Raw genomic sequence first — 427,320 nt, 5'->3', positions numbered from 1 at the left:
AAAAAAAATCTTACTCTGAGTGGCCACTCTAAGAAAACACTGACCAGATATGGTTTCAGTTTTCTAAAAGCTCCTGATCCGCCATCAGCATTGATCAGAAGTACAGCAGTAACAAATAATGTATCTGTCGCTTCTGTGCTAAAACAGTGTGGACAACATGCCACTATATGGTAAGTTTACTTAACTGGCAATGAGTGTGTGTAATTAATGACATTAACTTGTTTTTTTTTTTGTCTCTATATCTTTTCCACAAATGGTACTGAAAAATATAAACAGGAGAAAAACACACCATTCATACAGCATTCATAATGGATTATGGATTATACAGTACAGTACATGATTTATTGGCACTATGCCAGATGTTTTGACTGTTGAAATTGATCAATTAAAGTGTAGAAGTATGCAAAGTAAAGAAAATACACTGTGTAAGCAACAATGTAATGACTTGTACATTTCAAAAGTGGGTATGAAAAAGGCTTAGAGGCCTAGAGAACTGATCAGCCACTGTTCAAGGCCCACTTTAAAACAACATATCAATTTTTTAAATAAAAAAAAATCAAATACAGCATGTTCAAGATTTATTATTCAGCAGCAGATCCTCTATCCGCAATACACACAGTACTGTATATGCCGTTTTGTTGAAAGATGCCATTTGTAGTCCAATTATTTTAGCAACATTCTGCACAAGGACAGATGAGCCATATTATCTAAACTTGATAAAATGATTAAAATATGGAGTTATTTAACAAAGAAAAATTAAGAATCAGCAATCAGCTTTGCGTTGGTAACACCATCCACTAATGTTTTTATTTTTTACATCTACTTGAGAAAATCCTTATACCAGATTAAACCAGACAATGATCTCAATTATTTAACTAATCTCAAATTAAGTATACAACTTAAATAATAGGTCACAACACAAATAGGTATTGTGGATTTTTTTGTGTGTTAGAGAAGACAATACTAACTCATAGACAAGGTGGTTTTTTTTTTTTTTACCTGTTTGTCTACTTACAATCTATGTTTTACAAAAAAAATTATCTTCTCATATTTGTTCCCCTGTTGTTATGGAACTACTCCAGAATATCCTGTGACACCTTGATCATTTTATAAGTGGTACATCATAATAAATTGACCTGTCTTTTAAAAATGACCTTACACCTAACAGTCTGATAAAGAGTTTAAGTAGCTTGCTTTTGTTTTTCAAGTATTCATTAAAATAATTACACACCAAACAACCATAGCATTAAAAGCACTGACGAGTGAATAACATTGATTGTCTCATTTTATTCCCACTTGTCATGGAATGGGATATACAGCACAGTATTAGCCAGCAAGTGAACACTCAGTTCTCAAAGTTGATGTGCAAAAAGCAGGAAAATGAGCATGCATAATGTGATTTTAACAAGGCTCACATTGTGATGGTTAAAAAGCTGGGTTAGAGCATCTCTGAAATGGCAGGTCTTCTGAAGTGTTCCTGGTATGCAGTGGTTAGAACCAACCAAAAGTAGTCTAAGCTAGGACAGTCTGTGAACTGGTGACAGAGTCATGAGCACCCAAGGCTCATTAATCCTGATAGCCGTGGCTTCTTTCAGCAGAATAACGCTTGCTGCTGCTCAGAGTTGTTTTGATGATACAAAAGGGACCTACACAGTCTTCGGCAGATGTTTTTATTGTTATGGCTGATCTGTGTATAGCTCATACATCAGTACTGTCAGCACAACCACAAACTTGATAAGAAATTAGCAGCCATTTCAAAAGTGGTGGCATAGAATATATTTTCTAAAAAATAGTCATAATAAACAAGTAGGTCTCTGTGAGATCTCCAGTTAAAAGAGTAACATTAATACAATACATATTGAAATTTATAATAATTAACATGATAATAATAAAAAACTCTTAAAGTAAAAGCACATTTTTGGTGGGCTAACAAATGAAAAAGTGTCTGCACACCCACTCTCATTCTCCTCCTATTCTCTCTTCTGCATCGTCACTCCTCTCTTAAACATCCTTGGTGCTCACTTTCATCTTCTGTACAGTTTCCTTAAGAGAGAAATTAAGTGCATGAATAAATATGGATCATGAGTTGCCTAAAGTAAATACTATAAAAATCCTTTATAAAAGTAGAATAGTATAATTAACTGACATGTAATGAGAGATCATTGGATATAGTCACCTGATGTTTGTTGAGCTCGGCGACTCTGCGGCTCCACTCTTCCTCTGTCAACTCTTTATCTTCTCCTTCGATTTCCTCCAAAGCAGGAAACTTCTCTGAACCTACAGTATAAACACAGATGAGAGCCATCTTTCTAGCATAAACTTTTGCACAAAAATCATACAGTTTACCCATCTAAGATGCATAGGGGTAAGCGTAGGGGTAGCACAGTGGTTTAGGCATTGGACTACTGATCAGAAGGTACCAGGTTAAACCCCCAACAGGTCCAAGTTGAGCAAGGCCCTAAACCCTTAACTGCTGAGATAAAAAATATAGGTCACTCTGGATAAGGGCATCTGCCAAATGCCATAAAATGTTCTAAATATACTATGATATGACCAGTGTTGGGTGTAATGCGTTATAGTACTTGGATTACTTTTTTGATGGAACGAGTAATCTAACGCATTAGGTCCGCCATTTAAGTACTCAGTTGTTTAGTTAGTTTTTTTTTTATATGTAATCCGTTATACAGACAATTTATGTAATCCGTGAGCCAGACAGCAGTCTTTCCCAATCGCTGTGTGAAAGTCGTTCTACAAGCCCCACCCCCGATAACCCACCCCTCTCAGTTATACCCCCATCTCACCCATGCGGTTTGACTATGCGAGGACCGACGCGCGGAAAGATGGAAACATAATCACAGCACCAGAACTCTCAGTGAATCATGATGAACCGTACTTACGGCCACCGCGCCAAAGGTGAGATTAGTAGTTAACAGATTTTGGGCCAAACTTCGCTGAGTGATGATGGTAGAACAACATGCATGGGGAATCACAAAGGAGTTTTCATTTTCTGCAGTGGAAAAGTACTCGAACTACGCTGTAACTGTAAGAGATGATTACTTTTTAAAGACAGTAATTTTGTAATGTAATTAGATACTTTAAAAAACTAACGTCCCCCAACACTGGATATGACTTAGATACCATTCTACATCTAAGCAGATCCAACTGCATATACTGGCGATGCTGGCTGATTGAAAGAGACGAGAGGGGAAATGAGGTTGCTGCTGAGGCAGCTACATAAACAACCAATTTTTATGACAGCATGTCGTAATAAAACATTTTGTTCTATTTCTTTACGGTAATCTAATTTAAACATCATGTAATTTAATTTAATATGAATAAAACAGGGGGTGACAGAAGACTTACAGAATTATAGGCATAAATAATTGATAAATTAAGAAGTCTGACGGTATCAGAGTGGAGTTTTCACTAACCGTCGCAGGTCACAGCAGTGCAGACCCAGTTCCCACAGGCGCAGACACAGCGGTTACACTCCATCTGCGTCTCAGCTCCGTCCTCATAGGTCTCATCTTCCAGTGCACACTCTGTATATGATGTAAATAACAAAAAAGATAAAGGTGGCTTCAGGCAATTAAAAAAGTTTTTTTTTTGTTCTCTAAACAAATTGAATTAATGATTTAAATTCTTCAGCGCGATAAAGAATCATTTCATCTTCTTCTACTGTATATATACTGCATATACTATATGTTTAAAGCAAACCTGTACGATAGTGTATACTGTGTACTGCATATTAAAGATGACCATACAACACCAATACTTTAGTGAGTAGTAATTAATTTACTTTTCTCAGGAGGATTGAAGTCAGGCTTGAGGCAGTTGAGAAACTCTTCAAAACTCAGTTTCCAGTCCGCATTCTCATCCGAGAGCTCGATCAGGGCATCCACACACAAACTCCTAATAAAAATGGACATAGAATATACAAGCATACCTTATAATTCAGAAATCCATCTTTCAATCAATTAGTGCGCTGTTAAAATATAGCAACTGTGTAGTCTTGTCTGTGGAAAAAAAAAATCTGGGTTTATAAACTCTGTTATCTATAAAGTAGTTTATATGCAGTTAGACCACACAGCCATGTGTGATAAAGTTAATAGAGCTAATAAACCACTGGCACTGATCTAGAACCCTTGACAAGGATTTGTTGTAGCGCACCACTTTCAAAAGGCATATCTTGTTTTATATTGTTTGTATTATCTGAAAGAGGAGATGCATTTGTGTGTAGCTTCATTAAGCTGATATTAATATTATTATTATTATTATTATTATTATTATAAAAATGAATCAAAGCTCTATTAAACAAGAAGCTGGTAAATAGAGAAGCGAGGTTAGAGAGAATTACTGCACTTGGAATATTCATATACTGTATGTAACACTTGTAGATAAAATAACCCCTGCGCTGCTAATAACTGAACAGGTCTTAAATGAAAAAAAAAAAAGATCTTATGGATTAGGTAACAACATTTTGAACTTTTTAAATTTTAACTCAAGTGCTGACTTAAGTGCTTGGACTCACTTATCTATTTAGCTTAAGAGATAAAGACTTTAACTTGAACCTTTACTGATTTTTGATGGCTCATGAAGTTTCATGTTCAAGAATTGATTTCACTCAGCTTACACTACCAATCAAAATATTCATGTCCGTGACAGGCTTTTTTATTATTATGAGATTTTTTTTTTGTTGTTTAATATAATGCGTAAGAGACTAACACTAGGCATAAAATGATTGACTAATTCCATGATGTTAGACAGTATTAGAAGGAGATGACCTTGACACAAATAAAACATTAACTTTTAGCATATTTATTTTGTAATAACAACAAATTTAACCACCGCAATATTAGTATTGATACGTATTGTCAGGATTTAAACCATAAAATAATTTCTAATCATACATATATTTATTGGTAACAGTATTAATATAAAAGATTTGTTATTATTATTATTATTATTTTATTGTATTTTTTGGGTAGACTGTGCATTAAAGGATTGAATAAGAAATGTATTAACATCATCACTACTCCTTCTGCTGTGACATCCACTTAAAATGCACAAGAACATCACACTTATTTAACTGGACAAGTAAAAAAAAAACAGCCAAAATCTTATTTTGCACATTTTCTCATCCCTATGAAAAGTTTTTCTGGATACACCGCTGCCTGCGTCACACACAGCATGCATCAGATTCGTTACTACCTTCAGACAAACCTTCAGGCATCTCTTTATCGGTCTTTGACACGTGGGTCATAACTGTCCCTTCTGATTAGTTTTTAGACGATAAGTAATAAAGGTGCAACAATTATTTAACATAATCAACAGCGGTTATTAAAAATTAATTAAAAACAAAGCAAAAACTAAAAAAAAAAACAATTTTAAACTGTAGGAGAATTTCACCAAAAATAAATGAATAAACCAAGTTAAAGCTTAAGTAAAACCTTCAGCGAGTCAAGCTAGTGCATCACCTTGATACTTTGTAGATCTTATTTTTAATGACGGACTGCTTCTTGTTTCAGTTAACTGGCTATAATGGAAGTATCGTAATGCTTGTGCTGTTAGCTTGTTGGCTTACTTATCACAAAACAATGTCTCATGGATGATTTTTGCAAAGCAGATGCTGTTTCAATTATGTTAGCTATTGCATTACATGCAGAAGTAAATCAGTGAATTATAGGAGCAGCCTACGCTTTCTCATCTTCTATTTTGTGCTTGTGTTAATAATAGCGTTCATTCCTAATAATAACCTCCTCCACTTAACATAATTAAGTTAGTCTGTGGGTTTGAGATATCAGTAATTCACACTCACTCACTCACTCACTCATCTTCTATACTGCTTTATCCTGTATTCAGGGTCACGGGAACCTGGAGCCTATCCCAGGAGACTTAGGGCACAAGGTGGGGTACTCCCTGAACAGGGTGTCAATCCATCGCAGGGCACACACAATCTGATTCACACACTACGGGCAATTTGTGAATGCCAAGTAGCCTAATCTACATGTCTTTGGACTGTGGGAGGAAACCGGAGTACCCGGAGGAAACCCACCAAACACGGGAGATCATACAAACTCCATGCACATAGAGCTGGGAATCGAACCCGGATCCTGGAGGTGCAAGTGCTAACCACTACACCACCGTGCCGCCGTCAGTAATTCAGTTGTATGACATTTAATCAGCTCAATGGTATTAGGCAGAGAAAAATGGAGACATTCCCAGGGATGCAAAGCTGAGCAGGTGAGGTTAAAGATTCACTGGAGTCTGGAACAGGAGCTACACCCACAAAAAGCAAGGATGGATGGCGAAAAAATCATTGTTGAAAAAAAGGAAATAGACAGATAAGCCAACTACCAAAATGATCAATAATTGCAGACCCATTGCAGAGATGGAGGGAAAAAAGCATCGATTTAGTGGTGCATTGCGATAGTTTTGTGCAGCAATTCATGTATTGCCACACCGACATATTTTAATTTATATATGTTTCCATTTGTGCTGGTTAAATGTTGCTATTCCTTTATAATCCTACAGGTGGCGCTCTAAACTATTTACACATTGGCAGGCAGTGCAGCATCCTGTGTGGTAGAAGCAAATTATTTGTTAGGAAGATATCTGTCCAGATATTATTATTGTTATTAATATTAAATCATGATATTTATAAATTCGTGATACTTACAGTATCTCAATACTAATTACTCTACCATACTACTACCATACTAATTACTAATCAAGTGAGCATGTTTCATGCTTTGAGACAGTTAGGCTCCTGCTCACAATCCTGAAACCTAGTGTGTAACAAGAGGTGGCGCTTATAATGAATATCGAACATGAGGAACGTCTGTGTGTGATCGTGTGTGCTACCTGAGCAACCTGTTGTTCTCCTCATCCGTGTACGAGGTGACGTTGATGGCCGTCTCGTTGTGCTGAACGAACTTGAGGAACTCGGTCGAATCCAGTTGAGCATCTCCATTATCATAGTTCTGCAGGGACAGGGCACACATGCTTGTTTTTATTCTTGCAGCTACTGTTTAGTGCTGTTGTGACTGACATGCTCTTGAGCGGTGCATTAATATAAACCTTGAAGCTGGACCTATTATAATAGCTCCTGGTATGGAAATGAATAAACACCCTCCAATCAATTAGAATCAATAATTTAGCAGTGTTGTCGTATAAAGATATTAATTATACTGGATGTTGACTCGAATAATCCCTTGACACACACACTCACTGTGATTCAGCAGTATTTGCAGAGCTTTACACAGACTAGTCATGATGACACAGCAAGCATATAAACTGCAGGTCACGTATTACACACACACACGCGCGCACACACACACACACACAAGAGCACACACATTTATTTGTATTTCTACTTTTTGGGGAGTTTCCCACTACACTGCATTATTCCTGTAGCTAAAGTTACATAAGAGCCGCTGGCTCTAAAACCTCAAAACACCGAAATGGTGAAATGTGTGTCCGTCAATGTCTCTTATATAACCACAAGAACGACACTGCCATTTTTTTATTTTAGAATGTTAAGTACAGAGGGCAGACTTTTCAGAACTTTAAATATGATTGTTATAATGCAATTTAAGAAAAAACATAAAAACAGAGGATCCACACCTGGAAGTATTCGAGCAGGACGTCGCTGAAGTTGGAGCCTTTGCTCAACCAGCCGTCTGGAACCACCTCGGTTTGCAGCCACTCGATCACGCGGCTCCTCAGCTCATTACGGTCGGCGAGGTAACACACAACTAACCAACAGAAGACAAATGTATAGTGACAGAACATAGGACAACACAAGCAACTTGTATGGCTTTATATATATATATATAAGACAAAAATAAACATATATATATATATATATATATATATATATATATGCAGAGTCAGCCAAAGAAATTTATACACACTGTAGGAAAAAAAATAGTATGATGTATATTATATTGATATAATATCATTCATATTATCATATTATCCTAATATTACTCACTCACTTTCACTCATCATCATTACCGCTTTATCCTGTATTCAGGCTCATGGGGACCTGGAGTCTATCCCAGGAGGCTTAGGGCACAAGGCGGGGTACACCCTGGACAGGGTGGCAATCCATCGCAAGGCACACCCACATACACACACTCACACACCCATTCACACACTACGGGCAATTTTGGGAACGCCTATTTAGCCTAACGTGCATATCTTTGGACTGTGGGAGGAAACCGGAGTACCCGGAGGAAACCCACCAAGCACGCAAAATCGAACCCAGTCCCTGGAGATGCAAGGCGACAGTGCTAACCACTACATCACCGAGCTGGCATCCTAAAATGATTTTTTATTTTGCCTGACTCTGTATATATAATTTTACTTAGATTTCATAAAAAAATAAATAAATAAATACATTCATAGCGAATGTAATCACAGTTAAACAGAGGACAATTCCAGCTCTTGAGAACGTACTTTCAATACACAGTATATTATCCAAACCTTGTAAAGTTGGATGGAGATTTTTATTTCACAGGTTGATATGCCTATAGTTGTTTTTATTTTCTAAATGTATATATAATAACTGTGTATATACTGTGTATTCTAGCTTGAAATTCGTGATGGTTTCTCAAAGAACTGTGGTGTGTGTGTATGTATGTGCGTGTATGTATGTGTGTGTGTATGTATGTGCGTGTATGTATGTATGTGTGTGTGTGTGTGTATGTGTGTGTGTGTGTGGGGTTTACTCACTTGGGCTGGCAACAACCTTGTTTGTCTTCTTCTCTAAAATAAAAAAAAGTTTGTGAGATAAAAAAAATATGTGAGAAGGGGCACCGAGTTCGAGGGTAGCGCTGGTGAGCAAACAAAGTCCGCCTGAACTCTTCTTTATATAAGGAGTGAATTTTTAAACACCTATAGGAATTACTGATTCAAGAATATCGATTTGATTTGTTTAGATTTAGACTTGTCTCAGATGAAGGAAGAGAGGAAGCAATTTCATAAACCTTTCAGCACCTGTAATAAGTATTAGACGTACAAAATTCTATCATCAGATACTCTCTCTCTCTCAAACCTTTAAGTCTAGATTATGTGTTACTATAGACAGACTACAATACTACATTATACAGTACATACTCCTACCTTCTGCAACGGCCACATATGACTATAGTATTATTATAAAAAAATGTTAAGTCTCCTTGACAGATAAACATAACACTCACACCCACAAACACACACCTTCACAGTGTCCATCATACGCCACATGTATCTTGAGTCCGGTCAGACAGGCGTCACGGTGAAGCTCGCAGTGGTTGCGGTACGTCTTGCCGTTACTCCCACATACTGAACGCTTGTGAGGCTTACATTGCTGAACAAGTCAGACACACACACACACACAAGTATGTAATAACCTGCCTTTCTATACTCTTGCATATGTTTTTTATACCAATAAACCTTTCTGGTGTGTTCTGTGAGTGACACATGTAGTGTAAATGTGACTGTAGTGTACAGGTGTGTGTAGTCGTAGCCACGTCTATCCACCTACCAATACTGGAACAGAAAGAAAAAACCTCTGACAGTATGAATAAAGTGTGTGTGTGCAGGATATAGAAGTGTATAAGGCATCACATTTGTCCATGTTTCTTGTGTTTGCATGTAATTCATTCACCTCAATACACAGGCAGGAGGGTTCCCCTTTCTCAGTCACAGCGCATTCTCGTCCTGCTCCGCAAAACACATTCGCACACACTTTGCTCTTACTTTTCAGCTGCTGCGTAAAGAAAGAAAGAAACAAATGCAACAACTGTAAGCATAAATTGACAAATTTCCACGTATACAATTCTACAGCTCACAGCACAGCAAACCTTTCAATAACCTAAAGATCAGACAATAACCTTGCTGCCATCTAGTGGTAATAAAAAGTATTACAGTTACAAAACTGTCAATCATTTATTCATTCATCTTTTATAAGGTGTTCAGGACTTAGCGCATGACACGGGATACATCTTGTACAGGGTTCCAATCGACCGTAGGATACACACTATACATACAACGTAATCATGGTACATTTAAAAGATGTCCCATCATGTAGTGCAAGCTGCAGGCGTTAGTCATCTCTATCTCTCTAACAATCAGCTGTTATGTGTATACACATGAACATCAACACATAATTAACATAGTCCTGCTAGTATTAGTCACGTCTCTTCCACTGAATCAAGCACAAACACACACATACATACTGAAATCTGCTGTTCTTGCAGTGAGTCACACACACACACACAGGCATACACACACAGAGCCATCTTGTCCCTTTAACTACGCTCCAGATGGGGCTCAGAACTGTTAACCTTTGACCTTTAAGTTAAAGGGAATGACGACTAGAGCCTGGAGCTTACCATAATAATAGCCCTGCGCATGCCCTCACACACACACACACACACACACACACACACACACACACACACACAATGAAGCTGCAGAACAGATGGCACACACATACCGTCAGCTGGTTTTTGTGTCTCTTTTCTTTTAAAAGCATACACGGTCAGCAAGAGCTACAGTTTACAGACTCTGGGACGGGATGATATATCGATACTGAAATAAATGTATAAAATCCTAGCTCTTATGTACTGACAGCTGCGTGTGCATACTTGGTCAAAGAGCTCATGACAACAGATGGTGCTAATTCACAGGATAGTGTAGACAGCGACAAGATGAGAGACAGGACATGCACCTCTCTCAGAGAGGAAGAGGATATGAACGGGTACTTTTGTTCTGTGTCTTGTCCTTAGACAGGCCGTGTGAGTGTGTCAGTATTTTCTCTGGACCTGCAGCCAGACAGCACGAGTATACAGTAATAAAGATGAATAAAAGCGAGGAAGCGAGAAAAGCAAATATTCTCCCCTCTGGAGCAGAAGCGAAGGAATGTGAGAGTCTTTCCAAATCTCAGGCTTATATACACCCTCTCTGTACGGTCGTCATCTCTGCAGTAGCCCCAGGCATCATTTAATTTTATCTAAGTGTGAAACTGTGTGCATCTATTAGCGGTGGCCTTTATTTTGTTAGCGAAGTCACCGCTAGGTCAAATGTTTAGCCAAAACCACTCATTAAATCTTAAATCTTAGTGATAAAAATCTGACAAAATCTAAAATGGTCTCTGATATCGTCACAGGTTTAGCAAGACACAACCTGCAGCTCCTGAAATTAGCCTGATTACAGCGATTAGTGTGTGTCAGCCTGAGGTTATCTTCAAATCTTTCTGCCCCACTTTGGTGAGCGAGTGTTTTTCCTGTGCAGAAGGTGAGCACGAAGCATTACAGTTGTGGTGAAGAAAGTATTTGTGAACAGCTCTGTGTAATCAGATAAGCTCGATTAGCCCTGACTTGTGATCGGGTTCTGTCTCAGCAGGTCACCAAAGCTTAGCAGTTTTCAAAAAGTCAAAATATGAAATGTGCAACAGGTAAAAAAAAAAAAAAAACCTTATTTTTTCACAACTCCACGTAATTCACTTGAAACTCAATTAGGGCATCTATTTTTGTTTGCAAAGGTGTGTTCAAGTCAAACCGGGACTTGCGATGAAATTTCTCGTGAATAAACCCAATAAAGCATAGTACGTACGGTGATGAGACGCTTAGCCATAGTAACGCATCTGAATGGTGCAAACATAATATATTAAAGAAGATTCCATACTTTTGTGAATCACAATTTCCCCTGAGGTGGCTGTGAACATTCAGAGTGGAAAAGCCTGATCCTTAAAAATGGACGGATAACTTGTCGTCAACTTGCGGTAGCTTCACAAACACCACTTGCACATTACATGGACTCCCTGGGAGTTATTGCCACCTCCCCCATGCAGTCCTGACCTCGCTCCGAGCCATTTCCACATGCTTGGGCGATTATAGGAGTTGCTGGGAGGCCAGCATTCCAGATGTGAAGCAAGCAGTCTGATCATGGCTCTGGTGAAAACTTGATGAACTCTGAAACTCGATGGTATACAAGCACTAGTAAGATGCTGGGATAAGTGCATTAGTGTAGCAGGGGATTATATAGAGAAAGAAAGAAAGAAATGCCACAAAGAAGTATGAGTGGGACTTGTGTACGATTAATGATGATTCATGTTAATGATCAAAACATGGCTAATGGTCTTACTTAATAAGACTTTACTTTACCACGTTACTTTATTCCAACAGCAAGTGTTATACAGTTCACAAAGGACACAACTAAGATAACAAAACCAAACTTATTAAACTAACCGTGTTTTTGTTGATCATAAAAAAGGCAAAACATGTTCACAAAGTAAATAAGTACACAATGGGGTTTAAAAGGCTGCATCTGGCAACCACAGTAGAGAATTACGAAGATTGTTTTTACTGTTTTCTTAATACCAACAGTATTTAAGAGGGGTGTGGTTTCTTGCATTGATGGGGTATCACAAACACACACACACACACACACACACACACACTTGTAATGAAAGAGCAGGCAGTGCATTCCTCACATTCCAAGTCACGTCTGGTGAGTGTGCCGGGTAAAAGACCCTAGGATGAAAGGCAGGACAACACACAGACACACACACCAGATGTGTGTGTATTCAAACAGATGCACAACTTTGTCTAACCTTTTACACTCTAACTGAGAAACAGTAGGATGTGATGTTACATTTACTGGACAGGTGTGTGTGGCTCTATTAGTGCTTGGCAATCAGCTGCTACAGATGGTAGATGGTGATCGCCAGCTACCCCCAACCACACACACACACACACACACACACACACACACACACACACACACAGGCACACGCAGGGTGAGTTCACACTCAGACCCCATGACCTGGGGTGTGACAGACTTGTACTAGGACAGCTGGCGTTCGTCTGATGAGAGAAAAGAGAAGAGTGGAGGGAGCTCAGGCCAGCTTCCTGTGAGAAGTGTGAGTGTGTTGTTTTACACGAAACGAACAGATGATTCAGAAATCGAAATACGCATCAATTACTAATAAAGTACCCAGTCGCAGACTTGCACTGCGTTTGATTAACTTTAAAGGTGGGAAGCCTTAACACAGATGGTGAAACACAGATGCCTTTATCAAAGTGTGTGTTTTGTTAGAGATAAGCTATCCAGTCGAGATTACTAATCAGCAGCATAATGCGGGAGATCCGCGACATAAACTGTACTGTTTCACTGCACCGCGAGTTTTCAGAACAGATGCTTCATGCTACTTGAATCTCCGCCTATCAATCCTTTCATTTTTTTCTTAGGTTTTTTTGAGAATTTTTTTCAAAAGTTTTAACCCCCCTCCCCCCCTTTATGCAAAGTGCCTAAAGTCACAATTTGGTTGTTTATGTTACAACCTCAGCAGCGACCTCATTTCCCCTCTCATCTGTTCCGATCACCGTTATAACTAATCACCAGCCTGATCATCTGTCAGAATATTCACCTGGTTCCCATAAACAATAAGTGTTCCTCTGAAACTGGGATTATCTGCACGTGCACTTTATGTCGTCTCTTCTGTATAAAAACGTAGATAGTTCGCAGCTAGCCGGCTAATTAGGTCTCTAAGTTAGCTAGTTAGTCTTTTGGTAATTTATGTTGTTAATTTATGTTGCATGTAGCGCCTTGGTCCTGGAGGAACGTTGTTTCGTTTCACTGTGTACTAAAGCCTACTTGACTTGAGGGAACCGGAGAGTACAGAAAAGTCCTTCTGGAAGCCTAGTGAACTATTCCTCAAGACTTTATTAAAAATACGCAAAAGTCTGGCTCTTTGGAAGGAAAACCTGAGAGTGAAATACTGCAAATGCAAGACTTTTACACTGTATTGAAAAAAATAACTACAGTTATCTGGTGTGCACAAGACACTTTCTGGCGGCCACCAAGTAGTATTTTTTTATTTGATGGTTAGTTAGTTTGTTTGCTTTTCGTCTGGACCTGCTGATGTATTGGAGGTTAACTACAGTATTTCTGCCAGTCATGGCCACCTTCACAGTCCTGAGTGTGTTTCTCTAAAATATGATAAAATATAAAGATACACTACTACTATTACACTACTCAAATTACTCAGAACTGATTGTTCCATGCATATGCCATTTTAGCCTGGTTCAAGTTGCCCTGAATCAAGACTCCTGCTTGTTAAACATGGAGATAAGCTTGGCTGCTCACACATGTTTCTAATTAGTCTTCCACAAAGATGGAGGGAGAGATCTGCATTTCTCAACTCCACATACACTAACTTGATCACACACTCTTTCACAGCAATGCAGCTGAGATCACTCTTATGTTAAGTTATGCATAAATGTACCAAAACTACTGCATCAAATCGATGATCTAGTCTTTTAGAAATGTGTTGAGTCTCATGCAAGAAGAAGAAGAAAAAAAAAAACTTTTTTTTCCCACCTCAATAGACACATACATATTCAACTATCCTTAGAAACACAATGGAACAAAGACTGTATTTCTCAGCCAAGCTCTTCTTAGTGATTCATTTCGCTTTTCAGATTGTGTGAACCTTTTTATATACAGTACGATCTTTTTACAATTATTATTAACAAAGCCTTTGCTATGGAGCTTTATCCTCCTGTCTCACTGGATTATTCTCTAGATGAATATGTCACTAAGGAGAGGAGAATAGCCAAGAGACACCAACGTCGTGAGGGGGGTGTTTTTAAAGCAACAGCGTGTCAGTAAGATATCGATCTTGAATTGAAATTTAACACCGGCAATTTGTCTCACGAGGAATTTCTTGTGACGTCACAGTGTCTGTTAAGCAGCCCCAATTCCCCTTTGGTCAGTTTTTTTTTCTCCCTATTGAATTTGCTTTGAATTTCTTGTTCTCACTCTGTAGGTTTGCTTCTGCTAGGATGGAGTTTTGGGATTAATAGCTGACAGATGTTCAGTAACCATTCCAAATCATGTTTTTCTAGTGTTTATATTTTATCATGAGATAAATCACAAAATACCGAAGTGGCTCTCCTTTTCTCATCACGTTTAGGCAGTACATGAGTCTGTACCCTCGACGGGTTTATTTTGTTAAAAAAATACTTTTAAAACTGAACGTGTATCCAAGGTCAGGGCATACATGCTCTCTGAATGATACAACATCCTTCACTCCTGCTAACAATTATCACACAGTTGTGCTGGCAGTCACTTTTTCTCCTTTAAGCTTTCTCTTACAGAAGCAACTTAAAGAAAGAAAGAAAGAAAGAAAGAAAGAAAGAAATTAGCTGCATTTACATGGATCCTAATATTCCACTAATTATTGGAATCGTAGCTAATCAGAATAAACATGGACAATGTAAACACCGCTATCAGAAAAGTTTGACCTGATCGGCCCAATCTTGCGTGTTTCATTACCTAAATGTAATTTTCTTCCATAAAATCCCACCTAAGCAGTGCTTAAAACCTACTTACTTTGATAAATCACAGTTCAAATGATATCGGTAGTAGAACATTGCATACTGTAGCTGAATTACATATTCATATGTAAAATTTAACTACAATTACCATCATATTTAATCATCTTGCCAAGAACCTTTTTGTTTAGTACAACACGATTTCTCAGTGGTAATTCACTCCTTGTGGTAAAGACTGTCCAGCACTTCCTGCTTCATGAATTTTACATCGGTTTATTTTGTTTTTGATAAGGGCATGCTAGCTAGCCTGGGTCATGTTATTAATAATTCAGAAACCCTTGACATTCTCTCAAATCGATCAGCCCTGAGGGTGGGACAGGAGTGTGAGCTGTCAATCAAGGAAGAGACCGTTTCTGACGACTCAAACTCTAACTCCTGTAAGGATAAATGTTTGTGCATGGCTCTAACCAGCTAAAGCTGAGGAATGAGCCCAGAAAAAGCATGAGGACATGGAGATTTTTACCCGAAACTGCTTACAGGATTAGAAAAGTTTGAAAGCCAGAGCACAGTTAGGCGAGAAAACACTCTTCAGTGTCAAAACTGTTCTCTGGATGTAAAGTAACATTTGTTCAGGTTTAATTTGTGCTTTTTTTAGCCTCACAATCTTAACTGCTATGTTAACTGATCATATGGTGGTAGAACAATGAGCGAAGGTGTGTGTGTTTAAAGGACCTTTCAGCACACACATGAAAAGACGAGCACATCTGCTGCATTCAGCCGTGTTTGTCGACACCTGAATTCCAAAAAATGCCAGCTGACTGACTCACCGGCAGCTGTTCAAGTGCCAGAGACACACAAACACATCATTAGTGGCTACAGTGTGTCTGTCGAGTGTATGTACAAAGACGACAGTATGTTCCGTGTGTATGTGTTTGGCAGAGCCTCGGCGTGCTCTAACATCTCCGTAGCACCCAAGTGATAATGGTTTTAATTGCTGGCATAAGAATACGTCAGTGCCAGGACGAACACCAGCTGTATACATCTGTCTTACAGCCTCCTGGGTTTCCATTTGGCTTTTACACTTATCTGTTTGCTTGAGTTCATTTACAGTCAAGCTGAGCGACCGGGAGGCCACACAACATGTTCATTAACTAAATAAACATCTTCAACTTGGCCGCCAAGCAAGAGAGTGATAAAGTCACACGGAGAGGAAAGACCACCAACATGCGTGAAATGTTTCACTCCAAACAACCTGCATTCAAGTATATTATATTCATTGTTAGAAAACCTTCTCGAATGTACTTAAATAACTAAGAAAGTTTTTTTAGTATCCAAAATCCTTCAATTAAGCCCTACTTCAATTAAATAAAATCACTAAAATGCTAGTTTTAAAATAATGATTAAATTTAAACAAAGCTGTTGTTCCTGTCCTTATAAAACATTCTTTTTTAACGTTTGACTTTCTTCCTCATTTTAAATGGGTTGAGCTTAATTAAAAAAAAATGAAGGTAACAATTAATCGAATTAATTTATTCAATTGATGGTCCACTATGTTTTTATTGTTATTGCTACGATCCATCATGTGTTTATTGTTATTGGTACGTTAAATGGGGTGGAATATCTGGAAGCTAGTTAAGTGCCTGTTATTACTTCAAATATAACTCTAAAGTGTAGTTTCCTGAACAGTCTCTCTTTTTCTTTATGAAGGAAATAACACTATATAATATAATATTATACTTTTAAAATAATATCATAAGCAAATCAAAGCATAACTAAAATCAAACATGTTTTTTTTTCAAACTGACATTGCATTTTCTTTTATAAAAAAAAAAATGTCCATTATTTCTTATTGCATCAGTTTTAGCCTTAAAGCTCAGAGCAGAAATAAATAAGTAAAATGCTTTAGTTAAAATCCAGAAGTAAAATGTCATATTTTAGGTGAAAATCCAGCGCAACTGGATCATTTTCTTTTAAGTTTGAGAGATACTATTTGTAATTTGTTTAGTAAAGAGCTAATCATTAAATAATTAAAATAATTCTCCAATAAACATATACAGTATTGTGAGCCAAATGTTCAGTATCATTTCATTAGTAGTATATAATTATAAAAATACAAAGATAAACTCTCAAATTTTAAGTTGCATCGAACTAATTGACTATTTACAGCCTGGATGTTATTTGGAAACACTAATAAATATTTTATAAATGAAAGTGTATCCAAAATAAAATTAAAGGTAAACCCACCTCGGCTTGACAGACAGCCACAGCAAGCAAAACCAACAAAGATGCGCTTCTCAACATCTGCAAAAGAAAGAAAAAGCTTTACAAAACTGTTATAGTCAAACTTTTAAAACTAGCCAAAGCCTTAACTCTTAAAACTTTCACTCGAGTATTAAAGCACTAACTTACTCTACTCACTGTTCTTGCTCTCGCGCGCTCTGCGTGTGTCCGCGTGCGTGTGTCAACCTTTTGTATCCACAGCTGTGACGCTGAGAGCTGGAGAAAAAGCTCGCGCGCAGAACTCCAGGGCTGTGTCCCAAACCGCACACTAGCCTACTACATAGTGTAGAAACATAGTGCCCTAAAATAGGGGGCGTGTGGTTGGCTAATTACCCCTTTTATCGCGGAGTTTACCTCAGTGAACGTTTTATTTATCTGCTAGCTCTACGACAATAATACTTGACACCCTGTAGTACAGTATGAATATAAACATTTATTTTGTACGATTTGTAAATAAATTACAATATAAATACAACAAATTCTGTATATATTTTCGTAGATAGTCTATGAGTTTAAGCTGACAAGTCCAAAACAATATGTTTGAACGTTTTGAAAGTGCCTCCTCCTCCTCCTCCTTCTTCTTCTTCTAACTTCTAGCTTCCTTTAAAGAAAATACACATTTTCCCTCACAAACCCACATCATCACCGCCAACGTCTTGGTGCGACAGAACACAGCACACCCCCAGAAACCCTGTGCAGCCAGGCCCTGAGGGGCCAAGGCCACCCCAGTGGCATAAGGGGAAACCCCAAATTTAAGTGGTTACACAGTTTTAATGTTATGGCTGATCTGTATATCTGTGTGTGGGTTGGTGTCAGTCCTGGCTCTCGGTTTTGTGGGAGGTAGAAACTGTTATGTATCCTGACCATGAAAACTGTTACACAGCCTGACCATGTGTGTCATGGTGCTTTGGTACCTTTTGCCAGATGGTAGGAGTGTGAAGAGTTTGTGTGGAAAGTGCATGTGGTCATCCACAATGTTGGTGGCCTTTGGTGTCTTTACGTGATTTTTAATGCAATTAAGCTAACTGCTAGCCTGTGGGATTTGACTATAATTTATGAACATATGTAATGATCTGAAGCAATGTAATTGATTTTAATGTGGTAATGTGATGTAAATAGGTTTTTTTTTTCCTCCCAATGTTATTTCAAATTTAGCACACTTCCTGGTCATTTCCATTTATTTCCATTTAAATTCATCTTAATATTTTCTCCCATTGTATAGATACGTTTTTATATTTCTTAAATATTTTTTGAATTTTTTTATATTCTATTTATTTCTTGTTAACTGTTTTTTTACATTTTTAATGTCATGGGCGGTCGTTTAAGCATTTCACTGCATATCGTACCGTGTATGACCGTGTATGTGAAAAATAAAATTTGAATTTAAAGTATGATGTATATCCGGACGGACACCTTTTCTAACAGTGAAAAGCTTTTCTAAGTAACAGAAACTGCATGTTAGTCATCCTAAATTCAGCTGAGAAACAAGAAAAGAAGGTGAGGAAATGATTGTTTATAGAGATAACAGGAGATAGCTTGTTCTGTGAACATCAATTATACGTAGTTATGCTGTTATCATAACATGAACCAACATCTGGATGGTAACAGAAACTTTTTGTCACACTGGGCCGCATCGCACCAACACGCTATTGATTATTTATAATGATATGAGAACTGGATTTCTCATGTGGAATCTTCTTTTAACCACAACAAACACAATTTCTATACTAGTACAAGGGGTGTTAAAAATGCTTGTGATGAACCTGCTCATGAAGACTTCAAGCACAGTACAGTAATAAGACTCTTAGCTGTAGTAAAACATTTGAATGGTGTAAATGTATTTTTTTTTTTAATACGTCAATGAATGTTGATCCTGGCTAAGGTGGCTTGGAGTCCACTGCAGTTGTTTCCATGAACATTCATCAAGTAGAACACCTGATCCTTGAAAATCGATGGATAACTTGTCCCCAACTTGGGAAAACTGTACTTGGATGTTGCAGGAACTGTGCTTGGACTTGTGGCCAGATCTCCCATACAACCCTGACCTTGTTTCTAGCCATTTCCACATGTTTGAGTCATTAAAGGACTGCATTCCTCGTTTGATATAAACACTCCTTGTACAATCTAATAAGCTGTTCATAGTCTCTATGTATCAGTATCAGTGATGTACTGCAGATAAGCTGAACAGCAGAAATAGTTTGTTAATTTTGCAGCCATGTGTCAAATCCTACACTGATAAGCTCAACGCCTGTAACTTCTACCATAGTTGTTAAATAAAGTTAGCATATTAAAAGGTTTAGCTAGTTTTAGCTACAGATTGAGGCTTTTTTTGGTTTTATGTAAAGAGCTAATCATTAATCATGCATCTAGCTGTATTTAGATTATAGTAATGTACTTTTATCAACGCTTATGTTGACTCTAATATTAGCTGCCCATATAACCATATTTATCAACCATTTTATTGCAACCTTACTGGTTGGCATTGGAATGCAACCTACAGAGGAACCATAAATAAATAAATAAATAAATAATATACTGTTTTATTAGAAAAATCTGTTTTCCTGTTTTCCCCCCACAAAAATGGTCATAATGGTTATAAGATACATACTGTAATTACATACCTTGTTTGGCTGTTACAATCAATATTAAAACAGACAGTAACTGCTCATTTAGTCCAGACAATCCAACCACCCCCTCTATTGGCTACAGTTAAAGTAACACGTAGTGGAAAATAAAAAAAGTCTAAAGGAGGAATTTATAGAAATGTATGTTATTAAAGTTCATAATATATTGCAATTACAGACATTTTAGATATATGTTGCAGCTATGTACATAAATGTTAATGGAACAACAGTGAAGTATAGTACGGTATGTGTAGCATGGTCAGCTGATGTATTCCACTGATGTATCATCAACAGGTTTCCAGTGAACATAGACTGAGTTTATTTTCTCTTTAAAACTTCGCCTTCTGTTGATTTTCTCTCGTGTTTTTGCAGAAACCTTAATAATAATAAATAGAAAATGATAGAATAACATTATAGATATTACAGTATAACTGTAAAAAAACATTCAGTACTAACATTAACATTATGGGTATTTAGTATCTTATTGTTTAGAGTATCAGTAATGCTTAGTTTAAAAGGCCAAGTAGAAAATACTGTCATTCAAATTATTTAATACAATTGGTCATATTGTATTACTAACTACTTGACATTTAAGCAAGTATTTAGTGAAAATTGCCTGCATGAGATCAAATAAACATTTATGGACAAGCAATATTAATGAGGGTTATACTGTATGATCAAATGATTTGATCTTATAGATTAACATAACACAGATTTACAGCATTATCCAATATGCTAATAAGCAAACTAGATGCAACTGGTGCAAACCAAACACTCCGTTAGCTGGGATAACAAGAATTATTAAGAGAAACCAAAAGGGAACTCGTCCTCTTTTATTCAGCCATAAAATATATAACATTTGCAGAAAAGAGCTAAATTTAAAAATGCCAAAGGTAATTTTTACTTGAGGGAAAAAATCTATGCTTTGGTAAAACTTTGATATTAATCACCATTCAAAAATCTAAGGACAATATAAAGGTTCAGTATAAAGATTTGAGAGTTCAGAATAAAGATTTGAGATTTCCAATGATCAGATTCAGAACCTCCAGAAAATCAGTCCACTGATCACTTAATAATTCTTAGTAAAAGAGACTGTTTATACAGATTATGTGTCAGGACTTACCTGTGCCTCACTGTTTCTCCTGCAACGGCAAAATTGAACAAAATGATAACCTACCCCACAAATAAAATTATTAAGGAATATTAATTTTTTCATGAACCAGTGAGACTTACCTTACAAGCATGTCTTGACAGAGCAAGATTGCAAGTGCATATATTAGAACCAGAATAATAGACACGAGCAGACATATGACAATAAAATGTGGAAAATATTTTATTTGGAAAACTGGAGTAGGAGCTGGAAATAGAGAAAACAGTGATAAAAGATATTTAGCTTGCAATTTCATTTAAATAAGACATTACTTTTTTATAATCTTTTCTTTTTTTTAATTTATGTTGGATCACCTACATGTTTGGTTTTGTGTTGTTCCTGCTGTCGTGGAAGAAGTGGAATTATTGCCTACAGAGAAAAACAGAGCACAGCAAAACATTTCATTGCATTAAAATATTTTCTATATAATCTTACAGTAAATAATAGATATACAGTAGAATTATAAGCATTTATACGCATGGCCTACTCATCGTGTCACTCCACAGCTGCTGGTCTGCATGAAAGCCAACGTCTGTGCTGAACGTGGTTTTGAACTGACATTTCTGCAAAAGGAAATGGGGGTGTTATTTTCACACTTCAGTCCATTTTCACAGTAGTGCAACTCCAACAAATGAAAACAAAACAGTTTAATCATAACCTTATTATGGTGACTTCTAAAAGTAGTAGTGTAAAGTTAAATTTTGCAGAAAGACTGCCACCAGTCAAGTAATAATGTAAAGCTTGTTTACTGTTGTAACAGAGACACCATGTTATACCCCAACCACCATCTCACTTATGGCATGGGACAATTCCTATTTGTGTGTAGCCATCATGTATAAAAACCCTTTGTGCTTTACAATTTTATTCGCTTCTGCACTTTACAGTATGTATCTATAACCGTTTTAGCACAGTACTTACAGTATTATGATATAACAGGCACTTTGGTTAAATGTATAAAAGTACAGTCTTTATTCCTGTCTTACAACAAGGTTTCTAGGTAGGAAATCAAGATCTACTGAAACCCTGACCAGACTAGAGCAATTACTGAACAAGTGTTGCATAATGGTCAAGCAACTTATAAGACAGGATACAATTGTGCGGTTGGCGGCTAAGGGCAAAACAGTGGAAACTTAGTAGGTGTTGGTGGCGTTGTTCACAGCTGATCAACACTGAGATACCTTTACCTTAGAAAAACATTAATGATTACTGCGATAACTGACAATGTAGAATTATCAGTAACAGTTAAGTATTGAATACTATCAGGAGATATTTCCTAGGAAAATATATTTTTTAAATTTGTTCTTTAAGAATAAAATAAAACCCTGGACCTGGACTTGCACTGTGCGCTTGGATTTGGTTTTCTGTTTTTCCATGATGCTGAGGTTGATCATCACAGCAAAACATTTCATTGCATTAAAATATTTTCAATATAGTCTTACTGTAAATACCATACTGTGATATAGATTTATAAGCATTTATACGCATTGCCTTTTCATTGTGTCACTTCACAGCTGCTGGTCTGCATGAAAGCCAACGTCTGGTGCATGCTTTACAAAAACAAAAACAAACAAACAAAAAAACATAATTCATCAACTTATTTTTTTGACTTTTTTTGTATTAAAATCTAATACAATACAGCATGCTGATTACATTTAAGCAGTTACATGGATCCGTCTTTAAAGATGTACTAGTCAATTAAAAAATAGAATTTGCTAGAAATAGAAATAGTACTAGAGTGGGCTGTGGGCAGTAGACTAGAGCATTTACATTTATAGCTTTATGCACAGAGCAGATATTCGCTATACAGGTCAAGTTCATTATATCTGCAAGTGAGTCTGTACCATGACTGCTAGTTACAGACTTTTCATACCATCCTATATAGATTTCTTTTCTAATCTTTAAGAAATAAGGGGATTAGTCTATAGAGTTAACATCATTGTCTTAAAAACTAGCGTAATTCTCATATTTTATTCTGCACAGAATGAAGTAATCATTAAATGAATTCAGGTTTTTTTTTTTTTTTATCTTATGCATATTTACATATTTCTTAAATCTTGACTAAAACAGCACTTCACCATGAAGAATCAGAACTCATTTGTATTCACAAAGTATGTAAACAGTGTGACTACGTGTAGATAATGCAGCTGTTAAAATGTAAAGATAAAGTCTTGCATACAGTATTGTGGCTACATAAATGACACCCAAGTATGCGTGAAACAAAGTTGCAAATAAGCAAACCACATACGTGCGAAGATTTATTCAACGAGGCTCAACATGTAGAGCTGAGATCATTCCATCCGGGCAATTAGATAAAAGAAATAAGTTTTAAAACTTGTGTAAAAAAAAAAAAAAGGCAGGAGGTCTTAAATGCTGTTCTATTGTAAAAACCTGCTGAAAAGTATAACCATATAGAGGCAATAATGTCATATCTCCTAACTTTAATTTAAGATAACTACCATATAACTATTGTGGGGGGGAAACAAAGCGGAAAAAATGTAAGTGAGAAATAAATAATAGAAAGGACGGAAACACGCTGTGGTCAGATTTAAACATAGTAACTGTTTATTTAATCAGTTATTTTGCACCTCCAACACATATCATTCCGTGACTGGCGAAACTAACTAAACGTGACTGGTGAAGCTGGTTCACCAGTCTAAGGCCTTGTTCACACGGGCGTTAAGTTTTTGGATAAACGAACGTGCTCTGAACGTCCTAGACGTTTATGTTGCGTTTTGTAGTGGCGCTTGATTGACTTCTACACCGGCGTTCGTTTGTCTCTTTCTAACGTCAGCCTGCAGCCCCAATTGTAGTTTGTGTGTTAACCTGTGGGGGCAGTGTGTCGGGAACTGGATATGAAAGCCCGCCGCTACTGGGTTCACTCTCTGACTGCACAACGTCGGAATGAAGGAAGTCTTCTTTTGTGGTTTATGAAGAAATATAAATTTCCGCGTAAGTTTTTCAACAATGATTTTTTTTATTTTGCTCTTTTCCGCATTTCCCTCTGTGTAGCATGGAGGATCATGGGATATATCCGGTCCTCCGAAGCGTAAAATGAACGCGCAGAAAACGAACTAGAAGCGGTTTCCTTGCGTTCGTTGGGTTTTGAACGCCAAGAAAAAGCTACATGCAACGTTTTTTTAATGCCGTATAAACGCGCAGCCGGACAAACGCACGTCACCAAAGCCCTTGTGAACACTCTCATTGACTCCTATGTGTAGAAAACACTCGCCGCTTGATCCGCGCTTACCGGTCGCTACAAACGCAAGAAAAACGCTCGATTTTAACGCCCGTGTGAACAAGGCCTAAGTTAACCAGAGGTCAGAGGTTGGAATACTGCCTTGTTTTAGAAGATAATTAGCTTTGTAACAATAAATATTGCGGGAGGAAAACAAAGCGGAAAAAACTAAGCGGTTGGTTTTGCTCAACAATAATCTAAATTATTATAATACTATAATACTAAAATATATTATTTCCTAAAGCAATAGACTACAACATATCAAACAGGTACCGTTTAATTAGAATCAGGCAGAATAATTAAGCAACATCAAACAAGCTGGAGTGCTGTTATAATGAATATCAGCACGGCTGTGATGCAGGTTTAGACACGACTGTGTATACAACAGTTACACAAACACGGTATTTCCTTTTGTTGGTGTTTAAAACCAAACAAGTTAAACTGAATGGCTAATGAAAAATAAAGTAAAAATTAGAATTTGACTACTTAGATCAGAAAATAAAATTTCAATTATGGATAGAAAATGTGATTTTAACACACACACACACAAATATAAAATGTGCTTTATTGTTCAGAATCATATGAATCCTACCAAGAATCTTTCTTCTGGTTGAATGGTACAAGTAAGTTACTTGTTTCCAATTCATTTCATAAGGACAATAAAAACGTACAGGTCTATAAAGGATTATTGAACTCAAGTTTTCATTGTGTTTTTAACAATGAAATGAAGTTTTTGTCGTGTTTCTGACATGTTTAAAAGAAATTTCATTCCATAGTGTTTTGTTCCGATAATGCTTTAAAGACGTTTTGTTCCCATCGCATTTTAAATTCCCTTCAGTAATTTAAGGGGCATTTAATGCATTTGGTGCAAATATATTCGCGGTTGTATACCATTTGATACAATTTGTAACTGAGGGTATTTAAAGCTTATTATATAGGTGCAAATGTCAACAGTCTATAATTTTCCTGGGTTTAATTATCATACCTTTCAAGACTGGCCAATTACAGTACCACTGCCAAACAGGAATTTCCACTATAAGCCCATCCTGCTGGAATGATTTGGTCAAGCAGATTTTAAACACTGATTCATTAGCAATGCCTTCCACAACCATATTTTAATTCCAGCCTCGGTCCACTTGAGGGTCCTAGAATGGGGGCATAACTCCAAATTGGCCTGCCATTTGGGAGGAACATGCACTTTGAGGAGAAACATTCAACAGTGGCTCTGGTGGCTCACCATGAAGAAAAATGTACTGAAGTTTGCAGCAGCACAACCATGGTTACACATTGCTGATCTAAATTCACCCAAGGCCATCTGGTACCTGAGGGTAACATCTGCATTCTTATTGTGGTAGATCGATTCTCAAAGGCAGATCATTTATATTTCTTTTTTTTTTAAATAGTCCTTCACATCTTCAGGTTCGTGGTCTTTCCATGAACATCTTTTTCAATCGAGTTCCCCAGTTCTCACCTCAGTTCTGGAAGTCCTTTTGTAAGCTAAACAGTGCTCACCCCAGCTTGTGTTCTGCGTGTCACCCTCTAACTATATGCCAGATGGCCTATTTACTAATTAGTAAATAGAGTCCACCTGTGTGTAATTTAAACGCTGTTCCATGAAGCTCTCAGAGGTTTGTTAGAGAACATGAGTAAACAAACATCATCATGACTACCAAGCAACACGCCAGACAGGTCAAGAGTAGTTAAGTTGTGGAAAAGTTTAAAGTACACTGTAAAAACTCAAACTAAATAAATGTTGAATTAATTAATATTGTGTTGTTGGCCCAAGTTCTTACAATGGAATTTGTTGAGACAACAGGTAACTTTGTGTTCTTAAAATCTTAGGAGACACAGACTGAGTGAACAAAAGAGAAAAATCAAGTTGAGACAGCAATTTACCTTCATTGAGATGTGATTTTACATGAAATTTATCATCTTAGTCTTTACAAGGCTTCTCTTGTTTTCTTTAACCAGAGCTCTGCTGTGGAGGATTGGGTCAGAGGGGTGACGGTTGGCCTTTTGGAACTACTAGAGGAGCATGAACAACTGTTGAAGTTGGAGGGAACGGTAGTTCTTAAGGGGCCTGGGTAACTATGCAGCAGTTTCATGAGTAATCAGGTCTCTGCTCTGAACATTAAAATCCAAAAGGATTGTTGAAGTATTGTTATCTCTTGAACCAACTACATCAAAGGGCTACAATGGGAGACAACTTATGAAGTATATGAAAGGTTGGGCTAAGTGAACCCTAAAGAAATCTAATTACTTGAGTCTACAACCAACACTACTTAAACTGACTTGAATAATTTAATTACAAGTTCAAGATTGAAAAATTAAGTTAAGATTTTTAAGCTTGTGTCAAATAAATATGCAATGTGAGCACTGTTCATTCAACGATCCGAAAATAGAAAAAGAATGGCACAATGGTAACTCTGGAGGAGCTGCAGAGATCTACAGCTCGGGCAGGAGAATCTATCCACAGGACAACGATTAGTCGTGCACTCCACAAATCTGGCCTTTAAATCTGGGAGAGTGGCAAGAAGAAAGCCATTGTTGAAAGAATGCCATAAAAAGTGGCAGCATCATGTTGTGAGGATTCTTTTCTTCAGCAGGGACAGGAAAGTTGGTCAGAACTGATAAGAAGATGGATGAAGCCAAATACAGGGCAATCTTAGAGGAAAACCTGTTAAAGATTTGACCATTTTATTATTAAAGTTTTATTATTTAAAACCAATTTATCATTTTCCTTCCACTTCACAATTATGTGCCACTTAGTATTGATCTATCCCATAAAATCCCAATAAAATACATATATAATTGTGGTTGCAATGACAAACTGTGGAAAACCTCAAGGGGTATGAATACTTGAGGCAAGGCACTGTAATACACTAAAAAGCTAGTATCTTCATAGTATTGATGCGTTGTGTATCGGTGATGTAATGCATATAAGATGACAGCAGATGTAGTTCGTAAACTCTTTGACTATGTGTCATAACCCACAGTGATGAGCTCAATGGGTGTGACTTCTACTGTGGTTGTTAGCATACAAAGATGTTGATCTAGTTTTAGCTAAGCTTTGAGACTGCTTTTGGCAGAAGGTTTAGATTTATTTATCAGATTTTAGATTACTTTTAACAACTTTTATATAGTGACTTATTTTCTGAATTTTGCCTGAATTGCAAGGTATTTTAGATACTAAAATAAGCCAGCTCATGCATGGGTGTGGTAAAACATGAGCTAACCCAGTGGTTCCTAAGTGGTTTTTTGTTAGTTAGTTTGTTTGTTAAATAATTTTACTGCTTGATATTTGGCTGTTGACAGTTTAAATAGAATTTTTTTGTACAGTAACACACACTAACTACTTATTTAGTCCAGACAATGCAAGCATCCCCTCTACAGGCTAAAGTTAAAGTAACACCTAGTGGAAAATAAAAGTCAAAAATAGAAAGTTATAGAAATTTAGACATTAATGTTATTAAAGGACACGATATATAATTAAATCTGAGACATTATACAGTAGATATATGCCATATATATATATATATATATATATGCTCAAATATAGGTTGCAGCTACAGTATGTATATAAATGTAACAGGAGCAACAGTGGAGTGTAATATTTGTGGTTTGGTCAGTCTGGCAGGTGTCCAGTAGACTGAGTTTATTTTCTATTTTAATCTAAGCCTTCTGTTATGTTTATCTTCTGTTTTTAAATGTAGAAAATCTTTAAATGCGAAGTACTTTTCTCAATAAGGGTAGATGAAACTATAGAAAATAGTGCTAAAATATTGCATGAAGTCTCATCTTTAATTGCATTTTATTTTTTTAATAATGAGACATACTTTTTAAGGTAATGTTTATACTTTGATTTATGTTAGAGCATAATTTACTGAACATGATTTGTTTTGTGCTGCTTCTCCTGGAATGGCCTAGAAATTAAACAGGGAATAAGTTGAATCTTTACATACAGACAAAAAGAGCACAGCAAAACATTTCATTGCATTAAATTATTTCCAACATAGTCTTAAAGTAAATAATATACTGTAGTATATATTTATACACATGGCATACCATTGTTCATTGTGTCACTCCACAGCTACAGGTAAATATGAAAGACCAGATCTGTGTTGAACGTGTTTTTGAGCTGACGTTCGTGCAAAAGGAAATTGAGGTGTTTTTTACACTGCAGTCTTGCACATACGGTGACCTAGTTGACCTCCCCTTCAGCAAACCACCAGAGGAAAAAAACCCTCAACTTTGCTTTAATACTTTATTCAGACCTTTGGAACAACAAAATGAATAAATCATATAACTAGTGGCACTGTAGCATAGTGCTTAGCATAGTACTGTGCATGGAGTTTGCATGTTCTCCTTTATACAAAGAAACTTATAACTGAGACAGGATACAACCGAGCAGTTTAAAGAGGAAACTTGGCAAGTGTTGCTCACAACTGATCAAAGACTTAACCACTGACATACCACTACCCATATAAACATTGCTGGCACAGTGGCTTAGTGGTTACCAGTGTCATCTTGCACCTCCAGGGTCAGGTTTTTTTTTTTTTTTTTTTCTCCTTGGATCTGAGTGCATGGAGGTTTTTTTTTTTTATTATTATTTCATAAGAACAGTAAACACTTATTGGTCTATAAGGAATTATTAAACTCCAAGGTGTTCTAAACAAGTTTTCATAATTTTCTTTAAATGAAGTTTAAATAACTTTGTGACAAGATTTGTGGCAACTCACACACAACCTTGACCTCCACTAAAAAGCTTTTGCTGGAATAATTTGGGAAAGGAGGCTTTCAAACCTCCTGATTCGTTGAGAACCCTTAAAGATAACAAACTCCATCATTGTTTTTGTTAGTGGCTCTTAAACAAGCGCTTAAGGAATATGGACTCTAGCTTGAATGAGCTGAGAGTCATTGGCTAGACTGATCATAAGAATCTGGAGTCTTGAAGGCAGCTAAAAGGCCTAATGCTTACCAAACCAGATGGCCCTTGTTCTTCTCCAGGTTTTACTTTGTGCTTTCATACCACCTTGGAACTAAAAAGGTCAAACTCAATGCAATGACCAGGACTAACATGCATACAACATGCAACATTCTCATACAATTGAAGAAGATGCTGAGAATTTCCTTCTTCTGTGACATCTGAAACTTGCATTAGGAACAAGTCCAGCGAACTTCACTCTAACAGACTTTTGAGACTGCTTCTGGTTCCTCACCAACCCTGGTGGCACATTCATCAGTGGCTTTCTAATATCTGAGGGTAACTCCTGCATGCTCAGTGGTAGGTAAACTCGTGGTACTACACTTCTTCAGGCTCCATGCTCTTCCCATGGATATTATATTAAATTTGAATCCCCAGTTCTCAACCCAGTTCTGAAAGGCCATTTGTAAGCTCAGTAGCACTCACCCCAACTAAAAAATTAGATAAAGGCCTGATAGAGATTGAAAAGACTATTACAAGTTTGACCTCAGCAGAAGCAGGAGCATGAAGTAGAACTCTCCCATGGATTTAATATGTTTATAATTTTCTACTGACATCATCAAAAGGAATGTCACAATTCCAGTGCTGCCTCAGATATCAGCCTCCTCTGTTACCAGTCCAAGAGGAGGAGATGGCTGTCCCATTAGCTCAATTATTAGTACATTGCTGCAAGTGGGCCTGGGTGAGAGCCCGTACTTAATTATTAATGCTGGTAAAGGAAAACTACAAGCTGATGTCTGTTGCTCCAAAGCAGCCAAATGATAAGCCAAGCACTTTACCGAAGATATGAGCAACCCATCACCCCAATCTTATTCACACTGTATTGGTACCCAGTGAAATTTTGCAATGATTTTATTTATATTTTATTTGAATTAAAAATACTACTATTGATCTACAATATAAAGCACTAAATTGTCTCGCACTACAGTCTAGGCTGTGTATATATATATATATATATATTCATTTAGCCAAGCGTTTTGTGAATAGATTTTTTCTGATCAATCCCTGCTATCCGTTATGACCCAAGTGAGGTTTCTCTCAAGGTTTCTTCCTATTGGCATCTCAGGGAGTTTTTACTTGGTTCCATAGTCCTTGACTTGCTCATCAGGGACAATCTGATCATTCATACATATTTACTCATACTCATTTGCACAATTTTCTTTTTGATTCTGTAAAGCAGCTTTGCGACAATGGGCATTGTTAAAAATAAATAAAATATTAGTTATTACAGGAAGCAGCTTGTTCTATGGACCTTACACAATATTAAATAGCCATAAAAGGGGTTTGAGGCATTCTTTAATAAATCACAAAATTGTGACTACTGGCAAATTTCTGGATATGCTTTTATTATTAAATTATTCAATATCTGGGTGGTAACAAAAACTGTGTGTAATTTTAATAATTTTACTGCTTGGCATTTGGCTGCCTAGAGAGAAATCATTTCAACCAAAAAAGGATATAGTATTAATAGAACCTTTCCTGTTTCTTTACAAATAGACAAATTGTGCAATTTTTTTTTTTTTTTTTTTTACAATTTCTTTACAGATAGTCAAAAGATATATAATTACATACATTGATTTAGACAATGCAATTACACCCTCTATTGGCTAAAGTTAAAGTAACACCTAGTGGAAAATATTAAGTCAAAAGGAGGTATTTACTGTATAAAAACGTTTTATACTGTATTAAAGGTCACTATATATATATATATATATATATATATATATATATATATATATCAATTACAGACTTGTAAATTCATGTAGCAGCCATGTGCAGAAATGTAAAGGGAACAAACAACAGTGAAATATAGAAATATATAGACAAATCTGTGCCATCTGTTGTTTTTCTCGCTTGTTTTTGAAGAAACCCTAATAAATAAAAAAGACAAGAGAATAATATAGATACTATAGTACATAAGTGCAACATAATATTGCATAAGTGCAATATAATTCATTATTATAAAAAATTTAAATTTTATTTTTTACATTAGTAATTAGTGATTAATGATTAGGAAAAAAAATCTTAATTATTTAATACAATTGGTCAGACTGTATAATAACTATTTCATGATAAGTAAGTATTTAGTGAAAAAAATGGCTACATGACACCAAACCATACTTCTGGACAAGCAGTGGTGATGAAGGTTATACTTTATAATACAAATAATTTTATCTTTATTTGATCTTTTTCATGCCTCGATCTGAAGAAATTCAGGCCTGGTGGTGTAGTGGTTAGCACAATCGCCTTACATCTCAAGGTTCTGGGATCAATTCCCGCGTTGGGCCCGTGTGCATGTTCTGAATGTGCTTGGTGGGTTTCCTTCAGGTAATACGGTATCCTTCCACAGTCCAATGACATGCAGATTAGGCTAATTAACGCTTCCAAATTTGCCTGTTATGTGTGAGTGTTGACCGCCTTGGTCAAACAAAATGGGAAGAAATACAATACCACATTGCCAGATCGCCAGTTATAGGCAATGCTTGATTGCAGTTCTTTCTGTCAAGGGTGGCAACTGCTTATTAGGTTTAGGGGGCGATTACTCTTACACATATAGTGCCAGGCAGGTTTGAACAGCTTTTTTTTTTTCTTAATACATGAAATCATCTTTTACAAACTTTATTTTGTATTTACTTTAGTTATTTTTGTGTAATGTTAAAATTGATGTTCTGAATTATTTAACTATAACAAATATGCAAAAAAAGTTGGGGCAAATGCTTTTTAAAAGCACAGAACCTCTAACATTATATATTAGTCGCAAGCAAGACTCCTTGAGATGACAGATGTACGTGTCCTGTCTCATCTATTTCTCCAAATAAACTTTAGTAGAAACACATAAGAAATTTTTCAATACAGAAACTTAATTGGAACTGAAATGAGAATCATAAGTTTGTCTTACAGACTACTATAGCAGAGCAAACTTTGAGCAGTAAAATTTTCTGGGTTTAGCATAACATGTATAACATGCAGAAAAGGCTGAATTCAATTACTTGTTGAGTAAAAAAAACTTGTTGATATAACAAAACAATTATATTGCATATAATCTGTTACTATCAATATTTAAAGTCATATTAATTACCATAAAAAAATGTGAGTCAGAGGTTTGTTTTTTACAAAGACTGGATTAAAAACCTCTACAAAAATTTATATGATAATTTATATGACCTGTGATACTCACCATACAAATATCTCTTTATAGAACAAGATTGCAAGCATGTACATTAGAACCAGGATAATGCAAACGATCAGACACATGACCAAAAAATGTAAAAAAAAAATTCAGTTGGAAAACTGGTGAAGTCTTTTCAGTGGGGAGAAAAAAAAAGGGAGGTGTAAATATAGAGAACAGTGCTAAAATATTAGACGATGTTTCATCTGTAGTTCACATTGGCAAGGGAATATTTGTTTTTCAATGATCTTTAATCTTTTATTTATGTTAAAGCATAATGTACTGAATCTGATGGTTTTGTTCTGCATCTCTTGGAATGACAGAAATGTAACAAAGAATTGGTAGAATCTTTACCTATATTACATGATAGGTAAAAGCCATAAAGCCATTTTACTTCATTAAATTATCTTCAGTATTAGGGGTGGGAATCTTTTACCATCTCACGATTCAATTCGATTCCGATTCTTGAGGCCACGATTCGATTTAAAATCGATTTTTCGATTTAAAAAGATTTTCGATTCAAAATCATTAGATTTTATTCATAATGATTTCTAATCAGGTTTCTGACCATGATCTACTCTCATCTGCTTTGCTATACAGAATGACAAACGGAGACATTAAAGTGTCTTTTTCACATTTATTAAGTTAAATTCTCAGGAAAGTGCCTTTTATCAAAAACATTGTCTGGTTCTCAATTGCTACTCATTAGTAGCTAGCTATAAAATAAGTTGGAACAAAAATAAAGTGCTTCTTTATAATACAAAATGGTTGAAAATAGATGCATTTTTAGGAAAGTTTACCACAAATATCATGTAGAACACAACCGGAGAAGACAAAAAAAAAACATCAGGGAGTTTCGTGAAGCACTGCAGTGTGCGTTGGTCTGCAGCTGGCGGCTGACTCTGCTCCGTGTCGCTGAGCTCCGGGTGATGCCTAGTAATATGAGCACGCGCATTTGTTGTGCTGCTGAAGTACTTGGTCTTCGTTTCGCAAAGCTTGCGCACGGTGTGTGTCATGTCCAGCGCAGTGCTTCCAGGCATTCGGTAAAAACCGAAATGACGCCAAACTTTAGCTTTAAGTGAAGACGGGGCTGATTGGAATTCCCTCTCATCCATATTTGCTTCCTCTTTGTTTTAGTGATTTGCCGCGCACGCTTACGTTCAAAAACTGCCTGCGTGGTGACATCAGTACAGACCAGTACGCTAGTTACAAAAATGGAGGCTAATTTAAAAACAGCTAGCTGATTTTATTTATTTATTAAATCGATTCTTGGACATTTTAGATCGATTCTGAATCGTTGCAAAAGAGAATCTAGATTTTTCTGTGAATCGATTTTTTGGCACACCCCTATTCAGTATACAGTAAATAATATACTGAAGTCACAGATCTCCCATGGCCCTATTACAGCACCTTCTAAAAGTGTAGTGATAATTTTGCAGGAAGGCCGCCGGCAGTTATAACAAATGCTTGATTGCAGCTGTTGCCTTTAAGGGTAGCAACCGGAAACAAGTCGAAAACAGGTCAAAAACAGGCAGGTCTTGCTTGTATGGCACTTAACTTTGCTTTAATGCTTTAGTCAGACATTTGGAACAATGCAATTACAACACAAATAATCTTCATAACTGGTGGCACTGTTGTGTTGTGGTTAGCACTGTGTGCATGGAGTTTGCCAGACTATCACACTACCACCACCATGTATTACTGTTGGTATAATGTTCTTTTTTTTTTTTTTTTTTTTTAAATAAAATGCTGTGTTAGTTTTACGCCAGAATGCAAACCTTCCAAAAAGTTATCCAAAGATTTTGTCTCATCATTTCACAGAATATTTCCCACAATTCCATCAGTGGCTTTCACCTTGGAACTCTCCCACTGAGAGACTCCATACCATCTTATATGGATTTCTTGTTTTATATTTTAAAAAAGGGTTAGCACATATATTTGAAATCACTATAATCTAAATGATCAGTTACTAGGATCTACTGATCACATTTCGAAGCTCACTGATCTTTTCATAGCAATAGTTTTTCATCTTTGGAAAACTAATGCTCATGCTGAAACATGCTGCAAAGAATGAAGTAATCATTGAGTTTATTCAGGTTTATTTGTGTTGATTGATAGATTACAACAAAAAAAAATTCTGTGTTGGTATAAAAAAAATATTATAATGAAATATTTAGAATATAATTAATTTGCATTTACACAGTATGTAAACAATACAGTTAGTGTGACTAGATAAGACTGTTGTTAAGATGTAAAGATAAAGCCTTGCTTAGTGCGGCTCTCCGCCCAAGTATGTGTGAAACAAAGTTGCAAATGAGCAAACCACATGTGTGAAGATTTATGCATGAAGCTCAACACGTAGAGCTGGGATCATTCTATCTGGTCACAAGTTGTACTTGTGATTACTGATTTTTTTTACGATTTGTCAAATATATATTTCTATAGTTAAATTGGAAATAGCATAGCATTGCCAAAAGCATTAAGACAACATATGCCATGTATTATAGCTTTCCCTGTGCACCAAATGTAAATCACTAATTAGTTCTCACGTACAGTTTTTGGCTGAAGAGCAACGGCGGCTGGTGCAAATTTTTATTTATGTTTTTTTTTTTTTAAGGGGGGGGGACACACAAACAAAATTTAAATTAAACTTCATCATCGCCTGTAAATAGCCATAAAAAGTGCTGGAAAAAGCACCGAGTGTAAGCTCGGCCCTGATCACTTGGCTGCTGCTTAATTAGAAGATGAGATCGCTCTGATCCAAGCTCTTTAACTTTTTTTCTTTCTTTGTCCGATCACATTGCAAAGGGGTAATTTGGCAATGAAATTACAGAATTTTCTTTCATATTTAGTGATTAGGTGCATAAACCCACACAGAACCCACACGAAACAATTATTTGTTTAAATTCAAGTCTTTAATTGGGCTTTTATTTCCAAGTTACACCTCATCAGGAATTTACACTGAATATTCTCTGCATGAATTTGATTTCAGGGATAATCACAGTTTAAAGTATTGGTATTCTTTTCAAGACAGGGATAAGAAAAAAAATATTACCAACAGAAATAATCTATAAAATTACTAAGCAAAAACTGTGAAATTATTCGGCCATGTGCTTATTATTTGTAATAATTCTTTTTAGAGATTTGGTGTTTAAACAGTGCAAAAACTTGATTTTAGCATCATCAATTATGTAAAACGATGAGGTTTAAAATGAAGTCAAATTATTAAATGACACTGATGACAGTTAGGGGGAAAAAGTGCTCAACAGTGAACTAAAGCTTGAAAGAATTCGGTTGTAGATAAAAGCAAATTACTAAAATAAAGTATTTCCTAAACCAATAAGCTACAACACCTCAAGCATGTACTCTATGTCTATTGCTATAGTTTGATTAACTTGATATATCAAGCAGAATAAATTGTCTTAAACATCTAACTGTAGAATAATGTTTTATTTAGAATGAGGATGCCTGGTTGTCTTTGGTGCCCCTTTTTTTGTAGTTGATTTTTTCTCTTGTTTAACACTATGTTGTGCTTATTGAGCACATTCTTTATCATCCTCATGCATGCATTGAGGGACTAAATACTAATTTCTTTGGCTAAACTGGTTAAAATCTCAAGAGGATAAAAGCAAACAAGATGTTATACTACACAGAACAAATACACTATTTTTTATAATTTTATATAGAAATATAGTGTTCTATACATATAAATACTTGGCATTTTTTTGCACGTCTAGCAGAAATGCAGCATAAACCATACTGGATACTACAGAAAGCACAGTACTATACATGCACAGAACGAAACTAGTACTGATCAGTTGTTGTATTTGGTATTTGAATGAGATATTGAGGTTAAAATGATGTTACATACAACATTTAACTAAAAAAAGAATTTGACTTGAAAATGAAATTAAAATTCTGGATAGAAGATGTGATTTTTTTTTTTTGGCTTATATCTAACATGCCTTATTGCTCATAATCTTATGAATCCTACTAATTATCTTTCTTTTGGTTGCACATATAGTAAGTTGTTTCCAATTTGGTTTATTAAAACAGTGAAAACTTACTGTTCTATAAAGAATTATTAAACTCAAGTATTCTTGGAAAAAATTGCAGAGCATGTTTAAAGAGCAAGATGTTTAAATGAACTTAGTAGGATTACACTTTCCTATCATTAAATTTCGATTCAATTTTATATTGTTAAGTCATCTGACCTCGCCCGGCTGCTAGCCTTGCTCAGGCTACTGAGGGGTCTCGTGTCCTCTATCGTCTCACTGGCTTCCACGTCTTCTTCTGCAGGCATCTCGTCCTCGTCCACCCGAATAACGCCAATAGCCCCTCTCGGCCCCGCCATGGTGGTCTGGACATAAGAAGGCAACGTCTCGTCATACATCTTGGACATGTCTTCCCTGGGCGCTGTCGCTCCACCTGTTTTTTCTCCAAATGGTTTATAGGATGTGGGGACACACCCAGCCTCAATGCCAGCTACCTCAGTCAGGGGAAAGAAGCGTGATACTGATTTGTCCTCGTCCAGTAACTTGTAGCCCTTGACTTTTTGAATAGAGGAGGCAGCTAAGGAAGGCTTCTCACCTGATCCCTCGATTTGAGTCTGGGCTGGTTTGCCAAATGCAAAGTGAATCTTCTTGAGACCCAGGTGGCTGATCTCTACAAAGTTGAGGAAGAGTGAAACACAAGCCACAGCTAACATAAAGATAATGAAGACGGTCTTTTCAGTTGGCCTGGACACAAAGCAGTCGACTGTGTTGGGACAGGGCCAGCGGCTGCACTTATACAGAGGCAGGATGCGAAAGCCATACAGGAAGTATTGGCCCAAGACAAACCCTACCTCAAAGAGTGTCTTGAAGATGATATGGCAGATGTAGGTGCGGAGTAGTGTGCCTTCCAGGCGGAACTTCTTGCTGCCTTTGGTGCTGGTCTCTTTGGCGGTACGAACACTGCCCTGGTCGGGAGCAATTGGTAGCCGTTCTTCATTCGTTTCTTGTTGCCGGATCAGCTCTGCCTCCTCACGTTCCTTACGTTTCTCCTCCATGTGGACATGGTGCACGGCGTGGCCCACGTACACCAGTGATGGAGTGGAAACAAAGATAATCTGCAGAACCCACAGACGTATGTGTGAAATGGGGAAGGCCTCATCATAGCAGACATTCTCGCAACCGGGCTGCTGCGTGTTGCAGACGTAATCTGACTGCTCGTCACCCCATACGAACTCGGCTGCAGTGCCGAGGATCAGGATGCGAAAGATGAAGAGCACAGTCAGCCACACCCGGCCGATCACCGTCGAGTGCTCATTGACTTCCTCAAGGATGTTACCCAAGAAACTCCAGTCACCCATCGTAAACAGTCAACGCTATAAACAAGGAGAGAAAGAGGGAGTTGAGTGGGAATAAATAAGGTGAGTCAGTGAGGCCTATTATGGCATGCAACCCTAAAAAAGCTAGCTCTGCATTAAACCCATGGTTGATGTTGTTGTATTTTGAATGTCGCAATTGGTAACAAAACAATGATTTGCAGCATATATTCAGACCATATAAAACTAATCACTAACTCCAGCCGTAACCCTTATTGTCAACCCTGCCTTGATGTCAAAAGCCGAAAAATTGTTCATCAACCTGAATTTAAAAAAAAAATGACCAAAAATGACCTAAATTGTAACAGTCACACCACTCCAAGCCGAGACAATCACACTAAAACTATCAGCAAAAAGTTGGTATGAAATGGGCAACTTGCCACTGTGAGAGCTCCAGAGTAGTCGTGTTCCCCCTTCTCTTGGCACTGTGTGGAGTGAACTTTTTGCTCTCTGGTTCCCACCTAAGGCCCCCTCTGCTTGACGCACCACTGAGCAGAAGTGAATGAATCCAGTCTGATGGTTAGTTTTTAGTTTGCTTCAATATTTAAGCTGTGAGCCAGACAGCCTTTATTCAGAAGGCAACAAATAATGGTTCATGGGACAATAGAACCCACTGGCACAAATGGGAATGTTTGAGTGTTTAAAGGAATGGGAGAAGTCTTTAGTAGTGTAAATTTCTTATAGTGTATGGTGTTTATTTTCTTTCCCAAACAGTTATTATTGCAGTTATTAACATTTAAATGTGCTTTTAGTATGTGAAGTGGACTCTATTACGGAATAAGTTTTGAGAAAATTGACAAGATATTTTATGTGATGAACACTGACCATTGGATTCATTCTAAATTTGATCATGCATAGTTTGGCTATATATATATATAACTATATAACTGTCCCTGGTTTTTACTCCAGTGGGATGAAGTTGAACTGAAATGAATGCAACTATATTTATGATTTAGCATCGGCATATGAGTATAAGCTAAACCTATAATAGGTAATACATTATCGAAATGGGGTTTGGATATAACGTACAACAGATATTCACAAACGTGCTACAACTCTGACACAAAGACAGAATAGAGGTATACGTTCCTGCTGAAACATTTTCCAGCTCTGACAATGTATTATTTTCCTAAGTCTCATGAACAGTCACAGGGCAGCTCAAGACAATACAGTTCATAAATACTTAATTTGAAATACTAAAAAAAAAAATTAAATCCCAGGTACAATTCTCATAGTTTAATTATTTTCAAATTTAGGGGATGGGCTGTTCCTAGGTGTCCATGAGCTTGGTATACAGGGCATCCAGAAAGTATGTACAGCTTTGTTAAAACTTTGGAACCAATTAACCTTTGAAACCAAGTCTTTTTTGAGTATGATGCTACAACTTGGCACCCCTATTTTTGGGCAGTTTCTCCCATTCTTTTTTGCAACACCTCTCAAGTTCCATCAGGTTGGATGGGAAGCTTCAGTGCAGAGCCATTTGCAGATCTCTCCAGAGAAGTTCAATCGGGTTCAAGTCTGGGTTTTGGCTGGCCCACTCAACAACATTCACAGAGCTGTCCCGTAGCCCTTTGTTATCTTGGCTGTGTGCTTAGGGTCATTGTCCTGTTGAAAGGTTGGGTTGCAGGTTTTTTTCAAAGATGCCTCTTTACATTGCTGCATTCATCATTCCCTCGATCCTGACTAGTCTCCCAGTTCCTGCCCCACAGCATTATGGGATTGGCCAGATGATGAGTAGTACCTGGTTTCATGATGCTTGGCATTCAGGCCAAAGAATTCAACCTTTGTTTTATCAGACCAGAGAAGTTTATTTCTTTCACCTTTTAGGTGCCTTTTGGGAAACTTCAGAGGGGCCTTCACTGTATCTTTTACTAAGGAATGGCTTCCATCTGGCCACTCTACCATACAGGCCTGATGGGTGGAGTGCTGCAGAGATGGATGTTCTTCTGAAAGGTTCTCCTCTCTCCACAGAGAAATGCTGGAGCTCTTTCAGAGTGACCATCAGGTTCTTGAGTCCTGGTTGTTTCAAACTTCTTCCATTCACACATGTGAGAGGCCACTGTGCTCATTGGAGCCTTCAATGCTGCAGAAATCTTACTGTACCCTTCCCCAGATTTGGGCCTCGATATAATCCTGTCTGGGAAGTCTATAGACAATTCCTTGAACTTCATGGCTTGGTTTCTGCTCTGACATGGACGGATAACTGTATCAGTGTGTGACCCTATATGTGAACTGTGACCTTATATAGACAGGTGTGTGCCTTTCCAAATCGTGTCAAATCAACTCATTTTTCTCACAGTTGGACTCCAACCATGGTGTAGAAACATCTGTGTGTACATGATTTTTTTTGTTTTTTATTTTTAATACATTTTCATGTTGTCATTATGCGGTAATGTTTGTAGAATTTTAAGGAAAATAATGAATTTAATAAATTTTTCTAATAAGGCTGTAACATAAAATGTGGAAAAATGAAGCACTGTGAATACTTTCTGGATGCGCTGTAGCATGTATGGGAGGCAAACACAGGCTGTAATGATGATACTCATGTTAGGGACTGAACAGTTTAGCAAGTGACAACGACTAGATCTGATGTCAGGTCATGACAGTTATGTTAGTGTAGGCTGATTTATTTTTTAAAAGTAAAAACCTAAAATATATGTTATATATGAAATAAATGTTTCTATTAAATATTATACTTTTACATAACTATATCATGTGCACATTTATTATATAACCAAACATCTAAATGTAAAATGTAGATATTTCAAGGTAAGCCAAAAATATTGACCTGAAGTCAAGAACTGAAAAGACACCACATACAAAATATAATAATAATAATTTAGGAATATTTTTTAATAATTAAAAACATGCCAAAATGCAAGTAATCCAAAAAGTCAGTGGTTGTGATTTTAGTATGCAGTAGATTTCTGTTATTATCTATAAACATAATTAACTTTCCAGTGCGGACGGCTAATAATTAACAAGTCGTCCTTATCCGAGTCAGGCTTGTAAAGGCACTAGGGGTTGGTACGGTAGGTGGCTTAAACTCACAGTGGAGCATTGAATACCTGCAGGGATTTCACACAAAAGCATGATGTCATGATGAGACACACCGAATCCATTGAGCATATGCACTGAGGCGTGATCTCAGATTGTGCCAATAAAGCAGGCCTCAGGCTATAGCTAAACACAGGGACAACCCTGAAACAAAGTTATCTTACCATCTGTCTACGTGCTGTCACGCCACCCGATTTCTGCTCTCGAGGGACAAAATAGCTGATCATCGTAAAAGTACATGGGACACAGGAGACAGTTAGCACCAGTGTGATTAGGGACAGCAGTATAACGATACATCACACTACAGTAGGCTATATAATTATAATTAGACCATGTCTAAAGATGGAAGAACTTTGTAAGAGCAAATCATCTAATAGTGTGAGTTTTGTGGAAGTTTCAAGATAGCAAACGTTTTCAACATGTATTACTAAATTACTGATCCCTTTTATGTGTCTCTTTATAAAATGGTGCCAAAACTAAGATTCTGGTTACATGACCGATAAGATTTTTTCTCATGTTAAATCTTGCTCTTTCGCCCAAAACAGAATTCCTATAGAATATAATACTGGACTTTCTTTATCTCAGTTGCCTGCAGTAATCCCCAATAATCTCTTCACCAGTATGAGTCTTTTAATGCGTCCAGTGTGGCTCTCTTTATTCTCCGTTCTTTGTGAATACCAGAAATACCAACTACAATAAGAAGGATTTACACAATTCAGTCCACATCTATTCCATCTAATGAACAGAGGACTGTGAATGGTTTTCATTAGTGCAGTCTTGTGTCCATGAATAATATTCCATCTCATGTGTTTTCTCTTAAAGCATTTGGTCGCATGTGGGCTATTTAACATCTCATACTTGATTATTATTATTATTATTATTATTATTATTAATATTGTTTTTTGTCTTTCCCTTGAGAACTCTGTTTTTTTGCTCTTTGATTACTTTTTAGTTTCACGCATCTGGTTCCTATCAGGGTTTCTATCTTACTGTACTTTTTTTTTCTCTCTTTTTTTTTTTTATAAACCAAATCAAGTTTATCTCTGGCTTTCTGAAATGGTGTTTTAAATCTACACTTAAATTCCGTATCTTTAAAACTGCTTTCTCACAATACCATTAGTTAAAAATATTAATAAAAACAAATTTGAATACATTTGGGTTATATTTTGGGTTTAATCAGCTCATTATAATTTATCACATGTGTACTCACGGTTAAAGCAGAAATAAAGTTCTAACGAAAACCACAAATCACTTTAAATCCTCAAAAAATTCACTTAGTGCAAATGTGCCTGTTTATACTCTCTGGACATATCATAATTCATAAATGAAAGACAGTGGTGTAAACTGTCATTACTTCGCCAAACTCTCTAGCCAAGAAATACAGCTAGGCATGTTATCAAAAACGCTCCACCCTTGAGACTTTCCTGCAATATCAATTATTAAGCTGCGATTTGTCTTAAAAATAAAATCACTGTCCTGTTACAGAGAATCACTCCACACTATCAGGAATCTTCTTGTCCAGTTTATTTATTCATTAGAAAAGTTTTTTTTTTTTTTCATCCAAACCATGGACCTTCATATACTATACAGTACTCTTCGCAAATATAACTGCACACTCTGCTCTAATTCATTTGGAAGTATACCAAAGGCTAGTCTATATCAGGCATAATAAATACAATCATTTAAATCCTGTGGGTATTGAAATGCAGTTCTGTTCCTGTAATCAACACAACCACCGACCATCCTCCAGCAGTCTAAAGCTCGTAGTATTATGAGTGTAACTACAGTGCATGGGGGGAAAAAGGGGGTGGGACATGGTAATCAATTGTTCCCACCAATCTGACAGGAAGTGGACTCAGACCTTCCTCTGTTGATTATGGGGTTGAGGGTGCAGCAGGAGGGAAGAAAGGCCACAGGCAACACAATGGCCAGGAGGAAAGGCGATGCATGGGAGAAAATTTGCAAATCACAAAAGCAACCTGAATGGAATGAAATGCACCGGGGAAGTAAGGAAGAATTTTTAATTATTAATTGTGCTCACGGCCTCCCCTCTGTTGAATGTGTCATTGCGAATGAGACTGACTTCCATCTTCAGGATTCATGTCATTCCTGAACCCTCTCCAAGCCAGGATTCTGCCAGGGGGTAAGATAGAGGCGTCGGTATGACAGCACATTAGTGATGCGGACACACGTTGTCAGGAGATAGCGCTGTTCTTTCGGGTGTCGCTATCACACACTAGCATTGTGCGCTGCCAGGAAAAAAATAGGTGGTTTATTTCACACTCCCCTTCACTATCACACAGGGAAAATATCAACACACGAGGCCAGCAATTAAAAATATCCCACCCATATGCTGCAGAGTACCATGTGTGTCCTAGCAACCTTCACACCTTCAAAGTATTACTGTGCAATTTAACTCAAACAAAGCTGACAGTTTAATTTATCAGCAATAAAACTGGGGGGCAACAGCGCGGCGGTGCATACTCAACAAGACGGACATGTTTTGCCAACCGATTTCTCAGTCTACAGTACGTTGGCATTTATGGAAGCGTATGAGGCACTGTTGAGGAATCCTGTACATAAATAGAATCCCGAAAACATTCCCGGTTCATGCTGTATCAACTAGGGGATTGTGGAAAGGGTATTAGATTTGCAAGTGTAAACATACATGTACACTCCTAAAGAGGGGCTATTAAAGGGGATCGTGGTGGGAGATGTTTTCACAAAAATAAAAAGCTTTTTTACATCTTACTGTATATATCACCCTGCAGGTCTTTAAACAAAGCAGTGATAATATTTAAAGAACATTATACAGTATGCATTGACAAGTACACCCACAATGATGAAGCTTCATAACCTTTTATGAGGCACCAAAGTGGCCTAAACGTTCCAGTATCGATCACTTTTCATATTAATATGGGAATTTATGATTTAGCTAAGTGCTGTAGGGTATGTGAGGGTATTTTTTTTTATTTATCACTAAAATCAAAGTGTGTCTCAGTTTTAACCTCATTTTTAATCTTTTTTTATTATTTAAAACAGGTGCCTGTTTTTTGACAGACATTTCAGCACAACCATTATCTGAGAAAGACATTATCATGGAAAAGCAAGAATGAAATAAAACAATGACGCTGCCAACACCAGAGAACAAACACCAAGAGGTTCTCTATGGTTTCCTTTTGCTGAACTGCATAACATATTAAGGATATATTTGGTTTAGCAGTTGAGTGGGCTTATCCTTTCACTATCGACAAAAAAAAAGGACATAAAGAAAAGTCATTTTTTTTCAATACAATGAACGGGTACTATACAGCAAGGCAGGTACTAAAAGGTCAGTTAAGTTCATTGGAGGTCAATGGGTTCAGGACAATCTGTCTGCACACGGAAACGTTTTTGCCTAAAGAGAGACCACACATCATCATTTTCATGTCTCCTACATGTAACACTACTTGAATACACTGGTTACACATCATACAGGAGTGTATTCCAGTCTTAAACCCAGTGTTCCTGGGATAGATTCTGCTTCCATCACAATGAATAAGGATGAAGCTAAATAAATGAATTCATATTACAAAAAAAAGAATGAATGAATGAATAAATAGATATGTTAATCTAAATATGAATAACTAGATATCAAAGAAGAAATTATATATTATATGAAGATGGATGAGGATAAAGCTGAATAAATTAATGCATATGTTAATATTACAAAAATAAATGAATGCATGAATAAATGAACAAATGACTGTTAATATAATGATGAATAACTAGATATAAATTAGTTAATGAACAAATGAATAATGAATGAATATTTTATAAGAAGATGATCAGGTCATTCAAACATCAAAGAAGAAATGAATGCGTGACTATGTTAATGAACACACAAATGAACAAACAAAGGAATATATAACTATAAAGATAAATAAGTGACAAACTAATAAAATGATAAAAGAAAGAATGTTTTAATCCCCAGTGTCACATCAAAGCCTGTTTTGAGTGCATGGCTCTGCCAACAATGCTCACACTCTTACTGACAGGGGTACGAAATGAAGCAGAAGGTATTTTATCACCCTCCACATGACCAAGATTGGAGAAGCGTGATAAACAAGGTGTCTAGCCTGGTTAGAGGTGTTGGCGATAAGTAGGAGTGCTGTGGTCACACTTCAGCTCTTGTACTCGAGACAGTAGCTAAGGAGAAACTTAACTACTCTACACTATATATACATATCTCGTGCGGGTGAGTCTCTATTCAGTAAACTGGTGACAGTGTGTGTGAAAGTCGTCCTACACACACATAAAAACTCAAAATAAAAGATAGAGTAGTTACCTCTAGTGTCAGAACCACTCAATTCTGTTTCCTGCGTAATGCACTAGTGTCTATGAGAGTCACGTGACAAAAGAACAAACGATTCGGACTAGAAGATATGAGAGATGAGCTACTCATTCTGTTTATTATAATATGTCCTTAGCTGCATCGTAATTTTCCATTACTGGAACTTTAAAAAAATTTACTTTGAATTTCAGTTCTGATTAAAAGAATGACATGAACTTAATGATTAAAAAAAGATTCATTCATTTTGATAAATGAGATTCAAAGAACCAAGTCATTAAAATGATCCAAACTTCCCATCACTAATGTTGACTATATGAATGACGCACAGGCCTGGCATGGGAGACGATTACCAACAATTCTGCAGCGCGCGAGAGAGAATAACTATTGCCTCAGTTTTGATCACGTGATGTAGCATGCGCGCTACATGGTACTCGATGATCGTTTATCAAAACACATTTTTTAACTCAAAATGTATTTAAAAATATTTGCATGTTTTGCGGAACGCTCGCAAACCGTTACTCGCAATCTGATGTTCCACTGTATTATATATACCGTAAATAATGTACATGTATTTTCATAACAAAAAATTTTTTTTTAGATGAGCTAGTAAGAAGTGTGTAGCTAGTAAAATGTTAGTCCTGTAAGTGTGATGATTTAAGAGACAAAAACAGAACAAATTTAACTTTTTTTCGTGTATATGTGTTGCCCTTGTGCTCACAATCTACGAAAGTCACAAGTTTCCCAAGCTTCAAGTTCAAGCTCAAGCTAAAAAAGTTCATGTGCCCAAAATAAAAGAATGTTTATGGAAGACTGGTGTGTTTTTTTTTTAAATATTATTATTATTAGAGCTTTTTTTTTTCTTTTTAGTGGTTCAGTTGCTTCTTTAATTAAACAGAAATATTCACTGGTTAGAAGTTCAGGAGGCCTGTTTAAGTATTAGTCCAGTTCCTGGTGAAATAGCATTAAATAATCATTCATGAGAAAAAGAACTTGAATTGTTGCTAAGTATTCTGTAAACGAAACATTTTAGCTTTATGGTATCTTACCGGCAATTCAGTTGATATGTAGTTAATACAGTAAATACTTAAATAAAAACTAATTATTCCCCTTATACATATAAAATTATTTACTATATTCTTTACAGGACTACTTATTGGTAACAGTATATTAGTGTATTATATTTAACTCTCCTGTTGATTATTAATCTTACATTCATAAGAGCCAAAATCTTAATAAATTATTCTAATAATTCTGTTTATAAAATGTAAGTAATAAAAGCAAGTCATTTCATTTTTTTACTGCAGAATTTACATAATTTTAATTGTTACTGTTTAACTGTTACTGTATATGCTCACGTGTCATGATGTACTTTTATTTATCTTTAAGGAGACACTGCACCAGCAAATATAAAAATTATTACATTAATTCACGTGTACAGGCCATCAGGTACGAATATAAAACATTCACTAATTATTTACAACTATAACTATATATATATACACACATATATATATATATATATATATATATATATATATAGTTATATAGTTATAGTTGTAAATAATTACAATATATATAGTATAATAGTTAATATATATATAAAACTTAACAACTCTTCTGCACTATCTTACATTCCCTGGTTCAATAACTACCTAACTAAACTAACCTGGTTTACTGATATTATTGAAATTATTCTGATTTATTGCAATTATTGAACCAAAAAAAAAAATGGCAGAAAGTTAATAATACTGTGTGATATGTGAGAAATAAATGGTGTGCTGTTCTGGGAAAATAAAGAAAATAAATCTGTAAATCAACTCAACTCAACTCGATATCGAGTTACTGTTACCATCTTAAAGTTGCTTATTTTTCTTCGACAGCATTTCCTAAAGTGTTTTCCCTCTTTTGCTGCACTGATTTAATGAATGACACTTCTTCAGAGTTTTTAACCATTTATAGCTGTTGATGTTAGATGTTAGAACAGCTGTAACAGCCTTCCTTTAAGCTATGAATGAAAAAAATATATATATAAAATATATATATATATATATATATATATATATATATATATATATATATATATGTCACATCATGAATACCATTTCATGGCAAAAAACATTGTTTGTTACAAATTGACACTTGTCGTTAGAGTTCACTCCCATTCAAAAAGTAATTTCACAGTCAATTCAACAGCATGATGGTGTAAGCTGAATTTCTGAACTTTATATCAGGAAGTTATTTTCACTTTTTATTACCTGTTAATACTTTATAATGCAATAAACCCTCTGTGAAACAAATGTAATATTTCATCCTGATGTGAACACAACATTTTAAAGTCTTGACAGATTTTGCTGCATGATGTAATGTACAGTATGTTCATAATGCATGTGCAGGAACAATGTGTATCTTGAGTAAGCTGAAGCTAGAAACAATCATCATGGGACTTAGACCTTTAGGTGGAAACTTGATTGTTTTCCCAATGCAAATCTTACTTCCTGTTCTGATGTGGAGATATTCGCCTAAACAAAAATAGAGTACCAGGCAGGCAGTCAGGGGGGGCATTGTGACTCGCTAGAGGAAGGAGGAGGAGGACAAGAAAGTGAGGGAGACAGGGAGGGAGGAGTGCTACGAAGGAGAGCGGAGGAGGAGGAGAAGTTTCCTAGTAATTCTTCCAACGTCCCAATGCCTGTTGGTGTATTCTAGATCACACGCTGAAGCAGCTGTTCCTGTTCATCGTTTGATAGAGATCTAGCACCATCTGCACTATATCTGTCTTCCTCCGGACGTGTCTACACCTCCATTAAGTCGCTCACGGCACTGAGATCCAAGAGTTGGTATTCCTTAGTAGAGAACAAAGGAAATAAAGCAAAGGATCTATCCTTAGGCGTATTAGAGGGGAACATCTAACGAAATCAAGATATCCTTTGGTTACAAAAAAAGAGAAATCTGCCATCAAGAACATCAGGAACTTTAGCCGCTCGTCCAGGTTGAAGGACACCAACCATCTGAAAGTAAGCGGTCCGATTTCTCCAAATTAACCAAAGCGAGACATCCATTTTCATTCTCTGGAGTAGTGAAAAGAAAAACCTTCCCTAAAGGAAGCAAAACCTGAACTTATCCATCAATCTGCGGATCACAAGGCCTTTGAAGGAAAAAATAAAAGAAGAGAGCAAGTGTCAATCCATTTGTCCCAGTCTTCTACTAATCAAGACTAGAGCCGTGCTGTAAAAAGAGCCTGTACAACAAATTCTGTCCACTTTTCACAAAGTCGGCATTTCAGTTCACCCGCACTTCAGGAAACACTGGTCTCCAGTCACTAACTGCAGGCAACTCCTGATCTTTTAACTAAAAAGTCATCACAGAGGTAAGAGCTAGGACAAGCTTGAAGTTTTAAAGTGCTACTTATTTGTCAAAAAAGGCTAGAGTCCTGGATTTGAAGTAGCCTGTGGTGATTTTAGGAAAATGTTTCAAAGCGAATTTTACGTATGTATTGTGATTGCATTATTTTCATATTCATGAAGTGTTTTACACATAAGAGAAAACGTACTGTATATGGTATAGCATGATATATATAAAATGGTATACATTATAAAGTATACAAATATAAAGCCTGTGGACACCTGACCATCACAGCCATAGGTGGATCTTCTCTAAATCGTTGCAACAAGGTTGGAAGCACACAAATGTCAAGAATGCCTCAGATTTCCCTGGAAATTCACTGCAATGACAGGGTCCTGTTCCCATAGACCTGTTCCAGCATGCACTGCCGCTGTGCCATAAAGAGCTGGTTTGCCAAGGCTGGTTTAAAAGAAGTTAATGACCTCAACCTCGCTCCTCACCCAACATTACTGACTGACCTGGGTCCAATAACGATTTAAATAAAAATGGTTTATGCACAAAAAAATTCAGAACAGGTAAAAAAATAAATATTGAATTAAATAGATATGTCACAAATCATTTTTTTTTTCCATTTTATTGTGTTACTGTAATTATGTACTGTATATGGCTTACTATAAAGTGTACAGAATATGGAATATACAATAAAAAATCATAAAATCATATAATAAATATTTAAATACAGAGGCGTTTCAGTCAAATTGGGACCTGACCTCGTTCCAAGCCATTTCCACATGTTTTGGCCATTAAAGGAGTTCTTGGGAGGCCAGTGTTTCAGACGTGATGCAGGCAGTCCAATCATGGCTGTAGCATCCAGAGAAAACTTTCTACCTTGATGGTATCCAAGCACTAGTGAAACTTCGGGATTAGTGCATTAGTGTAGTCGTGAATCATATAGAGACATAAAGGGAGGGTTTTTTTTCTCATAACTGTGTTTAAGTCTTACTATTCTGCACAATAAAAAGTCCCAGTGTGACTTGACTGCTCCTCTTATATAAAAATATACCCACTTTACAGCATACTGTAAATTTATTTATCCAGGCTTACTGTAAATAAATAAGGATTTAGGTTACCTTATACAGTATAATCTTTAAATTACAGTAATCTGCAAATCTGTATAGTATAAATATTGTGCTTTATATAAGATTCCTTTTATTAGTGTAATCAGACTTTGGCTTCAGGTCAAGATTGTTCATGTATTTCAATTCAATTGACAATGTAAGAACAGGCCTGCATCTGAAAATAGACGCTATGCCATTATATTGTAACAATACTCATGAGACTACAACACAAAACACACCCTTACACACACATACACACAAACGTTCCTGTCATTGCCTTGTGTTAACTACAACTTTATCATGTTCGGTAGCTAAACTGTGTATTTTTTTTTGCTGTAATCAGTAATCAGACACCACACAGCTATTTAAATCAGCATCTCAGCAATTTAACAAATGTCCACTCCCACACAGACTTCTCCTAATAACCACAAAGTCTTCCCCATGTGCTGTTGTTTTGCTGTAAAAGGGGTTTGTGGCTGGGACAGTAACACTCTAAAAGCATTCACCAGACCTGTGTATCTTATAAAAGTGTCTCCGAAATTCTTCATGATCTGCCTTGGAGTTTGATAAGTGAAGGATGCTCAATCTCATGCCACTATAACGATCGGGTCATGTCAAATCTTTCACTTCCTGTTTTCATAATCATTTCATAACCAAAAAAGGCTGCAATAGCAGAAATAGTCATCTGTTCCCAAAAGAATAATCATAATTCATCAATCTTTTTAGGGCAATAATTCGAATATGGGACTTAATCCCTTGTGTTTTCAGCGATCCTACACAGAAAATGATTTATGGTTAGATATAATATTTATATCTAATAAACCTTAAATAGTCATCACATACAGAGCAAGGATTTAGGGTTAGGACAGGTTTTAAATGTAAACCTTTCTGTGGCATTTTTTAAATGAAATCAAACCCCTTAAATATTCTCATCAAAAGTTGAACATTATGAAAGATTTCAATAATTCTTGAAAAACATTTGCACTTCCCTAAATCGTTGCAGTCCATGTTCACATATGATGAGATGTGTGCTAAGTAGTAACCAGAATATATTTTTGTGACATGAAAAATGTAGTTTTGCTGTAATGTGTTTAATCTGCCAGAAATATAATGGAAGAAGATAACAAAGAAGAAGAACATAAAGAATGTTTTAAGGTTATGTTACGCCTCCCATATTGGGCATTGGTGGCTCAGTGGTAGGTTTCTTGCCCATCATGTGGAAGGCCTGGGTTCAATTCCCAGCCAATGTCCAAACCTTAGCCACTGGATGCAGTACTGGTCTCAGGCCTGAATAAAATGGCAGGGTTGGATCAGGAAGGGCATCCGGTGTAGAACCTGTTCAGTTGGTCCATTGTGGAGACCCCTTAATGGGAGCAGCTGAAAGACTACCAACAACAACATGTTAGGTTCCCCATTATGTTTCAGATAAATCTGCATTATGATTGGTTCCAAGAATTCAATCTTATCTAGTATTCGTTAGATACTTTACAACATATGAAATGGTGAGCTAATCAGTACTCTTCCATCAGCCACAGATCCAGTGGATGAATAAGACGAAGGTGTCCCCATGATACATTCTTATTCCGAATCATTCAGATTATTAGTTGAGTATTAGTGGTCCATGTAAATGCACCTATTGTTAAAGGGATCTCATTGAACCCACTTTGGTAGTTGAGATAATGATATACTATTATGATGAGACTACCAAGTGGGATTGGGTTGGAAGATTGACCAAAATGGACGTACATTAACACTAGCAAGTAAATAAACAATATTATTGCGAACTAAATAACCATCGAAAATATTTCTATAATATTGGTTCAGCCAGAATGGGAATGTTGAGTGAGTGACATTTTAACAACATTGATAAGCTAAGTATTAATATTATGTTGTACAGCACTGCAAGCTTGTTATTTCTGGTTAGTCACAGGGATAGCATTATTCTGAGCTGTTGCGTGATTATTATTCTGATTCTTCACATCAATTACCCCCATACCATGACTGTGAATCAGGTTAAAGCAACTAATTTAAACCCACTCCGACTCTCCACTATTGTGTTTCTTTCAAGTGTTCTTTATTGTGTCTATTGTCAGTGCAGCGAGTTCAATCCAGACAAACAGAAAACGGAAGTGCCTGGTTTCTCTACTGCTGTTTTCAGAAACCCGTTTCAGCCCATTGCAGCCCCGGTCCCTATCTCTCTTACTGCAAAAAAAGAGTATTGTTCTGTTTCTGAAGGGTAAACACGTAAAGGGGTGAGGTTCGCCCTCTTCCTCCCCTAGATGGATACGGCTCATAGATATGCTGTTTTGGTTCTGAGCATAGTAAAGGAAAAATAAGTGAAAGTGTTTTTGAAGACAGCTCCTTTTGTTCGCTCCTTAGGAATACCCTTACAATTCATGGATCAAGCCCAATAATATTTCAGAGATACTGAATTCTGTGGACAGCCTGTACGTCAGCAAATAATAGTTACTCATGATAGCATCCCACGCAAACTTATACAGTGTAAGTGGTAAGTTATTGAGGAGTAAATCAGTGGGAAATCCTGAGTATATGCCAGACTATATTTATGGCTTAAGAATGGCAGTAGGGTTCACATGTTGTATGTGCCAAGTGCATTGTTTTATATGTATTTTTTTTTTTAAAACAGAGGGCTGACATTTTAAATGGCCTCTTTGTTTGTAAGTGCTAAGCATTGCCCTTTTCGGCCTTACCGTCTCTAACCCTTGCTGGCTTCCTTTTAAGTGCTGTGTAAGAGGGAAATTATATTGTTTGAGATTGCTTCCTCCAACAGGAGGGACAGAACAGTGACTCTACATCTCCCCCTTCATATGGAGTCTCCAAGTGGACTTCCGTGCCACCACTCTGTCTGAGGGACGGTTCCGCTGCCAGTCTTGGAATTTCCATAATAATATTTGAACTATTTTAAGGGTGGGTCCACGACTCTGATACCATGCGTGTCCCGTTAACGTTACTCTATTCATTTCAACTATGACCTTTTTATAACATTCGAAAAACATTTTATATGAACCATAAATACATAACTAATTACTAAATAAATACTTTATTTTTGCATTAATGCAGTTGTTCATATCCCTGAGTCTGGAGGAAGCATGCGTTTGTTCTAAGTTACAACATTCACAACTCAATTCTTGTTGAAGGATGAAATTTGTTGGTGTATTTACAGTAAAAGAATCTTCTCGTCTGACCGGATCAATCAAACATGTTCAAATGAAACATGATTATTTTAACATTAAAATCAAATTTAAAGAAAACCTGGATGTATAAACTGAGAGATTGGTTATTGGTTAAATGCCTTCTCACCATATGAGCTAATGTTTAGAGCTCAGATATATAAGTTTGAGGTAAATGCATTTTACGGTATGTTGAACACTTTAACACTGTCCAACAGGTTAATGAAATATGTTGCCGTTCCTACTCCATTAAGCTTGAAATGTTTTTTATCTTTATTATCTTTATTTATTATTAAGCAGCCACTAAAATGCAATAAAACAAACAAACAAAAACTTTCAGATTTCTAATTAGTAACAACAACAAAACGGCAAGTATGTCTATTTTATGTCCCTAATATAGAAACAACCCCCTTTGGGAAGACTGGAAGTATGGGTTTGAGAGCGTTCTGCCCAGACTTTTCCCACCAACTCCCTTGAGGAGCAAGACAAAGAGTTCATATCCCAAATCCTTCATAGTAGAAATTGCATGCTTATTTATTGCTACAAGTCAGAGGACAAAAACAGCAGCAAACCAAAATGATATACTGTATACAGTATATGAATGATCAGGAAACACCCTGGTTCTATGACAAAAATTTAATGATGATCTTTCAATTGTTGCTCCCCAGGAAAAACATATAGTAAATAGAAAGCCTAAGAAGATATCACAGATCTTAGGAAAAGCTATTGGCCAACCTGATTTTTTTTTTTAAAGCCTTTTGCTACTTATATATCACAAAGTTGTGTCCTAAGCTGAAAGCTGTGTGACCCCCATCCATGTCTTTAAATGTTCACATGTCACCAAAAATGCAAAGTTTTGAAAAGGCTGATTTACTTTACTGCCCACAAAATTCTATAAAAGTCTAATAAACATGTTTATTAATACACTAGCCAGCCACTTGATTAGATGTGTCTGACTGATGCGTCTCACTGCATTGACGCCTCCGGCTGCTGCTGAGGATGGTCACATATGGTCTGTCTGGGATGCATGTAGTGACTAAGGAGAATTTCACTTGATGATCAAGAATATTGGTCTTGGGCATGCAGTTTTCCTGTGATGGCTTGTGACTGCAGTCGCTCCATAGTTACTGAAATTGCCACCAACAGTTTTGTAGCTGAGCCTCTATCAGTAAAATATTAACTTAAACACCTTAAACACCATAAATTTTTTTCTGAATTTCTATCTATATTTATTCATTTCTGACAAATAAAACGGAATTAAATAGAAAATTAGGAGCACCTGTACACCTTATTTAAACCGTGGCAGCAGCACAGCACATAAAAAAGTTCACGAGCTTCAGTTAATCGCCTCAAGCCTAACTAGAAGGTCTGAACTGCTGCGTGAACATGGATGCATGTACTGTAGGTGTTCTTAATAAAGTGAATGGTGAGTGTATGCAATATTAATGATATGTGAATAATAAATCTTTTCTCAGTCAGGCATTAGCTTATGCCTTTTTATAAGCTTTTTTATGCATTAGATAACTTCAATTATTTTGTTTTATGTGTGGGTTAGTGCCGACATGCTTTCTTTATTATTCCTATTACTTATTATTCCTATTGTATTTTAATAATACACTGCCTGGCCCAAAGAAAAATTGCAATTTTACAGAGGTCAAATTATTGGTAAACAACTAAAGAGGTTTGAAATTACTGGAACTGGATTAGGAACTTTTCAATACCTACTGTATGAGGATAGTGCTAAATCGTCAACTTTGTGAAAGAAAACCAAAATGGAGATCACCTAAACATTTGGTGAAGTTGCATGGTAAAAAATCAATCAAACACACACAATGTGATGAGACTGAACAGCTGGGGGGCCATAAGAAACCCGCTTGTTAGTGAGACTAATCAGGAAAAATGGCTAATTTGCAAAAGAACTTTGGATCAAAGGAAAAAGGTCATGTGGTCTGATGAGTCCAGATTGATCCTATACCGGAGTGATGGGCGCGTCAGAGTAAAAAGGAAAGCTTGCATAGTGTCAACTGTACAAGCCTCTAAAGGCAGTGTTATGATCCGGGGTTTCTTCAGTTGGCCAGGTCTAGACTCAGCGGCAATAAAATAAAAGTCAGTTCTGAATGATCTGAATGTACTTAAGAGGTTAACACATCTATGGAGGTCTTTTTCTTCCTAATCACACAGGCATATTCCAGAATTCAAATTATGAAAGAGTGGTTCTGGGAGCATGAAGAATAATGTTTACACATGAACTGACCACCACATTGTGTGATGTAATCAAAGCTGATGGTGAAATCTTAGTGTATGACTTTTTTTTTGGCCGTGCATTGTATAAAACAACGAGTTTGCACAAATTATCTGGGTGGTATTAATAATATTCTGTTTCATACTTAACTTGAATGAGTTCAAATGTTTTGGATAAAAGAGCATTGACTAAATGCTCTAAAAGTAAAAAAAAAAAGATACTTACTGTACCTCTTGTAAAAGAGTTAAAAGTGTAGTAATCTATGCAGAGTACATTATTTAAAGGCAATGCAATTAGTCTTGCCACGCAGAAATTAACACACACCCGATAGAATGCACAATAGAAGATGAACGTTTTTGTTAAAGAAAAAAAATCTGCTACAAATAAAAAGCATAATAAGCTGCCATACAGATGTATATCAGACTCTCTACAATCTAGTCCAGAGCAGCAATGCAATCATCAGTAATGTTAAATACTGTTCAGTGTAGTACTTAAGTATAGTTGTCATCATGTCAAACATTATCCATCATCCATTTTTAGTCATTGTAGTATTGTCTGATTAATGTCTACGTGATTAATACTTTAAGTGTTCTTAGTTTTATCTGTTTTCCTCCTTAAACGCCCAATGGGTTCCATCTAAGAGGATATGTCACTAATAAAACAGCAACTAGACATCCAAATGCAGACAGGGAATGATAAGCCTCTATAATATACTTGACTGTGTTTATTTTTAGTTAAAATTCCTTAAAACCTTCGGCCTACTTCCCACAGTCACGAGCATGTGAATGTATGGGAAAAGTGGAATGGTACTGTATGACCACTGACAAACACACACATGGAAGAGACATGGCACGCTCAATTTATTCTTACTTTTAGATTAAGAAGGTTTTGGAAAGACACACCTTTGTCCATCATCTAAAGTGTTTACACTTTACAGAACATCTGGTTAAGACTACAGATACTTATGTTTATGTTTATCTCCATTATTTGCATATTATACAATGTAATAATAATAATAATAATAATAATAATAATAATAAGAGAGACATCCAAACTGCACACCATTTACAATTCATTTTTGGCGTACCAGCAGAAGAGGATGTGATGCAGCAGTGCTATGCATTTATATCATATATTATCTCTGTAACTACATTTTCAGGGTCAGTTTATGTTAAAATAAAAACATAATTTTAAATGTCGAACCAATTAAATTAATAACTGAAGTTATCTTTAACTCTGGGTTTAAGGTTTTTCCAACGTTTCTGGTTGCATTGGTTTATACATAATGCTTCAGGTTTACCCCCAGTTTAATCTTTGGGATTAAACCTTAATACAGAAAATATGTGAAGCTCTGAATAGACATACACCAATCATCCATAACACAGACACCACCTAACATTAACACAGTAAACTGGGGACAGGCTCATGGACACCCAGAGCTCATCCATCAACTAAAGACTAAAGATCAGCCTTTTTGGGCTGATCCCACAGAACAGCCAATGCAGCACAAACTTACCAAGAAAAGTCAACACTGGCCACAATAAAAAACAGCCAGTGCACAGCAGGCAAAGAGCCCAAGGCCGGTGACCTGTCCTCTAAACTCTCCAGATCCCAAACCTATAGAAACCTCATGGGATCTGCACGACAAACAAATTCGATGCACAGAGGGCCCATCCAACAACCCAAGAACCCAAAAGATCTTCAGCCAAAGTCCTGGTGCACCAGAGGTCATGTGGTGTCATGTACCAAGGGGCCAGAGTGACTCAATAATAATGGGCATAATGTTTTGCGTTGTAATGTTATTAAAGACCAGTTAATAGATGGGGTGTCATAGTTTACTCTTACGACTTATCTTTTCCGTGTCTCTCCAGCAGATCTTCGGCAACTTCCTATGGCTGACTGGAGCTTGCTGGGTAATTTTCTGGAAGAGGTACAGGAGCACTCGACTTCAGTGGGTAAGGTGTGGCTCACCATCCTCTTCATCTTCCGCATCCTGGTGCTGGGCACTGCAGCAGAGTCGTCGTGGGGTGATGAGCAGGAGGACTTCACATGCGACACGGAACAGCCAGGTTGCGAGAACGTTTGCTACGACCGTGCCTTCCCCATTGCCCACATACGCTTCTGGGTGCTGCAGATTGTCTTCGTATCTACACCTTCGCTTATCTACATGGGCCATGCCATGCACACTGTGCGCAGAGAGGAGAAGCGAAGACAGAAAGAGCAAGAAGCTCAGGCAGGTGATGGAGGAGGGGGTGGAGATGGAGGAGGGGGTGGAGGAGGGGGAGGTGCAGAGAAATACCCGGAGGAAGAAAGGGATTGTGGAAAGGAGGAAACAAAAGGGGGGAAAGTGCACCTGAGAGGTGCTTTGCTACAGACCTATGTGCTGAGCATCATGATCCGCACCCTGATGGAAGTGGTCTTCATCATTGTGCAGTATGTGATATATGGAATCTTTCTCGAAGCACTATACCTGTGCAAGGGCCCTCCTTGTCCACATCCAGTCAACTGTTACATCTCACGGCCCACTGAAAAGAACGTCTTTATTGTGTTCATGCTTGTAGTAGCAGGTGTGTCTCTGTTTCTGAGCATCGTCGAGCTCTACCATTTAGCGTGGAAGCAGTTCAAGAGGTGCGTCAAAGACCACCAGGACAGAAGGCATCAAAGATCTAATACAACACTGGCTATAACATCTGCATCTCCTGAACCTTCCACGCCGAACCGAGCCTGTACCCCACCGCCCGATTTTCATGAGTGCCTAGCAACATCCACTCCACCTTCACGCCTTTTTCAGACGAAAACGCACACACACACTCTCACACATCCAAGCTGCCCACCATTCACCAACCACCTGGCGTACCAGCAGAATTCTGTCAATATGGCGACAGAGCGTCACCGCGATCATCACAGTATAGGGTCCAAAGACTTTCTCAAGATGAGCTTCTCAGAGGAATCCACAAACATGTCCAATATGTGTGTTCCACCCCCACTGTTAGGCAATGAATTCCTGAACGACAAACGACGGTTCAGCAAGAGCAGTGGGACCAGCAGCAGAGCGAGACCAGACGATCTGTCAGTATAGTCTGTGCTTAGGCAGTCATAAAACTATGCCATAAATTACTGTTTTTAAGTATTACATTTTGCACTTGAGTTTTTTTTGTGAAGATTACACCGAGTCTGATCTGCTGCAATAAAATTACCTTGCGTTAGTTCCGTACACATTACATTTACCCAGGTTTTTTATTAGGATGCACTGGACTGACCAAGAGTTAGTGGGACTCTTTACTCATTCACTGATTAATCTTCAGTAACTTCTATATTCTGGTAAGATTCGCAGTGTCTTCACAACTAGTCCATCACAGATCATCATGCACATACACACTCACACTTAGCATGCTTTTCAACTGTAAGGAAACCTAGAGGAAGTCTACAAGGACAAGGGACGACATGCACAACTCTGCATGAAGCTCTGCAGTAAATTATTCTCAGGATTAAATCAGGGACCATAGAACTGTAAGGTAGCAGCTCTAGCTTCTGTGCCACTATGTTGTCCCGGGACACTTAACTGTGAATCGATAAAGTGGTGTATATTTTACTAGATCCAGGTCACTATGAAGCTTTAAAGCAAGTAGAAGGTTATTACAGAACTGGAATACCTCCAGCATGCATCACAAACTCAAATCTGCTTTTGCTTTTTATTTTATTTTGCATTGTTCTAGGTTAAAGCAAATGCTTATATGATTAATATAATAAAGTTTGTTGAATGATAGAGCCTCTTTGACCAATAGCATGTTCGTTATGCTCATATGTTCAATATCATGTTCATCAAGTATTTTTATGATGATATCAAACGTTAACATTTTTGCATCCCATATGTTAATAATAGCATGTGTAGATGAATATAAGTTAGTAAAAGTTAATATATTTTTCAGCCTTTTTTATAGCCCTGTTTTCAAGGATGTATTAAATCTGAAATAACTATTCTGGGCTAAAATTTTAAACATTATTAATGCTTTAATGGTTAAAAGTTTAGATTCCCTCCAATTTTCTTTCAATTAGAAGCAAATTTTTTTTTGCTTTCAATATTATCTGTACTGTATAACAGTGAAAACACTTGCCTAATATTGTAAAGACCTTCCATGTGCCAACAAAACATGTCTGGCCTGTTGAGACATGGATTCCACAATACCTCGAAAGGTGCACAGTGTTATTTGGCACCAAAACATTAGCAGCAGATCCTTTAAATCATATAAGCTGCAAGGTGGATCAGACTTGTTTTTTCAGCACATCCGGCAAATGCTCAATCAGTTTGTGATCTGGGGAATTTTGAGGCATCACCTACCAGAACACAGAATTTCCCAGCAAGACACTGACCAGAGCGCCAACTTGTCTTCTTTCCATGATGCATTCTGGTGGATTCTCTTCCCCAGGGAAACATTCAGGTGATTTATGAGGGCAGGGGTAGCTCAGTGGTAACTACGGTTCGGAAGATCCTAGGTTCAAACCCCACAACCACCAAGTTGCCACTGTTGGGCCCTTGACCCTTAACTGCTAAGATGTATAATGATATATATATATATATATTTTTTTTTTTTCTTTTTCATTAATTTGTGTTACTGTAGGTTTAGATAACATGGACTATCCCTTCAACCAACACATACATCAGGAAGCCTTGGGCACCCATGACCCTGTTTACTGGTTATCCTTTCTTGGACCAAATTTTGGCAAGTCAAGCTGTCCTGGAAATGCTGTGACCCGGTTGTCTAGGCTTAATTCAGTCCTTTTAAAGTCGCTCAGATTCATTGGCTTGCCCATATTTCCTGCTTCCAGCACATCAATTTTAAGATCTGACTGTTTACCTCAACCCATTGTCAGTATCCCTGTAATTAGATAAATGTTATTCAAGTCCCTGTCAGTGGTTATGGCTAATCAGTAAATAACATTTCGTTCTCCGGGTATTTACAGCAGCTAAACAGGGACAGCAGTGCTATAGCAGCATGGTTTATTGACCCTGGTCCTGTAATATTCCAAGCCCTGCATGTTTTAAGATAAAATGATTTTAGTCTATCCCCTCCTCTAATGCACCCCATGTAAACTCAAAGAAGCTGTACTGTAATGTGCCTAGGAACACATGCTGTTTGCAACTGCCAAGAATTCACTTCAACCACTAGATGGCAACAGATTTTATTACTTTTTCCCCAAGGGTTGATTAACCCTTAATGTAAAATAGCCAACATATACTGTATATCCAAATATCCTTGCAACGCTAAAAGGCCATGTATGCTCATCTGTCCAATGAGACTCTCGCGTTCCAGGATTTCTTGGCCCAGGAAAACAGAAACTGACATGCTTGTGTTTCTGCAGCTGCTAAATAATCATACCATGTCCTAAAATTAGGCCTGCATGTCATTTGTCCCATACACTGGGTAATTATAGAAGTACAGAACTGAATCCTGGGAGAAGCACGGTGGGAATTTCACCATTTCCATTTGGTACGCATGCGTGAAAATGGTGTGCAGTGTGCAACTGAATGGAAATGCAGATCAGGCTTTGATGTACAAATAATTAAGAGAAAAGGGTTACAATTGGACAAAACTAAACAGTGAGTAATAAAAGTATGTGATGAATGATTGTATGCATGTTCAAGCGTGATTGTTTAAAAAAAAATACACAACAGGAAAAACAGAAAAAGATATTTAAATACCTACTAACTCATCCATAACAGTTCAAAAGAGCACAGATGTGCACAATATCACTAAAGCCCTGAGGTAATTGCTAAACACTTTTCAGTCCCATGTAGTTTAGTATAAATGGAAATAAGGTGATTAGCTAGATGGAGCCAGCATGATGCGTCCCTAAGGAGTCCATATTTAAAGTTGAGAAGATGTATATCTCTAAACTACTTTCGTTGTTTTGTTATGTCGTCCTCAGCAAGTGAGGGTAGGTAGGCCACGGTTCGAGTGGTCAGCTTTCCAGGCATCCCCCAATCTTCGGCTGCCCTTACACCGTCCAACGTTCTCACAGATCATCCTTTAATGGCCCAACGGCAATCCAGTGGCGACACAGCGATGATGGGTGCTTAAACCCCCCGAAATCAGCAATCAGCAACCCAAAGCCTCAACCTCCTCTTCTACTTAAAACATTACTGCATATCTGTATGATCTAAATTTCATTTTGTACATCTCAAATCCTCCCGAAGGGGGCGCTGTAAGATCATATACACATTCATAAAAGAACGACACAGCACTGTCTGACACTTTATACCAAACAATATATTTTATTTGTCTTCCAACACCACAGCCCAGCCTTAGGAAGTGGTTCAGTACCAAATTCAATGGAGTTACACATGACAAGCATCAACACAGGAGGGCTGGGGACATGAGGACAATCTATTAGCTTTTTCTGTTGTTTTTCCATCATTTATTTTCTACAAAAAAAAAAAAAAAGAAAGGAAAAAAAAAAAAGTTCATCACCCCATCAGTAATCCAGCGCTGCACTGTGTTGCTGTCATGTGGCTAAAACAATTCAATTTAACCATTTCCCTTCAGCATCTTCCCAGGTATCTGGCATTGTGGTCTATGAGACATCGAGGCTCTGGCAACTGATGTAATGGTGATACTGAGTGCATCTTCCCGGGATCCGAAGTGCCACGGTCCAGCTTACAGACAATTCCAGAACATGAACCAGAAAACACGCTGACAGCAAACATCAAATTATTGTTTCTACAGCCTGTTGTCAAAGTGTTTTTCTCTACAATAAAAAAAAGAGTAAAGGAAAAAACACTTCTTATTCTTTACAATTAATTTTTGTTTGTGCTTGTTTTCTTTTTTTAATAATACTATGATCTGTATGAGGTCTTAGTTTGGTTTTATCATACACGGGAGTAGCAAAGGAAATTAAATTTAAAATATTCTGTACGCCTCCACGGTACACAGTATTTTTGTGGTGGTGTTTGTTGCACCATATTGGCTACCAACAGCCACCTCCAAAAAACCCTCCCCCTTTACAAATGTAGATGGAAAAAAAAGAAACTATAGAAGTCACTGGTAAAATCCCTTTAACAACACAATTACAGTACACACATACAAAGAGCATTTCATGACTGAGAGGAAAGTGATGCGATGAGATGTAAACATACAGCCAAGATGGTGCAACTTGTTACAAAAATGTCCCTTGACTTTTTTTTTTTGTTTTATTTTCATTACTGTTCATTCAGTTTAGGTTTTGTCTCCAACCACTAAGTTATCTGTCCCCTTTTGATTTTAACATAAAAGTACAACGATAAACGGCTACTTTAGGTCATCCTTGAACTTGGTTTGCTGTTGGCTTTGTATGTGGCCGCACACATAGTTACTACGGCCACGCAATGTCAGGCTAATAAAAAAAACCTTTAAGTCGAAAGTCTTGAAATCCAAATACATTCCCAATGTTCCAAAAAAAAAAAAAAAAAAAAATTCCATTGCAAATTATGCCAAATCTGGATTTAACTGTGTGGAGAGCATGGTTTGTAGTGTGCAGACATACCTACCTAAGCACTCCACCTGCAAAATGACCTCCCATTCTCATGAGTGAGGACTCCCTCTTTACACATCCAGGTGTCTTGTGAGCATGTGGGTGTGGATGCTCATTAACCTTGTCCTACCCAAGTGTGTTTGCACGCAAGAAGTGTCCGAATTTTCACACACTGCATCACAAAACACACCCACAAACAGCACATTTTGTTTCCTTTTATATAAAAAGTTCTTATTTTCACAGGTTTTACAGTACCCAGAGTGTTTGTTGTTTTGTGGCAGAGGCTTGTCAGTTCCATGTAGCAGCTCAGAACATTATATTCCCGGGGTTCCCAGGGCCTGAGTTAAACCCCATTCCTAGGTCTGCTGCCATGCCCCGAGGCCTCATCTGAGGCGGCATCATCATAGTCTGTTGAGGGCCACCCATCCCTTGTAGTGACATCATCATGTTAGGGGAGCCAACAGAGCCAGGATGGTTGTACATAGGCCTCTCCTTGCCTTGCATCATACCTGGTCCGCCCATCATACCCGGTTGCTGGCCTGGTGACAACATCCTGTGCTGAGGCCCCATCATGCCTTGGCCCATAAAAGCTGGTGGCCGCATGGGGTTGTGACCAGGATTCCCCATAGGCATGTCCTGGGGTCCCATGTGACCGGGGCCTGGGGGACCTCCCATGCCCTGCATAGGGAGGCCCATCCTCGGGTTACCCTCCCCAATCATCCCTTGCATAGGGGGGAAGCCAGGAGGGCCAGAAGAGTGAGGGGGCTTCCCACCAGGTGCCTCTCCACCACGTGGAAAATAAGATAGAGTCTGGCTGGGTTTCTCTGAAGGAATTATACGAGAAAGGTCAAACTCTGGAATTCCAGACGCACCCGGCCGCATTACCTCATGCAAATCTGAGTCATTAAAGACACCCGGCATATTATTAAACTCCTGTCCACCAGGTGTGTTGGGTTTGCACATTCCTGGTTCTCCACCAGGCCCATGGGCCATGTTTCCCATCCTCGCCATTGGACCCCCCTCTCCCTGGAAGCCCATTCCATGTGGGAAGCCACCCTGAGGCCCAGGACCATTGTGAGGAAATGGCATCTGCTGTGGTGGTGACTGTCCAGGAGGGAAGCCCTGTCCTCTGTGAGGCAAACCCATACGACCTTGAGGCATCATCTGGTTGTTACCCATTCCTGGGTCTTGGGAGACTGGTGGCATCATCATTCCATGAGACATCATGCCAGGACCCATGGGCCCAGAGTGAGGGGGCATATTAGGGCCCATAGGATTGGGTGAAGGCATTTGGTTTGGCATGCCATGAGAAAGAGGCTGGGATCCCATGGTGTTCATTCCCATAGGGCTGAGCGAAGGCATGGGCCCAGATGAATTAGGGGTCATCATGCGTGGGTGGCCTTGATGGTGATTTCCCATACCTGCAAGAGAGAACACAAAAGGAATTTAGACAATATTCTATGTAGCGTTCCAATGTAACAGTGACAAATATAATTACTAATTTAATAGGGTTGAACTCTTTCATAGTTAAACACTTACAGCTATACACTGATTTACTGTAACAGTGTTTAACCCTATGAAATGAATGATTACACTTGTCACAGTCACCCCTCCCCCCACCCCGTCATAATAACCACAACTGTGTCTCCCTCTTTTGAACCTAGATTTACATTTCTTGGTTGTCTCAAAGATATTTTTGCAAAACGTAAGCAAAAAGCAAATAAACCAAACTTTATAGCATACTTCCCACAATTGTAAAGAACACAGAAATAAGCACACTTGAATTCCTGTTAAAGTATTCCTGTTGAATTCATGTTTCTACTTCAATCTTATTAATAAGCAACATTAATAATTTGCATAAATCAATCTGAAACTGATTTTAGTATAACTAATGCTTCATAACTACTAAAACATTCCAGTTGCAGCTAAAACATATCCAGATTCAAGAAAAACACAGAAAAATGCGTAATTTATTAATGCGTTGGGCAATCATAAGTCACCAGGAAAACTGGTTCTCCAAGTGTCTGAGACTGTTCTTAATTCTTTGATTCTTCCATCTTCTAAGATATCATCTTAGTTGATGTATTAATCATGATGGGGGTAGCGATTACTGGTGGTCAAAAGGCCCATCAAAAAACTACCATAGGTGTTAAACTTTGTTAAGATCTTTTGACTGAAGAGCCCATAGGATATGGTTAACCTAATTTTAATACTCAAATCACCCAGTGAGCCGGCATGCTTTATCCTGGAAGTGGCCACTCCCATCATAATAGAATTAGATGATCATAAGATGTAATTAACAGTCAGAATAACTTTATTTGCAGAGACCCTTCCCTCTAAACTGACAAATTGACCCATGTGTCACAATCTGTTTGTCGCCTATGTGTACATTATCCAATTAAACATCAATATGGTCTTACCAGGCATGTTATTGTTCATGGATGGAAGGTTTGGCGATCTTGCAGGTGGCGAGTCATCATCTGAACTGGCCACAGTTTTAATTGCGTCATGATAAAGGGGAGTGGAGCTAGGCATAGCAAACTTGGACATACGCGACATCATGATGGAGAGCGGGTTTTGAGATAGCGTGGGTTCTGGAGGCATAGTGTAAGGACTGCTGGACGGAAGACTTCCTGGGACATTAATAGAGCTTGGCTGGCTAGTGGAACCACTGGAAGGGGGTGCATTAGGAGGAGCATTTCCAACTGGAGAAAATGGGTAAGAGAGGTAATTAAGAAGACAGAATTGGTATTTTGCTATCTACAGAGTCTAGATGTAAATGTTTACAAATGAATATGGAACAGACTGTAAAACTTTATAATGATTGTGTGATAAATCCATACATGCGAAAAATGTGACAAAAGAAATGTGTACCTTGCTCCACATTGCCCATCATATTTGGTGAGGTCATACTAAGAGGAGGTTTATTCTGGGGAATCCCTGGACTTTGCATCGGCGGCTTGGGTGAGGATGTCCAGCCAGGGGAAGGTGCAGGAAGTGACGGTGACTTCATATGGACGGGTGATGCCCCCGCTGAACCCATCATTGGAGGAGACTTGATGGAAGCAGCTGCTGCCGCAGCAGCTGCGGCTGCTGGCTGCCCACTAAGCATGCTGGCCAACTGTGAAGGCGTCTGTGGAGACTTGAGATTACCCGAAGGAGAGCCTAGCATGGGGGACTGGACCTGCCGCAAGGTGGGGGACTTAAGTGGATTTACATTGGGTGAATTAGCTGGGCCAGACTGGACGCTCAAATCTGAGGGTTTGCGACCCATGTTCCTCTGGTTAGGTGGGGGGCCTGAGCTGTTGGGAGGCTGGTTAGGAGGTAAAGGGGGCATGTGGCTGAGACGACCATTGCCACCTACACTGCCTCCTCGCTGATCAGTAGCAAAAGGGGGCTCACCTCTGGGACCTCTTTGATTACCAGGCCCCTGAGGACCCATGACTGGGAATTGCCGGTTTGGTGCCATGTTAAAGTCACCTGGATGGGGCTGGTCAGGAAATGGAGGCCCCTGCATCATCTTTTGCTGTGGAGCCATTGCCTCAGACATGGGACCTCCACCATGCCTCATTTTCATCATCTCCTCTGGACTCATATTCATCTGTGGCTCTCTCATCTTGGAAGCCATCATTTGCAGACTGGGTCCCATGTTAACATTGAGATTGCCAGGTCCCATTCCAAACTCACCCATGTCACGCCCCAAACCTTTCACAAACTCCATTCTTGAAGAGGGACTCATAGGACCTTCGCCAGGCATTCTGGGAAACATCATGCCGCCCCCATTCCCAGGCTCCATGGGTCGTTGATTGCCCATTACTCTGTTCATTTCCATCATCATGCCTGGTGGTAGACCCATACCTTGCTTGTCACCCATGCCTTGATGAAACATAGCTTCTTGTACAGACTGAGGGTTGGGAAATCTCTCCACACGCCCCCCTGGACCTCCAAACATCCCCTGACCTGGTGGAAACCCCCTTCCGTCTCCCATTTTGGGCATGTCATCAGGCCAATTCATGCCGGGCCTAGGCATGGGGTTAGGTCCTCCTTCCATATCAGGAGTCATCATTCCAGAGAAACCTGGCATTCTTTGCATGTGTGGATGCATTCCTCTAGGGCCCATGTTCATTTGCTCAGGAAATGGCTCTGGGCCGCCAGGACCCCACATATCACCAGGATTCGGTGGGTAGGGAGGTGGTGGCGCACGCATCATGGCCCGTGGGCCACCCTGATGAAGCATCATGTCTCCCATTGGTCTGTGCTGCATTTGCTCCTGTTTGCGCTTCTTCTCCTCATAGAACTCTTGTTGTAACTTCAGCCAAGCCATCTGCTCCGGTGTCATATGGTCACCATGGTCACCACCCGGATGTGAATTCATTGGGCCCTGACCTTGTGGAGGAGGTCCAAGATCATCTGGAGAAAAAGGCATATCCCTGGGTCCTGGTGGCCCAAAGGGAGGTCCCTCTGGGCGTGGACCCCCAGGACCACCAGGTTTTCCCAAGCTCTGAGACTGAGCAATCATAGCTTGAAGTGGCCCCTGTTCAGGTTTCTTGGGACCACCGTCCATCATAGAAGCATTGGGTGGGGGTCCGCCGATATTAACCTGCCCCATAGCAGCCATATCTTTGTCATCTGGGAAAAGCATACGTTGTATGTCACGTAAAGTCTGTAAGGAGCGCTCCCGATGCTCCAACTGCTCCTGGGAAAGACCCTCAGGGTTGTCCCCCATGCTTGACATAATCTCATGAGCAAGCTGTTGCTGGTGCTGGGCTGATAATTTAACATCTGCTCCTTTGGGCATGTCAAGAGGGGAGAATCCCTGCTGAGGGCCAGCATTTGAAGGCTGACTGGGAGCCTGACTACTAGGTGTCCCTGCAGGATTACTACCATCATGTGATCCAGCACCATCCTGGGGGCTGTTGCTAGGGAGGCTTTTAGAGTCCATGCCTGCTGATGGCGGACCATCCTGAGTGAGGCTGGCTGGTTTAGCCCCTTGGGCTGCTTGCTGAGGTTGGACTGGTTGCACCGAAGATTGCTGCTGTGGCTGGCCTGGCTGTGCTGGTTTGGAGGCTGTTTGATGGTTCTGGTCAGATGAGTGAGAAGACTGCTGTTGTTGGGATTGTGCCCCTTGCTGCTTGGGGTCATTCCTGTGTGGCCCAAGTTGATTGTTCTGAAATAAATAAAAGAAGAATTTTTTTAGAGTTAAATCAACTTTTACATTTAAAAATAAACTGTTTAAAATGTAAACTGTTTATTACCAAGGGAAGTTGTGGCTTGCCACCCTTGCCATTAGAAATATTGTTCATGTGATAAGTGATTATGTTTTCTGCACGGCCTGTGATTACAGCGTCTGCAGCCCTGGAAATCAAAGAGAACACACAGGCACACTCAATTGATAAGCATAAGTATTTTATCAACCTAACAACTATGCCCAAAGACAAATTTTTCACCATAATAAAGTAATATAGCTGAGGCATCTCATTAAGTTACAGTTTAGCATTTCATCCCACCTATTTAGAGTACTAAATTATATTTGAACCTCTATGAGTATCACTTTGCTTGCTTGCAAGTTTTTGTTCACAACTCAACACGTGTATGACACAGGCAACAGAAGAAGATAAACAGTCTTAGTCAGAATCGTGACACCAGACTCGTCACCCTTTCTGTGTAACATCAGCTCTGTAATGACATGCCGCTTACTGAGAGATGCTGCTTATAGCAACAGCATGCATCCCTGATAGATCGTGTCACTGACATTTGGAATCCTGCTGATTGTGATCTAAAGGTTTTGCCAGTCTCTGCAACCATGCCAATGACACCAATACTCATTTCTCACTTTTTCGACAGAGACAATGTGAATAAATACGCTTAATTCACTAATTATTAGGTCTTTTCGAAGAAGAAATTGTTGGCCGTGACCACAGGGTCACTACATTCAATCAGTATTTCAAACGTGCTCTCTACTACTTTCACTACTACACTCACCTCCAATATTCAGACAATGGTCAATCAGTAACTAAACGTAATTCATGTGATAAAGGGTTATAGAAACTTCTCAAAGTTGGAAAAAAGAAATCTGTTTTCTATAGCTCTACTGAAGGCTACTGCCAGTAAGATCACAAGGTTAAATAATCGGTTTAAGTAATGCTCAATGCCAGTAATTGAAATACAATAACGTCTGGAAAATAACAGCTATGCATCTGTGTTTTCTAGATTTGCTTCCTTTTTTTTGCATACAACATCTGCAGATTTAAAAACTGATAAAGAATAGATAGCCACAGATAAGCTAACAATAAATCTCTTTGAAAAAAGAAAAAAAAAAAAAAAAAAAAAAAAAACATTGCGCTTATCAAACAGTTACAGTTATTGGTAATTACATCACATGGAGGTAATGTTAATCGATCTTTAATCATAATCTTATGATTAAGTAACAGAAAAATACTTTTCTTTAAAAGTTGTTTTGATAAAAGATTGCGCCTAAGACTTTAACCAATCAATAAACTTTGAACAATGATCACATTCTAAATTGATCAATATACATAGATGGATAGATGGATAGATAGATGGATAGATAGATAGATAGAGTCTTACTTGTTTGCCATATCTGTGGTAAAGACGTAAACAACCTTTGATCCAGCTTTCTGACTGCTGCTCAACTCTGATGTGTTTTGTCCTCCAACAGGATTGTGGGTAGGTGTGGAGGCTGCCAGGGTGCTCGGATCTGGCTTGATGTCATTAGAGTTACAGTCTGAGAGGTGAGGGAAAGAAACTCATTATATTTAATTCGCTTATGATGTATTTATACACCAAGTTAAAGAATTTTACTGAATAAACAACTCTTTTAATCTCTTATGCTCTCGCAGTCTTTTGACTGGCTGCTGACTCAAAGTGTCGCCAGAATTCCTTTATGTCACCAGCTGTGACATGACGCCTGTTGATTATCTGAGCTAGCAAACAACGTACACCACTTGTCAAATACACACCACCGTTTTTCCTAATTTTTATTTCTTTCTACAGTGTAAAACAATGCTGGAGGAATCCAAATTGTCATTCACACACTACGGACAATTCGGGACTCGAAGTTAGCCTAACCTACAGTCTTTGGACTGTGGGAGGAAACCAGTGTACCCTGAAGAAACACAGGCAGAATATGCAAACTCCATACATAGAGACTAGAGGCGGTAATCAAACCCCGATCTCGTATTACAGGACTGACAGCATGGCTTATAGCAGCTCAGAAATATTATATATTTATGATTTTATATTATAGTATTTTTTTTCCCAGACAATACTTAAACAAAAATCTCCTATCAACTATATCCTTATGACACATCGGTCCATCTTCAAAAACGAATCTTTCTGAACGGGTTAAATTATTATTTTACAACAATCCGGTTAAAGCCAGTCACTTACTGAAGAATCCTGCGTCATCTTCATCACTCTCCCCTCCTGAACACCAGTCAGCTCCACTATAGGGCTGTCGTCGTTCAGCTACACACAACCTCTTCGCTCTACTGCCCAATTCTGCGCGGAAGAAACAAGAGAGAAATATTAGCACTCTCCTTAGTATCAAAACAAATATTTTATTCATCATGGATAACTTAATAAAGGAGCTTATTTTATTTTATTAGACGAATTGTATTATTTTGATCATTAATGAATAGACACACAAGCGGCGTCCATAATTAAGACAAACCCTATACGACCTTTTTACAAAAGCTTAATGTTTATATTGCAAAACCCAGTGAATCCGTTTGTCTGCATTAAATAAAAAGCTCTTTTGCAAATTCTCTTGGAAATCTCTGCCTATCCCCTTGTGCTCTACTACTCTGACGGGCTGCATCATCTGTACACTGTGTATACATCACTCCCCTGTAGCCAGGATACAACCATGTCCACATCCACTGCTCGAATAAAAGAGTTGGACTAAAGAAGAAGAGCGTAACATGACTTCCTGTACGGAGAATACATTTACAGCACGAGTAAACAAACGCCATGAGCAAACCCCTGACAGCAAAGTCAAACACACATGCACACAACTAACCAAGCAGGCCGGCTCATGACACAAAACAACCTATAAGCTAATGCAGGTCTTTATTTCATTTACCTTCTCTTGGCTCAGGAAGCTGTTCATGTTTATGCACAAACACAGGTGTGGGGCTCGTTTTATGCTTCGGATAGCTTTAGTTGCCTTCTCATAAATGCGTCTCATGTAAACCCAGGGAACAATGAACACAGGTCTATACAAACTCATAACTAATAAACCAGATTTGCGTTTGATTTAAATACCTGGGTGATTTTGCAGAAGGTATTTGACACACGGTTAATTAAATGGCTAGTCTCAAGGCGAATAATCTCAACGCAGAAACATTAACCACCAGCAGGGGTCCTTCATACTGTCAAGCTTAGGGACCGCTGGTGGAGGGGGATGAGTTGGTGCCCCCTTTCCAGGCAGGAGAGATGGTACATTCCTTGGCACTTCCTACCTCTGTATCTACACCAAGATATTTCCACTAAGAGACATATGGGGGGTTGGGGTTGAGATGTGAATGTCTTCATGCAGCACTACGGTCCTGAGAACAGTGGGAAAGACACACGACCTCATGCGCCAGAAATACAGCCCGGGTGAAAAAGTACTAGCGATGACACACTGCACGTCTGCGTCTTGGCGGGTTATCAAATGTTAGGCTGTATGTTCTTATGTTTTAACATCATAACACTTGCATGAAGATAGGAAAATGAAACCAATAGACAGAACAATAGAGAACACCTCATTAGGGTTGTCAAACACTCCTATAAGAGGATGCATACAAATACAAAAACACAAACTACCCAAATTGATTCAACACACAAATGACAAATTACAGCTTTGGATAAGCAAATCAGCAATTACTCAGGGCCATCACTCAAAATCCGGTATAATTAGTACTTTCCCCCATTTTTAAGTAGATTTTCCTACCTTTCTGGTCCCCCTCGTTATTGGGCGTCCCTGTATCCCTCTGTTCAAAAGACTCGATCGAAGTACTTCGCTCCCTCTTAATCTTGCTTTTCGCTCCATTGCCAGAATTCAGTCCTTGTCCATTTTTGAGTCCCATGCTACCCACTGAACCCTGGGGGCCTTTGGGTGTGTGGCTTCCGCTCAGCGCCTTGGGCTCACACGGAGACGGCTGCGATTGGCTGCCAGCACCTCCTTGTTTTCCCTGATTGGGGAGTTTGGAGTCCATCTGGGCGGCGCTGGAAGGAGACATCACGGGTGGTGAGCGCACCATGGCCTCCTGCTTGGATTTTGGACTGCTGGAGGAAAAGGAGAAGAGAACACTCACAGTGAGATGATGATGCTACCAGTTTTTGCAACTACAAGCTTTTAAACTGGACAGGTCTATATAATCAAACTCTAACACCAAATTTCTGTTACTGGAAGAAAAAAAAAAAAAACAACAAAAAAAAAACAAACATTTTATCTCCAGACAGTTTTCTGTTGTGCTGCCCTGGCCTACATACCCCACCTTAAAGAAAAATGTTACTGGAATGTCTAAGGGAAACCCTAATGCAACCAGGTGACACACCGCTCGCAGCTTGCGTCCGAAAACCTGTTCTCTGCATTTCCCTTCTTCTCTGTTGACAGAGCGTTGAGTTAATATTTAATAAAACACCCTGTTTAACCAGATTGGCCACAGAATAACCGAAGACCAGGCTCTGAATTCACGTCACGCTACCATGGTGACGAGGTACACATCTGCAAGAGATTTGAGCTAACAAAGTTAGCATTCGCCAAAGCAAGCTTGAATCTAATACGTAGGAAAAAAATGCATAGTAAAAAACAGTACCGGCTCGTGTAAGGGGATCTAAAAATTGCTTAAATTGCACATTTCCAGTCGTCATGGTAGTTAAACAAACGCAACGGTCTCTGGACAGCCTTACTGTTTTGAACTATTGGATACCACGTTTGGCAAGTTCACAAAATCGAGTTCCAAAAATGGCTGCTGGTTGACGACCTGGAGGCAAAAAACAAGCACAATGGCAAGACCTGGCCCAGCATGGCTACGAGTCGCGGTGCAAGACGAGCCCAGCGGGAACCTGGCAGACCAGTGGCCCATTCCTTAACGCTACAGAAGCATACGTCACCAAGAGGGTGGGCATTTTGGCTTCGGACAAGACTGGCAGGCAAGAGACAGGACGAATAAAGCGGCAGTTCTGGCTGAGCTTGTGTGGGTCGGTTTCATGGGCGTTAAATCAGACAACTGGAGCAACTCCAAAAGCTTCTCCAGGGTCCCCCTCCCCCCCCCAAAAAAATAAAATACTGCTGTGGCAGTTAGCTCTGCCTGGCCTGCTTTCCTCTCCATAAATGCTTGCTTACATGTCGTTTTAACTAAAGCGTCTTTTAAGAAGTAGGAGAAATTGAGTAGGGAGGGATAATTTTCCTTTTGCGTCATAATTCTCTGGGAATCCACCACTTTTGGCCAGACAGAATTGACTGACTGCTTGTGCAAGCAAAAAAAAAAAAAAAGCAAGGAACAGGCCGATAAAATACGTAATATGTCACAGTGTTACTTTTATTTTTACAGCCGCATCCTCACCTCTGCGTGTTAGCTGAAGGAGAATTTCTCACTTTGGGGTTGCTGGAATGCATTGACGACAGTCCCAGAGCTATCGAGGCTGAAGCAGTAGTGTGCTGGTGAGGACTGGGCGTGTGCGAGTGTGTGTGTGTATGCGAGTGCGTGGCGGGCGTCGCCTTGGACCGGGCACTGCGGGACCCGGCGTTGGCGGCTGCAGCGGGGCCACTGCAGTCCTGGCCCTCTTCCTGCCGGTCTTTGGCTCGCTCTTTTCTGGCCGTGGCGCCCGGCGCCGTTCCACTGGCCGTTCCCGTTCCTGCTGCTGCTGCTGCTGCTCCTGCGCGCTCCTCCTGCACCTCCAGCATCTCCCCACGGAGCCCTCACAGCCCCTGGCCACACTGAACACAAAAGAAATAGACAAAGTGCAAGTTCAGAGACAACTTAAGTGCCGGTCTGTGAAGGAATTAAACCTTCGATTGCAATCGAATTAATTATTAAACCCAGCACATAACGGAATCTTCACTTATGCCACAGATATCCAAGTACAGCCAAAGTTTCATTCAATTCTGTTCAGGCAAGTTTTGTATGATGCTGTGACTGGACAGACGTATAGACAGAAATTTGTCTGATACTGGTTTCGGGTCCCCCAATGTATGAAAGGTAAAGATATCATTAAAAGAGCAAGTTATATATGCACATTTCAAAGCCACTAGTAATAGATCTACTCTACTACTTGGTTGAAGCCTCAAGCCTACGTTGCCCTTTAAGAAAGAAAAAAAAATAAAAAATGAGCACACGCAAACCGTCCATGTATAACCATCCTCCGTCCTCTACACATTAAATCACCGACATAACAAATGGAAACAATTATCAAAGGTATTTAGTGTCATGCGTAATGGGCCAAACGTGGCATTCGACATTCCACAATCAGCAATGCAAGGGAAAACGTCACACAAACCAACTATTATTACATCTATAGTAGATTTTAAAACAACCAATTAAACTAAATAGGTAATTAGATTCCACTGAAACCACACAATAAGTAAAGAATGCTAAACAAAAGTACAACCAGCCTAACGATTCGTATTAAAGCTGAACAACTTTTAAACTGCTTTAAGGCGTTGCAGCTACAAACTTGAAGCCTTACATGACCCTTGTGCTTGCTAACAAACACCTGGGGCAGGAACAGGAGTCGACACGACCGCACGGATCCCTGACTGGCGCTAGTTACGTCTGTAAATTTTCTTGCTCCCCCATGAAAAGCTGCTTATGAAAAGCTTATGGTCCAGCATGTGAACACCCTCCAGCTCTATACGCTTTCTGGTCAGAACACGAGGATCGTATCAGAAAGCTGCACTGTCAGATTCTGCTGTCATGCAGAAAATATTCAGGACGGCTTCCAAGAAACACAAATGATGTAAGCGGCTGCCTGCCACCCCTCGGGCGAAAAAGGGAGGACCGACACCAAGGGCAGGAACGCACGCACTTCGACAGCTCTCTTCTAACTTCAGACCATCCGACTTCATTACAGAGCGTCTCGGAGATGACTGCTACGTGCATAAATGATTGACAAGCAAGATCAATGATCTACAATTGGCTGTCTCTCTCAGCAGACTGAGATTACCTACCATAAACTCGAGATCAAAACCGAACCGGAGACGGTATGTCCTACGGCTGCAAGGCAACAGGATTCGCCTTTGAATTTTGTCCTTTAAATAAAAACGCTTTAGTCTATCAGTATCAAAGTGCTTTTTTTTTTTTTTTTTTTGGATGAGGAAATTTAGACAAGTATATACGGTGAACAGGACAGTTTCCAGTCCAAACAGGACTAGACTCAAAACATTTTGCTAGTGTTTTTGCTTCTGCATGAATCAAGTATGGCTTGACTTTTTTTTTTCCTGGTTAAAAAAAATAAATAAATAAATAAATAAATAAATAAATAAATAAAAATCACACGTTTTGACACATATTGAGATCTAAACTATAATATTTAACTATTAAACGCACCACTTCGTATTTAAACCTATACACTAAAAGCGAATAATGGTACTAGAAGTTGTCTCATATTTCCCGTTCCATGTTTTTATTAGTTTCAGAAAGCGCTCTTTCACAACATGGCCTCCGTGACCTTCTCTAAATACCATGTAAAAGCATCTGTGATTTGTGTCCTTCACGTTTTCTCATTCGGCATAATGCCTGCACGTGCTTCTTACAAATAATTCATGTTATTATTCAAAAACCACCAAGTTATACAATCCTGGCCACCAAAACCACACACTCAACTATTTTAAAACAAACAATGCCGGGATGAATGAAGCTTTTGATTGGACAGTTATAGCGCGAGTCTCCGAGTCCATAGGTCATGTTCAGTAAAACTTCACATGAACGACCGACTCGGCACACATAACCTGTTATAAATCACACCTTTTTGGGATTGCATAAGTGCAACGGTTCATACTGCGATTTTGATTTCTATGCAATTAATTGTACAGCACTAGAATCAAGTGTACATATGCATACAAGAGATATTTTGTTATTCGGAAGAGGAATGACTCACATTAAAGGGTTAAACAAAACAGTAAACAAGAAACACATTAAAAGTTCATACGCTAATTGTAGTTAGTCACTTATACAAGTATTATAATGACAAGGTGTTTTTTTTTTTTTTTTAAGTACAGGCCAATCAAAAAAATAATAATTGGACATAATGAGAAATCTGACTGCAGAAGTAACTTCATGTGTGGCAGACTGATGGTATTTAAACCTTAGTATTCAAATAATGTCAATATCAGAACCTCATAAAAAATATTAATTTGAAGGAAATTAAATGTAAAATGCTGATATTCATCCATAATCCTACAGGTGGCGTGCTGTTCACACAGCATCCTGTGTGGCAGGAAAAATTTTTTTATGTTTGTTTACAATTGTTATGAAAGTTTAGAAAAGGAAATAATATTAAATTGGGATACGTCATACAAATCAAATCGGCAACCGAGTATTGGGATATCGTACCGGGTGGCATCTGGTGATACTCGCCCATAGCAAATTGGAAAATCCCTAGACGGGGCGAAGAATTAGATATGGATAGGGTGATTAGGGTATTATCCCACTAGCTTTTAATTACAATATCCTTTCATATAAATTTACAGAAAAACATTTAACCTTTATGAATCTTGAGCTAACGTGAATTTTTAAAAATACTTTTTTGATTTTCTCTTTATATACCACTTCAACAAGTATTTACCATGGCAGTGTTTTATATCACTTTTTTCAGCACGCGCACGCAGACAGACGCACACAGTTTTTAGTTTAACAGGGCTTAACACACAATATAACACACAGACAGACACAGACACAAAAACAGAGACACATACGCACTTTTCAATTCAACAATGTGTATCAACATTTCACCAAGAAAGCACACAAACAAACCTGGGTGAAATAAATACTGTAAAAATAACGTCGAACGGAAAAATAGTCATAACATCTGGCTACATACACGGATGTACAAAAGAAAGTTGATGTAGTCATGGGCGTTTTTCCTTTTTAGCCATGAGGCTCTTCAAATCGTTTTATGTTTCCAATTATACAGAGAGCTACATTCTGGGCCTTACATTCAGAAAGTGTCCGAGGATTCCTACTAGTGCAAACCTAACATGTAAAAGATACAAATGAGATACGATCACACTATATGCAGTTCTTCACAAGATAAATCAGATGTAGCTGACTGTGTTATATTATAGATTTTTTAATCATGTATGCCATTCATCAGAACAGTTTCGGTCAACAATGACACAGGGGGCTAGAGCACGGGATTTGCACCCCCATGAGACATGTTTCCTTGTTTTGTCCTCTTGCTGGCAGGTCCTGAGCTCTCTGAGTACAGTAATATGTACAGGTATGGACTGTCCTTCAAACCTCTACAGTACTATTGAATCAAATTATTTTGTGGAATGGTACAGATATGTAAGATTTGCACTATTTGGCAACCCCTCACACTCTGGGACACACACATACGGATATAAGAAGAGAGTTTACACCTACATATATTGCTCCTGTGAACCTTTACTGCTATTGTTTTCCTTATTAAACATATCTATAAATAAAAAAGTGGTTACAAAGAGACTTAAGGAAAACAAAAGCAATAAATGTTGGATATAAGTTTGCGTTCCTGATGATTTCTCGAGTTTATTATCGCCGCCATCACTCTCCGACTCTGACGATCTCGATGTCTAGGTGCAAGAAAAAGTCCACAAGCAACCTAGTCAATAGGAGGACACTTTCAGTACCTACACAGCCCAACAAAAACTTTATCAAATGCAAGTAGATAAACAAAATATTAAATTCTTGCGTGTACTGTACTGTCGAAAATTCATTAGAAGGTGTCCTACAAACCATACCTCGTGTTCAATGAAATACTTCCACAACGCATTTGACTTTAAAACAAACCACAAACAAGCTACGGTAAGCTACGACTAACCAACTGTAACACTGACTTAGTGCAAAAACAAAACATCAGCCAGAGTCATTGATCGATTCCATCTTATTTGCTGATAAGCTGATGCCAGTCAACAGTATAAACCATTAGCTACGTTTGCTAACCACAAACAGTACAAATGTTATAAACCTGTCCATCACCATGTTAACGACAACTGGTCAAGTCTCAACAAACCTCATCTTCACACAAGCATCGCAAATTTAATCCAGACTTTGTTAACTGGCCTCCAACTAATAGCTTTGATTATTTTATTTATCTTAATGAAATAGTTGGGATTCATTAAAATAAAATATCAACAGCACAAAATTAGACGATCCAAGATAGAATAAAGAATGTATCCAGTGCACATGTAGACCATGTGGGAACCCAGACAATCAGGATTTTTTTTTTTTCATTCCTATCATTTAGTTTTAAAATAAACCTCAACATTCACAGGCTAGACAACCAAGAGAAGCATTCAGATGCTAAATTCATTGTGTACTTTAGTGAGTGTGACTGATCCAACAAGAATTGACTTTCAGCAACTTGTGTAAAATGTGAAGCTAAAAGTAGAGCGATATGAAAAACCGACATATGGGCAAAAATGATGAGAGGATGATGATAATGGCAACTTATTATACTTGTGGTATAAATTAAATTTTGTTTTGTTATTTTGTTTTCGGATTTGTTAATTTGTTTTCTGTTTTGTTAATTTGTATTGCACTTCTCGGCCGGTCCGATACAAACCGGAAAAGGTAGGTATAGTTTGCGAATGAAGAGCTTACCGCTGATTGGACGAGACATCTGTCACTCAAGATAGATAAAGAAACAAGTTCCTACTTCCTGTATTTGTTTCTTGTGTGTTCTGCTTCACTTTAAACCTATGATGGCTGTGAAGTGCAAAACAAATTAACAAAACTGACTTCAGGGCCACCATATTTGAAACCACAATAATGTTTGCACATTCATACACACGCGAATCTACCGCTACTACAGTACTTCCTGTATATCTTGAGTGACCGATGTCTCGTCCAATCAGCGGTAAGCATTTCATTCGCAAACTATACCTACCTTTTCCGGTTTGTATCGGACTGACCGAGAAGTGCAATATAAATTAACAAAACCGAAAACAAATTAACAAATTTAAAAACAAATTAACAAAACCAAAAACAAAACAAAACCACAAAACCAAAACAACAAAACTCCGCCCCCCCTCCAAAAAAATTATTTGGGGTTTTGTTATTTGGTTTTTAATTTGTTTTCCGTTTTGTTAATTTGTATTGCTCTTCTCGGCCAGTCAGATATTGGTTATTTTGTTTTCTATTTTGTTAATTTGGTTTTGAATTCGTTATTTTTTATTTATTTATTTATTTTTTCAGTTTTGTTAATTTGTTTTGCACTTCACGGCCACCGTAGTTTTCCCCACATTTAGCAAAAAAAAAAAAAAACTAAAAGAGATTGATTCAATCACTAGAATTAGGTTTAAAACCCTTATGTTATAAAAGCCTGGAAGTCTAAAACTCAATTTCATGGAAGAAATGTTGGACAAAAAAAAGAAATAAAAATCCTGAACAGTGTATTTTTGTAAATGAATTGTATTTGTGTTCCCATTTGTGTTCTTTCATTATATACGTTTTCTTATACGTTACTGTTTCTCCATAATCATACAAGTTATGTCCTCTAAACTTTTCAAACATTTCTTTAGAAAAATGTACTACTGAAGTTTGTTTTCAAAAAAAATTATAAAATCTCAATTCAAAGCAAATCAGAACCTGGGTATTGTAATAATCGTACCATATGGCACAAAAGTCTGGATCCATAGCTTTTTTTCCCCCTTCATCGATTTCTTCCTTTTTATTTCAGACCCAAGACGTCTTCGAAACAAATAACACTGGATTAAACAGAACCAAACCTACCTAAAAAACTCTACGTTTTCCCTTCTGTTCATCTGAAGTCAGTAGTCTATCCGAATCAGAGCAGGAAAATTGTTGCACTGAAGTGGGAAATCATGTTTGCATGGAACTTGACCATGAAGATGGTCTTGTGCTCGCCTGATGCAGACAGCTGTTCTCTGATGACTTGTAACTGCAGTCTCCCTACAGTTAAGAACTGAAAACGGTTTTGTACCTGAGCCTCCAATAACAAAAAAGTGGACACCATATTAACTTAAACACATCTCCTGTTATACTGTACTTTCAGGGTCCTAACACACACAGTATGACTGCAGATCAATCCCTGCTACCCGATATCTTCAAATGAGGATGGGTTCCCTGTTGAGTCTGGTTCCTCTTAAAGTTACTTCCTCTTACAGTCTCAGTTTTCTGTCAGCTTGTTCATCAGGAACAATCTGGTACTTATGAGTTTTACATATTTCCTCAGACTTTTTGACCTCTTTTCCATATTTTTGAAAAGATTCTTTAAAAAAAAAAAAAAAAAAAAAAAACCTATAAATTAAACTGAACTGGAACATTAACTCTGATATGTTAAGAAACATTTAACCATTTTGAATTCCTAGTATGCACAAGTGCAACAAAGTCAGAAGTCGTCAATTTGAGCTCAATTTATACTTATGAATACATTTTGCCTATGGATCCAGAATACTGGGCCACCTTGTACACTCTATACAGTACTACATACCGATATTTATCGCTTTATAATCGTTACGAACCGAAATGTGCAACAATGCATTACCTTATTTTCAAATTGGAATAGACACATCTTTAAAACCCGAACTTCAAAGAAATTGCCGATTTATAGTTGAGGACGGACCGTCTCTGAGACAAACAGCTAGGAATCGTAAAAATACCTCTTTCTACCTCTAACAGAATTCTAGTTCATCATGAATAAAAGGGTAAAACGTAACCAGTATCGCATCCTGGTCGACCTACGCCTTCTGAAAGACGTCTTTGTGCTTTTTTTTTTTTTTTTTTGAAAATCTGCTAAAACCATCTCACCCTCTCACTCACACTCTTATTTTATTCGCCTCTATTCTATTTGTGCAGTCTGCTCACTTCTTAGGCCCTAAAGGAGAGTCAAGACAGTACGAATAATGTATAAATAACTGAACCTTACTTACTTTATAAAAGAAAAAAAAAAAAAAAAAAAAAAAAAAAACACCCCCCACCTCCTGCGCTCAGAGTATCGGCTGATGCGCGTTACTGGTACATTACTGACATCCTCTTAAGAGATCATCTGCAAGCTTCTGTTGCCAAGCTACACGAGGCACAGTGATAGCATGTTAAAAATAAACCGCGTACCATGTACACGCGTGCGATATGCGTCAGTGCAAGGGCCTACATGCAATTTTAGCGGGATTCGAATTTCTATTTGCGAGGACGTGATTACAAACTAATATCGGCTTTTTATCATCGGCTTTGCTGCTTTCTAAGTACCGCCATCAACGGCGGCCGTAAAAAAAAAAAAAAAAACCCATATCAGTCGACCGCTAATTACAATTACTTAAACCGCACTTGTTCGTTTGCCAGCAACAACCAATAAGCCCTATTTAACAGGACAGCGTTTTAATAAATGGTAGTTAACTTGCTCAAAACACCCAGACACACAAATTACCAAATTAGGTTTTTTTTTTTTTTTTTTTAAACAAATACTATTCTGCTGTTGGTTTATTAAAAAAAGAACAAAAAAAAAGAAAAGAAATATACAAACACAAACACTTATATACAAGCTACATCATTAGACCAACAACCACACTGCCTCTGGGGAGAGGCTGAGAACGCCATTGCTGTGATTCACTGAGCAGTTTCATTGCTCTGCCACCACTCCTCATGCTGTCACACACACACACACACACACACACACACATAAAGAGAGAGGGAGAAAGAGAGAGAGGACACTCTGAGCACATAATGAGATGCTTGCAGTCAGAGTGAGTCTATTTTGTATGGCTCCAGCAGCAGTAGACAGCTTGGTCGCTGAAGCTCTTCCGCAACCCAGCCAGACACACACACACACACACACACACACACACAAGCCCACCGACAGTGTTGCCACGGCAACACGCACGGACAGGGCCCTGAAGCTGCACCGCCTCAAGACACACACACACACACACCTCCGAGGTGAAGTGAATTAGAATGCACATGCACTTGGACGCACACCCGCAGTAGGTGTTTTTCACATTTCATCATTGGAGGTTTTCATAAGCGAATCCGAGAGGCAGTGCTGCGATTTTTTTTCCTCCAGTTTTTCAAATAAAGCGTCACAAGGTATGTATCGATCCAATAAAGAGCAAAAAAAACTATCTCCACAGTCAAAAGTGAGTAATAAAGACGTAATTCATCGAGCCCATCAGCGGTAAGAACATTACTACAGATATCCGTTTGAAAATATCCGTTATTTTTCCTGTGTTTTGTTTTTTTTACGAGATCTTCCAGAAGGCACTCGATATTTTATGCGTGCGGGAAATCTGTCCTACAGATTTCGCTGCTTTTATGTGCTCGAATGTTAGGAAACACTATCAATATTGCTCATTAGAAATATGGGAGGTAGTAATTATTATTAAAGGCCCGGCGTTTCTCGCAGCCATCGGCATGTGGCACAATCCCGTCACGCAGCCAGCGAGGGATGAACGAATCTGTCAGGGAGGAAACAGACATGCATTTATATCATTAAGTGTTTTCTTCTTTTCTTTTTTCTCTCTCTCTCATGAGAGGGCTTGTTTTGAAAGGCCTGCTGTTGGGGAGGGGGGTCATTTGTTTGCCGGACATTTAAATAAATAAACATTTAATAACGTTTAATAACGTCCTCATTTACAACTGCTCATATTTTAAAATCCACTGAAATACTTAATGGCAGCATAATGGATCAGAGGTTAGGACTCACATCTACTCACATCTGGATCTGACCTCCGGTCTGTGCGCATGGAGTTATGTACCTCAGTACCTTCATCCCATGACAAAACAAGACACTGGCTTGACACTTTATCCAGGATCTACCCTGCCTTGTGCGCCGTGTTCCCTAGTTTAGGCTCCATTATCCCCAAGTCTAACTTTTGATTGTGCAGAATAATGGAACACAGCATAAGGGTGTAAAAACTCACTTTATTTCTCTATATAATCCCCTGCTACACTAATGCATGTACTCAGCATTTCACTAGTGCTTGGATACCATGAAGGTAGGATGTTTTCCCAGTACACCAGAGCCATGATCAGCCTGATTCCATCTGAAACACTGGCCACCCAGGAACTCCTCCAATGACACAAACATGTGGGAATGACTTGGAGCAAGTTCGGGATTGTATGGGGGAAAATGTAGTTCATCACATTGCCTAGGTTGTGCTGAAAAAAGGATGTCACTCTAAACTGCACAATTCTGAACCCTATATTTAAAAACGTATTTCTTAAAAATAAATAAATAAATAAATCAGCAAAACAAAAAATGGCTAAAATGAGCTGGGTTTCAGGGGACACGTAACCAAAAAGGTTGAAGAATCCCTACATCTTGGTCAATACATTTCGCTACATAAAAGCTATTATTCCAATAATGGTCAAAAAAGGGATTTCAACAAACACTAATAGTGGCCCACTGAGGCAGGACCTTCGCTGCCCCTTGCTCACTCTGTAAACTCTTTCGATGGAGCACCAACAAACAAAGGATAATGACTGAGCTGCTGGATAGAAAAGACAGGGTTTTTAAAGCCAATTAGAGCTAAACAAGCTAGCAATCTTTAACCACTTACAAATTACAAAGACTGCTAGATATCCTCAAGTGTCTGTAATGGTTTCCGCACATTATTACACCATCAATGAGACCTAGTGATACAAGTGCTTCATTGCCAATCTGTTGCTAGATAATAAATTCCAGCCCTCCTGTCCAACATCACAACTGTTCCTGTTTATTCTAGTGTTGGAAACGGGAAGAAGGGTGAAAATACTGGATATGGCATTCACACCCATGCAATAGGGACCCGAAAGCCATGATTGGTGGTTTTTTTTTTTTTTCGTTTAAAAAAAAAAAAAAAAAAAAAGGTTCAAAGGACAGGTAAGGTTTCAGGACTCAGGGGAAAGAACGAGTCACAGTCTCGGGTGCAAGTTGAAACCCGTCATAAAAAACGCAACAAAACTACGATTTATACGAGTCGATCAAACCCGGGACACAACGGCTTCTCGTGTTTCACCAGCACTGCAAAAAAATAAAAGGTTTTCTTTAAATTCACAGCAGGGAAACAGTCTCAGATTCGGCAAACATCTCTCGAGCGTTAAATCAGTGGCACAGAAATATACTAAAAAATCCAAACACAACTCTAGCAGACCTATTTCCTTTATTAATGTTTAAAGTTAATGTTTTTAAAGAACTGTGATAGTTACCTCAAAAAGGGGGGAAAAGAACTGGGGGAACCCCACATTTTTACCCATCCAGAAACAACAGACTCCTACTGCCTATGACTACCACTCTTGTTAAAGAGTTTCCAATAAAGCAGTCTGTCACACGCACACACACACACACACACACACACACACACACACACACACACACACACACACACACACACACACACACAGTGTACTAAAACAGTTGCTCTGGCTGTACATATGTTTCGGGAAAGCCCCGTTTTCAACACATATGCTGCTGTGACATCTGGGCGTTTGTCTGACAGGTTCCCACGTCTCCTTCCTGCTGAAAGATGACGGTGTACTGAAGCTTTCTGCTTCGCCTGGCTGAGCGTTTCCTGTTGCATTAGAAACGGAGACCCGTCTGCAAACACGGTATACTCCTGATATACAGTACTGCTCCACGGAGAATAAAGATACCAAAGATCGCTTTTTGTTAAGAGCAGCCAACCATCAGTGGCAATTAATTAGGTACACCTTGCTCAACTTACATGCACACTGCCTCGGATAAACCTACTGTATTGGTCATTTTGTAGGTTTCTAATTACTAAATGCAGTCTATTTGTCTCAGCCCTAACTTATCAATTAGTGGAGAGCAGACAGACTGATACGCTAGTTGTATATATACAAGAGTTTCAAGCAACACTAAGGCTATGTTCACACTGTTATCTTTTTACCACGGCACATATTCTCCCGGAGCAGAGTTTCTTTTGCAGTAATTGTGATATAAACCTTGTAATCTTGCTTTTAATTTTGTTTAACAGGAACTTCATCCCAGTTGTTTAAGTCGTAGTGCTATACATTTAAGCACCTGAGCGCAACATATCACGCACGTATGCCTGCGTCCTGTTAACGCAGGACCCATAACGCCTACATTATTTCCACCGTTCTTAACTTTTTAGCAATTCCAAATAAAATTAAAGGACGTTTTTTTCTGTCGCATTTTTCCACTATCGATGCAACTGTGCTGCTGAAAAAACTGCTGATGACTTAAATTGGGATGTTTTTTGCATGTCTGACATTGTGAATTGATCAATACATTTTAAAGTATAATCAACTATTTCATTTGTTTTTAAATGAGTTGCTTGCATGACATGCATTGCATGTAGGCCTGCAACAACTAATCGATAAAATTGATAATTATCGATAATGAAATTCGTTGTCAACGAATGCCGTTATCGATCAGTTGGGCTGCTCACGTCACTAAGGAGCGCGACCACAAGATGCACAAATACACACAGCCGCTTGCGCAATGGAGGTTACAGAAGCGTCTGCAGGAAAAAGTGCGCGCCCCGAGTCCTCCAAGGTTTGATAGCAATTCACATTAAACGCCTCTAAGAAGACGGTAACCTGCACGCTATGCAAGACCGAGCTTTCATGGCATGTCATGCACGAACACTTAAAGAGAAACCATGTTGGTGTTACGGATGGCGAAACGTCAGCAGGGTCAGTAAAAACTGTATCTCTTTATCAAGTAAAAGTTGTATAGTTTAAGTGCTTTTGTTTAAACTGTTTGCTAACTTCGGGACAGTCGCGCTAGATCTCTTCACGCGCTACTCGCTAGCATCACATTGCACAATCACCTCATGAGCAATAGTGATTAGTTAAATGGCGCTATTTTAGATTAGCTCAATTTACACGGTGCGAATAACAGTAGAATATTACATTTAGTGATTGTTGTGGTTTTCAGCGAACGCAAATAACAGTACATTTGTGACTATTAGCTTTTTGCATTTCTACAGTTTTTTTTATAGTCCACTACAAAGTTAGCTTGTAATTTACTGTGGTTTTACTTATGCATACATAGTTTTATTATACAAAATTACATTATTTTAGCTGTTTGTCTTATCAACTGAATATATCAGTGTATTTTTTTAACTTATATATATATACACACACACACACACACACACACACTGTATATAATATATACTACATTTCATTTAAGGATTAAAATGTCAAAATAAAAGATTATTAAACTATATGTGGCTTTTGCATTTTTAAAAGTTAATTTTTATACATAAATAATACCCTGATTTATGTTTTTTTTTTTTATCATTTCTCTTTATAGTTATAAGCAAAATATAAAATTAAAGAAGCGGTTAGGTTTTATCCGATTAACCGAAAACATAATCGCCCAACTAACCGATTATTAAAATAATCGTTAGTTGCAGCCCTAATTGCATGATAGTGAGTGTATGATTATCATTTCTCTTTACTTGAATAAAAAAAAAAAAAAAAGGGGGGAACGGGCAATGTTTTGTTGTGCTGCGGTAGCGCTGGGTTGTGACCTCACTCTTCTGCCACTATGAAAAAACACACACGTACATAGACACACACATTACTTGCAAATTTCTTTGTTTTTGATCCCAAACTTTTGAGTGGTACCATCAGGTCTGGGTCAAATATGAGAAAGAATGGAATCGGATTTGGGCCACTTTAGCCACCTTTTTCCTGATATAAAAATCTATGTTGTACTTTTCTTTCATTTCTAACAATTTTACACTGTAACTGAACCTTAAAAGCTGATACACTGCCCCTACAGTGTGCTACAGGATTCAGCTTTAGAATTAAACAGCTTCAGTAACACACATAATACGAACGTAGATTCCAGTCTGGCAAAATATCACTGAGAGAGATCATTCTGGTCAGGAAGTGCCTATTTTTACCGCCCGTGGTTTATGATTCTACTGCTAACGCAGTCACAGTTTGCATAGCACTGTTGCTATGGCAGCAATGAATGAGGAAACGTAATTTGCGTCAACTAAAGCCTAGACTCTAGGCCAATAGCGGCGTCGGTGGCGTACGAGTGAACACCTAGACAAAAAGGCAAGATACTTTCACCTAGAAACTGCCCCGCTTTCCATCCTCATTAAAACAAGAAACGGAAAATAACAATCATTCATGTTTCTCATTTCAGGCACGCGCTCGAAGCTTAAGCTTTTCAAATTATTTTGCTACTAGGAAGAGATGTAATTTCCACCGAATCCCAATGAGAGGGCTTTGAAACCCTGATGTGAGAACGGATTCATCAAAATCTCCGCCAGGACAAACAGTAAAACTGACAGCTGATCGGTGCAAACGGCATTACGGCAGATACAATGAGTTATGAAGGACTGAGAATAATATTGGCAAAGAGCAGACCGTGTGTGTGTGCTGGAGGCTCGGCGTGAGCCGAAATCTGTGAATTCAAATCGTTCGAGAGAACAACAGCGGGAGCGAACATGAGGCTGAGGCAGAGAAAATTCAAGCTCCAAAGCTGACAGACAAATAAGACGCAACCCCCCACCACCAAATACCCACACATGTACGTGCATGCGAGTGTGCGCGCACACACACACACACCCTTGTGTTTATGCTCACTTTAAAAAGACCAGGCATATTATGCAAATCCCATTTTGAAGTGAAGCCACAAATGATTAGTAAAGAACACTTTCAATTTCTTCTCCCCCCCTCCCTTACACACACACACACACACTCACTCACTCACTCCTGCGCACAACCAAAACTGGCTGCAGGGTTACACAGAATACTCATGGGACATATAACACACACCCAGTAATAACCTTGAGTATAAATACTCAAGTTTAATCTTTGTGTATTTGTAATTTTCATTTATTGTTTGCTAAATTAGCTGTAGCGCTTTTAAAATCCTAAATGTTTAAAATACCAATGTGGTAAAATCCCATCTTAATACTTTTAACTATTACTGAACAGTTTCGATCCAACGGTGCATTATCTGTTATCAGCTTTCCAGGAATCCGTCTGAAACACATATCAGCCACATCAGCCAAACATCTGCATGCCTATGTCTCCTTTGCTCACTTTGGTCTTATTTCGAGACCAAATAGATATTAACATACTAATACTATACTCATGTCTAATTTACAAAGAGCGTTCAAGTCAAACTGAGACTTGTGCTGACATTCCTTCTAAATGAAAACTAATGATATTTAGAGGAAACTTTAAGCATAAGTACTGTGACGAGACACTTTGCCGCAGTAAAATATTTGAACGGTGCAAACGTTATAAAAATGGCCATATGTCCATGAATGACAATCCCTGCTGCGATGGCCCGGAGCCCACAGCAGTCGTTCCACTGAACGTTCAGCGAGTGGAGCCTTGAAAAAAATAAAAAATTCGATGGACAATCTGTCACCAATTTGCAGAAGAGACGCATCTGTCTGTAAGAACTGTACATACAATCCGAAACTCAACTGAGAGTTATTGCCACATCCCCAGGACAGTCCTGACCTCGGTCGTGGCCATTGTCACATGTTTGGACCATGGGACGACAGCATTTCAGACATAAAGCAGGCAGGTCGATCATACCTTGATGATTGAAATTTAAACGGAAACAAATAAAATAATAGAAAAAAAATCTTTAGTTAATCTCAAAATTCAACAGATGGCGCTGTACATTTTTAAACACACGTTTTGCTCTCGCTAAGAGTATGCAGTTAAATAAAGTTAAAGTCAAGGGCACATCTAGAAGAAAATAAAATTCTCTCTTTTACCCGTGCTCAATCAAAAGGCCCAGTTTGACTCGAACGTCCAATGTAGTTACTTGCTGCCCAGTCAAACGCTATTTCAGGGGCACCAACAGCCCCATAAAATAACACCATATAGTAGCCAGCTCTATACTAAAATTTTTCTCAATATAAAAAAATAACTCTGCTCACAAAGCCAAAGTTCTATGAAATATTTTTAATAGCCATAATATAAAGTAATGACTCATTCTAATATAATATGTGACATTAAGAAAAGGTTTGTAATAATATTTTAAGAGGTTTTAACACAATTCTTGATATTAAGATATGAATGTTTAATAATGGCACATAGATATGCATAAATAATTCTCAACCTTTACCGTAAGTCTCAACTCAGAACCCCTACAATGAACAAGTTTCTGAAGAATAGAATAGTGCATCCACTACACACTATACACACAATCCAACACAGCAAGCATCCCCTGTAGCCATTTACACAGAACTAATTCCAAATACCAGAAATATGAAGATCACAAAAAAACAAAAACAAAGAGTTGATAGAGCGCAAAGTCTTAGCGAGTGGGGAAAAAAAAAAAGGAAAACGGAAAAGGGCACAAACACCACAAACAGTTTGCTGCTGGTGACATTCTGTTTCGTTCACTCACATCTAACTTCATTTAGCTGAACTTTAGACGAGAGAGTCTGCTCTGAGGAGGAAAAAAAACAAAAACAAATAAAATCTTTACTAACCATCGGGTAGCGTCCTCACCAGACTTTTGCCTATGTATTTATTACATTTTTACTGTTGTTTAAACGCTTAATATCAATTGTCTTTTGCCAAACTAGCTAACCAGCTAATGTAATCAGTTCCTCAAGATATCAGCTTCTAGCCTTCGATGTTGAGAAACTAGCTTAAGGCTAACTAGCTGAATGTTACCCGTTTCCTGAAATACTTAATAATCATTTAATCAGTTCCATAAAATACTAGCTTCAATGTTAGCTGTTCTGTCTGATAACAGTTCCTAGCTTCCTTGCTAGCTAGATAAATGGCAATTCTTTCCTAAGATATTAGTAGATAGCTCATTAGCCCATGTAATAATTTTTTTGAGGTACTAACTTTTAGCTAAGGTTAGATGTTCCTGAAGATAATAACTTCTAGCTAAATTTTAACTGTTTTCATGAATAATACTAGCACCTAGCTCATTAGTCTATGTAATCCTAAAGCATTAATCCTAGCGCTAATCTACAGCGTAGAAAATATTAGTGTCTAACTAGTGCGTGTTATTCTTTAACATAACTTTTAGCTAGCTAGCTGAATAATGGGTGCTCAATAAAATATTTACATAAAAATTAAATTGAAACATTCCCTAGATAATGTTAGTAGTTATTGCCTTTAGAAATAGCTAACTAAATTTCAGCTGTTTCCTTAGATACTAGCAGCTAGCTAATTATCCTATGTAATACTAAAGCTAATCTTCAGCTTATAAAATACTAGCTAATGTAGGTTATTCTTTAATGTAACAGCTATTAGCTAACTAGCTAAACAATAGCTTCTCATTGAAATTTTAGCTACCTGCTAACTAGTTTAATGTTGGATGTTTCCTGATATACTAGCTCCAAGCTCGTTAGTTAATCAGTTCCATGAGATACTAGCTTCCAGCTAATGTTAGTTGTTCTGGAAGGTAATTGCTTCAAGCTAATTGTAAGCTGTTTCCCAAAATGGTAGCTAGCTCATTAGCCAACAGAATTCATTTTTATGAGATAAGTTCTAGTTAATGCTAGCTGTTCCTGAGGACAATACTGAGGAATACTACCTAAATGTCAGGGTTTTTTTTTCTCAGATGCTAGCAGCTAGCTTATTAGGCAATGCATTCATTTTCCCGAGATACTGATGGACTGTGGCTGTACATTTAAGATAGACTATATTAAAAGCTATAACTGTCCCATGTAACAGCAAAGTCCTTGATAAGACAAACTTAACAAGGGACATTGTCTTTTAAAGAAAATGAGACATGTCAAGTGTCTAAGATTGTTATTGCTATAAACTGATGCAGGGTTTATTATTGAACAGTAGAGCCAATCAATCACTGATGGTCTATGCGAGTGTAAACTGGTCTTCTGTTTGATGGAGCTTGTCTGAGAAAAGTCCTAACATCCTGAACAATCACCAGGTATGTTTATCTGGCCCAATAAATCCCATCCCTTCGCTTTTTATCCTTTAGCTAACTGCTATGGGTGTACACTTGGACAGTCTGATGGCTCACTGCCGGTGTTGTGCTATCCGTCCTCACCGGTCCTGCCAGGTTTTGACATGCACACGTTGTGTGTCAGTGATCAGCTCAATGTACCTACAAAATAATGGAAACATCAGCTGAGCTTATATTTAGACCAAAAAAGATGAGATCTTCTCTTCCCTAGACCAGACTATAACTGTAGAGGACATGATACGAGTACAATGATCAATCACAAACTTCAATAAGATCCTGTGATTAGTCTTCTTTTTTTTTTAAGACTTACCTACGTTAATTAATTTTCAATGTTTAAAACAATCATATTTAATTAGAAACAGAAATACTTGTTACTCGATTCACATTTTAAAAAGTTTTAACCAATGAGGTTTATTTTGCATGTCACGGTAACCAACAACCCAGCGGTAATCTAACATTAGCCTACATATTCTTACTAGCCAGACTCCTTCAATGCCTTTTGATAACTTACTTGAACAGTCGGGTTACCGTGATCAATTTCATAAACCCTGAACTGAATCGGCTTGCTTACGTTACACTTCCGCCATCTTTATTTTCACAGAGAGCTGCGTCACAAAACAGATCGCTGTTCTAAAACACTTTCTGTAAACTGGTCATGAACTTTCATGTGCGGTGGTTAGTACCGATACTGAGGGGAAGCTAAACACAGAGGGGGAAAATAATGTGTTCAAACACCAGTTTTAAAATAATGTGTTAAGTGTTCCCAACTAGACATGTTAAATAACCCTAAAGACCAGGATACACATCAAATACCATGTTATTTATCTCCCAGCTGTAACTGTGGAATATAAGTCAAATAAGAAGCCATGATGTTTAGTAGTCCAGAACACACATCAGTGTGATCATGTGTGTTCTCCGTTTATTAGATAAAGAGTTTAGTGGACATTATCTTCCATTTTCTGGTGCTATCAAAATGCAATTGTGTCCGTTCACAATACCTCACCCCCACTTCCCCTTACTGGTAAGAGGCAGTCTCTTGTATAAGCCTCATACGAGAATTCAGCTGCTATTTCAAAAGGAGAGAGAGAGAGAGAGAGAGAGAGAGAGAGAGAGAGAGAGCGAACATAAGGTGGTTAAAAAAGAAATCCATTTTAGCACACTCCCAACTCCCACAGGTTCATGCATCCTGACACAACACCTTGAAGTCATGTTAAAGAGAATAATTTTGGCTTCGGAGAGCTTACGGCAGGATTCAGACCCACAGAACCGACACGATCTAACCAGCTTGGCTCCGTAGGTCAACTAAACCCAATACAAGCCAAGAGATTCCTTGAATGCCGTCCACAAAACAGCCAAAGGCTATGTTAAAAAACTAGAACAGGGCAGGCTTGAACTACCAACGTACTACAGCCCAAATCGGGTTTAGATGCAGAAAAAACATTTAATTAGTTTGCACCAGTGAACCAGTGTTCGTTTTTGCACCATCACATTTATGTGGTTTTGCTTTTCAGACCATTGTTGTGAGGTTTATAACCTAAAGGTATGCAATTAGGAAGCTTTCTCATACCCATAAGCCATTAATGAATAAAGTAGACAATATGTATAATTATCAAATAAAATAAAAAAAAACGGTTTCCTTAGTTTTAATACTATTGCACATATCTGTACGTTTGTACACGTACATACACATGAGAACTATCTGATCGATTTATATTCTATAATATATTTTATCATGTTTTAACATTTCTTAAAACAGGTCTCAAAACTTTCTCAAAGTGTGTCTACAGAAAAAAAAAAAGCATCGTAAAGCATTATAAAAATATATTAAAGGTCTTTTTTTTTTTTTTTACACTCCTTCTCCGAACCTGCTGTTTCAGACTCCGTCCACACAAAGTCGGTGTGTTCCCTATTCGATCATTTTTTTTTCGTGAACACTGCGTCGTTTTAAAAAATATCTGTGTACACACGAAACCACTGAAAACGGTGTAGTATATATGCCAGACCAGTATGGGGCGCTGTAATTCTGCCATAGAGATACACTATACACGGAGAAGAAGACTTTGAGCATGCGCATAACCTTGCGCGCTGTATACGAACCAAGATGGTGTTGTCCATTATCGCTTGTTTCTCATAACAGTTGCATAGAAGCAATAGATTTTGCTGTAATAAAGCTAGTAGGCTTTGTAGCAACACGAACACAATCATGTAGTCCGCCATTATTGTTGTTGCTGTTACGTGTGACGCAGCCGACACGTGATGTGATGACATCATCGTTTCACAAAATATACGGATTGGCCGTACACACGAAGACGCAAGGGTGTCGTTTTCAGATTTATGCACTTTGGGACCCGGTTTCAAAAAATAGCAGTTTCAGTCTCCTAAAACGCCGGATCCGTGTGGAGGAAACGCCAATCCGATAAAAAATTTATACGTATACAGCGAAACGCGTCTCCGTGTGGACAGGCCCTCAGTGTCTATGCAAATCTGCTAGTGCTGAGCTTCGCCCCTGCAGAACTGAGAATCAATATGAAGGAGGGGCTCTTCAAATATGAGGTCACAATAGGGGGTGGGGGAGAATCTAATTATCCTATATATAGCTTACCTTCCAAAGCTACAGTTGCTTTACAACTTTGCATCACATCACTTGACAACCAGTCACAAGCCCTGTGTATTAATACTGTATTAACAATGCTACTAAATTCTCTAATCTGATACATTAGAAAGTGCTGATTTCTCTTACAGCAGCTCTAGAACTCGTTGTATCCATTCAAATAAAATATTTCTATAGGTCACATAAGACAAGGTAGTTTTATGGCTGGTGCTTAATCATTATAAGAATAAGTCTCCACTGTTGGCAATTTGTAATGTTTAGAGGGTAGAGGTGGCTCAGGTTCTTGGTTGGTGATTTTTAGAGAGAAAGCTGTGACTGAGTTTACGTGAACAGACATGCATTTTAAATACAGATAGCCTGAAAAAACAGAAAACAATGATTTATAGCTGATTCAAAGCAAGTGATGATAAAATTGTCTTCATTCATAGACGATCCACGAAATTATAACATAATTAACCTTAGTGTAAACCATTTTGTTCTATAATACATATCCTGTCAGGCCAAAAAAAAAGTTGCACACACAGATTTTGATGTAGCTGCACCAAGGGTTTAAGTGACCTGCATTCATAATTTTCATAAAGATCATATTTCTTCCACAAGGTTGACAGCTCAGCACTACTCCTTCCAGGTTTTAAGGACTGTGCTTGACCCAATTCCAGTCAACAATCTCCCTAGTTGTTTTCTTTGCTCGATGGAGACACTAAAATAAATAAATAAATAAATATGCCAACAATGTACACAGGACGTGTATTAAGCTGTGGCCTTAGCAAAACAGAGCTCCAAGTCTGAAATACGTTTTTGCGTCTGGATGCGACTACTGTAATTTTACACAAACTCTATGAGCAACTGTAGATCCTAGAAACAGAGACTTGTGACAGTGCGTGGAAATCATTCAAATGTACAACCCAGCTAACTGTTCGAGACCGAACCCTAGGGGAAAAACAAATAATCTCACCAATGCCCCTTGAGGTGGAATAAAATATTTTAGCGGTAACAGTAACCTCTTAATGATGGGCTGGATCACACAACCTCACTGTGTATTAACAGCAAGCTCAATCAGATTTTACTTTCATTTAAACATGAAGGCTGTAGAAAAGCTTCTTAAATGGACAATATTTAGCAAATTGAAGCTAGAAAAGAAGTAAAGGAAGAAGGCAAGAGGCCTAGCGTAGCCATAGGGGCCAAGCATTTTCCGTCGTCCACAAAATGCTTCTTTTCCCTTCCCCATGTACACATGCTGAGATCTCCGGATTGTTAAGTATTTGGAGGCCTTAAACAGGGGTTACTCCAATCCAACCCACCCCTTTGGCCATTTCTTTTTCTTTTTTTCCCCCCACCCTTATGCTCCATCCTCTGCCATCCAAATATTACTCCTACCATAGCTATAGTATTCACAACAGATGTCCACAATCAAATTCACATTTTGGGGATTCCTGCCTTGACATCAGTCCTCAGTCAAGATGCTACTTACAATATTAACGACCAGGCGGGTGCGAGTCGGACCAGACCGAAAAAGATGGATTTGCTGGAAACGCTTGAGCGCTAGGAATCTCGTTTACACAGTGAAGCTGGTCCTCTCTCTTGTGCACTCCTCCTTTTCTCAGCCCCTCCAACCCCCATCCCACTTTCTCACACATGGCTCTGTCTCTCACAGCAGGCCCCCTGCAGAGGGACCTTTGTTTGACATGGCTCTGGAGATAGCAGCAGCAACAGCAGCGGCAGTACTCACCATGTCTCTGTGTGTCACGATATAGCCGTGGCCATGGCTGTCTCAGCACTGCAACGGGACACCACTCTATGATCTAAGAGGAAGAGAGACACATACACAAAGACAGACAGACACACAGACAGAAAGAAAAAGAACACGATTAGGTGCACATATCAGAAATCTTGACTCTATAAGAGGAGCTGGGAATTATCTTCATTAAATGAGTCAGTAAAAAGTTAAACCATGTTTTTCCATCATTTATAGGCGAACTCCTCCCTTTACAATAAACATTATGAAAATTATGTTAGGTGATGAATAAGAAACCTAACAAAGAAATAGTGGGGACAGCAGAGATTTGGCTTGGTTATTTAGGAACATGGATGAAACAAAAGAAGGCTCTGTACAATCATCATGAAATGGGGATGACGCTGCTGGGTTTGGTCTTGAATATTATCTTAGCTTTATTAATGTTCATGTTGTTTATTAAAAGATGTGATTAAGTTCATTTTGAAATGCACTTTTTCCTATACAATAACTGAACACGACTCGTTTCTAGTGCATGAAGTTTCAAGTGGTACGAGTGTGTATACCGTCTTTAATTTCATTGATGGAAAGTGAGAGTTTTGAGGGGGCGTGGCTTGGGTCAATCGCTGAAAGGCCCCTCCCCCTGCACATGAAACTCACAGACACATAGAATTTAAATGTTCAAAGGAGGAGGCTTTTGAGTTGTTTCCTGTCAAATGTCACGTAGGTATTTCAAAACCTGAGTGCAGGAATGTACGTTTTTCCCCCCCAAAGTGGAGCAAAGACAAAAAACAAACAACAAAAATCAGTCAGAGTGTGTAATGCATTCATTCCTACGAAAAAATCTGGTATTTGGCAGTTCTCAAACAAAGCTAGATTGCTCCCAATCTTCCCCATTGTTTTTTTTTTTTTTTTTTGGAGGACGCAGGACACCCGTGTCTCTGATTTGATACAGGTGAGAGTGAGCCAAAAACTGAGGCGTTTTTTTTTTTTTCCTGATTCATTCCGGCCGCACGCTAACCACGCATTATAAACTATCGGGAGGATTTTTCAGGGCGGATTTGAAGAGGTTAATTTTCCTGTGATTTCGCGATAATTCTTTCCAAAGAGATTTTCACACAGTTTCTGGAAATATTTCTTGTTTAAATTTTTTATTTATTGGACCAAAAATGCCCAAACTTCGACTGTGGAAAAATCAGCCCTATTCATTTTCTAGCCCTATTTCAGTTTACGTCTGCACTACTGCCACCTACAGGACTGGAGTTTAAATTAGAAGATCAGCACGGAAAAAAAAGATCAGAGCGAATAAAGGGGATTTGCTGTATTTCTGTGGTTATGGAAATAAAATTTGTCAGTCAATAATAACACTCATTTTACACTGAACTTGCAAGACGGTGGACAGATACCGAGAGCTGAGTCAACACTTAAATGAATAGATACACAATTATGACACTTATCAGGACAGGATTTTTCCAGTTTTTGTCTTTGATGATAAAGTGCACCGCGATTACGCATTGCATTCTGCTGTAACAAACAAAAAAAAACAAGACACGACTGTTCCACTTTAATGATTTTACAACCTTCCTGTAACACTTACACACACCCATACACACAGCTCAGGTTTACAGATCACACATGGTGTAAAACATCATTACATCCCTACCATCTATAAGTACTACTGCACTCCTGAAACAGTCTTCAGCAGAAACGTGTCACAATGTTAAGCAACAAACGGAGTAAGATCTCCAAAAGTCGTCCCACCACCCAGGAGTGAGCAAATTGGTGAGAATTCCAAACTCATCCTATACAACGGTCCAAATGCAGACTCCATGAGTGCAAACGTTAACTACAGCGCGACTCTCAGACACACGAGAACCCTGATACCAGATACTCGTGTCTCTGTATTACATTTTCAGCTAAACGTCTCCCACGGATCACTCAACTGCCAGCACCTGAGGGCCACAAATATACACACACTCAAAGAGAGAGAGAGAGAGAGAGAGAGAGAGAAAGAAAATCAGGCCACGGAAAAAAAAACAAAAAAAAACAAATAGCAAGTAACGACAAGGGTGGAGCCGCCTTCTGAGAACCTGCTTTAGGGCAGGGTTAGAGAGTGAGCGCCTCAAGCAGCAGCGCATTTTCCTCATTAATAAACAAGGAGAGAAAAACAAACAGTTCCTCAATGCCAACTTCGGCTCTTGGAGCAGGGCCAACAGTCAAGGGCAACCCACTACTGTTCATTAGGCTCCATGAATACGCCTCTTTAAAAACCACAGTACAAGACTGTGTGTGGAGTCGAGCGCTGCAACCACAGAGCTGCTTGTTAAACGTGTCACAGGAACACGGAAGTAAAGCTAATAAAAGGACTCGCACTCCGTCACCTACAGACCTAAATTATATTTCCATTGCATGGAATCCATGCTGTAAATCAGGATATTACATTTCATATACAGGGTGGATAAAAATTATTTAATGACGATAGTCATAGTGGTAGCAACATCCCATGGTGCACCATCCCATTTTGCTCTTGCTGTGGGTGCATGGTTGGACCACGACTGGCTTGAACGACATGGTCTTCAGCAACGGCCTCCAAAAAGTCCAGATCTCACTTCTCACTTACTTTCCCTCCACTCTGTAGTGGTTACAGCAGACTGGGAAACAATTAGAGAACTCAACAGGACTTTCCCTGATCAGCAAAGAAAAAGGGACATCTTTAATTATTCAAATAATTTCTCATTAATCAGATGGTCATGATCGTCAACATTTATCCTTCTGTAAAATGACCAGTTGGGGGAAGAAAAAAAATAACAGCCCAAGAACTTTAGTTGAAGGGCATCTATTATGTAAAAATTAACTTTTGCATAATTTCTGGACAGTTACATGGGTCTCCAGTACAAACTCAGAAAAAATCCATTCCATCCTGTCATTATTTCAATTTTGTCCATGAACATAACTGTACCAGCTATTCACATTTTCCAACTAGTATGACATCATTCCAACTCATGGACATTGTCGCATTTCCTGTGTCCTGATTGGCTGGGAAAATGCACTTGTTAATAATAATAATAATAATAATAATAATAATAAAACAAGAGCATACTATGGAACCTTTAAAACCCAGAACATACTTTTATTAACATGAAGTTAAACGTGATCTCAGTGCCCATAGCTTGATAGGGCTGGCTCGAGGATCTCAAAACCTGCTTAACTCACTAACAGTCTCCAGAATAATGTGTGGAACAAAAAGCATCCAGTCAGCAGTAGTTGGGTAACACCGAACAATTAACTGAATTTTATTAATGAATATTGGCTTCCAACGATTATGAAAGCAATATAACGGAGATTTAATGATTGTTGTGCCGCAATGACGATTTTCGTTTGGTGTTATAAATCCAGTTATAATTTCGTTTGCTTTACAGCCAAAGATCCTAAACAGCAAGATCGTTTACATGCGCATCCCGTTATAAGAGTGAGCAGTATGATTACCACAAAAGAAGAGCCAAAAGAGCTAATCTACAGCAATTTTAGCTAGCAAATGAACCATTATATTTCATGGAATCTTTGGTTCGGCTTGATAAGAGGGAGCGGAAAGAGAGACTCCGGTCAACGAGCGAGGTAAAGTCAGTGCAGCTGATTGAAAACACTCCGATTTCAAGGAGGCAGATAAAGAGCAACACAGTGGCACGGTCATCGATTGAGGGCGCTTTTGAGAATTCAACCGCCTGTCCATAAAGCTCTCAGACGCATAAAATACCAAAAAAAAAAAAAAAAAAGCCATCAGATTTTTCCTAGCAAAAGGGACGTTACCGGGAATCAAGAACTACTGGACCTACTTGACTGGGGATCAAGAACTATGGACCTACTGATCAAGAGCAATCACAATCCCTAAAACAAGTGCTTATTACAAATGTCAAAGCTACCAGTTTGTATTCAAGATATGATGCGCAAAACGAGAGGTGTTCAAGTCAAACCGAGACTTTTGATAGCGGAGAACAGAACAGAACAGTTATGAGAGTAAAAAATTCTCTTTATTTCTCAATATAATCTAAATCTCCTGCTACACTAATGCACTTATCCCAGTGTTTCACTAGTGCTTGGACGCCATCGACGTAGAAAGTTCTCTCATTACGCCTGAGCCATGATCAGACTCTTCCTGTCCTATATACTAGCCTCCCAGGAACTCCATTAATGTCCCAAACATGTGGAAATGGCTTGGAGCAAGGTCAGGTCTGTACCTCTGTGTCTTTTTCACAAGTTAACGACAAGTTAGACTGAATTTCTGTCTGAACAATCTGGAGGTGAACTGAGTCACATAAATGATACAAGAGGTCTCCGTGTCCAAAACGACTCCAAAAAAGCCTTAATTATGAACTCCATTGTGCTATGCAATCACAACTAAACGTACCACAGTATTAAAAACAGACTTAAAGGAAATGAAATATAATATATTTGCCTTTGTTAGGTGAAATCTGGGACTCAGTGCCATTATAGTAATTAACACGTTTAACACGAATCATAAAAACATTTCCTGTTAAATCTTTAACTTTTTACCGATCAGGTTGGAGGCATGGCGTGCGTTTGTTTAACAGCTGCCTGACCACAAACAGACATTACGTTTCCCCAGATACCAAGCATAAATAAATAATGGGTGTGTTTGAATACACAGCAAATGGACCGACGGTTAATCGCAACCCACCTAACGAAAATAAAACAGCATTCCTTCAACACCGCCTCTATCATGGGCACCGCCTGAATACAGAAACTGATCCTTCCAAAAGTATTGGGACAGCAATGAACATTCTCTCTCATTTCCTGGTATACGATGGATCAAACAGTGAAGTTGAGATGTGTTGAGGATTTCAGAATTAAATACCCTTTCCTGGTATTTAAATATAAACTGTGCTAACTTTAGTGGCAGACGACTGGAATTTGAGGTGAGCAAAAGTACTGGAACATAGCGTGAAAAGTTGATTAAAAGCAAATAACACTTAATGCCTGGTTCATATCTCGCGTTTGCGATAACTGCATAAAACCAGCAACCCGCTGGCGTCATCAGACTGGTGTCTTCTTCCTGTGCGATACTTTCTTACCACAGCTTTATTTAGCAGTAGTTTGTTTTCAGCGTCTGTCTTAAACCTTGCACTTGCTGAAGCCCTTTGTTGTGTCGGTAATGTTTTGGGTCATGGGCTTCCTCCTAGTTAGACTGTAAATTGACAGGCAATGAAGATCGGAAAGCCTGTTCCAGAAGCAGCTGTGAAAATTCAAGCCTAGACATACCTCCATATCAGTTAAGATCTGAATCATGAGCAGATTTTTATTTTGTTTCACCACACCACAAACATGTTCAGTGGGTTTTGTGCATAGTCGCACTGTGAAGCTTAAACCTCCAGTATACAAGGACTTTTTATGCAAGTCTAAGCTTTCAACTTTGACGGAACTAAGGTTTGGGAAAGAACCACATGCTGATGGTGATCAGGTGTCCACATAATTTTGGTCATATACCGTCATGTTCTCTGTGACTAAAGTTATACGTTCTTACTTACGTACAGTATGTACTTTTCTATTTTATTTAAAAGTGGTACATTTCTATTTTAATTCTATTTTATTCTGCTATTTTGTACATTTTAGGTCTCAGATAGTTATTTAAGCTTTTTACGGCACATCATACTGTGTATGGTTGTGTAACAAAATTACAAGACACAAAAAAAATTTGGTAGCTGCAACGATGTTTGTCTAGACGTCACCATAGAAGGCGGGATACGAGAAGGCAAAAACTCATACTATAGCTACAAAAAAAAAAAAAAAGATAGTGGCAGCGGCCACTCAACCCGAAACATGGTAACGCATAGAAAGTATTAGATAAAACACTTGTACAAGGTGATTATATGTGAAATCTCCGCATATAAATCTGTTCTGGAAGTTCTTGAGATAGAAAGTTTAAAGCCATTCTCAAATATTAGCAGTATTACAAAAGGCGTATGAAAAAAATGAATAATTTACATAGCTTTGAAACGCTTGTATTGTGGGTTGACTTTTGAAACAACTTTCAATGACAAAAATCCGTAAAATGCAAAAGTGAAAATTCGAAAGAATGGCATTCATACAATGAGGTTCCACTGTACTTATATAAACATCAAATAAATCAGTTATAAGATTCAACCTTTTATATGTTCATAGGCTACCATTTTTTACACTATTATTATTATGTGGACAAAAAGTTAAATGGTTTAAAACTAAATTCCATAAAAAAACAACAAATTTTGCAGACAAAAACAAACTGCTTGCAACCTCCTGCAAATTACTAACAAGATATTCTCATTCTGCGAGAGTATCGCTGCTTCTTCTTTTGAGTTTATGGGGAGATTGATGGTATACCACCACCTACTGGACTGGAGGGAGGTGCACAAGATCGGTGAGGCGGAAAAAGAACGCGGCTTTGTACGTACAAAGACTTTGTACATGTAAACAATCAACAACACACATTACACTGCAATTCAATATATTTTGCATATGTTTAATACTTCAAAGCCTATAAGAAAAAATAGCTAATTGAGACAACACTCAAATTTATATGATTCGAAATGCACATTTACAAAAAAAAAAAATTTTATATTGCATTAAATAATTCTGTAATGGTTTATGACACAAACACAACTTACACAATATCATTTAAAGCTAATCTCCATCAAACAATATTCAAACACTAAAGCTATTTATGAAAGTAATATTAAAGCATCATATTACCTATAAATCATTATTATGAAAATGAATATTAATCCATCCAATTAATCAAAACAAACTGATCAAGATTAATTGTTAACCAATAACGAAATCAATGTTTCTCAAATACCTAATCAGTGCAGTAATGATTCTGGATGTCACCAATGAATAAGAATCATTTGTAGCATCATTATTTCTATTGTTTATGATATCGTACGGGTGTAATCACGTTGTCCAACACACAAGTCCCTCAGCATTCCTTTATGCTGCCTGTGAGCTGGATATTACACGAGTCTCATCGCTGTACAACCGCACTGGAGAGCAGTAATGACTCCAATAAGACAGATGTTGACTAAATTACCTACCTACATCGCTAAACACACAAACAGAGAGAAAGAGGTGTGGTCCGAACCTTAACTACATGAAAGACAGGCTTAGGTGTTTGAATGGCAGTACAGGTTTAACATTTGCATGCATTCAAACACAAGAGTCCTCATGCACATACACGCACACGCAATTTAGGGGCAAAAAAAAAAAAAAAAAAAACGAAACACACTGACGAGTTGCCTGAGTGACGCATACTGATGTGGATAAAATGAAGCTCTGCTTGTGCTTTCACAACAGCATTCCACACACGTTCAAACAAACCTGTTCATCGAAGAAAAGAGAGAGAGAGAGAGAGAGAAAGAGAGAGAGAGAGAGAGGAATCAGAAGGAGAACGACTCAATGTGAGAGAGGAACAGAAGAAGGTGAAAATATGAGACGGGGAGAGGGAGAAACAGGGACAGAGAGACAAAGAAGACATTTACCAATCGTGATCGTGTCCCACTGAAACACACACATACAGAGGAATGAAACAACACACCGTTAAAGGTGAAATGAAAAGGTGAGGATTTTTTTTTTTCTGAAGGAACGTAAAGCACTATGAACGAGTGATGAATGCTAAAATAGCTGCATAGATTCGTGGTGAGGAACAAAAATAAATCAAATAAATGAAATGAATCAATCAGCGAGTAGGTCTGGGAATGGCGGGATAAAGAGAAGAAGAAAGAGGAGGAGACGGGTGGTGTGTGGTGTGAGAGGGAACTGACGGAGCAGCCTGTGGACTGACAGCAGTTTAAAGCCATGTTTTTGGGCTGTCAGCTCACTAGACAGCCAACATTCGTCTTCATCATTATCCCGATCCTCTTCGCTCTCCCAGTACAGCCATCTCCACCACACACACACACACACCGAGATGGAGAGGAGAACAATGTTGGCAGGTGACTGATCTGAGACTGGCCACCTATCCCACGTTAACAGGAATCTAACGTTATTTCATTATACAGTACCAGTCAAAAGCTTGGATACAGGTCTAGTACAAGACTAGAAAACTATGGAATACCATTCGGTAATTAAATTACAACAACAATCAGTTGTTATTTTAAGACACGAAAGTCAGCTGCTCTGGAATAGTTCTTGCAAGAACAGTATTGTGTCAAGTGCATCTGTAGAACCCATCAAGAAAGCAAGACCTCAGCTGCAGAAAAGTTCATTTAGAGTTACCAACCAATTAAACAGCACCTCCGATTGGAGCCGTTACGATCTCAACATCGACTGTTCAAAGGAGATTATTGTCTATGTTGTCAATGACGTGTCCAAACTTTTGACTGGTAGTGTAAAAAAAAAAAAAAAGTGTGGGAACAGATCCTGTTTGGTGGGAGTAAATGATTTGCTTGTTTAAAATTGTGAAATGAAATCTGATAAAAGTTACGATAATGAGTTGAGATCTTATATCTAATCGGGAGATTCCCAAAATAAAGAATTTTAAAGTAGTAGAAATGCTTGCAGAGACTCTTAGTTCAGTAGAAGGGGACCATAAACACAGACGCCCCCTTAGTGGTTAGCACCGTCGCCTTGCACCTCCCGAGTCCGGGTTCGATTCCCGTGTGCATGGAGTTTGCACGGTCTTCTCGAGCTTAGTGGGTTTCCTATCACAGTCCACAGACATGCAGATTATGCTAATTGGCTATAGAGTGTAAATGAGTGTGTGCGCCCTGCTATGGACTGGCACCCTGTCCAAGGTGTACCCCGCCTCGTGCCCTAAGACTCCTGGGATAGGCTCCAGAAACCCTGCGACCCTGAATACAGGAATACAGGATAAAGCGGTATAGACGATGAGTGAGTGAGTGAAAAAGGAAAGGAAGTAGGAAAAGAGAGGAAAGGGAAACAAAAGTGATTGAAAGACAAAAGAATGAGGAAGGAAAAGAAAGAAAAACAAACAGTAAACATGAAGGAGGTACGAAAGACAAAAGGTAAGAAAAAGGAAAATAAAAAATAAACGAATGAGGGGAAAATAAGAGAAGGTAAATTAAATGTAAATGAACAAAATAAGAAAAAAGGTAGCAGGGAGAAAAAAAAGGAGGAAGAGAGAAGAGGAAAGAAATTAAACAGAAAGAAAAAGAAAGGAATGAAGGCAAAAACTGAAAAAGAAACAGGAGGATGGGAGATGAAATAAAATAGGGAAAAAAAATAACGGAACAAAAAGGAAGAAAAGAAAAAAGTAAATACAAGGGCGGAAAATGGAGAGAAATCAAATGAAAAGGTAAGAAAACATAGAAAGGAAAAAAGGAAAGAAATTGGAAATGAAGGGAGGGATGTGTTCGGAGGGAGGATTTGCTGCTTTCCTTAAAAAGACGCGACATCTCACCTTTTAGAGTCATGTGATTTAAACACAGATGGAGGTACTGATGCTAATGAGATCTCTCTCTCAACGACAATAATAGTAATAATAAAAAAAAAAAAACAATGTGCTAATTAAATACAAATGAATAAACCTAATTTAAAATGTGAGCGGTTTAATAAAGACCGGTAAACACTCGGATATTTAGTCACTTGTCTGCTCCTTCTGCACGCACGCTTGATAGTTAACAGAACTTAGGGGCTTGCACTAGAAATGTCCACTTCCCTCCTCCAAGACCAGCTCCATTTCCTATTTCCCAGGAAACCCAACAGGATGCAAAAAAGGAGGACAGCGCGCGTGCATTGCCCCGCCCGTTCCCTGTTAGTACTTCCTCTATTCGGCATGCCGGGGATGTCAGAATTCCCAGTGTTTTCTTGCTTCATAAAGCCTGGAGATTTTCCAAACATGTCTGCCCGAACCAGAAGTGAACTCGCTAACCCCGGGGAGATGAGTGTACTCTCCTTCTCCTTTCTGTTCCTCCGTTCTTAGCAGTACCTCTCGCTTTTCTTTGTTCGCTCAAGTGTCTGCGAGTCCGCTGTCGCTCCCACTCTTCCTTTCCTTCCCGCGCGTGGGCAGAGACACGCTGCCAAAGGCTTTGGCGCCGCGCGAGCATGATGTCAGGCGGCCAGCTGGTGAGAGGGGTGATGTGCACTGGCACGTAACGATGCGTGCGTGCGTGCACACGCACCCTCTTGTTCGCTCTCCAAAGCACGCTGCACAGATGCTCTTTATAATCGAACCCTTCACATGAAAAACACGCACGCGTTAACAAAAGGAGTATCAGCGGAAGTCATCAGGAGACACAGAGGATGTGTTCAGACACGGCCGGGCCTAAACCGAAAGAGCAAGAGCGGAGCGGGTGCAAGTTTGGAGGCTGGCAGACACGATTAGCCAACTGCTTCTTTCCAATAATTACAAGTTTAAAAGGCACAGCCGTGCTCGTAATTAAAAATACACACGGCGAAGTCCAGCGAAACTGGTTAAACCCTGGCTCATTTGGCAAGCTGGCCGCACGTGAGTGCGCACTCGCACACAGACACATTTGCTTCCTGGCACACTGGTGAAGTGACACAACCTGCTCCTGGCATGGAGAGAACACGCTGGCGCAGCTGGACCTTTCCACAACCCAGAGAGGTTGGCGCGCACACATACACACTCCATCAGAGGAACTGGGCAGATAGAGGAGGGGGTGAGGAAAGGAAGAGAGAAAACTGCCTTGTTAGCAAAAGGGAAGATTTGAGCGAGGAGGATTTTAAGAGGAAAGTCTGACTTCTGAGGTAGAAGGTTGTAGTTTATATAAGAGCCTTGCAGACAGGACCGGTCGGGACGGGACTGTCTCAAGCACATCGATGCGAAGAACACGAGTGTGTGAAATCCCAAACTGGTCAGCACTGAGAGCGCACTGGAACATTTCCTTTAGGGATCTGAACCAGTTTATAAGGGAAGCATTCGGCATCAATAATAAAAGCGAACTCATGGGGTCAAAGGCAGATCACAGATCCTGAAGATCGAGAGTTTGGATCCATAGTTAGCCATGTCCAGGAGATCAAACCCAGGAGGGATGAAACACTTTCTTATACGTGTTTGAAGCGGTTCCTGAAGATCGTCTGGCATCTCATGGCTCAGAGGAAGCGATCTTCTGGAAGTTGCTGGATGATGGAAGAGAACCGGCTGCTGGATGGAAACGGCGTCTTTACGAGTTTCCTCTACACTCCAGCAGCCGTGACCATACAACAGAAATTCATAAAAAGATACAGTTCAGTTATTTTCACTGGGCACAGCACGGATTTGAGAAATCAGCAATATTTTCCTACTCCAAACTTGACTGCGTGAGACTAAAAGCAGGACTCGTTCCATCGTTGCTGAACGTTAACGATCCCGTATACAGTCTAGACTCTGGTCTTTCGTAGTGTTAATCTGTTGCTGTTTTTACCCTAAAGGGTGTCCACAGTGCGTGATATACTGTATGCTGACACTTTAAACAGAGAATGTGCAAATACTGAGTAAACAATTGCGTAAACTGAGTAAACAATTTTTGTTTAAGGTTGTGGTGCGAACCGGATGCCTGTACTCAACCAGTCAAGTTAATGTTTTTACCAGCGTCCAAATTTAAACTGCTTCCTGTCCGAGCTTAGAATCCATTTGTATCAGACTAATAAAGTGTCAAAGTTATTTTGTGTGAAGCTGATCCTGTTTGAACGTGCATAACGGGGACACATCAGTTCAAAACAAATTTTTAATCATTTTTGTATCACTCAGGGCTTAAACCAGCCAATTAGATATTTTCCCTATTGCGACCTTATAAAAGAAGAGCCCCCTCTTCAAGCTTCTTCATTTAACAGCGGTTGGAATCCGGTATGTTGTATTACCGCCAACTGTAGGTCTCATTCTCCCTCATTTTCCTGGCCTCATTAAGACAGTTTTCCAGTCCGGCCTTTCTTTAAAAAAAAAAAAAAAAAAAAAAAAGACTTTAAATGCTTCCTTCCCTGATCTTGTCTTGTCTTGCTGCGTCTCGAACTCTTCGACTGCTTTTATCTGGCACTTCCACACACTCAATCTTCTCTACGTGCTACCTCTTAGTACTGCTCTGTGCCGTCGGTCGGCATCCTATAAGTTGCACTGGAAACGCATTTCAGCCGGAGCAGTAACAGACACACTAAGGAAGAGCTCGGAGACCTGTGATAACTTGTAGGACCTTAAAAGATTTCTCCATGGCTAACAGATATACAAAACATACAAGAGGAATAGTGAGGTAATGAGGTACCAGATTAGGATGGATGCTAAACACACATGGTCCTGCATTGTAAAAAAACTATTTTTAAAAACCGACTTCAGGAGAACGCAGGTTTCAACAGCAACAAAAAATACCAGTGGCGCCAAATTAAAGTCTTTCGCACTGTTTCACCGACGTCACCAAAAGATTTTTAATAAATGAAACTGGTATCATGACAAGGTGCCTGGGAATTTTTTTTTTTAAGGGCTATCTGTAGTCACCTAGCAGCAACCAGAAAAACCAACTCACAAAACATTCTGAATCACTGTAAAAACTAAGGCGGCAAAAAACACAGAATAGGCAAATATATTTAGCAAGCAAGAATAACAGGTGATCTTATCTGAATACGAAATGACCAAATCGAGTTACGTGCAGAGCTGTGCCTCGGACATATGCTGTGCCTTCGTGGATAAACATGTTGAGAGGAAAAAATTATGCTATTCAGACTGAAATAACATCTACCGCAAGCAGTGCGAAGGACAGAGCATCAAATATCGGAGTCGAACCATTTGCCAACAACTAGCTGACTTGTCCTGCCAAAACATCTAACTGGACAGTAAGTACTAGGGATGGGAATCACCAGGGACCTCCTGATATGATATCATCATGATAACCAGGTGCCGGTTCAACCTGTATTGCGATTCTGTAAGCATCACAATTTCCGGATTCAATTTTTTTTGTCTCAATAGACTGTCCCACAAAACAATCATAATACTCAACTGAAATGATTATTTTCAAAGAAATTATAAAAATCGCTTACATGTAGCCTAATTTTCCACTAAGAATAAGAATAACTAGGAATAAACACATCTGATCTGATCCAGCCCAATTGGAATAACTTTTTAATCAAAGTTTAATTAATGCAATAATCTGACCACAGGTAAATATTAGCCATGTAAACACTTGATCTGATCATTTCTCTTTTGTTGATTGGAACACATTCTTTCTGCACAGGTTTGTTCTTGATCTGTTAACTCCATGAGAACAATCCTCTCCCACCTTTACTTCACACTTGCACTCACTTGGGAAGAGGTTCTGATTGGTTCCCTATTTCTTATGTAGTAAAGCACCTAACCAATCAAATTAATTCTTGTAACCAATGGTAACACTCAACAGGACCAATCGATGGGAAGCCTAACCCAAGCCTGACCTCAAAGTTGGAGATGAATGCTACTTCAGTGATATTATAGACAGATTAAAGGCCTCATGGTAGGCAGAACCACTTTGCACAAAAAGAAGTAATATTCTGATTACATGCTTTGACCACGTAAACACACCTTATCAGATCAGCATCCATGTAAACAGTATAATTGGACTCTCTAATCGGAATGATTGTAATCGAATTTAAGAAAATTCTCTCCACATGCACGTAGCTACTAAGACGTCTTGAACATGACGAGGCCAGTCTTTCGTCATTAATCTATATCCGGATGTACTGCTGCTGGAAGGCTGCTTGGAATCAATCATCAGACTTCTGTTAAGGGGAAAGAGCATTACTCTTGAAGATGAGTTAAGATAAGGTTTAACTCTGTTTTTTTTAAGCAAACAGTTTAAAAAAATGTCAACTTGCACCTCTACCACCGCATGCTAGGGCGATCTATAATAACGAGAAATCTATAATAACAAGCGATCAGCAACAGCACGGAGTGTAGCTACAAGGAGTTCTGCCCCAAAACGTGTGCCAGGTAGTTCATCGATCAAAAAAGCATTTAACAATGATTTTCTTACAGCTCTGAAAGCACTCCTGATGCCAAAAAAACACACCATGCTCTTTCCCTTCGTCAGGATCGCCACATCGGATCATTCAATCCACAAGTTACTGGCATGGGTTTTACTCCGGATCCTCTTCCCGCAGCCATTTCTCCAGGCTTGGGACTGGCACTGAGGATGTCCTGTATCTAACAATGGCTGGGTATTTCAGACAGATATACGACCATGGGGTTATGGGTCTCGTCCAAGTGAAAAAGTGCCGGTGACAGGGCTCGAACCATCGACCCTGCGATCAGCAATCCAGAGCCTCAACCCCCTTGAGATAATAATCGTACCATACTGCTACTGCTTAAAGTGTTTCTATTCACGGAAAGCTCTAGTATATACTCAATCCCAAAGGTTAATGACATTGAACAATCCGGAAATCATAATTGATACATGATTCCTTTAAAATCCATATTAATCCGTTCTCTATTCTTATACCGAGGCTATACAGTGAAATAGTAAAGCTTGTTGACTGCTCGACCCTGGAGTCGTTTCAGTGCAAACCCTCTTCATCCTGAGTCAGCCTTTACGAGTGGAATTTCCGTTTCTCAAGCAGAAACTGGTTCGTTTCAGCCTGACATCGCGCTCTAAATATGCACGTTAGAAACAGAACCAGATAAGGGAGCTTTTTTTAATTGGTTTCTGTCACGCATGCAGATTTTATTGCGCCCAACAACAAAAAAATGTGCCGTTTTGTCGTTTTAAAGGAAAGGAACGAATATTTCTTGCGTGTGGCTGGGTCTAGTGTAAACAATAATACAAACAAAGTGCACCCATTGATTAAAGCTGTGGCTCGAGCTGGTGAAGGGTCCTACGGCGGGCTGCGAGCTAACACAGCTCTCCTTCCCGCAAGTTAATTCTAATAGGTTTTAATTAGCGGCTGTAGTGAAGCAGAGTGCTGGCCGCAACCTAAACACCGAAACCTTAACGCAGTTAATCAAAGAGCGGGGAAGTAAACGGGGTTAGTGTTACACGGAAACTGCACGCAATTAGCGCGCACAAAATGCAGCCTCCCACCACACGACCATTAGTTGAGGATGAAGCAAGCAGGAAGTCAGTACCAGTGAGTAAAAAACCTAGGGCTTGTGAGAAATAGGTAAAAAGGCGATGTTTGTGTGTGTGCGCGCACGTGTTTGACAGTTATGAATGGATGCAGGAGAGAGGGTGAGGCCTTGGAACTGACCTGCAGAAAGAAACCGTCTGCACTGTCCACAGTGTGCTCAACCCCACTGGCGAATGATCCCCACACACACACACCTCTGTCCCTCCACACACAGGCACAAGGAGACTTTTACATATATCTTCCAACACAGAGACCGAATTTGTCCAAAACAAACACCGTACACTAAACACTTTATAATGACTACTTCAAAGAATAATCAATAGATTTGAATTAAACCTGTCGTAGTTACAGCAATTGTCACCATGCGACTCAAGTGTGTGTTGTCCTTGAAGGCGGCCATCTTTGACCTTTTTTTTCCTTTCATTCACATTCTTCCTGTCTCTACCTATCTTCATCATTTGTTCTGTTCATTTACAACTTTTTTTCTTCTGATCTGAAATCCAACAGACACTTTTACATAATCCCAAAAAACTAAACATTCCCAAAAGTGCCTGAAACTACATGCTTCAATTTTTTTCTAACCATCACACCTCTATCATCACTAGTGATTTAGGAGCAGTGATGCGAAGGGGCAGAGACACTGTCCCACTACTAAGCAGTTCCCTCCTGTGAGCACTGAGGACTAGGACTAGGACATGGTGTGTCTCAGCTCGCTTTTAAGGACCACACAAACCGATTCTGCTCTGCGTGTCCACTAGGTGTGTCTGCATGGACCTGATATTTTAATAACAAATGGGAATAACGGCCCAATCAGAATAAAACGGCTTCATGCAACCACGTTACTCAAACAGCCTAACCCAATCCGGCTGTACGGAATAGGCTTCCAATGGGAACGAGAGGGGTAAAGGTGTAAACCTTTGATAATCCGTTCGATAAGTAAATATTAGTCGTGTAAACACTTGATCTGATCGTTTCTCTCGTCACTTGGTTGCCTCACGTGGGAGAGACGTGACGAGTTTCCATGAAGCAAAGCTTGCTTCAATTCCTAATCAGTAAACAGCTCTCTCTCACCTGTCTTTACTTCAGACTTTCAAGTACTGGAACTCTGATTGGTTCACATTTCACACTGAGCAAACCATCTAACCAATCACAGATGAGACTGAATTCTTGTAACCAACCCCAACAGCGAAGGCGGGATTTGATGCTTCACAGCGGGCAACATCTGGAATGTAACAGTCCTCAGCTAGCAGCAACCAACACACATCACTTTCCAGGTAACCCAAATTAAAGCAGTAATTTTTTTTTACCAAAGTACCATAAAAACATGTACATCAGCCTGACAAAAAATAAATGTTAATTTCCATCAAGCTCTATATTGTGCTCTCCTGAGAACAAAGTGCTCTTCTTCTACACAATCCTGTTCGAAACACAAACATATAGCATCTAAACCGTCATCAAGCACGTTATTGAATCTGTTGTTACCTCGAATGACCCCGAGGTCTCACAATCGCCGGCTCCTCCGCATCTGAAGTGACGTCCGGTAGATCCCCCTTTATATCGTGTGCGAGTCTGGATGTGGAGTAAACCAGTGTCTGAAGGTAGAAAGGTCCAGAGGAAATCAGGCTGACTGAAGGAGATCAGAGCTTCTCTCTTTTATAGACAAACCTGTGGAAGATAAACATAAGTATGGTCAGGTTTATGTTCCAGTCATGTGGTGCGCCAATAAGTTATCATAACCAAACTAGTTTTTATGTTACAAGCATGGTGATGCTGCGAGCATGACTATGACCTTGTGTTCAAGTATTGTTTATACTGACTGGGCAAAAGATCTACCCTTGACTTACAGGGTTATCACAGGCATTAAACCTCTATAATCTACTACATAAAAAATATTTACACAGATATAAATGTTTTGAGTCACTAATGACCACTAAAGGGGAATAACTTCCAATAGATCATTACATTCCGATGGATTCGCATAAAAACAGGGCAAAGTGAAGGGCCCAAACAATCAGACACCTAGACTACCGCCAAAACACAATTTTATAATCCTTAAAATTAAAGTTGGCTGTGAGGCAAAAAAAACTTAAGGGTGAGGCTGTGTCATCTTTCAAGCCCTATTCCAGAGTTCTAGATCCAAAACATACATATGCACACCAATTTTATTTTATATAAAAAAAATATTTTTAAACAACATTAGGGGCCCGATGCGGTGCCTACACAGTCCAATCCACACAGAGATTTCAATCATGTAAGACCCACACGGCCAACATGCCACGTGCTTGAACCTCAAAAAACATCAGGATGTGTCCCAAGGAGAAGACATGAACAAATCGCTGGAGAACTTACTTTCTACTTTTGAACCCACTTAACATATTCCACCACATGCTAATCTCTAAAACCAAAAAGCTATGGCTGCAATTATATGACTCAGTTTGTGGATAGATGCAGTGGGTATTCCGCTCAAACACACCAGAACCAAAAGGCACTCCTCTGGCTTTGCTATAAACTATTAAAAAAAAAAAAAAAAAAACACTATTGCGTAATATGATAAGGAAGAACTGGTAGGAAAATTCTACGGGCAGGGCACGCCTGTTATTTACATGTTCATTTTCATACCTTATTATTTTCTAACTTGTTTTTTTTTGTCTTTTCTTTTCAATGTTTTAAGCTTAAGCACTGAATCACAATTAATTTAATTATAATATCTTGTTAGCGGTGTGTGAAAAAAGGTTTTGTTTTTTTTTTAATAAAAAAATTAAAATGAATGGCCTATGCATTCTAAGACATGACTATGTAGGTATTTTGCTATTCAAATTGTAACAAACAGGGAGTACGGCGAACATGTTTAAGCATTGGGGTGAATGGAAAATACCAAAGAATACCTGAAATACATGCACTAGAGCAAATATATTTTAACATCATGATACATTATTGCATAAAGAACACAATGGGCAAAAATAGTGGATTACAGCGATCTTATAGTGGCGAATCATAGATATACACGAAACCTACTGGATGAGTTCCATTCTGACTAATAAAAACAAACATATCCGATGAATATAGTTTTGTTTTTGTTTAGTAGTTCTGATGCTAATTTCTTGGTTGATCCTGGATAATCTCATTCCTATAAAAAGCTAGCTTAAAGTTTGTCACACTTGCGTCACAAGAAGGTGTTGCTAGCACAATTACAAAGGTGAAGAAAAAAAAAGAAGAAAAAAATCCACATCTTGGAGTGCAAAAATCCAGATTTTACTGTTCCAACCACCGTTAAACAACAAAGAAAAAGAAGAAGGTTTTACTATTGGCTTCTAAAAGCTGAAGAGCATGAGTTTAATTTTAGAGTCACCGTTTTCCAGGAACGGTCAGTATCATAATGAGAAAACCATCATATCAATAGAAGAGAAAGCAGACTCTGAATTCAAAACGCAGTTGCGAAAAGCCACTGGGAGCCTCCACTCATCTACTCAGAGAGCTACAAAGGGACAAATACTGTGGTGTATTAGGACAGAAACTTTTCAAACCTTTAAAAAACTTTAAGAAAGTAGAGCTCTAAGTGTCAAAGATAATCAAAAATTATACACACAGACAAAAAAAAACAAATCCCAGGACTTCATTACAAAACACATTTATAAATGCCTGTCAAAATTGATTAATAAGGCATTATTGAGGTTGAATTTGCCCTTTGACCTTTAAAGGTCCTATATTGTTATTTCTTTAACAGTTAACACATGTTTCAGAGATCCCCTAAAGAGTTTGTTGATGCTTCTACTCAAAACACACTTTAGATCATATATTTTTGTACCTTAAACACTATTCTTTGCCACTCCTTCCCCATATCCAGTGATTCAGTGGAGATGTAAATGAGATACTCATGAGAGATGCCAGGGTCTCTCCTTTTATGAGGTCACAAATGTGAGGAATTAAATTAAAAAAATAATAATAAATAAAATAATAATCGGAGACCTATTTAAATATTTGATCTACAAATTATTTTTAAAAAATTAATTTTGCACAATCGGTTGCCTTTAAATAGCAGTTTGGCCGGGAAGATGGGAAGTATGTTAGCTACTGGATCTCATCCACTGTTAGCCAAAAAAAATGATGACAAGCACATTATTAAAAACTTTTTACGCATGTCTGTTAAGATGTCCCGTACTGTAGCTGCCAAACACACTCCCAGATACTATAATAACGTTATCCCAGATTGAGAAAAATGACTTAATGTCTGCAAACCAAATTTACATTTACGAGTTAAATCCCAAATAATTATGTCACTCTGTGAAGGAAGGGGCAAAAAAAAGTTATTCTTGTGACATGTCAATGTCTTGCACAATCTTTACCGAGGTAAAAGTAAAAAACTGAATATGTAGTATATAAGAGCTGGCTTCTTTTCCTGACAGGAAAGTGTATTAACAGCCTGGTCTTGTTTCCAGGATGATGACTAGAGCCTGCAGCCACACGCCTGTAATTTCCATAGGAGAGTCAAAGGTGATGTATTCAAACTAATCCTGTTTAAAATGTCATTAATTTAGAAGAGAAGAGTAATCTCGAGAAATGTGTGATTTCTTTTCCAGATGAAAACTAGATAAACACACACACACACACACAGTAAGTTTAGGTTTCCTAACAAATATAGTTTACTAATGATAGAATTAAGACTAAAATAAAGACCAAAATAAAAAAAATATTTAATCATGATATGTAGTTACGGTTTGGTTATCTCAAGCTAGTTTGGGGAAACATTTGGAGTGTATCATGTGAAGAGTTGAGTTAGCAATAGCATGCCAGCAGTCTCAGGTCGAGGGGGCCACGCGCACAAAACATCGTTTGTTTTGTAGGCTAGGCTAACCCAATATTCAAAGCAGACATTTCTCTTCAAGCACACAGGTAAAAATAAATAATATAAATACTGATTCTGGTTATAAATTATGTTTTTTTTTAATGTTGTTGTGAAAGATTTTTAAGATTTAACACAACCAAATCCTGAGACGGCCTCAGACTTCCTTCTCAGACCTGATGGGATTCTCCAAACGGGACAAAAAGACTCAAGGGGGGAAATGTCCTCGAAGTGAGTGGTAATAGGAATGTTAGGTTTGCAGAAAGAAATGAGTTACGTTATTTAATTTTTTAGGAAGAAAATAAGAGATAGAGAGAGGTTCAAACGAGAGAGAAGGAAACAATGTAGCGGCGTCTTGTAACATCTCGGGCCGTTTGAACTAAAGTTCTCTTAAAAGGAGAAAAAAAAAAACAGGCAAAAAAACAAATCCTGGACTGTGCAGGGTCGACTTGGTGAGTACAAAGCACGCTTGTGAGACTCCTATCTTCCTGTTTACAATGCTGGAAATCTGTTCATTTCATTCCTTCTTTTTTTTAAGCCAAACGTGTAAAAGCCACCGGACTACCGGCCGATGAGCCTGAGCATGGAGGAGAAAGTTAAAACCGAGACTTACCAGATTATAATCACAGCTTATGGAGACACACAGACAAGACACTCGCACACAGAGCTACTCCAGACAAAAGTCTTTCCATTCCTCAGGTGCCATTAAAAAAAACCTCAAAAAAAAAAAAAAAAAAACACACGCCAAACGTCTAAGGATAGTCGATTAGTCGCTCCTCCGCTAAATCCATTCTCTGCAAAGGAAAAAAAGGTAAAGTATTCCACAACCGAGAGCTCGCTCTCTCTCTCTTTCTCCCCCCTCGCACTCTCTCTCTCTCTCCTTCTTCTCCTCCACCACCAACAATTATAATCCTCGAGGTAAGTCGTCCATTTTCCCCCCAAAAAAGAAACACATCGACAAAACAAAGAGCAGCTGCAAACACGGGAGGAAAAAAATCACACAAATCCAAAAGAGTCGACAATCATATATTGTAATCTCAGCTTTCCCCAAATGGAAAACCAAGCACAGGCTACATAGCTGCTCCAAAACTTGTGCAGCCTTCTCTCTCGCTCTCTTCTTTTCTTTTTTTTTCCCTCTCTCGCTCTCTTTCGCTCTCAAAGAAGTTGTTCCTGTTCGCCACAGGCTGGGGGAGGGGTGCTGCTGAACAGCAGGCTCCTACTAACCCAGAGCACAAAAAAACCAAGCTACAACCTCAGCCTGGATATCTCTCTTTCTGAGAGAGAGTGTGTGTGTGTGTGTGAGAGTGTGGAAGTGGAAATGGCGGCGATCATGAAACACAACGACTGTTGCTTGTTTGGTAAATCCGTCTGTGTGTGTGTGTGTGTGTGTGAGTGGATATGCGCCAGAGATAGATGATCTCAAGACTGCGATGGCAGAAATAGCAATGTATCACATAATATGGCTGCTACAATGTTACTTCAGGCGTCAGATCTTTAAAAAAAAAAAAAAGGAGAAGAAGACGCGCGCGCACACAACACGGAAATACTGCAATTTAAAAAAAACACACAGCTGATCATTGTTTATTCTGCAGCAACACGCGTTGTTCTTATTAGTGCTGCAATATTATTATTATTATCTCACAGGCTTATTATTATTAATTTTTTTCTTATTCTTCTTCCGTACAAAAGTTTGGCGTGTAACTAGTCCCGTACTAGACCCATGAATGAGGTGTCAAATCGTGCGGCTTATTCGGGAATGGGGTGCTATGACTTTTCTAAGGGCTGGGCGGTTAATTGCCCCCTGTAGGCCGCCCAAAAAAATCCCACAGACGTAACATTGAAACCAACTAAAGAATTTTGCAAAAAAGGTCAAATTTACCACATTTGAAGAGGTTTGTAACCTGTGTCAGAACATACCCTGAACAAGGGTATAAGTTTTACCCCCGGGGCACAAGAGGTCCCCAAATTTGCCCCGTTGACATACAACGGGAAGAAAATCCCATAGACGTAACATTGAGACCAACTTTGATGGATTGAAGCGCAGAGTGAGAATTTGGTAGAAATCTCAAGGTTTACCACATTTGAAGAGGCTTGCAAGCTGTGTCAGAACCTACCCCACAAGAGGGTATAGGTTTTGCTAAGTTGGGGCAAAAAAGGTGCCCAAATTTGCCCCATTGACATATAAGGCAGATTTTGGCGCACAACTACTACCGTATCGTTTGTCGTACACCCATGAAAGAGGTGTCAAATCGTGCTGCTTATTCGAGATTGGGGTGCTAAGATGGAGGGAGGGGCAGTAAATTGCCCCAACAGGGCGCAATTAATCTCCCCAAAAAATCCCATAGACTTAACATTGAGACCACCTTTGACGGATTCTGACGTAGAGCAAGAATTTCATAAACATATTAAATTTAGCACATTTAGAGAAGCTAGGAAGCTGTGTCAAAACATACCCCGCAAGAGGGTACGAGTTATACCCCTGAGGTGCAAAAGGAACCAAATTTGCCCCATTGGTTCCCATTGTCATTGAGATATGGGAGGCCTAAATTTTGCCACGACAAGCACCACTCACATTTTCTTCAGCAAATGTACCTCTCTAGTTATTCTTGTTACACGGTTTGTGTGTTGGAGAAGAATGGTTTGATCTGTGCAACCTTCTTGCGCAATTTGAGCCGAAAAAGACAGACAGGCACTCCTCCAAAATTCCTAACGCTCCTCAATGCCTTCACCCTGGACTTCTTAGGTGATGTGTGTTATCTTGTTATGTTAACACTTCTGCTGTGTGTGTGTGGTTTTTTTTTTTCAAAGGAAACACGGACACACCACGGAATCAGCTTCTCTGCACCGTAAATGTGCATGTGTATACATATGAAAGAAAAAAAATCTTTCAGCTTTCAAAGCTTGCACACACTCTCCATGCCATATCTTTCCTATTAAACAACCAGCTCACATTGGCTTTATTTAACCAGGAAACAAACAAACACACAAAAATAAAGTCCTCCTGACGTGAGCTTGCTCCCCTACACACCTCCCTGATGGGTTAGTCCACACTGTACCTAGTACTCCTGGGTCACACAAATCAAAACACGCAAGGGTGTTCAGTATTTTCTTTAAAATGATGTATAATTTCACTTTTTGGATATAAGGTATTGATAAAGTAGGTTGTCGTATTTTATTTGTGGCGGTTCTGTGCATATAGTGCAAGAGTGAAAGCCTTTCTCCCTTTTAGGCACATCGAATCTAAAATGATATCAAATGCATCATTCATTAGAGGCTTTGTGTCGATTAATGAATTCATCGCTTCTCCTAGGTAACTGTTTTATGAAAATGATCTAATGAATACGCACAATAAAAAAAAAAAAACACACAGGACTGTCCACCATGAGCACAATCTTTTAATACTATGAAATTTTTTTATAAACAGTTTGAGTGCACTGTCGCCTTGCACCTCCAGGGTCTCGGTTCGATTTTTGGCCTTGTTCGATTCTCGTCTTTGTGTGCATGGAGTTTGCATGGAGTGTGCATGTTCTCCCCGTGCATGGTGGGTTTCCTCCGGGTACTCCGGTTTCCTCCCACAGTCCAAAGATATGCAGGTTAGGCTAATTGGCGTTCCTAAATTGCCCGTAGTGTGTGAATGGGTGTGTGAGTGAGTGTATGTGTGTGTGCCCTGCGATGGATTGGCACCCTGTCCAGGGTGTACCCTGCCTTGTGCCCTAAGCCTCCTGGGATGGACTCCAGGTACCCGCGACCCGTTTTTTTTTTTTTTTTAAATTAATTTCTATTATTCTTATCCTATCACTATCCTCCCTGACAGATTTAGTCTACTAGTACTACAGGTAGTGGTAGGCTTGGTGGCGTAGTGGTTAGCACTGTTGCCTTGCACCTCCTAACCCTAACCCGCCACAACCCTGTTATACAGGATACAGACAGTGAGTGAGTGAGCACTACAGGTAACAAGATTAACTTTTCAGAATATAAAGGTCCGTATGTAGTTATATGTGCTTGTTACACCCTGGACCTAGCATTGCATAAAGACAGACACAGGGCAGGACTGTATTACTGAAATGATCTGAGTTAAAAAAAAAAAAAAAAATGCCTGACCCAAGTAATACTAAGTTCACAAATTGTCTTATTCTATACATTACAGAAAAACAATAGTTTGTAATTAGTTGTTTGCAGCATCAGTGTTGCGCGCACTTATTTACCAACACCACTTGCACATTACAGGAACTCGACTGAAAATTATTGACACGTCCCCCATACAGTCCTGGATTTCAAATTCATTTCCACATGTTTGGGCTATTCAAGGAGTTCCTGCGAGGCCAGTGTTTCAGACGTGAAGCGGGCAGTCCAATGATGGCACCAGCCTACTGAGAAAGCTTTCAATCTTTTATCCAGGCACTAGTAAAATCATAGGATAAGCGCATTAGTGTACTGTAGCAAGGGATTATACAAAGAAACTCTCTAAATCTCATAACTGTGTTGCACAATCAAAAGTCCCGGTTTGACTTGAACACCCCTTGTTTATGTCCTTTTTAGTACCCTATTCCAGTTAGTGTGTCATTATTTAAGTTTACTCCTACTGAATGACAATGTGCTTCCTTCAGGACAAACAAAAGCCCCAGCTCTTTTCAAGATGCTACTCATAGTGTAGCCGAACATGCTCGAGGAGACACCACCCATTCATACACATGAACTCTCAGACACTTGTGATTAGCTGATTGCTTTGATCCCCCTCTGCATACACCAACCAACCAGAGCATTCCTTTTTAAACTTCAGGATAAAGATAGTTTTTTTGTTTGTCTGTTTGTTTTAAGATATAAGAACTACCATGTATTATAAACTTCATAAAACCCTTCAAAGTGGTCCTAGTCCAGGCAAACAGCTGGCCACAAGAATTAGAATCATTTCATCTTTTTTCTTTCAGCTTTCCTAGCCAGATATATTTCCTAGAAATCAAGTTTCACATCACAAGCAATTCAAAACCGTTTCATCTCAGTTCAATCTTTCTGAATCTCACTTAAATTACTTGAATTTTTTATGAAAGCTGACAAAAGCAGTGGTGCCAAAGTTGGAAAAAAGACCCCTGCAAACTGCTCTTAGACTTCTCCTCCCCCCCCCCCCTGCATTTTGAGGCTTTCTTGGTTTGAACCAAAACAAAGTGTCCAGCAGTAAACTTTCCAGCACGGGCGCGTATGCCATTTCTCTGCCGCAAAAATCCTCTTTTTTTCTCACTGCTGGGGGTGACATAAAAAGCCTTCTCCTACAGAATGTGATGACTGATGCACTGAATGCAGTGCTGCAGTCACACTCATTTTGGTTCGATTGAGCTTTGCTAAACCGTCGAAATCGCACAGCGAGCCAGTAGGACTTTTGGAGAAATACAAAAGGAAGCCAGAAGTACAGGCAACGTGGAGTTATGTGAATGAATTTCTTGCGAATGTGCTTGCCAGCACACATCTGGTAGGCATTCTCTAACGTTAAAGAAGAAGTGTTGATTGATAATGATGTGGGTTTTTTTTTTTTTTTACAGCCCTAGCTTTGCAGGTTGGATCTGATCAAAAACAGACGTCAATCATGCAGTCCATCATTCATCACGTAGCGAATATTTCGTTACAACTTTTATGAAACAGTTGTGCTGGTTTGTCGAAACAAGAAACAAGAACGTGTGATCAGTTTATACAGTAAATGCAGCATCTGATTGAGGAACAATACACCTTGCAAACAGCACTGCAGAAGGACAGACAGAGGGCAGGACTTTGTTCTTGGGATGTGCTCTGAATTTATCCTGACCAGGATAAGTCTTTACTAAAAAAGTGATTGGGTGAGTACTGGTAGAATCCAGTTATATCTGGGTTAAAATAGATGAAAGCCCAAACCTTATAATACTAAGGTCACAAATCGTCCTTGTCTATAATTGTCTGTAATTGGTTGTTTGCGCCGTCAGCCGAATGATCCGTTCCTGTGAAACGAGGAGGTCGATGGCTCCCAGACTCGAGCGATAGCTAGAAGATCGGCTTGCACAACTGTGAACAAGTGTCAACAGATTGTTCAGGATAGATGACCATCTAACACCTGGTCTTGCTCTCCTGACCCTTAAGCTCACTCAAGCACCTATGGGATCACTTGTTACTGGTTAGTTACTTCTTCAGTTTCTTGTGAATGGAGACTCCCTGGCTGACCCAAAACATGCACTCGCTTGCTTAAATAGAGGCACTGCCTGGAATTTATTTCCTCGTAATAGTTATTTAAGCAGCGAAGCCTGGAACAGTTGCGTTTTTCTATATTTTGCATTACTGCATATTGCAACACGTAAACGTTACATTATCCCGTTTCTCGGAGATGATTTTATAAGAAAACACAAACAAAGTCAAAAATTCCATAAATAAAATACAATACAGAGCAAAGCACAACAGAGGAAAGGCTTTACTTATTTACACAACAAGATATCTCTAGCTAGAAATAGCACGCATCAGGGAGAAAGGGAGGAAAAATAAAGAGAAGACATTTGTTCTTATTTTGCAAACAATAAAATGTTGACTGAATGGTCTGCATGTTTGTGTGCATGTGTGCGCGCGCACGCACACGTGTGCAAGCAGAGGTGACAGCATCTGCTGTTCATTCTCTGCAATGGTAAATGTGCAGGATATAGGAGCTCATGGGATTAACTGCAATTCTTAGCAATCGAATCCTGAACATGAACCCTACCACTACATCCACCCAGGAGACAGAGAGGGAGGGCAGACAGGAGGAAAAGGAAAAAAATGCTATAAACAGCTACAACCTCAGCATCTCTCTTCCTCCATCTAAGGGTATACACTATTCCCCAAGACGTTTTCCTGCAATTGCTCTCACTGCTTTTACCAACACCAAATCCCCCAGAAATGGATACAGGCCATCCATTTACTCTTCACCCTCCTTACATCTAATACAAATAAAAACGCTCCCTTGTTGAAAGGAATGAAAACACCTGTTAATGCTCAACACTGCGAATCCATCAGTGAAGATCAGAAAACCTGAGCCATTACCGCTCCGCTTTAAAATGTCTCGAGTCCATCACAGGGCACCGTGCCCACACCCTCACACGCTTATGTCCAACAAGGAGCAATTTATCTTCACCAGTCTACCAACTTGCTGGAAACCCATACAGACATGTACGCAGCCGGCCGCCAACACATTTTTACATGCGACTTTTCATTCAGACCCCAGCGAATGTCCTCAGGCTCTCAAGCTCACATCACGATAAAGGCGGACTGATGCAAGCCAACGTTCTCACCGCTCAGTCTCCTATCTCTGTTCTTTCACCCCTCCCTCCTCTCTTCCGGGGGATATTTACAGTAATCATTTGTTTATGTCTCTATTACTGATACAGTGCAGTGTAAAGAAATCTGTGGATGCTTAGACCAAAGAGGACTTCTTATTGTGGAAAATAAATCATAATCCATTACTTTGTACTTTAAATACATCTATTGTGATAAGACTCTATTTTATCATCATCATCTATAGCGCATAGCCTACATAGGGTAGCAGTGGGCCTGGAGTCTATCTCAGAGCTGGGATACACCCTGGATGTTGTGCCAACTCATAGAGCACACACACACACACGCATACAATCATACACAACAGGCAATTTGGAAACACGTTTCAGTCCTCACTGCATGTCTTTGCACTGTGCAAGGAAACCCTTCATGCATGCAAACTTCACACACGCAAGGACTAAATTGACCTGGAGATTCGAACCCTTCAATCAAGGCAACAGTGCAAATTAATTCATTTCTATTATTATTGTAAATTGACAAAGTAAAAGTGTTGGTAGTTGGTAGTAAATATAATTTTGAATGTAGCATTGTTATGTAGGAAAAAAAAGGAAAATCTGAAAACGTTCTCAACTACCAGTTCTCTCTAAGTATGAATATCGTTGGTGGCGCGGTGGTTTAGTGGTTAGCACTGTCATTTTGCATCACCAGGTTCGATTCCCACCTCGGGTCGGTGTGCATGAGGTTTGCATGTTCTCCCCACGCTTGGTGGGTTTCTTCTGGGCTATGAAATAGTTCAATAGTAATCATTAACCCCTGAATTACTTGACATGTGGAACAAGGGATCAGACACCCTGTATTATTTGGAACTGAACCCTGGTACAGTTAGTTAGCTGAAGCAAATCTAAAGAGTCATAAAGAGAAACTTAGGAGATTTACGTGACTGTCCACCACGTCCATGTTTTTTTTCTCTTGTCCTTTTGGCTACATAGTACTGGTAAGAATTTAAAACTACTTTCGCTGCGTAATGTAATTAACTGTCGGTTGCCAGTTCAAAGCTCTGCCAGTGAAATTTGGTGGAGGTAAATAGCTGGTTACATAAACAAACAAATCATAATCTGTTTATAATAAACGCCATTTGTGAAATTGTTGTATAAAAGCAATATCACATTCAAGGTTATGCTGTTGTACTGGATACCAATCCACAGCACTGCCGCTCATGTGATCTTGGTTAATTATAAATAAAACAGGAGCGATTTAATATTCTCATCCCAGTCTAACCAGTATGTTTCTATAATCTGCCTCCTCTCCCCTCCTCACTACTTTGCCGTTAAGTGCTCGGATACTCTCCCTGCCTACCGGGGTCAAATATCAATTACAAACTCGTCCACTGAATGAAACACACTGATGAATTGAAAAGATATCAATTAGCTTGTCATCAGCAAGCCTCCTAATAACAATCAATTTAACCAGGCCCCATAATTTATTCAGCACATCAAGGCTATGAATTAAACACACACACACACACACACAAAAAAGGAATCAATACGAATTACTGTATAATTGCTGTTTACAAAATTAAATCATACTTTCACTTAACCCGAGTGTGTGAATTGTGGTTGGCTCGCAGTTGTACATATTAAATATTCATTTGGGCAAAAGTGATCATGTGTGTGTGTGAGGGCTTTCTAGTGTTCTTGTTTTAATTCCTCTCGTAATAAGAGAACATTTTAAGCTCCTGGCTAAAGTTTCGGTTTGTGGGACTCTCTCGATTTAACTTAATTTTTTTTTTTTATATATATATTTGTTGGTGCAGTTGTATCTATCTGAGCAGGACAAAATCTTTTGACTCGGCACAAACGTCACAGCAAAACAAACTCCCTGCCTGGACCGCACTCTTGCTTTTAATTAATTTCCTACAATTTTGGCAGGGAGCACAGCTCAGTTGTTCCATCTATCTTTCCTCTCACTCTCGATCTGACTCTTTCTGCCTCGATCCACACTGCTGGACACTCTGTCATTGTAATAGAAAACATTTCTCTCTCTCCCCCCCCTCTTTACTCTCTCTCTCTCTCTCACACACACACACACACACACACAGTGGAATATATACTGAATGCACTCTTTCAAGAATTCAGGAACATTACTAGTCCACCGGATATTAAACACATTCAGAAGACCATGCAAAGATCACACAACATCTCTATAGCAGTGACTACAATATGCACCACTTGAAACATACCTTAACTCATGACATCGCTACATAAACTCTACACAAACACCGTTCCAGACTTGCGCTGCTCAAGAATAGCCGTTCGACTTGTGGCAGCAGAAACCCTAATAAGTGTGTAGCATTCCAACACGTCTTAACCAACCTCTGAGCCCTGATCCTGAGACACAAGATATTATCTTACACCCTACACCCTAGAGAAATGGATGTACAAGTCCTTCAGTAGTAGTTTAGGACTAGACCACCATGGCAGTGTTTATGGGGGGTTTGCAGATGTCAGACACCGAACTTGTTGTTGTTGTTTTTTTTCTTTTTTACCCATGGTGGTGGATTCTTGGCATGACATCCACCTGCATGCCACCTTTATACCACATTAAAGATGCAGGTGTCCCTTCTGTCATCTATCTTTTAGTGCCCAAGTCACAAAGGCAGACATAAATAAAGCCTAGGCTGTGTTTAATTTTTCCACAAGCATCAAAGTGACATATATTAAACATATATTAATGTGTGAACATTAACTGACAAAAAAGGCTGTTGCGTCTGATATTAATATTATTTTATTACACGAGGCAGCCTATGCTAATAGATTAATAAACCACTTTTTGTTTTGTTCTACCTGTTTTAAAAACAATATATTTTAATTGCAGCACAATAACGGAAATGTCTGCAACAAACTGACTGACTTGAATGAAACATGAAAGGGGTGTTCACGTCAAACCGGGACTTTTTACGGGATAACATTTATGATAGTATGGCCCAAACAAGTCTTATCACCATACTGTGCTTGAAGAAATTTAATCTCAAGTCTTGCTTTTTAGGCCCTCTCAATGTATTCTGCAAACAAAGCTCGACTACCTAATAGTTACTCAGTATATACTTAGTGTACACTTTAGTAGTATGAATACCAGTACCCTACCTGTATAGTGACTCATATTATCACATCAGCGAATCATGTGGCAGCTGTACAGTGCATGACCTCATACGGTTACGGGTCAAGAGCTTTATGGAATGTTCATATCAAACATCAGAATGACGGAAATTGTGATCTCACTGACTTTGTGGAATGGTTGTAGGTGCCAGGTGGTCTGGATTGAGGATTTTAAAACCTGCTTTATCTCCTTCATGCAAATCAGTCTCTAAAGTTTACTCAAAAATTGAACAAACAAAATCGCTAATGCTGTGCGATTAATCACGCGAAGAAGGAAAAACAACAACGAAAAATGTTGGTATGGGCCAGTGCGATTACCTAATCACAAAATGCACTGATTTATTACAGGCAATACATGTACAGACAGAAGGTTATGTAGAGTTTGTTAATAATCAGTGTGGTTTTTTTTTTATTACATTTAAGGTGTTAAATAAATATTAGCGAGCATCCTCTTGATGTAATCATTTATGCAATTATTTGCTGCTAGCCTAGATTAGAAGTCCCAGTTTGACTTGAACGTCCCTTGTATAATTTGGAAACATGTATTGAGTAATAGATTGATGACTGTTGACAAAAAGGGTCAATAAAACTTTATGGTTTTCTTATTTGTGAAAGCCCAGCTAAAGCCTTTTTTTTTTTTTTTGCTGATTTACTGTTTTTTGCATAAAATCATATGTAGAATAGGTTCCAGGGTTAGCTGGGTTTGCATATTTTTGCTTAAACGTACCATAAAAATGAACCTTTCACCTATTTCACTATTTTAACAGCACAGCCATTACTGGTTATTTTTAAGAACTCCAAGCCTGTCTTTGTGTTTTCTTTCAATTTTTATATGAATTTTTATTGGTTTTACCACTAAGAACTCTAAACAACAATTTAAAAAGCTGACTGAGTTTTTCATTTTCATGTTTCGAGGTTATTGTGGTGAGTGGTAAACACCTCAGGGGAGACTTCTGGACACGCTAATTCATTACAAACAAGATATTTCACATCATTTGGGCAAGAAAAGCACAAAGAATATAATGCTAACAAACAAAACCAGAATGACTCATTGACCATTTATCGGGGAAGCAGGATTCAGAATTGTTGCATTAAAACACGTGAGTCAAAAACATTAGGTGAGGAATAAACAAAAAAAAAAAAATTGTTTCTGTCATATTATGTTATGGTTGCTCACTTTACCAAACTTGACACATCATATCATTTTGCTCCATTGCTCCTTTTATCAAGTCATATGGTTGGCGTAACTAACTACCACCTAATACTATCAGGATATAAAAGGAAGTGAGGCCCGGACTTAAGACTGCAGGTAACATTAAAATAGAAATTATAGACATATGCCTCCTGCCTTGAGCCAGAAATCCACTGGAGTGATTTTCTTTCCAAGACTGTAGGACTGTAGGGAATCTAATTTGGAGCCCTGTAGCGGAACGAATATCACACGACTCTCAATTACATCTCGAAGTGCTGAATGTCACGGCGCTCAATGTAAGCGTCCCCTGAATTGTTCATATGGTTCAATAACCGAGGCCTTGATGCTCCACTATGCTCCTAATTAGTGGTGAACATTTTCGTTAAAAAATTTTTTTTGTCGACATGTGATTTTGGTGCCTGCCACATTCCCTTCATCTTTTTCTTTGGACCCACACCTGTGCCTACAATGGCATCAGGCAGAATCTCAAACATGTGTCTGTTTCTATTCAACTTTTAAAAATATTCAGTATTTTAAATAGATCGTGTTGTCATAGAAACATCAGAGATCCGTGTTTCAACAAGATTCAATTCAATGTGACTGTTGGGCCTGGAGTTCTTAGATCAGCATGTATGAGTGCTTTCAAGCAAGCTATACACTGAACCTGAAAATCTCCCAGTCAGCATTACTGCCAGAATATCACCGGGTCATGATGCCAGCTGAGCCAACCCATGCAGGAAGCAGCACACAGAAGTGGCATCAGTGCTCGATTTAAGATGAGGCCTCGACAAAGATAGAGCCCGCTTTGATACCCAGCCATCTCCTTTAGACCTGTGTCACTATGGGGGATCATTTACATAGTCTGTTATCATAACTGGTACCATGTCCAGTAAAAGATAAACATCTGGTAGGAGCTGTTCATGCCTCGGATACACCATGAAGCAGGAGTTTTATATGATATACAACAAAGTCATGTCACGGAACAGATAAAATGATCTCTGGTCTAATGGGAAAAAAATTTACGTTTTTAACAATGCTCCTTATCACCCTAAAAACACCATGCTTACAGTGAATTGTGTGGGTGTAGGAGTTTACCCCCAGCCTCTTGTTTTAATCCCCTCTTTACCTGGGCACTGCCAGTGGGTAACTGGTCTTCTCTAGGCAAAGTGCCCTGGAGTTTGTTCAAAGATTCAGGTTTGAGTTTGGTCTTGTATAAAAGGAGCGGTCATAAAACTTATTTTTTTTTCCAAAATTATGTTTTCAGAAATGTTCATAAACATTTGTCCTTATTTAAAAAAAACTTGTGATATAAGTCCTTACTATGCCGCTAGAGGGTCAAAACCAAAATGGCATATCCCGGCGTGCCTTCTCCATAAAACGAAATTCGGTACGGTGAAACGGTGGTACGAAATTCTGCCTTATCCCCCTTATAGCCCAGTCCTCGCACTCAGTGACTTCTACCTCTTCGATCACTTGAAGAAACCTTTGTGGCAGGTGTTTGAAGACGACGTGATTATCGAGGTGGAACTTTTCCTCAAGGGCCAAAAAAAGAAGTCTTCTCCAAAGACTTCTCATCCATCGTTTGGAGAAGTGTGTCACCTTAGGTGAAGGATATGTAAAGAGGGACTAAAAAGACGACCAATGTTCATTTTTATTACATAATTTTTCCTTAGCAATAATAATTTTATGACCACCCCTCGTATGTGATATTATAAACAGGCAACTTTTATGAAAGAGTACACTTTGTCTACAAACTCTGAAGACAACTGCAGAAACCATTCCACTTGTACTATAAAAAACGAATCAACAGAAAAAAATTTTTTTAGATTTAAATACGTTTGTCATTTTGGGGATAAATTATGAGAGGGATTCAAGTCAAAGGACTGTGCGGGAGATGTGGCAATAACTAAATTAGCTAAGTTCCTTAATGTGCAAATGGTGCATAATTGCATATACAGTTTCCAAGTTGGTGAAAAGTTATTCTTCGATTTTCGAGGATCAGGAGTTCCACTCACTGAGTGATCATCATTTGCAGATGTGCAGCCTTCTTTAAAACATTTGCATGATTCAAATGTTTTACTGCAGCTAAGAGTCTCATCACCATACTGTGCTTAAAGTCTTCTGTACTGTAAGTGTCAATCGGTTTTATGCCTTCAATTATCATCACAAATTCTGATTTGACTTGAACGGCACACATAAATAGGATAAAACCGGCGTTATATGGACATGATAAGCCTGGATCAGTCCTCCATAAAATATATAAAAACACGCTTAAAGGGTGAATTTTAACTTTAAACATTAGAAATAGTAATTATGAATAAAATTATTAGATCAGCAATTATTCCTTACATTTCTTTTCTAGTCCTATGCTTTCTCATGCTTTGCCGTTTTCAACAATTTTGAGCCCAAGCAATAGATTTTAATGTTTACAGGTAAAAGTTTATATATATATATATATATATATATATATATATATATATATATATATATATTTGCAGACATACAGGTAGTATTTATTTGTAGTGTTTAAGTATGGTTTACTAAGAAGCCTATGAATGAAGCCTACTGTTTTATTCGCATAATCACTTTGACCGTTGCATGGAACTGCCCATTACATTTTTTTTGACAGATGATCATCTGCACCTGTTTCTCACTGGTTCATGCCTTAAGCTAGATGTTTTTTTTATGCTTGAATGATTCATAGGTCACTGTGTGGCTTAACAAACAAAAGAATTCCTCTGAAACTGCTCAGGTACAGAGACTGGACTGAAAATTAAAGACAATAAATGCCTGGAGAACTACTGTCTGTCTGACTCTTTGGAAGCAAAATATAAAGAAATAGGAGGGCTCATGACTTTTGCATAGTATTATAGTAGTACATGCTTATCTTGTCAGTTATATAAATCTATAAGATTTTTTTTCCGACTCAGCAATTGGAGGACAAACTGTAATGATTACACTTTAACCTAGAGTAATCAAAAAAGATTCAGGTGAACGTTTGGCGTTCTGTACACATCGGAAAGCAAAAAACGAATTAGGTTGGGCAGTGAAAAAAGGCGGAAGGAAATATAGTGCATGCACAGTGTAAAAAAAAAAAAAAAGGCAAGGGAAGTGCTTGGCTGTAGAGTTTCATTTTTAGAGCCTGACCAACTAGCAAGGGATCCTGTGGAAAAGGGGCAGGTAAAAAAGAGAGAGAGAAACTGAGGGAAATAAAGCTCCTCCCCACTTCCCTGAAAGAGTCTGCTCTCTGCTGGGCCCCACGACCCGCTTGGAGCACGGCCAGAAGCCACAGCACCGCCAAGAAACTTGCTAACACACACACATTTACACAGAGGCTCGCGCTAACATAGTAAATGCACAGCGAATAGACACATGCTCTCATAGTCAACCCACCCTACCCCACCCCACCCCCTCCTCTCCATCTCCCCCGTCTGCACTGACACAAGGTCCCACTTAAAACCACACATTTATAAACTTGCTCACACACACACACATACATACACACACACACTTAGTCTCTCTCTCTCGACTTTGCGCCAGCACTCCGTCCCCCTGATAAAGAAGCTTTTGAATATCAATGAGGTTTATTTTCTCCCTCCTCTCCTGCAACCTTTATAGAGCGACTAGCTACACTTGGCTTTTAAGAAAAAGGGGTGTAGGGTGGGGTGTGTGCTGGGGGGCAGAAAGAGGAGGAGGAGGAGGAAGGGGGGGGGTGGCTAATTAGGAAATCAATACCTTTCTCCAAACCCTCTTCAGCTATGCACACCAGTATTGACGCAGTGTATGTCTTTCCTCCCCCTCATACACTCTCTCAGACACACACCTACGTGATTAAACAAAGACACAGCTATGAGTACACACACATGCTACGCAGGAGCTGCGATGAGGGGGCTGAAATGTCATTAGTAGTTTCGGTTGCCATGTGTAGAGCTGACTCTTTGGTATCGAAAATACAAATCACTGCTGCCCATGCGTCTCTCTCTCTCTCTCTCTCTCTTTCTCTCTCCCTATCACTCGCTCACTGTTTCCCAGGCAGACACATACTCCCATGTTTATATTAGTCAGATGTACATTTTCATGACCTTTCTAAACATCATGAGAAAAGTTACACTCTCGCAGTTACTAATTACGCTTGTTCAGGAAGCATGATCCTCACTAAGCAGGTAGCAAATACATAACGGTGTAATGAACATCACTGGTAATATCATTAACTTTATTATTAATTTAGAAATATGACATCATCTTCTAACGACTGTAATGTTTACTGAAAAGGCAATGGGATTGTTTAAGCCTAATCAACGTTCCAGCTAAATTCAAGGAATGTCATAACCAGCGAATTCGAGAAGCATATATGTGTATGTGGGTGTGTTTGTGTGCACGGCACCGCACTCGAACTCGTTGTTGTGACAGTGACATGAGGCAACGCGATTTCCATATGCAAACGAGATGTAAACAGAGTGGCAGAGAGCTGCTTGTGTGGCTACAAGAAGGTGTGGCTAGCGTCGTCATGGAGACGGGGACAGCCAACCAGCGCTCGGGGTGGCAGCGTGGCTGGAGGTAAAGGGCCAGGAGACCTCTACGGGAGTACGTAAGAGCTCGAGTGACCTGGCGCAACCCTGTTTATGGACCGCACTGACATGATTGTGATTTAGTGCTTATTTAGAGCTTGCAAAGAAGTTGATTGTCTGCCTGTACCCCCTCTCTCTCTCTCTCTCCTCTCTCTCTCAAACACACATACACATGCAGAGCTTGACCAGGCCCACATAATTAACCATCCCGAGCATAGTCAGGGAAATGAGGTCGAAGGTTAATGCTTACAAGCTTCCTGTGGCCTTGAGCTGGAAAAGTGCGCAGTGTGTCATTTGGATAGGTAGAAGTCGCCTCTTATATTAACACGAAGCTGGTTTTGTACATTACAATGTTGTTGTTTTGTTTTTATTGTAAATGAGTTGCATATAGGTTTCACCGGGGGCAGACAGGGTACGAGACACAGTCGCTAGTTTACAAAGCAGTAGTAAAGTGGTGTAAGAGGAACACTCGCGAAACCTCAAAGAGCTTTTCCCTCTTTGCAAGCAAATAAAATCTATTGTAAATAACTGTATGTCTGAATATTATAAAGATAATCAAGTACAGTAAATTTTTCAGTATCCTTTTAAAGTTTAACCTCATAACTATATATTTTTTTGGCTGCATGCAGGACTTATTCATTATTCAGGAAACCTAACTATACACTGACCTAAAATTAAGATTCATGCTACCTTCGCATCAGAATTTTAACAAAGGAGAGTTAACCACCTTAAGGCTGCACATGAACACCTCATTATGTAATAGGAGCTTTAAAAAAATTAATAAGCCCCTCTCAGGCAATAATAAGATCCACAGAATATGTTGTATTTCCTCACATTTTTCACGCTAATCACACAGAACCTATGGATTTAAGGCTAAGCTACAGCTGCTTTCAATCTCTGCTATCAGAGTTAGCGTAGTGTTTAACACAACAGTGTTGGCCTCTGGTGTAGTGTACCTTGATGCATTGAAAATGCCACATATAGCATTATAAACTATAAGAAAGGGTCAACTGAGGGTTGAGGTGCTAGCTGTGCATATTTATATTTATATCAGCTCCTATGTCGCAGCTGTGGTGACCCAACCAATCATAGACATGAGCCTAATTCTTGCAAACGCAAATGGTAGATTTGTTGAGTTATTCTCACGTCTTACTGTGTGTCGTTATGCTAAAATCAACACAGTGATGTCTATTAGTGCTGTCTATAACATATCTGTGGGTAAGCTGCTAACCTTCATCTAATGGTGTTGCTCACACCACAGGCCTCAAAACGTCAGACGGCCATTCTGTGATCTTTCCTTTTTACACAGATCTCATCTCACACAACACTACCTCTACTCCCGGATTATAGGCACGACAACAACATCAACAATAAAAGATCGGTTGTTTCTTTATTTTGTATATACTAACTTATACTATATTAGCCACTGATATACCCGGAGATACATTAAACAAGTATTTGTAGAAACCTTTACCAAATTTTACCAAATTTAAAAGGCAAACTTGAAGCTTATCCATGTCAACTGTATTACTGAAAGGCAATAGCCAATCTTGGGCATCTTTAAGCTCATTTATGCTGAAGAGGGCAGATAGCACTGGTGTGTTGCGCTGCTCTGTAGTGCAGGATTAGCAGCAGTTAAAAGCTAAGAAGTGTGTGTATAAGCTAAGAAGGAAGCATGTGTGTATGTCCCCAGGTTTGTAGCTGTTGTGTTATAGGGGAGGGAACTGTCAAGAACGACAACAACAAAAAAAAGATAGAATGTGGAAGTGAAGAAAAAAAAATCTGTAGATATATCTCTTGGGGATGTTTTCCGATTGACACAGTGTTTTAAAAGTGAGCCATCAGGGTTAGTAAGTAGGGTCACCAAGTCAGATTGACATCTTGTTTTTTCATATTGTTTGAATGATTGTATGTTGTAATGTCTTATTGTCAGACAAGCAATATCTTAAACTTAACTTGGGACGCTACTTACCCCCTTAAGGATAAAGTGAAGAGAAAAAATATTGCAAAAAAGACATAAGGGGATAAAAATTCAAATATTAAAATATAATAAAAATATTTGTAAATCTGAAAAGTCTCTGAGTGAGATTTTAAATTTTTTGATTGGATCTGAAATTCTATATCTCCCTTCGCATTTAGCACAATATTTCTTATTTGTAAGAAAATCTCAGTGTCAGTCTAAACCACATTAATGTTTAATTAAACAATTTATTTATTTATGATGATTGTTAAAATAGTACAAAAACTTTAGCCAGCTTGTCTTAGCCGCCATCTGCGTTCCGAATGGTTGCAAGAGTTCAGTCTTGTCTGTGATTAGTGAGAACTCTACAACGTGAAGGCAGAACTTAAATCCTTGTGTTTTTAACAGGAACTAAAAGAGTCATTCCTGAAAGTTTGAATTATTTTAGTGACTCCGTTCTTTGAATCTCGTTTATCAAACTGAACTAATCTTTTTTGAGTCATTTCGTTCCTTTGATCAGAAATAAAATAAAATGTTGCATTTTCAATAAAAAAAAAGACCCCCAATACGTGTACATACATAAATTGTGGCTATAGTTTCAGGAATGAAAATATTACAATGCAGCTAAGGACATTTTATAATAAACAGAATGAGTAGCTCAACTCTCATATCTTCTGGTCCGAGTCGTTCGTTCTTTTGAATCTATTGCATAGCATAGCGTCTATGAGAGTCACGTGATAAAAGAACGAACAACTCAAGACCGAAAAGACACAAAGATTCATTTCTGTTTCCTGTATTTAACATACGGAGGTTTTGCGATGCTTTGCGCATGCGTGCCCAATAGAAAATGAACGAATCACTCTCCGAGACTACTCGTTTATCTGAGTCATGTTAAAGATTCGTTCAAAAAGAACGAATCCTTCATGAACGACCCATAAATTGTTTTTTATTCGCATTCTTACAATATAAAAGCCTATTGTTTTTTTTGTCTCCTACATTATTTTTAAAGATGTTTTTTCTTTTATGTATTTTTTCTTCTGTGTCCCGTTTCCGGGGTTTTCAGTGATAATACACTTATTCAGTGCTTAAATGCATGATCGTGTACAACGACTTTAACTGTGAGTAACGCACGAGTGCAACGGTTAAATAAAAACAGTTAAATAATAATATCATCGCTGTGGAGGACAATGAGTGCAGTGTAACGGTAACGTTAGCCGTGTATAAAGGCTTAAACAGTTTGGCTTGGTGTAGATTTTTTTCGTTCATTTGTAAACTGTACGTGGGGTTTCGAGTGACCAGAAGCAGTGAAATTGCCCAAAGGCAGAGGCAGTCCAGCAACACAGTACATAGGAAGCAAGGTTTTGTAACGTAAGAGGAGGTAACATATTCAGAGCATTGCTCGTTTGGATTGTCAGCGAGGCTAATTTTATCCATATGTCGCTGCTTGAAGATTGCTGAGATAGAACTTCACTTTTGACTACGTGATGTCTGAAAAACAGCAATAAAACCTGTTGAAGCTCTCCCAGTGTGTGAGGCATGTAAATGAAGAGCTAACCCTTCCAAAATGGCGGAATGATCCCATCATGCAGCACAGCGTGACTCTGATTCCCAAACCCTGTAAACTCTTTAGTGATGTTTGATGATGTAAAATTGCTAATAAAATGGCTGCAAAAGGTAAAGGTCCGACACTGAGCTTCTGGCGCATGTTACGGCTGTGTGTGTGTGTGTGTGTGTGTGTGTATGTGTTGGTACGTGAGCTCTGGCTAGTTAAGTGGTTAGCTGTTGCGCTCGTTCCCGAAATACACCAGAACACTGTTCCAGCAGCACACCCTCTCACACTGAGAGCACACACTAAAAATATCCCTCACACACACAAACACACACTACATCGAGTAGTGTGGATGAGTGGGGGAAGGGTGCACACATGCTCCCAGACACAAACGCTCTCTCTCTCTCAGACACACACACACACACACACACACTGCGCCTGCTGTCTCTCCCATTATTGCCTTGTTTATTTCCTGAGTATGAAATCTATCGACTGGCCGACACTGTGCACACCATCAATCGCTCTCACTTTCAATCCCTGAATTCCGCCATTACACATAAACACACACGCACATCCCTTTAAGTATCACCCCGGTTAAACCTTGCCTAAGGCTTAACACTTAGACCTATACATCTTCATCTACGCTACCTTCACTGCAGTAACACATCAAGCAAGTCCGACTTTCAAGCGCGTGACTGATCACAGATCAGCTTTCACCATTCACAGACTCGCGCTCTTCACGCACTGAAACCTGATCCAGCAGCAGCTCTGCTCATTTCAGAGGTTTGATGTTCAGTCACTGCAAGCAGTCGGTCAACGATCTAATGCTGGTGTTGCGCTGTTGTTGAACATTTATCTTTAAAAAAAAAAAAAACGAGAATTTGTTGAATGTGAAAATTGTGATTATTGCATTTTTGGGGCAAATTTATGAACATGCTTCAATCATATCTCTATTTAAACGTATACGTCTTTAACAATACCAATTCAAGGAGCTGATTCACGACTTAACTTAACTCAACTGCCTTTCTATTTGAACTAAGGTTAAAAGGCCCACTAATCTAAAATAAAAATGTTTAAATTAAAGCAAAAATTAGAATACGTTACAAAATCAAGTTGTAACTATATATAAACGAAAACATATTCCCATGCGTTCATAGAAATAAGATTGAGACTGAATGTCGAGTGCTGGATGTTCAGTCAGAGCCGCGATTATAGAAAATGCATCAACACTCCTGACTAATCAGATCTGGGAATCCCCTAGTACCTTGGTATAATAATATATCAAACATTTTATTTAAGATCTTTCATTTCCATCCTTGTCAAGATAATTGAATTTTATTCTTGTTTTAATATTAATCGCCTTTATGGAAAAAGTGGGGACTAGTCATTTTTCCATGTCATGTCACCAAGGAGAGTCGTTCCTGAGAGGTGGCCTACATTAGGAGCGAAAACACATACATACACACGTTATCTAGTTATTAATGCAGCTAATTAATATTTTGTGTACACCTAATTCAAACTGTAAACTTTTTGTTTTTCAACAACAACCAAAAAACATTTCCAACAGGAAGTTCTTTTAGTAAGACACCAAACACTATGGGGACCGGTCAAATGTCCCCACAATGTCAATCCGGACAGATACTCCTATTGTTGTGGGGACCTGCCGGAACACCCTATAACACCCACCGCACCCCCACCCCCCCAAACCCCCCCCACCACCACATAGACACACACAGGCAATGTGATACAACCATACAACCAGCTACACTGAATATCTACTGAGCCACAGACCATAACACACACACACACACACACACACTGTTTATATCTTGACTATACCCCACCTCCCCAGAGACCCATTCCACATTCCTCCACCTCCCTGCATTCTTTTCCTGTTGAGGAGGGGGCCTGACCGACTTTCCTCTCTCTCTCTCTCGCTCCCTCTCTTTGTCTCACTTTACTTCTTTTCCTCTCTTAAACACACAAATTGGCCCTTTAGACACACTCCCTTTCTCTCCCTTCGTCTTCACGTCTTCCACACCTCATCTTCCACTCTTCTTTCATACAAAACTAGTCCTCTTTTTTCCTCTCTCTTTCTCTTTCAAATATGGATATAACGTGAAAGACGACAGAGCAGATCCTGTACGTCTCCGTCCTTCAGTCCAACATAGGCCTGTATTTGTTCTGCGATGCGTGTTCCGTCTTCAGTCTCGTTCTTTCCTTTTTTCCCCTTTTGATTTTTTTCCTCTGCTAACGAGACGAATATATATGCAGAACCATCTCTCTTGTCTCGATCCACAGGGGCCCGAATTAACACAGACCCCAGAGAAAGCAGCACAGAAACACAACTGGTGGGCAAGTTATTATATGGGGCAGCAGCTGGAATGGACTGATTTAGTGTAAATGTGATTTGCCATTCTTGCAGAACGTGTGATGAGAGAGAGAGAGAGAGACGGAGAGGAAAGAAAAATGACATCTGCACAAATTACCCACCCAGTGAAACTGTAAACAGGAAAACACGTCACTCACATACACTCACGCACACACACACACACACACGCACACAGTTGCACATACAGTATGAAAGAAAGGAAAGGAAAGTGAGCAATTAAAGGTTGATGGTCAAGGCCATATGAGCTTAGTCTACACTGATGATCAGACAAAGTGACCTTTGTGGCATTTGAGCTTTGTTTAATTCGCTCTTGTGTAGGTGTGTGCGTCTTTGCGTGTGTGTGTGTGTGTGTGTGTGTGTGTGGATGTATGGGTGGGTATTGTGTGCTTGTACGCTCCCCCATGAATCAATCTCTCATTAGGATTTTGTCTCTGCCGGTGGCGCTCGTCAGTTCACTAAGCTCACAGTGGGAATGAACACACACATACTTAACGCACACACGCCACCTAGCACTACAAAGACGGAGAGCTAATTATCGAGGATAATAATATTCAGAACTGTGCTCCTCCGCTTGCTCCCAATGGTAAGTATACTACAGTCTAGAGTGCCGGTTCAGAATACAGATAGTGTCTCTAGCTAGGTAATGGAGGCAGGGCAGTTCAATTGAGTTCAGCTCAGTTTTATTGGGTGTTTCACACCCGTGTCGCGTACAGTGATTTAAGGTGATTGCCACGCAGCCGAATTCGACCGTGCGACCGAGAGAAGTGTTGGTATGGAAACAGGAATACCAAAGCAGTGGAGAATTGAGGTGAGTGAGAGAGAGAGAGAGAAAGAAGGGCATTAAATAAACTGTGGTGAGTCCGGTGCTCCAGGTTCAGCTTTCCAGGTCTCTCTTAATTACCGGGGAGCACACCAGAGTCAACCGCAGTATGGTACAGAGAGCAGTTACCAATCCGTGAGCGTTTTCTATGGAGCACCTGCCTACTTCTTTCGTTCTCCGTGGTTGTGACGTTACTTCCTATAGAAAGAATTGTAGTAAACACTAACAGTAATTTGAAGAAAAACAAAGTCAGCCATTGTCTGTAGTGATGATCCTGTGTTAGGTCATCACTATATAGCAGGATCCACCCTGGATGGGATCATAGAACACAAACACACACACCCAATCATGGTGCTACTCAGGATACAATGGACTATAGGAGGAAACTGAAATACCTTTAGGAAACCAATCAAGAAGATGCAAGCTCAAACACAAAGATTTGAACCCAAAACCCTGGACATGTGAGGCAACGGAGTAAACCACCGTGCCATGCAAAAAAACAACCAAACAGAACTCAAGGGAAACATCAGGTCGTACCAAATGTTTCCCGATAAAAATACCAACAAAAGTAAAGTTTTCCAACTAAGTGAACTGATGTAGCTTCACAGCAGGAACCCTAACATGGATGATCATTATAATAAAGTTCACTCTCAGCTCAAGTTTGTCTTTTGACTGACTTTGAGATAATGTTAAATGAGTCACCCGAACACAACATACCTTGTGTTGTAAGCTTTCTTTGAAGTATTTATGTGATTAGCATCCATTTGCACAATGACCTAACACATCCATGGTCCTTTAAGTTTCTAACTGGGATTTAAAATTCTGATGTGAGATCGGGACAGAAACACAACAGCTTCTCATACACAGTGTGTGTATCTCATGTCACAAAACAGAGAGATAACTTTGTTGTAATGTTATCTTTCTGTTTCATTATTTTTTTTTTTGAAATATTAGCATGAGGTGCATCTTAGGTCACAAATGACTCTACTGTAATATGCTGTTTGCACAGGGTCCAAACTGCATCATGTCATAGAATGTATTTCAGACATTATGTGTTTTCATACCCTTTTGGCTGCTTTTAAATGTAATATTTTGGTAATTCGCTGTTGTCTGGTATTTTTCTTGTCGCTCTTGTTGGTACATAGTTTGGAGTTAGTCTAGTTTGTAGTTTAAGTCCCATTCAGTATTGCCAATAATAGTGTTTTGAATGTTCTAACAACATTGTAACTCATGACCGTAAGCATTATCTCACTGTTATGTAGTCAACATCGTTCCAACATCATTTCATCAAAGTAATTCCAACGTTTTTATTCTACCATTGTCCCAATGTCCGTAACATCGGCAAATAAACATCATCAAAACATTTCGACTTCCAAAAATTCATGCTGGGTCAGTGCTTAATATTCTGAACTACTGAGCAGAAGGTCATGAGTCACCACCAAGATGCCACTGTTAGGTCCTTTAGCAAGGCCCTCAACCCTTAACTGATCAGATGTATAATGAAATAGTTTGTAAGTCGATCTGCCAAATTATTGTAACTATAAATAAAAATAACTGAGTGGGATGGACAGAATAACTTGTATCCCTATCAATCAAAGTGACACCATCCCATCGTAAACATAAATAAGTGAATCAGAAGTGGTTTAAAATGTCATGTGTGTTCGTCTTGTATGGTTTGAAAAAACATAGCGGCAAACATGGATATATGTTGAAGGAAAGATAAAAAAACCTTTGCCCTTCTCAAATGGTCACTGGTGTGCAATATGATGGAACTGGGTATTGTGGTAAATTATTTAAAAAAGCATGCCATTTTATGACGTAAACATTCTTTGGGTAGTTGATATGGAGCATACATCAGTCCTTTTCTATCCCGAAATGGCCGTTGTCAATACTTGAATTTGTCCAGTCAATGCTGGAGCCACTTTTATCCTGGAAAGCAGGTTGACCAGCAAGTTCAGCACTTGGTGCAACAACACCGTCAATATTTGTTACCATAACACGTGGATTTGATACCATAACATGCAGTGTGTGCTCTTAAAGTGCTGTGTGTTTATTTTCCCTTTTATTTCTGCTTTCAATTATTCATTTCTTTCTCTTTACCTTCTTCCTCAAGTCAGCTTGACTCCATAAGTGTGTGTGTGTGTGTGTGTGTGTGTGTTCTGATCCCTTCTGAGTTTCTTAAATGTCTCCTCCTTGTGCTATTTCTGTCACCAATCACTACGGCTGTGACGGTAATCGGAAGCCAAGCAGTGCCCCCTGATTCCTGCGAGCGAGTTTTTCTTTTTCAGACGATTGCTCGATTCTGAGCAGAAAGCAGGACTGCAAACGATACTAAAGCATCAGAAACAAAGCGAAAAAGGCTCTGTGTGAGATACTCTCTGATAAATACTAATCAAAACATGACCAATCAGTCTCCACAGTGAAAGCAGAGAGCCTTAGGTAGACCTATCCCACAATGCACCGCTTTGACCGGCTCTCAATCTCAGCAGTTGTGTTCCAGCCCAGAGTGTTGAGTGACAACTGCAGCCACCCACACTTCGCTGTCTGTCAGAGGCACAATGTCGAAAAGGTGGCCATTTTAAATCTGTCCGAAACCTCGTTATCATACAGCCACCATCGGGTTCCACTCCTGTCAGCCCGGAGCACGAACCCGAGGCTCTGAGGCTAGACTCACCAAAATAGGACGGGTGAAGATTGGCAGAAGACCAGGCGTGTCAGCGCCGCAATCGGCTGATGGGGTTGATGTTTCAGGTGTATAGATTTGCGATTATTTTATTTAAAAATGTAAATCTAAATGAAATGAACTGGGTGAGGATGTGTATGCAGGGTATACATGGGATAAATCGTAAAGCATTTTACACTTATCGATTGGATGAGCAGCGTGATTAGGATTTATAATATATCAAAGCAGAACGATGCCGGAGTTCGTCTTCTCCTAAGCGCCTTCAGAGGATATTTATGCTGAGACTGACAGGCATAACAAAGGAACACTCAGGGAGCAGGCACCAGTGTTAACTAACGGTTACACTCTGATAGGACATGATTCTTGTTGTTATGGTAACGCTGACGTCTCTCACACGCCGCTCCTCGCAGCCGAGGAAAATTCGGTTTCCATTACATGTAATGCGCAGGTAGTAGCATCGAGTTCGGGATGCACAGAACCCCTGCATTCGCATCCAGCGATTCATTCGTATCGACACAAACATTTATGAAAACACAGCCTGCGAGGGAACCTGCTGACTTCAACGCAACTGCAATTCATCATCCTGTAGTTACAGAATCAATTAGCTATCATCAGTGTGGGAAATGTCTACAGCTCCTTGCCTGCAAATTTCAGACCCGTGTTTCATCAACATTTGTTTTTCGGTGTCCAGCTGCCAGAAATCATTCTGGAAAGTCTACTTTTCTTTTTTAAAGGTTTTTGCATTTCACATTAATGTTCCTCTAAGTGGTTCTGGCACCGGATAAGATTCCTCAGATTCCACATCGTCTGCCTGCGGTATATCTCACTTATTGGGGGAAAGGGAGTACGGAAAAAGGAAAGGTAGGACACTGTTTTTAGTGTCCCTTTAACCTACTTTTTCTCGCCTTCTCGAGAATTAAAGTATTGCATCCATCCACACTGAGGCGTCTAGCAGGATTATTTACACTACACGTCAATTAAGAACAAAAAGACAAAAAATGATAAATGCTCATTTAAATTGTCTACTATTCATCTCTTACCATTTTGTTTTATGCGTTATTAGGAATCATACTTTTTTATTATTAGCTTTTTCGAGTCTTTTCGCTTCACACCTAAATCACCACCATTAGGTGCCTCAGTGATTATCAGTGTTTTGGCTACTGTGCAGCGTATAAACCTAAACACTGCAGTAAAATGTAGACCACTCCCAACTTCTGGGTTTACTTAAATGTTGCTTCACAACTTTAGCTCAGTTACGTTGCCTGCGCACGACATGCGATTCTAAAGTCATTCCATATGTCGTTCAGCGCGCGCTACACATTTACGTCTCTCAGAGGCTGAAGGCTGGTTTTAATCAGGCAGTTCTCAGGGCAGCCTCATATGCTGTGGGTTTAGCTAATGACGTGTTCGGTGACATTGTCCTTTGACGTCGGGCTTGGACCACTTCTACGGTTTAGTATAATGGTAATATGAAAGGTTTGCTTTGGGTGGAGGAAACTTGCTCTTGATTAAAGCAGGCGTACAATTTCTGCCCGTGTGCGCTGAGAGAAAGTAAAAGGTTCTAATAAGTCAGTCTACTGCTGTTAGCATTGGAATGTCAAGTAAAGACAGAAATATGATGCAGTATTTTCCCCTTCTATATTTCCTCCTGAATGTTTATTTTAGCTGCCCAACCAACCAGCTTTTCTCTCTCATAGAGTATGACTTCTTTTCTCCAACAGGATTTTTCAACAGCTGCTCACAGTGAAACACACTCAGAGAAAAGTGCTATCTGCCCTCTTCCTCATACATGACCTCAAAGATGCTTGGGATAGGCTAGTGTCTCTGGGCTGTACATGGAAGAAAGTGTACAGTGTAGAGTGGTTAAGGCAATGGACTATGGTTCGGAAGGTCCCAAGTTTAAATCCCACAACCACCAAGTTGTCCCTGTTGGGCCCTTGAGCAAGACCCTTAACCCTAAACTGCTCAGATGTAAAATGAGATAATGTAAGTCGCTCTGAATAAGGGCGTCTGCCAAATGCCTAAATGTAAATTTGCTCTCCTGAACCCTTTAATAACAAGTCCAAATCTTTTCTCAAGAGCCCAAAAAACATCCCTCTATTGATATCAGTTCAAGTAATACTGTAAATGTTGGTTTGAGTTTTTACCAAGGGTTGTCAAGGTGTTTATTAGCAGAAACACAAATTAAAAATTATGTTGCAGGTTCACTCGATGACTAGAATACTAAAAACGTCTGCTTTAGACTCAGATACTCTTTAAAACTACAGATACACATACAGAACACAGAGACTTAGACTTCCATACTTCCAGAACCCACATTGTCCATCACCGTCCTGATAGCATATGCATGATGACGCGTGATGACCGGCTTTAAACTAACCCCTTAATTAGGCATTATATTTAGAGGAGAAACAAGAGAAAAAAGTAGGAAAAGCCTACAGTTTTTAAATAACATGTAACCGGATAACGCTAAGGCAAAATATTTTGTGTGTGTGTGGCGTTTGCATGTTTTCTCTGTGTTTGGTGAGTTTCATCCTTAGTGGTCCGGTTTCCTCCTACAGCCCAAAGACATGCATATGATTGTAGTCATGGTGTGTGAGTAAGTGTGTGTGCTTGTGCCCTGCAATGAATTGGTTCCCCGTCCAGGGTTCTAATTCCACCTTGTGCCCCAGGTTCACTGGTATAAGCTCCAGGCATCCCTGACTCTGTATAGGATAAGCTGTGTACAGAGTGAGGAAGTGAGTAAACAGTCCATCTGTAAACACTTCACAATGTTAGGTAGGTCTACTTTATTTGGTACATCAACCCATCCGTCCGTTTTCTACAGTGCTTATTCTGTGTAGGGTCTGGAGACAATCCCAGGGGGTTTAGGGCATAATGCAGGGTACACCTGGGATGGAGTGCCAAGCCATCTGAAACACCAATCAGCCTACACTGCATGTCTTTGGACTGTGGAGGAAACCTGGAGAGCCCTAAGGAAACCCAACAAGGACAAGAGCTGATAATCCTAATTACTCAGAGCGAACTGATTTAATTAATATTTTATATAAAAAATAATTAAAAAATAAAACTTCTATATAATTAAATGTAAAATATTATTAAAAATGATATATGATATAATGATATATATTGTACACTATTGTTTATTGTGTAAAAATTGTGACTTTTATGTGTTTAAAGAGGCAGAAATAGGGTTTGAATTTCTTGCTTGGGAAATATAAGAGGTGGAGGATCATGAATGTGGAATACTGTGTGTGTGTGTGTGTGTGTGTGTGTGTGTGTGTGTGTGTACACACACTGACAGGCTCAGTGGCCTGAAGCCTGATACTGGCCCCCTATCCGCAGCTGCTCCTTCTCGCCCACCGTCTCAAAACACCCCCCCCAACGCCCATCCTCCTCCTCCTCCTCCTCCTCCCTCTGCGTCTTTCTCTCTGTCTGTCTGTCTCTTATGCTTTCCCTTCAGGATCAAGTGACTTAAGACCCAGAACATGGACAGGGAATGGATTGGAACTTCAGGAACAGAAAACAGAAGGAGAGAGAGAGAGAATGAATGGAGAGAGCTGGAGGAGGCTGATGTGGGAGTTTGATAAAGTGTGTGTATCCTGAAGTGTGTAGGTGTTTATTTTGTGTGTGTGCTCTAATGTCTACCTAGGCGTGGGGTGGTGTTTGTGTGTGTGTGTGTGTGTGTGTGTGTGTGCGCGTGTGCGTGTGTTTCCTATTGCCTTAGGCTGGTCCTGCCAATTCAGCAGTGATGAGTGAGGCTAAATTATTTAGCTATACAGTGCTGGACTGTCTCCAGTGAAATGCCTTGACTGGTCCCCTGTGTGTGTGCGTGTGTGTGTGTGCGTGTGTGTGTGTGCGTGTGTGTGTGTGTGTGTGTGTGTGCGTGTGTGTGTGTGTGTGTGTTTTGTATTTTAGTAAACACTTGAACAAAACACCATATGCTCTGGATAGATTTAAAGACTGAAAAAAAGCCTGTGCTTTTAAAGAAATAGTGTTTGAATAGTAAAGGAATAATCTGGTGTTTTTAAAATAGTTTTATACATCACACTTTAAACGTACAGACGATAAACACTGTCAATACGTTCAATAAAATTTTCCTAAAAATAGGAAAGAGTAAAGAATTCTCAGCAAGTGCCCCAACAACTGCCCATAGACTGCTGCAAATTGTATATCATTCCTCTGATTTCAAAACAGATTAAAGATGTCGATCGGTGCAGTGCAGCAAAGACACAACGCGGTAAAACCCTTTAAACAAATAATGTTCTACTCTTAAAGGAACAGCTCACAGTTTTTCAATCAGCAATTAACATAAGGCGTTTTCACATGGGGTGACTGGAACACTCGACCCCAAAGTCTGGTTCATGTTGTTTAGTTAGAACACAATCGTTCCGTGCTTGGGAACCGTCCCCGAGTCCGCTTGTAGAGGTGGTCTCGAAAACGATACTGCAATATCTAATCGGATGTGGAAGCCGGTCGTACCCGAGAGCGGGAGGAGATCGCTATTTAGATGTGACGTCATCAGTGCCATCTGTATCTTCCAAAATGCTGATCTTATCCTCTGACATACATAAAGTAGGAAGGAGCGCAAGAGTGTCTGCCTTGACGTTTTTTTTTTATTTTAATATTGATAATATTAGGTATAACGCTATATCACTTTATTTTCTCTTCTTCGCTTGTGTTTAATAGGTGCATACTGCCACCTGCTTAATCGAAGGGGGTAAATGCACAAGTGTACCCGAGAACGGAGCACAAAAACAGAGTGGACGCTGGCCAGCAGAGAGAAGTGGGAGAGCAATCGTTTTGGGCACGGTACAAAACTATTGTGTGTAATGTGGAAACACCCTCACACAACCAGATTAACACATCGTTTGTTTGTTTTTCTCGTAAACAGTATGAAAAGAAGAAGAATTCTCTCCGACTGCCCCTAGGACTGCCCACAACTGTAGTAGAAGGACACTGGTTGAGATTCATGCCTGTATTATTTATCCACAGGTTGACGAACACTGGATTGCCCCTTTAATGCTGGAGGGATGTGCAGCAACAACAACAACAACAAAAAAACGCAAAGCCTGGACTTTCCCATTTTCTTTAAAGAAATCCACCTCTATTTATAGGGTAAGCCGCATCCCCCCCCTCGACAGCTTGACACACCGTGACGTCTCTGTTTTTGCCTTTTTGTAAAGAGTGTGTGTGTGTGTGTGTGTGTGTGGGTTCACAGCTGCACGGCAAATGCCTCGCAGCTGGAGCGATGGTGTGCGAGGCTATAATCCATGATCATGCCCGAGCACACACACACACACACACACGCATGGTTGCATGCTCATGCACCCCCACACTCTTGGTAACCATACATGCTGTGTGTGTGTGTGTGTGTGTGTGTGTGTGGTTGTATGTGTATTACTGTGTGTGTGTGTGTATGTGTATTACTGTGTGTGTGTGTCACAACGACATGCTTCAGTCACAAGCACTGTAGCTGAATCTCATTTCCCTGATATTATTTGCACCGCCGCATACGCCGGGAGCACGCAGTCTACAGCCGCATTAGGATGCAGCCCTGCGAAATCTGCATAAATTAACCCCCATTTGAAATCGATCCAGAAAACGAAAGCGTCAGAAACAGATCCGTATGTTTGTGTCGATCATGTTAGAGGCTGTAATGTGTATCATGTTGGATCTTTATGATTATAAAATTATACAGTTTGGAATTTTAAATTAGAATATTAGAAATAGACGGACATTTGTTCGGTCTCAATGTGGCAACAAATCTGTCCCGTAATAATTTTTTCTCATTTTTGTAGAATTTTTAAACCTGTCGTAGCGCTGTACAGGCTCTTAATACGAATAATATTTTATTCGTATTCATGCTTTTTCATTTTAATGTCACAGTCTGAACATAAGCATGAAATCTATTAAATTTAAAACAGAGTCAGAGAAACACTTATTCTTAAAAACAAATACTTGTCCCTGCATTTTCTGTCATCATTTTAAATATAAAAAAAAAATAAAAATTAGGCCTAGATTTGTTTTATAAGTACTAAAGTTAAACAACGCACCTTTTTTATTTACTTTGTTTTTTATTTACTTGTAAATTCTGTTTCTCTTTTTTTGTGGATAATTTCAAAGTTTGATTAGTATTACACGTCAGTCATTCTGTAAAACTAATTTTACTTGGAAAAAATATGCTTGTGTGAAAAGTGAAAAAAAAGAAAACATTTTAATAGGCACCTGAAAATTTCACTTATGATTTTTCTTGATATTTCTTGCTTTTTGTCCTTTTTTTCTACTTTTGTTTCGAACAGGGTTTAAAAAAACGAAATAGATTTTTCCCCCTATTGTGACCTCATAAGAAAAGCCCCTCCCCCGGCTTGTTGCTCAGCTCTGCTGTTCTCTAAAGGGGCGTGGCTCAGAAGTAGCTTGTTTACTTACAGGGTTTAAGTTATATTTCAGCTGGAGCTTTCACATACACATATGAAGGAAGCTCTGAGACTTTTCTTAGTGTGTTAAAGAAATAGAAATATTGGATCTTTAATGTAAATTCGTCACTGGTGTTGCTGTGACTGGTGTAACAGCCTGTTCTTATGAGAATGAAAAACTCCAGTCACTTCAAGTGAAGTAATAACTAAGAAGTTTAGTTACATTATAAACAATAAGAATTTCATTGTACTGATTCACTTGTTTCTTACAGATTTTAAAGTATTACGAACTACTAACAGTATTTAATAAACGCGTGGCTGCTTGTTACTCCTGTTTCCTCCCACAGTCCAAAGACATGAAGATCAGGCTAAATTGGCTTCCCCAAATTGCCTGTAATGTGCGATGTGTGCATGTAATAACCTGAAATGGATTATTACAAAAACAACACAAATCTTGTGCACCACACTCCAGACCAGTAGGTGGCATTATTGCACCAACCGCCCATAAGCTTAAAAGAAAAAGTGATACTCTCACAAAATGCGAGTATTTGCAGGAGATGGAAGCGGTTTGATTTTCTACAAAGGCTGTGGTTTATTTTAAAGGAATTTATCAATTTTAGAACTAAATCATATAAAATCATACTTGGTACTTTTTTAATCATTTATTTAAAGTGACACTTACGGTACCACCGTGGATTTGCGTTTTTATCAGTAGCGTCCGTGACTACGATGTCTCGTTAAGCTTATCGTTAAAAATATAACTTCGTCTTTCAGCTGTTATGTTAACAGTGGCGCATTCGTGTACGTTCTTATTTCTATACACTCTAGGAATGGCGTTAGTGTCACTATAGCTCAATTTCATCATTTACACGCTGGCGGTGTAGTAGCTGGCTAGCTAAAATGCTAGATTGAGATGAAACGCACATTTCTGACAGTTAATGCGATCGTAACGCAGTGTTAGTTAAGCTTGTATTATGGGGTACGAATGGGAAAAAAAATCTCTCTCCCTTTCTCTCTGTCAGAGTCATCCATATTCCAGAAGCTATGAGCACCCCACAAGCGCACACACACACACACACACACACACACACACACTTCTGGCCCTGCTCTGGCTGGGTTGCTATGGAAACAGTAGCAGACAGGTTCTCACGTCCCTTCCTTCAGATTCCTCCTGGCTCGAAGAGCATTTATATTCATACACACACACATACACACACACACACACACACACCGAGCCCCACACGAACGTGTGCACAAGCATGCACAGACGTGGCAAGCACACATATTAATACACAGCATGCACTCCGACATATTGATCCTCACCAAGGGTTGTGTGTGGCCAGAAACAGCAAAGCAGAGCTGTTATTATAATTGTGACGCTGGCAATTACAGAGCTCGTTTATGAGATATTTGCATTCTCTCTTTCTCTCTCTCTCACACTCACACACACACACACACTGAGGCAATTATATTGATTTTCTAAGATGAGTGCTCTGTATTGTTTGGCTAGGTCATCGTCACGTTTGATACTCCAGCGTACTCTGCTGCAGACGAGCCTCATCAGTATGCAGAGGAACAGCCGGTGACGGGGGTGTCATATTTGTCATAATTAATATCAAACATCGCAGCCAGTGACTCATACGTAAAATCAAAGCGATGGTGTGATAATCTTCTCTCTCTTGTCATCTTTTTTTTTCTTTCCCTCTACAGCATCAAGGTGCCATGGAGAAGCAAAGCGAGGAAGAAAGAGATAAAGGTTTATTTTATTTTTCCTCATTCGTCTCTCTCTCACTTTCTCAAACTCATTTAGTAGGATAAGCATCAGCAGCGAAGAGACGGAGCGCACGCTTTCCCTTCCTTTTTAATGTAAGGGGGAGAATGGATATAGAGAATAATATTGCTCCCTCTCTCTCTCTCTCTCTCTCTCCCTCTCTTCTTCATCGGCGGTGTCGGACTTTGAATACTAACCAGGCTCTCAGCACATACAATAAGCATCGTATCGCAGTCTAGGAAATTAAGATAGACAGACAGAGAGAGAGCGAGAGAGAGAGCGAGAGAGTGAGAGAAGGGGGTGGGGGCGGAGGGAGTAAAGGGAAAGAGATGGTTTAAGGGAAAATAAATCTGATTTGAGACTTCAGGTTTAAATTTTATTCTATTCTAGACTGTGTGTGTGTGTGTGTGTGTCAGTGCATTGCATCAGCCATACATTAAGCTTCAGAGATGGAAAAGTCCAATTAAAACCTTTGCAGACACAAATACAACGATCTGTAGAGTCTAGTGTGCCTTTGCTCTTACACACACACACACACACACACACAGACACACACACACAGAGTCTCTCTATCTCTCGCTCTCTCACACTCTCTTCGTTCTTGAACTTTCATTTTCCAAAGGCACTTTTTTCCTATTCCCTAGGCCCCATTGGAGTAGCACACACACACACACACACACACCAATACACGCACACTAAGACACATTCCAGTTCCAGTCCAGTTTAGTCCCAGTGTAGTTTTACACTCTCTAACCTACTAGTAAAACCCTCAACATGCCAGAGTGTAACTGCACCAGTAAGTAGTTATTTTCTCTCATTCTTTTCCCCTTTGCCCCCCCCCCCTCTTCAACCCCACGCCCCCCACCACCACCACCACAATCCCCTCTTTTTGTGTCTGCAACATTGAGACCATCTGGGATGGGCCGCCTCGGTTGTCATGGAGACGCTCCGTGCCGGGTCGTCCGATTGGCCGGTGTGTGCGGTGTGGTGTTGGACGAGGTGTGTCTCGTGTCCTCTGGGACGCTGAGGAGGAGGAGGGTGTGTGTGTGTGTGTGTGTGTGTGCGTGCGTGCACTCGAGCTTCATGCATTGCAAATGCGGCACCTTTGAACCGAGGATGCCGAACCAACATGGGTGCTCGAGAAAAGGCAACACGGCTGTGCTCAGAATGACAACGGCAGCTGGAGAGGGACAAAAAAATTGCTAATCAGCTCTGGAGCCCACTTTTTAACACTTGTTAATGAGAAGAGGTAACTTCAGCAAGAGGCAGAAGTTGGAAATGGTTGTATGTGTGTGCCTGTGTGTGTGTGTGTGTGTGTGTACTAAGCATAAGGGTTGCTTTTACTTTAAAAAATGTTCTTTAGCTGCTCAGGTTGCAGGAGACATGTTTGCCTCAGACAGTGGAATTACAATAAGTGAAAAAAGTGATGTTAGGTCCACTTTTAGGACATTATCGAAATCTTTAGTTTGTGTTTGCTAATCCGTTATAACATCTGTCACAAATTTAACGCCATGTAATGTAACAGTGACTCAAGTAGACGTTGAATGACATCTACAGATAACTCATTTAACATTATAGCAAGCAGGAATTTCACTTAAAGGAGTACTTGAATCTCATCTCTTTCTAGTACATCTATACTTTGTGGTAGCGTGGTGGTGTAGTGGATAGCACTGTGGCCTCGGTCCTCCAGGGTCGAGGGTTCGATTCCCACCTCACAGTCTGTGTGCATGAGTTTGTAGGTTCTCCCCGTGCTTGGTGGGTTTCTTCCGGTTCACAGTCCAAAGACATGCAGATTAGGTTAATTGGCATTCCCAAATTGCTCATAGTGTGTGTATGTGTGTGTGCCCTGCAATGGTTTGGCACTCTGTCCAGAATGCACCTCGTCTCATGCCCAAAGTCTCATGGGATAGTCTCAGTCCTCCCTTTTACAGAATGTGACTGAATGAAAAGATTCTGTACCTTGTACATTACACCTTGTTCTTTTCCTTGTTTACATTTGTCCCAGTTCCCAGTATTCATTGCTCCTCAATTATCACAGTCAGATGTCGTCACTGGTATTCACCACAGGGCAATGTCCAGTTCTAAAAAAAAAAAAGAAAAAAAAAAGTCCAATGTGCAAGTGCCAAAACGTGTAGATGCTCGACTTACTATTAGCTGCAACAGTGAGGCAATCGCTGTAGCCCCCATGCGGAAATAAAAAGCATTGCAACAGGAATAAACAAATTTGCAGCCGACTACACAACAACAACAACAACCGGTTTAAAATGAATGTCTAGATTTTCCATTCATAACAACTGTATAGGGGGTTAATTTTTACGTGGCTCATCAGCTAGCATTATATAAATCACTGTAGATGAACTTATCAAGAAATGTAGAATTTGTCACAGGGCGACATGTACAGTACAGTATGTATGACGTGTAGGGTCTGGTTCAGCCAAATGCAAAGTAACGTTAGGGTGTAAATTAAAGTTATCTACCGTAGTATTTTAGCTAAGCTACAGCTAAACTAGATAGCTTGTGATAACTGAGGTAAGTGGTAAGTTCCTACCAACAGCTAGGCTCAGATTTATTTACCCAGTTACACATTCCTGGATTAACCAGGGTTTAGACACGTCCTCCCAAGATGGCTAAGACCAGAGCTCCCACAGTTGAGCATCTCCAGTAAAACTATGAGTGATGGCATGAAGAGTTTGTTCAGGTCTTACAGGTGTGGTATCTCCACAAAATTGCGTTATTTGCGTTATGTTAAAATTGCTTTAATTGTGTTATGTCTATAAACAAATGAAAAAACGAAAAACACCAAAGTATCCCTTTAAAGGATGTATGCACTGCCGTTGAAATGGAAACACGATACAGTCGGTTCAATGAATGATTATATGCTAGCAGGATGTTGAGACAAACACCTTTGATCATCGCACACGGAGGAAAAAAAACTCTCTCTTGCTTTCCAAACAAGGAAAGGTAATTTACACTTAACACTACTGATGAAGCCTGATCACAAATCGATGCAGTTTTGTAAAGATGAAAATGTATCTTTCGAGCCAAAAAAAAAAAAAAAACAGGGTCCAACATTAAATAAATACAGTGAGACACCTAAACTGACAAGAGGTGACAAATGATTGCCTTTTTGGCTTTAGATAAAGGAAAGGATTGCGCTCGTGTGTGTGTATAGAGAGGGGGGCTGAGAAGGCAAATAAGGAAGGGTGCTCTTTGACGTTAGGTGCTGACACTCCAATACTGAGTGAGTGCTGAGAGCTTTTCAGCTACAGTGGAAACGCTATTGATCGCAGCCCTGTCCTGTGCTGAGACGCTCTCAAAAAACGCTTTGTCTTCCTTTATTTAGCCAGACCCCTCTATGTGTGTGCGTATGTGTGTGTAGGAATGAGAAAGGAAGAAAATGGGTGTATTTAGAAAAGTAAGTTATGTGTGGGTGGTGTGGCCAGTGTGTGTGTGTGTTAGCAGGGGAGGATATACAGACAGAAAAGTAGACAGCAGAAAAGAAAGAGTGTTTGTGTGGTAGTGAGTGGGAAGAAGAAGAGGAGGGGTATTCGGTTAAGTGGCGTCTTGAGGCATTACGTTATCGTGTTACAAAATGATCTTTAATCACCCGTATCATATACGTATTAATGGTGAACAACGAAGAATCCTCAAAGCTGGAATTAACTAAATCAATTAAAACATAATGAAAAAAATCTCCATCTCGATTTATTCACACAGCAAACGGTGCAAAGGAATGACAATGGAGATCGTTTCCTGCACCTACAGTATACCCGCTAGCTTCTTTGTTTTTAATGGACTTGGGGAAATGTTTGATTAGAAAACTGAGTGATAGATAAACAACATAATGTACAGTATACAGGGTGCAGTAACACACTAACTATACTAACTGCAGTTATTGTGTTCTATATAACCTATAAGAAAGCTTACCATGATATAAGTATTACAGAAGTCCAGGTACTTCATTGCTTTACTATGGTATGTGGTTCTATTGTGGTATGTACTTTGGTATAATGGTCCATGGTAACCATACTACCTGGTATTATACTACAAAAATACCATATTAGATACCTTCTAAACTTTGGTACCATGGTATTCACCAAAGTATTGGGGTGCTGAAGTGCCACTACATGATATTTAGGGTATTCACTTAACAGTTATGCACAACAGTACAGTTGTGCGTTCTATAGTACTACCATGGTAACCACTGAAGTGCCCTAGTACCTACTCTGATACTATAGAAAATGACAATGACCATAAATACCACGCTGTACCAACATGTACTATAGTTTACCATATTACACTATAGTTGTTGGTCTTTTGGCTGCTCCCGTCCAGGGTTTTCCACAGTGGACCATCCGTTTAGCACACAAGCTTGGCAAAGGTTTTCCCCCGGATGCCCTTCTTGGCGCAACCCTCCCATTTGATCCAGGCTTGGGACTAGCATTGTATTCACTGGCTTGGGTTTGGGCATTGGCTTGGGAATCGAACCTGGGCCTTACGCAAGGCAGGTAAGAAACATACCACTGAGCCACCAATGCCCACCGTAGTACAAACCTTAATATTCCACTCTATTAAGGTTTGTACCTTTATGGCCCTTTCGTAATATTTATGACTTTAAAAGTTTAATGCATTGTTAGAATTTTCCAATATCACACAGTCATAAATCAAAGTTTCTTTATGATTGATGTAAAAGTAAAATGTGGTATCTTTCCTTTATCTCCTATACCGCTTATCCTCTACAGGGTCGCGGGGGCCTATGGCCTATTCTAGGGGATGTTGGGCAAGAGGCGCGGTGCACCATGGACATGGAATCAATCCATCGCAGGGCACAGACACTCACAATCTCATTCAAACACCACAGGCAATCTGGGAACACCAATTGACCAAATCTGCATGTCTTTGGACTGTGGGAGAAAACTGGAGTACCCGGAGGAAACCCACCAAGCACAGGGAATGCCCACAGAGCCAAGGTGGTAATCACACTCTAACTGGAAATGTGTGCTAGAAATGTGGTATCTATGTTAGAGAAAATAAGCAAAAGAGGCAAAATTATTGCAGCAATAATTTTAAAGATATTTCAACAACATATATAATTATAAATAATCTACTTACTGAAATTAAGTAAAATGACCAAAATGTGTCAAAAAATGTGTCCATCATAATTATAATAATAATAATAATCATAATTATTTTAAGTTTTCTACAGTGGCTGACGATCCATTGTCATCCGAATGGAAATCTATGGCTGGACAACATGGAAGTTTGTCTGAACGTTTTGCAGGGAAACTGAATGTCTTTCATTATACAAATTCTGTATGTTTCGTAGTGTGACTGGGTTATCAACAAAGAAATATACTGCTAACACCTTCTTTCTGAGAAATTGTAACAGAACGCTTCCTGCTATTCACCAGACATATTTTACATTTGCAGCCAATGTGGCACCCAAACAATGGTCTGCCACAAGGGAAAGAGGAGCAAGGATGACTGTGTGGTACCTGGCGCTGCATGTTCTCTAAAGACCTTCAGGTCATTGGCCTGTCATGGGACAAAGCCAAAATCGGCACACTCAACAAAGCTTGATGAAGAACAATTGCCTCCCAATTAATTTGTTACTTGCTTCTTAGTCTCTCTTGCAGCAAGTGACAAATAAATTCGGAAATATTAGTTGTTTGTTTTTAGTTGTTTTTTGTAAATTCATTTTTTAGTATTACTTAGTATTTATTTAAATTCATTTATATTTTTAATTAAATCTGCTTCAACACTGATAAAAAAAATTTCAGTGTATAACCAGGTTAGCACGTAAGGAACAAAGCACAATACAAAATAAAAAAATAATAATTAACAGCAAGGTACTGGGCTACAAAATTTTTCCACACTGAAGTTACAGTTTTTTTTATTTATTACAGAATGACACACTATTTCTCGTTATCAGCCTTTGAGCTTTAAAAAAATAATTCCCACATTTTCTTTCATTTGTTGCTGAGAACATCCTTTTGTATGAGTGATAAAAGTATAAATGTTTTTTTTTGTTAACTAACATATTTCCATATCCTGTACTGTTGCCCTGTATATTTGCTTTGCACAGCAACAATAAAGTAAAATCTAATTAAATCTAATCTAATCTATTCTATTTTAAATGATTGTGGCACCTCCGCTATGCAAGTCCCTGTGAGTTAGTTGTTACTATAGAAACAGTGTCACACAAGAAGACGCAGAATGATATAAACCTATGATTTGCATTGCAGCCAGCACATAAAACAAAGCTGCTATAGTGGAAAATTCATCAACACCTGACATGGACAGAAATCATGGCGTGAAATGGTGTTTTCATTTTGTGATGAAAAATGACACGGTGCTTCTTATTAAAAGGTTATAGTTGGCGAAATATTAGGGATGCTAATAATTAATTATTAACTGATTGATAGCCGCTAAGAATGTAAATGAGTAAAAATGCATTAACCGATAATGTTTGTTTTACACAACATTTTTCTGTAACTTGCGTAACTATTAGCTCGTATTACACAAATAGGCACATTGCATTTATGTTACTGTGTACCACACAGCATCAGGTTTAAATGGGTTTAAACAACCTTATTTAGTCTTCTTCCTTCTTATTTTTAACAATTAACAAGCATACTGTTTGTTTGGGCTTAGTCAAGTCATTTGACTTACATACTGTAAATAATATTTAAAATTGTTCAAATAAATGTAAACTGATTTTTAAAAAATGTCTTTATATTTGGTTATTGATTGTTTAGTATCAGGTAAGAGAAATGTGGAAATTTGCAAGCCTACTAAATATGCCACTACATTCTATATATCGTGATTATGTCTTCATTGTCTTCAATGTTGTGATGCAATATGCTTTGTGGTAGCACCAACCCTCTTGCAAAAATCTATCCAACACAGTCTGAGCGCATTCGAACAATTGATTCTCACTCGTTCTCAAGAGCTCCTGTCTGTGATGTTTTACTACTCTGCTAGTCCTTAGAACAAGAACGCACACCACCTACGTACGCACATAACTCAGCCTCTGGGGGAGAAAAAGGCACAGACGTTCCCCCATTAAAGCCCGTCTGTGAAATGTATACACGGCTCAGGGTTCGTGCATCACTCTCTGTACCATTGAAACCCGTTTACAGGTTTTTGCAAAACAAACACACGCCCACACACACACACCCACATACTGTTGGGAGGCAGCAGGGCTTCAGAAGAAGTCTCGTGACCTTATTTGTAGTTGTATGTGTCCCAGTTGTTACTTTTTTTTTTTTTAAACAATGTACATTTAAGGATAAAGGTCAGCATGATCTAGGCTGGTACCAGCGTCGCCAGTTCTACTTCAGAGTCCCTTTTGAAATGCCAATCTTTTATATGATCAGTTTAGACATGAGCATTTTGTGTAAAAAATAATCGCTGTAATGCTTTACATTGCAGTGTCCCTATTACAGTGTTAGAACCAGTAAAATTATATACAGATTCTGCACTCTGTAAAATATGTCGCGATCTGGAAATGGCCTATAGGTAAATAAGTTAGCATCCCATTGTAATAAAGTACCAAAGTGAGATTAATTACATCATTTTTTGTTATTTATACTTGCTCTGAAAATCAAAGCAAGACATCTAAAAATAAGTTTAAACTGATTAAATAATAATAAAAAAAAATAATAAAAACTTCTCTTGAATATCAGGTCATATTAAGAAAATGCCACCTGCCAATATTCTGTGTGTGCATGTGTGTGTATATGTGTGCGTGTGTGTGTGCTCCATCTCAGTGGAGCAGTCACCATCACAGCTGCGCAGATGCTGGTGTGATGTGCTAGGCTGAGCATAAGCATTTCCTGCCATGCTTCAAAGATCGCACACACACACATAAACACACACACACACACACACACTGCCCCACACCACTGTGCCACTGGCCACTGGGACAAACTGAGATGTATGAGACTAATAAGTCACACATCAACAAACACATACACACAGGTACAGACTGTGTGTGTACATATGTGTGTCTGTGTGTGTGTGTGTGTATATCTGTGGCCTGTCCGTGTGTGTGTGTGTGTGTGTATGTTTGGTAAACTTTCCTGCTAATTAAGATAGGAAGGTTAAGGTCAGTTAATACTAAAGAATGACCTGCAGTGTTAGTATATTTTTTCTTCTGTACATGAAAGAACACATTCAGGGTCGAGTTAAGGACACGTGGTGAGGATTCAATACTGAAAGCATGCTAACTCTGGACTTAGAAGTTGTGAAGTTAATAAAACAGAGTTGTTTCACAATATGACAAGAGCATTTAAATATCAAAATATAAATAGCGCAAATAAAAGGAAATATGTGTATGTCTATGTTTTTTAAACTAAAAGTTTACCTCAGTTACCTCAGAATGTTAACTAATGCTAACTGATAATGATTAGCATTAGCTTGTTCCTGTTAGTTTTACTGTAGCTCTTGTGGCTCTGCATTGGTTATTAATTACTATTTAGGTAATTAAATTGCTTTCAAAGTTAGATTTTCCCTTTTATTTCTCTCTAATAAGCTCTGATGTCTTAACAGATAGAGAAAAGAAAATGAGACATATATGTGCTAGTTACGCTGTTAGCATGTGTATTGACATGGCACACTTCATTCCATTTTCACCTGCTGGAAGCTTTTCACTGCTGCTTCATTACATTGTTTTTCTGTTTTGTTTAACCAAGTAAAGAGAACTAAAATGGATGAAACTAAGTAATATTTTGTTGAATAAATTGATAAGTCGAAGCTAAGTCCTCTTTCCTCCCAAGTCACAAACCTTTTCATCTCTTCTTTTCAAAAGAAGCTGCAGAAACATTGGCACCAGAACCAGCAAATTCAGGTCCAGCTTCTTTCCCACAACCGTCACACTGCTGAACTCTACACTACACCACACAACCACTTAAACCACTTACACCCTATTACCTGTAATACATCTCACAACTGTATTACTCTTTACTTTAACTGTAGATTTGTATATATCCCTAGACTCTCTTAAAATATCTATACAATTTATCTCTATATACATTGTACAAACAATGCTGTGCTTTTTTAGTACGTTCAATATAAATACTGTATATAGATACATACACACACATACAGCATACAGTACTTAGTGCATATACTTTATATCTACTGTGTGTGTGTGTGTGTGTGTGTATATATATATATATCTACACTCACCTAAAAGATTATTAGGAACACCTGTTCAATTTCTCATTAATGCAATTATCTAATCAACCAATCACATTGCAGTTGCTTCAATGCATTTAGGGGTGTGGTCCTGGTCAAGACAATCTCCTGAACTCCAAACTGAATGTCAGAATTGGAAAGAGGTGTTTTAAGCAATTTTGAGCGTGGCATGGTTTTTGGTGCCAGACGTATCTGGTTTTTGGTGTCTGAGTATTTCACAATCTGCTCAGTTACTGGGATTTTCACGCACAACCATTTCTAGGGTTTACAAAGAATGGTGTGAAAAGGGAAAAACATCCAGTATGTGGCAGTCCTGTGGCCAAAATGCCTTGAGAGAATGGGCCGACAGATTCAAGCTGATAGAAGAGCAACTTTGACTGAAATAACCACTCGTTACAACTGAGATATGCAGTAAAGCATTTGTGAAGCTACAACACGCACAACCTTGAGGCGGATGAGCAACAACAGCAGAAGACCCCACTGGGTACCACTCATCTCCACTACAAATAGGAAAAAGAGGCTACAATTTGCACGAGATTACCAAAATTGGACAGTTGAAGACTGGAAAAATGTTGCCTGGTCTGATGAGTCTCGATTTCTGTTGAGACATTCAAATGGTAGAGTCAGAATTTGGCGTAAACAGAATGAGAACATGGATCCATCATGCCTTGTTACTACTGTGCAGGCTGGTGGTGGTGGTGTAATGGTGTTGGGTATGTTTTCTTGGCACACTTTAGGCCCCTTGGCACACTTTTAGGCCCCATCGTTTAAATGCCACGGGCTACCTGAGCATTGTTTCTGACCATGTCCATCTCTTTATGACCACCATGTACCCATCCTCTGATGGCTACTTCCAGCAGGATAATGCACCATGTCACAAAGCTTGAATCATTTCAAATTGGTTTCTTGAACATGACAATGAGTTCACTGTACTAAAATGGCCCCCACAGTCACCAGATCTCAACCCAATAGAGCATCTTTGGGATGTGGTGGAACGGGAGCTTCGTGCCCTGGATGTGCATCCCACAAATCTCCATCAACTGACAATAAAGTTGTATCTATCTATCTATCTATCTATCTATCTATCTATCTATCTATCTATAATAAGGTTATGTCATCTTTAACAACACTTTGTCTCCTTATTAACTGCTTCTATGTCTGAATTGCCTCTGAACTGTCATTGTTGTTCTGTTTAGTGGTAATGGAAGCTACAAAGCTAAGCAGCTTCTAACACAAGGCTGAATCCAAAATCCCTCTCTAGTGCCTGATCAAGGGCACTACTTGGTGTGTGGAACAAGGGATTGTACTGTAGCTTTCCATTTAATGCTCTTTAGGATTCAACCATGGAAGGTATATGATATTCTACGACATAATAAAGGAAAATATATAAGTTCCTCAGGGCTGTCCACCACCTGCTAACCTTTTGGCTACACAGTACCAGTTAGAATTTCAAACTACTTTCACCCCAGTTGAATTCACTAACTGTCTGTCACCAGCTTAAGGCTAGTTCCACTAGTAATGAAAGAATATGTGTTGGCGCAGCATAATGATTACATAAACAAACAAACCATACTCTGTTGATAATAAATGCTATTATATAAAACACCATTTTGTGGTGTATAAAAGCAATATCACGATCAAGGTTGTGCTGTTGTACTGAATATCAGCACGGCTGTAATATCATCAGTACTCAGGCAGTGCCCTCGTGCCTACGACTGCATCACAGCTGTGCTGATATTCAGTACAACAGCATGACCGTGAGTGTGATATCACTTTTATACAACAGTTAAGGGTTGTGATATTGCTTCATTATTGACTTTGAGGAAACCCACAAAGCACATGGAGAAAATGGAAGCTACACACACACAGATCGAAGGCGGAATTCGCACCTCCAACGTCAGATGTGCGTCAAACAATGCTTAAATGCTTATAACCATTTATGTATCATTTTAAAGAAACATTTTACATCTACTATATGTATATGTATCATGTTTTCACATATTTATATTACATAGTGTGATCATAATCTCCTAGTTCATTGAATGGTGAACCATGATGGTGAATGGCAAAATTAATCGTGAATACTGATTCAGTAAACAAATTTAAACAGAGCTCATACTCAGCTCATGTCAGTGGACGCAGGTCGAACACAACTGATATTGTAAAAGGACCCAACAGTGGACATTAGCTCTAAAGACAGGGTGGCCTTCAAAAGCGCCTTACTATTATAGCTCAGCCACCACACACACACTTACCACAGATAATGCTGCGTTGCTATGGGAGACCAGTCTCGAAGGTATATTGGATTGAGGGAAGATGTTTCCAAGATTTTTTTTCTCAGTATCTATCTGTTTTCAGTGAGAATAATCTGTTTCTAAAGCAGACTGACTCATACAGAGTACACAATAAGATCTATACGCGCGGTAGAATCTGATCCGAGATCAACGCCCTTACACACTTTATCGATACAAGTTCTCGCTAAGCTGTCTGCGCAACTGTATTAATGCTGTGTTTTTTTTTAAATCACAGCTCGAATTACAATGCGACAAGAAAGTCATTTTCCGCCATACATTCCATTTTGACGTTGTTTCTCCACTCTTCACCTCAAAATTGTGTTTTATACACAAATTCACACATAAATCTAACCGATTTCTGTTTTCTCAATTTGTCAACATGACAGCGATGTGGAAATGTTTAGCTGCCCAAAACCGAAGACAAAATCACAAAACAATCCTTTGGTATATTTTTCGAAAAAAACATTTAAGACATTGTTATGGAGGTGATTTAGTGTTGTTCATACATTCCAGAAACCAGACATAAAAAATCTTTCTGCTTTTGAAAATATAAAAGTACAACCCACACCATGAGAAAGTTGAGAGATAATGAATCAAAATTACAGCCTGCATAAGTGCGACTTTCAAGTAGAGTCCGGCGACAGAACACGATATTAATACCGCGATAAATGTTTTGCCGCAATACCATGTTTAAAACGTATTATGGTTATAATGTAACACTGATTCATACAGTACTGTACAAAAGTCTCGCGCCACCCCTCATTCCTTCATATTTTGCTTCCAATGAGTCAGACTTTCTTGTATTTTTAATGTAGTCTTGAGGAATAGTTCTCCAGGCTTCCTGAAGTTTTTTTTTCTCAGCTCTCATTTTTGGCACAATTTTGTCCAGTCCAGTCGCAGTGTTTTTTTGTTTTTGTTTTTTTTTAGCCGCAGACTAACATATGAATCATTTAAGCATTAAAAGAATCTAATTTAAGACAGGAACCAGTGAGAAACTGTTGCAGATGATGACAGATGACCAGGCCAGTCATTAGTATACTGGCGATGCTGAATGCTGTGTGGTTGGTACAGATGAGACGGGAAATGAGGTTGCTGCTAAGGTTTTTACATAAACAACAAATTTTAAAATTGTGTCTTTAGGCACAAATGATGGCGCCAGTGTGGTGTAGTGGTTAGCACTGTCGCACCTACAGGGTCAAGGGTTCGATTCCTAACTCAGGTCTATGTGTGTGGAGTTCTTCCTGTGCTTGGTGGGTTTCCCTCGGGTTTCCTCCCACAGTCCAAAGACATGCAGATTAGGCTAATTGGTGTTCCCAAACTACCTGTAGTGAGTGTGTGTGCCCTGGGATGAATGGTCACCTTGTCCAGGGTGTACCAAACATCGTTTCTTAAGTGTCCTGGGATAGGTTCCAGGCCCCCGCCACATGAGGGGGCCTCAAGACTTTTTCCCCATACTGTATGTCATATATGGTTTAATAGTGAGATTTGTTTTTGACTCTGATAATGGTTTAAAATCAAACAACAACCAACCCGTACTTGTTTAAATTCACCATCATTTTTAATGGGATTCGATATTAAAATGTACCTTTTCATTGGCAGTTTCATTAAACTACTTCGAAACAAAGAAACCTGCAGATATTTTCCTGCTAGTGTTTTGCAGAACAATTAAACATTGCAATAAATGTCATGCATCGTGTTCTGTCAGACATGGTGTACATTATCCGACTCTTTTTTTCCCAGGGATGCTTCGTGTTCGAGAGTGTACACCGTATTTACTATATCAATAAGACGGGAGTCGCAACAAAGCAAGGTGACGTTTTATTGTCACACTCGCCGTATACCCAGTTCCTGGAAGGGTATAGTGACAACCAGGAGGTTCTTTCACACTATAACCACAACCCACACACACACACACACACACACAGGCATGTACACACTAACACACCCTGTCTCTGATTCATGGGGGAGGAGTCATTAGTGTCTTTCCAGAAGCTTCTGTGGACCAATAAACAGCAGCAGTCAAGCAAGACGGATCTGAATTCATCACTGTCTTGCGCGCACTCTCTCTCTCTCTCTCTCTCTCTCTCTCCTTCACACCCTTTCTTATTCTGTCTGTCTATCTCTCTGTCTCACTCTCCCCCACCCCCATCCTTCGTTTTCTCTCTGTCTGTAGTTGTGAGCAGCTCCCTGATGAGTCACCTACCCCTCTGTCATCTGAACACAACCACTGCTGCAGAGAGAGAGAGAGAGAGAGAGAGCAAGTGAGGGAATGACAGAAAGCAAGAGAGGAGGAAGAGAGGAAGAGAGGTAGCATCTTTTTCTCTGTCACCTCTATGGTGTCCTCACACAACATCCTCTCTCTCTCTCTTCCTGTACCAAACTCCAAACTCTAAAATCATCACCATCAAATTTTTCAAGATGAACATTTACATTTTTTTTTCCATTTTCTCTCTCTCTTTCTGTTTCTCTCTTCCTTTACTCCTGTCTGTCTCTCTCTCTGCATCTCTCTCTCTCTCTCTCTCTGACACACACATGCTCTTTCAGAATCAAATTTCTAAGATCCTGCGCGTATCAAATTCGTTGTGTCGCTTTGCGCATGAAGGAACGGAAGGGAGCACAGAAGAGTCGTCTAAAACAGCAGTGAAACGGAAAGCAAGCTCCTCCAGCCGAGCGGCTAAATTATGGAAATAGATAAATAAATAATCATAAAGCTCCTGGTATCGTTTCCACACAACTGTGACTAATCAGTGGTGTGTGTGTGTGTGTATGTGTGTGTGCAGATGATTCTTGGAACATGAGCTGGTGAGAAGCACACATGGTACAATAGCTATTAGAGTATAAAATATATAAGGTTGAAATTCCAAGCCTGATATAATCTCTATATAGATCTCTATAGAATGCTTAGAGCTGCATCTGAAATAAAATATAGTGAAACAATTAATAATAATAAACAAAAATACATTACAATAACACTCAGGAAAGGTTAGAGAATGCATTAAATAGGGAACTAAAGTATTTAATATCTCAGTCAGGTCAGAACTCTTTTTCGTAAAAGTTTACACTGTAAAGTTTATCATGATATGAATGAAAATCCTATCCTGTGGTCAGTTTTAGCAGATCACAGATGCAGGATGTTTAAAGGTAACGTCTTGGAGGTAACGTGAGTCTTCTTCAGACAGTAGTTGCTCTAAAAGGTTTCATGTAACGTGTTGTGAATAAATTTGCAGGTAATGGAAAGAAGAGACTGTTATACTGGTATGTCGCACTCATACTGAAACATATGATGTTTTCATAATAAACATGGCATAGTATGAACAGATGCACCGACTGTACAGTAATAATAGGATATACCAAATAAAAAAATTGTACCTTTAATGAGAAATTCAAATTCTTATGAATAACTGAAAATGTAATTTTAACAGGAAGGGTGAAGGCTCTCGTTTGCACTTAATAAGAGAATAAACCCCAGATGCACACGATCGGCTAGTGCCGCTACAATTGATGCCACGTGAGAATGAGAGTACACCCCACCTGCCAGAGAGCTCCAGGGTGCAGAAGGCTAGAGTCGGATTTAAACACCACAACATTAAAACCGGCTCTTCGCACAACATCCTAGCGAAACTATAGTGACATAATGAAGTATTTAACATTTTCACCTTGCACCCCCAGGGTCTGGGTTCAAATCCTGCCTCGGGGTGTGTGTGCATGGTGTTTTCATGTGAATGTGTGTGTGAATGTTGACCAGAGGTCCTACCAAGGCAAATATGGTCACCATTGGCCTCCACGGCCTCTAAATGGGCTACATAGGTTCCTATATGGATTAATGGATAAAGTATTGCACTGCTATATGTAACACCAACATTGGTTAATCTCCTAAAGTGATGATTTCCTCAGAAAGGAAAAGCATCACACACTGTATATGTTACTCAATAAGCTTACCATATTGTCATGTTACCTACTGTACTTGTTAGTATGCAGAACTGTATTTCAGAAACACTACATATCTTGTGCTGTGCTCAAGTGGAATTTGTGATACAGGCAATATAAAGACTTGTGCTGCATTTGTAGTGCATTATTTGTTAGTGATGTGCTAGTTGTAATAATGTCATTTCCTACCTCAGGGTGTTCAACGTTCACAGTGGGAGGGAAAAAAAAACATGCATGCCTACATAAAAGCATGTCTTTTGTTTATTCTGTCAGAGCACATAAAGAAACGACTTTAATGCACTTTTACACTTACAGGCCTGATTGGCTATCAGTTCTGTTCTACTTTAGTGAACTGTGTGCAAGATTTTAGACTAAATTTGCCACACAGCACTAGCAATTCAGATCGGGCAATTTCAAGTGTCTTAGAAGCAAGGTAACATTATAATGATATAATTATAATGTTGGTGATTAGATTATCAAAACAGCAATTTGCATGGTTTAACTGCTAGTTACCAACTACTACAAGTATGTCTGTATATTAACCCATGTAAATCCAAATACTGTAGCAAAGAGCCACATTGCTCTGTCCACACTGTGACTAGCCATATTGATTCGACATCACTCTGTAACTGGGGGAAAAAATGCAAGTTTCTGAGTCGATTAGATGAAATATCTAAGTAAGGTGATGTATTATGTATTTCTTTAATGGGTTTAATCAAGGAATCTCAAATTGGGCCCTTGAGCAAGGCCCTCAACGCTCAACTGCTTAGATGCATAATGAGATAAAAATTATATAATAAAATAAGTTATTTTATAGTTAAAAGAGATAAAAAGTCGCTCTGGATAAGAGCGTCTGTCAAATGCCTGAATGTAAATATAAATTTCAACTTTGCTTTTGAGGGTAGCATTAGCAGCACACGAAATGAGACTGAGCCGATGGGAATATTAACATGTTCCTGAAATGTGCAATGGGATCTCAGCATATTGAACACCTCGCCTCGTGACTTTTACCCTCAAGAACTGAAATCTTGCAAGAAACTAGGCATATACAGCATTGTACTGATTAAACGCTGGCTAAGTTCGTTCAAAACCTGTTTTTGCATCAGTAGAAAGCCAAGCAAAGTGAGTGTGCATATTTTTTGTGTGTTTTTATATTTTGTACAAAATTTAGTGAAGACATAGCACCATGGGTCCTAAGAATGTTAGCAAGGACGGAAGCAAGAAGAAAACGGAGCCAGTTTCCTGTTTAAAGCAGTCAGTGCTATAGAAATCATAAATTAAGGTAAGGTGAGGTTTAATGTCTATTTATTTCATATTTCAGTTCATGTACATATCTTGATTGTTTTTATATGCAAAAATATGTTTATAGTGAAATTGGTAATATTGGTCATATTTTCTGGTGGCTGGAATGGATTATCTGCATTTACATAATTTCCTATGGGTTTCACAATATAAAATTTCGGCTTAAGAAATCGCCCTCCAGAACCGCTAAATTGCCAAGGGACCACTGTATTAGTAATTAATTAGGACAAAATCCTATACAGCTGCAAGTACACTGCATTTAACACCGTTAAAACATCAGCACATAATGCTATAAGAACGTTTTCCTCTCTGTCATGGTGAATATCATAAATACTGAAATCATGTGAAATCTTGAATACGACCTGACTGTAGCACTAATATTATTATTTAAACCAATTTTTTTTTATAAATAATCGAAATAAATAGACGACATCCTCTGAGTTCACTCCTTTCACTACAAAACATTTAAAACAAAACTCCCTACGTCATGTCTGCAAGAAATACTGTCCAGACTAGCATTCCCTGCTTTCACATGGACAATGACAGGAAGCGCTGCAGACATGGACCTCACTGGCCTCATGCCACTTAAAGTCTCTTTCCTCTAACAGGCCTTAATATATTTCTACGCATCCCTATTTCAAAAACCCAAAGCTGGCTCTGACCCCTGGCAGGGACACCTGCGTGAATGTACCTGGCTGGTAGAAGGACACGAGTCCCTGAGAGCAGCAGAAGAATAAGGAGACGGAAGCTGCATCTTACACATGCCCAATAGCTCTCATCAGCCTGAGATATTCTTTCCTGAAGACACGGTGAAATTGGATTCCTGTCACCCGAGGCATGAAGCACTAGCGGCAAAGTGCGTCGGATAAAAAATAAAAAATGGCCACATTGCAAGAGCTGGTGATGTGATGGTGCAGTTCTTTATTCAGGCAGCATTTCTACTAATGTTATGTGGTGTTTTTTTTTTTTTTTACTTATTTAACCCTTTAAATGTTTGACCACATTATATTTTGGTATCCACAAAAAATTTAACCCTAACTGATAGACAAGAAGACAACAAATTCAAACAATATCATATACACAGTCTGTTTTATAATTAAATAAATTATATTTGGTGATGGCAGCATGGGGGCCTTGCACCGCCGGGGTCAAGGGTTCAATCCTGTGTGCGTGGAGTTTCCTCCCACATCCCAAATGACTCGAAGAATAGGCTAATTGGCGTTTTTAAATTAACCCATAGTTGTGAGTGAATGTGTGAGTGTGTGCCCTGCGATGGACTTGAACCCCATCAAGGATGTACCCCGCCTCTTACCCTAAAGCTCCAGGGGATAGGCTCCAGGACTGCGCAGGATAAGCCATATAGAGAGTGTTCAAGTAAAAGATGATTCTTTGATATTTTGCAAAGACGGAAAATAATGTTCCATGGACCTTATGCACAGATATTTTATCAAGAAGTAGATTAAATAATAATGCTACATACTTATAAATGCAGTAATAATTTAACCTAAAATAATGTATTGGTATGACACGAATACATTGAAAATCAAGGGGCCTATCTAAAAAAAAAAAAAAAATGCCGGAGGTAGCTAAGTGTAAATCAAGTTACGGCTCACTAGTGACCTGAGGTATTCATTTTAAGGGTTAACACCATTCAGCCAGCCAGCCACAAACCTAATGAAATCACCTCCATGCTCTAAAAGATTCAGGTCTAGGCTAAGTGAGACCTTAGACATTTTAAGATGAAACCTGAACAAACTGTCTAGGCTGTTGTTGGGAAGCTATCAAAGTATATCATCTATAAAGACAGACGTTGTGTCACATCAACTCATCAAAGAATTCAGACACTTTCTAAGATATCCCTATATAAAGCAATAAAATACGAAGCATCTATTCCTTATTGTATGAATACATTTGTATTCTAAGCAATCCAATGTATCCCAGAGCACATTCCCAATTCCCATGTCGTATTAAATGCACTCCTTTGCAGAATTCCAGCATTAGCATATGATATAAATATAATTTGTTGCTAGGAATGATTTTGGAATCTTTAGATTTTTTTTTTAAGATTGTGTAATTGTCCAGATGTGTTCTTTTCTCTTAGGAATTATGAAGGTAGGTAGGGCTTTTAAAAACTTTTTTTTTAATTAGGTTAAAAATCTCCAGAATAGCATTCATTACACTTGTGGCATATGTGAAACTACCATGAGCAAGAAATTTAACACATTTTGCCTGTTTACTGCAAAGCCACTTATAATGGAATTGTTGCGACTGGTGTGCAAATGACAATACACGGTACAACATAATCACACCTAAGATTTTGTTCAATCGCATTAAGCTTTGATTACAGCATGCAGTGTGGTGATCAGTTCATGTGTAAAAATGAATCCTCATGCTCCCAGAACCACTCTTACACAATTTAACTCCATAGGTGTAATAACCTGGTCCTCTAGTACATTCAGGTCATCAGCTTATTTCATTTTTTTGCCACATAACATTGCTACGAGTCTAGACATGACCAACTTAAAGCAAACCCAGATCATAACACTGCCTCCAGAGGCTTGTACAGTGGCTACAATGCATGATGAGTGCATCGTCCATTTGTCCAATGCACCTTCGTCCATTGCTCCAATGTCCAATCCTTATCCTCCCTTGCAAATCGTTTCCAGTCTCACTAACGAGTGTTTGTCTTATTGTCACACAGCTGTTTAGTCCCAATACTTTGATCGTAGTCGTTGATTACGTTTTAATCACATTTTATGTGTGGAAATCCTTTTTGATTTCCCAATTGAACATAGCTATGAGTTCTACTGCAACTGGACCAGGTGTTTAAGTGATCTTTGATGGACATTCACGATTTTTGTCTCTTCCTCAAAGTTAATGGTTCTTTCCAGGTTTTTAATAAGGTGTTAAACAGGTCTTAACCTGAATGTCTTTGTTTGATTCAGGACAATAATGTCACAGTTAAAAAATAGGTTTTTTTCACCAGGTAGTGACCTTAAACTATGACCATTACAACTGATCTATAAACTGGTGTAAAAAAAAAGCCATTTAGTTTTTCTATATTGTTGTTGTATAAAGTTTCCAATTTCACCTGAAGATACCCATATTTTAGGCATATAAAATATCTCATGTTTAGTCCTGACTTCCACTTGGTAAAAAAAAAACATATTGCATACAACCCAGGCTAACATAATGGATGCATTGCTTTCTATGTAAACACATCTCTAACTGATGGTTACCAGGTGATTGATGGCTAAGGTTAAGCAAAAAACTGCGGGTTGAAACTAACCTAACAGAAGCTATTGTGGAGGTAAAATTAATTACGCTCGTTGCCTTTGAGAGGAAACGTCCTCTCTCTTGTCTGGCGTCTCTGCTCTAATCTTAATTGTCTGATTATTATGAAGTGAGCAGAAGAATTTGTTGCTGTAATGAAGTATCTGCTGAAGAGCAGGGTAGATCTGAGAGTCTTGGAAAGGAGGAGAGAAAGAAGGAGGAGAAGAGCTTAGGATAAGGGAAGTGTTGAGGAGGAGAGGGGGAGTGCGAGCATCAATGATGATTACACACCAGACGCAGAAGCATGCAAGCAGCAATGCCATGGCAACAACACTCTACTTCTTCACCAATCCAGGCAGGTGATCCACTTAGAAGATAAGTGATCTCTCCGTTTCTCTTGTGCTGTGGCTCCATGTCACTCTCGCACCTTGGATCACTCTTCTTTTGCTACCTCCAAATAATTCCCTCCATTCCATGTCTTTGTGTCTCTTTCTTTCTCTCTCTTTCTTCCCCTCCCCCTTCTTCATCTTTCTTTTTCTTCTTCTATAACAGCAACACGTTCATTGCAACAAATGAAACCACTGTTGCTGTCAGTGCTGAGATTCACGCAGAGGCCATTAGGCTTGTAACACACCGAGCCTTGTGTACACAACCGTCACAGGTGCTTGGAAACAGGGTCCAAGATGGCAGCCATGTGAGCCATACACATCCTCAGATGCCAAGATGGCAGCAAGACCCTCTTCAAGCGCACACCGTCTCCGAGTCTCCGTTGTCGTCGGTGCTTAATGAACCGATTTCTACCTGGGAAACAGGTGTGTTCACGCCGAAGCCAATGTGTGACATGTGGTAGGTGGTAGAAATCAAAATCCGAGGATCCACGTCGGGCTCTGTTGCTCTAACTGCGGTGACTGGAGCCAAAATGGCTCCAGGTGGAGTAACAATAACTTGAACCAAGATCGCACCCAGTTTAGCATGTCTGGCTTCAAGTAATGAGCCGCTGGTCTTAATGAGAACGACTCAGACAGTCTGGACATGGTCTGTTTTTGATGAAATTGGATCTCAACACATATTACAGTCTCTGGGACAGATGGGGAAGAAATTAGGAAGAGTTACTGGGGAAAAGAGGATAAATGCAAAAAAAAAAAAAAAAGCACAACCACCTGGAAGAGAGATAAACCAAAAGCCAAATATATTTGTCATATGCCTACTCAGTACTAGTCAAGCTGTAGAAGACTTCCTTTAGCTGCTCAACTGAGACCAGGTCTGATTTCCGTTAAACAATATAGACAAATTCCGTTAAACGATAGACAAAACGTAATACGTACAATAGTTTGCAGATCTCATTTGCTAGGTACTACCTAGTTACTGATTATGAATGACTACTGGTTATCTGTGGAATATGCATCAAACACCAAGCTTAGACGAAAGATGATACAGTTTTCAGGGTGAAAGCATCATTGAACGCCACTTATTTTTAAACAGAGGTTATCTAAGCTTAAAGGGTAAGTACCTATTATGCAAAAAAAAAAAAAATTCATTTGTAGGATGAGTCTCCAAAAAAAAAAAAAAACATTTCCTACATTTTTTTGGGCCTCAAGTTTAAACAAGCCAATTAGATTTCCCCCCTTTGTGACCTCATATAAAAAGAGCCCCTCCTCCAATGTGAGTGGAGCAGCTGAGGCTGAGACAACAATTGGCCCAATGCTGGTTTTTGGCCCAACTTTAATCGTTCACTCATCCATCGGGTCAAAGCTCTGGTTCTTACGATCTTTATACAGTGTATTCGTACCGAGTCGAATTTTGGTGCACTGTTTTGGATATTTGTTTTGACTTTTCTGAATCCTCCAAGATGTTTTTCCAACCTTTTGGAGACTTCTGAAGGAAGCATACATTAATCGTTATTGATACTGTTGAAGAAATGGGTTTCTGGCTTAGCAACTTTTACATGTTAATACAGGTACACCAGGTTTAAAAATGACACACCAAAGGAACAACACTAAACACTATGCATTCTTAAAGCAAATCACTCAGTCATATGCAATAGCTTGTTTATCCTGATCAGGGCATCAATAGGCCTGGCATTTATCTTGAGAACACAAAGCAAGGTGGGACCTTGGCCCCTATCATTCACAGCATAGCCCAACCACCAATCGGCAGATTTTTAAATAGTAGCAGGAATCTGGATAACCTAGAGGAAACCCACAGCCGAGAATTGAAGCTCAAGATCTTTCCAAAGAGCCTGGAGCTGTGAGACAGCTTTAGAAAATCATCAAGGCATTATGATTGCTGGTCTTGAGAATGTCCTAAAGCTTTCACAGGATTTCACCCTGATCTGTTCTTCCTCTTCTTTTACAGTATCTCTATGTATTTCTCTCCCTCACCTCGCATCAGTGTAACAGAGCTCAAAGACAAATACTGATTGGACTCCTGTCCTGGTAGCACTGAAGTTCACATATTGACCTTAATATCAATTATTGGTACACGTCGTTCATTTCATCTCACCTCCTCTTCAGCTAGCGTCTAGAAATTGCTTAGCCATAAGCCGTGGCAAATTTTTCACCACTTTGAGCAGAAATCCATGCCGATTACGAGGCCAATCGATGGCCTGAGTCTCCAGCTCAGCGGCGCTGCTAAGCCCATCAATGATCAACGCAGGGAAGGAGCAGGGGAATGGACCGGAACGGGGGAATGAGAAAGAGACAGAGAGAATAAACGAGAGGTAGCTCGATTTCCCCTCCTTCGCCAGCATCAGTAGTGAGCTGCAGTCAGCCTAAAACCTTGTGTGTGAGGGGGTTCTGGTGCAATCAGTTGTCGGAGAATGTGAGAGGTAATGTCCTCAATCATTGATGGAGTGTGGAGAAAGCTGTGATTTGCAGAAGGCAACAGGCAGGATTACAACGTGCAAAAGGGTAAGAGAGGAAAAACATGACGTGGACTCGTCCTGACTAGACAAACATCTGCTGCAGAGGCAGTAAGATGTAGGGAGAGAAGAAAGATTAAGAGATGCAGCATAGAGGTTCCTCCATCTCCTACTGCCTGAGTGCGAGTGACACGCTTTGGCTGAGTCTTCAAAGGGAAGACAAATTAAACTACTGATTTTGTTCAGATCACAGAACAAATACGTTTGAGTCCCAGACGGTTGTCTAAGAAGAATGAAGAACCATTAATTTATTAGATTTTTCCATAACTTGGGACTACCCCAAGGAGCTCAGGGCACAACGCAGGTGAAACCCTGGATGGGGTCCCAAGGCATTGCAGGACGCAAGTACACACACAAACACACCTATTCATACAATTCTGGAAAAGTGGAAACACGAATCAAGGCATGTCTTTGGACTGTGGAGGAAAACTCAGTCTTTTAAAAAAAGAGTACCTACAGAGAACATGCACAAAGGTGGGAGTCAAGATTTGAAGCCCCAATCCTGGAGGTATGAGGCAGCAATGCTGACCTCCAAGCCATCATGCCTTCTGATGGAGCTTCGTGTTCAATCCAGTCAGACAGACGCCCAGAGTTAACAGACTTATATCACATCATACTTTGTGTTTTCAACATATTTCCATTTCATTCCGTTCTGATGGATTTCATGTCATTTCTATTCCGCTCTTTTTTCCAGGCTTTGTTTGCAAAAGTCAGCAAAGAACACGCGAGCGCTGAGAAGGAAACTACCACACAGACAGGTCGCGGATGCCAGCGCTCAATATGTGAACGACATTTTGTTTTCCTCAGAGCACATGATGTATATTTGTCAGTCACGCACGCTTTCAGTTCAAATAAGAGACCGTATGATGAAGTGAGTTCGTCGCTGTGACAGAAATGCTTGCATTAAACAATCCCTTGCCTATTGATGACATTTTTCTGGCTTTTAGGAAGCAAAAGAAAATGATTCCCGACTTATATTCTTTTTTTTTCTTTTTAAGTAAGTTCTTTTTTCTTGATGGCACTGTGATGCAGCTGTGCCTGAATTTACGCCAACGCCATGCCACCACAGTGACGATGGCCATCATCCTCACTAGACATATAGTCCTGAGCCCGCCTCATCAAGCGTTTCTGTCTATCTTTCTTACTCCATCTCTATCTCTCTCTCTCTCTTTCTGTCTTTTTCCCTCCCTCATCCTTCATGCCATGAATACCGATGTGCTTTAAAAAGCCAAGACATCATTATTCCCCCTTCCCCCTCTCCAGCCCTTTCTCTCTCTCCCTCTCTCTCTCCATCCATCCATCCATCCATCCATCCATTTGCCTCTCTCCATCAGGGTCTGTAGGCAGCTTTAACTAAATTTACGCTCATCTCGGCACGGAGGCAAACACACAACGCACCTCTCCTATTCAAAAAGTGATTAGCCCCAGGAATGTGCTGGATTAATTCAGAAACCTGCATACCAGCACACAGGGAGGCTTTTTGAATGGAGAGAAATACACACTCTCTCTCTTTCTCTCTCTCTCTCACCTCCTTCATTATTTTGCCGATTGAATATCTCTGCCGACCGACCAAGATCTGCCCATGCCTCTGCGAGATAATGAAACAATTACAACCGTGCGCCGGCATATCCTGGCGTTAACTAAACTGTCATCTAACTAAATGCGTTTTATGTTTGCTGTGGGTTATTAAGCATCGCTGTAACATGGCCATAATTTATGCATTGGATATTTGACAAGTGTGAAGAATAAACTCGGTTTTTATTTCCACCGGAGCCCTCTCCGTGCAAGAGTATTCCTCCTTTTTGAGGCTCAAATCCCTCGCTTCATCCCTCCTGCTCCTTCTAGCAGCGGATCTCTGGGGCGTCTCGTCCTCCATTATTTACTTCTGTCTCGCTCTGTCTCTAATTTTCTTCAGTTTGTCTCAAACTGTGATTAGAAGGAGGAGTAAAGTCGGGAGCGTGTCACGAAGCTACTGATAAAGCCTTGTTAGTTGTCTGGATTGGGTCACACCACTGGAATTCCGACTAATCACAGACAGATCCTGTGCGTGTGTGTGTGTGTGTGTGTGTGTGTTTGTGTGTAGGAGGAATGGGAATCACCAGGGACCTCACGATACACCATAATCACGATACCTAGTTGTATTGCGATCCTGTTAATATCACAATTTTTAGTTCTGATTATTTTACAATTCTAAACAAACTTCACAACTAATTTGCTGTGCTGTGTGAATAGTTTAGACAGCACCACCTGTAGGATTATAAAGGAACAGCAACATTTTATCACCTAAAAAACAAGCATGTATAAATGTTTAAAAAATATATTAAATTATTAAAAACTAAATAATAAATTAACTTTATAGTCAGTGTAGCAAATAGATGAATTGCCTCACAAAAGGATCACAATATGTAACTGAATATTTTCCCCCTCCTATTTCTAGTGTATAGTGATTTATTAAATAAACAGAGTTGCTATTAGACATACTGTATTATATCTCGTAAACATTGATATTACCAAAAATGATAACTGTATTATTGCGTTATTGTAAAAAAAAAATTAAGCTGCGCAAAATATTAATGAATATTCTAAGAAGTACACAGTGCATTTCTGTTCCTAAATGGTGCTCTGTGCTAATACAGATGTCTTGTACTCGATGATGTGGAACACCCAGCTGAAGTTAACTCATTAAGAGGATATAGTTAAGGCTTATATTACCTCAAACGCTTCTCTTTATTAAACCACATGAACGCCAGAGAAGTCTCTTTTATCTCATGTTGCTAGAAGTGGCATTAGGGATTGGCAGCGTTGTTGGCCCAGGGCTCGTTTCCCATTCAGCTGGTCCAGGCATCTTTCTCTAAGAGTCTGTGCCAGAGCCTAGCCAGACCACAACTTGTCCCCTAAGTAAACAAGTAAGCCCTCACGTCAGACATTAGTAAACAAACCCGGCCGTTACAAAGCGAACGGGTTTGGCTAACGCGTCTGCATTTCTGAGACTTTTTAAAAGCATGCTGCTTTAATTGCAGCTTCAGATTCGAGTAATGCAGAGATCAGAGATCTGATTCACTTCCATTAAAATGCCTAAGCTTGAAGCGGGAACGTCTTTTGGTTTCAACACGAGGGCAAAGGTTAAGGACTCGGGACGGCCTGAAATTCCATTAAGGAGACTCACGTCGTCTGATGTCACACCGGAGCTAGTTTTAAAAGCTTTAGGCGTCTTTTTTCGATGTTGTGTGTGTGTGTGTGTGGAGATACAAAAGGAAAACTTTTTTTATCACAGCTTTTTTGCTGTGCTTTTGAGAGAAATGGAAAGGCATAGTGATGAGTGTGTGATTTGTTTAAACTTTTTAAACTTTTTATGATGTCAGAAGATTCAGACGCTATTATGATCACAATGTACAGTCCGATCCGTAACCCTGAGCCTTAACCATTTGAGTCACCACTCACTACCTTCCTTATCAGCATCCTTTTTTTTTTTTTTAACACAGGTGCTACAGGTGAGCAGACATCTCATCATTTACAGCTCACAGTCATTTTAACTTTAAGGATTTCCATTCCAAGCTCCTTCTGTACCCGGGGTAGACCAGGTTAGTCATGCGCCAGTTAAAATGACGGTCCTGATAGAAACAAAAAAATCATAAAAAATCTCTATGTGATAAAGTCTTCAGTGCGAGCGAACGACAACAAAGAGCTGCAAAACTCCGGCAGACGGCACGTACAGTAGCGATGCACAGTTCACGGACACGTTTGTGAGTTACGTGTAATATTTCATCATTGTAAGATTTGTTACTACTTTCGTTCTTTCTGCTGTTCAGGGCTCACGTCTGATCCAGGAACTCGCGCGGTACACCCTATGTTGGGTTTCTAATGACAGGCTGGAGATGACGAGGTGATGGGCGAAACCTTTCAGACAGTGAGAATGAATGTGTGTGTGTGTGTGTGTGTGTGTGTGTTTATGTGAGAGAGAAATAGAGAGAGAAGAGAGGGAACCACTGCAGGTTTTCGGAACAGCTGGTGGAGTGAAAGCAAACTGCAACCGCCATGCTGGGTACAGACAGAGAGCCTCCCCAGGCAGAATAGAACCACCCCCACCCCAACATACACACGCGCTCACACTCACACACACACACACACACACACACACGCTGCCACAATCACTGCAATTCACCTGCTGCCAAGAGCGACAAATCTGCCACACAGGAGGAGAAAGAAGCAACACCATAGCCACACACCAGGACCATATCTCCACAATATCATCACACACACACACACACACACACACAAAAACAAACGCACAAGCGGTACTCCTGATGTGGGTGAGAAAGGAGATAGGTGTACTGTTGGCATAGTGAGCCAATAGACTATCCAATGACACATTCCAAACTCTTTCCATCACACACACACACACACACACACACACACACACACTCACACACTCACACACTTATGCATTCTAATGAACTAAGAATAACATCTCCATAGCTGGTGTGTAATAGTAGGTGAATACACACACACACACACACACACGCACACACACAGTTTAATTGAGTCCCCCTTAAAGTCTCCCTCTCTTAATCTCAACCCCCCCCCCAACCCTCCACCCCCAAAAGAAAAAAACAGAGGGAGAAAAGAAAAAAAAGGGAGAGCTGCCATTGAAGAAAAAGACACAGCCTACTCACCCTCTCTCTCTCTCTCTTTCTCTCTCTCTCTCCCTCTTTCTCACTCTCTCTCACACTCTCTCTCTCTCTCTTTCTGCGAGACTGCAGCTTCTCCTCCTCTTTCTCTCGCTTGGCTCCCTTTCTTTTCGGGCCCCCTCTCACACGCAGAGCCGACACAAAAACGTGAACGGGACCGTTCGGGTTTTCATCGTTTGTCTCCTCAGCTATTTCTCCCCGAGCTTTTGTCCCCCTCCCCTTTGTCCACGCCGGCCCGGAGGAGAAGGAGCAGAAGTAGAAGAAGTAGAAGGAAAAAAAGTGCACACACACATCCACACAAAGGGCTTCTCTTCCCTGCAATCCTCGGTCCCCTTCAGCATCTAGACGCTAGGACAACATCAAAGCAACTTGGGGGGAACACTTGAGGGGCCTATTGTCTCCGGTCTGATCTGTTTTTCTTGCCGCCGTCCCCCCCTGTCGTTCCGCCTTCACTTGGTACAGTCCAGGCATTCACGCCAAGTAGCTTTCACACATGCAGGGGGAGGCTTGTCTCAGGCAATTGCTGACAAGCTACAAACAAGGCGGCCACCCCCCTTCTTCTCCCCAGCACACATATACGCACACACACACACACACACACACGTACGCGCACACACTCTCACTCTCTTACTCTATCTCTCGCTCTCTCTCATGGACATATGTACACACACACACACACTTTCTTAAGTGCATGAAGACACTCGTTCAAACCACCATTCAGCTCTTTGCTTTCTCTGTGTGAGATCCTTAAAGTCTGATGTGTTAACACACACACACACACACTTCTACTGGGGCTTTGGGGTCACCACTGCTCTCACTTTCTCCTTGCTCTTCTTCTCCTTCTCTCTCTCTCGCAGTTTTCTCAGAGAGGGAGAGAAAAAAAAACAGAAGACGAGGGGGGCGGGAGGAAAAGTGAGAACAGGAGGGGGTTGGGTGGGACGGGATCCATCCTCTCATCTGGGTTTTCCAGTGTAAGCCTGGAGAAACAGAGCGGCAGAGAGAGGGAAAAAAGAGAAAAAGAGGGGGTGGACTGGAGGCTGAGAGACAGTAAGAGAGAGAAAGAGAGAGAGAGAAAAGGGGGGAGGTGTGGATTTAGGAACAATGAGCCACAGACCCCGATATGAGGGATGGAAGTGGAACGTCTGGCCTAACTTTTAGGTTCTGATGCGCTGGTTTAACCTCAACACAGTCGTAAGATCTGATATCAAGCGTCTTCGCTTCTCCAGTTCATCATTAGACACGCCACTACTGACAGATATGTGAGAATGGTTAAAGAGGAAAAGAGTGAGAAAGAGAAGCAGGAGCGAGAGATGACAGCCGAGAGGTGGAGGCTGATGTGTGACAGTCAGACGAAGCAGCGAGCAGATGTTCCAAACAGATTTTTACCTTCCCACAAGCGAGTTTCACTCAGTGTTTTGTCTAGGATTTGGTCAAAGGTCGACCGGAAGAGTTTGGTTCAATTGCGGGGAAATTTTTCAGATCGAAAATGTCCAGCATCATCTGTCAAGATAAAATATGTAGAATATTCCATGTGACTTATTACACCAGAAATGAAGAGACATGACCTGTCAACAACACAAGAAAAAAGTTGAGAAAGCTCAAAATATTAAGGGGATATGGTTGTGATAGAGTTTTCTCAACTTAACATCAGTCACACTGCAAAAAAATGATAAATCTTAGAAAGTGAAAGGATTGAATTTAGTCAGATTTATCGTTAATTTCTTATTATAAAATTACAACTTTATTAATTTTTTTTTTAGGTTTCTCCAGATTAAAGAATATAAGTGAAATAATCTTTAATCTGGAGAAACCTATCTATAATTTCTTAAAAATAATAAATAATGTTGTTTAGAACAAGAAATCTTTCACTTGCAATTTTAGTAGCATTTGACTAGAAATAATCTTAATAGCCTTGTATTCGTTTTGTTGTAATCCTATTTTAAGAAATTATAAATAGGTTTGATTTCACTTGCTAAGATGCTAATATTTTTCTGCAGTGTTTAACTTAAAATCAAAGTCGCATTACATCAAAGTTTATTGGATCCAATCACATTCAACACAAATTTAAGATAATGTTGCTAGTTTCTAGAAATGCATTTCTTAAAGCAAAATTATTCGGGTAATAGATCAAGATATTATTCACTTGCAATTTCAGTAACATTCGACTAGAAAAAAGCATAATAACTTTATATTTGGTTGTAAACTTATATAGGTTTGGCTAGAATCAAGAGTATTTCAAGTGCGAAGATATCATTTTTTGGCGTGTGTTGAAAGTAGCAAAACATTTACGCCTAGAAATATATTAAAACTAAAAATAGACATAAAAATCTTAATTTGTTGTAATCTTATATTAAAGGGTTTTAGATCAATTTGTCTGGATTTGGAATGCTTTCATTTAAGATATCACATTTTGCAGTGCATTAATTTAACTTACTGTTTATAGTTGAAAAGCTAGTTATTAATTGATCTGCTAGAATAGCTTTGTTAACATCCCCTAACTTCTCATTTAGGGCTTGTACTCTTTTAGTTCTTTAACACATAAGGCGGCACAGAAGTCTGGATGCATACCTAAAAATGTATTTCAAGCTATTAATTAGCGCTCGTGCTCAAATTCTCAGCGTCTGACTTACATTTACATTTAGGCATTTGGCAGACGCTCTTATCCAGAGCGACTCACAAAAAGACTTTATGGCACTTGTTGATACACTGAAGTTTTAATGTATCAGAACTGATGTTGTTCCACGTAGACATGATTTCCCTTTTCTAGCTGACATCAGATGAGCCCCAAAAAAAAGCCAAGTGGCATTAGGTCTACAATCTCCTTATTAGTTTGAAAGCCATTGTGAGTCTGAAATAAAAACATCCATCCATTGTCTCCAGTGCTTATCCTCTGTAAGGTCATGGGGGACCTGGAGCCTTTCACAGGGATCCAAGGGCATGAGGCGGGGTACACCCTGAATGGGACGCCAACTCATCGCAGAGCACAAGCACACACTCGCAATCCTGATTGTACACACTACTGTACATGTCTTTGGACTGGGGAATCAAACCACAGAATGTATAAGAACTGAACAAATTCCCTGTGACATCACCCACAGGTTTTCTGAAGAGCAGTTTTAAAGCTTAACTGTGGGAGCTCTGGTCGCGGCCATCTTGGCAGAAGCTGATTCTACCTAAATGGGAAAATGGACGGAGCATTTGCATTTTCCAAAGCTAGCTTAAATTTAGCTTAGCTAAAATGCTAAGGTGGCCATATTAATATGCTAACATTACTTGCATTTGATTAAATCACACTCTTAATTATGAATAATTTTATGGCCCAATGTAACTTAAACTGATGAGTTACATAAAATTAACCGCCATACAGTCATGAATGGAAAATCTAGTTATGGACACCAAAACCGGTTTTCGTACCAGGCTGTAAACTTTTATTTCTGTTGTGAAGTTGAACATTATGACATGGGGCTCTTTTTTGTATTGACTCACTTTTGGAGCCAGCTAGTGGTCCTAGTGGTCATTAGTGGAACTGCAAGTTTTTCCACTTCCATGTGGGCCTTATTTTTGTCAGAACCGGAGATGGCCATCTGGAGGAAACCCACCAAGCACAGGGAGAACATGCAAACTCCTGCACTAAAAACAATAGATATTAAATGCCTATGGGTCTAGATTTTTCACTGGGTCTAAAAACATTATTGTAATTGACTCTTGGTATTTCTTGCACCTTCAGGATCTGGGTTCGATTACTGCATCGGTACTGCGTGCATGGAGTTTGCATGTTCTTCCTGTGCTTGGTGGGTTTCCTCTAAATACACCGGTTTTCTCCCACAGTTCAAAAACATGCAGATTAAGGTAATTGGCGTTCCCAAATTGCCCGTAGTGTCTAAATGACAAACAGGAGTCAAGCCCTTAAGTAATTGCCACAGAAATGGCAAATATATCTCCTGGGTGAACGGACCACAATGCCAAAATATAGTAGGTAGGTAATTACAGTATTACACAGTAATAAACGTGATTGACCATGCTAAAATGCCCCTAGAATGATTGAGTGTGTGTGTGTGTGTGTGTGTGTGTGTGGTGCAGTATGATGGATGTCCCATCCGGAGTGTGTTCCCATCTCATGCCCAGTGTTTCTGGCGTAGGTTCTGAAGCCGTGACCCGAAGCAAGATAAAGTGCATCAAACAGCAATAAATATTCTTAAAACTATTCAGATGTAAAGCTGGAAGTCAAGACAGAAAAGTCAGTTGAACTTCAGCAAGTGAAAAATATTACTGCAGATTGATAAAATAGTGCGCTTGACAAGCTTGGCGGGAAGAAATCGATAGCTTTCTGCGGCCATATTGCCATAATGTGAAGGAGAGAAGAGGCCCTGTGAGGAAAGAGTTAACATTTCATCGCCTGTAATGTAGGAGAGGTGGGGGAGGAGGGGGAGGAGGAGGAGGAGGAAGAGAAGGCGGGGCCAGTGTGTCCAGCCTCTCCATTGAGAATTGGTGGCAGTGCGATGCCTGGGATAAATGAGGTAAAGGGTTTAAACGTCTAATTATATATATATATATATATATATATATATATATATATATATATATATATATATATATATATATATATATATAAAAAAAACAGAACTGTAAAGAGAAACATAGGGGTAAAAAAAAAAACAGGAACAGGAATATATTAATACACTATCACACTCTATGTTACAGCATATGATGTGGTTATAGTTCCTGTGCAGAGAAACGACGCTGTCCTTCAAGGGAACACACAGCCCCGATTATACACTTGCACGACTCCATAATTCATTTAGGTGTCACAAACAACACAGTGTTTAACATGATGAATTTGTGACACAGCCTGTGGTAGGAGGAGTTTCTGTAAACACTCCACTCACTCCTAGACTGAGCTATTTAAAGACACCAGCGAAGCTTCATTTAACGAAGCCTGCAATTTCAGTGCTCTCAGCCTCCCTCAGTAGCCGTCTAATCTACCAATCAATAGTGTGTGTACGTGTGTGTGTGTGTGTGTGTGTGTGTGTGTGTGTGTGTGTGTGTGTGTGTTGGGCTTTCTCTTCAGTCAATAACAGATGCAACCAGACGGTTGTCTAATCGACAGAGCTCAGTCTGTGTCCTGTTCCAGGGAAATTTTAAGGCTGTATTCATCACCCAGTTAAAGTGGCACAAATCTGGTTCTTCTGACATCAGTTCGCGATGAGCTGCGTGAGCATAGAAATCTTTTCAGGCTTTGTTTGAGACCCTTGAGTCCTGGCAGTTCACATAGGAGTTTAAGGCTGCTTTCACACCAGGGACTCAGGCACAGATCCGAGTACACTTGGCCCCAACAGCTGCTTTCACACTATGCACGATTGTTTCGTAACATGCTCGAGAACGATTGCCCTCCCCCCTTCCCTTTCCTCTGTTGGCCAGATTGTACATTAAGAGAAATATTCAGTACGCTTGACTATTTACACTCTCTGATACAAGAGTATGCACCTAGTTGGTTTAAGAGATACAAGAAGAGAACAAGGAAGTTATACTTTGAGCCGTGCTTCATCAGACATCACACTCTCATGTGCATTCATATTCTAATAGCTATGGTCATGTAGTGCAGGTTATGAGCCCGGCACATGTTGCGTGCGTGCTAAGATATTGGAGACAATGGTCCACTTCCATGTTTAAGTACAGTTAGCATTTATATCTCATTAAAGCCATGCCCGAGTACACCACAATGTGCGTGGGACCGCCTTTCCAAGTGCACTTTGTATGCTTTGGTACGCTGGTCCATGCCCAGGCACAATGGAGCGCTCATATTATGCAAACTGGTATGTTTTAGTAGTGTGAAAAAGGTGATCTTCGGCATGACATCAGGTGTAAAAGCTAACTATATAAAAACACAGATGTGCCACCTTCTTTGATCTCATCTCCCTGAACTGCATGGCCATAGCAGATAAAATAGGAAAGTGAGAGAAAGGTTTGTTCACAATGTTGTCTTCAAAAAAGATCAACCTTATTGTAGTGTTTTTCTTCTTCTTTTTCTTTACGTTTATTGGTGGATTGCAAACCAACTAGGGAGGGATAAATGGAGCAGTCATGACTCCACAAGACCTCTGGGGGGCGCTGTGGTGTCTGCCACGGGGATGTTAATGGTTGATCCTTTGGGTGCTGTGGGTTGTTGTTTGATGGATAGTGTTACCAAGTGTACAGTGTGTACCCAAAGTACCCCAGCCCTAGAGTGACCCAGACATGAACTTTACTTATTTTATATTAAGCTGTCATGTGTATGATAAATAGATACAGAGACACGAGCACACTTAATGAGGGATTGAAACATGTGTTGGATACACGTGCTACACGTGCACCTGCAGTCGTGCACACATGTCTAAGTAAGAATATAGACAAATAACCCAAAGACACACGATCAGTTTTAAGAATACTGAGTTTAAAAAGAAGTAGAGACAACATAAAATAGCATGTCCATCTACATAATGACAAACAAGGAGATACATGAAAAAATTCGATATAAAAAATACAAAGTATAAGGCCCAACATAAAAGTACAAAAAGCATAGGGTAAGCATGAATAGCGAAATAAAATGCATAAGAAATCACATATCAAACATCAACCTTCTCTAAACCAGAACAACACCCACAGGAAGATCAGCAAGAGGGACAAAAGCAGAAATGCCGCGGTTCAGAATTGCTGCAGGTGCTGGAGGAAAATCCGTTTGGGTACCAAACTCTTGTTAGTTTGTGTACTAATGGACACTTCAAAATCGGTCTGAGTGGCAACACTTACATGACAAACAGGCCTTAGAACAGAAGGAGCTGGAGTGCCAGACTCTGTCCGTACAGGCCTAAAGGCATGAGGAGAAGGGCTGTTTACCTCCAGACGAAATCTCTTGAAGGACCAGGATTGGAGTCATCCTTCCTGCAATACGTAAGCCCTCTTCTGTAGAAATTGCATCAATTGCACAGGCGCTGATACTCGGTCAATGGCAGGTTCAGTAGAGTTATAATCTGTACTGTCCATGCTATCCGAGCTGTCCAGAGGGATGCAATGAGCACTTGACCAAGTACAATCAGCTATAAGATTAAAATAAAATACCTAAGTACAACAAATTGGGAAAACAGGACAAGGAACTGAAATAGTGCGAAAGAGATGGTCTGTCTCTTGAGAACTGTTAAAAAAAAATAATAATAAAAAAACAGGAAAAAACAGGAATGTATAGTAAAAATATGCACTTCCCTGTTTTTTTTTTTATTTTTTTTTATAAACTAAGCAAAACAAGTATAAAGATAACGGAAAGTAATTTGCAATAAAAATGAATTATAATGGGAAAAAATATAATCACTTGTTACAGATGATGTAGGGAGTCGGATGACGAGGTATATGACGAAACATAATTTTGGTAGAAAAAACCTAAACATAATGGGAGAATTTATTGGAAAAAGTTAAATTATAATGGGTTAAAAACTTTAGTAAGGAATGGAAAAAAGAAGTACAGAGTAGGGGACAAGGTGTGCATCCCTCGCCTTGAAAACTGTATATAATGAGCCTGCATGCAACTGTCAGACAGTCTGCTCTTGATGATGCTTGGATTTACGATCTAAGCATTGCAAGTGCGGCTCACTTGGGTTTTATTGCTGCAATAAATCCTGCTTACTTCATCCAGATCTGCACAGAGTCCTGAGTCGTTCTTTGGTTCTTTTGACTAGAGATACAGCTTTTGTTTAATGTTTTATAATTAGATAACATTAACAAGTGGAAGACTAAAAATCTCCCACAGGATCAACAATTGATCAATCTTGACCCCTTGGCCCCATACACAGCAAGCTGGACATGTTCTGATGCCTTTCTTACCATTTCATACCATTTATCATTAATTTTTTTCAGCAATTTGTGCTACTTTGTGATGCTTTCTGTGGGTTTGGACCAGACAGGCATATGTGAGCCTTAGGTGCCTATGATCCTACCAGTTTACTGGCATATATACCAATCAGCCATAACACCTGCCTAATAATGAGTAGGTCCCCCTTTTGCCCCATAACCATAAGTGATGGACTGTGTGTTCTGGCACCTTTCTATCAAAACCAGCATTAACCTTTTCTTTAATTTGAGGTACAATAGGTCTTCCATTGGATTAGACTACATGCGTCAGCCTTCGCTCCCCATGTGCATCAGTGAGTCTTGCCACCTGTGATCCTGTCACCAGTTTGCTGGTTCCTCCTTTGGTTCACTTTTGGTAGGTCCTGACCACTGCAGACCAGGAGCATCCCACAAGGACTGCAGTTTTAAAGTTGCTCTGGCCCAGTTCTCTGGCTATCACAATCTGGCCCTTGTCTAAGTCCCTCAAATCCTTACACTTGTCCATTTTTCTGCTGCCAACACGTCAACTTCAGGAAGAAAAAAGGTTTACTTGCTGCAAAATATATGCCACCCACTTCCAGCTGCCATTGGAATGAGGAGATGTTGACAATGTAGCCAGTGTGAAAAGGGCCAAATTGTGGTGTCTAGATACCTGGGTAGAGCAAATGCAAAACTGCAGCTCTTGTGAGATGTTCCTGGTCTGCAATGGTCAGGACAAACCAAAAGTGATCCAATGAAGGAAAACCGGTGAACTGGCAACGGGGTCATGAGTGGCCAAGGCTCACCCATGCACATGAAGTGAAGGCTGACGTGTATAGTCAGATCCAATAGAAGGGCTACTGTAGCTTAAGTTAAGTAAAGGTTAATGCTGATTCCAATAGAAAGATTTCAGAACTCACAGATCATTACCTTTTGGTGGCAAAAGGGGGACCTACTTAATATGAGGCGGGTGGTCATAATGTTATGGCCGATCAGTGTAATTAATAATCAATTTTATTCACTTTACCTGATGGTAGTGTTAATGGCTGATCAGTGTATGTCAACCACAGTGTGAATGAATAAATCAGATTTGGTCAGCATTAATGTAAAATCCAGACTCTTAGTCTAAAACCCACATTAAATAGATAAATCAGATATATCCTGCTTTCCAGATGTGGTACAAGATTGAATACATGTCCAATGCAACAGTAACGAGAATATGCTGATCCCAATTAATGTGTCAGATTTTTATTACACTTCATGCTGCATGGAAACTATAAACAAATGTCAACAGTATATCTTGTGCCTGCTATCTTAAAAATATGATTACTGAAACAACACAGTCTGTGTGTTTGTCTAATATCAGTCATAGTCCCTGCAGTTATCAGGCTAGGGGGTGGTGGTGGTAGTGAGCCATGCATAGTGGACCGTATGTTGTGCTTGGAAAATGCACTCAGGAAAGACACCTTTTAGGACTGTTTAGGACTGAAATTTCCACAAACAGTTTTTATACGCGTCTCCAAAAAGAGAAGTGGACTTTTCCTATTATACTGAACTTCCAGCCTCCTTAAACACTGTATGACCATAAAGCAATTCCTGCTATATCTACCTGATATCACCTGAATGAGGATGGGTTCCCTGTTGAGTCTGGTTCCTCTCAAGGTTTCTTCCGATTACCATCTCATTGCCACTGCTACCCTCGACTTGCTCATCAGAGACAATCTGATAAATATAATTCATGCATATTTCCTCCAAATTTTTGGACTTATGTCCATTATTTTTTATTTTGTAAAACTGCTTTGTGGCAATGACCATTGTTAGCCTTATATAAATAGCACTTTATAAATAAAATTGGATTGAACTGATATCTTTACTTGTTTTTGGTCACAAGTTCAAATGCCTTTGTAGATATACAGGATATTGGCTTTTTTTTTTTTTGATCAAAGCAGAGATACATCATAAGACTGAGAGGCTCTCACTAGCCATCTTCATCAAGTGGCTTCTCTATGTTTAGCCAAGATAGAGATGGAAGACTACAAGCCATTGAAGCCTGAATGATGTGCTCATGTGGTTTTATCAGTTTGCCATCGACTTGGCCAAACTCTTCAGCACAAATCTTCAGACATTGAGATTTAAACTAAATCATGGTAGTTGTAGCTCAATGGGTTGCCACCAGCTGCCATTGTTAGGTCCTTGATCAAGGCCCCTGAACCTGTCTGCTCCAGAGACGTTGTATCACAGCTGACCCTAAGCTCTGACACCATCTTCCTAAGCTGGGATATGCACTGTGCATTAATGTATATGTGACAAAAAAAGGCTTAATGTAACTTAAATTCTAGCGTTTCCATTCATAGAGGCCATTAATCTTAGTTTAGATCTTCTGTAATGTCGGATATTATGAATGGCAAGTGAGACATTTAAGAAAACTGTACAGTAATATACTTGAGTAATCTGCAAAGTGTTATCCAAATATATGCTTCTGTTTTTTAGTACTGATAACAGACTCTTGAGTTTCTCTCTGTTGTCAACCATGATAAGATAAATATAGTTGTACATTTCCTTCTTTTCCTTTATTAAAATGCTGTTCCTGGCCTCATTTATCTCTTCATGGCTCATGGCTTTCCTTGGCTTTCCTTGGCAGTATCTCTGTCTCTAATGACAACCAGGTCCAGGGGTCCATTACTTTGATAAGATCTCCAGTAGAAGGACCTAGGGTGCCCCAAACAGTCTTTGAGGGTAAATTGGTTTTAGGAAGCAAGTATTTGTGAAACAGTCCTCCTGTATTGTATGTGTCATTGCTTGCTTAAATACTCATGCAATGTTTTGTACAACTTCTGTTATTGTCCATCCAAAGAGGAATAATATTCAGCATCACAAAACAGATGACCGAAACAGAAACGAAAAGATTGCACGGACAAATATGGATTATGTACTGTTGCGAAATCATTTATACATCTTCATTAAGTAATGGAATGACACCAAACGTACTGGCATTTCAGATGCTTATAATAATAATTATTATTATAGCTGCAGGAATCAATTCTGGTCTCTGGAATGGTTGGACTGGTTTTTGACTTGCTTATTGGACTTTTATTTGTACATTAGGTTTTGTGTTTGGACTTGTCTTGCTCTTGGACATTTTTGTCTTTGTCTTTTCACACATATGATATTTAATAAGAATTAATTCCTTCTTTTGGGAAACAATGCACAATGCATGAATGAAGCCAAGTCGTTGAACTCACGCTTGGCCAAAGAAAAGGTTTGATGTTTTTCTGTCTCAATTGTGACTCAGTCCTGAGTTGACCTCAACTCTGCAAAACTTGGACTTGATTCGAGCTTGGTCCTAGCCTTTCTTTAAGTCCTGGTCTTAGCCTTTCTTGGTCTTGACAATTATGGTCCTATTAATGAAGTATGGATATTGTTGCTGTAGGATGAAACAGATATTAGATAGAAACACACTGTTCCTGGTAAAGTACAAAATGGGATAATAACCGGAATAATGTTTGACCTTAGCATCAAGTCAGAATTTTCCTCCATGCGCAGTGCAGGAGTCAAGATGGAGCTACAGTATGATATATCAATCCTTCCCTAGTCGACACACACACACACACACCAGTACACACCTCACTTTTTTCTGGTAACATTACCGGTGTAGACAAAAATAGTCTACAGGAAGTGGAGGCGAAAATGTGTTCCATTGTATCTTCGTTACGGCAACTGAGACCTCGTCCCTGTTTACACAGACGTGAGGACATCGTACCAGGCTTCATCTATTCTGTCTTTGGATGTAACCCTAGTACAGTCCACATCAAATAACTGAATCTCTTTATTCTTAATAGGTTCATCAAAATCTGCTTCACCACTGGGCATTTCGAATTCTCCAATCTGACTTCTAGACAGAGTTTGCCAGCAGGGTCACATTTTTGTGCCGGTTTACCGTCCCTGGAAGATGCAAAGGAGCATTTTAATGTTTTGTAGACAATGCCGATGTCTCTAGTGTTTTCAGTAGTAAAATGAAGAGGAGTTTTTAAACACTGAGCTCCACCATGTGGTCACTTCAGGTGGGCGTCTTCTTTCAAGGAGAAAGAGCCAGTTTTATATTCACCGGTTAGTTTCATGGGTTAAGTCAAGTGGGTTAATACTTATTTACTGTATATAAAAGCCTAATAAATACATTAATGTTGACATAATAGCCCATAAGCAGGACTTTAACATAACAAAATATATAACATTTTTCTTTAGTTTTCTTTATTCTTTAAATTATTAGTCATTCTTGTAGGTTTTTATTAGGAATTGTGCTTTATTTTCAGTGGTCCCTTTACTGCTACTTCCCTCTTCTGACTCCTTAATTGTTTTCCACTTCTATTCATGTAATACAGTATAATAAACCCTTAAACCTCAAGCAGCACAGATCTGTCCCGGCAGCACAGCATAGGTCATTGATGCCTTGCCACTTTTAACGGGGAAGCTTCAGACATCGATCTGTGTGTTGGACTTTAAATATGTCAGATAGAACAAAAGAAATCAGTACTTTTATAACAGGTCAATTTTAACCACTAAAGGAATACGTGAATGACGTTGCAAGAATCATAGAAACAGACAAAAACAACCAGAAAAATGCATAATCATGTGAGTCCGAAGCGATGTACCCATCATGCACTGTGCCCATTGTACAAGCCTCTGTTTGTTCAATGGGCAAAATGCATGTACAAGACAGGGTTATTATCTGGGGTTGCTTCAGTTGTTCAGGTCAAGACTTAGCAATGTTATGTGGCAATAAAATAAGGTCAGCAATTCTTAATCCATAGGGTTTAATATGATGTTGGTCCACTCTATGCAAGTATAACAGCTTCAACTCTTCTAGGAAGGCTTTTCACAAGGTCTAGGAGTGTGTTTATGGGAATTTTTGACCATTCGGGATGTTGGATGAGAAGGCCTGGCTTGCAGTTTCTGCTCTAATTCATCCCTAAGGTGTTCTATCGGGTTGAGGTCAGGACTCTGTGCAGGCCAGTCAAGTTCATCACCAAACTCGCACATCCATGTCTTTATCATGTCGTTCCTGAGCTGCCAGTGATCCAGACTCCCTCTGCCCTCCGGACCTGTCTGACCCATCCTGGTGCCCCGCTTCTGGTTGGTGATCTCGTCACATGGATGCTCCGTGTGTCTCATTGGGATGTGTCTCGTGTCTGGGAATGATTCTCTCTACCTAGAAGATGGTTCTGGCCTCGACTGGTGTTGGCAGCTGTTTCTCTGAGGACTTGACTGTTCGATAGTTCAGGACTGGAACTTCCTACAAGTCTACCTGAGTTTTCAATAATTACTTAGACTCCATATTAACATTAACTGTTATGCTGAACTGCCTGCCAAATAACACACAGTATGAATGCAGATCAATTCCTGCTCTTTGTTTCACCCAGATGAGGATGGGTTCCCTGTTAAGTCTGGTTCCTCTCAATGTTTCTTTCTACTACCATCTCGTTTTTCCTTGTCACTGTCACCCTCGGCTTGCTCATCAAGGACTATCTGACCATTTTGATTTATACACATTCACATTCCATACAAACTTAAATAATTCTTTTGATTGTGTAAAGCTGCTTTGGGACAATGCCAATTGTTAAAAGCACTATACAAATAGTTTGCATTGTGCACTAGTGCGCAGTCATGTTGGAAAAGAAAGGAGCCATCCCCAAACTGTTCCAACAAAGTTGGGAGCGTGTAATTGTCCAAAATGCATCCGATGCTTTGCATTGCACATGGTGATATAAGGCTTGGATGCAGCTGCTCGGCCATGGAAACCCAATCCATGATGCTCTCTACGCACTATTCTTGAGATAATCTGAAGGCCACATGAAGTTTGGAGGTCTGTATTTATTGACTCTGTAGAAAGTCATTGATCTCTGTGCACTATGTGTCTCAGCATCTACTGACCACGCTCTGTGATTTTACGTGGCCTAACACTTCGTGGCTGAGTTGCTGTCGATCCCAATCACTTCCAGTTAGTTATAATACCACTAACAGGTGACTGTGGAATATTAAGTAGGGAGGAATTTCACGACTGGACTTGCACAGGTGACATCACGGTGAAATTCACTGAGCTCCTGAGAGCGATTCATTTTTTTTACAAGTGGTCTGCATGTCTAGGTGCTTGATTTTATACACTTGTAACCATGGAAGTGATCGGAACAATATGGCAATATTGGCAATATAATGAATGATACATGCCTGAAATGCATATAAAATTTTACACAAAGCCCCAGGTAGTACCAGTATTATCCACTAGGCTGCAGTGTATGATGATGAGGTACACAAATAAGGTTCATAAATAAATGTTGTATTAAAAATGTCAGTATACCCAGATAACATATTTTTCATTAGAAAGTAAAAGTAGGAAGTGAATCAGCGGTGGCATGGTGGTGTAATGGTTAGCACTGTCGCCTTGCAAATATTACCATTTTCACATTGGTTAATAGTTTCCTATATTACCCACAATGCAATTTAATGCAAAGACTGAATTCTTTGCATTGAATTAGTGGTTAGCACTGTCCAGGTCAATGCACAGATGGATAAAGCTTAAAGAAGAGAAAACCAGCACTGAAGATAAACCACACAACTGGTGACTATCCACTGCATCCAGGAATGCTCGGTAAAACTGGGGTCGATTGGGTTCGACAATACTTATGATGGACTATGTTCAGGAGCACCATTGAAAAGAGGAAGAGAAAAATTTAAACAACCTATGACAGTTATTAAAAATGATGCAGTCTTATGCATTACATTCAGAACAGCCCTTAGACATTAGGATGCATTAATTATATTTTTTCCCCCAAAAAACAAAAATGGCAGAAAATGTTTTTGAGCCATGCACATTTTGCTATTTACTTTCTGTCTTTCTCATCAACTTAGAATCTCCAAAGAATCATTAGCTGCAGTTATTTTTACTTGCTTGTAACTCCTAAACATTTACGCCAGTACTTAAGAATGCCCTGTGAAATGCTGCATCGCTGCCAAATCAGAGTCATATGTATCACTTTAGTCTCCCCACAGCCACCTATTAATATCCATGTTCTTTGTTTTTTGACACCGAGGGCAGGTGAGAAAGCCTCAGGGATCTGCTGATGTAAACTGATGCTAAGGTCAAATGTTGACTTTTAGTTTAGACTTGTGTGGCTTGTATGGTGGTGATGGTGGTGATGGTGGTAATGGTGAGCGTCTTGAAGTTATATGGCCAACAGATGAGACTATGGCAGATAAAACTACGCAGGATGGGTAGATCGTCCCTATGAGATAATGAGATCCACAATGACCTGATTTGTATGTGTAAAGTTGGTGATCAGTAATCATTGTGCCCCTCTAAAAAATTTGTTTCCTTTTTTTGAAATGGGATTTGGTTCAAGTGAATTAAGTCAGTCCTATGTATTACTGGTGAGGTTCGAAGATGGATACAGTATGATAACGCTGTGAAAAACATTTTTAATATTCCTGTTAAACCAGCTAAATTTAATCAGCCTGGTCAAGGAAGTGGATGTACTCACCTGTCAATCATAAAGCTCCACATCTAGAAGTAGTATTTCAGAGATCCATCCTGTAGAACGCGCGTGTGTGTGTACGCGCGTGCATTTATACCTTGGAAGGTGGTTATGGATTTAATACTAAAGGAATGAGCTGTTACTATTTAAATTTAAAAGCCTCCACTAAAATTACTAATTGCACATTTAATAGGGTGAACATAGAGAGAGCGGGAAACTGATCAAGTACTTTCTAATCTTATTTCCCATTGTATGCCTCAAATAAGCCAATTGTAAGATTTTAAGATTATTTCGAGATCTTACTGTTATTAAGCTTTACGCTTTCTTAATCTATTGCCAGAATGCTTAGAGTTATAAAAAGAAATTATCAAAAGAACAAGAAACTTTAATGCTTAAAAAGTAAAATATGTATTGAAACAGGTTTAGTACAGTATTCTTGTGTATGTTATATATTGTAAATGTTTATTAAGAAAACGTCGATAGATTTCACTAGATTTGAGATATTCTTACTTATGCCATGTTAAAAAGAAACATTACAACAACATCAATGCTACTTATTACAATAAAATATAGATTTTTTTTTAGTAGATGTCTTAGGTGAATGTATATAAATGTAAAAGCAGGTGTAAAAAAAAGATGTGTTTTAGACAGGTGTAACAAAGCTGCAAGCTAAGAAAAAAACAGACGTGTAGAATAGTTTTATCAATTTACAAATTTGGAAAGTAAATTAACTTTTGCCTGCAAAATCAGAATTGCCATCAATTCTTCTAGGTACACTTGCACACAGTTTTTGAAGGAACTCGGTAGGTTAGGTTGTTTCAAACATTCCTAAACGTCTGTGGACAGAATCTTCTGTGGATGTAAGCTGCTTCAAATCCTTCTGTCTCTCATGTAATCCCAGACAGACTCAATGAGGTGGAGATCAGGGCTCTTAGGAAGACATCTGGTACAATCGGATCACCTCTTTTTGCCCTGTCTCCCTGCCACTCTAGACCTAGGACTGATGAAAGACAATGATGACTCAGCTCATAAAGAGGAGGTAGACCATCTAGCTGCATGATGCGCTGGCAACAACCTGCTGCTCAACACCGAGAAGACCAAGGAGCTCATAGTAGACTTCAGGAAGGTAAAAGGTGAAACACATACTCTGGTATGGGAACTGCTCTGTGTTGGACCGGAAAGCACTGCTGAGGGTGGTGAAAACTGCCCAATGCATTATAGAAGCACACATGATCACAAAAGACTTCTCTCACCTTTCTTATAGGCTCTTTTCCCTCCTGCCTTCTGGGAGGCATTACAGGAGCATCCAGACCAAGACAAGCAGGTTCAGGAACAGCCTTTTCCCCACAGCTGATTCTTTGCTGAACTCTGCCTTCACCTAATCACATGCACATTGAACTGAATACATTACTCTGTCTAACCATATTGTATAGTCCTTCTCTGTGTATTACAGTGGAGTCTTGGATTACGAGCATGATTCGTTCCGGAAGCGGGCTCATATTTCAAAACACTCGTAAACCAAATTTAATTTTCCCATTAAAATAATGGAAACTCAAATTATTTGTTCCACAGCCCTAAAAATAAATACATAAAAATAATTAATACAAAATATAAAGTAAAAATAAAACAAATTAACCTGCATTTTACTTTAAAAAAAGTAAAAATAAATCCTGACAGATAAGTGTTTCCGTTTATGCATGCAGGCGCTGTGTGTGTGTAATGTGCGTGCACACACACATTAACGGAGAGACTGTTTTATCTAAAAAAATCACAAGAACCATAGCTAGTTACACTCGCGTAAGTGCATATTAACGGAATCACTGCTGTAAAAAATAAATAAATAAAATGAACCTGCACTTTACCTTTAAAAAGAATCGCAACAGAGCAGAGTTTCTGTGTAAAGCAGAGAGTGTGCGTCTGTATGTGTGTGGGAAGCCGAGAGGGGGTGGGAGGGGGGTTGTAAAGGCGAGTGTATGTGACAGGCTAATACAGAGAGGGAGAGAAAAAATGGATCTTTACCCTCTAAGAGACTTGCTTTTGCTTTATACGCGTGCACACACGTGTGTTATAATAAACAGTACACGCGTGCTGTACACACATGCTTACAAACACAAAGACGTGATCACAGTGTTATAGTAAACAGTACACGCGTATGTTGATTATACCAGTGAGAGACGAGCACTAAGACCCAGCAGGGGAGATGATTATCCGCAATTCCGCAGTGAAAACAAGAAGCGCATGCGTGATACATGATATCTTGGATACTCGTAAACCAAGACAATGCTCGTATCTCAAGTCAAAATTTATTAAAAATCTTTGCTCGTCTTGCGGAATACTCATAATCCAAGGTTCCACTGTATTTACATATGTATATTATTGTATCATGCTGTTTCTCTTCCTTCATTGCACTCAATCTATCTAAACTTTTCTGTATATAACTTTTTCTGTGTATAGTTTACATAGGCAAATTATGTATCATGGTATACAATATCTTTCTCAAAGCATACATCCAAAATCATTGTACTCGTTGTATATAACTCCTTCTCTGTATACTGTTTATATATACAAATTATAATAATTTAAACATTTTTTTTATAATATAATGCCTTTGAAAATGCACATCTGGTTAGATGGTAACCGTATCTGCTTGTATTTCCCAGCACAGACTAAATCTTCAACCCCATTTGTAGAAATGCAGCCCCAAACATGCAAGGAGCCTCCACTATGCTCCACTGTTGCCTGCAGACATTTATTATAGTACTACTCTTCAGTCCTTGGGCAAACAACCCGCCGCATGCCACACTTACCATCATTTCCATATAGGCGGTATGGCTTTTGGGCTGCAAATATTTCTATAAAGACCACTTCTGGCCAGACTTCTCTAGACAGTAGATGGGTCCCATGGGTTTTTGCCAATTCTTTGCTAATGACATCTTCTAATGTCAAAGGGAAGTAAGCATGATGTATCTTTTATTTTCTGCATTAAGTTTCCTTGGCTGACTACTGTGTCTACGGTCCCCAATATTCCCCGTTTTTCTTCAACAGCACATCTTAAAACACCAGTCTGCTTTGAAATCGTTGCCTGGGAGAGACCTTGCTGATGCAGTATAATTACCTTGTATCTTGTTGCTGTACTCAGTCTTGCCATGGGTCTTCCACAACCTCACCTTAGTAACAGAATTTGTATCTCACCCAGTTTTAAGCCATGTACACGACTGTTTCTATTTCAGGTAATGACTGCGTTTCAACCCACATATGAAATTGAGGATCATTAGCACCTGCTTGGTATAATTTGTTAATCATATACCTGACTCTGTTCCTACAAAATCTCTGTGCAAGTGTAAGAATTAATGCTGGCTTGATGCCAAAGAGTATTCACAGCAAATATTGATTTGATATAGATTTTTCTTCTGTTTACTTACTCTGCATTTTGTAAATTGATTTAAAAAATGTAATATATATGAAAGCGTTCTTAGTTTACAGCATTTCTCCAAACATGCCTAAAACTTTTGCGCAATAGTGTACTGTACAGTATATAATAAAAACAATAACAAAAATTCTTGTTATAACTCACTCATCTTCTTTACACGAGATATAGGACACGAGGCAGGGTACACCCTGGACAGTGTGCCAATCCATCACAGGGCACACACATACACACATTCACACACACACACCCATTCATGTACTACGGGCAATTTGGGAACGCCAATTAGCCTAACCTGCATATCTTTGGACTGTGGGAGGAAACCGGAGTACCCGGAGGAAACCCACCAAGCACGGGGAGAACATGCAAACTCCATGCACACAGAGACGGAAATCGAGCCTGGCTGGGAACCGAACCCGGACCCTGGAGGTGCAAGGCGACAGTGCTAACCACTACACCGCCTTTTGTTATTATTACAATATTATTTATTTCAGTTAACATATTAAAATGACAGTATTTTATAGTAATATTTTGTTACATTATATTATTGTTCCTTGCTAATGATTTACCAAGTGGCTTTGATGCATGTAGCAGCAACAGGCAATAAAAATGGACTTAGAAACCTATCCTGTTACTCTGCTAAGCCTAGGCTGGGCCTCAATCTTTAATAATTTTTATATAGCGATGATGTCACCTTGGCTAAGCCAACAGTGAAACCATACGCCATCATGCATATCAGAGTTAATAGACCATAAAAAATAGCAATCCTGACATCTAACCTAGTCCTGACTTGACCTTAAGTGACTTCCTTTAAGACTTGATCGAGAAGCATGTCAATGTAGTCACTGCTGAGATCCACTTGTTGCAGGTCGAGATCAGGAATGATGGAGACCAGCAAGTGACTCAGGTTTAGACGCAGCTTTCTCAGCTTCTGCCTCTCTCCTGCAACTCGGTCATCTTCTCTTGCTCTTCCTTCCTCCTCTATTTTCAGCCCTTCCACTTTGCACTTGAGCTGGTCACACAGGGAGGACAAGCTGGCTTTCTCTTTCTCCATCGCTTCCAGCTAGTGACAGTAGATTTTATTATGATATACATATTTATACAGAATTATGTATCAATATTTCAGTGGATTTAACAAATTCCTGTGAAAAACATCATACTAGTTTTTTAAACTGTTGGACATTAATTTAATATAGTATGTTGCCAGGCAGCACAATGGCGTAGATCGACAACCTTGAGCTCTTTCTCTAAAGTCCAATATGCAGCAGGTTGTGAAGCACTTGGTATTCTAATATCTTTCTATTCTGACCAGCATCGACTTCTTTCAGCAATTTGTGCTACATTGACTTTTCTGTGGGATCAGACTTTACAAGCTAGCCTTTGGTCTCCAGAGGCACCAAAGAGCCCTGGATGATGATACTGTCACCAGTTCACTGGTCCATATTGATAATCAATGCTATTCACTTCACCAGGCAGTGGTATTAGTGTTATAGCTGATGCTTATTAAACATCCGATTCCAGATTTCTTTGGTCTCTCCTGTTATAATAACCTCCACTCTTCTGTTTTAGCTTCCCACTAGATTTTGGAGTGCGGCTGGGAGGATTTGTGTGTTCAGCTACAAGAGCATTAGTAATTCCAAGCACTTTTGTCAGGTGAGATCTGGCACACAGCTCGTCCCAAAGAGTCAGTGAAGTTGAACGCTCTGTGCAGAATACTTAAGTTCCTCCATTCTAATCTTGAAACACCATTTCTTTTAAAATTTTGAAAAGCCAATGTCATTAATAACTTTCTTCATTTTTCTCCATTAAGCACAGGAATGGGTTGCAGGGGTGCTAGAGCCAACCTATTGTAGCATGCACACACTAACACATTAATGTATACCTAGAGGCAATTTAGAGGAGCCAGTCTAACTACAAGCATATATTTGGTCAGTTGGAGGACACTTGAGGATCTGTTGAAAGTCATGGGGAGGATCTGGAGAAGACATGGGGAGAACATAGTAAACAGCTCATGGGACAGTAACCTCAGCTCAGGTTCAAACCCTGAATTAGAGAGGCAGCAAGGTTACATAATGTGCCCTAAACTAACATGTCAACATCACACATTTAAGCTAATTATTACCTAACCAGCACTTCAATTTGCTCACTAGGTAGGAGGAGTGTTCAGGTCAAACTGGACTTTTGATTGCAAAATAGGCAGATTTACACTTATCCTAATGTTTCACTAGTGCTTGGATTCCATCGGGGTTGAACGTTTTCTCACTTTTCTCGAGGAACTCCTTTAATGTTTGCCCAAACATGTGGAAATAGCTCGGAGAGAGGTCAGGACTGTACAGGGATGTGGGGTACAGTAGCAACCAGGTGCTTTGGATCAACTCACGTGTCAGCCGTCAGACTGTTGTACTCTTTGTGCCATATTGTATAGAAATTAATTGAAAGTGTGACATAATGACTTTTTCACTACCTTGCAGTGGAGCTGACTCCTCTCATCCTCCAGAGCAGCACAGTGATCCCGCAGCAGCTCCAGCTCCTCCCTGCATGCGTCCCTCTCCTCTGCCGTCTGCTTCATCATCTCCAGTAACTCGTCCTGCTGCTGCTGCAGATTCCACACCTCTTCATTATCCTCATGCAGTTCCTCTCCCACTTGCTCTACAGAGTTGGACTCGGCTATAAAGTACTGTTTTTCTGTCGAGGTTGATTCCTCTTCGGTATTAAATTCATCCTTCTCCTGAACAGGTACCTGGTACAACTTGAATATCTCTATCTTACTGTTCTCCTTGTTATGTATTAGTTTGTTTGCATTTACGTTTGTCTCATTTCCCACCCCCTCCAATTTGTCTTCTTTTTTGTTTGGCGCGAGACTGGAATCTGTGTGAATGAATGTGTGACTAATTTCTGGGGAGGCATTAGGAGAAAAAGAGGCATAAGGCATAGGATGCACTGCCGGAGGTGTTTCTTCACCAGTAGAGAGTTGCCTTTTAATCCTTTAACAAGCAGAGAGACCGACGGACTAATGATACACAAAACCTCATTAGGCAAAAGGAAAAGACAATTTCAGAGTTCTAATTCTAACAGGATTACCTTTTCAATGAGTCGGAGACAGCAGTGGGATTAATCAGAGGCAGGAGTGATCTCTGAGCTAGAAACAAGACAATTAATAACAAATAAAGTTAATATCAAACTGACAAATCCTGGTTTTGATAACTTTGTAAAAAAAAAAAAAACTGAATTGTACAGATTTATTGTCATTGTATACCCTTGTGTTGAATTAAACACTATTTTAGTATTTAATTATTTTATTTTAACAGTTAGTGACTTTCATGTAGTATGACATCATCAAATCTTTTAGAGAAATGAGTCGTTCGGCCAGCTGAGACAAACAGAATTTATGTCAAAGCAATTCATTTTTAATTCTTAGTTTCTGGTTTAACAACACAAATAAACCTTTATACATTAGTTCATGTCTGTATTATAGCATTTAACTAGCTAGTTAGTTCACCATATTTTCCTATATTAGGTTAGCTAGGGTACATTTTTTAGCCTAGAGCTCTGGAACTCTGTAAACTGGAGTTTAAGATAGTGTAATATAAGTTCTATCAAGTGTTGTAGCTGCATATTTAATAGACAGTGCTTGTTATAAATCTTCCTTTTAGGGGTATTTGGTATTTAAATTGGCAAGTTGCATTTGAAATTATTTGAGAGTATGTTATCATTACAACTGCAAACGCTTCATGTTATCTCTAAAAAGTTTCTATGGTGCATCACTTGCTTACGGGCCTACACTGCAACAATTGAAATGCATTCCTTCAATTCATTATTGATATCTATACTGGCCACTATGCTTTGCCTAAGGTTTTTTACCCTGCTCGCCACTTTACAATTAGGCAAAGTAGTTTAAAATTCCTACCAGTACTATGTAGCCAAGAGGTGAGGAGGATAAACCATGGAGCAGGGGGCCAGCCTGTAAATCTTGTAAGTTTCTCTTTAGATTTTCACTTACAGTGGAACCTTGGATTGCAAGTAACTTGGTCTGCAAGCTTTTTTCAAGACGAGCTGTTGTATTCCACTTTGGAATATCATCTCTGTTTACTTTGGTTCCAGGGTTGAATCCCAAACAGCATTAAATGGAAAGCTAGTGCACTATAGAGTACAATATTCTGTTCTACTCACCAAGTCGGGCCCTTGATTAAAGCAAACAGAGATATTTAGGATTCAGTCCTGTGTTTGAAGCTAGTTAGATTTTGTAGCTAACCTTAGGCATTAATAAAACAACATGGAGGTAATCCCGAATGATGTAGGAGGAATTATTACGTAGAAAAAGTCTTGTTTAAAATTATATAACGTTATCAGATTTGTTTTTCGTTCAGAAACACCTGGTTAGAGTTAGAACACCTGGGTGCCTTGTATTCTTACCCCTAACTTTTTCACATGTTGTCACGTTATAACCACAAACAGAAATCCATAGACCAACACAACAGATTTCAGATAACACTTTTCAGATCTTTATTTGTAAAGAATTTTGAAAAACATTTATCCTTTTCCTTCCACTGTGCCACTTCGTGTTGGTCTATAACATAAATTCCCCCCAAATTTTCCAGGATTTTTAAGTTAAACCTCCCAGTGCCCAGTTACCGTGTGTTATCACCACTCATGGAATGCCTCTAGTCCAATCAGCTTACTTGGTTGGAACTATCTTTTGGTCTAATGATAATTAAATATGACTTCAGTAGTGGAATGATCAATAAATTACAAACCATTAGAAGTGGATGACAGAGTACTGAGACCTGTTGGACTATGAGTGAACAGGTCAGCACAGGTTGGCTTCCAGGACGCAGACTTCTTCAACTGTCTGGCATTAACAGGAGCTTCCAGGGTTGGACTTTCTAATGCCTATGAAAAAATGTGTTCCAATTACTCTACATACAGACCTGACTTGTATAAGGGTAAAGAAGTGATTTTTTTAAATTAAAGGTTAAACCCAAATGAAAATGACTTACCTCTGGCCTGTGATCTTCCTGAAGACTCCTACTGGTCCTCTTTCTATTAAGACCAACAGCCTGTTGATTAACCATGTCAGATAGCGCAATACATTATAAAATAATACATGTATGCTCAAGATTAGCTTACTGGCGTTTGAAGGGTTTTGAGTATGACTTCGGTTTCTCTTCTTGGTCCTCCAGTTCCTCCTCCACCAGACAGCTCCTGATTGAGATGGATTTAATGTCAGTGAAAAAAAATGGATGCCACTGGAAATAGTGCTGGTGCTGTCTTGATTCATGTCGTGGCAAATTTTATGAACTGCACCAATTTTCTAAACACAAACCCAACAAGTACTTGAGTATTGAAAGAACAAAAAAAGTTTATTGCAACCAAAAGTAAATGGACCGCACTGGACTGGCCAGCCAGAAGACAACAGACACCCCACAAAAAAACAGCAAGCTTTCCTTTACTTTATATACCCTTACATTACACATAATTGTATAACTATGTGATTTTTCCAATGATTTGGACCTCATATATCGACTGGTATCTAATGTGCTTAATTATTGGGTACTAAAATTAGAGATTAATTAAATCATTGCATGATTAAGTTTAAATTTGTATTTATTCGTCATATAACTATTGCTGTTGTTAAAGTAATCGCATGGATTTGATCACTGGCTTGATTATTTATATTATTAGTTTTAAAACCTATACCATTTAGATCAGAATTATTAACAAGATTCTATTTATTTATGCTATATAGTATAATTGTGATTATAATTATTAGATTATAATTGTGTATAGAAGTTATAATAGGTAAAGTAAATGATAATTTCAGTTGTAGTAGGCGTATTATGTTAATTTTTTGGAGTGCAATCTTCAGATTTTTCCTTGGACCTATGTTTATTGAAATTCTCTTTTTGTTCAATTTTAGCTCACAGACAGCACCTTCTTGGTTATCTCGCCTAAGGATCCCTCTGAGAGCAGGTGCTTACACCCTGCCTTATCTATATCGCCACAATCATGGCCTTATCAGAGCACTTATTTCTCTGAGGAGGGCATTGCTGAGGATTAGTGATTAATTAGATTTTTCCTTTCTTTTTTTTAATGATAAATATGATATATGTTGTTTTTGTCCGCTCTTTTTTTTTTATTTATTTTTTTTATAAATTTAGTCCTGTCCAATTCTTTTTTTTCCCCGATTTTTCTCCCCAATCTAGTCGTGGCCAATTTCTCCCCGTCACTAGGAGGCTCCCACGTTAAGGCTACTACCACCCCTCAGTCGGGAGGACGAAAGCTATCCCGTGTTTCCTCCGAACCACGTGACGCGAGCCGACCGCATCTTTTCGAACTGCTCGCTCGCGCACCGTTAGGGGCGGAGTAACACACTCGGAGGAAAGCGCTAGCCGCTCCTTCCGTGTGCGCGAGCTCACAGACGCCCCTGATTGGCTGTAGAGCCGTGGTTAATGTGGGAGCACAAGTACCTCTCATCCCTCCCCCCTGAGAGAGCTCGGCCAATCAGCTCTCTCTGTGCCTCCGGCTGTGAGAGGAAAACAGCATCAACCGGGGTTCGAACCAGCGATCTCCGGATGATAGGGCGAGCGCTTTACCACTGCGCCACTCGGAGGCCTTTGTCCGCTCTTAAAAGAGGAAGTCTACCTCTTTGCACTCTATGTCCCAATCAAAGCAGAACTGAAAAGTTATTTTTATATATATGCATTTTCTGTATTTTGCAAAGTTCCGCAATTTCTTGCACTCTGTGTGTGTGGGTCGTTCTTGGGTCACACTTTGCATACATTTCCTTCTACCTGTATATTTCTCACTTCCCCAATTAGTCGTGCAGGCGCCTCCTCCTTTATTGTAACGAGCGGATCAAGGCCTCTTGAACAGAGGCCTTCTGGGTATTTCATTCCTCACGCTTGACTACAATTGTAGGCCAATAAAAATTTATCACATTCAGGAATAAATTTATGGCACAAATAATCACTTTAGTATCTTTAACATTAGGTAAACTACAGCACTATTCAAAAGGAAGCCATTGGCCTTTTGCTTGCTCTCCAACAATTTTGAAGTTTATATTGGTACTAGATTTAACCCTATTACTGCTTTTACAGTTCACAATCCCCTAGTGGTTTTACATGGCATGATTCATTCCATTCAGCATAAGTGAGGATCTAAAAATGTAATGCGGAATTGTTACCTCTGTGTTGTTCTGGTGAACATTGTGAATGGTGACACTCACTCTTAAGGGAGGGGGTGTTACGTCCTGAAGTGCATTCTGTACATTTTGTCTGTACCGTGTGCCATGTTCGTGCTACTGGGATGTAGCTACTGGCTCCATTGCCAGGTCCAGCCCACTACAGCGTGATCGTCTATTGGATGATCCTTTGCTATCACTCATTGCTCCCGCTTATGACCCTCTGCTTGCTATTACTGACTATGTTCATGGTTTCCTCTTTGATATTGCCCATGCTCGTTAAACATGGTTGGAGATCCTCCTCAAATGTGTTTATTACAGCTCTGTCTGAATTGCAGTGACTTTAATTGCAGACAGTAAGGTTCCTTTTTATATTGTTACTTTTGGCTCAAGTAACATTTTATGGACAATTCCAACTTACTACACTGTATGGCCTCAGGTTCAAAGAAAATCCACCATCACTTCTGTAGGTGAGCTTTTTCTAATCTGTTGCCACAAAGTGTGGAAGCACACAGTCGTATGGAATGCTCTTGTAAGCTGTAGCATTAAATGTGTTTTTTTACTATAACAAAGGGACCAAAGCCTGTTCGAGCATAACAATGCATAAATCGATGACCATGGATACATTTTTTGCCAAGGTTGGTGAGGTGGAACGCAGATGTACTGTGCAGAGCCTTTACTTTAATCCCAATGAATTTTTTTTTATAATAAACTCCAGTACCAACTGCACCACAGGCCTCTTCGCCCAACATCAGTGCCTGATCTTACTAGTGCTGTTGTGGCTGAATGGGCAAATCCCCCAAAATATGCACTGAATAGGCACTGAATATGTGATTGCAAAGTAATTGAATGTAAGACTGCAGTTCTGTAATTCTATTGGATCAGACTACATGGTCCAGCTTCCACACGCGCATCAGTGGGCCTTGGCTGAACATGACCCTACTGCTGGTTCACCTTCCACTTCTGGTAGGTTCTGACTAAATATTCTACAATAGCTGCAATTTTGGAGTTGCTTTGTTCCAGTCATCTACTGTAGCCATCACAATTGTCAAAGTCACTCAAATCCTCAAAGTCACTCAAATCTTTATGCTTGCCCATTTTTCTCTTTGCTTTCAACACAAAATGTTGTCCCTCTGTTGTCCTAATGTTGTCCTACCCAAAATATATCCTACCCACTTTCGCTGAAACAAGATATTGTCAGTGTAGTTAGTGTGACAAAGGGCAAATTGTGATGGGTGATGTGATGGATCTGAGAAACCCGGACTGCAGTGTTCAGGACATACCAAAAATGGGCCAAGGAAAGTAAACCGGTGAACTGGCAACAGGGTCTTAGCCAAAGGTCTCGGCTAAGGCTCACCGATGCACATGGGGAGAAAAGTCTGGCCCCTGGAGTCTGATCCAAGATCTACCGTAGCTCAAATTGCTGAAAAAGTTAATGCTGGTTCTGATTGAAAGGTGTAACTGTTAAAACAGAAAGCTTATTACTATTTCGTTGGGAGAAGACCTACTCAGAAGACATACTCAAAGTTAGGGGAGTGGTTCGATTGATCAGTGTATGAGTACAACATAAGGAGTTCTAATGAAACTCGGAAAAAGGCTGAGAAAAAAGTCTTTGTGATGATCATGGAAAGATGTGTACAGGATACTTACGGGCAAAACGACACCATTCTAAAAGAACTCCCAGCAACATAAGTCATTTCATAAGAGCTTCAACGCAATCCATTACAGAGTTGTCACCATTCACAGTAACTGGTGGTTTCGTTCTTTTATTTATTTAGCTTTTCTTTAGACATACTACCTTAGCTTTTGCCCAGCTTTTTATCAAATCGCATTTGCATGGCTAATTAATCTCCTTCTTACATTCCAAGACAACAACTTTCCATGTCCAGGAATAAAATTGTTTTATGGGTGTCACCTGAATTGTGGGTCATGGTTCAAGTTACAGAACCATTTCTCAGGCAGCTGGCTGCAGTCAAAGCCATCTGGAAGCCTTCTCCACTTGAGACAGCTGTCGCACTGCACCCAGACTTGATCTGGAACTTTCCTATACAAGGAAAGGGAGAAACAGGGAAGACACAAGGGAAGGTCAAACCAACATAAAAAAAGAAGGCTCTCTTGAGACCATTGCACTTCTGGATATTGCAAAGTTTTTCATATATACACTGATGAGCCACAACCCAAACCACCATCACCATTTATACAGCAGCAAATTGACCACCAAGTTGTCCCTGTTGGGCCCTTGAGCAAGGCCCTTAACCCTCAACTGCTCATAATGAGCTAAAAAAAAAAAAAAGGCGCTCTGGACAAGGGTGCCTGCCAAATGCCTAAATGTAAATCCCACAAAAGAAAGAATGCATTTCAAATCACTTTAGAAAAGTCAATGCTGTCCACAATAGAAAGACACCAGAACACCCAGTAAACTACGGCCCACGATGTACAATGGACTTCAAACTGCCCAGACCACAAACAATTGAGCACCGTAGGAGGCGCCAGACAAGGATTCTGATCCATGAAGGCCCCACCCCACTACACCACAGCACAAATCCCAGGTGTTAAAAATGTTAATGGTATGGCTGATCGGTGCATATTGCTCCATATAGCTTGAAATGTGCAAAGTCCCTATTGAAAGTAGAATCATATAAAAAAAATAGACAGTATATGTCTTAGGCAGCATTTGTCAAGAGTTTGTGGCACCTCTGAGATTTAACATTGCCCTATTCAGTATGTAATATGAGGCAAGTGTCGTACAATAAGATTTATCAATCCCAAGTGAGAAATTCCTAAATATGTCTTATTTTTGCCAAATTTAAATGTAGCATTGCATACTGTATGCTCATCATAGCCAAAAACGACTAATTCTGTTCCTTGGCTGAGTTATGCATTATGCACAAAGCTGTTGAGTCATGCTGGAAACTATATATGAAATACTTATTATTATGTTAAAATACATCTACAGAGAAGAATATTAGCTGGATGACAAGCTACAGTAATATTCCAGTAGGTCTCCAATCAGTTATACTGTTAAACAAGATATAACATATACTGATATTGTACAAAAAGCCCCAACAATGACACAAGGGTCACGAAGTATACCTTCATGAGATAGGAAGTTGCCAGTGTCACTGCCCCCAAATGAGACATATTGTAAGTAAATTAAACTTGAAACCTAAACCTCACATTGTATCCTCGATTGGAACTGTGCAATTTGGGTCTTCTTTCTGCTGCTTGTAGTGGATTTCGTTCCAGTACTCTTCCAGCTTGATGCTGAGGTTATGCATGGTTTTCCTGCACACAAAACAAATCTTACAAACCATCTGTTATGTGCATTGTAGACTATCAGGATTGAGCTGTAAAAATCATGCATATGCGGGGGACCAACCTGTATTTATCTGTATCATCAAAGTCCTGTTTGTTGTGAGTCGGCTGAAGGAAATTACATTCAATCACACCGATGACCCCAACACCTGTTCTCTCCACCTGTTCTAGAAGAAACAACATCATATAATGGCACAGCAGCTTAATGGAGAGGTTGATACCCATAAGAAATTGATATACTATGGATAAAATATAAAAATATGTTATACATTATGGTGCTGTGGTATATACTAACATAACTAATATGGTACAGTATTTACAAAAATACCATATTACTGTATATACCTTTCTGAACTTTGGTAGCCAGTATGGTACCTAATAAGAACCATAGTATTCACAAAAGTTACTATACCATTGTACTACCACAGCACACATTGAAGTGCCATAGTGACCACCATAGTATTCGACAGTGGGACATACCGTAGTACTCGCATGCTACTCACTGACCTCATGTGCCTACCATGGTAATGTCGGAAGCACCTTTGTACAACTATGGTATTTTATGGGATAAACTATCATGTATACCATAGTAAGATTTATTATGGGGTGTCATGGTAAATTTCAGGAACTCAAAAAATGTTTAAACAAAAATCACTAAGCACAAACCTACTGGGTTGTCTTCTTGAGCTAGGCCATGTCTTTTGCTAGAGCCTGCTTAATTTCCGTCTTTTTGATGGGTGATTTGGTTTGTTCCTCTTTTTGACCAGATTTTCTGTGACATTCCAACACATCACTTCATGTCGCTCCAAACTGTCTTTTAACCTTCTACCACAACGTATCAGTACTGTAAGCGTCTGATTTCCCTCTTATTGGCCTGTTATGCTAAAATAAGATATTTCTAAAATATGAAATTTTTTTACTCTTAAACTGATTGTGATCACTAGTTTATATTATTATAAACTTTAGATTATTAGATTATATTATGTGTTAATTATGTGTTTACTGCATATTTAACAGTCAAGGTTTAAAGATTAATAGCGTAGACATCATTATATTCTATTATGCCCTTTATCATATCATATGCTTATGCTATTATACCTATTTTTATATCATGTAACTTTTACACACTGTATAGAGGGCAGCTTATCCTATTTTTGGATGTCTGCTCACTCTCTTTTCTCTAAAATGTCTCTTATGGTGCTCAACTGATTCCTGATTAACAGTAACAGGCCTACTTATTTCTACTGATCCTGTTCAGCCTCAATCGCACATCACCTGTGATTATGACAACAATGAGTGGTGAGTGATTGAATAATACATTTTTGCTGTAATTACAACACCATGCACATTCTCTAAAAAGGGGAAGGTAGTCCATCTGTGAACCTTTTTCCTGCTTTGTGCTTACCTCAGCAGTTCTGCGCAGACGTTTTGATCTCAATTTGTACCCTGATCTAAAGGGGGAATTTGCTTTACTTCCTAAAATGGGATCTTTATATAAACTTTTTTCTTTCCTGTTATCTAACTCGTCGTCTGGATTAAATTCCTCTTTCTGTCAGTCTTAAATGTGTGTTAGTTTTTTAAATGGTTTTTAAACATATTAACATAATACTATAATATCCTTATCAGCTAATGCCATCATATAATGTTAATAATTACTTCATTTAAAAATAAATAATTACTACTACTACAGTAGGTTAGTAAGTAAAGTTATTGATATTGTATACTGTATGTGAACATCAGATTAAATCATATTCTTAACTTTTTTATGCATAACCACCTGCGTATTGATTCCATTGAAATACATGCGATATAGGTCTATGATATCATTGGTTTCGTTAATATATAATTGAAGCCCAATACAATTTTTTTTTTTTTTTATTCTCCATGGTGCAAAATACTGAATATTCTTTAATAGCAGCAACTACAAATACATTTTAAGGTGAGTAAGAATCTCTTTACCTTGCGTTGACAGGTCACTTTCTCATAAGCCTTGATGAGTCTGTTTTTGTGGTACATCATGACGCCGTAATGCTCCTTGCTTTTGGTGTTGAACCCAAATGTGATCCGAATACGTCTGGTCTGTGAGATGTGTTAAGAACCTCCTCGGACACAGCGAGCTACACAGCATTAGCATCAAAGTAGTTCTCAACATGGTTAACATCAAACAGGCAAAGATCAAGCCATGAACAAACCACATGTAAACTCTGAGATAAACTCAAGATCCCGCGGAGACTATAGACTTAATAGAACAAAGGCACATATACAACTGGTAACAATAACATGAAGTACTGGGTGAATAAACAGAGAGCCCTTATACTGTATACTGTGTCTGTGATTGAGTCCAAATGCTGTAGAACGCATGTATGTATTGGGAGTTGTAGTTCTTGTTGTCCATGTTTGTGTGTTACTGTAATTACATTAACCCTGCACTCTAGGTAGTTTAAAAGCTTTTTTTCCCAAGCTATTACATCCGAAAGACTTGTAAAGGACAGGGCGATTGATTTTCTAACAGACACGGATTAGCAGGACCCCTTAGGCTATGAATGACTTTGGCTGTGCTAGAATTGACTTGGGATAAACTTGGGAACTCCTAACCATAAGGCTAGCTCTTAGTTGTGCTACCAGGGTCCATGTGTTAAAACACATTGGTTGTGGTTTAATGTCAGGTGATCATATCAAATAGGTAGAATCGAAGACTGTGATTATGTTCTAAAGGATACCAGGAATGAAGGTCTGTAGTTGTCATTGGCAATGTAAGCAAGACTCTTGGAGATGAGCTGGGTTCTCACTCTTTGTCCTCGAATGTTGATTTGCATACGTGGCTTCAGATACAAAATGCTACAGTACGCCTGCAAATTGAAATGCAAGAAGACAAATCTCGAGTTTTAGACTTATTTTTATTGTCACAGGACAGTGATAGCGTGTGCACTTACTCTTAGTGAATAGTTGCTCTCAGGTGTCATGGCTCGACATTCACGTGTTTTCTCACTGGCATTTGCTCGAATCTGAATATCATACTTATCTGCATGGAAGTTGAATTCTGTCTCCCCATTTGTAGTCCTGAAAAATAATGAATACTGTATAAGGAGCTCAAGTGTAAATCTCAATATCATCATTTTGAGTAGACAGTGTTTACTTTCTCCAAGACCTAAAATAAACTTGACCACATACAAGTACTTTGGTCCTAAATCACCTCCTTTTCTTTCAATATTTTGTTGAACAAACATTAACTTTTTTTCAGCATTATCTAGCTAGTTTTTGTCACTGTCACGTTTTAGCTACATCTGCATGGGGGTTCACGACACAAGCTACCTACTGTACCTACTGCTTCACTGATCTTCTAATAACCACTCCCTTTATTACCCAGACTGCACCATCAACACCCCCACCATACCTGGAACCCCCAGGCTTAATTTCAAATTAGTGGGAAACACTTAATTTGGACAACTCTGGTATATAGACGTATAGCTCACGTGCGCAGATTCCAGATAATGACGCGTGTGCCGCTGGTTCCTGCAGTGCTAATGGCACGCAGCTCATTGAACAGCTCCTTCTCTGTATTGAACAGTGAGTGCCTCAGGATCGCATCTAGACTGGCTGCGTCCTCTGGTCTGTGGACATTAACTGTCAAGGGTGAAATCAATTTAAATATGGTTGCCAAGTATGGTTTGTTCCCGTTATTCTAGTCTTTCCAAACTAGAGAGAGCAAGCATCCCTAGCCAACCATGGCATTTTCAGACATGTTAAGACATTAAATAGAGATCACTAAATAGCCAATTCTGTATACATGACTTGTACTTGACTTGGGATTTGACTTGCACCACTTGAGGAGAATCAAGTCCTCCATCTTAATCATTTGAACTGCAAAATTGTAAATAAACCAGATGTCCTGGTTAGTATCCATTCATGTAATCTGACAAGTAGAGAAGATACAAGATACATTATACGTAGGACAATGATGCCTCAGTCCCCTTTAAAGTAGCCACCTTGGGACCTCACACATGCTTCCGAACACACTCTTTCACTGTTCAAAACCCTTTGTTGGAATCGCCATCAGCTGCTTTGTCATATTTTCCTAAATTTCCTCAACAGTCTGAAATCTCTTCCCTTTTAAAGTTGATTGAAGTTTTGGGCAAAGCCAGACGTCACATGGCACCAAATCGGGACTATAGGGTGGATGAGCCACCTGGGTGATTGAATGCACTAATTGCATCGTCCGCAAAAGCCTTCTTATCCGAAATAGTTTCCATGGAAAAATGATAAAACTTAAGGCAAAAAAAACGGATTCTTTGCTCTACTCGTACTCGCACTGTCAATTTAAATGCGACGATCACACAGTACACATGCTTACTCAACAGCGTCTAGCGCCTCAATGACTAAAACAGTGTAGTCGTCATTGTTCATGCATGCACATTCCAGTCCACAACTCTTGGCTGCCATGTTATTTCAATGTTGCGCAAACAAGCAGTAAATGGCTCTAAAATCTCCTTCCTTAATCTTAGTGCTATAATTAAATCGCTTCTGCTGTTTATGTATCAACACTGAGGTTTTGTAAAGGATACAGGTTTTGTTCATCTCGCCTGAATGTCAGAATGGGCACCATGATCTGTTGAGCTTTTATGGCCTGCAGGTAAGACTGTGACAGCAGCCCTACACTCATTGAGTCTCTGGTCTTAGTGAAGACGATTGCATCTTTCCCCAGGCGCATGGAACCCGATTTAAAGCCATTGCCGTAGACGCCGACTGGAACATGGTCTTTCACGGCCTTCTTGTCACTGTAACCAAAGCTGAAAGAATATTGCATAAATGTAAAAACTTCTTGCGTTAGCTTTTAAATGCAGTTTAATGGTGGTCTTTTCCTTACTCATTTACTCACTCACTCACTCATTATATGTACCATTTTATCCTATATACAGGGTCACAGGGAGCCTGGAGCCTATCCCAAGATACTTAGGGTACATGGTATACCCTGGAAGGAGGTATTTATAATAAAAATTCAGCATGGTACAGACATGGAACCATAGAACCAAGACATTTTAGTCTTTTATCAGCTATGCAAGCTATTCCTTGCTATACAGTATAATGCTATAATGCTATGGGCAATAATACTATACAGTACATATACATCCTACTATTCACTTTATAACACATTTACACTTGCATTTTTTCAATAATTAACTAAGCGGTTAATATAAAAACATCAAAGGTCCTTTTTTTTTTTTTTTTTTTCACAATTTTCTCTTGTAGCCCATTAAGCTCAAGGTTCGATGTGTGTGAATTCTGAGATGCTTTTCTGATTTTTGGCCACAAGACTCCGAAGACACGGATGTGAAAATTAACCAGCCCATTGTCCTGTATCTGTATGTACAGTATTTACTGGCTGACTAGACATTTGCATGAAAGTGTCGACACATAAACTGTAAATTAATAGGGGAGTGTATATTGGATGCAATAGTTGGGCGTTCTTTACATGGCACTTTCCATGGCACATAATTGTCCTACTATGACTGCTGTGTTGTCAAAAATGGCATAGGGCACTCACTGTTACCTGAGCATCTTATGGAGTTTGGCTCTTGTCATTCCTGCTCCATTATCCATAAATGACAGACAGTCCTGGTTTTTGATGCGTGTCCAATCTATCCAGAACTGCTTGGCACGAACATCTGGGTCATAAGCATTATCTGTAACATAATTGTCATCAAATCATAGAGATTAAGGAAGGCTATGAAGATAATAGGAAATTTATGTTTGTTTAGAGCACAACTGTATAATTTTTAAGGTACATGTTTCAAACTTTCACAGGGTTAATTAGCTGATCAAAGATCTGTGTAAAGAGGGATTACCAACTCACCAATCAGCTCAGCAATAGCACTAAAGGGCCAGGTATGGCTGGTTGAGTTTGTATGAAGAAATTTAGGATTGAGCTGTAGGAGGTAAAAACATGGATATTTAATCATGTTATAGATAGCTTTTATTGATAGCTAAATATACAGTGCCAGTCAAAAGCTTGGACAGAAGTACAGTACTGTATGTTCTGCGTTTTGGATCAGTACTGGATTTTACTCTTTTTTTTAAGTAACAACAGCAACAACAGGCAGTTTTTGCAACAGTATTGTTCTTGCAAGGAAAATGTATTCGCAAAACCCATCAAGCACCATGATAGAACTGGCTCTCCTGAAAACCATCCCAGGATAGCAAGGCCGAAACTTACCTCTGCTGTAGTGGAGGAATTCGTTTAGCCTCAAAAATAACCACTTAACAAACAGCACCTCAGATTAGAGCCGTTATAAAGGCTTTACTGAGCATAAGTAGAAGAATGTGAAAATTTTCATTAGACTTCAGTTATATAGAAGTCAGGAAACTCTGAGCAAACCTAGATCTTAGGAATGATTAGAAAGATATAAAAATACTGAACTATTATACTAACTCTACTAACTTACCTCCCTTATGTCTTTATTTTATTTGATAACTATATAATATGTGGATATGAATATATACAATATAATATAAATATATATCCTAGAATGACCCAGGCACACCAATGTGAGAAATAAGAAAAGTATTTAAAAAATAGACCCATAACTAACATAGACTTATAAAAAGTACAATATGAGTACAGATGGCCAGACTTCCCCTTTAGCAAAGATACTTAAAATTCTGATCAATAACGGATTAGGGTCAAAGAATCAATAGGAAGAAATATCATAGTCTTTAAAATCACCAGGGGGTCTCCATACGAACTGGGGAAGCAAGATTGAGACTAATAAGGCTGATGAAGGCCTCAGATTCAGTAGAGCAGGGCAATGAGGTCTGTTTGGGTGCCCACAGACAGGGAGAGCCAGGACCTCATCCACCACCACCTCTAGTTATCAAATACGAGCTGCCAGTTCTCCAATCAAACGATAATTGTATCTATTAAGATGGCAAGGTGTATACACCAGCCCAGCTCTCAGAAAAATCCTCAGACGAGGAAACCACACATGAATAATTCAGGAACAAGGATAAGACAATGGGGGGAAAATGAAATTGGGAGCTGTCACTCATCTAAGCCAAACCAACCATAAAACATCTAATGAACATCTAATGAATAAAGAAGCAACAAGGTAAATGTCAGGTATATAAACCCATGATGAATTAGAGAATGGGACTTCGTGGGGCATCTGTCTATCTGTCTCCTGTCTGCCAGACTGGCCAGTTCAGATTTGTCCAAGTCTGTCATCAATTAACTTGATTTGCTTGTTCTCTTCTCAAAGTTTACTGCCTGAGAATTGTTGGAAAGTCCTCGAAGAGGGCGGTTTTGCGACAACAAAACACAACTCAATATCAACTGTTTAGAGGATTTAAATTATTGCATATTTTGGACATCTTAGGCATAGTTTTATAGTGTAGAAAGAAATAAAAAATAATGACAGACCATGAAATTGGAATGTGTGTCCAAACTTTTGACTGGAAAGTAGCTGAAGCAAACAGGATTCCATCAAATATTTAAATCAAATACAATCTCTCTTTTAAGCTCTGGTCTCTTAAAATGCCAAAAAAAAAAAAAAAAAAAAAACTCAATGCAATGTACTTACATGTGAAAAGAGTCATCTTCTGGTGCATTTTGGTGCATGGGTATAATCAAGGTTTTGTCTGAGGGGTTTGAATTATCGGCATGTTTGCATGTATATCAGATTATATTCATTGGTGTTGGCAAGCCAAATAAGTACTCAAGGGTTGCTATGGTAAGCCGGAAATACATAACCTTGCACTTGTATTTTGATTGCAAGTAACTGGAACCCTATTAAGGATTTACACCTGCCTCCCATTCAGCACTCCTGGCTTAGACTCGGGATCCATTGTGACCCTGACCAGGATAAGGCAGTTACTGCTTTTGATTTAATGAATGAATGAAGAATGTAATAATGTAGACCTGATTAAGACTATGCCAAAATATATGGACAAAATTCAAGCTAGACTTGGAACCCTACTCACTCATACAGACACTTACTGTTTTCACAATGCACTACAGGTAGCACAGACAATTCCTTTCATGCCAGTTGGGTTTGCCAAATGATAATTTTGGATCATGGTGACAGAGAAAGCTCTCCACTATTTTGAGCTATAGAATTCCCAATCTCCATCCCTGTGTTTACTCGGTAACATTACAGAAATTGACCCTCTCCCATTTAAATATGGAAAACCACTCCTTACTTCCCAAGCTATCGCCAAGAAAACAAAACTTCTAAACTGGAAATTAAAATTTTCTTCCTAAGCAAGATTCCCCTGAGCAGTTGCATGGTGGTCTGGTGGGTTGGTTAAACGGTGGTGGCGGCACAGTGATGCGGGTCCGTGGTTTTGGTGGGTGCTCACCCAGGATTGTGATGGTGGTGGGGTCTCTATGGCCTAGGTCGCAGCAAGGAGCTGGTCCCGCATCAGCACCACATTCTTAGAAATTTAAATCTTTCTAAGAGTGACACGTCATACTTTAGCTTCCTATACTTATGTCTAATGTTACGTTAGGTCCTGTTCACTTACATTATACATTAGCAACTATAAACAAGTGTTCCATCACCACCGTCTCTTGTTTTTTTTCTCGAAGTCAACAGGACAAAAAAATTTAACAGCATCAGAAATCTCTGATTGTTAAAAAGCACAAAGATGAAAAGTCAATTCAATGAATTAATTCATCTTCTATACTGCTTATCCTGTACAGGGTTGCAGGAAGCCTGGAGCCTTTCCCAGGAAACTTCAGGAACACAAGGCGAGGTACATTCTGGATGGGGTGTTGATCCATCACAGGGCACAAATGCACACACAAGACACACTCATTCACACACTACGGGAGCACCAATTAGCCTACTCTGCATGTCTTTGGATTTTGGAAGGAAACTCAGTGCAGAACCCAGAGGAAACCCACCAAGCACAGGGGGAACACAGGAACTCCATGCACACAGAACCGAGGCGCGAATTGAACCCTCGACCCTGGAGGCATGGGGCCACAGTGTTAACCATCACACATACACTGAGCCACCCCAATTCAATTCTATTCGGTCTTCTTTATAAGAACAATGGTCATTATGGCAAAGCTGTTTTATAAGATAAAAGAATTATAAAAATGGGGTTGAAAAGTGTGAATACAAATTATAATTAGTAGATTGTCCCGGTCCCTGTAAGCAATCTTTTTGGAACATCTGCTGTATAAGTAGTTACTCTATTAGAATGAGCTTATTAGGCTTAAAGCTAGGACTATTGTCAGGGACGCTGTTATAGGAAATTAATCAACAATCAAACATCAAAATACAAAATCAGGAAATAATCAGTGCTGTGGTACATTGTTAATATAAACTGGTTAGTGATTCTACTCTATCTATCTATCTATCTATCTATCTAAATCTCGAAACAATTGAGAGAATGGCTGCAAATCATACACAATTACATATTAGTGCTATGTTCGTTATCTAATATTTCAAGCCAGTGTACTTAATGTAAAAGTTCGACGTGTGTTTGCAGTGTGGAGAAAAGCACTAACAGGGTACTTACCGTGCTCAGAGGTACCCCTCCGTGTTTACGAGTTGCCATCTTCTCCAATATCAAACTAACACTAGATGTTTGCTCTAAAGACTATAGACATCCTTCTGCATTTAGAGCACAATCACATCAGTAACGCGAGGACATGCCAGGTCAAAAAAGAGGCAGCTTGCAATTGCAGAACATCTTGTTCCTTCTGCAAAATTTTTTCGACTGCATGATTTCGAAGCTGCCGTTTCCACAAATAGTGACCACCAGAAGTGTTGTCTGGCCCTCAGTAATACGAGCTCAGAGGGAGCAATGAAACATCGCAAACGCTGTTTAAAATCTCTCTAAGATTATTTTAGATGCTGGAGATGTTTATAGTCCCGTCTCCTCAAGCAGAGCTTTTACAAAGGACAAAGTATCGAAAGGTGCTGAAAACTGGAAAAATATGGAAACTTTGACTCATATATAGTGATAAAACCCTGAGAACCTAGCAGGCCTACATCAAGCATTCAGGATTCATCACTTACATAAGAAAACATTTCAAGAACCTGCTATTAAGAATATCATGTCCAGCACTTCAACATATCATTCTCTGAATCCCCTAGATTTTGTCCATGTTTTTAAATGAAGAGTGTATATTTGCATTATAATGCAATACAAAGTAAAATATATGTAAATTAATATGTTTGCATTGAACATCAAACTACAAAAAAATGCTGTTAAAAGCTAAATATTGCTGCTTACCTTTTTAGAAAAAAAAAAAACATGAATTTTCTACCAAATTACAATCATTACACCCACCCCCCTAACTTTTTATCCCAATCATGGTATTGACCAAAACATACTACTGTATCAGCCAAAATAACTTAATAATTAATGCTTTTTATTTCCAACGTAACTTAATATTTAATGCTTTTTATTTCCTGAATGTTTCGTCTTTTTGTAAATATGCATACACATTTATATTTTTATCAGATCAAAAGAAGCACATTTGCTAAATACAGTTTCATGCTCTTTATGTAGTGTCCGTAACCCTTTTCAAATTAAAATCTTCCATAGATCTTAATTGTCACTCAGATGAAACTTGGGCTGGCGAGCTCAGCACTGAAGAAGTGACATCACACAAGTCTTTTAAAAAACTTGCCGCAAAAAAAAAAGCGAGTATCTTTTCTTACCAATATTTTAGTTTTCATTGCTGGATTGAGATTACTGGTCAGATTTAATATTTCAACACAGTTCTATGGATCAATTGTGGTAAACTGTTGTTTAGTAAAAAATTTAAGAATAGTGTTGCACTTCTTTACTATTGGACAAAAATGACCTATTCTGTATTCAGGGTTGCGGGGGACTGGAGCCTATCCCAGGAGGGCACAAGGTAGGGTACACCCTGGACAGGGTGACAATCCATTGCAGGGCACACATTTACACACTACGGAGAACACCAGTTAGCCTAATCTGCATGTCTTTCGACTGTGGGAGGAAAGCCACCAAGCACCGGGAGAACATGCAAAAAAATTTATACTGGAGTTGGTGTGAAACATTTCTCATAAAATACTAGGGGTGCTAATCATTTTGCAACCATACCTTTCCTTTTTCTTATATTGTATTTATAAATTATATTGTATTTGAAAACAAAAATCCTAGATTGCATCACTCCTTGAATATAATAATTAGATTTCTTGTTTTCATAATGGCTGTCAATAATTCTCAAGTCCATTGTACAGAAAATTCTTTTATTTAGTGTATGATCAGCAGCCAGGGGCAAAAGTGTTTTCAAATATGAAATACATGTTTATATAACATAGCCTATATATGATGATAACATTTGTACAGTGACAGAAACATCAATGTGTAAAAAACTTTATTTTTGGTTTATAGTTCACAAGCCATAAATATAAATGCTTAAAATTGATGCGATGATAAAAATGATTCAATTCTTAACATATTAATATAATAAGCGGAATAAGGCACAAGTGCAAGGATCGTGAAAGTGCGTAACATTGTAGTATGTCAGTTTGTTTCAAATAAATCCTCTTATCTGGTTGGCCTAGTTAAGTGAACTATGCAGAATAACTGTTTTTTAAATAACAAATTTTATTTGTTTGGTTTATTCAGCATGGAGTGTTTTAATGATAAAGTCTAATTAAATCACAGAAAAACAAGAAACTACCCCCGACATGTAACATGCGGTACCATGAAGCTGCAACATACATTAGATATTATAATAGCTTATTATATGGTCGAGCAGGAGAATCGAACCTGATCACCATGGCTGCACCTTCTTTTCTGACACAAACTGCCCATGAGGTTCCTTAGACCCTGGTGGCAGCAGTGCCAGATAGACTAGAGTGATGGCGCCCTCGTCTGGTGACTTTGTAGCATTTGGCCCTGCCATGTCGGTCCTCACCCATCCTGGACAGCAGGCATTGCACAGGATTTCATCGCCAGGTCTCTCCTGCGTCAGTTTCCGGGCATGGATCCTGGTCAGGGTGGTCAAGCCAGTCTTGGAGATGCCATATGCGGTTTCGGGCCAGCCCCTTTGAGTGTGAGCTTCCTCTTTAGCATCCGCCACGAAGCGCTCCATTAGCCCCACCAGTTCATCCTCGGTGATATCATCACTCCGGAAGCGAGCCTGGAGGTCCGGGCTGCAGCGGCTCAGGGCGATGGAACCCATGACGCTGGAAACATTCACCACCCTTCCTACGAGGAGAAAGAAACTTCGATTTCAGTTTTGTACAATAAGATATCAGATTTGCATTCGTTTAATTTCATATTCATACGCATTTATATTCGTGTTAAAACAAAGAAGATTATCTAACTCACCTCCTGTCTTGATAATGGGGAGGAACTCATTGCACAAGTCTCTGGTGGCAAAGAAATTTGTCTTGAGCGTCACATCAGCCTGGATCCCGAAAGGTGTTTTATCAGCCACTGGCACATGCAAGAGAAGAAAAGGAGGCTCAGAAACGCCAGATAGAGAAGCAAAGACATTTCAGCAATTGTGTAAATCCATACAACACTGATTATTTAGTGGGACACTGATGAATGTGTAACTCAAGTTTTTGGCCAAACAGCTACTGTACTAACAGATGAACATTATTTATTTTCTTCAACCTCACATTTGACTACACTTCATTTTTTATTCCAAAATCAAATTCCTTTTTTTTTTTTCATATTCACAACCATAAACAGTATAATATGCAGTACAATGCGTATATAACTGTCTGTGACCTAAAAAAAAAAAAATTCCACTATTAATGAAAATATTGCACTAGAAAAAATACAGTTAAACTACGGATGGGATTTGCAATTAAATGAATAAAAAAATAAATAAACTGTAAGCTGGAAATAAAGTAGTTCCCAATGGCTTCCAATGACAAACAAAGCTCCGCATTTGCTGGAATTACGTGACTGACTCGATCGGCGGTTAAGTAAAAGCTCTTCTGTTAATTTTTAAATTCAGAGATGTTGATTATTATCTCCTTGAACAGTGCAGCTGCATTAATTGTGATGCTTGTGGTTATGATCTAGCTGCTACACAACATTTGTCCACCAGATGGCTGTACAATGACCCCTTGAATGAAGCTTCATGACATGAACCACTTGGTGAAACTACTGGCTGAGAAGCCTCGGCGCCTAAACGAGGGTTCATTTGGCCATACCTGCCATAAACCGTGAAGTATAAAAATATACGAGTTCAGAAATGTAAAAATATAGTGCGGGTATGACAGCAGCAGTATAATTTGAAACAGTGAGGATGGAATGATATCTGGTGTGTGTCAGCAGCAGTGTAATTCTCAATGTAATTTAGGACTATTGCAACATTTGAACAATATATGACGTCAGTAATATCTGTGTAACATAACTGACTTAAAACCACTGACTTACCAGTCTAGTGTAAACCAGTGGAAAACTCAGATTTACTGAGATGCTTTTTCAGTGAGTCACAAGGGGTGTGTGGATCTGTCCCAACACATCCATCTTTAAATAAACAAACAAAAAACAACATGATGGGACTTGCTATAACTAAAACTAAAACTAATCCACAACAGGGTGGAGCGATACAGATTAAGTGTTAACATTGCAAATTTGGTTATTTTCCCATAACAGGGTGGCTTAAAGTGTGTCGTTTCTTTTTTAGATATCATTCCTTATCAAATGCAGGATGTGAAAAGAATTTGGAATTCGGTTTTATGCAATAACGGCAACACACAAAAAAATATTTTATCATTTGTGAGTGCTTTGTTTTTTCTGATATACCAAGCTTATCATGGGTTACACCATCCTTCTTGTAACTCCATAATGTTTAAATAAATGTTTCAGCACGTTTTTGTGTTAATTTTCTTTACTCTTATTGTTGCACAAAGTCGCTCAATGTTGTTAAGAACTAAAGAAGCTAGAACGGTAAAAGATTAATCTACGTGCCAACTGGGACATCAGGTGATAGATACTTCACACCCTGGAGATAAAGCTGTAGTTTCTGTAAAAGTTGCCAGTTCGACACCCAATTGTATCTGAGCACCTGTGGGTGAAGGACTTTGCTTAGGGTTCCGACAGTAGCAGCCCTATCTATCGTGGCTTGATTTTGTGCACCTCACAAGAGAGTTTCAGGTTTCATAGTTTGTCATTTTAAATTAATGAATAAACGAGCAAGGGCACAGTGGTTTAGTGTTTGCACTGTCGCCCTGCACCTCAAGGGTCTGGGTTCGATTTCCACCTCGGATCTGTGCGTGTGCGGATTTGCATGTTTTCCCCGTGCTTGGTGGGTTTCCTCTGGGTACTCCGGTTTCCTCCCACAGTCCAAAGACATACAGATTAGGCTAACTGGTGCTCCCAAATTGCACATACTGTGTGAATGAGTGTGTGTACATGTGATGTATTGGCACCCCTTCCAGGATGTACCCTTCCTCATACACCAAGTCTCCTGGGAGAGGCTCCAGGTATACAGGATAAAACTGTATAGACAATGAATGAATGAGTGAGAGAGTAAACGAGCCCTACTCCACTGGGATCGCTGTAATTACTTTTGAAGGCGATTCCCGCGTTGTTCACGAGCACGTCCACGCCGCCGTACTCCGCCTTGAAGAAGTCGCGCGCCGCGCGCACGCTGCCCGCGTCCGTGATGTCCAGCTGGTGGAAACGCGGCGCGAGCCCTTCCGCCCTCAGACCCTCCACGGCGGCCGTCCCGCGCGCCACGTCGCGCGCCGTCAGGTACACGTCCCCGTCGTACTGCTTGCACAGCGCGCGCACCGTCGCGAGCCCGATGCCCTTGTTCGAGCCCGTCACGAGCGCAACTCTCCGCGCCGACATCGTGACCTGCGAGCACAAGACACGCCCCAACAGGACGTCATTATTAAATCATTATGTAACTACATCTAACCGTTTAATGCATGGACAGTAGTAATAAATCCCGCGTGCGTGTGAATGAATTCGAGTCAGAAACGTACCTTTATTAGATGAGCGAAGCTGGCGTACACTTGCAACCGCACGAGCTCACAGCACAGAACTGGAAAAACAAGTTTTCCCCCAGAGCCTGTGAGGAGTACCTACCCGGAAGTTTGCGTTCACGTGATCACGCAGTGACGTCGCCGGTTTCAAAACACACGTGGTCGAGGAGAACGGGTGCAGCAAAGAACGTTGTTACTTTAGACGATGAAACAAACAAACGATACAGTATAAGTAATCTCTCTGAGTTAGCTCCAGAATGTGAAGTTATTGACGTCCTCTGGGGGACAGTGACGTCAGCCAAAACGACAGGGTAGAAGACACGATGAAGAACAGAAGTGGAAGAAGAGCTAGAAAGAAAAGAAGGAAAAAACGAGGAGAGGCAAGAACTGGTAACTTGTTTTTTCTTCTTCTTCTTTATTTATATTTGTAGTTTTGGATTGCTGATGTAGGAAAAAAAATCAGTGAAGGGGTGAAGTGAAGTGAAGCTGGGTGATATCATCACTCACTCATCTTCTATACCGCTTTATCCTGTATTCAGGATCACAGGGACCTGGAGCCTATCTCAGGAGACTTAGGGCATGAGGTCTTGACAGGGTGCCAATCCATCGCAGGGAACACACACACACTCGCTCATTGAAACACACTACGGGCAATTTGGGAATGGCAATTAGCCTAACCTGCATATCTTTGGACTGTGGGAGGAAACCTGAGTACCCGGCGGAAACCCACCAAGCACGGGGAGAACATGCACGCAGAGACTGGCCGGGAATCGAACCCGGACCCTGGAGGTGCAAGGCAAACATAACTTCTCATGGTGTTTTATTCCTCTTATATCACAGCAAATATGCCTATTAATTAAAAAACATCATCATTATTATGCTATAAACATGTATGTTGAATCTTATGTTGTGTGTCTGTGTTCTCACTTACATTATAGCGTTGCATCTCCTGGACACTGTTTCGATTCCCACTATTAGGTTTGTACAATAGTACTGTAATCATCATTGGCCTTCACAGTTGGACTACAGAGGTTCCTATATGGATGGATATACAGTAGCAGCTATAAACAGTCCTTCACTCTTTCGCCTCCAAATAGTGGAAGCATTATCATCATTATCGGTGCATCTGAAATACTCGTTAGCACGATACCACCGCTAGAGTGGTTAGATGTTGGTAGGGTATATATGGAGTCATTGTTGTAACCAGGATATGACCTTCTTCGAACTCATTTGATTTCATTAGCTCCTAAATGGCAGAAAAAAAAAGCTCCTAAATGGCAGAGCGGTAAAATGCTAGCTATTATCCTCTGGAGATCGCGAGTTCAATTCATGGGTGATGCTACAGCCATCCGTAGGTGGGAGAGAGCAGATTGGCCAGGGATGGATGGCAAGCTTGCACTCTCATAGTGATGCTAGCCAAACATGGGTGTCTGTGAGCCCTCACAAGCGGAAGGGGTCAGACCGCGCTTTTAAGGTTAAGGTCACTGAAAGATCAATACTTGGTCAAGGTACAGAACAGTCAGATTTTTACTTTTAAAATCAAATGAAATGAAAATAATTCAACCTACAGGCCTTCATGACAAATTAGAATCATGATATCATCAGTGCTGTAATGAAAAGTCAAAATATCTTGTAACTTACATAAAGACTTCATACATGAAATCATATATTATGCATAAACATTGCGGAGTTGGTCATTTGATACCCACAGTAATGCAAAAGTTATATTACAGTATTATAACTGAATTGCCACCTATCCAAGCCTCAGTGCAGTGAATCACACCAGTGTGTTTTGTTTTTGTGCCTATTTTAGTGACACTGTCTCATAAAGCATCTTTCATCGACTTGAGGAGATGGCTCCGACAAAAAGGATTCCGTTCTAAGAGCTTGATTCCAGCCAGCTTTACAGGTAACGGATAAACTTACCTTACACTACATCTACTAGCCGAAGTGTGAGTTCACTAGGGATGGGAATCACCAGGGATCACCTGATATGATATTATCACAATACCTGGATGGTGATTCGAATTGTATCGTGATTCTGTAAGTATCACCATTTTATAAATATCTTGATTTATTTATTTTTTTTCTTCAGATTTTATTACTATTCTAAACAAACTTACCAAATCATTTGCTTCTACCACACAGGATGATCTGCCACCTGCCAATGTGTGAATAGTTTAAAGTGCACCACCTGTAGGAGAATAGAGGAACTTTAACATATTACCGCCTCAGATGCAAACATTTATAAATAAAAAAATATATATATATAAAAAAAAAAATTGTGGTCAGCGTGGCCAAACATGAATTACCACGCAAAAGAATCACGATACATAACCGAATCTTTTTTCCCCCATCTGTAGTGTTTTTACTGTTGTGATGTTAATTATAACCTGCTGGTATTTTCTAATGTAGATACAGGAAGAGGGCTGATGGCTACACAACACATTAAGGTAGTTTATAGTCTGAATTGTATAACACATACACACACACACACACAGACTTGAGTACTGCTTGTATACTTTAAAGAAATAACTTAGCAATTAAATTATACTAAAAGAAATGTGTTTTATGGGGTTTATAAGAGGGTTATAAAATCTATATTGAAACATTACATGTTTACCCTGTTATATCCCTGTTTAAAATCATTAAAAATATTGTTGAGAAAAAAAATGTGTGCACTAATTTTGCCCTTGTTCTACATTTTGTATCAGGATTTGAAGGCACGTAGTGTGTAATATGTAGAGATAGAAGACAAGGATGAGCAAATGCTAATCAGTGAAGATAGTTTATGCAAAAGAATGAATTCTTAGATGAAATTAGCCTTCTATCTCATGCAAAAAAAAGTCTTCGCTTTTTACTATATTTACTATATTTAGCGGAAAATGAAAAATGTTTAAATATGGTTTGATTTCCTTTTGTGTGATGTTATATCTCTGTTACTGTATATCTCTGATTGCAGGCTAATGACTTGATGATCTCGTTACCAGAGAGGTGTTTGCTGACTACAAGCTCAGTTCTGAAGAGTTACATGGGGGAATATATAAAGAGGTATTAATGTCTGACATACATTAATTGCTTGGTTTTTAATTCCAGTCAAAATTCCATGTATGATGTGAATCAGTGCATTAAGTGATTGATTGCTGGTGTATTACACACTGCTGGACTCGAGGGCTGCAACAGACCACACATGTCATGGTTATTGTTTTTTTGGTCATGGATCGGATCATCTTTTGGAGAAAAAACAAGGGGGAAACACATATAATCTTGCTTTCCATTTATTCCTTGTAAAACTTTAAAAGCAACAACTCTTGCCTTTGGTCTTAAGTAAAAACATCATAAGAGGAAGAAGCCTTGAGAGAAACCAGACTTAAAAGGAAACCTATTCTCATGTAATTGATGCTAGATACTATGAGCATGAATAAGTCTCTGCTATAACTTGCAGTTGTATAACAGGAAATGCATTTCGATAAACAAGTCTATTTGGATGGGGTAACCAGCTGTTCATGGCAATTTCAGTCCTAAAACTATTCAAGTGATTGCAGTCACAAGCCTTCACTGAAAAACAGTTTGCACCGACACGGTCCAAAGCCCTCCTTATGAATATTAAGTGGGATCTATCTCAGTTATGACATCCTTATGCAGATCACATGGAGATACAGTATTCTCAGTAGTAGCGATTGCGATTGTTGTTAGAACTCCAACTACAAGGATGCGTGATGATTTATTTATTTATTCTTTATTTGGTGATGTCTTTTGATCTCTGTCTTTGAACAGTAATGAATAAAAACCAATAAAGATACTTTTTATTATCCATATAATAAAAATAGGATCATTTTAGTGAAACAAAATATGTGCATATATGTGTAATTGTGCTACGGTACAAGTTCTAGTACAGACTTTAAGGTTTTTGTGTAGAATGAATTGGTGTGGATGCAAGAGAGTGTTTGAGTAATGAAAATATCATTTGTGCACATGCAAAAAAAGTGAGATTTTCTCTCAGGAATGGCCCCAAATATAACACCATCATACAGACGTGTGAAGTTTGCAAATAAGCCATGGTTCACAGGCATGTGGGATAATTTATACGCACCAAACCTGATCCGTTACACCACCGAAAGACCCTCTTTTAACTTATTTCGTCTTTGAAGGAAGCGTGACACATTAGCATAACTGTTTCCTCTATGTCCTTCGCCTGTACAGGTGGAAGCCGCCAGTATCTCCTCTCATCGCACTTTGTTCTTTCCTTATTGCTGAAAAATACTATGGAGACACGGCAGAATGGAGCCCTTACATTAAAGTCCTTCCCAAATCCTACACATGCCCGGTTTACTTCTCAAGTGACATCATGGACCTCTTGCCGCCAGATGTTCGGAGAAAGGCGATTATACAAAAAGAACACTTTGAGGAGCTTTATTCGTCTTCGCTGCCGTTCTTCTCGTCCCTTCAGCCCATTTTTACTCAGCCTGTGGAGGAAGTGTTCAGTCAGGATGCAGTCCGATGGGCATGGTGCAGTGTCAATACCCGTACGGTGTATATGGAGCATGCCCAGAGCGATTTCCTCTCACGGGAGAAGGATGTCTTCGCGCTGGCACCTTATCTGGACTTGCTAAACCATTGTCCTGAAGTCCAGGTAAAACAAATGCTCTGTCTTGCTTTGCTTGGGAGAGAATTTAAACTCTTGTAAAAACTGCAAAGAGTTATGGCTTTGCAGAACTTTGTTTTGGTTTGTTTAGGATTGACTTGTGTTGTATGTAAACCAAAATCTAAAAAAAAAAAAAAGTGCACCATGTCATAAAAAACGTGTCATAAAAAAACGTTCCATTATACTACAATACTTATTAATAAGTGTTTATAAATTTTCTATAACTGTGACAAAAATTACAGGTTCGTGTTAATGTTCTAATTGAGCAGATTATGGTTTCCATAGTAACAACCCATTTACATGGTCTTTATGTTGGATGATCTGCATCAAGTGCATTTTCTTTAAGGAGAAGAATTTCTTACACGTTCATGGAAGGAGTCTCCAGTGTGAGCACTTAGACAGTCAGAGCTAAAGCTGTTGTTGTTCAGTTTTTACTTCCATGGGAACGTCTTCAGGACATTCAGTTGGTTTTGTTGAAAGGTTAGATTTATAAAATGTCTGTTTACATCAGGGAATAAAGTGTTTATACTGAATTGTAGCGTAGACGTTTCGCAGCATTAAATATACTGCAGTAATATAAATCCACCATAAATGGATTAAAATACAAATGTCTCATTCCTTTAGATTAAATTTAAGGGTGGAAATGAAATACATTTCACTGTAATAAGTTACTAATCATGTTGCTGTGTGCTATTATGATGATGTAATCAGTTTTTGGATAATTATATTTACATTAATATTCCACTGTCTCTCGAGTCTGGGGAGACGTCTAGTTCAAAGTCTAGATGCATTTTTTTTTTGCCTCTGCATCGGGTTCCTTCTTATTTGCCATGTTTTTTATGTTCCATGGAAAGACATCCTGTAATGAGAGAGACTGTTTAGGACAGATGTCAGGAGCTCTACAAAAGCACTGCTATTTATGCTCTTCTCATCAGGTTCATGCAGGGTTCAATGAGCTGTCCCGTTGCTATGAGATCAGAAGTGTTCGCGGCTGTAAAAAATTCCAGCAAGCCTTCATCTGCTACGGTCCCCATGACAACCAGCGGCTCCTTTTGGAATATGGTTTTGTCGCCTCCGGTAATCAGCACAGCGTGGTGTACGTCGACTTAGGTGAGGATGCTGGGACTTTTAATATAGTGCGAGGGATGTGTGATGGTTACTTTAAAAAAAAAATCTTTTGATGCTTTCTGTAGGTATTCTGAAGTTGTGTTTTAGTGAAGCAGATGGACAGCTACAGCAGAAACTTCTCTTTCTGAAGGACAATGACTTTCTAAGGTTTATTTATTATTATTATTTTTTTTATTATAGTAAATTGTCCAGCAGATAATAAGTACCAAAGTTCCAGGACTTAGGACTTTTCATTATGAAAGGCAATCTTCTATAATTTGTGCCTGATCTTTCTCTCCGTTAAAGAAATCTGACGTTTGGTGTCGACGGGCCGTCCTGGAGGCTAATGACAGCACTAAGGCTACTGTCCCTAAAACCAGAACAATAGTAAGACACATTAGCTGATCCGCGTAATATAATATACAGTATCATGCTGCCTACTTGACAAATTTAAACAAAAAAAGCAAATACACATAGTCTTGTGCAAAAGTTTAGGCACCCCTTGATAAATAACAGAGTTTGGTGATTTTTTTTTAAATTATTATTATTGATAAGATCTCTGTTGGAAATCTCTTAAAAAAGTCTCTCTCGGAAATGAAAAAAAAACTGCACAATATTTTCAGCGAACATTGATGCATAGTTACTTCTTATGCCATAAATTGAACAAAAAAAAACCAAAAACAATATTATTATGGCACTGTGCAAAAGTTTGAGCACCCTAAGAGTTCCAGAGTCTCAGGTTATTTTTACAAGGTTTCAGACCTTAATCAGCTCTTTAGATCTGATGCATCAGCTGTCATTATTAAATGGCAATTTCAAAGCTTTACAAATACTCTGACTCTTCAAACCTTGTGCACACACTTGTGGACACTCAACAACCATGGGTTCCTCTAAGTAGCTGTGTATTGAAAGTTTTTGATGCCCACAATGCAGGAGGAGGCTACAAGAAGATAGGAAAGCATTTCCACAGTAAGAAATGTAATTAAGAGATGGCAGTTTAGGGGAACTGTGGCGGTCAAGATGAGATCTGAAAGAGCTAGAAAACTCCCAAAGAGACCTGCTTGTATGCTGGTCAGAAAAACTATTTTTTTTTAATTATTATTATGTAGGGTGCCCAAACTTTTGCACAGTGCCACAATAATGTTTTTATTTTTTATCTTTGTTCAATTCATGACATAAATGTTTCATCATGAAACATCAATGTTTATTAAAAATATTGTGCTTTTTTTCCAATTCCAAGACAGACTGTGTTAACATCTTTTTAATAATAAAAAAAAATCACCAAAATCTGTTATTCATCAAGGGGTGCCTAAACATGTTTTTCTCCAGCTCCTGTTGGAAAAGTGTCCTCCTGGGGGCATCAGTGAGCCAGGACAGAGAGGACTGGTGCAATCTCAAGGCCCACATGCTATGCCAGCATCTCTGGGATGACAATTGCACCGCACTAGCGAGGGTGAGTATTTATCATTAAAACAGCCATGAAGTGGCTCAGGGTTTCTGATTTTATTCTGTGTATTGGTGTATTTGGTTTTGAAACAGTAAATCAGAATGGGAGATGATCCTGGGTGCTTTATCATCTTCATAGTAGCTAAGTACGAGGTGGTAATACACCCAGGTTGCGATGCTAGTCATTCAAGTTAGCAACAAATTTTATAAAGCCAGTTCAACCAGATCTCTTCATCCAACACAGAAGCACACGTAAAACCTCCGACATAAGAAACACGACAACTCAGGTGCCCAGAAAATGATTAAATGTTCCTCTGTTTGTTGATTTGTTGCAGTTCTGTCTTACTGCTGTTGAGAAATAAATGTTTTGACCCAAACAATCTGCTGCGTCTGGTTTATGTTGGCCTCGTGTTTATGGTGTTGAAAGAAACCTTTGCGCCATTTTGTTTCTCAATCCACAAAAACAAACTCTACAGTTTTGGCATGTTTTTTTTTTTTTACAGTTTTTTTTTGTATTTGTGCAAATTCTTTAAAGTAAGTATTTCATCAGTAATTACATTTTTAAAATAAACACTGCTAAAAAAAAAAAAAGAGCTGATGGTACCATTGGTCATACAAACGTAGTTGGATTTATAGTCCTGTAACCCTTAGTTCTCTCGTGTTCTTAGATAGCTCGGCTCAGAGACGGTGCTGACGGGACACGGCTGGAGCAGCTCGGCGTCGTCGAGAGTCTGAGGCGAGAGGAACGAGCCATTCTAGAACAGTCCGAACAAGTTCTCCGAAACATTTTGCCTCAGTCATCGCCATGGCAACCGAGCAGGATTTAGAACATGGAACATTAAAAGAGCCAGAGGATATTGTCACTTCTTGTGTTCCCGCCAACACCCGGAGCACCGAGCCAAGTCTGAGCAAAGGGAACTTTGACATTTCTTATTGGTGGGAGGGAAAAAAAAACAGTCACTATGGTAGCTTTGGAGTTTAGTCCATCTGTTTGTTTTTTTTTTAAAAAAAAGGCAGTTATTCCGTGTTTCTTCATCATCTTTGACACATTGTCGTCTGGAATGGACATGAAGAGCAAGGCTCTGGCGATCACTGGGCGAGCAGGGCCAACCCTTTCTGGTGCTTTTTAAAATGTAAAGATTTTTTGAACATTAACATGTATTTTCATGCACGTCAGATTATTTACACCTAACAAATGTGACGCGTCATATCAAGTCTGGTATGATGTAGCACAGATTGGTTTTGTGCTATGGCCAATATGGTGCAGACAGTGAAATCTTCATTTTTATTATCAAAAATCAGTTGATATAGAATCGAGAAGGAAAATCAGAAAAACATTGTTTTAAAGCACTTTAATGAACACTATTTAAGCTGGTTGAGGTCAAGCTGGTAACCAGACCTCGTAAGTAACTAAAAAAAGATTATAAATCACCCGAAGTCCTGGATGGCAACATGGACGTTCTTTAGGCTATAAAGCCGCTCTGCTGGCAAAGTTATGTTTTCAGGATAGCAGGAAAATTAGGTGTCAAAATGAATCCGGAATCCTCATTTAATAAATGTTTTAAAAAATAGATTTCAGATTTCAGAGTTTTTTGAACCGCTCCTCTTCAACAAATTTACACTGGCCAAACATGTATCTCGGCAAACTTGGTATATAAAAACAAACACTTATTAAACCAGGAATCTGAAAATATACACATACAGTATCTCAAATCACCCAAAATGTGACTTAATAGCTGATTTAATAAATTAAGCATGCACTATAGCATGTTTGTTAGAAAATTAACATGATGGGGTTGACTTTCGAGCCCAAAATGTACAGGAGATTAATGCTGCCTATTAATGAGTGAAACACTTTCTAGATTACATGTGCATCAGGGCTCATGTTTTCAGCCCATGGTGCTGTTGCATCTGTAACCATCATCGTCAACAAAGACTGAGAAAGTGCATGCGATAGTCAGTCATGAATATAATGAATGGGAAAAATGTGATTACTTAGTCAAGTCATCCCCCAAAATGAATATTGATACCATAAGTATATAAAGCAAGACACATTGTTGTTTTTTATTGTGGTGCTACCTCTTTTATCTCTTTAAAAAAAATTCTGTGAATCATTATATATTTTTTTATTTTGCTTTTTTTATTAACACCACAAACAAATCAGACAAGCGGTTTTTATAACAATCATTATAAAATATTTAATATAGCAACATTTGTATAGGTTATTTATACATTTTGCAATCTGTCAGAAATATGCACATTAATATTAATGACTGCTGAAAATAAATCGGCGTATTTGTCTTTATTTTCAAACAGTTGATCTGGGAATGCTGGACTTTGTACACGTAGTTCTGGGATGTTTAAAGCTTCACCACAACTCGCTTCCTGACTTGTCGTCTCTGCACCATCTCCATAGAAACCGTGGCTTCGTACAACGGCACGGGGTTTTCCAACACTGGCCTATAAAAGATTCAAAGCATTAAGGATATGTTTTTATCCTCGTAAGCATGTAAATACATTTTATATGTGTCACTTAACTGTGCGTGAAATGCTATATACAGAATACACTGTAATGTATATAGGTTTACTAAAAAACATTAATGCAACATTAGAAGTTGTTTTTATGGAATGGAAAAGACCCAGCTCTAATCCCTAATTAATCATTATTAATTGATAAGATGTACCGCCGTGTAATTCATTTGTTAACACCTTTCAGGCGTATATTCACATTCTGTACTGATTTAAATCTTACCTGAAAATCCCTGTCGATAGCTTCTCCACCACGTCCTTCATTATATCTGAGAGAAAACACTAAAGGCGTATAACCCAGATTCAGCAGGCTGTCACATGGACACAGAAGCAGCCTACGGACAGAACCGAAAGATTCCTCCGGGCTCAAACACAATTCAACCATATGCCTGTTATAAGCTTTAAGCCGCATTACCAGCACTCTAACTGGAAAGTTTCCCTTAAAACTGGTGGGTATTTATACAATCCATTATTGTATGGATGGATTATTCCATCCTAGGAATCATCACTGAAGGTTTGTTTTCCCATCAATTCCAACTTGTATGTCCCTTCTGGTGTGTACAAATTTTCAAATGTTCCATAACATTAATGAGCATGTCTTTTTTTTTTTTTTTATTAAGTACAAAACTCTTTTTAGTAGACCGGCGATGTTTAAGGGTTTGATCTATTGTTACAAAAATAAACTTTAGGTAGTAACAGTGTTGGGACACGTTTACATCAGGTGGTCGTTTAAAATTTTCTATAACAGTATGCCTGACCATGTTTATTTCTCAAAACACATTTTGTAATATTTTTCTATGGTCTAAATTGTGTATCTTGAATCTTTTAAAGAATTCTTGAATTATGCTATGTGTCACTTAACTATGAGTGAAATGCCAAATACAGAATACACTGTAATGTACTGTATTTAGGATTTTTAAAAAAATTCCTTATTTTTACTAAATATTAGGAGTGGGAATCACCAGTCAACTACCGATACAATATTATCACGATACCTAGGTGCAGATTCGATTTAAATTGTGATTTTATAAATATCTTGCTTCGATATCACATTTTTCACCGGATTTTGATTTTAATGAGTTTAATGATTAATTAACTGTAGACTGTTCCTTATAACATTAGTTTTTCCACTAAAAAACCATGAGCAGCATTTAAACAATACAAACTAACTTTAAATACAAGAGTTTAACATTTGACTTTAAATTTAATTACATTTCTACAGAGCAGCACGCATCTCAGTCATCCGCCATAATTATGATTTCTAAAGAAACAGCAAATAATTCACTCATCACACTGGATGACGATGTGTAAATAGAGTGTGCCACCTGTAGGATTATAAAGAGAGTCATGTTTTACCTCCTTAAATGCCTCCAAAATCTCAAAAGAATGGACTAGTGGCTGTAAGCTAGTTTTGAGAGGGATGATCACCAGTCATGGCCAATCAGACTGAAAACCAATCAGTTATGATCACTGGCTGATCAACCTGCTTATCTCTATTATAAATATAAAATAGTAATCAATTTTAGAGTCATCGTGACGATACTGGAATCACCACATAAAAGAATCATGATTCATAACTGAAAATGTTCTGACACATTGACTTAAATAATTTGTTATAACTATACTCACTGGCCTACTTTATCAGCTACACATTGCTAGTTCTGGGCTAGACCCTTTTTGCCTTCAGCACTGCCTTAATTCTTCATGGCATACATTCAACAAGGTGCTGGAAACATTCGATTTTAGTCCATACAGACATGATAGCACCACACAGTTGTTACTGATTACTGTAGTTGGCTTAATTTGATAATTTCACAATTTGAACCTTCTGTTCCACCATATAGCCAATGTGCTCTACTGGATTGGGATCTGGTGTCTGTGGAAGCCATTTGAGCCACAGTGAACTCACTGTCATGTTCAACAAGTACTGAGTTGGTACTCAGAGGCCCAAAGTCTGGCAAGAAAATCCCCCCACACTATTACATCACCAACCTGAACTGAAGCAGGATGGATCCATGCTTTCATGACCTTACAGTACCATCAGAATGTCACATCAAACCAGGCAATGTTTTTTCCAACCATCTACTGTCCAATTACTGACATCCTATGCGAATTGTAGCCTTAGTTTCCTGTTCAAGGCTGACAGGGAGTGGGACTTCTGCTGCTGTAGCAGATCTGCTTCAAGCTTTGACATGTTTTGCATTCAGAGATGCTCTTCGATTTTACTTGAGTTACTGTTGCCTGTCTTATCAGCTAAACCAGTCTGGCCATTCTTTTCTGGTTTCTGCCATGGAGAAGGCATTTTTGCTTAGAGAACTGCTGCTCACTGGATATTTGTCTATTTTTCAAACCCTTCTCTGTAAATCTTACGGATAGTTGTATGTGAAAATCCCTGCGGATCAGCAATTTCAGAATTACTAACATAAGTCAGTCTGGCACCAACAACCATGCAACTTACGAAGTCACTTAAATTACCTTTTTTTCCCCCATATTATGATACTCGTTTTAAACGTGAGTGGATTGTCTTGACCATGCCAAAATGCATTCACTTGATTGGCTGATTAGATTTACGTTAATAAGCAGCGTGTGAAAGTGGCCAAACTGATCGCCGCTGAATTCATGGCACTTGTGCAGAATTTAAACATTATCTTGGGTGTAAAAGTTACATTAAAATATGACATTTCATAAATGATCATAAATTCCTATGGATCCAGACCTTTGCACCACCCTGTATATGAACAAAAAATTGTATATTATTTTTAAGAAGAAAAGATGACTGGTCTGATATGAGACTGAGTAAAACAATTCAGAGCTTACAAGCGACGAGATAAGACGGCGACAATCAGATCAGTGCTTTTACAGTAGTGAGATGAGCATCTTGGCCAGTACAAATTGAATAAGTGTTGGACTGCTCAATGGCCCGAGTGCTTTCACAAGGATACGGAGATATCGTCCCTGTCTGGCCCTGGATGCTTCCCACATTTCTTCATTTAAAAACGAGACGGAGGCGGCCTTCAAGAAAAGAGTGCGACTGTCTGGAGGATCCAGCTGAAGAAAAGAAACAGAGGTGTTGGGTCTTAGATATGCTGATACACTGCTAGTGACATTGTTTTCAGCATAATATCAGAAAAGCACAGTTAATGACACACCTGCAAGTTGTCTTCTGTAGTTACCCAGTGACCCCCAACTGCAAGGAGAGAGATGATGTCGTGCTTGTGTGGGACATTTTGCTTGCCCTCAGGTTCTTCCTCATAAAGTCTCACTGGTTGGAAAAGAAAAAAAACACACATTTCTGACAGCAGCCTTTGGAACCCTAGAGTGATGGGGTTATCAGGGTAAGAAGGGAACCACATGAAGCGATGCACCTGCAATCTAACCAACATGAATGACTTCTGAACCTTACCTCCTGCGTCAATAACAATGTCCACCCCAAGTCCTCCAGTCTCTTCAAGGCACGAGTCCACCAGGTCCACTTTTGAGTCCCAGACTCCAATCACCCTGGCTTTATTCACAAAAACATGGAAACCCTTTCAACATTATTTCCATAAACTAACGGTATTACAGCCGAGACCTCTCCGTCTTCTATTATTAATGAGCTCATAAGATCATAAGATCTCATCACTTACCTATGAGTGATTCCAGCACACCTTGTGCAAGTGCCAGGAATCGCAGAGTGAAAGTGAGGACAGAGATCAGAAGATTTTATAGCAAAGGAAAAAGCAAAGTGCTAAAGACAGCGATAAAGAAAGGAAAGGTGAAGAAAGAACTATCTTGGAAAGACGTTTCACATTCTTACCTATACTCGGTCGCTGCTGCTCTAAAAACTTCTGGTCTTCTGGAGATATTGCTGTAGTGAGGACTTTTACCCCGTGGTAATGGGCTAGCTGGATGGCCAGCACTCCAAATGGCTAAATACATAACACATACTGTGTGTAAAGGTGCATGGTTGACTGAATGGGTTGACTGAATAAAACGTTTCATTCACTGATTATGATCTGATCGTCATGTATACTGCAATATTATAAATTCTGTATACAGCCTTAACCATGCAAATAAAATGTAAATGTATTGAATGTACTTTTCTTAAAATACGATTATATCAAACTAAATGTAAGATTATTGACCAATTTTTTTTTTTTTTTTTTTTTTTAAATGTTAAGCCAAAATATATTGTTGTATTGGCAGAAGATTTGGCTAGTTTTTATTTATGTCATTTTAATTTAAATTATTTTAACATTTAATTTTGCTTTGGCACAGTGGCTTTGTGGTTAGCACTGTATCTTCGCACCTCCTGGTTCTGGGTTCGATTCCCGTCTCAGGTCTGTGTGCATGGAGTTTGCATGTTCTCCCTGTGCTTGATGGGTTTCCTCCCACAGTCCAAAGACATGCGGGTTAGGCTAATTGCCGTTCCCAAATTGCCCACAGTCTGTGAATGGGCGTGAGTGTGTGTGTGTGTGTGTGTGCGCGCCATGCGCGGCCTCGCCTCATGCATAAGTCTTCTGGAATAGGCTCCAGGCCCCCCACGACCCTGTATACAATATAGATAAAGCGGTATAGAAGGTATAGAGTAAGTGAATTGTTCTAGGAATTTATTCCTTGAAAGAAGCTAAATTCTCTGCCAATAGAACAAGAAATTTTTCGCTTACATTTTTAGTAACGTTAGACTAGAAATACGATTAATAATCTAATTGGTTTGTTGAAAAGTTATTTTAAGTTATTATATATAGATTTGTCTGGATTTGAGAATACTTCACTTGCTAAGATGTTTTTTTGCGGTGTACACAGATAAAACAAGTAGAGTATTTTACAAATTGTATAAAAACATTTTAGCACTTAAATCATAACCAGCTTAAATTTGCACAGAATTTCTGCTACAGCTGCCTCTTAGTCGCTAATAACAAATGAAAAGTAAATGTCTGTCAATGAGATTCTCCCAATATGATAATGATAAATAATAAATAGAGATGGACTGGATCTAATGTGTCATAAGATCTAGATAGGCATTTTAAATATGATTTATGGGATGTCAGCTAGAAGTAAAATGCTGTACAATGTGCAGTTTCAGTGGCGGGATCTGAATCCCTTCATTTCTTTTAACATGTTAGACATATAAGGAATTTATCGTGTGGTGTTCACACAAGTACGACGTGGTATGTGCTAAAGACAAGTGCATGGATTATTAATATTCCAGACAACAGACATTTAACTAGGGAATTAAAAAAAGAAAAAAGAAAATATAAACTGCATGTAGGGTCTGAGGAAAGAGAAATAAACTGATTATTGTTAGAGAGTATTTCCTTTCAGGAAATCTAGTTACTCAGCAAAAGGCATTAACTTACACTCGCCCCATCCAGTACAAGCAGTGTGTGTCCGACAGCCATGCGGGCCAGAGTGTGTAGCGCCGTGTAGGCCCTGAGACCATCCTTAATTGCCCCGGCAGCTTGAAACCAGCTAACCTTCTCAGGTTTCTGAACTGTCCGAACACACACACACACTATCGTACGTCATATAGCAGATAAATACTTCAAGCTGTAATGTCATAAGTGATGGTCTGTAACTGAAATGACCTAAATTATATTCATCCACCAGGACGACGTCGCAAAGGCCAGACGTCTCAGCATCCAGGGGAAGAATTCCTAAAAATTTATTAAAAAACAGATTTGAACACGTGTCGTGTATTGCTTCTCAGTCATGCACTGGCCAATCATACTATACAGCTCAGCTCCTACCTACGACTTCATCGTCGGGCTGAAAGAAGGTCACTTTGGCTCCCACTGTATCATCAACAAGATAAAACAGTTACACAGGACACGTTAAAACATGGTTCGAAAAATATCTTTTAAAGCCAGATTGGAAGCGTGACCTTGGAGCACGACTCCGGCTATCTCTCGACCAACCGGGACATGTTCCCTTTGCAGCTTTAAATCCTCACACAGCTGGAAAGAACAGACAGACTTTAGTTTGTGCTGATGTGATCGACTACATGTTGAAATCTGGAGGAAAGAGTCATAACCCAGAAAACACTCACCTTAATGTCCACAGGACTGAGTGAACACGCTTTGACTTGAACTTTGACTTGATGATCACCAATAGTTGCATCTATATTCTGTACATAAAGACAGAGGTAAGAATATTTTAAATAATATACGAACTATTGTTATTGGCTATCGTGTCAGATAAATCAAAGTAAATTTAATTTCCTTCAATGCATTGTATTTGTAGTGTGCAGGAACCGTTTCTTAATAGTTGCTTGTACATGGGCCCTTCTCTTTTTTATTTAAATAAATATGAGGGTGAGTCAAAAATTATATGCACGCTTCTTCATCAGAAGTAAATCTTCGTCCTCGTAGTGCTGCTTTCAGGGGACCAAACAGGTGAAAGTCCGATGGAGCGAGATCAGGACTATAGGGAGGATGCTTTAACGACTCAAAACCAAGTTTTTGCAGAGTGTCGACAGTGTGGGCGTGCATCATCTTGCAAGATCACAATGCCCAGACCTTTGCGTTTAATCCGAATGCTTCAGCTCTTCAATAAGTGTCTCATTGTAATAAGCACTGCTGATTGTTGAACCTTTTTCCTGATAATGTTTCAAAACTGACCCTTGAGAATCCCAGTGTAACTGTAAGCACTGATGAATTTTCCAGCTGATGGTTGACTTATGAACTTTTAAACTTTTAATCGGTTGGTGATTTAGGATGTTTCTGTTCCATACTCTGTCGTTTACTCTCAGGCTCGTAGTGATGAATCCTCTCTCCTCACCAGTAATAATTCTCTTTCTCCTTCCTTAAAGTATCGGTCCAAATTTTGTTTGCAGATATCCAAGAGTTTATGCTCTTCCGTGAGTTGTTTCCATACCTGGTAGACCCTCAGTCTACAAAAAACAAATGTGCAAATTTTGTGCAAATCATAAGTGGGGTACAGCAGTTACAAATGGACTGACGTAACATGATCACATCTGCACAGCAGTGACTGCGGAGACAATAGACTTGAACAGAAAGCACTGATAAGACCAACAGAAGTTTCAATATACCCAGAGTGCAGATCATTTTTGTTTCACCCTCAAACATTCTTTCTACGTGCACGATGAGGGGGAAACATCATGTGCCTCAATGACCATTTCAGAAGGGACATTTTGTTTTCATTCCTGATCAGAAATCCCCATGAGAACAGCTCTCTCCCACTTGTGTTTGCTCCCGAATTTAATTCATTGTTTCTTTGGCAGAAGATGAAGCACTGACTGAGTCACAGTTCACACAAGGCAAGTTCAAATGTCACTGCAACTGCTCCCAGACCGAGTCAGGCTCTGCCCATGATCTTGCCTCCCAAGTACAGCTTAGGATGGAGGTTGCATTTCAGCATGGCTCGGATTATACTCAGTGATGGAAGTGAAGTAAAATGTGAGCAGAAAAATTGCATTCACTTCTGACATGGGAAATCAATTCTCTGGGAATTCTTTTCTACTCCAGAGCTCAAATGACCCACAGTATGAGCAAGGCAGTGCTTTTTACACAAGGCAGTGTTTTTCACATTAGGCAGTGCTTTGCACACTTTCTTTATATGTGCATTGAAAATTGCAGTAAAAACCTATTACTGAATTAAAAAGCAATAATGTTCATGCATTATCCTTTTGGAAGAAATTATATGCATTTTTTATATATATAATTTTGCGGTGATAGATAAATATTGGCAAACATCCTTTTAATGAGATCGTTTGTGCCTTCAGTTTCACAAAACACTGATGGAGGGAGGAGAATAAGGATAATGCTATGCATGGTGTTAGATTTGCCTCAGTCAGTAATTGCATACTTACAAACTAACCTGTAGAGGAGGTTAAACTGGCTTGTTGTAATGTGAAACAGTGTATAGTGCAATGCACAATGCTGCTGATACTCACTGTCTCCTGTATAATAAACGTCAGCTCCTTGGCTTCACCCGGCTTGCAGTACAACCCTTTCATCCTGGATTTCTAGCAAAAGTTTGAAAAGCTTCAGTGAGGAACAACACTAAATTCAACAGTTGATCACATGATCTGCCCATTATTATTATTATTATTATTGTGTGAATGTGTTACATTAATTTATTTGTGATTAGCACGAAAGAAGAGCAGTATGCAATGATTCATGTTTTGTGGTCTGAGGGTGTACCTGGTGCTCACGGAAGAGCGTAAACAGAAGCCTGTGGATAACAAAATTTGGAGCGATAGTTTCAGCTGGAAAAGTATGCTTACAGTTTTCTGGGATTCTCAAGAGTATTCTCCAAAGAATTGGGGAAAAAAAGGTTCTAGAATAAACAGTGCTCATTACAGTGAGATGCTTATTGAAGAGCTGAAACTTCGGATCAAACACAGAGGACCGCTATCTGAGGGCGTTGTGATCTCGCATGATGATGCACGTCTGCCCACACTGTCGACACTATGCAAAAGTTTGGTTTTGAGGTGTTAAAGCATCCTCCCTATAGTCCTGATCCTTCTGGTGAAGAAGTGGAGACAGCAGTGCATTCATGACTCACAGCTCAGCCTTAATCTTTTGTAACGCGGGAATATGAATGTTGAGAGATGGACAAAGTGTATTAAAGTTGATTTAAATAAATTCTACAACCAGAGTGCGGATGATTTGCACATCACTTTCATTTACCCAACTAGGAACATCTGTAGTTCTCAACAAGAGACCGTGGAGGCCAGTGGTGATTACCATTGTATTTATTCCAATTTTACACACATTACAGACAATTTTTATCCATCCATGAACCCAATCGTAACCATTGATTCCCAATTTGTACTAGGACCTCCTCCAGTCAATCTTCATCCATCATGCACACAGACCCAATGCAGGAGGGAACTGACGCCAGGACTTGGAGGTGTAATGCAACAGTATTACCCACTAACCCACCATGGGCAATTTGGGAACGTCTAATGTTCATGTCCTAGGAATGTGGGAGGAAACCGGATTACCCAGAGGGAACCCATCAAGCATGGGGTGAGAACACCATGGGGGCAAACACCATGCACACAGACCAGAGATGGGACTCGAACCTGGACCCTGGAGCGACCGTGCTAATCACTAATCCACTCTACCACCTCGTACAAGTATAAAATAACGACATAGCGCCTATATAGTGCACTATAGACTACAAAAGCATGCATTTGTAATACAGCCTCAACTGTTAAACCGCCAAAAAAACTATTTAATGTAAAGTGACGGTCAAAGCAAATCAATGTCACAACATTTACGAAACAACACAGATGCAAAAGCGTTTAAATATAACAACAACCCCCGCAGTACCTTTGTTACGGTAAGATACAGTAAGTACTGTAGTAGGTACCGCTCTCTCTTCCTGGGTGGTGGTGATGATGAGGAAAATTATGACGTCATTATCTCGCGCGTTCTCGCGATACTTGAGAAATTCCAATGTTGCGTAGTGAAGCCATCCGGCGGCTGCAGGGCAGAGAGCGGGGAGCGAAGGGGGAGAAGAAACAGAAATATTTAATCAGTTACAAGGATTTCCTTTGATTCGCGGCGGTTTTTTTTTTGCTTCACTCCCTTCACCGGGAGGTTGTAGAAGATGGGAAAGGAACGATGAGGTGAGAGAAATGTCAGCTCTCGGGCCGTGTGTCCTGTATTTTATTTATTTATTTTTCTTCTTGACGAGCGCCTTAGCTACCGTCGCTAGCTACTGAGGAGAAAAATCTCCGTAGCGGGGCTCGCGCTGCGTTACGCCACGCCACGTTACGTTACGCTACGCACGGATCCGGATTAGCACTGCGTACCGAGGGAGGATCAGTGCTCGGTATATCTAAACGCGTTATATAAATCAAACCGAATGCATTCCCTCATGGGTCATTCGGTCGTGTTATGTGAGGCATCCTTTCTTTCATTTGAGTATGCAAAGTGAGCAAAGCTGCTAATCCCAGCTAAGAGCTGTATATATATATATATATATATATATATATATATATATATATATATATATATTCCTGCATCATCCTCATCAGATTTAAATCATTATGAAAATGAGATGCTTGCTTGGGCTGTATTGTTTTAAATCTAGCTGTTGTATGACCTTAGCTGGGATTCCTCTACCTAGCCTGAAGCTAGCTAAAACACCACTTCTAACTACATTTTAATCTAATCTCGTCTAATCTACGCCCATACTCAGTCACTCAAGTGCATGCTGTGACTAAGGACTGTGTGTGTGAAGCGTGCAGATGACCAGGAGAGAGAGAGAGAGTGTGTGTGTGTGTGTTATATTTTACTGAATGAAAGTTAGTGCAGAGTGTCATGAACTCAGTCATGACAGGATGCTGTTTGAACATCTTGTCCATGAGAGAATTATCACCAAGATGTGAGAGGAGAGGTGCAAGAGTCGAATTAGTTTATTTCTGTTTAATGAAAGCAACAATATGTTAAGTCTCTAAAAAACCTGGTTTGGCCTTGGCATGCTTGGTGGGTTTCCTCTGGTTACTCCGGTTTCCTCCCACAGTCCAAAGACATGTAGATTAGGTTTTTTAAATCGCCCCCATCAATTTGTGTGTGTGTCCGGTGATGGATTGGCACCCTGTCCACCCTCCTTGTGCCCTGACTCTCTTGAAATAGGCTCCAAGCTTCCCACGACCTTGTATACAGGATAAGCGCTATATATCTTTACATTCACATGCATTACATTTGGCAGATGCCTTAATCCACAGCGACTTAGTTTTATCTCATTATACATCTAATCACATATGGGGTTAACGATGGTGCCTAAGTGGTGCTTTTGAATCTGGACCTTCAGATCAGTTGTCCAACTGAGCTACCCCACCTAGGTATAGAAGATAAATAAGTTTTATAAACAGACTGGTTTAGCAATGCTGAAGATCCTGTGTGAGAATCATTGTAAAAAACAGGTGACTGAAGGATTTAAAAAAAAAAAAGAGAGTTTAAATGTTGAATCTAATTTAGAGAGAGGGTGAAAAACAATACTTACTTAATGAACCTTTTAAAGTCTAGTTTGCATTTTGTCTCGGGCTGAGGTTGGGTGTGTGGCTGCTTGGTGATGCATGCAAAACACGTATTATGTTTTGGAATATTTTAGGAATATAGTTGTTTATTTGTTTGTTCATTCATTTTCTATATCGCTTATCTTGTACAAGGTCACAGGAGGCCTGGAGCTTATCGAAGCGAGAACCGAACCCTGAATAGAAGGTTGTTGAATGTGTCTCAATGTCTTCGAACTGATGTTGTGACTTGCATCGATTCTGATAGGCTACTGACTTCGGATGAGTCCAAAGAAAAAAGTCGAGTTGGGTTGGTCTGGTCCCATTCAAACTTCTGTTGTTAATTTTTGGTCACCCTGGTTTAATGATAAGTTAAAGAACCTGCGTGGAGTAAACAAAGACTGAAGGTTTTCAGTGCATTCGCATCCCCTGTCCCGAGAAACGGGTCATTGTATTACGATATCATAAGAAATATTTTAAATGATTAAACTAAATATTTTTTTTATTGTGTTTATTTGTGCTTACCACACAATGTGGTTAGATTTAAATTTAAATATAAGTCCAGGAGGGAGGGTGCTATAAAAATTTCAAAGAGTGGAAACTGGAACAAAAGCGATGAGAACCAGCGGAGTCAGGAACTCTGGTTCGGTAAAATATTGTAGAGGTGGATGATGATGATGTTGATAACCGGAAAAGTGTCTTAATCTGAGGTAGGTGTCTGATCATTCACTGTGACTCACTATGACGCTATAACAAGCCTCCGTCTGATCATGGAGGTGTTGCAGCTTGATGGTTTGATTTGATGATACAGTGACTCACAGAGAAAATATCAACCTAAAACAGAATCGTCGTCTGTTAAAGACGTGTTTTACACTGTAAAGGACATCAGAAATTATTAGTTCTGTTTTTATTCATTCATCAGTCAGTAACTCTTTCCCATAGTCAAGGTCACCTGGATAAGAAACCATGCAAACGGACATTACACAGTCATTAACATCCTTAAAATGTATGTGAACCTAAATAAACAGATCAAACCAAGTTCATATCAAACTAAGTACCCTTGGACTGTAAACGCATCACATCACTTTACACTGACCTGCCAGTTCTTTTTCAATTAGGTTTTTTGAGTATCGGTTGATAATCACGACTGACATGGACTGACTGACATTGCAAAAGTGTGCTGTATTCACTTTCATGGTATGCGTCACCGTGTTAATCACAGCAAAAGTTTTGACTGGAAAGCAAATCCAATCCTGTAAAACTCCAGCCAGTGTCATTGTAATAATAATGCCCTGTTTCTCATGCTTATTTTATTATGTGTATTTTATAGCCTGCTAGTTCATTCTTAAATAAATACAGTAGTTAACAGACTTGTTATTATGTTATAACCTCTCTGAATTTATGCCAGAATGTGATTGTGGTGATCACCGTCAGTAATACATAGTAAAAAGGGGTGTAAGGGTACCCAAAAATCATGCTTGAATACTGGACTTTAGGTTTAAAGGCACTGTTCGATACAAAGCTTGGTTTTGATGGCCTGGTTCGATACAAAGCTTGGTTTTGCGGGCCCAGTTCGATACGCGCCTCGGGTTTTGAGGGCCCGGTTCGATACACGCCTCGGGTTTTGAGGGCCCGGTTCAATACGCGCCTTGAGTTGTGGGGGCCCGGTTCAGTATGTTGTTCCATACCGTGAAGTGGAGAAAATTCACTGGTGTGTTTCATGACACGAAATGCCACTGCAACAGAAGTAAAACTACTTGACTTTAAATGAGTTCGGCTGTATATACAACTATTAGCTGTAGATTAGCCACCACACAGATATATTTGTTTGTTAAAAGGAAAGAAACGAGGCATCATTCATCTGAGTTAGCTGCCTAGCATGTTCCTCATTAAACATGTTCAGATTCCCACCTTATCTGTTAAACACGCTGAATTCAGAAACGATGTGATTCTGCCCGGCGAGTTATAGCTCGGGATGTAATGCTGAATTAAATCCTGTAATAATTCCGTGTCTCTCAAGTGATATTTGACACGTCCGAAGTCACCTGTTCCATTAATACGAATTGGAGTGTATTCACTCGGATCACAGCACACACACCAAGCCAGACACCCTGTACTGAACGGTACGAATACACATATCAGGTTACACCCCCTAATAGTTAGCAAACATGGCAACTATAATCAGTTACAAATATTGAACCTTGAATTACTATTTAAATGTAAGGTGGGTTGTGTAGCACGGTAACCATACAGTAAATGTCTTAGTAAATTTAATACAAATTTAATACAAACGTCTATTGCTTGTCATATTTGTATAATGCGTAGAGATATATATATACACATACATACATATACATATCCAACAGTTGATTTTTGTTTTTCAGTTAAAACGTTTAAACATTTGTTTGTCATATATTTGAATTTGGACGGAAAACAGTTAAAACAGTTAATACAGTTAATCTTTAGCCAAAATGACACTGTGGCTGTTTTAGCCATTGCTGCAGATCAATAACTTGTGTTTTTGACCTTGCGTTCATCTCATGTTGTAAGACACTGTGATAAGCGATGATGCAAATAAAATTCTTCACATTTCCAATCCAGTGCTCAAAATCCTCACATTCAGCTGCTGAAATCTATTTTGAAACAAGACATCAAGTTTCACTGTGGCAACCCCCGGCCTCAACTCCGCTTTCATTTAACTACTAATATATTAGTGTAGTGTTATTAGCATGAACTCTTTGCAGGCTAAAAACTATTCAGCACACACTGAATCGAAGATTTTGTCAAGAGCAAAGTGTTTATTGTGCACTATTTTGTTCATGTCAAAAACAACATAAAAACATTACTTTTAGAGACTGCAGTCCTCTCCCGATACAACGCCGCGATACCCGAGTGCCGGATTTGATTTAATATTGTGATTCGTCAAAACATACATTTCTTTTGAATAATCGTTGGGATCAAGTCAATTATACAAGATGTGGAATAGGAAGAGAAAATTCACCTCAGTGTTCATCATGTAAAACTCTTCTGTCCATAAATAAACATATTTTATTTAACTGTAGCTCAGTTTGATTATGTTGACACTTTTGAACAAGTTTTTAAACAAGTAAATAAAAATTTTACTTAAACTAATCTTATCTAGTTTTAATATCGAATACCACAAGACTCTTGCTTTAAGACTCTCGCTTTGAATATACCTGGAGAAGCCGGCATAGCATTAAATTAAGAAAGAAAAGAAATATTGTTGTTCAGTAAGTATCAAGATTTTATAAATTATATTTTTATCAATTACAGTTTCAAGACCTTGAACCATTTAAATGTTAACAAAGAAAAGCTTTATACCGTTGCTTTTATAAGAGTGACTTGAACATGAGTATTTAATTAAATGTAGACATTTCCTTATAACACTAGTTTTCTCAGTTAAAAACCAAGGGCAGTATCTAAACAATACAAACTAAACTCAAGAGTTTTTTTTGTAACATTTTACTTCCACTTAAGTAAAAAAACCTAAATTTTTATCGAGCAGCACTTATCTCTGTCATCCCCCATAATTATTATTTCTAAACAAACTTGGCAAATGATTCACTCCTACCACACATGATTAGAGTGTGGAAATAGTTTAGAGTGTACCGCCTGTAGGATTATAAAGAAACAATTGTGTTTTATATTATTAAAGCCTCCAAAGTCTTGAGCGCATTTTAATGTTACACGCTAGTTAAGAGACGAATTAGCGCTCATGGTGTTGCGAAGGGTGTAAGCTTAGTGCAAAACACCATGTTGTGAAAAATGATAAAATGAACAGAAAAAGTTATATTGCCATGAATGAAGATGTTTGTATGACACGCAGGTTTGTTAATAAACTGCCAGCAAAATCTGTGTTGCATTGTTTAAAATTTTTTTTATTTTTTTTTGTAATCGTAAAGCGACCATGAGTTTCTAAAAAGGCGCTATATAAAATAAACTTATTATTATTATTATTATTTAATAAATAAAAATTATACTTTTGTTTTGAAAATAAAACGTATAAACAAAAAAGTGCTATTAAGAACTTATTAATAAATAAATTAAGTTTAAATGGATGGAAAGTTGATGTGTTTTAAGAAGAGGAAAAACACTCAAGGAACACATTACCTTGTAGTTGATTAGTTTCCAGTGTCAGAATGCTTTATGCTTTATACATAATGTCCAGCCCTGATCGATTAGTATTGGACTGAAATGCATTTAAATAAAAACCAAGTCATTCAGCTTGTGCATTAACACACACCGAGTGTGAAACTGTGACATCGTAAACAGTCGGTTAGATTAAAGATCTTTTTTCACGAAGGTGAGACTTCTGAGATTGTAACCACAGAAAGCGGTTTGCTCAGTGTCCTGGGTCTTTGTTGTGTCCTTATCTCTTACAGTCTTGTTCTGTTCTCATCTCATTCCCACCCCCTGCTCATCCCAGGCAATATTTAGCATTACTGTGGTCTGGAGGAACAGATAAAGCAGCTCTGTTTAGGTGGGACGGATGTCAGGGCTTTTGTGGGGAGGCAGGGTCTTTGTCTTCGTTCCTCAGTGCTCACTTACCCTCCCAATAAAGCGTTTCCAGAGAGCAGACTAATATCTCTGCTCTTTGCGCACCAGTTTGAGAAAGAAAAAAATTTGCTTTTTGCTTTTTTAATAAGCTGCAAGTTTCAGTACGCAGCCCCTCGCAACCTTGCATTCATCCTCACACATTCAAGTGTGTGTGTGTGCATTCAGTGGTGACCATAACCTTGCTGTAATGTGGTCCACATGCAGACTCATGTCCTCATTAGGACATTCACACAGTACAGATAGTTAATGTTTATATTGCTGCTGCAAGAGAGAGGCGTCTGTGCTTATGAAAGAATTTAAACCCTTGAAGAAGTGAAAGTGATACTGATTATATATCAGAGGAAGCAAATAGCAAAAGTGTTGATTCTGCCTTTGTGCAGTGGCCCTGATATATGACCATAAGTATGTGGATATCTGAGAATCTCATCCACATGTGAGTCTTCCTAAAATGCTTCCACAAAGTTGGAGCGCACAGCTGAATAGAATGTCTTCCTATTCTGTAGCAGTACTATTTTCCCACATTAAGGTTCCGGCAATTTTGACCATATAGTATAATATAACTGAGGTCATGTGACCCCACCAGGCTTCGTCAGACTCAAATAAATAACGTCGTTTATTCAAAAGATCTTCTCTCAGAAGTTTTTCTTATTGGCAGTGGTCTAAGTTCTAACATATTGCTCAAAAATCTGTTCACGCGTTGAGATCTGGTGACTTCCTCCTAAAATCCATAGCATTAGACTTTCATCCTAGTTAAACCATTCAGAAGTTGACTCAGTCAAGCTCTAGGGGGTCACTACAACCATTGAATGTTTCATTTATGGCTTTAGGGGACGAGGTTTAAGTGCAGTCGAGAGTAGAGATACAGTAGGAAAAAAAAAACAATTTAGTTTTTAATTTATATATTTGCATTTGAGGTGGTAATATGGTTCAGTTCTTCTATACTCCTAGAGGTGGTGCAATTTAAAGCTTTTACACATTGGAAGTAGGGTTGGGTACCGAAAACCGGTGCCAATACGGCACTGGTTACAGCTGGGCGGTATGACCAAAAATTTATATCACAGTATTTTTTTTAAATTATATCGATGTCACGGTATTTAATGGTTTTTTTTTTTCAATGCATGATTAGGTGTTAACCCCATTTCCTAATAAATTAGAGAATAATTTTTGCAGTATATTGGCTTACATTGACCGGACTAGTATTAACCCAGGTTTAATTGGTTTCACAATATGCTGCTGTTCACAAAGAGGTGACAGTGGCACTCATAATTGTAATGAGGTGAAGAAATCAGAATTCATGACTTGCAGCCAAAATACACAACACTTTATTGTGCAAGTTTTGCAACTTGAAAACATCTTTAAGCTGGCTACAATGTAAACAATATGTCCCCTGTAACTGCAAAATTAAAACTTTATCCACTGGACTTTCATTAAGGCAAATTACCTGAAACAGGTAAATACAAAAGGAGTGAAACTTTTCACTTTGTAAAACATTAATAATACTGTATTACTTCAGTATTAATATTATAAGAGTATTAAGCGGTACCATGTCTTTAGCTAAGTGGAAAGTAATAGCGTTGGTAATAGTGTTCCACCGTTTGCTTTTCTTTTTGTAGACAGTCCCCTTATTAAACGCGTCTTTGAGTGACGTCTGAGTCGTGTTTTGTGTTGCAGTGCCAACTTTATCATTACCTGCAGATGTGGAAGAGATCTTATGTTTCTGCAGATCTTAAGTTTTATTCTTCATATTCCAGGACATGTTTGTGACGGAGGTAGTGAAGCAAATTGCTTGTGTTGCCTCCTGTAGCTACAACTTTAGCCCGACAACATTTACATATGATGGTTGTTTGATCAACGTCAGATTTTTTAAACCCGAAGTATTTCCACATAACCGACATGGCTCCTCTTTTCGGAAGAAGTTCCTCTTTGTCTGTGACCATTTTCTTCGTCCATGCTGTTCACCGCTCAACACATACAGGCCGTGCTTCCACCGCTCTCATGCAGTGTCCTCTCAAACAATGTCCCGCGGCGGGACGTTCCACCGCTCTGTGTTCCCGACGCTTTCTATGCACACACTGACCGGTACTGGGGTATATGAAAAATAATTTTTTTTTTTTTTTTAAACACCGGTATTCGGTATGAAAAGGTATACCGCCCAGCCCTAGCACTGGTACCTATATAACTGGTATGTACCGGACTGAAACAGAACACGAATTTCGGTGCGTCATTTCGGTGCCACTTAAATGCCTGAACTGTTGATTGAAATATTTGTTCCCTGAATTTATATTTTTTTGTCGATTAATAGTTTATTAGATTAAACAAAAAAATTAAAGCACGAATTATCAGGAAATGAGAGACCATCCGAGTTGCGCGTGAATGCAGCAACTAACGTTACACTCGCTCTGACGGCAGCAGGTGGTCTACCGCTATCTTAGCTTGTTAAATGAAACTTTTGTTAAAATGCCTAAAACAGTCAAAAGTGTGGTCATATTTCACAAAAAAGGATTCCGACACCTCGACGTACCGCAAATGTTTTACAGCAGTTGCGTGTAAAGGGGGAAACAGGTCAGATCTAATGAAACATTTGAGGGCACATGGAATAAAGTTAAAAGCAGTGAGATGCACCGTGTTTGACAGCCTGCAGACACAGGCTGCTGGCGCTATCGGTGTGGGTGAACCCCAGCCTCAGTCATACCAATCGTAGCAAAAAGAAGTCCACCGATTAGATGACGACAGCAGCCTTTCTGCAGGTTAGTCGAAGGCTAATGTAATATTAATTACAAAATGCAAATCTTGCATTCTTTAAACTTTTAATATATTGTTCAATTTTAAGCTTTCAGTTTTTTGTTCAATAAAAATGTATTCTTGAGTCATCCACCATCATTTTGTGGCTTTTGTGAAGTATCGGTTCAGGCACCGTTTTGGCACCGGTACCGTTTTAAAAGTATCGATTTGGCACCGGTATCAGGGAAAAAAAAACCGATACCCAACCCTAATCGGAAGGCAGCACACCATCCTGTTTTGGTAGAATTCTTTCTTACAATTTTTTGTAACAAATCGTGATATTTACAAAATCATAATTTTAACAGAATTGGAATAGAAATTAGGTATGGTGATAATATTTAGGTATCGGGAATTGACATTATGTGTGTGAGTGTGTAACAGCTGTTCTCTCTAGTATTGCATTTACAACACCCCTGTGTTGGGTGCCTCCACAATATGCTAGACCATCTCCAGAATGAGAGAGAGTTTTTTATCGAATGCTAATTGCTCAAGGTCACCATGTCATTCTTGCTCAGCTTTAGATGTGGAGTTTAAGCGTGTTTTAACATTAGGGTCCTAGGATTGTTTCTAAGAATGCTTGACCACAAGTCTGCTTTATTTCGATCAGTGAGAACACAAACATTACACGCTAGGGAACCGTGCCTGCTGGAAAAGGGGGTCTCGGGCACATTACAGCGTGCTCGGGAACAGATCAAATCAGATATGTAAAGCAGTTGTACTTGAGAATGAAAGTAGATAGCTGTTTAGACGTGACATCATCATTGCTGTCAGTCTCCTTTCTCACCTTCAAAATCTGTTCTCATCTTCTGACAATCACAGTCGTAGCTGATAAAGTAGGAAGGCATGCCAGCATGTTACTCTTGACATTTTCAAAAATATTACGCAAAGCGCGAGGGTTAACTTCCTTGTTCTCTTCTTCTCTTGTGTTTAGAGCTGACTCGCAAACCAAGTAGGTGCATACTTGTCACCTCCTGTATTGGAGATTTATATACGCAATCGTACCCGGGGAAACATAATGGGGGAATGAGGAGGGGGTAGCAATAATTCCTGGGCAAGGTACTAATTAATCATGCGTAATACGAAAATGATTTAAATGATCTATTCATGGGAATGATTCACGGAGAATATCCAGACTGTTTCAAGATGACAGGAAAGCAGCCTTTCAGTCTGAGTGAACAGCGTATCAGTCAGTCTTTTAGGGTGGATTGACTACAAGACTTTCACTTCTGTCAGCTAAGAACAGGAAGCTGAGTTAAGAAAGCACAGAATCACTAGGACTACACAGATGAAGAACGAATTCCTAACGTCAGCTGTTAGAGATGTGTACCGCTGATCAATCAGGACCCGTGAGGCAAGCTGCTGTTATCTGAGCGTTCGTGCCAGACGTTCTATGTAAAAAAACTTACTAAAGTGATAGGGTAGTTACAGCCTTATACTGTCTGACCCTCTGCTGCACCATTATTAAGCTAAAAATAGCGCTCATCAAACAGCAAGTAAGAACTCTGAGAGTGCAGCGTACATGTACTGCCGAATAGTGTCGGCTTATAAGTATTAACATGCTGCTAACGTTTAATCACTGCTCCTCATATTTAAGCTACATGAGCAGCAAAGAGAAAGCGTTCATCATGTGCCTGGATTAAACGCCTCACAAAACACGTTCAATGGTCTAATCTGTTCTAATTATGACCACGGATACAAGAATGTCAAGACTGTTTAGAACCGACAGCTGTTTGCACCCTAAACCTTATCCTCATTCTTGATCTCTGCTCTGCTGTGTGTCTTGATATACACCCTTCCTGTCTCTTAGCAAGTGGTGTTTGCTGAATTATTATCTTATGTACAGACAGAAGTATCTTTAGTCCACAGCACTAGCAGTAATAGTAGCTTGTTAGTTCCTCAAGGCTGGGTGTTAGGCCTGCTGCTGTTCTTTATTTATATGCTGCTTGTGGGTGATGTTACAGTTATCATTCTCCGGTTATACTACTGTCATGATGGTACCTACATTTACACCACCTGCAATTCTTACTAAGGGTTTTTAACCTTGGCCTAAAGTATCAGTTGAATTATTTTGATAGAAGAATCATAAGGGAGGTAAAACCAGTACAAGTTTAAAAAAAATAAAATTATTTGTGTCTCATTGCTTCAGACGCCCCCCTTTTTAATGTGGTTTTACACTTCCCACCTAATTATTCCACTCCTTACCTTCAAAAGTGTCTGTGTGTACATGTGTTTGTGTGTTTCTATGTGCAGAGAATGTGGCTGTAGGTGATGAATCTCAACATGAAAGAAGTCAAAACGCCAATAAATTAGCGATCATGTCTGGCTGTGACTTCCAGCTGCATAATTATCTCCTGCTGGTTAGACAGTTCCAATCTTTTATGTTTCATTTTAAGGAAGATGAAGGGGGGGGGGCTGCTTAATATCCTCTCTTTGGGAAAACTCCCTGTACTTCAATTAGAGCACAACAGCCCCTAAAGATGCTGGAAATTAGAGCAGTGCTGTCCCACGCCCTCGGCAACATCCGTGTAAACATGGAGGACCGGCTGTCTTAGCAAACTAAGACCCTTTCTTTAATGTCTTATTCAACAGACCTGCCAACCCTTACTACATTATCTCAAAAGCTTAAAGTTTTTTATATATATATATATATATATATATATATATATATATATATATATATATATATTGGAGGAGTTTAGCATACATCACTCATTATATTTAGCTTAATGATAAATAAATATATATATATATATATATATATATTATATTTAGCTTAATGATAAATAAATATATATATATATATAATGTATGTATATATATATATATATATATATATATATATATATATATTTATTTATCATTAAGCTAAATATAATGAGTGATGTATGCTAAACTCCTCCAAACCTTAAAACATTAGGGTCTCTGGATTGTTTCTCAAAGTCTGGTTGATTTTGTTCAGTGAGAACACAATCATTCGGCGCTCAGAAACACTTTTGGATACAGGTTGAATCAGATATGGAAGCACCTGAGAAATGAAGTAGATCGCTGTTTAGATGTGATCTCATCAGTGCTGTCTGTCTCATTTGAAATCTGTGTGTCTCTGACCCACACAGCCATAGCTGATGATGTAGGAAGATACGTCAGAGCATTACTCTTGACTTTGTTTCCAAAATATCAATAATATTAGGCTTAGCACGAAGGTTAACTTCCTTGTTCCTGCTGTATCTGAGAGTGTATGAGTGGGCAGCAATCTAAATCAGTAGCGCCTAATGTGAATACGCCCAGATTTGACAAGCACAGTATGTCTTGTTTATATGATGGATCTGTATATACTGTACAGTGTGATTTTAATTTAATGGTACAAAATATAGAGCAGAATGCCCCGAGTTCCCAAATTGGAGGATGCTGAGGACTAAATGTTCGTTGTTTACTCCTTTTTTTGGGGGGTGAATTATACATTTCAAACTCTAGTCGGATGCAGAACTTCATCTCCTGTCTGGTCTCATCATTGATTTTCCTACTTAAAAGAAGCGCTGTGTTTCCGTGCTGTCACAGGAAATGGAGAATATGGAGAACAGCATGGTCAAGTTCAATTACTGTCGAATATGAAGTAGGTGTGGGTTTTTTTTTTAATATATTTATGTTGCATGTAAAATTTCTAGCGTTCCTATTGTGACCTAGGCTAACATCACATCCGTTGTAGGAAATGAATAAGCGGTCACACAAATACAATGTATTTTCGTTAGAGTCAGATAAAAGTCACTTGTAATCATGTCATGACAGACAAATCCAATCTGAACAATATAGTTGCAAGCCACGATAAGCAGGCCCAAGCATCTGCACTAGCACCACACAACCTGTGTGCTTTTTGAGCGTGATGTCACCCAATATGATGTCACTTACTGTGTCTTTCTGCGAAATAACCAAAATCTTCTATCACGGTAGAAGCAATGTTTTACCTCGATAACGATATATATATCACAATATAGCAATTACAAAATAATGTAATTTTATGTAAACTGTGAATTGCTGAGGTTTGCCGTCTTTTTTTTACTTTGGCCATATTTGTTTGGATGCTTGGATTTCAGATGATAGAAAAGGTTTAACGTGTTTTCACCGCTTGCTAAAACGGTGCACTTGCATACCTTGCAAATCACGTTCGTCTCATTCGTATTACTTTTCTTATACCCAAACTAATTCCACACCACAGATGATGCACCTTTTTTCTTTTTATCTCCTCGTTGTTGGTTTCGTCACATGTAAGCAAACTCACTCCTGCTGCACTGTCTTTTTCCATTGTCAAAGTTTATGTATACCCAAACACATGAAAAGTGGGACAAAACCATGGCACTGATTGAACCAAATATCTTGGTCGGAATTGAACAATGTCGCTTGAAATGTGAACACAGCCTATTTAGTCCTTTATGCTCCACCCAAACATGGTGGATCTTTTTTTTTTTTTTTTTTGAAGACCAGTGTTGCTGTCTTCCTTCCCCAATAGCGTGACCTCTCTCACACATTTAGATGCAGTACTACAGTGTGTAATGATAACTGAAAGGTGAAAGGTAAGACTGCCTCAGTTTTCCGTTCTTTGTCATTCTGTGTTAATCCTGTTGTAAAACAGTCCTGCTTATCCAATGGCAGCATTGCAGATGTATGACATCATCATCCGATGGTTCTCCGCTCCGCAGCAGGGTGTGTCCTCCTGCCGAGCCACGTGTGATACCGAGATACAACGTTGCGCAAAGTGTTTAGTCTCGCTCTAACTGCTGATCAGAGAGCAGTAAATTTTCTTTTAGTGCGCTGAGGTAGAGTCCTCTCCTTAACAAAGCTTCATTAAAATTGCAACATGGGAGGGGGAAAGAAAAGTAGGTCAGACCCTCAAAGACGAAGTAAATACACACGCTCACGCACACACACACACACAGCCATTAGCAAGGCCGTGACGAGGGTCAGCTTAGCCTGTGACAGTGTTGTTCACACTGCGGTGTTTGGTAAAGCTGTGTGTGAGGGAGACAGAGAGAGAGAGAGAGAGCTGTATTTAATCAGTGCAACAGAATGCTTTCTGTGTGTTGCATTAAGCTCTCTATCAAACAGCTCTCCATATTCAGCACCTCACAGTGAGGAGTAAAAATTTTCTCACATATGCATATATATATATGTGTAGTTTATTTGCTTTAAAAGTCTCATATTAATACAAGACAGTGAAACTTCTGATTGCATGTAATGCCGATTTGTAATAAATCTTGACTTGGAAAACGAATATGTCTTGGTCTACTAGTACCGAGTACCATGCATCACGCACACGCTTCTTGTTTTGACGCTGAGCGTCACGTGACCACAACTGAGCCAATGGTTTTTCTCTCTTTTACGCTGGGTTGCGCGTCTCTTACTGGTATAATCAACATCTGTGCACGCGTGTATTGTTTACTATAACACTGTGACCACGTGTGTGCGCGTAAAACATATTTTATTTTGTGTCTGTATGCATGTGAGTACAGCGCGCGTGTAAAGCAAAAGCAAGTCTCATTAGAGAGATTAAAAATTCATTTTCTCTCTGTATTAGCCTGCTCTATGTGTCTGTGTGTGTGCATCATTGGACACCATGCCCCACACACACACACACACACACATACACACACACAGACCCCTCCTACTTTCACCTTCACAGACATACACACACTGGTGCGATTCTTTTCAAAGGTAAAGTGCAGGTAAATTTCTTTTATTTTTACTTTACAGCAGTGATTCCGTTAGTGTGTTGCTCAGTCGAGTGTCATTAGAGAAATTTCTTGTTTATTTTTCCGTTAAAACAGTGTTTCCGCTGTGCATGTGTTCACGTGTGTGAAAAGAGTGGACGAAGGGGAACTGTGTAAGACGAGAAGGTGCAAGGAGAGGGGCTACTTACTTTGGCTTTACACACACATACACAGCGCCCAAACGCGTGCATAAACGGAAACACCTATCTGTCGGGATTTATTTTTACTTTTTTTTAAAAGGTAAAGTGCAGGTTAATTTGTTTTATTTTTACTTTATATTTTGTATTAATTATTTCTATGTATTTGTTTTTTGGACTGTGGAATGAATAATTTGATTTTCCATTATTTTTTTATTAGAAAAACATGAAAATTTTATTTGGTTTACGAGCCTGCTTCCGGAATGAATTATGCTTGTATTTCAAGGTTCCACTGTACTGTCCCATACCACCCCGCCCCCCCAGATTTTTAGCCAGCAGGGCAATCTCAACCTGCTTTTTCTTTTTAACCTCCTAAGAGAGCTGAGTGTTAAGATATTTTACACACTGTGGTGATGTTACCAAAGGGCAAAGTGATACTTAAGGACAGAATGTGAGGATTTATTTGACACCAAGTGCCACTTCAGGTTTTTACTTCAACTTTAAGGAAGAGAAAGTTGCACTCGAAGTGTTTTATACAGCCAGCCACTATGGTTTTTTTTTTTTGGTTTTTTTTTCTTTTTTTGCTGAGCGGATCTGTAACGGCTCATCAAGATGACTCAGAGCGAGCGTTACGACGGGCGTGACTCGGTATGGAGCAACGCTGAGCGTTTGTGCAAAGCGAACACATTTCATGTTGTTTCGACTGCTGCATGTTCCTCAGCGTAATCGAGTGTTCTCGCTGTGTCAGCAGTTCAGCCGCGTGATCGTTGCATGCTGGGAAAGAAACACCCGCACTGGCGATTCAAATCTGAAGGAATAAGGACAGGTTTAGAGCGTGCATTCTTCTGTTTTAGCACAGGGCGCTGCTGGATAATAGGGAGAGGAATAGAGAAAGGAGGGAGAGTGGGAGAGCATCTGGCACTGATTGGAATATTTTGGTCTGTATGCCTCGAGGTGTGTGTGTGTGTGTGTGTGTGTGTGTGTGTGTGTGTGTTAGAGAGAGAGAGAGAGAAACCGAGCGAGAGGGAATGTGAGTCTGAGTAACACTGGGTGGATGTGCATATGTACTGTGGCTGCGTTTACACAGCTGGGAGAAAACCGCTAACAGACTGTGGCTCTCTGTTGTCTAGATTCTCTCCTGCTGTTCTCCTTTTATTTACTTTTGTCTCTTTGTCCTCCTTGTTTTTTTCCCTCTCTGTTCTTTTATTATAAGTACAGGAAGCACCACCACCATGTTGCGAAAGGATTTCTTACACTTGCACTCAACTCTCACAGGTGTCCCAATCAGTTCACACTCGAACACAAAACGCTGAACGAATAAATATTACACCATTACACAGATGAGCCAATAGTGATAGTGATGTACAGCAAATCCCGCCTGTAATAATGATGTATTCAATGGAGGTCAGGTCTGAGGGACTTCATCACCATCTATAGTGTTTATTGGCGTCAGATGGTGAGTCTGTCATTACATATAAATAAATAAATAAACGCACCCCGAGTAGCGCTATCTGCTTTTCGTCCCCATCATTCCTGAATATCTATATTTTCCCAGACATGCGTTATATTTTCATTTTCCGTGCGCCATATATATTTTTTCTTCTCCTAAGTTCAATTTTAAAATAATGGCAGTTAATAATGGCAGTTAATTTTCAGAACTTTAAACTTTTTAAAATTTTAATTTTAAATATTTAAACTTTTCAACTGCCATTTTCACTATTTCAGTTTTAAGGGCTTAGAACTCAGCCATGCAAAAAAAAGGAACTGACTGTAGGAAGAGGCGAATCCAAAATCTCAATACATTTGCCTGCACAAGGAGCCGCTGCTGTAGAGTGAGACACACTCACTCTTTACAAGTCCAGAATGGATTTTTTTAATCAGATTGAAATGTGAAAATTTGAGATTTTGGTGAATATATTTTAGAAATATTAATACGTGGATGAGTCCGCACTCTGTTTATATTAAAACTTCTCTCTCATCAGCACTTTCTGTTCAAGGCCCCTGTCTCCCTAGTCACTGCTGTGCAGGTGTGAACATGTTACATCAGTTGATTTGTAACTGCGGTGCGAGCAAAATATTTATGCCCCACTTGTGGTTTGCATGGAAAAAGATTAGCGTGCAGTGATGATTTTTTATTTATTTATTTTTTTTCGTGGTTTGAGGGTGTACCTGGTGCTGAAACAACTCACAGAAGAGCATAAACAGAAGCGTTTGGATATCAGCAAATGAAATTAGGCCTGATACTCTAACAGAGGTAAACGTTCCTTAAAGAGAAACATTACTGGTGACGAGACTGAGAGTTGGGCTGTAGCTATCAAATATTTTAGTAATCGAGTGCTCTACCAAAGATTTAATCGAGTAATTGGATAAAATGTACTTTTGCTTAATTAAACAGCAATGGAAAATATAAGAAACAAAGATTAATTGTTTTTTTTGTTTTTTTTAAATCTACATTTATTTTTTTAATGCATACAGCATTTTATCAAAAATAAACATTGTCAATATTCACAATACGAGGAATAGCTTGAAATGACTAAGATGAATTAGGTGCATTACAGTGCCAATGACTTTAAGGTTTAAAAAAAACTTAGGCACACATTAAAACAAATAATTATACAAAAACACTAAGGTGTGCAACTAAACTTTCAGAACTAAAAGTTTCAAAATCTACATCTCAGGCATAAGTCTTTACTAAAACTTTCTGTCGTTTTCTCTCGCTATATTAAAGCTCGTTGACCGATTGAAAAGCAAAGAAATTAATTTTGGAAAAAAATGACCGATTCGTCCTTTCTGATTGGAGCACATATATAACTTCTGCAGCCAGAGTGCGGATAATTTTTGACTCGTATATTGAAATCGATGATGCTGAGAGGCATGTGCGTAAAAGATTTTTAATCCATCTTCAATGAGTATCCGTCTGTGTTCCCATGCATGATGTCTGCTGATGAAATTCCTATGACTTGTCTTGTCTCGAACAGTTTACAGGTAATTTATTTGACCCTAAACACACACACACACACACACACACACACACACACACACACACACACACAGACTTTGAGACAGCAGGAAGCATAAAGTAAAATGTTTAAGCTGTAACTGTAAACGCCACTTATAGGCCAAGACCGGATTTGCGTGGTGTTTGTTCGTTTGTTCGTTTCACATGTAGCAAAGTCACCCTGTGTCCTTGTTCTACAGGAGGAACAGATGCTGAAATAATTATGGTAATATTTCTGGTTCTGTGTGTGTGTGTTACAGGAGTGTGACAGGGTGCAGCTAACTGACTGAATCATGGCTCAGTTTCCCACGCCCTTTGGAGGTGAGTGTTGTTATACCCGCACATCGTTCTGGGTGGGCATGTTTTGAGAGAGAGAGTGTGTATGATCGCATACGTATCCTTAAGCTAAGTTCGGCTAAAGAGCATCTCTGTGTGCGTCTTTTTCTCTGTGTGTGTGTGTGTAGGGGGGCTGGACACGTGGGTTATCTCTGTGGACGAGAGAGCCAAACATGATCAACAGTTCCACAGCCTGACCCCCACGCCTGCTGGCTTCATCACAGGTCTGTACTCACACACTGGTATATATACACATGCACTTAATAATTTGCAGTGCGTAATCAAAAGCACCTATATTAGTCCTTCAGGCTCAGTGTGAATTAGTTTAATTTCTTTTTTTGTTTTTACTGAATAAGTGGTGCAGCAATCGTTGTTTGTTCTCTCCATTCACTCAAAAGCAGCTGTGTAGAGTTTATAATCTAATGGAGTACAGGTCAAAAGTGTTAAATAAGTAAATGTAATCTCGTCTGCGCCAGAAACTGTGAATCTCCCATGATTTTAACGCATGAAAACATTTGAACGTTCACGTTCTGTGAAACAGTGACTCGTAAAACCTCGCTCAAATGTTACAAAAATCTGTCTTCAGTCGGGACTGTGAAAGCCTTATCGAGTAAAAGCGCATCGATGTAAACAAGTAAAGAAAAAGAAGCAGAAACAAGTCCATTTGTTCTAAAAGGTCAAAAGAGTTCATCATGAAGTATTTCCTTAGAACAAATTTCATCGCATTTCTTATTCTGAATGGAAAAAAAAACATTTCACCATCCTGGCGAAGACACGCCTTCCTAGCTTACAGTATCAGTAAAAGTTTACATATGTTTGCTATATTCTAGAACAATACCAGTTATCTCAACACTATGAAATAACACATATGGCATTAGGTAATTAAGTAACAACAACAATAACTGTCAGTTGTTATATTAAGACACGAAGGTCAGCTGTTCTGGAACAGATCTTGCAAGAACAGTCTTGTCAAGTGCATTTGTAAAACCCATCACGCAACATGATGAAGACCAAAACGTACCTCTGCTGCCGAAGAGAAGTTCATTTAGAGTTACCAGCCTCAAAAATCACCAATTAACAACCAGCGCCTCAGATTAGAGTTGTATAAAGGCTTTACAGAGCATAAGTAGCAGGTACATCTCAATATTAACTGTTCAAAGGAGATTATTGTGTATTTCGGACTTCTTCAGCATTGTTTTACAGTGTAGAAAGAAAGATCATGGAGTTAGAAAGTGTCTCCAAACCTTTGACTGGGAGTGTGTGTTATATTCTGGGATCAGCAAATCCACTTAGTCCACTGGTTTTATAAGGAACACAGTCTTTTGGGTCAGGTTACCTTTATTTCTTAAGTACAAGCATACACCTCACGTTTTCCCAAATTTGCAAAAACGTTATGTAAAGCCATATGCAAATTCAGGCTACACTTTAGTTTTGTGTAAGTGGTCACTGGTGAAGTTACTGGAAGACAAGTTTAAGAGCGTGTTTAAGAGACTGCTCTGGGTGAACAATGCAGATTGATATTGGAATTAATCTGATTTGCCCTTCAGTGTATAATCAATGATAGTTGGCAATCATTCCAGGTTTTCAACCAGTGGGGGAACATTTTAAAATTTCAACTGTACTTTTATTGTTGTGTTGTAGATTCAAGACATAAATACACAGTCAGGTCAAATAAAGTTCCTGTTTCAGTAAGGTCAAATTATAGGGTTGCATCAAAAAATTTACTGGAATTGGGTAGTACTCGGAAAATTCATTAAAATCTAGAAGGACGATGCTGAACTATCCACTTCATTAAAGAAATGAATAGCATTGAATGATCATCATTTAAACTCTTAATGAAGTTATGTCATAGGAATCACGGTGTAAAAGTAAAAACATTTCTAATGTCACGGTGCAACAAGAATCCACGGGATTGGGACTAAACAACTGTGTGGCCATAAGAAAACCACTTGTTAATAAGTCTAACCTTTTAATTTGCTAATGAGCATAAAAAGATTGGACTTTGGAGCAATGGAAAAAAGGTCATGTGGTTTGATGAGTCTAGATTGATCTGGGTCTGGGGTTTAAGTTGGTCAGGTCTAGCATCAGCAAAGTGATAAAATAAAGTTGTCATCATTACATCAGTAGAGTTTTTCTTCCCTGATGGCACAGGACTAAAAAAAAAAATGGTAAAAGAATGGGTCAGGTAAAATAAGGAATAATTTTCACACACCGTAATCAAAGAAATTTTTAATTATGTAATATTTTTTCACCTTTAGTATCTGCAGTATCACCCTAGAAGTCTGCCTCTTTCAAACTGCTGCTTCATGCTGCACCACTGCCTGGGGTAACACATTCAGAAGAAAGCACTATACTCACTCTTTTACATGCATGAGCTCACAGACGCTCACGGTTGGGGTTGGGAGCCTGTAAATCATTTTTATGGTTCCCTTGCAGTATATGAGGCTAACTTCTATTTCGGACTTATTTATTTTTCCAGCCCAGAAATGACCTGAATCTCTATCATTTAACCATAAAAGGCGACAGAAAAAGCTTATCACATGGGGATTGGTCGGATTTGTTTTTAAAATGGTAAATGCATCCATCACCTGACAGCCAGTAGATGGCTATTAAACTTATAAACAGTCAACAGTCTTTTTTTAACAGCTCCACTTTAATTTACAGGTTACGGTGTCTTAAAGTGTCTGTTATATTTTTTCGCTTATTAATCTACAAGAGTTTAGTCATTATTTAATGAAATTCCACTTTAACTAATTATTCCTTACCAATTTTATGGTTCAATAACTGGCTCCCTTTGGCAAATCACTTTTATCTAATTAAACGCCAAGCCAAACTGTAATTAGGTCGAGTCTCATGTTATATGATGTTAGTCGATCGGAGTAAGCGCTGCTAAGTGCGCAGATTTCCAGGCTGAAGTAGAGGTTGTTGACCGGTCGGTGATCCCCAGGACAGGACAAATCATCCTTGTGTTGGCTGGAGAGGAGCTGTATGGCTGCCGGCCCACAATCAGCCACACCGAGAGAGGGGAGAGTCTGTTTTTAGCTCTCAAGGGTATAAAGGCGCTCTCTGTGCACTCGTACGCGAAAGAGCAGACAGACGGAGTAGTCGAGGACACATCCTGTTGCAGCGTGATGGAGAGTTTGTCTGTCTGTGTGTCACAACCCTTCGCTCATACATACACACACACAACCAGTGTATTAATCAATGCTTAACACAAATGCAACAAATTATTGTAGAAGATGAGTTCCAGACTCGAGACGGAAAATCTGCCTATTTTAAACGATGAATTTTCCTGTTTGATATTTTTTCCCCCTTTTATTTACTTTCAGATCATCTGTGTTATGAAATTAAGAACCGCTCATCTTAATATATTCCAGCAACAACAGCATTGCTCACACTTTTCCTACAATGACAGAAACAATTTTTACCCACACTGTAAACCTCAAAGTCTCAAAGAAATTCTTTAGAGTTTCAGAGGAACTTTGACTCATCTTTTTTGGAAGTCTGATACGGTTTCTCACGTCTGGTGGAAAAAGACCAAGACCTCGCATGAATTACGCAGTTGAAATGAACCAGGCCTGTGCGGTTACACAAGCCCTGGTGGGTGGATAACTGGATTCATAGCTCGCTTGTGATGCCAGAGCATTTTATATCAATGTAGAAACTGCGTGTGGTTTATATGTACTGTAAACTTTCCACACTTTACACCGACTGAAAAGCTGTAAGGGCAATTTTGGTCACGTCACATGCTTATATTGTTCTGACCTTAGTACCACATACAGCTTCGCTTTCTGCGTTAATTTATTTATTTATTTTTTCTTTTTAGGTGACCAGGCCAAGAACTTTTTCCTGCAGTCAGGCTTGCCTGCCCCTGTTCTGGCACAGATATGGTAAGAGGGTCTTCAGGCAGCCATTTTTTATTTAATTTTTACAGTCATCAAACTAAATCATGTTAAAACCCATTTTGTTTTTTAATACTTGACTCTTAGTCTTGTTTTTTTTTTTAAGGATAAAAAATTCTGATCCAGTCAACAATCTGCACATCTTCTCTCTACCTTTGCTGTTTATTTATAAGTTTATTTAATAAATAAATATAAGCCAGTTTTCCTGAACGATTCTCTGTACCTTAGGGCTCTGGCCGATATGAACAACGACGGCAAAATGGACATGCACGAGTTCTCCATCGCTATGAAGCTCATCAAGCTGAAGCTGCAGGGCCACCCGCTCCCCCCGGCCCTGCCCCCTTCCATGAAGCAGCCGCCCCTCTCTTTACCTCCTCCAGCTCCTTTCGGTAACAGCTCGCTAAAGAGATGAGTCATCATCACCTTAACGGATGAATAATTTAACTTGACTCGTGATACCCTATGCATGATTTATTTTGAGGTGCTGTATGAAAACTAGAAAGGAGCGAGTGTGACAAAGTTACCAGAAGAACTCATATTCTCCAGCAAGCTCAGTAAAACCTAACAGCTGTTTTCTTATAAAACTGTGCAAAAAATATGGCATAAGCAAAAGATGCTTTTGAAAACATTTCTGCATAAAAGAAACTTCTATAAAGAGCAATAAAGAGTTATAAAAGTTTTAGACAGATTTGTTCAGTTTTATAAGAAAAGAGCTGTTATGTTTTACTGACAGAACTGTATATAATATACTTTGATTACGACACACAATGTGGTGGCTAGTTTCATGTGTGAAAATAATTCCTCCCAGAAACACTCTTTCACAGTTTTAATCCTGTCTGAAATATGTCTATGCAATCAGTGAAGAAGAAAAAAAATCCATGAATGTGATAACCTGGTGATTCAGGTCATCAGCTGACTTTTATGTGCCATTTTATTGCTAGACCTGAGCGACTGAATCAAACTCCAGACCATGACACTGTCTCCAGAGTCTTGTACACTGGCCACTATGCAATGTACCCTGTGCGTCGCGTCATGTGCTCTTCTTACCTTGACGCACATTCCATCAAATCTGGAATAGGATCAATCTGGACTCATCAGACCACATGACCATTTTTTGCATCGCTCCAAAGTCTAATCTTTATTATCCCGAACAAATTTAATTGTTTTAGTCCCTGACTAGTCTCTTTATCAAGGGGTTTTCTCATAGACACACAGCTGTTTAATCTTGTAAGTTGTGCATGTGGAAATTCTCTTATTTTAACAATTAAACATAGCTGTATTTTCTACTTTTTTTCCACCATCAGCGTCTGTAAATAAGTGATTTCTATTAATAATCTTTTTCTAATTTTAAACGATAAAGGTTGAATAAAGATTCAGCTCGGTCCTTGCAGGTTTTTAATAATGGATTGGTCAGTTGTTAACCAAATTTCTGTACAGTAAAATCTTGGATTGCAAATGTTTTGCAAGACGAGCAAAAAAATTTAAACAAATTTGAACTTGATAAACAAGCAATGTCTTGAAGTTGTTCTGGTTATTGCGGTGTGTGTGTGTGTGTGTGTGAGAAAGTATTCCTACATAATAACCCCCCTCCTACTCATCTCCGTCACACCAGCTACGATTTTTTTCAGAGGTAAAGTGCATGTTAATTTGTTTTTGTATTAATCATTTTTACATTGATATGTTTCGGTTGTGGAACGAATCATCTCGGTTTCCGTTATTTCTTATGGGGGAAATTTGCTTCGATATATGAGTGTTTTGATGCACTAGATAGCACGCTTCCAAAACGAATTATGCTCGCAATCCAAGGTTTAACTGTAATTTAAAATCTCCCTAATTGTTTTCGGTGCTCGGTGCAGGCCAATAATCTGACCCTTCTGATCATCATCACTCATGTAGTGATGATAACAATCAGACTGAGACTTATCTGTGGACTGTCCCTAGGAATGCCCAGTATGGGCCCCATGACGGGTTTACCAGCAGTGCCACCCATGCCCCTCCCACCTCTTCCTCCCGGGGTACCCGGGATGGGCATGTCGCCCCCACTGGTGTCATCTGTGACTCCTCCTGTACCTCCTATGGCCAATGGAGCCCCTTCGATGATGCAGCCCATATCAGGCTTTACGCACCCAGGTAAGAGAGGCTGCTGATCCGGTTATGAGCAATATTAAAAATAAAAATAAGTTTTTAGATGGAGTATTCCTCTTACTGTACATTTCTGTTTTTCGCTTGTCTTTCAGCTACATCTGTCAACAAAAGCTCTTCTTTCAATCGCTCCAGTGTCAAACTTCCCAAAGGCCAGTCTTTCGAGACACCCAGGTGAGCATTGGTAAACACACACAGACAGAGAGACAGACAGAGAGACAGACAGAGAGACAGACAGAGAGACAGACAGAGAGACAGACAGAGAGACAGACAGAGAGACAGACAGAGAGACATTTGCAGCAGACATCCTTAAAACACTCTTTTTTTTTTTTCTTTTTTCTTTTTTCTTAGTGCTCCTGCGGCCCCTGTACCCACCGACTGGGCCGTGCCACAGTCATCACGTCTCAAGTATCGACAACTCTTCAACAGTCACGATAAGATGATGAGCGGCCACCTTACAGGTACCACATGTCAAGTTTTTTTTTTTTTCATATTTGGTTTAAAATATTCCGTTGATGTTTGCAGAGCTGTGACTTTTCCTTTTGGCAGGCTCAGGTTAAGTTCAGTCTCTCTGCTGTGCGTGTAATTTAAAGTGCTTCAACTCCCACACTCCTGACGAATCAGTGAAGCGGATAGGATCTTGAAAGACACCAGAGTCAGCACTGTCAAGCTCTCGTTTCATTCCTCTGTCTCTTTTTTTTTTCTGTCTTTCTTTTCTCAGGACCACAAGCTAGAACTATTCTCATGCAGTCCAGTCTGCCACAGGCCCAGCTGGCTACCATTTGGTGAGTGGGAGTTCATTCACTGCGTTCTTCTGCCTTTCTCAGAATGATTTCAAGCGCTACACACTGTATAAAGTAGACTGTTAACCATTAGAACTGAAGTTAGCAATCTAATTGGCAGCTAATAGCTAAACAACTTAGCACCAGACTTTTAATGTCAGCCAAAGTCCCGAGTGCGAATGTAAATTACCGCGTCCTGCTTGTGTCTAAATGTTGATAGTTCTGCAATTCCTCCGGCATAATGGACTCCACAACTCTTTTTTTTTTTTTTTTTTTTTTTTTTTTTTTAATTTATTAATTTTTTTTATTTTAGGGTATATAACGGGGTATATTAGTGTATGTAAATTAACCACCTAATTTTGTTCCCTGACTGTGTGCTCTCTGTAGGAACCTATCAGACATCGATCTGGACGGAAAGCTCACAGCCGAGGAGTTCATTTTGGCCATGCACTTGATCGACATGGCCATGTCTGGGCTGCCCCTCCCACCTCTGCTGCCGCCTGACCTTATTCCCCCGACCTTCAGGTTGGAGTCAGTACCCGAATTTAATAATATAATTCTTCACAGCTATAGAACCATTAAAAAAATTTTGGACGCACCAAACAATTCAGTGTTTAGTGATCTATTTATTTTTACATTCTAAACCATGCAATAACACGCATGGAATTGGGTAATAAAATAACTGTTATTATTTAAACATGAAGTTTAGTTGTTCTAGAATCGTTCTTGCAAGAACAGTACCGCCAAGTGCATTTGCGAAAGCCATCAAGCCGTCATGATGAAACTAGCTCTCATTAAAGAAGCAAGATTAAAAGCTGAGAGTTACCAGCCTAAAAAAAAAATTACAAATTAGCAAACATCACTTTAGATTAGACCTGTTATGAAGGCAGATCATGAGTAGCAGATTCATCTAAGTATCAACTATTCAAAGGAGATTATTGTGTATTTCGGACGCCTTCGGCATTGTTTTACAGTGTAGAAAAAAATTAAAACCAGGAAAGACCATTGGATTAGAAGGTGTGTCCAAACTTTTGTCTCTGTAACAAAATTTAAGGCTTTATCCATTTGCCCCTTGGACAAAAGTTTGGCTTAAATAGAAATCTAAGAACACATTCTGTATGTAAAATCTGTAGTGGTTGATGTGTAAAGTTCTAAAAATAAGTATTTTTTTTTTATTAATGTGTGTATGTGTAGGAGGGTGCGCTCGGGGAGTGGTGTTGGTACGGCCTTACACCCTGCAGATCAGCGAGTCCAAGAGGAGCCGGTAGAAGAAGAAGAGAAAGAGGCAGAGAAAAAGCTTCCAGGTCAGAACCTTTATTTTCAAACATGCATACATGTTCACATACATGACTAAAATCACGTTTCTAATATAATTAGAGATGGCACAGGTGCTTGGGCCCGCTCATCGTCGCTTGCAACGATATTATTATGTCTTGTTGCGCATTACGAAGGGGTGTAACGTAATCCAGGTAGTATGGGGAGCAGGGCATCAAGTTAAAATGACCGAATGGGCTTGACAGTGTTTGCATATCATGCATGCTGTGTTTTTATATATTATATTAGAAGTGTACAAATGTTTCAGGGTCAGTTTTTGTTGTTGATATTTCAGTCATACATCCAGAGATGCTTTAAGGTTAATAAGGTAGTATGAGCATTACATAACATTATTATTCAAAAACGTCACAGTCTACCTAAACCACTTTGCCATCGCTGTTTTTTTTTAATTACAGTCACCTTTGAGGACAAGAAGCGGGAGAACTTCGAGCGGGGCAACCTGGAGCTGGAGAAGCGACGACAGGCCCTGCTGGAGCAGCAGCGTAAGGAGCAGGAGCGCCTGGCCGCCCTAGAGCGCGAGGAACAGGAGCGGAAGGAGCGGGAACGCCTGGAGCAGGAGCGGCGTCGACAGCAGGAGCTCGAGAAGCAGTTGGAAAAGCAGCGAGAGCTGGAGAGACAGCGTGAAGAGGAGCGGCGCAAGGAGATCGAGAGGAGAGAGGTGAGACAGAGTGGATGCAATACTGTAAGTGATGGAAAACGGGGATGTTAAAGTAGTTTTCAACTTGCAGAGATATTTTTGTTAATTTGCTAATTTTCTCCAGTACTTGGACTAACCATAAAATTTATTTTTTTTTTTAAACCCACAACCTCTTCCCAGTTGTGTTGGACTAATGGCACTTAGTTATTAACCTAGTTAACCCAGTGTAAGTATGTATCCAATGATGTAAACATTAAAGCACTTTTTGTAAGTCGCTCTGGATAAGAGCGTCTGCCAAATGCCTAAATGTAAATGTGCTCTCAGGATCAGAAATACCAAAACAAATAAATAATCTCCAAGGACCAGTATCTGTAAAAATACCCGGTTGTTGGTCTTTGTGTTTAACTGATTTAATAGTGCAGAAACAGTAGATGGCAGCATCTTTCCTGTGAGGAAACAATAACAACTTCAAAATTAATTACGGAAATTTTACTAAAAATTACTTATATTACACTTACTTATATTACAGTTTTTTCTTTTTTTTAAGACGTCTTAAAAAGAACCGCGTCTCCAACAGTGATTTTTTTCTTATTATTTTTTTTCTTCCACACACACACACACACTGACTTCTCCCACAAAAGATTAACTGCATCGCTAAAAGAACAAACAGCACATGTTTTTTAATACTGTAAGTATGTATTGAGAAAACCTGTTGTTCTCAGAACAGGAGAAACAGGTCACACCATGTTTGTAGTGTTCATTCAGGTGATCCAGGTGCACTTGATAAACATCGGGTTTAAAAATGAAGAAAAAAGCACTGCCTGATTGTACTTGCAGGCCGCTAAGCGGGAACTAGAACGGCAGCGGCAGCTGGAGTGGGAGAGAAACCGCAGGCAGGAGCTACTGACTCAGCGAAACCGGGAACAGGAGAACATCGTCCTGCTTAAAGCGCGCAAGAAAACCCTGGAGTTTGAACTGGAAGCTTTGGTATGGAATGACAAGCACAAAAAAAAAAAAAAAACCCACACACACACCCTTACTCTAAATTGATTTAACTGATTCTTAATCTGTATTCTTTTGAAGGTAAGAGTGATGAATGGTGTTTTCATCTTTTCATTCTCTCTCTCTCTCTCTCTCTCTTTAGAATGATAAGAAGTCTCAGCTGGAAGGGAAGCTGCAGGACATACGTTTCCGTCTCTCCACACAGAGGCAGGAGATCGAGACCACCAATAAGACGCGGGAGCTGCGTATCGCCGAGATCACCACGCTGCAGCAGCAGCTACAGGTACCTCACTCCACCCAGGCCTCCGAGTTGTATATTCACCCTCATGGTAGTGTTTTTTTGTTTGTTTGTTTTGTTTTTTTTGTCCTCCGATTTGTTCTTAGTTTTGTCTGTGTTAATAATGCACTTGTATGTATTTTTATGTTTTTCTCTCATGCTGCCAGGCTGCGACTTCAGAATTTCAATTCTATTGATTTCAGTCTCTGCATGCAGTTTATGCTCCTTCAACTACTCTCGTTCAAATATTCATGTTTCCCTTCTTTATTTTTTATTTTTTTACTTTTTTTCCCTGTTTTTTTCCCCTTCTATTTCCTTCTTCGTTTCTCCGTGTAGGAATCTCAGCAGTGGCTTGGGAGGCTGATCCCGGATAAACAGTGTCTGAATGACCAGCTGAAGCAGGTGCAGCAGAACAGCCTACACAGTAAGATCTTTTAAATTCTCTCAATGTATCAAACACCCCGAAAAAGTTGATGAAAGGCTGATATCTGATCTGCAGTATGGCTTCAGTTAAGAAAAAAAAAAAAAATATATATATATATATATATATATATATAAAAGAACCGAGTGATTTATTATAAAAAACAAGTTCACAAACTTGACGGTAGATCTATTTTCTAGTAACTGTGTACGTGTGGGTGTTGTAGGAGACTCGCTTTCCAACCTGCAGAAGGCTGTGGAGATGAAGGAGGCGACCAGGCAACAACTCCGCGAGCAGCTTGAAGCCGTGGAGAAAGAAACACGCTCCAAACTTTTGGAGATAGACGCGTTTAATTCACAGCTGAAGGTACACAAGCACACAAACACGCCCGCATTTACGTATAGGTGCAGATAAACATTTCCTGAATGGAAACAAAAAAGCCTCGCTGATTACACACGACAGTGTTTAGGTGTTTAAGATAAGATATACCTTTATTCGTCTCACCGTGGGGAAATTTCTTAAAGTGGGGGGAAAAAAAGCTTTGGTTTCTCTGTTAGTCCACATGTCTGTGGGGGAAAGACTGAGGGATGAGTAATCTGAACCATTTTGAGATCATCTCTACAGGATTTTTTAAAAGTCGCACCATTGTTGTTGATTAGGAGTGTGTACCATGGACATCCACTTGTTTTAATAAGTTCATTATAACCAAATTCTGATTTATCTGTCAGAAGGAAAAGCTTCTTGAATGTGAATGTAGAGTAGAAAAGATTTAAGTTCTTATACTATAATTTACTGTTACTCATTCTTTCTTGCTTCGTCATCATCAACATCTTCATCCTCCTCCTCCTCATACTATGCTCATCCCCTGCCTCATGCCACCCACCCTTCCCCTGACTCCCCCTTATTGTCCTGCCATGGCGGTACAGTCCTTGGGCCAGTTCTATCAGGTCCACACTGTCCGGATAGAGCGGCTTCACCTGGAACTGCTTCTTCAGGAACAGAGAGGGCGACAGGTAGACAACCACAACCGCTGCTTCCCCAACCCCCAAAAACTACCATTACCAAACTGTGCCCAAATCTCACCCTTTTTACTCACCGCACTGTGCTATCAGCTGCCCTCTACAAAATGGGTTGTAGTGCTGCATCGTCTCAGCATTCCTTTGCTATGAGCCCTACTACTACTAAGCTGGTAATTTCACTGATCAGTTGGTGGGGAAAAAAAAAAAAAAAAAAAAACACGGTGCAAAATAACCACAAACACAAAAGATGCGGCGCCTTAGCAGAGCTTCGCCAGTTTATCGCTTAATATTACATTTGAAATGAATACTTACCAGTGACCTTACTCACTCTTCAAAAATTATAACATCATCCTTTTATAATTTATTTTTATTTATTTTTTTATTTAATCCTTTCACCCGTGATTTATTTTGGGTCTCTTAGAATCAGGAGGCTTAATGGATGAGGTCCTGCTGGTCTGCCTTGCAGCTCTACAGTTGAACCAATTAAAATCTACTTTTTTTTTAAAGCTGATCTACAGAAATCTAAACAAGTCCCTAACCTTTACCATAAACTTTCCACACACTCTTCCCCTCTCTTGTGCCTCCCTTTACAAATTCCTGAAAAATATCAATATGAGCGTGCTGTGACATTCTTTGTGTTGTGTTTTGGTTGGATTAAATTTAGCTTGAAGGTTAATTGATGTCCGAGCTAATTTGCATAATTAATTAAATAAAAAATACACAATAATTAAAACAATTTTCTTCAAGCAGTTCAATATTATCGACATGATGTAGAACTAAACAAAAACACCTGAAGCCTACTGTTAAATAGTTAAAAGTTTATTAATGCTTGGAGCTGTTAGTCATGCTTTTGTAGATCGTGAGCCCCAAATGCACTTGCTTTTACCAAGAGTTTAAACTTAAGATTGATCTTTCAGTAAGAGCATGAGCCCAAATTATTATTATTATTATTATTGTTATTATTATTATTGTTGTTAACAACATTTTAGTTAACAACTTTTTATTGCATTTCTCTATTTCTAGATCAAGTAGAAACAATACAAAACAAACAAAAAGAAACCGCTTGATCTAGAGACCCCTAGACCACCCCAACCAACTTGTAGAATATATGCTCTATAATAATAGATAAAAAACAAAAAAGGTAAAACTAAATCAGTTTAAAAAAAAGTGAAATAAAGAATTTTACTTAAGTAAATAAATAAATTATAAGAAATGATGATAATATTATTATTATTATTATTATTATTAACAATAAAAGTAAATAAATAAAACCGTGATCCCAAATTTTGATTTATATTAGGGCTGCATAGTTTGATAAATATTTTACATTTTGATTATTTTGACACATTGCAAGTTAAACTGCAATATTATTAAATGTACTATTTTGTATTTAAGTAACAGCAAATAATTGGACATTCGAATTAAGATTACGTTTTCCAATATTTTTTTATAATAACTCAAAATTGTAAAATAATTTTTTTTGTTTGTCAAACTCAACATAAATTCACGACTTTGCGTATATTACTTGTAATAATTTGCAGCTTTTTGCAATTAAATAATTGCACAGGTCCATATTGCAATTTTAAATTTTTATTTCCGTGCAGCGCTGGGGATAAAAGTTATTTCGAATTGTTTAAAAAACGTTCAGCTGCACCTTATATAAAATAAAAAATTGGTATACAGGGAATGGACAGTGTATAAATGTATGAATCTATGTTTGTTTTATAATCTACACCGATCAGCCATAACATTAAACCACCTGCCTAACATTGTGTAGATCTTCTTGGTACCGGAGGGAGGGGAAAAACAAACGGTTTTGACTGTCTAACCATGAACCCCACACGACCTCTAAAGGTGTTCTGTGTAGTGATGCGCGGGTTGGGTATTTTTCCAACTTATTTGGCCCGCCCCTGCTCGCACCGCACCACTGTATCTATTTTTACAACCCGCCCCGCACCCGCATCCATTAAATAGACATTGAAATTTAGCAGCCTGACCTTTTTTTCTTTTCATGATGTAAATTCCCGACCTCAATTTCTCCCGCGCCTCGTCTTCCATCTTCACTTTTATTTCTTTGTTTTTGTTGTGACTGGCAGCGGTAGCTGCTTGGCGCGTTTGTGACTTGTCACTTGACGAAACCTTATCAGAGAACTTAATAAAATATGAAAATAGATATTCCCAAATATTTAATATAGGCTATAGGGAATTGCACGCAACATACATGGATTTTTTTATTTATTTTATATTTCATGACCCGCCCAACCCACGCATCACTAGTTCTGTGGTATGAGACACCAAGACGTTACCGATAGATCTTTGAAGTCCATCAGTTGGAGGCCAAGTCAAAACCTTGAACTCTTCGGCATGTTCCTCACACCATTCCTGAACAAGTTTGCAGTGCAGCAGTGTGCATTATCCTACTGATAGAGAATCCCACTGCGGTTAGGAAATACCCCTGCCATAAAGGAGTGTTTTTGGTCTGCATCAAGTTTTAGGTAGGTGTTACATGTTAAGGTACTGTTACATCCACATGAACGCCAGGACGTTAGATTTCCCAGCAGAACATTGCTCAGAGCATCACGCCATCTTTATCAGCCTGTCGTCTTCCCATAGTGCATCATGGTGACATCTCTTACCCAGGTAAGTAATGCACGAATCCTCTGCCTTCCATATGATGCAAAACAAAACGTAATTTTTTTAGACCGGGCCAGCTTGTTACATTGCTCTGTGGTCCAGTTCTGCTCATGTGCCCATTGCAGACACTTTCAGAGGTGAACACGAGTCAACATGGACACCTTGACTGGTCTTCGGCTACAAGCCAAGATGCGCTGTGTGTCCTGACGCCTTTCTGTTAGCACCAACAGTTAATTTTTTTAGAAATTCGCTCTACATATGTGGTCTAACAAAATGCTCAGTTTTATAGTTTAAATCCTAACTATGCTCCAAAAACTCTCAAACTCAGCTTAATACATTAACCTAGAAAAAATGTAAACAAACAAAAAGGTACAGTTCTGTACGGCTACAGTACGTCTCCCACAGTGCTAGAACGTAATATACCGGTGGTACCCCTATATGTACTGTAATTCATGCTGTTGTTTTCTTATAAGTTAGGTAATTTGTTATAAGTAGGGTGAATACAGTAATAATTCAACATCCTAAGCCACGTTTTTCTTCTATGGTTGCGTTGTATTCTCTCTACAGTACTGAAAAAAATTATATAGTCTTAGATTTTATATGGAAATTTGCATTTATATTTGTTACAAAATTTATAAATCACATTGTTCTTAATAGTTTAGCATTAAAATGCATAAAATATTATATATTAATTATTATATATACACGAAAAAAGCACAAACAATTATTAGTTAGGTTCTAAGGACGACTGAAGCTGCGAACTCTGTGAACCGCGACTGTAACCACTTTCCTGAGCTCTGGCCGCCCATGACCTTGGTGTCAGTTCCCTGTTGGTCCTTCCTTGGTCCTACTGCTTTGGAGAAGCTCTGACCCAGTCTTCTAGCCATCACAATTTGGCTCTCATCAAAGTCGCCAAATATATCCTCGAGGAGTGCCGTTGTAATGAGATATTCAATGTTATTCAGCTGATCTGTGAGTGGTCTTAACGTTATGGCTCATTGATGTATACAAACTAAAACTCTACTGCAATGTCAAATTATAATCTCAGATTTTCTGATATGAACACGTGCATTTAGTCTGAACGCAGACTTAGTGTTCTTGTGCCTGTTCTTTTAAACTTTCAGACAGGTGCAGAGAAGCGTGGGCAAACAGAAACAAAGGTAGTGTCTCCTAAAGTGGTATCTGAGAATGTAGGCTGCATTCCTTAGCCACACTGAACACGCCCAACCTCGGCTGCAACTCATACGTTAGGACGCAACTAATGTTTGCAGCAGCCTCATGCATGAACCTGGTTATCACTGGCTTTTGTTTTTGCCACTTCATTATCTGTTTTCAGTTACGTTGCCCTGCTGCAGATCATAAGATTTAATTAGCGATGTTTCGATTTTTTTTCCCTAAGATTGTGATTTAGATTTTTTTCTCGCTCTTAATCAAAGAATTTTTACAGATGCTTGTATACTTCATGAACATTTAAAATTTAAACTTATTATTATTTAAATACATTTACGCATTTTATGGGTACAAAATATTAAGTATTTTTTGTAGACTCAGTTGAAAATTTCAGCAGTGTTAAGTTAAATGCAATAAAATTGTCAGACTAAGTCTAACAAGTGTGAATTATAGTGCATGGATTTTTAAGGCATATCAGTTTCATCAGTTCTAACCAGTTGCTCTTGGTGGCACAGGCTTTGTGTGTGTGTGTGCGGTGTGTGCATGCTTGGTTTGGTGCTTCTATTTTCTAACCTCATTGACTATATGACAATCTCTGTATTTTTTTTTTTTTGGTTTGTAAGTTTGCTTATTTGTGGAATTATCTTAATTACCTAGCATACTTTACCTGAGCTCTGTTATATAGTATACGTTGCAAGCTGTGCATTGTGTACCATGTTCTGTGCAACAGTGTTTAAAAAACAAAAGCTGACAAGATTCAAAGTGTCACCCATAATATTTTAAGAATAGTTGCAACAAAACCATTGTAACTGGTAGCTTAGAGTAGTTTTTTTATGGAACACAGTAACCGAGACTATGTGAAAATATTGGCCGAAAAAAAAAAAAGTTTTTGTTGTTTTAGTGATGTTTATATTGCTTGTTGTAGTTCTTAAAAGGATCAAAGTATGTTATAGACAGTTAAAAAAAAAAAAAAAGGGCCTAAAATTATTTGCCAGACCTCGCTAAGACGTCTCATGGGTTTTTCCAGGCCACCACACAATTGATATCTCGAACAGCTAATGTTTATAAAATCCAAGGGGTGTTTAAGTCGAAGCGGGACTTATTATGAACTTTCTGGTGAATAAAAAGGGAAAAACCACTTGACATTTACAAAGGACTTTATGGACAGTACAGTGATAAGATTCTCTTTAATTTAATTTAAAAAAAGCAGGCAGTCCGATCATGGCCTCGGCATACTGAGAAAACTTTCTACTTTGATGGGATCCAAGCACTAGTGAAAAGTCTATTAGTGTACAGTAGCAGGTGATTTCTATAGAAAAAAAGTGTTTACTCTCATAACTGCAGTCGTTCCCGTTAACATCCAGCGAGGGGACGCCTGAGCCGGATAGCACACAATAATTCATCAACATCACTCGCACATTACAGAGACTCAGCTGGGAGTTAATATTGCCACTTGCCCTGTACAGTCCTGCCAATACTCCAAGCCATTTCCACATGGTTGGGCCATTAAAAGTGTTTCTGGGAGGCCAGTGTTTTATGTGTAAATCAGGCACATATAAGGTCATGGCTCCGGCGGACTGAGATAACTTTCTGCCTTGATGGTATTCAAGCACTAGTGAAAAGTCTTTTAGTTAGTCAGGCGATTTTATCTATATATATATATATATATATATATATATATATATATATATATATATATACATACATACATACATACATACATACATATATATATAAAAGAGAGTTTCTACTCTCATTACTCTCAAAGTCCCGGTTTGACTTCAATGCCTCTTGCAGTTACCATAATGTTGACTTGTGGTGTTTTTTACAGTTGTGTAAAGATGTAACTGACCTAACTTAGAGCTTAGAGGTACTTTAGTCTGTCTTGGTTTCGATCAATGTAATCTATATTCCTTAAATTCTTAAGTAGTGTAAGTAACTGTGAAGAATCAGGTGGTCTTCAGCTATGCTGTGTATTCTATAACAATTTAACTATAGTGAGGTGAAACGCACTAATACATATCAAATGAATGGGGTTTGTGAATAATTTAAAAGGATTTGAATCACCAGTGCTTGTAGGGTCCAGTTGCAGCCATGTTAAATGTGTTTGCCTTGTGGTTAGGAGAAGAGACCCAGTCCTAGTGCATCTCTGCACTCGAGATAACGTGCACTCTCTCTCTACTGTCATTACAGGAGCTCAGGGAGATCCACAACAAGCAACAGCGGCTAAAGCAAAAGGACTTGCAGCCTCCACTGGATTCCAAACCTCCAGAGCTGCAGGAGGGTGGCAGGTGTGTGTGTGTGTGTGGTTTTTTTTTTTTTTTTTTTTGGGTTATTAATATTTTGTGAAATCTTCATAAGTTTGCTTTCTCAATACACTGCATTCGGACATCTTGGTAACAACGGATTCCTTGTTCTCCTGCAGACTTGCGGGTTCCAATGAGAGGGCGTCTCCTGCCTGGCGGGATTCAACGTTAGCGAAGGAGCCGACACCGCCAGCCTCCGAGCCCTGGGTCAGCCACCTGGGAGAGGACGAGAGCCATAGCTCTAGAGGAGATGTGCAGGACAAACAGTCCAAGCTGTTCCTGCAGCAGCCAGAGCCAAACAAACAGCTGGGGCAATCACCCTGGCCCACAGGAGGTGAGGAGAGCACACAGCCAGGGCAGAGCATGTGGTAATGATGAGCATGTGAGCTACAGGAATTATATGTTGGGACTGATGAATGGTTGGATGGAGGGATGAGTAGTCAGAGGAGGGGGGGAAAAAGGAAGCAAATGGAATGTTGGGATGTTGGATGAATGTTGGGTGAGTGGAAATTAACTTCTGAAATAGAAGAATGAATAAAATGTGATGGATGATTAAAAATTTAAGATTTTTATTGTCCTGTACTGGTATGATGAAATTCTTACTTTGTTTACACCTCTCGAGAATGAAAGTGGGGAACAAGCATAATTTACATTACAAAATGTTTTTTAAAAAGTATATAATATACAGCGAAACCCCGGACTGCTAGTAACGCGGTTTGCGAGCGTTCCGCAAGACGAGCAAAGATTTTTAATAAATTTTGACTGATTAAAAGAACAGGTCTTGGTTTACGAGTACCGAGTATTATGTATTATGCATGCGCTTCTTGTTTAATTAAAACGTGTAATTTTTCTTCTCGTTAAAACGTGTAATTTGACACTGTACCGGTTTACACACACACACACACACACACACACACACACACACTCTCTCTCTCTCTCTCTCTCTCTCTCTCTCTCTCTCTCTCTCTCTCGCCTTTAGTGTGTGCTTGTGTGTGTTTGTGAACCAGCACGGTGTCAAATTAGGTGCGCACACACACACACATAACGACAGGCTTAAACACACACCCACACACAGCGCCTGCGCGCATAAACAGAAACACTTATGTCAGGATTTATTTTTACTTTTTTTTAAAGGTAAATTGTAGGTTAATTCGTTTTATTTTTACTTTATATTTTGTATTAATTATTTTTATGTATTTTTTTTTGGGGGGGGGGCTGTGGAGCGAATAATTGAGTTTCTATTTCTTATGGGTGAAATTTTATTTGGTTTACAAGTGTTTAGAAATACAAACCCGCTTTCAGAATGAAATATGCTCGTAATCCAAGGTTCCACTGTACAGTAAAGTGCAATAAAAATATTATTTTAGTAACGGCAGCCTCTAATTGATGAGTGGATGGCTTGATTAATTGAATGGATGGAATTTAAGGGTCGATAGTCGTATGGAATGGAGAAGTGTGAGATAAAGAAAAGACTGGATGAATGGAGGCATTGTTGGAATGGATAAAATGATTGGGATGGTTCTTTAGATATACTTTTGGATGATCATCGGTCACTGGGTTGCGTGAATGTGCAGATGGAAGACTGGAATGGACAGACAGTGGTAGAGCGGACACAGGGATAAATCAATAAAAGGTTGACATAAATTAATGACTGATTGCATAAATGAATACAGAGATTATTGAGGAATAAAACTGAAATTTGTGTTTTAGACGATCTCATGTCGATTTCTTTCAGTAGATGACCCATGTGTTTTTTGTTTTTTTTTTTTTTTTTTTTTTTTTCAGATAAGGTGGCAGTGTCTGGTTTTAACCAGGACAAGGTAAGAGTGGTGTACTACAGAGCGCTTTACCCTTTCGAGGCCCGCAGTCACGATGAGATCAGCATTCAGCCCGGGGACATAGTCATGGTACGTCATCAGCAAAGGAAACTCCATAAAAGTGTTTGTGATCAGCCATGGCTTACTGTAAATGACCACCATAGTTAAGAGTTTATTCTAAAATATCATACGTGTGTATGCGGGGATTAACCTCTGACCTCTCTCTCGTATCTTTTGCTCCGTCTTGGTGAAGGTGAAAGGGGAGTGGGTAAGTCCTGGTCAGCCCCCCACACCCCCTCTCCACCAGTTTCTTTTTACCTTTTTTTTATTTTTATTTTTTTTATTTACACTCTGCCACACCTCACCTTAAACCATCGCATCCAAATGATCTCATGAAGCACAGCATTTCCCGAAAAAGAATCTACCCATCCGTTAACATCAAAAATGATACATAAGTGGCTAAAACCACTTTCCATATCAGTTATTGACAGATTGTGTGACAGAATAGCCATAGTTTTTTTTTTCATTTTTGTATTATAATCTGTAATGTGATTTTATTGACATCATCAGGACTGTGCAGAAACCATTGTGCATGCGTGTGCGTCATTGCATTTACTTTATTTTTTTTATTCACCGACTCAAAAGTTAAACCATTAGGCTTTGTGTGATAATTAATAATATATATATATATATATATATATATATATATATATATATATATATATATATATATATATATATTTTAAACACCTGTTTATACAGTATGTGGGATACATACTGGTTTGATAAGTCACTGATAATGAGGATCAAAATGTGATCAAAACCTCATCTGTCTATTCATGGGTCATTTAAATAAATTAAACTGATTGCCCAGATCTTAAGTTTGCAGTATTCCCTGTTTCTCAGCAGTAATATAATATTTTTTAAATGCTCTTTTCTTAAAGAGATAAACAACACAGTTTCATTTACTGCATCTGGCAGACGCTCTTATTGATTTAATTTTATCTTGTTATACATCTGAGTAGTTGAGGGTTAGGGGCTTTGCTCAAAAAGCTCAACAGGGGCAACATAGTGGTGATGGTGGGGTTCGAACCTGACACCTTTCGGTCAGAACCACTGAGCTACCCCGACCAGTTTAAAACTAGCTGTAAATTTTTTGTTACGTATACACAGCATTGACGTTTTGAAAGTTTTCTTAAAATTGTTAATGAAGTACATTATCATTATTTAAAAAATTATGTTATGCTGCGATTCGTATCACAGAAGTGTTAAGTTACTGTTCACATAAACCAAAGGTGGAGGTGTTTTTATGTGCTTAAAATGGCGACTAATCAAACATTACTGATCGGTAAATAGCAATAAGGGGGAAATTTTTATATCGCACAAGTCTGTATGATTATGCATCGTCACTGCAGCTGTAGCGCTGGATTTACTGATTTTAATTTTGAAATGTTCCTCATAATCTGTCTCTTAGGTGGACGAATCTCAGACAGGGGAACCCGGCTGGTTAGGAGGCGAGATCAAAGGAAAGACCGGCTGGTTTCCCGCTAACTATGCAGAGAAGATTCCAGAATCCGAAGTCCCTCTCAATCTGAGAGCCAGCGCTTTCACGTCCAAACTGAGTGCACACATCACCCCTACCCCCACCTCGACCACACCCGCAACCTTGCCGCCGCCCACCACAGAGACTGCGGTTCCGGCTCCACCCCCGACAGTTACACCCGCTCCAGCTGCTACGTCCTCATCTTCATCTGCTTCTAGTAACTGGGCAGATTTCAGCACTACGTGAGCTTGCACTGCTGATGACCTTTTTCATTACAAATACCTTTGTGTTAGCATTGTGTGTGTCTGTGAGTGTGACCATTTATGTTTCCTCTTACAGATGGCCGACGAACTCAGCGGTGGAAAAACAAGACGCTGATGGGTGGGAGGCGTGGCCAACCCAACCGACACAGCCGTCTTTGTCTGTGCCAACCGGAGGGCAAGGCCGACAACGCTCAGCATTCACTCCTGCCACTCTGTCTGGCTCCTCCCCCTCACCTGTGCTCGGACAGGTGGGAACCGACATTTAGCTTTTTACTGATTTCTCTGCTTGCTCTTTGATTCAGTATGCAATTTTACTGTATGCGGCATAAATTGGAAAACGGCTTTGCATCAATAAATATTTTAGTATTGTGCATGTGCACTCATCAGGAATATGATGAACTTTGAATTTAACTATATTCAGTTTTCTTGAACTTTAGCTGAATGATCTGTACTGTTTGTAAGAAAAGGTGTCTAAATAAATTCATCTATTTTATAGTGTGGTTTACTTAAACATTTATTTTAAATCATGCAGGTTTTTTATTAAATTTTTTAACGAATTAATTGTCTCCTAAATCTGATAGAAAATAAAAGCTGTTTATTTCAAGTAGTCACTGAGGTCAGCTGAATATTAAATTGAAATTGAATTAGATACAATTGGAGTTTAAATGTATCATGAGTTTAAAATGAGTACTCACTGCTATCATTTTTCGTACTATTTAAACTCTTGTTGTAGCACCGCTGTTGGGTAACATTGTCTGTCTGCCTGTTAAACCCGTCTTGCAGGGAGAGAAGGTGGAGGGGATGCAGGCTCAAGCTCTGTACCCGTGGCGGGCGAAGAAGGACAACCACCTAAACTTCAACAAGAACGACGTGATCACTGTACTGGAGCAGCAGGACATGTGGTGGTTTGGCGAAGTGCAGGGGCAGAGAGGCTGGTTCCCCAAATCTTACGTCAAGCTCATCTCTGGACCCGTGCGCAAGTCGATGAGGTATGAGGGTTAAACAGTTTGCTTATTGTGTATTTGTACCGTATGTGACAGAATTATAAGTAGAAGTAAAATTACTATCCTTGCACACTTCCTGGCTAAAAATAAAGTCACACAATAATTTCTTTAGATTTGATTATGGATTGCAATGTAGCAGCCAACACGATTCCTCATGTTCTCAGAACGACTCTATCTATTTCAGTCCTGGAATAAACTCGAACTATCAGGGAAGAATACGACATTGATGTGATACCCTGGTTATCCAGTACCTTAAGATCGTCAGCTGACTTAATTTTATTGCCACATAACATTGCTATGAGTCCTGACCAGCTGAAGCAACCCCAAATCATAGCACAATGTAATAATCAATAATCACTGTACATTGAGCGCTATGCATGATGGGTGCATCGCGTCACACGCTTCCCATCTTACCCTCACACACACACACACACATTGCTCTGCAATAGGGTCAGACCACATGACCTTTTTCCATTGCTGCAAACTGCAATCTTTGTGATACTTTCACTATTAAACATAGCTGTGAGTTCTACTGGTGATATTATAATTTTTTTAAATGATACTATATTATAATGATAATAAAGCACTATACTACCAGGGTGTAATTATGCGTTCTACAGTTCATAAAGTAATTTCAGTAATTTTTTATGTTTTCTTTCCTTCATGAAGCGAAATAATTTTGCCCCTCTTACAGTACGTGCCCCCCCCCTTTTTTTTTAAATCAAAGCTGTATCTAAAATACATTTTTGAAGTGATCAGTATATGATCAGTAGCCAGAGGTTAAAAGGAAAACAAACAATTTATTAATAAATACGTAACAAACCAACAAGGCTGATAAAAAAGGCCAGTGTATATTTTCCACTCTGACAATGTGTGAACTGTGCGTCCTAATAATCAGCACGCTTTTTCATTTCAGTATCGAGTCAGGATCCTCTGATAGTCCACCCACTATAAAGAGGCCCAGTCCTACGCCTAGCAAACCGCTGGAGCTTGGCGAAGGTAAAGTTACACACTCACAGTGCACAGAAGCATTTCTCACACTCATGTCATAGATCTCACTCTGACGGTGCAAAATGAATTTCTCAACACCGAGACCTGTTACTACAGCTGGGTCAAATCCCACTGGTGCTCTAAAACATAATAGCTAGCCCACTGGACAAGTGAGCAGTAACACTCTCAGTCACATGTTTCGATCTGCTTATGCTGGCAGCAGGGTCTGTGATTACTGAGTGACTTCTTATCAAGTGCACACAAACTCTGAATTAATAATACATTCTCTTTCCTGTATCACCAGAGTACATAGCGATGTACACATATGAAAGCAGCGAGCAGGGTGACCTTACGTTCCAGCAGGGTGATGTCATCACAGTGCTGAAGAAAGAGGGGGATTGGTGGACGGGAACAGTAGGAGGCAAGACGGGTGTTTTCCCATCCAATTACGTCAAGCCCAAGGACTCTGAGGTAAGGCTGTGAGGCATTACTTAGTACTGTAGCATGTCAATAGCCAGTCTGGGGCTGTAACTTATAACACTGTGAGTCTAAATCAACAATAACTGTTTCCTATGAGGAGGGAAATTAACCAAATCAGGTCTGATTTAATTGCGTCTATGCCAAACCACAGCAGTGCTAATATTCACTATAACAGGTAGTCCCCAAGTTACAAACGATCGAGTTACGGATTTCCACAGATAAGCACTAAGCGTGGTTCTACTTCCGGTTCAATCACGGAAGTAGCTTGCTTGTACCAATGATCGAGATACCAATATTTGCAATTAAGTGGGGCAAAAAAGTATTTAGTCAGCCATCAATTGTGCAAGTTCTCCCACTTAAAAAGATGAGAGGTGCCTGTAATTTTCATCATAGGTATTTTCTGGATTTTTTTTTTTTATTTTGTCTCTCATAGTTGAGGTTTACCCATGATGAAAATTACAGGCCTTTCTCATCTTTTTAAGTGGGAGAACTTGCACAATTGGTGGCTGACTAAATACTTTTTTGCCCCAATGTATATACAATATTTTCAGTGTGTAAGTGAATATATAAAATGTCTAAAGTCTGCTACATTGTGCGTGCGTGTGCGCGCGCGTGCGTGTGTGCGCGAGAGAATAATTTTCTTAGGTGCGATTACAAGTTTTGGCCACATGATGGTAGTGTGGGGGGAAAGGGGACAGATTTGGTGAAGTGGATTGGCATGCTTTACATTATATATTCGTGTCAAAGGCATATAAGACTCATTTTGTCAGACTTAAGAACAAATCACACTTACAAACATGCTCCTGAAACGAAACGCGTTTGTAAGTCTGGGACTACCTGTACTTGCAAAATTGGCAAAATAAACCTTTGGTCATGCTGTTAAATAAATAAATAAAAATTTAGTGGTATTTAACTCATTTCTGAACTAACAAACAGCAGTTAATGTAAAAATTTCTTAAATATTTTTTAGTAAAGGGGTTTAGTTTATATATACACTCTCGTGTGTATGTAGCCATATTTAAGTTATAAAAAGCCTATGTCACTGCTTCTTCTTCAGGGTCTGGGTCCTGCTGGGAAATCTGGAAGTTTGGGAAAGAAACCAGGTCAGTGTTACACAGCTGCCAAAACAGGCTCTTTTTTATTTTCTTTATTTGTTTGTTTTCTATCCCTAATAACCTTTGTTGTTTTTGTCTGAACAATTTATTATTTTTGTATTATTTTTTACATGTAATAAAATTGCTCCCTTTCCGTTTCTACAGAGATCGCTCAGGTAATTGCCCCCTACACTGCTACTGGGTTAGAGCAGCTGACTTTAGCACCTGGCCAGCTCATCCTTATCCGCAAGAAGAACCCCGGGGGCTGGTGGGAGGGAGAACTGCAGGTGTGCAAATACAAACATTTACACACACGCAATCATCTTATCTCTACTTTCACGTGCGCACACAAACAGTGCTCTGCTGTCTGTTTGAGACTTTCCTGTTGATTTGGTTACACCCCTATCTCACCTACACAGTTTGACTCGCGGTGAGACGAGGTGTTGGGCACTGCGAGTGACTGCAGAGGACTGGCAAAAAAATATCTAAACTTAATTTTGCGCATGGAAAGATTGGGAACGTAATCACAACGCCCAAACTGTGTTCAAAATCTCGATGAACTGTTCTTACGGCCCCTGCACGAAACCACGCCGACCTCTCGGAGTGTCAGTCTTGTTATGGTCACAAACAAACAAACATCAGGTTATATTAAATGTTTGGGGAAGTGTGTATTTTGGATCAGTGTTTTCATTTCATGTTTTATTATTTATTTTTATTTTTTATTGTCATGTTACAATGACATTGGAGTAAACTAGATATCGAATCCTAATATGCGTACACTCCCAATACACTGGATATAATTTCATGCTATAATTTCTAGATATTATTTTAAAAAATACAATGATAAAAGGGAAGACCATCATGTGATCATTAAATCATCCTACTTAGATATGTCACAAGCACACTGGTACAATCATTGGCGTAGATTTGGCCCTCCCGAGCTTTTCTCTGCATGATGTAGGGCTGAGAAGATGCGATTGGGTACTAGGACTGCACAGATTTCCTGGGTTAAATTCTGAGCAGATACTAATAGTTTGAAATAATAATTTGTCCGATTAAACACAAATGTTTGTTTTTTTCTGGGGTTTTTTTTTACAATTTTTTTTTTTTTTTTCGTTTGTTTCCTACTCAGCTACCTACTCAAGAAGAATTTTTCAGTACGTACATAGCTTAACAAACATTTAAAAAATTAGGGAATGAAAAGGTTAAGGTGATTAAAAAAATATAATAAATTCTTTCTTGTTGTGCCTGGACCACTGAAATGTGTCTTACAAACTGCATGCTGCTGATCTTTGTAAAAGAACAGTAAGATAGTACAGATGATATTTTGTCGGCCAATTTATTTGCAGATAAGCTGATGCCAGTCAACGGGGCGAATAACAGTCGATGCTGATAAATCAGTTCGTCACTAGTGAAAACGCATTGTTTTACTTAATGCACTACTATACTACACTATTTCTGTCTTTCTTTCCTATGCAGAGAGAGAGAGAGAGAGAGAGAGTGGGCGTTCTGACTCATCTGACAATTCTGATCTTTTTCCAACATTAACTTTTGATGAATCATATAAACACTAAATAAGCACGCCTTATAAGATATGCTTCATACTCACTTACTTATCCTGCTCATTATCGTTGTGTTTATCTGAAAGTAAACTTCTAATTTGTTTATACAAACCTCCTCTGCCACAAAACTCCTCTGCCTAAAGCCTGGTCAAGCATGCTTTTAAAAACAGCTCAAAACAAACATCTGAAAGCCAGCAATGATTGTAGATTTAGGTGCAAGGTTATTAAAACCGGAGATGCCATGGAATAAAGGGTTCAAATAAAAAAATGCAGCACAAGTTTCTTTTTTTTTTTAGATAAAATGATACCATCATGTGTCTGAATTAAAACTGATGTCCTGCATTTTTTTTTTTCTTTTTGTTTTAAAACTAGGCCAGAGGAAAGAAGCGTCAGATTGGCTGGTTCCCGGCTAATTATGTGAAACTCCTAAGCCCAAGTACCAGTAAGACCACGCCCACTGAGCCAACTCCGCCCAAACTGCCCACACCAAATGCAGGTACCATCACCACCCACAACAACCTAACTAACGATGGTTAGGGGTCCAAGCACTGAAAGATTATGGGGTCTTTTAGGATTGTTGTTGTTGTTGTTGTTTTTTTTTTATATACTTTTGCTTATTAAAGGTATATGCATGGAAGTGACTAGAGCCCTATTAATCTTTTTTCTTCGTTCTCTCCTAATTGTTTTTTTTTTTTTCTATGCTAAAACAAATCATGCAGCCAAAACCCTAAAGAGTGTAAACACAAAACTGCTGTATCTTGATCACTAGTCAAAAAAATATTATCATTAATTTGGACCTGTTGTTAGAGCGATGATGCAGTGGTTTAAAGTAGAACAGCTAAAATTACAGCTGTTTTAAAAAATATATATATTAGTAATAATCGAAAAATAAATGCGTGGGCCCCGCAGATTACATTATTTGCTGTATTATTCTGTTAACTTTCTGCGCAAAAACTGCACGCACGTCTTTTTCACTTTGTAACTTTTGAAGTCTTTCTCACATCTAAGTTTAACTGTTATAAAACAAGCAGTTTACGCATCTTGATTTATAACAATCAAACAATTTACACATCAAATGGCTTTATTGGCTCAATTAATTATCTTTCTTTGTTTGGCACTGGTGTATAAATACATTTAAAGGAGTTTTACTCAACTCTTAAAGCGTGGAGACAACTTTTATAGAAACTGCAAAACAATAAAAATAATAAATTGCCATAAATAATTTGAAAAACAGCCACATCTGCAGCATGATATCCTGTATTAGGATAAATCTTTGTAGTTGAACCACAGTTTCTTTGTAAAATGCTCTAATAAGTGAACATTACTTTTGTTTTATCAGAGTAGGTTGTTATTCAGATGTTTGGTGTTTCATTGGATCTGCTTTGTGAATGTGTGTTCAGTATGCCAGGTGATCGGCATGTACGACTACACGGCTCAGAATGATGACGAGTTGCCCTTCGGAAAGGGGCAGATCATCAACGTGCTCAGCAGGGAGGACCCCGACTGGTGGAAAGGCGAATTAAACGGCTCCATCGGCCTTTTCCCTTCCAACTACGTCAAACTGACCACCGACACAGACCCCAGCCAACAATGTGAGTATGAATAAAAGCACTTTTTCTCTTTTCTTTTCTCTTTTTTTCCTTTTCTTTTTTTTTCTCTTTCTTTCTTTCCCTAACTATCGATGGCTTTGTTCTCACAGCAGGGTGAATCGGATTTATTTTAAAATTACACCTGACCAAATTATTTATTCACTTATTTATTAATTTATTTATTTACCCGAACTATAAGCCAATTTGCTTGCATATACATGTTGGTTGTTTGAATAATATAACAGCATGCGCAGGCTAATTAGACTAGATAAAAGTCACCTGGCCAGCTCTGATTATATTCACTTACGTTACTGCAAGTAAAAAAAAAAAAAAAAAGACAAGATCATGGTTTGTCCTGCTTTGATGAAGGTTTTCCACACTTTTGTTGCTACAGTGCCCTCGAAAAAATTATTGGCACCTTTTGATAACCACATGCATATGTTACAGTATAAAATAAAATTAAGCACCGTGTACAATAATATAAATTACATTTTCTTATTGAACAAATACGAACCTTTTTTTTCTAATTACAGATTTTTTTTGTCAAAATCAATGCAGTGTTTTAAAGAAATGCAAAAAACTGGGCCCTTTCTCCAAAGCCATGTTCAGTTTCCCCTGGGGTTGCACACGTCCCTCTGATAAAATTCTTGTCACATCAGTTACAATCAGAGTTTAAAAAAAAAAAAAAGCTGACCCAGCAGTTAGAGATTTTTTTTTTCTTGTGGTTGTCAGGTTTCAAAATCAGCTGTTGAACACTTTCATAACAACAACAAGCAGCTTATAAATGTTGCAACAAGAAGAAAAAAAAATTAAGCACTTCCTGTTGCCAATCTTCTAAACTTCAAAACAACAAGCACCATGTGAACTACATACATTAATGTAGGGTGCCACTAATTTTGTACGCCGTTGTTACTGGAATTGTTGTACACTTTTTTTTTTTTTTTTCTAACATCAAGATGCTCCACATACCAAATCACGGGGGAAAAAATTAAACAAAAAAAAACTCAAATAAAAATATATAGCGAGTCAGACAGCGGAAACCGTTTCTTACACCCATGCTTTGAGATCTGAGCTCTTTGTACAGTATGAACACAGCCTTTTTCTCTCTCTCTGTCTCTCTCTCTCTGTCTCTCTCACTGTCTCTCTCTGTCTTTCTGTCTCTTTCTGTGTCTTTCACACACTAATTCTCTCAATCCTGCCCACTGTAAACACTGACGACTTTTGTGATTTGAGACATTTTCAATTTAAACGGAATAAAAGTAAATCGATTTGATTGACCCGGTTCTACCAGACCTTGTTAATAGTCTAAGATCTCTTTAAGGAAATGTTCGTAGTGTTTAAGGACCTACTCTGAGTTGGTTTAATTTTTTTTTTTTGCTCTGTCTGTGATCATCTTTTAACTGACCACACTAACATAACACTCCCCTCCCTCTTGTCTCTCGCATCTCCTCACTTGCATGTCGTATAGTGTAAAAGTGCAGTCTCTCTGTCTTTCTCTCTCTGTCTCTCTTTGCGTCCTCACACCTGCATGTCATGTCGTGACGTCTCGTAAGACCTCCTTTGTCTTCCCGAGCTTGTACTGTTTGCACATTGTGGGTATCTTTTTCATCCTTTGTTTTGTTTTGGTTTTGGTTTTAAACCCGATTTTTATTAATTTATTGATTTATTTGTTTGTTTGTTTATTTTTTACTCCGTTTTTTTGCTTATGTGCTGTGTTTTCCTCTTTCTAGGACTCTTATGTTGCCCATTTCCCACTCAGCCTTGAAAGTCCTCAAAGCGACCCACTATCCCCTATACACTGCCCAGCGGGATGATGGGAGATGGAACCCCCCCTCACATTGGTCATGTGACTGCCCCTCACAGCTGGCTTTGTGGCCAGAAGAAACGAATCCCGATTTACTGCAGTTGTTAAGCTCAGTATTCAGAAACGTAGACACACGCAAAAGAAAAAAATATATAAATATATATATTGCCAAGTAGCATTCTTTGCATTTAAACAGAATGCTTAACTTAACACTGAATAAATTCATAACTTTGATTATATATATAAATAAATATATATATATATGGACTATAACCATATGTACGGGTGCTGGATAGTGGGTCCTTTTGTGGCTTTCTGTGATCTTATTCTATAACTTCACTAATGCAAGTAAAATCACAACCATTTGCCGTTAGGCTCCTCCCAACGTTTGATATTAAGCTCCACCCTCTCACTAACAGCTCCTTCCAAGCCCTACCTACCTACCTCCCCAAACCCCACCCCATTCCCGAACCCCTCATTGGACCCACAGCACCACAGAAAGACCCACTATTCATGTCCGGTGACCTGGTGAACATTTTACGTATGTGTCATAACTGACCTGTTGTCATATCATACCTGTCATACAAACTCAAGTGGGTTTACGACACCACGTATTTAACTGTTTGTTTGTTTGTTTGTTTTTTTTAAATTAATGGTAAATATGTATTTCTTTCACTCATATGTTTGTGGAAATATTCACTGTTTGATCAAAGTGATTAAAACACAACACTACCTGGGTCCTCGTCATGATAATATGTATGTGTGTGTTATTAATAAAAATAAAAAAAGACCTAGGTGCTGTCAGTGATTATCCATGGGCAGGATGGGACGTCTCCATTCATCCAATCACATGTTTGTCACATGTTTGTCACATGTTCATACTCAAACCTTGGATGAGTAGGGCTTGTTTTTGCGTGGTTGTAGTTGCTCACTGGTTGTGTGTATGAGAGTGAGTGAGTGTTTCATGGGTTTTTTTTTTTTTAGTTCATTTCTTTCGTTCACAGTGTTTGTGTGACAGGGCTGATAGAACGGTGTTACAAACCAAATACTGCACAACTGCCATTTAGGGAGACTGGTACAGCAAATGGTGGTGAATGTCATATTCTCTCTCTCTCTCTCTCCCACTTTTATGTTACATATGTAAAGACTGCAGTCTCCCATAGAGGCTTCAACATGTTAATTTCTTGTATAATTGTTTCGCAGTGTAGATTAAATAGTTTTGTATCTATAATTTCCTCTATGTTTATATACAATTGGTTTGTTTTTGTTTTCTGAAATAATTTTTCTGGTCAAGGTGGAGAGCGTGTGAAGTTGCTTAAACGGCAACATTTTATTTTTATAACAATCGGAAATTGTAATCCGTAGCATTCGAAAAAAGTGCTTTTCCCTATTATGAATTACGAAACTAGCTAGAAATCACGTCACTAAACTCTGAACGAAACAAAATGAACATCGCTGTGAAGCTCGAGACCCCACCCTCATAGAAACAAGTAAACAAATTATGATTATACAATATAAAAAAAGTAACACTTACTTACTAATCACAATGGTAATTAATTAAATATGTTTACAGCTGATAGAGTATAATGATAAGAGCGAGTCTTTGGCGCTTGTAAACCATTGTTGTTGTTTTTCTTCTTGTTAAGAGAGGCATGACATTAATTTATGCTTAAACTTTATTGTACTGGTTGTACCATCAACTATGATTTTGTTGCTTGTTTTATATCACATGACAGTATTGTAATATTTGTGAATGAACTGAAAATGTTATTTCTGTTATCAGCCTAATGGGATGTTGTTTTTATCCCCCCCATACATACACACACACACGCACATCTTGGTGTAAAAGTATTAAAGTGTGCTGCTCACTATGGACTCTTCGGACTGTCCATCATGTCCATAATCTCGATTCAGCTTGAAGCATTGTTTGGTTTGGTTTCATTTGTTTGTTAGTTTTTTTGTTGTTTTTTTTGGTACACTTGTGCGGACTTGGACTCTGGAAGCACAGCAGGCTTCTTGTTCGATTTCACTATCAGTCATACTGTCTATGTACATGAAACCCATTACATTTTGTTGTTTTGTTTTTTTCTGCTTTGGTTTTCGACACTCAAGACAACAAACCCAAACCTGTTGCACATGGTTATTGCAGCATTTTATGAAACAAGTAAATAATAATAATAAAAAAGAAAACGAATGTACAACTGAACATCATATCCGATCCTTAGCTTTAATCAAAGTGGCATGTTATGTTTATAGAAAATAACGTGTAACCATTAAAGAATTCCATGGCAATGGTGCACTTGTCTACTTTCTTTATTCTTCTTTACTTCAACTGTGGTGTTTAATGCGCAACATGTTCCCTGTTGTGTATCTCTATTATAAACACTTTTCACCTGTCTGTCTTTAAACCATATTATAATACATGTATAACATTGCTGTGTTAAGAACGACAATTGATTCAAATCAGAGTAAACGCTAAATATTTGTTCAGTGCTCAGTCCTAACTCACATGTCTTTAGTATAGTACACCAAGGGGATGACGGTAGTGACCTTTACCCTGTCTGCAGGGTGTGCCGACCTCCACCTGCTGGATATGTTGACCCCGATGGAGAGGAAAAGGCAGGGCTACATCCACGAGCTCATCATCACCGAGGAGAACTACGTCAACGACCTGCAGTTAGTCACCGAGGTAAGATCTGAGACGCTTCTGTGCAGAACTGTGACGCTGTTTACGTTGTCCAATGCGGCCTGTGATAACTCAAGTAGACGGGTTTACAGAATATTCTCCAGCACCGATTACTGATTAACAAGAATGAGTTCATAAGATGATGTCATGTTTTCTAAATTACGTCATCCATCATATAGTGTTTACAGGGAACTAATTCAATTCTTTTATCTACTTTAACGAATTATCCTCCTCCTCACCTCATCCAACTCCCCTGATCGTCTCCTAAATTTGGTTGCTTGTCAGTTCCCACTCACCATCCAAGATGCTCCACTGCTACCAACTTCGCGAGAGTGAACCCTATAATGTGCCTTCTTCCAAAACGTGAAGCAGAGAACCACATCTATTGAATAGCAGCCAAATCAGTGTTAAGCACTCAGAGTAAAGCACATCTGTCCACAACCTCATGGACGCCTGGGATTAGCTAGAGTTATGGTCATGTCCACGGGAGCCAGATGAATATCATCTGTTTTTTTTAGCTTGGCCAGTTTTACACCCAACGCTTGTGGCATCATCAGGATTCTACATGCCGTCTCCAGTCTCCCAACAATTAAAAAAACAAACTTTTTTTGGGGGACACTCAGTTAGTGTCCTAACACTGTTTAGGTCTGCACAACTTTATCATTCAGAAGTAACATTAACCATATTCAAAATACGCTACTGCTAGAATGTTTGGGATGACTTTCCAACTCTATGGTCGTCCCTGATTTTTATTTCTTTGTACTTTGTAAAACATTGCTAAAGGCGTCCAAAGCATACAATAATCTCCATTGAACAGTTGATGTTGAGATGTATCTGCTACTCATGATCTGTAAAGCCTTCATAACGACTCTAATCTGTTAATTGGTGATTTCTGAGCCCTAAGGTGATTTCTCTAAATGAACTTCTCTGCAGCAGAGGTAAGTTTTGGTCTTGCTTTCCTGGGATGAGATCCAGTTTCATCATGGTGCTTGAAAGGTTTTGCTAATGCATTTGACAATACTGTTCTTGCACGAACCATTTCAGAACAGCTGAACTTTGTGTCTTAATATAAGGACTGACTGTTGTTGTTATTCTTATATAATCACCTAATTCCATAAGTGTTATTTCATACCTTTGAAATCTGCAGTATTGTTGTAGAAAATTAATCCCCCCCAAAAAAAACTATTACATTTGCAAGTGATCCCAAACTTTTGAGCGGTCGTGTATGTTTAAAATGCCATTTTTATGATGTCACAGTGTGCTTTCCAGCCAACAAGCCATCAGCTTTACATTAAATCTTAGCGTGGGTGTACTCTGTAAGGCATCGATGCCTTATTTTTATTTTTCATTCTTTTTTTTTTTCTTCTTTGCCCTTTTTATTTTTTTCCCTCTTCTTACTTCTCGCACATTCCACATTTTCTCTCTTATAAGTTGCTTTTTATCATGTTGGATTTTTTTCTCACTCCAGTTCTCTCTCATAATCATTCTCTGTTTGATTTTATTATTCTCTTTTTTTTTTTACTTTCCACTTTATTTTTATCTTTTATATTTAACTTTTTTTTTTTTTACTTCCCACCCTTCATCCCTTATTTTCTTTATTAACTTTTGTTTTTCTTTCTTTACTTGGTTCTTCCCTTCACTTGTTTCCTGTTCCTTTCTTTCTTTTTCTCTTCGTCTTCTTTACTTTCTTCCTCAACATTCTTAATCCTAATCCCATGTACCCTACCCTTATGTATCCAATTCTTTCCCTTCTGGCCTTTCTTACTTATTTCACAAATTCCCTGGCACTTTTTCTTTTTTAAACCCTTCCTATTTTCTATTTTTCTAAAAATTGCAAATGTACTCATGACTTGTTAGTCAAATCCTGAGCTAAAAGTTCCTCGCCTGTTTTTTCCACAGACGTTCCAGAAGCCTCTGCTGGAGTCCGAGTTGCTAACTGAGAAGGAGGTGGCTATGATCTTTGTTAACTGGAAGGAGCTCATCATGTGCAACATCAAATTGCTTAAGTATGATCTCTGCTGCTTCATTCTTAAACTAAAGAACCTTTCATGTTAAATCCACCGTGATTGACGAGGTCAAGTTATTCACGTATTTTCCTTGCAGATTTATCTATATAGAAATTATTTGCTCACTCTTAACAGAGTGTGAAGTTTAAACCAGTTGATGTTTCGCATGAATTAAATCCTGTACCTTTTGAAAAGCTTTTGTTTCAAGTCAATCTCACTCACGCTGAGGGACTCTCATCTGAATCTGTCTCCTGTCCTGCAGGGCGTTGCGGGTAAGAAAGAAAATGTCAGGCGAGCACATGCCTGTGAAGATGATCGGTGACATACTGACGGCACAACTGCCCCACATGCAGCCCTATATCCGCTTCTGCAGCTGCCAGCTCAACGGCGCTACCCTCATCCAGCAGAAGACAGACGAGGTGCCCGACTTCAAGGACTTTGTCAAGGTAACAGCAAACCTGGCTAACAGGCTGGCTTAATCATTTGCATTCCTGTGTAGTCAAATTGTTCGATGGTACAAAGTTTATTTTTCCCACCTGAGATTAAAAACCCCCAAATGTTGGCGTTTGTGTGTTCCAGAGGTTAGCCATGGATCCTCGCTGTAAAGGAATGCCTTTGTCTAGTTTCCTGCTGAAACCTATGCAGAGAGTCACTCGCTATCCTCTTATCATTAAAAATGTAAGTAAACACACGCACGCTGGGAGCCAATGAACTTAACAATCTGCCGGCTATTGTTCTCTCATGATTGTGCCGCATTCTCAGCAGCTGATTCACTCACAAAAATATCGCTTTTCAAAATGTGCCATTCATTTGAATATAAAAACATGCTTCTTCTCTATAAAACCACCATCTTTATCTTCTTTAAGTGACACTGTTTCCTGAAATTTGTTCTCTTTTCTTTACTTTTCACATAAGGTTGTTGTCGTCGCTCCTTTATTGTACTTTTTTTTCTAATTCTTGTTTAGTTATTTCCCTGAAAATAAAGTCTTCACCTACAGTGCACCTCCTCACTAACGTTCATGATTCCTCGTCCGGATTAGATTCTCGAGAACACCCCGGAAAGCCACCCGGACCACAGCCACCTGAGGCAGGCTCTGGAGAAGGCCGAGGAACTCTGCTCGCAGGTCAACGAAGGCGTGCGCGAGAAGGAGAACTCAGACCGCCTGGAGTGGATACAAGCGCACGTGCAGTGTGAGGGTCTGTCTGAGGTAGAAAGGCAGTCGCAGCTCTTCTCACTTCTCTCACAGATGTCAAAACCTATACCGTGTATAAGTATTATTATAGTATAAGTATCGACGGATATCTGATACGAATGTAACTTTTATGATAATTGTTACATTTTAAATGAACTTTTCTTTGGGTTTCCACATTCAACATTTTTAAATATAAAATCAAAACGTCATTTTGGAATGCTGACTGCACAGAGAAGAGACTTCACGAAGAAATTATATAAACCAGATACTCCAACCATTGAGGATTGGTATGAAATTATCCATAAAATCTTTGTATTGAAAAAAAGAAATTCTCAATTTCAAGAAATTTGGGAGAAATGGAAACAGTAACGCGCGTGGATTTACATTATAGGTTTTTACTTATTATTTTAACTTTATTTATTATTATTTTAACTTTGTAATAATTTACTTTATAAACAAAGGCACCCCAGTTTTTTTATTATTATTATTATTTTTTTTTTTTTTTTTTATTACAGTTACTTGTTTAATAATAGATATACAGCTCTGGAAAAAATAAGAGACCACTGCAATTTACTCTAGAAAATTTCTGGAACATCATCAAGAGGAAGATGAATGGTCACCAACCATTAAGCAAAGCTGAGCTGTTTTTTTTTTTGCAGAAAGAGTGCTATAAAGTTACCCAACCGCAATGTGAAAAGAGCCTGGCAAAACGCATGAAAGCTATAACTAAAAATCGGGGTTATTATTCCACCGAATACTGATTGATTTCTTAATGTTATTTAGCCAAAGCATTATTTGTATTGTAAGCATGTATTTATACTGCATGATCTTGGGTTATTTTGACGTGTTGTGATGTTATTTTCTTTAAATATACACTCTAAATACCAATGGCTACATTATGAATTTAGCAGAATTATTGTTAGCTGTTCACAAAAAATGAATTGAAACTGTTCATCTCACCAATATACATAAACTAATTATGCTGCAGTGGTCTACTGTATCTTTGGGGGGAAAAAAGAGACCACTGCAACATTAAGAAAAGAGAAGTTTTCCAAAAATAAAATGTTTACTGCACTGATATTTTTTTAATATGACCCTTTATACGACTTTAAATTATGGTACTTGTCTGTTTCAGCAACTGGTGTTCAACTCGGTGACCAACTGCCTGGGCCCTCGCAAGTTCCTGCACAGCGGGAAGCTCTACAAGGCCAAGAGCAACAAAGAGCTCTTTGGCTTCCTCTTCAACGACTTCCTGCTCCTGACGCAGATCACCCGGCCGCTGGGCTCCTCGGCTTCCGACAAAGTGTTCAGTGCCAAGTCTCACCTCCAGTATCGCATGTATAAAACGGTGCGGTTTGGGATCTTGCCAGTGCTATGTACCTAAAACCCAAGAGAAAACGATTGACTTAACTATTGGTTGTTTTGTTTTTCCCCCCTTACAGCCCATCTTCCTGAATGAGGTTTTGGTGAAGCTCCCTACTGATCCCTCTGGAGACGAGCCCATCTTTCACATATCTCACATAGACAGAGTGTACACCATACGAGCAGAGAGCATCAATGAGAGGTTCACACACACAACCTTATACATGCAATCACACACTGCATCTTTAATTACCTCAGTCTGCTCTGTATTATTATTAACCTGGCTGAGTTCAAGATGAAGCACAGAAATGAAACAAATTCTGCCAAACTCTTTGCTCTGGCTGGTTATGTTTTTAGTGTTGGGGCATCACTAATAGAGCCGTGAAACATGTAGTGGATAGCACCATGCTGACGGGTTGAGATCTGATCTTGTATTGTTCTTGTCAGGACCGCATGGGTGCAGAAGATCAAAGCTGCGTCTGAGCTCTTTATTGAGACGGAGAAGAAGAAAAGGGAGAAGGCTTATCTGGGTGAGTTGTGTGTTTATTCTAGTGCAAAGAAAGCAATAGTGCAGAGCCATGCGCCTTATTATATAATATATACTGGTTATAATGTACAGGTGCTGGAACGAACAAAGTGAAAATTTATTATACATATATCATATGATCTCCTAAACTACTTGGAGAAGACTTTGAGACAGGTTTGTGCCTTCACATGCGTATGAACTCGAGTAACATCCAATTCTTAATCCATAGGGGTTATGATGATGTTGGTCCACCTTTTGCACCTATAACAGCTTCAACTCTCCTGGGAAGGCTCTCCACAAGGTTTAGGAGTGTAGTTACGGGGCCTACATCATAATAAACCCTATGGATTAAGTTCATATGCATGGGAAGGCAGGCGAGCGAATACTTTTTGAAAATATAGTGTATTTACCAGAAAGGAAGATGGATAGAGTTTCATTGCATCAGATGTTGAACTGATATTAGGCTTCACATAGACACGTTAAATCTAATGTCAGTATATGGTTCATTTAGTCATTTATATCTGTTTTAATCCTGTGTGTGTGTGTGTGTGTGTAGTGCGGTCTCAGAGAGCTACAGGCATCGGCAGGCTGATGGTCAACATTGTAGAAGGAATTGAGTTGAAACCCTGTCGATCCCATGGTAGGAATCTCTCTCCCTCTCTCCTTCTCTGTTTGTGTCAGCTTGTGTGTGCACTACCGCTCAAATGTTTGGGATCACTTGCAAATTTCTTTGTTTTTGTTTAGCGATTTATTTTCTACATTCTACAACAATACTGGGGATTTCAAAACTATAAAATAACACATATGGAATTATGTAATTACATACCAACAACAAAAACAACAGTTGGTTATTATTTTAAGACACAGAGGTCAGCCTTTCTGTAATAGTTCTTGCAAGAACAGTATTGTCAAGTGCATTTGCAAAATCCGTCAAGCACCATAATGAAACTGGCTCTCATGAAGGCCATCCCAGGAGGGCGGGACCAAAACCTACCTCTGCCGCAGACGAAAAGTTCATTTAGAGTTATCAGCCTGAAAAATGACCAATTAACAGCCCCTCAGATTAGAGGCGTTATAAAGTCTTTAAAGAGCAGAAGTAGCAGAAACATCTCACTATCAACTGTTCAAAGGAGATTAATGCATTTTTTGGACGCCTACAGCATTCCTTTACAATGTAGAAAGAAATAAAAATCAGGAACGATCAAGGAGTTTTGAAACTTTTGAACGGTAGTGTATATTAACAAACATTCAAAGATATTTAGACTTAAAATCTTATTTTGAATGATCAATCATATTTTCCAAAACATGGTTGTATTCATGGGAATGTAATTGAGCATAACTTTGTGTGTGTGCGCGCGTGTGTGTATTTAATGGTTTTGCTCTGTCTCTGTGTGTGTGTGTGTGTGTGTGTGTGTGTGTGTGTGTGTGTGTGTGTGTGTGTGTGTAGGTAAGAGTAATCCATACTGTGAGGTGACGATGGGCTCTCAGTGTCACATCACTAAGACGGTGCAGGACACACTAAACCCCAAGTGGAACGCTAACTGCCAGTTTTTTATTAAAGACCTGGAACAGGATGTCCTGTGTGTAACTGTGTTCGAGAGGGATCAGTTCTCACCTGATGGTGAGTCACACAAACACCATCTTACATTTCTTAGGTCTGGTCCAAACATTCGTGAGCGTTTTTAAAACCTTTTTTTCCTAAATGTCTCGAATGTCTGTTCATCTGTTCATGCCAACCCAACAGGTAGAGATGTAACCGTAACCATAAAACCATGTCACCCAAACAAAAGCCTGAAAAAAGTATTTCTCACATCCAACACTAGAGACATGGCACATGCAGTATACAATGATATAAGCCAAAAACGTCCAAAGTGAAAACTGCATTTTTAAATATCTTTACCCTTGAAGAAGTTTTCCATAGAGCCTGTTTATGGAGATTATAAGAGTTTGCATGTATGCATGGAAAAAAAAAAGAAAAAAAAAGAAAAGGGTTTTAAATCCAGCTTTAAATATTGTTCACACACATGAAAGTCAGGCCGAATACCCACAGCTTTTTATTTACTGTCTGTACTTGCTATAAGTTTTTTTTCGAATTAACATTTATAACATTTTCCATGCACAAAGGAACAAGTCAGTTGATCACATTGGAAAACTAATATACAACAAGTTAGTTCCGACCGAGCGATCTGATTGGACGAGTGATGATAATGGGTACCAACAGCACTAGGACGTTTAACTATATCTATCAGCCTGTATCACAGGCGTTCTAACAATCAGTAATCACACTAACTGTCAGCTTGCCAGCATGGATGAGCAGCTGCCTGGCAAAACCCACACTTAATACCAGTTCCAGAAGTCATTCCAAACATCCTACGGACAAGAACAACTTTTAAAACAAGGGTGAATCCCAAATCCCCTGATCAAGGACACTTCTTGGTGCACTAGCTCTCCATTTTACTTTATTTGGGTTTAACCCAGGAACTCCAGAATTTAGCTGATATTCTAAAGTGGAAATATAAAGTATATGTCATAAATTTTTCCAGACTGGTCACCAGCTACATGGTTTATTCTCCTCACCTTTTGGCTAAATTATACAAGGAAATATTTAAAACTAATTTAAATCCTGTTAATTATACTAACTGTTGGTCGCCAGCTCCCCCAGTGGTGGTTATTTAGTTCCATTAGTTGAGGACGGATACGTATTGGCGGATACATAACTGGTTAAATAAACCAACAAATAATAATCTGTTGAAAATAGATGCATCATGCGCCCTCGTCACAGCCTTGCTGATAATCAGTACAACAGCATTCTCTCCCTCATTTGATGTTGCTTAATAAAGCATGGATTTCTACATTTGAATGTCACGTTATTAAAAATAGTAAACATTATTATTACAGAACTGATGTACACAATATCAGTTTTACTCCTGATACTAAAACCCATTAAATATATATATTTTTTTAATCTAACCTCAACTTCAACTTTTATCCAAATATAATAAAATCAATAACGAATCAAACAGTTATATATCCCAAGTATGTACATATTCCTAATATGTAAACTTTTCCACCTACAAAAGTTGAATGGGGGAGTTTGTAAAAACAATTTTCACAACAAGCAGAGCATATTCATCTTTCTTTGCACGGGGAGCTCTAAGCCATGACCTCAACCCCAACACTTTTGAGCTGAAGTGGAAACCAGACCGCACCGTACACTGCAAGTGCCTGAACTTACTAGTGCTTTTGTAGCTAAATCCTTCGGCACTCAGAATAGTCATTATAACAGCAGTAAAGTACGATTTCAAGGCATCTTCTCATTTAGAGTGTAGAATCACAATAAATAACAAAACCATTTAAAAAGTATATATTTTTTTATTCTAATGCCAGTCTTTTCTTCAATTAAATAAAACATTAAGTTTTGGTTTAATTCCAGTACTGTGTATCTGATTAATGTCTAATTATTATTATATTTTATATATATATATATATATATATATATATATATAAACATTATTAAAATGTGCATATGCTTTAATTCTCTTTGTCCTTTATTCCTCTCTGCGTGTACAGACTTCCTGGGCAGGACAGAGATTCGGCTGGCGGACATTAAAAAGGATCAGGGTTCGAAAGGTCCGATCACTAAAAGGCTTCTCCTACACGAGGTCCCAACCGGAGAGATCGTGGTCAGACTTGACCTGCAGCTATTCGACGAACCCTGACCCTCGTGAACTTTGACCTCCTCCACCTTAGATTTCATACTTCCTCCCGTACTGTGTTACCAGCCTAACGTGACAATCCCACACCTCGTCCACGTGTGTGTGTGTGTGTGTTAGAGAGAGGGGAGGTACAAGAGGATAGATATCAGTTTCTGAGTATGCTGTAACAGTCTTAAGTCATCTTTCACTTTTTGGGGGGGGGGGTTTCTCTCATTTTTTATCGATTATAGATGTGTATTAAAGGGATGCTTAAAGCGTGTCTCTAAATATAACTTCTATCCAGTGTGGGTTGGGTACTCGCAAGATTACACAAGGCAGAAGGTCTGGTGTGATTTTCTGTAGTGAAAATTCTAAGCTCACTGAGAATGGAAGTAAAAGGCCAGCTGTTGATTTAAAATTTTACAACTGTAGTCATTATAGTCGAAATAAAGGTTTTTAAGATAAAATTTAATTTTTGACGAGAAAACGATGCAAAACAAAACCTGTTTAAACTTTTTTTGGGGGGAGGGGAGTTTGTAAAAACAATTTTCACAACGAGCAGAGCATATTCATCTTCTTGTGCACGGGGAGCTCTAAGCCATAACCTCAACCCCAACAATTTTGAGCTGAAGTGGAAAACAGACCGCACCGCACACTGCAAGTGCCTGAACTTACTAGTGCTCTTGTAGCTAAATCCTTCGGCACTCAGAATAGTCATTATAACAGCAGTAAAGTACGATTTCAATGCATCTTCTTATTTAGAGTGTAGAATCACAATAAATAACAAAACCATTAAGATTACACGCACACTGTCCTTATCTCTCGCGAGTGGAGGCTAATTATGAACTGGAGTGACAATTTAATTTCTACCATTTTTTTTTTTTTACTGGTTTCCCTAATCACAGTATAAAGGTTCATACTGGGAGCACTATAACAAAATGCAGATAGTGTTCCCGTGTCACATTCCACATGTCTATTACTTAAAACTTTTCATTCCGCTGCACAGCACTAATTAAGACTTAAGACTTTATAAAATGTGTCTTTCACATTAACCTTAATTGTCCCAACACCTGCCCTTGTACTTCCATAATTAAACTTCCAAGTGAGATTTTTTTTGGTTTTGTTTTTCTCACTATAGTGAAAGATTTTAAAATTCTAATCCGTGACACAGACTACAGATTTGTTGGATAGATATTATGTTGTTTTGGATTCTGGATTACGCATTGAATTAAACGTTGAATTTATAGAGTAATGAAGGTTTTTAGGAATAAACATTTGCCTAAAACGAACTGCAGTCTCAACTATAAGAGCTCACAAAACAAGAATTATATCGTCAAAGCTCTGTTTTGCTATTTGTTCTTGAGCAAATATTGCAGTCGAGTGCTTTTATTTTGTAGCCGGCACTCCCAGTTCCGACTGAGAATTTATTTTAGAGCGAATGAATCTATTGGATGCAAGTTCAAGTCCAGAATGAAAAATAAATAAATATCACGAAGTCTAAAGTTCAAGGGAAGGTTTAAAATTGCTTTGAGTTCTAGAATAATAAAGAGGGAGAGATGTTCTGGAATTAATTCCATATCACTGAGATCACGCAAAAGAATGAAGCACTGCGTCTCCTGTTAAAGGCACGAAAAACGAAGGTGTATAATGTGTTTTTGTTTATTATTTATATAAAACTTTGAAACGTTTCACTCCAGAATTTTGCTGTATTTTATTTTATTTTTGTCCGCAAGAAAGATTCCACGAACACTCCAGGCTTATTTTCCAATATATTTATATTGTGCTGTTTTTTCTTTATTCATATTCCAAAAAATGTGTCACATAATCAGCAGGCTGGTTTTGGGGAGAAAAAAAACACAATCATGCTCTGAAGTAATCATCGATATTGATCTGTACGTGTATTTTAATTCCATGATGCTTCTTTTTGGGGTGGAGGTTTCTCAAGGGTTCTCTGGTTCTTCTTTTGGTTAATGACCTAGACCTTCAAATTCTGAAGGTTAAGTGTGAGGGTGAAGTGTAAAGGCTGGTGAATATTTGATTAACAAAGTGACCAAGTCTTGATTACTGAAGTTAATTCCTTTACCAAGTTTAAACTTTTTTTTTCTTTCCTTTTTTAACGTATTGTAGAAATACCACTGGAATTTAATCCTTAGAGCTACTATTATTGCTTAATGCAAAATTATGTTTCTCCTCTAATCTAATAGTGTCAAATACTTCTGAAATGCTGTAAATCCAGAGCCAATGATAAGTACAGAATTGTTTTTGTCTTACCGTCTCTTTTTATGGGTTTAATTTTACTACACAAAGTAAGCTATTTAACACTGAGTACTATTTATGATCAATTTTTTATTACTAATGTGTTTACTTTGTTTTTGTAGATGTTCCTTTTACTGTCCAGTCCTTCCTTTAAACGAGTTCTCCTTAGAGCGTAGCAGTTAGATGGTAGAGGGTAACACTGTAATTGGATTATATTTGTAAAGATGAGAAATATCAGGTTGCATTTTTTTTTTTTTTTTTTGGTGTTTTGTTTGTTTGTTTTTTGAGCTGTAAATGGAATATAGTGGGACAGAGCAGAAGTATAGGGAATAGGGGAAGTTTTATTACATAGAAGTGATGTGTATAAATGGTTTATTTTCAAGAGATCAGGACAGGATTAATTTTTTTCCCACATTGTGTTTTCGTTAAGGGGTAAAAAAAAAAAAAAAAAGCACTGATTTTTCAAAATATATTTCTACATTTCATTTTCATTTCATTTTAGATACGTACATGGGGTGAAAATGGTAGCATTACTAAGCTGAAAAGAGTGTGTGTGAAGAGTGTGTGCGCGCACGATTGGGGTGAATATTTTGTTTAGAGGACATTGAAGGGTTACCTCTTTCTCCTTCTCATCTCTCTCTCTCTCTCTCTCTCTCTCTCTTTCTCCCCCTCTGTACATTATGATCCTGTAGGCTCTTCCCCTGTATTTTTTACCGAGTCCCAATGAGTCGACGGTACTGTACGTGTTTGTGTTTAAATCTTTGAAAGAAGTATACAGTAATATATTACGACTTGAAAAATAATTATGTTGATGACAGCCTATTGTTATCAATGTAGACGCAGTGTATTGTCTTAAACGTTGCAATTAAAGCTCAGTTGGACCAATAAATAATGACTGTGCTGTGTTTCATCTTAAACTTATTATCCTATTGTTTGTGTGCGGTTTAAGGAAGAGAAGAAGATTGGACGCTGTTATAAAAGCTGTTTTACATTGTGTGAGGAGTGAAGGTTTTCTTACAGGTATTTAAAAAGAAATAGAAAAAAAGAAACTAACTACCATTTATGTAAATTTTTTGCTGTTATTGTGTTAACTATTATTTTCACTGGGGATAATGAAGCTTTTGTTTTTGCCCATGGTGGTGCTTTGCTCTGCTACACTGATGTCGTTATACACGCGTTTCACTAGTGCGTGGATACCATCAAGGTAGAAAGTTTTCTCAGTGAGCCATGATCGGACTGGCCACCCAGGAACTCCTTTAATGGCCCAAAAATGTGGAAAATGCTTGGAGTGAGGTTAGGACGGTATAGGTGATGTTGCAATAACTTCCAGTTCCTTTAATGTGCAAGTAATGTTCATGAATAATTGTATGTACAGTTCTATCACAAAAGGACACGTCTCTTCCTCCAGATGGTGACAAGTTATCCGTCGATCTTCATAGATCAGGCATTCTAATGAGTGAGAACTGTATAACAAAATAAATTAAAGGAACTTGTTTTGTTAATGTTCTACAATAATGTTATAATTACACCATTACCATTACATAGTTTAAATTATTATATGTAATACTTCAATAAATACAAATGGTACATTTTTGGACATCAACACTGTCTAGGACTGATTTGTTTATTTATTTTTTGTCTGATGCTGTATTTTCATTATTCTTGCCAGGAGTTTGCAGTTGTGTGATGCTCAGACATGACAGGTGGACCTTGCCATGCCAGGTGGGAGTTATTATATGTAGAATGTACACCGATCAGCCATAACATTGTGTAGGTCCCCTTTGTGCTTCTAAACCATGCTCAGACTGAGATCTGGTGAATGTGGCGGCCAGGTAAACACCTTGCCCCCCTTGTCATGTGCTTTAAACCATTCCTGAACAATTATTGCGCTGTGGCGGGGTGTACTAATCTGCATGCATTTGTACTGTAAGAGAAAACCCACCAAGCACTGGGACAACATGCAAACTCCACGCCTGTGTTGGGTGTAACGAGTAATCTAACGCATTTGGTCCACCATTTAAGTACTCAGTTATTTAGTTATATGTAATCCGTTATTCAGACAATTTATGTAATCCGTGAACCAGACAGCAGCCAATCCCAATCCGTTAGTGTGTGTGTGTGTGTGTGTGTGTGTGTGTGTGTGTGTGTGTGTGTGAAAGTCGTCCTACAAGCCCCGCCCCCCTCTGTTATTCCTGCTGTTATACCCCCATCTCACCCATGCGGTTTGACTATGAGAGGACCGATGCGCGGAAAGATGGTAACCTAATCATAGCGCCAAAACTCGCGGTGAATCATGATGAGCCGTACTTATAGCCACTGCGCAAAACTGCGTAGGTGACATAGACATATTAGTAGTTAAGAGATTATGGGCCAAACTTCGCTGAGTGATTTATGGTGGAATAATTATAAAGGTCTTGATGTAAACAACATGCATGAGGAATCACAAAAGAGTTTTTATTTTCTGCAATGGAAAAATACTTGAACTAGTTACTTTTATCAGAAAATAATGCTGGAATGTAACTGATTACTTTCTAAAGACAGTAATTTTGTAATGTAATTAGTTACTTTAGTTACTAGTTACAGACCTGAGGCGGGACTCGAACCCTCGATCCTGGAGGTCACAATGCTAAACACTAAGCTGCCAGTACCAATACTATTTAGGTTAAAGGCCTAAAGGTATAACCCTGATGATATTAGGATGTGATCGATGACCTGTTGTAGAACGCCAGTCTGACAGCCTCAGAAAAAAAAAAATTCAATTGTGTGATTGAAACCTATTTTAGTCCCCTTACATAGAGAAGGGGTTGAATTCGTACAGAAATCTCACCCCACACTTTCTGTAAGAAAAAAAAGAAAAGAGAACTTGTGGGCAGTGAACTGTGTATGACTAACTTGCCTTTTAAAATATTCACCTCTCTGTATATAAAGTTCAGTGGGTATTTTAGGAAGAATGCCAGACATAGCAACTCTTATTACCAAGTCTGTTAATGACGTAGATTACTTAGAGGAGAATACCTTATTATCATTGGTCTGGGCAGCACAGTGCTTAGCACTGTGGCCTCACACCTCCAGAGTCAAGAGATTGATTTCTGCCTTGTGTCTATGTTCTCTCTGTGATTGATGGGTTTTCTCTGGGTACTCTGGTTTCCTCCCACAGTCCAAAGACATGCAGATGTTGGTTAGCTGGTGGTTTCAAATTACCTGTTTTGTGTGTGTGTTTGTGCGTGTGTGTGTGTGTGTGCCCTGCCATGGATTGGCACCCTGTCCAGGCAACTTACCCAAAGTCTCCTGTAATAGGCTCCAGACCCCCTAGGACAATTACGCAGTATTGAAGCTCAGAACAATAACGGGTCTAGGCAATCTGCAAAGGGCCAGTATGGCTAAAGAGAGTCGACCTTTAGTCACTGAGAAAGTTGCTTTAAAACCAGCCACACAGGCTGCAGCAAATTCCATGGCCATGTCTCGTCCTATACAAACAAACCTGTGATGAAAGCAGAACCGAAACTTTCAAACTGTCTACCGAATGACTTGTTTGTTCCAATACAGAAGCTATTCCTAGATAAGATCTGAGAATTATCCACCAGGAGCCTGTAATGTGCACAGCTATATTTGCATGAACTAAAACAACACACCTGCCCTTTTCAGGCTCATTCATATCAACCTCATGCTAAATAGTCCACCTGAATGTTGATGAGTCAGCATATCTGTTCTTTAATTTCTTCTTTTTCTTTTTAAACTTTTTAAAACAGCCAATTCCTTTGCCATGTGCCTCAGGGCCTGTGATGGGCTGCTTGATGTCGGTCCAGAATGCAAGAAAACTTTTTCAAAGAATTAACTAACCTTCGAAGACTTTATGGTAATGCAGATCTCTCTTCATTTCCAGAATGTAAATTCTAGGGTGGTTGGGAAAGATTTTTCTTGATCATGGTGTATCCTTGTAGATCATATATCGTCCTGTCTATGTGTGTATTTGTGTGTGTTCAGCTCTGGAAAAAAAAAAGAAACCAATGTAAAACAATCAGTTTCTTATGTTTGGTGAGATGAACAGTTTTGTTTCATTTTTTGTGAACTGCTGACAATATTTCTTCTTGATTCAAAACACTATTGTTATTTAAATTGTACATTTAAAGGAAATGACATCACCACAACACATCAAAATAACCCAAGATCATGCAGAATTTGCAGAGCTATAATAACTCAAATTAAAAATAATTATACATATATATTATTATACTGTATATATAAATTATGCTATTTTAAATATAATTATCAAATTATGTTAATGCTTTGGCTAAATAACATCAAGAAATCAAAAATTGAGTATTTGGAATAACCTTAATTTGCAGTTCCAGCTTTCATGTGTTTTGGCGTGCTCTCCACCAGTTTTTCACATTGCTGTTGGGTAACTTTATACCACTCTTCTAGCAAAAAAGCAAACAGCTCTTTGCTTAATGGTTCGTGACTATCCATCTTCCTCTTGATGATGTTCCAGAAGTTTTCTGGAGTAAATTGCAGTGGTCTCTTATTTATTTCCAAAGCTGTATGTACTGTGTTTATGTATGTGTATGCATAAATCAATCTATCTTTCTGTCTAATTTTAATTAATTAATTAATTGATTGATTGATTGATTGATTGATTGATTAATGTATGTATTTATTTACTTTTGCATATTTCTCACACTTAAAAATATACAAATCATAATATTACACAAAGAGAACTCGAGTTAATAAAAAATGCAGTTTTTAAATGATGATTTCATTTATTAAGGTAAAAGAAATATCCAAACCTAACTGCCGCCCTGCTAAATCAGGAATGAGCTGTGATTTTGGGAAAGCAGAGTTTATTTCCCCTCGCCAAACCCAGGCCTATATATACTGCCAGAGCTGTAGAATCAAGAAATCACTTAAATAGAACCTGTCTGACAAAGTGAAGCTCGCTAAAAGATCTCACATAATGCCACAATCTAAAGACATTCAAGAACAGATGAGAAACAAAGTAATTGAAAGGAGGTCTGGAAAGGGTTACCAAGCCATTACTAAGGTTTTGGGACTCCGGAGAACCATGGTGAGAGCCATGTTTTTCCACAAACAGAGAAAACTTCCCAGAAAGATTACTCCAATGACTCCAAGAACACAACAATGACTTATTGAGGAGCTCATAAAAGAGCCCCTATAAAGAACAACATCTAAAAAAACTGCAGGCCTCACTTGAATCAACAGGGTTCATGATTCAACAATAAGAAAAAGACTGGGCAAAAATGCCATCTATGAGAGTGTTCCAAAGCAAAAGCCACTGCTGACCAAAAAGAACACAAAAGCTTGACTCATGTTTGCCACAACAGTCGAACATGGTGGGAACCATGAATTCTTTGCTCTACGAGAAAATCCTGAAGAAAAATGTCCGACCATCAGTCCTTGACCTCAAGCTCAAGCACACGTTGGTTTTGCAGCAGGACAATGATCAGAAACACACAGTGGCCTAGTCCAAGTCCGGACGTAAATCTGTTCGAGATCCTTAAACAGGCTGTTCATGCTCAAAAACCGTTTAATGTGGCGCCAAATAGAACACTTTTTAAAGAAGAGTGGGACAATTACTTTTTCATATAAGGGCAGGTAGGTTTGATCAGATTTTTATTTACTTTAAAACATGAAAGCATCTTTTAAAAACTACATTTTGTATTTACGATAGATAGATAGATAGATAGATAGATAGATAGATAGATAGATAGATAGATAGATAGAATCAAATACTTTATCACAGCACTGCATATTGTATGTATGTATGTATGTACCTACTTCATCTATCTACAATGTTGTGAAAAAGTATTTATCCCTTTCCTGATTTTTGTTTTTGCATATGACACTTAAATGATTCAAATCATTAAACAAATTTAATATTACACAAAGATAAGCTGAGTAAATCTATCTATCTAAAAGAGATTCAGTAGAGATATGCAAATGGAATGTTAAATGAATATTACTAAAACTGAAACTCTCTTATCTGAGAGAATATAAAAATGTTCAAGGCAAAGAAGACACTCGATACACAGCTAATATTTGTCACTATAAATACCATGTTTGTTTCTCCTTATATGTCTGTTTCTGTTACATAAAGAAGAACCCTGTGTGAAATCTAACACATTAAACCTAACTTGGTTAAAAACGGAATTCTCAAAGGGTGTACAGACTTTTGCGCCCCCGTGAACAAACGACGAGCGTTCGCCTCACGCGCTCCCCGCAGAATTCCACAGCGCACGCGCTCTCTGGGGGGGCGAGAACCTTTTTTTCCGCGAGGCGCAGCGTCTCCTCCCACGTCATGAATATTCATGAGCTGAGCGGCCTGCGTGCCGTGCGTGGTGACGCAATGCAACAACTGCGGGTCCCGATTGCTGCAGCCGCTTGTCATTGTGACGAAGATTGGCACTAAGGTAAGCTGTCACTCAAAATCTTCTTTTTTTACTCGCTATCAATCAGGCAATCTGGGCTTCGCGCTGTAAATGCTCCGGGCGCGTGCATAGTAAGGCGCGTGGCCGAGGGGAGAAGGCTGCCCTGGGTTCGCTTTAACGCTTATGTTAGGGGGAAAAGACCATGGCGGTGTTTCAGCAGCGAGTTTCTGTGCTGACGGAGAAGGACCAGAGAGCAGAGCGAGCAAGGCCCAGCTTTTCTTTTTCTTTTTTTTTTCCCCTCTTAATGATCCTTAGTAGAAGTGCGAATGGCGCTAGGCTGTAGGGAGGGATACTCCGCAGTCCCTGCGTTTGATTGATAGGCAATGGGCAGGCTTTTATTCCAGTTAAAGGAACAGAACGAAAAGAGGCGATATTTTGTTTACAAGAAGTACGCCAAAAATGTTTGCTCATTTTATTTTTTTTTAACGCGTCCTCATATATAGTTATAAACATGTATGTTTAGTGCTAAATTAGCTTATTTGCTAAAACAGCCTGATACGAACCGTTAACACTTTTATCAACGGTTCTAATTTAAACTAAACGGTTTTAATTTTAAATGTAAACTCTTCGTTTTTTTTTTCTAAACCCGCATACTAAACAGTACGCTAGAATAGTGCGCTCCTCAGGGAGCCTTGCGTGCTCTGACGTACTGTTCAGTACAGTAGTGTGCACTAGCCTTAAAGAAGAAACATGGCGGCTTTGGCGCTCCAGGAGAAAGCGAAACCCTCTCTGTCTAACACATATACAACACGCTGTTCGTGTTGTCTACCATATAATATACTGCTCCATTCATATTTAGCATATAAATTCTTATTATTTTAATGAAATGCCAGGAAGTGAGGTAATATTCTAAGCCTGACAGTGTAGCTCGGATTTAGCAACCAAGCTAACAGCTTCACTGCAGTGACGAGACACCAAGGCAGTTTCCTAATGTACCCAGTGCTTTTTTTTTTCTCCCTCTCTGCACCACAATAGCTTTATATAAATAATCCCAGCCCTTATGTCTTCTCCCCCTGGTTCCTATGAGTTCAGTGACCCTTCAAGCTCCCATCTTATGTTTCACAAGCTACATTTAGAAAAGCATTCAGGAGCCCCTGTCCCGACAGCTCTTGGCCCGACGTGTTTAAATGTAAAATATATGTGAATGTTGTTTGTTAATTCGTTTGGATGCAAATAAAGTATGGTTGATGTGGACGCGTGTGTGTCTCCAGTTGTGAAGTCTGGCGCTAGAATGCTCCAGCGTTGCCAGCAGCAACAGTAACTATGATGACGTCGCCATCGTCGGTGTCCATGGAGGAGTTTCAGGAGACTCAACAGGTGAGGAGCAACATGCCTCCATCACCAGGGATAATAGTAACAATAATAATATTAATAATAAGAATAATTGTACGTTATATTTGAAGCCCCAAATCTCTTTGTTACATAAAAGATCAAGCAAAGTTTAAAACAATACAAAGGTCAAGTAGGCTTTGATTCATTTCCCCTTATCAAAGACAAAGGAAATGCATTAGTCCAAACATGGTGCTAGTGTTAGCATGAAACTGTCAGTCAAGTGTAGCACAATGCTAGTACTCCAGTCGTCTCGTAGCGGTAAGATCTCCGGTGTGAACTCATCACTTTTGGTCCAAACTGTCTTACATATCAGAGGTAAGGTAAAAGCTGATGTAAAACATGGCAGGCAACGGTGATGAGAATTAAATCTCTAAAAAAAAAAAAATCTTTCTTTCATTTTAAAATTCTTTTTATTTTTTTGGTTGTTTAGCAGCGCTAGTTCAGTAGGTTGCATTACTGCCAACTTTAGGTCACATCTTCCTGGCCTTTAAAAGCTGATTTTTCCAGACCAGCCTTTCTTAAAATATCTTGTTATGAACTCTTCTTTTGCTTTATCCGGCACTTCCACTCTCTCTTTCTCCTCGGCAGGTTTCCTCTCAATACCACTCTGTGTCTCTAGTTGAAATTTTGTAAGTTGTAAAATTTCTCTCTTCTCAGCTTTCCTGTCCTTTAAAGCTGACTTTTCCTGTCCAATGCAATGGTAAGAACTGTACTGGACTAGTATTGAAAAGATGAGCAAATGACGGACAGGGCATCCAGTACAGACAAAACCCAATCAAAGCAGTAATGAGAACCTGGTATAGCAATCATTGAAAAATCATGGTGCAGACCAAAGTTGTTAGTATGAGACGCCTCCATCATCTGTAAATGATGACGATCCTGGCCAAGGTGGCTCGAAGCCCACTGCAGTCGTACCCATGAGCATTTAGATGCAGGAACGCCTGGTCCTTAAAATCGACAGATAACTTGTTTCCAACTCGCATAAGAGACGCTTCCGTCTGTGGGAACTGTACACACAATCATTTACCAACACCACTTGCAAGTTTCCAGCTGAAAGTTGTTTCCGCATCCACTGTTTTTGTGTAATTTTTAGGCTATTAAAGGAGTTCTTTGAAGGCCAGCATTTCCAATGTGAAGCAGGCGGTCTGATCATGGCCTTGCCTTACTGAAAAAATCTTTATACACTGATGGTATCCTAGCGTTAGTCAAATTAAGTGCATTAGTGTAGCAGGAGATTTTATAAAGAATAAAGGGAGAATTTACTTTTATAAATGTGTTCTGCACGATCAAAAGTCCTGGTTTGAACGCCCATTATACATCCATTAATGCTACTTCTGTAAACAAAGGAATGTTTATTTACAGCATGTGAGATGCGTTTATGTTACATTTTACTCATTTTTACACAGAAATTGCTTTAAAATAAATTGAATTGTTTTCATATTTAAAGATCCTTGGAAATCCTCTCAGGACATTAATTATGAGAATTACAGGAATAAGGGTGGAACTCTAACCACTGTGGTCAGTGATGAAAAGACAATCAAGGACACGCTAAGCTAATTCGATTTTTTCCACCATTGACAGAACAGTGTTTTAAACTCTTCTTTCAATCAAAGCCATTGTTACTCCCCGTCACATGCCTTCAATCACATGAGCCAGAGTTTTATACAAGAGAAGGCTAGAGTGAGCACATATTAGGAAAACGTTATTTTTCAGGTTAGTTAAATCTATGCTTTTGTGTGCGGTTGTGAATAGATGGGGAAAAGAAAGTATTTCAGAAACCACTGATGTTAATTGGAACCACACTGTAAAATAGCCTTAAGTGCCATCTGCCAGATTACAATCAAGGACTTTTTTTACTTTTTATTTGCCTTAACTCAAAAGAGCCATTCTCTGCACTCATCTCGTGTAACTGTACAAAACAAAGCAACTTTTGACCCACGACCCTGTGATAGAATTTTTATTTATTTATGTTAATTTTTTTTATTTATTTATGTTGTGTTCTAACGTGAAACATCGACGCTTATACTGTATATTCATGTTAAGATTTAACCATCCAGGGTTTTGCACATTTTATGAGTTCATACCAAGATGACCTCATAGCACTTAGAATTATTGGCACCCTTCTTAAAACAATGAACAAAATGTTACATAAAGTAAATGCTGTAATACAAACAAATGTCATTGTGAAAAATCCTTTAGTTTGTTTAAATACAAGGCTACACACATGTACAATTATGGAGAAATCTAAAGAACTTTTAACTAATCAAATGAAAGATGTTAAAAATTCTGCTGAACACTTTCATTCATTATTATTATTATTTGTAGTCTTAGTAGCACTAGTATTGTTTGCTCTTTTTGTCTCTACTATCAGTACATTGAATGACAGAATTTAGAAATTTGCCAGGAATTGAACCTGTGAGCATGCAAGGTTCAGTGGTTAATGTTCTATACAAGTGACGGTAAGGTTCTGGGTTCAGATTTACAACAGTTGGACCCTTTAAATCTTTAACTACTTAGCTATACTGTATTCTTGGATAACTTGATTCAAATGTAATCACATCTACTCTGCCTGACCCAAAAAAAAAAAAAAAAACACCACTGCTTCCTCTACTGGCTTAGCTGCCTGCAGTTTCAAATTCAAAACACTGATGCTTGCCCACAAAGCTAAAAATGGCGCAGCACCCACTTACCTCAAAGCACTAACCCCCCCAAATGTACCACGTTCCCTGCAATCCTCCAGCACTGCTCGGCTGTTTCACCATTTCTCAGTGATCGAGGAAGACATGCATCTACAGTAGACTGTTTCTTGTTGTGGCTCCTAGCTGGTAGAATAAACTTTCCTTAGTTAGGCCAGAGCGAGGTCAGCGGATGCTGAGACACATAGTGCACAGAGGTCACCAATTATCTGCAGTGCCAATAGCTATAGATCTCCAAATCTCATGTGGCCTTCAGAATAACTCAAGAACGGTGCATAGAGAGCTTCATGGATTGGGTTTCCATGACCAAGCAGCTGCATTCAAGCCTTACATCACTAAGTGCAATGCAAAGCATCGGATGTGGATGACTCTAGAGCAGGGGATATGTGTTCTCTTGAATAATGAATCCTACTTCTCTGTCTGGCAATCAGATAGACAAGTCTGGGTTTGGCAGTTGGCAGGAGAACGGTACTTCTCTTTCGGTAGTTCATTGTGCCAAGTATAAAGTTGGTGGAGTGGGGATTATGACATAGGGTTGTTTGTCAGGAGTTTTGGACAATTTCATGTTCCCATGTTTGTGGAAACAGCTTGGGGACGGCCCCTTCCTGTTCAAACATGACTGTGCACCAGTGCACCAGTTCATAAAGACATGAATGAGCGAGTTTGGAGTGGAAGAACTTGACTGGCTTGCACAGTCCTGACCTCAACCCAAAAGAACACTTTTGGGATGAATTAGAGCGGAGAATGCGAAAAAAACAACAACATTATTTTCAAAAGGTAAAATTTTCAATCGTCAATCAGAGATGATCCAAACACTTGAAGTTGTGTCATTAAAAAAATCAAAAGAAGAAATCACAGCTGTATGTAACAATGAAGGTGAGGGCATTTCCACACACGCAATGTGACGAGTACTCACAGGATAGTCAATAGTGAGGCTTATCAGAAGAACTGGCTGAAACTTTAGCAATAGAAAAAGGTCATGTGGCCTAATGAGTTCAGATTGACAGTATTCCAGAGTGATGGGCGTGTCAGGGTGAGGTGGTAAGCGCATGAAGTGATACACCTATCATGCATAGTGTCCACTGAACAATCCTCTGGAGTCAGTGTTATGATCTTGGATTGCTTCAGTTGGTCATGTCCAGGCTCAGCAACATTATGTGGCAATAAAATGAAGTCCGCTGATGATCTAAATGTAATGAATGACCAGGTTATCCTTTCTTCGCATTTTTCTCTTCCCTAATGGCACAGACATATTCCAGTACTCCGCAAGTAGAAAAGTGGATTTAAATCATTTCCATACAAAAATTGGCCATCACTCTGTAAAGAGTCAAAGCTGAAGATGATTGAACGAAAACTTAGAGCGTGCAACATTTAAAAAATACTCTTTATTTATTTATTTATTTTGCCCAGGCAGTGTAATTGCCACTGTTTCTTTGTGTGTGTGCGCATGTGTAAACCTCATGTCACCCCCGAGGCTCTTATCCTTGAACATGAGCACCCCCTTTTGTTCTGCGTTTTTCTCCTTCGAGCAATGCGAATGAAAGATGTGCTGTTTTCTCTTTTTACGAGGATTTGCATCTGGAGGACCTGTTCGCATCATCACACGTCATCCAACACAGTAGTACATTTGAATTTGTCCCATATCTACCCTTTCTCTCTCTCTTTCTCTTTCTCTCTCACTATCTCTATCTTGGTCTGTGTCTCTCATCTGCCTAGATGCAGGAGGAGGAGCACTCAGTTGGAGAGACTGATGAAAGGTTGGAGGAGGAAGAGGAGAGAGAGGAGGAGGATGAGGAGGAGGAGAGCGGCCCGGTGCCAGCTGACCCCCAGACACCCATGGAGGCCCAAAAAGCCGCCATATACAGGTAAGGCCCTCTTGCACCGCTTTCTTTTCCGGCTATCAATCTATTTAATCATTTTCTGTCCACTTTGAGACACGAGTGTGTGTATGTCTGAGACAGGCATCCCCTGTTTCCACTACTGGCACTTTTGTTTGAGAAGTGTGAGCAGTCCACGCAGCGCTCCGAGTGCGTGACGTCGGCCAGCTTTGACATGGACATCCAGAACTTTGTGCGGAGTCAGGATAAGGAGAGCAAGTCGTTCTTCAGCGAGGACCCTGAGCTCGACAGCCTGGTAAGGATTCTTCATTACTTTCCATCTGTCGCACTACTGTCTCTTTAATGAGGAGTAAAAGCTACACAATAGTTAAAATTTTTTCATTCTATATCACAATATTGGAATTTTGCTGATTGGTTAAAATAAGATGTTCCAGTTTTATAATCATGATATTTATTAATATAACAACAACTTCCCTTTTCTTTTCTTTTTTTTTTCTGTCATGCAGCAGTGAGAACTTGTAAAGTAAAAATAAGCAGAGGCCAGTCTAATTATGCCAGGCCACTCCCAACTGGACATCTTTACTCATGCATAAATTAATAATACAGGGTCTCTAATGGGATGTTAAGTGCCTGTTAGCTTACAGCACCGAGCAAGTGCATTTCAGTGGTCAGGCAGTCAGGTATCTAATATCCTTCTTTATTCTGCAGTGGAGTGGTTATTTTCTGCGAGACTTGAAGCGGATTGGAATTTAAATTATATAATTTTAACCTGAGAGTTCTGTACCATTCTGTATAATCTGTGAAATCAGCCAATAATGAGCCAAAACTTGCTAGAAAATCAGTACAGGTAGTCCACGACTATCCACAGATATGAATGGACCACAGTTCTACTTCCAGTTCAATCACGAAAGTAGTTCATGTGTATCGTCCAGAAAATAGACACTTTAGTGAACCAGATACCAATATTTAGTATTATGTCCAATATATTCAGTAAGTGAATGTATAAAATGTGAGTAAATCCAAGTACATTTGTGTGTGTGTGTGTGTGTGTGCGTGGGACACGATGCATGATGATAGAATGGCTGCCCTGATAATTTTTATTTTAGAAAATCCTCAACAAGACAGAGTTCACAGTCCAATACAGTGGAAAAACTAATGTAAAAATGGTATCCAGTATTCCCCTCACGATTTAAAGGCACAGAGACAACACTTTCATTTGTGTGAGATTAATTTCCTTAGGCACAATTACGGTGTGCGGGTAAAAGGGAACAGATTTAGTAAAGTGGATTGGTATGCTTTAAAAATAGTATATTCGTGTCAAAGGCATATAAGACTCACTTTGTCGGACTTAAGCACAAATCTGACTTATGAACATGCTCCCGGAACAGAACTCATTTGTAAGTCGGGGACTACCTGTTTATAAAACAGACCTCATCAGCTGGTAGGTTAAATACATTATTGTTAAATATAATATTATAAATACAGTACTGTGCTAAAGTCTTAAGCCACCACTCATTTAGTTATATTTTGCTTTAAAAGAGTAAGAATTTTTTCAATTTCAATATAGTCTTGAGGGGCAGTAGGTTTTGGCTCCCATTTTCAGTCCAGTCCCTGTACCTGCCCAGTTTTAAAAAAATGTTGTTCGTTAAGCCACACAGTGACCTATGAAACATTTAAGCTATAAAAGAAAAATCATCTAACATAAGGCATGCATTCATAAGAAACAGGTGACTGATGATCAGGCCTGTGATTAGTGTACTGCTGATGCTGAATGCTGAGTGGTTGGAACAGACGAGAGGGGAAATGAGGTTGCTGCTGAACAAGCAATTTTTTAAAGCTTGTTGCAGTAAAACATTTGTTTCAATTTATTTAATTTAATCTAATTCAATGTAATTAAATATGAAGAAAAGAGAGGTGGAAAGACCTACAGCAACAATGCAACAATTTTATAATTATGATAAATAGTTTCTTAATGTACAGTATGCTGTGGCTCGTCTTCTTTTGCTTTTGTTTGTTTGTTTTGTCTTTTTGGAAGGGACAAAAAACAATTTTCTTGACATTTTCTCAATTAAATGCACATACACCTAAATTGTACAATTATTGTTTTATTGTTTTGTTTTTGTTTTGCAATAATACTGAATTTATTTTTCGCGACTCCTCAACAGGAATGATTACGAATATTTCTGCTCATTAGAAAAAGCTGCCGTCTCATCATTTCATGTTGTAGTGCAACACGTTGTAGTGCCTCAGCCCATTAGGAATTTCAGGCCTTTCTCAGACATTGTAAGAGAAGACATTATCACAGCTGCCAAAGCCTGAAATACAAGACTCGGGCCGCCGCACTGTGTCACTGTCGATACTAATGGAGCCTGTGTACTTTACAATGATTTAAAACAGATGGTGAAGGCGATTCAGGTGTTGCGTATCCACCTGCTGGAGCTGGAGAAAGTGAGCGACCTGTGTAAAGACTTCTGCAGCCGCTATATCGCCTGCCTGAAGACTAAGATGAACAGCGAGACTCTGCTGAGCAGCACTGATCCGGCCAGTCCGTACTCACCTACACAGGCTCAGGTACACACACGGCAGAGCGGCACGAAATTGTAACGTGATATACTATTGACTACATGATACCTTGTATTGTGTGCATGTTCCATGTTTTTTGATAATTATAAATATATTTTAATGTAAAAAAAAAATAGCAAACCTGCCTGATAGATAGATAGATAGAGCTTAATGTTAAAGGTGCAGAGTGTTGTGTTACTTAATTTATACTGTATATATGAGATTAATATGTGCAAAATATACATGAATGAGGATAAATATACAGAGGTACTGTATAGCAAATAAAAATGACAGCAGTGCAAAAGATGAGTAGTGCAAGACAAGACAAGGTAATGAAGGTCAGTGCAGATTATATATTATACACAACCATAATTCCATATTTATTATTAAATAGATTTGAATTCCATTATCTTTCTAGAATGTAAAATAAATCACAAAACAAAAAAAAAACAAGGTGTGTCCAACCTTTTGACTGGTATTGTAATTACAAAAATGTAATTATTATATATTATAGAATGTTGATTGTTCATTCTTTTCATTCTTAGATTTTTTTTTTGTTGTTGTTGTTTTGTTTTTGAAGCTTACTTACAGTATGAGCGGAATGTTTTTTGTTGCAACTGCGATTACAAAATTACAAACCGCACCTTTAATAATGAGCGGAGGTGTTTAAAAATATTTAGTGTGTTTGCATGTGTGTGTGTTCTCTTAGGTTCCTAGCTCTTTCCCTGGAACTGTGAGTCCGCAGGGGATCGTACTACCAACATCCGCCTTACAACAGGGCAGCCTTACTGTGACAGCAGTAAACCCCACACAGGTTGTGTCAGGTATGTTTCTGAGCAGATGGACTGCTGCTTTAACAGTGATCTGTCCTTCGTCTTCCATTATGTTAAACTATCTAGCAAAACATGGACTGAATTTGTGATGCAATTCTGTGTGTGTGTGTGTGTGTGTGTGTGTGTGTGTGTGTGTGTGTGTGTGTGTGTGTGTGTGTGTGTGCGTGCGCGTGCATTCAGGTGGCACGGTCTATCAGCCTGTAACTGTTGTGACTCCACAAGGCCAGGTGGTCACCCAGGGTCTCTCACCTGGTACAATACGCATCCAGAACTCACAGGTGACAAACACACACACTTAAAAAAAACTCAAAAAAACAGCTAAGCACTATTAAATGCAGATTTTTATTTCTATCATTGCAAACCAAGATTTGTGGGTTTGGCTTTGAGAACACATTTTAAACACAATCGCTACAGTACATACCAGTCAAGATGTTTTACAACTGTATTGTTACCTTACAAAGGTTTTGTTTGCATTACCATTAGCCACCAGGTCAATTCTATCATTAAGTGCAGTTGTCAGTAAAATTGTTTTCTTTATGGTGAGAGTGCAGTATTGAGTTTGACACAAAACCTCCTGATATGACTTCTCCTATAGTTTTTATGGCAATCATATTTATAAAGCTGCTCGAGTTGTCATAGGAAAGTTCTTGACATTAACTTATCTTTAGCTGTGATTATCTGAGAGTAGAAGTGGGAATGTCTTTGAGCTTCTCATGTACAAGCTACGAAAATAGGAAAAACATGGAAATAAATACTGCTATAAACTCTAGTAATGAAGTGGTATTTTGACTGAGAGCAGCCATGTTCACATGATGTCATGAGCCACACTCTGAGTTGAGGAGATCTTCCTGACGCCTTTCTTTTTTTCTTTCCCTATTTACGAGTTAAGAGCATTAGTCGAATGCAGCTTAAGTTTTATACCAGCAGTGTTTTGGGGGCCAGAACAGAACTGTTTTTGCCAAATGGGGACCAAGTTGTTTGAGACAGTACCAGATTAGGACTCGCACAGTCGGCTTTCGGTTCCACTCTCTCACAGTCGTACAGACGCACCAACTAAACCACTGTGTGTGTGTTTTCTCAGCTCCAGTTACAACTGAACCAGGATCTCAGTTTCCTGAGTCAAGATGAAAGCTCATCTAAGACCAAGCGGGGTATCCTGCCCAAGCACGCCACCAGCGTCATGCGTTCTTGGCTCTTCCAGCACATCGGGGTAAGGAAATGCATTCACTTCTTTATTTGGAATATATATATAGTGAGTTAGTGAGAGTGAGTTTTTTATAGGAGGATAGAGAAAGGGAGCTGCAAAAATCTCATTAAAAAATCAAGTCTAAAATAATAAGTGAAATATCATTAAGCTATTAGACTTAAATCCACTGCCTTGTTAACTCAGGATGTCTTTTAATCCTGATTATTATACATTTTCCACTATTCAAGTCAAACCAGGACTTTTGATTGTGCAGAATAAATGAACACAGTTATGAGAATAAAAACTCCCTTTATTTCTCTCTATATAATCGCCTACTACATTAATGCACTTATCCCAGTGTTTCACTAGTGTTCGGATCCCATCAAGGTAGAACCTCCTCAATACCCCAAACATGTAAAAATGGCTTGGAGCGAGGACAGGACTCTCAGCCGAGTTCCTGTAATGTAAATGTGGTGTCCATCTTCGGTCATCACGAGTCCCGCTTTGACTTGAATGTCCCTCATACATGTTTTTAAACAGTATCTCATTGCAATATTGTTTTGCCTATTTCAGTTGTTTTTTTCCATAAATAAAATAACCATTTGTTAATAGGATAAGACAATTTAAGATTTAAAAGTAAAATATATTATTCTTATTAATCTTATATTATATGTACAATAATTACATAATATATTTGCTGATCTTCAAGATATTTTCACTTGCAGCAAGAACTTAAGCACTAAAGCATTTTTATTTTAGATTTTCATTTTTTTTTTCCCCGCCACATGACTGTGTATTAAATCAGATATTTTTTTTCTGTCACATCCAGACTCATCTAACTAATGAAAAGCTCGCCAGAGTAGCTCAGGGCTTAGAGAGAAAGAGAGTTAAAAAAAGGTTTGAGAAGGGGATGACAGACACATGATGGCTGCAAGCAGGCATTCACAAATTGCCGTACACCACGCACGTCAGCTCCCTCATCTGACTAGACAGTTAGAGGAGATAATAAAAGGTCATCAGGCGCGATGAGGAGATCAGGCTCACAACGGAGTGTCATCTCACAGTGAGACATTGTTCTAACGAGACACACACCACTCTGATTTTTAATACATAAGAGATAACGAGGCATGGATTTCAGGTACACGCCCGATTAGGAATATTCACTCCTACACACTAGAACGGTCAGTTCAGTGGTGTAATCCCCTTCACTAATTCGATATTCGTTCTACTCATCACTGAAATTTATCCTGCTTCACTTAATAGTATTTTTTTTTTTAAATCAGTGTATGAGATCACATTAAGATAAACCCAGATTAAGTGAGGTGGACACGGATTAAATGATTCTAAATATATAAATGTTTTGTCTCTCAGCATCCGTATCCCACAGAAGAAGAGAAGAAGCAGATTGCCCTGCAGACTAACCTCACCCTGCTGCAAGTCAATAACTGGTGAGCAAAAAACCTCGAGCCAATTGTCATTTCTTCATATTTTGCTTCAGAAGAGCCAGATTTTTTTTTTTTTGTTTTTTAGAAAATAACATGAAAACAGGCAGTAAGGTGGGTTCGAGGTTATCGTTCTTTCCTTGCTAACCCCTAACCCACATGCCTGTGGGTGTGGGTTCGAATCCCATCTCTGGTTACTTTTTTGATGTAACGAGTAATCTAACGAGTTAGGTCCGCCATTTAAGCACTCAGTTATTTAGTTATATTTTTAAAAAAGCAATCCGTTATTCAGACAATTTATGTAATCCGTGAGCCAGACAGCAGTGATTCCATTAGTGTGTGTGTATGTGTGAAACTCATGTTAGTAGTTAACTAGTTATGAGCCAAAATTGCTGAGTGATGATGGTAAATAATTATAAAGGTTCTGACTAAAACAACATGCATGAATAATCACAAAGAAGTTTTAATTTTCTGCAATGGAGAAATACTCTAACTAGTTACTTTTATCAGACAGTAATGCTGTAATGTAACTGATTACTTTTTAATGACAGTAATTTTGTAATGTAATTAGTTACTTTCCCCAACACTGGTAATATAACTGTACAATTTTTACAGGACACGTTCACAAGTTATTTTTTATTTTTTTTTAAGTTTTTTTTTTTCTTCCTGTTTTTCCCTGTTTTTCCTCACATTTCTGATGGATTAATCCTTCGTCCCTGATTCGTCAGGTTCATAAATGCACGAAGGCGGATCCTGCAGCCGATGCTGGACGCCAGCTCATCGGAGGTGCCGAAGAACAAGAAGAAAACACCACAGACTCGTCCACTTCAGCGCTTCTGGCCAGACTCCCTCGCTTCCTCAGTCTCCCAGCAACAGGTTACCATGGAAGATGGTATGTTCGAGCATTTAGTTATAAATAAACAATGTGATATTTACAGATTGAAGTTAACGAGTTCTTTGATCTTAAAGCAAAAGGAAGACGTGAAGCAGCATCTAAAGATGTACTTTATCTTTATGATTTCTAAAAGAGTCACAGCGTTGCTCGTTTCTTTACTTTAGGTTACAGTTTAAATTTTTCTGGTCCTGAAATTATCTTTGGGAACAAATTAGAAAGGCTTTTCAGTGATTGTGCAGTTTGACTAGATAAAATTACAAACCACTTCTACTGATATTCACAGGATTAGGATTAATGTGGATTAGACACCGTCTCACTGTTGTTGATGTGCTCAGGTACCATGGTGTCAGTCAGCATGGTGGGAGAAGACAGGCTGCAGACGCTGACGTCGGACGGAGCGACGCTGGCCATGCAGCAAGTGATGATGGGCGGCCACAGCGAGGACGACGAAGAGGACGAGGATGAAGACGAAGAGGACAATCTATCCCACTCCGACATGACCAGGCTAGGCCTGGAAACCAGCGACTCACTGTAGGAATGAGAAGTTAGATTTACCCTTAGACACACATACACACACTCTGCCAGGGATGTCGAGAGACACGTTAAAGGTTGTTATTAAATAGATATTGTTTAAGAAAGTGAAAAAAAAAATCAAAAACGAAGGAATAAGAGAAAGAAATGAAAGAAGGAGAGACATTTTCTCACTGTGCGGTCGAGTGCATGTTCACGTACTGTACGTCACATTACGGACAATCGGGTTGTCAAACATCCCGATGATTAAATCAATTGAAAGGCTTAAAGCCATACACGCCAAATAAAGAAAACGAAATAACAATGCAGTTCATGTACACACACATACACGCAAATGATAAGCACAATTGTACAACAACGTTTCTTGCACAGTGAGGATATGCATCAGTTTCATTTCAAAAACGTGTTTTATTGTTTGTTTGTTTGTTTGTCTGTCTGTTCAGCAGCACAAAGGAAACCTCATGCACTTTTTCGTATGTTACTGTAAACAGCCATGTTAAAAACAGCCAAAAGAGAAGAGAAGGCGTGGGTCAATGCGGGATGATTTGGCTTTTTACTTGTCCTCGTCTCCTTGGATGAGCTTGTGTCTCTTGCATGCCTGTGTTTGCGATGTTTTCAGACACCAGAGAAGAAGAAACTATTTTTATATTTACACTGCTGATGAATCGATGCCGTTTTGCTTTGGCTCAGTTTTGCTGTGTTTTTTGGTAAAAGACAATTTATGTTGGTGATGATGAAAAAAGTCACTTTTTTAAAAAAAATGATGGCCCAGTTTTGGGGGAATTTTGATAAAGCTTAATTAATACCTGTCAATACAAAGAAAGAGTGATAAGTTGAAGAAAAGGAAAAAAAACAGTTTCGTTTTATGACTTGAAACTGGCCTAGTTTTTGTCTAATTAAACTGACTAGCACTTCTGCTAAAGCTTTAGTTTTCAGGAAAAACCAACAAACATCTAAAGTGACAGTTAATCAAGTACCAGTACATTCCCACTATGAGTTACGATTCTGTTTTTACACACCGTTGTCTATTTTTTCTTTTAAAAACACTTTCTTATGAGATCCTTAAGTCTAGTTATATGGAAAAAGTTCATTTGTGACCCATCACATCAAATCGGGTATTAAGCTGCATGTTGGGTGATTTGAGTTTGGCATATTTTCAGATTCCTGGTTTAATAAGTTCTGTTTAAATTTTTCAGTTGTTGAGATTCGACCAGTGCGAGTTTGTTTACGAGGAGGAAGGAGGGGGGGCCTGGAGGGGGGCTGATAATATTGAAATGAGGATTCCGTGATATTGTAAGAAAGAACTTCACCAGCAGCGCAGCTTTATAGAGAATATGCATGTCTTTCTATTACAACTAGAGTTACTAGCTTGAATAGTGGTTCATTTAAGTGCGTTTAAGCAATTTTTATTAAACACAAATAAAACACTTTTATTAAAGAATCAGGAAGATCAGCATAATTTCGATGAAATTGAAAATTTTATCAATTTGACCTAGTGCGCTTTGCAAAACTAATCCGTGTGGCCTAATACCAGACTTGATATGACGTCAAGGTCACATCTGTCAGTTATTATTTAATATTTGCTCTTCACCGTTGTATGGCCAATCCAGTATGGCCGTCTAAGGCGTCATGAATTAAATAGTAAAGCAGCAAGAAAATGTTTAGCGTGTATAATGTTCTAGGTGTTTCAAAATGGTTCCAAAATTAATTTATTTTCATGTAGATCCTGATTCACGCATTTACTGGATCAGTAAACACCCAAAGCAATGCCCAAAACAAATAATTAATAGGTTATTTATATGTTTCTTCTACTTGATGACAGCTACCTATCTAATCTTAAACTCCAGTGTAACATGAGATCATTAATTCTGTCTTATTAGCAAGACAATGTAAATCTCTCTATTCTCCAAAGAAGTGTTCAGGTCTCTGGTTAACATACCTACTGTACAACCATGTACATTGTGCTTTTAGCCAATGAATTATTACATTACAATCCAATATTCTGACTGAAAGGTCCTCAATTCTATATCTTTAAGCCTGTGATGCAAAACTCTGCTGCCTGCCATCATTTAAGGAGTAATTATTCATTTAAAGGAGCTGTTTGTAATTTCCCAGCTTTAATTTACGCAAAATCTTGACCTGTCTTTTAAATAAAAAAAATTAAAATAAAAAAAAAACATCTGTTCCAGTGCAGGTAGAGCTCATTTCATTTGGGCCAAAAAAATAATTTGCGAGAAGGTTGTGTTAAAATTACACCGTTTTTAATATGTGTAGCAACTGCTACTTAAAATTTGTTTAGAGAAATCAAAAAGCGAAAAAAGCAGACAAAAAACTGAATCTTGTAAATAATAGTAAATCATAAAATCAATTATAATAATAATAATGTATGTCTTATTTGGCAGATTCAGTTTTGTGTCAGTTCTTCTCTTCTTGCCTTTCCTGCATTTTAGTACAGGAAGTGCTACATGAAATACGAACACCCTGCAGCTCCCATAGTGCAAAAGACCACCGATCTGACGGATGTAGGGAATGTCGACAAAGGTGTGATTAAAAACAGAATTAAAACTTATGTCATTTAAAAAATATATGTAATTTAAGAAGAGGAAGCTGGTACATTTTTCAGGATGCACATTGTAAACAGTCTTAGGCCTTGTCCACGTGTACACAGGTATTTCTTAAGACAGTTTGTGTGTTTTGGCTGTTTGTCCAAATTCAGACTCCAGACTTCTGAAGTGAAAGTGTTTAGAAATTTAGTTTTCAGTGTAGACGTGTGGACAGGAAAAGGCATCGTTGGCTTATGACAGCGTGCACTTCATATGCCGTATCGCTGGTGTTTGTGTGTTAGACGTCAGAGGTTGACGTACTATCGAGAATTTTTTCTCAGGCTTTTGATTGGCCAAAATGGCTTTACGGATGTAGTCACATCGCTGGCTGTTGGTTTGGCATGCTTTGACAGCATGTTTTTGCTTTGTTGTTTAAAAATACCCTGGTATGTCTGGACTAGCCCTAAAAGAGTTGGATCTAATCAAGGCTTTTGATAAAGAACACAATCAAAATTTCATTAATATTTATCTCCATTATTGCAATGGAACACTTAGACGATGCCATTTTGGCCTCCGTTAGCATTTTTTCCATCCCAACTGAGCTGAGACAATTAGTGTTTTGAGTATGTAAAGATTTATTGCATGGGTTTGTACTTTATTGCTGTAAAGAAATAAAAAACACTATTATTTCCAAGCATTGTTATACTTTACAGTAGAAAATGTGTAGGCCTACAGACAATGTGTGAAGTTGCACAAATGTAAACAATTAAGAAAAAAATGTACAGACGGCCATTTGAATTTCTTAAATCCTTCACTCCTGGTATGCACCGTATCACCTTCATTAAATCTGTAGCCCATATTTTTGTTATTGTTGTTGAAGTTGTTGGATTTTGACTGCATTTTGCCAAATCATGAATATTTTTAATTTCTGTAATCCATCCGTTAAGAGAAATTATGAGCTTATTTGTCATTTGAGATTTCAATTTATTTTATTTTGTCTTGTTTTATTTTATTTTGCCACTTTCTCTTAAGCTTTCTTATCATGGCGTGGTTTTATTTTTTAGCTGTCATTGTGTGCGGTGAAAAGATCAGCTCTGATTTGACGTCATTTTCTTTTGCATGGTGGGATTCTACATGCTGCATGTTTCCCTTTCGAGCTTTATAACCCGAACACCACACCTGAACATGCTAATGTGATGCTAACAGGACTTGGCTAATTTTGAATGAGTATAATTACATGGGCATAATGCTTTCATGCCCCAAACCCGCCTTTCATTTATTATTAGAAACATTTTTTCAGGTGAAATATTCAATTGAAAAAAACGAAAAACTCTTTTTAAGCTACTCGAGCTGCTTTTCACACTCGCGCTCATGTTTGCCTTTCACTGTTTTATAATAAACTCAATCATTGAGTAAAGTGCCTTTGCTTGTTGTTTATTTTCATGTTTTATAGCGAGATAAAAGTAGATTAAAGTACCTTTTTAAGGGCTGTGAAATGGGAGGGGGGGGGCAGATTTTACCCTTTATGTAAACGCAAACACACTTTTTTTATTACCTTTAATTTTGAGAGGTCATAAATAATGGAACAAATGGCTGCCAAGCATTGTTCCTACATTTCCTTCAGTGTGAGTGTTACAGTCAGTCAAACTCTCAAAAGAAGTGTTCTTGCAAGTGAAGGAGGCCATAATTAGGCAGGAAAAAAAAACATCAGAGGTATACCAAAAATGTTAGGTGTGATGCATTGTCTAAGATCAGTGTGTGCTTGAAACATTCAAAAACACAACTAAAAGACACCTGAGGTAAATGACAGCAGAATCCTGTCCATGGTGAAGAAGAACACTTTCACAACATCTATGCAAGTCAGGAATACTCATGAGGAGGTAGGTGTTATGAAGTTAATGCAGACGCTTCCCAACAAGGAGATGCTTAAGACCAAAAGGGCTAGATTAGATACTGCCAAAAAACAAAATTAACTTTTATCAGAATGATGGAAAGAAAAAAAAAGAATCAAGGAAGAAAGGAACAACTTTTGATCCTAAACATACCACATCATCTATCAAGCATGGTGGAGGCTGTTACAGCATACAGTAAATGTGTATGGCTGCCATTGGAACCTGTTCACCGGTGTTTATTAATGACCTGGCTGTGGAGAAAAGTTGCAGGATGATTTCTGAAGTTTATACATCTATACTCTCTGCTAAGATTCAGCCAAATGCTGTAGAACCAACGGGACGCTGCTTAATACTGCAGATGGATGATGCCTGAAAACATACGGCGAAAGCTACCTGAGGCAAAGCAATAGGATATTATTCTTCATTGGCCAAGTCAAGTCACCCGCTCTCACACCAATACATCATGCTTTTCCCTTACTAAAGAAAAGACAGCAGGCAGAAAGACCCACAAACAAGCAGCAGTTGAGTGCAGCTGAAGTAAAGGGCTGGTAGAAAATTTTAAGGAGAGAACCTCAGCATTTGGTCATGTCCATGGGTCCAGACTTCTGGCGATTATTAATTATTACTGATTTTCATTCAAGTATTGAAGACAATCCTTATGTTTGTAATTACCGTATGTTCATTTGTTCCATTATTTAAGAGCATCCCAAAATGGGTCTGAATAAGTGTGCACGAGTATGAAAATGGCTGTAATTCCTGAATAATTAAAACTGAAAGTGCTAACTTTACTCGCATCTTGAGTTTTTCATTTCAAATTCAGTGCGGTGGTGTACAGAGACCAAATGGCAAAACTATTGTGTGTATACATACAGTACCAGTCAGAAGTTTGGACAGACCCTCTTATTCAATGATTTGTCTTTATTTTTATTATTTTCAACATTGTACATTAATGCCGAAGACATTGAAATTATGAAGTATGTAATCAACAAAAATGTGTTAGCTAACCTGGAATATGTTTTACACTATCCTGTAAATTCTTTAAAGTAGCCCCCTTTTGCCAAATTTGTTATTTTTAGCTATAACTGCCATGTCTTTGTTAAATGTAGAAAGGGTGAACGTTGCCGAATGTGTGGTTCCACATGGAAGAAGAAGAGGTGGGATGGTCTGGGGGTGTTTTGCTGGTGCCATAGTTGGTGTCTTAGTCAAAATTGAGGGGACACTTACTGAAACTAGCATGGCCACCACAGCATTTTCCAGCAACATGCCATGCCATCTGGTTTGCACTTATTGGGACCATAATTTTTTTTTCAACAGTAAAATGACCCAAACACTCCTCAAGGTTATGTAAGGGCTATTTGTCCATGAAGGAGATTCATGGATTGATGCTGCATTAAATGACAATAAGATGGTTTTGGTTAAGTTGGACCGGAGAGTAAAAGAAAAGCACTTTTTTGGGAACTCCTTTATGATTGATTGTTGGAAAAACATTCGGGATGACAGCCTTATCAATCCGACTAGAGAATGCCAAGCTGTCATTAAAGTAAAAAGGTGGCTAAAATATATTATATATTTATATATATAAATATATATATATATATATACACACACACACACCTTCTGGTTGCCTAATATGTACATTTACATATTAAAAAAAAAAAGCATGTGAACAATATATTGTGTGAATGAGCCACACATTGATTTATGATCATCATGTCCTCCAAACTGTTTCTTGGCTCTTACGCAGGTAATAATGAAATGATTTATGACTCATCTCTTTTCTAGCCGCAGTGATGCATTGTCTAGGAACAATGTCCTGAAGAACATGCATTTACAGTATTTTTGTCATTTGTTTCAATGATCTGTTAAGATCCTGTCTTTAGCCATGAGTGCAAAAGTAGTACTTTAAAATACATACAAACCAATATATGATAAATAAATACGTAAATAAATAAATGCTGTATATAAATACAAAATATTACTCTGTCAAACGTTTGCAGTGACTTAAGCGTGTGCTAATGCTGATTCATCCCTGACAGCACAGAACAAAACAGCTATTAAGTGCGCAAGTCAGATAAACTGTGATTGTGTACCACTTCTGTACAATAGTTTTTCAGTCCATGTCAGATCGTTGGTTCACTTCTGAGCAGATGCGAGTGATCTTTAATGACTGGTCCGTGCGGAAATGATGCTCAGACTGTTTGTTCCTCTTCTTTCTAAGGGAAAGATGAAAAGAATTTTTTTTTTACTTTTTTTGGACAGTGGTCTAAAATGTAGCTTATACATTGGTAATGCAGTTAAAAAGACACTGTTCAAGTCAAAACAGGACTTTTGATTGTGCAAAATAACAGAACATAGTTATAAGGGTAAACATTCTGCTACACTAATGCACTTATCCCAGTGTTTCTCTAGCGCTTAGACACCATTAAGGTAGAAAGATTTCTCAGTACACAGGAGCCATGATCAGACTGCCTACTTCACGTCTGAAACGCTGGCCTCCCAAGAACTTTTTTAATGGGCCAAACATGTGGAAATGGCTTGAAGTGAAGTCAAGACTGTACAGGATACTGTACAGCTGTGGCAATAACTCCCAGCTGAGTTCCTGTAATGTGCAAGCGGTGCAATGGGCTGTTTGAGCATGTGTCCTGCATCCTGATCAAGGCTGACATTTTTTTTCCTCACTGAATGTTCATGGAAATTACTGCAGTGAGCTTTGAGCCACTTGGGCAGGACGCATCGCCTTGTGTAAAAGGTTTTCACCATTCAAATGTTTTACTGCGGCTAGAAGGTATAATCAAGATATACCTTTATTTGCCACACAGTGGGGAAATTTTTTTTGTTACAGCAGCAAAGAAAAATTGTGCAAATAGAAAATAAGGATAGTACAGTGTATAAATACAGAAGAAAAAGAAAAACAATACAATAGTTGCACTTTCTAAGTAAATTGCACTAGGTTTAAAATTGCACAAGGGAAATATTGCACAGTTTAAAATGTTATTGCATAGTTTTTAAGATATTATTATACTTAATACGTATATTGTAACTAAGGGGAAATTTCATCACTAGTCCCAATTTTACCTGAACACTCCTAGTAATTAGGTTAAAAGAACAAACAAAGAGGTTTATCGTCAACATAATTGAAGATCAAAGATCAGCACACTTTTAGAAAGAGTTTTGAAACATAAACTGAGAAAAGTGGTCCTCTAAAAAAGAACGGTTTTGACATTTTTTTATTTGATCTTTTGCATTTCCATTTTAATAAATATTAATTTTGTTGTTTACTTTATCTAAAAGCTGGAAAGTCTATTATGGGCCACTACTAACTGAGTATATTAAAAGTCAGTATGTGTGCTTGGAAGAGTTTTGACTTTAGTGCAGCTGTCCGCCAGGCCATCAGCCAGGCCAACGATAGCATGATAAATTTGGAAGAGCGGACAGAGAATCAATGTCAGCTGCCATCATGTGAATGACAGCAATAACTCACGCTATCCAAGTTGGCTCATTCAAGGCCCCCTGAGAAATCTGTGAGCATATTCATTTGTCATCAGTCGGTTCAGCCTTGTGCACTTAGCTTGTGTTTTCATGTTCATGTTCCTTGTCTCTTGAAACAGTTGCCTTGCTTTGCTCTGACTACATAGTCAGTGTTTTATCTTTGGGATATACTATAGTTACAATATGGTATGTTACAATAGAACATTGTCTTTGGGACACGACATCAGTTCGAAAATAAACCTGTGATTGAAACAACAGCATTATACAGTAACTATAAACCACTCCCGAAAATCGCTGTCAATGTCCTAGTAATTAATAATAATACTAATGAAGGTTTAATGCAGTGTGTTCAGCTTTTAAACCTAAATTCCATTCAGTACTTAAAAATTGAATTTAACATTTATGTTTAATAATTGTTATGGTGAAGTTTAACACTAAAACACTTATGTTTGTCATACTGTATTGTAATACTGTGTTGTCATAGTCCACATACTCCTGTCATACTCCTGTCTTACCTCCATGGTCTGATGTATCCATGGAATAGCGTAAGTTATACTTGTGTAAACTCCTGGGCTGTTCGGTTTCCCGCAGCCTTGAACCCAGCTTGCTGCTCCTGCCAGCTTCCACACAGAGGCTTGACAAGCCAGTGGACCACCGCTGTCCCCCTATCATCATGCACATTATAGCAATTATTGTAAAATATATGTATACTGTATCGTACCAATAGGTTTTAATAAGCCAGGTATGTTTAATCAGGTACCTAGACTAGACGACAGATGCCTTGAAAAGTAATGAAATAAAATAATTGCAGATATAAAGCATTGGCTATAAAAGCAGAAAACTCTTTGCAGTTACACAGTGGTGCAGCTTTATTTAAGAGAATGCTTCTGGATGTGCGTTACAACCTACATTATGTTTTATCTTTTTAAAAGCAAGTAAACATGCTTAGCTAAATAGCTCTATCATGCTGACACTGTAATACATTAATATATAAACCCTGAAACAGTACTGTACATGCAATTAATTATCTTGAGCCACCCTTCATTTCTCCATATTTAGCTTCCAAAGATCTAGACTTAAGGAATAGTTCCCCAGGCTCCCTAAAAGACTTTTTGGCTCTCATTTTCAGTCCAGTCCCTGTACCTGACCAGTTTCAGCTAAATGTTTTTTGGTTGTTAAACAACATGGTGACCTATAAATCATTAAAGCATAAAAAAAACATACATCTAAGTAAGACATGAACCAGTGAGAAGCAGGTGCTGTTGATGGCAGATGATGCTGAGTGGTTGGAACAGATAAGAGTGGAAATGAGGTTGCTGCTGAGATTTAAAAACAAGTGCTTAGGTGCTTTGCAGTCTGTCTCAGGAAATCCGTCTAATTTCTTTATTTATCTAAAAAATAAGCTGTGGCTCAAGAGATTTGCATAACACTGTAGGACTAAAAAAGACAGTTTAAATTGTGCTCATGAACTCATCATACCTGGCATGTGCCAGCTCCACCTGTCAGATACCCAGCGCAGATATTCCATGGTGAAAGGCCCGGGATTCCACACTCTCGAATAGAGAGGAGAGGAACCAGAGCGGAGTGTAGAGACGCACTCACCTCTCCTAAACACATAAGCATATATATCTGAGTTGCAACAAATATCCAAACTTAATTTTCATAAACTAGTAAACAATATATAAATATGAATTGAGTGAATTAAAAGCCAATAAAAAGTTTTAAAAACATCCTATTTAAACAATTTTCGATATACCCCATATTTAATCCAGAAACCAAAACTGCTGAGGATTAGGGCCTAACATTCATGTCTGCTATGTTAATGTGAGATGCAAGAACTATATCACCAAATGAATGTTTTATGCATAATTACTCATGATGTTGCTTTAAACAACATTGTTAATCTGTATTCATGTGTTCACTCCAGAATTGACCTACTGTATGTTATTATTGTTATAATTTATTTTAAGAAATTATTAATTCATTTTATTATTATTTTAAGAAATTATTTCTTTTTCCCTTACATTAAATGTTTTTTTTTTTTTTTTTTTTTAAATTGAAAAGTCTTTATGTGAGATAGATGTCTTTCACTTGTCGTGAATTACTACATTTAGGGTAAGTATATAATCGGAATACTGTCACACAATGACATCATCACCTGCTCCTTTTGTTTCTCCTTAGAAAGAACCATTACACTATTAAGTGTCCTTGAAATTGAAATACCAACTAGAACTCACCGCCTACTTTTGTGGCACCCCATCCTGATATCCAGCACATGGATCCTGAACTGAACTCTTCATCAGTGTTAGGCAGACAGATGGGCTGTATTTGACCTGGTGGGACAGAAGTAAACATTACCCATCAGGTAGTGCGCATCCCACAGTGCAATACACAGAACACAGTACAATGAGAAACCCAGGAAGCTCACAACAGATCTGAGAAAAAGGATAGTTGGTTTATTTGATGCACTTTTTACATTATTTAGGTAAACTTTAAACAAAAATGGTCCATAAACATTAAATGGTCCAAAATTTACAAATTCTTTATAAATATACATCAGTTTAAAATAGAAACTGCTTGCGTCCTCCTTGTATATATATATACAAACAAATCTAATTCCCTTGAGATAGCACCTAGTTCATTTGGTAAGGAACAACCCAGAAACCACCAAGGCTGAGGCCTACCATTAACTGGAAGTTCAGTAGTTAAGTACATTTTATATTGCCATGGACTGTAATCCAAGAAAAAATCCCCTGCTACAAAATTTGCCACTGACCATAAAGACAAACAAAAAGCATTCTGGAGCAAAATTTTTGACCAAAGTCATGTTTTCATGAGTAAAGGTGAGGCATTCAACCTTAAGAACATTAACGTTTAACCATTTAACCATTTGTTAAACATGGTGGTGGTAGCATCATGCTTTTCCTCCCAGTGGAACAGGTGCATTGCTCTATGTGGACGGAATAACTGAGAAAAAGGACTGCCCCACAATTCTTCAGAATAAAACTCATCAGGTAACAATGACCTCAAACACACATCATCATTACTTAAGATTTAGGAACATGAAGCTTTTGTAGCATCACTTCTATCGGGTCTGGGAAGGAAAACCAAAAAAAAATATTAAATTCTATGAATTCTGCCAAGAACACTGGTCAAATATCCAACAAGAATTCTGCCAGAAGCGCTGTGAGGGTTATCAAAAGCAAACTTTGCTAAAAGTGAAATATGCTACAGGACTTTTACCAGGAATTTAGTAAGCATCAGAAAATTAGAAGCAAAGCTCTCACCATTGAATGTGAGTGGCTGTGTTAGTTTAATGAGAGCGATATCGTAGCTCAGGCCTTCAGGCTGATATGCACTATGGAAAAAGATCTTCATCACAGAGAGATCTGCTGCTCCACTCACAGGCTGGTGTGTAAGGTCCAACTGAACTGTCCATAAAGCAGGATTAGCAAAGCTAAAGCACAGAGAGGGAACAAGCTTAATAGTATTTACATTTCCAAACAGTAAAACATAGTATCCAAAACTACATGAAAAAGAATGCAAATATAAGTGGGGAGTGGAAGAGCAAAACCATATATTGTTTTCTAGAACAAAACTATTTGGCTGATTCTGTTTTCGGCGAGTATTCTCATTATATGTAGCGTATCTTGTCACCCTGTTGATTTATTATCAACTTTTGTTTAAGAGAGATTTGAATTAAACCATGTAGGTAGAATTTTAGGGCTCAGCAAGTCTAGACTTTTACATCCTTAACTACAGATTATAATTGCTGCAACCACTAGTGCGTGGTTATGAAATAATAACATAAGCATACCATAATAACATACGTTTCTCACCCATATACACAGTGTGCAGCAGTGACTATCCACTGGTTGGTGATTAGCGATCCACCACAGAGATACTGGTTCTGGTACTGCAAGCTGACCTGCCATGGGTACTGCCCAGGGAGAGATGTATTTCCCCCTACAATCCGAGTCCTGAAATTGGATCTGATACCACACTCTACACACACACATGATAATAATAGCTAACACATCTGAAGGTCTGGAACTGCATACTAATAATTAAGTAATCAAATGTGTTAAGTGCAATGGGTACTGAATAATTTTTGGTTGTTGCCATTTTTTAATATAATAAAACTAAATGGTGACACTTAACTTACCTATACACTTGAGAACTGTGACCAACCCAGACATGCACTGAACCGCACTGGAGAAACAGTAGATCATTAACAATAATAACTTTCTAAATATGCAACAACTGTATTTGAGTTATAATGTAATGGCACTGTAAATATATATATACACTTAATCATGCCATAAAGCTATTTAAGACCCAAGCACTATATATACTGTAGGGTGCGCAGGACTCTCTTGTTTTTAAGACCCAAGCACTATATATAGGGTGCGCAGGACTCTCTTGTTTTTAGGGCCCAAGCACTATAGGGTGCACAGGACTCTCTTGTTTTCCTAAGGATTTTTTCCCACTCTTTTGGGCTTTTTTAGGGTCTTAACATGCTCAAAATTAATTAAAAAAATTATTATTATTATTATTATTATTATTATTATTATTGATAAATAACATATAGCAACAAATTTAGTATTAAAATCTTTATACTAAGTTTTTCTTTTCCTAAAGAGTGTATACATTTTTTTGGCTGACTCTGTATACATAAACCCTAATCCTAACTCTATATGATTCTCATAAGTAGACTACAGAGAAGGTGTCCATTGCTAAAACAGATGGTTTGTATTGATAATGGTTTTTATATTTCATCAGTTTTAGCTGCCTATATGGTCGCTAACTAGCAAGAAAAGATGCTGTACTGGGACAGGCTGTTAGTTACAGTACTGTATATGGCTCTGAACAGACACTGAAGGGAGGTTTACAGTACAGTATGTCCTCCATCTCTTAGCATGTGATAAACTGACAAATTAATCTTACAAAGAACAAAGGACTTTGTCAATGGCTTGGATCTAATCCTTAAACATCATATCCAAAGCGTGGAGTTAATGCTTGTGCTGCGGCTGTGGTGAAACATGCTAGGTTGAACGTGCTACCTGAGGAAGGAGCTGTTGTGGATTTTGAAAGTTTGATGGAGTATTGGAAAGCGGGAACTAATCGTCACTATGTTTTTCCTAAAGGCTGGCTCGACGGAAGAAAGAGGGATGGAAGTGGAGTTCACATAACTGCAAAAAAAAAGGACAGAGGGTCATTTGTTAATATGTGCATATAATGTATGAAGGAAAAAAACAAAAACACCCTTAACTACTGTACATGTAACCCTGTCTGACTGCACTATGATTGACAGATGCAATATAACAATTCATAACAATTCACTCAGTCTCATTAGTTGTGTGATTATGAGCAGCTGTCTTCAGGCACTGTAATTAATCTTCATACGCGGTTGAATAGGAAGCACCAAAACTTTTGCTTGTGTTTGAGCTACAGTACAACGCCTGCCTGCAGAGCAGAAGCAACGAACTCTGATTGCGTTGTTAAATAGAAAAATAAAATGTAAAAAATAAATAAATAAATAATGAAACAGGAACGGTAGAAAGGAAGGCTGTCGATGGGTAAAATGATCATTTTGACCTACTTCTGGTGTGACTCTGTTTGCAATGATTTTCTCCTTCATTTAATGGCAGACTGATTTTAATAGGATTAACGAAGCTGTTAATGGAGGCTTTGGGGATGAAGTGACTGTAATACACCCACGAGATATAGCCACACACACACATATAACCAAGATATGCACAAGGGAACCACAAGAGCAGAGTGCAGTATAACAAAGGAATCCTTCTTTTGAGTTGAAATGCTTTATATACAGTAGGAACCTTCTAAGAAACCAAGACTCACCAGGAGAAACACACCCCCCTGTGTCTGCCACTGCAGGACAATTTTTTTTAGATCGGATAATCTGGCAATACTTATTTCTAACAATTAACGTTGATGCCATACTTATCAAACGTAACTCATAAACAAAAGACAGCAGAATGAGAATAAATGGTGAATGTACTTCTTCTCATGTTTAGATGTGGGACTATTTGGCTTGTCATCCAAGATAAAGATCATCACATGTAAATGAGAACATAACCATGGGAACCGCAGAAACATGGCCACTCTGTTTTACTCATTGTCTTATCAGTACTTAACTTTTACACGCAATACCAGATTGTTTTTGTTCTTTTTCCCGATATTTTGGCCCTAATTTAGTCGTGTCCAATTCCTCCCCGTCACTAGGAGGCTCCCTAGTTAAGGCTACTACTACCACTCAGTTAGGAGGGCTAAAGACTATCCCGTGTTTCCTCCAAACCACGTGACGCCAGCCGACCGCATCTTTTCGAACTGCTCACTCACGCGCCATTGGGGGCGGAGTAACACACTCAGAGGACACCGTTATTCGCTCCTTCCACTTGTGTGAGCTCACAGACACCCCTGAATAGCTGTAGAGTCTTAATTAATGTGGAAGCACATAGTACCTCAAGAAGGGTATCCGGTGTAAAACCTGTGCCAAGTTGTTGTGCGGATTGATTGTCTGCTATTGTGACCCCCTCGACAGGAGCAGCCGAAAGACTAACAACAACAGCAACAACAATAGAACTGTCATGATTCACGCCCTGTCTGGATTCACCTCGCTCTGCCCCGCTCTTTAACAAAAACAATGGTGGCTGCAAGGTTAAAGGGTCTGAGCTAGCCTCTTACCAAGATTCATCCCAAATCCCAAAACTGCCAAACAGCCACTGCAGTGATGGATAACTGATGGGACTGAGCCCTCTAGGTGGCCTAAATCCGGCCCCAGACAACTTAAGGCCTCGGGCAGGAAACACCCTTGACGGGGCGCCTACCCATTCCAGAGCACAAGCACAAATACCTTATCATGGACTTGGCAATTATGGAAACTGCGTTCAGCCTACAGGGCATGTATTTTGACTGTGGGGAAAACAGAAGTAAGGATCCAGTAAGCAGTGAGTTTTCACCTGGATCTAGATAACTAGATGAGAGCTTGGATAAACACAGAGAAGCAATCAATAAAAAGAAAATCTAAAAAGAGAAGCCAGAGAGCAGTCTTCTTGTCTAATGAGGTCAGGTTAAAAAGAAACTTTAAGCTAAAATTGAGCCAAAGAAGACCTAAAAGGCTGGACTTTACTAAATTGGTAGATGGGATTTGACTGCAAACGTACTGCATAAAAAAAAACATTTTATTTTACATTGGTTGGATTGTGGTGTTTGGAAGTCAAAGCTCTATACATTAGTTTATGCTTAGTAAGGTGTAGAGTTGGTCACAGGAGCTCCTTTAAGTCCCTTATGTTCCCAAACATGCGAAATGGCTTGGAGTGGTGTCAGAACTGTACAGGGGATACGACAATAACTCCCAGCTGAGTTCTTGTAATGTGCAAGTGGTGTTTGTGAATGTTTGTATGCACAGTTCCCACAGACATATCTCTTTTGAAAATTTGGCAAAAAATTATCCATCGATTTTTAAAGATCAGGTGTTCCACTCGATGAATGTTCACGGAAACGATTGCAGTGGGATCTAAAAAACCTTGGCCAGGATCGTCGCGCACAGGTGTATAGTCTTCTTTAAAATGTTTTGGTATGGCTAAACTTCTCACCACCATACTGTGGTTGAAGTTTTCTGTAAATATCAATTAGTTTTATTTCTTTATTCACCAGACATTTCATCACAAGTACCACTTTGGCTTGGACGCTTCTTGTACAAATCTTTCACTACCTGCCCCCCTGAGCAAGACACTTGGATCTCAGTTTATTTTATCAATTTTTTTAATCTAATCTCTAAAGGGTAATGAAAAAAAGATCAATGTTATATATCATAAAGTTGGGATGACATTGAGGAAGAAGGTTTTACACAGTTGAGATTGTAGCTTTCTACAGTGAGAGCCATTGGATTTGAGTGAAATGTGCTTGCTGCACCTGTTGTATCCGAGCTGTTTGCAGGCAGAAAATCCCAGATTGGCGCTCCAGTTCTCCCAGCACACAGAGCTCCATATGCCCCTACTGTGAATCTGCAGGATGGAGTTTCTCCCACTCACTCGCACTAATGAAAACAGAAAGAAAAATGATGGTAATTAAAAGACAGCAGGTATGTGGGGGCTTCCTGGGTGACTCAGTGCACTTCTAAAGATAGAATTGTGGTTAAATCTGCAGAAAGTATTTTTTTTGTGTGTGGAAAGTCTATATAAAAGAAATAATACAGTCGATCACTTTATCATTCTCTCCAAAGTCAAACCTTCAAAACACAAGCTTTGGATGAAGCATTTTAATTTTAGAGGTACTGTAGGTACAGATGCATCCTTCTTCTGAATTGTTCCTCGTGCTCATCAGTGCATTTTACTGAATTATTTACCAAGCCAGAGGAAGCATGGACATCAGAGATCCTGCTTTTAGTAGATATATTATTATTCCTATTTTACAGTATAGTATACACTATTTCCTAATCTTCAATATTTTTTTTCAAATGTTACACAAAGTGTTGTAATGTAAAAACTCCTGATTTGGCCTTTCACTAACCGCATTTAACTCATCTCAACTGAGTCTTATTTTTAATTTTTTTATCTCTCTATCATTCTGCTCGGCATAATACAATGTAGGGACTGAATAATATCTGCCTTATTTCTTCACTCTTAGAGTGTTTGGCATAACCATATATAACATGGGGAGCAGGATAATGCAGGAAATGCATTAACAAAGCAAATATTAAAATAATACAGTATTTGCATTTTAATTACAAGTACAGTTTATGGTTCTAGTATTCAGTTGGGAGAAACATTAACATTGTAAATGGGATCATAAATCAAGCATCATTTAATTTAATCCTTATTTATTGTGTGTGTGTGTGTGTGTGTGTGTGTGTGTGTGTGCGCGCTCACCACAGTTGAGTTCATCCTCTCCCTTGCCACAGTCTTTGACTCCGTCACAGATGGCAGATCTCCTGATACAATTAGCTGAAGACTCACATCGGAATTTTCCAGAGCAACTTAAACCCACTGTGGGAAAAAAATACCATTAATAAATCTATAGAAAACCTTACTTTTTTTTGTACTGTATATACATTGTCAAAAATATATACTGATCAGCCATAACATTAAAACCAACTGCCTAATAGTGTATACAGTGGGTACGGAAAGTATTCAGACCCCCTTAAATTTTTCCCTCTTTGTTATATTGCAACTATTTGCTAAAATCATTTTTAAGGTTTTTTTTTTCCCCTCATTAACAGACACACAGCACCCCATATTGACAGAAGAACAGAGAATTGTTGACACAACAACCCTGAAATATCACATGGACCTAAGTATTCAGACCCTTATTATATGGGTCTCCTGTGTGAATTAAATGACGTCTTAATGATGTGTGTTTTGTATTTAGTAGAAGCACCCTTTTGATTGAATACAGCCATGAGTCTTTTTGGGAAAGATGCAACAAGTTTTTCACCCCTGGATTTGGGGATCCTCTGCCATTCCTCCTTGCAAATCCTCTCCAGTTCTGTCAGGTTGATGGTAAACATTGGTGGACAGCCATTTTTAGGTCTTTCCAGAGATGCTCAATTGGGTTTAAGTCAGTGTTTTGAATGGGCCATTCAAGAACAGTCACAGAGTTGTTGTGAAGCCACTCCTTCGTTTTTTTAACAATGTGCTTAGGATCATTATCTTGTTGGAAGGTAAACCTTCGGCCCAGCCTGAGGTCTTAAGCACTCTGGAGAAGGTTTTCGTCCAGGATATCCCTGTACTTGGCCGCATTAATTTTTACTCGATTGCAACCAGTTGTCCTGTCCCTGCAGCTAAATAAAAAAAAAAAACACAGCATGATCCTGCCACCACCATGCTTCACTGTTGGGACTACTGTATATTGAACAGGTGATGAGCAGTGTCTGGTTTTCTCCACACATACCGCTTAGAATTAAGGCCAAAAAGTTCTATCTTGGTCTCATCAGACCAGAGAATCTTATTTCTCACCATCTTGAATGTTTTTTAATGTGTCTTGCATTGAGGAGTGGCTTCTGTCAGGCCACTCTGCCATAAAGCCTCGACTAGTGGAGGGCTGCAGTGATGGTTGACTTTCTACAACTTTCTTCCATCTCCCAACTGCATCTCTGGAGCTCAGCCACAGTGATTCTGTGTTTTTCCGTCAATATGGAGTGCTGTGTGTACATTAATGAGGAAAAAAATGAACTTAAAAAAAGTAAAAAATATAAGTGTGTCTGAATACGTTGCCAACATACAGTAGATCCAAGACATCGAGGCATGACTGCACAAATTCTTTGAAGTTGTGCATGATGACTTTAGCAGCAGATTCTTTAAGTCCTGTAACTGGGGTACAGCCTCCATTGATCAGACTTGTTTGCCCAGTACATCCCACAGATGCTTGATCAGATTGAAATCTGGGTAAATTGGACACCAAGTCAACATCTTGTTTGTCAGCTCTTTGTCATGTTTCGCAAACCATTTTTTCCAGGTTTATCCAGTGTTGGTCATCCTGCTGAAAGAGGTCCCTGTCTTTAGGGGATACTGTTACCATGAAGGGATGAACTTGGTCTGCAGCAATGTTAAGGTAAGTGGAGTGTCAAAGAAACATCCACATGAATGCCAGGATCCAAGGTTTCCCAGCAGAACATTGCCCAGAGCATTATACTACCTCTACCAGCTTGTCTTCTTTCCATAGTGCATCCTGGTGTCACCTCTTCCCTAGGTAATTGACAGACCCCATAATTTAAAAGAAAATATGATTCATCACACCAGGCCACCATCATTTAATTCTAATGGTCTTGTTCTGATACTCAAGTTTCCATTGTGGTTGCTTTTGGCTGCAGTCAGGGGTCAGCATGGGCAGTTTGACCGGTCTGCAGCTATGTAGCCCCATTACAAAGCAATGATGCACTGTGTTTGGACACTTTTTTTATAGCCAGCATTATAGACAGGAATTTGTTTGATACTTTTTGTGGAAATCAGATTAGATGATTTATTTCCCACACATATAAATGAGCCTTGTTTGCCCATGACCTTGTTGTCAGTTCAGTGGTTATCCTCACTTTCATACGTATTACCCATTTGCATACTGGAAACACCCAATGAGACCTGCTGTTTTGGAGATGCCCTGACCCAGTCGTCCAGCCATCATGAATTGGTCGCTCGGATCCTTACGCTTGCCTATTTTTCTTGCTTACAAAATATCAACATTGAGAACTAACTGTTCACTTGCTGCCTAAAATATCTCATCCCATGTGCCATTGCAACAAATTAATCTATGTTATTCGCTTTACCGCATTTGGTTTTAATGTTATAGTGCACCGCTGTGTATTTTCAAGTTGGTCCTAAGACAAACACACTTAATCAAAGTTTGAAGGTCATTCAATATTTATAGTGCTAAGATACGGAAGAGTGTCTTACACCAGGATGTCATGACGCACACACACACACACACACACACACACACACACACACACACACACACACACACTCACCTCCCAGACCAATTCCTAGAACCAGAGACAACGCTATTAACAAAGAGATGATTATTAGCAGCATCAGCAACTTGTGTGGCAAATGCACAAAGTGAGAGCCAGCCAGGTCTTCACCTTCAACAGGGAGATAAGAAAGAGCTGTTAAGGGGTCAAAACCAGTAATGCCTCAAAAAAGGGTCCTAAAGTGTATTTGTAGTTTTAATGCATGAAAATGTGGACATAGAGTGCCTTTACAGAGGTTCATAGTTTAAAGAATAGTACAATTCAGTACTGATTTTTGAATGTGAATAAGTACAATAAGCACTATATGATTGTAGAATTGCAAAAACTGTATTATAACATTATTATAAAGTACTAAAATAAGTAAACTTCACATACCATGAAGGAAGGGCCGCACTTTAATTATGGGTCTCCTGTGTGAATTAAATGATGTCTTAATGGTGTGTGTTTTGTAGAGCGGGAGTGGATTTGATGCCCCTACAGGTAATGCAACGGGAACATGTGGGTCATTCGTGTTGAGGTCTGAGTAAAGCCTCCATCCGTCCGCTGAACTGCTGAAGGGGCTCACGTTGATCACGCTAGGGGTCCCAATGTTCTGGAGATCCTCGCTCTCTGTATCTGCCTCAAAGTGACCTGACTCCACATCCTCTTTAACAGAGGTCTGGAGTGAATAAGCATGTGTATAAGTGGCAAGGAATAAGAGTGAAACCATCAGCACCGTATAGTCCTCATAAACCTAATGCTTTCGTGTATATTTTCAGTATATATCTACAGTATATATAATGGATTGATAGCACATCTGGATTGATCAAAATTCGTAGATGTAGAAGGCAGGTATGACGGTTGATTTGTAAAATGTTATACAGTACCATCTGTTAGGCCTCCTTGACCGTGAATATTTTTAAACAGCAGCTTTGTCATAAATATATGCTTGGAGTTTTGCAATATAATGCAAATACAGCTTTAAATAGTAATTTCCTCACCAAGTCAATAAGATAAAAAAAAAACATACCTTGTTTCTAAGAAACCTTAAAGTCTCTTTACTAGACGTTCCCATATCAGACAACAAATTGTTAAAAAATCCATTCATCTTTAGATTCTTACTGAAGACTCATTCCAAAAATATTATATAAACACTATGTTAGACAAAACGTTTCATTATATTAATTATTAATAACACCTATTTTTTTATTATATAAGTTATTATTATAGTACATTTATATGAACCTTTAATTTGACCAGCACAACACTCACATAATAATAATAATAATAATAATAATAATATAGTTCAAATACTGTAATGTACTGTACACACTTTTAACAATTACAAATAAATTTTCATATGTTTTTTGTGGATACAAACCAATTAATTAACTAGATAGCGAGTGATAGAGTTGCCTAAGTAGTGGTGTAATTAAGCACTCTTTAACAATCAGCTTTGCCCATAATGTTTTAGTTTGACATGCATAAATCAATGTGCAATTCTTATGGAAGTGATTTAAATATTAATTAATATAGGTTCATCCATCTGTAAGGCATTTTATATAATAGCATTTTTTTTTAACTGAGAGAAGCCATCTCCTTGAATCATCACCAAGATTTTTAACTGACACTTGGCTTTATCGAGGATAGGCTATTTCTTTTTTGTAATTGTTTACTCTTGCAATAAAATGGATTAAATTAGGTTAGAGACATGCTAGGCTACAGAACAGTAACTACAAATACTACAAATTCCCCTTACCTTGCTCACAGTGTCTTCGTTCTTTGTAGAAGGTGGCTCTTGTTCTCCAGGTTTTTTTTCAAAGTAAGCCATCATTTCTGTCTGTCAGAGCCATGAAAAGGTCACAGTTTCCAACAAGATGATCAACAGAAATGTTAAATATAGAAGAAACGGCTCTGAGCAAATGTATTGATGGGCTATTTGTTGTAGATCTTGTTGTTTTCAATCCCAAACATGGTAAAAAAAAAAAAAAAGTCACAAACGAAGATCAAAATGTTTATCATAAATACATCTTTAAATAATTACCCTATTAATATTCCATTCCTGTTATAAAGTAAATATAAGTTAAGATAATAAGGGTTAACTGCCTTGCCCTTTTTAAAAACCCTCTCTCTCTGTCTCTCTTTTTTCTCTCTCTCTCTCCTGGTAACACAATGAGACATTTGATCAAGTGAATAGTGTTCTGTAATGCCGCTACAGCTGTGGATCAGATCTCCCGGCAACGTGTTGCCTTCATTACTCCAGTTACACCACAGCAGTTACAGAGGGAGCTGGACACCAGCCTTCTGCCAGCGGAAGAGGCCAAGCATGAAAAGGTCAGTCCATGAGGCCAAAGGCTGCCCCTTTAGAACTTTATTTATCTCTGTTTAGCAGCAGGTTGACTTTAAATAATTGATAGTGAAGAGGCATGTTATGGAAATTGCTACATGGTTATGGTAACACAATACCACTATACTGTATACTGAAGTTATATACTTAAAAAATATAAGTCTGCTTATATCAATCTTCTTCATTTAAAAATAAGCATTTTCAACTTAATGCGGTGAGAAAACTCTTCAAAAAAGTTTATTCAAAACTCACAATAGGTATCAGTATACCAGCAATAAATATTCTTAGGTAAAAATATTACTAAAAAAATTTTTTTTTTAAGTTTTTTTTATGAAAAAATAAAGGAAAAAAAAAAAAACAAATTTTAACAATACACTGCCCAGCCACAAAAAGTCACCACCTGACTTTGATGATTTTAGTTAAGCAAATAGTTAAGAGCCTTCTATTGCATATTGCTTCTATTGCTTCTACTGCATTATCTAACCCTAATTGATACAGTGAGTAGCTTCTCTTTTCTTAAACAACCATGTCAGAAGACTGTGGTTTTGGCAAGAATTTAACTATGTTTCTGAAGGGTCAAATTATTGACCTGCTGCAAGCAAAGAAAACAACTAAGGAAATTGCTGAAACTACTATAACCAATATAAAACCTGGAAAGATAGTGATGACCCATCATTTTTGAGAATGAAATGTGGTCGGAAAAATAATACCTTGAATGATAGTGATTGAAGATCACTCAAACGTGAAATCAGTTATGTTTAATATAGGGAAAGTAAGAGCATTTCTACACATTGCGGATAGAACTCAAGGGATTGGGACTAAACAGCTGTGTAGCCTCAAGAACCATTCATCAGTGAGGCTAATTGGAAAAAAGGCTTCAATTTGCTAGGGAGCATAAATATTGGATTTCTAAATCAATGGGAAAAGGTCATCCAGTATGGTAAGTCCAGATTTACTCTTCTCCAGGGTGATGGAATCAGGGGCATCAGGGTAAAAAGAGAGGCAGATGAAGTGATGCACCATCTTTAGTGCCTATTGTACAAGCCCGTGGACCAGGTTTTTACATCAATGGATTTTTTTTTCCTTAAGGGCACAAGGACATTCAAGATGACAATCAGTCATCAGACTCAAATTGTGAAAAAGTAGTTCAGGGAGCATTTAACCCTAGGGAGCTTTACAAAAAAATATTTTGTCATGCCTGTCTTATTGTAAGGCAAATCCGGCAACTCTGACAAATCCATTTTACTTCCATTGTAACTGAAATTAAATGCTGGAGTATTTTTTTTTAACAAATCTGTGAAAACAATCTATTATTTTCCATTATCACAATATTTATTATTTGCTTTTACCTTGGTATACCAAAAAAAGATATTATTGGGTTATAGAGTTACTATGCTATTAATGCTCTATAACATTTCAGACGTAATCATATAATATGATTATTATTAAATGTTTAGTAGTAATTAAATTGTATTATGCCCAATCCTATTATGTTGTATACTGTATGTTAACATCCATTTATTAATGACATTGTTTGTAACATTTTAAATAATTTAGAGGGACAGTGTATAGTCTTTGAAAGTGTCAGTCAACCAATAATGACAATAACACGGCACTGTGATGTAGTGGTTATCACTGTCGCCTTGCACCTACAGTGTCCAGGTTCGATTCCTGCCTCGGGTCTGTGCGTGTAGAGTTTGCATGGTTTCCCCGTGCTTTGTGGGTTTCCTCCTGGTACTCCGGTTTGCCTCTCACAGTCCAAAGATATGTACATTAGGCTAATTGCTGTTCTCAAATTGCCCGTAGTGAGTTTTTGTGTGCACTGCCATTGATTGGCACCCTGGGTGTAGCCCCGGCCAAAGTCTTCTGGGATACTTCTGGGAAAAGTGGTATAGAAAATGAATTAATTAATGAGTAATAAAAACTGATTATATATAAATATAATTCAATCTATTTTTTTGAATCCACGTTTTGTAATTCTCACATCTCTTAATTATTATTATTATTTTTTTTCTGGTCCTTAAATGGAATAACAGCCATCATCCAAGGATGCTGACGTTGGAACTGCCAGCCAGGAGGTCTTGAGGAGATTTATGAATATGCGATAGAGGACATGAAGTTAGTGTGTGTGAGAGAAGAAGATAGGGTTAGATGGAGGCAGATGATTTGCTGTGGCGACCCCTGAAAGGCAACAGCTGAAAGACAAAGAAGAAGAAGATTGCTCATTTTTCTCCATTCCGATAGTTGAAAATTTCCTGAAGCTTTTGTCCTTATTCTGAATAGTTTTTACGCACAGGCTGATAATATAATGTCATGACTGAGTAGTTGTAATTGGCTTCTAAATATTGTGGAGCCCCTGTAAGTGTGTACAGTACAGTACTGTATATTGGGCTAGTGTATGTTTGTATGTAATGACATGCGTTGACCGGCAGGTGTCACTAAACCGCTGCTCCTCCTCGCCCCAGTCAGGCATGTTGTCGTGTTGACCTCCTCCGTCTCTCGGTGTGACGTTGAAGAGGCTTTTGTGCTCAGCAGCGATGATTCACCAGCCTGTGTGTGCCAACTGACTTCTGTGTAGTTTTAATCCCCTCTGCAGTCACGACCACAGAGAGAGAGAGAGAGAGAGAGAGAGATGTAGTGACTCAGCTGTCAGAGTGAAATGTTCAAAGCATGCAGCTGCAATATGTTTAAGAGCCTGCTAATAAGTTATGTTCACAGCATCTCATTTTAAGAGGCCCTTCATTCGGTGCTCTTATAATTGCATGCTTCCTGATCTACAACACACTCTCCGAAGAAATGTACAAAAAGTCCTTAGGTTTGGTTATCAGTGCTTTGTCCCAGTATCCATTTAAAGGTAGATGAATTGTAGAGATTATATTATATAAGTATATAGGTGGAACATAAGTACTATTATTTTATATTGTGAGCTCAAATCAGGCTTTCGCTTGACTTCTTATTAAAATGTTTCCACTGCCTTGATTTGTTTTTATGATCATTGCACCATTCTGTATAAACTCTAGAAAATGTTGTGTGAAAATCTAAGAAAATTGACTGAAGCTTTTGATCTCTATGTACATGATTTTTGGATTGCACTGCTGCAAAATGATGTGATTACTGCATGAATTAATATTTGGTACAGTAAAGTGTCCAGTGCACCTTTTGGCCGAAGAAAGTTAAAAACATTTGTCACAGTCAGATCTTTTTTCCGAATCTCCCCTTTGTCTTCCATTTATGCGTTCTTCGCATCACTGTGTCCTTGCATAACTCCCAAATATCATGCATACGTTTCATTTGACATTTAGAGCCGAGTATATGGAATACAAATAGGGTCTACCTGGAACTATTTCTGCTATATGATTTGACATTGAACCACTTACACAGGATGAAACAAATTTGCTGCATATTCAAATTTACAAAACAAATTTGCTGAATATGTCTTTTAATCCTTATTTAAAAACTCAACAACAAACAAATAGTTTCATTCTGTAAATACAATTATGTACAATACAATCTGAAAAATAATAAAGAACATAAATTAATAGATAAACTTAAAGATTTAAAGATGCGGGTCTTTGTGGGTCTATTACATATTTTTTCTTTAACCCTCAATGTTGTCCAATGGTTCCCTAGCAATGACTTTGCTGAGAAAACTAACCTCTTGCAATGTGCAGTCACACACATAACACACTCAGCCTACACCATATGTCATGGACTGTAGGGGAAACAGGAGTGCCTGGAGGGGAAGCCACTAAACATGGGAAGAACAGATGCAGAACAGAGGTGAGATTCAACCTTGAAAGTTTGGCGACAGTGCTAACCACTAAGGGTAAGGTCATTTATTACAGTATTAATTTATTACAGTAAATTAAATGTATATTATAATATATTGTATCCTGCAGTAAAGTATAACACATACATACTTTTTTGTACATCTACACTCTAAAACTATAAAATAACACATATGGAATTAAGTTTTATGTCTTAACAGTCTTAAAAGATAATTAAGTAACAACAACAGTCAATCATTTGTTACTTTAAGACACAAAGTCAGCTGTAACAGTTCTTGCAAGAACAGTTTTGTCAAGTGCATTTGCGAAACCCATGAAGCACCACAACGAATCAGATTTAGGCAACAAAATCCAACACCTCCAGTAGACTTTATTTATTTTGATCATTGCTTTTCTTGGTGGCTGTTTTTTCCCCTTTTACTGAAGATTGAAGAAAGAACTACAGCTATATAGCTTCATGTCTTTAGAATAAATAAGCTTAGCTTTAATGTACAGTAAGCTGTATAAAGTATCAGTATGAACTGCTGCATGTAATATAATACACTAAACACAATGGTATTTCCATGTCCTAAGGACTGACACGATGAGACACATGTTGCTGACGCGGGCCACGTCAAAGGGTCTTTACGTCATCGACTACGCTCAAAATGATTGGCGGATTTCAGAACGTGACGTGTTTTGAGAAAGGACCCAACTTCCGCATTAATCCTCGCGTCTGTCTGCGTCTCCTAAAGCATATTATTTATTCCAAATGTTTTTTTCCCTTCTGAAGATACATAAAAAATGTTTTAATAAGTTTACTGCATCAAGCAAGTGTCAAATGTTGTATTGGATTGTGTGTGAATTCTGAACAGCAGTGCACAACAGTAATAATAATAATAATAATAATAATAATAATAAACAGGGAATAATGATGAGTTATAAAGACAGATTAAGCCGTGCGTCATTTTAATCCGAGGAGACAGCGGAGACGAATGCACGCTTTTGCACATAAATGAATGCATTAATAAATAAATAAGTCGTGCCAGGGGGAAGGGGATTGGAGCCGGTCAGTGTACTCGCGGTGATGTCAGCGAGGTTTAGGTGCTCGCCGAGAATGCCTGAGTAGTTGCGGCTCTGGCTCTGCCTCACCAATGACGGTCTCTCCATGTTGCATGTCCTTCAGTTCGGCGTGTGGCTTCTCAAACTGCCATCACGGATCCCGATTTGGAAGCAGAGCGAGCCGGCGGGTGGCTGCTCGTCCTGCGGCTCGCAGTCGGCCAAGCCGCGGTGCTGTCGCGCCAAGCGCGCGGAGCTCGCCAACAACTTTATGCGCGACATGGAGTGCCGAGTGCTCTCCATCCAGAGTCATGTCGTGAGGGGCTACGTGGGGAACAAATCCGCGTCCTTCCCTTTACAGGTAACACCCGTGCATTTTTATTTTTTATAATAATAATAATAATAATAATTAGATCTGTATATATTTTTTGCACGCGTGCCAAAATGCACGCGCCTATAAAGTACACTATATTGTACAGCACAGAAAGTAAAGGTCACATGGTTAGAACATTTTCATGCATTTCTCATGGATATTCATATGAACTCGTTAACAAGATGCATTATCCAGTCAAATTCCTTATTCCCACTCTCATTTCGTAAATCACTCCTATAATGTTTTTCCCCCCTCTGTGAAAATGTAACACCTGATCTCTGTAGGTGATGTGTGCTTTTGTGAATCACTCAGCCCTGAATCAGGCAGCGACAAAGCGATCGTTATTGACACCAGCATCTTTAATGATCTGATCGATTCCCTTTAAGATGCAGTAAATAGGAAAATCAAAGAGAGAGAGAAAGGAGACTCGGATGAGATGAGCACTCTGTGTTCTGGCTGTCCTTCGATCAGGAGGTGTATCGATTCATTGGATTGTGAATCAGTCTCAGCTGTAAGAGCAACAGACTATGTCGTGCTACAAGTGCCATAACCGTGTAAGAAGCGCGCGACATGACGTCACTAGCTAATGTTTCTAGTTTAAAAAAAGAACATCTGGTAGCTAAAGGCTGCGTTCACATTACAATCCACATTGTTCCTTTTTTTTTTCCTGATCGGATTTCATTTTCTTGGAAATTACCTCAAGCATTTGAGGTTTAATTTCTCCAGTATCTCCCAAATATCTACCAAAATCACTTATATTGTGATATGTATAGTCAGATATGAAATAATGTAAATGCAGATAATATGTTCCAGTCACTCAAAAATATTACCAATATTACAAAATAAAACGTGCGAAAAATCAACGCTTTTGAACGCATTCCAAAGGCAACGTTGGTATCGTTGGTTGACTCTTTCGCTGACTGGAAAAAAAATCCGTACAATTCATGAACCCGCTTTGCTTGGCTTTCCACTGTCTCTCAGGTGGTGCAATTTCATTCGTTTGCCGAAAAGGTTCGTATACTGATGCAAATTTCTTGCAAAATTTCAATTCTTAAGGCAAAAACTTGTAGGGGATGGTATTCGTATGGAGGTTCCACTGTATTTCAGTTTCGCCGCTTCCTCTTTTGTTGAAATGAAATCTCTGCGCTGTCGGTGCTGACGGATGACTTCAATGCCCTATGCATTTCAAGAGACAAAAAAAATATATAACATCCATTCTGATCTGACCAAAGTCACCACATATGGAAGCGACTCTTAAAAAAAATAATAAAACCATCAGAGTTGTGCATTCAGACAGCTTTAAAAAAATCAGAGAAGTGTCACATTAGAGTATAATCAGAGTCACTTTAGGCTGGTAATGTGAACATGGTTTACTGGTCTGAGCATCTTTAACTGAAAAGACTAGACATGTTTAAGGGACAAGACTTTTTTTTTTGTCCCTTTGGTAGACTGGTAGTGGTAAAATCTTCAATTCAAACTGATCGCCTTTAAAGTCAGCAGTAAGTATTCTAATGAGATGAGCACAACTACAGTATGTGGTAGAGCATAACTTTCTTCAGTAATACTTTCAGCATTAATCAACATGGTTAATAGTATTGCGAACTGCAACACGGTGGCTTAGTGGTTCGCACCTCCAGGGTCGAGGGTTTTGATTCCTGATTCAGGTCAGTGTGCATGGAGTTTGCATGTTCTCCCCATGCTTGGTGGGTTTCCTCCCACAGTCCAAAGACTTGCAGATTAGGCTAATTGGCGTTCTCAAATTTTTTGAATAAGTGTGTGTGTGTGCCCTGCAATGGATTGGCACCCAGTCTAGGTTGTACTCTACATCATGTCCTAAGTCCCCTGGGATAGGTTCCAGCCCCCCTATGACCCTGTATTCAGGATAAAGTGGTGTAGACGATGAGTGAGTGAGTCCCATGTCATTAATTTTAATTAATTATTCATCTTTTTACGTTGCAGGTGATGGGCTTTGAAGTGGACTCTATCAACTCGGTACAGTTCTCCAACCATACAGGTATATTTTAAACATGCTGTGACTTACTGCCTTAGTAAATCTTACAAAAAATCCCTTATGATGGCTCACTTAATGTGGACTTTTGCCTTTAACAATGAACTCGGTGGACACTAAGACTTGCACTGAAATGTGTTCACCTCCCACTGTTAAATGTTGGCCATGAGAAAATCAGCGTTTGTTCACAGAAAGCTAGAATCGTGCATTGCAAGGTCCTGATTTGACGTTTTGTCCTCACTGACCCAGTGAGTTACTGCAGCGGAGAAGCGTTACAGAACCTTCTGACTTAACCCCAGAGCGCGGGCTCGTGTTTTCCACTCAATTGCACAACATTTCTCTTGATACATTCTTTAAAAACCTTTTCCGAATTTAATGTGGTGAAAAATCTGTCTTCATGAGGCCACTGCTCATTACAGATCCTGTCATTCATCTTCAGGCAGAAGCGAGCTTACAGAGGCATGATCTATTATTTTAACGCAAATTTATCGGATTAATTTTATTAAAGCATAATTAGGCGGCATTTGCGCACACAGTTTATCAGGGGTGTAATCAAACCTTACCCTTCTGTGAAAAAGTATTTGCCCCCTTTCTGATGGTTTTATTTTGTCGCTGTTCATGCCGTTTATTATTGTTTTTAGGTATGAATTTTTTTTGTCCTGTTCATGCCCTCAAAAACCCTCCAGTGTGGTTGAACTGAAACGATTCAGCAAAGAAGAGTGGGCCAAAATTTCTCCACAGTGATGTAAGAGACTCATTGATTTCAGTTATTGCCACCAAGGGTGGCACATCCAGTTATTACGTTTAAGAGACAATTCCTTTTGCATGCAGAGCCAGGACAGCTTTTTTCCCTTAATAAATGAAACCATCACTTGAAAATTGCATTTTCTAGTTAGTTGGGTTATCTTCATGTAATATTAAAATTAGTTTGATAATCAAAATAATTGAAGTGTGACAAATATGCAAAACAATGTACTGTATATATGTTAATACATTGTCTGTTTGCTCAGGTTCTTGTCCATTTCTGATTACCTTATTCTTTCTGCTCTGGCCAATCAGGTGCGAGTGTTTGATCAGGTTGTCCCGGGGTGTGTACTGATCTCCGTGCATGTGCCGAGATAATTGCCGTGTAGGTGGTAGTTAAAAATGGTGTGTTTGCTGCATGCACATTAGCCGAGTTGTACACAACACATTTTGGCGGCCTGGTCATATGATGATGTAGACAAAGACATTTTACTCTGGACTGAGGCTCCAGCTAATTTTATAACACTTTTAAACGCATCTAAAATAATTATTGACCATTTGTCATGTTTATAATCTTTAAACATTTTCCATAATAAAAAAGATAGGAGGGACGTTTCCAGGCCGAGTGCAGGATGGATTAGCTGCTTGGGGCGTTATGATGATTTGTCTAGGGAAATGTACTTGTGTGTGTGTGTGTGTGTGTGTTGAGTGATCAGTATGCAGGAGGCCACTTGAGGTAGTCTGGGAGTCACAGGATGGAGAGAGTGCATGGTGAGAGAAAAGTTAAAGGACAAAAAGAGAGGAAAAATTTGTGTGTGTGTGTGCTGCTTATGACATTATCACGTATACTTTAATCATATAAAGATATAATCTGGTGTTACACAAACATACTGTCTAGCTCTCACCTCAGGAAGTAAAGGAAGTGTTTGGTTTTCTAGCACAGTCTCTCTTTTTCTCAAATCGCTTTATTATCAGCGAGAAACACCTTCCTTTTCCTTTCTACCTCACTTACTTACTTAAATCTCACACTTGCTTCCAAGTCAGCTGTAACCCTACTGTGTAACCTGAATTTCTCTGTTAAAGCAGTTTAGACTTTTAGGCTTTGTTGGCCTGCTAAAGTGAGCGCATAGTCTGTTAGTCAGGTTCAGGTTTTGCTTATAAAAATGTCCTTTTCTTGATTCTTGCTTGTAACAAGATAATGACGATATAATATAATATAATATAATATAATATAATATAATATAATATAAAAAACCCAATTATTATTTATATAGCACTTTTAACAGTGGTCATTGCCACACAGCAAAAAATATTCAAATATGTTCGAAAAGTGTGAGGAAATATGTATAAATCATGATTACCAGATTGTCTCTAGTAATAACTACACGAGATGGCAATAGGAAGTAACCTTGAGAGGAACCAGACTCGACAGGGCACCCATACTCATTTGGGTGTTAATGGATAGCGGGAATTGATTTTCAGTCATACTTCGATGATGATGATGATGATGATGAAGAATAAATATCATCGTGTATTATTACCACATCTTGAGCACTTTCGCCTATTGTGTGCTGTGTTCTGATAATGTTTTGTCACCAAATCTAGAAATGGGTATTTTGAAAAAGTTACTATGTTTCATTTTAGAAATTCAAATGATTGAGTTTAAAGGGAAAGTTAAGTGTTTTTTCCCCGATCCCTCCCGCTGTGATTTGGTTGAATTCAGACAGTTCAGGTTTACGATGTACTTGGATACACTTCAGTATTTCATTCGCATTGTATCTGGACTCTACCATTCACTAAATATATAGATATATACTGTATATATTCTTTTTACATCAGTCATCTCAAACGGCTCTCCATTGAGTCAGCTTAAAGTGATTTTGGCTGCATTATACTTACCACACAAATGGGCCTATTCGTTACTTGATCATCTTCCTGTATTTTATGTTTTTAGTTGTTTTAGGAAAAAGAGTGCAAAAAGAAAATTTTTGTCTTGTGTTCAAGTCAAACCTGGACTTTGGATTGTGCAGAATAAGTGAACAAAATTCTGAGTGTACTTCTCCCTGTGCCCGATTGGACAGTGGTGGCTGAATCGTTATACTCGTATCTCACCTACACAGTTTCGCGCGGTGTCTGTAAGTACGGTTCATCATGATTCACCGCGAGTATTGCCCTTGACGGTTACCCTATCTGCTCAAGGGCCGCTATATCCTGGCTGACCCTGCGCTTTGGCCCACAGCTTCCTTACTGGGATACTCAAAAAAATCATTTCACTGTGCTGTAAGGTACATGTGAAAAATAATAAAAAAATTCATTATTATAATTATTATTAGTGTTTGGATATCATCAAGGTAGAAGGCTTGTATCTTCATGCACGCTTCATTGTTGTTCAATTGAAATTAATCGCAGTTGTGTGCTTCTCTTTAAAGACTACGCTCACTGATGGCGCTCTGCGTGCAGGTCGGCCACACTGCACCACTAGTGTGTGTAGGAAACATATTGAATAATAAACAGAAATATAATGATACAACTCAGAGTAGCTAAATTCCATAATTATATATAAAATAGAATTTATACAATAATATACTGTATAATTACAAAATCTATCTCTAGATAAAAGAAACAACTTCATACTGGAACAAATGGATCATATGATGGGACTCAACCAATCATACATTAAGATGGAAAGAAGGGTTCATTTATTTGTCGGATGTACGTTACAGCACAGTAAAATGATTTTCTTTTCTTGCAATTATTTATTTTCCCAGTTAGGAAGCTGCAGACCTGTGCAGGATACAGTGCCATTAAACCATAAAGGGTTAAAGGCCTTGCTCAAGACCTCAACAGTGGCAGCTTGGTGGTGCTGGGGATTAAATTCCCCCAACCTTCCATTGAGTATCCCAGAACCTTGACCGCTTAAGATTTATTATTTGATCGCATATACCAGTTAGGATGCTAGGGTCAGGGCGCTGGGTCAGCTGGGATGAAGTGCCCCTGGAGCAGACAGTGTTAAGGGCCTTGAGCAAAGCTTAATAGTGTCAGCTTGTAACCCAGAGATTTAACCACCCTCCCTTTACATGTTCAAGCCTCACATCGCTCTCAGTGTCTGATGCCTGGTTTAGGGTCAGTAATCTGTTTTCCATTTACTTGGCACTGAAACCCCGGTTTCATGCAACCCCCTCCCTTTGGGCCTTGATGTTGTCTTTAGCCACTTTAGTTGCTTTGTGCTTTTTAATGGATCTTAAATTGGCAGAAAAGGGGAGCGCGGGGATAAAACGCCTGCTTTGCTTGGCTGACGACAAAGCCTGAGGCACCCACTGTCCTATAGATGGCATGCCAATTGTTTGAATGCTGAATTGAGCTTAACCTCAACACAATCTCCCATTGCCTGTACTGTGCATGTGTCAATTACTGTGATAATAACGGGCTTCATGTCCTATCATAGTGAGCAGTCTGTTCCATGGAGATGGAGAGGGAAAGGGAGAGGATGTGTATGGAATAATTAGGGTGTGCAAGTAGCTGGCAGCCATGGAGGGTTTTCTGAATGGTAGATTTGCAGTCTTTGGCGGAAATCTGAAGGTGAATGACGCAGAGTGTGTAAAAGTGTGTGTGGGTGTGTGCTTGCATGTGTGTTGGCTCATTAGGATCCCGCACCACATGGCGCCGTCTCGCACTCCGTTTCACTCGTTCTGGCAGCAGCGATGGCTTCCTGGGCCTTGGAGAGAGTGGAAAGAAAAGTGAAAGGCACAGAGATGATGCGTTAAATAGAGTAAAAGTGCGACTGGAAAAGGAGAGGGAGAGATGACATTTAAATGACAGGTGAAAAGTCACAATAGAGGTGGACACCTGGAGAGAGATTAAAAACAGCAAGAGAGATTAAAAGAGACATTAAGATCGATGTTGGCTTTCTAAACATCGTGTAGAACCAGCAGGTCCGAACTGTACTCGAGCCCGGGTGAGTGAACGGGGCTCAGAATCCTGTTACTGATCAGATGAAAGCATTTGATTATTGTTGCAGCACAAATTACCACTCGTAAATTACAGGCAGTGTGGGCGTACCGGTATGGGTTTATTCACTGTTAGCTACAGAAAAGGGCAGCTCCTTTCACATCCTGTCTGTAGGAGGACAGTTCTGTACCGAACAGAAAATCACTCACCGCGGTAATATAATGTGTGTGATACAGTCATGTGGATACCACGGCAACACTGTGGAGCAAAACCTACATCTTATTGCTCTGATGTTGCTTCAATAAAAAAAAACAATTGTCTGTAGTAGGAGATGTGTGTGTGTGTGTGTGTGTGTGTGTGTGTGTGTGTGCGCGCGATCGAGAGCAAATGCGCGTGTGCGCGATCGAGAGCGAGTGCGTGTGCGTGCAATCGAGAGCGAGTGCTTGTGTGTGAGAGAGGACAGAGTGAGTGTGTGAGAGAGAGAAAGCGAGTGTGTGTGTATATGCACAAGAGAGAGCGTGTGAGAGCGTGTGTGCGTGTGAGGGAGAGCGAGAGTGCGCGCGTGAGGGAGAGCAAGAGTGCGCGCGTGCGTGAGAGAGAAGGTGTGTGTGCATGAGGGAGGGCGTGTGCACGTTTGAAAGAGTCAGACTCTCCATGCCCTCCATGTCAGTGTGAACGTGTCTCTTGAGCCTCTCGTGAGTGAATTCGTGATGTTTTTGGTTTGTGAGATCCTTTGTGTTCCTCCTCCCCCTCCCTCCTCCCACTCCATCGTGACTCAGACTGATGTCTCTTACTTTTCAGATCCACTGTTCTCCGCTGTATGCTGCTAACACCGGCCTAATGTCGGCTCGGCCGTGTCCAGGGTTCACTGTGGAGTCCTTTCTCTCAGAAATGCACAAAGCCCAGATGTGTGACTGTCTCCTGCAGAGCCACAGAGCAGGCTGTGCAAACAACGCTTAATGCTTGTAAAGACACTCGATGCAGCGAGGCCTTTTCACTCATTATTTACTGTATGCTTGCGTTTCTTGCAAGGAGTTTCCGCTAAAGATCAGAGAATAGAAGGAAGAACAACTGACTGCATTATCTGTGTGACCTTCAAGAGATGTTCAGCTAAACATATGGAATAAAATCCAGGCTGCGAATCCTTGGAGTGTAAATTCAGTGCACGAGTGTTACCGCTGCCTTGTTCCCTGTAAATCAGCAAAAAATATTTATACAGGTCTATCTACATGCTCATGATTATGATTATGATTCGGTGTTAAATAAATTCTCAGTGTCATAGGTGTTGGGTTTTGTGTGTGTTGTGTGTGTGTGTGTGTGTGTGTGTGTGTGTGTGTGTGTGTGTGTGTGTGCGTGCAGCTTGTCACATGAAGACATTGCTGAATTGCAGTAGCGGATAGAGATGACAGGAGGGACATCTTTTGACAAAGAATCCCCTATGCGCTTGTACACACACGCTCACGTGCATACCGAGATAGTGCCTCTCCCGTGCAGCCCCTCAGGCTTTCTTCTGCCCTGTTGCTTAGCAACAAGCAGCACATGTGACCGGCGTGGTGATCCACCTGAATGCTGACATCACGGCAACAGAAGCTGTCTTTAATAGAGCAGCGAAGCCACTATGCACTGCACCTTTTTGTGTGCACCTGTCTGTCTGTGTGTGTGTCTGTCTGTGTGTGTGTCTGTCTGTGTGTGTGTCTGTCTGTGTGTCTGTCTGTCTGTCTGTCTGTCTGTCTGTCTGTCTGTCTGTCTGTCTGTCTGTGTGTGTGTGTGTGTCTGTCTGTCTGTCTGTCTGTCTGTCTGTCTGTCTGTGTCTGTCTGTGTCTGTCTGTGTGTGTCTGTGTGTGTCTGTCTGTGTCTGTCTGTGTGTGTGTCTGTCTGTCTGTGTGTGTGTCTGTCTGTCTGTCTGTGTGTCTGTCTGTCTGTGTGTGTGTCTGTCTGTGTGTGTCTGTGTGTGTCTGTCTGTGTCTGTCTGTCTGTGTGTGTGTCTGTGTCTGTCTGTGTCTATCTGTCTGTGTGTGTGTCTGTCTGTCTGTGTGTGTGTCTGTCTGTCTGTGTGTGTGTGTGTCTGTCTGTGTGTGTGTCTGTCTGTGTGTGTCTGTGTGTGTCTGTGTCTGTCTGTGTGTGTCTGTGTCTCTGTGTCTGTCTGTGTCTGTCTGTGTGTGTCTGTGTGTGTCTGTGTCTGTCTGTGTGTGTCTGTGTCTGTCTGTGTCTGTCTGTGTCTGTCTGTGTGTGTCTGTGTGTGTCTGTGTGTGTCTGTGTGTGTCTGTGTGTGTCTGTGTGTCTGTGTCTGTCTGTGTGTGTGTGTGTCTGTGTCTGTCTGTGTGTGTGTGTGTCAGTCCATGTGTTTGCATCGTGGCTTCATGCCCATATCCATTCCTTTTCTCATTTCTGTTTCTTTTTGCAGATCACTGACTCAAATGAATTGATTCTCTCAAACACTTAGTCAGCCGAATGCTGTCTAGAAGGCCATCAGTTTTTCTATATTGAATAATCAATTGCTTGATGTTGCAGCTCCATTAAAAAATGACACTAGACAGCAGAAAAGTGCCTCTACTTTATAACTCATCATTAAAAACTCCAGTTTCTGAGAATCTGAACAACTCGCTTGTTAGCTGGTGGTGCATGGTCCACAAAAATGATCGCCTCATATACACCATATAACGAGATGTTTGTGGACACCTGGTCATCACAGCCATAGGCACAGCCACAGCTTTCCCTAAAAACTTTGCTAAAATTTTTTCTTTAAAAATGCACTTGTACAGGATGTCTTTTCCATGATGTGCATCTGAGCGTTTTTTTTAGCTTAGCGAACTGGCCTGGCCAAGGTGTTTTGTTCATCACACATGTCAGCCTAATCTCTAAATTTAGGAAAATCTCTAAATGACCCATCCTGCTAAATAATTAGCTGAATGCATAATTCCATGGATCCGAATGTGTAACAGTTTTTCCTATTAAATTGTCAGGGGAATGTACAGTGTATCAACCCAGATCATTCGTGATGAAAATCATGAATCAGACCTGATTATTGTAAGACTGATTTACACTGTTAGCATACCATCATTTGTTGCCAGGTAGTATTTTTTTAAGTAGATGATAACCCTTGATTGCACCCTTTTATCCAGCATTTAATTATGTTAATTATAGATTGGAATCACCAGGGACTGTTTAATATCATCACAATATCTACGTGCTGATTTAATTTGTACTGCGAGTCTCAAGATTTTATAAATATCCAGATTAAGTATAACTTTTTTTTTTTTTTAATTTTGTTGTAAAACTCTAAAGAAACATACCGGAGCAAAGCAATACAGGTTAGTTTATTTCCTACCAGTGTGTGAATAGTTTAGAGTGCACCACCTGTAGGATTATAAAGAAAAGTCCCCCTAATTTCTGACGAATCCTAAAATACAGAAGAATTGCAGGTTTGTTCATCATCACCTCACCTTTGTTTGACCCTTGTGTCGGCCAGGTTACGCGCACTGGAAGGGGCAGGTTGTGACAGCGGACGAGCTTCATGTGCTTTATGAGGGAATCAAGCTCAACAATGTCAACCACTACGACTACGTACTCACAGGTGGGTAAGATGATTTCGGTTGTGTGCCATGACAGCCCAGACTATTAGAGCCGTTTTGTAATGTAAAACCTGCACACATCTATAAGCACCTGGCTTACTTTTATCGACTAAATAATAATTTAATTCTGAATCAGGACTTTTCATCTGGAATTGTTGAAGATGGCTAAATAATGACTTTATCGTCCATGCAGGAGGTAAAACGACCTTTACATTTCACAATCTTAGAACAGGGTCCCAAAGCGTAAATAAATGATTGGCTTTAAAAGGGCAGAACGTATTACTCTGACTGTGCGATATAATAAGCTATAAAAATAACACTCTAACTATGCCTGCTATACCTTTCACATTTTACCACAGGGACCGTAAAGGACGAGTGGTTGTTTAGAAGAACGTTTTACGCACATACTCGCATACAGAGAGAGAGAGAGAGGGAGTGAGCGAGAGAGAGAGAGAAAACCCAGACGTTATGCACCATTTGCAGTTTGAGTGTGTGTCTGTGTGCACACCCCAGGTGTGTGTTACATTTTGATGGGTATAGTCTCTTGTCTCATCTCCTTGAGATGACAGCTAAGAGAGGCATCATAAACTATTTAGACAGAATATATGTTCTATATATATATATATATATAAAATACCCATGATATTTTAAGACATGATAATTATGGGTTGCGTTTGTCCAAGATAAGTAATAACTCGAATTGGACAAAAATAGCTCAAACATCAGGTTAATTAAGTGTATCCTTTTAATGCGTGAAATAAACAGTGTTAGGCTGAAATCAATAAAAGTGTCAGCAAATTATGCAAACTCAACTAAAAAGCCATAAAATCTGAATTGTAATACTGGAAGATCAAAGTTTTCTATATCTCCCTGTTGATTATGACTATATATAACTGACTGAAGATGCCAAAAATGGTCCAGATTTACATATGAATGTTTGTGCAGGCATCCTTGGGATCAGTAATGAAGTACAGATTTGGGTCTCATTGATTTGAACGAAGTAAAAAAAAACAAACAATTAGCTCCTTTTAAAGCTTCTTTCACAGATTATTAATTTTGCTTCTGTTTTTAACTCTGCTATATTAAAACCTGTTTATGTAATGTGGTTACACACACACACACACACACACACACACACTCACGCGCACACATGTTGTGGGAAACCTGAAGTCAGCATTACCATAGAGACGTCTTTTTCTGCAGGAGTCCTTATCTTCCACCAAGACCAAGGCTGCAAAGTCAGCAGCTCTCAAAGCCAGGACAGTAAAGATAGTACACTCGAAGCTGGAATTCCGAGCGGAGAGCGCATGTGTGTGTGAAAAACTAAACGCTCCGCACGCTGTTTTATCTCATTGCCATTTTAAAGGTTGTTAATTCAGTGGCAACTGCAAGTTCATTCACAGCTTCAGTAACATCGCATCACATTGTGTGTGGGCTGGTCCTTAGTACATGACACAATTTTAATAGAAAGTGTAATACATTTTATGTTTAACTAAAAGGGTAAGTCAAAAATTATCTGCACTCCTGACACAGGAAAAATTCTGTTACCCTGTCTTCCCAGTCACACAAATGTGTGCCCCACTTGTGTACAAAGGTAGAGCAGGATGCAGCGATTCAGGTTTTTTTTTTTTTGGGGGGGGGTCTGATGGTGTACCCTGGTGCTGAAACACAGAAGAGTATAAACAGAAACGTTTCGATACCTTTAAACTAAATTTGAACCTATACTCTAAGGAAAGTGAAAGTTTCTTAAAAAGTAATCATCACTGGTGTTGAGACAGGGATATCCAAGGGTTGTGATCTTGCACGACAATGCATGCCCACACTGCCAAAATTTATTTTTAAGAAGTTAAAGCATCCTTCCTATAGATTTGATCTTGCTTCATCTGACTTCCACCTGTTTGGTTATTTGAAAGCAGCCCTACGAGGGCAAAGACTCACTTCTGATGAAGAAGTGAGGACAGCTGTGCATTTGTGGCTTGCAGCTCGGCCTAAAACATTTTTTAATGATGGAATTCAAAAGCTTGTCGTCAGATGGACAAAATGTATGGAGATTTTATTATTTATTATATTGTTAAATTATGTATTTGTCTTTTCAAAAAAAAGTTAACTAAAATAGATTTTACAGCCAGAGTGTGGATAATTTTTGACTTAGTTGCCAGTTTGAGTTGTCTGTGCCAAAAAAGCCACTATACTGGTTTCCTGCGGACCATATTAGATAATCAAACAGGGTCAATTTTCTAATGTTATGTTTTGAGCTTATAAATATATTTTATACACATTTTATATTTTAAATACATTTTATTTATTAATGTATGTATTTATTTATTAGATTTGAAGGGCTAATTATATTACTTACAGTATGCTAATAAAGTTGTTCATTTAGGTAAACTTTGACATTTTTTATTTGACATTTTCTGCATGTGCATCTGAATATTTTCAGTGAGGGATTGAGTTTAAATACCCACTGAGGTATGAGCTGCTAACTGTGCTAGCAAGCAAATAAAAAACATATGATTATTTATCAGAAGCTATAAACACAATAGTCTAAATGTTTGGTGTAAATATGTTCTGTGACTTACTGTACATTTATTATGTACATTTAAGAGTCACAATTAACTTGGTTAGCTCTTGAGCTGTGTTATAAATAAACCTAGCTAGGTGTCCACACAGTATTTTTGTTTCTTTTTTTGGCTTGTATTTGTGTTCTAAAACTCAGTGTCAGTTTATGGAATGTACCACTATTTTAAAGATTAACAGAGAGGGAAGAACTACTGTTATTATGCTGAATAATATGAAAGGCTCTTGGCATATTTGCTAATATTACATTAGCTCTCAAGCCTACAAGTGGCTTATTTGTTAGCGTTTGTGTTTAGTTAGCATGGGGGGAGGGGTTAATGTTGGGGCCTCAGGAGAGACTTCAGAGGCGAAATGGAAAGGCTAGTTAAAGGAATCATCTCTGTTTTCTGAGTGTTGTTTACATAAAATTAATTAGCTAGCTGTGTTTTCAAAGTCTATTTTTTAAAGTCATTCACTTATTCATGTAAATTGTCTTGTTCTAGTCTTTATTTTTTTATTCTTTTACTACATTGTGTTTCTAAAACATCCTCGAACAGGAAATAGAAGTAGCACATACATAATTTACCCAATAATGGCTAACAGAAAAGGTAGCTCGGTGTCATTACGCTAAACCTGTGCCTACTAGCTTCCATTCGTAATTAGTGAGTTTGAAGCTGTAAGACAAGAGAGGCCCTGTTTTATAGAGAATCACAGCAGGATAAAGGTGGGTTGGCAAACCTTTAATCTGAGAATGAAAAAAAAGTTTGTAAAGCCTCCAGGCCCTGAATGCCTTGATTCTTTTATTAAAAAATTGCGACTGAAGCTAAAAATGAGCTCGTCTGGGAGGTGAGTGGGATCTTGGCTGTATTTAGGTTCAGCAGTCACTGGTTCTAAAAGAACGATGGGTCCGATTGCGTTGTTTTTTCTTTATTTCTTTATAAAGTGCGTGTTCTGTACAGTTTTTCATTCCAATGCTGTGAAAATGACTTGTTAGATGAAAATGAATGGAAAAGCCAAAAACAAACATAATGTTAGTAACTGACAGAATTCTCGGAGCTGAATAGTCTTTCAGCACAAACCATAAAATCATTTATCAAAGCATTTTTTTTTTTTTACATTTAACATGGTAACAGACAACTCTCAGTTTAATTAATAAATAAAAAAATGCATCACAAGACAGTTTATTAAATATGAAATACATTTTAAACAGGTTACACCAGGGACACATCTTTTCTTGAGATGGTGGTGGACATTGTACAGGAACTAAAGATGGCCAATCCTAATCTTGTATACGGTCGGTATTTTTTTTTTTAAACAGACTTTTTTTGTGTTAACAATTATACCGTGATAATGTATGTAGTAACCTGGAATCCTGTACACTGCTCTCTTATCTATAGTGTGTGATCCTGTCCTGGGTGATCATGGTTCAATGGTAAGTTTTCCCTTTTTTTTTTTTTTTTTTTTAAATCAGTGTTTGTAATGTTCTTTAGCGTTGGAACTCTCTCTTTGGGCTTTGGATTGCAGGTGTTTTTGTGTGTGTTAGAGATTATGGGATGAAGAGAAAGCATAAATATAGATGTAGGGAGAAATGAAATGGATCACCATGCCAGCAGTATAGAGGAAAACCACATCTTATTTCCTGCTGCCAGGTTGCATTTAGGACAAAGCCTCCTGTTCCGTTAGCTGGGCAACCTGTTCAGCAAAAGCTGATGTCTTTATGAGTCATACATAATGTCTGTGTTGTGTGTGTGTGTGTGAGAGAGAGAGAGAGAAAGAGAGAGCTGTAAGCATTAGAACTTAAAACTCAAATATTATACGCATTTGTAAATAAGTAAATACAAGTAACTAAAATGTGGCTTAGTGTTTTAGCCAAATGACAACTTGGATCATGCATTCTGACTTGCCTGAATTTTCTTTTACTCATTTTTTAAACGTGCCATTTAAGTGTCTTTGAAATGGGAGTACATATTGCTATCCAATTACACCAGAAACATATGGGATAAAAATATCCTTTTTAACTCATTCGTATTTGGGATAAGGTATTTCCCATGTTTTGATTTTTTTTTTTTCGAATTTATTTCATTAAGCAGGATAAAATTAAGCATATCACACAATAAAATTCTTATATTCACACACAATGTATATTCTGCTAGTAAAACCGCATGAAATTGCCCCCCAAAAAATTCTCACACAGATTCTCTGGGTGGTATAATTATTCCAAAATATTACTATCCTGACGATTTTTCCTGCTTCTGCATGCAAAAGAAGCTACATCTAGCAACATGTGAATTTGAATGTGAATTTAATAAACCAGCCTAATGCAGAATAACTTTAAAATAGGGGCAGTTACAGCTGCAGAATCTGAAGTAGGTCCAGGTTCACACTTGAGCTTTAGTATTTCAAAACAACCTTGGAATTGTCCCTCGTTGAGAAAGCAGTCCAACATAAAATGTTTAACTCACGTACATACAACTTAAGGATAGCTGTCAGAATATTTCCAATGTAGATGAATTATACATTTTCTGGTTTCACATAGGCGTTTTGTTATGTTTGCCATTTAAACATTTCTTGTATATGTTTGAATGATGTTTGAGGTTGAGTATAATACCACGTCTGTAATTCGTACGATAAATATGTCTCTCTTTTCTCCCTTACATTTAGTATGTGCCTCAGAATCTGTATCCAGTTTATAAGGACAAAGTGGTACCAGTGGCAGATATCATCACTCCTAACCAGTTTGAGGCAGAGTAAGTATGTTAGAGAGTATCTGTGTGTATGAATGTTCGAGAGAGAGTATGTATTCAAACATCCAATAGTTGCATATTTATAATCCTAACATGGCTGGGTGTTTTCCTCCCAATTTGGTCACATGGCACGTCCCACTTTCTAGCCATCACTCACTGATCATATAACAGCAACCAGCCTTGAAAGGTGAAAGCTAACACACATATGTAGCCATTTCTGCCCTCTTCAACATAGGTGCCCGTTATTGGCTAGTGCCACTGTGATTGACAGGGAGAGATAGCATGCCATCCGGGGTCAAAGTTTTTCTGTTTTGTCACTCAGAATCCCAAGGGCTTTTTATATTATGCATGTATTTAAATGATACAGGGACAAACTGAAGAACTCTTTGAAGCACAAAAATGAACCTTCTCAACCAAACGTATAGTGCTGATGTCGATTCTTTTCAGGATAAAATGATAACCTCATTAATATTCAGCTGCATTAGCTGCAGTCCTAGTTTTGAATGCAGTTTTAAAAGAAATTTGACCACCCTGTTATGCATGCATGCATGTGTGTGTGTGTTTGTGTGTGTGTCTCAACCCCTGGAGCTTTGTAATCCATTAATGTAGGTGTCATTGTCTTGGTGTCCTTCGACTGTTCTCGTCACACCAGCATAAATGTTAAACTGCCTTCCTCAGTGTTTGCGCATTGATCCGGGTTTAGACTAATGATGTGCTTTTTATGGGTCAGCGCTTTCATGATAATGAACAATGTTTAAAATAAAAGTGCTTTCTCTGTATGGCATTTTCATGTGTGTGTGTGCTGAATTGTGGAGCTGAATTGTGAATTTATGATAAATAATTGCCTTTCAGCTCCTCCACAATCAATTAACATCAGAAGGCTTTATGTATCAATTATTTGCCTCCCCCTAATGGCCAAGAAAAAGAATTGCACTTACAACTATAACTGAGTAATTATCACTTAATAAGCATGATGATCACAGTTATTAGTACAGCACTGAATTAATAAACCAGTTATCTGAATTTCTCATCTGAATTCCCTTTATGCGTAACATAAAAGGTTTGCAAACTGTTTTAAAGTTAGACTCAGAAATGAGCAGTGAAATATTGTGTTAAAATTTATATAATTACCCTTTTTTAGGCTCTTGACAGGAAAGAATATCAGCACAGAGAAAGATGCAGTAGAGGTAAGAGCGCACACATTTTTACAATGTCTTGGATGCAAACTGCTTACTTTTTATTCTCCCACTGCCATCCAGGCCTTTACCTAGCATACTTTCCGTAATATCTACACTCCTAGGGATAGCACGGATTTGGACCTTTTTAATTCATTTTCTTAAGTGCTTATATAAAGAAACCTTTCTGCTAGGTGATGGATCTGCTCCATAATATGGGTCCGGACACAGTGGTCATCACCAGCTCTGATCTGCCACCTCGCCTCGGAGACCGCTTTCTGGTTTCACTCGGCAGCCAACGCATCGGTACGTGCATATGAGAGCTTCTCTGATCGTGTGTAAGAATATTAGCCTTAATTTTGTTACTCCCCCTTCCCATGACAATTTCGAACAAAGCAATATGACTAAATTTAGTTAAATGTCATGCATTTAAAAACAAACATTTGTTGTAATGACCAATTCATACCAGAGGTAGCGCTGAAGTGGTTTTCTTTTTAAACAAGCACAACAGCTGTCTCTGAGGCCTTTGTGTTACGCTGTCTGAGTTTTATGCATCTCCGCCATTTTCTTTTTTTTTGGACTCGCATACAACTTAAGGGTTTTCAAAAAATGTTTAAAAAAAACAACAGCATAATATTGCAATTTGTGCATGCTTAATTAAGGCTCTGTTGCTTTTTGCATCCAGGTGCATAAATCTACATAGGATCATATTGTAAGTAACACAGTGATAATGTAGGTACAACTTCTGAGTTAAAGTGTTCCAGTTCTCACAGCACATTTAAGCTGATGAACAGAATTTTGTTTTGTAATAGTGTAGAGTCTAGAACAATGTACACAATAAAACATAAAATACATAGCTACAAAGCAAGGAAGCAAATTGCTAACTGGCTGGATGCAGTTCTGATTCCAGTCACTCTGGAGAAATACACTTCATATTCAATATCCATAAACATGTATCCTTACTTAAAGGTTGTGCCCGCCATCACCTGCTTCCAGTATGGTCAAACTGGAAGGACCAACAAAGCAATCAGCAGTCAGTCACTAGAAAGGCTTTGTAGTCATTTACAGTATAAGGAAGAACTGCAATTATCAGTGTTACTCAAAACGATGGTGTATATTTAAAAAAAAAAATAGAGAAAAAGATAAAAATGATAGAAAAAATAGGACTAACTTTGTTATAACTTTATTTGTTTTGTTTGCATCGCAGTGATGCCGGATGGCACCTTCACCACACAGCGGATCCGGATAGAGGTGCCCAAAGTAGATGCAGTGTTTGTTGGGACAGGCGACCTCTTTGCAGCCATGCTGCTAGCTTGGACACACCACTACCCTACAGACCTGAAGGTATACAACACACACACACACACACTCACACACACACTTGCACACCTTCTCATAGAGTCAACATGCTACCCATAACTTTTGTTCCTTTTTCTCCCTAATAGATGGCATGTGAGAAAACATTTTCTGTCATGCATCATGTTATTCAGAGGACCATTTCTTATGCCTTCGGTAACTATTCGACTGCATGTGTCTGTTTTGTGTCTCTCTGTATTTTGGGGTGAATTTTAAGTGATGCCTCTCTCTCTCTCTCTCTCTCTCTCTCATATATATATATATATTTATGTGTATATATATATGTGTTTATATATATATATATATATATATATATATATATATATATATATATATGTGTGTGTGTGTGTGTATGTGTATATTTATATTTATATATTTTATTTTTTTTTAAGAGATGGCAGGTCCAGGCAGAAAACCGAGCCCCGCCCAACTAGAGCTACGAATGATTCAGAGCAAAGCAGACATTGAGGATCCAGCCATCGTTATGGAGGCCACTGTTCTATAGAAACTCCATGTACACACACACACACACACACACACACAAACTCACACCATTTCCCTCTCCCTTAAGCCACAATCGCACAATGTATAGATGTTGTACATTTTTGGATCTGTAATGTGACATTGCCTTAGAAATCTTGAACAGAGCACAACATTTCATTCGGAGGGAGAAATAGCAGGGTACGGCCACATCGACGAGCAGCAGAGTGAGTGGGTCAAAAAGAGAGAAGGGCAGATTGCTGTGATGAAGGAGAGGAGAGAAATAGAAAGAGAGAAATCTCTTTTTAGCTATTTTTCTCTCTAACCATGTCTCCTTCTCTGCACTTATCTCAAACCCCTGTTTGTCCTGCACATCGAAGGAGCAATTGAACGCCTGTGTAATCAGATTTACCTGAGAAACTGCCAGCACTGAACCAAGCTAGAGTGAAGTCATTAAATAGCATATCATTAAGCCATTAACATTAAGCTATATATGCTTTCTTGAGATTGTATTATAATGAAATCTCTTTAGTCTTTTCAGAGATCATGTTGCAAAAGTTTTTTGTGGGCTAGCTTTGGAGAAAAAAAAGCTTTGTATGCCCTGGTTATTTTACTGCATGAATACATTCTTTGATTTTATTAACTTTAACATCTTTTAAAATCATGTTTTTTTAGTTTTTTTTTTTTTTTTTGCTTGTTTACATTTTAACACTTAAAATCTGGGACTAGCTGTGCAAACTGTTATTTTTAAATGGTCTTAGAATTGTCTTTGCTGATTTTTCAGAATATTTTTCAAGAAATAATCAGGTTTACTGGCGAGCATTAAGCTAAACCAGGTTTGTTACATAGCATTAGCCTAAATAGAATTGCTAGCTAGCATTAGGGTAAACCAGGTTTGGTAGTTAACATTGGACTAAATCTGTTTGCTAGCAACCTTTGGGATAAACTGGGTTTGCTAGCAAACATAAAGAGACCAGATTTGCTACCTAATGTTAGGTTAAACTGGGTTTGCTAGTTAACATTAGGCAAAACTGGGTTTGCTATGTGTCATAAGGTTATACCTAATTTGCTAGCAAACATAAGGCTAGACCCTATTTGCTAGTTACATAAGGCTGGACCCAGTTTACTAGCTAACACAAGGCTAAACTGGGTTTACTAGAATACATAGGGCTAGACTGGGTTTGCTAGTAAACATGAGGCTAGACCAGATTTGCTAGTTAACATAGCTAGCAAACCTGGTTTAATTTTAACTGAAGGCTAAATATGGGTTGGTGACTCAGGGAGTTAAGGCTCTGAGTTATTGATAGGAATGTCTGCAATTCAAGCCCCCGCTTCACCAGGTTACTGCTGTTGGTCCCTTAAGCAAGGCCCTTAACTCTGTCTGCTCTAGGGGCGCTGTATAATGGCTGACAATGTGCTATTACCCCAGCCACAAGAAGCTGGAACATTTAAAGATAAATAATTTTACTGTGCCGTGATGCATATGTGACGAATAAAGGCTGAACCTAATGAACTGGGTTTGCTAGCTAACCTTACGCTATAGTGGTTTTGTTAGCTAATTAGCTAATTACTATATTGTGTAAACCAGTAGCCAGGTTTCCTAGCAAGCTAGCTAAAGCACGCAAGCTACAGTAGGTAACATTTGGATAACTATTATGGTGTGTAAAAAAATAAAAATAACTATATAATATATAGTTATATAATATTATATGAATAATAATCAATGTTGCAGAATTGTGCAGAACAAGATTGATTTGCAATAACTAAATGTGGTGCTAGTAGTCGCTGCAAACTCATATTGTTTAGTTTTACTTAACTTCTTGTTCTGTTTTACTTAACTTTCATATCATGATGAAAAATGACTTTAGCATTTCACAAAAACTTAAGTGGTTTGGTGGGGTTGTTTTTTTTATTATTATTATTTTCCCCTACATTTGTTCACCTTCATTATCCAGATTCAACAGCTTAACTTTATTATATAATAATTTAAAGTCTATTAAATAGCAGACACGCACTTTCACTTCTTTCTACAACTTTCTCATCTTAACACTTTCTATTGCATTCAACACTTCTCGTTTTTGTTCTGCGTTTTTACTCATCATCTGTCCATGCTGGCCATGTGTGACATTTTCTATCCCGTGACCTTAAGCTTGTGTTGTTTTAGAAATTGTGTCCATGTGCAGGACCAGTCAGGGGTCCGTGCTGCTCTCAGTGTTGCACTTCCTCCTCACCTTTTCATAAAAGCGATGATGTATTAAATCTATGATCTAGCGTGTATCTGTATATGTGAACGTATGAACGTGTTTAAGGGGGTGAAAGAATTGTGTATGCGTGCCTGTGTATATATCTCTATACATATTTGTGTCTTTAGTTAAGATGTGAAGGTGTAATGGGGTATTTTGGGACAATGTATATTTAAAAAAAAGAAAAAAACAGATAATGATAGTTATAATATTAAAACCTAAAACTTTCTGTGTGAGGGCAGCTGAATTAAATAATCCAAGTAGTAGTAACCTGTGGTTGCTGACATAAAAACAGCTTTGTTTTCTCTTAGGATAGTTAGGGGTAGATTTTTGAGCTAAAGAGCCTGACCTGAGATCAGTACAGGGAGACAACTTCTACCTTAAGCTCTTCGAAATTGACTGCAGGCTAACTGCCTTTACCAGTACAGGCACAGCCAATATGTGTTTGTAGACAGTTTCTAGGTTGGATTTTGGAGGGAGGGAGGATATGGGGGGGTCCATGTCTCTGTCTTCTTGAAAGACGGTTATCCCACCTTGTCATGGTCTATGACATCCCCGATTAAGATCTAACAATAGCAATGCGGCTCACATTCTCAGTGGGCAAGCGAATATTTTTGACTGTTATCACAGTGTTAGCACATTCCCTGAGGGAAATATAGGGTGGAAGTTTTGCAGTGTACTACAACATTTTTGTTTGTTTCATGTACATAGTGTATGTAATAATGTATATTGGTTTGTGGAGTTTGTGTGGTGTTGATTGTACGACTGTGTGGCTCTAAAGTGACCAAATGTTACATGTCCATAAGGGTTGATGATGAGCTCCCTCATGTGGACTGGAGGTGTGATTGTCTTAAGTATTATTATTATTATTTTTATGTTTTAAGCATATACGTGATTAGTTAGTTCCCAAAACAATCTTTAATCCAGTCTGCTGTTCCGTTGTTGCCAGTATGTAGTTGGATGTTGTACTGCCATCAAATTGCCACCTGTTAGTGCTGTTATAATACCAGCTAGTCATATAAACTCTGTATTAATATGGGCCAAAATATTTTATAGTGATCATCTAGATCAATGTTTCCCAATCCATTTTTTTGTTTTTTGTTTGGGGGGGCTTTATACAGCTTAACAGTTTTCGTTCACATTTCCCAAATGCTTTAAGCAATCTTAATATTGAGCATCTTATTCCAAAGTGACGTTTAACACATACCCATAGACTTTGAGCATTACTTAAAATGATTACTTAAAGATAAAAGAGTTTATTAATGTTAAATATGAAAGAATTATATTGGAATTATTTTCCTATAGCACACTGTTTTTCTCTCCCTACACCATGCAATTTACTAGTGATTAAACATTAATTTTATTAAAGATCATCAGATATTTATCAGGTGAGGGTTAAATTAAACTATGTATACCATATAATAAATAATTTCATTCCTATTTATCAAGATTTGACCAGCAATGTGCATTTAATATGCATTACAAAATATTTATTTAAAAAAGTAAGTTTAAAAAAAACATTTGGGTTTTATTTCGCTACTGCACATTGTTCTACCAGTCGATGCGTAATAACTTCATTACATTATCCTGCTAGCTGGCTAAATGCCATTCCAGATAGCTAGTAAGCTGACATGGATCCATAATTATATCAGTGGATATAGATTTGTTTGTATTCAGGATTGGGAAACACTAATCTTTTACACATATAAGTGCATTTATTAATATGCCATGCCAAAGCTGATCATGGATCAGTCCATCATTTAAAGGAACCTTATGAAATTGGTCCCACAACTTACAAGTTTGGCTTAGCTAGAAATAAGAGACATATATTGTAGAAACCTGTCTGACACTAGATTCATTTAGGACATTTAGCATATAAAAATGTTTGTTTCCGTTTGACAGGTGGTAATGTGATATATGCAGATAAAATAAGTCAAGATTTTCTGGCAAATAGAATTAGAAATAATACATTGTGTCTTGGTCTGTCAAAGTGATTCCAGTCTTGATCTTTACCAGTGACCCTGTTGTATGCACCATTGTGTTAGCTGTAGTATTCCCCTTTTCCCTTGTGGATCTCCTGAGTAGTTGTGACAAGGATCCATGAGTGCACACTTCACTGTGTGCACGTGTAATAAAAAGGCACTCAGCTGCCGAATATGAATAATGATGTCAGTACTGAACAGGGCAATGGACAGCAAGCCCAACCTAAACTTTGTGTCCTAGAAGATCAAGTGTCATGTCTGTGCTTTGATAATTTATTTTTCTTTCTCTTGTAACTTAGTTGTCTTTTTATTGCTTTTCTTTGCTTCTGATTCTCATTTCTTAATGGGGGCAACAACAACAAAAAAACAATAATAAAAAAAAGACAAAATGTTGTATATGTTTGGTAAAAGTTTATAGTGCTTTGTTTTCTGGGTCTGAATATTTTTTAACATGTTACAATGAAGATTGTAGTGTACAAATCCACATTTATAATATATAAAATGTATGTTATGACACAATAAAGAGAAAGTAATGATTATAATATATACTTGGTGTGCTAGTGTGACTGTTACAGTGTAGAATGTGTCGGGGTTATATATAGCTATTTATTAATTTTAGTATGCATAATTATTTTGCACGTATTTTAGCATGCATAACTAAATGATTTAATATTACTATACATGCATTTAAATAAGAATTAGTAGTTGATATCTATGCACTGTCATATTTAACATGGCCTCTGCCCCTGATGCTACCCTTATAGTTCACTGGATAATGAAGAGATACAGTACCTTAAGGCGTTAAACATTTGCCTTTCATGAAGCAAAATGCTTATTTTGCATATTTTTTTTTCTTTTGACTGTGATATAGGCGCCCCCTAGAGGCAAGCATCCCATGTGCATTGACAGTAGTAGATTCTACACTCACCTAAAGAATTATTAGGAACACCTGTTAAATTTCGCATTAATGCAATTATCTAATCAACCAATCACATGACAGTTGCTTCAATGCATTTAGGGGTGTGGTCTCCATCTCCATCAATTGCAAGATGCTTTCCTATCAATATGGGCCAACGTTTCTAAAGAATGCTTTCAGCACCTTGTTGAATCAATGCCAGGTAGAATTAAGGCAGTACTGAAGGCGAAAGGGGGTCAAACACCGTATTAGTATGGTGTTTCTAATAATCTTTTAGGTGAGTGTATACCTAAGCACTTTCTCTTTTTTTGGTTTCTAAAAGTGGGTATGGATTTGTTTAACCATAGAATTAGGGCTTCACATTAAGCTTTTTAAAAAAAACATTTTTTAAAGATGTTTGCTTCATAATGCAAATTATTCGTCCAAAATGGGATTTTTTATTTATTTATATGAGTTTTTTTTTTTTTTATCTTATTTAAACTACATGAAAAGATTTTTAACCCCAACTACCATGGCTTGTAAGAAAGGAAGTTATGAAATACGTAAAGTTTAAAGATGGCAGATCATTATAACAGTTATTTCGAAACAGGGTAAACCTTTTTTCCCCCCTGTATCAATTTAGCAATCCTGTGCTACTAGCCCATCAAGAACATTGCTTGAGTAAGTTCTTAGAAATTCATGTGTTAACATTTTAAAACATAACACAAACAGGCAAGAGACGGTAATTACATTTAACTACAGCTACAGATTACACATTGCACACTTCACATGTCATACTTTTCATTTTACACCTTATACTTTACATTCCAGACTGTCATTTTTGGAAAATGCTTAGTTTTAATCAGATAACTTTCTGAATATGTTGACTGACAAATTTGATCATCAGGAATCATTTTACAGAATCAATGATCATCTCTTCACCATATATCCGTATAATAACTTTTAATTTAAATCACATAAATGCATTGGACACCCTGCACATTCTATTCTGAATTACAACTTCTGAGAACTGCTTCACATCTGTGACAATTGTACTACACGCCACAATTCCTTTGCATTTCTTGGTTTTTCTTCAAAAACAGCATTTTTTATTGTCAGGCCACGGGTTTCCTATTGGATTAGGGTCTGGGGATTGGGCTGGCCACTCCATAACGTTAATCTTGTTGGTCTGAAACCAAGATGCTGCTCGCTTACTGGTGTGTTTGGGGTTGTTGTCTTGTTGAAAAACACCCATTTCAAGGGCATTTCCTCTTCGGCATAAGGCGACTTGACCTCTTTAAGTATTCTGATGTATTCAAATTAATCCATGATCCCTGGAATGTAATAAATTCAAGTTTTTTTCAACAATGGGACTTCTTGCTGTTAGCTTGCCTTCACATTGCCGTCTTCTAATAGTAACAGTACTCGCAGGTAAGTTTAGGTGTTCTCTTACCATGCTGGAACTGATCATTGACTGAGTCTTAGCTAATTTTGTTATTCTTCGATTCATTCGAATGGTAGTTTTCCATTTTCTTCCAAATCTTTCTGGTTTTGATCTCCATTTTAAAGCATTTAATATTATTTTAGCAGAGCAGCCTATCATTTTCTGCACTTCTTTGTATGTTTTCCCATCTCTAATCAACGTTTGAATCAAAGTACACTGTTGTTCTGAACAATGTCTGAAACGACCTGTTTTACTCTGATTTTCAGAGGGAAATGCACAGGCCAACCATTTCCGCATTTATCCTTAAATAAGGGGAACTTGTTTGACGTCTGTTTTTCACAGAATAATTTACCTCTCCAATTGAACTCCACACTGCTATTATATTGAACACGTCCCATTTCAATTAATGATTAAATTACACAGAATCAGGTGCATCCAATCATGACTTTTGAGTCTGTTGGTTTTCTATTACTCCCCTATACTCACTCACTCACTCACTCACTCATTTTCTATACCGCTTTTATCCTGTATTCAGGGTCGCAGGGACCTGGAGCCTATCCCAGGAGGCTTAGGGTACGAGGCAGGGTACACCCTGGACAGGGTGCCAACCCACACACACTCACACACACGTTCACACACTACGGGCAATTTGTGAACGGCAATTAGCCTAACATGCATGTCTTTGGACTGTGGGAGGAAACCCACCAAGCTCGGGGAGAAAATGCAAACTCCATGCACACAGAGACGGGAATCAAGCCTTACTCCACTACACCTACAAGTAAAATATTTACCATAAAGAAATATAATTTCTCCCGAAAACAATTATTGATCTGGTTGGACTGCTATTATTTTAAACACAAATCTACATTCCATAAATACTTGATTAGATTGAGATCTGGATGCCCAACATTGTTCTCATTCTTTTTTTTTTCTTCTCTGGGGCAGCTCTGTCCCTTGGGACATTACTCCACAAGACCTCTGGGACATAAATACTGGATCCTGGACACTCAGTTGGATTGAGATATGGGTAGTTTGGAGACCAAATCAACAACTCTTTTCCTGCTAAGCCCAGCTATGATGCACTAGATGTTTGGATACCTTTGTATCATAGCCAGGATTAACTTTTTACAGCAATTTGTGATACATTGTCTTTCCTTCGGGTTCAGACAAGCCTTTGGGCATAAATGAGCCTTGGGTGTCCATGATCCTGTTACCAGTTTACTGGTATTTTATTGATAACCAATGTTATTCAATTCACCCGTCGGTGATGTTAAGATGGTTGATCAGTGTAGTTTAATATTCAGTAAGATAAGTAGCTTATTGTGTGCTAATAAGAATAAGAATATTCAGATCTGTTTATACAGAACATTTATGTATAGCAGTGAGTTTCTTTTTGTATTGATGAACTGCTGATTCTGTTTCCTTCTTAAGTTCCATGTTTGCTACAAATCCAGCCACCCTGTAATGCCCACTTTTCCCAACCTCCTCTGCCAACTACTGTAACTTGTTGATGAGAAATAAGTTTTAGTAAACTTTTAAAATTGAGCTGCAATATTTCAGATTTAAGCCAGGCCTTGAGATGATACCTGATTGACATGATGTCAGTTGTTTTCCTTGTTTCAGATGGAGTGTATTATCCTACTCCTCAGCCTCCTCTGCACGCCCAGTCACTTCTGGCAGAAAAAAAGAGTGCATACTGGTTAGAATTTTTTTACAGTATAAATATGTATTGTCCACATAGTGGTGACTTGATTAGATTGAGATCACAATTATTATCTCCAAAATTTTTTTCCTTTAACCAATTCTTTATGTTGATTTAACCGAGCTCTTTACTCTAGTGTTAAACTTATATTAATTGCAAATTGCAAGTGAACAAGTTGAGCTTTTGAAAAGTGTCATGTATTCCTGGACAACTCCTTCTGGAAGATTAGTTCTCATGGTATTATATTTAAACTGGCTCAATTTTAAATCATGACTTAATAGGTTAAAAGTAATTAAATAAGATCAAAATTTTATAATTCATTTATACATGAATTATAAAATCTGACACCCTGGACAGGGCGCGAATCCATCACAGCGGAGGAAACTGGAGTTCCCGGAGGAAACCCACGAAGCATAGGGAGAACAGTGGTAGTAGCCTCGCCTTTCATTCCAGCGATCCGCGTTTGATTATTAAATGTGTTGACTATCTGGGGGCAGTGGTGGCTTGATTTGTTTAGGGTTACTCTGGGTTACTGATGGAAAGGTTTGCGGTTCAAGTCCCAGCTCCGCCAGGTTGCTGCTGTTGGGACTTTGAGCAAGGCCTTCAACCCTGTGCGCTCCAGGGGCGACGTATAATGGCTGACCCTGCGCTCTGACCCCAGCCCACTAAGAAAAAAGCAGGGATATGCGAGAAATAAAGCATTTCACTGTGCAGTAATGTATAAGTCTTGAACGTACCATAAGACAATGAAATCATTTTGTTCTCTGAAGATGAGAACAGCACCAACAGTACTCACACAGGGTGGCATCATGGATGTTGAGGACCTAGTTTATCCAAACCTTAACACCACCAAAAGCACAAGGATAAGTGTGTTTAGTGGGGTGTTTATATCATATATGATATGTCAGCTACTCCTCTGATATGAAATCTGCGACAGCCATAAAAAAATAACCTACACAATATTGGGAAGGTGATTTCAATGTTATGGCTGATCACTGATACAATAATATACAACAAAAACCTAAAAACCAACCACATCTTTTTGAACTGCTCGCTCACGCACCATTGTTGGAGGGGTTGGGGGCGGCTGTAACACACTCTAAGGACAGCGCTATCCACGCCCCTGATTGGCTGTAGAACCGTGATTAATGTGGGAGCATTAAGTACCTCTCATCCCTCCCCTCTGAGAGAGCTCGGCCAATCAGCTCTGTCTAGACCTCCGGCTGCAAGAGGTTACAGCATCACCCGCTAATCAAACTCGCGATCTCCGGATGATAGGGCGAGCACTTTACCACTGCGTTAACCACTTGGAAAACTGGGACAGACAAAGACCGAGGGCCCTATTTCAGATCCTCTCTCTGTATTATGCCCTTGACATTGTTAAACTTCGGCATTCGTTAATGTCCAGATCAAACGTCTGAATGCGGTAAAGTCCAGATCAAACGTCTGAATGCGGTAATATCAAGGTCAAACGTCTGAATTTGCTAATGTCTGGGTCAAACATCTGAATTCACTAATGTCATGATCAAACGTCTGAATTTGCTAATGTCTAGGTCAAATGTCTGGATTTGCTAATGTCCAGGTCAAACGTCTGAATTTGCTAATGTCCAGGTCAAACGTCTAACGAGCTAACAACACTGCTAATAAGGTTAATCTATCCATCTTTAGCTCCTAAAACAGATGGGCCACAGATGTTTAGCTTCATAACGGTTGCATTAAAACTTTTATATTATTTAATAGTTTAATACCAAGGATGACATTGAAAATTAACACTCTTGCATCCAAATACAATAGATCTGAAACTCCTTATTTTGGTCCCCACATGTTTTCCGAGTACTAGGTCTAATATTAATATTAAGAAGTATTTCAAAAGTTTCATACAAATTTTTTAATGCACTTTAACTATTCGTACTAGTTACTAGCATAAAGATTTACCCAGCTTCAGTGTGCATAAGGAATTACTGTTGTAACCAAATAAAATCCACATGTCTAAGTTAGGAAACAAGCAGTAAAGTAAGTTTATAATTAAAAAAAACTTTTTTTTTTTTTTTTAAGTTTGAAATATCAACACTTCCAGTTTCAAGATCTAAATTCCCTAAATGATCCTAAATAGTGGAGGGTTCAAAACACCTGAGTCACTGTCAGTCTGTTGTCAGATTGTAATTTTGCTGATTTTTTTAGTTTAAAAAAAGGCAAACTTTGTGCATGTGAATTTTATTGTGCACACTTAATTATTCACATGCATATTTTATTTAAATGTATTTATTGTTTACATTATAACAATGTAATCATTCACGTTTTTTTCAGTTATAAATGCTTAAATGTGAAATGCAGACTTGATAATGAAAAAAACAACAATATGGACAATATGGGCCTGTAAGCGTTTTTTAAATAATGCATACTTAATCTCCATACTCATTTTTGTTGGTATGCATACTTATTTTAAAGTATGCATCTATATGTATGCATACGCATTTTGTATATTTTATTATATGACTACATACATATGATACATATATTATTATGACTTATTATAAGCTGCTTTCTCTTTGTTTTGTGTACCTTATTATGTATTTTTTATTGAATACAGATAAAGAAAGCTCTCTTCCCAATGTAATAGTTCGGTAAATTAAAGTTGCAATTAGTCTCTGTGTATTAACCAATCATGAGAATTATAATTTATAAAGTTACCCCTAATCCTTTAATGAGTTTAATAATATCTGGTTGTGCCCTTCAGTGCCAATTCGTAAGTAAATAGTCATATCTACATAAAATAATGGACCAATTTTGAGAACTAAAACTATGCACACTCCATTAGAATGGATTGTAACAAGAAACCAGATATGGTCAGGACACGCTGATTGGCACTCATAAGATCTTAACTGCTATGGATCAAGTAAGTGTGGGGGGTTAGGTGGGGGCTAACAAAAGACCATATGGCAGACAGAGATAAAGCATCATTTGTCCTATACAAAGGGGTGGGGATGACTTTGAGGAAATCCTAGACAACGGAAAAATTGCCTAGTCCCTGGAGCCCAAAACCTTCTGTCACTGAGCCTTTGCATGAGCTCACACTTTTTGTCTTAATTTCTAATTGGAAAATGTTAATCTAAACCAGGGGAGTCCAGACAATTTTTTATACTACATCAAAATATCTGACGGCCTGTTGCCAAATAATCACTTGTAAAATATTATTATGAAATAAATAAATAAATGTGCATCACATTGCTTTAGGTTTAAATATTCAAAAGTTCTCTTATTTTTCTCTTAAAATCATAAATCATAGCTGCTTACTGTTAATGAAATATTCGGTAAATTAATTTGCAGGTGTAGTCAGAAAGATGTCCAATTTAGGTAACTGGGTTAACCCAATCTGCTCCTACAGTCAGGTGAAAGTGAAAACTGCTGGCCAGCAGGTGATCTTACATTCTAAGTAAAGCCGAAAGCTCTATAGTTTTGAGTTTTGACAAACTTGATCTAAACAATATAAGAACCTAAGAACCTTGCAGAGAAGAAATTATATAAATTATTACTCAATAACTGATTTGTTTTATAATTTCTTCATTAAATTTGATTTCTTTCTTCTGGAAAGATTTACTGATAAAATAATTGTACTGTTGTCTTACCTCTTGTCTGTGTGTGTGGAGTTTGAATGTTCTCCCTATATTATCTGTGTTCTTAGCCAAAGGACCCCCCCCTCCCTATTTAATAATTAATTTTTATTATTAAAGAAATAAATGGCTAAATGTACATCTAGTAGTGAACAAACTGACTTTTATCTCAATGGTTATTTATAGGTGCATTAGTTACCATTTTTAAAGATTATATAACACTTATATGCACTTAACTATGCTTGCCGGCCACATTGCAGAAGCTCAGACATAATGTTATATATTCTACTGTATATCACTAATCTTGTACAGGGTTGTGATAGCCTGAAGCCTATCACAGCAGATTTTGGCCATGAGGTGGGGTAGACCTCATACAGTGTCCCAGTCCATCACTGGGCACACATGCACACACACACTAATAGCCTAGTCTGCATATCTTTGGAAGGAGAAAGGATTATATGGAAGAAACCACCAAGCAAGGGAAAAAAATGCAAATTTCACCCTAGGCGAGGATCAAACCCTTGACCCTGGAGGCATGAGGCCACAGACCACTATACTGCATGACAGAGATATATCGCTCTTAGGGCATTGGTCACTCAATGGTAGGTTTCTAGCATGCCATCAGAAAGACCAGGGTTCAACTGCCACCCGATGCCCAAACCTGGTCCAAAAGCCTGGATAACAGTGGGAGGGTTGTTTCAGGAAGCCATCCGGTGTTGTTTGTGAATTGAATGAACCGCTATGGTGACCCCTAAAAGGGAGCAGCCGAAATTCAGATAAGATTAGAGAAGATGAAATGGAGAAATTCCTTTGTCACAGAGGCATAGAAAAACGAAAAGTACAGTATAGAAAAACTAAAGAAAAAATACAATAGTTACACTTTTAAACTAATTGTCAGAGGGACAACCCATGTTAGATGTTTTGGAGATAACTTCAGAGAGGACAGATTGTGGTGGTTTGGACATGTTCAGTGGAGAGATAATGAGGTTAATGAGGTTGGAACTGCCAGGCAGGAGGTCTAGAGGAGGATCAAAGAGGAGATTTATGGATGTAATGAGAGAGGACATAAAGTTAGTTGGTGTGAGAGAAGAGGATGCGGAGGATAGGGTTAGATGGAGGCAGATGATTTGCTGTGGCGACCCTGAAAGGGAACAGCCGAAAGACAAAGAAGAAGAAGACACTTTTAAACAAATCACACAGGCGTTTATAATATAGGATAATATTGCACAGTTTAAATGGTGTTATTGCACAGTTGTTATTGAACAAAAGTTTAAATATTGTAAATATATTGTAACCGTATACAAGTGTGTGCAATATGGTGACAGGTTCTCTGGGAGCACTGTGCTGGCTACCAACTGATGAAATTTAAAAAATGCTTAAATTAACGTACTCTGGACTGCAGATATCGGAACTATATATATGTAAAGTTATTGTTTCTAGTTAAACTGGTAAAGTGATCGGACAGGAAGTAGGGTCTTTAAGCTTGCGTTTTATTTCCACACATATTGTCCCAAAACCCGCCTTCTGTCCACAGCTATTCGCTGCCATTACTCATACCCCTTATTTGATTGGTCCACATGATATCACTAACCAATGACAATTGAGAAGGCGGGGAAAAATCAGAATACGGATGTGGAATAAAACGTGCTCGAGGATTGCGATGGTGACGAGTGAGATCTGCCGCTAACGGACACAAAGAGTGAACGATCATCTAAACACAACGCCGAGTAAGGTTAAGGAGTGTTTAATATTCGCAGGAGTTGGGGAAGAAGACTGACATTTCGGGTTAGATCTCCTGCTATGAGAGGTTGTCCGCTTCGGGAGACGGGTAATTAATTGTTAATGTTTATAATTCGTAGTTAGGGTCGAGGCAGCGTGATGCCTGGTCTCCAGGTGGAATATAATGTTGCATGTTATTTTTTTGCATCGCATATGTGTATGTAAGACTGTACGATGGTTGATAGTTGCTTAGTAACGCCTGGGCAGAGTATTACAGCTTTTCTAGCTGCTGCACTAGCTTACTTATAGGGTTATATCAAGCACTATGCTAACTGATCTACCTTAAGATGTGCATCATTGGGACTCTGAAACATATGAACATAAATATGTCTAATAGTTCTGGGTGATCTTGATGGAATCGTGCTGAAATAAACAACCCCAGTGACCTGGTTTGATTCTGCGCGTCAGTGTCGCGCGATGGCTGGGTTACTATAGTGCAGATACTGAGATGGGCGTGGTTACACAACAAGAGGCGTGGTCTAGTGCAGTAGTGCTTCCCCCAACCCTGATCCTGAAGAATCTCCTCCCTGTCCTGCACACTTCAGTGTTTTCTCAGCCCAGCTCTCACAGCACTAATCAGCTAATTAATAGACTTGAACTAAGTGTTTCAGAGTTGAATGAGATCAAATGTCCATGTTTACCAGGCCCAGGGTAACTCTGTCAGTCTAATGGCTTCGAGGGTTCAGTTTGGTTGGCTTAGAGTTTATTTCTGTAAAAGGTCATGGTTCGTGTTTCTAGAAAATGACGTTGCTCCGTGCACTTAAAGGAGAACTCTGCCATGAAATATTAAATGTATTTACAGAGTTACGCTTAATGTTTTGAGTCCAATGCAGTCAAGAATGTTCAGAGCTTTACGTCTAACTGGGCAAGAGGTTTTGCGCCGGATACCCTTCCTCACGCATTCCACTTATTTAATCAGGACTTGGGATCAGCACTTCATCCAGTGGCTGGGGTTTGGGCATTGGGTGGGACCCAAACCCAGGCCTTCCGCATGGCAGGCGAGAAACCTTATACTGGGCCACCAACACCCCCTTAAAGAAGCCATCTACGTGCAAATGGAACATCCTTCTCTCAGCAGAGTTGGCCGTCCTAGGCACAACCTGCCTCGTGCACAGTCAGCAATTTTCATGATGTTCTTTCATCCATTTCCAAGACGTCTTTACGGGTCTACCAAAAAAGCCACAGAAAAGTCGTTACATTTTAACGCCTCACTAACCTCTCTGTTTCGCTTTCTGCTTAACAGCTCTCTCCCTCCCTACTCTCTAATGAATTTCCATCGTACTCTCACCTTCTCTTTTGTTCACGTGAAAAGCATTTTCAGACAGGGGATGATGCTTTGACTTTGAAAGATTCAAATGTAAGGAACTTACCAACTTTGCTCAGACTGAAGAAGCTACTTAGAAGAGTAGTGAAACGTTTCTACCTAATAACAAAGAAGTCTAGTTGACATGACTTATCTTCCAGATAACCCCAACTGGCGGTGTTGGTGCTTGAACCCCCGACCTGTTTTCAACTTCATTAGATGTTGTTTTTTTCCCCCTCACACACACCACTTTCCTAAAATGTTCATCATATTTAAGATCCATCAGCTATACTGTATGTCGCACTGCTGCTGAGGTTGGGTTTGGCTAGTGATCTGCATCGTGCTGACATTGATGGCGGCATTAGTATGAATGTTGAAGCTTTAGGTTTAAGTTAGTTGGTGAGAGAGCTGGACAGGTGCAGTTTTCTTTAAGCAGGAATGAACGTCTTATTGGCAGTACAAAAAAAAGAAACCTGACCCACTGACACGTTTATTAAGGAGTGTGTGTGTGTGATGGAGCCTGACAGAATACACATTTTATTCTACTTGTACTAAAGAACCAAAGCACACGGTCATTGTGCCTATGATGTTTCGTATTACATGGTGGACAAAGCTTGCATAGAATTGGCTCAGTTACTAATATAAAGGATGTTTGTTTGTTTGTTTGGTATTTTGGTCCGTTCACATGTCCTACGGCACAAAGGACAATGGATATTCTCCACCCTGGAGATCTAATCCAATCCATCCAATTCTTAATCCATAGGGTTGAATATAATATTGGCCCACCCTTTGCGGCCATAACAGCTATAACTCTTCTGGGAAGGCTCCTTTATGGGAAGTGTCTTTATGGGAATACTGAGAAGGCCTGGCTCTCCTCTTGAATTCGTGCAAAAGGTGTTCTATTGGGTTGAGGTCAGTCGAGTCAAGTTCTTTCACACCCAACTCACTCATCCATGTCTTTATGGACTTTGCTTTGTGCACTGGTGCGCAGTCATGTTGAAACTGGTGTGGGGTTGTTTTTTAGTCATTGGGCTTGACCTCTTATTTCCAGTGAAACGAACTCTCAATGCTTTTGCATACCAAAACATTTTAGACAATTTTGTGGGATCAGTTTGGAGATGGACCTTCCTGTTCCAACATGGCTGTGCACTAGTGCACAAAGCAACTTTTACCCACAAAAGACAAATGTGCATAAAATAACCACCCTGGAAGTGCAAGACAACAGTGCTAACCACTAAGCCACCATGCCGCCATAATTTTTTGTAAAAATATTGCATTGTCATTGGGGATGGAAGGGGGGAAAATCGATTCAGTTACACAACAAGATTGTGTTAGGCAGTTTATGTATTGCCACACTGGTTGAAATAAATCTTTTTGAAAGTAATTTTTTTAACTATATATTTGCATTTGAGGGGGGGAAATGTTGCCGTTCCTCTATAATCCTACAGGTGGCGCACTCACTATTTACACCTTGGCAGGTAGTGGGAGCAAATTATTTCCTGTTTGTTTAGAATTGCAGCAAAACCAAAAAAAAAAATTATATCGATTCAGGATGTTTATAAAATTATGATAACAGAATCACGATACAAATCAAATCAGCACCTAGGTATCGCGATAATATCGTATCATGTGGTCCCTGGTGATTCCTATTCCTAACTGTAATTATAGTTATTATTAGGATTAAATAATAAATTGTGGTTTAAAGGATATACAATACAAATTTAGGAATTGTACATAAATATCAATATAAAAAAAAATGAAGTGTTTTTTTTTTTTTTATGTTTTAAATCTATAGTTTAGGAAAACGCTTGTGGTGCTGTATGTGTGTGGAAAGCTCCCATGGCTCATAAATATAAGCGTTCATATTTGCTGAGCATGCCTTCTTTTTAACAAGTTGGATCACATTTTAAAATAACCATGGCCTGCAGTCATAATATTCGCTGAGTGAGTTTGTCTTTAAAAATGATCATAATTTTTTTCATGGATGTGTTCTGTGTATTCGCTGAGATCAGGTGACAGGTCAATACGGAGCTTTGAACAGCCACATGGTCTCAGAAACATGACCTAAGCAACAGTGATAATCCTTATTAGCCACTGTTAGCAACCCTATTATTATTGTTCAGGAGCAGATCAGACTACAGGACAACTACTGACTATCAGCTCCTATAAAATGTCTTAAAAACATTTTTGAAGTCTGACCATAAGCTGGGCTTCTTTGCACTTAAACTGTTTTTGTGATTGTTAGCACCACAAACCTTGTAGCTTTACGTATAAAGGCTGCTTCAAACACGTTTAAAAAAAACTGCTTAAAGAAGCCGAGTTATTAGATGACTTGTAAATTGAAACCGGTCACGTTCTCCAAGTCCATCTGTCCAAAAAAACCCTCAGAATAATTTGCACTTGTCTACATTCCCAGTATCATAAATGTGCTCGGATTCAGCTTTTGTTTCTAAAGAGATCAGAACAAGCCATCTGAATGTACTCACTGTTCCAGGCGTTATGGTACAAGGTAAACCCGGAAACACAATAAGCCACTTGTGCCTAAGAAGGCTGGTTTTGTTGACAAATTAGGTTTACAAGACAAAAAAAAAGTTGTATGTGTCTGGTCATGACATCGAGTGTTCCAAAGACCCGGAACCACTAGTGAATAGTTGTTCTCCCAGGTTTACTCATCATAAACAGAAGCCAACTGTGTTAATGGGATAGGTAATATAATGTAGTGCATGTAAAGACAGCTGGAATGTAGTTAGTTTTGTCTTTCCTTCAACTTTTTTTTATACCATTTGCAGAGCTTCTTGGGCTTCTCTTAGTGCGCTTTCACACTGAACACACTTTATTTGTACAGTGCCCAGGAACGATTGCTCCCCTATCCCCACTTCACCTCTGTACTCTGGTGCACCTGTGTTTTTTCCTTCTCCAATACAGCAGGTGGCAGTATGCACCTAGTTGGTTTATGAGCCACCATTAAACACAAAAGAAAAGAACAAGGAAGTCAATCTTTGGGCAGTGCCTAATATTAATATTTCTGGGGGGAAAAAAATGTCAAAAGCAACAATCTCATGTGTATTGTATCAGCCATGGCTGTGTAGGTCAGATTATTGTGCACTAAACGCACAATAAGATTTCGTAGGATACAGACAGTTACCAATAACTCCACTACATCAACACGTTGTTTTTCAGCCCTATATGCACTATATTTGCAAGCTGTATGATTTGCAAATTGTATGATTTGCCTAATGTGCGGTAAATGAGGTAACTTTGGAACAATTGGGCAATTGGAACGACCAACCCGCATACAGTAGGTTAACTGCCAGTGAAACGAACACACAGTAGTCCACAACACAGGATCTTCATGTATTTACTTCTTATGACCCAACAGCAGACACATCTGGCCAATAAGCGGAGAGAATGGTGTGGTCTGGTGTGGTTTGAAGGTACACTTGGATTTCCCTTTATGTGAAAAGAAACCACCTCAAGGAGAAAACGCTACAGTACAAGCTTACAAACTCACGCGATTGGGACTAGAGCAAACGAGCTGATCTGTGAAAGCCCAGTTCATTTCCATCTTTATTATCCTAGTATTTTCTTAAAAATCACATAAATAGTGTAAGTAGTGGAGATTACTGTAGTTATGGTTGCAATAATTTTCTTTTACAACAAATTACCAGCCAAGGTAATGTGACCAGAATAATATGAGAAGGAGTGTTCCAAATATACATCTGGATTAGGACTGCAACTAAGGGCTATTTTGCTAATTGATCAATCTACTAATTAATGCTACAATTTCACAATAGCTCTTTTTTAGCTTTTAAATTGAGCTTGAGGTCGTTTTGTGCATGTGATGACACATAATCATACTTGAAGCTCGATGATTTCAAATGGTAATTATGTGAGTTAAGTTGAAATGTTAAGAAAACCTAGATAGTGTGTGAATAGCCAGAGAGTAAGGGAAGTAAAGGGGGGAAGGACATGCAGATGAGGAGAATATGGCTAATTAGCGTGCATGCGCGTGTATGTTGCTGTCAGCTGAAAAAAGCGCAGAGCACAACAGTGAGCAAAAGGCGAGAGAATGTGTGGTTAGCGCTGAAAAGCCAGCAATAGTGTATGCGTGTGAATTTCACTTTGAAAGAGTTCATTGATTAGAACTGGAAATGAAAACCCGACTCATAGCAACACAGTCACTAATTATCCACATTCTCTTTAGTTGTGAATCCTTTCCCACTAACCTGACTCTCGCGTCCTTCACAAAAGCCAACGTTGGCCACGCCCCCTCCCCCTCAGCACAAAGTCTCTCCTTCTGATTCTTGTGGTTGTCTTGCTCAAGTTAAAAGTGAAACGTTCTCACACAAGGCGTTCACATTGCTCTATTTCTCGCTTCACTCCAATAAGCCTTTCACCTACACGTCTGAGCGTTCACAGTTCGTCTGAGAATCAAGCGCGATGACGTCATGAACGAATCGACAGTTAAATTTGTTGCCAACTAACCTGATTACCGATTTTAGTCGATAACTTTGATAAATCGTTGTACTCCTATTCTGGATGAGTGAAGAGTTAGCAAATTCAAAGTCTTGATGTTTTTCCCCCTTGTTCTAGCAATACATTAATATCTCTTTGTATGATCCTCATACCGTGATGCTGAGGAGAATAAAGGAAATGTTGAAAAGTCACTTTACTGCCTATTGCAGGTAGTGATCTGTCTTTAGCTTGGAATAGGTTACAGAGGAAAAGCTGAGCTAGGGATGTGACTGTGTGTTAATTAAAACAGTAGGATTACTGTGCTGCCTAAAGATGGATTGGAGGCATGGTGCTTTTGACAAGTGCAAACTAGCACATTTTCTGTTGCGCTAAATAACAAAATGTCCCCTAAACAAGTGTCCAGACATATAACATAAAATTTTTTGTCCCTGCTATGACATTTTCGCTTTGATTGACACCGCCATCATCCAAGGAGAGAGTTCCTGTCTTGTTTGAGTTTGATGTTAATGCGATGCGACTTATCCAGGCTGCTTCTCCACAGCGCTAATCAGGTCTAATCTAATCTAGAGCTGATTAGCAAAGAGTCTTAGCATAGTCTTTCTGTTTTTCTTCCAAATGACAGACCCTTTTTGAAGTCCACTTTATGGAAACGGTCACCTTTGGCTGGCAGATTGCTAGCTTAGATTGTGTGTGTGTGTATGGGAGATGATTAGCATTTTGAGGTGATGGCTGCCGCGCATGCTTTTGCCTCGCGGGTCTGAAGATCTCAATCCCCTCAGGTTTGTGCTGACTCAGGTTGATGTGGAGCATCGTCAAGTTTATGGGATCTGTATTTGTTCTTGCTGTCATCATCATAATCTTAACTGTCGGGATTAACATTAGCATGGCGTGTTAGTCAGGAGGGTTAGTGGATGGCCCTCTTTTTCCTCTGACCTTTAGCAGTCTCTGAGGAGAAATTCTGAGGTAAATGCTGAGGCAATTAGGTTGTATAGATTTTTAACAACCTTTTGTTGTCCGCCATTTTTTTTAAATATACGGTATTATATTGTGGGTACAAACCCAAGGCGAAGATGTTGAACCAGGGGACTGTGATGATCTTCACAGGAATCTGTGGGGCACTAGTGGTCATGGCAGTGGCCTATTATGCCTACTGGTAAGTGCTGCTTCAAGTTTTTTGTATGTCTAGTTAGTTTAAGAAGCTGGTTTTTTTTTTATGTATAAGTACGCTCTTGTGGAGAGGTTTTAATCTGTCTTTAGTTTCTCAGGCTTAATTGAAGACCGTTAGGGTAGTGGTCCTTGGACCGGTACTAAGCCTTAGATGATTTGGTACCAGGCCTAGAGAAAAAAAAAAATATATATATATATATATATATATATTTTTTTTTACATTACCATTTTATTGACTGCAAAGTTATTTATTTATTTATTTACTTAATCAGATCTTGCTTTTGTCTGTTCCTTTTTCTCACACTCATCTCTGTATCGGTTTTAATGCCCAAGCTAAAAATTATTAAAACACAAACGTCTTCCGGAGGGCTCCTTTTGAAAAATAGAAAATACCCAAATAGTAAGACATCAGTGCTATGACTGCTAATGAAGAGAAAGCTAAGAGTCCTACCTAAATTATGGGTTTATTGCAACAGGTGCTTTACATACTCCAAGCCCACTCTGTGTAATATATGCAGCCTTAAAAGTATGTTTGAGAGAACTTCAACTCTGCCAACATTCTTGATTAAAATCAAAGCAGGATATCCCGAGTTCGCCACAAAAGCACCGAAAACCCCGCTTTCATTTCCAACAGTCTATCTTTGTAAGGCGGGGTTGTCTGCAGTGACGGAAACAAAAAAAAGATATCATTAAGAAGACTGGACTTAAGGATTACACTTTGGGTGTCATCGTCAAGCCGTCTCGTCGCACAGAAACAAGTTCAGGACTCGCACTTATTTTGCGTTATGGTATGTTGTATTTATTACGCGCTTTAGGTGATAACACCGGTCCGTGGTGGAGACCACTGTGTTGGTGTTTAAGTGGAGTTATTACACTTTGCACTCACTAGTCAATTTTTTTCGAGACTGTTCCACGCAACGTTTAGCATTTTGAAGTTTGGCGTCCATTTCAGACTTGCAGGAAGCCGTCTTGTAGAGTTTATCTTTGAGACGACCTAGAGCTGAGAGATAAGGGAAAGCATGGCAGCTGTTTTCTCATAAGCAGATGTATCACTTTATATCTAATCTCCTTTGTTCTTAAACATTCTTAATAGATAAAAATACATTGTTCTATTATCTTTTATATAATATTTTCATGACGATTGTTAAACAGGCAGGCTACACTCCCCACTTACACAGTGGCCTTTGGCCAGTAGTATGAGTGTGTGGCTTTAGACTGGGCAGAGTTCCTTTTGAGGTGTGATGTGATCTCGTCACAGCAGTAGCAACACAAGATGCAAAACTACAGACTTGCTGACTTCCTGCAAGTAATTAAAAAGGGAACGTGTTTGCGCTGGTGTTTGACGATCTAACTTCTGCTAGATTTCAGAAAGAACTTTGGGTAACAGTCCTTTACTTGAGGTAGGAGAAACCTACTGGTTGGCTTAAGTGATCGTCACATATAGAGCTGTCAATCATTAGTAAAGTCAAGGTTTGGGCAGTATGGTTTTCAGGTCCATGTTCCAGCACTAATGTTTATTGTTTGATTTATCTCAAGCGGATAAATTTTTAAAAGGTGTTGAAGTACAGTATTAAGAATTACAACTAATATCTAATAAATGCTCCACACTTCAGTTTGTGTAATAGCACCACCTACTAGACTGATCATAATCTCAAAAGAAGATAAGGCTTTTATGATACTCATTATTTTCTGCAAAAGCTTCGGATTATTATAAAGGAATAAATCAATTTAAGACCTTATAACATTTGCATCTAAATAATGAAAATAATAATCTTTTTTTTAAAAATGTGACTCGATTCTAAATACTAATACCCAAAAACCCGACCCACTGATTCAGATCATCTGAAGATCGATTCCACTGAATAATCGCACAGCATTAGTAGCAAAGCAGCAGATCAGAAACAAGGTTAATGATTCATCAAGGTGTCCTTAATGCCTTACCTTGTACAATGTTTCTCATTTAGTGTTTTATGGTTGGCGAAGCTGCAGAAAAAGAAAATCTAATTAACCCACGTCATTTAATAATGGAACAAATAACTACATGATCATGTATCTATCTATTGTGAACATGTGACAAGGTAGTTAATAGGTGATTATTACTCCTATCAGGTTTAACATTATTTTTCAGTAATTGTGTTTTTCAGCTCTTAAAAAAAAAATGAACAGAAAAGTAAAAAACAAAATGTTTTTCTTTTCCTTTTTTGTTAGTTTTTTTGATGGATTTTTTTTTTTACAAGATATGTATTGCTTCATATGCGAAGTGTTTACAAAGAAATCGAATTATTTAGATAAAGTTTTCTGATGATCACATTACGTAAGTGCATAATAAATACATTGCCCAAATTAATGTCATAATCAGATAATTTCCACCTATAAAGGGCGTTCAAGTCAAACCAGGAATTATTCTCGTGAATGAAGACTTAAAACCGATTGACATTTGCAGAAGACTAGATAAAACATTTGAATGGTGCACATGTTTTAAAAGAAGGCTGTATGTCTGTGAATGACTCTCCTGGCCGAAGTGGCTTAGAGCTCACTGCAGTCGTTTCAGTTAACATTCAGCAAGTGGCTGATCCTTAAAAATCAATGAATAACTTAATGCCAACTTACAGAAGAGCAAGAACACACAATCGTTCAGGAACACTGCTTGCACTTTACAGGAGCTCGGCTAGGAACTGTACAGTCTTGACCTCACTCCAAACTATTTGAACATGGTTGGACTATTAAAGGAGCTCCTGGGAGGCCAGCATTTCAAACATGAAGCAGTTAATCCCTTAATGCCTCTGGGGTACTAAGGAAACTTTCTACCTTGAGGGGATCCAAAGCCCTAGTGAAACGCTGGGATAAGTGCATTACTGTAGCAGGGGATTCTATGGAAAAATAAGGGTAAATTTTTACAGTGATTGCACAATCAAGTCCCGGTTTGACTTAAAAGCTGACTTGCTCATGGTACACAGTTCTGTACATATAGAGATCGGTGGAACTTTACCACTATCTTAAGTAAATAGCCAGTGTGGGTAACTGCCCCCCTGCCCTCAAAAGACCATTTGTTTCACTCAGTAACCTATTAAGCCTATACCGCTTAATCCTGTATTTAGGGTCGTGGAGGGTCTGGAGCCCATCCCAGGAGACTTGGGGCACACCCTGGACAGGGTTCCAATCCATCACAGGGCACACACACATTTACTGCGGACAATTTAGAAACTCTAATCAGCCTAATCTGCTTGTCTTTGGACTGTGGGAGGAAATGAGAGTTTCCTGCAGCAAACCCAAGCATCGAGAGAACATGCAAACCCTATGCAAACTGGCCGGGAATCGAACCCGAACCCTGGAGGTGTAAAGCGACAGTGCTAACCACTACATCACTGTGCCGCCCCATTTCTTTCAGTTTTCACAAATTCTAATGTCCAAGCAAAATCTTTGGGCAGCATATGGGTAAAACAAGCTGGTGAAGAGTGATTAAATCACGTAAAAGAAGTAGGATTATATCTACGTATATTACCAGTGCAAAAATCAAGCATTTAATGTATCAAAAATGTAAGGGATTAAATCGCAGCCTTATCTATCGTCTGTAATTTTTTTGTTGTTGTACATTTGATTGTATACAAGATTATTTAATTTTATCCTTCACAATTTGCGTGTTATAGCAGTAGCGTTCTTGCAATACAAGTTTAGCTCCCTCTCCAACCTCCTTTCTATGTCAAAGAACTGATTCAGATTAGGGAGCAAGCCCCAACTGGTTTGCTTCTGTTACTAATTCTCTACCTGCAAGGTGCCTGTGCTGTGTATGTGGTGTGACCTGCTATGATGCCAGGTTTCGTGGACAATTAACTAGAAAACACGATTATTTTGAATTAAAGAAACGATCAGAAACATCGGAAAAGCAGGAATAAGGGTTTTTTGGAATAGATCGGACCCCAGACCCGTGTGAATATTTGGCTTTGCAATACAACCCATGTGCAAAACAAAGTGTTCGTGCCATGCTTTTTGAACAAACGTGCATTCTTTTTCTTTTTAACCATTGAATTCTTAATGGCGTAACCATGGCGATTTAAGGAGGAAATAACTAGGTAAACTTTTTATCCTGGGCTCAGGGTCATACAGTTTGGGATGTTGGTGACACTAGCCAAGAAAGAAAAACATCACATATTTGCAAGGGAAAATATCATGTCTGGGAGAGAACGTTGGAAAGGGAGGCATGGAAGGATTTGTATGGGCTGCACGAACTTTCACCTAAATAGTGTGTGTACTGAATGTGTGTATGTGTAGGAGAGGGGGGAAAAGCAGCGCTCTAGCCTGGGGCTCCTCTTTACAAACTTTTCCTTAAGGTCCTAGTGGATTTTCTAGTTCACACAGAGAAAGTGTCCGCCGCAGAACTGCACTTTCAAGCGATTTTGTGTCCTTCTAAAGAGAAAAAAAGCTCTGAGCTAAGAGCCAAGTTCGCTCTCATGCCCGTTAAAACTGAAACCCTGGCATAGTCCCGGAGTCGGCGAGGCATGCCGCCACAGCTACAAGGTAAAAATAGACAATGGCCAGCGACATATCTGGAACCGTACACGTGTTTATCGGGTTTTGCGTCGCTGTCGTCGCTGGTGCATTTGGAGACGGTGCGGGGTTACGCAGGGCACGCGGTGAGTGAACTTTATCTCTCGCTTTTCCTCGCAGGTCTGTGGTGTTGAGTGACGGGCCGTGTAGAAGAGGACTGTAAGGAGGAACAACCCGTTGTGGTAAGTTCTTTAGTTCTTCTTTTCAACGATATGTTTATTGAGTGAACGTGTCGTTTGAAGTACATCAGATTTTCATGTAAAGCAGAGGCACACTTTAACAATCCTGATGTATAACATCGTTACACATGCAACCTTATAGACGCAACATAAAGAATAGATTAGTTGAATTGCATTGTGAAAGACTCGTATTTCTCGTTTTAGACACAGCGCTGGTTCTTTACAGTATCATGAGTGACCGTGTTGCTCTTCGTTGACCCTGTGTACTGTAGCTTCATCACGATCTGCCATTAAGGGCGTGAAGGTGGAATGGACTTCACGATTTGCACATAGTTTTAAGAACACTAACCCTCAAGTTAGATTAGATTAGATAAGATTAATGAATCGTCGTTATCGTTATCGATACGCACCGATGTTTGCTTATATGCACGTTCTCTAGTGCTTCTGTTCTAGTGATGGGTCGTTCATGAACAATTCATTCTTTTTGAACGAATCTTTAACGTGACTCAGAAGATCGAGTAGTCTTAGAGAGTGATTTGTTTTGGGCGCGCATGCGCAAACCATCGCAATACCTCCGTAGGTTATGTACAGGAAACTGAATTGAGCGATTCTTTCTCAATGACGCTTCTCAGAGTCGTTCGTTCCTTTGTCACGCGACTCCCATAGACGCTATGCGGTGCAATAGATTCAAAAGAACGAAGGACTCAGACTAGAAGATATGAGAGGTGAGCTGCTCATTCTGTTTATTAGAATATGTTTTTAGCTGCATTGTAATATTTTAATTACTGGAACTATAGAGAGAATTTGTGTAAGTAGACGTGTTGGGGGTCTTTTTATTGAAAATGCAACATTTTAGTTTATTTCTGATGAAAAGAACCAAATGTCTCAAAAAAAGATTCATTCATTTTAATGAACGAGATTCAAAGAACCGAGTCACTAAAATGATTCAAACTTTCCATCACTAGTCTCTGGTGTGAACATTAACCAGAGCGAATAGTGTTTCTTTTTTTAAATAATAATGTTCCCTAAATTTGCAAAACAATACTACTTGGCTAGCTCTCTCACCCCAGAGTTCACCTAAGCGTTCATCATTTTGCTTGACCCCAGGTGCATTATGGGTACTGTGCGGATCTCCGAAGCTACATGGCGAGGACGCTGTTAGATTTCAGCAGTGTGCTGTTTTTTCTACGAAGTAGGATTATTATTCACAAAAGTCCCTATAAAGCGCACTACAGTATGGCATGTGTTGACTTTCAGAGTGACATCCAGATTCAATCACGACCACACGCCTCCCACTGTGCACCGATTCCATATTTGCATGTAGTTTTTCAGATGCGGATACCTTTTTTGCAAGGTGTTTACATGCCTAGTGTTGGCCGTTGGTTCTGCTAAAACACACACCCATACCCACACTTACACTGACTGTCTCTCGTCACAGGTGCGCGTGTATGTGTGTGTAAGGCGAGAGCTTGTCCGTCATGGGTTTGTTGGCCTGGCTGAAGAGCCAGTTCATCCTGCAGCTCTTCATCGGCTTCGTATTCGTGGTCAGCGGCCTCATCATCAACTTCATTCAGCTGTGCACCTGCGTGCTTTGGCCATTCAACAAGCAGCTCTACCGCAAGATCAACACTCGCTTGTCCTATTCACTATGGAGCCGTGAGTATTGCGCACGCATGTGTGTGACAAAACCCAGACAAAGGGACCTTTTTTTTTTATTTGTTTTTAATCTGCATCCATTTTCTGCATTAAACATCTGTTTCTGTATTAGAATTTTTTTATTCACCCTTTTTACCTTTCATCCGCCATTTCTTTCTTTCACCCTTCCTTGCATCCACCAGCCTAACCTGAGGGTAGTCCCGTCGCAATGGATGACTTAAATACATTTGGGGAAACTGTCGTTCATTAAAGCTGCTTTTACGCTAGGGACTCTGTAGTCTGTAAGGACAAAGTCCTGTACGTATGAACACACTGTACTGTGCCTCAGAAAGGACCCACTATAAAATGTATGGTGTACTCGGACATGGTGCAAATCTAATATAAAGATTACCTGTACCAGATATACAGAAGTGGACCGCTGTTTAAAGTGTGACTTCATTAAGGCCTTTATTCCTGTCTCCTTCAAAAGCTGCCTATGCAGGCAGCATGTGTGCGTATCTTATCCTCTGACCTCCATCGCCGAAGCTGATGCACACGAGAGGGTCGTTGATGTTGTTATTTTCACCAAAATATGAATAATATTAAGTACAACACAAATGCTGACTTTACTGTTTAAACCAACTAGGTGTATACTGCCACCTGCTGTACAAGAGAGTGTAATTACACAAGTGTACTCCGGTACTGAGCAGGCCATTAGGGCAGCTAAGTAAAAAAAAAAAAAAAAAAATAGTAGTGTTGCATTTCTCAATATATTTCCTTTTCTCCTGTTTTGTATCCTTACGCACACTCATAACCTGCTGTCTCACTTCGGAGCAGAACCCCATTCTCCCATATATGGGAGCTAAAGATGTTTAAGATGTAAGTGCATTGCCGCTTGAAATGTTAAATTAAGAAAATGAAACGGCGTCTTGATAATCAGCTCTACTGTACAGGAAATCAGTTAACATTAACATAAGGCATTTACTTAAGGGGTCGAGTTGCCCTGATTGTCATTCCCACACTATAGGGAATTTGGGAACACTGCATGTCTTTAAACTGTGGCAGGAAACCCAACATGCAAACTCTATGCACACAGACCCCGAGGTGGGAATCGGACCCAGACACTGGAGGTGCAAGGCGACAATACTAACCACGAAGCAAGCATCTCTCTCTCTCTCTCTCTCTCTCTCTCTCTCTCTCTCTCTATTTATTTATGCATGTCTTGTCTCAAACCAAAATGTGTGCCTTCTAGTTGTACATATATTTATAATTCAGATTATGAACAGCTGTCCACCAACTCTATGATTTACTCTCCTTTTGGCAAGAAAGTGCTAAAAAAAAATATTCACCCTGATTACATTCTTACTAACATGTAGTTTATATAGAAGCGTCTATAGTAATACAAGAATATTGCATTTGGGCGTAAACGTCTTTCTCTCACACACACACACAGAGTTGGTGATGCTTCTAGAGTGGTGGTCAGGGACAGAATGCACACTCTATTCTGACCAGGCCACAATAGACCAGTTCGGAAAAGAGCACGTCATCATCATCCTCAACCACAACTACGAAATTGATTTCCTATGCGGCTGGACCATGTGTGAGCGATACGGCGTGCTGGGGGTGAGTACGCCAAGGATCTGCTTCTCCTACAGAAGCATGCTAATATTGACATCCAGTTTAATGTATGTGATAATGTATTGTAATGTATTGATATCCATTTTAATGTAAATAAATGAGATGACTGTCCTCATTATTTGATCCTCATTATTTAATATAGGTTAAGGGTTCTTAACTGAGAGCCTCCCGCCTGGCACAGGTTGTCGTCTTAACTCCAGTCAGCACTCCTGGTTTATTTCTTTATTAAGCTTACTTCAGGCCCCAAGTAATAAGCTGATTAGTCGGACCACATGTGTTGCAGGAGAGAAAACTTGGAACTGTGCAGGGCAGGAGGTCCCTGTTACTGGAGTTGAGGATATTTTTCTGGGTCCGGAAAATGAGCAAATGGTCTTTTTGAAAATGATTCTTGGGGAAAAAAATATGGATTGTTCAATTAACTAATGCTGCAATCTCCATTTATCACAGAGTTCTAAGGTGCTGGCGAAGCGCGAACTTCTGAAGGTTCCTCTAATCGGCTGGACCTGGTACTTCCTGGAGATCGTGTTTTGCAAGAGAAATTGGGAGGAGGACAGGGAGACGGTGTTTAATGGGCTCAAACAACTTAGGGATTATCCTGAGTACATGTGGGTGAGTGTGTTCAAGAAAATTAGGTTGTAATCCTGCTGCCATAACATGAACACATAAACTACAACATGCTGTTGTTCAGAGTAATATTAAAGAAACAGTGGCATTTGCATGTTCTGATAATAGTGGATAGATTTCCAGACCTGTAAATAGAGGGATCTGCATGGTACTGTATAAGCTATATACACTATAAATGTCTCACATTGCATCAAACTATACTAATACTATATTATACTGTTATCCAAGTCCTTTTAAATGTTGTCTATATTTTATTATTCTACATTCGAAACACTGTAGATGGTGACGATAAAAAGCATCTACATCACTTCAGTATGCTCATATTGTATAAGGGGGTGTTCAAGTCAATCCGGGACTTTTGATTAACTATTACATGAATTAAGGCCATTTTAAAGAAGGCCGTATGTCCATGAAAGTCTCAGTTTGACTTAAAAAAAAAATTAAACACAATATGATAGGTTATGTACCAACAGATCACTAAGCCTGAGATGCATAGAGTATTAAATAGAGTGAATCTGACTAGTAACAGGACAAGACAATGTCTATCAGTTTTTTCAGTATCTATCAGTATTTTTTGTTGGAATTTGCAAAACCAAATTGCTTTTATCTCCGTCATGTGCAATTACATGATTGAGACCGACTTCCTTTAGTGCAAACATCAACAGCACCAGCTAGCTGTGTACATAAATCTAACTAAAGGAAGTCTGGAAGCAGTCGCAAGTGATGATGGATTGCAGTTTTTGTAATATATAGGCCATTTTGTGCTTCTAGGTCTTTGTATTAAATTAGACGCTTAAATTAGTTTGTTTGTCTCATATTTTGTATGAGATTGTTTTCTCGGGCGGTGCTGCTCAGGCTGACTAGCGAAGGGCGAGACGGGTCTTTTGTAATGCAGTAAATGTTTGGTAAATGTCCCGGCAGGATTGCAAGCATGTAACAGTGTACTCGCCGCGCAGCAAAATGGGGAAACGATCACAGACTGAGAATGTGCAGTAATATCGGCCCTGCCATACAAGAGAAAGTTGAGATTTTTGTCAGTGTTTGCTGCTATTTGTTTTTTCCTGAAGTGCACACCATAATCCATGCTCTGTGTTAGATTGACAATATCTACCCTGATGCAGTTATATTTCTCCTGTTTATATTGTTTACTGGAGGGAATAATTACTCCTCAGACTAATAAAACTATTTAATGTTTGAAATGTTTATTTTCAGATTTACCAGCAGGATGGGCTGGTACACATGGGGGGACCTGGGGACCCTTTTATAGACATGATTAGCGAAGAGATATTTTTGGTTCGAAGTCGGTGCATCAGGGTTGCAAAATAAAAGGGTATATATATAACAGGACATAAACTGGAAAGTGCAGAACTTGGACATGCAGTAACTGATGATTGAGTATGTGAAATATTTTGTATTTTAAGTTGAATGTAAACATTTTGCATTGAATGAACTGTTTTAGGTGAAAGACTACTGGCCATTCCCAGTGTATTAGTAATGAGTGTAGCTAATAAGTGTAGCTTTGGACTAGGGCCGTCAATATTATCGCGTTAACACATGCGATTCATCTAAAAAAAAAAATAAATAACTAAGGAAACATCCCCAGGTGTGCTGAAAGACAAGTTTCATTATAAAAAGCTTTGAGATTAAAGTGTGGACAAAACCGTGGAAATGGTGGCTCAGGCTTTAGGTTGTCAAATTTTAGATCTGGGGATCCGGGTTCGAGCCCCGCCGTCCGTGAGTCGCCACACCACACACTAGCCAGTCCCATTCGAGAGATTTTAGGTTAACACTCTGTAAATGTTAATGTTTAATATATTATGAAACTGCATAATCTGTTTCCTCTGTTATTATCATGCATTTCTTTATTCCGACATTGCACGTTTATAATACAAATAAATCTGAGTGTATTTTTTTAAACTATGATTAGTTGTTATGAATCACAGACTGTTACTGTGATTAACTAGATTAAATTTTTTAGTCAATTGACAGCGCTACTTGGGACTAACCATAGGGTGTGAATTTGTCACATGTCTGGCATTTCAGTATCCAAAAGTTAGAAGGCAGGTTTTTAAACATCCCTCACCCACCCAGCCCATGCTATTGTCTGGAGTAGACCTTACAGCTACAGGCATAACACTAACTTCCAGCACTGAAGATGAGGCATTGCCAAGTTATTAGATCTATAATGGAATATTAGGGCTTGCCCAGTAATTAAAAAATGTCATTGTCTGTTTGTGTATGATGTGCATTCCTACAGTTCCTGCTGTATTGTGAGGGAACACGGTTTACAGAGAAAAAGCACCAGATCAGCATGCAGGTGGCCGAAAGTAAAGGTCTCCCCAAGCTCAAATACCACCTACTGCCACGCACCAAGGGCTTTACCACCGCACTGCAATGCCTGAAGGGAACAGGTCTGTGACGCGACTCCGTCTTACACATGACTAATTTCAATCCCGCGGTTGGCCTTTATTTACAGCATTCTCATGGCTTTGTTTTTCAGTCCAAGCGGTGTATGACGTCACGCTGAACTTTAAAGATAAGGAGACCCCTACACTTCTAGGAATCATCAATGGGAAGAAATACAAAGCTGACATGAGAGTTCGGTGAGTGTAAAGTTTAGAGATGGATATTCACAACTCTGGTGTTAAACATTTCAAAGTTGTGTCTGTTAAACCGTCTAGATCAGAACGCTAGATCGTTTTTAGGCTGATTGGTTGGATCAGGTTGAGAACAGTGTTGCTGTGGACACGTTTTTACTTAATTCAGCCAAAGTTCAGCAGTGGTGACTGTTCATTAATATCCATATATCTGTGTCTGGTTTAGATGGATATAGATGGATATAGATGGATATAGATGGATATAGATAGATAGATAGATAGATATAGATAGATAGATAGAGATAGATAGAGATAGATATAGATAGATAGATAGAGATATAGATAGATAGATAGATAGATTGATAGATAGCTGATTGATAGATAGCTGATTGATAGATAGCTGATTGATAGATAGCTGATTGATAGATAGCTAGATAGGCCATGTTCCAAAAAAAATTTGTTACTTCTGCATTGTCTGCTGATGTAGTTTATAGAGCATCAAATGTAACGCAGACAATTCGCATTTTGGATTGGCACACATTTTGTCGTAAAACCACAGCAGGCACATCTCAGTATCAAGAACTGAACCGAGGGAGCCATTTAACCCAGACACAGTTGCTACCCAAGCACAAACATCTTTTTTTTTTTTTTTTTTTTTTTTGAAAGTAGCAGTAAGTCTCAGTAATGGGTTTGACCTTCCTGCACCTGTCAAACGTGCCTGCAATAACACCGCCCCCTAGTGGCGCAGTCTGCGGCTCTGATTAATGCTTTATGTCTTGCCTAACAGGCGTTTTCCAGTCGAGGAGATCCCTGAGGATGAGAAGGAGTGTGCCGACTGGCTTCACAAGCTCTATCAGGAGAAGGTCAGATTCTCTGCAATCCTTCACCGAGTTCCTGGCTTTGTCTGTGTCTGGTATACACCGTACTGCAAGATCACACATGCTGGTTTCATTACATTTTTTAGACTTAAATGCAGCTGTTGGAAACTCCAGGCGATAAGTGTAATAAGTAGAAACAGCACTTTAGCTTAGCTTTCAATGTTTTGTGTCACGTGTTTGTTTCAGCAAAATTCTTTCGAAGTATACGTCAGCATCAGTTATACTATGACGTACGAGTCAGATGCACAGCTCACCCACATGAGAATTAATCTAGAAAGTGTACAACATGCATTATGATGCAACATCCACATCATGCACAGAGAATGCTGATTGTTACGGTAATCTGATTTAGTCAGAGCTGTTATGTTGTGTGAATTGTCTTTTCAATGATTGAAATATCATTATTTGGTTTAATGTTTTCTGATGTTGTTTCTTACTTAACCAGCCTGTAGTTCATTTTTACTTTGTTGTTTAGCTGACAAACACACGGCCACAGTTAGAACGTTACCTTCAACTTCCTATAAATTTCTGGGGGAAGGGGAACAGGAAGTTTAAAATTGAACAAATGCACAGGAACAGACCTTTTGTCCGACAAAACGGTTTTGCTTTACTGGAAGAAAAAAAAATTCTGGATCTAACTGGAAATGGCCAATTTCGAGCACTTCTAGGTCACTTCAAACACAAACCACGTTTATTACAGTTGATATGACGAACTCCCCAGTACCAAGGGTAAGATAAATCGAGATTGACAGGAGATTTACAGTAACTGCTCCACCAAACAAGTTCAGTGTCTTTTAAAAAAAACTAAACAAAAAAAACCTAATATCTTGATATGTAAAAGAACATTTATATACATCAATCAGACATACAGTATTTTTATGACAACTGACGGGGGAATTGAATAATACTGATTATCACATACATCCCAGTAAAATGGTGACAGGATCGTAGGACATAGTCCTCACCCATGCCCGTGGGAACAAAACGCCACCCTGTCTGGTCCGATCCCACAGAAAAGCCCTCAAAAAAAGTCATTGCTGGCCACTCAGTGCACCACAGTCTGTTGCACACGGGCCCAGCAGACAAACGGCCTACTGCTGACAACTCGGCCTCCAAACTCCCCAGATTCCTATCTGATCAATCACCCATGGGACGGAATGGACAAACAAGTCCGCGCCAAGCCGCAATCCACAACCCACAGCAACCAAAGGATCCGTTGCCTATATCCTGGTGCCAGACACCACAACACTTCCTCAGAGGCCCTATGGAGCCATGCCCGACGGCCAGAGTCACCCTGGTGGCACGAGGGGGAACCCAGCTCCTAGGTGGTTTTAATGTTATGGCTGATTAGTGTGTGTTTTTTAAAAAATGTATTATTATTATTATTTATTTAATTTTTTCATCAATTTAAATTCTTACATTGGGTAAACTTTAATAAAAGTGTATATTAAAGAAGCAAAAAGCAAAAGGCTAAATTCTTAAAGCTGCACACTAAGACCCAGCAGGGGAGACGATTACCCACAATTCCTTAGCCCAAGAGAGAGAAAAACCATTGGCTTACTTGATGCTCGGCCAACCAAGACTTGTTCGTTTTCCAAGTGAACATTTATTAAAAATCTTTGCTTGTCTTGCGGAACACACGCAAACCGCGTTACTCGCAATCCGAGGTTTCACTGTATCTTATGTTTACCTTTTTAGTCATTTGTGGTGTTTACATATTTATATTTGCGTATTTATTTATTTGTTTATTTATTACCTTACTCCTGCCATGATCACGGGCCTCAGTGCTGACATGGTGTTAAAAAATGAAACCACTGTCACATAATGATGATGTCACCTGAATCGTCTCTCCCTGTCGGCCAATAGGATCAATTGCAAGAGCACTATTTTAAAGAAGGATGTTTCCCGGGATCTGTTATCAAGCCCAAACGCCGACTATGGACCTTGCTCAACTTCCTGTTCTGGGCGACTCTGCTGCTCTCGCCACTCATCAACTTCGCCTGGGACATCTTCGTCAGCGGCTCTCCACTCCTCATCATCAGCTTCATGATCTTCCTCGTTATTGGTTGGTACCCATGTATATTAAGTAATTCTTCTAATCTTTTGTAAAGGTGGAAAGTACTTAAGTGTATGATTTAAGTACTTGAGTATAATATGAGGCCACTTTACTAAAAAACTGAAACATGCATACTTGCCTTTCTTTAAAATGTAGCTTAGGACGACTATTATAGAATAAAAACGGTTGCACCAAGAAACTGCTGTTCTAATCATAAAATCTGTGGTGCTGACACGGAATTTTTTTAACACACAGTCAGGTCCATAAGTATTTGGACAGTGACGCAATTCTTGTATTTATGCCTCTGTACACCACCACAGTGAATTTAAATTGAAGCAACCAAAAAAGATGTGATTGAAGTCGTTTAGCTATAATTAATGGCCACAATTTTAATATAACCAGAAAGGCGCCATCATTTGGCTTAATGATTAATGTGTACCTGAATTATTTAAATGAAGGGAAAGAAAGGGCAATAAGGCCAAGACATACCACATTACCTGTTAAACATGGTGGATTATGTTATACAGTGTAGCATGGGAGTGTATGGCTGAGAGTGGAACTGGGTCACTGGTGTTTATTAATGATGTGACTGGTGTAATTGTACTTTCTGCTCAGATTCAGTCAAAAACTGATAGGACAGTGCCTCAAAGTACAGATGGATAATGGCACAAAACATAGCTTGAAAGTAATGCAGGGGCAAAAAAATTTGAATATTTTCAAAGAGAAAAAGTCAGTCAACCCAATTGAGCTGCTTTTCATTTACTAAAGATAAAACTGAAGGCAAAAAAGCAGCAATTGAATGCAGCTGCAGTAAACGCCTGGAAAAATGGCTCAAAGGAGGAAAATCATCCTGATGGTGATGGTGTCCATGGGTTCTATAGTTTGGTGTTTTTTTTTTTTTTTCATTCAGGTAATTAAAATAATTATATTTATTAGCATCAGAACAAATTGTCTTTGGTATAAGTGCAAATGCATAAGCAAACCTAATGCAATAAAAGTAACCCCATGATGTGGAAAATTAAGAATTCCAATCAGTAAGGTTTTACTGACTAGTTAGCTCTAACCTTTAATTTTTGTCATTTTTCTCACAAACTGCTATAAGTATTTGTGATTTTGTGTATTATGCGACCATGCTGAAGGAAACCTTTGTGTGTCCTCTAGCTTCTGTAGCTGTGTGCCGTCTCATCGGCGTGACGGAGGTGAAGAAAACCGGCTCCAGTTATGGAAATGCGGAATCCAAGAAAGAAAACTAGAACTTTCAGCTGGTCTGACTGCCCGTGTCCGCTGTATCGCTCACTTTCACTGCTAGGGCATGGAATCGCCCGCCTGTGCAGTCGTCCTTCTTTTTAACAAAGAACAAAAAAAACAAGAACCAAGCAGGGGGAAAAGAAAAATAATAATAAAAATGTCATCATGACATTAAAGCATGTGGGGGTGGGTTGGGGAATGTAGATAATTAGAAGTTTATAAACAAGATTACTACTTATTAATTATGATGATTATTAAAACGAACAAAGTATGAAAGCATTTGAGATTATCGTTTCCCTTTGGCAACCTGCCGGTTGTCCGGGAGGTGGCGTGGCAGCTCCGTCCTCTCCTGCTTAGCTTAGTCTCTCACTAGTTCAGGACCAATCTCTTTAAAGGTTTCTACAGAGCCATGTAATGTCCACTTCCTGTCTGTAACCGTTATTTTACTCCTGTGCACGGCTCTGCGACTCTCCCACGTCCGGCTGTTTTAACTTGAGATGTGAAATGATGCGACACGATCATATCCAAACTTTACCTATCAAAACCCAGTTTAAATACAAAATAATACATACTGAGTACAAAGCATAGGTGAGAACCAAGCCCCACTGCATCGTAGTCAGAGCACCTGGGATGAGTCCTCGATTGTGGTTAAAATAACCGCAGGTTTCAAATTTAAAACACAGGGTCATGAAGAGAGCTATAAATGAAAAGCCATTCAGTTTGGTTCCTTTGAATCATTATATTGTGGGTAACTGAGGAGTCAGTTTTCATTTCATATTAAATCCATTTCTGTTTAAGATGTCAAGGACTGCTTGAAAAAAAAAAGTGACAGAATAACATATTTAGTTGGTGCATGATGATAAAATGTTAAAAATGGTCTACATAATTAAATCACGTGGATAGTTTTTAACATTTATACATTTAGTTTTAAGCTGAACTTAACAAAAGTGTGTCGTTGGATGGGGGACAAATCGACCAAGGTGATCAGTTTGTGTAGTTTACTCACTGTGACGAATGGCTCTGTAACACATGAGATTGGACTTAAAAATGAGTTTTCCCCCCTTCTCCTGTGTTGAGTTGTAAATAAACATTTGGACGTCCTCTTTAGCATTCTTCAATACATTTCCTATTGGAATTTAGCAATAGTGATAAACCATTTAACTCATGCGTGGTGGTTTGGTAGAGGTAAAAGAAAAATCCTAAATGACCTTCCTTTTTCAAACTATGTCAAAAGTTCCTATAATTGTGTAAAGGTTTTCTTTATTTGTTTTGTATTAAATCTTCATTGGCAGTTAGTTAGGTTTTTTTAAAATAAATACTTGACACAGGGCTGAACTATAGGATACGTGGTGAGTTTAACATTTGCGTTCGGTTTTTCTTAATGAGATGAACAGACTTGCACTGGATTTGCTTTTATTTAACCAGTTATCTCATTTGCTCATGAAGATCAACTTTTATACCACCAAGGTCCACCTGGGCCTTGATAATAGTGCAGCTTTTTTTTTCTCATGCAGAAAACCATTTGCTACTAATCTATGTGGATTTTGTCATGCGGGGTTTCATGTACATGTTTATATGTGTTAATTTTATGATTTTGGGGAATAGATTTTGTTCTATTTTGTGTGCATTACATCTGATCATTTGCACACAGTTTGTTGGATCAGCTTTCATTGTACAAATCCTGCATGACGTTAATGTTTACGAGAGATACGGTTGACCACTGAAAAATTAAGTTTGTCTTTTTTTTTTAATCAATACCACAATTTTAATACTTTCTCTTGTGTATTCAAAGATATCCAGCCCAATTCAGAGACCACACCTTGGTTGCTTTATTCATGTTTATCACTTTACACTTTTAGCCAGTGTACAGTGTGACGGTTATTTATCTTCTAAAGTTTCTTTTTGAAGCACTGATCTTTTATTCAATCACTTCACATCATGGACATTTACTCACAATGACTGATTAAAGTCTGCTGTTTTACCAAAATGTGCTCTGTGAAAGACGACCTCAGTGTGTGAGGCTTGTGTGGAGGAGTGAGATCGCAAGGAGTGTTTCTCACACAGGGATTTCAAATATGTGAGATAAAATCCTCTTTGAAAAGATTTGAGGTTTGCTATGTGGATGAAGATTGTGTAGAAATAATAAATTAATATCGTAATTCAAAACGCAGCATTTCCCCACTTTTTTGTGTTATGTACCAAACCAATTAAAGAATTCAGTAAGTGATAGAAACTGGTGTGATTTCATCTTATTTATTTCAAATCCAAATGTTACTTACATTTGTTCTTTAACTATGTTTACCCTACTGGGTTTGATCAGTCAGAAAAAGCCTGAGCTTAAAACATGAAGCCCATCTAACTTTAAAGGGGCATGTGACGTTGATCAGAATTAACTCATCGCATTCAAATTTGTTCAAAAATGTGTAAAAAGATCTGACGTGACTTACTTTTTTTGCATCACAAAAACCCTGCAATTTTTACAATGTGTGTACACTGTTTTTATATATATATCCACTGTACATGTTAATTTGCTTTCGTAGGTGTTAAATTACCTCCGGTAGGCTACCATAGCGCAGACATCTACATTTGCCCCTAACATTCTCAAGCCATTGTTGATAATATGAGTGGCCTGAAAGTCTGGATCCATAGGCATTTTACATTCTATGAAATTTTATATTTTTATTTTAGTTCAGATTGCTTAAAAACTAGCGATACATAACACAGCTTTGTTTTCTGAAGTCAGTTGTCTAATCAGAATCAGGCCAGATGATTGCTGCACTGAAGGGGGAAAGCATCTCTGAATGTGACACCATGCGTGTTAAGAAATGTTGTAGAGGCTATTTCTTTACTTTTAAAAACTTTTGTGTATGGATTTGTTTTTTTGTTTTCTTGCCCGCCTAATGTATTGAGATCTTAACATCAACACTAATGCACTCTTTCCATCACTAATTCATCACATTTATGCCATTGTTACTGCAACAAATACGTGATTATAAGCTTGTATCCATTACTCTCCTTGCTTTTTGTACTCATTTATTTTTACTCCATAAAAGTATAGATTCTGAGTGAATTAATAGTTGAATGTGTGAAAATTATTAATTCATCTTCTATACCATTTATCTTGTGTACAAGGTCACGATGTGGGTGCCAATCGATCATGCGCAAACACACATATTCATTGTCTATACTGCTTTATTCTGTATACAAGGTTGTGGGGGGCCTAGAGCCTATCCCAGGAAACTTAGGGCATGAGGCCTGGATGGGGCCACACACACACTCATTCACACGCTATGTGCAAGTTGGGAATGCCAATTAGCCTAATCTGCATGTCTTTGGAGGAAACCCCTAAGCAAGGGGAAAACATGCAAACTCTGTGTACACTGACCCAAAGCGGGACCCGCATGGACACTGGAGGTGTGAAGCTATAGTGCCAACCACTAAGCCACACACACTATTTTTTAAATTGGCAATTTGCGAATGCCAATTCTGCATGTCTTTGGGCTGTGGGAGGAAACCTAAGAACCAGGAGGAAACCCACAGCACACATGGAGAACACGCAAACTGCACGCAGGCAGGAATCGAACCGTCGAGCGTGGAGGTGCGAGGCAACAGTGCTAACTGTGTGCAGTGTGTGAATTTTTTTTAAAGACATATTTAAATGTATTTATGTGACAATGTCAGCTTTTAATATTGAATATTATTTGAAGGACGTCTTTACTTTGTGAACAAATGGATGAGTTGCTCTCTATTTATTCTTGAAGCTTGATATTTTAATTTATTTGTAGGGTTTTTTTGTTTTGTTTTTCGCTGAATTAGAGAAACTGAACGTCAGCTTGTTTCACAAGCGTGACTTGCTGACACTTCCGGTCATGTGACTTAACAATCCCATAGTGCAACAACGTAACGCTTCTGATTGGATATTTAAATAAATAAATAAAATAAGCTACACTAAGCCGCGTGGCTTCTCCAAACAAACGTACGGGGAAGTTACATGACATGAGTTCTTGCGCTCGGATAAGATCAGATGACTTCTAGTGTGGAGAAGAAAGAAAAAGCAAATCAGCTTACAAGCTTGATACAGCTGAATGAAGGAGGGAAAAACATCGAGAGGAATTCTAATTGGACAGGTGTGTGTGTGTGTGTGTGTGTGTGTGTGAGACAGGATGAGCTCTCTGAAACACCAGACCGAGGCTCTTAAACTTTTACACGAACTCCAGGCGAACAGGATGACTGGACGCGACACGCGTGTGACTGTAGCTGACCGAGCCAGGGAGAGTTTATTATCGCGCCTGATGGACATTTTATCCCAGATCATCTCCATAGAGCTGGATTTAACATCGAGCCTTTCTGGAGAGATGAAGTGTTTCCTCAGACACAAGGTACAGTAAGCGTCCTGATTGTCATTGTCCTGAAGATCAAAGTTGTTTTCCGTGTCATTGACTTTCTGTCCATGTCCGTGTCCTCAGGACAGCGTGGATCTGAAGAACATCTGCCTGAGAATGGCTGTGACTGAGAGCTCCGACTCCGACAGGAACCTGAAGGAGCTGCGGCTCTGTCTGCAGCTCATAGTCGACAACCTGCTCTCTGCTCTGCGACACCACAACAATTTATCGTCCACAGGAGCCACGAGACAGCTAATGGGCATATCCATCACCCTGCCTGACATCTGAGCCGGGGTGTTATCTGGAGAGCTGCCTGCTTTTCACGCTGAACTGACAGTAGTGTTATTATATATATTTTTTGTTCATCTGTTTAGCTTTGAAAGCTGTATAGATCTCCGGCACGATCATGAACAACCTGCATAAGTCCAAACTACCTCACAGGGTTAAATCTATTAGTTTATTTCTAAAGATGAAAAAAAAAAAATCCCAGGTGATGTGACGCCTCCTCTATAAGTTTGCACTCTCTTTTTAACTTTGTAGAGCTTTTTTTTTTTTTTTAAACATACTGCACAGACATGCAAGAAGCAAATGGACATCCATAGTTTTACGGTAGGGTGGCACTGTGGCCTCCCTCCTCCAGGGGTATTGATGGGTTTCCTTACGGTACTCCGGTTTCCTCCCACACTCCAAAAACATGCAGATTAGGATAATTGGCGCTCCCAAATGAGCATGTGAGTGAGTAATGTGTGTGTGTGCCATGCAATGGATTGGCACACGCTCCAGGGTGTACCCTGCCTCGTACCCTAAGGTTCCAGGAATAGGCTCCAGACCCCCCGTGACCTTGTACTCAGGATAAAATGGTATACCTGTAGATGATGAGTGAGTGAGTTTTATGGTACTATACACTATTTGAACCAAAGTTATTGTTGTTGGCTGTTAATACATTATTAAATTAAGACTTTGGTAACTTTTCTTAGCTGATCTAACTTATCTAGATAGTATGAAAGAATTACAGCTTTTTAAACAGCATGTAAACATCTTTCAGAATGCTCAGGTCTTGTCTCTGTTGATGTTTTATTTTTTTGTTTAACATAATTGTAGTTTAATGGTACAAATGTGTATATTGTTGTTATTATTATTATTATTATTATTTCTAGATATTTTACTTAAATGTTAAACTCCATTCTGAGATTGACCAACAACCCACCTCTTTAAAAAAAATCTTCAATTTGTTTCATATTTATACTTCTTGGCATGTATGCTTAAGGATGCCTTTATCCTGATCTGAAAAGAAGGAAACAAGTAATATTCATAATAATGGCAAGAAATTTTGATGCATACATTTTTTCCTAAAATTATGGAGTCTATTTACTTTTTGGATGTCAATTGCAATAACCTAAGACTGTTCATTGTACTTATTTGGCTGAATTTTCTTTATCTGAAGCAGCTTGATTACAGCTTTTTAAGTTGAAGGTTTACTGCAACTTCAAGCGATGCTGGTACTCTATCTGTACTCTATCTGTACCGTCTGATCTGTGGCCTAAAGCTCTAACTGACTACATTACACAACACTAAAAAAACTGTTGTTTTCTCAGAAAAAGAACTAGGATAGCTTTTGGACAATTAAACTTTCAGAGTAAAGTTTTAAATGTAGAACTACTTTGTGTTCATCTTTTTATTTATTTTTTTGAAATATGAAAGTTGTTAGGTCAGTGTTAATCAATGTGAAGGCATATAACCCTTATAATTACCTGAATTGTTTCAACCATCTATGCCTATTTATTAAAATAGACTTTTGGAATTGGTTGTTTGGTTGGTCATGTTTATTGTTCTCTTCTTATCTCACTAACGTCAAACAGGAGATGCTTGTAATGTTTTTCCTTTTAGCAGGCAGTTTTACGGGTGTAGCGAGTTTAGCAACTGACAATGCAAAAAAAGTATCTGCCCAAGCAGTATTATTAAATAGACAGCACTTAAACAACAAACAGAGTTGTCCTGTGTGTGTGTGTGTTTAACACGTTCATGTGTAATTACTCCAAGTCAATACCCTTACTATTACAAACTGCAATGCAAATATGATCTATTTACAGTAATGTTACCATGTCTTACAAATGGGACATGGTACTGTATTGTAAAATAGTGCAATTATATTCAGAGCAATTAGTAACGTACCAACAAGTTGCTGTTACATTAATAGTATATAAAGGCAGGTGCTTTGACATCAGTATAAGTTGGATGAATAGTTAATGGTAGTGTCATTCTCCAGTGAATATCCCATGCTGTATGAGGTTGGCTCGAGTAAGCTGTAGTAAATGGATGTATTGTCTCTCTGTTGTTTTCAAGTTGGTTAGGGATTGTTGTCATTCCAGAAGAACCCATTCGACTATCACAGCTGATCGCAAAGTGTTTTTACCTGCTACATGGTAGAACTGTTTTTTTTGTTTTTTTTCAATAATTAGGGCCATAAAAATTTTTTTTTTATTATTTATAAAAAAGTATTATGAACGAGAACTGCAATCTATAATTTTATGGAAACACAATGTAAAATGTATGTCCATAATACTGGTCACATAGTAAAAGACACCCTAAGGTAATTTATCTGTGGTATTTGAAAAGACATGATATACAGGCTTGACTACAATTCTTATTCAAATGGGTTGGGACGTTGGTTTATTAGTTAGTCTTGTTCTTGCTCATGGCCACAAGATGATGCTACAGACCAGCCCATGTGAAACAAAGTTGAAGATTTGGAAATGAACTCCAATATCTAATGAGCTAAAACATTTTTTACAGTTATGTTGACATTTTATGTGTCATATAAAATCGAATAAGCTATATTTTATACGTGTATAGTGTTTCTTTTGTTTTTGGGTCCAAGGCAGGAATACATACAGTTTATACAATTTCACGCATTTTCATATCGTTTAACACAGAAACTCTGCATCTGAACCGCTTTATCACATTAAAGAGCAGTGGATACGTGCGTTATTTTAAACCGGAATTACTGTTGTGGAAATGACTGGATTGTATTCTCTCGTTTGGCCAGTGGAGGTCGCCCAATACACGCAATATGCGCTATGTGACACCCAATTCATTACTGGATTTAGTCTGGTGATGATGGATGGTTTTATCACTTCAAACACGCCTGTTAAAGTAGATAATCGGAAGTCATTGAGTGGGAATTTCACTAATCTAAACCGGATGTTCATGAATCTCCGGGAATAAAACCAGAAAACTTGACTATAAAATTCTCACAAAACTGGTTCTGGGAGGCAATTTAAAATTTTTTGCATGTTTATCCTTCTCCAAAACCCATGCATATTCATCTTTGAATTTTGAAAATGTCCAGGGCTGAGATGAGCTGCTACTTAAGATACAAGAACATAAGCTATAGCATAAGTAAGACATAAGGAAAAAGCTAAAATGTATAAGGCAGAGAGGGAGTTCCCAAGGGATCAAACTACTGTAAACAACCCCCCAAACTACTGTATAAGCAGTTTGTGTTACACAATTGTTTACTATTTTAGTATTTAAAAAAAAAAACCTAGATTGTATATTGTATTAACAAATAAAGTGTATAGCAAATAACGAATAGCAAAATAGTTGCTTTAAGCAGATAATACACAGTGATGCATCATTAATGGCAGTAAAGATCTGTGGTGACTGATTTCTGTTTCCATTTTCTAACTATAAGTAACTATTACTATTATTAAAATTAAAATAACTTAAATGCAATATAGTAAATGTTGCTGGTTGAGCTATTTACCTAATTACAGACAGCAGTAAACATGGTCCAATTGTTTATATTAGGCCACTTTTACATTTTACTCAAAACAGTATTTTTTTATTTTATTTAACAAAGTCACTTATGATATGGCCTGCATGTTACAAATGTTCTCAAACGCTTTATATACAGATACATATATATTTAGCCTTGTTACATATACATTTTATAGCCAAAAAATATTGTATTTTATATTTTTTATATTATATTTTGGCTATTAATTGGAACAAGAATGTTTATTGCTAAACTTTAATGTTTATTATGAAACTTTACACTCACAGATCATATCAAAGGTTCAAGTTGCCTTTTTGTAGGCAGACGTGTTTTTGAGTTATTGTATTTTTACATTACAAATTTATGTGACCAACTTAAAGAAGTCAACTTAAAGAGAATCTGAAAAGGTAAGCACTAAGTATCTGAAAAGATAAGCACTAAGTATGTATCTCATAGTGGGAAGCATGCCTTCTCAACATGTTTTCCATTTCAATCATAAAACACAAATAATAAAACATTCTTTAAAAAAAAAAAAAAAAAAAATATATATATATATATATATATATATATATATATATATATATATATATATATATATATATATTTCCTCAATTTTTACCAGTTGCATTTTATTTATTTTTTAATATATAAACCTTTTCATCATGCAGAATAACAAAACACTGTAAAAACTCTTTTTATTTCTCTACATACCCCTTCTATGTACCTAATGCACTTATCCCCGGATCTCACTAGTGCTTGGATACCATAAAGGTAAAAAGTTTTCACAGTATGGCGGAGCAGACTGTGAACAGACTGCCTATTGCACGTCTAAAACCCTGTCCTCCCAGGAACTCTTTTAATGATCTAAATATGGGGAAATGGCTTGAAGTGAGGTCAGGGCTCTCAGCCTAGTTCCTTTAAAGGTTTTCGTAAATAATTGTGTGTACATTTCCCGCGGACAGATTTTCCAAAAGTTCTTAGAACTTCTGCTCGCTGGATGTTCATAGGAACTACTGCAGTGGGCTTTGAGCCACCTTGGCCAAGATAGCATTCGTGGATCTACAGCCTTCTTTAAAACTTCTTTTGTCCCATTTAAATGTTTTTTGCAGCTAAGAGTCTCATCACTGTCACTGTACTGTGTTTGAAGTACTCTGTAAAAGTCAACTGATGTTATACCTTCATTCATAAGAAATTTCATCATATATCCCAGTTTGACTTGAACATCAATTGTAATTAGCATAGACATTTGTTTAAATGTCTGTTTTCCCATTATCCTGTTGATTCTATTCCTTATCAGAATTGTACATTTCATACCACCTAGCTGCTGTGAATTGTCCTTGTTTTTATGTCATCATGCTGTCTTGAACTCAAGATGCTATGCCATTGTTATGAATTTATCAAGTATGAGGTATAATGCTGATCCAGTGTTATGATTCAAGGCTGATTATTTTAAGTCATCCATGCAGTTTTATACTATAGTACACTGCGGCTTGTGTTAGGGTCACCCAAAGTCCCCGGAGCTTTTCGGAGTAGTGTTGCCTCTGCAAACTTGAAGGGACGTTGTGTAATCGACATGTACATGTAGCAACCCATCATGTAGTGCTGTAACCACAGCATGTGGTTAGACTACAACACTGATCCAGGAGCAGCTGTTTTATTAGGCTTTCCCTCCCCGCTTTTAATTTTGCCATGGGAGTGTTTTGAGGTTAGCATCCCATGTGTTTGTCGCATGAGCCATTGTTTAGCCTCTACACACAGCACTGAACTCGGTGACCCTGGCGCCCTCAGTGGCCCAGTGCAGTGCGTTGGAGGCGCGGCTCGATTTGGGGAAGATGTACTGTAGTGCTTCTCATGCTTTCTGTGTCTTAATCTTTCTGCTCTTTTCCGTTTTAATTAAACTCAAGATGCATGACTATATCCTTTGCATTATTGGCAGTTCACTAATTTTTAACATGGGTAGGTATATATATATATTTATTTATTTATTTAAACACTTGTGCTTATATACTGTAAATCTTCTACTAAAGGATGAATAGTAACTGTGATTAATTTGATCAAGATCCTCCTGGTCTCTTTTCTCTTCGAACATTAACTTTGTCTTCTTCACCATTTTCTTTTTCTCCCTCATTCTGTACTTCCTTGACATCCACAGCAACCGCTTTGTCCTTCGTGCTGGGCTCAACGGGCATGTAAAAGCAACAGTTCATATCTACAGTATCTCACTGTTTCGCTCTCCTAAACACTCTGCATCTGCTTCTTTCTTTTTCTTTTTTTTTTATTTCCCACACCTCCGCCCTTCCGCCATTCTCTCATGTGAAGCCAGACAGGCAGCCATGGTGGACGTGTGTGTGTGTGTGTGTGTGTGTGTGTCTATCCATGTCTGTGTGTGGTATGAGTCGTTCAAAGGCGTCCCTTTCTTGCTGGGGGGTCTGAAGATGTTTCGTTCTCCCTCTCTTCTTTTTTTTCTTTCATCTTTCTTCTCTAATTCAAGGCCAGACAGTGATTTCTATATGATGAGTCACTTGATAGATCCTTCTTTTTTGCGGAGGGATGAATAGTGGTATCTTTCTTTCTTTTCTCACAATTCTTGTTCTCCTTCTATCTTTTTCCATCCAAAGGAATACTGTAGTCATGAAGGAGTTACGTGGCACAAGTCTCTCTCTCTCTGTGGGGTCTTATCTTCTCTTTCTTTATTCTCGCACTTCATCTCCACACTTTATCCCCCCATCACTACATCATCCATTTTACCAGTTCAGCAATGGGACTTTACGGTTTATCCGTACTTTCATTTGTCGTTGTCTTTCTGCCTTTTCTTTATCTTATTCTCATCCTTTTCCCTCAATTTATTTAACTAATAAGTGGCCAGAAGTGTGGGCTTGTGCTTGTATAAGCAATGGTATGGTAGGTTTTTAAATTGTCTGCTGGTATGTATTCATGAAAAGAAGGTATTAAATTGTTTTATTGCTTATTATTGAGTATGTAGGTTTGACATGGGAGAATGAATGTAGTGCTCTTTAAATGTATGACAGAGTACACTAATGATGTGCATTAAATCAGTTATAAAGGTTCAATCCATTTACTGTGCATACTAAAGTAACTAATGACTTACTCTTGAGAGCACCACCCCAACGACAAGCAGTTTTACTTGAGTGTTTACATCATGTTGTGTTACAACCTTAATGGAAGAACTATAATGGATTTATCTGTGAATCTATCTAAAATCCCATAGGATTGAAAAGTTTTAAACATTTTTTATATTTAAAATTATTATAAGGTTTTTTACTAACTTTATTATTATAAAGTGTTTCTAGTTTTTACTAAGTACCCTATTTACTAAAACATATGCAAAAAGTATAATTGCTGATGAATATACCAAATTAGATATAAATGTGTATATTTAATAATATTAAATAACTTATGCAATATTTTCTTACCTTGGACAATCATCTTTTTTTGCACTCTAATGTTTACAGTAAGATCCAGGTTCACTTTACATACATTTCCTTGTATATATATTGTTATATGTATACATTTTAGTGCAATTAACCTGTATTTATTCTTTATATATACTGTGTGTGTGTATATATATATATATATATATATATATATATATATATATATATACACACACACATATATATATATATATATATATATATATATATATATATATATATATATATATATATATATATATATATATATATATATATATATATAATTCCTGATAAATATTCCCAATTTATATATATATATATATATATATATATATATATATATATATAAAGCAGAAATAATCATTTAGAAACAGGCTATTTTCTTCCACTTAGTTGTTTGATAGATGCAGAATTTCTTTCAGTCTTCTATCTATTCAGAATCAGTTTTCTCATTTATTGTGTGTTTAAACAGTGGTAACTCTTCACATACAGTATGACTATTGTGTGTGTACATATGAATGACCTCATCTACCCCCTGCTATCTCAAAGATTGAATCTCGTCCCACCCTTTTGTGTGTGTGTGAGTGTGCTTAGGGGGGTTAATCCATCCGCCCCCCAGCCCAAACCACACACCCCTAACGCCCCAACCCCAATCCCCCCCCCCCCCCCCCGCGCCCCAGACTGCATGTTATTTCTTGGTCTGATTCTGTAGACCTCCACTGTATTAGCCTGAGGGACTTGCTGTTGGCTTAAGCTCCTTGGTGTGATTTATCATTAAATCACAAAAAAGGGTGACACCCCCCTTCACGATCTTATCATACCCCAAAGACTATGCTGTGTCCTGCCAGCTGCTCCTCTCACTGCAAAAAAAAAAAAGAATTAATGTGGTTATTTTTAGTGTGAGAAAGCTTAAAAATAGGTCCGCGTAAGCATAATACTACCTTGCGAGAGAGGCCTGTTTTGTTTGTTTTTTATGTTTTTTTGCTGCCGAAATTAAATATGCTTTAAATGATAGCATGAGAAGCTAAACGCTGCCATGTTTCATCACCTTTCAGACATATTCAATGATCTTCACATGTAAAATGTTTATATACTTGGCTCAACTCAATACTCATAGGTTCTTACATATCATTATGAAAACAATTCCTAATCCCTTGTAAAGCATGCGTTTGAACTCTTGTCATGGGAGTGACGTGACGGCACGTATTTAAACAAACTCTCGGACAGCTAATTTCATATTTCTTGGTCGTATCTCACTGTTCCATTCAGCCCCCTGAACTGTCACACTGACTCATAAAAATCCACAGAGAGGTCATCAAACTTTATCCCTTAAGGCTGTGTGGCCACAAGATCAGGCTTGAAAGAGCCCATTGTTTTTGTCTTGTGCCTGCTATCTGCGTTAATAATGTGCCCAAGTCATTCTTTTTTCCCCGCCAGATGCCTGGCTGACTCTTCTCTGACTAAGTGTCTATATGAGAAAACAGGAAGCGTATGGGCGGCCTTGTGTTTGGAGTCAACAAGCGCTGAAGGTCCACAAAATGGTGGACGGTTTTTATTGGTGGCTTGCGGCCACGCTGTCGAATCGTAAGTCCTGGGAAGACCTCCTCAGATGACAATAACAAGGATTTTATAATGATGCCATTCACACTGATGGTGTATTTGATTTCCCTTGAAATGAGACGGATAAGTGATTTGAAGCGTATATTCCCTACCTAGGCTTGTACTGTTAATTGTGTGTTTTTGATGTTGTGTGTGTGTGTGTATGAGAGTGAATGAGAGAGAGAGAGAGTTGGTTTCATGTTTGCATAGTAAAAATCACCCAGTTTCAATCACCTGGTCTAGTTTCTATGTCAGCTAGAGTCGGAGTCCACCTTTATAGCACTTCTTTTATTATTATTTTTTTTTAAATTACATAATGCCTCGTGGAGGTCACTTTGTGGTTCCTGTGAAGGGGAATAAAGCGTGTATGTCAGAATAACCTGTAAGTCAATCTCTCATCAGTCTATTGATTCCACTTAGCCTTTCCCGCTTTATTCATTTGGCTCGTGTGAAGTTGAGACTTTGAAAACGGCAGTTTCTGCCTTCACAGAGTCCACATTTTGGTTTGTAATGCATTACCGCTCCGTTGACTAACCTGACCAGGAATGAGGAGTTCACATTGTTAAGCCGTTTGTTTTGAAAAACACTTCAGGTCTGAGGTACTTTTGGTCACCTGAGGGGAATTCAGAGAGGGAATTCCAAGGCTCTTTTTTGGATGAAGGAACCTTGGTGTGGTTTTCTGCTTTTTACACTTACATGAGTCTACAAACCTTAAACAAAGCCTCTCTCGGTCATCTGTGCCATGTAAGTATGTGGTTTATAACGTAAGGCTTGTTTGAACTCCTGCCCTGAAATGACTCCAACATCAAGGCTAAATATTCCTCTTTGCTACGTTTCCATCTCCTTTAACCATTACAATATAAAGAAAGCAGACAAGGTCTCGGCAGACATATTTTTTGTTTGATATTTAGCCTTGGTGAGAGATCTTTAAAAAATAATAATAAATTCTGTTTTTTTTCCTAACGGTTGAAGCTGCAGTAGCGCTGAAAGATGACAGACTGTGATGATGATGTCATTCTGTACTGTAAGTGTATAAGGCAATATTGTATGTAAATAAAATATGTAAATTACAGACAGTGGTATAATTGCAATTTAACCTTATAAAGTGTGTACTGTTTAAAAAGGGCTCCATCACTTATAGCTGTACCTTATATTTTATAGATTTTCTAATTTACATGACAAGCTGCAGAGAAACAAATGCTGGTGTGTCAGAAAAAATATTTATAATCACTATAACTTATTTCACTGACTTTGCACTACATTAAATAGCAGTATTTAATTATAAGTATTTTTAAGTATTTTTATACTACATTTTTTTTTTTATTAATCACTGATGGGATTGTGTGATTTGTTAAATATTCCAGATGTAAAATCTGGTATAACAATGCGTGTGTTTCCCCTTAAACATGTTAGACCTTTGGATCTGGATGTTCCTAGAACTTTAACATGTTCGGCAACGTAAATTTGTCAGCTGGAATTTAACTGATCGTACAGTAGATCAGCACAAAAATTTAATCACAACCAGTTGGATGGGTTCATGTGAAACAAATCTTATGCAAAGGTTATATCCTTTCAACCTACACATTATTCCTTCGCTAAAACCTGCCACTTTTCATACCGATCCAGAATTAGTTTCTTCAACCAAAATCCCAGATCTTAACAGCTAAAACCACACACTGATTTTTTTTTTTCAAGTATCAGGACAAGGAATCCTCTACTGACACCTTTCTGTATATCACTTTCTGTGGTGTGTTCACTTTTATGGTTTGTGAGAATGTCTTTAATTGAAAGGCTATGCATATTCGCTGGTGCCCCCCTGTCCATCTTTCTGACACAGCCGAGCAGACTGCGAACGTCTCCTGGGATGCATTAGTCTGTGAAAAAGCAAATACTCTGTTTAAAATCCATGTTTCCAATTTGGCAGCACATGGTTTGCATTAGTGGACTGTATTTATTGAGACGGGGGAGTGGAGTGGTTGCCCCGGAGGACAGAGGTGAGGGAAAGATTCTTGTAGAAGCACTGGAAAACACCCCCAGATTTCTCAGAGTATCCAAAGACTGAGAAAAACTTCAGATATGACAAGAAATCGTGACAGAAAAATCAAGTCTAGGCTGTGTAATATAAAATAAAAGTCAATTAGAAAAGTTTTTTTTCCCTAGAATGAATGCTTTGTTAGCTAATAGGAGTTTTAAGGGATAGTATAATTACATTACAATTTTTTCCCCTTTGAATGATGTCACACCGAATTTTTCACTGATGTCATTACTAAATAAGAAAATCAATAACAGTAATTTTGGCTAATTTTATTCTACCTTGACCATGCATAAGCTTATACTTAAAAAAGCTAATCTAATACTCTCATCTGGGAGCGGTGGCAAAAGTTTTGCTGAGTCCGAAAACGAGTCAGAATTCCTGGCATTACATCATCTTTTATGATGATGTCATTGTTACTGGGTGACTTTGGCATGTTGTGACTGATCGGGTGAAGTCACACAGATTATTTTTTCACTCGCTGCCCAGTGCAGGTCATTTATAACAGAGCAGCGGATCACGCAAGTAGACTTCAGACAGCCGTTAGCCTAGCGGGCCCGCTTTCCTGTCCCTCCATGACTTTCCTCTTCAGGGGGCTGCTGAAAGAGTGACGTCTTCGTTTTGGAAATCATGAGGCTAAAAAAACATGGAAGCCTGCTGTGTTGCTTCTCTTGGGGGACATCATATTGATTTGATTTATAGCCACTGACGGTCATTTGATCAACCGCGCCCCGCTAAGCCTCAAGCTTACCTGTTTCTCTCCCTCTATCACTAGAGGAACTTCAGAAAGCTCCGCGTCTCAGCTCTTATGGCCAGAATCACATTTATTTTCATTAGGTCCCGATAATGTCAAATGGAGGCAGGCAGCGCACGAGCCAGAGCCATAAAAACTCCCGCCGCCTGCTCCCGCCATTACCTCATACAGATCAGATCGCCCGCCGCATCTCAGCACCACTCTACAGAAATAAAAATCGGAGGAGATTTTCCCTTCTTGGCAATCAGAATTGGTTATGGGTACCACTGACATCCACAAAATAACAGGCTGTTTAATGTTGCATTATTAGCGTAAGAGGAAAAGACATCAAACTGGCAACTTGTTTGATCCTGTTCTGGCTAATCATAGGTCTACCCTTTGGAAATATAATAACATGGGTATTTTTTTGCACACACTTTAGTTTTTATTTTTAGGGTCATGGTAGAAAAAAAAAATCTACTTTTAACTAGTTCACTAGCACATGCGGTTACCAATGTGACTTTAACCACATAATGCTACCTCGTCTGCTAATAGAAGACAAGAATTATACTTCTGCACTTTTCCTCCCAACAGGATGACAAACACTTAATGTAATATATTCCGACAAAGCCATGTCCCTCAGTGTGACTTATTTTAAAATTTTAGAAACTAGTGACTGATGCTTATTCCATAATTGCAAATTATTTTCAAAAATTGAAAAAACAACAGTGATGCTAATGCTGCAGGGGTTGTAATGCTTTTTGTTCAATATTCAGGTCAAGGTAATCATCACTGAAAAATCTATATGTAAATAGATAAAAATAGATGTAAATAGATTTTTTTTTTAAACAATCATATACTCCTATATTCATTTTGAGCTTAGTGTTACCTAAATTGCTGGCAAACTTAGTTGGTTCTTGGATTTACTTGCATAATATAATATTCTAATAGTTAGTCAATTGTTATCTATTTGTAACTTTGTCTATTGAAAATTAAACAGTTACAGCTGAAATACAATTTGCACAGCTTACCATTAGGCATGATATTGTGTTACGGTACAGTACGCTTATCATGAACATGAATCTCATGGCAGTTATGGACTTAAATAAAATAAAATTGATATAACAATAAATTTTGTAACTGGTCTTCTCCTGAGGCAGAATGTTTGTATAACATACATCCTTACAAGAATTTGGTGAACAAGGTCTCTGATATTATTGGTTTTCTGTCAAAATTATACATACAGCACACCTAGTCTTTGGTTGAATGTCCTTAAGCAAGTTTTACCTCTAGGAGATGCTTTTAGTAGCCATCAACATCTTCTGGAAGAATTCTGGTAGGATATTTCTGATATCCTGAACTTCCAGCCTCCTAGACTGGTTTCTCTCTAAGTTTCTCACTATTGCCACCTTAGGAAGGTTTTCCTTTGCCTTGGTCACTTTTAGACAAATTGATAAATAAAATGTATTCATAGTGTATTTCCTCACACTTTTCATACTCATTTTCATACATATTTTTTTTAATTCCGTAAAACTGCTTTGTTTTGGTCTTGTTTTCCTGGGAAGGTTTTCATGAGATCCAGTTGCATCTTGCTGCTTGATGGGTTTTGCAAATGCTCTTGACAATACTGTTCTTGCAAGAACTATTCCAGAACAGCTGACCTCCTTGTCTTAAATAAGCTGATTGTTGTCATTACTTTTAGTTAATTATCTAATTCTGTAAAAATAAAGAGTTTTGGGCCTGGTCTGCAAATTTTTAATAGGAGTGAGGTTCCAAAAGCTTGATGTAGGTCTGCTTTATCGATTATGCAACCTGTTTTGATGTGTGTTTAGGTTCAATCTTCTGCTGGAATTATATTCAAGTTTCAACTATCTAACCGATAATTTGAGCAATACTGCAAGTGAATAGCCGAAAGAAAAAGAAAAAGAAGACTGAATAATCCTGAAGTAATTCTTCTCGTCACTAAACATACAAGGTAGTTCACATCTTTCTTGAATGGCAAGCTTTCAGTTCATGGCAGGCCTGTGCCTTGGTAATTGCTAGGTTGTCCCTAACCATGGGAACCAAATTTCTTCTCAGCTCAGAGTGACCGTTTGGGTCTTCTTCTAGACCTTGGCGAAGTGGGCTGCATCTCCCAATAATTTGTACTGGCGTACACTAGTTTAAACTGATCTAGGAATTTGCAGTTGTTTAGAAATGGCTTTCATTGTGTTTCTCAGATCTGCACTGAGCTCATCAGGCTTTCCAATTGCACCGTGTGGTGGTCAATCCCATGAGTTCTGTCCAGCTGAATTTGGGGACTTTCAGCACCCCTTAATCAATAATCTAGGTAGATGTGTGTATAATTCACCTTGTATGTATACTTTGACCCTGTGCTAATATCACAAGAATTTACAGTAAAAAATAAATATAACATTGTTCACCAATTCTACTATGGTTTGTAAAGCATAATATACTTTTACATTTAATTTACCCATCCAGTGAACTGTAACGGGAAAAGAAAGCCAAGCGCCCAGGAATTACAGTATTTGCATTTTACTTTTCAGTTTAATATGGAAAAGCACTTTTTTTAAAAATGTATGGGTACACATAGGCATGGATAAATTGTGCAGCTTACATTTACAGATGTCTGTAAGATCTTGTTTGCTAATTGGAAATGTGCCAGAACAAACGTAAATTTTTATTCTATCTGCTACTTCCAGCTGCCCTTGAGTATAATGTGTGATTTAAACTGATCAGTGTTGTGAGACAGAGCCAGCGCATGTTGAAGATTTATTCAACCTCCACACTCTCACTATGTGATAAGCTAATCAGATTTAGCTCAAGTTCCCCTTACACAACTTTCCTCCTGTGATCCATCCACATAACCTACTTTTTAAGGTGTTCCTTAGCTGGTAACACAAAGCTAACTGTGACTCCTAAACTGACTAGATTTTCCAACTTTCCTAATGGTATAAAAAGCGGAATATTATGACCATGTTTTCACACTGGTCCAAAATGACGTTGTGGCGACATTTTGCCAATTAGCAAACAAGCTGCATGAAACGTTGTTGATTCACACACGTTGGCTATGCACAAATACACACTTTTTTATATTTAACATTATGTGCAGTTCTATTAAAAGTGAGTAGCTTTTTTTATTTTACCCTCAATTTTTTTTTACAGGAGGAGTGCCCATCTGCCCCATGTGTTTTATTATTTAGCATACCTGCCAACAAAATGCAATAATCCTACAAAAAACTTCTAAAATCCCTTTTTTCTTTGTAACCACACTAAGATTTTGGTTAGCCATTTCATCACTGGCACAGCCTGACATGATCTATTATTTCAAGCCTGGGCATGTCTTTAGCAAACGAGATACACCACTTCTATTCATTTAACCTTCATAGGAGCCTGGTAACCTCTCTCTCTTACACACACACTCTCTCTTACTCCTCAAGACTGTCTACCTCATTTTCAGCCTTTACCGTCAAGGACAGTTAATAGCAGTTAACTTTCTTCATCTCTTCTTGGCTGGTGGACAAACGCATGCATCCTCCCTCTGGTTATTCATCATCTATAGTAAATATTTTGTCAGGATGCTTTTTACAGATCGGTGTGTGTTTAAGCCTGACAGAGAAGGTCAGTGGAGATGGACCTGCTAGATTAACTATCATGTTCCCCATAGAGAAACATTTCCCAGTGGACCTGGCTGATGGATATGGAGGGCCTGGGATTGATTTGGACTTGTGTTCCTTTGTCAAGTCCGACAGTGGGTGAAGCTTCTAGACCAGTAGCTACATCTTCTCTTGTTCCTCTCTTGGTGAAGCAAGAAGTGTTTATATCAGGTTTTTTTTTGTTCTACATGTACTTGAGTGTGGTCTTGATTTACTGCATAATGAGAGTTATACGGGAAACAGAAAGTTATACAGCTGAATTGCCCTCAACGCACAGCCTGTATAAATTTTTATCTGGTTCGGCTGCTCAATTTCAGCGACGCTAAGAAAATGAAGCAATCACATTAACAGCTAAATGCAGTCAAGATCCCGAAGAGAGTGTTTCAAGCTATGCAACTTTTAGATGTACCCCATTGATGTGATTTATTTGATCCTGTGGAGGCAGACCAAAAAACATCATGCTAGTTATTCATGAAATAGGTTTGAGTGATTCTTGGGCACTGGCCATGTCCAATGATGTCACTATGCTTATGCTGAGCCTTTTTGTAATGTATGCTGACTTAAGTAGGCACACACACTTACTCACACACACTCAACCTAGTTGGAAATACACTTAAATATACACTATTTTGTGTACTTTCTCTGGGATGAACTCAGTACAATAACCATATCTGATTTGATATGCTCCACTGAGAGGAGACCTAATAAAGCTCTTTTATAAGGTGCAAATGTTAATATTACATTACTATGTTTTATCAGGCTCAGTCTTTTTTCCACAATGGCCTCGGCTTCTACTAGAAAGTGCCTTTGTTTTTTACCTTTAAAAACGTGAAGTGATTATTTGTATAGATCTAGGTTAGTCTGAAGTAGTTTTAAAATATTGGTAAAATGGTCATGTATGACCTTATAAAATACCAAATCTTTCTCTCTCTCTCTCATACTGATTCTCGCTTTTTGTTTCTCCCTCTCTCTCTATGTTCCTTTTCTTTTTGTGGTCTACTCTAAGCGTTTTTTTTTTCAGCAACACATGAAAGATCTCGGCTCTAAACAGTCCCAGAACACGAGTGCCTTCTCCTATGGGACAAGGACACACTGTTTGTTTAGTCTACTCTACATACAAAAAAAGGATGACAGAGAGAGAGAGAGATAGAGAGATAGAGAGAGAGAAACAGCACACACACACACACACACACACACACAGTACACTTAGTTACACCCATTAATTTGAAGAAAAATATAGAGCAATTTTTTTTTGTATTTGGTCTGCTGTCAAGAAATGTTTCCATAACATTTTGGAAGGAGTCTCCAGTGTCAGTCCTTTGTAACAGATGTAACTGTAAGGTTATTTGAAGCCAGTGGAAGGATTTACAGTTTATGACATGACAAGCTTGTTTTTAAAAAATGTTAACAAAATTTAATTCCAAAAACATTAAATGTAACTATAAACAAATATAAAATTACAATATATTTTGTTGTAGTTAATACAAATGTAAATTCAGAATTTGCTTTTTTTGTTTTTGTAATGATCATAGTTACTTTGCTACAGTATGAAAGGCAAACAAATGTAATTATTAGTTACAGGTGAAATTTCATTATTGTGTACTTTGGGCAATATGCATTTGTGGAATAGGATTATTGAATAAGTTTTTTTATGCTGTTTTAAAATCTGAACAACTTTAAACGAGGAAAAAAGTGTTGCAAACAAAACCATTTTAATTACAAAGTTTGTTGTAGATCATGAGAAACATTAAAAACAATACAACAATCTTAGTTCATGGCATCCATTGTTTGCTGCAGTCTTTTAATCACTTCAGTTTATAATACATCACCTAATTATAATACAGGAATGTGTGGTATAAGGTCTAATATAAGGTCTAATATAAGGTCTTATATAAACATCTTTGATCCCATAAGATCTTAATAAAGTACAGAAATCTTAAATGGAGAACGGTGTATAGCAGACATAACCAAGTAAACCAAACACAAAGTGATAACACATCTCCTGCATCTCTAATTTTTTATTCGAAATATTACTTTTGTGTTAAATATATTACAGTGTTAGTGATAGAGTCCTAGAATATGCCTGTGCCATCAGGGACGAAACAAGACAGAGATATGATAAACAGTTCATTAAGTACATTTAGCTGATTTCATTTTATCCAACTGAAGCAGCACCAGATCATAACACTGCCTCCAGAGTCTTGTACAGTGGCCACTATGCATGATGGGTGCATCACTTGTACTTCCCTTCGTACACTGACACACACATCACTCTGGAATATAGAGTCAATCTGAACTCATCAGATTACATGACCTTTGTCCATTGCTCCAAAGTTCAATTCTTATGCTGCCTATCAAAATGATTTTTTTTTTTTTCTGATTGGTCCCACTAACAAATGTTTTTTAAAAATGTTCATGTACACTGCTGTTTAGTCCCAACCCCTGTGTGTATGTAAATTCTATTATACTTAAATATAGTATTTTTGCTTTCTGCTGATTGTCAGTTTATTTTACCGTGCAACTTCAGCAATTGTTTACGTGATCTTCATTTATTATTCTTCCACAAAGTTGATGGTTCAGGACTATCCTTTGAGGTTCTGATATTGTAGTAAATGGTTCTTAATCCAGTTCCTTTAAATTCATGACTCCTCTAAAATGGTAAGTTTCTTTGGCCAGGCAGTGCATACATAACAAATTTCAGTTGCAATGTTTTGCTATAAGTGTGCCTGTGGACAATAGTTTGCCAAAATGAGTAAAAGGATAAAAATGGCCTTTACCTCATTTTGCTGTTGAACTGGTTATTTGTTCTTCATGCTGTTGCAATCAGTCTGTGGCCTCCTGCCTATGGCTAGATCACAGCCATGCTGATAGTCGGTATAACCGCACTCCTGCTTGTGTGATATTGCTTAATTCCATAAATACCATAAGTCCATAGTCTCAGTAGGAGACAACCAAACTTCAGCTTCACAAAAATTATAGCTTCAGTGTAGCTTCACAAATACATACCTAAGAGTTATTAAACTTGTACGACAAATCTTGCTTACCTTAGTCACAGTCAGGCATGTTATCCATAAAATGATCTTTGTGCAGGGTTTAGACAAGGAAAGTTTGATTCTGGAGTTAGAATACGTTCTTCACGTCACAAGGAGCAAAATATTGTTTGTTTTTTTGTAGGTCTCAACCAGTGATGTTCAAATCCGTCAATGTCTATCTGACAGGCTACAGAAACTTGATATGAAATAAGAGGTCATGCTTCTTATTTGGAGTACAAAAACCTGTGCATTAAATGTTGTCAGTATATTAAGTAATAGTTTAAAGCACACAAAGTAGTTTTGGAATTTGTGGAGTTGGAAGTTTGTGGTGACATGTACCGTATTTGGCTTTCAGTCTCATCTGCTCACTCAGGATCATCACTGCTAATTCTTAAAACAAAAATGTGTTATCAACCAAATCAACGAGCATGTTTAATTATTACAGAAACTGCTGGTCACTGGAAATAAAAAACAAAACAAAACACAACACATTCAAAAGGGAAGCAGTTCTTTGAGCAAAAACTAGGTTAAGGTTTTTTATTTTATTTTTTTTTTTAGTTTGTTAGTTTGTTGACAATTGAGTTTGAAGGAGAATGATGGCCAGATTGGTTTGAGCTGACAGGAAGTCTGTGAACGTCCGAAGAAAAAGAAACAGCCGTTCTCTGCATGGTGAGCAGAAAAGCATGGGCACCGGATCCTAAAAAGTGTACATTTAAAGGTTATTTGGATGGCTTGGAAGGTTAGCCTGATTCCGTAGTATCAACCTACCTTCTTTCAACAGTTCAGACTGCTGCTGGTGGTGTAATGGTGTGATAAAGGTTTTCTTGGCACACACTGTGCTCTTAATCTTAATTCCTATTGAGCCTTGTTTGAATGCCACGGCCTTCACTTCTTCCAGCATTATAATGCATCATGTCACAAAGCACAAGACATATCAAACAGGTTCTATTGACACAAGAGGGTATTTCAATGGCTTCCTCATTCAACAGATCTGAATCCAATAAAGGAACATTGTGATGTGATAGAATCGGAGATTAACAGCATGAGTGTGGAGCTGACAGATTTGCGATAATTCTTAATGCTCATTGTTTTTTTGAATGGAGTTATCAATGACGAATTCATTCACTATTAAAGTACTTATCATGAAGTTTAAATTCACTTTTAGAGGATCCATAAGAAACTGACACTAGTAAAGTGGTCAGCTATCACAACTGCTTGTAAAGCTTTATTTCCTAATTCTCATCATTGATTTACCACTGGAACACTTAACAGCCACTCTGGTGATGCTATGGGTTTTGAGGTCATATATTTGCCGGAGCACACCCAAGTTCACCATATCTACTGTGTAAGCGTTAGGACAGACCATAGTGTCAGACAGGCACATGAATCACAGTGATTTAGACTTGTCTTTTTCAATCCCCCTGAGTAGGTCATTCAGTGGATTAAGCACAAGGCGGTGAAACAATCAATTTTATCACAGTGGGGTTTGATCCAGGGGAGGACGTCAGTGCCTGTTCATGTGAGAGAAGGAGGGAAAAGTGTGTATTCGTGTTTGTGTAGGTGTGTGAGAAGAGCAAGAATAGCTGCTGACAGATAGGACCATCGGATCAGCTCGGCCCTCGCTGGTGCATTGTGTAGCTTCTCCAGCAACTTCCTGTTATCACATACTCACTAAGCGTCACTCCCTCACACCATCTGGTTCAGCATGCAGCCTGAATACCTTAATGTTCATGTAATCTCTAAAATTGTGGTCTGGAAGATGCTTTGACATCCCCCCCAAACCCC

General features: G+C 38.8%; 14 protein-coding genes across 31 annotated transcripts; 7 read left to right on the top strand and 7 right to left on the bottom strand.

The window, feature by feature from the left end:
• Positions 1-1,267: 1,267 nt before the first annotated feature.
• fstl1a (follistatin-like 1a) lies at positions 1,268-17,838 on the bottom strand. 3 transcript variants are annotated; one of them, XM_053477738.1, is made up of 11 exons: positions 17,739-17,838; positions 17,574-17,630; positions 9,656-9,754; positions 9,226-9,355; positions 8,740-8,772; positions 7,627-7,757; positions 6,865-6,983; positions 3,800-3,912; positions 3,432-3,542; positions 2,177-2,277; positions 1,268-2,043 (listed from the first exon to the last, which is right to left on the bottom strand). In XM_053477738.1, the coding sequence occupies exons 2-11, from the start codon at positions 17,628-17,630 to the stop codon at positions 2,002-2,004; spliced, it is 936 nt and encodes a 311-aa protein (XP_053333713.1). In that variant the 5' UTR covers positions 17,739-17,838; the 3' UTR covers positions 1,268-2,001. The 3 variants fall into 3 exon arrangements, with proteins under 3 accessions (XP_053333713.1, XP_053333711.1, XP_053333712.1); XM_053477736.1 differs by having other exon boundaries at positions 9,656-9,757; positions 17,739-17,818; XM_053477737.1 differs by having other exon boundaries at positions 9,656-9,757; positions 17,748-17,796.
• A 19,052-nt stretch (positions 17,839-36,890) lies between these two features.
• gja8b (gap junction protein alpha 8 paralog b) lies at positions 36,891-38,124 on the bottom strand. The gene has a single exon (XM_053477468.1). It carries the CDS (start codon positions 38,122-38,124, stop codon positions 36,964-36,966), a length of 1,161 nt encoding a protein of 386 aa, XP_053333443.1. The 3' UTR covers positions 36,891-36,963.
• Positions 38,125-48,189: 10,065 nt separating this feature from the next.
• On the top strand, positions 48,190-59,275 carry gja5b (gap junction protein, alpha 5b). Of its 2 annotated transcripts, none has more exons than XM_053477503.1 (2): positions 48,190-48,893; positions 57,294-59,275. In XM_053477503.1, exon 2 carries the CDS (start codon positions 57,311-57,313, stop codon positions 58,496-58,498), a length of 1,188 nt encoding a protein of 395 aa, XP_053333478.1. In that variant the 5' UTR covers positions 48,190-48,893; positions 57,294-57,310; the 3' UTR covers positions 58,499-59,275. The 2 variants fall into 2 exon arrangements, with proteins under 2 accessions (XP_053333478.1, XP_053333477.1); XM_053477502.1 differs by having other exon boundaries at positions 57,291-59,275.
• Positions 59,276-61,670: 2,395 nt separating this feature from the next.
• On the bottom strand, positions 61,671-176,980 carry bcl9 (BCL9 transcription coactivator). 5 transcript variants are annotated; one of them, XM_053476855.1, is made up of 12 exons: positions 176,575-176,980; positions 150,944-151,065; positions 111,861-112,043; positions 95,343-95,415; positions 73,503-73,876; positions 71,885-72,219; positions 70,339-70,449; positions 69,517-69,673; positions 68,184-68,283; positions 65,803-68,095; positions 65,349-65,633; positions 61,671-64,349 (listed from the first exon to the last, which is right to left on the bottom strand). In XM_053476855.1, the coding sequence occupies exons 5-12, from the start codon at positions 73,841-73,843 to the stop codon at positions 63,235-63,237; spliced, it is 4,737 nt and encodes a 1,578-aa protein (XP_053332830.1). In that variant the 5' UTR covers positions 73,844-73,876; positions 95,343-95,415; positions 111,861-112,043; positions 150,944-151,065; positions 176,575-176,980; the 3' UTR covers positions 61,671-63,234. The 5 variants fall into 5 exon arrangements, with proteins under 5 accessions (XP_053332830.1, XP_053332831.1, XP_053332832.1 ...); XM_053476856.1 differs by lacking the exon at positions 150,944-151,065; XM_053476857.1 differs by lacking the exons at positions 150,944-151,065; positions 176,575-176,980 and adding an exon at positions 115,832-116,543 and having other exon boundaries at positions 71,885-72,216.
• An 18,945-nt stretch (positions 176,981-195,925) lies between these two features.
• On the bottom strand, positions 195,926-215,524 carry morc3b (MORC family CW-type zinc finger 3b). Its single transcript, XM_053477148.1, has 17 exons — positions 215,396-215,524; positions 211,725-211,797; positions 211,422-211,554; positions 210,436-210,660; positions 209,347-209,484; positions 208,807-208,933; positions 208,594-208,722; positions 207,833-207,952; positions 205,938-206,035; positions 205,736-205,843; positions 204,474-204,602; positions 200,506-200,580; positions 200,376-200,418; positions 200,133-200,268; positions 198,460-198,517; positions 197,843-198,362; positions 195,926-196,441 (listed from the first exon to the last, which is right to left on the bottom strand). The coding sequence occupies exons 1-17, from the start codon at positions 215,432-215,434 to the stop codon at positions 196,175-196,177; spliced, it is 2,418 nt and encodes an 805-aa protein (XP_053333123.1). The 5' UTR covers positions 215,435-215,524; the 3' UTR covers positions 195,926-196,174.
• Positions 215,525-217,087: 1,563 nt separating this feature from the next.
• Positions 217,088-220,945, bottom strand: cbr1 (carbonyl reductase 1). The gene is made up of 4 exons (XM_053477088.1): positions 220,819-220,945; positions 220,396-220,687; positions 218,195-218,302; positions 217,088-218,071 (listed from the first exon to the last, which is right to left on the bottom strand). Exons 2-4 carry the CDS (start codon positions 220,679-220,681, stop codon positions 217,635-217,637), a joined length of 831 nt encoding a protein of 276 aa, XP_053333063.1. The 5' UTR covers positions 220,682-220,687; positions 220,819-220,945; the 3' UTR covers positions 217,088-217,634.
• Positions 220,946-220,980: 35 nt separating this feature from the next.
• setd4 (SET domain containing 4) lies at positions 220,981-230,467 on the top strand. Of its 2 annotated transcripts, XR_008355733.1 has the most exons (11): positions 220,981-221,208; positions 222,632-222,727; positions 223,234-223,271; positions 223,781-223,869; positions 225,022-225,451; positions 226,399-226,573; positions 226,657-226,738; positions 226,877-226,957; positions 227,900-228,023; positions 228,685-229,135; positions 230,333-230,467. XR_008355733.1 is itself a non-coding variant. In XM_053477083.1 (10 exons), exons 1-10 carry the CDS (start codon positions 221,142-221,144, stop codon positions 228,841-228,843), a joined length of 1,341 nt encoding a protein of 446 aa, XP_053333058.1. In that variant the 5' UTR covers positions 220,981-221,141; the 3' UTR covers positions 228,844-229,470. The 2 variants fall into 2 exon arrangements, 1 of the variants encoding a protein (XP_053333058.1); XM_053477083.1 differs by lacking the exon at positions 230,333-230,467 and having other exon boundaries at positions 228,685-229,470.
• On the bottom strand, positions 229,953-239,915 carry cryzl1 (crystallin, zeta (quinone reductase)-like 1). Of its 3 annotated transcripts, none has more exons than XM_053477087.1 (14): positions 239,827-239,915; positions 238,440-238,511; positions 236,574-236,651; positions 236,409-236,481; positions 236,275-236,319; positions 236,113-236,181; positions 235,885-236,018; positions 234,342-234,453; positions 234,172-234,192; positions 233,949-234,047; positions 233,695-233,807; positions 233,488-233,593; positions 230,769-230,814; positions 229,953-230,476 (listed from the first exon to the last, which is right to left on the bottom strand). In XM_053477087.1, exons 2-14 carry the CDS (start codon positions 238,500-238,502, stop codon positions 230,377-230,379), a joined length of 1,059 nt encoding a protein of 352 aa, XP_053333062.1. In that variant the 5' UTR covers positions 238,503-238,511; positions 239,827-239,915; the 3' UTR covers positions 229,953-230,376. The 3 variants fall into 3 exon arrangements, with proteins under 3 accessions (XP_053333062.1, XP_053333059.1, XP_053333061.1); XM_053477084.1 differs by lacking the exon at positions 239,827-239,915 and adding an exon at positions 238,690-238,999; XM_053477086.1 differs by lacking the exons at positions 234,172-234,192; positions 239,827-239,915 and adding an exon at positions 238,690-238,996.
• Positions 239,916-239,992: 77 nt separating this feature from the next.
• On the top strand, positions 239,993-303,015 carry itsn1 (intersectin 1 (SH3 domain protein)). 2 transcript variants are annotated; one of them, XM_053477082.1, is made up of 39 exons: positions 239,993-240,125; positions 258,031-258,091; positions 258,235-258,330; positions 261,933-261,996; positions 262,237-262,397; positions 263,950-264,138; positions 264,246-264,324; positions 264,502-264,611; positions 264,872-264,935; positions 265,320-265,457; positions 266,127-266,236; positions 266,663-266,925; positions 267,742-267,891; positions 268,049-268,189; positions 268,520-268,607; positions 268,831-268,970; positions 275,621-275,718; positions 275,853-276,067; positions 277,519-277,640; positions 279,025-279,335; positions 279,433-279,604; positions 280,140-280,345; positions 281,277-281,359; positions 281,655-281,821; positions 282,888-282,933; positions 283,090-283,211; positions 284,859-284,982; positions 285,887-286,078; positions 290,447-290,568; positions 292,465-292,571; positions 292,834-293,017; positions 293,151-293,249; positions 293,612-293,779; positions 294,900-295,112; positions 295,207-295,328; positions 295,574-295,656; positions 296,209-296,292; positions 297,100-297,273; positions 299,223-303,015. In XM_053477082.1, the coding sequence occupies exons 2-39, from the start codon at positions 258,064-258,066 to the stop codon at positions 299,369-299,371; spliced, it is 5,184 nt and encodes a 1,727-aa protein (XP_053333057.1). In that variant the 5' UTR covers positions 239,993-240,125; positions 258,031-258,063; the 3' UTR covers positions 299,372-303,015. The 2 variants fall into 2 exon arrangements, with proteins under 2 accessions (XP_053333057.1, XP_053333056.1); XM_053477081.1 differs by having other exon boundaries at positions 265,320-265,463.
• A 4,927-nt stretch (positions 303,016-307,942) lies between these two features.
• pknox1.2 (pbx/knotted 1 homeobox 1.2) lies at positions 307,943-322,765 on the top strand. Of its 2 annotated transcripts, none has more exons than XM_053476995.1 (11): positions 307,943-308,031; positions 309,261-309,366; positions 313,794-313,942; positions 314,039-314,210; positions 316,313-316,486; positions 317,187-317,301; positions 317,491-317,588; positions 318,392-318,520; positions 319,868-319,944; positions 320,667-320,830; positions 321,169-322,765. In XM_053476995.1, the coding sequence occupies exons 2-11, from the start codon at positions 309,313-309,315 to the stop codon at positions 321,366-321,368; spliced, it is 1,332 nt and encodes a 443-aa protein (XP_053332970.1). In that variant the 5' UTR covers positions 307,943-308,031; positions 309,261-309,312; the 3' UTR covers positions 321,369-322,765. The 2 variants fall into 2 exon arrangements, with proteins under 2 accessions (XP_053332970.1, XP_053332971.1); XM_053476996.1 differs by lacking the exon at positions 307,943-308,031 and adding an exon at positions 308,102-308,437.
• Positions 322,766-329,740: 6,975 nt separating this feature from the next.
• On the bottom strand, positions 329,741-342,589 carry LOC128506337 (transmembrane protease serine 3). Its single transcript, XM_053476761.1, has 12 exons — positions 342,515-342,589; positions 341,152-341,434; positions 340,774-340,887; positions 338,183-338,299; positions 337,227-337,350; positions 334,352-334,480; positions 333,454-333,500; positions 333,128-333,293; positions 332,576-332,745; positions 331,526-331,621; positions 330,768-330,895; positions 329,741-329,953 (listed from the first exon to the last, which is right to left on the bottom strand). The coding sequence occupies exons 1-12, from the start codon at positions 342,587-342,589 to the stop codon at positions 329,741-329,743; spliced, it is 1,662 nt and encodes a 553-aa protein (XP_053332736.1).
• Positions 342,590-348,003: 5,414 nt separating this feature from the next.
• Positions 348,004-371,632, top strand: pdxkb (pyridoxal (pyridoxine, vitamin B6) kinase b). The gene is made up of 11 exons (XM_053477484.1): positions 348,004-348,289; positions 350,261-350,315; positions 358,471-358,575; positions 362,340-362,423; positions 362,527-362,561; positions 363,791-363,876; positions 365,015-365,060; positions 365,243-365,354; positions 366,256-366,392; positions 366,494-366,560; positions 366,797-371,632. The coding sequence occupies exons 1-11, from the start codon at positions 348,038-348,040 to the stop codon at positions 366,907-366,909; spliced, it is 1,092 nt and encodes a 363-aa protein (XP_053333459.1). The 5' UTR covers positions 348,004-348,037; the 3' UTR covers positions 366,910-371,632.
• An 8,772-nt stretch (positions 371,633-380,404) lies between these two features.
• agpat3 (1-acylglycerol-3-phosphate O-acyltransferase 3) lies at positions 380,405-405,528 on the top strand. Of its 5 annotated transcripts, none has more exons than XM_053476931.1 (10): positions 380,405-380,589; positions 392,152-392,213; positions 393,649-393,866; positions 395,299-395,468; positions 395,931-396,092; positions 398,365-398,518; positions 398,608-398,710; positions 399,492-399,567; positions 401,449-401,647; positions 402,800-405,528. In XM_053476931.1, the coding sequence occupies exons 3-10, from the start codon at positions 393,689-393,691 to the stop codon at positions 402,889-402,891; spliced, it is 1,134 nt and encodes a 377-aa protein (XP_053332906.1). In that variant the 5' UTR covers positions 380,405-380,589; positions 392,152-392,213; positions 393,649-393,688; the 3' UTR covers positions 402,892-405,528. The 5 variants fall into 5 exon arrangements, with proteins under 5 accessions (XP_053332906.1, XP_053332911.1, XP_053332910.1 ...); XM_053476936.1 differs by having other exon boundaries at positions 380,412-380,488; XM_053476935.1 differs by lacking the exon at positions 380,405-380,589 and adding an exon at positions 387,284-387,472.
• A 1,323-nt stretch (positions 405,529-406,851) lies between these two features.
• Positions 406,852-409,069, top strand: dleu7 (deleted in lymphocytic leukemia 7). Of its 2 annotated transcripts, XM_053477280.1 has the most exons (3): positions 406,852-407,013; positions 407,104-407,265; positions 407,353-409,069. In XM_053477280.1, the coding sequence occupies exons 1-3, from the start codon at positions 406,972-406,974 to the stop codon at positions 407,554-407,556; spliced, it is 408 nt and encodes a 135-aa protein (XP_053333255.1). In that variant the 5' UTR covers positions 406,852-406,971; the 3' UTR covers positions 407,557-409,069. The 2 variants fall into 2 exon arrangements, with proteins under 2 accessions (XP_053333255.1, XP_053333254.1); XM_053477279.1 differs by having other exon boundaries at positions 406,852-407,265.
• The last annotated feature ends 18,251 nt before the right edge of the window (positions 409,070-427,320 follow it).

This window comes from Clarias gariepinus, chromosome 18 (assembly GCF_024256425.1).
Source record: "Clarias gariepinus isolate MV-2021 ecotype Netherlands chromosome 18, CGAR_prim_01v2, whole genome shotgun sequence".
Lineage (NCBI taxonomy): Eukaryota > Metazoa > Chordata > Actinopteri > Siluriformes > Clariidae > Clarias > Clarias gariepinus.
Note: the sequence above shows the minus strand (reverse complement) of the source record. Positions and strands in the feature narration are given on the sequence as shown.

Coding starts and splice junctions, on each gene's coding strand:
- cbr1 (XM_053477088.1), bottom strand. CDS start 220,681: ATGTCGGCGCGGAGAGTTGCGCTCGTGACGGGCTCGAACAAGGGCATC. Junction 218,303..220,395: donor CGCGGGAATCGCCTTCAAAA/GTAATTACAGCG, acceptor TGCATGTGCCAG/TGGCTGATAAAACACCTTTC. Junction 218,072..218,194: donor CCCCATTATCAAGACAGGAG/GTGAGTTAGATA, acceptor TTCTCCTCGTAG/GAAGGGTGGTGAATGTTTCC.
- gja5b (XM_053477503.1), top strand. CDS start 57,311: ATGGCTGACTGGAGCTTGCTGGGTAATTTTCTGGAAGAGGTACAGGAG.
- agpat3 (XM_053476931.1), top strand. CDS start 393,689: ATGGGTTTGTTGGCCTGGCTGAAGAGCCAGTTCATCCTGCAGCTCTTC. Junction 393,867..395,298: donor GTCCTATTCACTATGGAGCC/GTGAGTATTGCG, acceptor ACACACACACAG/AGTTGGTGATGCTTCTAGAG. Junction 401,648..402,799: donor CATGATCTTCCTCGTTATTG/GTTGGTACCCAT, acceptor TGTGTCCTCTAG/CTTCTGTAGCTGTGTGCCGT.
- bcl9 (XM_053476855.1), bottom strand. CDS start 73,843: ATGCTGGAGGTGCAGGAGGAGCGCGCAGGAGCAGCAGCAGCAGCAGCA. Junction 70,450..71,884: donor TAACGAGGGGGACCAGAAAG/GTAGGAAAATCT, acceptor TCTTCCGCGCAG/AATTGGGCAGTAGAGCGAAG. Junction 64,350..65,348: donor CATGAACAATAACATGCCTG/GTAAGACCATAT, acceptor TCTCTCTTGCAG/GTATGGGAAATCACCATCAA.
- dleu7 (XM_053477279.1), top strand. CDS start 407,050: ATGAGCTCTCTGAAACACCAGACCGAGGCTCTTAAACTTTTACACGAA. Junction 407,266..407,352: donor AGTGTTTCCTCAGACACAAG/GTACAGTAAGCG, acceptor CCGTGTCCTCAG/GACAGCGTGGATCTGAAGAA.
- cryzl1 (XM_053477084.1), bottom strand. CDS start 238,845: ATGAGCACTGTTTATTCTAGAACCTTTTTTTCCCCAATTCTTTGGAGA. Junction 234,048..234,171: donor TGTGCTGGAATCACTCATAG/GTAAGTGATGAG, acceptor TTGTGAATAAAG/CCAGGGTGATTGGAGTCTGG. Junction 230,477..230,768: donor CTATCGACAGGGATTTTCAG/GTAAGATTTAAA, acceptor AATCTTTTATAG/GCCAGTGTTGGAAAACCCCG.
- morc3b (XM_053477148.1), bottom strand. CDS start 215,434: ATGGCAACTCGTAAACACGGAGGGGTACCTCTGAGCACG. Junction 206,036..207,832: donor AAGTGACCTGTCAACGCAAG/GTAAAGAGATTC, acceptor CTTCTAGAACAG/GTGGAGAGAACAGGTGTTGG. Junction 200,269..200,375: donor AGGAAGATCACAGGCCAGAG/GTAAGTCATTTT, acceptor ATTTTTTCATAG/GCATTAGAAAGTCCAACCCT.
- fstl1a (XM_053477736.1), bottom strand. CDS start 17,630: ATGTTGAGAAGCGCATCTTTGTTGGTTTTGCTTGCTGTGGCTGTCTGT. Junction 3,543..3,799: donor CTTCAATCCTCCTGAGAAAA/GTAAATTAATTA, acceptor CATCATATACAG/AGTGTGCACTGGAAGATGAG. Junction 2,278..3,431: donor CACTGCTGTGACCTGCGACG/GTTAGTGAAAAC, acceptor TTTATACTGTAG/GTTCAGAGAAGTTTCCTGCT.
- LOC128506337 (XM_053476761.1), bottom strand. CDS start 342,589: ATGATGGCTTACTTTGAAAAAAAACCTGGAGAACAAGAGCCACCTTCT. Junction 341,435..342,514: donor ACGAAGACACTGTGAGCAAG/GTAAGGGGAATT, acceptor TATTCACTCCAG/ACCTCTGTTAAAGAGGATGT. Junction 331,622..332,575: donor ACAGCCACTCACATTCAATG/GTGAGAGCTTTG, acceptor CTGTCCCACCAG/GTCAAATACAGCCCATCTGT.
- pdxkb (XM_053477484.1), top strand. CDS start 348,038: ATGTTGCATGTCCTTCAGTTCGGCGTGTGGCTTCTCAAACTGCCATCA. Junction 348,290..350,260: donor CCGCGTCCTTCCCTTTACAG/GTAACACCCGTG, acceptor TTTACGTTGCAG/GTGATGGGCTTTGAAGTGGA. Junction 365,061..365,242: donor CAGAGAAAGATGCAGTAGAG/GTAAGAGCGCAC, acceptor CCTTTCTGCTAG/GTGATGGATCTGCTCCATAA.
- itsn1 (XM_053477081.1), top strand. CDS start 258,064: ATGGCTCAGTTTCCCACGCCCTTTGGAG. Junction 286,079..290,446: donor CACAGACCCCAGCCAACAAT/GTGAGTATGAAT, acceptor CCCTGTCTGCAG/GGTGTGCCGACCTCCACCTG. Junction 295,329..295,573: donor GCAGAGAGCATCAATGAGAG/GTTCACACACAC, acceptor TGTTCTTGTCAG/GACCGCATGGGTGCAGAAGA.
- setd4 (XM_053477083.1), top strand. CDS start 221,142: ATGAAGAACAGAAGTGGAAGAAGAGCTAGAAAGAAAAGAAGGAAAAAA. Junction 226,574..226,656: donor CGTGGTGTACGTCGACTTAG/GTGAGGATGCTG, acceptor TGCTTTCTGTAG/GTATTCTGAAGTTGTGTTTT. Junction 226,739..226,876: donor AAGGACAATGACTTTCTAAG/GTTTATTTATTA, acceptor TCTCCGTTAAAG/AAATCTGACGTTTGGTGTCG.
- pknox1.2 (XM_053476995.1), top strand. CDS start 309,313: ATGATGACGTCGCCATCGTCGGTGTCCATGGAGGAGTTTCAGGAGACT. Junction 316,487..317,186: donor ACTCACCTACACAGGCTCAG/GTACACACACGG, acceptor GTGTTCTCTTAG/GTTCCTAGCTCTTTCCCTGG. Junction 317,589..318,391: donor TACGCATCCAGAACTCACAG/GTGACAAACACA, acceptor GTGTTTTCTCAG/CTCCAGTTACAACTGAACCA.
- gja8b (XM_053477468.1), bottom strand. CDS start 38,124: ATGGGTGACTGGAGTTTCTTGGGTAACATCCTTGAGGAAGTCAATGAG.